This window comes from Elephas maximus, chromosome 2 (genome assembly GCF_024166365.1).
Source record: "Elephas maximus indicus isolate mEleMax1 chromosome 2, mEleMax1 primary haplotype, whole genome shotgun sequence".
Classification (NCBI taxonomy): Eukaryota; Metazoa; Chordata; class Mammalia; order Proboscidea; family Elephantidae; genus Elephas; species Elephas maximus.
The window spans coordinates 138,092,011-138,668,726 of NC_064820.1; the positions used below are offsets into that span (position 1 = coordinate 138,092,011).

General features: G+C 37.4%; 1 protein-coding gene across 2 annotated transcripts; it reads right to left on the reverse strand.

Moving 5' to 3' along the window:
• Positions 1-4,425: 4,425 nt before the first annotated feature.
• Positions 4,426-260,174, reverse strand: PRR16 (proline rich 16). 2 transcript variants are annotated; one of them, XM_049873599.1, is made up of 3 exons: positions 259,822-259,882; positions 7,734-7,860; positions 4,426-5,627 (listed from the first exon to the last, which is right to left on the reverse strand). In XM_049873599.1, exon 3 carries the CDS (start codon positions 5,574-5,576, stop codon positions 4,872-4,874), a length of 705 nt encoding a protein of 234 aa, XP_049729556.1. In that variant the 5' UTR covers positions 5,577-5,627; positions 7,734-7,860; positions 259,822-259,882; the 3' UTR covers positions 4,426-4,871. The 2 variants fall into 2 exon arrangements, with proteins under 2 accessions (XP_049729556.1, XP_049729555.1); XM_049873598.1 differs by lacking the exon at positions 7,734-7,860 and having other exon boundaries at positions 259,822-260,174.
• Between the last annotated feature and the right edge of the window lie 316,542 nt (positions 260,175-576,716).

Genomic DNA, 576,716 nt, shown 5'->3' on the forward strand with positions numbered 1-576,716 from the left:
ACTTCAAATGAAATAGCACCCCACATGATTGCTGCTCTACTAAGATGTAGCTAACTGTGGTTTTATGTTCTACACTGCTGTGTGCCATAATGGAAGCATCACGTCTGTCATTATTTCAGAATCACGCAACTTGACTGATTCTAAAACACCAAAACGTTTAGTCTAAAAACTTAGTTACAGTGTCACAGTTGCATACTGACCCAGAAAAACTCATGTAATTTCATAAAAAAAAAAAAAAACTAGTGCCATGTAATTTCATAATAATAGTGCCTAGTAATTGTCAGATACTGTGCATTTGGCCTTATTATATGATACGGCTTTTTCCAGAGCTTTATTGCATATAAAATCATTTCCTCACATAGAAATCATCAGTATTTTACCAAACTACATTACAATGCAACCTCTTGGTACAAATTTGAGTGTACATTACAGCCAAATGCACTACCAACATAAAGTCAAAAGAAACTGAATCTTCAGATAGTTACAAGACTTGTGTTACAGCATATATTCCATGGGGCTGGGGGGAGATTCAGTCAAGGCAATGATTCATGACTTGATTACACCATTCCCAGTGCAATTACATGCAGAACTACTCAGGCTTGTCTTCATGGAGTCATCCAAAGAGACCTATAATTAGAACCTGTAGACAAAAGGTCTTCCATAGTATTAGAGATTGTGTGTAGCTGCTTCTCTGGTCATGCTAAAAGCAACCAGTGACTTGCCCAAAGAAAGTTGTATAATACAGTGCCTTCTTCCTTGGTTCATCAAATAATTAGGGTACAAGCATAATTCAAACACAAGATATTTTAAGGTTAATTAAACCACTTCTGATAGTAGACCCATTTCTTCCCCCCAGAATATTATTAAACTAATGACAGGTGGTTTGAAGGTATGAATAATACCAAATTGGAAAAGTGAAAAAATTTTCTTTTTGCAAATACATGTATTTTTGTGCATGTTTCTATTTAACTTGAGCATCACCTAGAAAATATCAGTTTTATTTTCTTCTATAACTGCTATAACTATTAGAAGGTAGCAAAGAACTTTGCTCAATTTTTCTTTTCTTTTTGCCTTTTATCAGTAGAGATACAATAGCCTTTCATTACAAAAATGGTACGATCTGTGTTTGAAAAGACAAAACATTTCCTAATCCAGTTTAATGAATGACTACCATATCTCTTGAAGTATGTATTCTATCATTATGCTAAGAATGGATGTTTTCATAAACAGACTATTGCTGTTTTACATTTTTTAGGACTACCACCTTCAAAAGAGTATGGATGATAGCTCTATTATACATCAAATGTGTAAATTAAAGTGCTAAAGTACATATTGTAAAAACAAAACAATCTGCTCTTAAGGATTTGAGAAAAGTATTTCTGCCTTGGGCTCTTCAGGAGGGGGAAAGATAATATGTTTTCTGATGATTTAATGGATGATGTATAGAGCTTGCACTTCAGAATTTAAATTCTGAAAGTGATGTTGGCTAATTACAAAAACTATGCTACCATTTATGACATTTTAATTATAAGTTCCCAGGAAAATATTATGATGCTGGATGTTAACTGCTTTCCATGTTTTACAAGTTTACATATATTTAAAGACATAGTTTTCAACACTTCACGCAAATGTTGAAAAATTGTCAACTAGGCCAAAAAAAAAAAAAAATCAGTATAATATATTCCACATATTAGCGAAGAAAAATGAAATAGCATATGGAGCAAATATACTCAAGAGTGTCCCAACACTGCTGTAACCTAACATACATTTCTGATTATAAATAAATAAGCTGTAATAAAGAGAGTAAGGTCAATAACTATAACATTTTTGAGCTGAGCTTTAAGTCAGCTTTCTGGGCTCATATGTATGATTGTGTTCAGTAAAAACAGGTATTATATCTTTGACATATGCCATAATCAAACAGGAAAAAAAGGGCCTTTCAAGGGGTAGCTTTGACTGTACTTGGATTTGAACTTCAGAGGTTGTTTCTAGGCACATGGGCTCAATGTTCTTATCCAACCAGGCACTTTTTGCAAGCAAGTTATCTACTCTGTGGATGAGTTATGGTTGCTAGAAAGCTCTACCTTGAAAGCCAGCTTGGTTCCTGAGACATCGACATGGATCAAGGTCTCAAACTATAAGGTGATTATCAGGTCACACTAACTGGTTGAGAAAAGAAGATGAACTGAAGAGAGAAAGCTGCATGTTTTCTAAGACTTAATATGCTCTAAACAGTCTAACACGTGACGGACTTTTGAAAGGAAGTAATAATTTAAATCTAGACAATGATGAAACTGTGTTTATTTATACCAAATCTAAATGGATGCACTTCAAAGTTAAGTATACATCACTTTTGTATTCAACAAGTTAATTATTTAGCTGACCCATATTCATTAAACATACAGATAATACAGTTAATAAATTTTGGAGTATAGCCCTTCTTGATTACTGGTCTTAGGCTTTGTGACTTTCTGAAATGTTAGATTTATTCTGCTTAAATTATTTCCATGAGCAATGCAAACAGCACTCTAAGCAAATGTTTAACATGACAGCCTCTATTTTTCCCTCATTTGATAGCTCCTTTAAAAAAAAAAAAAAAAAGCCTATTTTTTTCTCTTGCTCTCCCTAAAATATATTATAATCTTTTAATAGAAAATTGTTTTAAACCTGTATTATAAATTATTATGATATTCTGAAAAAGACAACAAAGAAATGCTTGAAGAGTACTTCTCTTTAGCAGCAAAAAAATAATGTTTTGTGAACAAAAGACAAGTATACAAAAAGGTCACTGTGCTTTTTATCAAGTTGCACAAAAAACAAGTTTCCACTGAGATGACTCCCTCTACTCTTGAATTTGTCATTCTAATTCAGAAGGGTCCTAAACAATTTTGATTAGCTACCACCATCCCTCCTGCTTCCTACTTAGTGGATCAGTTTTGTTCAGCTGTGCTCCTCTCCTCATCAACACTCAAACCTAACTCGTTCATGTTGAGTCGATTCTGACTCACAATGACCCTAAAGGACAGGGTAGAACCGGTCCATAGGGTTTCTAAGAAGCAGCTGGAAAGTGAATTCAAACTGCTGACTTTTGGCTAGCTAGCAGACAAGCTCTTAACTGCTGTACCACCAGGGCTCCGATAAAAACTCAGGGGAGATAAACTCATTTCTAGCTTGAGGGCATAACATCCGATTAGTCCAAACCATTATAATTGGGGATTTTACTAGGCTTATCAGTGGGTAAGTAACCTAAGCAGACAAATTAGGCTGAAGAGAAGGAATTTTATTCAATGCTAGGAGGAAAGGATTCTCCCTTTCTTCTGTGGAACAACAAAGAATCATGGTAATCTTTCAATTCTGAGGGACTCAGCTTAAGGCCAACGCTGAAAGCATCCTGTTACCAGAAGCAACTTTATTTTCCTCTATGATTCTCTGAAACATGTGGGTTTCCTCAGGAAGGCAGAGTGCTTGCTGACATAGGATACAAAACATACCATGGCCTCAGTGTGCTGTTTATGATGTCTCTTTGGGGGATGCTAAGTGGGAGGAGTGTCTAAAGGGTCTGGCAATGTAGGAGGAGTTCAAACGTCCTTAAACAGTTTCGGGATCGGTGGTATACATAGCTACCACTACTTTTTGTACCTCTGGGGATCATTGGAAAGCTACTGTCCCCCTGACAGTACACTCTGCGGACAGGCAGAGCCCTATATCACTGTTTGAAATGGGCGGTGGGGGGGACAGGGTGTGCCACAAATTACTATTTTTACAAGGTATTCAATGAGGTGGTGCTGAATCATTGAATTTTTGGTAGGAAAAACATGAATTTTGAAACTTTTTATTTGGTACGCACATGCACCTCCAGACTCTGGGGTAGTTAGTATTTGTGTTCACAGGGGTACACATACCCTCTGGACTCTGAGGGTACAATTTGTGCAACGAGGCATAAGACAAAAACCATATTACCCACCAAAAATTCAGATACACTTAATGATTGGCATGCTCTCCATTACTGAAAACACATAGTGTCAATAAAAAATTAAAAGGAAAAAATAGTGGGGTCACAAAAGTTGATTAAAAGTACCAAAACAGAGGCATATAATTAGCAAATGTATAGCTTCTATTCATGGCAGGGATTATGATATTTAATTTAGAAAGTTCTGACATATACACATTGTGGTCTTCTCCAAACCCTGTCAGAGTTTTACCCATTTTGAGGACCATCAACATGGGATTAAATGAATCACTGCATTATTTTAATTCTGAGGAACATTTGGTTTTGTCATTATTTACTATTGTTTATTGACATAACAGTATTTCCACAGACCAAAATCTTGCGTTACATATATAGCTGAAGATATAATTGTGTAGTATAGAAAATAATTTTTGGTATTGTCTTCAACATTAAATAATTCAAAACTAGTGGCAAACATCTTTAGAAAAAAATAATAAAATAGTGCTTCAGTATTAAAATTTCTTATTAAAAAGCATTAGATCAAAGTTAAGAGTATGACATGGTATTAATGCATAGATGAGTTAGGCATGAATAAAATGAATCTTATCCCATCTCTTAGAGTAAATCAGTATATTTGAAATCTGTAGGTCACAGTCTGTCATAGGTCAATTGCAAAAATAATGTATTCAGATTTCTTCATTATTCTCTGATTTTTGATGATGAAACACTTAAAAGAATGCATATTTGGGATAGAAACAATGTACTGCATACTTACCAGGTGATTTTTATGCCACTTTGCTGAATGCAGGATTAATATATTTGGGTTTTTTATTGCTTGAGTAGAAAGTGCTCATTACCTATTTTATGTTTATAATATAGAAATAAAAAAAGTTTTTTTTTTTTTTTTTTTAAATGGCATACATCACACTGTTGTAGTTGTTGATTTCCTCAAGATCGTCTTCTGTGGTTTTGGTGCAGTGGGAGGAGGCACAGTTGCAGGTCTGAGAGGGGGAAAGCTGTTACTGTGGCTTATTCCCAGTTCCCCATTTTCTAGTGGAAAAGGAGGGGGATGGGGTGGAGGAAGAAGGGGAGGGCCTTGGTGAGGAAGCTTTCCTGGTGGGTGAACAGGTTCGCTGTGTAAGTGGACCTCCCTGTTTTTTATGTTATACCGGGTATCACAGTCAGGACAATAGCCATGGTACTGCACCTTTTCATTAAACCGTACTCTTTCCCGAGGCCCTGCCTGGGGACACCTGTCTTTTTCAGGTCTATGCATCAGAGGCTGCACTGGAGTCTTGGCCAAGTTACTACTGGGTATGCAGCAGATGTCTCCATTTGGAATTTTGTTTCGCCCACCTGGTAAACCTCCATTTCGTAGAAGGGTGCCATTGGTCTTTACAGGATTGACAACTGGCACCACACTTTGGGGGTCTTCACACTTCACAGGTGTCAACCGTGGAGGAGGTGGTGGAGGGTTCGGCTTTCTCAGGACCGTGAGGATAGCAGACGGGTGTGTTGGGGGCTTAATGAGAGGTGCATTGGCCTGCAATTTGATCTTCTCTATGCTGGAAGCTGTTGTGCCACTTGAGCTACTATTCAGGGTGTCCGTTTTGGAGCTGTCGGTCATCTCATCCTCCAGCTGTAGGTCAGAGGTCAGGGTATCAATCTGGTCAACCACCTGGTGGAAAGGACAAGGTAACTGTATTGAAGAATGACCCAAAATGAAAATATAATAGAAGCAACTTTTTCCTTTCTAGTTCTAACATGTTACGGGAACCTTGACTAACACTGAACTATGGGTTGCATTGCTACTTAAGGTTTTCATTCAATAAATTTACAGAACAGCCACCATAACCCAAAGTACCAATTGTTTGATAATGTAATGATTGAACATGTCTAGAATAGAAAATACTATCTATGCATATGTTCTATTCCTACTCTGCTATACTCATCAAAGGTAGAATCCTGATGCATAAACATTACTGACTTTAAAACGAAGAAGGCAGATTCTTTTCTGTTTATGAAGTAGAGAGCTATAAGACTACATTGATCCTACTCTAAAAGTAAGAAAAATCTAGATAAATTGTAAAATCATAAATTTTCTTGAGACCAGCAGAGAACTAAGCTTACAAGGCAATCAGGCAAACTGAAATGCAAAGAGTTTCAAGTGCTCTGAGGAGATATAGGAAACGTGAACTTTTTCACCATTGGCAAATCACAATAAAAAGAGGGAATAGCCATGAAAGTAAGTAAACAGCTAACACTTCAATAAATTATTAAAGGTTACATATATGCCATCATGAATTTAAAACCTCTGGGAGCCCTAGACCATTTAGAGTCTGTACTAACTCATTGCCTTTCCCATCCATGGTCCTCTCATGTGAGAGACTGAGGGCAGGGCAGGAGAGTAGAAAGAGTCTTCAGTGATGGCACACAGACACAAAACCTTGCCCATTTCCCAGATTCTTTTTTCATACAAAGCAGGAATCTTAAGTCACTGGGAAAGTGTCAGGAAACCTTCCAAACTCCAAGACACAGGCAAAAGTTTCCTGTTTCCGAGAGTGGGTAGAAGCAAAAGCTGTCTGACCCTGGGGAAGGGGGCAGAAAACTCACTTGATCCCAGGATATTACACTAATAAAAACTAGATATTAGCTACACTGGCGGAAGGGTGGAAAATCTTAACTGCTCAAGACCTATCAAGAGTTTGACTGCCCAGAGATGGAGAGATGGAAATCTAGGAAAGGCCCGGCCGCTGATGAGAAGGCGCACAGTGTCTGTCCAAGACGGGGGAAGGACTAGAAGAACTGAGAACCAGCCCCATGCCACACCACAAGACAAACACCAAATAAAAAGTAACAGCAGGGTATTCCTGGAGGAGAGATACTCAGCTGTAGCATAGGGTGGAGCAAAAGCATTGAGAAAAGACCCTCTGGAGGTCAAGGCACTATATTAAGCACAAAGCAATAGCAACCAGTTGACAAAGGAATTTAAAGCCTATGGTATAATGAATAATAATAACAAAACATATACCATCTCAAACATTGACTACATTTACTAAATCCCCACATTAAATGTGAGACAGAAGAAGAGCCCATTTCTGCACATAAATACTATTTGCAACAGTCTGTACTGTTCTTTACATCATGTCCGCTATTCAGTTAAAAATTACAAAACACACACACACAAAGCAAGAAAAACAACTCATGCTTAAGAGAGAAAGCAATAAGATCTGGAAAGAACCCAGATGTTGGAACTATCAGAAAGGATTTTAAAACAATTCTGATAATATGTTAAAGGATCTAGTGGGAGAATTGGAGAACGTCCATGTAGACACGAGGAATTTCAACTGGGAGACAGAAACTATAAAAAAATAAAATGTAAATGCTAAAAATAAAAATAAAAGAAACTTTCCCATGCCCATAAAAGCGTGTCTGCACAATAAAATTGAGATAAATAGTAGAACCAAATCTAATGTAGGAAGCACAGTGCTGTGTCCAGGTCCTCCGAGAAGCAGACACCTGGGTGAGATTAAATGTGTAAGAAATTTATTAAAAGAAACATCTTTGAGGAAAAAATGGAAAAGGAGTCAGGTGAGGCTGGCAAAGTCATCAGACCTTTGTGTTGGTCTGACCCTAAGTGAAGGAGGAAGTTGTGAAGACAGGAAAATTGGGTGGAAGCATCTTAGTGCAGTTCTAGGAAAGATCGGTATGGTTATCAGGGTGTCCTGAAGTTGAAGTCATTCAAGAGAATCTGGTAACTCTCATAACAGGCTTGCTTTAGTACCTCAGCTGTGTTCAGTCACTGGCAGAGGACAGGTTATAGGAAGCATGGCCTTGGCTCAAATGCTGGATATCAGAGCACAGTAGTACGCAGAACTCTCAATTATGTTCCCTGCAGCCAGGTCTCAGAGCTGTATTTTCATGGTCACCACACATGTACATATACAAAGATGGAAAAGATATAGGTTACTTTAAAAATGCTTTTATTGAAGGAGATCTTTTTTTTTGTAAGAATTTTTGCCTCTTCTCTTACTCAGGCCTAAGTTTTGTCCAACTGTAAAGTTGAATCTTTGACAAGTGGTAGCAGGATTGAGCTCAAAATGAAAATATCTTAAGCATCTAAAAATTAAGGATATAGTATTTGCGTCTTCCTCTTGAGGTACTTCAGCAACTGATTCACATTACTGCACCCAGGCTTAGCCTTTTACCTGCATATCTCAGAAGTCTACAAATTCATCATGGGCAAGATCAAACTCATGATCTTCTCCTGTTAATCTGGTTTGCTTCTTCTATTTTAGTGAATGGCACCACCACCACACATTTAAGCAACTCAGAAATCTCCCTTTCCATGGCTCCTGGGGAACAAGTCTTCTCTATTTTTGCTCCTAAATGTATCTTGAATCCATTCACTTATCTCCATTTTAACGTCTATAATCCTAGTCTAAGCAACCATTATTCATCATATGGAGCACTCAGAGTCATCCTGCCCCCCTCCCACCTCTGTAGTCTCAATGAAATTTTTAAAACAGAAACTTGATCTTGTCAACCTCTGCTTAACACTTTTAAGTGTTCGTTTATTTCACCTATGATAAAGCTCAATTCTTAACATGGCCTCCTATGCCCTGCATATTCTCAACTCAGTAGTGTACTGGTAGATGTATAACAAATGATTCTCAAAGAAAAAACAAAGGCCCTGATTTATAGCATTTGCCAATTTTTATTGTGTAAGTTTGCACCATGGTTGATTTTAAGTTAGCAACATGGCATCATTGAGTTTGTGGAGTTGGAAAGAAATGTGCAGAACCATCATAAAGTGTTTCCACCATATATATATAATAAAAACCAAACCAAATTCCTCACCGTCGAGTCGATTCCGACTCATAGGCAGAAATAAATTCAAGAGCACATATAATATTGAAATGTAAAATAATGGGAAATAATTAGAAAAAAAATTTTAATATAATTTATTTAATTTTAGGTTTTTAAATTTTATTTTTAATGATATTTGGCTTTGCAACCAGCTGGAAAAATTTCTGAAAATATAACAAGTGGCCCTTGCTAGCCAATATGACTTGGCTCCAGCACACTACGGACTATAGGTTCTAAATAACTGTCCATCCCTATCATTCATAAATTTCCTTTTCTTTGTGGTTCTTTTACCTATCTAGTCTTCTAGACCCTCATATTTGCCATTCTGCTTCCTGCTATGGGTTGTTTTCACAGGCTGAAGTTTGTTCCTGGAATGCTCTTCCCTCTCCTCTTAGTCTAATCAGCTTCTATAGATCTTTAAAATTTTCACTCAGGAGTCACTCATGGAGTAAGACCTTCCTGTACCACTGCAAAATTCCTTAAAAAAAAAAAAAGATTCCTTACAGGTCAAGTTAATTTGTTAAGTATTAACAGGGAACTGTGTTTCTTTCATTCTGAGTACATTTCCTAATTACATGATTAGTAGTAGTGTGAATACTAGATAATGTTTCTCCTCTAGACTCTAATATACATGAGAGCAAGACCACTGTTTGTTTTTGTTTACTATTGTATCCTAAGGCATAATGTAATGAGGGAAGCTTAGTGCGTGTTCAGCAAATAATTGTTAAATAAATGCATCAAGGGTTATTTCTTTGGTACAAGTGTGTGCTAAAGCACTTTTTTTTTCCTATTTCATTTTTGAAGGTATTGCTATTTTTTAATGCCCTATTTCCTCAGATATTCTGGAAGCAAACAGGATAAAAAAGAGTTATGTATAAATGAGCCACAAAGTTCATGGTACATGCCCTTCCTCTGGGCCAAATATCACTGTAGAAATTAAAGAGGGAGGTCACCAAAAGAAGGTGAAATCCAGTGGGAAAGTGCTGAGTCACCTGGACAGGTTATCTACCCCAAGTCCTATACCTTATTAAACATCTACAACAATCGAGACAACAGTGCCCTATTATGAGGGATGTGGACCTCATTTTCAGAGATGAATACACACTTCCTGGAATTCTGATCATTTTATAGTGTCTGGCTAGTTTCCATCCCTTTTGAAGGCCTTCCTGTAAATCCTGATTAGAGTTCCATGTACTACATTATTATCTCCTGAGTGTTTAATAAATGCCAAAAAATTAAAACAAAGACAAAAAAAAAAAAATCCTGCCCTCATGAAACAGAGAATCTAGTGGAAGGGCCTGGCGTTAATTACATACTTAAATACATAATTGTAAAAGTGCAACTAACTGTCCCAAGAGCTCTGAATGAGGAGACTAAGACCTCATCACAAAGGCTGGTGAACAAGTAATTCGTACATAGTCATGCATCGCTTAGAGTCCACCATATGCTTTGTGAAATAGGACATTACATGATTTGGACATTGTACTAACATGCATAAATCACAAACAGTAGCATTCACTGATTTTCCACCTTCTTGTTGTTTAATAACTTTTGTTTCACTACCAAACAGATATTTCTTCTCCTTTGCCTTTGCTGCTGCACATTTCTCAGTGGAAATTTCAAACCTCCACTCTCCACAAATGTTACATTTTCAGCTCTCTTCCACTTCTCAGTGTAAACAGAGGCCTTTAAACCAACAATGCATACATACATCTTCTCCAGTTACCATGAGAGAGATGCAATTCCCCCTGCCTTAGGCCAGGTTCTGCACCTACACTCCAAGTCTCAGCTCCTTTCATCTTCTCAGGGGTAATTTACAGCATAAAGGAGAAACAAGAAAATGACAGATGCCAAGATATGCATGGATACTATGTCAGTAAGTTTAACAAATTTGTTCTTATTTCTTGACCTTTCAGCAGTATTTGAAAGGGCACATCTGAAAAAAAGTCATGAATCTCCACCTATCATTCTGACTTTCTCAGCATTTGACATGTTTGCCAACCCCTATTTACCCTGGTATGGTACCTTGGATGTATATGCAGTCAGATGTTGCCTGAAAGGAGGTTATGCAGCACGAGGGTGTAATGTGATCATCAAATGTCAAAAAGTTCCAGAAAATAGGCTCTGTTTCATTAGTTATCAAGGTAATGCAAACTGAAGAAAGACTAGACAGCATTTCATACCCAATAGCCTTTGGTAAAAATAAAACAATCTGATAATTACAATTGTCCCTGATAATGTGGATAAATGAGAACTTCATACATTGCCAGGAAAAATGTAAATTTCATCAGTTTGTGAAACTTTTTGACAGTACTGTATAACTTTGGATAAGTTACATATGTACCCTATGATCCTGGTCTTTTAGGAACACAGCCTAGATCACCCTACAGAAGCTCTAACAGATGTGGACAGGATTGGAAAAGCACAAGGAAGCATCTTGTAGTTCTTTTCATAGCTAAAAATTGGAAATAACCAAATATCTACTAGTAAGTAATTGAGTAAGTATATATAGAGTGCCCCATTATCCATTGCCATCAAGTCAATTCTGACTTCTAGCAACCCTATAGAACAGAGTAGAACTGCCCTATAGGGTTTCCAAGGAAGAACAAATCTGTCTTGGAGGAAGTACAGCCAGAATGCTCCTTAGAAGCAAGGATGGAGAGATTTTGTTTTGCATACTTTGGACATGCTATCAGGAGGGACCAGTCCTTGGAGAAGGACATCATGCTTGGTAAAGCAGGGGTTCAGCAAAAAGAGGAAGACCCTCAATGAGATGGATTGACATAATGGCTGCAATAATGGGCTCAAACACAGTAATGATAGTGAGGATGGTGCAGGATTGGGCAGGATGGTTCTGTTTTAAGTAGGGTCACTATGAGTCAGAACTGACTCGATGGCATTGTCTTAGTTAGCTAGTGCTGCTATAATAGGAATACTATACCCAGACCACAAGTGGATGTCTTTAACAAACAGAAGTTTATTCTTTCACAGTCCAGTAGGCTAGAAGTATGAATTCAGGGCTGCCAGCTCCTAGGTAAAAGCTTTCTCTCTCTCTCGACTCTGGACGGAAGTCCTTGTCATCAATCTTCCTCTGGTCTAGGAGTCTCTTAGGGCAGGGTCCCCAGGTCCAAAGGATGCGCTCTCCTGGCTCTTCTTGCTTGGTGGTAATGAGGTCTTTCTGTCTCTCTGCTCCCTTCTCTCTTCTGTATCTCAAAAGAGATTGACTCAAAGTACAACCTAATCTTGTAGATTGAGTCCTGCCTTATTAACATAACTGCCTCTAATCCTGCCTCATTAACATTATAGAGAATTTACAACACATAGGCAAATCACATCAGATGACAAAATAGTGCACAATCACACAATACTGGGGATCATGGCCTATCCAAGTTGACATACATTTTTTGGGGACAGAATTCAATCCATAACAGGCATCTAACAACAACAAAGTCTTTTTTCACTTAGCAGCTCAGCGCTTAATCACTGTACCACTGGGGTATTTTAAATATGTTGTTGTTGTTAGGTGCCATTGAGTCGGTTCCGACTCATAGCGACCCTATGCACAACAGAAAGAAACACTGCCCGGTCCTGCGCCATCCTCACAATCATTGTTATGCTTGAGCTCATTGTTGCAGCCACCGTGTCAATCCACCTCGTTGAGGATCTTCCTCTTTTCCGCTAACCTGGTACTCTGCCAAGCATGATGTCCTTCTCCAGGGACTCATCCCTCCTGACAACATGTACAAAGTATGTAAGACGTAGTCTCACCATCCTTGCCTCTAAGGAGCATTCTCGCCATACTTCGTCCAAGGCAGATTTGTTCATTCTTTTGGCAGTCCATGGTATATTCAATATTCTTCGCCAACACCACAATTCAAAGGTGTCAATTCTTCTTCTTCGGTCTTCCTTATTCATTGTCCAGCTTTCGCATGCAAATGATGTGATTGAAAATACCATGGCTTGGGTCAGACGGACCTTAGTCCTCAGGGTGACATCTTTGCTCTTCAACAATTTGAAGAGGTCCTTTGCAGCAGATTTGCCCAATGCAATGCGTCTTTTGATTTCTTGACTGCTGCTTCCATGGCTGTTGATTGTGGATCCAAGTAAAATGAAATCCTTGACAACTTCAATCTTTTCTCCGTTTATCATGATGTTGCTTATTGGTTCAGTTGTGAGGATTTTTGTTTTCTTTATGTTGAGGTGTAATCCATACTGAAGGCTGTGGTCTTTGATCTTCATTAGTAAGTGCTTCAAGTCCTCTTCACTTTCAGCAAGCAACATTGTGTCATGTGCATAACGCAGGTTGTTAATGAGTCTTCCTCCAATCCTGATGCCCTGTTCTTCTTCACATAGTCCAGCTTCTCATATTTGTTCAGCATACAGATTAAAAAGCTATGGTGAAAGAATACAACCCTGACGCCCGCCTTTCCTGACTTTAAACCGATCAGTATCCCCTTGTTCTGTCCGAACAACTGCCTCTTGATCCATATAAAGGTTCCTCATGAGCACAATTAAGTGTCCTGCAATTCCCATTCTTTGCAGTGTTATCCATTGTTGTTATGATTCACACAGTCAAATGCCTTTGCATAGTCAATAAAAAAACAACAACAAAGTACAGGTAAAATTCCTTCTAGTATTCTCTGCTTTCAGCCAGGATCCATCTGACATCAGCAATGATATCCCTGGTTCCATGTCCTCCTCTGAAACCAGCATGAATTTCTGGTATTTCCCTGTTGATATACTGCTGCAGCCGTTTTTGAATGATCTTCAGCAAAATTTTGCTTGCTTGTGATATTAACGATATTGTTCTATAATTTCCACATTGGGTTGGATCACCTTTCTTGGGAATAGGCATAAATATGGATCTCTTCCAGTCAGCTGGCCAGGAAGCTGTCTTCCATATTTCTTGGCATAGACGAGTGAGCACCTCCAGCACTGCATCTGTTTGTTGAAATATCTCAATTGATATTCTATCAATTCCTGGAGCCTTGTTTTTCACCAATGCCTTCAGAGGAGCTTGGACTTCTTCCTTTAGTACCATCGGTTCCTGATCAGATGCCACCTCTTGAAATGGTTGAACATCGACTAATTCTTTTTGGTATAATGACTTTGTGTATTCCTTCCATCTTCTTTTGATGCTTCCTGCATCGTTTAATATTTTCCCCATGGAATCCTTCACTATTGCATCTCTAGACTTGAATTATTCTTCAGTTCTTTCAGCTTGAGAAATGCTGAGCGTGTTATTCCCTTTTGGTTTTCCATCTCCAGCTCTTTGCACATGTCATTATAATACTTTACTTTGTCTTCTCGAGAGGCCCTTTGAAATCTTCTGTTCAGTTCTTTTACTTCATTGATTCTTCCTTTTGCTTTAGCTGCTCGACGCTCAAGAGCAAGTTTCAGAGTCTCCTCTGACATCCATCTTGGTCTTTTCTTTCTTTCCTGTCTTTTCAGTGACCTCTTGATTTCTTCATGGATGATGTCCTTGATGTCATTCCACAACTCGTCTGGTCTTCAGTCACTAGTGTTCAATGAGTCAAATCTATTCTTGAGATGGTCTCTAAATTCAGGTGGGATATATCAAGGTCATATTTGGCTCTTGTGGACTTGCTCTGATTTTCTTCAGTTTCAGCTTGAACTTGCATATGAGCAATTGACGGTCTGTTCCACAGTTGGCCCCTGGCCTTGTTTTGACTGATGGTATTGAGCTTTTCCATCGTCTCTTTCCACAGATGTAGTCAATTTGATTTCTGTGTGTTCCATCTGGCGAGGTCCATGTGTATAAAAAAAAAAAAAAAATTTTTTTTTTTTTTGTGTATAGTCACCATTTATGTTGGTGAAGGAAGGTATTTGCAAAGAAGAAGTCGTTGGTCTTGCAAAATTCTATCATTCGAGCTCCGGCATTGTTTCTATCACCAAGGCCATATTTTTCAACTACTGATCCTCCTTCTTTGTTTCCACCTTTTGCATTTCAATTGCCAGTAATTATCAATGCATCTTGATTGCATGTTTGATCAATTCCAGACTGCAGCAGCTGATAAAAATCTTCTATTTCTTTATCTTTGGCCTTAGTGGTTGGTGGGTAAATTTGAATAATAGTCACATTAACTGTTCTTCCTTGTAGGCGTATGGATATTATCCTATCACTGACAGCACTGTACTTCAGGATAGATTTTGAAACATTCTTTTTGACGATGAATGCACCACCATTCCTCTTCAAGCTGTCATTCCCAGCATAGTAGACTATATGATTGTCTGATTCAAAATGGCCGATACCAGTCCATTTCAGCTCACTAATGCCTAGGATATAGATGTTTATGTGTTCCATTTCATTTTTGATGATTTCCAATTTTTCTACATTCATACTTCGTACACTCCAGGTTCCGATTATTAATAGATGTTTGGAGCTGTTTCTTCTCATTTTGAGTCATGCCACATCAGCAGATGAAGGTCCCGGAAGCTTTACTTCATCCACGTCATTCAGGTCGACTCTACTTTGAGGAGGCAGCTCTTCCCCAGTCATCTTTTGAGTGCCTTCCAACCTGGAGGGCTCATCTTCCAGCACTATATCAGACAATGTTCCGCTGGTATTCATAAGGTTTTCACTGGCTAATGCTTTTCAGAAGTAGACTGCAGGGTCCTTCTTCCTACTCTGTCTTAGTCTGGAAGCTCAGCTGAAACCTGTCCTCCATGGGTGACCCTGCTGGTATCTGAATACCAGTGGCATAGCTTCCAGCATCAGAGAACACGCAAGCCCCCACAATACAACAAACTGACAGACACGTGGGGGATTTTTAATATAGAATAGTTAAAACTAATTAACCAGAGCTAAAAAAATTTCTTTTTTTTTTATATATATCAGCAGAAATAGATCTCAAAATTATAAGGTTGAATGTAAAAAAAGTTATAAAAACAGATATTTAGTATCTATATACTGTTTGTGGTATGCAGTTTATACAACATGAAAATAAAATAATACACATAAAGTTAAAGATTGTTTTTACTTTAGGTAAGGAGGAAGAGGAATGGATATTGGGAGGCATCAAGTATAGCTGAACTATTTTCTTTCATTTAAAACCTGCCTAATTACACAAAATGTTAAGTCTGGGTATATTTGTTTTATTAATCTATTTTCTGTTATATGTGAAAAAAAAGTATTTTATAATTTGAAAATAAATATTTAACATCAAATAAAGTTAGATAGAAATAAAAGAAGTAATCCATACAGCTGCCATGTGCAGAACACACTGAAGGGTACTGGAGTTTATTTACTTGGCCAATTCGATGTTATTGCAGCCAAGCAAGAGATGAATCAATTAACCAGACAAAGAATTCGCTATATCCTTTAATTACACTTCTCTGTTCTGCTTAAGCTATTTCAAGGTATCCCATTGCAACTGATGGAGTCTTAACCACAGGGCTGGTGGAATTAAAGAGAAAACAAAATCAGAGAAAGTAGTTTTGGAAGGACAGATTTTTTGCAGAATATTTGGAGATGAGAAGACAGTTCAATAACAACTAATTAGCAGGTAATTGTAAGAATATCCACACTTAACCATCAGGTGCAAAGAAGAATTATATGTCTTAAAATTGATAATTGGGTCATCTGTCCAAGTAATTGTGGTTGTTCAGGTCCACAGAGGACTTTGCTAATGGAGTGAAACAAAGAGAATTTTGAAGAAAAGATAATGGCAGGTGTTGTGTTTGATGATTCCAGGTTTTTCTTAGCCTCAGACACAAGGAAGCTATGGTCAGATTGTGGAAAAATTCAAAACAATGATAAATGTAACTTAACAATCACATGAGCTCAAAGTTTTTACATTTGGGAAAATATCCCTAAATATTTTTATAAAAGAAAGCAGAATTAGAAGAAAATAAGTGATATGATCCAAGTTATTTGTATGAATCAAAATTCAGTTTATATTACTTCTGTAAATCTTAAAACACAAAGAGTAAAAATAGAGGTAACCCTAGGGGATAATTACAGTAGAATTAAAGAAAAAATAGGCCTATTTATGGTTTTAAAGGAAACTTTAGGAGCTCCTTCTCCTATGCCCTATTGTGTTTTGTCCCTTCAGTACTACATTCACCTTAAAGTGTTGGAATTATCTGTTTATGAGTGCTCCCCTCAGACAATTTCAGCATGAATTTCCATCTGGATTCCATCCAGCATGATTTCCTGGCAGAGAGAATAATTTCTTTATGTAGTAGGTATTCAATTACAGTTTACTGAGTGAAGAAGTGTAACTCTAAGGGGGAAAAAAAAATCATTTCTTGCCCTCACTTCCATCTCCTCTTAACTTTCCCAGCTTGGGTCTGATTTTCAAGGTTTTCAACTCCACCAACTCCAGATGGTCCAAAAGGGCACATATGAGTAGATTAGGTGGAGAGTAAGGAAAGAAGAAATAAGGATGAGCATGTAGTGAGAACTGCTGAACTCTCTTCCTATGTCAACTGACTTGTAAAGCCATCATCCACAGCTTGTAATAGAGAAAGTCTGAGGCAGACCCCAAAATAAATAGTTTACATGTACATTTATCTTTAAATATTTGTCTATATAGATAAATTTATAACTGTTCTAAATCCTATTTATCTTGCTTAATTAAAAACTGTATAATATGTAGTTCAATTGCCTTAAGAACAAACACCCTCTTTCAATTTGAGTGATTTTTATCTCTAGGCCTTCTCATCAGCAATTCTCAAGCACAAGAACTTCAATTGCAAACTTAATGGAAGAAAAGGAGGAATTTGACCCCAACTTAAACCTATATAAGAATTTATGAATTCTAAAATCTATATAAGAAAAATCTTTAAGATCAATTTATGAAAACAATTTTATTTTAAATATGTGTCATCATTGTCAAAGAACCGAAGAAAGAAATGAATGTGAGCCATAGAAATGTCTACTAAGAGAAAAAGGCAGGTAAGAACACTTCCTTGTCATAGCTATTTTCCAATGCTCAGTGGATGAATCCAAATGAAGGCTGACACAAGAGCTTTGTCCAATAAAGGAACAGTATACAGGATAACAACTGGCAGATCCAACCAGATCCTTTCCTCAGGGAGTTGGAATGTAAGCTTAACAGAGAAGCAGCAGAAAGTGGTAGAGTCACCAGCGTGGGGCAATTCCAGCATGGAGAAAGAAGGGCCAATTTGCCCTGGTCTTATATTCATAATTCACATTATTTTCATTTTATATTTCTATCTGTCTTTCTGTCTCCCTACTTACCTATCTACCTATTTATCTTTTTACTTGTTAATCACAGTGATTTATTGGCAGTATTGACAGTATTTAATTACAGTAATTGTTATGCACTTATGGATTAATATTTATTAGTAAGTCCAGTGATCTTGTGAATAGTAAAATCTACTAAACTGTATTAGAAACAATTTAATAAATGAAATTCTTTACATTATTACACAATTTGGTTAATGCTGCTTTGACATTTATTAAAAAAAAATCTATATAAACTTTAAGACATAAGAGTGACTCAGGCCTGTCTTGACCTCTGAAAAGACCCAGCAACCAGTATAGAAGAGTTGCTCAGTTGGTGAATACTAAATGCTTGCTCCCAAAGAACGACTAAGAACATTGCCTTTGGTTCTCAGAGCTGTCTTTCGATTTCGAGAGCAACCATTATTTCCCTAACATTATTATTGAACCTTAGAAAATTGACCAACCAGCTACTGAAAAAATTCCATTGTTTTCTTACGTTCTCCTTGGCTAGACCAACTAAGCATGTCTTTCTTTGCAGTCTGAAACAGTCTAAATACCAAAATAATAATAATAATACTCTTTTTTCCTCCCCTTTCTAGGTGTATTTGATAGAGTACATAATTTGTATAATGAAACATCAATTACAATGAAATCAAGGAAATAGTATGCTTTTCTCTTATATAACATCTTCCCATCCCCACTGTCATCGAGTCTATTCTGACTCATAGCGACCCTATAGGATAGAGTAGAACTGACCCATATGGTTTCCAAAGAGCAGATGGTAGATTTGAACTGCCGACCTTTTGATTAGCAGTCAAGCTCTTAACCACTGCACAACCAGGGCTCTGCCTAGCCTTAGGTAATTCAGGGTATGTATGGCAGTATCCTGATGTTATCAGAGACCTAGGCTCTGTCTACCTTTGTATCTGCTATCCCAAGTTGTAACCTTCATTTTGATATCTAAGTTCATGGCTAGAGATCCAGATTTTACACATGTATTTCAAAAGTAAGAATGGAAAAGTGTAGGAAAAACATACATACTCCATCTTAAAGAGAAAATCAGGAGTAATAGGTTATGTTTGCTAACATCTTACCAGCAAAATATAGTCACCTAGATACAAGAGATGCTGGGAAATGTAGGCTTTTACATGAGTTTCAATGTGCCCAGTACGTTAGTACTTAGTACTTTAGTACTTCTATAAAACGAGAATGGGAGAAATGATAATCTATCTTCTGGCAATTAGCATACTCTGGAACACAGACTTAAAAACAACAAAAAAAATCATTAACATCTGATTATCTTTGTTAGGAAGTAAATCTGGAGGATATAAACTTATTTGAACTTTTTGTTGAAACAATACATTATTGTTGTTGCATTTTTTGTTTACTTTGGTAATATGCACAGAAGTGGCAAATCTTATGCTTTAGAAGTAAGCTAGATTTAAAAATGAATAACAATCAAGTCTGATGAATAGAAGATGAAGCTATAGTGCAATTTGTCTTATTTTTCTGTGTGTTCAGTTGGGTTCAATAAGCATTTACTGTACAAGTACTATTAGCTTGATTTCGTGGGAGACCCTGAGGGTAATAAAATAGTAATAATGATAAGGCTTCTGTTTTAAGATGAAGTGCCCATATTCATTTAGTGCTTTCCTTACTAAATCTTATTTAAATGATAGCAAAGATGTAAAACCCATGTGTCTGTCAGTCTGTCTTACTGTGAGGACTTCCGTGTTGCTGTGATGCGAGAACTATGCCCCCATTTTCAAATACCGGCAGGGTCACCCATGGTAGACAAGTTTCAGCTGACCTTCCAGACTAAGACAGACTAGGAAGAAGGACCTGACATTCTACTTTTGAAAAAAATTACCCAATGAAAACCTTAGGAACAGCAGAGGAACATTGTCAGATATAGTGCTGGAAGATGAGCCCTTCAGGTTGGAAGGCACTCAAAATATGACTGGGGAAGAGCTACTTCCTCAAAGTAGAGTTGACCTCAATGACGTGGGTGGAGGAAAGCTTTTGGGACTTTTATTTACTGATATGGCACGAATCAAAATGAGAAGAAACAGATGTAAACATCCATTAATAATTGGAACCTGGGATGTACGAAGTATGAATCTAGAAACATTGGAAATGGTCAAAAAAGAAACAGAAAGCATAAACATCAACATCCTAGGCATTAGTGAGTTGAAACGGACTTGTATTGGCCATTCTGAATCAGACAATCATAAGGTCTACCATGCCAGGGATAACAAATTGAAGAGGAATGGTGTGGTGTTCATCGTAAAAGGAACATTTCAAGATCTACCCTGAAGTACAACACTGTCATTGATAGAATGATATCCATATGCCTATGAGGAAGAGCAGTTAATAATTATTCAAATTTATATAACAGCCACTAAGACTAAAGATGAAAAAACTGAAGATTTTTACCAACTTCTGCAGTCTGAAATTGCTCAAATATGCAGTCAAGATGTATTGATAATTACTGGTGACTAGAATGCGAAAGCTGGAAACAAAGAAGAAGGATTGGTAGTTGGAAAATATAACCTTGGTGGTAGATGATGCTGGAGATCACATGATAGAATTTTGCAAGACCAACGACTTCTTCATTGCAAGTACCTTTTTTCAACAACACAAATAGCAACCATACACATGGACCTTGACAGATGGAATACACAGGAATCAAATTTACCACATCTGTAGAGAGATGACGGAAAAGCTCAATTTCATCAGTGAGAACAAGGCCAGGGAAAACTGCAGAACAGACTCTCAGTTGCTCATACGCAAATTCTAGTTGAAGCTGAAGAAAATTAGAACAAGTCCATGACAGCCAATGTACAATCTTGAGTATCTCATTTGAACTTAGAGACAATCTCAAGAATACCTTTGATGCATTGAACATGGATGACAGAAAACCAGTCGCTGGAGAAGGTCATCATGCTTGGTGAAGCAGAGGGATGGCAAAAAATAGGAAGGCCCTCAAGGAGTTGGATTGACACAGAGACTGCAACAATGGAATGGTCTTCAGCAAAATTTTACTTGTGTGTAATATTAATGATAATGTTTGATAATTTCTGCATTTTGTTGGATCACCTTTCTTTGGAATGGGTACAAATATGGATCTCTTCCAGTTGGTTGGCCAGGTAGCTGCCTTCCAAATTTCTTGGCATAGACGAGTGAGCACTTCCGGTGCTGCACCTATTTGTGGAAACCTCTCAATTGGTATTCTGTCAGTTCCTGGAGGCTTGTTTTTTGCCAATGCCTTCAGTGCAGCTTGGGCCTCTTCCTTCAGTACCATCAATTCTTGATCATATACTATCTCCTGAAATGACTGAATGTCAACCACTTCTTTTTGGCACAGTGACTCTGTGTATTCCTTCCATCTTCTTTTGATGCTTCCTGTAGCCATCCTCTCTTCTAAGGAACATTCTGGCTGTACTTCTTCCAACACAGATTTGTTCATTCTTCTGGGAGTCCATGGCATATTAAATATTCAATATTCTCCATCAACACCATAATTCAAAGGTATCAATTTTTGTTCAGTCTTCCTTATTCACTGTTTAACTTTCATATGCATATGAGGCTATTGAAAATACCATGGCTTGGGTCAGGTGCACTTTTAGTCCTCAAAGTGACATCTTTGCTTTTTAACACTTTAAAGAGGTCTTTGGAGCAGATTTGCCTAATGCAATATGTCCTTTGATTTTCTGACTGCTGCTTCCAGGGGTGTTGATTGTGGATCCAAGTAGAGTGAAATCCTTGACAACTTCAATCTTTTCTCTGTTTATCGTGATGTTGCTTACTGGTCCAGTTATGAGTATTTTTGTTTTCCTTATGTTAAAGCGTAATCCATACTGAAGGTTGTATTCTTTGATCTTCGTTAGTAAGTGCTTCAAGTCCTCTTTGATTTCAGCAAGCAAGGCTATTTCATCTGCATATCGCAGATTGTGAACGAGTCTTCCTCTGCGCACTTCTTCACATATAGGCAAAAGCAAAAGAGACTAATTCATCATCTTCCATAAAGATGGGTCAAATTATATTGTTTGAGATCAACAAAAAAAAAAAAGTATTTGAGCATATTGTTTAAAGCTGACCACAAGTAAAACAAATCAAGTAGTTAAAAGGATCATCTCTTGAAAACAGGCCTAGATATGGGGTGGAGATGATAAAGAAGGTGAATTTTACTTGTGAATTCTTATGTACACCTTGATTAGGGCTGTGGTGGGGAGGTAGAGATGCATATGAATCTCTTTGTTGATGGTAAAATCATTAAAAAAAAAAATCAAAGAAAAAGACTAGCTAGATATAATTCTTCTCCATGCAAACAAATAATTACCATACAGTGTGTTGTGTGCAGGGGTAAAACTCTTTGCAAGTACAAGAGAGCAGAGGTAAGAGGTGACTCACTCTTTCTAAGCAGGTCAGTTGGTAGCACTGGTCAGAGTGATACCTGAGAAACGTCTTCAATGATAAAAGGAATTTTGGAGGAAGAGGTTTTCCTCAGTAAAGGCAACAGAAACTGCATTGGCATAAAGCTCTGATGTATAACTTTTTCGTATGTGTTGGTAATGAATAAAGTAGGGAATAGCTTGTGAAAAGGAGACAAGGCAAAACAGGTAGATAAGATCCAAGTCATGGAAGATCCTTTAGGCCATTTTATGGAGTTTGGACACTGGTTGTAATTTTAAAGATCAGTCCCCAAATATTTGGATTTGCAGCACCATCAAAAGAATGCACGTGGTTAATGCTTTCACAGAGTGCAGACAGGTGCACATGTTCTAGTAGTTCATTTATTTTTAAATTTCATTTTTCATGGCCATACCTAGGAGATTATATAGATAGCCTGGGTCTAAATATAAAATTCAGTTCTAGAAATGATCTGTTCAAAAACATTAATGGACCTCGGCAGCCTTGGAAAATTACACAAGTTTGAAGAGTTTGTTTCTTGGAGCACCAAATAGTCTAAAAATTTTAAATCTACCAAATTGAGATGTGCACAGATTTTTTTTTTTTTTTTAAGACACAAAATACAGCAATAAAGTGTCTGGTTTCATTAAATCACTATAACTGTAAGCATTCTTTGAGTTGCTCTTCAAGGACACAGAAATCCCATGTACAAATCAAACTGTCACATGCCCAAATGCCTAATGATTATAATTGATTTAGGGTACCTAAAACAATTAAGTATTGAGGGAGAAAGTGTTACTAACGCTGAACTAGGCTCACAGAGTTGAAATGTACTATACACAATGATCACTTCTAGTACGTCCCACATTTACTTGTCTATCATTTCTAAGTGAGTTATTTACTATTTTTCTTCCCCTGTAACAAACATTACACACAGAATATAATGGCTAAAATGTCATTGATAACTTTAATTTTTGTTTTCATAATGTATCAGGTTATTTTAACAGGTAGCATCCTTCTTCTACTCTTTGGCTTCCTGTAAAGCCTGGAAAAGGAAACATCCCTCATCATAATTGCTTTAGCAGCCTAAAAGTTGTAAAAGAATCATCTACCTCATCTACTTGCATTTTGGGAAGTATACACTTCAAAATGATTCCATTATGTTAATAATGTTCAGGGGGAGGCTATAACTCAAGATAATGGAAGTGTAAACATTAACAAAAGCTTATAGTTCTCAATCTCTTCATCTTCTTACAGTTGTAAAAGTGTAAATTAAATAAACGTAGGCTTCTCTATTATTTCCCCTATTGATGTTAAACTGTTGTCCCTGTAGTTAGGTGCCATTGAGTTGGTTCCGACTCATAGCGACCCTATGCACAAAAGAACAAAACACTGCCTAGTCCTGCGCCATCCTCATGCTCCTTGTTATGCTTGAGCCCATTGTTGCAGCCACTGTGTCAATCCACCTTGTTGAGGGTCTTCCTCTTTTCCACTGACCCAGTACTTTGCCAAGCATACATCCCTCTCCAGGGACTGATCCCTCCTGACAACATGTCCAAAGTATGTAAGACACAGTCTTGCCATCCTTGCTTCTAAGAAGCATTCTAGTTGCACGTCTTCCAAGATAGATTTGTTCCTTCATTTGGCAGTCCATGGTACATTCAATATTCTTCGCCAACACCACAATTCAGAGGCGTCAATTCTTCTTTGGTCTTCCTTATCCATTGTCCAGCTTTCACATGTGTATGATGCGATTGAAAATACCATGGCTTGGGTCAGGCACACATTAGTTTTCAAGGTGACATCCTTATTTTTCAACACTCTAAAGAGATCCTTTGCAGCAGATTTGCCCAATGCAATGTGTCATTTGATTTCTTGACTGCTGCTTCCATGTGTGTTGATTGTGGATCCCAGTAAAGCGAAATCCTTGACAACTTCAATCTTTTCTCTGTTTATCATGATGTTGCTCATTGGTCCATTTGTGAGGATTTTTGTTTTCTTTATGTTGAGGGGCAATCCATATTGAAAGGGGCAATCCATATTGAAGGCTGTGGTCTTTGATCGTCATTAGTAAGTACTTCAAGTCCTTTTCACTTTCAGCAATCAAGGTTGTGTCATCTGCATAATACAGTTTGTTAATGAGTCTTCCTCCAATCCTGATGCCCCATTCTTCTTCATATAGCCCAGATTCTTGGATTATTTGCTTAGCATACAGATTGAATACATGTGGTGAAAGGATACAACCCTGACACACACCTTTCCTGACTTTAAACCAATCAGTATCCCCTTGTTCTGTCTGAACAATTGCCTCTTGATCTATGTAAAGGTTCCTCATGAGCACAATTAAGTGTTCTGGAATTTCCATTCTTCGCAATGTTATCTATAATTTGTTATGAACCACACAGTTGATACCTTTGCATAGTCAATAAAACACAGGTAAACATCCTTCTGGTATCCCCTGCTTTCAGCCAGGATCCATCTGACATCACCAGTGATATACCTGGTTCCATGTCCTCTTCCGAAACCAGCCTGAATTTCTGGCAGTTTCCTGTCGATATACTTCTGCAGCCGTTTTTGAATGATCTTCAGCAAAATTTTGCTTGCATGTGATATTAATGATATTGTTCTATAATTTCCACATTTGGTTGGATCACCTTTCTTGGGAATAGGCATAAATATGGATCTTTTCCAGTCAGTTGGCCAGGAAGCTGTCTTCCATATTTCTTGGCACAGATAACTGAGCACCTCCAGTACTGCATCCATTTGTTGAAACATTTCAATTGATATTTTGTCAATACCTGAAGCCTTGTTTTTTGCCAATGCCTTCAGTGCAGCTTGGACCTCTTCCTTCAGTGCCATCCATTCCTCATCATATGGTACCTCTTGAAATGGTTGAACATCGACTAATTCTTTTTGGTATAATGACTCTGTGTATTCCTTCCATCTTCTTTTGATGCCTCCTGCGTTGTTTAATATTTTCCCCATAGAATCCTTCACTATTGCAACTCAAGGCTTGAATTTTTTCTTCAGTTCTTTCAGCTTGAGAAATGCTGAGCGTGTTCTTCCCTTTTGGTTTTCTATCTCCAGCTCTCTGCACTTATCAATATTTTACTTTGTCTTCTTGAGCTGCCCTTTGAAATCTTCAGTTCCTTTACTTCATCATTTCTTCTTTTACTTTAGCTGCTCAACGTTCGAGAGCAAGTTTCAGAGTCTCCTCTGACATCCATCTTGGTCTTTTCTTTCTTTCCTGTCTTTTCAATGGCCTCTTGCTTTCTTCATGTATGATGTCCTTGATGTCATTCCACAATTCGTCTCGTCTTTGGTCACTAGTGTTCAATGCATCAAATCTATTCTTGAGATGGTCTCTAAATTCAGGTGGGATATATCAAGGTCATATTTTGGCTCTTGTGGACTTGCTCTGATTTTCTTCAGTGTCAGCTTGAATTTGTATATGAGCAATTGATGGTCTGTTCCACAGTCAGCCCCTGGCCTTGTTTTGACTGATGATATTGAGCGTTTCCATCATCTCTTTCCACAGATGTAGTCAATTTGATTTCTGTGTGTTCCATCTGACAAGGTCCATGTGTGCAGTCACCATTTATGTTGGCGAAAGAAGGTATTTGTAATGAAGAAGTCGTTGGTCTTGCAAAATTATTTCAATCTCCAGCATAGTTTGTATCACCAAGGCCATATTTTCCAACTACGGATCCTTCTTTGTTTCCAACTTTCCCAATTCAATCACCAGTAATTATCAATGCATCCTGACTGTATGTTTGATCAATTTCAGACTGCAGGTGCTGATAAAAATCTTCAATTTCTTCATCTTTGGCCTTAGTGGTTAGTGCATAAATTTGATTAATATTCATATTAACTGGTCTTCCTTGTAGGTGTATGGGTATTATCCTATCACTGACAGCATTGTACTTCAGGATAGATCTTGAAATATTCTTTTTGACGATGAATGCAACACCATTCCTCTTCAAGATGTCATTCCTGGCATAGTAGACTATATTACTGTCTGATTCAAAATGGCCAATACCAGTCCATTTCAGCTCCATAATGTCTAGGATATCAATCTTTATGAGTCCCATTTCATTTTTGACAATTTCCAATTTTCCTAGATTCATACTTCGTACATTCCAGTTTTCAATTATTAATGGATGTTTGCAGCTGTTTCTTCTCATTTTGAGTCGTACCACATCAGCAAATGAAGGTCCCGAAAGCTTTACTCCATCCATGTCATTACATTGACTCTACTTTGAGGAGGTAGCTCTTTCCCAATTGTCTTTTGAGTGCTTTCCAACCTGGGGGGATCATCTTCCAGCACTATATCAGACAGTGTTCCACTGCTATTCAAAAGGTTTTCACTGGCTAATTCTTTTCAGAAGCCGACTGGAGGTCCTTCTTCCTAGTCAGTCTTAGTCTGGAAGCTCAGCTGAAACCTGTCCTCCATGGGTGACCCTACTGGTGTCTGAATACCAGTGGCATAGCTTCCAGCATCATAGCAACATGCAAGCCCCCCCAGTATGACAAACTGACAGGCACGTGGGAGGATTGATGCTAAATTAGCTCAATAAAATGTATGCTGTAAGCATCATGAGGAAGGTTCAATAATAAAACTCCTCTGTACCTGATCCACTCTTCCATTCAACCATTCAATTTAATCTCTGAATTGCAGTCAGAGTCAGAGAGCTTCTAGTAAACTCACAACATTACTTCATCCAACCTGTCAGAACTCTCCTCCACCTTTTTTTTTTTTTTAATTTATGGAGGCTAAAAGTCATGGTCTTGTTCTTTTTTTTTTTTCCCAAAATGACGCTTGCCCAAATCCTGAAGTCCTCTGCCTTTCTGTCTGCTTATTACCTGTGTATCATAATCCTATTCCTACGTAAGAGTTTTTAACCTTTCTTATATATGCTTAGAACTATGCAGCTGAGCTCTGCTGGGGAAAGACTCAAAAGGGCCAATGCACCCCACTATAAATCTATGGTCGCCAGCACTGCAACTGTTCCTTTGTCAACTTTTTTCACTCCTGAAGTAAGTACTTCAAACTTTATCCAGTCTCTGCAACCCCATCGCCCCCTACTCTCATGATCTAGCATCTTATTACACCAAAAAATTAAAGCAATTAGGGAATTGATACTCTCTTAACTTCCTGTACTAAATATAGGACTCTCTCCACATATGCTCCCATCCCCTTCTTTTGCCCTAGAAATGGAACTTGATTCAGTTGTGCTTTTACAGGTAAGATGAGTGAGACAGATACTTAGGAGGACAAAATGAAGTAAATGGGTGTAGAAAGAGTTGCCAGAGAAACACCTGCCTCACATAACTATACGGGCAATATTTCATCTCAATCTCAAGAAGCAGACATCAATAAATAAATTCAAAAATCCAAGTAAACACATATTCTGACCTAGGCACCAGGAAGAATATAAAAGTGAGGAAGATATGACTTCTGTGCTAAAGAAGTTCCCAGTCTAGTGTAAGTAATTTCCTGTAATAACTGTGATCAGTAGTAGAGTAAGAGTCTATAAAAAAGGCTTTGAGTGGAGGCAAGAGGAAAAAAAAATTTGCCAGGGAATAAGAAATAATGTCAGGGAAAGCCTTGGAAGTAGGATATATTAAGATGGACTTTGGACGACTGGATGGAGGAAAGTGGAAGAGCACTCCAAATATACTAAAATGCAAAGCATAGAAGTACAGCAATGAAGGTCTGAGAAATTAACTACAAGTTTTAGGAGTAGAAAGTCATCAAAAGTGACCAAGTGTAATGAGTATGGGGTGTGTGTGTGTGTGTCTGTGTGTCTGTGTGCGCACGTGTGTATTAGCTGTGTTTGGGAGAATGTTTTGTATATAAACGGACATACATGGAAAAGAAAAGGAGTAAAGACAGAAGAGGAAGGAGATGCAGGTGAAAAAAGAGGTGCAAAACTGCCCTAGGGTCTTCAACATCATGATAATGAGTTTGGCTTTTATTAAAGTTAATTGGTAGCCATAAAAGGTTTAATCAGAAAAGTGTTGTAAGCATCTAAAATATGACTTTGCAGAACCTTGAAGAAGTGCAAAAGACACTGTCATAAAGCAAGTCATTAAAAAACAACAACAACAAAAAAGATTATTCTTGCCATAATCCAACCTAGGGAAAAATATGGAAAATGATGCAAAATGGGGAGTTTAAATAACATTAATTTTTCCAGTAGTGAACACATTTGAAAATCCCCGAATCTTTAGAATATCTTGCTCAGCTTGAGAATACGCACCTAGTCTAACTCAATTACGATGGGAGTTTGCTTAGCACAAATGCACATGGGGACATTATCCCTGGTTTAATAAAGGCATGCAAGCATTATGATATTCTCTCCTGTGTTTGTGTTCTAGCATTCTTAATGGCGCAAGGGGAGTTGCATTTAAAAATATAATACCTTCATGTCTGATGAAATGAATTACAATATATGAGATGAAAGAGAAAAAAGAGAATTTAAAATTGGGAACTCTTGTAGACTAGGCTTTCCAAGCATCTGTCTTCACTGTCATGGGGATCCAGAGATATTTTATAAAAATAAATTACACATCAATTTGCAAAACAATGAAAATCTTCACTACAGAGAGCCAACAGCCATTTAAATCTGCTCGGGGATTTTGAAAATTGATCTTTGAGAGCTCTCATTCTGTTGCCTATTCCCTGAAAGACTTCAACGTGCATTTATCTCCTTAAGAGAATAGACTATCCATAATATTCAAAGCAAAAGCTATTACTGTTTTTATTTCTAACCAAACTGTATAGGGAGGTACTACAAATACAAATTTTTTGTATAAGGTATTGAGGGAAGCAAAAAGTAGAATATTTTTCTAACCCTTTAAAAGTGGTAAGGCAATGAAGATATAAAAGCTATAAGGCTTATCCCATTTATGGATTTGTATTATTGACTACCTTTTATATAGTAAAAGATAAAATATTGCCTTCACTAAATTCAATGTCATATACTGCATATCCTGCTTACAGTCAGTGAAACACTAGCGCATATTTTATATAACCATTTAAAACTTTGTATTTATACACTTGATCTTTAGTAGTTATGTAAACTTTATTGTTTATTTTCATAATTATTCTCTCATTGGTAAAAGAAATATGGATGCCCTCTAGTCATCAAAATTGTATATAGTTCTATTATACTTCACCAAATTCTCTATGAATTATTTTTTTTTCAAATCATTAGTATGGTTATTAGGTTGTTAATAAAAATCTCAGGAATACTCTTTTTCTTTCAAAATAACACCTTCTCTTTTACTGAGACTTAATTTTAAAAAAAAAAAGAACAACTGTTTCCTTTAAATTATTACATGTATATTTATTAAGAAAAAAATTAAGTAAAATGCATGTCAAAAGACTAATGTTAAACCTTTATAGAAGTGAGTAATGTTTATAAGAGGCATTGGTAGTTCAGTGGTAGAATTCTTGCCTTCCATGCAGGAGACTGGGGTTTGATTCCCAGCCAATGCACTTCATGTGCAGCCATCACCCGTCTGTCAGCAGAGGCTTGCATATTACTATGATAGTGAGCAAAGTGGAGCTGATGGACCAGGAAGAAAAGCCTGGTGATCTCCTTCCAAAAATCAGTGAAAACCCTATGGATCACAATGGTCCCATTCACAGTGCAGGACGGGGCAGCATTTTGTTCTGTTGTACATGGGCTCACAATGATTGGCCTACTCGATGGCATTAACAACAACGTCTGTAAAACAATACGTCGTTTTCAAATATAACACAAAATAGAGTAGAAAAATCTAAAGGGGGGCGGTGTACAATTTACCTTAAAGGAAGAAAATGTGGGGAATAAAGGGAATACAGAAGGAGGGTTTGAGCTTGCCCTTTTTAAAAGATTTAAAGAGACACTAGAGAGGCAGATTTTTATGTGAAATTTTCTAATTTTATTAAACCTTGGTGCAATTAAAAAAAAAGTTATCATGTAGGTCAAGCCAAATCTGTTTGCAGATGTTATCTAGCTCATAGATCACCATTTTGAAGCCTCTGGTGTAATAGAATTAATATCGTTACATTAAGTCACCACAGAGATAATCTCTGTATATTTAAAAAGAGTATTTGGACAAATCTTTCTCAAAAAAATATACCTGGATTAGTCTTTCCCAAGCAATAAGTTAACAGAGGTCATATCACTCCCCAGAGGGTCAGTTTATCTTTTAAATCACTTTTTCTCAGCCTTCTCAATGACTCATCACATGTAGGAAAGTGTACACATATGGCCATTATTCTAGGCCTGTGCCATGGGTATCTTATGATCGATAAGGATTTGTTCAGTTCTGGATACATCAGCTGCTTTAATAGATGTATCACTGAATATAGCTAATTTTAAAAAAGTAAATCAATTCCCCAACTTTAATATTTATTATTAGTGAAAAAAAATGCAGTCAACTGCAAAATAGGTTTGTGACACAGAAGGATGTCATAGAGTGTTACTTTCTATTACATGTTGCTTTAAAGAATTACTTACAAAATAATGCCAATGTGCTGATAGTTAGCATAGACCTAATTATCAAAAGCAAATGAGTAATAACGCAATTCCTAGAGATACACTAGACAAAATCTACAGTGATGTGAATGTATATATATCAGAGAGGCAAGAGTTTTTTTGATAGAAGAAAAATGAACCTGTAATAATGAGAACACATAATGTATGATTTTCTAATTAACTCTTTTCTTTCCGAGCTCATTTTCCTTAACTGAAAGTGTGTTGGAACAAGATAGGTTAAAAAAAAAAAAAAAAGAAAAGAAAAGCTAAGACAGCATGATGGGGAATGGATTCTTTAGGAAGTGATGACAAATGAAAAGTTTCTAGATAATGAGAACAAATAATCATGGCAGGAGGTATGTACTGAATGAAAATAAAAATAAAATGATTTTTCAGTTTTACCTTTTTGTACCCTGTTCAAAATTTTCAACCTAACAACAGCATGCATGGATTACTTTCATTTATGAAAAATAAGATTGCAGTGAAAAGTTTAGGAGATAGATGAAGGAGTAACGTAGAACCTCCTTCCTCAGTACCAAATAAAAAACAAATGGTTAAAACACTTAATAGGAGAAACCAAAAAAATTCAAGAGGCACAATCCACTGCCCTAAACTGAAAACATTAATACTAAGGTGTAAATCTTTAGAGAATCAGACTGCCAAATCCTTCTCACGTGGAGTGGCTGGTGGGTTCAAACCACTGACCTTCCAGTTAGTAGCTAAGAACTTAACCACTATGACACTCCTTAAAAACACATATAAGAGGAGAGGCTAAGATGGCGGAGTAGTCAGGTGCTCCCAGTGAGACCTCTTACAACAAAGACCCGAAAAAAACAAATGAAACAATTATATTTATGGCAAGCTAGGAGGTCTGAACATCAGAGGCAAAGTTAGAAGACAGACTGACCAGCAGTGGGGAGGGAGAGATGGTTTAGAAGTGGAGAGAGTTGCCAGATCTGAATTGCTGGGAAATCTCAGGCACCATTCCTGGCAGCGATGGTGGTGGACTGCTGGTAGCATTCAGCAGCAGTTTCCTCAGGGAGAAACAGCCAGCCTCACAGCCTACTCACACCGCCGGAACCAGAGAAGAATGGTGCTTTCAGCAAAAGCTAAGTACTCGCATATATTTTACCGCTCCCTCAGCCCCATGCCAGCTTCAGTGGCTGTCAATCTCCCTGGGTCTTAGATAGGCCCTGCTGAGTGCCCTGAGCTATCCTCACGGTGTTGGAGAAGGAATAAATTCACAATTGTAGAAAAGATAATCTGCCAGTTCTACTAACCTGGGGAGCTCAGGATAGAAGTGGCTCTTGTCCAGGCATAAACGGTCTGTGGAATTTGAATACCTTTCCCCCCTTCACAGACCTGTCTGGGCCTATTTCAGGAGAATAGGCCCTTGTTGGCAGACTGTAACTGTTTCAGCTGTGTGGTGGAGAGATGGGTGTTTGATATTTGACACCATTTTGCCTATTAAAAAGGGTCCACACCTACCCACATCAGGGGCTTAAGGACTGGTGGCTCCACTCAGGTCACCCAGCCACCTGTGACAGGGGTCCAAGTATAACTGGTACCTCCCAGTCCTTACAAACAAAAGCACTGGGTGCCCACGGTTCATCTTCAGAATCCACACACCTGTGTGCTGTAGGAAACAAGGATGCACTTTCCACACAAACACTCAGGGGACAGTTGTCAGCACCCTGCCTTGTTCAGAGCGTGACCCCCTGCTGCAACCAGATACCGGTACCTACACCAATCACCCCTGCCTCTCTAAGGCTGCAGAACAGAGCCTGCACCACAGACTCGATGACCAACTACCTGGACACCTGAGCTGAATCCATACAAGAAAAGTGAATAGACTCCTAGGCTCATACACCTAATACAGCTCTAGTCATCTGGTGACAGGAAGTTGGAGCTTCAAAGGCATAATCAAGCTAGCTTATTTAGGCAACCTATTCGGGCATAACAAAACAAAACAAAGCAAGAAGCTAGGATACAGGAAGCAAACATAAACTAATACATTAACTTATAGATGGCTCAGAGACGACAGTCAATATCAAATCACATAAAGAAGCAGACCATGATCACTTCAACAAGCTCTCAGAACAAAGAATCTAGGGATCTTCTAGATGAAGGTGCCTTCCTGAAATTACCAGATGCAGAATACAAAAGATTAATACACAGACCTCTTCAAGACATCAGGAACAAGATCAGGAAGGAGATCGGGCAATATGCAGAACAAGCCAAGGAACATACAGATAAAACAGTTGAAGAAATTAAAAAGATTATTCAAGAACATAATGAAAAATTTAATAAGATGCAAGAATCCATAGTGAGATAGCAATCAAAAATTCAGAAGATTAATAACAAAATTACACAATTAGACAACTTAATATAAAGTCAGAGGAGCAAAATTGAGCAAGTGGAAGACAGAATTGGTGAGATTGAAGATAAAGCACTTGGCACCAATATATATGAAGAAAAACCAGATAAGAGAATTTAAAAAATGAAGAAACCCTAAGAATAATGTGGGACTCTTATCAAGAAAAATAATCTACGAGTGATTGGAGTACCAGAACATGGAGGGACAACAGAAAATACATAAAGAATTGTGGAAGATTTGTTGGCAGAAAACTTCCCTGATATCATGAGAGATGAGAAGATATCGATCCAGGATGCTTGTCGAACTCCACGCATGATAGATCTTAAAAGAAATTCACCAAGACATATTATAATCAAACTTGCCAAAACCAAAGATAAAGAGAGAATTTTAAGAGCAGCTGTGATAAAAGAAAAGTCACCTACAGAGGAGAGTCAATAAGAATCAGCTTGGACTACTCAGCAGAAATCATGCAGGACAGAAGACAATGGGATGATTTATATAAAGCATTGAAGGAAAAAAAATTGCCAGCCAAGAATCATATACCCAGCAAAACTTTCTCTCAAATATGAAGGTGAAATTAGGACATTTCCAGATAAACAGAAGTTTAGGGAATTTATAAAAACCAAATCAAAACTATAAGAAATACTAAAGGGACTACTCTCGTTAGAAAATCAATAATATCAGATATCAATCCAAGACTAGAACACAGGACAGAACAACCAGATGTCAACCTAGACAGAGAAATCACAAATATAAATCAAGATAAAAAAATGCTCAAAACAGGGAAACAGCAATGTCATTATGCAAAAGAAGACAACATTAAAACAAGAGGGACTAAGAAATGTAGTCATAGATCTTGCATATGGAAAGGAAGACAAGGCGATATAAAGAAATAAAACTTAGCTTTAAACTTAGAAAAATAGGGGTAAATATTAAGGTAACCACAAAGGAGAATATCCTACTCATCAAAATAAAATACAAGAAAAAAAGAGAGACTCAGCAGAAACAAAATCAACAACAATGAATAAGAGGAAAAGACAAAATGTAAAGATAAACTAATTAGCACAAAAATTAAGTGGGAAAAAGAAACTGTCAACAACACACAAAAAAAAGACATCAAAATGACAGCACTAAACTCATACATATCCATAATTATGCTGAAAGTAAATGGACTAAATGCACCAATAAAGAGACAGAGAGTGGCAGAATGGATAAAAAAACACAACCTGTCTATATGCTGACTACAAGAGACACATCTTAGAGACACAAACAAACTAAAACTCAAAGGATGGAAAAAAAATATCAAGCAAACAACAATCAGAAAAGAGTAGGAGTGGCAATATGAATTTCTGACAAAATAGACTTTAAAGTTAAATCCACCACAAAGGGTAAGGAAGGACACTATATAATGACTAAAGGGACAATACAACAGGAGGGTATAACCATATTAAATGTTTATTCACCCAATCACAGGGCTGCAAGATACATACAACAAACTCTAACAGTAATGAAAAATGAGATAGACATCGCCACAATTATAATAGGCGACTTCAACAGACAGAACATCCAGAAGGAAGCTCAGTAAAGACATTGAAGATCTAAATGTCACAATCACCCAACTTGACTTCATAGACATATACAGAACACTCCATCCAATAGTAGCCAAGTACACTTTCTTTTCCAACACACATGGAACATTCTCTAGAATAGACCACATATTAGGTCATAAAGCAAGACTTTGCAGAATCCGAAACATCGAAATATTACAAAGCATCTTCTCTGACCATAAGGCCATAAAAGTAGAAATCAATAAAAGAAAAAGCAGGGAAAAGAAATCAAACACTGGGAAACTGAACAATACTCTCCTCAAGAAAGACTGGATTATAGAAGACATTAACAATGGAATAAAGAAATTCATTGAATCCAAAGAGAATGAAAACACTTCCTATCAGAACCTTTGGGACACAGTGAAAGCAGTGCTCAGAGGTGAATTTATATCAATAAATGCACACATACAAAAAGAAGACAGGGTCAAAATCAAAGAATTATTCCTACAATTTGAACAAATAGAGGGCAACAAAGGAAACCCTCAGGCACCAGAAGAAAGCAAATAATAAAAATTAGAGCAGAATTAAATGAAATAGAGAAAAGAAAAACAATTAACACAGTTAACAACACCAAAAGCTAGTTCTTTGAAAAAATTAACAAAATTGAAAAATCACGGCCCAAATGACAAAAGAAAAACAGGACAGTAAGCAAATAACCAGAGTAAGAAATCAGATGGGCTATATCACAACAGACCCAACTGAAATTAAAAGAATCATATCAGATTACTATGAAAAATTGTACTCTAAAAAATTTGAAAACCTAGAAGAAATGGATGAATGTCTAGAAACACAATACCTACCTAAACTAACACAAACAGAGGTAGAATAACTAAATAAACCCATAACAAAAGAAGAGACTGAAAAGTTATTCAAAAACTCCCAACAACAAAAAAAAGCCCTGGTCTGGATGACTTCACTGCAGAGTTCTACCAAACTTTCAGAGAAGAGTTAACACCACTACTACTAAAAGTATTTCAGAGCATAGAAAAGGACAGAATACTCCCAAACTCATTCAATGAAGCCAGCATTTCCCTGATAGCAAAGCCAGGTAAAGATACCACAATAAAAGAAAATTACAGACCTATATCCCTCATGGAAACCCTGGTGGTGTAGTGGTTAAGTACTATGGATGCTAACCAAGAGGTTGGTAGTTTGAATCCACCAGGGGCTCTTTGGAAACTCTATGGGGAAGTTCTACTCTGTCCTAAAGGGTCGCTATGAGTGGGAATCGACTGGACGGCAGTGGCTTATATCCCTCATGAACTTATACACAAAAATACTCAACAAAATTCTAGCCAATAGAATTCAACAACATATCAAAAAAATAATACACCATGACCAAGTGGGATTCATAACAAGTATGCAGGGATCGGAAACCCTAGTGGCATAGTGGTTAAGTACTCCGGCTTCTAACCAAGAGGTCGGCAATTTGAATCCACTAGGCGCTCCTTGGAAACTCTATGGGGCAGTCCTACTGTACCCTGTAGGGTCGCTATGAGTCAGAATTGACTCGAGGGCAGTGAGTTTCATTTGGGTTGGGTATGCAGGGATGGTTCAACATTAGAAAAACAATCAATGTACTCCATCATATAAATAAAACAAAAGACAAAAACGACATGATCTTATTAATTAACGCAGAAAAGGCTTTTGACAAAGTTCAGTACCCACTTACGACAAAAACTCTTAGCAAAATAGGATTAGAAGGAAAATTCCTCAACATAATAAAGGGCATTTATACAAAGCCAACAGCCAACATCATCCTAAATGGAGAGAGTCTGAAAGCATTCCCCTTGAGATCGGGACCCAAACAAGGATGACCTTTCTCACCACTCTTATTCAACATTGTGCTGGAGGTCCTAGCCAGAGCAATTAGGCTATATAAAGACATAAAGGGCATCCAGATTGCTACAGAAGAAGTCACAATATGTCTATTTGCAGATGACATCATCTTATGCACAGAAACCCCTAAAGAATTCTCAAGAAAACTACTGAAACTAATAGAATCGTTGAGCAGAGTGTCAGGATACAAGACAAATGCATGAAAATCAGTTGGATTCCTCTACACCAACAAAAAGAACATTGAAGGGGAAATCACTAAATCAGTACCATTTACAGTAGCCCCCAAGAAGATAAAATACTTAGGAACAAATGTTACCAGAGATGTAAAAGACCTATACAAAGAAAACTACAAGAGACTACTGCAAGAAACCAAAAGAGACCTACATAAGTGGAAAAACATACCTTGCTCATGGATAGGAAGACTTAATACTGTAAAAATGTCTATTCTACCAAAAGCAATCTATAGGTACAATGCAATTCTGATCCAAATTCAAATGACATTTTTTAATGAGATGGAGAAACAAACCACCAACTTCATAGGGAAGGGAAAGAGGCCTCAGGTAAGTAAAGCATTACTGAAAAAGAAGAACATAGTGGAAGGCCTCACTCTACCAGATTTTAGGACCTGTTCTACCACCAGAGTAGTCAAAACAGCCTGGTACTGGTACAACAACAGATACATAGACCAGTGGAACAGAATTGAGAATCCAGACATAAATCCATCCACATATGAGCAGTTGATATTTGACAGACCCAAAGTCACTTAAATGGGGAAAAGACAGTCTCTTTTACAAATGGTGCTGGCATAACTGGATATTCCTCTGCAAAAAAATGAAACAAGATGCATACCTCCCTGCATGCACAAAAACTAATTCAAAATGGATCAAAGACTTAAATATAAAATCTAAGATGATAAAGATCATGGATGTAAAAAATAGGAACATGCTAGGGGTCTTAATACATGGCATAAACAGTACATGAAACATTACTAACAATGCACAAACACCAGAAGAGAGACTAGATAACTGGGAGCTCCTAAAAATCAGACACCTATGCTCATCCAAAAACTTCACATAAGAGTAAAAAGATTACCTACAGACTAGGAAAATTTTAATTATGACATTTCTGATCAGTGCCTGATCTCTAAAATCCACGATACTGCAAAAACTCAACTACAAAAAGACAAATTACCCAATTAAAAAATGGGCAAAGGATATGAACAGGTACTTCATTAAAGGAGACATTCAGGTAGCTAATAGATACATAAGGAAATGCTCACGATCATTAGCCATTAGAGAAATGCAAATCAAAACTACAATGAGATTTCATCTCACTCCAACAAGGCTGCGTTAATCAAAAAAAACCCAAATAATAAATGTTGGAGGGGTTGTGGAGAGACTGGAACACTCATACACTGCTGGTGGGAATGTAAGATGGTATAATCACTTTGGAAATCAATTTGGCACTTCCTTAAAAAACTAGAAATAGAACTACCACTTGATCCAACAATACCCCTCCTTGTAATACATCCTGGAGAAATAAGAGCCTTTACATGAACAGATATATGCACATCCATGTTCACTGCAGCACTGTTTACAATAGCAAAAATATGGAAGCAACCAAGGTGCCCATCAATGGATGAATGGATAAATAAATTATGGTATATTCACACAATGGAGTACTATGCATTGATAAAAACGATGAATCCATGAAACATTTCATAATTGGAGGAATCTGGAAGGCATTATGCTGAGTGAAATTAGTCAGCTGCAAAAAGACAAATAGTGTATGAGACCACTATTATAAGAACTCGAGAAATAGTATAAACAGAGAAGAAAATATTCTTTGATGGTTATGAGAGTGGGGAGGGATGGAGAGCGGTATTCACTAATTAGATCGTAGACAAAAACTATTTTAGGTGAAGGGAAAGACAACACACAATACAGAAGAGGTCAGCACAACTAGAATAAACCAAAAGCAATGAAGTTTCCTGAATAAACACTTCGAAGGCCAGCTTAGCAGGGGCAGGGGTTTGGGGACCATGGTTTCAGGGGACATCTATGTCAATTGGCAAAAATAAAATCTATTAAGAAAACATTCTGCATCCCACTTTGGAGAGTGGCATCTGGGCTCTTAAACACTAGCAAGTGGCCATCTAGGATGCATCAATTGGTCTCAACCCACCTGGAGCAAAGGAGAATGTAGAACACCAAAGACACAAGGTAATTATGACTCCAAGAGACAAAAAGGTCCACATAAACCAGAAACTATATCAGCCTGAGACCAAAAAAACTAGATGGTGCCCAGCTACAACCAATGATTGCCCTAACAGGGAACACAACAGAGAACCCTTGCGGGAGTAGGAGAGCAGTGAGATGCAGACCTGAAATTCTCATGAAAAGACCAGAATTAAAAGTCTGACTGAGACTAGAAGGACCCTGGAGGTTATGGTCCCCAGATCTTTGTTACTCCAAGACAGGAACTGTTCCCAAAGCCAACTCTTCAGACAGGGATTGGACTGGGCTACGGGATAGAAAATGAAAATGGTGAATAGTGAGCTTCTTGGGTCAAGTAGACACATGAGACTATGTGGGCAGCTCCTGTCTGGAGGGGAGATGACAGGGCGGAGAGGGTCAGAAGCTGGCCGAATGGACATGAAAATAGAGAGTGGAGAGAAGGATTGCGCTCTCTCATCAGGGGGAAAGCAACTAGGAGTATATAGCAAGGTGTATATAAATTTTTGTATGAGAGACTGACTTGATTTTTAAACTTTCACTTAAAGTACAAAAAAAATTAAAAATAATAATATAATTTTATAAAAATACGTAATGAAAAGTAAGAAAGGAACCTCATATATTAAACATTTTATAACCATATTTAAGACTCCAGTAAAACAGGTTGGAAGATAAAGTCCCAGAAAGCAGAATTAAAAGACAGAAATAGAAAATAAGAGAAAAAAGATAAAAGAATCAGAGGATCAATCTAAAACATCCCTTACTCCTAGTATCCAACTACTGGAATTAATAAGGACAGAAAAAAGAAACAGGGACACTATTATCAAAAACATAATAGATGAATACATCTCAAAATAAGTAAATGAATCTACAGTCATTTGATGTATGAATGTATTAATTCCTTATCTCATGTATACCAAGTATAATTACCCATACGGTATCTACCATAACATATGCTTTACTGGAGATAAAAAGATGAATAAAATATGATTTCTGCTCTCCAAGATATTGTTCTGTGGAAGATGAACAAGCCAAAAAAACCAAACCTGTTGCCATAGAGTTGATTCCGACTCATAGTAACCCTATAGGACAGAACAGAATTGCCCCATATGGTTTCCAAGGAGTGGCTGGTGGATTCAAACTGCTAACCTTTTGGTTAACAGCTGAGCTCTTAACCACTGCACCACCAGAGCTCATATACAATCATAATTAAATATAATGGAATGAAGGATAACAATAAAAGTTTGTAAGAGCCCTGAATGAGTGCAGGAGAGAAACCCAATGCATCATAGTGTTGACTTGGAATTTCACAACATAACACTATGTGTTGCATTTATGGGCTGATACTATAATTTTCCTTACTTTTTTTTTCCTTTTTAATGATTTTCATTAATAGAAATTTTAGTTTTTAAAAACCCACTTGTGGCTGTTCTTGTTGTTAGGTGCCATCAAGTCGGTTCTGACCCATAACGATCCTATGCACAACAGAACGAAACTCTGCCCAGTTCTGTGCCATCCTCACAATCCTTGTTATGCTTGAGCTCATTGTTGCAGCCACTGTGTCAATCCACCTCCTTGAGGGTTTTCCTCTTTTCCACTGACCCAGTACTATGCCAAGCATGATGTTTTTCTCCAGGGACTGATCCCTCCTTACAACACGTCCAAAGTATTTAAGACACAGTCTCGCCATCCTTGCTTCTAAGGAGCTTTCTGGTTGTACTTCTTCTAAGACAGAACTGTTCGTTCTTTTGGCAGTCCATGGTATATTCAATACTCTTCAACAACACCACAATTCAAAGGCGTCAACTCTACTTCAGTTTTCCTTATTCATTGTCCACCTTTCACATGCGTATGATGCGATTGATTGAAAATACCATGGCTTGTGTCAGGCGCACCTTAGTCTTCAGTGTGACATCTTTGCTCTTCAACACTTTAAAGAGATCCTTTGCAGTAATGCGTCTTTTGATTTCTTGACTGCTGCTTCCATGGATGTTGACTGTGGATCCAAGTAAAATTAAATCCTTGACGACTTCAATCTTTTCTCAGTTTATCATGATGTCGCTCATTGGTCCAGTTGTGAGGATTTTGGTTTTCTTTATGTTGAGGTGTAATCCATACTGAAGGCTGTGATCTTTGATCTTCATTACTAAGTGCTTCAAGTCCTTTTCACTTTCAGCAAGCAAGGTTGTGTCATCTGCATAGCACAAGTTGTTAATGAATCTTCCTCCAATCCTGATGCCCTGTTCTTTATATAGTCCAGCTTCTTGGATTATTTGTTCAGCATACAGATTGAATAGGTATGGTGAAAGAACACAACCCTGACGCACACCTTTCCTGACTTTAAACCATGCAGTATCCCCTTGTTCTGTCCGAACAACTGTCTCTTGATCTATGAAAGGTTCCTCATGAGCACAATTAAGTGTTCTGAAATTCCCATTCTTCGCAGTGTTATCCATAATTTGTTATGAATCCACACAGTCGAATGCCTTTGCATAGTCAATAAAACACAGGTAAACATCCTTCTGGTATTCTCTGCTTTCAGCCAGGATCCACCTGACATCAGCAATGATATACCTGCTTCCACGTCCTCTTCTGAAACTGGCCTGAATTTCTGACAGCTCCCCGTCAATATACTGCTGCAGCCGTTTTTGAATGATCTTCATCAAAATTTTGCTTGTGTGTGATATTAATGATATTGTTCTATAATTTCCACATTCGGTTGGATCACCATTTTTGGGAATAGGCATAAATATGGATCTCTTCCAGTCTGTTGGCCAGGTAGCTGTCTTCCATATTTCTTGGCATAGATGAAAGAGAACCTCCAGCGCTGCAATTGTTTGTTGAAACATCTCAATTGATATTCTATCAATTCCTGGAGCCTTGGTTTTTGCCAATGTCTTCAGAACAGCTTGGACTTCTTCCTTCAGTACCATTGGTTCCTGATCATATGCCACCTCTTGAAATGTTTGAACATAGACTAATTCTTTTTGGTATAATGACTGTGTATTCCTTCCATCTTCTTTTGATGCTTCCTGCGTCATTTAATATTTTCCCCATAGAATCCTTCAACTTGAGGCTTGAAATTTTTCTTCAGGTCTCTCAGCTTGAGAAACGCCGAGCGTGTTCTTCCTTTTTGGTTTTCAAGCTCCAGCTCTTTGCACATGTCATTATAATACTTTACTTTGTCTTCTTGAGACACCCTTTGAAATCTTCTGTTCAGTTCTTTTACTTCATGAATTCTTCCTTTTGCTTTAGCTGCTCGACGCTCAAGAGCAAGTTTCAGAGTCTCCTCTGACATCCATCTTGGTCTTTTCTTTCTCTCCTATCTTTTCAATGACCTCTTGATTTCTTCATGGATGATGTCCTTGATGTCATTCCACAATTCATCTGGTCTTCAGTCAGTAGCATTCAATGCGTCACAACTATTCTTCAGATGGCCTCTAAATTCAAGTGGGATATACTCAAGGTCATATATTGGCTCTTATGGACTTGTTCTGATTTTCTTCTGTCAGCTTGAACTTGTGTATGAGCAATTGATGGTCTGTTCCACAGTCGGCCCCCGGCCTTGTTCTGACTGATGATATTGAGCTTTTCCATTGTCTCTTTCCACAGATGTAGTCAATTTGATTTCTGTGTGCTCCATCTGGTGAGGTCCATGTGTATAGTTGCCGTTTATGTTGGTGAAAGAAGGTATCTGCAATGAAGAAGTCCTTGGTCTTGCAAAATTCTATCATTTGATCTCTGGCATTGTTTCCATCACTAAGGTCATATTTTCCAACTACTGATCCTTCTTCTTTGTTTCCAACCTCACATTCCAATCGCCAATAATTATCAATGCATCTTAATGGCATGTTCGATCAATTTCAGACTGCAGCAGCAGATAAAAATATTCCATTTCTTCATCTTTGGCCCTCATGGTTGGTGCGTAAATTTGATTAATAGTCATATTTACTAGTCTTCCTTGTAGGCGTATGGATATTATCGTATCACTGACAGCATTGTACTTCAGGATAGATCTTGAAATGTTCTTTCTGATGATAAATGCAACACTATTCCTCTTCAAGTTGTCATTCCCAGCATATAGAAATTATATAGACATTTCCATCATATTGAGAAAACCAAATATCTATATAATACAAATTACACAGACATTGAGGAGTCCTTGTGGTGCAGTGGTTAAGCTTTCAGTTGCTAAGTGAAAGGTCAGTGGTTTAAATCCACAGGTGATCCGTGGGATTAAGTATGGTAGTCTGCCTTTGTAAAGATTCACAGCGTGGGAAACCCTATAGGACACCTCTACTGTGTCCTAAAGGGTCACTATGAGGCAGAATTGACTTGACAGTAACAGATTTTGTTTTTGTTTTTATTTTTTTTATAAAAATTTGTATTACATTTGAGAAAACCATTATCTTTTTATTTTTATTGAAGTATAACATAAATACAGAAAAGGATACAAATATTAAATACAGATCAGTGATTTTTTTCAAGGTGAACATACCCCAAAAGATCTTTCATGTCCCTTCCAGTCACTTTTTCTTCCTTTTTTTCCCAAGTGAAACCACTTTCCTGACTTCAAACATCATGGATTAGTTTAACCTATCTTTACATAAATGAAATCATAGTCTTTTATGCAGCTACTCTTGTATCTGGCTTCTCTGGATGAAAATAAGATGAATATTTCTCTATCATTGCATGTAGAGGTAGTTTTTTAATAAATAAACTTTTCATTTTGTAATACTTTCATATTTACTTATTGTGAAAATAGTATGGGCAGTTTGTGTATACCCAAACCCAGCCTCTTTTATTAGCATCTTACATGAGTATGATACACTTGTCACAATTAACACACCAATATTGACAGATCATTGTTAACTAAAATCTGTATTTTATTCAGATTTCCTCAATCTTCTCCCAACATCCTTTTTCTATTCCAGGATCATATTCAAGATTCTGCACTACATTTACTTTTCATGTCTCCTTGGTTTTTTTTAGTTGCTACAGTTTCTCAGACTTTCTTTGCTTTTCATGATCTTGACATTTCAAAGGATGTTGGTCAAGTATTTTGTAGTATGTCCCTCAACTGGGGTTTGTGTGATGTTTTTCTCCTGGTTAGACTTAGGTATTATGTTTTGGAGAGGAAGACCACAGATGTAAAATGTCATTCTCATAACATCATATCAAGGAGAACCAAAAACCAAACCCATTGCTGTTGAGTTAATTCCAACTCATAGCAACCCTCTAGGACAGAGTAGAACTGTCCTATAGAGTCTCTAAGGAGTGCCTGGTGGATTTGAACTGCCAGTCTTTTGGTTAGCAGCCATAGCACTTAACCACTATGCCACCAGGGTTTCCATATCAAGGGTAATAACTACCAATATGACTTATCGCTTGGCTTGAGGTTGTGTTTCTCATGGTTTCACACCACTGTATGTTAATTTTTTGCTCCCTTTCCATACCGTACTCTTGGGAAAAAAGCAATATATACTAAAATACGGCAAGTTTATATGACTTAAAATACAACTAGCATACTCTATAGAAACTTACATGAAAAGGACCTTTACTGCAGATCCAATTTATCATATCCATTTTTTTGTAAAACAGCAATTCAGAAAACATAAACACCATTCTAAGTGTGTTTTTTCTCTGGATCATCTAAAATGACTGTCAAGTATTCAATTAGCTTGATCTTTATATCAGTGTGCATCTATAGACACAGTCTTACACTGAGTGTACACAAAGCCCAGTGAAAGGAGAACTGGAAAGTGTCCTGATAATTCAGGTACAAATCACCTGAAAATCTGGATTAGTCAAATTTTGGATGATTAATTTCTCTTTTCGCATTTGTAGGCCTAATTTAAGTGTTTCTAAAGAAAGTTCTTAACATATTTACTTTACAATATTAAGAGTTAATATCACAGATAGAGGAGAATATTGAAGAAATATATTTATAGAAGATTAGCACAGATTATATTAGTAAATGCCTTACAAAGAATATAATCAACCAACAATTTATTACCATCTGTTTTTATCTCATAAGAAAACAAGTCTATCCAAGTCCAGTGGGAAATATGGCAGAACAAAATAATTATTTCTCTCATTTAACTTAAAAAATATTTTTATTAACCTAATAACCCAGAAAATAACATGGTTTGTTTTTCATATAAATTATATTGAAAAACATACAGCGAAACCTGTGAGAGCCAGAACTCGACCTGACTGCCCTGTTTTTCCGCCTTTGACAGGGTGCAGTCTTACCACTTGTCTATTACTCTCTATTAATGGGAAATATTTGAGTTTTCCTTCTCTGACAGGTTTCTGTCTTACACAATTTCCAGCTTTCAAAGGTTTTTCTGTATAATATATACTCAATTTTTTAATGCCATTAAACAATTTAAATTATCTTCCAAATGGCCATGGGCTAGAGTTACATCTGTTCATTTTATGATTAAACCCAAAGTTGTCATCTTTGTGAACTGAAGTAAAAATAAGAAGCAGGCTAACACAGAAATACAGTAGAGTCAGTAGCAGAAGAAATAACAATGATCCTCAAAAATAGATAGTGCTATATTCATCCACATCTGGAGCAAAATAACTCTTCATCTTCATCTTACTTTGAATCCTGGGCACTGCCCTGTCTATAACGTACCCTAAAACTGAATGCTAAATGTAAATCAGCATTTCTCTGCATTTCTTCTATGCATTGTGACACAGCGGTTAAAGAACTTGGCCGCTAACCAAAAGGTCGGCATTTTCGACAACCAGCCATTCCATGGAAGACGTGGCAGTCTATTTCTGTAAAGAGTTATAGTCTTGGAAATCTATGGGGCAGTTCTACACTGTCCTATAGGGTCACTCTAGGGTTGCTATGAGCTGGAATCAACTCAGCCACAGTGGGTTTGGCTTTTTGTTTTGGTATCCTTTCTAGAAGAACTCATGTTGTTGAAGTTCCATTATCTTAAAACTGAATCTTAAACAAACCTTTAAAAGAGTGGGAGGAAACAACATTGGGATAGAGTTAAAATTCTCCTCAAATAGTTTATTTCCTACATGATTTAAATTAGATCATTTTCTAATCTACCCAGGTGGTATTCTGGAGCCAGTTCATACGGACTCAAAAGAGCCATTTATAAAATGTTCTGCAATTTTGTGAGCAAATTGTTAAATACAGCTGCTATTAAAAATTAAATTATATACTTAAAATTAAATAAGTCATATTGAAAACTAAGGTACTAAATAGTCAAAATCCATCACTTCCTAGTATTTTCTACATTTTACTATTATCTGTGCTCTTGAGGTTATTGGCATCTATTGTGTGTGGTAGAAATTCAACATCATAGTGTAATACTGCTCATCTCTTCTCAATTCCACATTCAGTGACATCAGGCTGGTAGCTTCAATCAGCCATGATGGAAATATTTACACCATAAAAATCGACAAATGATACAATTTGGGGCTCCTCCTCCCTAACCCAGAGAGTTGGTTGTTTAACATTTACCAATATAACCCACTGCCATCAAGTCGATTCTGACTCATAGTGACCTTATAGGACAGAGTAGAACTGCCCCATAGAGTTTCCAAGGACAGCCTGGTGGATTTGAACTGCTGACCTCTTAGTTAGCAGCCGTAGCACTTAACCACTATGCCACCAGGATTTCCATTTACCAACATACCACTGCTTAATCTATCTCCTAAAGAAAACTAAGCTCTTACTGTTGGTCCCCTTTAAAGGTACTTGTTTTGGGGAAATGTCCTAGTTGCTGCCACTTTGAGCTTTGTATATAACATTCATTCCTAATAGAGATTTGTATTCTTTTGTGAGAGAAGTAGATGTAAAAGTGTCATCCAAAACAACTGTTTCTCAGGGAGAAAGATTCTATGTAAATTTAACAAATCTGGAAGGTAGTGGAGTATACTAGAGGCAGACAGAACTGGATTATTCTCGATTTTGTCACTTACTACTGGGAACATGCTTAATCTCTAGACTTTGAAATCCCATATGTTAATACAGAGTTCAAGAGTAAAGTGAGGTAATAAATGTAAAGTTACCACAGATACGCAGTAAATATTAACTGTTATTTATAGTGTACAACTAGGTTCAGCAATATATCACAGCTGTGAAAATAGAAGCTATGATTCAAAAATGTCTAATGAGTACAATCAGCCTTTTCTAAACTCTACTTATGTATTTACATGGAAAATTAGCATATTAAATCTCAGAAAATCGCAAATATAAGAAAAAAGAAATACATTTATCAGTGTTTCTCAAAGTTCTCATATTTATCTTGACCTTCCAATTTCAATACATCTTGACCTTCTACATAATACTATACAAAATAATGCTGTAAGTCTTCTCAGTTCTATTTCTGTAGTATACAGCTAGATATGATCTTACTGGCCTTTTTTATTTCTCAATACCTCTCCCCTTCAAAACAAACAAAAATATGGAAACTGATAACTTCATCATATTACCTATAAACACTAGTATTTTATTATTATTATTATTAATGGAATTTTTAGGAAATGATGTTAAGATGAAGCGTGACACACACTTTACAAAGCCCACAACATATTCTAGGCTGTACAGAATTTGAAAAGATTGTAAGTTTTTAAAGAGAATTCAGAATTCAACCAAAAGCAATTAGAGATTTAGAAAATATTACCCACAAATAATTTTTTTTAGAAACTGAAATTGGTAAATAAATAATGTGAAGGGTGATATTATAACGGACTTCAAGTAAGTTAAGGTTTAGCAGACAAAGGCATTGATCAAATACTGCCTATGGGGCTACTGATCAAAAAGAAGTGAGCTTACATTTTTGTATGGGTGGTTTACTCTACGCACAAAGAATAATTTCTTGGCAGACTACTATTTATCATCCAAATATAAGTTGATTCTGTTTACAAAATCTCTTTTGGACATCTTCAAATGTTAAGAAATTTTCATGTATCTGGAATATTTAATTTGTCATTAGCTTGAAAGCATGAGCGGAGGTTTAAAGACATCATAATGCCCCTTTCTATTTTACAAAAATATGATTAAAACCAAGACACATATTAGGTAGCAATTGTTGGGAAAAGTTTGTCAATGTGGTCCAATATTTTCTCCTTGATAAGATAAATTCTTTTTCTGTGCTATCTCTGTCATTGCCTTATTCTAATTATTTTCTTGATCTTCTTGGATCCCATTTGAAGCTCCTAAAAATAGTTAACATAATTTAATAAGTTTCAGTAAAATACAAATTTTAGTAAATTTAGAAGATAATTCAAAAACGGTTGCAGCAGTACTTCAACAGGGAATTGCCAGAAATTCAGGAGGGATTCCGAAGAGGATGTGGAACAAGGGCATGTCAGATGGATCTTGGCTGAAAGCAGAGGATACCAGGAATATGTTTACCTGGGTTTTATTTATTTATAGGTATTTGTCTTTGTGGATCATAACAAATTATGGATAATTATGAGAATTCCAGAACACTTAATTATGCTCATGTTACACGCTTGGTGCATAAACAAAGAGGCAGTCATTTGAACAGTATAAGGGGATACTGCATGGTTTAAAATCTGGAAATCTGTGTGTCAGGGTTGTATTCTTTCACCACACTTATTCAATCTATATGCTGAGCAAATAATCTGAGAAGCTGGACTATATGAAGAATAATGTGGCATCAGGATTGGAGGAAGGCTCATTAACAACCTGCGATATGCAGATGCCATAACCCCGCTTGCTGAACGCAAAGAGAACCCGAAGCACTTACTAATGAAGATCAAAGACTATAGTCTTCCGTATAGATGACACTTCAACATAAAGAAAACAAAAATTCTCACAACTGGCCCAATAAGCAACATCATGATAAACAGCGAAAACATTGAAGTTATCAAGGATTTCAGTTTACTTGGATAAGCAATCAATGCCCCAGGAAGCTGCAGTCAAGAAATCCAACAACTTATTGCATTGGGCAAATCTGTTGCAAAAGTCCTCTTTCAAGTGTTAAAAAGCAAAGATGTCACCTTGAGAACTAAGGTGCTCCTGCCCCAAGCCATGGTATTTTCAATTGCTTAATATGCATATGAAAGCTGGACAATAAATAAAGAAGACCTAAGAAGAAATGATGCATTTGAATTATGGGCTGCCAGAAGAACAATTCATAGGGACCCTAGAATTGCCCCATAGGGTTTCCAAGGAGCACCTGGTGGATTCGAACTGCCAACCTTTTAGTTAGCAGTTGTAGCTCTTAACCACTATGTGTCAGGCAGCAACAGGTTTGGTTTGGTTTTTGATAGAACAAACAAATCTGTCTTGGCAGAAGTACAGCCAAAACGCTCCTTAGAAGCAAGGATAGTGAGGCCTTGTCTCACTTACTTTGGACTTGTTATCAGAAGGGACCCGTTCCTGGAGAAGGACATCATGCCTGATAAAGTAGAGGGTCTGTGAAAAATGAAAGACCCTCAATGAGATGGACTGACACAGTGGCTGTAATGGGCTCAAACATAGCAATGATTGTGAGGATGGTGCAGGACTGGGCAGTGTTTCTTTTTGTTGTACACATGGTCTCTCTCTATGAGTCGGAACCAACTTGACAGCACCTTATGACAACAATAATTGTTGCCCGGTCCTGTGCAATCCTTACAATCATTATTATGCTTGGCCTCATTGTTGCAGTCACTGTGTCAATCCACCTCTTTGAGGGTCTTCCTCTTTTCCCCTGACCCTGTACTCTGCCAAGCATGATGTCCTTCTCCAGGGGCTCATCCCTCCTGACAACATGTCCAAAGTATGTAAGATGCAGTCTCGCCATCCTTGCCTCTAATGAGCATTCGGGCCGCACTTCTTCCAAGACGGATTTGTTGGTTCTTTTGGCAGTCCACGGTATATTCAATATTCTTCGCCAACACCACAATTCAAAGGCGTCAATTCTTCTTCGGTCTTCCTCATTCATTGTCCAGGTTTCACATGCATATGATCTGATTGAAATTACTATGGCTTGGGTAAGGCGAACCATAGTCTTCAGGGTGACATCTTTGCTTTTCAACACATAGAAGAGGTCATTTGCAGCAGATTTGCCCAATGCAATGCGTCTTTTGATTTCTTGACTGCTGCTTCCATGGATGTTGATTGTGGATCCAAGTCAAATGAAATCCTTGACAACTTCAACCTTTTCTCCGTTTATCATGATGTTGCTCATTGGTCCATTTGTGAGGATTTTTGTTTTCTTTATGTTGAGGCACAATCCTTACTGAAGGCTGTGGTCTTTGATCTTCATTAGTAAGTGCTTCAAGTCCTTTTCACTTTCAGCAAGGAAGGTTGTGTCATCTGCATAACGCAAGTTGTTAATGAGTCTTCCTCCAATCCTGATGCTCTGTTCTTCTTCATATAGTCCAGCTTCTCGGATTATTTGTTCAGCATACAGATTAAATTGGTATGGTGAAAGAATACAACCCTGACGCACACCTTTCCTGAATTTAAACCAATCAGTATCCCCTTGTTCTGTCTGAACAACTGCCTCTTGATCTATTACAGGTTCCTCATGAGCACAATTAAGTGTCCTGCAATTCCCATTCTTTGCAGTGTTATCCATAGTTTGTTATGATCCGCACAGTCGAATGCCTTTGCATAGTTAATAAAACATAGGTAAACATCTTTCTGGTATTCTCTGCTTTCAGCCGGGATCCATCTGACATCAGCAATGATATACCTGGTTCCACGTCCTCTTCTGAAACTGGCCTGAATTTCTGGCAATTCCCTGTCGACATACTGCTGGAGCCGTTTTTGAATGATCTTCAGCAAAATTTTGCTTGCATGTGATATTAACGATATTGTTCTATAATTTCTGCATTCAGTTGGATCACCTTTCTTGGGAATAGACATAAATATGGATCTCTTCCAGTCAGCTGGCCAGGAAGCTGTCTTCCATATTTCTTGGCATAGACTAGTGTGCACCTCCAGCGCTGCATCTGTTTGTTGAAATATCTCAATTGATATTCCATCAATTCCTGGAGCCTTGTTTTTCGCCAATGCCTTCAGAGGAGCTTGGACTTATACTTCAGTACCATCAGTTCCTGATCATATGCCACCTCTTGAAATGGTTGAACATCGACTAATTCTTTTTGGTATAATGACTCTGCGTATTCCTTCCATCTTCTTTTGATGCTTCCTGCATCATTTAATATTTTTCCCATGGAATCCTTCACTATTGCAACTCGAGGCTTGAATTTTTTCTTCACTTCTTACAGCTTGAGAAACGGCGAGCGTGTTCTTCCCTTTTGGTTTTCCATCTCCAGCTCTTTGCACGTGCCATTATAATACTTTACTTTGTCTTCTCGAGAGGCCCTTTGAAATCTTCTGTTCAGTTCTTTTACTTCATGAATTCTTCCTTTTGCTTTAGCTGCTCGACGCTCAAGAGCAAGTTTCAGAGTCTCCTCTGACATCCATCTTGGTCTTTTCTTTCATTCCTGTCTTTTCAGTGACCTCTTGATTTCTTCATGGATGATGTCCTTGATGTCATTCCACAACTTGTCTGGTCTTCAGTCACTAGTGTTCAGTGTGTGAAATCTATTTTTCAGATGGCCTCTAAATTCAGGTGGGATATACTCAAGGTCATATTTTGGCTCTCATGGACTTGCTCCCATTTTCTTCAGTTTCAGCTTGAACTTGCAGATGAGCAATTGATGGTCTGTCCACAGTTGGCCCCTGACCTTGTTTTGACTGATGATATTAAGCTTTTCCATCGTCTCTTTCCACAGATGTAGTCAATTTGATTTCTGTACGTTCCATGTGGCGAGGTCCATGTGTATAGCCGCCATTTATATTGGTGAAAGAAGGTATTTGTAATGAAGAATTTGTTGGTCTTGCAAAATTCTATCTTCCGATCTCCGGCATTGTTTCTATCACCGAGGCCATATTTTCCAACTACTAATCCTTCTTCTTTGTTTCCAACTTTCGCATTCCAATCGCCAGTAATTATCAATGCATCTTGATTGCATGTTTGATCAATTCCAGACTGCAGCAGCAGATAAAAAATCTTCTATTTCTTCATCTTTGGCCCTAGTGGTTGGTGGGTAAATTTGAATAATAGCTGTATTAACTGGTCTTCCTTGTGGGCATATGGATATTATCCTATCACTGACAGTGTTGTACTTCAGGATAGATCTTGAAACGTTCTTTTTGACGATGAATGCAACACCATTTCTCTTCGAGTTGTCATTCCCAGCATAGTAGACTATATGATTGTCCGATTCAAAATGGCCAATACCAGTCCATTTCAGCTCTCTAATGCCTAGGATATCGATGTTTATGTGTTCCATTTCATTTTTGACGATTTCCAATTTTCCTAGATTCATATTTCGTACATTCCAGGTTCCAATTATTAATGGATGTTTGCAGATGTTTCTTCTCATTTTGAGTCATGCCACATCAGCAAATGAAGGTCCCGAAAGCTTTAATCCATCCATGTCATTAAGGTCAACTCTGCTTTGAGGAGGCAGCTCTTCCCCAGCCATCTTTTGAGTGCCTTCCAATGTGGGGGGCTCATCTTCCAGCACTATATCAGACAATGTTCCGCTGCTATTCATAAGGTTTTCACTGGCTAATGCTTTTCAGAAGTAGGCTGCCAGGTCTTTCTTCCTAGCTTGTCTTAGTCTGGAAGTTCAGTTGAAACCTGTCCTCCATGGGTGGCCCTGCTGGTATCTGAATACCGATGGCATAGCTTCCAGCATCACAGTGACAACAACAATAGTAAATATAGTTTATTTATTTCAGAAAGTATTCCGTCCAATTAGTGTTATTGTTTTTCTAATTCTATGAAGTTTCCAACATTATGCATATCTTAAAAGGCGGGCTCAGGGACATAGGACTAAGTCATCCACTTAGAAGATCTGTTGCTTTCCCTCACTATAGCCTGTTGTCTCTGCAGCCTACAGTCCCTGAAAACAAAACAAAATGCAACTCCTGTTTCTGGTCTCTACAATTCTATTGTCTTGTTTCTCTTGGTCTTCCCACTGAGAATTCATCCTTCTCCTACTTACTATATATAATTTAATAACTCCTAATTCTCATCTGTAATACTGCTGGATATGCATTTATTGCAGTTGTACTCCTCAGCTAACTCCTAATCAGGATTTAAATAACTCTTCTCAACTATTGTTACAGCCTCTGGCTAGTAGTCTCATAGTTACTGTTATGGACTGAATTGTTTCCCCTCCAAAAGAGATATATTCAAATCCTAACCACTCTTCCTGTGGATATGGTCTTCGAAGTTGTTATCAGCTAGTATAACATAAGGTCATACTGGAGTAGGGTGGATCCTAACCCTAGATGACTGATGTCCTTATAAAAGAGAAGATACATAAAGACAATGAGACAGAGGAAGGATGCCATGTGACACTGTAGGTGCAAGCCAAGGAACACCTGGAGCTACCACAAGCTAGAAGAGAGGCACGGTACAGCATCTCTCAGAGCACTAAAGGAATCAGCACGGCCAATGCCCTGATTTGGACTGAGAGATGATGAATTTCTGTTTTTATAAGCCACTCAGCTTATAATATTTTGTTCAGAAAGCCCTAGAAAACTAACACCCACGTTCCTCCCTATGTACTTTATACAACATATCATTGACAAGTTTTTTTTTTTTTTTCTGATAGGAGAGCCCTCGCCACATCACCATCCAGCTCTGAAATGTTCAGTACTCCTTAATGACTGCTAAAAAAAAATCCACGCATTTCGTACTGTGTCCTAACATCCCAGAATAGTTTCTTAACTCTGTCTGCTATACTTATCCTATGATTCAGGCAAGTGTCTGAGCTTTCCTGACTTAAGACTTTCATAATGATATCCTCTTTACCTGGAATGGCCTCCTCTTACCTGCTAAAATTCTACTAATTCTTCAAGGCTAGTCATTCTTTGATCCTTTTAACAAGGAGGGATATTTTGGTGAATAAAACAGTCATTATTCCTTCCCTTATGAAGTTCCAATATGGAGGCAACACAGAAAATGAACAAAAAATTGTGTAAGTAACTGCCTGTAACTGTGAGAAGTGCTACGATGAAAAAGTTGGAGATGATCCAAAAGGAAAAAAAAAAAGCATATAAATAAAGTAGCTGAAACATTTTTCACACTTTCTTCTTCTGTCCCTCATGGCCACAGAGAGACTGCTGTCATCATTTTTTCTGTCTTCAAACTCCTTGTTATATTTACATGTCAAATTTCTATAACTTTTATCACTCCTTTGTATGCATTATATTTATTTGCAATCTGAATGTATCTTTCTATTTCAGGGATTTTGGTTAACTCCAAAACATCTATTTCTCCTCAGATGACCAGTATAAATCAATCATGATCTACAAACTGGGCAATGGGACATAAAGGGAGAGGTGGCTGGAGTATTTCTAGGAAAAACTTTTCTCTGTCTTAAAAAAGATAACCACAAGATTACATGGTATATATTTTTTTCTTCTGGTCATTGATATTCAGGATGTAATGACTGGAACTAGTGCAGATAATGCCAAAACCAAGAATGACACTATGGAACAATAAATGAAACTTGGCTCTCAATAACATGATTGAGCTGTTGAATTAACCAGTCCTGTGGTACCCACAGACATATCTATCCTTAATCAAGAAAAAACCCAAACCCATTGCCACTGAGTTGATTCTGACTCACAGTGATCCTGTAGAACAGAGTAGAACTGCCCCGCAGGGCTTCCAAGGAGCACCTGGTGGATTTAAAATGCCGACCTTTTGGGTAGCAGCCGAACTCTTAACCTTACACCACCAGGGTTTCCATACCTCTTTTTTTTTTTTTTTTTTAACTTTACGTTACTGGCTTAACCAAAAAGTAACATTTCAAATTTACTTAATATGGGGTCTAAGGATAGGGGAGGGGAATACCTATCCTTAGACCCCACATTAAGTGAATTTAAAATGTTACTCTTTGGTTAAGCCAGTCATGTACAGTAAATACTATACTCATATACTACATTATAAGGATCCCTGGTGGCACAACAGTTAAGTGCTTGGCTGCTAGCTCTAAGGCTGGCAGTTCAAACCCACCCAGTCGCTCCAAGAAGGAAAGACCTGGGGATCTGCTTCAGTAAAGACTACAACCAAGGAAAAAATATGGGGCAGTTCTACCCTGTCACATGGGGTTGCAATGAGTCAGAATCGACTCAAGGGCATCCAATATCAACATACTGCATTACCCAACTGTAAACACCCTGAGGATGAAGAATATGTTTTTTTCTCTCTCTTCTTCCCACAGTATCGAGCTTGGTTTTTCCCGTAAGTCCATAATAGGTGGTCAAAAATAGAAATTAAGAAAATTAAACTTGTATTGCAACTAAAATACTTTAATTTCTTTTTCTCTTTTTTCCACCTCTCTCTTTGTGTATATGTGTGTGCCCATGACTTGGCTTTTAGTCACTGCACTATGCTGAGCTTAAAGTCCCAGCTCCATTAGAATGTGTTGCCTATGAAGCTGCAACATACAAGTTGAACTCTTCTGATGACATCGAGAGACAAAGAGGGAAGAATTTACTCAATTTCTCTAACCCTTGCTGTTTCAGTAAATAAAGGATTCGTGTCTAGTCTCCACAAAAGACCATAAAGATAGCCAAAAAATCCACAATTTTAAAGAGAACAGAAAATGTACAGGTGTTAGAGAAGTTGAAAACATCCAATTGTCCTCAGAGATGGCAAGACATACAAATGTTGGCAAAGTAACTAGTCAGAAGGGAGCCACAGGAATAAATACTTGTTTCTCGTCAGCAGCTAGCTTTAGATGAATTGATTGCAAAGATGAATCTTTCTACTGTAAATGAAAGTAAGGTAAGAGAGCTTTCTATCAAAGATCTTATTTCAGGTTATTTAAATTTTCATACAGTTTTTAAGTTCACAATACAAACCAACTGAAGTTCATACTAAAACCAGCCATGCTATTTTTTTATATGAAGTAACCTCAATGACAATGTTCTGAGAAATACTGGCATCATCCATTACTCAAATAAAGGAAGTGGAATACCTTTCCAAATGCCAGGTCAAATGATGCATCATGGCTATGTATCATAAAAAATGAGGTAGACCCTATCTTCAGCTCAAAAGGTTATGAAATACTTTGACCCAAGAGGCAACATTAAATGAAAATATAAATGTGATTTGATTTTCTGTTGACTCAGGTGTAAATGCAATGGCTAGCAGTCAGATATTCTGGAAAGCCCTGTTTGTACTTGCCGCGTTTGTGAACTTGTATCATCTATCTGTCCTATATATCTTTAAATCCTATCAACTTTTGTTATTAAGAATATGAACAAAATTAAACATCATTTGTTATAATATCAGGGTCTGACATTCTGCAAGTTGCTTGTTCTTAGCATACTTGGAAATTTCCTTTTGCCTTTTTTCTTCAGCACAAGTATGGGACATTTTCACAGGATCTATATTCTATAAATTAGAGCTTAACAATAATAGTAGCCAGCATTTATTGAATGCTTACCTTGTGCCAGGAGGAATTAAGCTAGGTATATCATATATATTATCTCAGTTAATCCTCATAGAATCATTTTGAGACAGTTATTTCTATCTCCTGAAGTGGAAATTGGACATTAGAGAATTTAAGTAATCGGCCCATGTATACCCACAGTTGGGAAGAGGGTGAGTCATGTTTGGAATCCAGGTCTCTGAGCTCTATTCAGGGAGCTTCATGGCCTCAGCTAGAAAGCTTTAGCCTCAAAGCTGTCTTCAACCCTCTAGTTCATCAAGGTTTCCTGGAGGTTTACCTGGAGAATACCTCTTGGGCCTAGAGTGAAGAATAATGCTAATAATTACCACTTTTGCCCCTTTCGTCCCTTTTACAATTTCAGGGCATATTCTGTAATAAGCATCAGGTTCTCAGTATAGATATTTAAAATCAATTTGATTTTTTTTAATTGTGGTGAAATATAGGTAACAAAATATTTCCCATTTTAACTTTTCTTAATTGTACAGTTCAGTGGTATTAGTTACACTGATCATGTTGGGCAACCATCACCACTATCCATTTTTAAATAGTTATCATCCCCCTAAACATAAACTCGGTACCCCTTAAGCAATAAATCCCTATTTCCTACTCTCCCAGTCCCTGGTAACCACTAATAAACATTTATGTCTATACATTTGTCTATTCTACTTCCTATAAGCAGGATCATATAGTATTTGACCTTTTGTGTCTGACTTATTTTGCTCAACTCAAGGTTCATCCATGTTGTAGGATGTAACTTCATTTCTCTTAATGGAGGAATAATATTCCCTTGTATTTATACACAATATTTTGTTTATTCACCTATTGATGGCCGCTTGGGCTGTTTCCACCTTTTGGCTATTGTGAATGATGCTGCAGTGAAACTGGTGTGCAATTAAAATCATTAAAAAAAAAAAAAAATCCACTGCAGGTATACTTTACTGTTGACTTTTCTTAAGATTTGTAGTATTTTGACCAAAACAAAAGAATGAGTGCATCATATTCTTTTTTTTTTTTTACCATGTTTCCATTTTTTCAACACTTCCAAGTCTGAATTTAGCGCAATTGTGAGTGCTGTCCTTGATTACCAGTGCTCACAATACCAGAGAAAAGAAACTTTGAAATAGGCTGAAGAATGAGTAGCCTCTTATCAAATGCTAAGTAAGAATGAACTAAAGAAGCCAAAAGAGGAAATTCTACTGCCAACATATGGGTCTTAATAGGTTTGGAAGTGACAATATCAAGGTTATTTTTCACCTGTATATTTCTTTTTGCTTTTAATCATTTCATTATCCACCCATTTATAACCAAAGTCTTCTTTCATTAAAACAAAAAAACACTTGAGAACAGATTACTATATAAAATATTTTAAGAATACCTTTATCTTTTAAATAAATTTCACTATAATTTCAATATTAATAATAATAATTTCAATTCCTGCCAGAAACTCAAGCTGGATTTAGAGGAGGACGCGGAATGAAGGATATCACTGCTGATATCACATGGGTCTTGGCTGAAAGCAGAAAATACCAGAAAGATGTGTTGTACTGACTATGCAAAGGCATTTGACTGTGTGGATCATGACAAATTATGGATAACGATTGCAAAGAATGGGAATTCCAGACACTTAATTGTCCTCATGTGGGATCTGTACATAGACCAGGAGACAGTTGTTCTAACAAAACAAGGGGATACTACTGTTTTAAAATAAAAAAAGGTATGCATCAGGGCTGAATCCTTTCCCCATACTTATGCAATCTGTATGCTGAGCAAATAATCTAAGGAGCTGAAATATGTGAAGAAGAATGTGGCATCAGGATTGAAGGAAGACTCATTAACAACCTGGAATATGCAATTGACACAACCTTGCTTGCTGAAAGTAAAGAGGACTTGAAGTACTTACTGATGAAGATTAAAGACTACAGCCCTCAGTATGGATTACACTCCAACATAAAGAAAACAAAAATCATTGCAACTGGACCAATAAGCAACATAATGATAAATGGAGAAAATATGAAGTTGTCAGGATTTCATTTCACTTGGATCCACAATCAATGCACACAGAAACAGCAGTCAAGAAATCAAAAGATGTATTGCATTGGACAAATCTGCTGCAAAAGACCTCCAAAAGGAAGTAACTTTGAGGATTAAAGTGCACCTGACCCCAGCCACAGAATTTCCAACTGCCTCTTGTGCATGCAAAAGCTGGGCAATAACTAAGGAAGATCAAAGAAGAAATGATGCCTTTGAATTATGGTGTTGGCAAAGAATATTGTGGATTGCCAGAAGAATGAATAAATTTCTCTTGAAAGAAATACAGCCAGAATGCTCCTTAGAAGCAAGGATGGTGTGACTTCATCTCACATAGTTTGGACTTGTATCAGGAGGGATCAGTCCCTGGAGAAGAACATCATGTTTGGTAAAGTGGAGAGTCAGTGAAAAAGAGGAATACCCTCTATGAGCTAGACTGACATACTGGTTGCAACAACGGGTTGCAAGGATTATGAGGATGGCACAGGACTGGGCAGTATTTCGTTCTGTTCTACATAGGGTCACACAAATAGGAACTGACTTGGTGGCACCTAACAACAAAGACATAATTTCAATAATCTGAGAAGCAAATTATCTGTTTATTCACGTACCAAACATTTATTAATGACCCACTGAAAACTGTGGTAGGCACTGAGAAATCAAAACAACGACATGGCTACTGATCTCAAGTAGTTTAGAGAAACAGCTGTGAAGACAAGCTGTGACAAAGCAATATTATATTCAGGAGCTTGGGATGACATGTAGTGGGAGCATATAGAGAGGGAAAGTCTTTGTCTTGGAGTGAAGGGCAGTAGTGTGGCAGGGAACTAATAATGCTTACAGAGTCTCAGATGAGAATTCAGTTACTTAGAGTTGTTGTTAGAAGGTTGCGTTCTGCTCAGAGGGACCAGGTCAAATACAGAGGCATACAATAGAGCTCAGTAGGTTCTGTGAAGTTGTAGTTGCAGCATGAAGTGTAAAGATACATAATGTAGGGAAAGAGCCTGAGCAGTTGGATAATTAAGGGTTTATGTATCATGCAAACAAATGAAAAACAGTTGTCAATGAATTGATTCATGCAGATGGTGACCACCTGTGTGTCTGAGTACAAATGTGCTCCATGGAGTTTTCAATTGCTGTTTTTTTCCCCCATACCCATTTATTTATTTATATTGTACTTTAGAGGAAAGTTTACAGAACAAACTAGCTTCTCATTAAACAATTAGTATACATGTTGTTTTGTGACATTGGTTGCCAACCCCACAATACTCTCCCCTTCTCAATCTTGGGTTCCCTATTACCACCTTTCCTGTCCCCTCCTGCCTTCTCATCCTTACTTCTGGGCTGGTGTGCCCCTTCTGTCTCATTTTGTTTTATGGGCCTGTCTAATCTTTAGCTGAAAGGTGAACCTCAGAGTGACTTCATTACTGAGCTAAAAGGGTGTCCAGGGGCCATACTCTAGAGGTTTCTCTAGTCTCTGTCAGACCATTAATCAGGACTTTTTGTGTGTGTGTGTGTGTGAGTTAGAATTTTGTTCTACATTTTTCTCCAGTTCAGTCTGGGACCCTCTATTGTAATCCCTGTCAGAGCAGTCAGTGGTGGTAGCCAGGCACCATCTAGTTGTGCTGGACTCAGTCTGGTGGAGGCTGTAGTACTTGTGGTCCATTAGTCCTTTGGAGTTTCTTTCCTTTGTGTCTTTGGTTTTCTTCATTCTCCCTTGCTCCAGATGGGGTGGCACCAGTGGAGTATCTTAGATGGCCACTCACAAGCTTTTAAGACCCCAGATTCTTTTAGAAACTATTTTATGACAATTGAGCTAGATGTTGCCCAAGACCATGGTCTCCACAGCCTTAAACCCAATAATTCTGTTCCTCAGAGAGTTTGGGTGCGTCTATGGAGCTTCCATGACCTTGCCTTCGACAAGGTGTGCTGGCTTCCCCTGTATCGTGTACTCTCTTACCCTTAGCCAAAGTTACCATTTACCTATTGTCTATTTAGCGTTTTTCCCTCCCAACCCTCCCCTCCCTTGTAACCAGAAAAGATTGTTTCTTTTATTGTGTAAACACTTCCATGAATTTTTATAGTAGTGGTCTCATACAATATTTTGTCCTATTGTGATTGACTTATTTCATTCAGCTTAATGCTCTCCAGATGCATCCATGTTGTGAGATCCTTCACAGATTTATTATAGTTCTTTATCGTGTAGTACTCCACTGTGTATACGCACCATAGTTTGTTTATCCATTCATCTGTTGATGGGCATCTAGGTTGTTTCCATCTTTTTGCTATTGTGAGCAATGCTGCAATGTACATGGGTGTGCATATGTCTATTCATGTGATGGCTCTTAATTCTCTAGGATATATTCCTAGGAGCGGGATTTCTGGATCATATGGTATTTCTATTTCTAGCTTTTTAAGGAAGCACCATATTGTTTTCCAAAATGGCTAAACCATTTTGCATTCCCAACAGCAGCACATTAGAGTTCCAATCTCCCCACAGCCTCTCCAGCATTTTTTTTTTCTTTGATTCATGCCAGTAATGTCGCGGTGAGATGGTATCTCACTGTGGTTTTGATTTGCATTTCTCCAATGGCTAGTGATCACGAGTATTTCCTAATGTGTTTGTTAGCCACTTGAACATCTTCTTCGGTGAAGTGTCTGTTCATTTTTTAATTGGGTTGTCTTTTTGTTGTAGAGGTGTTGGATTTTTCTGTACATTTTAGAGATTAGACCTTTGTCAGATTTGTCATAGCCAGTTTTTTTTTCCCCCAGTGTATAGGCTCTCTTTTTACTCTTTTGGTGAAGTCTTTTGATGAGCATAGTGTTTAATTTTTAGAAGATCCCAGTTATCTAGCTTAACTTCTGGGATATGTATGTTGTTGGTTATGGTTTGTATTCTGTTAATGCCATGTATTAGGGCTTCTAGTGTTGATCCCATTTTTTCTTCTATTATCTTTATAGAATTTGGTTTTATATTTAGGTCTTTGATCCATTTTGAATTAGTTTTTGTTTATGGTGTGAGGTATGGGTCCTGTTTCATTTTGTTGCAGATAGGCATTCAGTTTTGCCAGCAGCATTTGTTAAAAAGACTGTCTTTTCCCCATTTGATGAACTTTGGTCCCTTGTCGAAGATCAGGTGACACAGGTGGATGGATTTACATCTAGGTTCTCAATTCTGTTCCATTGGTCAATGTATCTGTCATTGTACCAGTACCAGGTTGTTTTGACTATGACAGCTGTATAGTAGGTTCTGAGGTCAGGTACTGTGAGGCCTCCTACTTTCTTCTTCTTTAATAGTGCTTTACTTATTCAGGGCCTCTTCCCTTTCTATATAAAGTTAATGATTAGTTTTTCCACTTCTTTAAATAATGTTGGTATTTGGATCAGGATTGCATTGTATTGTCAAGCTTTAGGCAGAATTGTCATTTTCACAATGATGAGTCTACCTATCCACGAGTATGGTATGTTTTTCCATCTATTAGGTCTCTTTTGGTTTCTTGCAGTAGTGTTTTGTAGTCTTTTTATATCTGTAGTTAGATTTATTCCTAAGTTTATTTTAGGGGCTATTATAAATGATATTGTTTTTCTGACTTCCTTTTCATCTTTTTCTTTATCGTTGTATAGGAATCCAAGTGATTTTTGTGTGTTTATATTATAACCCGCTACTCTGCTGAATCTTTCTATTAATTCCAGTAGTTTTCTCATGGAGTCTTTTGGATTTTCTATGTACAGTATCATATCATCTATAATAAGGATAGTTTGATTTCTTCATTACCAATTTGAATGACCTTTATTTCTTTTTCTTGCCTTCTTGCTCTAGCTAGGACTTCCAGCACAATGTCAAACAGAAGTGGTGATAAAGGGCATCCTTGTCTTGTTCCTGTTCTCAAGGGGAATATTTTCAGCCTCTCTTCACTAAGAATGTTGCTGGCTGCTGGTTTTTTATAGATGTCCTGGAATCGACTCAACGGCAGTGGGTTTTTTATTATGTAGAAGAATTTCTATATCTATTTTATTGAGAGTTTTTTTTTTTTTTAATCAGGAATGGGCATTGGACTTTGTCAGATCCCTTTTCTCCATCAATTGAGATGATCATGTGATTCTTTTGTTTTGTTTATGTGGTGGATTATGTTGACTGACTTTCTAATGTTGAACCATCCCTGCATATCTGGTATGAATCCCACTTGGCCGTGGTATCTTTTTTTTTTTTATATATATGATGCTGAATTCTATTAGCTAGAATTTTTGTTGAGAATTTTTGCATCTGTATCCATGAGAGATAATTGGTCTGTAAATTTCTTTCTTTGTGGGGCCTTTGCCTAGTTTTTGTATCAGGGTTATGCTGGCTTCATAGAATGAATTTGGAAGTATCCCTTCCTTTTCTGTATTCTGAAATAGTTTGAGTAGTGCTGGTGTAATAATCTCTTCTCTGAATGTTTGGTAGAATTCTCCAGTGAAGTTCCATGGCCGATTTTTGAAAGTAGATTGTCAGGAGTTTCTTTTGAAGTGCCTCTGTTTGGACTCGAACCACCAATCTTTTGGTGAGCAACCAAGTGCATTAACTGTTTGCACTACCAAGGGCTGCCACAGGATCTTACAATTCTATAGATCAAAGATATTCAAGTGCATTCTGCTCAAATTCACTGAGGCACCTTAAGATATCCAGCAAGTTATGATGGGGAGAACCTCTATGTCCCTATCTCACCCAGTTGAACTTACTAACTAAGCAATCCTTTTGATTTGTGCCATGTAACTGACATACTACATAAAATATCACTTGAAAGAAGATTCTATACACTAAAGAAGGTTGAGAACTATTCTTATAGGAAAGAGACAGCCACTGAAGAATTTTTTAAGAGGTAAATGACAGGTTCAGGTTTGCACGTGAAAAGTTCAAAAGGTCCATTTGGGGGGACTAGGATTCTGAGACTGAAATCAATAACAATGCCATCCTAATTGCCCAGATGAGAAATGACGACAGCCTGAAGGAATTAAGGATCTATGAAAAGGATAAATAGTAGAGAAGTTTGGAAGATAAAACTGACAGGACTTGGTAATTTATTAGATATGGAGAAGAGGAAGAAAGAGGGGTAAAGACAGGCATCCTCATTTCTGGCTTGGGTAAGCTGGTGGACAATATAATGCACACCTAAAGAGTGGTAGGTTTGATGTGACTGGGGGCAGGAAGGAGGAGCCCTGGTGGTGCAGTGGTTAAACACTCAGCTGTTAAACCAAAGGTCGGCAGTTAGAACCCACCAGCTGCTCCAAGGGAGAAAGATGTGGCAGTCTGCTTCCATAAAGATTACAGCCTTGGAAACCCTCTGGGCCAGTTCTACACTGTCCTGTAGGGTTCCTATGAGTGGGAATCGACTTGTTGGCAATGGGTTTGGTTTGGTTTGGTGGCTGGAAGGATTAAGTTTTTGATATACTGAGTTTGAGATTCTTGGGAAACCGATATAAATATGATCAATATGCAAAAGGATGTCATCTTTGAGGTCAGGATTGAGAACTAACGTGCAGAATCAGGTTAATGTTCTTCTCATCTTAGTAATGCAGGGTAATGCTGCATAATGCTGATGTCTTAGGCTCTGTTCTCTAGAGAAGCAAAACCAGTAAAACATATATATATATATAGAAAGAGATTTATATCAAGGAAACAGCTCACAGGATTATAGAGGCTGGAATGTCCTAAATTCATGGATCAGGATAGAAGCTTCTCCAAGAATCCAAGATCAGCTGGTCGGTGAGCAGGGCTCTTGCTCATAGGCTGTGAAGGTCGCTGAATCTCAAGATCAGCAGGCAAGGTTGCAAGACTTCTCCTGATTCACGTAGCTGTGGGGGCTGGTGAACCCACTATCAGCAGGTTGGAGAGCAGGGCTCTTGCTCACAGGCCATGAAGATCAACAAATCCTAAGATCAGCAGGTAAGCTGCTAACTCAAGTGCCAAGAACCAGAGGTCAGGTGAACAAGAGACAGCTGCAGGATCCAGACAGGGCAAAAGCCAGAACGTTCACTTATATTCAGATGTAGGCTACACACCCAAGGAAATTCCTTTCAACTGATTGGTAACTCACAGCAGATCACATACAAACACTGAGAGTCATAGCCCAGTCAATCTGACACACAGTCTTAACCATCACAGGTGGCTTGTCCCTGGAAGGGTTTTCAGACAGATCTAATACTTGCTGTTTTCATTTGTACAAATGAAAGTCAACTAGAACAAAGGAAACCCATGGTGTTTTTATGTGACCAGGACTGATGGGCAGATGTCATTAATTTTTTTATACACATGGAGAGTTTTCATGTAGGAGTGGTGCTTAAGGATCATTCTTACTGGAGTCCCACCGAATGTAGGACAGTGTGATAGTGCTCCCTGGGACTGGGGTTCTCATTTACAGAAGAAAGGCTGAAGAACTCAGTTATTAAGTTGAAGGAAAAGAAGGAGAGGAAACATTTGCTTCCCTCTACCATGAGTCAGAATTGACTCAACAGCAATAGGTTTGGTTTGGTTTTTTGTTTACCATGCCCCTTCAGTTTCTTAGTACCTACATAATACTTATGTTTTTCTGTTGCCACTTATCAAACCACATTTCAATTATTGGTTTGACTGCCTTCTCATCTGTTAGCTCTATCAGACCAGGTATGCAACTCCTTAATTGTTGGCTCTCCAGTCCTTGCACAATGACTAGCACAGAGTCCTCAATACACATTTGTTAAATGAATGAATTCAGAAGGAGGATTTTTGTAAATACAGGAGAAGGCAGCTCTAGCTTCAGTGCAATTTTAAACTAGGTGGAAGTTTTGTTTAGCTTCTCACTAGTTCTCTTCATTTGCTTTTTTGTTGCTACCCTTTTGTTCCTCTCCTACCCCACCACTCCTGGATTCCTCCAGTTGCCGAGACCTTGACCTTACAATCGTTTGTTTTTAAAATTGTAGGCGACAAATATTTTTCTCATTCACTGCCTCTAGGCTCTGGACGAAGTCGGCCAAGTCACTGAGAGTCAATTCATAGGCTGCCAAGTCACAGAATGGCAAAGTGGAAACTGGCTAGCCAATAATCTAGTTTAACCTAAAGGGCTGAATTATAGTTTTGTGGGTGAGTTACTAAGACAGAGGGTCAGGGGAGAAAAGCTAGATTTTGTTTTGTTTTGTCTTATTTTTTTTCTTTAAGCATAGTAAGGCCATTTGACAATGCCATTCATCTGCTTTTTAATGAAGTTAAGATAGTTGGCCAAAAGTTATCCCTTGGACAAAACAGAAGTAAAAGTCATATGTTACCTTTAATTTCACACCTAGTACTCCATTTGGAGGAAACCCTGGTGGCATAGTGGTTAAGCGCTACAGCTGCTAACCAAAGGGTCGGCAGTTTGAACCCTCCAGGTGATCCTTGGAAACTCTGTGGGGCAGTTCTACCGTGTCCTATAGGGTCACTATGAGTTGATGGCACTGGGTTTTTTTTTTTTCTTTTACTCCATTTGGAAGCACATGGAACCATAATAAATGTAATTCCAATTCTCTATCCATGTGTAAATGATTAGTGTATAAATAAAATACAATCTTTTCCAAGATTAAACTGTTTTAAAAAACTATTTCACAATGCTGAATTACAAAACAATTATGCAGCATTAGAATGGCTACCTTCATTATACCTTTATGGGTTCTTGTCTTATCTTTCTCTTTCCACATCCCACCAAACATCTTAATTCCATCAATCTAAAAACACTTGTAGTATTTATACATCAGATCTGAACTCAGTAACATTAATCTAAACTGGCAGAGTATTTTATGATAAAGAAGAATAAAATAAAAAATGCTAGCATCATTTCGGAGCTTTGAATTTTAAGTGAATATTAGCTGTTCTTATAAAGTATTTCATTATGATTAGTCTAGTCAGTTGAACAACAGAAGAAAACAGAATGTAATACATATTGACACATTAAGAGAGAAAGCAAAATGTTGTTCTTATTTTTTTATTCATTAGAAATTCATTTTCATAATCTTGTAATAAAATTCACTAGGATTAAGCTTAATTTCTTTTCAAACAATTATGTGATTTAAACAAACAACAGTAACTAAAAGATTTAAAGACCACTGGGGCAGTTCTACTCTGTCCTATAGGGTTGCTATGAGTCGGAATCAACTCGATGGCACTGGGACTGGGGTACTGGGTAACACAATAATTACATAATAAAATACATCAATTAAATGTAAAAATAATAATTAAATACCTAATATTGATTAATAGGCAATCATCATATATAAGATAGCCAACCCCCGCCCCCAAAAAAACCAAACCCATTCCAACTGAGTCGATTTTGACTCACAGGGACTCTACAGGACAAAGTAGAACTTCCCCATTGAGTTTCCAAGGAGCTCCTGGTGGATTCGAACAGCCAACTCTTTTGGTTAGCAGCTGTAGCACTTAACCACTGCACCACCAGGGTTTCCATAAGATGGCTAGGCACCAACAAAATAACTAGCTTGCTAATGAGAAATTTCATTCATTGTCTTGTTCTGACTTAGTAGGAAGCACAGATGCTGAATGATGTCACTAGACCTGAAGTTTGAAATAAAATCTGTTGTTTTCTAATAATAAAAAAATAAGAGTTTTAATTATTTCAGAATTCCTTAATTACCTAGCTAATATCTTGGCTTCCATTCTATGAAATACGTCCCTCAACTCCTTTAAAAAACATCTCTCATGAGGATTGCAACTTTTTCCACTGATCAGATATTCTATTATATTATGGTCATTAATTTAAACTGAATAATGTATTTGTCCCTTTTCTTCCTAATGACATAGAGAAATAGAAAGGTATTTCTAAGACAATTATCATAAGCATAGGCTGTGTGTATGCATGTGTGTGGGTGTGTATGTGTGTGAAGTAAGGAGACAGTGCTGAATAGCAGTTAATAACCCAGGGCTGGGTATAAATCCCATCTTCTCCATTGCCTAGCTACAAGAATTTGAGATGTGGCTTAACCTCTCAGGGCATCTCATCTTTCAATGGGATTATAATGGAATCTAATGGTGTTGTTAGAATTAAATGAATAAATAAATGTAAAGTCTTGGAACAGTGCTTGTTTCATAATGTTAGTTAATATGATTTTATTTATCATAAATATTTAAATTCTTCTAGCCTCAACATATCACAAATCATCCAGAGGATTATTGAGTCAAATATATTGTGTAGACAGCTTCATCTTGCTTACTTTGGACACACCATCAGGAAAAACCAATCGCTAGCAAAGGACATCATGTTTGTCAAAGTGGAGGGAAATCCTTATTGAGGTGGATTGACAAAGTGGCTGCAACAATAGGCTCAAACGTATCAATGATTGTGAGTATGGTGCAGGAGGAAGCAATGCTTTTTCTGCTATACATACAGTAACCATGAGTCAGAGCTGGCTTGATGGCAACTAACAACAGACAGCTTTTGGGTACACTTCCATTTTAAACTACCAAATTTACAACAGCTTTTGAACGAAGTTGGTGAAATAATTTGCCATACCTCCATTAGTACATTAAAAACAAAAAAGTTACTATTCTGCTTGTCAGGAAACCCTGGTGGCATAGTGGTTAAGTGCTACAGCTGCTAACCAAAGGGTCGGCAGTTCGAATCCACCAGGCGCTTCTTGGAAACTCTGTGGGGCAGTTCTACTCTGTCCTATAGGGTTGCTATGAGTCGGAATTGACTTGACGGCACTGGGTTTGGTTTATTATGCCTGTCAGTACCAGGAGCTTTCAAGACTTAGTGGATCTGGCTAAAATTTCTAAGAAGGGTGACATAATATTATAATATTTCAATATTTCTTTGCCTTTATGTGTTACTTTGCATGCCTTTCAAAATAAACCAATAATGAAACTGCTGAATCAGGATTTCTTTGATAAGAAATCTTTTAAAAAGTGTGTGGAAGGGAATGAGTTGAAATGTAGCCAAAAATAGGAAAACGCAAAGGTAGAGGAAGTAGGTTCATAGTATGAGGAAAAAAAAAATGAAGGAAATAGTGAAACTCAAATGATAAATTATTTTCTTTTGAATCTAATTACTTCCATGTCAAAGAAAAGGACTCCTTCAGGTTTATGTAATACATACGTATACAATTAGGACTCTTAAAATGCCTCAGAATCATGACTTCAAAACCATCAATTCTTATTTTACTCTGGTGAGATATAAAGATGAGTTTGTCTCTATTTTGAATCAAGTAATTTTCCCTCTCAAATTTTATGTGTTAAAGAACAGCTTCACTATCAGCTTATTTTGAGTCCCTAGGTGGCTCAAACAGTTAAGTGCTTGATTACTAACTGGAAAGTTGGCAGTCCGAACATACCCAGAGCCACCTCGGAAGACAGGCCTGGAGATCTCCTTCGAAAGGTGACAGGCTTGAAAACCCTCTGGAGTAGTTCTACTCTGCATACCTGAGGTTGCCATGAGTTGGAACCAACTTGATGACAACTAATATCAACAACAATCAGTTTATTTTATTTTTATTTCTTTATGATAAAAAGTGAATTCCAAACATTAAAAAAGTATTTATTTGTGGGACGGTGCTTCATATTTAAACAAAACAGAAGTAAATTCCTAAGAGATATGAAAGACTTCTGTTTCTCACAATAGCCCAGAGCAGGTAACCTGAAACTTTTCTCAAAATGCTTATCTAGAATTGCTCAAAGAGAAAAGGGACTGTCCAGGTGCCAGAAACAAACGAAAACCAGTGAGCTGGTAGGAAACAAACCTTGGCTAGGGAGCAAGGTGGCTGTTTGGGGTTTGGTGTTTGACATTCTTGTGAACCACAGATAATGGGGAACTGGTAGACGCCTGCATCAAAACAGGATCACAGAGCAGCTATGCCCTCTGTGAAAGTGTAGGCAAGAAAAAATACGTACTTACTTAAAGGGGAAGACAGGAAGTCTGCCTTCGCTATGGGTCCAGGTATAAAAAATTTTTGGTTTCTTTTTTCCGTAATTTTTTAAAAACTTCACTTGGGTTTGATATTCTAATTTAGAGAACCTGCACATCTTGGAAATCTCAAAACAGAGAATTATAAAAAGTTTTTTTTTCTTTTTCCCCCAGGAGTATGACAGTGATCGCACAGGAGCGTCTGGCAGCGGTCAAGGCAAGCCAGACCTTAGTAGATTTTAAAGATACTGAGTTGACCACACAGTTAGAAAGACGAACCTTATGAGGAAAAAGTGCACCGTCCCTGAGAGTCAGCACACAGAAGAACAAACAACAGGAATAGAAATCCAAGAACTTAAGATAATTAAAAAAAAAAAAAAGATAAGCTATGAATTTTTTAAGTGTAAAACCAGAACATATATATTTATATATAAATATATTTATATAACTGTAAATAAACATAATAACTAGCTAAACATCAAATTAGACATTGCTGAAGAGAAAAAGACTGAACTTTATAACAGACAAGAAGAAATGCAGGACAGAAATATAAAAGTGTGGAAAATATGAAAAAGAGATATAGATAATAAAATAAGAAGGAACAACGTGGAATAGAAGTTCCAGGGAGAAAGAGAACAGAAAATGGGAGTAAATTAGTATTTATGAAAAAATGGCTGAGAATTTTCCGGAATTGATACAAAACACCATCATTCCTCAGACTGGAGGAGGAAAAATAAAACGTGAGCATGATCTAAAAAATAAAAAGAATTTCACAGCTAGAGTCATCATAATGAAATGGCACATGACAAAAACAAACAAAAAAATCTTAAAAGTAACCAAAGAGTAAAGACAGATTAAACTGCTATGGAATAATATGGAGAGCTGACTTCAGCCTTCTCAAAAGCAATAGTAAAAGCCAGAATATAATGAATTAATATTACTTAAATGCTGAGTGAATATAACTGTTCGCTTAGAACCATATGCTCAGTAAACTATCATCTAAAATGATCCGTGAAATAAACATTTTTCAAAACAAAAACCAATAAAGTCTTCTAGTAGTTGATTTTCACTGAGAGAAATAAAGGATGTACTTTGGGAATATGGAAACTGAGCCAGAAAGGTATGCAGAGCAATGATAAGCAAAGACATAGAGAAGCATGTCTGTAACTCTAACTAAGCACTGTCAGTATAAAACAAAAACTATAACGATGACTACTTTGGGACATATAAACCAAGATGGGCCTAAAATGTTGGACAGTAAGAGAGTGAGCAGAATTAAAACATTTTAAGATCTTTTTTTTTTTTTTGGTCAAGAAGACAATAGAAAAAAACTTTGTGAAATCAAATATGTATGCGAAAAATTGAAATGTGATCTCCATAAAAGCAGAAACAAAATGTGTGTCTTTCAAACAATTGAGGGAATTCAACAATGAAAACCAGAGATGCTTACTGTTGAATGGGAAACACACAGTTACAATTTCATACAACAACATAAAGATATAAATCTGCTTTATTTTAGAGAAATCTAAAGTGCCCTGCCTATATTTCATATCCTTTCCCTTTACAGCCTTAGGGTGGAAAAAGAGTTCCAATAAACGTACATGTTTCTTTGACTTTAAAAAGCACAGTGCTGGGCTTTGCCAAAAAGCCTTCACAGAAACAGAACCCGTTATTCCACACATGTGCAGAGAGCGCTAACAAGTGCCCACAAACTTGCCAGTACATGTGCTTTACATTAAGTCCACCCCACCCAGTCTCACTTAGATCTAAAAAAAAAAAAAAAAAAAACTGTCTTAAAAACAAAATAAATGTAACCAGAAAAATGTTTACATAGTTCCCCTGAATGCTGTTTTTCTGAAAAAGATGCCCATATTTGTTCCCTTGCTGTCAGCACATCAGTTTCTGAATACAGAAAACCTGACAGGAAAACAGAGGCCTGCAAATAAAAAACAAATCACCCAGGCTCGATGTTCAGCCTTCCAGGGAACAATCCATCCCCACATGTAAGAAACACAAATTCACAAGATAACCAAAGCAACTGAAGAAGTGGTTACAGGACCCAGGTTACTGTTAAAAGTAGAAGTACGCCCAGATGCTTGAGGTCAACAGAAAAGGAATACAATTAATAAATACAATCACACTAAGGAGAGGTCAAGAAATGTTATTACAAAAAAACAAAACAAAACAAACACTAAAATTTCTTTAAGAAAGGGACCAAAAAAGGTAACGAGAAAATGGATTTGAAAGCTTTCGAGAGCTCTTTAACAGCAAGTTATTGAGTCCACGAGGAATGGACTGAGATCTAAGGCCTTTAAGCATCAGGAGCTGTGCCACTTGAAATATTCCTGGTAAAAAATAATTTGGTGATACACAAAAGCCCAATTTCACATTTTGCAAAACATCAGCAGAGCTCTCTCTTTTGCTTTGATGTATGGCAAACCAGCACAATAGCCACGTAATCTGTAATGCTTCCCTATTTTTTTTTCCCCCTTACTAAGCTTGAGGCCCAGGAATAAAAAATGATGCACTTGGGAGCATTATTTTTAAACAGGTGTGGTGTGTATGGGGTCTCAGTTTGTCCAACTATTCACTGGAAGGTGCCTGATAATGTACATTAAAAACTACTATAATACATCAGTCTGAAGTCACGTTTAAAACCCTTATTGCTTGTAGTTTTAATTCATTACTTGATGTTAAGAAAATCTTATGAGATGATAGCAGCGAAACTGCTAAGGACTCGGCCAAGACATCTGCCACGGCTCTATAGAATCAATCCCCTAGTACCGGTTAAATTTCTATTATTTCAAAATGAATGCTGAGTACAGGACCATATATGACCCATATACGGCTTGTGTTCAGGAAAACTGAGTAGCAGGCTGATCTTGGTTATATAAAAGCTACATGACTTAGACTTAACCAGTATGTGCCTCTGTTGCCCAATTCTTTAAAATGGGGAGAATGATAAATGAATGCCCTGTGTATCCCACAAAGTAGAAGTAGTGAAAATGAAAAAAAAAAAAAAAGAACATAGTGAAATTGGGTTGTTGAATATAAAAATAATAATAATAAAAAAATAATATAAAGGGATATATTAATTATCTGCCCAGGGCACAGGCAGTGGATTTCATCTACACCTTGCATTTATGAATCTAATACCACGATGGACCTTCCATTTAAACACTTTCACTTGGAGACAAGCCTTACATGTAATACAGAAACCTACTTTTTTTCCTAAGTCAGATATTCAGTTTACTACATTAAAGAGAAATTACGTTAGAACAGAATTCTAAATAAATAAAACTTCTTACTTTATTGCCAATTTATATTTTATGCTAGATATAAAAAAAATGACTTTGCCTCTTCTATCTACAAATTATGGAGAGAGGGCAAATAGATTTTGAAATTACTATGGGTTGTAAACTTTTGAACTTGATTTTCAGTCTTCTTTATCTTGTCATTAAACTATGGCCCAGGATACTTAATCTCTGGACCATTATCTAGTATTTTTTTTTTTATAGGTTATTGAGGTAATTCACATGCAGTGTAATTGACCCACATTAAATGTACAACTCTTTTTTAGTAAGTGATTTTTTGTAAGTTTTCAAATTCGTTTAACCATCACTAAAATCCAGTTTTAGCATACTTCCATCACCTCAGAAAGATCCCTCATGTCCATTTGCCATCGATCCCCATTTAGACCCCTAGTTCCAGGCAACTAATAACCTATCTATATATTTACCTTTTCTAGATATTTCATACAAGTATAATCATGCACTATGAGATCTTCTACATTTGGGTTCCTTCATCCACCATAATGCTTTTGAGGTTCATTCATGCCCGAGCATGTAACAGTAACCTGTTACATTTAATTGCTAAATGGTATTCCACTGTATGGATGGGTCACTTTTTTGTTTTTAAATCCATTCACCAACTAATGGACACGTAAATTATCTCCAGTTTTTTACTATTATAATGATGCTGCTATGGACATCGTAACCCAGTTTTGCGTGCAGATTCATGTCTACTGAGTTTACTCAGCCTTGAAGAAACTGATACCAAGATATGCAAAGCATAAATTTAGACTCTCAGCATGTTCCATTATTATTTTAAACCTTCCATATAGAGAGAGGCAGCACTGTAGAGTGGTTCAGAGCACAGACTGTGGAGTCAGTTCTTTGGGTTTGAAAAAAGCCAGTCGAACATTGTACTAATTCTAAATTATGCCAGTCATTAACATTCTTGGTTTCTTTTGCTGTACGATATGGATAAGCATCTTTATAAGCTTGTTGTCAGAATGAGATGATGTATGAAGCATTTAGCGCTGTGCTCACTAGATGTTAACTATTATAATTATAATAATATATAATTAACTATATGTAATATATATATTCTGTGTCATATGAAAAGATGAGTTAATAATATTAGATAACAGGGATAAGTGTAAAGATAATAATATTAGCTAACATTATTAAGGGCTTGGCAAAATAATTATATATATAGTTAATTATATGTAATTAATATAATATATAATTAATTATATGTAATTACAAATATATACAAGTCATAGAATTAACTTTTTAAGAGAGTAGTAGTGCTAGTAAGACAAGATGTTTAGAATATTTCTGAGTTAATTTTCCTACCAAGCACAAAGAAACCATTGTTTTTATATGGAAGGTGGCAAAACACCTATTTTCCTATCTGGCCACCACCACACAGTCAATGGCCAGGGAATAAACTCTAATTGCCACTTCCTTCAAGACAGAACATCCGTGGCTCCAGAGACAAAGTAGCAGAATTAGATTTCTACTACCATATCCTCTAGAACGTAACACGAGGCACATTACAGAAAGCAATGATGTAGCTTCTCTAACTTTATTTATTTATTTAATGAATATATAGTACATAATATGAGCCAGGAGTAATTCTTAATTCTTTAAAAATAGTAACTCATTTAATCTTCATAATAACACTATGAAGTAGTATCTATTATTTCCACTTTCAGATGAGATAATTGAGGCACAGAAGAAAGGTTGAGCAATTTCACTAACATCAAAGAGTAAGTGCAGGCCCGGGCTTTACAGGTAACTTGGTGCTAGTGTTTATGTTCTCATCACTGTGCTCTGCTACCTTTTTTATTAGGAGACTGAAATTTGTGACCAAAGCAAAATACACCCTCGTGAAGGACAAGTGGAAGCACAATCAATGTTGTTCTGCACACACACCAATTTCCTTTAACTGTACTATTTCATTTACTTTAAGCCACAGGAAAATGCTTCTTTCAAAGAGTAAAACAAGGCAGGTCTCGATTATATCTTTCCTTCAGGGTCATCTTAAATGCCCTTATCTATTTTATATAAATGTAAAACTGAAAAGATTCAAATTCATAAGTTCACAAATGAAGTTCTTTGTACTCTGGAAAGGACCCCTCACTTGATCATAAGAATAGCCTTTTTTTTTTTTTTTTTTTTGACTGTGAACTAAAAGAATGGCAGTCCCTCTCTGGGATAGCATTCCCAACTTTGAAAAATTCTGCACATTTTATGCCCCTTTTAGAGCATCATGGTGTGTATTAACATTTTTAACTCTTTAGTTACACAAGCAATAAGCACATATTTGTAAAGGATTAAAAACTTACGGATAAATGGACTGTAGTATCTCATTAAGATTTTAAAGCTCTAAGAAGTTCTGATTATAGACCCTTGCTTAAATTTGTTCAACTCAGCATTTCTCAGATTTATTTATTAATGGAGTCTGTTTTTCCCCAATGTAATACTAACTCACCTACTTTGGAAAACATTGCTCTAGATATCAAATTAATCCATAACAAACTTTTAGATTACTTTTGATTCTTTTGCAGAAATCTTATTCTAATATAATCCTTGCAGTCTCTGTCATAGGAAAGGTGACAGCAAATAATATTTGATAACAGAGTTACATGTAAAGATGATAATAGCGTAATGCTAGCTAACATTATTAAGGGCTTACCATGTGCTAGACATTAAGTAATTTACATGAGTTATCTCATGTATTGCTCAAAACAATCCCTAGGGCAAATATTTATTAATTAATCCTCATTTTGCAAATGAAGAACTGTTTAATATATCCAAAGCACACACCTAGTTTAAGAGATGAAGCTCATATTCTAATTATTACACCAAACTGCCTCCCACTGGGTCCTGGGCACCAGAGTTCTTCATACATGTAGAATTCCTGTCAATGACCTTGCAAATACCTAATTATTACATAAAGGAAAATCTAGGAATGGTACATATCACTTATTCATCACAATTTTTTTATGTTAACTTTTGATATGTTTGCTATCATAAAACCTTTTCACCTTTATATGTCTTCTTTTCTCTTTACTAAGGAGTTCAATGATTAGAATATTTATTTTTTTCTTCTCTATTCTAGCATAACTTCAGTGACAGCACATTATCAGATGGTATATTCTGTAAATAGTTGAAAATAATAAAATGTGTTTGCAATCAAAGCACTATTTCATATTACCTTTCATTTTTCTATGGAAGGATTATTCATACATTAATCCCTAATTCCAATATAAAACATGCGTTATGTTTCTAAGAGAACGGTACACTTTTTTGTTGTTCTTTCTCCTTGCTGCAAACTTTTTAAAGTGCTAACATAATTTTCTGCAAATCAAATTCTATTTTGACATATAGCCTTTTAAAGAGCAAAGAAGAAATCATGTAAAAAGTACTAGAATTAAATAGTCTGATAAGTTGCTAAAATACAAACTGCCAACTTTATAAAATGCACACTTTTCATGCTTTACTCTCAGAAGACAGTATCAAAATAATAAGAGTAAGACATTTCTTCATCTCTCTATAGGTTCCTGATCTCTTGGTAACCTCTCCAAAGCATCTGGAGATGAAAAAAGAGGAAACTGATGTGTAGAGAGAATTTCTTTCCTATACCCCACACCTACTTATTGTGTCATTACTTTTCAAGGTGTTGAGGACTCAGTACTTAAAAGGACGGATGAGGTCATGCTCTCATGGAGCTTCCATTTGACAGGAAGGAGACAGAAAACAAACATAAAAATATATATTCCAGAGTGATAAGTGAAGAAAATTAAAGATACTGCCATTGTTGTTAGGTGCCCTTGAGTGTGTTCCAATTTCTAGCAACTCCATGTACAACAGAGTGAAACACTGCCCAGACCTGAGCCATCCTCACAATCACTGCTATGTTTGAGCCCCCTGTTGCAGCCACTGTGTCAATCCATCTCATCGAGGGTTGTCTTCTTTTTAGCTCACCCTTTACTTTACTGAGCATGATGTCCTTCTCCAGGGACTGGTCCCTCCAGATAATGTGTCCAAAGTATGTGAGATGAAGTTGCACCACCCTCACTTCTAAGGAGCATTTTGGATGTACTTCCTCCTTTTTTTTTTCCTCCAAGGCAGGCTTGTTTGTTCCTCTGGTAGTCCACAGTATATTCACCAAGACCATAATTCAAAGGCATCAATTTTTCTTCAGTCTTCCTTATTCATAGTCCAGCTTTCCCATGCATATACCCTGTTGCCATCGAGTCAATTCTGACTCATACTGACCCTATAGGATAGGGTAGAACTGCCCCATAGGGTTTCCAAGGAGCAGCTGGTGGATTCGAACTGCCAATCTGTTGGTTAGCAGCCATAGCTCTTAAACACCATGGCTTGGGTCAGGTGAACCTTACTACTTAAAGTGACATCTTTGCTTTTTAATAGTTTAAAGAGGTCTTTTGCAGCAAATACGCCCAATGCAATATGTCATCTGATTTCTTGAATGCTGCTTCCATGGGCACTGATTATGGATTCAAGTAAAATTAAATCCTTGACAACTTAAATATTTTCCCTGTTTATCACGATGTTGCTTATTGGTCCAGTTGTGAGGACTTTTGTTTTCTTTATGTTGCAGTGTAATCCATATCAAAGGCTATAGCCTTTGATTTTTATCAGCAAGAGATTCAGGTCCTCTTCATGTTCAGGAACAAAGTTGTGTCATCTGTATATCATAGGTTGTTAATAAGTCTCCCACCAAGCTTGATGCCTCTTTCTTCTTCACATAGTCCAGCTTCTCAGAATATTTGCTCAGCATACAGATTAAATAATTATGGTGAAATGACACAACACTGACACACACTTTTCCTGATTTTGAACCACACAGTGTCCCCTTGCTCTGTTAGAATGACTGCCTCTTGGTACAGGTTCTGCATGAGCACAATTAAGTGTTCTAGAATTCCCATCCTTTACAATATTATCCATAATTTGTTATGATCTACACTGTCAAATGCCTTTGCATAGTCGATAAAACACAGTAAACATCTTTCTGGTATTCTCTGCTTTCAGACAAGACTGATCTGACATCAGCAATGATATCTCTCATTACACCCATCTGTCATTTTTTCATACTGTGGGGCTTGCATGTTGCTGTGATGCTGGAAGCTATGGAACCGATATTTAACATCAGCAGGGTCACCCATGGTAGACAGGTTTCAGTGGAGCTTCTACACTAAGACAGACTAGGAAGAAAGCCCAGGCATTCTACTTCTGAAAAAAATGGACAGTGAAAATCTTATGAATAGCAGTGGAATACTGTCTGATAAAGTGCCGGAAAGTGAGCCTCTCAGGTTTGAAGCCACTAAACATAAGACTGGGGAAGAGTCACCTCCTCACAGCAGAGTCAACCTTAATGACATTGATGGATAAAAGCTTTTGGGACCTTCATTTGCTGATGTGATGCAACTCAAAATAAGAAGAAACAGCTGCAAACGTCCATTAATAATCTGAACCTGGAATGTACAAGGTATGAACCTCATCAAAAATGAGGTGGAATACATAAAGATCAATATCCTAGGTATCAGTGAGCTGAAACGGACTGGTATTGGACATTTTGAATCAGAAAATCATATGGTCTACTATGCTGGGAATGACAACTTGAAGAGGAATGGCATCGCACTCATTGTCAAAAAGAACATTTCAAGATCTGTCCTGAAGACAACACCATCAGTGATAGGATAATATCCATATTCCTACAAGGAAGACCAGTTAATATGACTATTATTCAAATTTACGCACCAACCACTAATGCCAAAGATGAAAAAATTGAAGATTATTACCAACTTCTGCAGTCTGAAATTGATCAAACATGCAATCAAGGCACATTGATAATTACTGGTGATTGGAATGTAAAAATTGGAAACAAAGAAGAAAGAACAATAGTTGGAAAATATGGCCTTGGTAATAGAAATGACACTGGAGATCACATGATAGACTTTTTCAAGACCATGGACTTATTCATTGGAAATAACTGTTTTCAGCAACATAAACAGTGAGTATACTCACCAAACAGAAAACAAAGGACTTGAATTGGCTACATCTGTGAAAAGAGACGATGGAAAAGCTCAATATCATCAGTCAGAACAAGGCCCCAGTCCGACTGCTGAAGAGACCATCAACTGCTCATCAAAAAAGATATTACCATGAAAGAAAGCATTGCACCAGGAGTGTAGTGTGTGAGTACCTGAAGAGTTAAAGCTCACTCAGGCTAGGTGTCAGAAAAGATACCTTTCAGCCATTCCAATCTTTTAATTAGATTGCTCTTACATGAATTCACTTGACAAAGCACATTTGAGATGGGACTAAAAGGACAGAATGAGCAAAACATGTGCAGATCTGGAAGAAATACACATTATGTGCAAAGGCTCAAAAGCAGGAATGAGTTTTGGAAGATGCTCAAGGATCCAAGAATGGCTTGCTTCGCAGAGCACTGGGCAGGGGCATCAGAGACCAGTAGAAGATGAGTCGTGGGGTCAGAAAAGACCACAGTGGGTAAATCACCAGGTTGGCAGCCAAGACAAGGAGACTGACTAAGATCTAGTGATAATGGGGAGAGAGCCTTGGAGGTTTTCAATGCGGGCTAACACAAATCTCTTTGGCATTTCAAAAAACCCCTTCCTGTTTCTCTGAGGAAAATGGATATTAGGAGGGCAAAAGCAGAAGCTGACACTAGTTAAGAACTAATGTAAGAACAATCTAATAACAGATGGGGATGGCTAAGGTGAGAGAAGAGAAGGTACAAAAGGAAGGATGATTCTAATATATTTTCAAGGCAGATTCAACAAAACCTTCAAAAGAACTGGATGTGAGGGGTGAACAAAAGGGAGCACACAAAACGGTGCCCAGAGTGTTGGTCTTGGCAGTTGGGTAGATGATGATATGATTTACTGACACAGGGGAACCTAAAGGAGAGAGTCATAGGCCTGGATATTGATTCTAAAGTTCTGCTTTCAACACATTTAGTTTGAGATGCCTATGAAACATCCAATGGGGATGACGAGTGGGCTCAGGGGAGAGTTCAGGGCTAGAGGTAACTTTGGGAGTCATTCACACACAGCTGGTGATTAAAGCCATGAAGCTTGATGAAATCAGCAGGGAGAGCTGCGGTGGTGGGGAGTGGGAAGAAGGAGAAAGAGTGAGAGGAGGGAGAGGAAAAAAAGGAGGGGGAATGGGAGGGAAGAAGGAGAGACAGAAGAAGCAGGCTCAGACTGAAAACTGGGTCCTTGTGATATTTAGAGGTTGACGAAGCATTAAGAAGGGTCCCTGGTGGCACAGCGGTTAAACTGCTCAGCTGCTAACTGAAAGGTCAGAGGTTCAAATCCACCAGCCACTCCTTGGAAGAAAGATGTGGCAGTCTGCTTCTGTAAAGTTTTACAACCTTATGGGGCAGTTCTACTGTGTCCTATAAGGTTGCTATGAGTTGGAATCAACTCAAAGGCAGTGGGTTTTGGAAGCAAGAAAAATTTACAAAACAGACTAAGAAGGGGCAGCCAGTGAGGTAGAAGGGGAAATGTAAATTTATCTGTTCATTCACAGAATCTTGACAGACAACATTCTAACAACAATAACTAAAAAGTGCTCCCTGGCATTTTTTTTTCCACATACAGCATTGCTATTATAGGAAGTTCACCGACCTGCATCATAGAACTAGTTTGCTGACTAAGACTGGCTATAAATAATACTTCTCTGGAATAATACCTGCAGTGTGTGATTTGACAACAAAATCAAGCAAGCCTATCTCAGCAGCACACCTCTGTGCAGGTTATCAATCACTGCAAGCAGCTGTGGAGAATTCCAACATGACCATGAAGCTGATCTGCCTGTTTGACCACTGCAACTGCTGGCCTTGCTGTCACTGTGCTCCATAAATCCTCATTATTACCTTACTCAAGGTCATTCTTTGTGATGAATGAATTTATGATAAATTTCATTCATTATTTTATTATGCAACTGCACAATCTCCCAAACGTTCAGATAGATATTTCTCATAGTCTTATTTTATTAATTAAAACAGCTGACTTTGCCAAGGCTTGCAAATTCAGTGTATGTTCCTCCTCCAGAAATTCAGACACCTATTAAATGATACTTATTCCAATCTTTGAGCCACATTAATATTAGCTTCTCCCTACTGTCACCATGCCTCATATTTCACAAAAAATGAATTTATTACTTTAATCCTCCCTCTGATTTACCTCCAACTCAAAAAAAAATATTTTTATGTAAATATATATCTACTCTTGTTTATTTTTTAACATTTCTACTAGACTGTGAACATATCAAGGGCAGAACCATGTCTAAATAATCTTCTTACCTCTTATTTCTAGCACAGTACCCAGTACAAAGTGCATGATTGATGAGTGGTGCGTCAATAAGTAAATTAAAAAACAAAACAAAACCCATTGCCGTCGAGTCGATTCCGACTCGTAGAGACCCTATAGGACAGAGTAGAACTGCCCCACAGAGTTTTCAGGGAGCACCTGGTGGATTCTAACTGCTGACCTTTTGGTTAGCAGCCATAGCACTTAACCACTACACCACCAGGGTTTCCAAATTAATTAAAGAACCTACTAAATAAGCTCTAACTGTTCCTTTTTAGTTTTTCAAAATGTTAACAATACCAAATAACTCCTTTATTCTATTTTAAATTATACACTTAGGAGGACTTTTCTCATCACTAGGATTTATCAGTGCCCCAAATTTTTCTACCTCCCTTTAATAAAAAAAAAAAAAAAGGTGTGTAATTTTCATTAGTAGGATAGTAGAATAACAAACCATCGAGTGACAACTGCTATTTGTTTTACCTGTCTGTGACTTTATTTATCCTCAAGAACTAACACAAACCAAAATCCCTTGCCTTCAAGTCATTCTGACTCATGGCGCCCCCATGTGTGCCAGAACGGAACTGCATTCCATAGGATTTTCAATGGTTGTAATCTTACAGAAGTAAATCATCAAGCCTTTCTTTCGTGGTGCTGCTGAGTGGATTCGAACTGACAACCTTTTGGTTGATTAAAATCAATAAAAACATTATATTCCGGGTTCTCTCTTTTGGTTAATCCAGCAAGTACTGCTTAATTGTAGCATAATATATGTTGCTGTTCACTGGCAAGTGGATTCCAACTCACAGCAACCCTGTAAGTTGCAGGACAGAGTAGAGCTGTTACATGGGGTTTCCTAAGTTGTAATCTTTACAGGAGCAGAGTGCCAGGTTTTTTCTCCCATGGAGCTGCTGGTGGGTTCAAACCACTGACCTTTTGGTTAGCAGCTGAACACTTAATTGTACACCACTAGAACTCCTTGCATAATGTATAGCCCCATAAGGGTTTTGGAAAAACAGTGCTAGCTCTGTACTAATATTTTTACTAGTCAACCTTATAATTACTTCAACAGTGAACTCATTGTTTTTAATTAGCTAAACTCAGCTTAGACAGTTAAATATTTAGAACTGAAACCATCTTTTTAAGAAAAATTATAAATGAGTTTGAGATGGTCTGTTACTTTCTAATAAGTGCACTGGCAATGTAAAGTGTGCAGAAAACCTCACTTGAGGATACATGTACAGAGGTCGCTTCTGAACATATTGCCAATCTGGCGTGAACTTGCCCTCCTTAAACAACATGAGCGTCAGTCTATGCCAGTCTAATGCCTCTAGATAAAATACATATACAGGTAGTCTGGTGCAGACCATCAAGAGTTTATTCCAATGGAGTGTGCTAGTCCTACAGTGCTCTGCTTGTATAGTTAAAGGTATGTCAAATATAATACCTGAAAACTAGGTCCCGAATTCTCTAGTCCCTTAAACTAGCTGAAAGTCTTAGGAACTCAGATTAAACAAGTGACTTGCAAGATATTAATCAGCTAGTTATATCAGAGATAGAATTTGAGAAATATTAAGTTCTGGCCTTACTTTCTTTTCACCACAAAATTTGATCATGGCTATGTTGTGCTGCTTCATGATGAATTCACATTATTTATAGAACAAAGAAACTGGCAGGGCAGGAGGGAAGCAATCCCAAGTATTTCTTCCACTAGTCTTGCCATCAATATAAATAAAAAGAGGTTTTTTTCTTTGTTCATTTGTTTTTTACCTTTTCATTTTATCCTGATTTATTCAGCAATTTACCCACAATTGCTTTCAGTACATATATTTTTCCATTTTCCACAAAGTGCTATAACTTCTCTTTTACCTACCCACAAAGAAAAGAATTTGGTTGAGGAGATAAATGTGGCTAGAGTCCGAAAAACACACCCTCTGTTTTATAACAATTATTGTTGTTAGGTACCTTCAAGTCAGTTCTAACTCATGTTGACCCTATGTACAACAGAATGAAACACTGCCTGGTCCTGTGCCATTCTCACAATTGTTCTATGTTTGAGCCCCTTTTTGCAACTATGTGAATTCATCTCATTGAGGGTCTTCCTCTTTTTTGCTGACCCTCTACTTTACTTTACCAACCATGATGTCCTTCTCTAGGGAGTGGTCCCTCCTGATAACATGTTCAAAGTACGTGAGACAAAGTCTCACCCCCCTTGCTCCTAAGGAGCATTCTGGCTATACTTCTTCCAAGACAGATTTGTTCATTCTTCTGGCAGTGCATAGCATATTCAATAGACTTTGCCAATGCCATAATTCAAAGACATCAACTGTTCTTCAGCCTTCCTTACTCATTGTTCAGCTTCCGCATGCATGTGAGGTAACTGAAAATACCATGGCTTGGGTCAGTCACACATTAGTCCTCAAAGTGACATCTTGGCTATTTAACACTTTAAACAGGTTTTTTTTGCAACATATTTACCCATTTTAATACATCCTTTGATTTCTTGACTGTTGCCTCCATGAGTGTTGATTGTGGATCCAAGCAAAAAGGAAATCCTTGATAACATCAGTGTTTTCTCCGTTTATCTTGATGTTGCTTATTGGTCCAGTTGTAAGATTTTTGTTTTCTTTATGTTAAAGTGTAATCCACACTGAAGGCTGTGGTCTTTGACCTTCATCAGTAAGTGCATCCATTCCTCTTCACTTTCAGCAAGCAAGGTTGTATCATCTGCATATTGAAGGTTGTTAACAAGTCTTCCTCTAATCCTAATGCCTTGTTCATCTTCATATAGTACAGCTCCTCAGATTAGTTGCTCAGCCTAAAGACTGAATAAGTATGATGAAATGATACGGCCCCGATACACAGTTTTCCTAATTTTAAACCATGTAGTGTCCCCTTGTCCTGTTGAAACAAGAGCTTCTGGGTCTATGAGCAGAGCATAATTAAGCCTTCTGGAATTTCCATTCTTCACAGTGTTAACCATAATTTGTTATGATACACGCAGATGAAAGTCTTTGCATAGTTAATAAAACACAGGTAAACATTTTTCTGGTATTCCCTGTTTTAGCCAAGATCCATCTGACATTAGCAATGATATCCCTCTCTCCACATCCTCTTTTGAATCCAACTTGAATTTCCAGCAGTTCCTTGTTGATGTACTGCTACAACCATTTTTGAATTATTTTCAGCATAATTTTACTTGCATGTGAAATTAATGATATTAGTCGATAATTTCCAAATTAAACAAATTAGAGCATATTAAAATGAAGACTTAATTCATGGCACAGCTCCTAGCAAACTGTTGAAAAACAGTATGACTGTTTCAATTCCACAACGAAAATAGTTTACTAATTACATTATTAAATTCACTATAAAACCCACGGCCGTAGAGTTGATTCTGACTCACAACAACCCTACAGGACAGAGTAGAACTGCCCCATAGGGTTTCCAAGGAGTGGCTGGTGGATTCCAACTGCCATCCTTTTGGCTAGCAGCCTAGCTCTGCACCACCAGTGCTCCAAATTCACTATGCTGGTATACCAACATAGCAAATTTATTTAACAAGCTCTCAACTACAAAATCAATACTACTCAAAGGAATTCATTGCAAATAGAGTATTCCTAAAAACATAATAAAAGGTTATAAATGATTAAAACAAAATAGTAATTGTAAACATGCCAATATGTTCTCAATATCTGACATTATCTTGGCTTCTTTTATTTTTGGGTTTAGAATAAATAAATTCTCTTTAAACCCCATAGTTGATTGATAATGGCATCTTTCAGGTGTTACCTAGATGTAGAAATTTTTAGTATACACATTTACCACAAAAGGTAGCTAGAAAGCCCTGTATATATAGGAAGGTGAAATATTAAATCAGTTTTCCAGAAGCATCAGAGCATAATAAGCAATAATCTCACATTCTTTAATACATAGAAAAATGCTGGGACGAATGAAACCCTTATTGGCAGCCTGTTACGATGAGACAATAGAAAACTGCAGCAGTAGAACTTTATTGACCTTAACTGTGCATGTTTTCACTTCATTAGGAATCCACAGCTGTTAAAGGTAATGTTCCTTCTTATGGTCACATATGGTGTAGCCAAGACTAACTCCCAATTACGAATGAGTTCTATGTACCACAAATCAACCTTTAAGAAAAAAACGAGCATTGGCTCAATTACTTGTTGGTCCTAAATGATAATATCTTTTATGTATTTGTTTTTTTTAATGGCCAAGATCATTAGTTCCATATACTCAGTATCTAGAAAGAAATCATCCAAATGTAAATTAGTTTTGTCCATAGAGCACGAATATTCTGATATAAACTTATGAATTCTGGCACTTCAGAAGTTAAATCCCATAATTTAAAAAAACACCATAAGTGTTCCCTAAAACTACTTTGGAGGCCTACAAACTAAATATTTGTGAAGTTCATGACATTGCTATACATATTTTCCTCTGTGGAATTAACACATTAAGCACAGACTGAAAATATGACAGCTTAAGTCGTAACTGACTCGATGACAATGGGTTTGGGTTTTATATGGTGATAAGTAGCGCTGTGATTGTTAATCGTGTACACTGTGGTCAGTATTTCATACCCTTAAATTCAAAGATATCTAATTGTTAATTGCAACTTTTGTGGATATTTCAAATAAAAATCATATACTGGACTCGCATGTTTCTTAGAAATGCTTATATGTGTTGTTCAAATTCCTGAAAACATCATGTCAAGGTGGCGCTGACATTCTCGGGCATTTCCTGGTGTCCTGTTGTCACTGTCTGCCTGCTGCACTGTTTCCCTGTTTCAGCATGTGAGGAGGTAGGAGTAGGTTAAGAAGCTTCTGTTAAAAAAATTAGAGAACTTTTAAAAACAGAGTATTTATTTTAGACTTTCCAAAACAAACTGAACAAAGTGCAGGAAGTTATGAATGGTGGGGCATTAGCCACAATGAAGGACTGGGGTGTGCTGATGGAAACATTTACATGGATGAGAAGAGAGGAGGTATCGAAAAAGGAGACACGGTTATGGAGGAAGCACATGTGAGGGACCACACAATGTGAAGGAGAATATAACTACGGGTGTAGATCAGTCAATCAAGCAAGTCTTCAAGAACATTCACTGAATACCTATTTTTTCTGAGAATAGAATGCTATAGCAAATCACTGGAAGCTTTCTTGAGATTAACATTGAATCATTAATATTCTTTGAGTATTGTTGCCCAATTAGTTACTAACATAAACAGTTAGGATCAGCTCACAGGACAGTAATCAGGAAGAAGAGGGGCAGGAAATTGTGCCACAGTACTGATACAAATAGCCCAAGTTCTCTGGTGTAGAGTAGTCTCTGGAAATGAAAGAGCTATCTTCAAATATTAACAGGGATACCCTGTTTCTGGAAATCTATGTTTGTTGTATGAGGCTGCAACAGGCTGAACCAACCTCAGGAAACATAGTCCTGTTTATGCAAAGTTAAGGAGGAACTGACAGGAAGTGTTAAAGCAGAGGCTAAGTGGCCTCTTGGCGCTGATGCTGTGAAGACCATTAAGTACCACAGGGCAGTCAGAGCCCCTGGCCTGTGAGGTCTCATCCAACCCTGAGATGTTAGATTGCTGCTCCCCATGTACACGGGTGCTCGTTCCTGCCTTAAGCCATTAGAAACATGTTCACCAAACACTGCAGTTACTGTACCTGAGATTTGTTCAAACTAGGTATGAATAAAAAGATGAGGTTAAGTTTTTCAGTTTGCTCAGTCATTCCCTCATTCTTACTAACTACTTATAGAGCACTATGCCAGGAATGCAGAGATGAATGAGAAAGTCTCCCAACCTCAAGGACCTCAAAAGAACAATCTTGGGCAGGGATGGGGGGCACAGTGACAAAACACATGATTTGCCTCAGCTTCTGCTGCTTCCCACGTTATTGCTGATTTTCTTCATCAACCATACCCTTAAATATTTGTAGAGAAAAACAGTTACATTTTTGAATAAACTTAAGGAATTTAATTTCATTTTCAACCATTTATGCATGAGTTCAACAAATACTTACTGAGCATCAGTTATGTTCCAGGAACCCTTCTAGGTACGAGGAACACGGGAGTGAATACAACATCCCAAATTCCAACCAACTTTTATTACATATGTGTTGAAGCCTTGTGGTTCAGTAGTTAAGAGCTATGACTGCTAACCAAAGGGTCGGCAGTTTGAATCCACCAGCCACTCCTTGAAAAGCCTATGGGGCAGTTCTATTCTGTCTTATGGGATCACTCTGAGTCAGAATAAACTCGAAGGCCACAAGTTTTTTGATTATAAGAAACATTTCTGTTAATAATAAATTATAAAGTTTGAATGCAAAATATTCATTTTAATAAAGAATCAATTGAATAGCATTAAGTGGGCACTATTTAACTGTTAAGGACCTCTGGTGGCACAGCGGTTAAGTGCTCAGCTGCTAACTGAAAGGTCAGTGGTTCAAACCCACCAGGGTTTCTGTGGATGAAAAGACTTGGTGATATTCTCCCATAAAGATTACAGCCTAGTAAACCCTATAGGACAGTCCTACTCTGTCTTATAGGGTCCCTATGAGTGGGAATGAAATCCACGGTACACAAAAACATTTAACTGTTACTCAATCTTAAGCTATTTTTTTATTAAAACATTTAACGAAGTCAGAAATAAGTACAGCAATCAAACTTTTCAATCACATTTCACATTAAATCTACATTAACTGTTCTAACAATACTGACAAACTCAAAGACTCATAAAGTTACAGTGCTGGAGCGGAAAAGCAAAGAAATGGTAAAAATTATCTTCTATTTTAAATACTTCTGATGGAATATATGTACCTTTTCCCCCACCCCTCACTCAAAAGATCTTTAAAAAAAAACAAGGAGGCAGGGCCAAGATGGCGGAATAGCCAGATGCTTCTGGCAATCTCTCTTACACCAAAGAGCCAAAAAATCAAGTGAAACAATTATATTTATGACAAGCTAGGAGCCCTGAACATCAAAGGCAAAGTTAGAAAATGAACTGACTGCCAGGGGAGGGAGAGTTGGTTCAGAAGCAGAGAGGAGTTACTGGACCTGAATCACTGGGATCCCTCAGGCACCATTCATGGGAGTGACTGCAGCGGGCTGCTAGTAGTGTTCAGCTGCAGTTTCCTCAGGGAGAAGCAGCCATTCGCACTGCCCGCTCACACCTCCGGACTCAGAGAAGAACGACGCTCTCGGCAAAAGCTAGGTACTTGTGTATATTTTACTGTGCCCCCCACCCCCCAGCCAGCTTCGGTGGCTGTTGACTTCCCTGAGCCTGAGTTAGGCCCATCTGAGCACTTTGAGCAATGCTCCCGGACTTGGAGAAGGATAAATTCACAATAAGGGGAAAAGATAATTTGCCAGCTCCACTAACCTGGGGCGCTCAGGACAGAAGCAGCTTCTGTCCAGGCATAAACAGTCTGTGGGCTTTGAATACCCTTCCTCACTGCATGGACCTGTGTGGGCCTATTTCAGAAGAATAGGCCCTTGCTGGCAGACTACAACTGTTTAAGCTGTGTGGTGGAGAGGTGGGCGTTTGATATTGGACAATGCTTTCCCTATTAAATAGGGTCCTCACCTACGCACATTAGGGGCATAAGAACTGGTGGCTCCACTCAGGTTACCCAGCCACCCATGAAAGGGGTCCAAGGATAACTGGTAACTACCAGTCCTAACGACCAAAAGTATTGGGTGCCCATGGTCTGTCTATAAAACCCACCCACCTGTATGCTCTAGGGAACAAAGATATGCTTTCCTCAGAGCCACTTGAGGGAAGATACTCAGTCCCCTACCTTATTCAGAGTGTGACCCCCTGCTGCAACCATATACCAGTACCTATGCCAAACACCCCCGCCCCTCTAAGACTGTAGGACAGAGCCTGTACCACACACTTGATGACCATTTACCTGGACACCTGAGCTGAATCCACACAAGAAAAGTGAATGGACTCATAAGCTCATATACCTGATAACAGCTCTAGACATTTGGTAACAGGACGTCAGGGCTCTGAAGGCGAAAATAATCAAGCTAGCTCACTCAAGCAACCCATGTGGGCATATCAAAACAAAACAAAGGAAGAAACTAGGATACAGTAAGCAAACATAAACTAATAAAATAACTTACAGATGGCCCAGAGACAACAGTCCATATCAAATCACATAAAGAAACAGACCATGATCGCTTCAACAAGCTCTCAAAACAGAGAATCAAAGGATCTCCTGGATGAAGGTACCTTCCTGGAATTGCTGGATGCAGATTTCAAAAGATTAATATACAGAACTCTTCAAGACATCAGGAAGGAGATCAGGCAATATGCAGAACTGGCCAAAGAACCCACAGATAAAACAGTTGAAGAATTTAAAAAGGTTATTCAAGAACATAATGAAAAATTTAATAAGCTGCAAGAATCCATAGAGAGGCAGCAATCAGAAATTCAAAAGATTAACAATAAAATTACAGAATTAGACAATTAATAGAAAGTCAAAGGAGAAGAATTGAGCAAGTGGAAGGCAGAATTGGTGACCCTGAAGATAGAGCACTTGGTACCAATATATTTGAAGAAAAATCAGATAAAATAATTTAAAAAAAATGAATAAACCCTAAAAATCATGTGGGATTATAATAAAGAGAAATAACCTAGATGCAACTGGAGTACCAGAACAGGGAGGGATAACAAAAAATACAGAGAGAATTGTTGAAGGTTTATTGGCAGAAAACTTCATTGATATCGTGAAAGATGAGAAGATATCAATCCAAGATGCTCATCAAACACCATATAAGATAGATTTTAAAAGAAAGACACCAAGACATATTATAGTCAAATTTGCCAAAACCAAAGATAAAGAAAGATAAAGAGAGAATTTTAAAAGCAGCTAGGGATAAATGGGTAACCCTGGTAGTGTAGTGGTTAAGTGCTATGGCTTCTAACCAAAGGGTCAGCAGTTCGAATCTGCCAGGCACTCCTTGGAAACTCTATGGGGCAGTCCTACTCTGTCCTATAGGGTCACTATGAGTCAGAATTGACTCCATGGCACTGGGTTTGGTTTTTGGTTTTGAGGGATAAACGAAAAGTCACCTACGAAGAAGAGTCAATAAGAATAAGCTCAGACTACTTGGCAGAAACCATGCAGGCAAGAAGGCAATAGGATTGCTTATATAAAGCACTGAAGAAAAAAACTGTCGGCCAAGAATCATATATCCAGTAAAACTATCTCTCAAATATGAAGGTGAAATGAGTACATTTCCAGATAAACAGAACCTTAGGGAATTCGTAAAAACCAAACCAAAACTACAAGAAATATTAAAGAGAGTTCTTTGGTTACAAAATCAATAATATCAGGTATTGCCCAAGACTAGAACATTGGACAGAGTAATCAGATGTCACCCCAGACAGAGAAATCACAAAAATAAATCAAGATTAAAAAAATGCTCAAAACAGGGAAACAGCGATGTCATTATGTAAAAGAAGACAACATTAAAACAATAAAGAGGGACTAAATTTTAAGACATGTAGTCATATATCTTTCACATGGAGAGGAACACAAGGCAATATAAAGAAATAAAAGTTAGGTTTAAACTCAGAAAAATAGGGGTAAATATTAAGATAACCACAAAAGAGATGATCCTACTCATCAAAATAAAATACAAGAAAAAAATAGAGACTCAGAAGAAACAAAATGAACAACAACAAAGAAGAGGAAAAGACAATATGTAAAGATAAACTACTCAGCACAAAAAATTAAGTGGGAAAAAGAAACTGTCAATAACACACAAAAAAAGACATCAAAATGACAGCACTAAACTCATACCTATCCATACTTACGCTGAATGTTAAAAGACTAAATGCACTGAAAAAGAGACAGAGAGGGGCAGAATGGATTAAAAAAAAAAAAAAAAAAAAAACCTGTTTTTATGCTGCCTACAAGAGACACACCTTAGACTTAGAGACGCAAACAAACTAAAACTCAAAGGATGGAAAAAAATATATCAAGCAAACAACAATCAAAAAAGAGCAGGAGTGGCAATATTAATTTCTGACAAAATAGACTTTAAAGTTAAATCCATCACAAAGGATAAGGAAGAATGCTATATCGTGATTAAAGGGACAATATACCAGGAGGATAGAACGATATTAAATATTTATGCACCCAATGACAGGGCTGCAAGATACATGAAAGAAATTCTAACAGTATTGAAAAGTAACATAGACAACTCCACATTTATAGTAGGAGACTTCAACATACCGCTTTCGGTGAAGGACAGGACATCCAGAAAGAAGCTCAATAAAGACACGGAAGATCTAAATGCCACAATCAACCAACCTGACCTTATAGACATATACAGAACACTCCACCCAACAGCAGCCAAGTATACATTCTTTTCTAGTGCACATGAAACATTCTCTAGAATAGACCACATATTAGGTCATAAAGCAAACCTTAGCAGAATCCAAAACATCGAAATATTACAAAGCATCTTCTCTGACCATAAGGCCATAAAAGTAGAAATCAATTGCAGAAAAAGCAGGGAAAAGAAATCAAACACTTGGAAACTGAACAATACCCTGCTCAAAAAAGACTGCGTTATAGAAGACATGAGGATGGATTAAAGAAATTCATAGAATCCAATGAGAATGTAAACATTTCCTTTCAGAAACTTGGGACCCAGAGAAAGCAGTGCTCAGAGGTCAATTTACATCAATAAATGTACACATACAAAAAGAAGAAAGGGCCCAAATCAAAGAATTATCCCTACGACTTGAACAAACAGAAAGAGAGCAACAAAGGAAACCTTCAGGCACTAGAAGAAAGGAAATAATAAAAATTAAAGAACTAAATGAAATAGAAAACAGAAAAACAATTGAAAGAATTAACAAGACCAAAAGCTGGTTCTTTAAAAAAATTAACAAAATTGACAAACCATTGGCCACACTGACAAAAGAAAAACAGGAGACGAAGCAAATGACCTGAATAAGAAATGAGATGGGCAATACTACAACAGACCCAACTGAAATGAAAAGAACCATATCAAATTACTATGAAAAATTGGACTCTAACAAATTTGAAAACATAGAAGAAATGGATGAATTCCTATAAATACACTACCTACCTAAACTAACACTAACACAGGTAGAACAACTAAATAGACCCATAACAAAAGAAGAGATTGAAAAGGTAATCAAAAAATTCCCCCAAAAAAAAGCCCTAGCCCAGATGCCTTCACTGCAGAGCTTTACCAAACTTTCAGAGAAGAATTAACACCACTACCACTAAAGGTATTTCAGAACACAGAAAAGGACAGAATACTTCCAAACTCATTCTATGAAGCCAGCATATCCCTGATACCAAAACCAGTTAAAGACACCACAAAAAAAAGAAAATTACAGACCTATATCCCTTATGAACCTAGATGTAAAAACCTTCAACAAAATTCTAGCCAATAGAAATCAACAACATATCAAAAAAATAATTCACCATGACCAAGTGGGATTCATACCAGGTATGCAGGGATGGTTCGACATTAGAAAACAATCAATGGAGTCCATCATATAAATAAAACAAAAGACAAGAACCACATGATTTTATCAATCAATGCAGAAAAGGCATTTGAAAAAGCTCAACACCTATTCATGATAAAAACTCTCAGCAAAACAGGCATAGAAGGAAAATTCCTCAACATAATAAAGGGCATTTATACAAAGCCAACAGCCAACATCATCCTAAATGGAGAGAGTCTGAAAGCATTCCCCTTGAGATCGGGAACCAAACAAAGATGCCCTTTATCACCATTCTTATTCAACATTGTGCTGGAGGTCCTAGCCAGAGCAATTAGGCTAGATAAAGAAATAAAGGGCATCCACATTGGTAAGGAAGAAGTGAAATTATCTCTATTTGCAGATAACATGCTCTTATACACAGAAAATCCTGAAGAACCATCAAGAAAACTACTGAGACTAATAGAAGAGTCGATCACAGTATCAGGATACAAGATAAACATACAAAAGTCAGTTGCATTCCTCTACACCAACAAAAAGAACATTGAAGAGGAAATCATCAAATCAATACCATTTACAGTAGCCCCCAAGAAGATAAAATACTTAGGAATAAATCTTACCAGAGATGTAATAGACCTACAGAAAGAAAACTACAAGACACTTCTGCAGAAAACCAAAAGAGACCTACGTAAGTGGAAAACATACCTTGCTCATGGATAGGAAGAATTAACATTGTAAAAATGCCTATCCCACCAAAAGCGATCTATAGATACAATGCAATTCAGATCCAAATTGCAACATTTTTCATGAGATGGAGAATCAAATCATTAACTTCATATGGAAGGGAAAGAGGCCCCAGAGAAGTAAAGCATTATTGAAAAAGAAGAACAAAGTGGGAGGCCTCACCCTACCTGGTTTTAGAACCTTTTTTTTTTTTTTATTATACTGCCACAGTAGTCCAAACAGCCTTGTACTGGTACAACAACAGATACATAGACCAATGGAACAGACATAAATCCATCCACATACGAGCAGTTGATATTTGACAAAGGCCAAAGTCAGTTAAATAGGAAAAAGATAGTCTTTTTAGCAAATGGTGCTGGCATAACTGGATATCCATCTGCAAAAAAATGAAACAAGACCCATACCCCACACCATGCACAAAAATGAACTCAAAATGGATCAAAGACCTAAATATAAAATCTAAAACGATAAAGATCATGGAAGAAAAAATAGGGACAATGCTAGGAGCTGTAATGCAAGGCATAAACAGTGTACAAAACATTACTAACAATGCAGAAGAGAAACCAGATAACTGGGAGCTCCTAAAAATCAAAGACTTATGCTCATCCAAAGACTTCACCAAAAGAGTAAAAAATTATCTATAGACTGGGAAAAAGTTTTTAGCTATGACCTTTCCGATCAGTGTCTGATCTCAAAAATCTACATGATACTGCAAAAACTCAACACAAAAAGACAAATAACCCAATTAAAAAATAGGCAAAGAATGTAAACAGACATTTCAATAAAGAACACATTCAGGTAGCTAACAGATACATGGTCATAGAGAAATGCAAATCAAAAGTAAATGAGATTCCATCTCACTCCAACAAGGCTGGCATTAATCCAAAAAACACACACTAATATACGTTGGAGAGGTTGTGGAGAGACTGGAACATTTACATACTGCTGGTGGGAATGTAAAATCGTACAACCACGTTGGAAATCGATTTGGCACTTCCTTAAAAAATTATAAATAAAATTACCATATGATCCTGCAATCCCACTCCTTGGACTATATCCTAGAGAAATAAGAGCCTTTACACAAACAGATATGTGCACACCCATGTTCACTGCAGCACTGTGTACAATAGCAAAAGGATGGAAGCTACCAAGATGCCCATCAATGGATGAATGGATAAAAAAAATAGGGTATATTCACACAATGGAATATTACGCATCAATAAAGAACAATGATGAATCTGTGAAACATTTCATAACATGGAGGAATCTGGAAGGCATGATGTTGAGTGAAATTAGCTGCAAAAGGACAAATATTGTATAAGACCACTGTTATAAGAACTCAAGAAATAGTTTAACCAGAGAAGAGAATATCCTTTAATGGTTACGAGAGGCGGGAGGGAAGGAGGGAGAGAGAAAGGCTTTCATTAATTAGTAGGTAAGAACTATTTTAGGTGAAGGGAAAGACAACACACAATACGTGAGAGGTCAACACAACTGGATTAAACTAAAAGCAAAGAAGTTTCCTGAATAAACTGAATTCTTCAAAGGCCAGCCTAGCTGGGGCAGGGGTTTGGGAACCATGGTTTCAGGGGACATCTAAGTCAATTGGCATAAGAAAATCTATTAAGAAAACACTCTGCATCCCAGTTCGGACAGTGGCATCTGGGGTCTTAAACACTAGCAAGCAGCCATCTAAGATTCATCAATTGGTCTCAACCCACCTGTAGCAAAGGAGAATGAAGAACACCAAAGGCACAAGGTAATTATGAGTCCAGGAGGCAGAAAGGGCCACAAAAACCAGAAAATACATTAGCTTGAGACCAGAAGAACTAGATGGTGCCCAGCTACAGCCAATAACTGTCCCTACAGGGGAACACAACAGAGAATCCCTTAAGGAGCGGGAGAGTAGTGGGATTAAAAAAAAAAAAAAAAATTTTTTTTTTTTTTTAGAATTTGGGGTGTGCGGTGGGATGCACACCCCAAATTCTTGTAAAAAGACCAGACTTAATCGCCTGACTGAGACTAGAATGACCCTGGAGGTCGTGGTCCCCAGATCTTCTGTTAGCCAAAGACAGGAACCATTCCGAAAGCCAACTCTTCAGACAGGGATTGGACTGGACTATGGGGTAGACAATGATGCTGGTGAAGAATGAGCTTTTTGCATCAAGTAGACACATGAGACTATGTGGGCATCTCCCCTCTGAAGGGGAGATGAGGGGGTAGAGGGGTTCAGAAGCTGGCAGAATGGACACAAAAAGAGAGAGTGGAGGGAAGGAGCGTGCTGTCTCATAAGGAGGAGAGAAATTAGGCGTATATAGCAAGGTGTTTACAAATTTTTGTATGAGACTCCGATTTGATTTGTAAACTTTTACTTAAAGCACAACAAAAATTAAAAAATAAAAGTTCACAAAAAAAGGAAAACACAATCACTATTGGGGGAAAGTGCATTAGCCTACTGTGACCTCAATTAGTGAGAGCTCTGGAGGCCTGCAGAGGTTACCCTCCTCAATGGGAGAAAACAATCCTGAAGCAAAGACATTTAACGCAGGTACAGCAATTATTCCTGGGGCCTCAGATTTGATATGCTGCATTTTTTTATGTTATGGTAAACAAGCCTTTTAACTGTAATTTGAAAAGCGATACAGTCTATGGCTATGTTGTGGAGATCGCAAAGATAAAAGGAAGAAAGAAAAGCGCTCTCTTGATGTTAGGAGAATGAGTATATGGGGCCTGGGGTAACACTTTCAATAACAGCAGCACACGTGGATTCCAAAAGGGCCACATCTTAAATATATCAGCTGTGCTGGATGGTGATGTGCTTTGGAAAAGTTCTAGTTGACTCAGAAAATGGCTCTAGGGATGACAAAGAATTAAAAAAAGAAAACGACAAAATCAACAAAAAACCCTAGTGGCCTATAAAGGAGTCCCTAGGTGGTGCTATGAGTCAGAATTGATGCATACGGCTAAGTGTTCCAAAGCTAGCCAAAATGGTGGTGGTTCAAACCCACCTAGACATACTTTAGAAGATAGGCCTGATGATCTGCTTCCGAAAGGTCACAGCCTTGCAAACCCGATGGAGCAGCTCTACTCTGCATGCACAGGGTCACCATGAGTCTGAATGGACTCGTCAGCAACTAACAACAACAAGGGCCTATGGAAGGGAATATAGATTTCCTGCTGAACACGGGTGCTTCACTCTTCATACCAAGGCACTGTAGAATGGTGGTGTGCATGTGGCTTCCAGTGACAGACTCACCACATGTGTGATCCAGGCAACGTGCTTACTTCCCCATGCCTCTAATTCCTCATCTCTAGAGAGGAGGCTAAACAAACAAACAAAAAAAAACCTAGCTTCATAGGGTTGATGTGAGAATTAAATTAACACGTGGAAAGGATTGAACACTTTTTAAAGCACGTAGTAGGAAGAAAGATCTGGCACTCTACTTTCAAAAATTAACCAATGAAAACATGGATCACAACAGAATACTGCCTAACATAGTGCTCAAAGATGAGCCCCTTAGGTTGGAAGACACTACACAATGGCCACAACAATGAACTCATACCCGACGATTATCATGAAGATGGCTCAGGAAGGACAACACCCCTTCTGTTGTACATAGGGTCTCCATGAGTCAGAGCCAACTCAGTGGCAACTAACAACAAAACAAATAAAGTACATAATAAATGCTTAACAAATATTTGCAATTCTGTTTTTGAATTGGAAGAGTGCTGCAGTAACAATGCATGTCAGAATCTTTAATGACGTATAATCTTAGAACACTTTGAATGAAGAAGTCTGAATCAAGTACTTATGCCTTGTCATTAATCTCTCAAAAAACTCATTGCTGTTTTCGGACTCACAGAGACCCTATAGGACAGAGTAGAACTGCCCCATAGGGTTTCCAAGGAATGACTGCTGGATTTGAACTGCCAACCTTTTGGTTAGCAACTGAACGCTTAACTACTGTACCACCAGCTCTCCATCATCAAGCTAGGTGCCAAATACCCTCCAGGCAATATGGCAGCAGACCAGGCTGCAATTGTTGGTACCCATACGTTCCTTGGTACAGCAACGTGCAAGTGCCAAATTCTAAGTGAACTGCTAGAATTCCCCAGCTTTGTAATTGCTACCACTTTTTTCATTTTTCAATTTTGACAGTGTAGATTCTACTCTGGTGTTTGGCTGAGATTGTCTGGCTTTGTACAGTGGAAAAACTATTACCAAACCATACCAGCCATAACTTGTGATCTTATTCAGCAATACCACTTTTCTGCCAAGAACAAGCTGAACAATTCCTTCCTTCACTCCCCTCATGTATTTTAGACACAGTCTCAGGCTAGGTTAACCAAACCAAAACAAAAAAGTTTGAAAATTATCTGATAAATCATTAAGCTGTATCATTGCCCACTCTAGAAGGAAAATGTCTAAATTTTATGATTGGTGTTGGCTATTGGGAAATAATAGAAGACTATTTGAATTTGTTATGGGTTAGGGTATCAAACCCAAATTCTCCACAAATGTGCACTTACATTTTTGGCCTTGGCAGAGTTTATCAACATCCATGATGTGTTTTGATACTCCACCCTGATCATTTGCTCATCTTTCCAAAAACAAGATGCAAAAAAGCACACAGTATCAGTGGCATCATTAAGGTTGGGTGTCACCCAGTGTGTTAACTCGTAGTGTCACCCCTATGATGACTACCACAATACCGTAGCTAAATCACCAGAATATTTGACAAAATCAGCAACTATAAAAACACCAGCAGCAACGAAATCAACAGCTCATGCCTGCAGTGTTGGCAGATGAAACCACATGGTTCGAAGCATCATTCTAACTGGGTATTAATGACACCTCTGACTGGTGTGCATTAGGTTGAAAAATAAATTAGCATAGAGTTTTAGTCTTATAGGTGTATTTATACATGTAAACTGGGCTTACAAAAAAAATTGTTATAACTAACTACAGGGATATTTTTATTAAAAAAAAAAACAATAAATTTCTGCTGAAACCCTGCATGAAAATTTTATAGACAGTAATTTTTTTTTTTTAATTTTGGTGTCACCCCCCTGATAGTGTCACCCAGTGCACTTCGCACCCTCCGCATCCCATCCCTCCAGTGAACCACTGCATAGTATACGAGCAGAATATTGAATAGATTTTTCAGAAATTGGGATAGGTTTTATGCTGAGCACACCACATTTTCTTGCTTCCCATATGATTAATGAATATATATTTGTAAAATGAGTCACATCTACAGGGTCACAGTCTGCTTATAGAAGAGAAAGATGTCTCTGTATTAAGCCATCAGATTTATCTGGGAATTAAACACATACCCACAACCACATGCTACAAATATCCATCAATTGAAACCATGTGTGTTAAAGTGCTTTGCTAAGGACCCGCTATTCAAATGCTAATCAATATCCTACTGGCTGCATTAAAGGTTCCTTTAGGGATGTGATAAACTCTTATTCATCTTTATAGCTGCTGCAGCATGGGAGAACCAAAGGAGATTTGTTTATTGGATAAATACACTTAATTAATGCCCAGCTTTTAGGCTAAGCAGCCAAGGACTATTGGAATCTCAGTCCAGATTTCTTAAATGAGCCATGTGTCTGGAAATAAAGAATGAAAATGCAGGATACAGCCTCATTTTTAGTTGCCATCATCTAAATGGAATGTGTTACTCCCTTAAAGAAAATGTGTCAGCAAAGCCTACAACAGAAATACAAAAATGAATTTAATTGTGTAGTAGATCACATATGTAAAGGAATCACATGAATTAAATAAAATTTTCCAATTTTGGATTATGCTTCAGTTATTTTGTCCCAAATGAAAGGTAAAATCTATGTCCTCAATAGCCTTGTTGTCAGGTGCTGTCAAGTCAATTTTAACACATAACTACCGCATGTGACAGAGTAGAACTGTCCCATAACGTTTTTTGGCTGTAACTTTTATCAGAGCAGATGGCCAGGTCTTTCTCCTGCGGAGCAGCTGGGTGGTTTAAAACTGCCAACCCTTCAGCTAGTAGCCTAGTGCTTAGCCATTGCGCCACCAGGGCTCCTTCCTCAATATCCTACCTGTAAATTATTAGGAAACATCTTTGTGAGGATTTAGTAATAAATTTAAGTAACATGCTCAAAGAATTATTGGAAAAAAAAAAGATAACAAACCACCACCTTCTACAAGACAAAATAATACATTTCAAGATTTAAGAAAAAGAAGAAAAAAATTAACAAGCTTTCCAAGTTTCAACTAATTTTCAACTTAAAAAAAAATCGAAGCAATTGCCATGAAGTCAGTTCCAACTCATGACAATCCCATGTGTGTCACAGTAGAACTGCACTCTCTAGAGTTTTCAATAGCTGTGATCTTTTGGAAGTAGACTGCCAGGTCTTTCTTCCAAGGTGCCTCTGGGGTGATTAGACCCACCAACTTTTTGGTTAATAGCTGACAGCTTAACCATCTGTGCTCCCCAAGGACTCCAATTTCCATTTAAGTGTCACCAAAAAAGGCAATAATAAAATATGACCCCAAAATTATATTTCCCATTTATAATATGTCAATACCAGCTTTAACTGTACATTCTATGATTATTGAGAAAATCAGCAATTAAGTAACAGAATATGATCCTTGTTTTAAACGTATGCTTAATTATTAGATTTCCATCACTTTAGATGGGCAAGATGACTTTAGCCACGCTCCATGTATAAATTCATGAGCAAATAACTTCATTATATTCCCTTCAGTCTCTGCTGAATTGCTTGCTACTGGACACTTTGCCCATGATCTGCACAACCTTTACACAACGTTCATATGTCCTTATCCAATAAGAGTTTCAGTTGCAGAAAACAGTAGAATTAGCATGGCCTCTTAATTAATCCATCACTTGAATAAAAAGTAAAATGTGAGTTTTCAAGATCAAAATATAATCATGCCATCTGAGTGCTGGGTTTCAAAGTAACACATGCATAAATACATATGTTAAAAAGGACTTCAAGGCTTTGTAGAAGTAATACTATACATATATTTCAATGAATAATGTAATAAAATAATTACAGTTAGCATTTTAGAACACAAAATGGCATATTAAAAAAGAATCAAAGCATGCATTAAAACTTTTTTTTTAGCTTTATTAATAACTGTGGTTAATATTAACTGATGTTATGGATTGAATTGTGTTCCCCCCAAATGTATGTCAACTTGGCTAGGCCATGATTCCCAGTATTGTGTGATTGTCCACCATTTTCTCATCTGATGTGATTTTCCTGTATGTTATAAATTCTACTTCTATGATGTTAATAAGGCAGGATTAGAGGCAGGACTCAGTCTACAAGATTAGGTTATATCTTGCGTCAATCTCTTTTGAGACATAAAAGAGAGAAGCACACAGAGAGATGATGGGCGGGGGGTGGGGGGCTCATACCACCAAGAAACGAGAGCCAGGAGAACAGCACATTCTTTGGACCCTGTGTCCCTGTTCTGAGAAGCTCCTAAACCAGGGGAAGATTGATGGCAAAGGCCTTCCCCAGTGCTGACAGAGAGAGAAGGCCTTCCCCAGTGCTGACAGAGAGAGAAAGCCTTCCCCTGGAGCTGGCACCGTGAATTCAGACTTCTAGCCTCCTAGACTATGAGAGAAGAAACTTCCGTTTGTTAAAGCTATCTACTTGTGGTCTTTCTGTCATAGCAGCACTAGATAACTAAGACACTAAGGCAACTGAAAACTAAAATTCCATGTTGCCACATGAGACACTCAGAGTTTAACAGAGAGTGAAGTTTGGGAACAGAACATTTCAAGGCAGTATTTAATTTTGAACAATTTACCTTTTGTAGTGCAAGGAAATTCATTTAACTGACACTAGCAAACAGATGGACACCGATGGAGAAAACCTCCCCCACCACAAATCTATGTATTAAATGGTAAGAAACCACTTTTCCCCTGTGTTTGCAGCATAGCCTTTCAATGTGCTACAATGGGCCTGTGACGCACGCCACACACATCTAGGATTAGACTGTGCCCAGACGGCTTGAAGCAAAACTTCCTTAATTATGGAATGTTGGCAGAGAAGAGGAACAAAGAAACAAACTCTTGGGTGGGTGGGGAGGGGTGTGAGAATTTGGAAGGCTAAGCGCAGTTCAAAAAAGTAACTCTGGGGCCATGGGAACAGAACTGAAATTGTGGTAGCTCTCTGTGAGTTTGAACTATTATTATTCCAGGAACAGTCCAGAGAAACAGGAAAGAAAATGGAGTGAAGATTTTCAGAAAACAACAATCACATTTTTTTTTGTTTTGTTTATTTCTCTATCTTTTAACTGCATGAGTAATATAGGATATATACAAACATCACTCATACATAAAATTTCATTCTCAATAAAACATTTAAGTTTATAAGTAATTCAGATTTCACCTACACACAAAATAGAATAATATAATAAGATACACCTTACTTTGAGTTTTACTTTCATGCCTGAATTATTATTTTAATCTTGAAACTTTTCATTGTCTAAAAGCATAGCTAAATGGCTTTTCATCCTGAGATCATCATATGCATTCCACAATAATGTGGCAAATGTTCTCCAAATGTCCTTTTCTAAAAAGAGAAGCCAAGTGATACAATTCTATGAAGAATATTCCTTCTTATGAAATAAAAGCTAGTATATCCATGGAGATATGCTCTTTCTAGGATGAACAGTCAGGTGTCTTTTGATTAAGAAGAGTTTCTAGGATTAATTTCCTTCACAGAATACCAAGACCAGCAGGAAAGGTCCTGTTTATGATACTTTTCTGGGTCTGGAAAGTGTATAATGGGAATGAAGATCCTAGTTTTACATTCTAAAAATCCACCAGAAGTAGGTTAATACCAGCTTATTCCCTAAAGGTAAAACATACAAAAGAACCATGTATCACACCATCCAGGGGCTTAAGGAGATCTAATAATTATCACAATACACTTTTTTAAATATATGCAGGTAGTAAATAACCTGAAAATCCTATTATTAATATATTAAAATCACTTTATCCAGCATATTAAATCACTAATTAGTAATCTAGCCATTTTTTCTAATTACTAAGGTGTTTGCTACCACTTGTCAGTTTGTTTTACTGTGGTGGCTTGTGTGCTACTGTGATGCAGAAAACTTTGCCACCAGTATTTCAAATACCAGCAGTGTCACCATGGTGGACAAGATTCAGTGGAGATTCCAGACTAAGACAGTATAGGAAGAAGGACCTGGGCATGTACTTCTAAAACAACTGACCAGTGAAAACCTTATGAAGAGCAGCAGAACATTGTCTGATATAGTGCTGGCAGATGAGCAGCCCAGGTTGGAAGACACTCAAAACAGAAGCAGGAAGAGCTGCCTCCTCAAAGTGGAGTAGACCTTAATGATATGGACGGAGTCAAGCTTTTGGGACCTTCGTTTACTGATATGGCACAACTAAAATGGGAAAAAAAAAAATTGTAAATATCCATTAATAATTAGAACACGGAATGTACAAAATACGAATTAAAGGAGAATTAGAAGTCATCAAAAATGAAATGGAACACATAAAGGCCGGTATCGTAGGCATTAGTGAGCCAAAATGGACTAGTATTGGCAATTCTGAATTGAACGATCATATGGTATACTATGCCGGGAATGACAAATTGAAGAGGAATGGTGTCACTTTCGTAGTCAAAAGGAACATTTCAAGATCTATCGTGAAGTTCACTGCTGTCAGTGACAAAATAATATCCATATGCCTACAAGGAAGACCAATTAATACAATTATTATTCAAGTTTACATACCAACCACTAATGCCAAAGATAAAGAAACTGAAGACTTTTATCAATTTCTGCAGTCTGAAAATGATCAAACATGCAATCAAGGTGCATTGATAATTACTGGCGATTGAAATGTAAAAGCTGGAAACAAAGAAGGAGGATTGGTAGTTGGAAAATATGACCTGGTGATAGAAATATCACTGGAGATCACATGATGGAATTTTTCAAGACCATTGCAAATACCTTTTTCAACAACATAAATAGAAACTATACATGTGGACCTCGCTGGATGGAGTACACAGGAATCAAATTGACTATATTTGTGGAAAGAGACAATGGAGAAGCTCAATATCATCAGTCTGAATGAGACCAGGGGCCAACTGTGAAACAGGCCATCCATTGCTCATGGGCATGTTCAAGTTGAATCTGAAGAAATTAAAAAAAAAAAATTCCACAGAGCCAAAGTACAACTCTGAGTATATCCCAACTGAATTTAGAGACCATCTCAAGACTATATTTGATGATCTGAACACTAATGATTAAAGAACAGATGGATTATAAGATGAAATCAAGGATATATGAAGAAAGCAAACGGTCATTAAAAAGAAAAGAAAGAAGAAAAGATCACAATGAATGTCAGAAAAGACTCTGAAACTTGCTCTTGTGAATGGAACAAATGATGACGTGAAAGAGCTGAACAGATTTCAAAAGGGCAATTCGAGAAGACAAAGTAAAGTATAATGACATGTGCAGAGACCTGCAGTTGGAAAACCAAAAGGGAAGAACATGCACAGCATTTCTCAAAGTGAAGGAACAGAAGAAAATTCAAACCTCAAGTTGTAATACTGAAGGATTCTATGGGCAAAATAATGAACTACACAGGAGGCATCAAAATAAGATGGAAAAAAAACACAGTGTCAGTAAACCAAAAAGAACTGGTCAGTGTTCCACCATTTCAGGAGGTAGCCCATGATCAAGAACCGATGGTATTGAAGGAAGAAGTCCAAGTTGCACTGAAGGCACTGGTGTAAAACAAGGCTCGAGGAATCCATGAAACACCAGTTGGGGATCATTCAACAAACAGGTGCAAAACTGGAAGTGCTTACTTGCCTGTCTATGCTGAGAAATCTGGAAGACAGCTACCTGCCCAACCGACTGGAAAAAAAAAGAGATCCATATTTATGCCTATTCCCAAGAAAGGTGATTCAACAGAATGTGGAAATTAAACAGAATGTGGAAATTATCAATGTCATTAATACCACATGCAAGTAAAATTTTGCTGAAGATCATTCAAAAGAGGTTGCAGCCGTATATCAAGAGAGAACTGCCAGAAATTCAAGCCAGATTCAGAAGAGGACACAGAATGAGGGATATCATTGCTAACGTCAGATGGTTCTTGGATGAAAGCAGAGAATACCAGAAGGATGTTTACCTGTGTTTTATTGACTATGCTAAGGCATTCGACTGTGTGAATCATAAAAATTATGGAAAACAATGAGAAGAATGGGAATTCCAGAACACTTAATTGTGCTCATGTGGAACCTGTGCATAGACCAAGAGGCAGTTGTTTGAACAGAATAAGGGGATACCACATGGTTAAAAATCAGGAAAGGTGGGTGTCAAGGTTGTATAAATTTACCATACTTATCCAATCTGTATGTTGAGCAAAAAATCTGAGAAGCTGGACTATATGAAGAACAACACGGCATTAGGATAGGAAGAAGATTCACTAACAGCCTGCAATATGCAGATGATACAACCTTGCTTACTAAAAACGAGGGGAACTTACTCGAGGAGATCAAAGGTCACAGCCTTCAGGACGGATTACACCTTAACATAAAGAAAACAAAAATCTTCCCAAGAGGACCAATATGCAACATCATGATAAGTGGAGAAAATATTGAAATAGTCGAGGATTTCATTTTACTTGGATCTACAGTCAATGCTTATGGAAGCAGTAGTCAGGAAATCAAAGGACATTTTGCATTGGACAAATCTGCTGCAAAAGACCTGTTTAAAGTGCTGAAAAGCAAAAACATCACTTTGAGAACAAAGGTGTGCCTGACCCAATCCATGGTATTTTCAATTGACTCATTTGTATGTGAAAGCTAGACGATAGATAAAGAATACCAAAGTAGAATTGATGCCTTTGAATTGTGGTGTTGGCAAAGAATATTGAATATACCACGGACTGCCAAAAGAACAGAAACCCTGGTGGCGTAGTGGTTAAGTGCCACGGCTCTTAACCAAGAGGTCGGCAGTTCGAACCCGCCAGGCACTCTTTGGAAACTCTACAGGGCAGTTCTGCTCTGTCCTATAGGGTTGCTGTGAGTCGGAATCGACTTGACGGCAGTGGGGTTTTTTTTTTTATGCCAAAAGAACAAAGAAATCTGTCTTGGAAGAAGTACAACCAGAATGCTCCTTAGAAGCAAGGATGGTGAGACTTTTTCTTATATACTTTGGATATGTTTTCAGAAGGGATCAGTACTTGAAGAAGAACATGATGCTTGGTAAAGTAGAGGGTCAGCAAAAAAGAGGAAGACCCTCAATATGATGGATTGGCACAGCAGCTGCAACAATGGGCTTAAACATAGCAATGATTGTTAGGATGGCGCAGGACCAGATAACATTTCGTTCTTTTGTACCGGCTTGTCAGTACCTACCGACAACAACACAAGGTGTTTGCAAAATTAGTACTGCTAAAAAGAGAAGCCAAGTGATACAATTCTATGAAGAATATTCCTTCTTATGAAATAAAAGCTAGTATCCACGGAGATATGATCTTTCTAGGATGAACAGTCAGGTGTCTTTTGATTAAGAAGAGTTTGATTAAGGAGTGGCTCGTGGATTTGAACTGCCAACCTTTTAGCTAAACAAAAAATTAACTTGAAAGCATACATACATTTCTGTTTTTGTCTTTGCATTGTTTGACTAGTTTTGCATTAACTGTCTTTCACTTCTGCCCTCTATTTTGAATACTAGTGGAATTATCTTAAACTCTGTATGTTGTTGTTGTTAGGTGCCGTCTGGTTGGTTCCAACCATGATGTCCTTCTCCAGGGACTGATCCCTCCTAAAGAGAATAAGGGGATACCACATGGTTAAAAATCAGTGACTCAACCATAGCATCTCTTAGATTTGCTATGCACCTGGAAGATGAATGGAAAAAATGTAAACTCTGCATTAAGTGATCAAAGGTAGTGATTCAAATACATAAAAAAGCAGACCTCGAAATGTAAGGTTTGTTACTTTTTATTTATTTAATTTACAGAGGGAGGGAGGTATGAAAGGGTGATAATGGCTCAGGATGTGTAAGATTTGAAAGGCTGATGTTTTCTCTACGATGGTTTTCTATTAACAAAAAGTCTAGGAAAGCAAAAGAAATGAAAGAAACAAAACTACCACCACATCAAAAAAACCCTACTTATGTGATTGAAAAAATTAGTAAAAATTTTCCTTAATTACGTCTTGGGAGATGGAGAATTAGTGGTCAGAAACTGTAATCCTCATGATCCACTGGAAAGAAAGGACCCAAGGTAGACCATGAACATGGTTCTCAGACTCTGATGAAGCAATGAGTAACTTCGCTAAAGAAATAATATTTAAGTAAATGTATTCAACAACTAAAGAAAACAATTTCAGGATAAAAATATAAAGAATACGGTTACTCTCTGGGGAAGGATACAAGATTTAGAAGTTTAGACTCAAATATTTTGCAAGTTTTGCAAGGGGCTCTGCTGCAGTATCCACGTTCACGGCAGAGCTTTTGTAGTCAAGCTACTTGCACCTACAAATCTTCCTCAGTTCCAAACTCAAATCCCTTTGTACAGTAAAGTATCTCAAGGAACTAAGTACTCATCTCCAGAAGAAAACAAAAAGAGGAAGAACAATTTGTTTTGGTTTCTTCCATGTAGTGCTGACAAGACACGAATAATCACATTTCACATTATGTCACTGCATGTGAGATACAGTATTAAAAAAACTAAACTAAAAGTTCTTCACTTTGTATTTACAGGTAAAAAAAAATACACTCTTGGAAGAAGGAATAAACAAAGATATTCACTTCTAGCTACATGAACAATGTTGCTTTACACTATGGGTGCATTTTGCTGCTTCCAATACCTTCGTGAAACAATTGACCCAGGCAATACTGGTCACAGCTCCTAATGAGGAAGCAACATTAGAGACCCAAAACCCTTAAAAGTATTTATTTGAAAGAGATGGACACTCACTGGTAAAAAGAAGATTCTTATAAGAAAATCACAAATTCACATTAACACTCTTTGGGAATAAAGTGATTTTTCAAGTTAGTAATTAAAAAAGGAAATCACAAACGAAGTAGATTACAGTTTAAGTACCTGTATCTGTAAAAGACTTGGTTAGATTTAATTATCTCACGTTGTTGTTGCTGTTGTGAGCCATTAAGTCAATTCCAACTCACTGGGACCCTAAAGGACAGAGTAGAACTGCCCCTTGGGTTTCCTAGGCTGAAATGTTTATGGGAACAGATCACCAGGTCTTTCCTCCTAAGGAGTGGCTGGTGGATTTGAACTGCCAACCTTTTAGCTAGCAGCCAAGCAATTTACTCTAGAAAATGGAGTACTAATATCTCTTTAGAAGTTAGCATTTATTTATCAGTGAGAGTCTGGAATATCACATAGGAGATGTGCTGATAAAATGTTAATAATACAGCAAAATCTGTAGGATGTCTTATAAAATAACCATTATTATAAGAATTCAAAGTAAATAATTAGCTAAGACACAGAGATATATTGTCTCAGTTTAAACAATAAATTATGGTGTTCCTAGGTATGAATCACAGAGAGAGAGGGCAGCAAAGAAAAGAAAAATCATTTGTAGAGCAGTTGTATTTTAAATTGCTTTTGAAATAAGCCACTGCAAAAGATTACGGTTTGATCACTTGCCAAAAGTATGTTTTTCTAAAGTCACAATACTAAAAAAAAATCTTATTTACTATGATGCATACACTTGATATAAATATAATATATCAGTTGATGCATTATTTGTCAAAACCAAACAAAACAAAAACAAATACCTGATACTGAATATAGCATTTTACAACCTGGTTCCATTAACTGTCAATTCAGTCAATAGCATTTGCTAAGCATCCACTCTCCAGAACACAGCTCCAAGAGTTATTCTCTATTTCACTGCCCAGACCTACAGGAATATCTGTCATGTTAATAAGTATTTTCTTCTAAAATTTACATTTGAAAGAAGGTGTTTTGGAAGCGGCATATAGACTTCAATGAGTTTGGTTTGTTACCAAAACTTATGGATGGATGCTATGCCATCTTCATCATTACATATGGCTAAACTAAAACATGACATAATGCTTTGGTTATGACAGTTTATCTTCTCTGACATTTTGATTATGAAAGTGATACCCAATATACCTTATAAAGATTCAAGCAGTCATAATGCATAAAAAATTAAAGCTATGAGAGCAATCCTAGACTTCTTCTTTTATTACATCACATGGAAACGAGCTACTCTTACAAAGGTTTAAGCTGTTTTAATGTCTTTTAGAAAAGACATCATTCTAAAGCTTAGATTTTTCTTTTTTAAAAATGCTAGATAAGAAGTTCCATGATCCTTTATGTAATTAATTGACAACACTATTAAGCTCTATGAGTTTACTATTTTTAAAAAGAATTTGATCATGGTATTATACAGCAATTCCTATAATCCTGATATTGAAATCAACCTACACGACTTATAAACCCAAGATACTTAGAATACACAAGCAGTTATGGGACAAAAGAAGGAGAGTGTATAGATAATTCAGAAAAAAAGAAATCAAATGAATATATAAACTCTTTGTATTTCAGTTCAACAAATCAGTTATCTACATGTATTAAGTTAACTAAAATACATTTTACACTTCACTCTGTGATATATAATTTATAATTCTAAAAACACTAAAATAGAGATGTGATGTCCTTTTGTAATAAATCAATTTGGGTTTTATCTATTTATTAAAATATTTACATGCCCTTTCAAACAATGATTATAATAAGTATATACACAGATAGATATTCTAAAATATTAGCTGTTACTGTTATCAATAATAGTGCACATATATAAATTACTCATTATCTATACACACAGTATACATACATATTCTCTTATTTGCAAATCAAGGATTTTCTATAAAAAAGGGCACATACAAAATAAATCAGATTAAATCTAAAGACTATAAATTATATAATAAATAAAGATCAGAGAAGCTTTCTTTATTGTGTACTACCACATACCAGCACCTTCATGAATAAACATGAATAATTTATATATAGCCCACTGCCCTCTAGTTGATTCCAACTCATAGTGACCCCATAGGATTTCTAAGGCTGTAAATCTCTATGGAAGTAGACTGCCACATCTTTTTCCCATGGAGCCGCTCATGGTTTTGAATTGCCAGCCTTTTGGTTAGCAGTCAATCGCTTTAATTGCTGCGCCACAAGGGCTCCTTAATTTACATATATTCATTATTATTGATAATAATAATAACAGCTAATCTTTGCTAAATGCTTACCACAAGTCAGTACTGTGCTAATCACTTTATAGTCAAGGTCTCATTCTACCTTCACAACAACTATTTTATAATTTTCCCTTCTCCATTTTAAAATTGTAGAAACTTACCTTGGGGAGGTCATACATCTAGGGGACAGCTGCATAGTGTCTGAACCCAGATCTGTCTGTCTCCCAGTAACTCTGTTCAAGCATCAATTTGGCTGTTTTGAATTTTACATACGAGCAGTCCCCAACTTAGGATGTATTCAAGTTACCATGAACCACACTTCTGACGGTCTTTTTTTTTTTTTGCACACTTTATTGTTAGTAATATATACTACATACAATGTTGTAGTGCATAATTTGCTGTTTGTTACCATTCTCAAAAGTTCATTCATAGATGTTCAAAGATTGGATTTATAAAGATACCGATAATAAAAGGCTAAAATGATGAAAACTGAAAAAAAGGAGGTATTTGACTTATGCCAGCACCAACTTACAACAGAGTCATAGGAATGAAACCCCATCCTAAATTGTGACTACCTATATATATATTTTATATATATTAGCTAAATCTCAAAAGCCTGAAGCTTTCTAAAAAATGTAAATCTCTCCAAAACTTCAACATTTATCAGTTATTATAAAATGAGTATAAGATATTATCTGTCAATATAAAATGAGTATAAAATACTTAAGGGATTACTACTGACAAAATACTTGTGGAGAGCTCAAGGAGGAGTCAAGCCTCTATCAAGTCCTTTACTATTTCTTAATGAGACAAGTCAAATGCACAAATGACTTCAGGATCAAATGGGTCCAGCAAGAGAGGTGTGAATTGCAATGGGCATTCGGAGGAAGGAGATGAGGGAGAAGGAGAGGGACCATTACCTTGCAGAATCAAGTTAGGTTGGAGATGAGGCCTTGTCAAGGCAGCATAGAATTTAATATTGTCCCTTCTGGTTAAGTGCTTTCCAAAAATCATGTCTTAGATATGCAGCAAAAACACTAGCTGAAGGCCCTAAATGTGGTCATCTAAAAAGCCAACTAAGTAATGTAGAAGTAAATTAGAGTAGAGAAGGAAAGCATAATCACTATCAAACATAGAAGGATAAACTCCTCTCAGTTATAATCTACCTTCTTGGCAGGCAAGTTCAGAACCCATTCTCTCTTCAGCATGTGGCCTTTTGGATGTAAGGATTGTTGCTCTAAATTCATAGCCTCAGACTAATCCTGTTGATGTTGTTGTTAAATGCTGTCGAGTCGGCTCTGACTCATAGCGACCCTATGCACAGCAGAACGAAACACTGCCCACTCCTGAGCCACACTCACAACTGCTGTTCTGCTTGAGTCCCACTGTTGCAGCCACTGTGCCAATCCATCTCGTTGAAGGTCTAACTCTTTTTCTCTGACCCTGTACTTTACCAAGCACGATGTCCTTCTCCAGAGACTGGTTCCTCCTGACACGTCCAAAGTATATGAAATGCAGTCTCACCATTCTTGCTCCCAAGGAGCATTCTGGTTGTACTCCTCCGAAGACAGATCTGTTTGTTCTTTTGGCAGTTCATGGTACATTCAACATTCTTCTCCAACACCACGATTCAAAGGAGTCAATTTTTCAAGGTTCCTTACTCATTGTCCAGCTTTCACATGCATATGAGGCGACTGAAAACACCATGGGTTGTGTCAGGTTCACCTTAGTCCTCAGGGTGACGTCTTTGCTTTTTAACACTTTAAAGGGATCTCTTGCAGCAGATTTGCCCAATGCAATGCATCTTTTGATTTCTTGACTGCTGCTTCCATGGGTGCTGATGTGGATTCAAATAAAATGAAATCCTTGACAACGTCAATCTTTTCTCCATTTATCAGATGTTGCTCATTGGTCCAGTTGTGAGGATTTCCATTTTCTTTATGTTGATGTGTAATCCGTACTGAAGGCTGTGGTCTTTGCTCTTCAACAGTGAAAAAAAAAAAAAAAAACCCATTGCCATCAAGTCAGTTCCGACTCACAGAGACTCTATAGGTCACGGTAGAACTGGCCCATAGATCTTCCTCCGTAGGTGCTTCAAATCCTCTTCACTTTCAGCAAGCAAGGTTGTGTCATCTGTATAACACAGATTGTTAATAAGTCTTCCTCCAATCCTAATGCCCCGTTCTTCTTCATATAGTCTGTATTAGTCTCAAAGCTCAGCTAAAACCTGTCCACCATGGGTTACCCTGCTGGTATTTGAATATCAGTGGCATAGCTTTCAGCATAACAGCAACACACAAGCCCCCACAGTACAACAAACTGACAGATGTGTGGGAGGTGGCAATAAAGATTGTGTTGGCTTGGGCATTCTTATAACTTGAGAATTTATTTATTTGGTATCCTGAACTAGGAGCCATGACGGCTCAGTGGTTAAGAGCTCAGCTGCTAAATATAGCAGTTCAAATCTACCAGCGGTTCCTTGGGAACCCTATGGGGAAGTTCTACTCTGTCCTACAGGGTTGCTATGAGTCAGAATCGACTCAATGGCAATGGGTTTGGTTTTTTTGGATCCTGAACTAAGGGACCCTGGTGATGCAGCAGTTAATTTCTCACCTGCTAACCAAAAGAAAGGTTAGTGGTTTGAACCCACCCAGCAGCTCTGAGAGAAAGGCCTGCTGATCTAGCCCTGTAAAAACTTCAAAAACCAAACCTACTGCTGTCCAGTTGATTCTGATTCATAGCGACCCTGTAAGACAGAGTAGAACTGCCCCACAGTGTTTCCAAGGTGTGGCTGGTGGATTCAAACTCCTAAATTTTTGATTAGAAGCCTGAGATCTTAAGTGCTACACCACCAGAGCCCCCTGTAAAGATTAAAAAAAAAAAAAAAAAAAGATTACAGCCTACAAAACACTATGGGGTAGTTCTATTCTGTCACATGAGGTCACTATAAGTGGAAATCGACATGAAGGCACCCAACAACAACAACTTCCTGGAACTGGGCTATGTTACACCAAATATCAATAAAATGTGACAAGTGGAATATAGGTTGAGGACATTCTAGCTAAAGTGGCATCTGCAAAATTGTGAAAGTTGGAGCCAACAAGGAATGTTCAGAAGATGAGGCATGTTCCAGGTTAATTGGAGCACACATTTTTCAGGGCAGAAGATACATTTCAGAAAGTGCCTTTAGTTTAGATAGTAAGCCTTGAAAATGAGGTTAAGGAGCTTGATTTTTATTATTTACTGAAATAAAAAGCTAACTCATTTAATCCTATGAAGTGAGTTTTATTATTATCCCTGTTTTACAGAAGAGAAAATCTGAACAACCAGGAAGCACAGAGAGGTTAAGTAATTTTCCCAAGGTCACATTGCCAGGAAGTAGTAAGGTTCCAATCTAGAAAGTTTACTGGGACTGTTCTTGCTAGAAGATAACATTATTAGAACTAGGTATGAATAACCTACGGGTCCTATGCAAATTACAGAAAGAAGGAAGATTTGATTGTCCTATTATTTAAAAAGGAAAGAAATAAGAGAAAAAGAAAGCTATCTTAATCTCACTTTGAAGATTCATTATCAGAGTTTATGGTCTACGTGTAATGATAAATTACTTAAATTTGCAATATAAAGCTAAAACTAAAGCATATAATTTACAAATATTATTTTAGAAAGGTTGTTTATTATCACATCTGAAACAAAGACAAACATGTGCTTTCCTTCCTCTAAACAGACTAATAGAGTATCTCTGTTGAAATAAGAGGCATACTCTTTTTTAAGCTGGAAATATTAGCACATCTATTATTTCATATACATGTGGATATTAAATTTTAAATTAAGATAACTGTGCATATAAATCTAAAATATATTTTTGTATTTCATTTCTTTTTATTTCTGTATATGGAGAGTAAACTCCACAATGATAAGGATTCTAGAGCTGACTTGAATGTGTTTACAGTGCCTGAAATATATGCTCAACCTGAAGTGCAAACTTGAAATGCTGAATAATACGATTTGAATGTACATATTAGGGGAGGCAGAAAAAAAAAAAAAACCTATAGTATAAAGGGGAGATGAGAAAGAGAAAAGTCTCTTTATTATTAACCAAACAGAAAAAAGTGTCCTCCCTTAGAGGCCCTTCTACATTGGAACTAAAGCTATTTCCAGAGATCACCTTCAGCTAAATAACAGGCCTATAAAATAAACAATAACACTCACGAGGGAAGGGCTCCTTAAAACAATCATCTATATGAGACTACAGGGCAACATCTGCCCAAAAGCAAATATGGGAAGCAGGAATGGACAGGAAAACCAGAGGAATGGGAATGGGGAACTCAGGGTGGAAATGGGGAGAGTGCTGACACTTTGCAGGGATAACAACCAACGTCATAGGACAACTTGTGTACAAACTATTGAATGGGAAACTAACTTGGTCTGTAAACCTTCATCTAAAGTGCAATAAAATAAATAAATAAAAACTCCTTCATTCTCCTAAATCAGCAAAATTTCTTACATTATTGTGCGGCAGTGAACGCCATCTACTTAAAATTTAAATTTCAAAAATTATGTCCACTGTAATACGAAAACACATTTTCATCAAGCACAGAAGTGGAATTGACATTTCTGTCTTGTTCTTATTTAGCATTTCAAAGTCCATTGGTTTTTAAACTGTTTAACAATAGAACCTTTCATTTCCCATCTAAATGTAATATGGAGGAAGTACAATTGCTTTGCTGTTTTATTTGCTAGAGTACATTTGAGAGTGAGGGTCCACCTGGTGAAGCAGAAGTCAGGGTCTTAGAATCTGACAGGATACATCTCAGCCCTCTCTGTCCTGACCATGAGGGAAATGACCCGTGTCTGAATCTCAGTTTCCCTATGATGTCACCTATCTCATGGGGTCATTGGTAAGGTCAGATAAGATAACATATGAAAGTAGCCTCTAGAGGGCCTATTGTAGAAGGCTCTTAGTAAGCAGAGAAGACTACTATTACAGAAGAAAGTAACTTGATCTCAAATATGAGATTTGATGTCAAAAGTCAGAAATATTACTCCTGGTTGTACAAATCACTAAATGCTTGCTCATGGGCTATTCACGACCTAACCAAAATATACTTTTCTCCATTGTAAAGTGAAGACAAACCTTCTGCGTAGTTATGTAAAAAAAAAAAATTTAAGCATCAATTTAAATACTGTATGTTCAACAGAAAAGCAATATGATGTAATAAAACTAATTCCAAATAGCATTCATAAAATACTTTTTAAAATTCAGGAGCAAGAGCAAGAAAAAACTTTAGCAATTAACTTTTCAGTCTATTAACGGACCTTGAAATCCTTTCACTTTCATAAAACAATTTATTATCCTGTATTTAACTGGAATTATACAACTACTACATGACCTCTAAGATCTGTCTCGATTCTTAAATTACATAATTTTTAACATCTTCTTATAAAAACTGCTTACACTTATTTAAGCACAATCTGGATCAAAACACAGGAAAGTAAAGGCATTAGGTCTATTCAGTTCAGGTAATTCTCTTTCATCACAAATTCTTCTTCTTTGTTGTGGATACTACTTATCTCATAAGCCTAAACTCCTATCACTTCTCACTTCATCCTATAGTTTATAATCAGTTTCTTGTGATATCTGTCTCCATTCATTTCTAGTGCTTTCGCCTCTGCCTGGACAACCTCCTTTTCTTTTTATATTTTATCATGGCACTTCTCATCCATAGTGAAATGGCCTCTTTGCATATCTTTTTCTTCTGATAGATATGTTACTGGAGAGAACGGACCTTGTCCAATTCTGTATTTTTACTACAGCACACAGTGCTTGATTCATAACAATTATTTAATGAGCTGAACTACAACAACAAAAAAAAGACAGGACACTCTGATATTTTCCACAAACTCTGGATTATCTGGGACAGCCTTGGTCATATGCCTAAATGATGGTAGCTGCTCTGCTAGTGAGGCTGAGAGCCTCTATGACATAAGCCAGCAAGTGTATATCCTGCAGTCGGGGGAGCTCAGGACAGAAGCAGCTCCTGCCCAGGCATAAACCATCCGTGGACCTTGAGCACCTTTCCCTTCTGCAGGCACCTCTGTGGGCCTATTTTGGGAGAATAGGACCTTGTTGGCAAACTCCAACCATTTCAGCTGTGCCGTGGAGAGGTGGGGGTTTGACGTTTGACATTGCGTTGCCTATTAAACAAGGTCCTCACCTACCCACATCAGGGAGCTAAGGACTGGTAGCTCCACTCAGATCATCCAGCCACCCGTGACAGGGGTCCAAAGATAACTGGTACCTCCCAGTCCTTACAACCAAAAACTTTGGGTGGTCATGGTCCATCTGCAGAACACACCCACCTGCATGCTCTAGGGAACAGGGACATGTTTTCCTCAGAGACACTCAGGGGTCATTTCTTAGCCCCCAGCCTTGTTCACAGCGTGACTCCCTGCTGCAATCAGATAATGGTATATATGCCAATCACCCCTGCCCCTCTAAGACTGTAGGACAGAGCCTGAACCACACACTTGATGATCAGCTACCTGGACACCTGAAATGAATTCATACAAGAAAACTGAATGGACTCCTAGACTGATATACCTGATGACAGCTCTAGCCAGCTGAAGACAGGATACCAGAGTTCCAAATGCAAAAATAATCAAGCTAGCTCACTCAAGCAACCCATAGGGGCATACCAAAACAAAACAAAGCAAGAAGCTACGACACAGTAAGCAAGCATAAACTAATACAATAACTTATAGATGGCTCTGAGACAACAGTCAATATCAAGTCACAAAACGAAACAGACCATGATCACCTCAACAGGCTCTCAAAACAAAGAATCTAGGGACCTTCTAGATGAAAGTGCGTTCCTGGAATTACCAGAGCCAGAATACAAAAGTTTAATATACAGAACCTTTCAAGACATCAGGAAGGAAATGAGGCAATATGCAGAACAAGCCAAGGAACACACAGATAAAGCAATTGAAGAAATCAGAAAGATTATTCAGGAACATTATGAAAAGCTTAATAAGCTGGAAAAATCCATAGACAGACAGCAATCAGAAATTCGGAAGATTAACCATAAAATCACAGAAGTGGACAACTCAATAGAAAGACAGAGGAGCAGAACTGACTAAGTAAAAAAAAAAAAAAAAAAAAAGCTAGAATTTCTGAACTCGAAGATAAATCACTCTGCACTAATATATTTGAAGAAAAATCAGACAAACGAATAAAAAAATGAAGATCACCTTAAGAATCATGTGGGACTCTATCAAGAGAAATAACCTACAAGTGATTGGAGTACCAGAACAGGGAGGGATAACAGAAAACACAGAGAGAATTGCTGAAGATTTGTTGGCAGAAAACTACCCTGATATCGTGAAAGATGAGAAGATACCCATCCAAGATGCTCATCGAACTCTACCTAAGGTGAGATCTTAAAAGAAAGTCACTAAGACATATTATAATCAAACTTGCCAACACCAAAGATAAAGAGAGAACTGTAACAGCAGCGAGGGATAAGCGAAAAGTCACCTACAAAGGAGAGCCAATAAGAATAATCTTGGACTACTTGGCAGAAACCATGCAGGCAAGAAGGCAATGGGATGACATATTTAAAAAATTGAATGAAAAAAATTGCCTGCCAAAAATCATATTTCCAGCAAAACTGTCTCTTAAATATGAAGGTGAAATTAAGAGATTTCCAGATAAACACAAGTTTAGGGAATTTGTAAAAACCAAACCAAAACTACAAGAAATACTAAAGGGAGCTATTTGGTTAGAAAATCAATAATATCAGGTATCAACCCAAGACTAGAACATGAGGCAGAGCAACCAGAAGTCAACCCAGACAGGGAAATCTAAAAACACATAGGAAGATTATAAAAACAAACAAAAAAGCTCAAAACAGGGTAACAGCAATGTTATTATATAAGAGAAGACAACATTAAAATAATAAAGAAGGACTAAGAAATATAATCATACACCTTCCATATAGAGAGGATGATACGGCGATACAAAGAAATCATCATTTTAAATTTAGAAAAATAGGGGTAAATAATAAGGTAACCACAAAGGAGACAAACTATCCTACTCATCAAAATAAAACACAAGGGAAAAATACAGACTCAGCAGAAACAAAATCAACAACAACAAATATGAGGAAAGGACAAAATATAAAGAAAATCTACTCAGCACATAAAATGAAGTGGGAAAAAGAAACTGTCAACAACACATAAAAAAAGATATCAAAATGATAGCACTAAATTCATATCTATCCATAATTACCTTGAATATAAATGGACTAAATGCACCAATAAAGAGACAGAGAGTGGCAGAATGGATAAAAAACACAACCCGTCTATGTGCTGCCTACAAGAGACACACCTTAGACTTAGAGACACAAACGAACTAAAACTCAAAGGATGGAAAAAAATATATCAAGAAAACAACAATCAAAAAAGACCAGGAGTGGTAATATTAATTTCTGACAAAACAGACTTTAAAGTTAAATCCATCAGAAAGGATAAGGAAGGACACTATGTAATGATTAAAGGGACAGTACACCAAGAAGATATAACCATATTAAATATTTATGCACCCAATGACAGGGCTACAAGATGTATAAAACAAACTCTATCAGCACTGAAAAGTGAGATAGACAGCTCCACAATAATAGTAGGAGACTTCAACACACTACTTTTGGTCAAGGACAGGACATCCAGAAAGAAGCACAATAAAGACACGGAAGATCTAAATGCCACAATCAACTAACTTGACCTCGAAGACATGTACAGAACACTCCACCCAACAGCAACTAAGTATACTTTCTTTCCTAGTTCACATGGAACATTCTCCAGAATAGACCACATATTAGGTCATAAAGCAAGCCTTAGCAGAATCCAAAACATTGAAATATTACAAAGCATCTTCTCTGACCATAAGGCCATAAAAGTGGAAATCAATAACAGGAAAAGCAGGGAAAAGAAATCAAACACTTGGAAACTGAACAATACCCTGACCAAAAAAGACTGGATTATAGAAGACGTTAAGGATGGAATAAAGAAATTCAGAGAATCCAATGAGAATGAAAACACTCCCTATCACAACCTTTGGGACACAGCAAAAGCAGTGCTCAGAGGCCAATTTACATCAACAAATGCACACATACAAAAAGAAGAAAGGGCCAAAATCAAAGAATTATCCCTACAACTTGAACAAATAGAAAGAGAGCAACGAAAGAAACCCACAGGCACCAGAAGAAAACAAATAATAAAAATTAGAGTTGAACTAAATGAAATAGAAAACAGAAAAACAATTGAAAGAATTAACAAGACCAAAAGCTGGTTTTTTGAAAAAATCAACAAATTGATAAACCACTGGCCAAACTGACAAAAGAAAAACAGGAGAGGAAACAAATAACCCAAATAAGAAATGAGAGGGGCAATATTGCAACAGACCCAACTAAAATTAAAAGAATCATATCAGATTACTATGAAAAACTGTACTCAAACAAATTTGAAAAACTAGAAGAAACGGATGAATTCCTAGAAACACACTACCTACCTAAACTAACACAAACAGAGGTAGAACAACTAAATAGACCCATAACAAAAGAAGAGACTGAAAAGGTAATCAAAAAACTCCCCCAACAAAAAAAAAGCCCTGGTCCTGAAGGCTTCACTGCAGACTTCTACCAAACTTTCAGAGAAGAGTTAACACCACTACTACTAAAGGTATTTCAGAGCATAGAAAAGGACAGAATACTGCCAAACTCATTCTATGAAGCCACCATATCCCTGATACCAAAACCAGGTAAAGACACCACAAGAAAAGAATATTATAGACCTATATCCCTCATGAATGTAGATGCAAAAATCCTCAACAAAATTCTAGCCAATAGAATTCCACAACATATCAAAAAATAATTCACCATGACCAATTGGGATTCATACCAGGTATGCAGGTTCAACGTTAGGAAAACAATTAATGCAATCCACTACATAAGTAAAATAAAAGACGAGAATCACGTGATTTTATCAATTGATGCAGAAAATGCATTTGACAAAGTTCAACACTCATTCATGATAAAAACTCTCAGCAAAATAGGAATAGAAGGAAAATTCCTCAACATAATAAAGGGCATTTATAGAAAGCCAACAGCCAACATCACCCTAAATGGAGAGAGCCTGAAAGCATTCCCCTTGAGATCGGGAACCAGAGAAGGATGCCCTTTATCACCGCTCCTATTCAACATTGTGTTGGAGGTCCTAGCCGGAGCAATTAGGCTAGATAAAGAAATACAAGGCATCCAGATCGGCAAGGAAGAAGTAAAAATATCTCTATTTGCAGATGACATGATCTTATACACAGAAAATCCTAAGGAATCCTCAAGAAACCTACTGAAACTAAGAGTTTAGCAGAGTATTGGGATACAAGATAAACATACAAAAATCATTTGGATTCCTCTACACCAACAAAAAGAACATCAAAGAGGAAATGACCAAATCAATGCCATTTACAATAGCCCCCAAGAAGATAAAATACTTAGGAATAAATCTTCCCAGACATGTAAAAGACTTATACAAAGAAAACTACAATACACTTCTGCAAGAAACCCAAAGAGACTTACATAAGTTGAAAAACATATCTTGCTCATGGATAGGAAGACTTAACATTATAAAAATGTCTATTCTACCAAAAGCGATCTATACATTTAATGCAATTCTGATCCAAATTCCAAGGATACTCTTTAATGAGATGGAGAAACAAATCACCAACTTCATATGGAAGGGAAAGAGGCCCTGGATAAATAAGGCACTACTGAAAAAGAAGAACTAAGTGGGAGGCCTTGCTCTACCTGATTTTAGAACCTATTATACTACCACAGTAGTCAAAACAGCCTGGTACTGGTACAACAACAGATACAGGCACCAATGGAACAGAATTGAGAACCCAGACATAAATCCATCCACATATGAGCAGTTGATATTTAACAAAGGCCCCAAAGCAGTTAAATGGAGAAACAACAGTCTTTTTAACAAATGGCTCTGGCATAACTGGACATCCATCTGCAAAACAATGAAACAGGACCCATACAACACTCCAGGCACAAAAACTAACTCAAAATGGATCAAAGACCTAAACATAAAATCTAAAACAATAAAGATCATGGTAGAAAAAATAGGGACAACGCTAGGAGCCCTAATACATGGCATAAACATTATACAAAACATTATTAAGAATGCAGAAGAAAAACTAGATAACTGGGAGCTCCTAAAAATCAAACACCTATGCTCATCCAAAGACTTCACCAAAAGTGTAAAAAGAATACCGACAGACTGGGAAAAAGTTTTTAGCTATGACATTTCCGATCAGTGTCTGATCTCTAAAATCTACAAGACACTACAAAAGCTCAACTACAAAAACACAAATAACCCAGTTAAAAAATGGGCAAAAGGTATGAATAGGCACTTCACTAAAAAAGACATTCAGGTAGCTAACAGGTACATGAGGAAATGTTCATGATCATTAGCCATTAGAGAAATCCAGATCAAAACTACAATGAGATTTCATCTCACTCCAACAAGGCTGGCATTAATCCAAAAAACACAAAATAATAAATGTTGGAGAGGCTGTGAAGAGATTGGAACACTTATACATTTCTGGTGGGAATGTAAATTGGTACAACCACTTTGGAAATCAATTTGGTGCTTCCTTAAAAAGCTAGAAATAGAACTACCATACAATCCGGCAATCCCACTCCTTGGAATATATCCTAGAGAAATAAGAGCCTTTACACGAACAGATATATGCACACCCATGTCTATTGCAGCACTGTTTACAATAGTGAAAAGATGGAAGCAACCAAGGTGCCCATCAATGGATGAATGGAGAAGTAAATTATGGTATATTCACACAATGGAATACTACAGATCAGTAAAGAACAGTGAGGAATCTGTGAAACATTTCATAACATGGAGGAACCTCGAAGGCATTACACTGAGTGAAATTAGTCAGTTGTAAAATGACAAATATTGTATAAGACCACTAGTATAAGAACTTGAGAAATAGTTAAAACTGAGAAAAAAAATTCTTTTGTTGTTACGAGAGGGGGCAGGGAGGGAGGGTGGGAGAGGAGGATTCACTAATTAGATAGTAGATAAGAACTACTTTAGGTGAAGTTGAAGACAACACACAGTATAGGGGTGGTCAGCACCACTGTACTAAACCAAAAGCAAAGAAGCTTCCTGCATAAACTGAATGCTTCAAAGGCCAGCATAGCAGGGGCATGGATCTGGGGATCATGGTATCAGGGGACATATAAGTCAATTGGCATAATAAAATCTATTAAGAAAACATTCTGCATCCACTTTGAAGAGTGGCATCTGGGGTCTTAAACGCTAAAAAGTGGCCATCTAAGATGCATCAATTGGTCTCAACCGACCTGGGTCAAAGGAGAATGAACATCACCAAGGACACAAGGCAATTATGACTCCAAGAGACAGCAAGGGCCACATGAACCAGAGACTACATCATCCTGAGACCAGAAGAACTAGAGGGTGCCCAGCTACAACCGATGACTGCCCTGAAAGGGAACACAACAGAGAACCCCTCAGGGAGCAGGAGAGCAGTGGGATGCAGACCCCAAATTCTCATAAGACCAGACTTAATGGTCTGACTGAGACTAGAACGACCCTGGTGGTCATGGCCCCCAGACCTCCTGTTGCACCAGGGCAGGAACCATTCCTGAAGCCAACTCTTCAGACATGGATTGGACTGGACAATGTGTTGGAGAGGGATGCTGGTGAGGAGTGAGCTTCTTGGATCAGGTGGACACTTGAGACTATGTTGGCATCTCCTGCCTGGAGGGGAGATGAGAGGGTGGGAGGGGGTTAGAAGCTGGCGAAATGGACACAAAAAGAGAGAGTGGAGGGAGAGAACGGGCTGTCTCATTAGGGGGAGAGTAATTGGAAGTGTGTAGCAAGGTGTGTATGGTTTTTTGTGTGAGAGACTGACTTGATTTGTAAACTTTCACTTGAAGCACAATAAAAATTATAAAAAAAAGAAAAAGACTGCACAGTTCTACAGTTTTGAGGTAGTATCCACTCAAACAACAAACATCTCACTTTAAAGCATCCACCAACCTCCACACTTGTTTTTGTGCCACGCAACTAAGTGTAAGCTCAGCAGTTTAACATGCCCAAATCCCATGAAAATTGTGCTTCCATTCTTGACAGAGTTGTTTTATTTTTAGGTGTGTTTCTAGTCATGTTCCACAAGGCAAATTCGTAGTTTCTTGGTACAAATACTCATCAATAAGTACAGGCTAAAGAGAGACAAAATAAAGTGCCCCCTTGTGAGCTGGCTTAACCCGTGACATGTTTCATAAAATATCTCCAGCAGACAAATGTGACTCATTGCTTCCTACCTGGCTGAGTCAGGGCCTGGTACATTTTTAGAACCCTCAGATGGAATGGTGGATTGTATTTTCCAAGCATGGAGACATACACACACACTCTTACTTTTCCACATATTTTTGTTAAAATGTGACACTGACAATCCCTACAATGAGACATGAGGTCTATATTCCCTTGTCCTTAAACCTGGGTGTCCCTTTGTAATTGTCTCAGTTAACAGAATGAGGAGAAATTGGTGCTGTGTGACTGACATCTGAGGCTAGATTATAAAAGGCAAAATGACTTCAGGTACCTTGAGATACTTGCTTTTGAAACACAACCGCCATGTTATAAGGAAGCCCACACTACACGGAGAGGCTTCATGTGGGTGTACCAGCCAACAGCCACTGCTAGGCCTCCACCAAAAGATCTGTCAGTAGATGAAACTATAGATAATTCCAAGCCCCAGCCTTTGAGTCTTTAAGCTGAGACCCATAGAAACCATGAGAGATAATCAACGATTATTGTTCTTTCAAACCAACGAATTTTAGAGTGATTTGTTATGCAGAAATCAATAAGCAATATAAACTAGAAAGGTTGTTCACAGCTAGCCTTAAGGCAGTCTGAGAACACCCATACCCTCTGGGCAATTGTTTATTGACAGTCTTTCTGCAAATAACCATTCTGAACTTTATATTTATTACCATTATGAAAGAAATAAGAAAATCACCGAGAAAGAATGGTCTTAGTCATCTAGTGCTGGTATAACAGAAATACCACAAGTGGTTGGCTTTAACAAAGAGAAATTTATTTTCTCACAGTCTAGGAGAAGGCTTTCTCCCTCTGTCGGCTCTGGGGGAAGGTCCTTGTCATCAATCTTCCCTTGATCTGGGAGCATCTCATCGTAGGAACCTCAGGTCAAAAGGACGCATTCTGCTCCCAGTGTTGCTTTCTTGCTGGTATGAGGTCCCCCGTCTCTCTGCTCACTTCTCTCTCCTTTTTATTTCTTCAGAGATAAAAGGTGGTGCAGGCCACACCCCAGGGAAATTCCCTTTGCATTGGATCAGGGTTGAGACCTAAGTAAGGATGTTACAATCCTACCCTAGTCCTCTTTAACATGAAAATACAATGACAAAATGGAGGACAACCACACAATACTGGGAATCATGGACCAGCCAAATTGATACACACATTTTTGGGGGGACATAATTCAATCCATGACAGTACTATACCAAATTCTTTAATTTTTCTGATAAAAGCTTCCAGATTATTGTCTTTTTAAACCCTTCACAGTACTTTCCTATCTATGCTTTCAATTTTATTTCTCCAAAGGTTTATTATTATCTTGTTTTTTGGTATTTAATTTTTTTGCTTTTGTTTTTAATAAAATATAAATTCTTTTAGCCAGGGAATACACTGTTCTGTAAAACCCAGGCCCCTATATTCCCTATTGTCTCACAATGGAGACTTCACTCGTTTATTTGAATTAAGTTTCTTTTTATAAATCCTTGACTCCGTTCAAATTATTTGACTCAGGAAAACACTCCTCTAAAGCACATTTTATTCACTAAGCTTTCATTTTACAATTACCTCCCCTCTATCCATTAAACGTACTATCCATCAAACCTATAGGTCATCATAAACTCTCACTACCCATTGACCCACCAATATTCTACAAAGCACTCCTGGAATATCCCAGGCAGAAGAGCTCATCTCCAAGCAGCTAAACAACATACTCCTGAGGCAACACAAGTCCATTTCATCTCTGGATTATTATTTATCTTTTCATATGTGCCTCAGTTTACCATCTATAAAATGAAGGTGATAATTGTACTGGTTCATTAGGTTAGTGTAGGAATAAATGAAAATGTCAGTACTTAAAAAGTTGAGGTATACTTAAAATTATAGTTATATTTACAATAATTGTATTTCAGCTCTTTCTGAGCAGGCTCTTTGCTTCACTCTGCCTCTATCACTTAAAATTCATTCTATATGACTGATTATTTCCAGTTAGAGGAGGTCAGGACATTAAACCTGAAAATTATTTATTTGAAAGCTGAAATAGGAAGATACGGAACTTCAAGGGATGTCTATAATTTAAAATGCAGCCATAAAAATAGAAATTAATCCTATTCCAATATTTCATGTAGAATGTATTAATTCTGACAAAACACATGCACATTCAGGAAGCCAAGTTATGATAGTATAACTAGAACAAGGTCCCAAAAGTTTTACTCCATCTACCTCATTAAGGTCAACACTACTCTGAGGAGGCAGCTCTTCCGCAGTCATCTTTGGAGTGCCTTCCAACCTGGGGGGCTCATCTTCCAGCGCTATATCAGACAATGTTTCACTGCTATTCATAAGGTTTTCACTGGCTAATTTTTTTCAGAAGTAAACTGCTGGGTCCTACTTCCTAGTCTGTTTTAGTCTGGAAGCTCAGCTGAAACCTGTCCTCCATGGGTGACCCTGCTGGTATCTGAATACTGGTGGCATAGCTTCCAGCATCACAGCAACACACAAGCCCCCAGAGTACAACAAACTGACAGACACGTCAGTCCTTCATTTGCTGATGTGGCACGACTCAAAATGAGAAGAAACAGCTGCAAACATCCATTAATAATTGGAAACTGGAATCTACGAAATATGAATCCAGGAAAATTGGAAATAGTCAAAAATGAAACGGAATGCATAAACATCGATATCCTAGACATTAGTGAACTGAAATGGACTGGTATTGGCCATTTTGAATCAGACAATCATATAGTCTACTATTCTGGGAATGACAACTTGAAGAGGAATGGTGTTGCATTCATCATCAAAAAGAACATTTCAAGATCTACCCTGAAGTACAATGTTGTCAGTGATAGGATAACATCTCTACACCTGCAAGGAAGACCTGTTAATATGACTATTATTCAAATGTATGCACCCACCACTAGGGCCACAGATGAAGAAATAGAAGATTTTTATCAGCTGCTGCAGTCTGAAATTGATCGAACATGCAATCAAGATGCATTCATAATTACTGGCAATTGGAATGTGAAAGTTGGAAGCGAAGAAGGATTGGTAGTTGGAAAATATGGCCTTGGTGATAGAAACAATGCCAGATATCGAATGATAGAATTTTGCAAGACCAACAACGTCTTCATTGCAAATACCTTTTTTCACCAACATAAACGGTGACTATACACATGGACCTCGCCAGATGGAACACACAGAAATCAAATTGACTACATCTGTGGAAAGAGATGATGGAAAAGCTCAATATCATCAGTCAGAACAAGGCCATGGGCCAACTGTGGAACAGACCATCAACTATGCATATGCAAGTTCAAGCTGAAACTGAAGAAAATCAGGACAAGTCCACGAGAACCAAAATATGACCTTGAGTATATCCCACCTGAATTTAGAGACCATCTGAAGAATAGATTTCATGCACTGAACACTGGTGACTGAAGACTGGACGAGTTGTAGAATGACATCAAGGACATCATCCATGAAGAAAGCAAGAGGTCATTGAAAAGACAGAAAAGAAAGAAAAGACCAAGATGGATGTCACAGGAGACTTTGCAACTTGCTCTTGAATGTCGGGCAGCTAAAGCAAAAGGAAGAATTCATGAAGTAAAAGAACTGAACAGAATATTTCAAAGGGCGGCTCGAGAAGACAAAGTAAAGTATTATAATGACATGTGCAAAGAGTTGGAAATGGAAAACCAAAAGGGAAGAACATGCTCGGTGTTTCTCAAGCTGAGAGAACTGAAGAAAAAATTCAAGCCTCGAGTTGCAATAGTGAAGGATTCTATGGGGAAAATATTGAATGACTCAGGAAGCATCAAAAGAAGATGGAAGGAATACACAGTCATTATACCGAAAAGAATTAGTTGATGTTCAACCATTTCAAGAGGTAGCATATGACCAGGAGCCGATGGTACTGAAGGAAGAAGTCCAAGCTGCTCTGAAGGCACTGGCAGAAAACAAGGCTCCAGGAATTGATGGAATATCAATTGAGATGTTTCAACAAACAGATGCAGCGCTGGAGGTGCTCACTCGTCTATGCCAAGAAATATGGAAGACATCTTCCTGGCCAACTAACTGGAAGAGATCCATATTTAGGCCTATTCCCAAGAAAGGTGATCCAACCAAATGTGGAAATTATAGAACAATATCATTAATATCACACACAAGCAAAATTTTGCTGAAGATCATTCAAAAACGGCTGTAGCAGTGTATTTACAGGGAACTACCAGAAATTCAGGCCCGTTTCAGAAGAGGATGTGGAACCAGGGATATCATTGCTGATGTCAGATGGATCCTGGCTGAAAGCAAAGAATACCAGAAGGATGTTTACCTATGTTTTATCGACTACCCAAAGGAATTCGACTGTGTGGATCATAAAAAATTATGGATAACATTGCAAAGAATGGGAATTCCAGAACACTTAATTGTGCTCATGAGGAACCTTTACATAGATCAAGAGGTAGTTGTTTGGACAGAACAAGGGGATACTGCATGGTTTAAAGTCAGGAAAGGTATGTGTCAGGGTTGTACTCTTTCACCATACCTATTCAATCTGTATGCTGAGCAAATAATACGAGAAGCTGGACTATATGAAGAAGAACGGGGCATCAGGATTGGAGGAAGACTCATTAACAACCTGTATTATGCAGATGACACAACCTTGCTTGCTGAAAGTGAAGAGGGCTTGAAGCACTTACTAATGAAGATCAAAGACCACAGCCTTCAGTATGGATTGTGCCTCAACATAAAGAAAACAAAAATCCTCACGACTAGACCAATGAGCAGCATCATGATAAATGGAGAAAAGATGGAAGTTGTCAAGGGTTTCATTTTACTGGGATCCACAATGAACAGACATGGAAGCAGCAATCAAGAAATCAAAAGACGCACTGCATTGGGTAAATCTGCTGCAAAGGACCTCTTCAAAGTGTTGAAGAGCAAAGATGTCACCCTGAAGACTACGGTGCGCCTGACCCAAGTCATGGTATTTTCAATTGTATCATATGCATGTGAAAGCTGGACAATGAATAAGGAAGACCGAAGGAGAATTGACGCCTTTGAATTGTGGTGTTGGCGAAGAATATTGAATACAGCATGAACTGCCAGAAGAACAAACAAAACTGTCTTGGAAAAAGTACAACCAGAATGCTCCTTAGAAGCAAGGATGGGGAGACTGCATCTTACGTACTTTGGACATGTTGTCAGGAGGGATCAGTGCCTGGAGAAGGACATCATGCTTGGCAGAATACAGGGTCAGCGGAAAAGAGGAAGACCGTCAACGAGGTGGATTGACACAGTGGTTGCAACAATGGGCTCAAGCATAACAACGATTGTAAGGATGGCACAGGACTGGGCAATGTTTTGTTCCGTTGTGCATAGGGTCGCTGTGAGTCAGAACTGACTCAACGGCACCTAACAACAACTAGAACAAGAAACACAATTTTAGAAATTAGAACTACATCTGCCAGGATGGAATCAGTGAACAAAGTCTTATCCTGGGAAGCTGCAGCACTTTCTCTCACCTCCAAGAGGTTCAATGAAAGACAAAGTAAGCTTTTGCAATGCCTCTGGAATCAATAGGACAGAGGTCAATGGATGATCTTGACAACTAGGTCAATTCTGGGATTTATATTTGAGTAATAGGATGTTTGAAGTCTCAGCTGTCTCAATCAGTAATCTGAACATGATAAAGAATGACTGAAATAAATGAAACGTTTATGAACACAGTGCTTACTTTGTAGAAAAGTAAATCTCATTTGAATACTTATAACTCCTATTGTTAAAGTTTTAGATGGTAAGGTTAAGGAAGAATTTTTAAAAAAAGAAAAACTGCGTTATGGTTGTAGAAAAGAACCTCATCAGTATTCCTGTGAAAGAGTTACAGGAAAAATAACATTGAGGTGCTTTTATCGTAAAAACCCATAATATACAATTTATCACAAAGAAAATTACAATGTGAAGAGCAAAAATGTTTAGAATATAATTTTTTTAATTACCTTTCATTTGTAGCAACACTATATAAAGGAACTATAATACATCATTTTTAAAGTAAAAATTATTTTAAGAAATAACTAAAAGTTGCATATAAAATTGGTATCTAGAGATAGATTAATCACAAATTGTGAGAAAACTCTACACAAACTAATATTCAAACTTATATATCACAATGAAAAACTAAATGCCTCGAAATAGAAATATAGTCAATCAAATCACGGATCATTTATTTAAATACAATATTGAATTGTTTACAAGGAATTTACAGTAACTCAGAAAAATGCTAAAGGCATAATATTCAGTGAGAAAACAGCATAACTAAAGTACATATAAAATAACCACAATCAAGCAAATTTATGCATAGCACAATAACAATCGGGGAAAATATAAAAGAGGTTCCTTGGACTGTGGGTTTAAAATTAAACTTTTTTTTCGAACTTTCCATTATTTTCCCCAGTCTTTCATAATGAGAAGGTGTATCTTTTATAGTAAGATACAATTTTTCTAAATTCATTTTCTCTTCCCTTTTTATAATTTCTGCCCTCTTTTTTTTCTAATGCATTTAGTTTCTTTTCTTCATTCACAAATTAGCGTATCATTTAAGGGTTTGGTCTCTGGATTCCAAAAATACTGGGCTTAAATCATACCTCAGCCACTTTCTAGCAATGTAAACTTAGATAACTTATTAACCTCATAGGTTTCAACAACTAAAAAAATCACCATAGTAATAGCAGCTCCACCTCTGATTTATGGGAAGACTAAATGAGATAACAGAAATAAGCTCTTAGAATTGTGCCTGTCACGTAGTCTTTATTCAGTAAAGAAGAGCTACTACCAGGCACTCTTATGCCTATCAATCACTCCTCTCTCCGTCTTTTACTTCCCTTCAGGGAAGTTCAGTATTGCTAACAGACACAGAAGGCACATCAAACATTACCTAACCAAGGCAAACATTTTGTGTGTTCTTGAATGTTGCATTGACTTGTGTAAAAAGACGTGCCAAAATTTCCAGGAAGCAGTGGTCATGACATGGTATTTCCCGAAAGTGTTAGGAAGATGTCAGTATTTCGTAAAAGTAGAAACCCATGCAACTAAAAGGTACCTTAAATAAAACAACTTGTATTTTTTATTTGCTGTATTTTATTTCTCGAAGCTGAACAATGTACAAATCAAGATACTGTCAGCGAGGATGATAGGTGGGCCAAGATTATCCCCCAGACCTCAATAAAACACTCTCTTTCTAGCTTTTACCTTTTTCAATGTTTACAGCCTCTGCTAACTAAGACTTCATTTGCGAGTGACTTCTTGATGTGAACTCAAGGTTTTAAACAAGATTTGAGATAAAAACACAAAAAACTGTGGGTCTGTATTTTTTTTGTACTTTAGGTGGTTTATAGGACAAACTAGTTTCTCATTAAACACTTAGTATTCACATTGTTTTATGACATTGGTTAACAACCCCATGACATGTCAACACTCTTCCTTCTCGATCTTGGGTTCCCTATTACCAGCTTTCCTTTCCCCTCCTACCCTCTAGTCCTTGCCCCTGGGCTGGTGTGCCCCTTTAGTCTCATTTTGTCCTATGGGTCTGTCTAATCTTTGGCTAAAAGGTAAACCTCTGGAGTGACTTCATTACTGAGTTAACAGTGTGCCAGGGGCCATACTCTCGGGGTTTCTCTAGTCTCTGTCAGGCCTGTAAGTCTGGCCTTTTTTTTTTTTGAGTCAGAATTTTGTTCTACGTTTTTCTCCAGCTCTTTCTGGGACCCTCCATTATGATCCTTGCCAGAGTAGTCAGTGGTGGTAGCTGGGCACCATCTAGTTGTACTGAACTCAGTCTGGTGGAGGCCCTGGTATTTGTGCTCTGTTAGTCCTTTGGACTAATCTTTCCCTTGTGTCTTTAGTTTTCTTCATTTTCTCTTGCTCCTGTAAGGGGTGACACCAGTGGTCTATCTAAGATGGCCACTCACAGGCTTCTAAGACCCCAGACACTACTCTACAAAGTAGAATGTAGAACATTTTCTTTATAAACTATGTTGTGCCAATTGAGCTAGATGTTCCCTGAGACCAGGGTTCCCAAAGCCATCAGCACGAGTCTGGATGTTTTTGTTAAACTTTCAAAGTACATCCTTGGAACACATATTGCTTTTGTCTTTAACAAACAACAAGAAAAAAATTGCTTTTGTCTTTAGAAGTGGCTATATATAACTGTATATTAATCACATTAGTGTGAACTCACAAGAATATGCAATTATTCACCCATTTGAACCATCTCCTGGAATACACTCTTCATTTAAAAAAAAAAAAAGAAAGAAATCAGTCAGCACAGATTTGATTTAAAAATCAAATCTTTTAAAATAGTTTTGCATTCAGGTTGTTACAAAATCAGTGGAAAAGGGATAATGAACTTTTTTCTGACATATAGCTATGCTCAGTGAAGAGCACATTACCATGAAATACAGCTGACACATAAAAGGTGTATAATTTGTATATTAACATTAACATGCTTAATTCTTCTTTTACACATTTGACTATTAACCATGCATTGATTAAGATGGGGCGTAATAATTCTATGAAAAGCTGTTTCTTTTTTTTTCCTTGTAAAATAAGTTAATCAAGGGAAAAAAGAAATGAAAAAAACACTTAATAGATAAAAATATCAATTGGTTCAACAACTAAACAACAAAAGCATAAATAACCCAATCAAAAAATGGGCAAAGGACTTGAATAGACATTTCACCAAAGAAGATATTCCAGTGGCCATCAAATACATGAAAAGATGCTAATATCATTCACCATCAGAGAGATGCAAATCAAACCCACAATGAGATACTATTTTATTCCCATTAGGGTCACTATGGAGACCTGGGGGCTATATGGAAGAGATCAGCTGCTAACCACAAGACTGGCAGTTTGAATCCACCAGCAGCTCCTTGGAAACGCTATGGGTTTTTTTCTACTCTGTCCTATAGGGTCCCTATGAGTCAGAATTGACCTGATGGGAAAGTGTTTTTTTTTTTTTTTTTTTTGGTAGGATGGCTAAAATAAATTTTTTTAGAATTTTAAAAAAAGAAACAGAAAATAATGTATGTTGATGAGGATGGGGAAATTGAATTCTTATTCATTATTGGTGGGAATGGAAAATGATGCAGCCAATTAACAGAGACTAAATTTTTTTTTTTTTCTTAAAGTTTATTGGTGGTTACCAGAGGTGGGAGGGAGAGGAAAAGAGGAGGGGTATTACTTATGGTGCATTGAGTTTCCATTTTTAGTGATGGAAATATTGCATTGATTAAGGGTAGGGCGCACAGTCAATTAATGTAATTGCTGTTTATAAGTTGCATACCATGTAAAAAGCTGAATGTATTCTTCTTCCTCATTAGTGCTTAACTTCTCCGGGGCCTGTTTCCTTTCCATATGAAGTTAATGATTAGTTTTTGCATCTCATTAAAAAACACTCTTGGTATTTGGATCGGGATTACATTGTATCTGTAGACTGCTTTGGGTAGAACTGACGTTTTCACAGTGTTGAGGCTACCTAACCATGAGCATGGTATGTGTTTCCATTTATGTAGGCCTCTTTTGGTTTCTTGCGATAGTGTTTTGTAGTTTTCTTTGCATAGGTCTTTTACAACCCAGGTTAGATTTATTCCTAAGCATTTTACTTGTTTAGGGGCTATTATAAATGGTATTGCTTTCTTGATTTCCTTTCCTTGTTCTTTTTATTGGTGTATAGGAATCCAACTGATTTTTGTATGTTGGTCTTGTATCCTGCCACTCTGCTGAAACTTTCTATTAGTTCCAGCAGTTTTCTTGTGGGGTCTTTTGGATTTTCTATGTATAATATCATAACCCATTGCCATTCCATATCATCTGCAAATAGGGACAGTTTTAACTTCTTCCTTACTAATTTAGATGACCTTTATTTCTTTGCTTGCCTTATTTCTCTAGCAAGGACTTTCAGTACAATGTTAAATAGGAGTGGTGATAAAGGGCATGAAAAAAGGCCTTGTTTTTGTTCTCAAGAGGAAAGTTTTCAGCCTCTAGTCATTAAGAACAATGTTGGCTGTTAGTCTTGTAGAGATGCCCTTTATTATGTTGAGGAATTTCCCTTCTATACCTATTTTATTGAGAGTTTTTTATCAGGAATGGGTGTTTGACTTTGTGGAATGCCTTTACTGCGATTGCGATGATCACATGATTTTTTTATTTTATTTATGTGGTGTATAACATTGATTACTTTCTAATGTTGAACCATGTTTGCATATCTGGTATGAATCCCCACTTGGTCGTGGTGTATTGTTATTATTATTATATGATGCTAAATTTTATTAGGAAACCCTGGCGGCATAGTGGTTAAGAGCTCTGGCTGCACTCCTTGGAAACCCTGTGGGGCAGTTCAACTCTGTCCTATAGGGCGGCTATGAGTCGGAATCAACTTGACAGCAATGCGTTTGCTTTTTTTTTTTGGTAAATCCTACTGGCTAGAATTTTGTTAAGAATTTTTGCATCATATTCATGAGAGATATTGGTCTGCAATTTTCTTTTTTTGTGGTGTCTTTGCCTGGTTTTGGTATTAGGGTTATGCTGGAGTCACAATGAATTCGGAAGTATCCCTACCTTTTCTATGTCCTAAAATAGATTTAAAATAGATTGAGCAGTACTAGTTTGCAAGCTCTTCTCTGAATGTTTGGTAGCATTCCCCAGTGAAGCCATTGGGCCAGGCCTTCTTTTCTTGGGAGTTTTTTAAATTACATTTTCAATCTCTTCTCTTGTTATGCCTCTTTTCAGATTTTTGACCTCAAGTTTGTGTTACTTTAGATAGGTAGTGTGTTTCTAGAAATTCATCCATTTCCTCTAGGTTTTCAAACTTGGAGTATACTTTTTCATAGCACCCTGTTATGACCCTTTTTATTTCAGCTGGGTCTATTGTAATGTCCCCATTTCATTTCTTATTTGTGTTATTTGCATCTTCTCCTATTTTCCTTTTGTCAATTTGGCCAGTGGTTTGTTGATTTTGTTGATTTTTCCAAAGAATCAACTTTTGGCTTTGTTGATTCCTTCTATTTTTCTTCTATTCTCTATTTCATTTATTTCTGCTCTTATTTCCTTTCTTCTGGTGGCTGTGGGCTTCTTTTACTGTTCTCTCTCTATTTGTTCAAGTTGCATAGCTAACGTTTTGATTTTGTCCCTTTCTTCTTTTTTGACGTGTGCATCTATTGCTATAAATTGACCTCTGAGCGCTGCCTTTGCTGTGTCCCAAAGGTTTTGGTATGATGTGTTTTCATTCTTGTTTGATTCTAGGAATTTTTTAAATTTCATCTTTGATTTCTTCTATTACACAGTACTTTGTAAGCAAGGTGTTATTCAGTTTCCATGTATTTTTTTTTCCCCTTTCTCTTCCTGTTATTAATTTCCACTTTGACGGTGCTGTAATCAGAGAAGATGCTTTGTATTATTTCAATGTTTTGGATTTTGTTGAGGGTTGCTTTGTGGCCTAAGATATGGTCTATTCTGGAGGACTTTCCATGTGTGTTGGAAAAGAATGTGTACTTTGCTGTGTGGACTGTTCTGTATATGTCTATGAGGTCAAGCTGGTTGATTGTGACCTTTAGATCTTCTGTATCTTTGTTGAGTTTCTTTCTAGATGCTCTGTCCTTTACTGAGAGTGGTGTGTTGAAGTCTCCCACTATTATTGTGGAACTGTTAGTTTCTACTTTTCAGTTCTGTTAGAGTTTGTTTAATGTATTTTGGAGCCCTGTCACTAGGTGCATAGATATTTATTATGGTTATGTCCTCACGGTGGATTGTTCTTTTAATCATTATATAATGTCTTTCCTTGTCTTTTATAGTAGATTTTGCTTTAAAGTCTATTTTATCTGAGACTAGTATTGCCACTTCTGCTGTTTTTTGGTTGCTGTTTGCTTGATTTTTTTTTCCATCCTTTGATTTTTTTAATCTATTTATGTTTCTGTTTCTAAGGTGTGTCTCTTGTAGACAGTATATCAATGGGTCCTGTTTTTTTATCCATTCTGTCACTCTCTTTCTCTTTATGGATACATTTTAGCCATTTATATTCAGTGCTGTTATTGATAGGTGTGAGTTTATTGCTGTCATTTTGTGTGCTTTTTTTTTGTGGTGCTGACGTTTTCTTTGTTCCTCTTGCTCACTTGTGCTGAATTCCTTTTATTTGCGTTTTTTTTTTTTTGCTTGTCTGTTTTGCTTTTTAGATTTTGTGTTTACTGAGACTTTATGTTTTTCTTCTTTATTTTGTCGAGTAGGTTTGTTAACTCTCTTTGTGGTTACCTTGAAATTTACCCCTATCTGCCTAAGTTTAAACAAGTCTTTTATTACTTGATATCACCTTGACTTCCTCTCCATTTGAAGGTTCTATACCTATACCACTTACTCCTTCTTTTATTGTTCTGATGTTGTTGTCATTTACAGGTTGGCCTCTCCTGTTCCCTGTTGTGAATCTTTTAGTTTTGTCTCATCCTTGAGAGTTCATTACCTAGATTGGTATCTTGCTGATGATCTCCTGTGTCCTAGACTCAGGTTGTTGTCTGATATTGTTGGTTCTCTAACTGAAGGACTCCTGTAATAGTTCTTGTGAGTTTAGTTTGGTCTTTACATATTCCCTTAATTTCTGTTTATCTGGAAATGTTCTAATTTTCTCTCATATTTGAGCAAGAGTTTTGCAGGATATATATCATTCTTAGTTGGCAGTTTTTCTTTCAAGAATTTATATATGTCATCCCATTGCCTTCTTGCCTGCATGGTTTCTGCTGAGTAATCTTGTTTCCCTTTTGTATGTGATTTTTCATTTTTCTTGAGCTGCTCTCAGAATTGTTTGTCTTTGATTTTGGCAAGTGTAATTATGATATGTCTTAGTAATTTTCTTTTGGGGTCTATCCTACATGGGGCCTATCGCTGACTTTCTTGGATGGTTAGCTTTTCATCTTTCATGATATTGGGGAAGTTTTCTGTCAGCAATTCTTCAATGTCTTTTCCATTTTTCTCCCCCTGTTCTGGAACTCCAATAGCACACATATTTTTGCTTTCAATTATAGCCCATGTCATTCCCAGGGTTTCTTCATTTTTCTTCATTCTTTTCTCTGATTTTTCCTCAAAGTGATATCCAAGGATTTGTCTTCAGTTTCACTGATTCTGTCTTTATTGCTTCAAATTTACTCCTAAAGCCTTCTACTGCACTGCCCATTTCTGAAATCTTGTTGATCTTTTGGTTTTCTAATTGCTGTTTTTGTATGATTTCTGGTTGTTTATTCTGACATTTTTCCCCTGTATTATTTTCCTGAATTCTTCCATTGCTTTGTCTGTGTTTTTCCCAATTTTATCTGTATTTTCCATGATTTTGTCTATTTTTTCCTTATTTCTGTTTCCTTTCATCTCTTGGAGAGCTTTGAATACTAGAGTTTTGAATTCCCTATCAGGTAGTTCCACAGTGCCTTTTCTTCTACTAGAAGGCCATCTGGTGTTTTAGTTAGGCTGCTTTCTGGAACCATCCTGTCCTGTATTTTTATATGTTTTGACATTGTCTGCTTTCTTCGGGACATTCAGGAATTATTTTCTTCCTTTTATGGACTGTAGATTTGTTTGTTTCATCCTGCTTTTTTGTTTTATTTGGTTATGCCTGGGCACACAGGCTGTTTGTGCCTTGTTTCTTGCTCGTCTGTGGTCACAATGTTTCTCACCAACTTGTCCAGATGGACAGAGCCAGTAACTCAGCTATATGCAGCAGGGCAGGTCCAGTAAGGGGGAAGGGGCAGGGATGGGTCATTTGCAGCACATACTGGGGCCCATGGGGTGGGGCCAGGGAGCAGTGCAGGGTGGGGCCCAGTGGCCCATGACTGTACCATTCGGGGGTGTAATACCCAGCATGTGGTGCAGATAGGTAGAAGGAAAGGAGAGGATGTGTTGCATGGAGCTAAGTGGGTAAGAGAAAGACAGGGGAGAAACAGAAGAAAAAAAAATGGAGAAAAGAAAAAAATGAAAGAAAAAGTAATGAAATGGTGGCATGGTAGGATTCGGCAGGTGGGGGTGGGGTAGACCCAGCAAGGCTGTGTGCCTATGGCTCTTTAGCTGAGCAGTGCAACTCAGCCTGTCAAGAAGGGGCATTGGTGGCACACAGGGCTAGGTGGGCAGGAGAAAGGAAAGGAAGGAAGGGTAAGAGAGAGAAAAAAAATAAAAACAACAACAATAACAAAAATAAATGAAGTGCTGGGGGAGCCAGCCGGGCAGGATGGAATTGGGGTGGCAGCGAGCTGATGTCTTTCTCAGCAAGCAATGCAGCACAGCCTGTTAGGAAGGGGCAGAGGCAGCACAGGGCTGGGTGATCTTTCTCCTGTTGTGAGCTCCATGAAGCTGCTTTCCTGTATTCCCTGTCTGCAGTCCTTGGTGGCTGAGGTCCAAGATGGCAAATCCAGGTATCAGTGAGCTGGTGTCTCTCCAGCCAAGTGACCGTGGCCTGTTGGAAAGTGGCAGGGGCCTCGTACAGAGAAGAACGGTAGGGGTTGGGAAAGCATGTATCCCTGGTTTCTGGGTGCTCTGTGTCCTATTGGGAGCTCCATGAAGCTGCCTTCCGGTACTCCCTGTCTGTGTTCCTCGGTGGCTATAGTCCAAGATGGAGAATCCATGTTGCATTAGCTGGTAGGGAACCTCCATTCTGTAGCTCTCCTCATTCTCTGTTCTTTGTCAGTTTCTCATTCCATTTGGTGCTTGATGGAGTTCTTTATTCCTACATTTGATGCTTAGGGTTCCAGGATTGATGTTTGTATCTGTTTTACTTAGTTTTTTAGGTCTTTGCTATAGAGTGACAGCATGGTGATTCTGTCTATAGCACCAACTTGGATTCTACTCTATTTGTATATTTTTTAAATCCTGTTTTGCTCTTTTTAGTTTAAAAACAATGGGATATAATTGAGTTTAGAATAATGAAAACTAGGCAAGTCAAAAATATTTTTCAGAACTGCTATAAAGTTTGTATTCATTAACTATTAATATATGGCTTCTTTTTTATAGAAAAAGGAACACATAAACCATGGGGCTTTAGATATGAAAGACTGAAAGGCAAGACATTTAACTCAGCACTCCATTTCATTGAAATTAGAAATCTGGGAGCCTTAAAGAGGAGATGAACATAAACATATTAGAAACCACCAACCTTATAAAAATGGGTGGACCAGAGGATCAAACTAACATATTGCAGCCTTCAATGCAAATATTGTCTCAAAATAACATTGTGCTTTATAGTCTCAAATATGTATCTATGTATATTTCTGGTTGATTCTCACAATGTGGCGTAAGTAGGCCAGTTACTATCCTTACTTCATTTAGATCAAATTAAAGCTAGAAAAGAGGAGACACTTGTCATTCTTAGTTATAGATATTATGGGCTCTGCATTCTGTCTGACGTCCCCTGTTGGCTCTGTCACAGAATAGTTGTGTTACATTGAACATGGTATTTAACATCATTAAGCCTCAATTTCCTCATCTGTAAAATGGTAACACTTTACCTCAATTTGTAGGAAAAATTCTTTGAGTTAATACGCATAGCACAATGAACACCTGTTGCCATAGAGTCAATTCTGATTCATAGCGACCCTACAAGACAGAGTAGAACTGTCCCATGGGGATTCCAAGGAGCGCCTGGTGGATTTGAACTGCTGAGCTTTTGGTTAGCAGCCATAACTCTTAATCACTACACCACCAGGATTTCCATAGCATAATTAGCACAGCACCTCTATTATTGTAGTTGTTGAGGTTGATATTATCACCATTACCATCACTGTCATCACTGTCATTCAGTGAGTAGCAGAGGCAGGCCAGGAACTCAGGGATCCTCTCTGCTAGTTCCAGGCTACCTGTGCTCCTTCTAAAAAAAAAGTTCTCCTAAATTAGTCTGCTGACTGTGGTTCTTCTATTTTAAGACCTACACTTTCCCTTGGTTCTTCTTCTTCAAGACCTACCCTACAGTACTGCCACAATGAAATCAACAGCTCTAACTAAAATGCCCTCAGAGGCCAGGCAGGAAATATTAATAAAACAATAGATAACAGTGTGAACTACGGCCAGAGGGGAACTATAAGTTCAAAGGCTTTCAGACTCAATATTTTTCTCAAAGGCTCAAAACTGGAATTTATTCCTCTTGCCATTTTGACATAGCAGTAAGGAAACATTTCCAAACATGCATTTTAATTCAAAATGATGACACCTTCTGGATATTTGGTTGAAAATAAAGCCATTCTGGTTTAATAGATTGAAGAGGGAGACAGACAAAAACATACTCAATGGCCAGACACAATTCTAGTAAGCATTAAGTTGAAGGCTTAAAGTTACAGACTTTACCTTTAGAAATTGCCTTTAAGTGGACATAATGCCTGGGGCTCTCCATTTGCCTAGATCTTCTGTTCAGAAATAGAGGCCAAGAATGAGGATAGAGGCATTTCATTTTGGGAGACAAGAGGTTTACTGGAAAGTATATTATGGATTTTGTCCATACTACTCTCCTCACATGCTTTCTTGAAGCTACTACACTCAGGCCTTTGTTCCTACCACTCAAACAAAAGAAGCTTCAAATACTTTCACTAGGCTTTCTAGACATAGCTCTCCCTTGAGTCTTCTACTTCAAGATCTACCCTTTCTTGGTTTCGTTGCTCATTCCCCCTCATTTTCATAATTCCTAACATTTAACATTCTCTTGGGCTCAGTAATTACATTTCTCCTCTTCTCCACCTACTCTCCTCCCTAAGTGAAATTTATCCAGTCCCATTAATTTAAATACCATCTATATGCTAAATAGCTCTTAGCCCAGACCATTTTCCTGAATACCTGACTGGTATATCTACCAGCCTATTCCACATGTACACTTAGATATCTAACAGGCAACATAACATGTACAAAATGAAATTTCTGATTTTCCTTCCCACAGTCTTCCTTAACTTAGAAAATGGTAATTCCATTCCTGTAGCTTTTTATATAAAAAACCATGGGGCCATCTGCATTCTTCTTTTTCTCTCAAACTCCATATCTAATCCATCAACCAAACCTACAGACCATTCATTGAAATTTTACTTAGAATTTATTCACTTCTCATGGCCCGTACCTCTTTTACTATGGCAAGTTCTGTTGTTGTTGTTAGGTGCCGTCAAGTCAGTTCCCACTCATAGCGACCCTATGCCCAACAGAACGAAACACTGTCTGGTCCTGAGCCATCCTTATGCTTGAGCTCATTGTTGCACCAATGTGTCAATCCGCCTCGTTGAGGGTCTTCCTCTTTTCCGCTGACCCTGTATTCTGCCAAACATGATGACCTTCTCCAGGGACTGATCCCTCCTGACAACATGTCCAAAGTATGTAAGACCCAGTCTCATCATCTTTGCTTCTAAGAAGCATTCTGGTTGTACTTCTTCTAAGATAGACTTGTTCATTCTTTTGGCAGTCCATGGTATATTCAATATTCTTCGCCAACACAATTCAAAGGCATCAATTCTTCTTCGGTCTTCCTTATCATTGTCCAGCTTTCACATGCATATGATGCAACTGACAATACCACGGTTTCGGTCAGGCACACCTTAGTCTTCAAGGTGATATCTTTGCTCTTCAACACTTTAAAGAGGTCCTTTGCAGCAGATTTGCCCAATGCAATGCGTCTTTTGATTTCTTGATTGCTGCTTCCATGGCCGTTCATTGTGGATCCAAGTAAAATGAAATCCTTGACAACTTCCATCTTTTCTCTGTTTATCATGATGTTGCTCATTGGTCCAGTTGTGAGGATTTTAGTTTTCTTTATGTTGAAGTGCAATCCATACTGAAGGCTGTGGTCTTTGATCTTCATTAGTAAGTGCTTCAAGCCCTCTTCACTTTCAGCAAGCAAGGTTGTGTCATCTGCATAACGCAGGTTGTTAATGAGTCTTACTCCAATCCTGATGCCCCGTTCTTCTTCATATAATACAGTTTTTCTGATTGTTTGCTCAGCATACAGACTGAATAGGTATGGTGAAAGAATACAATCCTGACACACAACTTTCCTGACTTTAAACCAATCAATATCCCCTTGTTCTGTCCCCAAAACTGACACTTGATCTATGTAAGGGATCCTCATGAGCACAATTAAGTGTTCTGGAATTCCCATTCTTTGCAATGTTATGCATAATTTTTTATGATCCATACAGTCGAATGCCTTTCGATAGTCAATAAAACACAGGTAAACATCCTTCTGGTATTCTTTGCTTTCAGCCAGGGTCCATCTGAAATCAGCAATGATAACCTTGGTTCCACGTCCTCTTCTGAAACCGGCCTGAATTTCTGGCAGTTCCCTGTCGATATACTGCTACAGCCGTTTTTGAATGATCTTCAGCAAAATATGCTTGTGTGTGATATTAATGATATTGTTCTATAATTTCCACATTTGGTTGGATCACCTTTCTTGGGGATAGGCATAAATATGGATCTCTTCCAGTCAGTTGGTCAGGAAGCTGTCTTCCATATTTCTTGGCATAGACAAATGAGAACCTCCAGCACTGCATCTGTTTGTTGAAACATCTCAATTGATATTCCATCAATTCTTGAAGCCTTGTTTTTTGCCAGTGCCTTCAGAGCAGCTTGGACTTCTTCCTTCAGTACCATCGGTTCTTGATCATATGCCACCTCTTGAAATGGTTGAACATCAACTAATTCTTTTTGGTATAATGACTCTGTGTATTCCTTCCATTTTCTTTTGATGCTTCCTGAGACATTCAATATTTTCCCCATAGAATCCTTCACTATTGCAACTCGAGGCTTGAATTTTTTCTTCAGTTCTCTCAGCTTGAGAAACACCGAACATGTTCTTCCCTTTTGGTTTTCCATTTCCAACTCTTTGCACATGTCATTATAATACTTTACTTTGTCTTCTCGAGCCGCCCTTTGAAATATTCTGTTCAGTCCTTTTACTTCATGAATTCTTCCTTTTGCTTTAGCTGCTCAACATTCGAGAGCATCTTTCAGAGTCTCCTCTGACATCTATCTTGGTCTTTTCTTTTTTTTCTGTCTTTTCAATGACCTCTTGCTTTCTTCATGGATGATGTCCTTGATGTCATTCCACAACTCGTCTGGTCTTCGGTCACTAGTGTTCAATGCATCAAATCTATTCTTCAGATGGTCTCTAAATTCAAGTGGGATATATAGAGGTCATATTTTGGCTCTCGTGGACTTGCTCTGATTTTCTTCAGCTTCAGCTTGAACTTAACATATGAGCAATTGATGGCCTATTCCACAGTCGGCCCCTGGCTTTGTTCTGACTGATGATATCAAACTTTTCCATCGTTTCCTTCCACAGATGTAGTCAATTTGATTTCTGTGTGCTCCATCTGGCGAGGTCCATGTGTATAGTTGCCATTTATGTTGGTGAAAAAAGGTAATTGCAATGAAGAAGTCTTTGGTCTTGCAAAATTCTATCATTCAATCACCGGCATTGTTTTTTATCACCAAGGCCATATTTTCCAACTACTGATCCTTCCTCTTTCTTTCCAACTTTTGCATCCTAATCACCAGTAATTATCAATGCATCTTGATTGCATGTTTGGTCAATTTCAGACTGCAGCAGCTGATAAAAATCTTCTATTTCTTCATCTTTGGCCCTAGTGGTTGGTGCATAAATTTGAATAATAGTCGTATTAACTGGTCTTCCTTGTAGGAGTATGGATATTATCCTATCACTGACAGCGTTGTACTTCAGGGTAGATCTTGAAATGTTCTTTTTGATGATGAATGCAACACTGTTCCTCTTCAAGTTGTCATTCCTAGCATAGTAGATTATACGATTGTCTGATTCACACCAGCCAATACCAGTCCATTTCTGCTCAGTAACGACAAGGATATCGATGTTTACGTGTTCCATTTCATTTTGGATGATTTCCAATTTTCCTGGATTCATACTTTGTACATTCTAGGTTCCAGTTATTAATGGATGTTTGCAGCTATTTCTTCTCATTTTTGAGTTGTGCCACAACAGCAAATGAAGGTTCCAAAAACTTTACTCCATCCATGTCATGAAGGTTGACTCTACTTTGAGGAGGCAGCTCTTTCCCTGTCATCTTTTGAGTGTCTTCCAACCTGGGGGGCTCATCTTCCAGCACTATATCAGACAATGTCCCACTGCTATTCATAAGGTTTTCAATGGCTAATGCTTTTCAGAAGTAGAGTGCCAGGTCCTTCTTCCTAGTCTGTCTTAGTCTGGTAAGTTATAGACGGTCACAGTTTTTTTGGACAACCATACAATTATGAGATAGGATTTAAAGCCCCACCCCTGGAATTGAGCTGGACTCTGTGATGGCTTTCACCAATAAAATATGATAGATTTTTCTAGATCCAGGCTTTAGTATAGTGGCAGCTTCTATTTCTTGCCTCTTAGGATACTCACTCTTGAAGTCCTAAACTTCCGGGTAAGCAGTCTGGGTACCAAGCTATAAAGACCATGTGGAGAGACCCTGAGATTACATGGAAGGAGAGAGGGACTCAACTAAACCCAGCCTGGAAGGATATCTCCAACAAGACACCAAGTATTTTGTGAAGCTGTCTTGGATATTCCAAACCAGATAGCCACTGGATAAATATTTCCAAATGACCCTAGTTGGCTCCAAATGAAACAGAAGTGTCCAGCTGAGAGACCTACCCATATCCTTGACCCACAAAATTTTGAGAGATAATAAAATGGTGGTGGTTATAAACCACTAAACTCTGGAAGATTTTTTCCAAAATCATAGATAACCAGAACAATCATCCTTTCAAACGGCACCATCATCCTTTACTTGTATAACTTTAAAGCCTCCTGACTGATATCTTCTGATCCAATCTTGACCTTCTCTTGACCTTTCGTCACAAAGTAGCCAGAGTGACTTTTAAAAAATATGTCACTCCTCTGCTCAAATGCTCCAATGGAGTCCAATCTTGCCGATTTTATTAGCCAAGTCCTCATAATGGCTTTGATAGACCTATATGATCTGAACCTCCTCTACCATTTGGATCTTATACCCTCTCATTCTTCCTTGTACCCTGTCTATTTCAGCAACACAGGCTTCACTGAAGTTCCTGGAATGCACCCAGGGTACTCCTACTACAGGGCTTTGCATTTACTACTCGCTCTGCCCTGAACAGACTTTCCACCTAGTCATCCACATGGCTTCCTCCTTCACTTCCATTCTCTGCTCAAATGTCACCTTTAAAGAGAAGACTTTGGTCACCATCACATATAAAATGGCATCACAACATCTCCACCCCAATATGCTCTATCATCTTATACTGCTTTATTTTTACCAAACCATATGACATCGCCATCTATATCACCTATTCAGTTGTTTATTTTCTGTCTTTCTTTTTTAATAATTTTATTGTATTCACATTATTCTTAAAAATGATATATTTAAAAAATTCATTGTTCTTAACTTTACAAAATGAGTTTATAATCTTTCAGAACTCATCTTTTTACTTAACAATTTACTGTTAAGATTGATCCATATTGTTTCATGTTGTTATAGCTTATTCATTTTGACTGTGGTATAAAAAAAAATTTTTTTTAATTATTTTGTGAATATACAAAAAATTGCTCATCTACTTTTGCCTGGATTGGCATTTAGATAGTTTTTGATTGGCTATTATGAATAATGCTGTTGAGTATTACTGTACATCTTCTAATGTACAAGAGCTTCCCTTGGTAAATTACCTAGTAGTAGAATTCCTTGCATATAAGGTATTTGAATGTTATGCTTTTTCATTACTTTTTTCATCAGGTTATATTTCTACTGGAAATCATCTAAACTTCCTTAGTCACTGCATCACATACCTGACTCAATATATCTACCTATGGAGGACATCAGAAACCATGGTGGCATAGTAGTTAAGAGCTACGGCTGGTAACCAAAAGGTAAGCAGTTCAAATCCACTTTGGAAACCCTATGGGGCAGTTCTCCTCTGTCCTATAGGGTTGCTATGAGTCAGAATCGACTTGATGGCAACAGATTTTTTTTTTTTTAATGGAGGGCATTAGGTGGTTGACTCTTCACTATCTATTCCTCATTGCTTCCATTAATAATACCCTGATTTCCCTTGATAAATTCATTTCATTCCCATTTTCATTTGTTCAGGTGAGTGTGGTACAATATCAATTTTAAGAATGGGATGATTGGCATAATTCATTCAGTATATCCCATTCTCTCTAACGACAAGCAATTGGCTCAGAGATAGTCAGGTAAGACATTTAGAGGTGTGTGCTGGAACTTTTAGGAGGAAGAGTTTTATTTCCCTTCTGTGGAGTTTACCTAAGAGATGCTTGTACTTCTGGATTTGGTAGTGAAAGATATATGACTATGACCTGGGAATGAAACAAACCCTGGGGATACATTCTAGAAACACTGTCAGAGAAACCAGGTCCTGGACACTTTGGACCCTAATAAGCCATGCCTAAATTGAATTCTACCCCTGGATTTGTAAGAAACCATAATCCAATGAATTCTACCCCTGGATTTGTAAGAAACCATAATCCAATCATTTCCATTTATTTTTAACCCGATTTGAAATTTTTTTGCCACTTGTGTCTCAGTTATCTAGTGCAGCTGTAATAGAAATAACACAAGTGGATGGCTTTAACAAACAGAAATGTATTTTCTCACAGTCTAGTAGGCTAGATGTCCAAATTAAGGCGTCAGCTCCAGGGGAAGGATTTCTTTCTCTGTCAGCTCTGGAGGAGGGTCCTTCTCATCAAACTTCCCCTGGACCAGGAGCTTCTCCCCGCAGGAATCTGGGGTTCAAAGGACACGCTCTACTCCTGGTGCTACTTTCTCAGTGGTATGAGGTTCCCACATTTCTCTTTTTTATATCTCAAAAGAGACTGGCTTAAGACACTATCTAATCTTGTAGATCTCATCAATATAACTGCAGCTATCCCATCTCGTTAACATCACAGCGATAGGATTTACAACACATAGGGAAGTCACGTCAGATGACAAAATGGTAGACAATCATACAATACTGGGAATCATGACCTAGCCAATTTGACAGATATTTTGGGGGGACAAAATTCAACCCATGACAACTTGTTTCATAGAAGTTATAATACTCATTGCCATTGAGTTGATTCCAACTCATAATGACCCTATAGGGCAGACTAGAACTGCCCCGTGGGGTTTCCAAGGCTGTAATATATACAAAAGCAAAATGCTACATCTTCCTCCATGGAACAGCTAGTGGGTTTGAATCCCTGACCTTTCAGTTAGCAGCTGAGCACTTAACCACTGCATCAGCATAGCTCCTTGAAGTCATAATACCTTCCCAATTTTATTTCCAATTATGCCTTTACGTTTACCACTTACCCAGTTGTCCCCAGCCAGGTCCTTTGGTTGCAACCACTCTTCTGGCATTCATTATTTTCTGTCTAGTAGATTCCCACCTATCCTTCAAATTTCACCTTTATTTCCACCTCTTTTATGAACTCTTTCATGATCACTCTAGGACACCATACGATACCGCAGTACTTATCTGCTACTCCTTTGTGGGCTAATATTCTGATTCTGTCATCTCTTTTGTAGTCTTCTGTTCCAATGGACATCTTCAATATGCTGTAGTATGCTTGCCCCTTTCTGAGTTCAAGACCATGAGTTCTATTTCATTATGTCTTCCCAGAAAATAAATCTTTATTAAATAAACACTGTAATGCTCAATGCAGGCAAGACCTCAAATAAGCTGCTAGCTCAAGTCCCAAGAACCGGAGGCTAGACATACAGGAGACTGCTGCAGGATCCAAAGTGAGCAAAAATCCCTGGAGCCTTGTCAGAACATCCACTTATATTCAATGCAGGCCACACACCCAGGGAAACTCCCTTTCAACTGATTGACTACTCACAGCAGATTCCATCATGGGGGTGATCACTGTATATCAAATCTCAACACTGAAGTGATCACAACATCATATGACTGCCAACCACTGAGAATTATGGCCTAGTGACATTGACCCACAATCTTAACCATCACACCATACGACATAGAAGATAAATCAACAAATACTGAATATTATTTGGATTGGTTTTTCATGATCACATGGTGGAGAGAATGGGGAGGTTAAGGGAGAGGAGTTGGTCCTTAATATTCTTTTTTATGTAGGACATTAAAAAGTCATTTTTTCCCAGACAATTTTATTTCAGTTTCTTTCAGGAAAGATTTTTCCCATAAATTTCCCATATTCTTGATCATAAACAATGACAGAAAGTTCATCACTTGCTCTATAGGGCAGTAATTCTTCACTAGTGTGTGCAACCTTATTAACCAGATATACTTATTAACCAGATAGTACAGACTATCTGGGCTCTACCCCAGTCCTATTGATCGAGATTCTCTCCAGGGGAGGCGGGGAGGATTTGTCAACCTGTATTTTCAGAAATCCAGCTAATTATGGTCCATGTATTGTCATTTGCCATCCATGTTAATGCTGCAAACTGCATGGTCCTACATGGACCAGTTTTTTGGTATTCTCCAGATATCCCTATTAAAATATGAATAATATGCAGAGAAGCAATTATATCATAATACAAAGCTGTATTCACCTTTCCAACAGGTGTTGATAATGTAGTAACAACCACAAAACAATGCAGTGTCCCAGTATGTTCATTTAATTAAATTAAACATTTTGTCATATCATATTAGAAATGGACCTTGCAACCATATAAAGCTTCTACAGTTGATATAAATTCTGCAGCTTCTTTCAATAATGTGTTGGACTTCAGTAGGGATAGGTAGAAAGGGGAGTTGACCTGGATAAGGCCTGTTCAAAAGTGACAGATCACTTACTGCACAGGGCTGGCACTTGTTGTTATTAGTTGCCATTGAGTAGGTTCCAACTCATGGAGACTTTATGTATAACAGAATGAAACACCGCTCAGTCCTGTGCCATCTTCATGATTGGTGGTATGTTTGAGTCCATTGTTGTGGCTAGTGTGTCAATCCATTTCATCGAGGGTCTCCCTCATTTTTGGTGATCATCTACTTTACCAAACACGATGCCCTTTTCTAGCAATTGGTCTTCTCTGATAATGTGTCAATAGTAAGAGATCCAAAGTCTTGCAATCCTCTCCTGTAAGGAGCATTATGGTTGCATTTCTTCTAATACTGGTTTGTTCATTCTTCCGGCAGTCCACAGTATACTCAATACTCTTCATCAACACTACAATCTGAATGCATCAATTGTTCTTCTGTCTTCCTTTTTTTTTTTTTTTTTTATCATCCAGCTTTCACATGCATTTGAGGTAATTGAAAACACCATGGCTTGGGTCAGACATCAACGTTGTTTTAATGATAACATTCTACCATGCTCTATGAAATCTTTATTGCAGGCAGGTATTCTCATCCAAGAGGTCAAATGTGATGGATAAAGCACAGTGGTAGGAAGATTAACTGGTAGAAAGAACCTAGGTAAGTAAGTCCATTCCCTAAGGTAAGAGGCCCTATGAAAGCTAAACAAATTGTCAGGGCCTTAGGCAAGCAAATTTTGCTTCAGAAAAAAAGAAACTAGGCCAGAAAACCAATGGCACAGACTGAGCACGCATTTTTAAGTTAAGGGCCCAAGCTGCCAATTAGCAGACACAAGAGTGTCCTTGCATGGTTAAATGGCATATACGAGATATGAGGCATAAGACAACAGATTTATCACTCTACATCAATTTATAAGATATGATAATCATGAAAATATAAAACTAACTTATCTGATAAGCATGAAAGAGCAAACAGAAGCTGCTGAAAAGCTGTTGACTTAGAAATTGTGTAAAAGTGGAATGTTTCTTAGAAACAGAAAGAAAAAATAATTGATAGAACTTCATGAGACATATAAGAAAATCACGTTTACCAATTTAAGATTAATACATCAAAGGCCATAGTAAAGCCAAAGAACAACATGCTGCTAGCTAAGTTAGGGTAAAAGTGCTTTTCTGATTGAATTCAAAGAGAATTATTTCTAGAGTATGTATGGGAAGCTATTCTAGAACATTTTAACAGTTATCACTTCCCAGGAGAAGTGAGTGGCTTGGAGACAGAGATAAAACAGAAGTTTACCGTAAACTATATGACCTTTTGAAACTTTAAATTTTTATAGCATGTGCATCTATAAACTGTCTAAAAATTAATCAATTTTAAATCAAGAGACGATTGCTTCAATTTCTCACTTTGTTTTTTATTCATGGATGTAATCATATTCTGAAATCGGTGATCAAAAACACTTCCAAGAGTCAATAGCACATCACAGCAAAACCTACTGTTCTAAATAGTAGTGGGGCCAACAAATTCTAGGCTGTTGGTAAAAACAGTGTAGAAAATTTATAAAGCTCATCAGGATATAAAAGTACCCGGTAGTCAAGTTATTCTTTTGATGTCATCCGGTGGGACGGGCAGGCAGACAGTCATACAGCCCGGTCAACTAAACCATGGTTTATACACTTAATATACACTATGCTATGATCCATGTGTGAATAGGATAAATCAGCCCTGTCAAAATGCACGGTGGAAAATGACTCAGAATAAATTGAAATGTCAAAACGCTACGAAAGAAATCCATGGGTGATACAATTGTAAAGTTAATTGTAGTTATAATAAGCCCAATACTCAAAACAATGAAATAGAATGATATTTTAGAGGTACCGGGTTTTGAGAAGATAACTACTAAGGTTTGTAACACACTTTAGAATTAACAAAGAAATTTCATAGGAAATGCCCTTCTATTTCTACATTCCACAAATCTTAAGTGGCAAGTATTATTTTATTTCTATTTCAAATGTAAGGCTAGAGATTTGCTGAAGATCTCACAGCTAGTAAGTGGTAGATATAGGAGTTGAAGCCAGGCTTTATTTCAAACACCCACGATCTTTCCAGACCACATTCAGATCAATCAGAAATTTAGTTAAACAGCTGTGTCAGCCCTTTTTGAAACTACCAGTTTTCAAATGGTTTTCCACATTTAGGCAAGGTTAAAAAAAAAAAAAAAAAAATTTTTTTTTTTTTTAATCAGATTCACTAAGCCGAATGGGCTAGTTTCCACATATAGAATATATAGCCTAAAAATGTCATTTCATCACAATGACACGTGAATTATACCAATTTACCACTTCATTTTCAAAGGTTATAATTGGCCTTAAAATTATATATATATACCAGAAAGCTAAGATTTCAGTCTCAGCTCATATACATGGATCATCAGAGTACTAGCTCCACAAGAAATGTTACAATCTTGTATGGATTACTAACACAAGATAGTAAAATATTCCACGTCAGCTTGTACTGTGTGGTGCTGTAATCCAAAAATAACCCAAACAAAAAACTACCGGAGTATCACATGAAGTCTGCATATTTTACTCTGAATCATAATTGAGTATACAAGCAGATAAAACGAGCACTAAAATTCCTTACCAAAACTGAGCATGTGAGAACAATTGGACAATATTAGCATTTAGTGTTATTTGTTAAAGGAATTTACATATGGGTTTTAAAAAATCATTATTCAATTATTTCCAAGAAAAACATGACTGATTTTATTTGAAATAACAGATATGCCAAATCATATTCAAAGTTACACATGGAACTTACATTAGGGTCTAATGACAAGTGTGTATATATATATATATATATATATATATATATATATTTTAAGTCTCGTATGTCAAAAATGGAGCCCTGGTGGCACAGTGGTTAAGAGTTTGCTATTCAAAAGGCTGGCAGTTCAAATCCACCAGGCATTCCTTGGAAACCCTATGGGGCAGTTCTACTCTGTCCTATAGGGTCACTATGAGTCGGAATCGACTTGACGGCAACAGATATATGCCAAAAAAATAGGCATGTAGAGTGCTGATCCTATTTATAATACTTCTGAATGTCTGTTATCATTTTACAACCATATGCTGTTTATAAAAAGAAAGAAAATGACTTGGCCAATATAATAATTTACTTCTTAACGATTTTTCACCCTTTAAGTGTTGAAATCTAAGTGACTTTGTTCTGTTGAAAGAATGGATTGTTTTAAACAAGAGTTGCTTAAACTTGTGGTTTCTATACTTATAAAAAAAAAAATCCAAAGTACACAGAAATGCTTATGTAATACTAAAGTTTAAAAAAACCTGAATATGGTAAAATGATTAATTTTTAATGAAAAGCTCCTGTATTTTGTAGTAAACCCCAGTGCCCTTGAGACGATTCCGAGCCATAGCGATCCTACAGGACGTAGAGCTGACCCACACAGCTCCGCAGTACTTTGTAGTAGGAATTCTAAATTTCTAACCACCGCAACACAGAATTTAAAATATTCTCTAGTGTTACTAGTTTCCAAGTAGAGTAAGTTCTAAAATGATTCTTCTATAGTATCCACGTACAAGAATTCTAAATTTGAAATACCTACCGTACGTTGTTGTTGCATGCCATCTAGTGACTTCTAACTCATAGTGACCTTAGGGCAACCCTATAGGACAGAGTAGAACCGCCCCTTAGGGTTTACTAGGCTATAATCTTTATAGGCACAGATCACCAGGTCTTTTCTCCCAGAACTGCTGGTGAGATCTAACTGCCAATCTTTTGGTTAGCAGCTGAACACGTATCCACTGCACCACCAGAGTTCCATTTACCTACAATGTAAACACTGTTAATTCAAGTGATACTAAATGATTTTAAATTTTCAATGACCTAATTCTCAGACACTGCTCTAATTTGTCCTACTAAGTATTTAATCGATTGAAATATAATGGTATACTAAAAACTCAATTTTAAGAGTGAAAAGAAACCACAGAAATTATCATAATATATAATCAAACTCTTTATTTTGCATAAGTGGTTCCCCAGAACTGCGAGTAATTTTCTCAAAGTCATAAAGCTAATAGATCACAGGTTCAATATTTGAACTTAGATCTGAAACGCAGCCCACATCTCTTTTTAACATATCAGTAAATGTTCAATTAATTGTATTATCAATGATAAGTTGAATTAAATTGAAAACAGAAGACAGATACGATAAAATCACTTATCATACAGCAGAATAAAATTTAAGAGTTTAACATAGAGATGGAGTCTCTGGGTGGCACAGTTAAGCGCTTGACTACTAGCTAAAACGTTGGTAGTTCGAACCCATCTCAGAGCACCTTGGAACACAGGCCTGGTGATCTGTTTCTGAAAGGTTGCAGCCTTCAAAACCCTATGAATCAGTTCTACCCTGCACACATATGGTCACCATGAGTTAGGCTCCACTCAACAGCAACTAACAACAACAACATATAGATACATGCATGTACATATCTAGACCTAGAACTACATAGGCTCTAGTTGTGTAAAGCTACATTAAAAGAACACAGACACTTGGAATTTCTAACCTTCTCAAGTAAAGAAACAAAATTACTTACATTTTAAATTTGAATATTACAACCGGTCCTTTCTACTAAAAGAAAGCATTTCAATGCCTGATAAGAAACAAATATTTCTTGGTTCTGAAAGGTAAAATAGTTTTTTATATGTGATACTTTTTAAAATGTAGTATATAAATAATAACTATCTTCAGCAGCTCCCTAGAAATTAAGAAACTGTGTATTGCTGTCTATTGTAGCAATCTTCAGTAAACACCCAAGGCCCAGTGCAACATCTTGGTTCTATAAAGACAATTCCATGATGTAATATTAAGGAATCTTAAAAAATCAGCATATTCTAGAACATCTTTCCTCATGTAGCAGTTGAGTCTGCTAGCTTTTTAGCTGTCAGACATTTCAGATCTTTAAAGCAAACGGCTTAATGCTGTTTGTGGAGGGGACCAAGTGTACAGGCAGGACCACGACATGTGATTTTGCAGGTTGTGTCTGAAAGAGAATTACCTGGTTGATGCTAAGTGAAAGCTAAAATCCTCAGGCTCTCAAGACATGCCATTGGCTCATCAGCTTGGAGGAAGATGGGTTTTGTGATTCTTCTACCTAGCAGTGTTTCCTTTTTCCTAAATTTCTCAAAAGCATACAAAATGTGCTAGCAGTACATTGCATTAGCATGGCAAAAAATGAAATTCTAGTGAAAATTTAAGAGCTAGCCTTGGTCTCCAACCTTAATTGATGGTAGTATGTATGAGTCTTTACAGGCTATTGCAGGGTTTTTCTCAGGAGACAATTCTAGATTTACTTAATCTCTAAAGTTAAACAAGTCAATCCCAGAGATGTATACTACGAAGTACAGAAATGGTGGCCTTGAGCTGGAGGACTGTGATTGTAGAAACTACCAATATGAACGCCTCTACGGGCTCCAGTGTGGTGTGAGCAAGACTGTGCCCCAATAATTCTACTGGATAAGTTTCAGGGACACAGACTTACAGATCATTGATAGTTTGATAGAATGTTGTTAAAATTTTCCATCTTTATCCAAAACCTAACCAAACCCGTTGCCATCAAGTCAGTTCCGACTCATAGCAACCCTATAAGGCAGGAAAGGACTTCCTCATAGGGTTTCCAAGGAGCAGCTGGTAGATTTGACTTTTTGGTTAGAAGCCGAGCTCTTAACCACTGTGCCATCAGGGCTCCTCCATCTGTATAGCATGGTGTAAAAACAAAACAATGAAATCAGTTTTGGTATAATAATACTAAAACCTCTTAGTGATAATTGGAGAGCAGATGGGCTGTTTACTAAAGTTTCCCTTCAGCCTTCAAAATGTGTGCTTTTTCATATGCCATGAGAAGAGCTAGAAAAGATGGGGGTTAAGACACAGTTCTATTTTTCATCATTGAAGCTTGAATTTTACATTTCGGAGTACTCTGAGTCTCACAACAGTATTGGTGAAAAGTTCGGTGACAGTATTCAAAGAATACAACTTGGCTGACATATAATTCCTGCTCATCGAAACAAGATCTCACGATTTTTCAAATTCAGCTTTTCTAGATGGTAAATCGAAATGTGAAAATGGTCAGGATTATATTGGTCATAAACTATAACTTTGCTATCCTATGTAGGGGGAAAAAGAAACTCTAACACAACCTTAAAAAATTATCTAGCAGATTGAATCTATAATTTGGAGAACCTAGGAAGTTAGACATTTTGTAGACAGGCCCAAAGCAGTGTTTTTCAAGACGGATTTATTTTTAAAGCAGACAACTCTTTTCAAATAAAATCTTATATGACACCTTGGAGGTGAAAGAATGTGGGAACGCCAGAGCAGAGACATTGCTTAAAGTAAGGCTTTTCCCTGAATTAGGATATCATCTTATGAACGCTGAATTTGCTACAAACAAACAAAACTGTACATTTACATGTCCAAAGTGTGACTAAATCTTGCCATCCTCACTTGTAAACAGCATTCTGGTTGTACTTCTTCCAAGACAGTAAGAAAAAGTAAGTTTCACTTTGGACATGTTACCTTGAGGATATCATGCTTGGTGAAGTAGAAGGTCAGCGAAAGAAAGGAAGACCCTCAACGAGATGGACTGACAGTGGCTGCAACAATGCGCTCAAACATTGCAAGGATTGTGAGGATGGTGCAGGACTGGGCAGTGTTTCCTTCTGTTGTACATAGGGTCACTATGGGTCAAAAGTAACTCAATGGCACCTAACAACAACATACATTTATAACCACTGGCTTAAAATAATGCACATCAATTATTAGCATAAAGTCTCCCAAATTGGCAAAATAAACCTGCATGTTATGGGTGACATCAGCCAATGCAATATGACATTCACCTTGAAGTTCAAGAAACCAAGTGATTAAAAAATAATGAAAAGGAAAACATCTCCACAACAAAACCAAAAACTCCCCAAAGTCAGGTCTGCATGGATCATTATTCAGAAGGATTGATTATGTGTTTGATAAATTGTGAGGTATAATTTGAAACAACTTTTCTTCCCTGAATTTAGGGATAGTCCTACCTGAGTAACAAAGACATCATGAAACACTCTAAAAAAATATCTTAGTAAAATCAAGATATGCTACAGAGGATGTAGTCTCTAATTTAAGACTTTGTAATCCTACCAAAAAATTAAATGAATGGTATGAAACTGGTTCTTGGGGAATTTATACTATATTCTGGTTACCACTGCTCCTTTTCAATGCTCACAAATCACTGTTTAATAATAAGTCTATCTAGAACTTTCTAAGAATACTAATATCTGTGCTTGTAGCTCACGTGATAATTTCATTTTTCAGTAAAGGAAAAAATGATATAACATTTACTAATTTGTAATCTCCTTCATGCTTCATGGTATCTGGATGTTGTAGAAACAGCACCAAAACCAGCATCAGACAACCTGGATTCTATTTTCAGGTCTATTGTCTAGACAAATTTGCCTTGGACAAGTCACATAAAATCTCTTAACTATTTATAAAATAAAAGTAGTAGTCTGAGTCTAGTTATCTGGTTCATTCTCTGAAACGTATGATCCCAGAGGACTGAAAAGATTTAGTCAAGATTATGGAACAAGTTAGTTGTAGAGGCAGGGTAAGCACTCAGGTCTATTAATTTGAATTCTAATCTTCATTTCACTATCAATATACAGTAGATGACTTTAAAAATCAATATAAGATGAATGCTAAAGAACTTCTTACGGGGTAACATGCTAAAGAAATACAAACTATAGCCAAGACGATAATTTCATGATGATTCCTCCTGAAAAAAAATTTTTATTACTTTAAAATAGAACTTGTCTAAGCTTAGAAATTTGCACGTGGCTTATTTCCTACAATCTCCTACAGGATGGCCCTGCATCAAGAAAATGGTTTGGTTTATGCAGTCATGCATCATTTAAAGTCCACAATATGTTCTGTGCAATAGGACAGACGTTATGTGATTTGGACACTGTGCAAACAAGAGGGTTCCTGCGGCTGCGGCTCCTCTCTGAAGCCCAGGATTTCTGAGCCCCCATACATATGAGTAATGGCAGCTGCCTCTCCATTCTGGGAAGCCCCCAGCTGTGCGCTCTGGGGCAGGTGGGAGGGGTGGGCAAGGGCTCCCAGGTGGTGATCCCCGGTGGTGGGGAGTGGAGGTTAGTCCTCCTGCGGCCTCATGGCCCTCCAAAACTTATGATCCAAATCCACACAAGGCAGCCAGCAGACCTGGGGCCAGTAAGTCTTCAGTCGTTCATGAGCTTTGGTTCTGCCTTTGGAGACTTAAAGGATGTTGGCCATCCTGTAGCCCAACTACATCAAGCAGACAAAAGAGACTCAGGGAGGTACTTTGTCACTCAACATACTCATGACAGAACAAAGACTAGAATCTCAGGCCTCTAATTAGTCATTGCTCTGTAGGAAATAAAGTAAAGAGTAAAACCTTATGGGACCAGGGTCATCATGTGCAGTCTGATGGTTCCTGAACATGACTATACATGAAAATATTAATTTTTGAAGGATAAGAATTTTCTAAAACTATTTCTGGCTAAAAAAAAAACTGCATCTGTTTTCCAGAACAAGCTAGGTAAAATTCATAGCCAATCAGAGAAAATATATTCCTTATTTATGTTTGTCTTAAAATTATATATGTTGCATGGATTCTAAAAGGCAAAATAATAAGTCTTCTGTCTTACTAATTGCCTTACATTTTCCATGACTTTAGCCATTAAAAATGTCAATACCTCAGCCCCAAATAATAAATACACAATATTGTTGGATCTGTTTATGATCATTCCGTATTTTATAGGTCATATTAGAATCCGGGTAGTACAAAGAGTTAACACTGTTGGCTGCTAACTGAAAGGGTAGAGGTTCAAGTCCGCCCAGAGGCACCTCAGAAGAAAGTCCTGCTGATTTACTTCCCGAAAATCAGCCAATGAACACCCTGTGGAGCACAGTCCTACTCTGACAAACATGGGGTCACTATGAGTCAGAATCAACTTGATGGCAACTGCTCTTGTAATTAATGTTAAGTCCACAGAGCATCATTAAAAAAAAAAAAAAAAAAATCAATCAAGCACCTGGTTCCCAGCACAATTACTTGAGGCAATATAATGAAACTGAAAAAGTAATTGTTTACCATTAGTCCCCACTAGCAATAATATCTCCACCCAGGTCAATGTAAGGAACCACGGAAGGCCTTTAACAGACACAAATTGAATTTCAAATCATTTTAAACTTCAGCGATTCACGTGATCTATCAAAATGGGCCACCTATTGTATAGCCTGCCACTACTGTGAAAGCCACGATGTCATTTTATTGGTCCCCAAATGGACAGGGGTTTGTGACTTGGCATCTGATAGGATGCCTGGGACTCACTTTTGTTCATGGCTCCACTAGCAAGAAAATTCTCCTCTGGTCCTAAATGAGTTAGTAAATTCACAAGACGCTCTGCACATCCTGGGTTGGGTTCTTGGTGCAAATATTCATTCATACAATCAAATAGTAAATATTTATTGAACGCCTAAGACACAGTAGGAGAATCTGTTCACCAGGACAGAGAATCCACTAGTATCCTCCCCTTGGAAAGCCCAGCACCCCTTCCAGTGCAGCTGATGTCTTTCTCCATAATCCTTCACCAACATTAATTCCACATCAACGGCAATCTCTTTTACACATTTCTCATATCCTAAACTTACTGTTAACCTAAAGGTTGGAGGTTCAAGTCCACCCAGAAGCACCTTGGAAGAAAGGCCTGGAAATCTACTTCTGAAAAATCATCCATTGAAAACCCTATGGAACACAGTTTTTTCTGACCCAAACTGAGTCGCCATGAGTCAGAATTATCTCAGTGCCTGGAACTGGTGTACTTATGTGAATTTACAGGTTTTACTCATTGGTCAGAAGATGTATCGGCAGTTGGAAGAAAGCTCTTGCATTCAGCACACAGTGACATTTGGCAAAACTTAACTTTAAGCTTAACTTATTTCCAGTATACAGAGGGAACCAACATGCATTTATTGTGTATTGATTATACGCCAGGCCCTATGCTAAAAAGAGAACAATAATTTGATGAGGGAGTTCTTAGTATACACATTTAATACATACTGAATTTGAACCTGAATCTAGAGTGAAATTAAACAACGGACCAACAGCTACATAGCTAGTTAGTGAAGAGCCAGCATTTTAACTCAAATTTGTCTGACTCTAAAAGTCAAAATCTCATGCAGCTTCACTTTAAATAGAAGAAACACAGCCTTGGGGAGCTGCTAAACAGTGATAAAAATACAGAAATAACCAGGGCATTGCTAGTTCTGCCCCTCCCTACCTTAGGTCCCACGGTGTTTTAAAAATATGCTGACAATGAGGAAGAAAGGAATAAGAGCAAAAAGAGAAAGAGGAAAAATCAGTGGAGAAAACACCTTCTATGTTAAATGATATTTACACAAGCAACAATTCAATTAATTATCTTAATATTGTTTTTATTTTCACAGATAGAGAAATCATCTCCGAGTAGCAGCACTAGGATTCAAACTCAGGCCCGCCTGGCCCAGTGATGATGCATTCAAACCCCTTTGGTTGCCATGCATGTGGAGGGTCGGCTCACCTCCTCCCCAGTGCCAGTCCTGGTCAACATAAGGGGCCCTGAAGCAGCAATTCCTCTCAGCAGAGTGCAACAGGAGTGCAGCTGCCTTCTAAAACCTTTTTATCTTAACGTCCATTACTCATCCCCAAATCTGGGACTTCCTACACCTCGTCCTGTAAAATATCCTAAACTGAAATTTATCACTTACTTCTCTGCTCTTTTTCATTCTCTTTGCAGTTGAATAATTTGTATTCTATCCAAACTTCTTAGAAAAACTGAGACATGATCTATATAGGCCCAGTGACTAGGCCTGTTACTTCTCCACAAATTTTGTAACATCTTAAACTTCACAGTTAAAGCTGTTGCTAAGCAGCAACAGAGGACTATGTGCTTGAAAGTCCTTTGCTAGCAATAATGATAAATAGGTACCAGAAAATATCCTACGCAATACCCATTTTCCTGATTCTGTTTTTATGAATGCCATCCCCTCTGTCTAAAACAGGCATACATCCTATCTTCACTTAGCTAACTTCAATACATTCTTCATTGCATTGTCCTATCCTTGGTAAGTTTGGCTCTGATTTTCCCGACTAGGCCAAATCCCCTTATGCATCTCCATTACAGCACATTTCTGTGAGGGATTATATAATTCTAGTTTCTGTGATAGAATATAAACTCCAGGTTGACAGAAACTAGTGTATTGTTCCTCAACATTGGAACCCACGGCACCTGTGTGTGGTACGTACTCCACAAACATTTGTTGAGTTATTTGCAAATTAACCACCCAAAATGAGGACTAATAAATCTGTGTGATAGAACTCAGTAAAATTTACTGGATTTGAAACTTAGTCTAATGTCCCAAGATAGCTACTTTAGCCACAGCTTGCGTTGCTCTTAATCTATTACAAATATATGCCATTTTCCTCAATACCAAGAACACAAAGGTATCTTTTTGAGAATCAACAAGTATGTACTTAGCATCTTTATGCACTTCAGATACTGCAGAACAAAAAGAAATATAAATTATGGTCCCTCCTCTGAAAATGTCTGCGATCTAGTTGATGTACAAACACTCTTGGATCAATTTGAGAAAGTGAAAATATGGCAGCACTTTGTTACACAGAGGGAGATCACTGAAGGCCAGCATAGTCAGACCAGATCTCAGGGTGGAGAAGGGGTGTGGGCCTCAGGGCTTGACAAGAAATTCATAGGATGTGGATTAAAAGAGAGAGAAGGTTCTAGGCCAAAGAAACAGGGAAAGCATATGATACTCTGGAGGAAGGAAAAGAGGTCTGCTTACTCTTGCAGACAGTGAAAAAATAGTAGGGAATGTTTCCACGGGAGATCAGAGATGAATGAGGATCTTAAAACCCAATCTGAGATTGCAGTTCATGGGGTAGACCACAGAGAGTCACTTCCCATTGTTAACAGTGGAGAGGCATGTTGGAATTTACGTTTCAAGGAGATTATCTCAACAATTCTCTCTTTCAAAGAATAAAAGAAAAGCAACCATGTTCAGACAATTTGGGGCATGAGAAAATAGGTAAATACACTCTTCTAAAAAGGTAACTTGGCTTTATTATTGAGAAATCAAATGTGTATGGGTGCACATGTGTGACTGTGTGTGTGTGTGTGTGAGTGAAGAGATACAAAGAGGAACTGGTTCGTTTTTCACAACAAATCTCAATCTTTACAACACTCCGATTTCAGATCATTTAAACTCAGTTCAGTACGTCAAAATCTAATCTGTGGAATCAAACCAAAACCAGAAAACAGAGCAATCATGCAGCAGTTTACCTCACTGCCTGTTCCCTAATTCTTTAGTCACCTCTTGGCCAATGACCAGTCAGGCGTGAGCACGATGTTAAAATAAAAGCAATCCATGAAAAGATAATGTGTGTCCACCTCTAGCTGACAGTCTGCTTATTTCCATTTCTACTGCTAAAAGACGGCTCTAGGATAATAACAACAAAAAAGAAGGGGGAGGACAGGACTGGGGGCTTAATTTTAACTTTTGACCCTTTAAAGTGAACTTATTCTGTCAACAAGAGAGCACAGACAGCCTGAAATGGCTGACCCATTATTTTCTAAAACACACCAATTTCTATTAAAACAATCCTAAAACAATCCTGACTCAACTAAAGAATTTTCCTTTGATCAGCAATGAAAAGTGGACAATATTTTACAGTTGATTATTGACTTCTTTTAAATTATTTGCTTAAAGAGCTCATAGAGTTTTAAAGAGAGAATTTAGGGCTGGAAGAGCTTTAAGGGGGGAATTATGAAAGAGTAACAATGAAAACTAGTCAGTAGGAAACATCGATGTGCCTATTTCTGTAATACAATGGCTACATGAGGTTCAGGTAAGTATTGCTGTATATCAGGAAAATGAATATATTTACAGCTGATTCTTTAGAATTATATATAGCTTAGGAAACAATATGAATTGTTACATCAATCATGCATGGTCTACCTACAATATTTAGAAACAAGGTCATATGGTTTTGGTTTTATTTTCTGAAATCAAGCCTCTCAATCTGAAAAGGGGTTTCTACCCTCCTCAGTATATCTTTAGATTTAGCATTGCCATGATCTCATTAAAAAAAAAAAAAAAAAATTACCCACCAATTTATTTATATATATATATATATATATATATATATATATATTACTGAAGTGAAGTCCTATTAACATTAAAATAAGTAAGATTTCTCACCTCATGCTAGTATGAGTATATACTCTTTTAAAAATTGGTAGGTTAACTTGTACATTTAATCAATATTTGAAGAAATAAGTATAACTTACTATATCCATATACACTTACACTTCTCTTGAATGTTTGCTAGTCTAACAGCATGAATGACAACACTTGCTGCAAAAAATTTCTAAATAATTTCAAATAAGTGAGTTATTTGCTCACTTCAATGACTGGCATTCTGCTTTTTCAACATCCTATGCCAGATAACAAAAACCAACTTTGTATTCATCAATGATGTTATTGCAGATAATGCCAAAAGATAATTAAAATTATAAGAAATAAAAATTATATCACAAGGAGCATGATTTGTCTTCCTAGATGTAGTGGACTAAATAATAGCACCCAAAGATGCCCAGAACCTAGAACCTGTGAACATTACCTTATATGGCAAAAGAGGCATTGCAGATGTAATTAAGTTAAGGAACATGAGATGGGGAGGTTATCTTGGATTATAAAAGGACATCATACTTGGTAAATTACAGGGTCAGGGAAAAAGAGGAACACCCTCAATGAGATAGACTGACACAGTGGCTACAACAACACGTTCAAACATACCTACTATTGTGAGGATGGTGAAGGACTGGGTAACATTTCATTCTGTTGTACATGGGGTCAGTATGAGTTAGAGTCGACTCAAACAGCACCTAATAACAACAACATAGAGGTGGACCTTAAATGTAACCACAGGTGTCCTTATAAGTGGGAGAAAGAGGGAGATTTTACCACAGAAGTCTATACGACAGTGACAGAAACAAAGATCTGAGTAATATGCTTGGAAGGTGAAGGGAGGGCCACAAGCCAAGGAATGCAGGCAACCACTAAAAGCTGAAAAGGCAAGGAGAAAGATTTCTCCCTCAGAGTCTCCAGAGGGAATCAGCCCTGCCAACACCTTGACTTTATTTAACCCAGTGAAACCAACATTAGACTTCTGATCTCCAGAACTGTAAGAGAATACATTTGTGTTGTTTTAAGCCGCTAAGTCATTTGTGCGATGGGTCTAAGAATACCAGCCAAAGATTTAAGGAGGAAGAGAGAAGGAGAGGAGACTTACTGGCACTTTTATTTTTCCTCTCAGGACAGACCAACTGAGCCTCTGAGTGTAGAAAGGAGGCTCAGCCACCATGATGCCAATGTAGGCCATGGGCTCACAGGATTTGGGCGAGGTATCTTTTTTCCTGCCTCACTTGGCAATCAAGGTTATATCCTGAGAGAAAGCACTCCTTTATATATTGCCTTTTGGAGGGGGCAGGGGGAGATGGGGACAGTGGGGTGGGGATACTTTCCCAAGAATGAAGAAAAATCCAAGGATCTAGGAGTATTTTGCCAGCCTTGCAAACGGGTAGTAGTTTGAACTCATTAGAATTTGCCAAGGCCCTTCAATGAGATATTTGGATTTTAATGTTTTTTTCTAATATTCCCCAAAGCAAAGAAATCTCTAGCAGGATCCTTGGTCACCACCTCCCCCCGCCATGTGTGCTTTTCAGTTCAGCAGATCAGGCAGTGTAAGTTGGCCTCTTGTATGTAGCACCTGTCTCCTCAAGTTAATCATTGATATTCAGGGTTGATTTCAGAGTATTTCACAATCAGGGGGTCACGCCAACCAATCACAAAGGATATGGACCTGAGCTCTGCAGCTGGCTTCCAGAGGCTGTACCAGGCATTAACCTTTTAGTTGCCAAATCACAAAGGACTTGTTGAGGCAATGAGGGAAAAGTTTGGATGGGTGGGTCAGATTTCATAAACAGCTATTTACCAACCTATGCAAAAATATTTCAGTATTACCACAACCCAACAGGTAGATCTTTACCATTGTGTCCTGTGTAAATATTAGCAACATTTATATGTATAATCATTCTCTCTACATTCCAGAGAGTGTTGTGATTTAATTATCAGCAGCCCTGCAAGTGAATCTTTGTTGGGCTAAATTTGGAAGTAGTGTCACACAGTGGTTAAGATCACGGGCTCTGCCACTAACTGTGCAACACCTGAAAAGCTTCCTCACTAGTAAAATGGAAATAATGCCAATACTTAACAGTGTCGTTAGATTTAAAAAAAATAATGCATGAAAGGCACTTTAGCATGGTAAGTGCTCAATAAATGTTTGTAGATGTGTATCTTAATAGTAGAGAATCATATTTGCATCTACGCACACCATCAAAGTCGATATTGTTAAATGATAGAAGACAGGTAGAATCTCCAGGTATACTTTACCTAAGAAGAAACTGGCAGAAACACATTTTATGTTTCAACTTGTTGAAGAATGATGCGTTTGTTAAAATAAGTTTGTGAACTGACTAAACGTACTTGTAAAAAGTTCTAAACTAAAAGAAAAGATCAACTCTATAGGTACCCAACATCTTTTTTATTTTGTTTTTAATAAGGCAAATAATCCACTAAGAGTAGGGTTAACATGACCTTGATATTCAATATTACTCAATATTTCATTGCCAAAATATATAGTTTTAGGATATTTCCCCACCAATAGAGAGAAAATCTATAAAATGTGTCCTGTGTTGTTGTCGTTAGGTGCAATTGAGTCAACTCCAACTCATAGCGACCCTATGTACAGCAGAATGAAACACTGCCAGGTCCTATGCCATCATCACAACTGTTGTTGTGCCTAAGCCCATTGTTGCAGCCACCATGTCAATCCATCTCATTGTCTTCCTCTTTTTCACTGACCCTTAACTTTACCAAGCATGATGTCCTCCTCCAGGGACTGATCCCTCCTGACAATATGTTCAAAGTATGTTCGTCATCCTTGATTCTAAGGAGCATTCTGGTTGTATTTCTTCTAAGACAGATTTGTTCGTCCTTTTGGAATTCCATAATATATTCAATATTCTTCGTCAACACCACAATTCAAAGGCATCAATTCTTCTCTGGTCTTCTTTATTCATCACCTAGCTTTCACATGTGTAGGAGGCGATTGAAAACACCATGGCTTGCTTGGGTCAGGTGCACCCTAGTCTTCAAGGTGACATCTTTATTTTCCAATACTTTAAAGAGGTCTTTTGCAGCAGATTTGCCCAATGCAATGCATCTTTTGATTTCTTCACTGCTGCTTCCATGGGTGTTGACTGTGGATTCAAGTAAAATGAAATCCTTGAAAACGTCAATCTTTTTCCCATTTATCATGATGTTGCTTATTGGTCCATTTGTGAGGATTTTTGTTTTCTTTATGTTGAAGAGTAATCCATACTGAAGGCTGTAGTCTTTGATCTTCATCAATAAGTGCTTCAAGTCCTCTTCGCTTTCAGCAAGCAAGGTTGTGTCACCTGCTTAACACAGGTTGTTAATGAGTCTTCCTCCAATCCTGATGCCCCATTCTTCTTCATATAGTCCGGGTTCTTGGATTATTCGCTCAGCATACAGATTGAATAAAAAAATGGTATGGTGAAAGGATACAACACTGATACGAACCTTTCCTGACTCCAAACCACGCAGTATTCCCTTGTTCTGTTCAAATGACTGCCTCTTGACTTATGTACAGGTTCTTCATGAGCACAATTAAGTGTTCTAGAGCTCCCATTCTTCGCAATGTCATCCATAATTTTTTATATTCCACACAGTCGAATGCCTTTGCATAGTCAATAACACACAGGTAAACATCTTTCTAGTATTCTTTGCTTTCAGCCAGGATCCATCCGACATCAGCAATGATATCACTGCTTCCACGTACTCTTCTGAATTCAGCTTAAATTTCTGGCAGTTCCCTATTAATATACTGCTGCAGCAGCTTTTGAATGATCTTCAGCAAAATTTCACTTGTGTGTGATATCAATGACATTATTTGATCATTTCCGCATTTGGTGGGATCACCTTTCTCGGGAATAGGTGTAAATATGGATCTCTTCCAGTCGGTTGGCCGCTGTCTTCCAAATTTCTTGGTATAGATGAGTACTTCCAGCACTGCATCTGTTTGTTGAAACATTTCAGTTGGTATTCCATCAATTCCTGGAACCTTGTTTTTCACCAATGCCTTCATTGCATCTTGGACTTCTTCCTTCAGTACCATTGGTTCCTGCTCATGTTGTACCTTGAAAATGGTTGAACATCAACAAATTCTTTTTGGTTTAGTGACTCTGTGTATTCTTTCTTAATTCCTAGTCTGTCTTAGTCTGGAAGCTCAGGTGAAACCTGTCCACCATGGGTGACCCCACTCGTATTTGAATACCGTTGGCATAGCTTCCAGTATCATAGCAACATGTAAGTCACCACAGTATGACAAACTGACAGACACAGAGGGGGTGTGGGAGGGGGAGAAATGTCTCATGTAGTATTTTTTAAAGAATTTAATCCAGGATTCACTAAATGACATCTTACTTTTACATAGACTACAAACAGAATCATTTTCTTATATGGATTATAAGTTGAATCACATTTTTCTTCTAAAAATAAGCCTCATTGAGTTCATATAAACTTGAAGGAAAAAAGGTGTAAGGTGACATTTTTTAGCCTCCCTTAACATTTTGAAAGCCACTGCTACAGTCGAGTTGTCGATTATGAAAATATAGGATGTTATAGCTGAAAGAAACCTCAGTAATAGGTCTGACATTATTTAGGGAACATGGGTTAATTTCAAATGAAGTTATCTCATAAAAATAGAAATCTCATGTACAAAATCCCGTACATGAATACATCTTTATTTATTATCTAGAAAGATCAACTTACATTTTCCAGGTAACAACTAAAACATTTGGAAGGGACGAGGTGCTTACATGTACAGATATGTGTAAGTGAAAGAGCACAGAGATTCATTTGTAGACAATTAAAAGAAAGAAAATGATCTCTTTTACCAAAAAGGGATATGATGATGCTCAATTTAAGGTTCCTAAATAGGCTATCCTTGTCCATTCTCTCTTCCTCTCTCCCTCTCCTTTCAGCCTTACTCTCTTCTTGGAGAGCTATTATTTCTCAGTGTACCGATTAGGATCATACTCGGGCCCTGTAGGAACCTCAAATCCTCTGCAGGCAACACATTCGCATTGGTTATGAAATATTTCCTAAATTATCAAGCTAAGGAAATGACCTCTGAGATAGTTCAGATCTCAGGATCTGCCTAGGTGGGCAAACCACATTTGGTGCCAAGGTAATCAAAATGACTTAATGAGTGTGGCTACCATTTTCCAAAAAAAATACTGTATAGAAATAGGGAATAGAGTAAAAACATGCTAAATAGAACAGAATAAAAATTATGGTGTATCACACAAATCATTTCATAAAATTTTTGTTTTATACATACACACACACCCCTACAGACACACTTGGGTTGTGACAGGAAAAGCATTTCTCAGTGTTGTAATGGGCAAAAATGTTTTAGAAGCCACTGAAATAGAACAGAAATCACAAAGTGGCATCTAATAGATGAGTTCCAGCCTACTGATTCTTTTATTTAGTCCACAAAGTGGGCTTCTTTAGATTGAATTAGCTTCCAACATTTAAAGATTGTGGGAGCTGATATAAAAAGCTGTTTGAATGGCTTCCCTTGAAAGGTCAGATCTGGCCTGCATTTCCCAGGGTGCAGTCCACTAAAGCTGGTAGCAGCTGCACCATCATAAAGGGCACAGACTCTCTGGGCTATCAAAGTCCCTATGCCCTCCTTTTTCTCTCAGTTCTCTACCTGCCAGATCACTTCAGGCATCTGAATTTGTTACCTCTGGTCTAGACGTTGGCACTCATGATGATTACAGAGGGTCAACGATTGTCATAGAGACTCATGATTTGGCTTGGCTTGACAGACACTGAATAGCAACTGTACATGACTGTGGAAGAAAGAATTACAAATTCATCCATCTATAAAGCCAAAAGATTCCTTAGAGGTCCTTAGTCTAAACTTTTCATTTCACAGATGAGGAGACTGAGACCCAAAGCAATCAAATAAAATGCTAAAGGTCAAAGAGTTAATGTAATAGCTCCATGACTAGAAATAAGTTATTCTCACTCTTATCCTGATGCCCTTTCCATACACATGACTGCCTTTAACTAAATAATTTTCAGAAACAAAAGGCAGTACAAATACTGCTGAAGCATATCCAAGCCAATGTGATTTGTGTTAAGTGTAAATAATTTATCAGTAATGTGGGCATTGTTGATAGAAATAAAATGCTAAGAATCACTGTTCTATTCTCACCAATATCATACTTCTTCACATCAGCTTCCTTGTTTATCTAAAACTGCCAGGTGTATATCCAATTGAAGTAAAACATATTGGTGCAAATCAACTAGTACATAATGTACACTCTAAAATAGGAACAATATGGTTATATGGCATTACATAGAGTTAAGTGACTAATCTCTAAATATGTGAAGAGTATGCATCTAATGTATTTTAACTATTACCAAGAACAAGTTAACAGCAGGCTCGTGAAATTTAGCACTCAGAGTTGGAAGAAAATAACCCTGCTACATGCTCACCACTTGTCACAAAATACTACTGCATCTGAAAATACTTCTTAAACACATTAAGGTATTTTTAAGTAAGTTTTAATAGGTTTTTGATACATTTTTACAAATTTTTTCCAAGCAAGTATTTTACAGTATAGAAAAAGGTGAACTGTTTCTCACGATTTGGGTTATTATAAGTTGAATCTCTGTGCATGAAAGGTAAGGGTATTACAGGGCTTTGAACTGGTTCTAAATGGTTTTCTCCTGGCCGGCAGAAACAAGACAGGGCTTTGAGATGGTTGGAAATGGTTCAGTCATAGCCAACAACAACCAAATCTCTTGCACCTTGGCTTTTGACCATAGAAAACAGGTAGAAGTGCCCCACTCAAAGACAGTGGTTGGCCTGCCACTTTAAATATATGTCACTCTCCACAGTCCTGCCAATAATCCAATCTCCTGCATCAGGCTCCTGAAAGTTTCCTGATGTGGGAAATTAGATTATTGGCAGCACTGCGTGAAGAGCGACACACATTCAAAGCCATGTGGTCAGCCATCATCTTTGAGCAGATGGCTACCTGTTTCCTACTCTGGTCAAAATACAATGGGCAAGAGATTTGGTTGCTATGCAACATATACGTTGCCCTTGTTTCCACTGGCCATGACTGAACCATTTAGAACCAGTTCAAAGCCCTGAGGGATTATAGTTCAGACCACTGATTTCTAATAAAAATGAGTTGTGTCATATATATTAGAAGCAAATGAATTATTACAAAAGCATAGGAAATGTAATGACCTTCATGAAATGTTTTTTAGCCTTATTCTAAAACTGACAATATTCTCAAAGGCCTCAAAGGGTCTCCTCAGAGTAAAAACACATGATAAGACACAGATTGTATAACTACTCTATTGCCTTTATTGTCTTGATTATCTTTATTCTTGATTCTTTAAAGAATGAATGCTAATAATATAAACATCAACTGAGGTTTCTTGAAACAAGTAAAATGTAGATAAACCAAGATTTATACACCTCCAACTAAGAACGTTTCTCTATATTAGGTGCATACAGGACACTAAAATGGGATGACATTGGCATCAAGGGATATATATGAGATATATAGTTAATAGTTGTGTGTTTGTTTGTCCTTTACTGACAGTCCATGACACCATAGACCAGTATTTTGGCTATTCTTTGTCTCAGTTTCTTTTGTTTGTTAGTTTTTGCTTTCATGTTGAAGATAGAAACTAAATGCAGTGTGGTATCCCAAATTGAATCCTGGAATAGAAGAGGGACATTAGTGGAAAAACTGGTGAAACCCAAATAAAATCTGGAATTTAGTTAATAGTAATGTATTCTGGTGATGTCAGAGGAAACTGGGTGGAGGGAATATGGTAACTCTATACTATTTTTGTAACTTTTCTAAAAATCTATAATTATTTCAAAATAAAAATTTTATTAAGTAATATGGAGAAGACATTAAATTAATAAAGATGTTATGAGAATACTGTATCAGCAGTAAAAAGAGAGAATGAATTTATCTTAAAGAAAATATTCCTCTATTGTTGTAAAACCCTACTCCAGCGTAACTCTCACTGCTCAAAACCCTGTAACAAGCTGGCACAAGGCTGTCACAAGGCCAAGGTTATAACAAGGTCTAATAGTGCCCCGTAAGACATATAGCACATATACACAGAAAAAGTTTTAACTAATAAAGAGGCATCCTTTCCAGAGGTTCTTAATAATACCCTAGAGTGAAGAAATGTCAGGGGTTTGGTTTCAGCAGAGTAGTGCCGAGAAAATTTATTGCTTATTTTTAATCTGTGGCTCCAATGAGTTCTCAAGAGGATAGTAAAAAAAAAAAAAAAAAAGGAAAAACAACAAAAAAACTGCCTATTGATTCAGAGAAAGATCAGAGAATGTGAAGTAGTCAAGACATTCTAGAGGGAAACGCCTTTTCAGTTGATGAACAGGTCTATGCCCAAAAGCCCTCCTGTCCCTGATACTTGGGTGAGTCCAACTATACTGGCAGAAACACATGTCTAACTTCACAACTGTTATCAAAGACCAACTTTTGTTATAAAAAAGGACATGGGCATGAAGGTATCTCAGCATTTGAATCCCAGAAAAGAGGCAATTCTTCAATATGCCCTTAACTCCCTTATCTGCTGTGGCAGAAGATCCTATTTAATTGCTTACCAGTGGCTCTAGGAGTAGAATGCACAGTCAAACATGCATTTTGGTCTACACTGCTCAACCAATCCTAACCTTGTGACTAGAAATGATAGAGAGTTGTGAAGCTGTATAAAAAGAGCCAGGCTTTCAATAAACAGTCTTTTATTACTGTAAGTCTAGTCTGTGCTACCCCCTACCTACCCAAATGCCAAAGCAATCAATTACACGGCCTTAACACAATCCTTCCATTAAAATAAAAAAACAGAAACAAAATACGGGCCTTAATGCATGTATCTGGATGGTGTTTACTGTAAATTCTCTATGTTCACGGTACTGCTCCAGGCACCTACACAGAGCTTACATTCTCTCTGAGCTGACGATAAACTTCTGATAATAAAATAAACAATTTAACTACAGTTGTAATATGATAGATGCTACAAAGGAGAATAATATGGTATTAAATTACAGCATAAAGTCCCTGGATGGTACAAACAATTAATGTTCTCAGCTGCTAACTGAAAGGAAGGTTGGCGGTTCAAGTCCACCCAGGGGTACCTCGAAAGAAGGGCCTGGTGATCTACTCCCAAGAAATCAGCCATTGAAAACCCTACAGTGCACAGTTCTACCCTGACGCTCATAAGGTTGCTGAGTCACAGTCAACTCTATGCTTACTATTTTTGCTTTTTAAATGATGGAATAAAGCGGTTCTTGATCTATTGATCTAGCCTTGAGCAGTGGAAGGCTGAGTTCTTTAAGTTAAGCTCTGAAGGTTGGGTAAGAGTTGGTTAGGGAAGAATAAGAGAGAGGGCAAGAAGGAGGCAGAGGTGTTCAGCATGTGAAAGGTCCAGAGCCAGGAACGAGCATGAGATTCTCAAGAGACAGAAAACAGACCTATGTGTCAGACCACTGACTGCACAGCAGTCCATGGTGTACAAAGTGTCTGGTGAGGGTGGCTGGGCCAGGTCATATGGGCCCTTACAGGTCACATACAAAATTTTTTATTATCCTAAGAGCCCCAAATTTTCTGGTAAAAGCAAGCCCAAGCCTGTAAATCGAGTTGATTCCAACTCATAATGACTCTATAGGACAGAGTAAAACTGCCCTATAGGGTTTCCAAGGCTGTAAATCTTTAGGGAAGCCAACTGCTGCATCTTTCTCCTGTGGAGACCCTGGTGGGTTTGAACCGTCAACCTTTTGGTTAACAGCGGAATGCTTTAACCACTGTGCCACCAGGACTCAAACGGTGTTAAGGAGAGAAGTGACAGCTTCAGATTTGTATTGAAGAAAGATCAATCCAGCTGCTGTGCCGGGCAGATAAGAGAGGCTCCTTAGGGGTCTCTGCAGTGGCCTTGTTAAGAACTCCTGTCATGGCCTGAAGAGAGCCTCTCAAAGAACACATAATAGAGTGTGTGAATGTGCTTGGCTCATTCAGGAAAACAACACTTTCATTACCATCTTCTCTGTCTAATGAACCATCACAATATGAATATCTGTTAGGTTCACCAAAATTTAAACTGGTTTCATGATAAAATAAGAACATGGCCAGCTCTACACAGGTATTAGTCTCTGTGAAGGCAGCTATATCCTCAGGCCTTAGAAGTGACACGCATGAATTTCAACTAAAAAGATATTTTGGAGCAGCAAAGAACCTAAAATACAAAAGGTGACAAATTCTAAAAATGGCAGTCACCTGTCTCACTATACATACTAACTGTGCATCAAAAAAAAAAAAAAAAAGCTTAATACAGTTTTAATTTTTCCCAAAATGATCCTTATAAGAAAATCCAAAATAAAAAAACTCCAAAGAGCTTATCTATTGCATTAAAAAAAAAAAAAGAAAACTTAGTGCTAACCCTTTAAAATACCAGGATAAAGTTTATATTACAAATCATCCTGAATACCTTATAGACATTGCTTCTTGTTTTTAGGGTTCTTTGTCATTAGTTGGAAACCCTGGTGGAGTAGTGGTTAAGTTCTACGGCTGCCATCCAAAGGGTCAGCAGTTGGAATCTGCCAGGCGCTCCTTGGAAACGCTATGGGGCAGTTAGTTCTACTCTGTCCTATAGGGTCACTATGAGTCAGAATCAAGACGGCACTGGGTTTTTTTTTGTTGTTGTTGTTATTAGTTTTGTTGTTTTAAATATCTGTTCCTTATTTAGATAGAATATTTTGAAATTGGCAAGAAAAAAAATGACACTATGTTACAACGAATATTGCTTGCTATTCAACATAATTAAAAAAAAATCTAGTTTTCTTCCTTAGAAAATATTCATGAAAATTTGCATAAATTTCTCCCCACGTGCTGTAGAAATAGCCTCAAAGCATCCGTCAGAAACTTCACAAAATACTAAAAGCCTTAAGGAGCTACCCTTTTCTGTATTTTCAGGGTCCTCAGTGTTTTTAAAAAAGAAAAAAACTGCCTTCGCTGCCCTTGGGGTTGTCTCCTCCTGATTCAGGCATTTCCCTTCCTACTGGTTTTCTTTCTCTCAGTGTCACTTCACCCCCTTTCTCACAGCCTCTTCCAGAGAACAAACTCACAATAAAATTGCTAGTCAGCAGCCAACACTGCCTCCCAGCAGCGGCCCTACCCAGGCTCCACATGCTCACCAAGTTCCAAACCTTGGCTAGGACCGCTGGGAAAAGAGAACAGCCCAGGTAATTCAGATGATTGAGAACTCCAAGGAATTGGATTATTTGGGAACATTCAGAGGAGTCTGGGAAGCAAGGAAAACTTTCTTTTTATTTGCAATTGCATACATGAATGCAAATGCTAAAAGATATTTTCAGTTCCCAAAAGCACCCCATAGATCTATACTTTGTTTCTTCTGAAGAATTTAAACCAACAAGTATTTATAAAATTTCGTTAGCAGTGGGAACCTTTGTTCAATCCGCTAAATGTCATGGGGAATTCTGATAAATAAAAATAAAAAGTAGCATTTTAATAGCATATGTTCACGTTTATAAGTTGAAAATTGTAATATTTATACTCAGTAAACTGAACTGATACGTATCTTAACAACACAAAATTTTGCAGCTGACGCTTATAGATGACTGCTGCTTCCATAGACAAATTAGTTCTGGATTTTATTTTGGTTGCTGAGTATTGACAAAATTCTGATTCACATAGAAATACAGCTGAAAATATCATGTTTTCTTAAGAGCTACTCTTCTAATCTCAAAATATTCATCAATTAAACTAAACCAGTAGTTTAAAAGAAGGGAGTAAAAAAAAATTTCAAATTAGAAATGGAAACAATCATAGTTTGCTTGCATTTCTCCAATAGTAAATATTCAACAAGGATGAAGTCAATGAAGAGATAATTCAGCCAGTGTTTAGCTCCTTTGTTTAGCAGAAAGTAGGCGTGAAAGTATCTTTCAGCGTTATAAAAGATTTAAAAATGTCATTTTTAAACATCCAAGATATGGGTGACCATCTCTGGTTAAACAAGTCATTCAAAAGTTCAAAAACAATTTATTTCACTCTGAGTCCAAATTGTGTTTCAATTCCATACTGGCTCTTCAACTGCAGTTACCTGCAAGGTAACTGTGATTTGGCCTTGCTAAATTCATTTCATTTTGCATAATAACAGCCAGGGAGGAAAGAGCTTTCTAATCTAATAATGACCACTAGTACCATGTATAAAATGGTATTTTTATAATGGGATTTGTAATAGTTGTGTAATAAGTGCTAGAGCGTACATTAAATTTTGCCTGGTACATGTGTGCTGCAGTAATCGAAAATTTTATATGACGGCAAATGAAGCAAGTGTAGCACTATACCCTGTCTAGTCAATAACACACTTTCCAGAAGTGCCAAATATAAGCTCAGAGATGGCAGGAAAAGCTTTCTTTCAAGAATTATTTGGCAGAACAAATTAAATATATTGGTGATATTCAGTGTATTTAAATAATAAAAAGTGTGTTATTTTAAGTTTTTGAATGGCTGTTTTTTATTTAAATTAAATCTGAATCAAAAAATGTTTCCCCTGAAGCACAATAGGGTGCTAAAGAACGTAGTCTGAAAACCACTAATTTAAATAAACCTTAAAGGAGAAAAAACATCTTGATTAATAAGAGGCAGACAACAGCTAACTCCAATAAAACTCCAATAACACGACTTAATTCATCAGTGACCGAAAGGGAAAGGGATCTACTAAAGGAGAAAATACATAATGCCTCTTCCCAGGCACCAAAATTGCCATCTGTTCATTCTGGGACATTACGTCCATAGAATTCTTTGAACTGGATAGTGTGAAATATCTAACTAGAACATAACTATGTAAACTACACTTTATAACATAAAATATGTAAAATATTATGGCACTAGAAAAGACATGACCACAACCAGTAATTTGAATACAAATAATCATTTTGAATTCCAATCCATTACACTCTGGCTCCTTACATTATTTAGATATTTAGTTGCATATCAGTTACTTATCACAATATATATCTTTAAAAATATGTCCCCTAAAGTTCTAATAAAATTTTTGGTTAGTTTACAAGGTTATTTCTATGAATCCCTACTTTTCATACTACTTTTGATGGTTAAGGTTCTCTGTCAACTTGGCTGAGCCATGACTCTCAGTGGTTTGGCAGTCGTATGAGGTTGTGATTTCTTCCATGGTTAGATTTGATATAATGTGATCACCTCCATGATGGGATCTGTTGTGAGCAGCTAATCAGTTGTAAGGGAGTTTCCTTGAGCTTGTGGCCTGCATTGAATATAAGTGGCCATTCTGCAGGGATCATGGGCTTTTGTTTGCTCTGAATCCTACAGCTGGCTCCTGTTCATCTGTTCTCTGGTTCTTGGTCTTGTGCCAGTGGCTTACCTGAAGTCTTGCCTGCTGATCTTGGGATTCATCAATCTTCGCAACCTGTGAGCAAGAGCCCTGCTCTCTGACTTGCTGATCTTGAGTTTGCCAGCCCCTGCTGCTACTTGAAATAGGAGAAGCCTCTATCCCGACCCATGGACTTGGGACATTCCAGTCTCTAAAACCACATGAGCCATTTCCTGAATAGAAATCTCTCTCTCTATATATATATATATATTTATATTCTGTACTGGTTTTGCTTCTCTAGAGAACCCAGCCTAAGACACTAGTCATACACATTTGACTTATTTCATGAACTATATTTTTCTTCTCTCTACTTGACCAATTTAGAGGCTCACATCTAAATACGTAAAGGAACAAATCTGTCAAGATTTCACTTTACAGTGGTCTGTTTTAAGATGCTGTTGTTGTTATGTGCTGTCAAGTCAGTTCCTACTCATAGTGACCCTATAGACCCTAATCTTTGGAAATACACTGAATCTGAAAAGAGAATGGTGGACCCACTTGTCTTGAGTGCGTAGGGATAGAAGAAAGAGGTGAGAGAGAATAGATTTTTAGTACAGTCAGATATATAATTCCATCTCTAAAACGATAAATACAAAGAAGGTAAAAATATAATATTTTTAAGTGCGATATAGTTAAGAGCAGTTGGGCTTGAGTCTATCTTAAACATTTTATCAGGTGCGGTGAATATTTACATCCCTCATAACATATATATTATCAGAATAAGGATATTGATGTTTCATGGACAAGAGAAAAAATAAGGTTTTTCAGAGATATTTGAAAAGTATACAGCCAATAACACTGTGGGGGAAGGGTGCTCATTTTCTTCACGCTGAATACCTCTGAGATCAGTCCTTGGCCCTCCTCTCTACCTCTTTTGCTTAAGGATTCGTCAGTTCCATGGCTTTACATACCACCTGTGTGTCAATGGCATCCAAATTTATATTTCTAGTTCAGATCTCTTGTTCGAACTCCCAAATGGTTTAAACAATTGCTTATTCATCATCTCTATTTGGAAGTCTAATAAACACCACAAGCTCAATGGGTTGAAAATTTCACTCCTGCTTTCTCTCCCACACCTGTCCCACATGCAGTCTTCCCCTCTCAGTCTAGGCAACTCCAAATGCTCAGGTCAAAACACTGGAATTCATCTCTGACTCCTCTCTTGCTGTTACAGCCCACACTCAATCTGTCAGGAAACTTTGTTAGTTATACTTTCAAAATATATCCCTCATCCAGTCATGTCTCATTGCCTCCATTGCTACTTTTATGGCTCAGTTGTCATCATCTGTCACCTGGATTACTATAACAGCTTCCTAACTTTCTATCTTTCTGCCTTTGACATCCCACAGGATGTTCTCAACACAGAATTTAGAATGATCCTTTACAAATGTACCTCAGATCATATCACTTCTCTGCTCAACAGTCTGCAGTGGTCCCCCACTTCACTCAGAGGAAAACTAAAGTTGTTGCAAAGGACACAATGCCTAAAAACCTAGCCCTCATTGCCTTTCTGACTTCATCTCCCAGTCCCTTTCACTTGCTCCCTCTGTTCCAGCCACACACACCCCTTTGAATGTACCAGCCATGATCCTGCTTCAGGAACTTTGCCTTGGCTGTTCCTTCTGGCTGGAATATTTTTCCCACAGATAGTCACATGGCCAACTCCCTCAATTTCTTAAAGCCTTTGTTCAATTGTCACCTTCTCAGTAGCCATCTTACTGCAAAGAGCTATATATCTCCAACTCTACCCCAACATGCCAGATGTCACTTACTCCAGTCTAAAAAGAAAAAAAAAAAAACTAAACTAATTGTTGTTGAGTCAATCCTGACTCATGGTGACCCCATGCGTGCAGAGTAGAAATGTGCTCCATACAGTTTTCAAGAATGTGACCTTTCAGAAGCAGATCAGGCCTTTCTTGCAAGGCACCTGTGGGTGGGTTCAAATCACCAATCTTTTGGTTAGCAGTGGACTGCTTAACTGACTGCACGATCAGAGACTCCTACTGCAGTCTCTTTCTTTTTCCACAGGACATATCACTTTCTAACATGCTATATAACTAATTTATTACATTTATTGTTTAATGTCTGTTTCCCCTTTTTAAAATGTAAACTCCAAAAAATCAAGGATCTTTGTTTTATTTACTCATATGTCCCCAGTACTTAGAGCAATGCCCAGCACATGACAGGCACAGAGTAAATATTTGTTGAATTAAATTGAAAAGGAAAGGCAAATTAGCAAGGATGTGGATGATTTGGTTGTTTTGGGAACTGCTAAATTATTTTAATATGCTTATATATAACTAAAAATATATTTCCAAACAATTGTGTAATATATGTACCCTAAAATGACATGGCTGAATACTTACCATTATCAGATTTACATGCAAACTTGCTTAAAGTGAGGGGATTGGGCAAGATGCTGTCTCTGGATCTCAGCCCATAGGATTTTATGATTTTGAGAATGTATTATATAATCATCACACAAATTTTATTCTCATCTTATCTGCTGATATAAAACACAAACAACGCTTACTTTTTCAGAATATGAAAGGGGAGAGCCCAAACATACTCAGAAGAGAAATTTCTAATAGTGTTTCTTTATAATTAGATCTGCAGTTAACTTACTATTAACAAGTTGAACATGGATGCCTTCAATTCATTAGACTCCAGTGAATAGTTCTTTTATCACCATCTCATCAACTTACTGTACAATGGCTCAGCAGTCATATCAATGAATTAATTATGCTTTGTGGTATATTTATACATTTAAATATGCATGCATAAATTAAATGTTTATAATTTAGCATTATGCTTAGGAGATAATATTCTTTACTTCCCCCCCTGCCCCCCTTGGGGTCTTCTCTACCAAATGAGTACCAATTTAAAGAGTTCTAAAGCATCATTTAGGCAGTGGACTAAATGTCACAAAGCAAGTAGCCTAAATAAAAGATGACTACCAGGAAAGTGAGATCAAAAACTACAACCTTCAGTATGGATTACACCTCAACATAAAGAAAACAAAAATCCTCACAACTGGGCCAATAAGCAATATCATGAAAAATGGAGAAAATACCGAACCTGTCAAGGATTTCATTTTACTTGGATCCACAATCAACTCCAACAGAAGCAGGAGTCAAGACATCAAACAATAGATTGCATTGGGCAAATCAGCTGCAAAAGATGGCTTTAAAGTGTTAAAAAGCAAAGATGTCACTTTGAGGACTAAGGTGTGCCTGACCCAAGCCATGGTATTTTCAATTTCCTCATATGCACGCAGAAGCTGGACAATGAATTAAGAAAGACTGAAGAAGAATTAATCCTTTTGAATTACAACATTGGCAAAGAACATTGAATATACCATGGACTGCCAGAAAAACAAACAAATCTGTCTTGGAAGAAGTACAACCAGAATGCTCCTTAGAAGCCAGGTACTTTGGACATGTTATCAGAAGGTACCAGTCCCTGGAGGAGGACATCACACTTGATAAAGTACAGGGACAGGATAAAAGCAGAAGACCTTCAAACAAGATAGATTGATATAGTGGCTATAACAACGGAATCAAACATAGCAAAGATTGTGAGGATGGAGCAGGACTGGGCAGTGTTTCGTTCTGTTGTACATACTGTCTCTGTGAGTCAGTACCAACTCAATGGTACTTAACAACAACAACGAGGAAAGTGGAAAACAGTGTATTAAAAAATTCACATAACTTCATACAGGAAAATACCCCAACTGAAGCTTATATGGGAATGACCTGCTAGAGAGCACGTGCATCCGTTCACTGGTTTACTGTATTTGTGAGTATTATGGATAGAAAGCTGGACACCAGGCATGCTCTTCTAGATCTCCTCTAGCCCACCCTGCAGTCTAGTCACAGTGGCTCCCAAGCAGCCTATGGCTTTGTCAATGTGGAAGAGTCCAGGGAGCCCACAACAGTGTCCTTGCTTCATTTAGGTCTGAACCCAGAGACGGATTACCAAATAAACAAGGTATGCACAGGCTTACTGCACTGCACAATTTCACCACATTATGAACCATGTGAAATTGGTCACTACAGATTAGTAAGTAAACATAACTAACCCTGTGCCCACCTTGCTTAATGTCAACCAGTGCATACCCTGTTACTGGATAACCCATTCCTGTCTGAACCCGCCCCCACCCCCACCCGGAGCAACTACTTCCATGGCTAAAACTGGGACCGAAAATGGTAATCAATCATTTGCCATCAAACCACCACCATTAAAGATGGAAACAAGATGCTTATATTCTAGGTTTTTTTTTTTTTTTGACAGTTTTCCTTTCTAAATATGGAAATAGAAAGCTTGTTACCTAGGTGTTTCACTGCTGAATTATTCTAGCTAGTACAATTAGAATGCAGAGAAAATGGAGCTGAGCTATGAGAATGTTTGATCTGGTAGAAGAAAGAGGCTGTCAGTGAATTTCTTTTATATTTCAATTATTTTTCACCAACTGTATGTCTATTTCTGCTTCTAAATTCTGTTTCACTAAGGTACATACTACATAGAATGGTGTAGGTAAAATTCTACCTAAGATTCTAATGTGCTCCACTAAAGCCTCCTGCAGTATATTTGCTAAAGCCTTCTACTATTTCGGCAGTAGGAATTTTATTAAGCTCACTGGGTTAGAATGGAGCCTTGGTAGTACAGTGGTTAAACCGATCGACTGCTGATTGAATGCTAACCAAAAGGCCAGCAGCTGGAAACCACCAGTGTCTCTTCAGGAGAAAGAGGTGGTAATCTGCTTCCATAGAGATTTACAGCCTTGAAACCCTATGGGGTTGCTGAGTCTGAATCTATTCAACGGCAGGGGTTTTTTTCAGGTTAGAAGGGAAAGCAGAAACTTCCAACTTGAGCACTGCCAGAGAGACTACCCCATTACTGAAATACCTCTCTTACTGTGGTTGTTCCCTTTCGCCTTCTATCAAATCCGCCCTTCCATCCCTTTCTCCTACCCACCTCCCCCATGTGCCCTGCACCTAACCTCATCCAGAGTCAAATGCTGCTCAGCCTGGCATAAATATGCTCTCTCATTATTGTGAGGTTATCTCAGCACCAGGTTTATGCTAGTCTAATTTTTTTTAATTATACAAGGTAAATGAAAGGAAAAGAAAAACAGGGAAGCAAGGGAGAAAGGAATTAAGAGCTCAGAGTGGAACTTACAAAACAAAATATAGTGAGACACAATGAAAGAAAGGGAAGGAAGGACGGAAGGCAGAGAAGAGAGATAAAAGGAGACAAAGAAAGCAGAGGATTGTTGTTGTTCACACGTATTATTGCAGGTTTATTCTAGAGCAGAAACTTCTATATATGCAATGTTTAAGTAAAAAAAAAAACACATACACACATCCATATAGCATATTAAAGGGACAATATGTTTTGCTTGAGAATTGCCTGTATTTAGTGCTCCTTGGAAACTCTATGGGGCAGTTCTACTCTGTCTTATAGGGTCCCTATGAGTCGGAATCGACTCGATGGCACTGGGTTGTTTTTTTTTTTTAGTTCCCAAGTCATAAGTTTTCCATAGCTTGATATATGAAAAAATATTTTCAGAAGCATAAGCTTCCTACAAAAATGAAACATATATATCATATTGGATTATTTTCTCATTTCATCGCAATTCACAAAACTCAATTTGTATTATTTTTATGTAGTAAAAAAAAAATGGTTAATATTAAAAAGAAAGAAAGCCTGTTGTACATGCTCAATGTTTCTGGTGTTAACAACTGAGTGACTTTATTTAGTTATGTGCTTTTAGAAGATGTATCACCATAGTAACCAGATCTTTGACAATTATTCTATTTTAGTGCAAACCAATACAAGGGGGTTAAAAAAAATTCTATTCTTGAATCCTGATACTCATAGTCACTGTTACAGTTTACCCTTTCCTCCATTGTCATATTTTTCAAGAGGATGTTTAAGAATTTTTCTCTGTGCTATTTTACCCCTCATCAAGCTGATTTGGACAGGAGCAATTCTCAACCATGAAATCTGATACACTTTGTGATAGGAACTCCTAGCAGGAATTCTAGCACTTAATTCAAATGGATAAATAGCACCAGAGTTTGTGATGTGATCCAGAAGATTATTTATTGTGCCTACTGTTTTAGAGAGAAAAAATAATTATATATTTTTCTTAGAGATAGATACTTTTTAAAAATAAAGCAGCATCTGATAAAAACTTGCCATGCATTATTTCAATACATATGTAGAATCAAAGATGATTTAGTTGTCAATAAGCCATTATTAAAAGTAAACACTGTCAGAAATCAAGAAAGTTAGTTACTACCTCCTCTTCATTTTTGCAGCAATTGTATGTACCTCTTCATGAGTAGATCGCTATGTTCTAATTAACATAATTGTTAAAGCTATGTTTTCCAGAAACCATATCAAAGTCATCTGTATAATCCTAGCACAGCACCTATTACTTCCAAACCCAAAACAAAAAAACACTGCCACTGAGTCGATTCTGACTCATAGTGACCCTATACGAAAGAGTAGAATTGCTTGGAAACATTGGTTTCCAAGGAGTGGCTAGGGGATTCAAACTGCTGACCTCTTGATCAGGAGCCAAACATTTAACTACTGCACCAACAGGGCTCCCAGTATGCTTTAAATGCTGTAAAAAGAAAAGCAATTATAGTTAACAGGGACTGGCTTTTCTCCACCAATGCAAATGCATTGCTGAAACATACATCAGGAACTTATGTCTATCAGATTAAATTTGCTTTTCAGGGAACAGGGAACAATTAAGCCATTTAAAAAAACTTGTTATTTGGGAAAAACATAAAAATACGATTTTCTATTCCAGCTATGGGGCCCTGGTGGTATAATGGTTAAGAGCTTAACTGCTAATCAAAAGGTCGACAGTTGAAGACAGTTCAAATCCACCAATCACTCCTTGGAAACCCTATGGGGCAGCTCTACTATGTCCTATAGGGTTGCTATTAGTCAGAATGGACTTGATGGCACCTAACAACAACAACAATTCAAGCTACGATGCAATCATCCAGGTAAGTCAGTGGCAGGGTCAACCTACTTTGCCTCTTTCCACGAGGCCTTGTGGTTTTAGCCAGCCTCTGAAGAACGCCAGAACTATTCAAGATATTTGGGCAATTCATACAATTTGGTTTCCTCTACTCTCTTCGTGAGTATGCCCACCCCCATCCAGTGCCCAGGCAGTCAGAGAGAAAACCTATCAACAATCTCCAGATAGCTGTCCTAGCCTGGCTCTAAGTATTTTCCTGCCACTCTTAAACTTCTAGGGAAAGAACTTAGACCTCCATCATGCTTAGACAGAGCTCTGCATATATCCCCTCAGGACCTGGTGCTTCTACCATATCTTCTCTGTACTTCTGAAACCACAGCACTGACCTTTCCCATTCTGATCGAACCTCAGATTGTTCCTAAGGCTCAGCTGGAAACTCAAATGCCTTCTCTGAGCCCAAATTCATACCTGGTTTAGGGACTGTTTGTACTATCTCTGGGGTACCATGGCTTGCCCCATTTTCTCCTTTTCCCTAGGCTTCCTGCTACCCCACACTCTTCCCTCTCTCATCCCCTGAACATGCCAAAGTTGTCCCAGATGGTCAGTGTCTTAATTCCTACAAAATAATGGGTCTGATAATCACCATTCAACTGCACACAAAGTCACTTTAGAGCAACATCAACTCTTCCAGATCACCGGACTCCAATAGACTCTCATCAATCATAGCTCTCTATTCTCATCTTTTTGGCTGTCCATAGTCCTGACTCTATTTGAAAAGCTTGAAGTATTTTTGTCCTTATTGGTAACACATTTGGAACCCCTTCCCTGATCTCAACTCTCCATTCTACCACAATTCCAGAACCTCCCATACTCTCTCTGCCAGACCCAGGTCCACAGAATGCCTGTCATGGCACACACAGCCAGAGGCGTTAGGCATGCCCGAATTACTAAGGCTTCTGTACACTTCTGCTATCTGAATTTCATCTAAAATAATATGCACTTGAGCAATTTAATTTGGATCTATTGTAACCATTTAAGAAAGAGTTCTGGGTAACATCTATGGATTTCCCTTCATTTCTTCACATTGGTCTCACATTGGGCACACACAAAGGGAAAAGGGAATGACCATTCCTGTTATTAGTCTTCGCTTCCAGGCTACTGTGTTCTTTTAAGGGAGGAAATGAAATGAGCATCTCTTGGCACTGCCTTTGGTGTGCTCTTTCTCCCTTCTGCTAAAAGGGCCCCTACATCTGGTTGCATGCACATAGGAAGGCACTTGTCAACCCTGTCTATCCTCTTTGCAGAAAGTCCACGCAAATATAAAAAGAATAGGAATCCTTTTTTATATTCTAGAGGCCACAGAAATATGACAATTCTTAAGATCTGTTTCCAATTGTACTCTACACACTCTAAATATGTTCAAACACCTATACTTCTCATTTCATGACTTAAACTCACCATATATATGTAATATCTCTCTATACATCTCTTTATACCTATATATCTTTACCTTTATACCTGGGAGCCCTGGTGGCACAGTGGTTAAGAGATTAGCTGCTAATCAAAAGGTTGGCAGTTGAAATCTATCAGCAGTTCTACTCTGTCCTTTAGGGTCACTCTGAGTCAGAACCGACTCAATGGCACCTAACAACTACATACCTATATCCTAGTTTTTTACAAACAGATTGCAACATCCTACTTATCCACTGTTACCATGAGGCTACTCAAATGTTATTTTGCTAACATGTTAATTTGAACAGAATCTCTCATGGCTATTTTGCTTCCCTTTTTTTTTTTTTTAATCCTTTAAGGCCAGAGTTGGCAAACTACTGCCCATGAGGTAAATTTGTCTTAGGACCTGATTTTGTATAGCCCATGAGCTAGGAACAGTTTTTTACAGATGAATGCTGTTGCTGTTGTTAGGTGCCATCCAGTTGGTTCTGACTCATAGTGACCCTATGTACAACAGAATAAAACACTCCCTGGGATGCTGTGCCATCCTGACAATAGTTGTTATGCTTGAGCCCATTGTTGAAGCCACTGTGTCAATACATCTCATTGAGGGTCTTCCTTTTTTTCGCCGACCCTCTACTTTACCAAGCATGATGCCCTTCTCCAGGGACTGGTTCCTCCTGATCACATGTCCAAAATATGTGAGATGAAGTCTTGCCATCCTTGCTTCTAAAGAGCATTATGGCTGTACTTCTTCCAATGCAGATTTGTTCCTTCTTCTGGCAGTTCAGGGTATATTCAATATTCTTCCTCAACACCATAATTCAAAGGCATCAATTCTTCTTCAGTCTTCCTTATTCATTGTCTACCTTTCACATACATATGAGGCAACTGAAAACACCATGGCTTGGGTCAGGCACATCCTAGTCCTCAGAGTGGAATCTTTGCTTTTCAGCACTTTAAAGAGGTCTTTTGCAACAGATTTGCCCAGTGCAGTGCATTGTTTGATTTCGTCACTGCTGCTTCCATGGGCGTTGATTGTGGATCCAAGTAAAATGAAATACTTGACAACTTCAATCTTTTCTCCACTTGACATGATGTTGCTTGCTGGTCCAGTTGTGAGGATTTTTGTTTTCTTTATATTGAGGTGTAATCCATACTGAAGGCTGTAGTCTTTGGTCTACATCAGTAAGTGCTTCAAGTCCTCCTTACTTTTAGCAAGTAAGGTTGTGTCACCTGCATATTGCAGGTTAATGATGAGTCTTCCTCCAGTCCTGATGCCCCATTCTTCTTCATGTTGTCCAGCTTCTCAGATTATTTGCTCAGCCTACAAACTGAATAAGTATGGTAAAGGGATACAACCCTGATTCACACCTTTCTTGACTTTAAACCACCTAGTAACCCCTTGTTCCTCATAAGCACAACTAAGGGTTTTGAAATTCCCATCTTCGCGAGGTTACTCATAATTTGTTGTGATCCATTGAGTTGAATGCCTTTGCATAGTCAATAAAACACAGGTAATCTTTCTGGTATTCTCTGTTTTCAGTCAGGAGCCATCTGACATCAGCAATGATATCCCTGGTTCCACATCCTCTTCTGAATACAGCTTGAATTTCTGGCAGTTCCCTGTTGATGTACTGTGGCAGTTGTTTTGGAATGATCTTCAGCAAAATTTTATTTGTGTATGATTGTCGTAGATTTAATTATGTCCCCCTCAAAACATGTGTATCAACTTGGTTAGGCCATGCTTCCGAGTATTCTGTGGTTGTCCTCCATTTTGTGATTGTAATTTTACGTTAAAAGGATTAGGGTGGGATCGTAACACCACCCTCACTCAGATCACCTCCCTGATCCAAGGTAAAAGGAGCTTCCCTGGAGTGTGGTCCACACCACGTTTTATCTCTCAAGAGATAAAAGGAAAGGGAAGCAAGCAGAGAGTTGGGGAACCTCATACCACCAAGAAAGCAGCACCAGGAGCAGAGCGCGTCCTCTGGACCTGGGGTTCCTGAGCCTGAGAAGCAACTCACCAAGGGGAAGGTTGAGGACAAGGACCTTTCTCCAGAGCTGACAGAGAGAGAAAGCCTTCCCCTGGAGCTGACACCTTGAACTTGGACTTGTACTACACTCTGAGAGAATAAATCTCTCTGTTAAAGCCATTCTCTTGTGGTATTTCTGTTATAGTAGCATTAGATGACTAAGACAATATTAATCATATTGTTCGATAATTTCTGCATTCTGTTGGATCACCTTTCTTTAGAATGGATACAAATATGGATCTCTTCCTTTCGGCTGGAAACCCTAGTGGTGTAATGGTTAAATCCTATGGCTGCTAACCAAAGGATTGGCAGTTTGAATCCACTAGGCGCTCCTCAGAAACTCTATGGGGCAGTTCTACTCTGTCCTATAGGGTCGCTATGAGTCGGAATCGACTCGACGGCACTGGGTTTGGTTTGGTTTTTGGTTCCTTTCAGTTAGCCATGTAGCTGCCTTTCAAATTTCCTGGCATAGACAAGTGAATGCTTTCAGTGCTATATCCTTTTGTTGATGATAGGGAATGCTATTTTCGAACCACAATTAAGTAAAATGTCATTACACCCCCCCCCAAAAAATCCATTTCTATAATTAGTAGACATGTATTATAAAAACTTGTACTAGATTATTATATTTTGAGTATCATCATTTAAAAACATGTAGAAATTTGTTGTATAAGTATCTACATTATATCCTTGATTCTGCCTCTTGGACTACAAAGTTTAAACTAATTACTATCTGGTCCTTTACAGAAAATGTTAGCCAACCCCTGCTTTATGGAATCATTCAGCTGTAGATGTTCCATGAAATGCAATCGAAAATTTCCACAGCAGTTTAATCAAGGCAAGAACTCTGGAAGCTTCATATTTTTTACTCAGAATAAACTTTATGTATTTCTTTGTTTTTCTGTTTGTTATAGTGGATCTTAAGTTTGGCAGTTCAAACCTACCTAGTGGTGCCATGGAAGAAAAGTCTGGTGATCTCCTTCCATAGAAATTACAGAAAAGAAAACATGGAGCAGAGCAGTTCTGCTCTGTCACATATGGGATCACCATGAGTTGGAATCAACTCGACACAACAGGTTTTTATAGTGCTTATTAACTTAAGCAGTCAATGGTAACTCCCCTACTCCTCCTTTTCTTACTAAAACAGGTATTATTATTCTCAGATAATACTCATTACTAGTACTGATTGGATGCTTACTAAGCACTAGGTATTATGCCCTTCACTAATCCTATAAAAAATCACTAATCCTATAAAAGAAAAAAAAATCCTATAAGGTAGGTGTTATTCCTATTTTAAGATGGTAATGAACTGGAGGCTCAGAAAGGCTAACCAGCTTACCTAAAACATGGAGGCTGTACAAGGCATGGCTTAGCTTATATCCTGAGCCCCTACTCTTAATAACAGTAATGTACTGCCTTGCCTATTGTTTGCCCTCTTCTAACAAATAACTATCCCCAGTCTCTACTTGAAAGGCAGCAATTCTTCACTGTTGTTTGCTCTGCCCTCAGAAGCCGCACAGGCAGCCACGCTGGCATGGGGATTTAGAAGTTTAGCAATGCCTATGTCCCAATGCTAATTTGAATTTCTGGTGCCCTGGTCTTGTTTAAATCACAATGTCTGGTATGGAGCTCCGGACAAACGCAAAGGCCTAAGCAAAACCTGAGAATGAGTGGCCCCTGCCAGATCCAACAGTCTGGACTCACCTCCCCGGCATTAGGAGCCTTGCCTGTATGAGGCGGGAGCTGATTTATTTCATCTTGCACCTGGGTACTAGCTTGACTAGGCCTGAACCTGAGGAGCTATTGTCTATCAAGGTGAAGATACATAAATAGTAACAAAACACAAGTTAGTTTCTCAGCAAAGGCAATGGTTTAGCAGTAGGTAAACCTATGTTATTAACCCATCTCAACCATTAACTACTAAATGACCCTGGCTTCATTTTGTATAATCAGGAGTTTTTAATTTATTTTTTTACTATGATGATTACTAAAGTTTCGTCCAGTTCCATCATTCCATGATCCCAGGGCTTCAAAGTCCATTTATACGCGACACAATCTACATAGGAATACTATCTGAGTAGTGGCCCAATGTGAGCAAATTACCCTGATTTTGGGAGTCATATCGCACACTACTGATTCACTTCACAGGTTCATATGGAATAGCTGAAATAGTTCTGCTACAATGAAGTCACCTAAAATCTAGATATAGTCTGGATATACCTGAAAACTTTTGGCAAATAATTATCATATATCCTCTCATCTGTTATTTTGCTTTGATTTTACAGAGCCCAGATTTTTCCCAAAATTTTAAGAATGTGATTCAACCAACTACTATGCTTATAGGTTATATTACTTTGTGCTTACTGAGCCCTGATGGAGAGCAGAAGCGGTACACGTGGCAGTTTCTATACTACCAAAGATGCGCCCTCTCCAGGACTGTGGACCTGACTGTCCTCTGGGCCTCTTTCCTTGACAAGGAAAAACTCAATCTGATTAGATTTACCTTCAGATTCAGCTTAATCTGTTATTACGTAGGTAACACCTGCTCAAAATGTTTCTTCTTTTTAAACACTTGAAATTCAACAAGCAAAGCTTATCATTGCCTAATCATTCATTCATTGCTTCATGAGAAAACATATATGTGCTCAGCACCTTCTATTACACCAATGTGACACTTGAGCTGCACAGTACGTCCTCATCGCCATTTATTTTTTAAAGTGCACTAAGAGTCGGAATCGACTGACAATGGGCTAATGACTTATAGGCACTGACATGGTCTGTAACTGCTTCATGTGTATCCATTTTGCCTCCAGTAGATATTTGTGGGTGAAGATTTGGCAAGAAAACGGCCCTCACAACACCTGGAAGATTTTCATACTCAATAAAAAAAAAAAAAAAAAATTTTTATTAGTTACTAAAAAAAAAAAAATGCAATATTGATGTGCCTGCTAAAGGAAAACCACAGGTTCTTAAATTAGGTCAATAGTTGCATATCATTGAGGTCCATGGAACCGAGTAGTTTGAAGTGGAACCTTTACTTAATAAATGCATTTGTTTATAACCAGCCATGTTCCAGAAAGAATTCAAGATGGCTTACAAAGATTTTTAAAATATAAAAAGGGAGTATAAATTAAGAGAGGACAAAGAAAGAAAAATAACAATGAAGCTACAATTTGCATTTAATCCATTAAGTTCAAATGTAGATTTGGGAGAAGTGGAGAAAATAAAGAACTATATAATCTGTCCATGAAGTGAAGATTTACTAATTAAGCTTGAAAAGAGAGGATAGTTTGGTAGATTTGAAGACATCCTGATTTAATATATTTAAATATATAATGGAACATTCTTTCATTTACATATCAGTTTGTAGTTCACAAAACATGTTAAATACATGCATTTTCTTATCTCAGTAAGTTTACACAAGAAATAAGCAAACTAAGGCTCAGCAGAAAGTGTGACTTGCCAGTACGAGTTGTCTTCTGTGGACTATAACAGCAAATATTTTTAGGGAGACTTGTCAACTGGCAAAGCAGAATTAAAACAAAATCCATTGTTGTTAAGTCAATTTCAAATCATAGAGACCCTATAGAACAGAGAACTGCCTCACAGGATTTCCAAGGTTGTAATCTTTACCGAAGCAAACAGCCACATCTTTCCCCTGTGGAGCAGCTGGTGGGTTCAAAGTGCCGACTTTTCAGTTAGTAGCTGAGTGTTTAACCACTGCGCCACCAGGGCTCCTTCAAAAGTAGAATCATAGGGTCTATTTTAGGAAATCTCCACAGGGTCCTACTGACAAATGACATATTTCTATATTATCCTTATTATATCACTTTTAATATTAGGTTGAACCATACAGAATCACCATTTTGTAGGTTAAAATGGTTACATATCAGTGAGTTCAAATGTTCAACCTAATAGTTTGGTTGTTGTTGTTGTGTGCTGTCAGGTCAATTCCAACTCACAGAGACTCTACAGGACAGAGTAGAACTGCTCCATAAGGTTTCCTAGGCAGTAATCTTTATGGGAACAGATTGCCAAGTCTTTTCTCCTGCAGAGCTGCTGGAGGGTATGAACCACCAACCTTTCAATTAGCAGCCAAGAGCTTAACCAACAGTTTGGAAATCAGTGAAAATAAAATGTGATCTGGATCTTATGCCATATCAAAATCTGTTACCCTCATTTAATTTTATAGCTTGTACACTAGACATGCATTATGGATTAAATTGTTCCCCCCAAAATATGTGTGTAATCCTAAACCCTATACCTATGGATGTACTCTTGTTTGAGAATAAGGTTTCTGTTGTTCTGTTAATGAGGCCATACCAGTATAAAGTGATTCTTAAATCTAATTACTTCTGAGTTATAGAAAGAGCAGATTAGACACACAAGGAAGCACAAACGGGGGTAGGGAGAGGACAGATAGATGCCACGTGAAGATCACCGAGAAACCAAGGAACATCAGGGTAACAGAAATTGAAGGAAACAAGGATGTTCCCCCAGGGCCAAAAGACAGAGAGCCTTCCCCTATAGCCCTGGGCCTGAATTCAAACTTGTAACCTTCTAAACTGTGAAAAAATGAACTTCTGTTCTTTAAAGCACTCGTTTGTGTTATAGCAGTACTAGGAAGCTAAGACAACACGTTATGTCTTCACTAAGGAAGAAGTATAAACAAAGACATATTATTATCATTAAATACACTAAGACCTTTTTTCAGAATAGTAATACATCTATAAGAAACTCTAGATTCTGGTACCACGTTTTCTGTAGGGAGTTTGAAGGAGGGGGATATTGAAAACTATTTCATAAAGAAGGATTAAGAGTTTGGACAGAAGAGTAAGCTTAACTGCATCAGAATCCTGGTTCCCACAGGCCATATGACATTGAGCAGGTTACATAATCTTCTGTGTCTTGGTTTCCTCATGTGATAATTGAAAATCACAATATTACCCTCTCTAACAATGAAACTAGGAGCCCTAGTGGCACAGTGGTTAAGTGCATTGTTGCTAACCAAAAGGCAAGAAGTTCCAACCTACCAGCCGCCCCAAGGCAGAAAGATGTAGTGTAGCAGTCTGTTTCCGTAAAGATTACCAAAAAAGCAAAACCAAACGTGTTGCCATGGAGTCAATTCTGACTCATAGCGACCCTATAGGATGGAGTAAAACTTCCCCATAGGGTTTCCAAGGAGTGGTTGGTGGATTCGAACTGTCAACCTTTTGGTTAGCAGCCAAAGGCTTCTGTAAAGTTTGCGGTTTTGGAAATCCTATGGGGCAGTTCTGCTCTGTTCTGTGGGGTCGCTATGAGCTGCAATCTAATGAAGGGCAAACAATAGCAACAATGAAACTATTTAACTGAGTTGTTATCTCTTTGTATTCTGTCTGCTGTAAAGCTCAGAGCTAAATTGGAAGCTTAGCTTCAGGAAACGTTTTGACCTGTATGGTCTGCGTACTGATATTCTTTCCTCTAGTTTTCAGTTATTACTTCTTTATATTTCCCTTGGTTTTAATTCTCTACATCTTCTTTATTCTGCTTTTATCAAATAGAATGTTTTGGATATAACCCCAAATCTTTTGTGGTACAAGTTGTGGTTAAAAAAAATCAGTGAGTGAATAAATACTACTAAGAAATATATATTTAATTTAAACATATTTAGAAATTCAAGCATGATAAATCACTGGCTGAAGGCAGTAATGACTGCATTATAGAGCCCTCAACGGGGGAAAAAAAAAGCTTTCAAATAAAAATAAAATTAAACCATAAAATATTAATTAATGAATTTTATATCCAATAATGTTACAAATTAAAGTTAAAAGAAATTAAACAATATAAACAAAATAAACATTATTACTAAATGGTGTTTAGCTACAATATTCACAAATACAAATGCATTTTTATGCTTACTTGTGCTATGGCAAAGTTCCTGTCGACAGTTCAAAACAGTACTTGCCCCACTAGTAAAAACACATTAATAATAATAATATTAAATAATACGCTAATACTCCATGCTGCCTATTGGAATGTATCAACTCCAGAGACAATTATACCTAAAAAAAATTCCACATATTTTTATGACACCAATGTAGAGCCAGTTATTAAATTAGATTAAAAGCATAAATAATGTAAGGAGAAGATGCATTATTTTCTAGAAATGCCCAGACAATGAAACCCATCTCCGCAAGATGGAAACAAACAAATGAGCCTTAAAAGCAAACCACTCCAGCCGCTCTTTCGACATTAATTTAGACTAATAATGCCTAAGACTCATGCTTGATGATTCTAAATTCACTCAAAGGGCTGACAAAAGCCTCAAGGTTTAATCACAAAAATGAATCCCATAAAGTTAAAAGAACAGTTGCTGTCGAGTCAATTACAATTTATGGCAACCCCACATGTGTAAGTGTAGAACCGTGCTCCACAGGACTTTCAATCGCTGATTTCCCAGAAGCAGATTGCCAGGCCTTTCTTCTGAGGTGCTTCTAGGTGAACTCAAAATGCCAACCTGTCAGTTAGCAGTCAAGTGTGTGAACCATTTGCACTACCCAGGGACTCCCCCATAAAGGTAGCCAGACTATACTTTCTGGTTATGGTCTGGTAGATATGTATGTCATGTAGAATCAAAGTATACATATTCCATTAGAGTTAATAAAAATGACAACAATAATAATAAATTCAGAAATCCACAGGGTAAAAAATTGTAGTACTAAAGGTTTGTTTTTTCTCATTATTCTGAGAAAAACTAATAATTCCATCTGAGACACATTTTTTTATAAGGCCTTAGATAGGGTACTTTGAAGAAAGAAAACAGGGGACTTATTTTGATAACTTATTATTTCTGTTTTACCTGTCCTTAAAATCATTTGTTATTTACTGCCTTTTTCTCCTTTGTCTCACTGAAAATTTTATAGTTTTAATCTGGGTGCCACCTACATCCTCCCTTCAGAACAGAGAATCTCCTTCCCCAGCTGCCAGGAGTGTTGCTGGCTGATAGCTCACACCTGAGTCCCTTCTCAGGAATTTCTTTCAATCAAAGAGAGATGCCTTGCTCAAGATGATAACCCTTCTGTTGGTGGAACCTCCTTCTAAGGCCTCATAGAGTTACCAAGGTGTTGCCTCAGATAAGACATCTCTGAAGGTCCCTATCAATTTCACAGCTCCCAATGGAATTGACTAAGCCCATTGCTGCAACTGCAATGCAGTTCAACTTCTTTCTCTGTTCAATTCTGCTTCCCCTCATTCCCTATAGGGCTTTCTAATGGCTATTCCCAATGTGTATTAATTGTTTAATGAGAAACTAGTTTGCTCTGTAAACTTTCACCCAAAGCACAATTAAAAAATACTGAAACAATATGAACCAAAACTTGGGTGAAAGGTTTCCTGCAGCCTGTATTCTTTTTAAGGAAAGATGTCATATACCTTCAAGAGCCTTTTTTCTTGCTTCTATTTTATTGAAATCTTACTCTAATTTCAGGAATAAGATGAAACTCTACAGGTGAAATTCTAATAAAATATTGGAAATCCTCCCATGAAAATAGAAAATTTGATTCTACTCTTTCATAAGCCTACTGTGCTTCCATACCTGAATGCCTTTTTAATAATAATATTTGCGGTTAACTGTATCTAAAGAAGATTCAGAAAAGAACAATTGAAAGGCTTAGTTTAGGGATATATCTATAGGATAAACCAAAAATCAGAACCAAACCCATTGCCGTCCAGTCAATTCTGACTAACAATGACCCTATAGGACAGAGTAGAACTGCCCCATAGTTTCCAAAGAGCAGCTGGTGGGTTTGAACTGCTGACCTTTTGGTTAGCAGCCGGGCTCTTATCCACTGTACCACCACAGCCCCATCTGTAGAATAAAAACAAACAAAAAAATGTTGCCGTCAAGTTGATTCCAACTCATAGTGACCCTGTAAGAGACAGCAGAACTGCCCGATAGGGTTTCCAAGGAGCGGCTGGTGGATTTGAACTGACAACCTTTCAGTTCACAGCCAAGCTCTTACCCGCTGCACCACTAGGGTTCCAAGAATAGCAAGCTAAAAAGACTAAGTTCCTTCAATATAGAAAGCAAAGCTGAAAAGTGACTTAATCAAGTGCTAAAACACAAGAACAATAAGTATAAAATTTATTTTTTCACCACCTCAGCACATAAAATTCCCTCATATACCTTCTCTACTATATTAATATCGATTTTTTTTCCTCGTAGAATCACGCCTTTTGACATTCAAAGGCTCTATAGTATCTTCCATTTTAAAAGATTCTCTTCAGCTTCTCAAAAAAGAGTTAAAATTACATCCTGTACTCATGCCCTCCACTACCATTCATGACAACCTACACAAATCTGGCTCCTATCCCCCAATTCTACCCAGTGTAACTGCTCTCACCGTGATTGCTAATGACCACCATGCTGCTAAAACCAATGTGCACTCTGCATCCTTACCTTCCTTCAGTTCTCAGCAGCAAAAGAACATACCCTCCCTCTTGGAAAAATGTCCTGCTTCTGTATTCTGTGACATCATCCTCTTATGGTTGTCCTCCTAACCTACTGGCAGTTCCTTTTGTCCCATTTTGACAGCCTCATTCATTCAGGTGCTTGTTTGCTCATTGTTCACTCATTCAGTAGAATGGGGTCTACAGATACAACGGTGAGCTATACCAGATGAAGTTCCCACTCTCGTAGAGCTCTTTACAATCTGTTCAGATTGCTTTTTCAATTCCTTCCCTAGCTCACTATGCTGCGGCAGGTTGCCTTATTCCAGTTCCTCAACTATGCAAAGCTCTATCTTAGAGTTTTTATACACACTTTTCTCTCTTCCTGGAAAGCTTTGCCCCAGCTAACCCATCCCTAAACAGCTTCAGTATCAGTTCCTCAGGGAAACCTGCCCTGGTATTGCTGACTCAATAAGCACATCCCCTTATTTAGTTGCATCAAACCCTTTCCTTCCATAACAATTGCAGTCTGTCGTTATATAGTTACAGTATTTATTTGTTCAGTGTGTTTGTAGGGCTCTAGGAAGCTAAGGACCCTGTTTATGTTGTTTACCCAGAATCTTGAAGACCTAACAAAATAACCTGGCACATCTTTTCTTTTTAAAATAAATGAGACCAAAAAAGCAGGTACTATTTCACTGTTGGTACAGGAGGTGTTTTAGGTGAGAAAACAAATAAGTCCCTAAGGGATTTAGGAGTATAAATGAAAGAATAACCAGCGTTTGCTAAAGTTAACACCAGGGAAAAAGCCAGGCCCGTTAACTTCATATCAAATGGAGCCATTGTTGGTAAAAGTAGTGGAATAATCTCCAGAAAGCTTCATACTTCGATTAGAATGCTCATAATAGAAAATAATTTCAAATGTTATAAAATTGCCATAAATAAAATGGTTTATATTGTCACTCAATGTAGATTCATAAAACAGATTCCAATCAGTTAAAATAATAGACATTCTTCCTTTTATTATACAATTATCACTATATAGCATATCACTTTCCATCTTTGCCATTAGCACATGCAAAGCTAACTCTTTTACTCAAAAGATAATAAAAACTGTAATGGATTATTCTCCTGAAAGGCACATACCTACTAATTCTCCTCTACTTTCTGGCCCTAGATACTCACCATGCACTGAAAACTCAATGGTCTGTTTGGAAGAGAGAGTGTATACCCCATCCTTCCAGGTTATATTCAGTTGGGGGTGACATGTTGGGTCAATATCAGGTTTAAAAACCCCAAATTATTGCATTATTTAACCCCAACCTATTATATATTAGTTAATATATAGACTTAACTAATAAAACAAAATAGCAATGGCTTAAAGAATATAGAAGTTTATTTCTCCCTTATGTAACTGTCCAGATAAAAGTCCATGGCAATTATTGCTGCTCCACAGAGTCAGGGATGCTGCCTTCTTTTACCTTGTGGTTTGAGCATCCTTAATATGTGACTTCCACCTCATAGACCAGTATGGCTCTTCTAGCTCCAGACATCACATTTATATTCCAGCCAGCAGGAAGGGTAAAAGGGAAGGTCACATGCATTTCACTTGAAAGCAAAGGAGAAGAATTGCATACATCATCTCTGTTCACTTTCATTGGCCAAGGAGGAATGAACAGTTGGCTGGGAAATCTACTCTTTATTCTGGAAGCTGCATGTCCAAGAAAAATTCTATTTCTATGAAAAGGTAGACCAATTAATAACAGCCTCTGCAAAAAGTTTAATAAGGAAGCCTTTTCAGCTCACAAACACAGTTCTCTTTCTCTGCAGGGTGAGCAAGCTCTGCAAGAGTGACTGGATCAGGATGCTTGCGGTCCAGTTCCCCTGCCACTCCTGGAGCCTGTGTGTGAGCCCATGCTTGGCTTCCTTCTTCTACAGTGAATTCCTTCTTAAGGCCCCACATTTCATCCTCATAATTTGGTTCCCATAGAGTCGCTCTATTTCTTTATAAATATCTATAGACAATGATATCAAATTATTGAAACTGGAAAAAATCATTGTCTCAAAAAGTACCTTTGACTCCATGTAAATCAAATATGTGAACAGTTGACTGCCAATCTTAATGAGAATTAACATGTATTAAGCACTAAGTCTTCTGAGTGCTCTGCATAAATTATTTCATTTAATCTTTATGCTGCCTACAAGATATGTACTGTTTCACCCTCTTTCTAGATGAGAAAAAGGAAGTAAAAAGAGGGTAAGTAACGTGTCCTGGGTCATATGCATTCAAATTCTGAAAATTTACCTCCACAGCCCACACCTCTGTAGGGCCACCAATCCCTCATTGTACTGACACACAACTTTTGCCTAGCCAAGATATCCTATTCTACATGCAAACACACTGATGTACAGTAGAGAATCTCAGAACTTTAGAGCTGAGAAAGGCTCATAGATCACACAGAGGTAAGACCTAGGTGAGATATCACACAGATAACAGTGACAGAGAACACAGTAGAACTCAGGTCTCTTTGTTCCCAGCACTGAGCCTGGCCACCACTTCACACTGAGCCCTTCCTTTGGAAATAGAGTGGAGAATGACTGAGACAGATCAAAGCCAAGTTTCACCTAGCAATACCCTTCTATTAGCTACAAAGTATTAACCATGAAAATTTTAGAGTGTCTGGTTCTGTGATAGAAGAAAAATCTCTAACAAAAATTTAGCTAATTTCTAAAAGAAAGGCAATCTACAAAAGTCTTGTTATTATATAAAGCCTGGAGATTTTCTAGGGCTTTTTTTTTTAACCATAGAAAATTTATTTTGTTTTATTTTTATTTTTTAACTATGTATTTTCTGTGAGAATCCACACGTGTATATGAAAAGTTTATTTTTTAAAAAGGTTGGGAAGAATATAAACAAAGAATTAAGAGGTGATTTCAAGGATTTGTGGGTGTAGGAGGTAGAGGAAGAGGAGGAAGGAAAAGAATCACATCATTTGTGGGGAGGCCGAAGCAGATTTCTGTTTCAATGCAATGTTCTAATTTATTTTAAAGGAGGATAAACTGAATTCATATATTGCTTGTGTAACTCTAAGAAAATACAAAATATTAAAATTAATGTGTTTAAACAGGGAAAGCAGGCTTCCCAAAAGGATTCAAATCGAGCAAATCAGCCCCCGTATGTTCTGTGTTGCAACACTTCTCTCCCAGACTTCCTCAGCACAGTGGTGTCAAAGTATCTGCTGCCAAAGATTCCTTCCCACCATTTTTTTTTACTCTGGCTCAGGGAAACCCCAGAGAAGTCTCCTCTTTGGGCTGTATTTACCTCAGGAGGTTTTCTCACAGAATGTGCTAACAATAGAAATTGCTCTTGGTTATGATACAGACCCAGCAGGACATTCAAAATGCCACGGGTGACTCTGTGGTCCTGCCTGGCAAAGCCTGCTGGTAGGTAGCATATGAGCCATATGGAAACTGCTAAAATGGGAAATAAAGCAGCAGGTTCTGAAGTCACTAGCTTCCCTTGACATGGTAGAATTAGCATCGGTCTATGGTACAAAACATCCCTGCTTTTGAATTACCCAATATCCGTGGAAATAAGTGATATATCAAATAGCATTTTCAACATATTCCGCCTTTTTGATTGCTGTTCTGAGATAACCACTTATTGGAAGAAGGCCATACATTAATATTCTGTAGATACAATTGTTGTGCTGGGATGATTTTAAAGTTCAATATGAAAGCCTTATAGCTGCCAGTGTAGGTGCATTTCCCTCGTGAGATGTAGTATCAAGAGACCTTTTGTTCTCCTAACAGAAAATTCTCAGTCTGGAACTGCAATGGGAGAACAATATAGAGGGGTGAATGCACTAACAAGAGAGATTTTCCAGAAGGTGAAAATCACCCACCAGAAACTCCTCAATAAGGAGAAAATGTACCATCAATGAAAATTTGAGAGAAGTTTTAGTATTAGGTCAGATTCTCCTGGTCAAGAGATCCTTAAAGAAGAAAATTCTATCACTATAATATGTACAAAAACTCCTTTCAACTGAATGAAGTCCAAATAATCTCAGAATTTATAAAAGCTAAAAAGGTAATGAATGGGGAATCCTTTCATAACCCTAACTCACAGAAAACACATTGTATAACTCTTTCTCGGGTGAACTTTCCATAACAAATTGCCTTAAATTGATTCTGAGAAACATGCATATGTATTGTGTGAATCAATGTGCACATACATGTGTAGACTGTATCAAAGACGTGTTATAAACCTAGTTTTTCAGGTGAGTGGAGAAAAGATAAAAAAAAAAAAATACCGCAAGAAACTAAAAAAGACCTATGTAAATGGAAGAACATTCCATGCTTATAGATTGGAAGACTTAACATTGTGAAAACATCAATACTACCCAAAGTGATCTACAGACAAATGCAATCCAAATCCAAATCCCAACAACACTCTTTACTGAAATGGAAAAACTAATCACCAACTTTATATGGAAAGAAAAGAGGTCCTGAAAAGCCAAAGCAATACTGAAGAAGAACAAAGCAGAAGGTTTCACACTTCTCAATCTCAAAATACACTATACAGCCACAGTAATCAAAACAAGCAGATACTGGTACAATGACAGACACATAGACCAATGACACAGAATTGATAACCCAGAAGTAAATTTATCCATCTACACCAGCCGATTTTCGGCAAGGGGTCAAAGCCCCTTCAATGGGGAAAAAAACAATCTCTTTAACAAATGGTGCTGGCAAAACTGAATATCCATTTGCAAACAAATAAATAAATAAACAGGATCCATACCTCACACCATACAGAAAAACTAACTCAAAATAGATCAAAAACCTAAATGTTAAAGCATAAAGTTCCTGGATGATAACTTAGGGACAAAACTATGGGACCTAATTTTTTTGTTGAAATAGACTATCAAACAACTATAACTGTATCAACAACAGAAGACAAATTAGATAACTGGGCCCTCCTAAAAATTAAATACTTATGTTAACAAAAGACTTTTTTGAAATACTAAAAAGAGCACCTATGGACTGGGAAAAAATCTTCTGGAAGAGCATAAGTATCTAATCTCCAAAATACATAGAAAACTTGAACGATAAAAAGATAAATAATCCAATCAAAAAACAGGCAAAGGACATGAACAGATACTTCACCAAAAAGGACATTCACACAGCTAACAGACAAATGAAGAGATGCTCATGATCATTAGATATTACAAAGATGCAAATCAAAACTATAATGAGATACCATCTCACCCCTCTGAAAACGGCAATTATCAAAAAACTGAAAAATGCTGGCGAGGTTGTGGGGAGACTAGAACTCTTACACACAGCTGGTGGGATTGTAAAATGGTACAACCACTATGGAAAACAGTATGGCGCTTCCTCAAAAAGCTAGAAATAGAAACTCCTTATGACTCCACAATTCCATTCCTAGGTATATACCCTAGAGATTTAATAGCAGTGATATGACTAGACATATGCATGTCTATTCTCACTGCAGCATTATGAACAATAGCAAAAAGATGGAAACAACCTAAATGTTCATCAACAGATGAATGAATAAACAAATTGTAGTGTATACCAATAATGTAATACTATGCAGCTATAAAGAATAATGAGTTCCTGAAACAAATTATAACATGGATGAATCTGGAGGACACTATGCTGCGTGAAATATGTCAATCACAAAAGGACAAATATTGTATGATGTCACTTTTATGAAAAGACAAGAATGGGTATACACACGGCAAGCAACGTTCTTCGATGGTTACCATGGATTGGAGGAGGAAGAAGAGGGAATCACTCTCTAGATAGTGGATACTTGTTATTTTTGGTGATAGAAAAGGAAATACCCAATATGGGTGAAATATGCACAATCTGACCAAGGTAGATTATGACACTAAGAAGTACACAAGAATAAGTGATAATTTTGGTAAATGCTATAACATAGATAATTTTGCAACAACAGTAATAGCAACTGAAAAATAAGTGTGTGGCTACATACGTAGATGTGTAGGCATATATGTGTATAGGAAGGCACATGTGAGTATATGGGTGTACATGTATAGGTATATCTGTAGGCATATGTATAGACATGCTTTGTGTGTTGTATATCTATTCATATATATATGTATTATATATATATATAATATGCCACATAGAGAGCACAGTTACAGATACCTCCTAGACATAACCAAACACCTCTCAAGATTGGTTTACTGGGTTTGAAGGCTTAGGACCACAGTCTCAGGGGACAACTTAGTCAAATGGCATAGCATAGTTTATAAAGCCATTGTTTTACATCCTAGTTTGGTGAGTACCATCCAGGGTTTTAAAAACTTGCAAGCAGCCACCAAACATACAACTACTGGTCTGTAATCACCTGGAGCAAAAGAGAAAGAAGGAACCAAAGACTCAAAGAAGAAACTAGTCTATAGGAAACACGGTCTCATCTGTTCTGAGACCAGAACTAGATGGCACCCAGGGCTACCACTAACTACTGTTCTCACCAGGGACACAATAGGTAGTCCCAGATAGAATGGGAGAAAAATGTAGAATAATCTTCAAATTTTTTTTGAAAAAGTCCAGACTTACTGGACCAGCAGAGACTAGAGGATCCCCCAAAACTATTGCCCTGAGGTGCCCTTTAAACTTGGAACTAATGCCACTCCTGGAGGTCATCTTTCAACTAAATAATAGATTTCCCCATAAAATAAACCGTATCATCTGTGGGTACTGTGATCCTTTAAATAATCAAATATATTAGACTAAATGGTTAATATTTACCCTGAAGCAAAAATGAGAAGGTAAGGGGTGGCAGGGAGGTTAGATTAACGGAAACAGAATAATTAGAATGGAAATCATGAGAATGCTGACACATTGTGGAAAATGTAATCAATATCACTGAACAACATGTATAGAAATTGTTAAATTGGAGCCTAATTTGCTATGTAAACTTTCACCAACAATGCAATTAAAAAAAATAAATAACAGTATCCCTGAGGCTGTTTAACTCAAGCAATTTGCAAAGGAAGTTGCCATCCTCAGTTACATTATACAAAGTTCTCTTCATTTACGCCATCATCAGTGTTACCATAGTCCATATAACTAACACATATCACTTTGTTTTTAAACAAAAGAGATTATTTTAGAAAGGGACTTTGGTTGAAAATTGGACGAGGTACTTAACATGTTATCCTTACTTTAAAAATGAGAAAGATAATACATGGACATTGAGGAGTTCCTAGAAGACATTACAAGGAGTAGTCCCTGGGTGGCTCAAACAGTTAAGTGCTCGACAACTATCTGAAAGGTTAGCAGTTCAAACCTACCCGGAGACATCTTGGAAGACAGGCCTAGCGATCTGCTTCTGAAAGACCACAGCCTAAAAACCCTATGGAGCAGTTCTACTCTGCACATGTGGGTTACCATGATTTGGAATCAACTCCACGGCAACAACAGATATACTAGGTGTGTAAACCAAACCAAAACCAAACCCACTGCCATCAAGTCAATTCTGACTCACAGCAACCCCATAGGGTTTTCAAGCCTGTAAATCTTATGGAATCAGATTGCCACATCTTTCTCCTTCAGAGAAGCTGGTGCGTTCCAACTGCCAACCTTTTAGTTATCAGCCAAGCATTTAACCACTGCGCCACCAGGGGTCCCTAGGTATGTAAATTTTGGGCAATTAATACTGAAGACAATGCATGAATATTCACTACAAATTTAAGAAGAGCATTCAACTTCGTATGACATTTAATTGAACCTTTGGATTGGCTGAATGTCCAAGCATTCCAGATTGTGCCATGGAGAATCAGTATGTCATTAAGCTGCAAATGGCATCTTAGGCTCATTCACTCAATCATTCATGCATAAAATACTTATTGAGTACCTACTATATGCCAGACCACATGTTAAATGCTGGGTATATAATGGTGAATGAAACAGCCATGACCTCTAACCCCTTAAGTCTCACTGTCAATTATAAAAGACATTAAATAAAACCACAAATAAATATGGAATTCCAAATACAGACAAGTTCTATAAAGGATGAAAACACTGTGTAGTAGTACATTGCGGTTGAGGGCAAGGGGTGGTAATCAATGCCTGAGGTTGAGAAGGAGTCAAGAGAAGTGCAAAAGGGACAGAATTCCAGACAGAAGAAACAGCCTGTGTGAGGGCCTTGAGTCCTGAGAGTATGATTTGAGAACTGGAAGGACAGTGTAGCTACAGCATAATAAGCAAAGGAGAGTGTGGTTTGAGAAAAGGTAGAAAGAGAAGGCAACAATCAGATGAATCTTTTAAGAAGCCAACATGAAGAGTCTGTACTGTAAGTTCATCTCTAGTAGTCATCGGAAAAGACTGAAGCAGAGGCATGACTTGATCTAAGTTTTAAAAGAGCAGTTTGGAAAGTACATGTAGTAAAGAGCATGAATATTGTCTTAGTTATCTATTGTTGCTATAACAGAAATACAACAAGTGGATGGCTTTAACAAAGAGAAATTTATTCTCTCACAGTCTAGGAGGCTAAAAGTCCGAATTCAGGGTGCCAGCCCTAGGGGAAGGTTTTCTCTCTCTGTTGGCTCTGAGGGAAGGTCCTTAACATCAATCTTCCCCTGATCTAGGAGCTTCTAGCAAAGATATCACCTTAAGGACTAAGGTGCACCTGAACCAAGCCATGGTATTTTCAATTGTTTCATATGCATGTGAAAGCTGGACAATGAATAAGGAAAACCAAAGAAGAACTGATACCTTTGAATTGTGGCATTGCTGAAGAGTGTTGAAAATACCATGAACTGCCAGAAGAACAAGAAATTCTGTCTTGGAGGAAGTACAACCAGAATGCTCCTTGGAAGTAAGGATGGCGCGACTACATCTCACATACTTTGGACACGTTGTCAGGAAAGATCAGTCCCTGGAGAAGGACATCATGCTTGGTAAAGTACAGGGTCAGTGAAAAAGAGGAAGACCCTCAACGAGATGGACTGACACAGTGGCTGCAACAATGGGCTCAAGCGTAGCAAAAATTGTGGAGGGCGCATGACCAGACAGTGTTTCATTCTGTTGTACACAGGGTCGCTATGAGTCTGAACAAACTCAACGGCACCTAAAAACAACAACAATAGGAGCTTCTCAGCACAGGAACCCTAGGTCAAAAGGATGAGTTCCCCTCCTGGTTCTTCATTCTTGGTGATAGGAAGTCCCCCTGTCTCTCTGCTGACTTCTCTCTTTTATATCTCAAAAGAGATTGGCTCACGATACAACCTAATCTTGCATATTGAGTCCTACCCTATTAACATAACTGCCTCTAATCCTGCCTCAATAACGTCATAGAGGTAGGATTTACAACACTTAGGAAAATCCTATCAGGTGACAAAATGGTGGACAATCACGCAATACTGGGAATCATGGCCTAGCCAAGTCGGGGGGACACAATTCAATTCATAGCAAATACCACCCCAGATAAGTTGTAAGCATCCCAAAGTGATAGATGTCTCAGATCTTTATGGACATTCTACATTCCATCTTCTCGTCACAGGTAGGCAAGGATCTAATTCTAATACCAGATTAAATTTTTCTCTGCTATCAGAAACCAACCACCTGCAAGATGTAATTCATGTACCCTTCCAAATGTCTGGGAACAATGACCAGAAGTAAGTCTCCCATAGCAAGGGATTTCAATCTACCAAATTCTATCAGAGATATCAGAGCTTTATCTGGCAGTTCTCCATCTTCCCCTCTTCCACCATTGCTGCTTCTTAGCTAGGAACAGAGCCAAGGTCAGGCAATTGTGATTTTTAATGAAACTCTTCACCTGGAGCCCTCTCGGCCCTCAGGTTTACAAAGTTGCAGAGCAATGGAAAGTTTTCCCCTCAGAAAATTTAGGGACAATGGAAGGGAGAGAGAGGAAGAGAGATGTGTATCCTGAAACTGCCCCTCTATCTGGAGGGAAGTAAGCTCAATGAAAGGGGACTCCAGGAACAATAGGGGATTCCAGGCATATCTGGGAGCCTGCAAAGCTCATCGGCAGATGCCTAGATGTGAAGCAGTGCTGACATTCAGCAGAGCTATGGTGGGGAAAGCTTTGGAAACTATTACTCCTTTGCTCAGGCTCCCTGACTACTATTAACATTGCTTAATTGCTGGGGTAAATGGTACAACTGAGTGATTTACCAGCAAGTTTCAGGTGCTTTAAACTGATTTTTCTATCGCTAAAATTTTTAAAATCAATGGTTCTTCATTTTCCAGAAGACCCCTAGAAAGGGTAAGCTTTTTCACTTTTCTAAGGTAACTCAGATTGATAAGAATGACACACCTGGAGCAGCTCCTCTATATGGAGCAGTTTCTCTAGATTTCTGTGTGTGTGTGTGTGTGTGTGTGTGTGTCTTAATACTTGACACTTACCAGGTTACCAGTCACCATTGAGTTAACTGCAACTTGGTGTCCTCATGAGTGTCAGAGTATAACTGCTCTACAGGGTTTTCAATGGCTGATTTTTCAGAAGTTTATCAGGAAGCCTTTCTTCCTGGGCTTCTATTGAACTTGAACCTTCCCATTCAGTTAGCAGCCGAATATGTTAATTGTTTGCATCACTCAGGTACTCCTACTTGATTTTAGACTGCATCAAAAAAATGTTATCTCTCTTCCATTGCCTAACTAGTGTTCCAAAGGAATTTAATATTTCTTTCTATAGAATGAATGCAAAATATCAAAATTCTAATTGCTCCTAAACACCAAGAACTCCCAAAATAAATACATTAACTACATAGAAGTTGCCCTACATCTGAATTCTGCAAATACTGAATTAACCTATCACAGGCAGTGATGGGAAACCCTGGTGGCATAGTGGTTAAGTGCTACAGCTGCTAACCAAAGGGTCAGCAGTTCAAATCCGCCAGGCGCTCCTTGGAAACTCTACGGGGCAGTTTTACCCTGTCCTGTAGGGTCACTATGAGTCGGAATCAATGTGACAACACTGGGTTTTGGTGGTTTTAGGCAGTGATGGTAGAGAAGGAGTGACAGTGAGAAATTCCACTAAGAAAGTTAGAATTAAAGGTGATAAGGTTTTTCTCTGAAAATTAAATTCTAAAATCACCACATAATAGGCCAGAGAGAGAGTGAAGGTGAGTCATTTTGAAGACGCAGAAATGGATCTCTGACATGCAAAACTGGACTATAATGTGACTGAAATCAGTAACAATGAATTAGTCAGAAGGAGAGTCAGCAATGGAAGTTTAGAAACAATGTAGGAAATGAACACTTTCAGGGGCCAGGACGAGGGAGAGAATTCTTTGGCCTAAGAATATGGTTTCTGGTTCCAGGGGCAAATAAAATCCTATTTGCATGAATTAAAGCATCTTAGATTGATGCCATTCTACCTAAACTGATTTCATGCAACTCGTACATGCTTTTAATTATATTCTGGCTTCCCAAGTAGTTTGCCTTTAGGGGGAGAATCAGCTAGCCAAAGAATGACAGTCCCTTTGGTAGTGCTATTTCTCATTACACACTAATACAATGAAATTCAGCTTTTATTCATTAGTTTCTGTATGTGGGATCCTGAGAGACAAATCCACATTCAGAATGCTAATAAATCAGGTTTCTGAGGTGATAAGGCTGAAAACCAGACCATACCACATAATACTGTCCTGCAATCTCATCCACACGAAATTACTTTTTCCATATAAGTAGGGAAGAGGCAACCAACACATTTCACAGGTGAGATAACCAAGGTCACACGGCCCATCATGTCATATGGGGCAGAACCAAGACCAGAATCTGTGCATCATGTTCCTAGTCCACTTTTCATTCCATTCCATTACGAGCATCAGAAATGCTTGTAATACACTATTTGTTCATTGACTCCGAGTCTAAATTCCAGGATTTAGGATAAACAGGCTTCCTTTAGGCATTCCAGTTGGTGGACCAGACTAAGTAGAATTCACTTATATTTAATTAAATCCTTTTCAAACATCTTATCACCCAGTGTATTCTGTTTCCTTTTTCATCTGCAATGTATGAAGCTGCTTCTGATAATTTTTAAGAATGATGGCATCACACCATGTCTAACATTCAGGTGTAGGTACAGGTGGCATTTCATGGGACATGATCCTTTTCTACAAATGATATGAAGTACAAAATCATCCCTCACAGATAGCAGGTTCTGTGGAACAATGATAAGCATGCCAGAAAGTAATTTTTCATTTTGGCAGTTTCAACTGAGGAGCAGTTTCAGCTGTCAAGACCTATCCATTTCTCATATTTCCATCACAAACGGTATTCTAACATACATTAACAAGCACCTATGGAGCACATTCAATGTTATTATTTAGCATTTAAGTAGCTTTCTGAGAACACAAAGTGTTCTGCCAATCATGAATACTTTGCTCATAATACCACCTCTCTGATGGCAGGCACAAATCATTCTCTGACTTTAACAGTTGAGAAATTAACACTAAGTCAGAGTAAGTTAATGACAAAACTCAGGGCAGTTTAAATAACAAGCCCAGCTAGAAAAAGACATGTAATTACACAGTTTTGTCCATTCTTCTATAAACGCCTTTTAACACATCATAGCCTGGCTGTATTTGAAGGTTTCTTTCTCCTGGGCTAGTAGAAAAGCCTTATTAATGCATTAGTCTAAACATGCACATGTGGAGGGCAACACAATGAGTGGAGAATCAGTTGTCTTGCCACACCAGAAGCCCAGCATGTCAAACTAGGAAAATGCTCCAGTAGAAGAACTTGAAGTACCAAAAGGCCGTCATGGGCTAAATATTACTCATTGCTGATACAAAACTCCAGTGTAGAAGGCTATGACTCTATTACCAAAATTTTCTAATTGAACAATGTTAGGGTTGAACTGGGCACCCCAAAAGATATGTTGAAGCCCTAACCCCCGGTACCTATGAATGTTACCGTATTTGGAAAGAGTCTTTGCAGACGTAATTAGTTAAATTAACATGAGGTCATATTGAAATAGTATGTATCCTAATCCATTATGACTGGTATCCTCATAAGAAGAGAAGAGACAGACACAAAGGGAAGACAAAGAAAAAATACAGCCATGTAATAATGGAGGCAGAGACTGGAGTTAATGCTGCCAGAAGCCAAGGAACCCTGGGGCTACCAGAAGCTGGAAGAGACAAGGAAAGATCTTCCCCTACAGACTTCCAGAGACAGTACGGCCCTGTCAATACCCTGAATGTGGACATCTAGCCTCCAGAATTGTGAGAATAAATTTCTATCATTGTTATCCATTTAGCTGGTGGTACTTTGTTATAGCAGCCCGAGGAACCTAATACGTACAAATAGGTAAAATCCAAATAGAACTGCCTTGATACTCAACTGACAATTCATCCCACATTCATTTCCCCTCACTCTAACTCAAAATACTATAGGGCAAACTCTGGTGCCCTTAACATTTAGAGACAACAAAAATTCAATGACCATCAACAACCAAAAATTAATAGCCTCTTCTTTACAAATTTAAATCCCCTACCACCAGCTAGTGCCTATATGCTACTACATTTAACTATGAGGAATGACCAAAGAAACTGTCAACAGAGAAGCCTCCAGTGTAAAAACTCTCAGCCATTCTTCCCTGTGCCCCACCCCGAGGACAACAGAGCCTAAGCTATCCAGCATACTCCTCAGGATGTGACTGCCCCCAAATGAAACATTTCAGTAGCCCAGAATGATCAGCTCTTCTCTTCCCCCATTTTCTGGTGGTCTCAGCCAAGCCTTTTTCCTGGCGTGATACTGAAAGCATAAGTTTGTAAGCAAATCCCCAGATGAATGCAGAAAACTCAAAAGAAACCAAGTGGAAAATCTAGCCTGCAGATGTATGATTAGCAGCCCTGTGGTGATTTTGAAGATGTGAGTTAAAGTATTTACAAGACAAATACAAGAAACACAAAACACCCACGAACATAAAAGAGAAGGATTTACTGCACTGCTGCATTGTGCCAACTAATTAGAAATTCACTATCTAATTAGAAATTCACTACCTTCATTCACAGACAACATAAAATAAGACAGGGTTATATAATCTAAATCAACAACCTATTTTGGGGAAAGCTAACACTTTTCACTTGGAAACTTGAGATATCTTAAAATAAGTGGCAGAGAATGTATTTGAACCCACGACTATCTGACTCAAAAGTTTAAGTTATATCACCAAACAGACTTAGGCTTGTAATTTTCAGTAACAAAATAAAGGTGCTATTTTTGTTGTTTGTGTGTGTGTCTGAGAAACAAAGAAAATAAAATAACGGCCAAAATATTAAATTATACTGTCAGGCTATGCCCACATCACGTCAGTCTGACAATTCACTGTTGCTGTCTCTGCGACAGGTATGGAGCCAGCATACTAATCCTAAGGGACTCACACTTTTCTGTAGGATGACCAAACTAAATCACTGACATACATCATTCAGTCTCACATTTGCCATTTTTGCTAACTACAAGTTTTTTCACACTGAGAAAAACTGCTCATAAATTAGGAATGATGATCATTAAAAAAATTTTTTGGAATTTAAGTGAGTATTTTCTGGACATGTTTCATCAAAAATAGAAATAAATTTTTAACGTTCATTTTCGCTTTGACAGCATAGCTATATATAACACAAAAATGCCTTCGGGAGTATAAACCTTTAAATTTAAGGTTGTAAATATAGCATATTATGTCTCAGAAAAAGCACAGCTATGACATACTGCGGGGGGGAGGTACTCTATTCTCTAATTTTTTTAGAATGTCTGGATATATTCTCAGAAATAAAAACAGGATTATCCTTTGAGACAAATTATTCACAAGACAGATTGAAAACGGAGTAGCTATCTGGCTAGATTAAAAACAAAAACCAAGGGGTCTCTCCTGTCGTATTTCTTCAGCCAGGTGTGACCCCTGACAGAAAGTTGAAATGAATGGTGTGGCAGCCACCAGATTTACTCCCCTGAAGTCTTCACAGTTTCCTTATTTCTTCTACTGTAGCCAGATCGTTAACATACCCCCCTTTCCAGCTTCCCTTATGGTCATGAAACCCAACTTGGGCCAATGAGATCTGAACAGATGGGAAACTTCTTTAACAGGACAGACTTAGCTAGCAAGCTCTTCTTAGCACTTTTAAGTCATTTGCTCTTCTCTTTGCCTGGAAACTCAAACTCGTGTTTCACCTGGAAAGAAAGCATCCACCTTGCCACCTTAATGGAAAAACCTCATGATGTGGATAAATAGAAGGACAAAAGATGCCTGGGCCTTGATGACATTGTGGAGCTGCTGCTGTACACCTGGACTTCCTGCCACTGAACTTCTTGCTAAATATAAAAGTTAACCACCATACATGTAAGCTACAGTAAACCAGGTTTTGTTAACTGTAGCTGAACATAGTCGTAACTGATACAAACCAACTCAGCTTACATCACAAATGCATTCATTGAACAAAACACATCTCTGACAACTTTTTTAATTTTTGAGATATTTAATCAAAATACACTCTAAAATATTTTAATTTTGGTTTGCAGGGATTTCTTCTAAAATAAAATTGTATTTATCTTTTCCTTAAAAGAAGTATAAATGGAAACAGTTGTAAAGAACACCTAAAAGTGACTTCTTGTTAAAATTTCAAATTAAATCAAGAAAGTATTCAGAGATAATACACAAAGTATTCCAATAACCTCTGGAGAAAATATATGTTTACTTGTTTCTTTGCTTATGTTAAAAGCAGCATTACTGGGAAATCGGTATTTTTAAGTTTTCAAGGGAACAAAGATTTTTTTTGTTTTTTAATTTTTTGTCACATAATATGGGTTTATAAGTGAATGGGATAAAACAGGATACACTTTATGCAGAACAAAAGGATAAACACTCATGTAAACATACTTTCAGAAAAGAAGTAATAAATTTAAAAAGTAGGTATAATATCAGTTTAAAGTTCTTATTGATAGGTGCCGTGGAGTTGGTTCCAACTCACAGTGACCCTGTGTACAACAGAATGAAACACAGCCTGGTCCCCCGCCATCTTCACAATTGTTAGGCTTGAGCCCATTGTTGAAGCCACTATGCCAATCCATCTCATTGAGGGTCTTCCTCTTTTTGCTGACCCTCCACTTTACCAAGCATAATGTCCTTCTCCAGGGATTGGTCCCTCCTGATAACATGTCTAAAATATGTGAGACGAAGTCTCGCCATTCCTGCTCTAAGGAGCATTCTGGCTGTACTTCTTCCAAGACAGATTTGTTCATTCTTCTGGAAGTCCATAAACAACCCGTTGCCATCGAGTCAATTCCGACTCACAGGAAGTCCATGGAATATACACCGACACCATAACTCAAAGGCATCAATTCTTCTTCAGTCTTCCTTATTCATTTTCCAGCTTTCGCATGCATAAGAGACAATTGAAAATGCCATGGCTTAGGCCAGGTGCCCCTTAGTCCTCAAAGCAACTTCTTTGCTTTTTAACACTTTAAAGAGGTCTTTTGCAGCAGATTTGTCCAGTTTGATTTCTTGACTGCTGCTTCCATGGGCTTTTGATTGTGAATCCAAGTAAAACGCAATCCTTGACAACTTCAGTCTTTTCTCCATTTATCATGATGTTGCTCATGGGTCAAGTTGTGAGGATTTTTTTTTTTTTTATGTTGAGGTATAATCCATACAGAAGGCTGTAGTCTTTGATTTTCATCATTAAGTGCTTCAAGTCCTCTTTGCTTTTAGCAAGCAAGATTTTGTCATCTGCATATCACAGGTTGTTAATGAGTCTCCCTACAATCCTGATGCTGCACTCTTCTTCATACAGTCCAGCTTCTCGGATTATTTGCTCAGCACACAGATTGAATAAGTATGATGAAAGGATACAACCCTGACACACACCTTTCCTGACTTTAAACTATGCAGTATCCCCTTGCTCGATTTGAATGATTGCCTCTTGGTCTATGTACAGGTTCTTCACGAGTACAATTAAATGTTCTGGAATTCCCATTCTTCACAATGTTATCTATAATTTGTTATGATCCACACAGTCAAATGCCTTTGCATAGTCAATAAAACACAGGTAAACATCTTTCCAGTATTATCTACCTTCAGCCAAGATCCATCTAACATGAGCAATGATATCCCCTGTTCCAAGTCCTCTTCTGAATTCAGCTTGAATTTCTGGCAGTTCCCTGCTGATGTACTGCTGCAATCGCTTTTGAATGATCTTCAGCAAAATTTTACTTGCTTGTGTTATTAACGACATTGTTCAATAATTTCTGCATTTTGTTGGATCACCTTTCTTTGGAATGGGCACAAATATGGATCTTTTCCAGTCTGTTGGCCAGGCAGCTGTCCTCCAAATTTGACATAGTGGAGTGAGCACCTCCAGAACAGCATCCGTTTGTTGAATCATCTCAATTGGTATTCTGTCAATTCCTGGAACCCTGTTTTTTACCAATGCCTTCAGTGCAGCTTAGACTTCTTCCTTCAGTACCATTGGCTCTTGACCATATCCTACCTCCTAAAATGACTGAACGTTGACCAATTCTTTTTGGTGCAGTAACTCTGTCTATTCCTTCCATCTTCTTTTGGTACTTCCTGTGTTGTTCAACATTTTCTCTGTAGAATCCTTCAGTCTTGCAACTCAAGGCTTGAATTTCTTCTTCAGTTCTTTCAGCTTGATAAATGCAAAACATGTTTTTCTTTTTTGGCTTTCTAACTTCAGTTCTTTGTACGTTTCATTATAACATTTTACTTTGTCTTCTCGAGCTACACTTTGAAATCTTTTGTTCAGCTATTTTACTTCGTCATTTCTTCCTTTCACTTTAGCTACTCCTCGTAGCTTTTAGCATCACAGCAACATGCAAGCCACCACAGCACAACAAACTGACAGACGAGTGGTGGAGTTTAAAGAAGACATGCCAAATAATTCATGAACAATTTTGTTCTACATCTTTTGAAAGATTATTCAAATAGAAAAGGCCACAGAATATTTCAACCTGTTTAAAACTTTACACTTTAGCAATATATTGTAAAAGAAAAGTGGAAAATCCATACTACTTTTTCCATTAAAATAATTGACACCCGTACAACTGCCAAATGTATGCAACCCTCTCCTCAGGTGATGGATATCCTGATGATTCATATGATGAACAAGCTCAAAGTACATTTTTAGAACCAAGTTTTGTAATTTCAGCTTCAGCTACTCAAGTCCTCTCCATCTGGTAAGTGGGGTATGGAGGAACCCATTTGGAAAGTCCGTTTCTAATTGGACACCTGTCCAACTAATGACAACAGCCAGACACATTTAAGGTAACCAAATCCCTGTTAGGGTTCTTATGCAGGACTTGAAATTTTTTTTAAGCATTTTTGCAGGAATACTTTAATAACCAAATGGATTGAAAATTATTAGGACCAGATCAGTATTTCTTTAGGCATTAAAATTTTCAGCTCAAATACATATGAGAAGCCTCATTAAGTGTTTATTACCCTGCAACTCATTTCTAGTACAGGTAGTCCCCAGGTATGTACTGGAATGTCCAACTTACATACAACCTGTAGTTACAAACCAACCCCCACAAAGTATTAAAAATTCAAGATATACATAATCGTTCGTAATAACTCACATTAAAACATTATCATTATCATTACTGCATTACTGTGTTAAAGAGGTTTTAGCGCATCTAGAAGTGTTGCTTTAATTTTTTTTATGCATAGAAAGGTACACTATATACTATATACTAAGATGAACATTTGACTAACTAACATTAGATACAAACCGTACCTAACTGTTCTAACTAAGGTGCAAATTCGACTTAAAGACAGAAAGAATGGAACTTGTTTGTAATCCAGGGACTGCCTGTAGTCAGAAAAGTGGTAGTAAAGAGAGAAGAAGGGGGGGGAGGGGAGGGGAGGGAAGGAGAGGGGAGAGAACAGGATGGGGTTAATTAGGTGGAATTCTTTTTTAGTATTATTTTTTTAAATTAATGAAACACAGCTTCTATTCCAAAAGCACAGGAAAAAAAAAAGAAATCTCCAAATTGACAGAATCCCTAAGAACCCGGAGAGCTGCTACGATAAAAGCTGCCAATATCGAGCACAAGTGCTCCTGTCCTCTATAATCAACCACTTTCTCCTGTTCCCTGGGTTAGTGGGATCAAATCCTTGAAGATGCAGAGAATTTTTTACATGCAGATTTGTGACAATGGCCCTTGGAGAATTTAATATGACAACACAGGTAATCCCAGAGTGTGCAACCCTCTGGCCCTCACATTTGATATGCAGAGGAAGCAGCAGAGAAATGCCACAGCCATTGTCATTCCCTTCAGAATCTTGGCTTCACAGAGGTTCCCTGTGGCTGAAGGTATGGATAGCTATGTAGCCAAGAACTGGCTACGTGTCCTTCTCTGAACTTCCATGTGAGCTCCTCCCTAATGGTAACATCTTCCTTTTCTTCCAGATACCCTGCCTTTCTAGGGACAAATGCCTATCTCTCACTTCAACCCTATAAAGGGTGACCCATCACCATTTTTTTTTTTTAATTGGAAGTACTTCTCAAAGACTGGAACAAAAGGTTTTAACATGTCATCCCAGTACATGACAGAATTCTCCAAAGCAGACAGTCTCAAGGTGAAAAAGACATTAGCTCTTGACTTTAGACATATCCCTACTATTTCTTCAGTAACTTATCAGCTCCATGTGTAAGAAACAGCTAGTAGGAATTAAAAGAAATTATGATCATCCTTTTTGGTCCATTAGGATCTGAATATAATATAAGGCACCTAATGCACTTCTACTGACTCTGGTGTGTTGCCAGTGACAGTTTTCCAGCTTCAGATGATATAACATGTTTGGTTGTTTATTTCCAGCACAATCAGAGAGCCAAGGCCAGGGCAGAGCAAAGAAGAGAACTGCTGAGGGACTGGAACCTCTACCAAATACCAGCTGCAACAGCTGCATTTTTTCACAAATAGGTCTTTCCCAAAGAAATGTGAGTCTTAAAAAAAAAAAAAAAAAGAGTCTTACTGAGGGACAATAAATGTTCTCAGCTCATGATGGTTATGTTCTCAGCTCATGATGGATATCTGAATCTCCTTGCCCTCTTCTTTCATTATCACCTTAGGAGTAGAGCAGTTGCATTCCAAATTTTCCCTGCAATGACTCCATGTCCACTGTTATTATTTCTCTTAGGGGACTGCCACTATCTCAATAAACTCATATTTCCTAGTCCTTAAATGGATCATATAAAATTATGGCACTTAAAAAAAAAAAAATTGTAACCAAATGAAATAGTATTCTTAAAAAAAAAAAACTTTAAATCTCGGAATTTGCATCCTTTTTTAAGTAAATGTTTTTCTATAATTCGTGTTTTCTCTTCTAACTCCTTTTTTCAGATGTGAAATATTTCAGGCCCTGGAGTCTGAAAACAATGCAACTCTTTTGGATTTTATATGGCATTTATAAAAACACTCAATACCCATATTTTCTAATTTATTTTTAAGCTTTCTTGAATTTATTGGTAAAATTTGGTATGTTTGAGGTTAACTGAATGTGTAAAATCTGCTTTTCTTTAACAATTAACTCTTCTTAAACCTCATGGCCCTCTACTGTTTTATTTATGTACTTCAAAGTAACATGGGATTGTGAACCAGGAAAATATTTTCTTATATGGAAGGATAACTTCTAGGTTGGCTATGCCTCCATTTCACTAGTTAATATGAGAAGGTTCTTGAATGTCCAGAGGGGCTCCTTTGTCTGCTAAAAGTAGATCACTGAAATAAGAAAGAACTATTTGTTTAGACAATACAGCATTATCTCCACAATAGACCCATAGACTGTTGGTGCTAGGAGAAAGTCTATTAATCGTTTTATAGGTGTAGAACCAGAAACTGCTGGTATTTAACTGTTTTTATCCAGCAAAAATGGCAATGTCATACACTTCAAGTAATAAAAAGAAAATGGCCTCCGAGAGGAATTAAGAGACTTGCTCAAGGTTAGTGACAGAACTGGAATCTGAACGAAGGCCTCTGGGTTCCCACACTGTCTGACTTTGCATTTTAAGCACACAGAGCCCCTTTCTGTATCAGTTGTCCTTTTATTACTGTTTTTGTTTTCTACCATTTAAAACATTCCTGTCACAGACACAAGGGAGAATTGAAGGGATCTTTCTATCTAGGAGTACAAAAGACAATGAGAAGAGCTTTTAACCACTGGTGGGCTATTGCATTTGAGTCAAATAGGTTAAATTTTCTAGTTTTAACATATATTTTTGAAAACAATATTTATTGAGTGTCTTTTTAATTAGGAAAGTAATACTTTTGGTTCCCTACTATAAAAAAAAAATAGGTAAGAGCAGAATGGTAAAGAAAATTAAAATAAGAAATAAAATGATGAAAATTCATAACAAAGAACTGTTGTAGATACTATGATGCATACTCCCTTATATAAAATGTCCTGTGTTTCTCTGATTATTTTCTTAGAACAGATTCTCTGCAGTGTAATTACAGAGACAAAGAGTTTACAAGGCTTCTAGTACATATTGATAAATTGCCCTCCAGAAATATTGTTCCAATTCACACATTCATTAGCTTGATTTGAGAGTGCTTGCCTCCTACCCCTCCACCCCACACAGTGATTTTTCAGATATATACTGGCCGATTTTTCTTCATTTATGAACCACCTGATCACATTTTCTGCCCATTTTTCAATTTTAATAGTTCCATTCATTTTTAGGAGTGAAACCTACACCAAACATGGAAATACTGTCCTAATGTAAAAGTTCTTTAAACCATAGAAAAGATATGGTTTATAAAAGATGTTTCCTTGAAAATGCAAGTGCTAGAAAAGATGATAAATAACTACTTTTTCATCAACCCATGTCAAACAAGATTTATTTTTAGAAGTTATTCTTTGCTTACCATGATTCAATTTGGTGTGTGTATGTGTGTTAATATCTACAAGTCATATTTTCTTTCTATACAAGAGAAATATCTGACACCTAGTTAAATTTTCGATGGATATACTTACTCGCCCACCCCACGCCACCCCGCATTCCTATCATAATGAATGTTTAAATTAATGCTAAGCCTATTTCCACTTAAAAGTTACTGGTAGGATTAAAAATAATGTTCAATTAATTTGATTCACGTTACTAAATTGAGTGTGTTACCCACAGAGAGTAAACCTGATTCTGAAGCATTATTTATTAAATTATTTCTAGACATTTCTACATTCCTAAGCCCTTTATAAAGAAGCCCTGGTGGTGCAGTGGTTATACACTCATCTGCTAACCAAAAGGTCAGCGGCTCGAACCCACCAGCAGCTCTGCTGGAGGAAGATATGGCAGTCTGCTTCCATAAAGATTTACAGCCTTGGAAACCCTATGGGGCAGTCTACTCTGTCCTATAGGATCACTGAGTCAGAATTGACTCGACGACAATGTTTTGTTTTTTAAGCCCTTTACACATTTCATCTACCTATTCATGCAAATTCTTTTATATTATTTCAAATTAACAAGTTTAATCCCTGTCCTTCCTAAATTATTTGAAGGAAAGTACTTCATTTTTTCATCTTGTATTTCTACTGTCTTTAGTCATGATTTTTGTTATTATATTAGAATAAGATCAGAAAAATAAACTCAAGAATTAAATTCTATTAAACCTACAAGATAAACAAAGAATATAAAATTAACAGAATTTAGCATGAACTTCAATAATTATGTTTCTCTTCTTATAGATTTATTTTAATTAGCATGCTTATGGATCACTTTTATAAATAACAAAAAATAATATGTAATGGCCAATAATAAGTTATGGTTATTAGTGTCATTTCTGTATTTGAATTTTGTTTAATGGGATGAGCAGAAAATCCAAAAGTCCATGTAGCGTTTCCATTATCTGATTAGGAATAGGCAAGAAATCAAAAATAAATGCTGTTCTTTAGTGACAGACATACTTTCAGATTCATGATTCAAATTTAAAATTTTAGCCAAAAAAAGGGTCTGATTTTACATCAGGGCTATATTATTAAATACAGAATTAGCTTAATGCTCCTGTTTAACAGCAAATGGTATCAAAGATTTACACTTCCAGGGAGATGAAGAAGACATATTTCCCCTATTCTTCCTGCTAAATACAACTAAAATTCATTGATATTATACATAAAACAAACATAAGAAGACAATGAAAAGGGTAAAGAAAAATGCATACCAGCTATGGGCCTTGAAACTTAAGGAAAAAAACAATGTTGTGTTCCCTGAATTTTATTTTCACCTCATATATCCCAGATATAAAGCTGAAGAATCTGGCAACCTGGAAATTTCAAGAGAAGTGATGAAAAAAATAAAAACACTCAATGAAAGCTTTCTCTCTCTGGCCAAAGAACCGGGAAAGGAGCAGCCTACCAAGGGAAAAAAAAGAAAATAAAAAAAACCTGTTAGACAAGAACTATTCTACTCTAAGTAAATACCACAGAAAAAATGTAGCACCATCCTCACCTAGGCCAGCAAAAGCCAAATGAGAGCCTAGACTTCAGTTCTCCTGAGACTCCCCCAACATCCTCACTGGAGTAGTGCCAGAGAAGACTGATTAGCAAAGGAGCCTGAATTTTCACCCATACTGTGTAATAAGAGCACCCCCTCCCCCATATACCCTCTCAGATGTCAACAAAGAAGAGTAGGGAAGCCAGACTTCTACCTATGCCTGGCAGTAATGATGTGTCACACTCCCTTCCTAGACTCTCATAATACCTACAATGTTCAGGTTTTGATTTAGAATCGCTCATCATACCAAGAACCAAGAAGAGCTCAAAATGATCATAAAAAAAGGGGGGGGGGAGGAATCAATAGATATCAACAATAAGATGACAGAGATGAAATATTCATTTGACAAACATTTTTAAGCCACAGCCATGAAAATGCTTCAATGAGTAATCACAAATACGCTTGAAACAAATGAAACATAGAAGGTATCGACAAAGAAACAGAAAGTCTCAGCAAAGATATAGAAGATGTATAAACCAAACCCATTGCCATCAAACTTATTACAACTCATAGCGACCCTATAGGACAGAGTAGAACTGCCCCACAGGGTTTCCAAGGAGCAGCTGGTAGATTTGAACTGTTGACTTCTTGGTTAGCAGCTGAGCTCTTAACCACTATGCCACCAAGGGATATATAGGAGAATTAAATGTAAATTTTGGGACTGAAAAATTCAATATTCAAAAGAAAAAAGTCAGTATATGAGATAAACAGCAGAATGAAGGAGGCAAAGAAAAGAGTCAGTGACCTGAAGATGAAACAGTAGAAATTATCCAACCTGGACAACATAGAGAAAACAGACTTAAGACAACAACAAACAAAATAACAACAAAAATGAACAGGCAAAAAGAAACAAAACCTCAGAGATCTGTGGGACAATAACCAAAGACCTAACATTCATGTTACTGAAGTCTTGGAAAAAGAGAGGGAAAAGGTCAGGGTTGAAAAAGTACCTGGAGAACTAGTAGCGGCAAATATGACAAATTTGGAAAAGATGTAAACCTGCAGAATCGGGTAGCTTAGAAAACTTCAAACAGAATAAACTCAAAGAAATTCAAACCAAGATATATCACATTCAACCTTCTGAAAATTAATCCAAAGAAAAATCCTTAAAAACGAGAGAGAAACAACACTCTACTTACGGAGAAATTATAATTTGAAGGACAGTAAATTTCTCATTGGGAACCATGGAGGTCAGAAGGAAGTGGCATAACATTTTTTAAGTGGTGAAAGAAAACAACTTAAACCTGGAAATCTAAACATACCAAAAAATCCTTCAGAATAAAGGAAAAAAATCAAGACAATTTTTAGGTGAAAGAAAGCTAAGAGAATTTGTCACAGGCAGACTAACCATAAGATGATAGCTAAAAGAAGTTCTCTGAAAGAAAGGAAATGATTTAAAAAAAAAGGAAATGTGGAGCATCTGGAAGGAAGAAAGAATATAATATAAATATAAACAAATACAATAGTTTCAATAGTTATTCCTTCTTCTCTTGAGATTACTTGTTTGATGTTGAAAGCAAAAATTATGACATTATCTGATGTGGTTCCAAATGTATATAGAGACAATATTTAAAACAAATATAAACAGGGGAGGGCAAAGACACATATGGAAGGTAAGGTTTCTACACTTTACTCAAACTGATAACATAATGACATTAGTAGACAATGATAATTTATGCATATACAATATAATATCTAGAGCAACCATTAAAAATATATACAAAGAGATAAATTCAAAAACACTACAGATAAATCAAAATAAAATTCTAAAAAACATTCAAGTAACCCACAGGAAGGCAGGAAAAAGGAAACAAATGAAAAGTGGAGAGAACAAACATAGCAAAACAAAATAAAAATAAACTAAATGGCATACTTAAGCCATAACATATCAATAATTATATTAATGTAAGTGGCCTAAACACACCATTTAAAAGAGAGAGATTAGTACTGTGGTTGATCCAACTATATACTATTTACAAGAAACTCACTTGCTATATAATGCTATAAAAAAAAAAAAATTTTTTTTTTTTTTTTTTTTTTTTTTTTAATGCTATATACATAAGTAAAAAGAATGGAGAAAGATATAGCATGCAAAGATTAATCCAGAAAGGCAGGAGTGGCTGTATTAATATTGATAAAGTACAATAAAGAGCAAAAAAAAGTTAGCCAGAGAGGAACATCATGTAATAATAAAAAGATCAATTGACAGAAGGCACAGCTGTCTCAAATGCATGTACAGCGAACAATAGAGCTTCAAATTAAAAAAAAAAAATTAGGTGAGACAAAAACTGATACAACTGAAAGGAAAAATAGATAAAACCAAGTTATATTTGGAGACTTCAACACCCCTCTCTCAAGTCTCTCTCAACTTGACAGAACAATTAGAAAGAAAATCAACAAGTACATAGAGGAACTAAACAATATCATCAACCGACAGGATCTAGTAGGCATTTACGGAACAATGAAGTCCAAGGGTGGAGCAAATGGTTAAGCGCTAGACTCGTAACTGAGAGGTCGATGGTTCAAGCCCATCCAGAGGTGTCTAGGAAGAAAGGTCTAGTGATCTGCTTCCAAAAGATCACACCTATGGAGTGCAGTTTTACTTTGCAACACATGCGGTTGCCATAAGTTGGAATTGACTCAATGGCAACTGGTTTGTTTTTGTTTTTTTCACCTGACAAGAGCAAAATGTACATTAATTTCAAGTGCTGATGGAAGATATACAAAGACCAAGTTCCACGCCATAAATTAAGCCCCTACATACTTAACAGAATTGAACTGATACAGAGTGTCTTCTCTGACTTCAATGGAATCAAACCAGAAATCAATTATTGAAAGAGAACAGAAAAGTTTCCAAATGCTTATAAATTAAATAACACACTTCTAAACATAATAGGTCAAAGAGGATAACATTGAGAGAAATTATCTGTAGCCCACAATTATATCTGTATCTCATAATTGTGTGTGTATATATATATAATAGGAAGGAATCGACTCGACAGCACTGGGTATAACTATAACATATATATCTGTATATGTATATACATATACAGTGAACTGAATGAAAATGAAAATGCAGGATCATTACATGTGGGAGACAGATCAAACAACGCTGGGATGAAAGATTAGAACACTACATGCTTACATTAGAAAAGAGTCACAAATCAATATGATAAGCTCCCATATCAAGAATGTAAAAAAAAAAAAAAAAAATGAGATAATCTAAAGCAAGTAGAATGAAGAAAATAAAAAGAGAAGAAATCAATGAAATTTAAAACAGAAATACAATAGAGAAAATCAAGGAAGTAAATAATGGGTTGCTTGAAAGGATCAATAAAACAGGCAAATCTCTAGCGAGCCTAACAAAGAAAAAAACAGGGAAATCACAAAAGGCCAATATCAAAAATTAAACAGGAGATATCATTACTGACTCTGAAGACAAAAAAAAAAATAATAATAATAATGAGAAGCAACTCTATGAAAATCTACTCACATAAATTTGACAACTTAGATGAAATGAACCAATCCCTTAAAAAAAAAATCAGAACTTACCCAATATGAAAACTAGTTATTCAAATAGCCGTATAACTATTAAAGAAATTTAATTCTTTAAATTTAAAAACCCTCCAAAAAGAGATCTCTAGACTCAGATGGTTTCACTGGAGAATAATATCAAACATTTAAAGGAGAATTAACATCAATTCTATACAATTTTTTTTTCCAGAAAATAGAAGAGGAGGAAACAGTTCCCAATTCATTTTATGAAGTTAGTACTATCCTAGTACCAGAACCAGTCAAAGATAGTAAAATTCTGCTAAATGCTAAATGATCAATTGGGTTTTACTTCAGGAACCTAAGGCTGGTTCAATCCACAGTATTATCAGGCTAAAGAAGTAAAGTTACATGATCTTATGAGTTGATGTAAAAGGATAGGAATAGAGGGAAACTTACTTAATTTGATAAAGAAAATCTGCAAAAAAACCTTCAGCTAACAGTATTTTTAATGGTGAATGACTTAATATTTCCCCCCTAAGGGTTTTTATGGGTTTTTTGTTTTTTTTTTTTAAGATCAGGAACAAGGCAAGGATGTCTGTTGTCATCACTCTTATTCATCATAATGTTGGAAGTTCTAGCCAATGAAATAAGGCCAAAAAAGGAAATGAAGGCATACAGATAAAAAATGAAGTAAAATTATTTGCTGATGACAACTGTCAATGTAGAAGATCTCAAAGAATCTTAAAAAAAAAAACTAGAAATAATGAGTTCAGCAAGGTTCCCCCATCCACCCATCCCAGCAAGGTTATACCGTACAAAATGATAATATAAAAATCAACTATATTGAGAAAAAGATGTTTGCACTAAAGAATATGACATATATAATATAACAACAATACCAACAATGACCAAAAAAATTAGTGTATGGTCACATGTGTAGGTGTATAGACATATATGTGTACTGGCAGGTACAGGTGAGTACGTATGTGTGCACAGACAGAAGTATTTATAATAATGTGTATGTACAGATTTGTGTGTGTGCGCATATGTATTTATAGAGGACACAGTCACAGATACTTCTCAGACATAGCCAAATACTTTGCAAGAATGACTTTCTGGGTCTGAACGCTTAAGTCCTTAGTCTCATGGGACAACTCCATCAACTGGCACCACAAAGTTCACATTCTGCATCTTAGTACCATGAATAGTCTGTGGGGTCTTAAAAGCTTGCAAGCGTCTATCTAGATACAGCCTTTGGTCTCTATTCATTAGGAGCAAAAGAAAAGTAAGGAAGCCAAAGACTCAGAGAAGAAACTAGTTCATAGAGCTAATAGCCTACAGAAGCCACATTCTCATCTGCGCTGAGACCAGAAGAACTAGATAGAATCCAGCTACCACAAACTGTTCTGATCAGGGCCACAATATATGGACCCTGATAGAACAGGAGAATGTGGAACAGAACTCAAATTCTTAGGAAGTCCAGACTTACTGGACCAGTTGACACTGGAGGACTCCCTGAGAATATTGCCCTGAGAGACTCTTTAAATCTTGAAACAAAACTATCCCCTGAGCTCATCTTTTACCAAAATAACAGACTGGCACACAAAACAAAGGATATTACCCATGAGTGCGAGGAGCCATCAAAAAAGGTCCAAAAGGTCAACAATTACTCCACAGCAAAGATGAGAAGATAAGAGGAGGAGCATGCTGGAAGTGGAACAACCAGAACACAATAAAAAAGAATGTTTACACATTGTGAAAAATGTAACTAATATCACCAAACAATTTGCATAGAAATAGAAATTTGCTGTGTAGACTTTCACCAAAAACACAATGAAATATTGTATATAAAGAAAAAAATTCGATATACACTGAGGAGCCCTCGTGGTGCTGTGGTTAAGTGTTTGGCTACTAACCAAAAGGTCAGCAGTTTGAACCCACCAGCCACTTCATGGGAGAAAGATGTAGCAGTCTGCTTCTGTAAAAATTACAACCTTGGAACCCAATTAAAAAATAGGCAAAGAATATGAACAGGCACTTCACTAAAGAAGACATTCAGGTAGCTAACAGATACATGAGGAAATGCTCACGGTCATTGGCCATTGTTGTTGTTGTTGTTAGGTGCCAACGAGTCAGTTCCGACTCATAGTGACCCTACGCACAACAGAACGAAACACTACCCGGTCCTGCACAATCCTTACAATCGCTGTTATGCTTGAGCTCATTGTTGCAGCCACTGTGTCAATCCACCTTGTTGAGGGTCTTCCTTTTTTCCGCTGACCCTGTACTCTGCCAAGCATGATGTCCTTCTCCAGGGACTGATCCCTCCTGACAACATGTCCAAAGTATGTAAGACGCAGTCTCGCCATCCTTGCTTCTAAGGAGCATTCTGGTTGTACTTCTTCCAAGACAGATTTGTTCATTCCTTTGGCACTCCTAAAAGCAGTGAAGTTTGCGGAATAAACTGAATGCTTTGAAGGCCAGGGTAGCAGGGGCAGGGGTTTGGGGACCATGGCATCAGGGGACATCTAAGTCAATTGGCATAATAAAGTCTATTAAGAAAACATTCTGCATCCCACTTTGGAGAGTGGTGTCTGGGGTCTTAAACACTAGCAAGAGGCCATCTAAGATGCATCAGTGGGTCTCAATCCACCTAGAGCAAAGGAGAATGAAGAACACCAAAGACACAAGGTAATTATGAGCCCAAGAGGCAGAAAGGGCCACATAAACCAGAGACTACATCAGCCTGAGACCAGAAGAACCAGATGGTGCCCGGCTACAACCGATGACTGCCCTGACATGGAACACAACAGAGAACCCCTGAGAGAACAAGACAGCAGTGGGATGCAGACCTCAAATTCTTGTAAAAAGACCAGACTTAATGGTCTGACTGAAACTAGAAGGCCCTGGAGGTCATGGGCCCCAGACCATCTATTAGCCCAAGACAGGAATTGGTCATTCCCAAAGCTAACTCTTCAGATAGGGATTGGACTGGACTACATGATAGAAAATGACACTGGTGAGGAATGAGCTTCTTGCATCGAGTAGACATATGAGACTATGTGGGCAGCTCCTGTCTGGAGGGAGATGAGAAGGCAGAGGGGGTCAGAAGCAGCCTGAATGGACACGAAAATAGAGGGTAGAGAGAAGGAGAATGCTGTCTCATTAGGGAGGAGCAACTAGGAGTATGTAGCAAGGTGTATATAAGTTTTAGAAACCCTGGTAGCATAGCGGTTAAGATCTAAAGCTGCTAACCAAAAGGTAATCAGTTCAAATCCACCATGCACTCTTTGTAAACCATATGGGGCAGTTCTACTCTGTCCTATAGGGTCACTATGAGTCGGAATCAACTCGACGGCAACGGGTTTGGTTTGATTTTGGTATATAAATTTTTGTATGAGAGACTGACATGATTTGTAAACTTTCACTTAAAGTACAATAAAAATTAAAAAAAAAAAAAAAGATTACAGCCTTGGAAACTCATGAGCAATTGCTATGAGTCAAAATCGACTTCATGGCAATTGGGGTTTGTTATCTCTATATCCTAACAATGATCATAAGATGAACACCAAAGTTCAAATTATGATACTATTTACAATTGCACATGTGCATGTGTATAAATCTAACAAAACATGTATTAGAATTTATATGTTGACAACTCGTTGTTGTGAAAAAAAATCAAACAAGATCTAAATAAATGAAGAGACATACCATGTTCATCGATCAGAAAACTCAACACTGCAAATACTACAATTGCCCCCAAATTTATATACAACTTTAATGCAACTCCTATCAAAATCGCAAAATATATTTTTAAGATATATACAAGGTTATTCTAAAGTATATATAGAAACAATTTTGAAAAAGAAGCAATCTGGCTACCCAATTTCAAGGCCTAATATACAGCTATGGTAATAAGGGCAGTGTGGTATTGGTAGAGGGACAGACACACAGTGGAATGGGAGAGTAGAGAAACGAGAATTACACCCAGAAATACATGCCCACACGTGATTTTTGGTAAATGCGCAAAAGCAATTCAACAGAGGAAAGATAGCATTTCCAACAAATGGTGCTTTATCAAGTGGGCATTTATAAGCAAAACAATGAACCGCAACCTAAGACTCACAACTTATATACAAATTAACTCAAAATTGATAACAGACTTAAATATAAAGTTAAAAATATAAAATTTTAGAAGAAAAGTAGGAGTAAATCTTTGGAATTTACAGCTAAGCAAAGAGTTCTTAGACCTGACATCCATAGCATGACTCATAAAATGAAAATCTGATAAATGATACTTCATCAAATATGACAAATATGAAATTCTTTGCTCTACGAAAGACCCTGTTAAGAACATGAAAAGAAAGGCTTCAGACTGGGAGTATATATTTGCAAGTCATATATCTGACAAAGGTCCAGAACCTAGACTATCAGGAACTCTCAAAACTCAACAGAAAAAAATAAATAAACAAAAATGTATATCAAACAATGAAACTTCGAAGTAGGTAAAAGATATGAACAGCCATTTCATCAAAGATGATATACAGATGGCATACAAGCACGTGAAAAGATGTTTAACATCATTAGTTATTAAGGAAATACAGATTAAAATCACAATGAAACATCATTACGTAAGCTATCAGAATGACTAAAATACAAGAAGTGACAACAACAAATGCTGGCAAGGATGCAGAGAAACCGGGTCACTCATACACTACAGCTGGGAATGTAAAATGGTATAGTCATTCTGGAAAACCGTTTGACAGTTTCTTGTAAAACTAAACATGCAACTACCAAACAGCCCAGGAATTACGCTTTTAAGTATATATCCCAGAGAAATGAAAATTTATGTTCACGCAAAAACCTGTACATGAATATTTATAGCAGCTTTATTCATAATAGCAAAAAAGTGGAAAAGAAACACATGCCCTTCAACAAAAAATTATTAAACAAAATACGGTACATCCATACCATAGAATACTACACGATATGGAAAAATCTCGAGAGAATCATGCTGAGTGAAAAAGGGCAATCCCAAAAGGTTATATACTGTATGATTCCATTTATATGACATTTTTAAAATGACAAATTATGGAAATGGAGAACAGATTGGTAGTTGCCAGGAGGGGATGGGGGCAGTAGGGAAGTGAGTGTGGCTATGAAATGATATCATGAGAGAGCCTTGATTTGATGGAAATGTTCTATATCTCTTCTCTACCAACATCAAAATCCTGTTTGTGACATTTTACTACAGTTTTTGAGATATTACCATTAGGGGGAACTGGATAAAGTTACACAAGATCTCTCTGTATTATTTCTTACAACTGCATGTGAATCTACAATTACCTAAAAATAAAAATTTTTATTAAAGTAAATGATATCGACTTTTGAAGACTAGAAAAACAAGATTTAAGACTAAAGTATAACAACTTAGGTACAAAGAAGCCTAACACAACTGCTAAAGTTTAACTACAAGTTAAACAAAACTAAACAAACAAAAAAAAATGATAATAATAACTGCAATCAAAAACTTAAATTGTTTTCCAGATGTGAATTAAAAATAAAAGTAAGCAAAGAGATTGATTACTCTGATTTATTAATTCCATTTCTATTTTTTGTAATACTACTTCCCTGGTAATTGTGTCATTCCAAACTCATTGATTAATCAAATGTTCCTAATCAATTTTGTTTCCAAGTCTTTATAATCCAGGAAGTAACATTATTCTCTTCAACTGGCAGCCAAAACAACTGAAATTAATACGAATAAAAACAGAGTCTATTTCCCCTTAAGTTTTACATCTATGTTAATAAATGCAGAAGATAAGAGAGACGATAATTAAAGTATAATACTTTAATACTTACAAGAAGAGACGATAATTAAAGTATAATACTTCTACTGTATCTTCAATATCAGTCTAACAAATTTCTAAGAAAATTAATCACTGGGCCTAGTCATTTTCCACTCTTTTCAACTGACTTCTCATGCTATACTTAATGTGACAAGAAAATGTTAAAAGCTAAATCAGACATTATATATACCAGCATCTGTAAAATGCTCACTAGTAATTCTGAGGACAACTTTCAGAGGTTTGGTCTGTACTTTGCACAATACATCTTTCCTGCCATTTAAGAGAACTTCAGCTAATGCATACACACACACAGAATGCATAGCAAGTAAAAATAAGCAGAGGTTATAAGTACATCGATAATTATGCCAATGTCTGCTTAATGTTAGCATTTGTCATCATCCTAAATGAATCTCCTACAAACATGTGCTGAAAAGTAGACTTGATTATATGTATAGTCCTTTTAGGTATGTTCACTAATAAAATGTCTCAAAAGGAAGACAATCAGTATTTATCTTTATACTTTTTCTGAAATTATGAAAACCAATTTTAAAAAATGTTTTGTAAATCATTACAAAAGATCAATTATTATACACAATATTGGGAAATGTTTTTAAATGAACTCTTTAAATGGGCTAAGAATTATAAAGTGTAATTGTTTCATAAGTTCCTTTTTTTGTAACTGTAAACTAGTAGAAGTACATAATTAATCAAAATGCTAACAAAAAATTACATATAAGAAATGATTATCCTCAAGTCAGATAATCAGCTATATTACTTAAATCAGCATCAAGATTCTTTCCTGAAAATCAGGGAAGGAAAATTTTAAATATCCCTTCTCCACCACAAGCATATATATTTCTGCCAACAAAAACATCATTTATAAAAGATAAAATTATATAATTATATTTAAATTATATAACGTGATTTAAATTGCATAATTACATAAAATATATGCAATTCAACACAATTGTTTACAAGATTAACCAACTTCTTGTTTTACAGTTTTATTGAGAGAAAATGAGAAATAAAAAATCTTTGTGGCATATTTTATTCTACAAATTCAAGACAGCATTATACCATTGCCTTCTAATTCAACACTGATGGTAAAGAGAATATTTTCTGAAAAGTCCATATTTCTACAGTTTACAGTCTTAAGAAATTAGGCTTATTTTTTACTTTCAACACTTCAATTAAAATTCATTTTTTTTTTATGTATTTGTCTCTTTTAAAAAGACAGTATGGTAATAATAATGCAACTGTGTTTAGATGACTTGGATCATCCAAGTGGAGGGACATTTGCACCTTTTAAAATGGCACCTACTAAAAAACATGGTCAGTTGTTGTACATCTGGTCGTTTTTTAACATTCATGATGGATTTTCCCTTATTGTTGGGCTGTATGCTATTGTTTCACACTAGTGTCAATGTACAAGTATTTGCGGTGGGGGAGACTTTTTTTATGTACTGAAAGGAAACACTGGTGGTGTAGAGGTTAAGAGCTAAGGCTGCTAACGGAAAGGTCAGCAGTTTGAATCTACCGGGTGCTCCTTGGAAACTCTATGGGGCAGTTCTACTGTGTCCTGTAGGGTCGTTAAGAATCAGAATTGACTCGACGGCAACATTTTTTTTTTTAACGTACTGAAAACCAATATTGTTAAGATTCTGTGCCAACTGAGACTAAGTAGGAACTGCCTGCTATAAGGTCAATTGGTTTTAGTGCATGCTTTTTGAGTAAATTAGTTAAGTCAATTAAATCAGTTGTGGGCATTTTTCCCACTCACTTAATTTTAGGTTCACGACTATACTCTGGCATTTGAGGTGGTCAGAAACCACCTCATGATAAATTAAATGGTACATCATTATTCTATTTAAGTTTTCACTGATAAGCACAATGAAAAGTGATGTATCCATAAATTTAGTGTAAGTTAAAAAGACTTATGGAAGAAATACAGCCAGAGTGATCCTTAGAAGTAAGGATGGTTAGATGTCATCTCATGTACTTTGGACATGTTATCAGGAGGGACCAGTCCCTGGAGAAGGACATCAGGCTTGGTATAAAGTAAGGGTCAGCGAAAGAGAGGACAGCCCTCAACGAGATGGACTGACACAGTGGCTGCAACAATGGGCTAAAACATGGTGCAGGACCAGGCTGTGTTTCGTTCTGTTGCACGCAGGGTCGTTGTGAGTTTTGAAATTATTAGTATTCAATGGAATTAGTATTCCATAAACCTTACTTTGGAAAGCACAAATCTAGAAAGAATAAAGTTGGGGCAAAGACAATACCAGGTTCATCATGTCCCAATTGATTTTCTTCATCATGGGCTCAGAAGGTTTCATTTACTTTGTATTTAAGTTGACACTAAGCTTCTGTATTCAAAGGCAATCTGTGTCACTTTCAGACTAAAACACAGAAGTGTAGGTATGAATTCTCCTTGCACTCTTTTTTCACTGGAAACCATACCTTGATGTAGCAGTATCACAAAAGCCTGGGTCCCTGAGTGACTTTTTAGAGTAGAGCTCCCTGCCAACTTGCACTTTACAAATAAATCTTTGTTGAGTTAAACCACTGAGATGGCAAGGTTAATTTTTTTACTGCAGCATAACCTAACCTATCATAACAAATCAACAGTCAAATTTTGAAATCATGATAGCAACACAAGGCAGGATCTAAGACTAAAATTAGCTGTTCAGATGTTAAAAACTCCTTATTCAGTCTAACCAAAAAAAAAAACAGACCCAGTGCCGTCGAGTCCATTCCGACTCATAGTGACCCTACAGGACAGAGTAGAACTGCCCCATAGAGTTTTCTAGGAGCGCCTGGCGGATCTGAACTGCTGACCCTTTCGTTAGCAGCCGTAGCACTTAACCACTATGCCACCAGGGTTTTCTTATTCAGTCTATATCAGCTAAATATACTTGTCAAGAAACAAATTCCTTAAATATACACTGTAGGGGTGCTACAAGATAGACTGTTCTAGGAGGGTAAAATAATGTAAAAGACACTCAGAGCCCTCTTCTCATGGAGCTTCAACAGATTGTAAAGGGAAAAAATACCTAGAGTGTAATACGGTCACTTTTTAAAAAAATAATGCCAATTTTCCATTTTTCTTATTAGATAATTACAACTGTAATTCTTGCTCCAAAGATAAATTTCATTTTAAAATATATTAAAATTATGGCAGTAATATCAACAAAAAATGATCCATTTGCCATTCTCTGTTAGAACAGCAGTTTGGATACTAAATCAAATTTGGATATTTCTTGATTCTCTTTAGTAAGAGAAACCTATTTGAACATAATCATTAAACAATTTAAAAATTTATTTTGGAACAGAAAAATGTTCAGCATCAGTGTCTAGGCAAACTGAAACAAATTTCACTTAATTCCAAAAAATGCTACAACTAAGATTTCCTTTTTTACCAAGCAAATTCTGTTTTTTATGGAACTGCACATGAAGCAACCCTTTTATTAGGAATCGCCTTTTAATTCACAGAAACACATTTTTTAACTATACTCTAGCCATCTTAACCATAGTGATAAAAGTGATGTGCTTTCTACAATTGATAGGAAAAATATTCATATAACGCATTTTTCTCCACTTTTCAAAAAAAAAAAAACTCTGCCAAGCAATTTCAGGAGAATTATATAATACATAGATGTATACTGAAGACCTCTCTTACACGAACAATGGAAACAATTTCTATAATGATTTTTTTTTAAATGTTGGTAAAGGAGCTGTGTTTAATTTTTAAAGTAACAGATATAAGCCCAAGTACGGCCTGCCATGTACTTTTTGTCAAAAAGTACTTCAGGTCAATGCCAAGTTGATGAGTACTATTACAGTATGGTTTAGAGGAGAACTTTTGAAGACATGATTTGAATCAGTCCTCATATGTACTTACTGTTAGTATAGAATGAAATAAAAATGTTTTATATTATAACTGCACTAAAGATGAAAATTTCTTATTAAAATATACTAAAACAACTGGTTTAGCTTTCCTCACAAATTAAGACAATCATCATATTTTATGAATTTAGTAAATAATAACCCACCCTTAGGTTCACAAATTATTATAACAATGCCAAAAACCAAACCAGTTGCTATGGAGTCAATTCTGACTCGTGATGACTTCATGTATGTCAAAGAAGAGCTCTGCTCCACAGGGTTTTCAACAGCTGATTTTTTGGAAGTAGATCACAAGGCCTTTCTTACTAAGTACCTCTGGGTAGACTCGAACCACTACCTTCTGATTAGCAGCTGAGCACTTAACCATTTGCACTACCCAGAGAATGGTTACGTGCTTGGTGCTAACGAAAAGGTTGGTGGTTCAAACCACCAGCCACTCTGTGGGAGAAAAGGCCTGACAATCTGCTCCCATAAAGATCACAGCCCAGAAAACTGTAGGGCAGAAGTTCTACTCTGTTCTTTACAGTTGCTATGAGTCAGAATCTTCTCGACGATGCACAACAACAACCACAAAGCAATACCATCATAATGGAACAGATAGGGTTAACAAAAACTTGGGCTGGCAAGCCAAAAGGGTATGGCACCTCTTGTTTTGCTGAGAATTGCACCTACATATTAGCCAACATTTTTTAACCTGCACTGCCTCTACCCAGACCCCAGCTCATGTCCTTGTTCTGTTGTAAAACTAACTGTTCAAGCAATAACATGTTTCTCTTAAGTCATTTTTCTAGAGTCCACAGGTGCCAGGCATGAGTAGTACAAGCCATTGTGACTGCTATACGACCTTCCTGAGGTGGCAGTAATGAACACCACCACCATGTAGTTATGTCAAGCGACTCCAACTTGGATTTCAGATGCTTACTTAGTTAGCCACTCCCATGGCTGGAAACTCCTCCCCTTGTTCGGGAATCCACTGAATAGTCATTGCTTCACGGTCCCCACCAAACCCATAAAAGCCCTTGTCTTGCTTCCCTTTTCAAGTCAGTCTCATGGAGCAGCCCCCACTGACTCCTTTTACTTGTCACAAGTGAAATAAACCTGTTAGAGCTGAACCCAAAATTGTCTCCTCTGTGTATTCTTAAAAGAGAAAGACAAGGACCCCTTGAGTCTGAAGGGCTTCTGTACCCTCTGCAGTAACAATAACAATAGTGTCTTATTATTATAACAATTATGTCCTAACTCTAACAGACTCTAAAACAAGCTTACTACTATATTTTCCATTCAATGCTAGCCCTCACCCTTTTTTTTTTTTTTTAATTTTTTCTCTGTAACTGTTCAGGCATCAGTTACTGTTTCATTCAATCCTTTTCTTCATCAATTTTCCTAAGAGCAAAGACACATTATCAGGAACCAAGAGGAAAATAATATGGCTAGAAACATTTCAAATCTGATATTTAATTATTACACTATAAGAGGTAACCCTAACATTATCAATACACAAGACAGAACTTTACTTTCTAACTCAAAAAGAAAGGCCAGACTTGCTGGCCTAACAGAGACTGGAGAAACCCTAAGAATATGGATCCCAGATACCCTTTCAACTCAGTAATGAGGTCGCTCCTGAGGCTCACCCTTCAGCTAAAGATTGAACAGACCCAAGGAAAAAACAAGACTAAAGGGGCACACCAGCCCTGGGACAGGGACTGGAAGGCAGGAGAGAACAGGAGAGCTGCTAATAGGGAACCCAGGGTTGAGAAGAGAGAGTGTTGACACGTTGTGGGGTTGTTAACCAATGTCATAGAACAATGTGTGTACTGTTTGATGAGAAACCAGTTTGTTCTATGAACCTGCACCTAAAGTACAACAAGAAAAATAAATAAATAAAGAAAACATAAAAAAAGAACTTTACTTTCTAATGGAGCAACAAATAGAAAAGCACTATGAGTAAGAATTCTTTGGGTAGTTTCTAGAGAACTACTCCCAAGAAGAAAATTCTAGAAATGTTATTGGGCAGCCCAGTATTCAACGCAGAATGCATCAGAACCCAGGTAACCTAAGAGGTTGTGGGTAAGGTATGGAATTCATTAAACATATTTATGACCATTAGTGACTTCATGAAGCAGATGTTAAACTTTCAAGCATTTTGGTGCATTGTGTGATTAATGAAATAACCCTGAATATGCATGCTGTGCCCTATTATTCTTTAAAAGAAAAAAATTTAGGTTTCCCCAAGGGCATACAGCAGAGCCTGTTATGAATAAGTTTTAAGTCTCCAATATAAATTTCCCTGGAAAAAGGTATAGTATGAATATTGAGTTTTGGGTTCCATTTTAAAGTGCATTAATTTTTATAACACCAAAGTACTTCCAGGGAGTGGGTACAGATTAGAAAACAATGTCTAATTGTTTGAAAGTAACATATCTATTTACTTTTGAAAGTAACTTCAATTAAAAGTAATTTATTTTGTCTATTTGATTTTTTTTTATTGATGAACAACTGAAACAATAGGCATCAAAGCTGTTTGAAAACTATGAACCATAAATCAGTTTAGAAAAATTAAATTCAAACATTAGACTGATTTTTAAAAGCCAGTAGCCAGTAATAATTAAGCTGACTTTCTAATTTAAGATAATCTCCTCTTCTACATGTGTGAGCAATTGTTCATATTCTATACGAAATGACTATAGAATTTTTTTTTTCTTTTTACTTATTCATTATTCCTAAAGATATCTTCGTTACTTCTTAAAGTAGCTTGGAACTGGTGTATTTCTATAATTGTTCCAATGTATTAAAACTAAATGATGCTAATTATTGAAATGCTTTAATTTCCACACTCAATGATACTCCTCTATCTAGTTAAGATCATTGATTGTGTTTTTCACTTTCCATATACATGGCACATAGGAATGTTTCTATTCATATTCAAACTGCAGAACTTAAACCTAGACTTCAGTTTTAAAAACATGAGAGAAAGTATGCAACATGTGATGATCTTTAGAGACAGAAGTCCAGTAGTCAGCCTGGCTCGGAAGTGGACAGAAATGAAAACATACATAAGAAAAGGCCAGACATGACCAGATCCCCATAGACATATGGAGAGAGAGTGTGTTTTTAATGCAATATGATTAAAGTTCAGTAACTGGAAAAATACAATCTCCTTAGCAGAACAAAATATTAGAGTAAAAGGCCCTAACATTAATGTCTGTTCTTTAGTACCTGAATAGGCTAATTATATCTGTATATATATTTACGCATATCTTTGAACACTAGAGGGAGTACATAAAAGAAAGAGAAGAAAGGAAGCCAAACACTGATACTACACAGTTCTTGAATGTTTTACATAATATGGAGCTTTGTACCAAACTCCTTACTATATTTCTCCTGCATGTAAGTGGATATGCTGAAACTTATTAAAACTATATCTAATAATCTTTTTCATAAGTCATTTTTCAGTTAATTTAAAATTGTAATGACTAATGCATAATAAAGGAGCCCAGTGGCACAGTGGTTAACAGCTTTGTTGCTAAACAAAAGGTCAGCAGTTTCAAACCACCAGCCACTTCCTTGCAAACCCTATGGGGCAGTTCTACTCTATCCTGTTGGGTTGCTATGAGTTGGAATCAACTGTATGGCAATGGGTTTGTTTTGGTTTGGTTTTCATACATGATACTCAAGGAACAGAAAAGTGTTGTGAATGCTGTAAAAAGCAGACATATTCTCTTCATTTTAATTTACACACTCTATTAGAAGAAAAAATAATTATCTCTGCTGTAAAAGATATAATTCTAAGTGTGTCAAAGAGTTTAAAAAGAAAATTTGGGAGCCACTGGTTAGGGTGCAAGGAGGGTGAAGGCTTGATGTTTTAATATTTTTTAAAATACTTAGAACTGCCTGACACCTAATAAGTATTCATTTTATTAGCTTTTGCCAAGAGAGATTTTGTCTATTTCAATGAATGAGAATATCATGAGATGGGTTTAATGATGATGGTAGATTATGCTATCAAATCAGGCAAGGCAAGAGTTCCCTCCAGCCAACCCACAACCTACCACTATATATAATAGGCAGGAAAATTTTAGCAGGAGAAGTTTAGAGTTGGAAGAGATCCACTTGCATATTAATTCATTTAATGGGCACCCATCACATGCCACAATTGACTTGACGGCAGTGGGTTTGGTTTTTTGGTCTATCACATGCCAGCCACTGCTGTACACACTTGGCATACATTAAAAAAAAAGAAACAAACAAAAGTCACTGACCTCCAGGAGCTCACATTTTACGGAGGGGGGGGTAGGGAGCAAATAATAAACACTAGTAATAAATAGTTTAGTATATATTAGAAGCTCAGAAATATTAAGAAGAAAAGACAAAACAGAGAACAAAGGATAGGTAGTTCTGGAGCATACAATAACAAACAGACTTGCCATAATAGTCCTTGATGGGAAGGTGACATGTGAACAAAACTTGAATGAGGTGAAAGAGCCACAAGAGTAGAGTTGGCCGTGAAAATGTACAGGACACGTTCTTTTCTAGAACAACAAGGAAATTACTGCAGTGGGAGCAGAGAAAGCCAGAGGGAATGAAAGACAAGAGGTGAGAGAGATAACAGGAAAGAAGACAGTCATGCAAAGTCTTATAGCCATTGCAAGGACTCTGACTTTTGGGAGAGGCAGGACCAAGATGGCGGAATAGCCAGATGCTTCCAGCAATCCCTCTTACAACAAAGACCTGGGAAAAAAAAGTGAAACGATTATATTAGTGACAAGCTAGGAGCCCTGAACATCTAAGACAAAGTTAGAACACAGACTGAGCGGCAGGGGGAGGGAGAGACAGTTCAGAAGCAGAGAGGAGTTACCCAACCTGAATCACCGGGATGCCTCAGGCACCATTCCCCGGAGTGGTTACGGTGGTCTGGCAGTAGAGTTTGGCCACAGTTTCCTCAGGGAGAAGCACACAGCCTTAAAGCCTCCTCACACCTCCAGAACCAGAGAAGAATGGCGCTCTCAGCAAAAGATAAGTACTTGCATATATTTTACCACACCCCCTGCCCCCAAGCTGGCTTCAGAGGTTGTTAGTTTCCCTGGGTCTGAGATAGGTCCTGATGAGTGCCTGGAGCCATTCTCATGGCCTTGGAAAAGGAATAAATTCACAGTTGGGGGTAAAGATAATTTGCCAGCTCTACTAACCTGGGGAGCTCCAGACAGAAGTGGCCCCAGTCCAGGCATAAATGGTCTGTGGACTTAGAATGCCTTTCCCCTCTGCATGGACCTGTCTGGGCCTATTTCACAAGAATAAGCCCTTGTTGGCAGACTGCAACTGTTTCAGCTGTGCAGTGGAGGGGTAGTTGTTTGATGATTGACATTCCTTTGCCTATTAAACAGGGTCTCCACCTACCCAAATCAGAGGACTAAGGACTGGTGGCTCCACTCAAGTCACTCAACCACCCGCAACAGGGGTCCAATGATAACTGGTACCTCCCAGTCCTTACCAAAAGCATTGGGTGCCCATGTTCCATCTGCAGAATCCACCCACCTATATACTATAGGGAAGACAGACGCACATTCCTCAGAGTCACTTGCGGGACAATTCTCAGCCCCCTGCCTTCTTCAGAGCATGACCCGCTGCTGCAATCAGATACCAGTGCCTACACCAATAGCCCCTGCCCCTCTAAGACTGTAGGACAAAGCCTTTACCATACACTTGATGATTAGCTACATGGATAACTGAGCTGAATCCATACAAGAAAAGTGAATGCACTCCTAGACTGATACACCTGATAACAGATCTAACCATCTGGTGACAGGACAGCAGAGCTTCAAAGGTGAAGATAATCAAGCTAGCTCACTCAAGCAACCCATCTGGGCATATCAAAACAAAACAAAGCAAGAAGCTAGAATATAGTAAACAAATAAAATAAGCTAATACAATAACGTATAGATGGCTCGGTGACAAGAGTCAATATCAAACTACATAAAAAAACAGACTATGATCGCTTCAACAAGCTCACAAAACAGAGAATCAAGGGATCTTTTAGATGAAAGTGCCTTCATGGAATTACCAGATGAAGAATACAGAAGATTAATACACAGAACCCTTCAAGACATCAGGAAGGAGATCAGGCAATATGCACAACAAGCCAAGGAATGCACAAATGAAACAGTTGAAGAAATTAAGAAGGTTATTCAAGAACATAATGAAAAATTTAATAAGCTGCAAGAATCCATGGAGAGACAGCAACCAGAAATTCAGAAGATTAACAAGAAAATTACAGAATTAGACAACTCAATAGAAAGTCGGAGGAGCAGAACTGAGCAAGCGGAAGGCAGAAATGGTAAGCTTGAAAATAAAGCACTTGGCACCAATATATTTGAAGAAAAATCAGATAAAAGAATTTAAAAAAATGAAGAAACCTTAAGAATCATGTGGGACTCTAACAAGAGAAATAACCTATGAGTGATTGGAGTACCAGAACAGGGACAGATAACAGAAAATACACAGAGAATGGCTGAAGATTTGTTGGCAGAAAACTTCCCTAATATCATGAAAGATGGGAAGATATCTAACCCAGATGCTCATCCCACTCCACATAAGGTAGATATTAAAAGAAAGTCACAAAGACATAATAAAATTTGCCAAAACCAAAGATAATTTTAAGAGTGGCTAGGGATAAACAAAAAGTCACCTACAGAGAAGAGTCAATAAGAATAAGATTGGACTACTCAGCAGAAACAATGCAGGCAAGAAGGCAATGGGATGCCTTATATAAAGCATTGAAGGAAAAATATTGCCAGCCAAGAATCATATCCGGCAAAACTGACTCTCAAATATGAAGGTGAAATTGGGACATTTCCAGATAAACAGAAGTTTAGAGAATTCATAAAAACCAAACAAAAACTACAAGAAATACTAAGGGAATTTGTTGGTTAGAGAATCAATAATATCAGCTATCAACCCAATATTAGAACACTGGACAGAGCAATCAGAGGTCAACCCAGACAGGGAAATCTTAAAAATAAATCGAGAAAAAACAAACAAACAAAATACTCAAAACAGGGAAACAGCGATGTTATTACATAAAAGAACACAACATTAAAACAATAAAGAGGGACTAATAAAAGTAGTCATAGATCTTTCAAATGGAAAGGAAGACAAGGTGATATAAGGAAATAAAGTTAGTTTTAAACTTAGAAAAATAGGGGTAAATATTAAGGTAACCATAAAGCAGACTAACTATTCTACTCATCAAAATAAAACACAAGAAAAAATAGAGACCCAGCAGAAACAAAATGAACAACAACAAATAAGAGGAAAAGGCAATATATAAACTACTCAGCACAAAAAATTAAGTGGGAAAGAGAAACTATCAACACACAAAAAAAGACATCAAAATGACAGCTCACTCACTCATAAAAGCTCACTCATACCTATCCATAATTACGCTGAATGAAAACAGACAAAATGCACCAATAAAGAGACAGAGAGTGGCAGAATGGATAAAAAAACACGATCCATCTATATACTGCCTACAAGAGACACACCTTAGACTTACAGACACAAACAAATTAAAACTCAAATGATGGAAAAAAATATACCAAGTAAAAAACAATCAAAAAAGAGCAGGATAGGCAATATTAATTTCTGACAAAAGAGACTTTAAAGTTAAATCCACCACAAAGGATAAGAAAGGACACTATATAATGATTAAAGGGACAATAATCCAGAAAAATATAACCACATTAAATATTTATACATCCAATGACAGGGCTGCAAGATACATAAAACAAACTCTACCAGCATTAAAAAGTGAGATAGACAGCTCCACAATACTAGTAGAAGACTTCAACACACCACTTTCAGTGAAGGACAGTACATTCCGAAGGAAGCTCAGTAAAGACATGGAAGATCTAAATGCCACAATCAACCAACTTGACATTATAGACATATACAGAACACTCCACCCAACAGCAACCAAGTATACTTTCTTTTCTAATGCACACAGAACATTCTCTAAAATAAACCACATACTAGGTCATAAAGCAAGCCTTATCAGAAACCAAAACTTTGAAATATTACAAAGCATCTTCTCTGACCATAAGGCCATAAAAGCAGAAACCAATAAAAGAAAAAGCAGGGAAAAGAAATCAAACACTTGGAAACTGAACAATACCCTGATCAAAAAAGACTGGATTATAGAAGACATTAAGGATGGAATAAAGAAATTCGGAGAATCCAATGAGAATGAAAACACTTCCTATCACAACCTTTGGGACACAGCGAAAGCAGTGATCAGAGGTCAATTTATACCAATAAATTCACACACACAAAAAGAAGAAAAGGCCAAAATCAAAGAATTATCCCTACAACTTGAACAAATAGAAAGAGAGCAACAACAGAAGCCCTCAGGCACAAGAAAAAAGCAAATACTAAAAATTAGAGAAGAGTTAAATGGAATAGAAAGAAAGAAAAATAATTGAAAGAATTAACAAGACCAAAAGCTGGTTCTTTGAAAAAACTAACAAAATTGATAAACCACTGGGCAAACCGACAAAAGAAAAACAGGAGAGGAAGCAAATAACCCGAGTAAGAAATGAGATGGGCGATATTACAACAGACCCAACCGATTTAAAAGAATCATATTGGATTACTATGAAAAATTGTACTCTAACAAATCTGAAAACCTAGAAGAAATGGATGAATGTCTAGAAACACATTACCTACCTAAACTAACACAAACAGGTAGAACAACTAAATAGACCCATAACAAAATAAGAGATTGAAAAGGTAATCAAAAAACTCCCAACAAAAAAAGGCCTGGCCCAGATGGCTTCACTGCAGAGTTAGTTCTACCAAACTTTCAGAGAAGAGTTAACACCACTAATACTACAGGTATTTCAGAGCATAGAAAAGGACAGAATACTCCCAAACTCATTCTATGAAGCCAGCATATCCCTGATAGCAAAACCAGATAAAGACACCACAAAAAAAGAAAAGTACAGACCTATATCCCTCATGAACTTAGATGCAAAAATCCTCCACAAAATTCTAGCCAAGAGAATTCAACAAAATATCAAAAAAAATAATTCACTATGACCAAGTGGGATTCATACCAGGTATGCAGGGATGGTTACACATTAGAAAAAAATTAATGTAATCCATTAAACAAATAAAACAAAAGACAAGAATCACATGATTTTATCAACTGATGCAGAAAAGGCATGTGACAAAGTCCAACACCCATTCATGGTAAAAAATCTCAACAAAATACGAACGGAAGGAAAATTCCTTAACATGTTAAAGGGCATTTATACAAAGCCAACAGCGAACATCACCCTAAACGGAGAAAGTCTGAAAGCATTCCCCTTGAGATCAGAACCAGACAAGGATGCCCTTTACCACCAGTCTTATTCAACATTGTGCTGGAGGTCCTCACCCAAGCAATTAGGCTAGATAAAGAAATAAAGCGCATCCAAATTGGCAAGGAAGAAGTCAAAGTATCTCTATTTGCAGATGACATGATCTTATACACAGAAAACCCTAAAGAATCCTCAAAAAAAACTACTGAAACTAATAGAAGAGTTCAGCAGAGTATCAGCATACAATATAAACATAGAAAAATCAGTTGGATTCCTCTACACCAACAAAAAGAACATAGAAAAGGAAATCACTAAATCAATACCATTTACAGTAGCCCCCAAGAAGATAAAATACTTAAGGATAAATCTTACCAGAGGTGTAAAGGACCTATACAAAGAAAACTACAAGACACTACTGCAATAAGACAAAAGAGACCTACATAAGTGGAAAAACATTCCTTGCTCATGGATAGGAAGACTTAACATTATAAAAATTTCTATTCTACCAAAAGCCATCTACACATACGATGCAATCCTGATCCAAATTCCAATGACATTTTTTAATGAGATGGAGAAACAAATCATCGACTTCATATGGAAGGGCAACAGGCCCCGGAAAAGTAAAGCATTACTGAAAAAGAAGAACAAAGTGAGAGGCCTCACTCTACCTGATTTTAGAACCTATTATACCGCCACAGTAGTCAAAACAGCCTGGTACTGGTACAACACCAGATACATAGACCTGTAGAACAGAATTGAGAATCCAGACATAAATCCATCTATATATGAGCAGCTGATACTTAACAAAGGCCCAAAGTCAGTTAAATGGGGAAAAGACAGTCTTTTTAACACATGGTGCTGGCATAACTGGATATCCATCTGGAAAAAGATGAAACAAGACCCATACCTCACACCATGCGCAAAAATGAACTCAAAATAGATCAAAGACCTAAATATAAAATCTAAAACGATAAAGATCATGGAAGAAAAAATACGTACAATGCTAGTAGCCCTAATACATGGCAGAAACAGTATACAAAACATTACTAACAATACAGAAGAGAAACTAGATAACTGGGAGCTCCTAAAAATCAAACACTTATGCTCATCCAAAGACTTCACCAAAACAGTAAAAAGATTACCTGCAGCAGCCTGGGGAAACGTTTTTAGCTATGACATTTCTGATCAGGGTCTGATCTCTAAAATCTACATGATACTGCAAAAACTCAACTACAAAAAGACAAATAACCCATTAAAAAATGGGCAAAAGATATGAACAGACACTTCATTAAAGAAGACATTCAGGGGATGAGCAGATATGTGAGGAAATGCTCACAATCATTAGCCATTAGAGAAATGCAAATCAAAACTACAAGAAGATTCCATCTCACTCCAACAAGGCTGGCATCAATCCAAAAATCACAAAATTATAAATATTGGAGAGATGGTGGAGAGACTGGAACACTTCTACACTGCTGGTGGGAATGTAATATGATACAACCACTTTGGAAATCAATTTGGCGCTTCCTTAAAAAGCTAGAAATAGAACTACCATATGATCCAGCAATCCCACTACTTGGAATATATCCTAGAGAAATAAGAGTGTTTACACAAACAGATATATGCACACCCATGTTCACTGAAGCACTGTTTAAAATAACAGAAAGATGGAAGCAACCAAGGTGCCCATCAACGGATGAATGGATAAATAAATTATGGTATATTCATACAATGGAATATTACGCATCGATGAAGAACAATGATGAATCCATGAATCATTTCATAACATGGAGGAATCTGGAAGGCATTTTGCTGAGTGAAATTAGTCAGTTGCAAAAGGATAAATATTGTATGAGAACACTATTATAAGAACTCGAGAAATAGTTTAAACCGAGAAGAAAGTATTATTTGATGGTTATGAGATGGGGGAAGGAGGGAGAGGGGTTTTCACTAATTAGATAGTAGATAAGAACTATTTTAGGTGAAGGGAAAGACAACACACAATACAGGAGAGGTCAGCACAACTGGACTAAACCAAAAGCAAAGAAGTTTCCTAAATAAACTGAACACTTTGAATGACAGCATAGCACAGGCGGGGGTTTGGGGACCATGGTTTCAGAGGGCATGTAAATCAACTGACATAATAAAATCTATTAAGATAGCATTCTGCATCCCACTTTGGAAAGTGGCATCTGAGGTCTTAAATGCTAGCAAGCAGCCATCTAAGATGCATCAGTTGGTCTCAAACCACCTGGATCAAAGGAGAATGAAGAACACCAAAGACACAAGGTAATTATGAGCCCAAGAGACAGAAATGGCCACATAAACCAGAGACTACATCAGCCTGAAACCAGAAAAACTAGATGGTACCCGGCTACAAAGATAACTACTCTGACAGGGAACACAACAAAGAACTAAAGGAACAGCAGAGCAATGGGATGCAGACCTCAAATTCTCGTAAAAAGACCAGACTTAATGGTCTGACTGAGACTTGAAGGGAACTTGTGGTCATGGTCCCCAGACCTTCTGTTAACCCAAGACAGGAACCATTCTCAAAGCCAACTCTTCAGACAGGGATTGGACTGGACAATGGGATAGAAAATGATGCTGGTGAAGAGTGAACTTCTTGGATCAAGTAGACACATGAGACTATGTTAGCATCGCCTGTCTGGAGGGGAGATGGGAGGGCAGGGGGTGTCAAAAGCTGGCCGAATGGACACAAAAATAGAGTGGAGGGAAGGAGACTGCTGTCTTATTAGGGGGAGAGCAATTAGAATTGTATAGCAAGGTCTGTATAAATTTTTGTATGAGAGACTGACTTGATTTGTAAACTTTCACAAAAATTAAAAAAAAAGGACTCCGACTTTAGGTGTCGAAATGGGGAGGTGCTAAAAGGGATTTCAGAAGATCTAACTTTAACTGCTGAGTGAGAAAAGACTTAAGGGAGCAAGGGAGAAGGTGACCACTTAGGAGTCTATTATAAAAATCCAGATCAGAGAGCATGTTGGTCTGGGCCAGTGTGGTAGCAGTGGAGAAGATGAAAACTTGTCAGTCTGGAAACACTTTGAAAGTAGAGCCAACAAGGCTTTCTGATGGATTGGATATAGTGTGGAGAGAAAGAGGAGTTGATAATAACTCCAAGGCCTGGAAGCACGGAGATGTCCTCAACTGACATAGGAAATGCTGCGGTGAATTCAGTTTTGGGGCTGGGAGGACATCAGGGTTCAGTTTTGGCCAAAGTGAGATGAAGATGACTCTTCGACATCCAAGTACAGATATGGAAATATAACTGTTTGCTATACAAGTTCAGATGAGAGGTTAGGGTTGGAGATATAAATTTGGGAGTTGTGGGCCTTCAAATTTCATTTAACCACAAAATTTAATAAAAACAACATGAGAGTGAATATAAATAAAAAAGAAGAAAAAAAGGAGACCAAGATCTCAGTTAAAGCATCCCAGAGTAGGAACCAGTGAAGGTAACAGAGAAAAATCATTTTGGTGGGGAAGTATGGTATCTTTGAAGCCAAGTGAAGAAAGATTATTAAACAGATTTTCAAATGCTGCTGATAGGTTAAGTAAGATTAGGGCTGAAAATTGACTGTTGAATTGAATAACATGGAGGTCATTAACAACCTCAACAAAGGCAGTTTTAGTGTAGTGGTGAGAGTATAGGTCTGACTGAAATGAGTTCAGGAAAGAATGGGAGGACATAGGTGATAGCAAGTATAGACAGTTTTTAAGTTTTTTGTTTGTTTGCTTATTTGTTTGTTTGTGAAGGGAAGCTAAGAAATGGGACAGTAATTTTCCAAGAAAATGGGCTTAAGAGGTTTTTATTATTGTTATCATTACTATTATTTTGGTTTAGATTGTGTGCTAATGGAAATCATCTAGGAGAGAGTGAAAAAGAAGAGAGATAGGAGAGAATTGTCAAAAGTGATTTTCTTCAGTATATGAGAAGGAATGCGCTCTCATGCACAAATAGAATCACTAATCTTTAGCCCTTAAAAGCCTTAGTATTACTTGGGATTGAATGCTCAAGTTCAAGTTTCTCATCAGATAATGAGAGTGAGACTTTAAAAATGTAGCACTGAAGATTACACAGTTAGTATCAACCAAACCATAAAAAAACAAACCTGTTGTCATTGAGTTGATTCCGGCTCAGAGCAACTGTGATGGTTAAGGTTGTGTCAACTTGGCTGGGCCGTGATTCTCAGTGGTTTGGCATCTATGATGTAATTAGGCAGCTATGTTATGATGTACTTACCTCTACAATGAGATCTGATACAATATGATCACCTCCAGGATGAGATCTGCTATGAGCAGCCAATCCGTTGAAAGGCAGTGTCCTTGGGGGTGTGGCCTGCATCCAATATATGTCACTTTCTGGCAAGGCTCATGGGCATTTGCTCAGTCTGGATCCTGCATCTGGCTTCTGTTTATCTGACCTCTAGCTCTTGGAACTTAAGCTAGCAGCTTACCTGCTGATCTTGGGATTCCTCAGCAGACTGGGAACCAGAAGCCTGCTGTCTGACCTACCAATCTTGAGTCTGCCAGCCTCTGCAGCTGTGTGAGTTAGGAGAAGCCTCCAACCTGACCCACAAACTTGAGACTTCCCACTTCTACAATTGCGTGAGCCATTTCCTTGATATAAATCTCCCTTACCCCCAAGCAGGAAGAGCCAGGAGTGGAGCGTGTCATTTGGACCCAGGGTCCCTGAGTTGAGACAGTCCTAGACCAGGTGAAGATTGATGACAAGGACCTTCCCCCAAAGCCATCAAAGAGAGAAAGCCTTCCCCTGCAGCTGACGCCCTGAATTCGGATTTCTAGCCTCTTAAACTGTGAAAGAATATATTTCTGTTTGTTAAAGCCATCTACTTTCTGTTATAGCTGTACTAAATAACTAAGACAGCGACCCTATAGGATGGAATACAACTGCCCCATAAGGTTTCTAAGGCTGTAATCTTTATGGACACAGACCGCCACATCTTTCTCCTGCGGGGCAGCTGGTGATTCCAACTGCAGACCTTCCGGTTAGTAGCCGAGTGCTTAACCATTGGCCACCAGGGCTCCTAGTAGCCAACAGAGAATGGTAATTAGATTTAAGAAAGGCAAAAATGGAACAATTGTTAAGTAGCATGTACAATTACAAGGTAGTGCTACAGTAACTATATATATATATATATATGAAGGGTACAGAATTTCAAGTTGGGTAAAAATTGTGATGGTGTCATATTAAAGAGAAGACATAAATAAGAATAGATATGAAATATGGAACCCCGGAAGGCTGGGTTTGGTCATGACATTTTAAGTAACAGAAGGATACTATGTGACCTTTTAAGCAGAGGAGTGGCCTGAAGAAAGCAGTGCATTAAGAAGATTAATCTGGCAGGGTTTACAGAACAAACTGGCAGAGGGGGGAAGAAGAAAAATAAGAGGCAGAGAGGTTAGCTCTAGGGCTATCAAAACATCATTTATGACGGTAAGAGGGACTAGAGAGTTGGAAATGGGAAGGGAGAAGGCAGCCAATCTGAAAGCCCCAGTTTATCAAAAACCAACAAGACTTATCAATGATTGTATGTCCTTTTTTACCATGTTCTTTTGTTTCATAGCCCTTAACACTCCTTAATAAATATTTTTCTGTGATTATTTGAACAGTGTCTCCCCACTAGAATGCAAGTTCCAAGAGGGCAGGGACCACATATGTTTTGCCCATTATTGTGTCTATATTGCCTAGCACAGTCCCCTAAATATAAAGGCTTTTTTTTTTAATGAGTGAATAAGAGGAGGAGACATATCAAAGAAGCTGAGGAGGAAACAAAAGAAGAAAAAGGGAAGAGAAAAAGAGGAGAAGGCAAAGAACAAGAAAAAGGAAAAAGATTAAGTATAGGAGGTAAAAGAGGAGAAAGTGGAAATAGATGTTACATTGAATGAAAAGTTTGGGAAATGGGAGCAAATTGTGTTACTGCTAGAAACGGAGAAGCTGTTAATGGGTAATGATTTAAGAAGAGAAATATCAGGAGTCTAGGTCCATCACTTGGCTGTCTATATTAGTAAATCTCTCTGCCTCAGCTTCCTCATCTATAGAAGAATTTTAATAATCTCAAAGGGTAACCGTGAGGATTAAACGCACTGACTCAGAACAGTGCCTGGCACGTAGAGAACACTCAACAGATGTTAGTCATGATGATGATTATCGTAATCACCATCACCATGTTTCTTCATCTATAACTGGTGCCATGCCACAAATCAGTGACACCATTTTAACCTGTCCTGTCTCTACATAAATGAAAGAGGCAGGAGAAGCATAATACAGATACAGGATGAGACAAAGAGTCCTTCGTTATGGTCAAAGCTGCCACTGAACTCACTCGGGAAACAATTACAGCTCAACCTTGGCCAATTCCTTCATCCCTTCCTGACTTTCTCTCCTTTTTCCCAAATCCTAAAATATATGTATGTACCCAAATTCCTTGAAAATTTTCACTTCAGTATTATTTCATTGTGATAATGGAAAACAAGATGGAGAAGTAGTGGATGGAAATAGGAAAGTATATTTTAAAAGTTGGTTTAGTCAAGGGATGGAGAATGAGTAAAGATAAGCAAAAAAAGATATATTAAAACAAGATAAGAGAGTAGACTAGAAAAGATATAAAATAAATCTAAACATAAAGAAAATCTTCACAACTAAACCAATAAGCAACATTATGATAACTGGAGAGAAAATTGAAGTTGTCAAGGATTTCATTCTACTTGAATAAACAACAGACACCCATGGAAGCAGCAGTCAAGAAACCAAATGACATGCTGCATTAGGCAAATCTGCTTCCAAAGGCTTTGTTAAAGTTCTAAAAACAAAGACTTCGCTTCGGTGACTATGGTGTGCCTGACCCAAGACATGATATTTTCAATCATCTCATCTGCATGTGAAAGCTGGACAATGAAAAAAGATGACAGAAGAAGAATTGACACTTTTAATCGTGGTATTGTCAAAGAACACTGAATATACTGTGGACTGACAGAAGAACAAACAAATCAGCCTTAGAAGGAATAAACCTGAAATGTTCCTTAGAAGTGAAGATGGCCAGACTTCATCTTGTTTAGTTTGAACATGTCATTAGGAAAGACTAATCTCTCGAGAAGGACATCATGTTTGGTAGAGTGTCAGGGAAAATGAGGAAAAATGCTCAATGAGATGGACTGACCTTAACGATGGTCTCAAACATATCAAAGATCGTAGGCTGGGCAATGTTTCTTTCTGTTATGCATAAGGCCATCATGAACCGTAGCCAACCCAATGAAACTAACAACAACAACCTGATGTTTATTGAATAAACACTGAATAAAAACATACGAAAAAGAGTAAAGAAAGCAACATTAAGTAATGCGGAACAAAAGGGAAGAGCTATAAGCAGTAGTTCTCTACCAGGGGCAACTGTGCCCCTAAGGGGACATTTGGAAATATCTGGAAACATTTTTGGTTGTCCCACTGACATTTTTCCTTGCTAACAGCATCAGTTAGATATCATCAATTATTATCTGGGTAGAATCCAGGGATGCACAACAATGTACAGGTCAGCCCCCCCAAAAATAATTACCCAGCCCAAAATGTCGATAGTCCTGATGTTGAGAAGCCTTGAGCTAGAGATTAAAGATAAAGAGAAATGGATGGAAGCAGATCAAGTTCAGCCACTCTTCTGCTCAAAACCTTCCAAAGGCTCCCCGTTTTACTTTGAGTATAAGTCAAATCCTTCTGACAAAATCTCCCCATGCCCCTCTGGCTGTATCTACTACTACTCTTCCCCCTGTTTAGACACTGCTGCTGTACTGGCCTCCTTGCTCTTCTGCAAATATACAGGATACTTACCCACCATAGGACCCTTGGACTGTCTATTCTTGCAACTGGATATGTGCTCCCCTTGATACTAATAAGGAGGTCTGATGGTACAATGGTTAAGCACTCAGTTGCTATCAAAAAGTTGATGGTTGGAACTCACCAGCACTCCCTGGGATAAAAGACTTGGCAATTTGCTCCCGCAAAGAGTACATCATTTGAAACCCTATGGGGCAGCTCTACTCTGCTGTATAGGGTCATTACAAGTCACCATCAACTCGACAGCACAAAACAACAACAGATACCTATACAGCAGCTTACTCCTTCATCTTCAACCTTTTCCTCCAATGACACTATGCCACTTCTCAGCAAGGCCTAATCTGCATCACCCTATTTAAAATCACTCCTCCTCCCATCACTGCTCATTCCTTTATAATCAGCTATTATTTCATAGCACTTGTCACATTCTAATTGATATATTTTGGTATTTATCATGCTGATCTGTCTTCCCTACACCCTGCGCACCTGGAATGTAAGGGCCATGAAGAAATTGTGTGTTTCATTCTCCCCTATAGTACCTAAAACTAAGATAATGCCTGGCATCCCCAACCAGAAAAGACAGTTACCATCAAGTCAATTCCTATTCAGGGCAACCCCACGTGTGACATGTAGAACTATGCACCACAAGGTTTTCAATAGCTGATTTTTTTTTTTTTTTTTAGAAAAAAGATTACCAGGCCTTTTCTATGAGGCGCCTTTGGGAGGACTCAAACTCTAACCTTTTGTTTAGCAGCTCAGCTCATTAACTGTTTGCATCACTCATGATTCCTGTCTGGCATACAGTAGGTGCTAATTAAGTATTTGTTGAATAAATTAATAAAGAGGCTCAGAAAAATTCAAATAACAAAAACAATAATGAAAAATATGCATACAGTGATCACTTTGTACATGGAATAATATTGTAATTTTATTATCATCATCATCATTTCAAGGAGGAAATTAAAGAAGAGAGAGATTAAGTAATATGCCCAATATAACACAGCTAGTTGGTGGCATTTTACTTGGATCCCTAATCAATACTTATAGAAACGGCAGTCAAGATATCAAAGGACTCATTGCATTAGAAAAATCTGTTGCAAAAGACCTCTTTAAAGTGTTAAAAAGCAAAGATGTCTCTTTGAAGGCTAAGGTGCACCTGACCAAAGCCATGGTGTTTTCAATCACCTAATATGCAAGTGGAAGCTAGACAATGAATAAAGAAGACCAAAGAAGAATTGACACCTTTGAATTACGGTGTTTGCAAAGAATACTGAATATACCATGAATTTCCAAAACAATGAACAAATATGTCTTGGAAGAAGTATAAACAGAATGCTCCTTAGAAGCAAGGATGGCAAGATTTCATCTCACATACTCTGGACCTGTTATCAGGAGGCACCAGTCCCTGGAGAAGGACATCATGCTTGGTAAAGTGGAGGGTCAGTGAAAAAGAAGACCCTCAATGAGATAGATTGACACAGTGGCTGCAACAATGGGCTCAAGGATAACAACAATTGTGAGGATGGTGCAAGAACGGGTAGTGATTCTTTCTGTGTACATAGGGTCATTATGAGTCAGAAATGACTCCACCACACCTAAAAACAACAAGTTAGTGGCAGAGCTGGAATTGGAATCAAAGCATTTGGATCTTAACCTTCTACACTATGCTGCCTTACTGTAAAACTCAGCCTAAAAATTCTCCTATGGTTAAAAAAAAGAGATAATTCCAAAAACATTAAACTATGCAATAAAGGAATAATCAGACTTTATTCTACATAGGATTAAATACAAATAAACTTAGCTCTTATGTTTGGACTTTATAATTATGAAGTATTTTCAATTAATTATGAATTTGCTATAGTGTTATCACTATAATCAAAAGAAAATAGTTGTCTTTTGCAAATCTGTTATATTTTTGTCAGATAGCTTATTCAAATTAAATTAAAACTACAAATCATACATCTGTAAAATACTGATCGTCTTAAAGTATGTAAAACATTAACGTCTTATTTTAACAAATTTTAAAGAGAACAGTAACTCATTTGCTGACTGTTTTCAAATGTATTCCCATTTCTTTGGCAACAAAGGTTGTCCTTGGGAGAGACTGGTTTCATAAAAGTAACTTCTGGTATTAGTAATATGTGTTGAAATTTTAGAATATATTAAAATATCCCTAAGAATAATATTCTACAGTGGAATAAGAAAACAACAGATGTTTGAATTTGAAAGGCTTGTTCTCACTTCCCCAAACTACACTGTATCATTACAGGAATTACTACACATCTTATTAAGCAGAGTTTAGAATGTATTAAGTAGAGAAAAATCAATTAATATAGATAGAAAGATTAATGTTTCTTCCATCTTTGTATTCTATATGTAACTGGTACAGCCCTTTACACATTCTACATGGCTGTAGAGTAACCTATCACACCCTACTAGAGGTGATATTGACTCTACTAGAGATGGAAGTTCCTCAAGGGTATATCCTTATTATTCATTCTTCACAGTCTTCAGTACCATGTCTTACTCATATCAATAATTAAATAAATCTTTATTAAGTAAATTTCATGAATTAATGTCACACAGAAGAACTCAGGAAAATAACTGAACAAAGCAAAGCGAATGTAGCCCTGGAATCATTTCTAAGAAGAGAAAACACAATTTACAATGACCTCTGGAAAGAGTGTGTCCTTCTTTGTTGTGATATATTCTGGCACACATCATAAGAAACAATGAATGAAACAATTAAGCTTGAGACACATGACCATTCTACAGATTTTAGGAAGAATGTCACACACACATATACTTTCTGTTTGAGATTATGTCTACCAGAGTCCCTCTAAGAGAAGGAAATTACTGATAAGCTGCCCATTTGCTCCGCCCAAAAAACTTGTTGTCGTCAAGTTGATTCTGACTCATAGTGACCCTACACAACAGAGCAGAACTGCCCCATCGGGCTTCCAAGGGGCAACTGAAGGATTTGAACTGCCGACCTTTTGGTTAGCAGCAGAGCTCTTGAACCACTGTGCCACTAGTGCTCAGTAGAATAAAAAACCATTAGATTATAGCCATCGATATTTCTTTTTTTTTTTTTTTTTCTTTCTATACAGCCAGGACGAGTGATTGGGTCTCAACCAATTAGCTGAAAATTAAGTTAAAAAAAAAAAAGGAAGCAATCATTTGTTTTGTCTCTTCACCTGGTCAATCCCACCCACCCAAGATTCCCTCAACATGTACAAAACTTTATGTTTATATGAGCTTGTGTTACAGGTGAAACGTCTACAACTTTTATCATATTCTCAAAGGGGCCTGTGACACAGGTAAAAAATAATAATAAGAGCCACAGATGCTAGAAGGCTATTGGTTTGGCCAATATTTTTTAACCAGGTATTTGTCTGTCACAGAACCATATATTTGAAACTTGGGATGAGAACTGATGTTCTGAAAGGGACAATACACATCTGTTAGCTTTTCTGGCACTAGAGAAGAGAACCTGTTAAAAGTCATCAAATTTGCTTTCCCAGTTGTGGCATATGTTATCCGTAGTTTAAAGTCTATTTATGGCATGTCAAATACCATAATAACTGACTGAATGGGCATGGGTATGTAATCTGACTCACTTTGATTATTCTACAAGTAAACATTTATCTTAAATATCAAAACATCAAAGCAGAAGGAGGGAAAATAAAGATCATAAATATAAGTTCTGTCCTACCAATGTCAATATTTCCTACCAGACCATGGGCTCTGGGAGCTAATTCCTTTGGAAGCTCCATGTCCTCCCTTCCATGCCTAGAGAAAAAATAGCTAACTCTACGTAAGGCAGCATCTGTCCAGAGCTGACAGACCACCTTGTAAGCTTACTTTGATTTGGCCTCTAATCTGATATGTCTTCTTATTTTCTCATTTAAATTAATAGTACTTTTTGGCTCTTGCTTATAGCTGAAATACTGCTGAATTGGGTCCCCAGGTCCTATAGGAAATCTTAATTCAGAGTGGTTCTTCCTAATGAACTTTCAATATTATAAAAATATTTCTGTCCATATTAAACTGGGAGAAAAACGTGAAACAAACAGAATTTTAGAATAAGGCCATTTTTTGTACTCCTTTTATATGGGGGAGGGGGTGGTTTACAACCAACAGCACTAAATTTAATATAAACAATCTAATGATAAAATATGTGTGACACCATTATCCAGTTCACTAATTTTATGCTTGGTAAAGAATTCAACAAGCTCCTCTATTCATCAGTCATAACAAAAAGTGAAACAGCTGCCAACCTCCAAACATCTCAGAAAACTTAAGGATAGTGCCTCCTGTGTAAGGTAACTGTATAACAACGAAAGATAATAAAAGTACTCCAAATTATTGTTATCCGTTTGAAATAACTGCATTCAATCCTAGATATCAGCAAGCATCCATATTAGTTGTTCCTTATGTTCTAAGTCATAATACAAACAGCTACATAACATTTTTATTAACACCTTTGTTGAAGACTAAATAGGTTAAACATACTTCATAAAACCATTGCCATTAAGGCAATTACAACTCATAGCGACACTGTAGGACAGATAGGATGGTCCCATAGGGTTTCCGAGGAATGGCTGGTTGATGGTTGGCAGCCATAACTCTTAACCACTGTGCCACCAGAGCTCCAAATGTAATTCATAACAGAATTTATTTACTCGTGAGATGCAATTTGCAAGGTTTAATTTACTTATTTAATTTTGCCTCATATCTGCTGCCTGAAGTTAAGTGCAACCCATTAAAAAAAAAGATGACTATTACCACGTAGCTATAATAAACTACACAGGAAGCTTTAAATTCACTTGAAATTAAAGAGAGTAAAATTTTGTAAAAACTATCTGGAAAACAATATGGCAAATAGATCATGAACTTTAAAACTTTCACATCCTTTGACTTATAGGAAAACGTAAAAAAAGAAAAAAAAGTTTTTGGAAAAGCAATAGAGCTCTGTGGTTAAATGCCTGGTACTAATGCCCCACGTCCCCACTTACGAATCGAGCAGGTGACATAACCTCTCCAGCCTCTGTTTCCTTATTTGTAAAATCGGATAACAATAATACTATCTTCATATGTCTGTTTTAAAGCTTAGAAAATTTAACATTCAGAAGTGCATCGGCAGAGTCAGACATGTCTGTGTAAGCTACTATTTATGATTGCCAAACTGTTCTTTTCAGTGATATTTAGTAAGCAAAAAAACATGGAAATAAATAGAATGTCCAATACTAAGGGAAGATTAAAGTAACTTATAGCAGATCCATGGGTTGGTTATAATATAATATTATTCAAGAAAGCAGAAAACAAAATTGCATATGATTTCATAATTTTATATGAATTTCATCTATGGTAAAATGTGCACAGGGAAAGACAGAAAGGAGGAAATAAAGCAAAACATTTACCTACTTGTGTGGTATTAAGAACTGTTTTCATTTTCTTCTTTATACTTATTTTAGATTTTTCCAATCTTTCTATAATATTCATACACTGTATTACTTCTGAAATCAGAAAAAGGAAACTTGTTCTTTTAAAATACAGTACCCTCTGTTGTTCATTAACCTTGCATTTGCAGCGATGTCTGTTATGCACATTTCAGTCAGAAATGAATCAGCGGTCTGTTCGATCTAATCAACTTGAATATTGCTCCCTGATTCTTAAAAACTGCCTATGAAATTTTTCATGAACTAGCTCTATAGAAGTTTCTGTAGTTTAATTTGTTTGGGAAATGTGTTATATTCAAGCTTGCATTTCTCTATCTTTCCCTATATTTTGATTTAAGTACCTATGATCCTCAGAGCAGCAAGGGTGGAAAAAACATAATCCAGGTAACAATGAAACCCTCTACATTGGTTTTATTATCTATTACTTCACTGTTGCCTGAAGCACACTGTCTATTACTTTAAGACTGCTTGAATTTCTTATCAGCTAATTCTCTGAGTCTAGAAGAGTTTACTGGGTTCAAAATAGAGGAATAGTGAAAGATAGTTATTGGCTATCTCTATTTTCTCAGAATCATTCTTCTCTTTCAATAACATATTAAGGCATCATGCTTTAAAAAAAAAAAGAAAAATTAAAAAGTATTTTAGCATTTGTTAAAAGTACCTCAATTTGTGGAAGTGAGCTTATTGTATTGAGTGGTAAAAGTATAGCTATTGCAACAAACGAATAAACCGTTAAATTCCATTCATTCACCACTTTAAAACTCTGGAAATATTCCAGAGATGATTCTCTATAATTTGTTCTAGTTAAGGAGTTTTATATGTATGGACTCATTCACCAAAAAATATTCAGCAGGATTTCCCAGAGCAATAAACTACAGAAATTCAAACGGATAAGTCATTTAAAAAGAGGAAAATACTTAAAAAAAAAAAAAAATTTGCTTTTGTATTTTCATCATCCCCAAGTAGGATCATATTCTGTTGCTTTTAAAACTCAGCATATTAAAGTTTAATTTATTTTGGAGACCTGGTGGGTGCAGCCATTAAGCACTCAGCTGCTAACCGAAAAGTCTGCTAACCTATAGGTCTGTGGTTCAAACCCACCAGCCACTCAGTGGGCGAAACATGTGGCAGTCTACTTCCGTAAAGACTGCAGCCTTGGAAACCCTATGGGGCAGTTCTACTCTCTCACACAGCATCACTATGAGTCGGAATCTACTTGACAGCAATAGATATCAAGTATATGACTCTTATGGTTGATTTCTGTCCCATAAAAGGCATGCTTAAGTCCTAACTCCCAGTAGCTGTGAATGTGACCTTATTGGAAATAGGGCCTTTGAAGGTGTAATTAGTTAACATGAAGTCATACTGGACTAGGGTAGGCCTTAATCAATATGACTGGTGTCCTTATTAAGAAGAGAAGATGAGAAAGAGAGGGAAGATGGCCATGTGAAAACAGAGGCAGAAATTGGAGTTATAGTTCCGTGAGCCAAGGAACACCGGTGGCTACCAGAAGCTAGAAAAGGAGGATCTTCTCCTAGAGACTTGGAAACAGCAAGTTCTTGCCTACATCCGGACCTCCTTCTTCCAGTCTCCAGAACTGTAAGAGAATAAATTTCTGTTGTTTTAAGATATTCACTTTGAGAAATTTTGTTACAGCAGTCCTAGAAAACTAATACAATGAGGACGTGCTTTCCCGCCATGGACACCAGCCATTCAGTGATTGAGGGCACTGACAACTCATTAACTGGTTCCTTCATGAAAGTTAACCAAAACCAAACCAAACTCATTGCTGTGGAGTCGATTCTGACTCATAGCAACCCCACAGGGCAGAGCAGAACTGCCCCACAGGGCTTCTAAGCAGAGGCTGGTGGATTCAAATTGCTGACATTTTGGTTAGCAGCTGAGCTCTGAGCCACTGTGCCACCAGGGCTACTCGTGAGAGTTATGTCTACTCAACCTCATTTAAGCAAGAAAGGTCCAGCAATCTGCTTCTGAAAGATCACAGCCTTGAAAACCCTACAAAGCAGTTCTACTCTGCCCACATGTAGTTGTCATGAGTCAGAACTGACTTGACAGCAATGCATTTGGTTTTATCAGTAAACTTGAAGTTGCACATACTCTTGACCTATGAATTTCAGCAATTCCACTCCTGGGATGGCCTTGAAGAAACTCGTAATCCCATGCTTAAGAGTTTCTGTTCACAAATGCAGGATTGTGTGTAATATCAGAAAACTGAAAACAGCCCAAATGTTAATCATCAGGAAAATGGAGAAATAAATGTGGAATACAGCAGAATATCACTCATCAGTAAAAAATAAAATAAAAATATTAAAAGCATCCATTGAAGTTGGTTAACCCATATAGTCTTCTTGTTACTTAAATTCATAAAATGAAACATTATGAAAAAAAGGTCAAGGTTCTCATCCATCTAACTGAAAGAGAATCCAGCTAAAAAAAAAAAAAAAAGCAGCAATAAATTTTGTTTCCAAATAAAAGGCTGTTTATTACAGATTTCAATCTCTCTCTAACCAACAAGAGCTGTGATCTCATATTGTCACCAACATTTGAAACAAGACAGTTTACCAGAGAATTCTTCATTTAAAAAAAAAAAAAAAGTCAGATTATTCGAGAACTATTTTTAAAAAGCAACATCTCCTTTTTCTACATTTCTTGGTAAAAATGGATCACCCCAAACCTTCTATACCAGGCATGGTTAATTTTATCCCTAAAACTCTGGAGTTTTATCACGACTTCCCCCTCCCTCCCCCTTTCTGGATGTGTAGAAAAAAGTAAGATAGGATAATCTTATGTTACGATGCTATTTCCTATTAATTCTTTCTCCCCCTCTGCCTCTTCAAATCTTATTCACATTTCAAAGGGAGATTCAAAAGTCCTCCTTGTGACTCTCCATTCCCCTAAAGGACTTAGCCTTCATGGAAATCTGCCATACTTAGTTATATGGATATAGAGGTATATAGATTTAGTTATACTGACATATGGTCTATCATATGTGACATTGATCCATTTGTGTTAATCATGACTATCTGAATAAATTTTAAGTTTCATAAAATTCATATCTTACCACCTTTTTAAACTTCTGCTCTCCTCACCAAAGGCTTACCATACCACTAAGTATAGTAAATAATGGTTTATATAAATTAATATATGCTCATTCTTATTCTCAATTCTGTTTTCTCTTACCACACGGATTTAGATCTCAGTGAGAGTGACATTAAAAGCAGTAATGCCTTTTTATTTATACCACTGGTATTGAAAGACAGGATAAATGCCTCCCAAACCAAGCTTTTGAGCTCACCGAGACCAGAAACTACAACTTACTCTTCTTGGTAACAATAAAAAGATGGTATAGTACTTGGCACAAAGTTGGTGCTGAACAAACATGCTGAATTATATGCAAGGCTTTTCTACTACAGTATAAAGAATGATGAGGCCCATATTATTCTGAAAAGTGAAGTTAGTTGAGCTTCTATTAAATTCTGAAGGCAGAATAAAACTGCCCTTCAATTTTCTAGGAATCCTGTTCCTCCTCTTCCAATATCTAGACCTTCGACCTTCTCTAATCCTTTCATTCTCAGTGGAGAGAGTGCTAAAGCAGATGCTTTCCAAATTTAAACTAATGCTTAACCCTAAATAACCAATCAGAAAAAGATACTCATAATGTCACCTTTTCTTGCTGGACAGACTAGGGTTTTGTTAGTAATTATTAAAAGGATACCAGCTGTTATGTTTGAATCTACCTGAATTTCCAGATGACTAAAATCCAGAAAGCTTCTACAAAGAAAAACAATTTCAAAATAACCCCAAATGAAAGTCCAATATTCTTGGCACATTGTTTATCCAAGATAAAGAACAGAATATTCAAAAAATAGTACTTCATTTTCTTTAGAATGAAAAAGCAGAAAAGAAAAACAAATACCATATGGTAACTGACATAGTGATCTTGCCATAATCACTTTTTTCTTTTTAATTTCTGTTTTGAGTTAGTAACAGCTCTCAGCTAATTTATATAGAAATATATTATGGCCTAAAAGCATGTCATTGCCAATAAAGAAATTAGAGTTCTAAATATAACAGTTTATATTTAATATTTAATATGTACAATTATAAACTGTCAGGATATGAATGTGACAACTAATGAATTAAATAGCAACATTTATATTCACAAGTCATAGGTGTATAGATCATCAAGCTTTGTAATTTATAAAGTATTCAGTTACTCCCTCATTCAAAGCTACATCAAAGACATGCTCAGTCACATATGTAGTATTATCTTAAAAAAGACAAATGCTGGACAACTTCAAGATGTCATAGGTTAAACATGTGCTACAAATATTTTGTTCTCAAAATAACTCTAGTTCAGATTATAGAAATGGCCAACGTTTTGAGATTCATAGTATATTCAATTCCAGGCGCAAACTCAGTATGATGATACCCACACAAAAGTTAATTAACCTTCTCATTACATCATTTATCATTCATAAATTTCAGGCTTACACTGAGATTACTACCTAAACAAGCATTGGTAGCCAATCAAAGGTTCCAAAGCATCAAGTCAAAATTTTCTCTCTAGATCCCGTTTACTAGAAGGCAGATCTTTTCATCTCCTTGGTTGCCTGTTATCTATGCTTTTCTATTCCTTTTACAAGATACTTGACTTTTTTTTCCCCCATAAAAAATCCTCTAGTAAATGAGACATGGATAGAAAGAGTGAAAGGGTGAGAGGGAGAGCCACTGACTCCCAGATTTACATCTTTGTGATTCCAACCAAGAGCAGCAGGGGGGTTAAAAGTTTCACTACAGAGGGACCTGATCTCTAGATGTCTACAGTATGATGATGCAAAGCAGAACAAATGGCATGTGCAGTTTCTCATCATTTATTCTATCCAAAATAAGGAGTCGAATTACACATCATAACATAAGGAAGTATGTGTCCAAAGAGGAAGAAGCTTATTGAGGACATTTCTCTTAATCTCAACCTCTGAAGTCGGTAAACATATGACTCTGCTGCAGGTTTTCCACATTCCCCACCACCTTAGAAACCCAACAACTATATGGCACAATCCTACCAAAAGGACATGCTCAAATATGTTTTTTTTTAATAGTCCATAATGTTTCAGATGAAAACAGCTTCTCAAAGATGTCAAGTAAAAGAATAACAAAGAGGAACTGCATCTTTAGACTTGAATTTCAAAGCCTAACCCTTCCAACTGTCAACCAGTTGTGTAGCAGTGATCCTAGAGAAACCCTGCAAATACAGACAAGTTTTTTCCCCGCATCTCTATGAACCAGCACTCTCAGGACCTCAGTAGTAATTACATTCTGTCTGCGGAGCAACCTAAAGGAATGACATTTGCCACCAGCAGACCGAACCTTGCAGACGAATAGGGCATTTTAACAGACTTGCATTTAAGTAACAAATGCTGAGTTCAGTTCACAGAGGTAATGAGGGATTGGGGTACTCTTTACTCATAGCTGCACTGGAAATTGGAAGAGAATGTTAATCTCTAGAGGCCAGACATCCAAATAACCCTCAATCTCCTCTCCATTGGCCTTAGAAACAGTATTACAATTTTGAATCTTGACTATGTTCCATCCCTTCCCTTCACCTGTGGCCACCACCACCTTTGAAATTACAATCTTAGTTCTCGTCCATCTGGGGGTACAAGACTTCTCACCGAGAACCACACCTGGCACCGGTTCGGTAGCGGAACATCGCGCGCCGGGCTCGGCCACCAGCTCCGCGGCGCCACCAGCTGCCAGCCGGTCTCGCGGGGAACCCCACCCCATCCAGCCGGGCCCCTCTGCCTTCTCCCGGAACCGCCGCCCGAGTTAAACTGCCTCAGCCCGGCCACTGGCTCTTCTTTCCATCCGAATCACCGGGAAACACGGGATTACTGGGGGCTGGGAAACTATCCCAGTTCCAAAGAGACAGGACTCAAGTGGCAAGACCCAGGGAGCGCGCACGACACACACACGCACACACCCGCGCTGGCGTGCCCCTCTTCCCAGGTTCAATGCCAAGTGGAGACAGGATGGAAGGAAGGAAGGAGGTGGGGTGGCGAGAAGACTCGGAGTTGCTTGGAGCCTCGTGGGGAGGGGGTAAGGGATGCTTCAGGAACTGCTAAAGTGAGAAAGTCCCAGACCAGCGCCACATCCCGAGGGCTGGGCTCTCCTGTCAGCAGGCTGTGTCGCCTTCCTTCCTGCGAGGCTCCGGAGTTGGGAGGGAAGCCGGAGCTGAGCTCCCCAGGCTGCCCTCCTCGGCCTGGCTCGGGGCCCGGAACCCGGCCCCCCTTCAGCCCCAGGTTGGGGAGACTGCCAGGCAAAGAGCGGACTTGCCAAAGGGCTCAGGGGGAGCAGAAGGCAGGAGAGGAGCATCGTGCAAGCTCCAGCCGGGCTGCTCATTTCTTCCTTTTCAGACACACCCCCAGTTACCCAACACACACACACACACACACACACACACACACACACACACACACACACACACTACACACAGACGTGCGCGCCTTCACCCCTCCCACTACGCCCAGGTCAATCGATTAAAACACTAGTTGATTTCTTCCAGATTAAAAAAAGAAAGTGCAACAACTCTTCTCAGGAGTCGCCAGGGCAAAGAAAGTCCGTGTGCAGTCGTCTTTCCATAGTTTCCCAGGAGTTTAGAAATCTGGAGGTCCCCAGCGAAAATGGGACCCGGGAACCGCGAGGGGACGATGGGCGCCGAACTCCCTCCCCACCCCAGCGCCTCTCACCTCCTTAAGTTCCTTGGCCACGTCCTTCAGGTCGCCCAGGACTAATTCCAGATCCTCCACGATGATCTTGATCTGTTCCTTCACCTTGGTTTTGGAGGCTGCGGGCGGCCCCTCGGCTGGAGAGGACGAGGAGGGGTTCCCCTTGGACTTGGCTGACATTCTTTGGGGGCAAGAGAGGCAGGTCAGGACAGGCAGGCGAGCGAAGGCTCCTGCACGCCCCCGTCCCTGGCGCTGCTGCTGCCGCTGCCGTCCCAGTACCCCCACATCTTGGGCGATCCCTGGGCAGCGGCGGGTGCCTGCGCTCCGCGCTCGGCCCGGCGGCCGCACTGTGGTGCTGCCATCAACTCCCCGAGACGCGGCGCTCGGCGCGGGGCTGCAGACCGGAGAGCAGCGCGCCTGCGCCTCCTCCCGCCGCCGCCGCCGCCGCCGCCGCCCGCCGCTCTCGCGCACACACGCGCTTGCTCATCCATGAGCCCGCGGAAAGGGGCGCCTGGCCGCCGCGTGAAGGGCTGTCCGCTGCAGCCGCGGCGGCGCACACCTCCTGGATCTCTCCCCAGGCCACCTTGGCGTCAAGAAGCAGGGAGATAAGTTTGTGTCCTGCCCGCCCTCTCGTCCTGGTCCTGATGTCCCCCTGTCATCACAGCTTGCTCTAAGTCTTCCTACATCTAGCCAGAATTTCTTCTGCCTCACCAGCTAGCTGAGACCTGGATACCTACCACTCTTTCTGATGGATTTAGGAAGAAACAAAAATAGGATCAGGAGTTGGATTTAGGGTCAGTAACCAAAAAGCCAAATCCATTGCCGTGATGCGGATCCCTATAGCGACCCTCTAGGACAGAGTAGTACTTCCCCCACAGGGTTCCCGAGAATGTAATCTTTATGGAAGCACACTGCCGGCATCTTTCTCCCGCTGAGCAGCCGGTGGGTTTCTAACGCAGACTTTTTGCTTGGCAGCTGCCTATCGCTTTAACCACTGCGCCACCAGGTCTCCTAGCGTCAGTAAACGCCCCTAAATGTTTAGCCAGGGCTAAATGATGTCCAGAAGACCTCCAGTCATTCCCCCAGTGACCTAGGAGAGTAGTAAGACGTGTTCTTACTTTCGCAAAAAAATAAAATATATATACATATTGCTAAATAAATAAATAAAATATATATACATATATCTGGAAACCCTGGTGGTGTAGTGGTTAAGCGCTACGGCTGCTACCCAAGAGGTCGAAAGTTTGAATCCGCCAGGTGCTCCTTGGAAACTATGGGGCAGTTCTACCCTGTCCTGTAGGGTCACTATGAGTTGGAATTGACTCAATGGCAGTGGGTTTTATATATGAAAAAGTGTGTAGAGAGAGAGAGAGAAGGGGTGAGTAATAGCATCCCCTGACCCCTGGAACCATGAAACTCAGCCAATCTTCTTGAAAGTAACAGCTTAAGCCTGCTGATTCCACAGAGCTAATAGCAGCTTTATTAATATGTAGTCTGCACACCAAAAATGCTGTGAGACTAAGTCATCTTAGCTACTTCTTATCTGGGCCAGCTCCTTCTCTCTCCCGCTTTTGCGCTCTCTCTGTCTCTGTCTCTCTCTCTCTTTCTGTGTCTCTCTCCATTGTTTATGCCCGTGTGTGTTTTGGGAAACAAGCCCTGATGGCACAGGGCTAAGCACTAGGGTGCTAACCAAAATGTTGGCAGTTCCAACCCACCAGGCACTCCACAGAAGAAAGATGTGGCAGTAGACAGTCTGCTTCCATAAATATTATACCCTTGGAAACCCTATGGGGCAGTTCCACCCTATCCTATAGGATCATCATGAGTCAAAATACACTGGATGGCAACGGGTTTGGGGGTTTTTTTTGGTGTTTTGGAAGAAGAGGGGAAAAAATACCCTGTCTGAGCCTCACTGTGACTGAGTGGAGTAAGCATTGGCTTTCACCTCTTCCATCAGTTTTCTGTCTCTCTTTTAACCCTTTTGTTACAAATCAAACAGGAAACAGTTTTCTGACTTTTGCCAAAAAGACCCAGGCAGGGGAGTTAATAGGAAGCCGTAAGTGTGGTTACCAGTCTAATTAGCTAGTTTTAATTTTATTAGTAGCAAATTCATGGGCTATTAACTACTGACCTGGTAGGCTGGATTTGCTTTATGTTTTTCAGTGTGGACTCCCCCTGATCATTCTTTTAATACGTTTCCCATTTCAATCATGCAGTAGCAGGGTCGTCTTTCTTGCTTTTCACACCACAGGTAGCTTCAGCATACTTCTATACATGAAGAAAATCTTGGCAGCTCTTATCTTCCCAGTATTGCTTGATTCCAATTCCTCAAGTCACTAATAACCATTCTATTAAATCTGAACAATTCATGTTGAAAAAAAACTTTGGAAGTCATGTTTGGAATATGGAAGAAGAAAAAGGACAAAAGAAACAAAATAGAAACGTAGACGTGTAGTCAAAACAGCAATGACATTGAAAAATCAGAGGCAAAAGAAGAAAGGTAGAAAGTAGAAGCCACTGGGAAAGAATTTAAATAAGGAAAGAATAGAAGAACCAATTTGCACAGAGCAAATTGGAGAAGAGAAAAGAGAAGAAATAATTAAAAGTGATAAATAAGTAATATACTTGAGTTCTCTAAGGTAGAGAAAATAGTTTGTTTTTTTTTTCACTCCCCTTATCTCTTCAGGTTCTTTATTTTATAAAGGTACAACAGTAAAAAAGAATTAAATCAGGTTTACAAATTCCCCAACATTTCTTACCTTTAATGATACTCTTATTTCATATCTGAAAAAAGATAAATGCTCTAAAATGGCAGTTGCTAATGTGAGAAGAAGAGAAGGCACTGTCCTTCTAGATTTGAATTTTTGACTCTCAATAGTGGGGAAATGAATAGGAAATTCCCTTAAACTCAGTATAGTGATTTTTAGGCAGGCAAATTAGAGAAGAGGAAAGAAAGTGATGTTTTCCCCCCACTGACAAAACGGCCCTTCTACAATATAGGAATATTCCCATGGTGGCGTGGTGGTTAACAGCTCGGTTGCTAACCAAAAGGTTGGCAGTTCAAATCTACCAGCCTTTCCTTGGAAACCCTATGGGGCAGTTCTGCTCTGTCCTGTAGGTTCACTATGAGTTGGAATCGACTGCTCAGCAAGGGGTTTACTCTCAGTGTCCTTTACTAAAGATTAAAAAATATATATATCTGTTTCTCCTTTTATATCCATGACTGCTATTGAACCAAACTATTCTGCCTCAAAATTCAGTCACAGCTATTATTCTGAAACATACCATCCACACCTGTATCACAATTTACTGTTAAATAATGGTATCCGTGTTCCTAAAAAAGGAAAGAGAAGAAAGTTTAAAATGTTGAGAGGAAGAGGGCAGAATGAAAAAGATACTTGAATATAAATCAAGTCTATTTATTTCCTAATTTTTTTTTTAACTTCATGTAAAAACCATTCATTCCTTTGGCTCATCATGGACTGTCTCACAGAGATCAGTATATACGATGTTTAAGAGCTAAACTATAATGACACCTAATAAAAATTCTGATGGATCTGTCTGTAAATTTGTTTTTGTATTATTGCTAGCTGAAAATGGGTATAGACTCAAACCATGTTACTTATAAACTTTGACAGGATAACATTTCTAAATAGAGATGGAGTGCCTTACTTCATAAAAGTGATTGTATACCTAGCATTTTATTTTCACTGTCTTTTTATTCACTATTTTCTGAGTTTTGCAGCAGGAAGGATTGGATGATTATAGGAGATCATCTAGTGGTTGTTTCTCTGGTTACAAGCCTTTATCAAATACTTTCTCATTTGTGTGTTTATTGTGTGTGTATGTATTTAATTCATTGCAATTGACTTCTAATAATTAACCTACATGAGAAAATCCTGTGACACTGGCATAATTTTTAATTCACAAAGGGCACAAGGATGTTCCCAAAATAATTTGTACCGTTTTGATGGCAACGACTATTACTCATGTTGGTTCTCAAAGAAAACATGACATGCAAAAAATAACATCACTTTTAATAGAGATTTTTTTTTTTGCATGAATTTATTTTTGTTTTTAAGAGGCAATGAAGTCATTAGAGATATTGGAAAACAAAAGCTTTGTTCTGGCCAAAATAGTTTTCACTGGGAGATGGAGGTGGGGAGTGGTGGAGAACGACATGGGAGTCTAGGAGCAAAAACATTTGTTAGTGAAATGTGGCTGAGAAAAATTACAAATTTCTTCATACATGTATTGACTGTTAAATATGGTTAAAGTGATTGACTGCTAACCAAAAGTTTGGCAGTTCAAAACCACCAGCAACTCTGCGGGAGAAAGATGTGGCGGTCTGCTTCTGTAGACATTTACAGCCTTGGAAACCCTATGGGGTCTCTATGAGCCAGAATCAAACCCAAACTTGATGGCAGTGGGTTTGGTGGGTTTTGATATCTATAGACAGTGGTTTTCAAATAAAAAAAATTGTGTCAGGATTTATTAAATCACAGATTTCTCAACCCCACTTTCAGAGACCTCGCCTAGAAGAAGATGATAAAGTAGGTCTAGGATGGGGCCCATAATTTTTATTTTTAACAAGTATCTAGGTGATAATGAGGTAGCTGGTCAGGGACCACACTTTGAAAACAACTAGTTTCAGAGATTGAAAAGAAAACTTTAGATTGTATCTCAATTTATGTTAGAAACTATTCCCAGAAGAATGATATGGAAATTCATACCTAAGTGTTCCTTTAAGTAGTAAGGAAAGGTGCATCTAGTTTAGTCATAGTCTAGAATCACAGAATATAGAGTTGGAATTAACCTTAAAGATTATCTAATTAAATCTCTTTATTTCGTATAAATAAATAAATAAAACACTAAGGCCTAAAAAAAAAAGGCCTAGGCAGGTTAAATGGCATATACAGTGTTTCACATCTAGCGAATTGCAGTAAATTGGAAATCAGAACTGTACATTATTCATAGATCTGTTGAGTTATCTCCATTTATCTGGAGAATTTCCTTTTTTAATGTATCAACTGCTCTTTGCTTGATGACTAAAACTATTACCACAGACACATATTGGCAAAAAATATACATCTGATCTGGAAGTTTAAATACAAAAAAAAAAAAAAAAATGCCCGTTGTAGTATCCTGAGTACTTAGAATTGTGTCTAGCACATAATAGCTGCTCAATAAATATTTAAGAACAAAATGAATGGATGAGTGTAGTGTTGTTTACCTCTGTACCTTTTGGCATTAATAAATATTTTTTGTCTATTCTGGGCAAGAACCTATGCTATAGAGTAGAGGTGTCACTAGGCTGAGCAAAACACAGTCCCAGCAGGAGAGATTAGATAATTTACACACGATTCTAACATAAAGTGCAATTACCTCAGAGGATCTCTTAGTGTCCTCTCTTCTAACGGTAATCAGTTCATTTTGTTTGACCCCCACTGTATGTTTCTGTCCACGTGACAGAAACTCAGCTTTTGCTCAACTCAGCAAGGGAAATTGTCTCCTAGCTGAACCACAGGAAAACAAGGATAGAGTTATCTTCAGTTAAGATATCAAACAAAAAGGAGCCAAGAATTCTAGAATAATCGAGACTATTTCTTTTCCTCAAAGCTTGGTCACTGGTAAATCCAGGTTTATATCTTCACAATTTGCATCTAGAAAAGAAAGTGTTCATCATAGCAAGGTCCCAGGAGAGGATGTTGACAGGTCCATCTTAATCATGTACCCACACATCAGCCAATAACTGTGACTGAAATGGGGTTACAGAGTATACAGCCACTATTACAATTGTGCCAGTCTTTAAAAAAAAAAAAAGTCACATGTTTGTATATTTATAACCCTGGTTTTCTAGCAGGTGTCAGTAAAATGAATTATTCCACCCAAATCTGTAAATTATGATAATCTTCTGACAGGTAGAAGCAGTGTCTTTAGGAAGAGACACCTTTTTCATATTCACACAAAGATATGCTCTGAATTGGTAGTGGCCTGTTTGTGCTGGTAACTGTTGGATCTAGTTGCCTACCCCTGTGGCCTATCTTCCCCTCAAAAACAGGAGATGTGCCCTGGGGAAATAAAAATAGTAGCTCTCCACCATATAGCCTTTATGTAGGATTGTATACTTTCATCTACACTTACGGATTAACATTTTTAATTGTTTTTGCTCTCCAAACCTAGCTTTCCCTCGAGCCATAGATGTGCCAAGAGCCACCAAACCCCTCATTCATTCCTATTTCAAAATCAAACAGCCATTTTCAGGAGTTTCCACCCATCCTGATGTCCTGGGTCTCAAGTTGTTGTTGTTAGGTACTATAGAGTCAGTTCCAACACATAGGGACCTCATGACCCCATATACAACAGACTAAAACACTGTCCAGTCCTGCATCATCCTCACAATTGTTGTTTTGTTTGAGCCCATTGTCCCAGTCACTGTGTCAATCCATCTCATTGAGGTTCTTCCTCTTTTTTGCAGACCCTCTACTTTACCAAGCATGATGTCCTTCTCCAGGGACTGGTCCCTCCTGATAACATGCCCAAAGTACATAACACGAACTCTTGCCATCCTCACTTCTTAGGAGCATTACGGCTGTACATTTTCCAAGACAGATTTGTTCATTCTTCTGTCATTCCATAGTACAGTCAATATTCTTCACCAGCACCATAAAATTAAAGACATCAAATCTTCGGTCTTCCTTGTTCACTGTACAGCTTTGGTGTGCATAAGAGGTGACATCTTTGCTTTCTAACACTCTAAAGAGATCTTTTTCAGCAGATTTGCCCAATGCAAAAAAAAAAAAAATTGTGTGTCCTTTAATTCATTGACTCCTGCTTCCATGGGCATTGATCGTGGATCTAAGTAAAATAAAATTTTTTACAACTTCAATATTTCTTCATTTATCGTGATGTTGCTTATTGGTTCAGTTGTGAGGATTTTTTTTATGTTGAGGTATAACCCATACTGAAGGCTATATTCTTTGATCTTCAGTAAGCGCTTCAAGGCTTCTTCACTTTTAGCAAGCAAGGTTGTGTCACCTGCAAATCACAGATTGTTAATGAGTCTTCCTCCAAGCCAGATGCCACAATCTTCTTCATAAAGTCCAGCTTCTCGGATTATTTGCTTAGAATAGAGATCAAGTGTGATGAAAGAATACAACCCTGATACACACATTTTCTGATCCGAAACTACTCAGTATCCTCTTGTTCTGTTTGAAAGACTGCCTCTTGGTGTATGTACAGGTTCCACACGAGCAACAATTAAGCGTTGTGGAATTCCCATTCTGCACAATGTTATCCATAATTTTTTTACAATCCACACAGTTGAATGCCTTTGCACAGTCAATAAAACACAAGTAAATATCTTTCTGATATTCCGGCTTTCAGACAAGATCCATCTGACATCAGCTATGATATTCCTTGTTCCATCTCCTCTTCGGAATCCAGTCTGAATTTCTGGCAGTTTCCTGTTGAGGTGCTGCTGCAACCATTTTGAATTATCTTCAGCAAAACTTTACTTGCACGTGATATTAATGACACTGTGAGAATTTCCACATTTCGTTGGATCTCATTTCCCTGGAATAAACACAAATATTCCCTGGGATACACACAAATATGATCTCTTCCACTCAGTTGGCCAGGTAGCTGTCTTCCAAATTTCTTGGCATAGATGAATGAGTGTTCCAGGTGTTGCATCTGTTTGTTGAAACATCTTAATTGATATTCCGTTCAGTTTCTGGAGGCTTGTTTTTCAACAATGTCTTCCGTGTAGCTTGGGCTTCTTTCTTCAGTACCATCAGTTTTTACTCATATGTTCCCTCCTGAAGTGGATTAACTTCAACTAGTTCCTTTTATACAGTGACTCTGTGTATCCTTCCATTTTCTGTTGATGCTTTCTGCGTCTTTCAATATTTTGCCCATAGAGTCCTTCAACATTGCAATGTGAGGCTTGAATTTTTTGTTCAGTTGTTTCAGCTTAAGAAATGCCAAGAGTGTTCTTCCCTTTTGGTTTTCTAACTCCAGGTCTTTGGACATTTCACTATAATACTTTACTTCGTTTTTTCAAGCTGCCCTTAAATCTTTTGTTCAGCTCTTTTACTTTATCATTTCTTCCATTCGCTTTAAGTACTCTACATTCAAAAGCAAGTTTCAGAGTCTCTTCTGACATCCACTTTGGTCTTTTCTTTCTTTCCTGTCTTTTTAATGATCTTTTGCTTTGTTCATGTATGACATCCTTAATGTTATCCCAGAACTTGTCTGGTTTTCCATCATTAGTGTTCAGTGAGTCAAGTCTCTAAATTCAGGTGGTTTACACTCAGGGTTGTACTTTGGCTCTTGTGGGCTTGTTTTAATTTTCTTCAGCTTCAACTTGAACCTGCCTAAGAGCACTTGATGGTCTGTTCTACATTTGGCCCTGGACTTATTCTAACTGATGATATTGAGCTTTTCCATTGTCTTTTTCCATAGATGTCAATTTGATTACCATATATTCCACCTGGCATGGTCATGCATATAGTCGCTGTTCGTGTTGTTGAAAAAGGTATTTTCAATGAATATGTCATTGATCTTACAAAATTCTATCACATGATCTCCAGAGTTGTTTTCATCACCAAGGCCATATTGTTGAATTACCAATCCTTCTTTATTCCCAACTTTCACATTCTAATCACCAGTAATTATCAATGCCTCTTGATTGCACGTTTGATCAATTTCAGCCTGCAGAAGTTGATAAAAAATCTTCAGTTTCTTCATCTTTGGCATTAGTGGCTGGTGCATAAATTTAAACAACAGTTGTATCACCTGGTCTTCCTTGTAGGCGTATAATGCCTGACGTTATAGTTCCCCATCTCATTCTACCTCTCAGCTTCAAATTAGGCTGGGCCAACTGATGAGAGAACCTGGGTTTCCAGTATTTCAGGACTCTTCTGTCTGTGACCAAGGAGGTTTTTCTAAAACTTAGCCAACTGCCATTCTGCACAGCTTATAAGCCCCTGTCTCTGGAAAGTTATTCAGCTATAACAAACAAAACCTTGACCATTGAGTGGAACCCAATAACCCTGTTGGTGCCAAGACAGTTGAAAGTCCTACTCGAACATTAATGTTCTCAGATAATTTTGGTAGATATCTGGAGATTCCTCTGTCTTTATTAAATTTGGGGGTCTTTTTTTCCCCACTAGGAGCCCTGGTAGCACAGCAGTTAAGAGCTACAGCTGCTAACCAAAAGGTTGGAAGTTCCAATCCAACAGCTGCTCCTTGGAAACTATGGGGCAGTTCTGCTCTGTCCTATAGGGCCACTATGAGTTTGAATAAACTGAGGCAAGGGGGTTCCCCAAGGAAGTGGGTAGGGGAGGGCCAGGAAGCCTTTTTTTTTTTTTTAATTTTACTTTAGATGAACGTTTATGGAACAAACTAGTTTCTTATCAAACAGTTAGTACACACATTGTTCTATGACATTGGTTAACAATCCATAACATGTCAACACTCTCCCTTCTCAACCCTGGGTTCACTATTAGCAGCTTTCCTGTTCCCTCCTGCCTTCCAATCCCTGCCCCAGGGCTGCTGTGCCCATGGGCCTGTTCAATATTTGGCTGAAGGGTGAACCTCAGGAGTGAACTTATCACTGAGCTGAAAGGGTGTCTGGGAACCATACTCTCAGGGTTTCTCCAGTCTCTGTCAGCCTAGCAAGTCTGGTCTGTTTTTTTTTTTAATTGGTTTTAGTAAAGTCAGAGAGGACAGAGAATTTGGAAGAAGCTGTACTCCTTCCTCTGCTTAAGGAATACCCTAGCCTTTAGGAATATAAAGACATGTTCTTCCAGGTGTAAGGTACCTGCCAAAGTTATCCACTTTGTGTACAAAGAATACGCAGTTTTAATTTCTCACTCAAGAACTAGAATGAAGTGATCCATCTCTGCAAAAAGCCTAGAAAGTATTCTGGGGCATTCTGTATCAGGCAAAAGCTATGTAATATTGAACACTGAAACTCCACCTGCCTTTGGTTCTTCATTGGCAAATGTGGATACAATGCCCACTTTGTAGAAGTAAATTGAGGATCAAAAGAGATGGCGTCTTAGTCATCCAGTACGGCTATAACAGAAATACCACAAGTGGATGGCTTTAACAAAGAGAAATTTATTTCCTCGCAGTAAAGTAGGCTAAATATCCAAATTCAAAGCATCAACTCCAGAGGAAGGCTTTCTCTCCCTGTCGGCTCTGGAGAAAGATCTTTGACCTCAATCTTCTCATGGTCAAGGAGCTTCTTAGGCCCAGAGACCGTGGGTCCAAAGGACACACTCTGCTCCTGGTGCTGCTTTCTTGGTGGTATGAGGTCACTGACTGTCTGCTTGCTTCCCATTCATTTTATCCCTTGAGAGATAAAAGGTAGTGCAGGCCACATCCCAGGGAAACTCCCTTTACATTGGATCAGGGAGGTAACCTGAGTAAGGGTGGTGTTACAATCTCACCCTAATCCTCTTAACATAAAATTACAATCACAAAATGGAGGACAACCACAAAGTACTGGAATTATAGCCTAATCAAGTCGACACATATTTTGGAGCGACACAATTCAATCCATGAGAGATGGTTATGTGGAAACATTTTGTAATCTGTTAATTACTGAAAAAAAATGTTAGTTTTTGTATTCTTTTTTTGTTTATTTTGACTGATGTTCTCTGTGCATCAAGGAACCTGCTAGCTCCACTGTTCCAGGCTTTGGCTGCTTTCAGAGTTGCTTGATTAAGCAAATCCCTCTCAAACAGCATTTTTAAAAGTATGTTCCAGCAATTTAAAATTGTTCAAAAATTGGGGAAACTGTATATTATATGCCCTTTTAGATAATGATAAGGTTAAATATCAGGATATTAAAATTCAAAAGATCTTACCTGTTTAATTAATTAGTTCTCAAACTTATTTTATTTGCCCATGGAATCTCCTTCTTTCCTCTTTTCTCAGTTCCTCCCTTCCTCCCTCCTTCTCTCTCCCTTCTTTCCTTCTTCTTTAATTATAAAATATCTAAAAGCAAATGGCTGAAAAATTTTTCATGGAAAACTCTTCTGCATGTATGTTCTAAAGGTTTCTAGTTATCACTCTTGATTATATTTTGCCTTTCGCCCAAAAATTGATTCTGTATTCCCGAATTATTTTGTATACCCAGCAGGGATTTTTTAGGAATCTTGTCTACGTGTGTATGTGTTTCAGTAGTATTTTCATGCTGATGTATTTTTATACATGAAAATTATGTTGTTATTTTTATTCATGTTTTACCTGTATTTTAACTGTACCATTTTCCAAACACTTTCACATGTCACATCATCATCTCCCTTGACTCTCAGGATGATCTAGTAAGCTAGAACAGTGAAGTACTATTTTCCTGAATTATAAATGCAGCTTCCTAGGTTAAAGGGCTTACTTGATATCACACAATTTCTGTTGTTATGCAACAGAAGCAGGAGCAGAACTCAGGTGTCCTCATTCCTTTCTTACTGAACTTTCTCCTGCAGTGTAAAATTTGCTGGTCTCTTTGCCTCTCATACCACACACCTGTAATTCTCTTTGCTATCTTTGCGAAGCAAAAAATAGTATACTTTTGTAGGTAGAGCCAACATGGTACCCTAGACAGAAGCACCATGCTGTCCGTCTATAGCAAAGACCCAGAAAAACTAAGTAAAACAGATAAGAACATCAATTCTGGAACCCGAAGCAAAATAAAGGGATAAAGAACTAGATCAAACACCAAACTGAAAAAGAAACTGATGGAAAACAGAGAACAAGTAGAGTGGAGGTCTCCTGCCAACTAACATGCCACAGTGTTGCCATCTTGGAACAGAGCCAGCAAGGACTACTGACATAGAGTATGGGAAGGCAACTTCACACAGAGACCCCAACAGGAGACAGAATCACCTACTAACCAGAGAAACCTTCTAGTGAGTTGAACCAAGAACCCCCTCATTTAGAAACCCCCACTATTGAGGTCCACAATACAAGCCACTCTCCCCAGCCTGCCCTGCCCTCTCCTACCACATGGCTTTTTTCTCCCCTCTTTCTTCCTTTTTTTCCCCTCCCATGCAGACCTATATACCATCTCCATCACCTTTGCACCAGCCCCCACTGCTGTACCATGGCAACAGCATCCTCAACACTGAGGCACACAACTGCTCTGGGTCTGCACTGCCTCTTGCCTCCCACCACTTGACCAGCTGCTGAATTGTGGGAAGTAAGCCCGTACCACTCCATGTTTTACACCTCTGCCCATCTGGTGAAGGGCTGTGAATGTTCTTATAGCAGTGGACAAGCATCAGGAGGCAGATAGCTCCCACCCAGTCTGTCCTCAGGCTGCCTCACCAAACCAGTATACAGGGAAGTAGGCTCACCGTGCCTGTTGCTGCCTTGCCCACCCAGACAAAGTGATGAGAGCTAATGTGCCCATAGAAGAGCAAGTAGCAAAGCATGCCTGATCCACCCACCCTGACATATCAAAACAAAACAGAGAAGCAAGATGAAGCAAATGTACAATTAATAAATGAAGCAAATGATACTTTAATGTCTTGGAGACAGCAGACAATATCAAAACATATGAAAAAGGAAGACAAGAGGCTCCAGCAAGTGGCAAAAATGAAGAATCAGACAACTTTCCAGTCGAAGAAAAGGCAGTGGAACTATCTGACATGGAATTCAAAAAACTAATATTTAGGGTTCTCCAAGAGACTAGGTGGAGCCCTAGTGGTGCAGTGGTTAAGTGGTATGGCTGGTAAGCAAAAGCTCAGCAGTTCAAATCTACCAGCCACTCCTCAGAAACCATACGGAGCAGTTCTACTCTGTCCTCTAAGGTAGCTATGGATCAGAATAGACTTGACAGCAACTTTTTTTTTTTTTTTTAAGAGACTAGGAAAGAGATCAAGGAAAACAGACAAAACCAGGAAAAAATGGACAAAATCATGGAAAACACAAACAAAACCAATGAAAACAGCCAAAATCAAGGAAAACACAGACAAAGCAATACAATTCAAGAAAATAATAGAAGAACAAAATGTTAAATAAATAATTAGAAATCATACAAAAATAGCAACTAGAAATCCAAAAGATAAATAACAAAATTTTAAAAATGGACACTGCAATAGAAGGTTTTAGGAGCAAATTTGAAACAATGGAAGACAGAATCAATGAGACTGAAGAAAGTCCACGGACACCACTTTGTTTGAGAAAAGATCAAAGAAAGAATGAAGAAAACCTAAGAATTATTTGGGATACAATCAAGAGCAAAAATGTGCATGTGACTGGAGTACCAGAACAGGGGGAAAAAATGGAAAACACAGAGAAGGTTGTTGAAGATTTGCTGGCAAAAAACTTCACAAATATCATGAAAGGTGAAAAGCTGACAAAGAAGCTCAAATAAGCCCATACAGGATAGACCCCAGAAAGAAAGTCATGAAGATATACCATAATAACACTTACCAAACACAAAGAAAGAATCCTGAGAGCAGATCCAGAAAAATGAAGTCACTTACAAAGGGGGAACAATAAGACTAAACTCTGATCACTTGGCAGAAACTATGCAGGAAAGAAGGCAATGGGATGACATATATAAAACCTTGAAAGAAAAAAAAAAATTGCCAACCAAGAATAATATATCTTGCAAAACTCCCTCTCAAATGTGAAGGTAAAATTAGGACATTTCAAGATAGACAGAAATTAAGGAAATTCGTAAAAACGAAACCAAACTGACAAGAAATATTAATGGGATTCCTTCGGTTAGAGAACCAACAACATCGGACAACAACCAGAGTCAAGGACACAGGACAGAATCATCCAGATACCATCTTACACAAAGAAACCTCAATAAAACAAAGATAAAAGACTTAAAACAGGGAAACACAGATGTCAATCTGTAAATGAAGACATGTCAAAACAATAAAAGGGAGAACAAATTGTGTAGGTGAAGAACTTTCAAATGGAGAGGAATTCAATCCAATATGAAGTAATAAAATACTGTTCAAACTTAGGAAGATAAGGGTAAATTTCAAGGTAACCACAAAGAAAGTTAACAAACCTACTTATCAAAATAAAAAAGAAGAAAAACATAAAGACTCAAATGCTAAACAAACAAACAAAAAACCCACTGGTGCCGAGTTGATTTGGACTCATAGGGACCCTATAGAACAGAGTAGAACTGCCCCATAGAGTTTCCAAGGAGTGCCTGGTGGATTCGAACTGCTGAATTCTTGGTTAGTAGCTGTAGCACATAACCACTATGCCACCACTATGCTACCAGGGTTTCCAAAACCTAAATAGCAAAAGAAAATCTGTGAACAAAAGGAACTCAGCACAAGAGAATAAAAGGAACAAAGACAGTGTCAGCAACACAAAAAGAAAAAGAAAAAAAGCACAGCAATATAACTGCCAATAATCATGGAGCCCTGGTGGTGCAGTGGTTAATAGCTCAGCTGCTAACCAAAAGGTTGGCTGTTCAAATTCACCAGCCACTCTTTGAAAACCCTATGGGGTAGTTCTACTCTGTCCTACAGGGTCACTAAGTTGGAATCAACTCAATGGCAATGAGTTTGGGTTTTTGCTTTTTAAACCAATAACCATGCTGAGTGTAAATGGCTTAAATGTACCCGTAAAGAGACAGAGATTGACAGAATGGATTAAAAAACATGACCCATCAATATGCTCTCTACAAGGCACACACCTTAGACACAGAGACATAAATATATTAAAAATCAAAAGATGGAAAAAATATATCAAGCAAAGAGTAACCAAAATAATAGCTGGAGTGGCAATACGAATCTCAGATAAAATAAATTTTAAGGCAAAATCGACCACAAAAGACAAGGAAGCACATTATATAACTATTAAAGGAACAATCCACCAAGAAGATATAACCTTACTAAACAGTTATGCACCCAATGACAAAATGACAGGGCTCCAAAATACATAGAATGGACTCTAAGAACTGAAAAGAGAAATAGTTTCACAATAATAGTAGGAAGCTTCAACATATCACTCTTGATGAAGGATGGAACATTTAGAAAGAAACAATACAGCAAATTTAAAGGCCCAAATCAGTGAACTTGACCTCATAGACATATACAGAACACTCCACCCAACAGTAGCAAAGTATATGTTCTTTTCCAAAGCACAAGGGACACTCTCCAGAACAGACCACATTTTAGGCCACGAAGCAACCCTCAATAAAATCCAAATCACCTAATAATACAAAGCAGTCTGTCAGATCACAATGCCATAAAAGTAGAAGTCAATAACTGGAAGAGCAAGGAAAAAAAAAAAAAATCAAATACATGGAAACTGAATAGCACCTTGCATAAAAACAATTGGGTAACAGAAGATATCAAAGAGGGAATAAAAAAATTCCTAGAAATAAAAGAGAAAGAAAACACATCATACCAAAACCTTTGGGACATAGCAAAGGCAGTGCTGAGGTCAGTTTATAGCAATAAGCACATACATCAAGAAAGAAAGAACAGACCAAAATCAAAATGTTAGCCCTAGAACTCGAACAAATAGAGAACAGCAAAAGAAGCCCACAGACACCAGACGAAAGGAAATAATAAAGGTTAGAACAGCTATAAATGAAAAATGAAATTCAGAACAGAAAAATAATAGAAAGAATCTACAAGATCAAAAGTTGGTTCTTTGAAAAGATCGGCAAAATTGACAAACCACTGGCCAAACTGACAAAAGGAAAACAGGAGAGAGAGCAAATAACCAAATAAGAAATGAGATGGGGGACATTACAACAGACCCAACTGAAGCAAATAGAATTTTAATACAAAATTATGGAAAAATTGTACTCCAATAAGTTTGAAAACCTAGAGGAAATGGACAAATTTGTAGAAACACACCACCTACTTTAACTAACACAAACTGAGATAGGTAATCTGATCAGACTCCTAACAAGAGAAGAGATTGAAGAGGTAATAAAAGAAAAAACTCCCTCAACAACAACAACGAAAAGCACTGCCTCGATGGCTTCACTGGAGAATTCTACCAAACATTTAGAGAACAGCTTATACCAGTACTACTCAAACTATTTCAGTGCATAGAAAAGGAAGGAATACTCCCAAATTCATTTTATGAAGCCAGCAAAACACTGATACCAGAGCTAGTCAAGGATATAACAAAGAAAATTACAGACCAATATTTATTGTGAATATAGATATAAAAATTCTAGTCAATAGAATTCAGCATCATAACAAAAAAATAATACACCATGATCAAGTGGGATTCATACCAGGTGTGCAAAGATGGTCCAGTATTAGAAAATCATCAATATGATCTACCACATAAACAGAACAAAAGAAAAGGATCTTAACTGCTTGATAAAGTCTAACACCCATTACTGATAAAAACTCTCAATAAAATAGGAAGAGAATGGAAATTTCTCAACATAGTAAAGGCATTTATACAAAACCAACAGGCAACATCATTCTCAATGGAGAGAGGCTGAAAGCATTTCCCCTGAGAATGGGAACAAGACAAGGATGCCCTTTATTACCATCCCTATTTAACAGTGTGCTGGAAGTTCTAGCTAGAGTAATAAGGCAAGAAAAAGAAATAAAGGGTATCCAAATTGGAAATGAAGAAGTAAAAACATCCCTATTTGCAGATGATATGATCTTATACATTGAGAACTCCAAAGATTTCATAAGAAAACTATAGCGCTAATAGATTCAACAGAGAAGCAGGATATAAGATTAACATACAAAAATCAATCAGATTCCTATGCACCAACAAAGAAACTTCCAAAAGGAAATCAAGAAAACAATACCATTTAAGATAGCCTTTAAAAAGATAAAATACTTAGAAATAAATCTAACCAGGGACGTAAAAGACCCATACAAAGAAAACTACTAAATACTATTGCAAGAAATCAAAAAAGGCCTACATAAATGGAAAAACACACAAAGCTCATGGATAAAAAGACAACACTGTGAACAAGTCAATCCTATCCAAAGTGATATACAGATGTAATGCAACACTGATGCAAATACCAACAGCGTTCTTTAACGATATGGAAAAACTAATCACTAACTTTACATGGAAAGGAAAGAGTCCCCAGATAAGTAAAGCATTACTGAAGGAGGACAAAGTAGGGGGCCTCACACTACCTAATCTCAGAACCTACTATGCAGCCAAGGTAGTCAAAACAGCCTCGTGCTGGTACAATGACAGACACATAGACCAATGGAACAGAATCAAGAACCCAGGCATAAATCCATCCACCTATGGTCAGCTGATCTTTGATAAAGGACCAAAGTCCATTAAATGGGGAAAAACATTCCTTTTAACAAATGATGCTGGCAGAACTGGATGTCCATTTGTCAAAAGTGGAAACACCCATACTTCACACCATGCATAGAAACTTATTCAAAATGGATCAAAGACCTAAATATAAAACCTAAAATGATGAACATAGTAGAAGAAAATATAGGGACAAAGGTAGAGGCCCTAATACATGGCATAGATATGATATAAACCATAAGTAACAATGCACAAATGCCAGAAGACAAACTAGATTACTGGGAGCTCCTAAAAATTAAACATTTATGCTCATCAAAAGACTTCACTTAAAAGAGTAAAAAGAGAACCAAATGACTGGGGAGAAAATTTTGGCTATGACATATCCACCAAGGGTCTAATCTTTGAAATCTATAGGAAAATCCAATACCTGTACAACAAAAAGGCAAATAATCCAATTAAAAAATGGCAAAGGATATGAACAGACGCTTCACCAAAGAAGACATTCAGACAGCTAACATATGAGTAAATGCTCATGATCATTAGCATTAGAGAAATCCAAATCAAAACTACTGAGGGATACCACCCCACCCCATCATTACTGGTACTTATAAAAAAAAAAACAGAAAATACCAAATATTGGAGAGGTTTTGGGGAAATTGGAACTCTTATGCACTGCTGGTGGGGGGTGTAAAATAGTACAACCCTATGGAAAACAATATGGCACTTCCTTAAAAGGCTAGAAATAGAAATACCATACAATCTAGCAGTCCCACCCCTAGAGAAACAAGAGCTATCACACGAATAAACGTATGCACACTCATGTTCATTGCAGCATTATTCACAATATCAAAAAGATGGAAACAACCTAAGTGCCCATCAGCAGATGAATGAATAAACAAATTATGGTACATAACCAAGATGGAATACTTCACAATGATAAAGAACAATGATGAATCTGTAAAACATCTCACAGCATGGATGAATCTGGAGGGCATTATGCTGAGGGAAATAAATCAATCACAAAAGGATAAACACTGCATGAGACCACTATTATAAAAACCTGAGAAAAGATTTACACACAGAAAAAAAACATATTTGAAGGTTATGAGGGAGGGGAAGGAAGGAGAAGGGAAAGTCACTAACTAGATAGTAGACAAGTGTTACCTGTGATGAAGGGAAAGACACACAATTTAGGGGAAGTCAGCACAATTTGACCAAGATAAAGTCATAGAAGCTTCCTAGACACATCCAAACACCTTGAGGGACCAAGTTACTGGAGCTGAGGGCTGGGGACCATGGTCCTGGGGGACATCTAAGTCAATTGGCATAACACAGTTTATAAATAAAATGTTCTGCATCCAGCTTTGGTGAGCAGCACCTGGGGTCATTAAAGCTTGCAAGTGGCCATATAAGATATATCTATTGGTCTAATCCCATCTGGAGCAAAGGAGAATGAAGAAAACCAAAGACACAAGGAAAGTATTAGTCCAAGGGACTAATGGACCACAGGAACCACAGTCCCCACCAGGCTGAGCCCAGAATTAGATGGTGCCCGCCCGGCTACTACCACTGCCTGGGCTGACAGGGATCACAACAGAGGATGCTGTACAGAGAGGGAGAAAAATGTAGAAAAAAATTCAAATTCACCAAAAAAAAAAAAAAAAACAGAAATTGGAAGAACCCCTGAGATTATGGCCCCTGGAGACTGTGCTAACTCAGAACTGAAGCCACTCCCAAAGTCCACATTTCAAACAAAGATTAGACACATGTATAAATCGGACGATAACAGACATGAGGAAAGTGCTTCTTAGTTCAATCAAGTATATGACGCCAAATTGGCGACACCTGCCCCAAAGGAAAGATAAGAAGGCAAGAAGGAACAGGACAACTGGACGAATAGACATGGGAAAGCTGGGTGTGTCAAGAGTGGTGACACATTGTGGGGGTTGCAACCAATGTCACAAGAAATTTGCATATACATTTTTGAATGAGAAACTAATTTGTGCTATAAACTTTCACCTAAAGCACAATAAAATTTAAAAAAAAAACATTATGCTAAGTGGAAGAAGCCAGGCATAGAAGACTACATATTGTATGATTCTGTGTATGTGAAATATATATGAAATATTCATATAGAAACCAAAAAATAAAAAATAAAATGGGGACTTTATCATCTGTAATATTTTAATTTTTAAAAGTAAAGTATATTTATGTATTGCTTGTTTAATTACAATTAATTTCATCAAGTGAATTTTAAAAAAACTCAATAAAAACTGTAAAAAAGTGTACTTTCTGCTTCAAATCAGAAACTCAAAGGGTGGAATTTACTTGTTTATTTTCACCTGCCTCGTAACTAAATCCCTAACTTTATTTGATGCAGGATATTTGGAAATGAGAAAGAGAGGTTGGGAGATTAATAATCGGTTTGAATTATTTAAGGAAAAGTCACCCATTCTCAACTCCAGACTGAGAATTATTCAATAGATTTCAAACACTGTGGCTATTTCAGACTTTTGAAGACTGACTCTTTAAAAGCTTATATTACAACAATGGACCATTCCCTGCAATAAGGGTATCTCAGTGTTTTCTGAAAGGAAAAACAGCTGTTCGAGTATGAGTGGTGCCCATCTGGGGTCATGAAAAAGCCCAGAATATACTAATGCAACCAGGAAAACAAAAGGGAAAGCTTTTCACCCATGTACTTTTCACCATGCATTTGACATATTGGCAGCTCAGTAACATCCCTGACATTTCTGAGCTGTTTGGTAGAGCAGCGTATGAACAAGAAGTGTGACTTAGACTACATTGGCACGCCACCCTGCTGCAGCACGTAGTCCAATTCAGTTAGCTTCTCTTTGATAAGCTGAATGCCAGGTAATTTATAGCCAAGTGAATTGATGGTTGGAATGGTATGAAAACAACACTGTATATCAAATTCTGAAATCATGTGACCATTGGATTCACCTTGTTCCTGATCCAGAAATTTTGTTTTAGAGCTTGCAGCATACAAATCAATAACTTATGCAACATAGATTCTAGTGGAAATATATGCTGTTTCCTTTTTACCTGACAACACACGTTTTTAGGCTTAAAAATGGTTGCAATATTTAGTGTTTCACTAAATCTAGTGATACAAAATTAATCATAAAATTAATTTTGTATTATATTTTATTTTTGATATCATACATATATATAAGGTTTTTGTCAGTTTTGTAAGGATAACTCTAGTGAAATTATGAAAATAAAATGGGGCTCCTGTATCACTTTCTACTGAAATTATCCACTCTCATAAAACATACTGGGTAAGAGGGTTGATGAAGGGAGTTTGATGGCGGAGTCAGCAGAGTAGGAGTTCGAATTAATAAAACCAGGGTACAGCGTATCTTTCTTGTGCATTCCCAGATACACTGTCCACTATGTGTTTTGCAGTGACCTTTTCACATGGAACTTATCTGTGTGAACTGCACCCCTGAGGAGCTGTGCATTTAAAATTGGTTCAGGCAATGGGGACCAAAGGAGGATTATTTATATTTCTATCATAGTCGCTGTAGGGCTGTCTGTGTCACTAAGTCACAGCTCCTGACAAGGGCATGTTTGAACTCTGTCCACAGTTTTTTCCCCTCTTTCCTTCAGACCTGGGCCTGAAGTTCTGCACCAATGCTTGGCTTCACTACACTGTAAGCAGGCTTTTGTAAACGTTCCCTTTACTAAATTCTTTTCAAGTTGCCTAGTGTGAAAGTATCATCTTGTACCTGACCCTGCCTTTGTACAAAACAAAGTCAAAACTGTCTGCATGTATATGGCCCAGCCAATCCCTTAGACCCCACTTCACAAAAATATAAACCAGCTTTTTTGTGTGTGTGTGTGGGCAGTGCTTCACTCTAGAAGAAAGACCTAGGGTCCAAGGTTGTTAGTTAATCATTATAGAGAAACAATCAAACAATCATATTCTTTTTACAATATAGTGTGTATCTGCTGGTTCGTCTTTCCACCCATACCCTCACCCTGGAATGTGAGTGAATTTATAACCAGTGTTTTAAGTATATTACTTCTGTATCAGTAATGGAGCCCTGGTGGCATAGTTGTTGAGAACTCAGCTGCTAACCAAAAGGTCAGTGGTTCGAATCCACCAGCTACTCCTTGGAAACCCTATGGGACAGTTCTATTCTGTCCTACAGAATTGCAATGAGTCAGAGTTGCCTCAATGGTTTGTTTTTTGGTATATCATTAATATATATATTACAAGTTTATATGGTTCACCCTAACACTTTTTTTCAGGTGCTAATGTTTTTTTTCTTATAATTTCCTTTCCTCAGCTCTCACATTTAAATTGTGCAAATACTTTAGCATCACACACACCTTGTGTGTTCAGATTATTTTCCTAAGGAATTAAATGTATTTGGAAATTGTTACTGTGCCTAAGTAGTGTCAGTTGTGTCTTCCATAAGCGATGCCAGATAAATAATGAGATTGGGCAACATAAACACAGATGGAAGTTAATATTTTTAAAATTTAGTTGAATTATTTTTAACTTGTATGCTTATATGTTTTTATATAAGAATGGTCAATTATACTGCTCATTAGCTTGAAAAGAACATAAAAAATTATATTACATTTACGAAATACATAATTATTTTAGAAACCCTATTGAATATTTAAGTTTCTTTGCACATTGTGCTGGCTTAATTTTCCTATTTAAATGTTTTCATTTTGGGTATTTTGTAATGACATATGTAACTGTATACTCTATGGTCTCTCACAGCATTCTAATTTTTAGAACTATGAGTAGCATGCTTTTATGCACAGTGATATACTGTTGAACCCCTCCAATCTTTGTAATAATTCTGTAAAGTAGAAGAACTGAGAGAACATGTTAGACAGATCCCCACTGGGGCTTGGGGACAGTGGACTGGTAAAGACCATGTCTTTAAGGGATGCTCACTGTTTTTTTTTTTTTTTCTCAAGGCATGTGGTAAATGTGACTGTGTCCTGTGCTTTGGCAAAATGTAGCTAAAGTTAACACTTTGTTAGTTGCCACTGACTGGTAGCGATCCTACATGTGCAGAGTAGAACTGCTCTATAGTGTTTTTAAACTGTGATCTTTCAGAAGAGATTGCCATGCCTGTCTTCCGAGGCACCTTTGATGGGTTTTAACCAGGGCTTCAAGTCGGTTCGAACTGGTTTAGTCATGGCTGATGAAGCAAAAGCAGAACAGACCCAAATTTTTAAAATTTGGATGATCCAGAACTATAACTGGAATGGGAAAAATTATGGGTCAAAGCCCTACTAAAAATTTAATCTCCTTAGAAAGCAAGGACAGCATATGCATTGCATAGCAACCAAATCCCTTGCCCATCAGATTTTGCCCCTGGAATGGGCCTTCGACTCATAAGTTTTCCCATTCTGGTTCTGGTTCACCCAAATTTTAAAAAGATGGGTCAGTTCCTGTGTTGCCACCTTGGCCATGATTGAATGAGGAAGCACTGGTTCAAAGCTGTGATTCGAACTGCGAACCTTTCAGCCAATAGTCAAGTGCTTAACCATTTCTGCCACCTAAAAATCTCAAAATGCCTTGGGTGACTGAAGTTTTGTGTGGTTTCTTACTAGCAGTATTTGATTTTACCTTCATAAAATTTCCTTTCAAATTCCTATAAAAACAAACAAACAAAAAGATATAAATTATATGTGTGCTCAGGGACAAAAATATTAGTCAAAAGCAGTGTGATCCAAATACCACTAGTGCCCCTTGCACTCAGAGGCTGTGACTGACAGGCCACAAGGGGAGGCCCAGAAGAGATACAGGTTACAACAAATTGAAACCTGGACAGGTAGAGTGTGGGTAGAGTCCTCAAAAGTAAAATGAACTAAGCAAGGAAAGGACCATAAGTAGCTTTGCATATCAGGAATTGTACATGCTTGTAGAAAGAATACTTCTTTAAGTTTGAAGTATAAGAGGACAGGCTGAAGGGAAAGTAAGGCCAACTCTTAAAGCAGAATTATACTAAATAAATGCCAACTAAATACCAAGAAGTAGAATGGAATCGTGTATCACAGCATGCCTTAGATGTGTATTTAAGTACTCAGTAGTGTCCAAGAAGAATGTGGACAGAGCAGTGTAACTGATATGCCCTGATTGCTGGCAAACACTTAGATGGAATGCATATCTCCTCAACTAAGAAGAGGGGGGCTAGGGGGAAAGAGGGAGGGAAGAAGACAGAAAAAGAAAGTTAAAAGAGAGAATGAACATGGGGACTATGATTAAATACTGCAAACAAGTAAACTCTTAAAATGAAAACAAAGGAGAATGCTTAAAGAAATAATTTAACAAAGAAGCCATAACAAATACTTTTTTAAAAAGAAACCTGTTTAGCAACATCAATGAAAAACAAGAAAATATGGTATCTGTGGAACAAGACTAGAGAAGTAAAAGGAAAGAACAGATTGAGAATAAGGAAATATACTTTTTTTTAATATTTCTGAAATATTTATAAAATTCATTAGACTCCTAATATATTTCCCCTAAGGCAGATATTATATAGAATATTCTTTAATCAGAATACAATAAATGCAGACATTAATATCAAAAACTTTTAATATAATTAGGAAATTAACGAAGGCACTCTTACAAATTACTATGAAATTCCACTAATAGAATGCTTAATAAATAATGCCAATGAGACCACTAGCTTCTGAGTCCTGTGACAGCAGGTTAAATGCCTGTCTTTTTCCTCATTGCTTACACAGCATGGGCATGTCTGGCACATGGTACTTGCTCAATAAACTGTGAATAAACATTACTGTCCTAAGTTGGGGGCTATAAAAGTAGAGACTAAAACGAGAATTCTTTATTGAGAAAGTGCCCTCAGGAGGAACCTGTAAGGAAGTGAGGAAAGAAGGAGAGAGTAGGAAGAAACCAGACAAACATGTGGTTCTAGAGGAAGTCTAACCTTATAGTGGGATCCCTGGAGGCACAATGGTTAAGAGATCAGTTGATAACTGAAAGGTCAGGGTTTCGACACCCCCAGCCGCCCCTCAGGGATAAAAGACCTGGTGATCTGCTCCCATAAAGATTATAGCCTAGGAAACCTTATGGGGCAGTTCTACTCTGAGCTGGAATGAACTCAAAGGCACACAACAACAGTCAGCTTCCACCAAACCAAATCTGTTGCCATCAAGTCAATTCCAACTCATAGCAACCCTGTAGGACAGAGTAGAGGTGCCCCATAGGGTTTTCTTGGCTGTAATCTTTACAGAAACTTTACAGAATCTTTCTTCTGCAGAGGGGCTGGTGGGTTCAAACCACTGACCTTTTGGTTAGCAGACAAGGGCTTAACCGCTGTGCCACCAGAGCTCCTTTTCTGCTCCCACCAAGAGCTCTAAAACATGAACTGTACTGCCAAGGTTATTGTGCCCAGAGGCAAGGGTGGTAGACTGCCTTAGTCATCAGCCACCAGCTGTCCCAGGAAATGAGCAGGGAGTAATCTCCAAATATCTCTGGGTGAGGTCATCAGCCAATGACACTCCTTAGGAGAAGGATGTAGGGAGAGGATGGGTGCACAACCCGGCTAATGGAACTGGGTGAGTCCCTAACAGTATCTTCTAGGGTTTACCCTTTGCAATACTCAAATCCGTTTGCTTTTCATATTCAGTTCACTCCTTCTGCCCACACCTTCTCCCAGATTCTGTTTACTTTTTTTTTTTTTAATGGAGAAATTTACAAGTGAGGCCGTATGTAATCCTTATCATCTGTCTCTTCTACTAGCTATTCTAGATTCCCTCTCCCCAGGCTAACACCACAGGAGCCCTGGTGGCATTTGGCTGCTAACGAAAATGTCAGTGGTTCAAACCCACAGTCTCTTTGAGGGAGAAAGATGTAGTAGTCTGCTTCTGTAACGAGTCAGAACCGACTCTATGGCAACAGGTTTGGTTTTTTATTTTTATTTTATTTTTATATCTCCATTGTCTAAGTTGCCAGTTGAGATGACCCATGGCCTCATTCCTGAGGAGTCTTATTAGGCACTGGTTGTTACCATTGTCCATTTGCTGTTAAAACTGGGTAGAGGAGTACCAAGGGACCACCTGTTGGATCACCACAATGCCTAACATAGTCCTTCCTCCACCGCCTCCTTACATAGCATGGTCATTACTTCTTCATGATGATCATGGTATGGTCACTCCTTTCTTGGCCTGTTAGCATAAGCCTCTCAATATAATCAGGCAGCAGTTATAGCTTCAAGTTTAGTGGGACCTTTACTGTGTTTGCTGGTAGAAATGTCCCTGTACTGGCAAACAGGACCTCTAGACCCACGAAGCCTAAATTTGCAGGGACAAAACACACAAATTCCCTACACGGCTCATTGAAAGTGATAGTAAGATGGTTGAGTGGGGCCCTTTTTACTTTCACCTCTTGGTTTCTGAGTCCAGATATTCTACTATAGGGAACTTTGTACTATATAATGCCCACTGCTTTAGGGTTTATATCACATCCTGAAGGCTAGCACCCCACTTCTGTAGAATGTTATCTGGAAGCTGGAACTTCCACTGTGTCCCAAAAGACCATTCCTGTGCTCTATCAAGTTGGCAGCTTCTGGATGGTGTGGTACATGGTAGAAGGTGAAAGGAGCAGTAACTTTTTTTTTAATTTTGAGAGGATGTTCTAAGATGCTTTAACCCACTGGATTCAAATAAGTAATGAATATGCCAGGCGTCTGAATCCTGGAGGGGTTTATCTGTTACTCTCTGAAGCTCATGTGTGATTCCAGAGCAGTCAGAGTACCTGTCACTTCCTACGCACCAGGTCCAATTAACATGATGTGGTCAAAATATTGGACCAATGTTTTGTTGAATGTCTATATCCCTTTGGATTATGACAGAGGAAAGGAAAGTTAACCGACCGTATTGTTCATCTCATGAGAATGCCAAACACCTTTCTGATCCATATGGAAAAGAACACATTTGCTGTATCAATAGCTATTTAGCATAAAGCAGAGGCTGTCTAGTGAACATGTCACATTTACTACAGCAGCTACGACTAAGATTACAACTTGGTTAAGTTTGCGGTAATTCATTATCAGCCACTATGGAACATCTGTTTTTTTTTTCAGGGTCAAACCAGTGAGCTAACTGGGGGTAAATGGAGCGCCACCACCTTTGGATCATTTAAGTCTTTGAGGGTGTTGCTAATGTCTGTCTGTGGGGTGAAAAAATTAACTTTACCTAGAAAATTTTGTTCCTGAGAAATAACCTCTAAAGCTTGAAATTCCCCCAGTAATTAAAATGGCTTTGTTATCTATAAGAGCTCCAGACCACATCTACCTTACTGTTTATGCTAATGAAGTAACTCAGGTAGGGACAGACAGGCCAGAAAGACCACCTTGTGGTATCAGCTGGCCTCAGAGGAGGTGGGCTCATTCAATCAATCATGACTACATAAAGAGATAAAGAGGCCGCAATAAATGTTCTGGACACAGAAGCTCCATGGGCTTCCTGGTTGGTGAAAGACCTCGATGCACATGGGAGGGTAGCACATCCCTTTTTTGGGACATGTAAGCTCCATGTTAGGAAACCTCCCAGGCCTCGTCCTATTTATCTTTTCATTTGTATCCTTTTTGCTATAATAAAATCATAATCATTAAGTATATCACTTTCCTGACTTCTATGAGTCCTTCTAGTGAATTAACAAACCTGAGGGAGTAGTGGGAGCCTGTAGGTCATAAGTGAGGGGCACCTCGGGACCCCCAAGTTTATGCCTGGTGTCCTGTTGCGATAGTGGGAAACTCCTGAATTTTGTAGTCAGTATATGAAAAGTGAAGGTGTCATGCTTGAGGCTGGCATCTGAGGTCTCAAGCAGGTTGGCAGTCTGGAGCACTGTGCCCTTTTAATTTGTGAAATCTGACCTAGCTCTGGTGGTTAGGATAAGAGGAAAAGTACTGATTTACTCAGCTGGTGTTAGAATGAGGCGTGGAATAGATTGCATTGATTTGAGACTGCAGTGGATTTCCTTTACACTGCCATTTTATCCAGGATATATGTTATTTTTTAGTACTATCTTGTGCTGGAAATGGGGTGAGAAAATTTACAGGGGCTTCCACTTAGCCTTCCTACTAGAATAGCTATTACTTCACAAACTAAGGAACCAGTATAAGGGCTTTTCTAGTGCTAACTATGCCCATTCTGATTACGCACTCAGAGACTGGTAAAATGACCATTGTAAGTCTGTGGACTCAGAGGATTCCCTGTGTGATGCACCTGGGCCAGGACTTCATTTATTACCTGACTCCCATATGTTCCTACTCTAATAGGAGGACCACTATAGGTGACACTTTGGGTTCCTGGATAAAAGTATCCAACAGCCCTCAAAAAATTCTGCCTCCTCCTATGAATCTCCAGAGGGATTCAGAGTATCTTTTCACCTCAAATGCTTGGATGACCAATGCTTAGTGAAAAAGTCTGGGAGTTTTACAGAATGGGAACATCTATCGTGCCTTTGGGGCCCTGGTGGCTCAGTGGTTAAGAGCTCAGGCTCTAACCAAAAGGTTGGCAGTTTATATTCACCAGCTGCTCCTTGGAAACCCTATGGGGCAGTTCTACTCTGTCCTATACAGTCACTATGAGTCTGAATCAACTAGATGGCAATGGGTTTTGCTATTGTGCCCTTACTATGTACTTTGGTTTTACATGCATTAGTTCATTTTATCCTTACAGACGCCCTATGGGCTATTTAATATGTTTAGTCTCACGTATAGATGGGAAAAGAAGTTAATTACTTGCCTATGGTCACATAACAGGAAAATAGCAAAGCCAGCATGCTTAACCACTAGCCTGAGTTAGGAGAAAGGAACTCTATTTCTTACCTGTCATGTAGCTGCAAACTTGAGTAAGTTTCTGTACCTTTCTTGGTCTCAATTTTTCATCTGTATAATTAAAACATATTACTCAATGATCCCTCAGAAAAGTTTCACCTATAATATCCCATATATTCAATCAACCCTTTACTTAATGAGTATGTATTAAGTGCCCAGAAATTGTAACGTACAGCACCAGATTATCTGGATGGTATAGGTCCAAATTGCTAACTTTTCCTGCGTCACCTTTTCATAGGGGATCCCGCCAAGAGAGGGAAATAAGACATTGTCTGTGTTTTTTGCTTCTCTGATCACTTCCCACCACCAACATTATAGACACTCACACATAATTTTTTCACCAAATGTTGGGCCACATCCTCCTTGCCTTAATAATATTTTATTTATTCTAGAGACAGATTATACTTATTGAAAACCCTCCATATTTATGTAATGGGCTATCTACCTGGTTTTCTCATTTTCCTTTTAGCTCTTTAATAATGAAAAAGGAGTCTGAAATGTTTCCTCTGTTGGTTGAAATCTATTATTTGGACCATAAAATTGATATCAGAAAAACACAAGATCTTTTATGACCACACATTTTTATATCCCAGAAGCTATAAATGTTTCCCACTTATGCAAAAGCAAACACTTCAGCTATTCTGTGCATTGTGTTTCTAGCAGTCTCTCATAGTCTACATGCCAGAAATGATTACTTTTATCATGTTTCTCTTTTGTTCATGGATATAGTCCGTTATTATCCACTAGTCAAAATACGTTTTCCCATATACCAGTAACATCTTAAGAGTGTGTATAGGTTTATGCTTGTGTAGTACACTTTCATTTTGAAATACAAATATTTTATTCATCCCTGTTCAGAAATAATAATTTCAGAAAGGACTGATTATTTATCTATATCAATTTATTTTGTGTCACACTGGTCACAGGCTCCCCTGCCTCCCTGCAAAAATTAGTCTTTCAGGTGGCTTATAAAGTCAGTTGTATCGGGTATTTGCTTGTTTATTCCTCTAATCCTTTTTCTGCCCTTCACCCACTCAGTTTTACATTATAAGAAATGCCATTTCTCCACAGCCTAGATCCTCTTGCTCACTGGCTCCTGGGTAGATTTAGCCAATACTGAAAATTGGAAAGTGGGAGTGACAAAGAAATCAGAGTAGTTCTTCCTCCTTTACTGGAGGGTTAGACTCTCAGGCATCTTTGATGGTGACTCCATGTCCTCAGTAGCTATAGACCAGCCCCTCCATCTAGATTCCAGCCACTACTGCCTAGTTCCCACCACCAAGGTTCTAGCTCCTCTTACAAGTCCCTAACTTTTAGATCTGATATCTCCATCTGTTCCCACTGTCCCTTCTGCTCCAAGTTAGTAGTGCTTCCAGCTGTTAGTCTGTGGTTTGCTCATCATTCCTGACTGACTCACCAGCTCTTCTACTACCCACATAAACAATTCCCTGAATTATATTTCCTCTGTCTAGAAGACCTAGTTTATTTCCTGTTTTTGGACTGGACTCATACATTAATCCACATTTATAGGTCCCTGGGTTAAGCAAACCATTTGTGCTCAACTATTAACCTAAAGGTTGGCAGTTCAAACCCACCTAGATGCACTATAGAAGAAAGGCCTGGTATCTGCTTCTGTGAAGATTATAGCTAAGAAAGCCCAATGGAGTACAGTTCTACTGTGTAACACATGGGGTCACCATGAGTTGGAATCGACTCAAATGTAACTTTTATTTTTGCTATTCTCTTGAAATTCACTTCACATTCATTGACCAAGCCTTCATTATGTATCAAACTTGTGCAAGAAGACACTGTGCTTGAGAATTCACTGTAATATGAATAAGATATACATTGTTCCTACCGTTTATGAAAATTATAGTCCAGTGGAAAAGGCATATATTGTATAATAAATTATGAGTGTGATGCATATCATGAAAGTGAAATTGCCTGGTGTTCTGGGTTAAATAATAGGGAAGTTAAACTACAATGAGGGGAGGAAAGTTTTCATTAAAACAAAAAAAAAAAAAAAAAACCAAACCCAGTGCCATCGAGTCAATTCCAACTCACAGCGATCCTGTAGGACAGAGTAGAACTGCCCCATAGAGTTTCCAAGGAACACCTGGCAGACTTGAACTGCCAACCCTTTAGTTAGCAGCCGTAGCACTTAACCACTACGCCACCAGGGTTTGTGCCATTTCAAATGAGATACAAAGGGTGAGATAGCCTTGGCCCAGGGTATGCAATATGAGGAATATGTAAGCAGACAGCTTATTCAAAATATTCATATAAATTAATTTTTCATTTTATGAAAAATATATAAAAGTCTTTATCAGAATTTGCCTTGACTGTATAGAGCAAGGTACATGGGGAATAGGGATGGGAAGGAGACTTTCTCTATAATGTATATTTTTATACCATTTAAATAGTAAATTATCTACCTATATTACATACTCAAAAAGCATTTTTAAAAATTATCTATAAATATATGAATGTTTCTAAAATAGAAATTGGCAGTTTTTTTTTCTAATTTAAAGTAAGTATCCAAAGAAAAATTCAAGACCATTCACCAGGGTTGGAATTTATTTTTTTGGCTAGGAAGTTTTTTTTTCTCGGTTATGACCATGCTGATACAAAATATTTCAAATATTTAAGAGAAAACTTGACTGTGTGTTAGAAAACACTGAACCTTAGCTGCTTACACTTTAATAAAGGACTGTGGGTTTATTAGCTGTTCATGTAACTGTTAATTCAAAACCACCTGCTGCCACTCAGTAAGGACCTACTAGGCTAAAAAGCTAACACCTGTTAATATAGGTGCTGAAATCCATTGCTGTTTGTCACCTTGCCTCTTTACATAATAAACTCACCATTTACTTTGCTTGAAAATACCAACTTATATTCAAGTTATTGGAACCTGTTTTAGCAATTTCTATTTCTTGCTTTTTGTGTTCGGTTTGGTTAAAATATTTACTAGTTACACAGTATTTGCCAGGCACTGTGTTTGGCTCTGAGAATGAAATATTAAATAAAATACATATCTTGCCCTTAAGAAATTTTATGTCTGCAGGATGAAGACAAGTGAACGTGTGCTTATAATACAGTGTGATATATCCCCAGATGGAGGTGGGCATAGTGTGGCATGGGAACCCAAAAAGAAAGGCAGAAAGCTAGCCTTGGGAAATGGAAGAATTCTCAATGGAAGAGATAACAGGTGATTGGAAGATGACTCAAGTCATTTTTAGTGGAAATATACAAACCCTTAGTCTTACCCTTTTGCGGATATTAAAATTGAAAATTGAACATTGGTTAATGTTCAAAACAAGCAAAACTTCATGGTACTTAATTTACGAGAACCAGTTTACAATTATTATAAGAGAGTATAATTTATCTACACTTACTGCTTTGCCTCCATTAATACCACATCAGTGATTGCTGATGAAAGGAATTCATAAGATGCCAGCCTATAGTTAAGGCATAGGGTATGTTTTACCCTAAGTCTCTTTATCCTTCTTAAAAGAAAAGTAGTTGGAGCCATAATTAGTGAAGTTGCTCATTATTCTTAATTAAATTAGACATTAGCCAGACTTCAAAGATTACAACATGTACCAATTATTGCCAGAGTAAGTTATTAATATGATTTGCTTTACACTTAATATACAATCAAATATGCCAAAGAAAGCAAACAAACAAACCCTCTCTGGACCTCTCTCGTACAGTTTCACGCTTGCCCAAGCTGTTAACTAGCTCTCTTTTTGATGAGTTTGCTTCTGGCAAGTCTGCACTTTACTTTGACTCTGAGCAGCTTTCCCTTCTCTTTTCTATTAGATAAAGCCAGGTAAGGGTCAAAGAGGTTCTAATTAACATCTGAGGTATCTAAGCATGGCCAGACCCACTTCAATGTTCAGCAAGTCTTTCAATGTATCTCCATTTGTTTTCTAGAGCTGTTTCATGGCCACGATGGCCAGGATTTCAAGTTCTCCTTCATTTCCTTTCTTAGTAGATAAGTGTCTTCTCCTTTATCAAGAAGGATAAGGTCCTTCAACATGTTCTTCTTTAACATTCTTGTTGTTAATTTCACCAATACTGAATGTTTATCAGTAATACATCCACTCCTCACTTATTGACATGGGCTAAGTTCCAAAGACCAAGTCACAAAGACTAAGTTATTAGGTGAAAATTGGCGTTATGCGAAAATGGAGGGTGACCACATCAGATCACAAAATGAAAGATGACTACATTGTTACATAACTGCCAAATTACATCATTACATAACTGCCAAACCACTGAGAATCATGGTTCAGCTAAGGTGACACAAAACCTTAACCATCACTGCCAGCATTATTCTCACCTCTCAACTTGGTGTTCATTACTGCCAAATGTACACCTTTAATGAGCAAAATAGATAGTAGATGTTTTACTATTGTTGTAAATAAGAAATGTGGAATAATGAGATAGTTGATAAATGAGAAGTAGATGTACTAACTTCTCTCAGAGTCCCTGCGTGGTATAAATGGTTAATACTCTGGGCTGCTAACTTAAAGTTTAGAGATGTGAGTCCACCCAGAAGTGCCTTGGAAGGAAGAAAATCAGCCATTGAAAACCCTATGAAGCACAGTTGTACTGTGATGCACAAGGGATCATCATGAATTGCAATCGACTTGATGGCAATTGGTACTGGTAGTGGTAATCCCTCTTAGTATACATAGACGAATGCTGTTCCTCCTTTCCAAGATTAATTCTTCCACCTTGGCTCTTCTGCACAATCAACACTTTTAAAATCTGGCAAATGCTCTTACTTCATTGTTCTACATTTAATTTTAAAAAATTTTCCAATCTACTAATTCCTTTGTTTTTTGCCAATAAATGTGCTGTTGTTTCACCTCCCTGCATCCCTACCTTCTCTGCTTGAATTCCTAACTTTTGTCTTCTACCATTGTGCTTACACCAGAATCGGGTTCACTGACCTTAACTCCTGCTAGTTTGCTATCACCCACATCTAACTGGTCATGAAGTTCTGCCCTTCCTGCATATTACATATTTTTATATCAATTCTTTTCTCCCCAAACCTCCCAAAGTAATTATATGGCTGGCATTGGGAAAAGGAATTGGTAGAGAAGAAATGGAAGTTGTCCTTGGGAAAAGTGAGGCTCAAACAGGATAATTGTAGCTTTTAATGGATAAACAGAAAAATTGTGGATTTCTCCAGAAGCACCTGGTCCTCTGAGAGTTGTTTGGGGCCAATCAGGAAAAAGACAAGGCACTAGGAAACATCCAAGAAATCACCCTTACCCGTTAAATTCTCCACCGTCTTTGTTGAGCTAGAAGGAAGAAAATGAAAGAGTTTAAGCAGAAACCAGCTGTAGTGCCAGCTTTATCTTAACACCATTCCTTTTCTGGAGGTCTGAGAACATGAACTCTACATGATTATTTCCATAGTTGTCTTATTATTTCTGCTGTAATACAAACTCCTTAAGGATGGGATATATCTTAATAATATCTGCATACCTCTCATAATATTGAGTACTTGGTAGACTCGCAGTGTTTGTGGAATTAAAGAGAATAGACAAAGAGGTATTCTATCTTTTCAGAGAATACTAATGTATACAAACCAATAGGGTAATTAGATCTGCTATGTAATTTGTATTACATTTTATATTTATCTTTTTCATTTTTAAAGTTACTATCAGAATAATAAATTCTGTTATCTACAATATATTTATTCCAATAGTATCTTAAAGGATTTATATGATCTCTAATATCTCTTCCCCACTCCCTGAACTTCCATTGATATGTATAGCATATTTTTATGTCACAGACATACAGAATTAGAAATGGCCAAAGAGTCTATTAGCCTGTCCCCACCACTTTTAGGCAGGCGTAAGCTTACAAAGAATAGAAGTAATGTCTAAAGGTTATTATATTTATTCATTGCTGTGGAAGTTTAGCCTCTCTCAGTGTTATGAACTGAATTATGTCCCCCCAAAAATGTGTGTGTCAGTTTGGCTGGGCCATGATTCCTGGTATTGTGTGGTTTTCCTATTTGCTGTAAATCCTCTATGGTGTGCTGTGATTGATCTATGATGTTAATGAGGGAGTATGGGCAGCAGTTGTGTTAGTGAGGCAGGACTCTATTTAAAGACTGGATTGTGTCTTGAGGCAATCTCTTGAGATACAAAAGAAAGAAGGGAGGAGAGAGACAGAGGGACCTCATATCACCAAGAAAGTAGTACAGGGAGCAGAGCACATCCTTTGCACCCGGGGTCCCTGAGCAGAGAAGCTCCTAGTCTGAGGGAAGACTGATGAGAAAGCCGACAGAGAGAGAAAGCCTTCTCCTGGAGTTGACACCCTGAATTTGGACTTTTAGCCTACTTTAGATGAAGAATTAAATTTCTATTTGTTAAAGCCATCCACTTGTAGCATTTCTGTTATAGCAGCACTAGATAAATAAGACAGTCATAGATAAGGTATGTATATATACACACATATATTTTTCAAGATCCTAAAATGAGATTCAAGGGTTGTCAAAGGATTGTTGGTCTGCCTTTGAAGGAAAAAATATTCAGATTTCAAAATTTGGCAAGTTTACACTAGTTTGACTTTAATGAACAAATGAAATATTTAGAATCTGCATATCTCTGGCAGCTTCTAATCACTGTTACATAAAAATATGCTATATGTATCAATGTTTTCTACCCCAGAGGATTTGTTACTTTTGTCCAGGTTGATTGACATTTCCTGGATAAGCTGTAAACAACTTGATGGTTTGATACTTTTTGCCTAGTGGTGTGCTGTGATTGATCTATTTCATGCACCTTACAGGAACTTGTTGGTTCACTATGTAAACTGAGTGACTTATGGTCCACCAATGGATTAATCAATTTCTGGTCCTGCTGGGCCATAATTGAAAAGAAGTCTGCTTATACAAGCAGCCAACCCCACAGATGTTGTTTGAGAGGCAAGAAGAGAAAAGAAATAAAGAGAAAGGAGGCAAGGAACTTCCTAAAAAAGCTGTAACATGGGTCAAGGGCTGTGACATTGAATACAGCAAGGAGTCTGGAAGGGGTCCTGCAGCAGAGTTAGCAGTGACAGCAGAAAGCTGCTGCTAGGAAAGCAGCTAAGAGGGCTGAGTGAACTGCTACACTGCCTGTGAACTGGGCCTGTTAGCAGCGGAGAGGCTGCTGGTGGGGAGGCTGAAGGCAGAGAGGCCTGCATGGCCAAGAGGGGGCATGCACAGCTCAGAGGAGACTTGCACAGCCAAGAGAGGGCATGCATGACTGAGAGAAGGCCTGCATGGCCAAGACGAGGCCTATCCTGAGGGGACTCAGAGGCCTGTCCTGAGGAGGCATGCATGGTTGAGAGGGGACTTGCAGGGCCTAGAGGAGGGCCTGCCTGGTAGCACGGCCAAGAGGCACTTGAGAGAGCTGTCCTGGCTGGACGATTTCCTGCACCGAAGAAGGGAGGCATGTGCTCTCCAAGTCATGCGAGCCTTCCAAACCTTGCCTTCTGATCCTGATCCTGAGTTGTTCCTGTTACTTTTAAGTTGATGCTGATCACAAGTTGGAGCCTGTTACTTCTTTCTAACATACCACTTAACTGTAAGTATGGTCTGTGAGTTCTGTGTAGCCATGACTTCCACCTCATAGGAACCAGCTGGTCCTGAGTCTTATTGTCCTGCAAGAACTTAGATGAGGTCTGATGCTAGGTTATAGGAGATCATTCTAGCTTTTGAATTTCCAGGGCCAAGGCTAGTAAAGAATCCTAAAGGTCTCCAAAACCTGTTTTTGACCAATACCTTCTTTTAGTTCCACATAGTCCCTGCCTTTTGCTGATTTGTTATCTCTAGGTTATGAGCTTTTCATGAGTTCTTCAGGGAAAATTGCCTTGCTTGTCTTTGGCCTGTCTCTCTAAAAGCTCTTAGATTTTATCTTCCTCTATTTAAGTCAATTATGATTCTCCTATTTTGTTATCTTCCAATTAAAAAAAAAATCAAATATTTTCTCTGATTCAGTTCTTTTTCTTCTCATCTGATAACATACTTGGAAAAAAAATGACTGTCATTTAGTTGAGTATTTGAAGAGAGAGTACATAATGACCAGTGGCCCGTCAGGGAGCTAGTTTTGAAGCAGTGAAGAAGTGGGTACTGCAAGAGAAAGGTTCTGAATAAGAGAGAAGGCTGCCTGAGGGCTCCAGACAGCATGATTGGCTGGGATATGAGAAAAGGGAAAGGACACTGAAAAAGAGATCACTAAATCACCTGCTTTGCTGTTTTGGCTTGGTGTGGTCCTAATGCTTGATGTCAGTCCTAGTCTCATACAAAATGCTTGTTATCTCAACAGAGAGGAGAATTTGGGTTAATGCAGGTCACTTTGCCCCATTGCCTTCAACTACTCAAGGCAAGAAACCTTTTCAGTGTCACCATGTGTCCTGAATTGCTCCTTGACCCATGTATATTCTGAGGAGGTGGCTGGAATCTTCTTTAATCACTGAGATTTCTTAATTATTACACTTATAGGTACCCCAGGGGAGCTGATAGTGCCAGAAGGTTCCAAACACAGAAAATATTATAGTATCTTTAGACGAGCAGAATGACAAGTGTGGTAAGTGGGATTTAGAACAGCAATTTGCTGAGTGTGCTCCACGCAACATTGCCCCAGTAGTTGCTCCTTGAAGAAAGAGTTCTGGAACAGTAACTTCCAAGTCCTTAAGTGCTGAAAGAAATCATGTTTACACCCACTATGCATAATAAAATAAATACATTAGACTGTGGAATAAATGTACTAAGTCCAACAAAATTCGGATTTTTCCTAATGGTAATGTCCTTGATCCTTTAAACAAATATTAAATACCAACTTTTTCTTCTTCCCAGCTTTGTTGCTGTCCCAAACATGTATTTTATATGCCCATTAGTTAATGGATAATCTGGCACAGGTCCACTAGATAAATAATTTGGGGAAGTGATAGATTCCCTCTGGAAGATCCATAATGATTGTGAGTATATTAAAGAGCCTGGCAGTTCTGTAGTAGAGAAAAATGTACAACTTTGATTAACTTAGTGTTTCCAAATGCTATCTGACTAAAGAACTCATTTTTGATGCAACAGCTATTAGTCTTCTATTGAAACAGTGCTCTGCAAATGATACTTGGAGATTACTTCTTAGAGGACTAAAGTTGGATGGAGCCACACAAGCTCCACTGTGTCCAATAATATTTACGAATAGACATGATGGCACCAAAGATTAATCTCCCAGAGCATCTGTTCTTCTAATATGGAACATAAATCCTAACCAGCTAAATATAGTTCTTGCTTTAACCAGATAAAATATTTTCTGTACCTAACTGTAGCTCAGCATTACTGGCACTATTTTAATTACCACTTGATATCATCTCAGAAGCAGCTGGCTATGTTTTGACTGTGAGAGAATTGACAGAAGTTGTGTATATGTATGTGTAATGTAATTTGTAATTCTCTGAAGTTTCAATTCATGTTAAAAAAAAAATGCCACGTGCCTCAATAAATGATAAATCACTCTAGAGATTTGGGATTCTAGCAATGTGGAATTGATTGAGCAAACAGAAAGTACATCTGTAAATTGAACTTAAATAACAACAACAAAAACATCAGAGATTTTTCTTTGTTAATATTCCATGTAGTACTATAAGGCCTTCCCAAAATGTAATTTTAGATGAAGCTCATCAGGGCTTAGTGTACCTGCTGGATACACTGAAATACGTGTCTCTGCTACACATAATAACTGTAATAGTCAAATCGAAGAATGCCAGCTTGATGGGTGAACTCTACTGCATTATGTGAGAATCATATGGTAATAACAGGGAATTCAGAGGTGACAGACTGAATAATTCTGCTCGGCATATTTGGGCTATTTTTCTAGTATGATTTATGGATTTGTGTTGACTCATCACTCTTCTTGCTACCAGTAGCATGAATTTAAAAAAGGCTGACTAACATTCAAGGTCCAATATATGATCACAGAGAAAACAGAGCAAACTTTCCCAAGTGAGAATTATAATACCATTGGTTAGCATGCTTTACCCAGATAAGCAGAGGTACAATATTGGTTCATAGCACATATGGTATAAATTTTTTCAAAAATTCTTACTCTGTCTTCAACATTAGAGCTAAATGGACTCTAAGAAATCTAAATTCACTGTGTATCCTATAGTCAAAGGAAGACTGCATTAGTGACTATAAAAGCAATATTAATGATGATCCCACGTGCTTCAGAGTGGAACTGTGCTCCATAGGGTTTTCAATGTCTGTGATCTTTCAGAAGTAAATTGCCAGGCCTTTCTTCCAAAAGGCCTCTGGGTAGATTTGAACCACCAACTTCTCAGTTAGTAGCCAAATGCTTAGCTGTTTGCACCACCTGCTATGAGTCAGAATCAACTTGACAGCAACTGGTTTTGTTTTTTATTAATAATAATAATAGCTTACTGTTATCAATGGCTTGTAACGCACAATGATCTGCAGTAAACACTTTGTATGTCTGAGGTCTTATGAATGAAACCTACTCAAATGATGTCGCTTTGTATGACTCATCTTTTATCTAGTGGACCTAAGAGAGGTCACTCATTTTTTCTTAATTTTGTGAAAAGTCCTATCCTAAAACATTGCTTAGAAAACTTCTTTCTCTTAAGTATGCACCACTCAGCACTTAGCCTTAGAGGCTACTGGGACTATGACTCTAAAAATGGAAGTGCATTCTGTTTCAATAATATCTCTTTAATGAATTTCTAGCATGAATATAAATAGAAAGAGTGTTAAAAGAAACCTTTTAAATGGATACTCCATATCTGGATAGGCAGAAGGTAAAGCTGGATTTCTCTATAAAGAATATGTAAAGATATTAAACAACATGGTTTCCAAGAAGCGGCTGGTAGATTCAAACTGCCGACCCTTTTGGTTAGCAGCAGATCCCTTTACCACTGAGCCTACAGGGCTCCTCACCAAACCTGTAGTGTATTAAATAAACCACTAACGGTTTTAGAATAAAAGGTACAAAGTCTTATTTTTAAAAGTAATTTTCTCCCTTAGTATAAAGACAAAACATTAATGGAATTTAAGATACAGGAAAAACTCAGGTTTTATACTATGCAATCTATCCCACTAAAAGTATATTTTTTCTGAAAAAAAATGCTTTTCATGCTAAAGTAATATTACAGTTTTGAAAATATCAGTCTTTATACACAAAAGTGCTTCTAACACAATGCATGATACAAGATAGATACTCAATAAATGTTTGCTGACAAATTTTCTTTAGAAAAACATGATTTTCCCTTCAAAAGATTAAAAAATATACCTCCTTACTAAAGGTGATTATTATTATATTCTCGATCCACACATCCACTGAAATGTTAAACTTAGTTTTATAAAGTAAGTCAGTGGAAAAAATGTGTATTATGTTTCTACCTGCTTCAGACATTTCTCTGAGTGAGAAAAAGAAACTTTCCCCTGTTATCTTCACACCTCCTGTTCTTATCATTCTAAGTATCATCAGTTAAGTGGGCCTTGTCTAAACCATCCTTGAATTCTCTTGTTCACAAAGACTCCCTCAGTGAGCATAGCCCCCAGCTCCTGGACACTCCCAGGGCCATGGCAAAGCATCTCTCTGAAACAGTACTCAAACTTTGCCAAAGGTCTTCTTAGCCCACAGAGCAAATGTTCTCTCACCCATAGAGCTGTACAAGCATCTCGCTAACTAACTCGAAGTCCTGTTTCACTCATCCCATCTTCTCCTCACTTGACTACATCTTACGTATCTCCCAGGAAAACTGCTTCTTTTCTTGCACGTTTATTCTTGTAATTTTTGATGTTTGACCTGACATCTATCTTCTTTGCCTGCCCCACATCTGGGCAACCAAGATAAGAGGGTCTCTGTGTACCGCTCCTCCTTTGGGCCAGGTAGGAAGTGCAAGCCTGGCAAACCCCACCTCACTTGTGGATTCTTCCCCAGCCCCACCACTTAGCCACTACAAGGACCCAACCCACTGCTCTCCGTTTTGCTCTTGCTCCACTTCAGACAGAATCTGAGCCCTTCTCCTTGGGGAATTCTTTTGCAGTTTACTATGTGAGTAATAAACTTTATTTCATGTTCACTGGTGCCTAGGTGTCATTTGTCCTGACATCCATGATAAATTCCTGGGTGAGAGGCTGCCCAGCATTCAGCAGTGGAAGATGTCCTATGTCCTCCTACACACAGCGACCCTATTGACAGAGTAGAACTGTCCCTTCTTATACGTTTATTTATGTCAATAAATCTCATCTTTATCATTCATACTTTTTTCTTATTTCCTTTGCCCACAATGCAGATATATATGTATCTAATATATGGAAGGTATAATATATATAATTATTGTCTTCACCTACACAAACATCCTCTATCTTGGTGTAAAAAACGTTAGTAGCAAAGGCAGTCTTTTTGTTCTATGATTAGTATATTCAAATAGATTTTTAATAAATTATATATAATGTGGAAGTAAATGGATTTATTAAAATGGCAGTAGTGGGTGTAGAAACAATGTATTTCTCAACAGTCTAAAGACTAATATTATATTTCATCGTCTAATGTGGTATTTTGGTAACATAATATTTTTGTGTCATGTGTCATGTCTTAGTAAATACATATATTTCAAGGTCTGTTTCCTCACTTAGGTCCTTCTTTTCAAGCATCTTTTCCTAGTTTTGGTGTCCTAATGCACTAATTAGAGCCCTGGTGGCACATTGGTCAAGTGCTCAGCTGCTAAGAGAACCACCAGCTACTCTGTGGGAGAAAGATGCGGGAGTGTGCGTGCATAAAGGTTTTCAGGCTTGGAAACCCAAAGGGGCAGTTACACTCTGTCCCATAGTGTATCTATGAGTCAGAATCAATTGGACGGCAATGCGTAATGGGCTGATCTAGTGTTGCATTTGATGCGCATAGCTCTTGTGTGGATTAACAACCAGTTCTTTATAAGAAAGTTTTTTAACCTCCTTTTTTTGTACTATGAGTTACAGAAACTTACAAATTATTTCTTGGGAAAAAGTATTTTTTTAATATTTGAATTCATGCCAGCCACACATTATTGAAAACATCTGGAATAGAGGAGAAACCCTTGAAATTTTTTTCCAAAAACATCTCAAAGACCAAGCAGCAGGACTATATAGCCAAAATGAACAATGCAAAAGTACAATAGAGAACAGGTGTAAAAATACTGAGTTTATTAAAAGAGGTGGGAGTATGATAAAATATTTTACTTCAAGGAAGTAATGTAATAATGATCTAGACTATCTGCAGTTAGGCATCACAACTTAATTTTTTCTTTTGAGGACAGGGTCTCCAGTATTTTTTCACTGACACAATCCAACAAGGGTTTTTTTTTATACATACAGTATCAAACTCAAATGTTGTTCAAATGAACTAGACAGGAAGATAGTGCTCTAGAGCCAGAAGAGTTCAAAGTGATATTGGGTGCCATAATTTAGCAATTCTTACTTTTCTGGAATCTTGTATAATAACATGAAGATTTTTTTGTCAAGTAATTTCCTTTTTATTTGAATTTAGTGGACCTCTTCCAAAATAAATTCCGTAACTGACTAAAGAGCCCTGGTGGTACAGAGGTTAAAAGCACTTGGCTGCTAAGCGAAAAGGACAGCGGTTCAAACCCACCAGCCACTCCACAGGAGAAAGTTGTGGTAGTCTTCTTCTGTAAAGATTTATAGCCTTGCAAACCCTATGGAGCAGTTATAATCTGTCCTAAAGGGTCATTGTGATTTGGAATCGACATAACAACAGTGAGTTTGTTTGTTTTTTTTATATGACTCCTGAGTAACACTTCCCATCCTCAGGTGCACTTGTGATAAATTTTAAATAGTTATCTTTAGGCAAGTGAAATAATGTCATTAATCTAACAATGTGTACATCTCATGGACTTTATGTGTGTAGAAGTATGTAACAGTTACTAAATTAGCTGAAATAACTGGCCCACCCTGCAGTATGGATTCCACCTCAACATAAAGAAAACAAAAATCCTCACATCTAGACCAATAAGTAGCATCATGATAAGCAGAGAAAATATTGAAATTGTCAAGGATATCATTTTACTTGGATCCACAATCAACACCCATGGAAGCAGGAGTCAAGAACTCAAAAGATGCATTACATTGGGCAAATCTGCTGCAATAAACCTCTCTGCAGTGTTAAAAAGCAAAGATGACACTTTTAAGGACTAAGGTTGGTCTGACCCAAGCCAGGATGTTTTCAATCACCTTATATGCATATGAAAGCTGGACAATGAATAAGAAAGATCAAAGAAGAACTGATAACTTTGCATTATGGTGTTGGCGAAGAATATTGAATATACTATGGACTGCAGAAGAACAAACAAATCTGTCTTGGAAGAAGTACTGCCATAATGCTCCTTTGAAGCAAGGATGGCGAGACTTCATCTCACAGACATTGGACATGTTATCTGGAGAGACCAGCCCCTGGAAAAGGACATCATGCTTGGTAAAGTAGAGGGTCTGCGAAAAAAAGGAAGTCTTCAATGAGATGGATTGACACAATGGCTACAACAATGGGCTCAAGCATAACAATGATTTTAAGTATGGTACAGGAGCGAGTGGTATTTCATTCTGTTGTATGTAGCGTCTCTACGAGTCCAAACCGACTCAGCAGCACCTAACAACAACAACAACCCTGCAATGGAAGAACTTTGACAATGACTTACCAAATCATGATTTTAGCAACTGTGTTAGTAATAAAGAATATAAAGAATACAATTGGTAAACTCTTTTGGAGAGACTAGTATGTGAACTGAACTTAGTGGACGTAAATAAGAATTTTATATAACCATTAACTTTCAGGAAAAAGTAGAGGGGAAGGGTATTCTGGTTAGATCAGTATGAGTCTTAGAAACATGTCAAGAATGACTTATGCCCTTTAGCTATGTTCTACCCTACCATATTGATCTATGAAAAGAGCACAGTATACTCTGATGGCTTCCTCACCTCAGTGATTTCCTCTTCTCTCAAAAACATCTTGTACACAGGAGACCCATTGACTATTAATTGCCATGTGACTTGGTCGATGCTCTCTCAAACCCACTCCCTTAAATTTTTTTTTCACAAACAGAGTCAATCAGAAAAGTTTTCCAAGAAATTTGACAATGTAACATAAATGTGTTGGACCAGAATTAACTTGGTGGGTACTTCCTAGAAAAAAAGTCCATGCATCCTCTTCAATGGACCCAGAAATTCCATCTTTCTCTTGACTTCACTTTTTAAAGGAAGTCAGGAGGACATGATTGTGCTGAGACCCAAAGGTTGGTAGGGATTAGTCAAGTACTGAGTAGAGAAGAGAGTATCACACTGTGGGAACAAGTCGGGTGACGGGGGCAGGGGGTCGATTCTGAAATAAGCGAGAGCTTTGTGCATTTGAGAAACCACAGGACCTCTGGTCTAATGGAGAATATTGAGAAGGAGGAGGCAGGAGCCAGATCACAATATGAAGTTTGGAGTTTATCTCAAGAGTAACAGTAGGCTTTTGAAGGGTTTTAAGAGAAAAGAGCGCTACTGAATCTATTTTACCTTTCAAAAATATCCCTGTGCCTGCTCTGAATAGAAGATTGAACAAAGAATAATCCACATAGTTTAGGTACCAGACGCACAGGAAACACAGTTGTCATCTGTAGTTAAATGCTTTGGGCAGATGGGTGTCCTAAAATGACCATCCCACTTCTCAAACAGACTCGTAGGGCATACGGACATCAGCATACAGTTCTAGGCATGAGTTTTAAAAGTTCCTTTGAAGCTAACTTAAGCATTGAGAAAATTGATCTATTGTGTCTCTAGGTTCTATAGCTTACAATAAAAAATAGGGAAGAATTATTTTGATTTGAAACATTGTGAACACAGATGCACATCACCTTAACTACAGAATAATTTGAGCATTAACTCTTGCTGAGCATTTGGCTTAGATTAGAACAGCACCCTCAAGTGCCTGTCAAGGGCACATTTGCTGCAAATCCACACTTTTAAGAGACTAAAATGAAGTATTGGAGGGGGTTATGTAAAACTGTCTATTTCTGTCTCGAAGCTGTCTCCCGAGACAACAATGTTAGTATTTATAGAATTGATGCCTAGTTACTATTTTTGAGAGTAATTAGAAGGTGGGTCAGACAAGAAGCTTATTTAATATTGTTTAAAGCTGGGATTTAATGTTTCCTATTTTATTATTACCTTTTTTTTTTTTTTTACCATTCCTAATCATTTGAGTTGTAAGTAGTTCCTAATACAGACTTTGAAGGAGTTTCAAAGGGCTAAAAATGTATTCTAAGCAAATGCAATTTAATTTTAGAAAGAAACTTTCTATAGGTGAAAATATTTTGTAAACACTGGGGAAAAAAAGCATGAATTGCTTGAAGTTTTCATCCTTTAATGATAGAACAGTGTAAGATAGTAACCTTTATTATATAATTTTCCTAAAGTTTTAATTCAATTCATCCCACACCTTAGATTGCAAGACTCAATCCTACAACAGACATTAAAAGAACTTTAAAAGGCTAACAGCTTAATAGATTTACCTTGGGGTTTCTGATTCAAAAGCCTGTGCTCTTAATTTTATATTATTTATTATATTATTTCACCTCCAATTTCATGTATAATGTGTGAGTGTACAATTTACCTTCTTCAGTTTTCTATTCTTCCTTGTCATTGATACAGTAATATTTTAAAAGTGTAAGACATATTCTCACTTCCTCATATAAACATACATTATTATTATATGTTATTATATAATAATAACAATAATAACAACACTTCTGCCTCATACTTCTTTCTTTCTTCACATGTATACTGAGTTCCAGATTTCAAATGGCTGGACTGAATACACCATGATATAACGTGGCCGTGCCAAATGGCAATGCTGGGCCCTGTTTGAAGAAAGATTTTATTTTATCCTCCTCCCCACCACCACAACTTCCTTCTAACCCAATCTAACATAAAATTTATCACACTCTATTTTAATTGATTCATTATCAGTCTTTCTTTTTAGGCTGTAAGCTGCATAAATCCCACTTCCATATAGAATTCCTAACAATTACTCTCAGTTCATATTTGTTGAATGGGTAAATTAAAGGATAAATGAATACTGAAATATATATGACTAAGATTTGGTGTTTTAGACTAATGAAAATGTAAAAAGTGGTGAAGTAACTCTCTAAACAGGCAATGATATATAACCTAAGGCTGTGTCAGTAGAAGATCATATGCACCCAATTTAGAAAAAAATAATAGTCATATCAAATCTTGCACTATTGACTCAAGATCTGAGTAGCATAATCTAACACAAAAATGAGAAGAAACTGTCAGCACAACACTAAATCAGACACAATATGTAATGAACAGTGTATAAAGATGTAAACAAAAGAAAACACAAAAAATCTTTTTGTGATTAAAATATGAAACACATAATACATACATAAAAATGCCTATAGAGCTCCATGTAAGGGTTAAAGAATGTTGTTGGGTGCCATTGAGTCAATTCCAGCTTGTAATGACCCTATGTGACCCATGGGGCTTTCTTGGCTGTAATCTCTATGGAGGCAGATTGCCAGGTCTTTTCTGCCACAGAGCCAATGGGTGGGTTCAAATCACCAATCTTTCGGTTAGCAGCCAGGTGCGTAACCATTGTGCCACCAGGTCTCCTGGATTAAAAAATAATACAGTGTATTTCCATGTACATACGACTTAGCTTAAGAAATAAAATATTACCAATATTGATGAAACTGTATACAGGGGGAAGAGAGGGTTTATGGAAACTCTTTCCTTTCTGTGCAGTGTTTCTGTACATCTAAAACAGCTTTAGAAATAAGGTACATTTAAAAAGAAAGATTAAAGGAACTGCAAAATAAAGATAAAACTTTAGCCCTGGCTTTGTTTCCATTACTATGAATTATTAAATTGTAATTCGAATTCTTCAAATGTTATTCTTTGTGCTCTTCCAAAAGACTTAATTTTTTTTTGTACAACTCATAATTTTCAAAAAATAAAGTCAACTCATCCCCAAATTATTCAGATCTTAGAAAGCCCTGTGTCATATGGCGATCACTATAAATGATAAGTGGAAAATATGGAAAATATTTTTTTAATTCATAGAATTGTATAGTACCAAAGCAACTAAACCGAGCTTGCATAACAATGTTTAATATTTGTGAAAAGGTGAAAGGAGAATGAAAAACACCTTTCAACTCCATTTGAAGAAAAAATATTATGAAATTAACTTACTAGTTTCTACAGAAAATATGTGCTATTAAGAAAGTAGAATTTTTATATTTCTGTCCTTATACTACTGTGCTTTTTTTAATGTTTATAAATTGATTAAGATTTTTATTGTTTTGGACATTAAGCCCTGTTTTGCTTTGCATTATTTTGTTTTGTTTTTTACATAACGTGTTGCTGGTGCAAATTTCAAAAAGCAGGGAATCCATTTTCTTGTCACAAATTCTGGTTTCTAGTATTTCCATTTTACAAATTCACATTCACAATGATGAAATAGCTCTAATTTTCACAAAAGAGCAAAGGAAAATTAATTTTAAAAACACATTTGGTTACACATATGTTTGGAATAAAATTGTTTTAAGTGACTTAATTAGAACAGTTTGTCATACTTACTGGAAACTGGTATAATGGCATTATTTTAATCACTGAATTCTGGCAAAAATCAAACAAGAGAGTGTGAGAAACACTCTTTTGAAACTTTGTTCTTCTGTGCCTTTTTGAACATTTTTATCTGGCTCATTATCTCCAAGGTATTTGTCACTATAAAGCTGAGATGTTCAGAAAGTTGTAAAACTTAGAGCATAAAGAGACATCAGTTTCTCAGTTCAGTAAAATAATGTCTATTCAACGTTTGGTACATGCACACACATTTTTATCTCTGAATGTGAAATTGGTCTGAAGGGAATTTAAGTTCTAATAGGGAATTTCTTATTCAAAGGTAATGAGCTAAATGCTTGTAGATGACAAAAAAGTGAGCAATCTGTCCAACATGAGACGAAATACACAGCTTAGACTAGGCCAACATCACGTTTCTCTCTGGGGATCGTGTGGGGTTCCTAGAGTGCTTTTGTCCAGGGAACTAGATTCTGCAAAGGTAACCATTCACATGCTACTTTTCTACCTCTATCTCCTCCCCCCATTATTTTATAAACGCTAAATATTCTGAGCATATTAAACTTTTTATCTAATACAACCCATGTTTTTTTTTTAATTTGGTTCCTATTGAAGATATGCCTCCCACACCCCAACTCTACTTGCCCAAATTCCCTCCACACTTCAAGCAGTAGCTTTTCAAATGTTGTTACCTCCCCGTCACCCAGGCCCTAATTGAGATGATTTTGCTCCTCGCCACATTCCCATAATTCTTGTTCCTTTATTATTCCCTTGTATTACAGTCATTTATATACTTGTCTATAGGGTTATGGGTATACACTGAATGAGATTATACACTCCTTTGAGGCCAAGTTCTTCTTGTCTTCATATTTTATCTCTTCCTTGCCTCACATAGTTGTTGGTGAATACTGTAGTGTTGTCAAAATGCATTGCCTTCACAGAGTTATGGACAGGCTTGGGCTCATGACGCACATAATGAGTGACTCATAGATCAAACAGAGAAAGAAGAGCCTGCTGCTGTCAGCTTTTAAAGGTGCCCTTGGGATATATCTGGAGAAAGACTGTCTTATAGCAAAGCTTCTTACATGTCAAAATTTTAAAAAGGAAAAAAAGGAAAAAGCCAGGGGAGTTAAGAATTTTGACCCCCCAAAATCAACAATGATGCTGTAAGAAAAACAAGTAGAGGTAAGACCGATAATGAAGGAATCACTGTACCTCTCAGGTGAGACCTTCTAGCAAATATCCCTTTCACCCTTTCTGATGGAAATCTTTAATGCACAGCTAATTTTTGAAAACTAGTACAACAAAGAAACTTAAAATTCTGAATTAAAAAAATTCTTAACTATATATCATGGATATTTGTTATCCTTTTCTGGAGAAACAGTCTCTTAGCTCCTTTCCTATGTTTGAGAAATTACCTCCCATCCCTTGTGCAGAGACTACTTCCCATTATAGAAACTAAACCCTCAGAAACTCATTTTTCCTGACTCCCTTGCAGCTAAGGCACAGGCAAATGATCTAGGCTTTGACAATCAGATGAAATTGCCCCAGACTTGGAAGTCTCTGGAGACGATGAACTAAAGAAACTCCCTGGGAGAGGGCAAAGTTACAGTGAGATCAAATGCCAGAAGCAGCCAGAGTAGGAGTGCTAATGTTGATGTCAAATATTCAGGACTAATTGTGCTGAGGGAACCCTGGTGGTGTAGTGGTTAAGTGCTACAGCTACTAACCAAAGGGTCAGCAGTTTGAATCTGCAAGGTGCTCCTTGGAAACTCTATGGGGCAGTTCTACACTGTCCTATAGGGTTGCTATGAGTCGGAATCGACTCGACGGCACTGGGTTTGGTTTTTTTGGTTTGGAAGGTGCAAGGTGCAAGGTGCAGTTTCTAGTGCTTTGTGGGAGTTGGTTTTCATGTAATCACAGAATGCATTCTATGGACGAGTTTTGGGATTTTTCTAGACTACTCACCTCTAAATCTGGTTCTTTTGGCATTCTGATCATGTTCACAACCTAATAGCCCTGTAGTGTATAATTTTCCTTAATGTAGCACATAACTTCTCTCTTCTATGTCCCTTCTCCCCTTACCTTTTCAGTACCTGCCAGCCAACTTCTAACAGAGAATACCTGCTTTTTGCCTGCAGGCTTTCTCTGGATGCCTAAACCCATTCTATCTGCTCACAAAGCAGGCTGGAGATGCTGGGGAATTAATTCTCCACAGGAGCAGCTCTCAGTCAATGATTGCTGGGAGTTGGTTCAAAATACCCAGCTTCTTTCCCTTAGGAGCCAAAACTGGTGTGGTTATACCTTGTTTGATAATTCACCTTTATTATCTTCCTTCATGGATATTTGTTATTCTTTTCTGGAAAAACAGTCTCTTAACTCCTTTCCTATGTTTAAGAAATCACCTCCCACCTCTTGTGCAGAGCATACTTCCCAGTATAGAAGCTAAAGACCCAGAGTGTACTTCCCAGTATAGAAGCTAAAGACCCAGACACTCACTTTCCCTGCCTCCTTTTTATCACTTCCCCAACCTTCCATTCATATTCACTGGGATTCCAAATAAATTATTTGCATATGGATTCTTGTCTCAGAGTCTCCTTCTGGAATCCAAACTAAGACACTTAAGTCATCCAGAGTTAGTTTCCACTGCTTACAACACAGAATCTTGACTACCTTCCTGTATTCTGTGTCACCTAACTCTCTTCACACTTGGGGAATTTTACACTACCTTGTATCTTTTTTTTGAAGGGTGGTAATCTAAACTCTCATGATGTCCCCCTCTTCACCCTTTTACTCCTTTCTCATTTTAACTGGAATTTTGTAAAAAAGCATGGGCATTAGAAGTATAAAATCTTAGGTCAAATAACAATTTATCAGTTATTAAGCAAACTGTCAGTCTGTCATACTGTGAGGGCTTGCATGTTGCATGTTGCCATGATGCTGGAAGCTATGCCACCAGTATTCAAATATCAGCAGGGTCACCTATGACAGACAGATTTCAGCTGAGTTTGCAGACTAATACAGACCAGGATGAAGGATCTGGTAATCTACTTCTAAAAAGAATTAGCCAGTGAAAGCCTTATGAACAGCAGCAGAATACTGTCTGATATAGTGCTGGAAGATGAGCCTCTCGAAGTGGAAGGCACTCAAAAGACCACTGGGGAAGAGCTGCCTCCTCAAAGTAGAGACAAACTTAATGTTAGGGATGGAGTCAAGCTTTCACGACCCTCATTTGCCAATGTAGCATGACTCAAAATGAGAAGAAACAGCTGCAAACATCCATTAGTAATTGGGACATGGAATGTACATGTACGAATCTAGGAAAATTGAAAATCAACAAAAATGAAATGTAATGCATAAACATCAATATCCTAGACGTCAGTGAACTGAAATGGACTGCTACTGGCAATTTTGAATCAGACCATCCTATGGTCTACTATGGCAGGAATGACAACTACAAGTGAAATGGCATTGCATTCATCATCAAAAAGAACATTTCAAGATCTGTTCTGAAGTACAATGCTGTCAGTGATAATATCCATACACCTGCAAGGAAGACCAGTTCATATGACTGTTATTCAAATTTACACACAAACCACTAAGGCCAAAATGAAGAAATTGAAGATTTTTATCAACTTCTGCAGTCTGAAATTGACTGAATGGATGCATTGATAATTACTGGTGATTGGAATGCAAAAGTTGGAAACAAAGAAGAAGGTTTGGTAGTTAGAAATACGGTTTTGGTGATAGAAATGATGCTGGAGATCACATGATAGAATTTTGCAAGACTAAAATTGTAAAATTTTGCTGAAGATCATTCAAAAGCAACTGCAGCAGTACATAGGGAACTGCCAGAATTTAAGGTGGATTTAGAAGAGAACCTGGAATGAGGATATCATTGCTGATGTCAGATGGATCCTGGTTAGAAGCAGATAATACCAGAAAGATGTTTACCTGTGTTTTATTGACTAGGCACAGGCATTCAACTGTGTGAATCATAACAAATTATGGACAACATGCAAAGAATGGGAACTCCAGAACACTTAATTAGGTTCATGAGGAACCTGTACATAGATCAAGAGGAAGTCATTCCAACAGACCAAGGGGATACTGTGTGGCTGAAAGTCAGGAAAGGTGTGCATCAGGGTTGTATCCTTTCACCATACTTATTCAATCTGTATACTGAAAAAATAAGCCAAGAATCTGGACTATAAGAAGAGGAACGGAGTGTCAGGATTTGTGGAAGACTCACTAACAACCTGTTATAAGGATGACACAACCTTGCTTGCTGAAAGTGAAGACAACTTGAAGCAAATACTAATGAAGACCAAAGACCACAGCCTTCAGTATGGATTACACCTCAACATAAAGAAAACAAAAATCCCCATAACTGGACCAATAAGCAATATCATGATAAACAGAGAAAAGACTGACGTTCTCAAAGATTTCATTTTACTTGGATCCACAATCAACACCCATGGAAGCAGCAGTCAAGAAATCAAATGATGCATTGCGTTGGCCAAATTTGCTGCAAAAGACCTCTTTAAAGTGCTGTAAAGCAAAGATGTCACCTTGAAGACTAAGGTGTGCCTGACCCAAGCCATGGTATTTTCAGTAGGGCTGCTATGAGTCAGAATCAACGCAACAGCAGTGGGTTTATTTGTTTTCATAGCACAGGGAAGCTGAACAATGAATAAATAAGACTGAACAATTGATGCCTTTAAATTATGCTCTTGGCCAAGAATATTGAATATACCATGGACTGCCAGAAGAACTTCCAGAAACCTGTCTTGGAAGAAGTACAGTCAGAATGTTCCTAAGAAGCAAGGAAGGTGAGACTAAGTCTCAAATACTTTGGACACGTTATGAGGAGAGATCAGTCCCTGGAGAAGGACATCATGCTTGGTAAAGTAGAGGGTCAACGAAAAAGAGCAAGACCCTCAATGAGGTGGGTTGACACCATGGCTGCAACAATGGGCTCAAGCATAATAATGATTGTGAGGATGGGGCAGGACCGGGCAGTGTTTCATTCTGTTGTATATACAGTCGGTTCTGACTCAAAGGCACCTAATAACAACAAGCAAATGCCACTGGTCTGTTAACATAATTTTTATGAATCTCAGTTTCTTCTTGGAGAAATTATGATACTGGAAATTCTCTTATTGAGAAAATATGTAAATTAAATATTACAAGCACTTACACTGAACCTGGCACACTGAATGCTCACTATATGTACATTCTTTTTGTCCTCACTTTGTGTCATCTTTTTCTCCTATCCCAGATTAATCTAGTTTTTTCTTAATTTAAGAATAACTGAACAAAAGCCAAATATCCAAGCAAATGTAGCTTTGGTAAGGTAACTGTACAAGGGACTTATAAACCTTTATAGAACATTTCTCTTGAGCTGGGAATTTTGATTCTACCCTTGAAGACATTTTTAATGAATGTAAATCCCTACCCAATATTCACGCAAAAATAGCTTCCTTGTGCAAAGCAATTCCTCTAGTATATATAGCTCATTCAAGAGCTGCTTTCTGTACAGACTTTTTTATTTTTTAGCATCCTACCCTTCACTCCTCAAATACTCAGCACATTTATGATATACCCTTATGCTTCAATTACTTCCTTGACATTGCCTTCCACAGAACAGCATACCTTGGGCCTTTCCCTCCACTTCTTTTCCCAGTTTCTGTCCATTCCAACATCCTCTTTGAAGTCTGGACAACTATTCTGACTAATCTGATAAACCAGTTTAAGCCAAAATACTCTTCGAAATAGCATTAGCATTTTTATTTGGGCTTTATAAACTCTAAGGAATAATATGAGAATTATAAGCATAGAAGCAGTTTTACGGAATATACATTGGGACAAAAAGATGTTTTCATACTTTTCAAATTCCACTCCATAGGTGACTGTTTATCCTAGCAACATATAACACTGACTCTGGGACTCATGATTTACAATAAATCTCTTATTTCTTTGACATTTTAGTTGTTATCGATTGTCAGTCCGACAATCCTTAATATACCCTGACTTTGAAAATGAGTGACTTCTCTTAAACTGTTTAACATGTATTTAACAAATACTTGTTAAACACTATTATGTTCACAACATTGTTATAGGCATTAAAATCCAGCAAATACACATTCCCATACTCTAAGAATTCAGACATTAGCTGTGAAATCAAACAATATATACATGAAGTTGTTAGGTATAATTTGAAGGTTGCTTATAATTTAATGCCCAAATGAATTTTTATGCACAATACTTTTTATTGGACTTCTAGAAATTTAACATAAATAGGTGTTATAATAGTTGGGGAAGCATACCTAAGTGTGTGGAAACTAGGTCAATCCTTAAAAGAAGGGGAGCATTTGGATATAGGAATAGAAAAGAGCTGAATGTCCCAGATGGGAAGAATCACTGTAGCAAAGGCTTAGAATAGAAACAGAGTAGTTATACTGGAAAGAGGAGTGGCTTGCTTAGCTGAAGCAAAGTTTTAATGTTGAGAAGTGAATAACTTGACTGTGGCCAGATTTTGCATGTTTATTTGAAGACAGGTATGAGTGCCCCCAGTTGATGAGATTTTGTGTTAGAATGTGTGAAGAGTCACTGGATGTACAACATATACCTTTCTGGAGCAACAATTTTGTGTGTATTTAAGGAAAACATAATTGATATTAAAACAAAGAGCCATATTGGGTGTAGGTTGTAAGATTCAAATGAAGCTCAGCAGAAGGACCTAAGCTCAAAATACAGATTGAGCTGTGGTAATATGTTATTGGCAGCTAAAGACCAGACATGGGATGAGATCATCAAAGACAACATTCAGAGTAAGAAAAACCATTTGGGGGCAAGGAGAAAAAGAGCAGCACATGAAGGAGCTATATAGTAGTGGAAGCAGGAAAAATAGATGTGATCTGATAAAGAGGTGTCATAAAAGCAGTGATTTTCCAAGAGGAATTGTCACTTCTGTCAAATACTGTAGATATTTCAAATAAGGTATGAATTTAAAAGTATCTTTTAGATTTAATTCTTATTAATTGCCAACATTTGACAAAGTGTTTTCGGAAAAATGGAGAGCTGGGGAACTCAAATGAAGTTTGATTTGTAGAGCTATAATAAAGTTTTTTTTTTCCCCCTCACCTCCTTAAAGTGACTCACCTGTAGATTCTCTTTGATGAAATCCTCTGGCTCCATATAAGTGCCACTAGGAGTTCCTTCTCAACCAGCAAGGATATCTATATACCTCCTACGTGCTGCTCAAGTTAACTGTGTGACTTCATATAAAGGAGGAATGATCTGATGTGAGAGATGATCTGATGTGAGAAAACCAGTGCATGGAGCAAGAGTTAGACAGGCCCAAGGGGAAGGATCTGGGCACAAAATTTGCTGTACAGTGACAGATCTGTCTCCAGCAAAATATGTTCTCCTAAAAATGGCAATAAGGGGCTTGGGTGGAGGAAAATGAAGTGATAGACAAACCTTTCTAGAAAAATTATTGTGGAAACCCTGGTGGCATAGTGGTTCAGAGCTATGGCTGCTAACCAAAAGGTCAGCAGTTCAAATCCACCATGTGCTCCTTGGAAACTCTATGGGGCAGTTCTACTCTGCCCAATAGGGTCACCATGAGTCAGAATACACTTGACGGCAATGGGTTTATGGTTTTGGTCATGCTTATAAGTGTTGAGGTGTGAGCTTGAGGCCCATGAATCTTATTTTTTTTTGTTGTTGTTGTTATTGTTGTTTCTTTACTCCCTACAAAAGTCCCTAGGTGGTGTAAATGGTTTGCTCTTGGCTACTAATCAAAGGCTCAGTGGTTCAAACTCACCCAGAGGCACCATAGAATAAAGGCCTGGTGATCTGCTTACATAAAGGTAACAGTCAAGAAAACCCAAAGGAGCAGTTCTACTCTGTAACACAGGGGGTGGGGTCATCATAAGTCAGAATCCACCTGACGGTGATGGGTATTTGCTCTGTTGTTTTACTCCCTAAAATAATTTTTAGAAGCGATTCTTTCGTACATGAAAAAAATTAGAATTTAAGTTTTAATCACATATTTCAGTAGTTGCAAAGTATATAATTGCCATTTTAAATACAACTATTGAGTAATTAAAAAAAAACACCCAAATGGAGTATAAATACCATAATAATGATGAGATTGCCCTCATCGTGCCATTAAAATTATATGAACAAATCATCTTAATAGTCAAAATGTTTTATTGCTTTTTTCTCAATGAAATCATATTTCCATCCCATTTGCCTTACAGATCTTTATCCTAATATATTTTATGCTTGAATGTTTTTACCAAACGACACACTGTCATTCTTTTCTCCAACAAAAATATATAATTAAATATAAATTTATTTTAAAATTTCCTATGAATATAATGCTCCAAGTGTTTAAAATTTTCTTCTGGATTGCATTATTGTAACTATTATTATTAATAACCAGTTGCTCAAAACAACGTTAAAAATATTTACAATTAATTACAGAACATTAAAATGTAAAATTTTATTGGAAATGAATGTTTTTATGTGATGAGTGGAAATTTTTACAACTCTGTGCAATGCACCATGTAAGATTTGGGATGGGGAGAGGTAGGCAAAAAAGGTGATTGTCCAAGAGGAGACAGAACGGACAACAGGCATGGTCCTTCAGAGCAGGAATTTTGTCAGGAAAGGAGATGTGTACAAGTTACCTGAAAATCAATACACCTTAATCTATCCTCACATACTCTTATGGACCCTCTTTGTGCTCACTAAGGGCACTCTACTTTAAAGAGCATTTCAAGTTAAAGAGTGAAGCTCTCCTGACAGTCCATCCTCAGACTAAAAGCCTACAGCCTTTCCCAACTCCCCCTGTTCCATTTACAGTCTCAATCTTTTTTTGCAATAGACATTCTAGCATAGGAGCTATACATATAGAACTGTTGTCTTAAAAGAACCATTTTAGGATTTTTTAACTTAAGATAAATAATTGGACATGATATCCCCCTCCTCCTTGTTATAACTTTTGAATTATTTTCCTTTTGTGGATGTCAACATGATTCTATTAAAAGGATCCTCTTGAAAAATCCAATCAAGTATTATGCAAAAGATTGTTACATTGTGAACGAACTAGTGCCAATGTTATTCATGAGAACACTGTCATAGTGATACAGTTGTTGTTGTTTGGTGATGTCCAGTTGAGTCCTACTCATAGCAACCCCATGTGACAGAGTAGAACTGTCCCATAGGGCATCAATTCTTCTTCAGTCTCCCTTATTCATTGTCCAGCTTTTGCATGCATATGAGATGACTGAAAATACTGTGGTTTGGATCAGGCATACCTTAGTCTTCATCTTTGCTTTTTAACACTTTAAAGAGATCTTTTAGAACAGAGGTCTAGAACTCTTAAAGAGCAGGGATAGGAAGGGGTGTGGTTGAGATGGGGGTGGAGATAAGAATCAGAGTGATTCTAATGTCATATAAACTAGCTCTCAAGAAGTGACCATGGTATTATATTTATGTTTCAAGTCTCTGGCTGTAAAAATGGCTAAAGAGAAACATTTTTGTTCCTTTAAAGCAAAAAGTGTGTAAAACAGTGGGGAATTTTAGACATAATGTAGCCATTGAGGCCTAGGGATCTTATTAAGTCAAGCACTACTAGCAAATGATGACAGGTTGTGGTAACAGCCTTCTGAGTGAGGCTACATAGTCAAAACGTACACCAAAATGATCTTACAAAAATGATTTTACTTTTTATCTATGTTGGACCCTGTTTCAGTGACGTGGTAAATAAAATTTATTATCTGGTGTTCTTCCAGATGGAGGATTAGCATAATAAACGTAAGATGTTGCTACTGATATTAGAATGAGAGCATCCCACACTACTAAAGAAAAAAAAAAAAAAAGAAAAGGCAAAAAACCAGAAGCTAAGACATTGAGCAAGGCATGAATCATATGCTGTTCTTGTAGATTTTTGTGGTTATATTTGATTTACATGATTTGGTTATGAGAATCAGCCACAAGAAATCCGTATAAATGTTTTTTGACTGAAATGTGCAGAACCAAAAAGGACAAACAGTTTCAAATAGAGGAAATTGCTACCTCTTCAGAGTAAAACTCTGGCAGTTACTCAAATGTGTGTTCCCAGTGTCAAATACCACACAGTATAAAGTTTAGCCGTATGTGGGTCTAGTGCTCAGAAAACACACTCAGCAAAGGGCCTGCCCACTCACAGAGCACTCAAAACACATCTGTTCAATTAATAAATGAGCCAATTAATAAACATATAGTTAGTGCCCTCAGAAAAAAAAAAATCCAAAAATTGTATACAAGTGTGAATACATGAGATTTTGAGATCTGTGAATACCTCTTGTTGTATTAATCTTATGAAACAGATCTATTAAAACCCTAAAAGCAATGGTTTTTAAATTTTTATTTTCATTGTATTTACCCACCTCTTACACTTTCTTCATCATCATAGAAAATTTTAGTCTAAATACATTATTTTCCAAAGAAAACCATAAATTCTCATTTAAAACATCAAGTTTTTATTTTGAAAGGAAGAGGTAAACAAAAACCGAGTTTTAAACTGATTTGAAGGAACATTCAATTAAGACAAAAAAAAAAATCAATGAATAGTAGAGATTAAAAGGCATAGGAGTTAAATAGAACAGCCATGTTCTCCATATTTATTTCAGATTATGCACACTCAGCATTTCTCAAGCTGAAAGAACTAAAGAAAAAAATTCAAACCTTGCATTGAAATATTGAAGGATTCTACGGGCAAAATGTTGAACTATGCAGGAAGCATCAAAAGAAGATAGAAGGAATACATAGAATCACTCTACCAAAAAGAATTGATCTATGTTCAGCCGTTTCAGATTTTTTTTTATGTTCAGCTGTTTCAGGAAGTAGCATCTGATCAAGCTGCACTAAAAGCATTGGCAAGAAAAAAAAAGGCTCCAAGAATTGATGGAAAACCAATTGAGTTATTTCAACAAGTGGATACAGGGCCACAGTGCTCACGTGTCTATGCCTAGAAATTTGGAAGACAGCTACCTGGCCAACAGACTGGAATAATCCTTATTTATTCCTATTTCAAAGAAAGGTGATGCAACAAAATGAGGAAATTATCGAACAATATAATTAATATCACATGCAAGTAAAATTTTGCCGAAGATCATTCAAAAGCTGTTGCAGGAGTACATCAACAGGGAACTGCCAGAAGTTCATGCCTGATTCAGAAGAGGATGTGGAACAAGGGATATCATTGCTGATGTTGGCTTGGATCTTGGATGAAAGCAGAGAATGCCACAAAGATGTTTACTTGTGTTTTATTGACTATGCAAAGCCATTCGACTGTGTGAATCATAACAAATTACAGATAACATTGTGAACAATGGAAATTCCGGAATGCTTAGTTGTGCTCATGAGAAACCTATAAATAGACCAAGAGGCAGTCCTTGAAACACAGCAAGGGGCTACGTACTGTGTAGTTTAAAGTCAGGAAAGTTACATATCAGGGTTGTATCCTTTCACCATACTTAATCTGTATGCTGAGTAAATAATCTGAGAAACTGGACTATATGAAGAAGAGTAGGGCATCAGGATTGGAGGGGGGCTCATTAGCAACCTGTGTTATGCAGATGACACAACCTTGCTTGCTGAAAATGAAGAGGACTTGAAGCACTTACTGAGGAAGATCAATGACTTCAGCCTTCAGTAAGGATTACACCTCAACATAAAGAAAACAAAAATTCTCACAACTGGACCAATAAGCAACTTCATTATAAATGCAGAAAAGATTGAAATTGTCAAGGATTTCATTTTACTTGGATCCATAATCAATGCCCTCTGGAAGCACCAGTCAGTAAATCAAAGGACATTGCATTGGGCAAATCTGCCACGAAAGACCTCTTTCAAGTGCTTTTTAGCAAAGATATCACTTTAAGGACTAAGGTGCGCCTCACCCAAGCCATGGTGTTTTCAATAGCTTCAAATGTATTTGAAAGTTGGACAATGAATAAGGAAGACCTAAGAAGAATTGATGCATTGATGTCTTTGAATAATGGTATTGGTGAAGAACATTGAATATAGCACAGACTGCCCGGAGAAGGAACAAATCTGTCTCGGAAGAAGTATAGCCAGAATGCTCCTTAGAAGCGAGGATGGCTAGACTTTGTCTCACATACTTTGGACATGTTATCAGGAGGGACCAGTCCCTGGAGAAGGATATCATGCTTAGTAAAGTGGAGGGTGAGCAAAAAGAGGAAGACCTCCAACAAGATGGATTGACAGAGTAGCTGCAAGAATGGGCTCAAACATAGTAAAGATTGTGAGGATTGTACAGGACCAGGGAGTGTTTCATTCTGTGTACATAGGGTCACTATGAGTCGAAGCTGACTCTATAGCACCTAACAATGACAGCAGCAATGTCTCTTATTTCAATTTCTAGTGGTTGAGAGAATTGCTACATCTCTATGCAGTATACCAACTCTCACCAATAAGCCATCCTTTTGGGTAGAAAATAGGTCTAAAGTTTCAAGAAGTCCATTCAACAAATTGTAGTTTTAAACTAAGCAAAAAAAAATTTTTTTTAATTCACATAGGAAGGAAATAACATACATGTTACTGTTTGAGTAACATTGCTTGTGCATGAATATATTTTTAAAGCACACCATGGGTTCAGCACCATGCCTTGTTTGCTTGCTTGTGTTTGTCTCTTCTTTTGATTGTTTGTTTACTGTCTCCTAGTCATCAGAAAGTTCTGAGTTATGTTTAATGTTTTATGGCCTGCGCCTAGTGTGGTGTCTAGCACATAGTGGGTTCTCTATAATATTTTCTAAAAAAAAAAGACAAAGTTAAATATCATATATTCTCAGTAGTTTTCAAAAAAATCCAAGAGGAATTGATCATTTGCTTATTCAGAATATGCATAGAGGATGGAAAGCAATTTTAGAAATTAGTCCAAACAAAACTAGCATTTTTCTCAAACCAAGTAAAAAAAATCTGACACATACCATAATAAATTCTTCAGTTCACCTTAAATAGCTTCAGGATTGTCCAATATTTTGGAATATATGAACCCAGCCTACAGTCTATCACAGCAGAATATTGAGAATAAAACATCAATAGTAATTATGGAGAAAATGCATATAATAATTTATAATTAACGTTTATTAGGTATTTTATAAAAACATATGAACAAAGATATATGTGTAGCATACAGGTGAAAAGCTTAGCACTTTGGAGCCCTACATTTTAAAATCTTAGTTATACACCATGGTTCAAAATTTTGAAATAATGGAGAGACAAAAAAAAAAATCATGGTCAGTGCAGAAGAAACTGCTGAGTAGCTTGTAATAAACAAACACAACTGAAAAAGGCTGGAAACAGTTTGTGTGCAGAAAGAATGGCACACTTTAATCCTGGATGGGCAGTGATTCAGAAACGAAAAAAAAAAAAAAAAACCAAACCCAGTGCTGTCGAGTCGATTCCGATGCATAGCGACTCCATAGGACAGAGTAGAACTGTCCAGTAGAGTTTCCAAGGAGCAGCTGGTGGATTCGAACTCCCAACCCTTCGGTTAGCAGCCATAGCACTTAACCACTAGGCCACCAAGGTTTCCACACAGACGGTTTTATTCAGATATATGTTTTGGAAATATTTCCTCCCAGTCTTCAACTTGAGTTATAGGTAAAGCATAAAAATATAATCCTTATTTTTGGTTTACTAGTTATTTATTTATTTATGGCAGACATATTCCAATTTGAATTAAGCAAAATATTAATTTTCTCTGAGCAAATATCAAAGAAAATGACATGCTCTTGGTAAAATAATGTTTGTTTATATTGTACAAAATTTTTTTTTCTCACTCTAGTATGATTATAGCTAGATCTACTATTTTGAGAGAATAAATAATATGAAGAGTAATATGCCAATATCATCAGTCTTGTATTTGCTATGTTTTTGTTCCTTCATTAATTTGTCTGTTTGGCTTCTTTTGCTCATCTTTCTTGCTTAATTTGTTCCATGAACAGATAGTTACTGAGAGACAACTAAGGCGGGATACAGTGACTCTTTAGGTCCTGAGGCTTGCAAAATATTTTCAGAGTAATTTTATTACTGTCATAGAAAAAAAAAAATGCTCTAAAGAGTGAGTCTAATGAATTATTCTTTAGTTTATGAAGAGTTGTGCTTCTGAATTAAGATTCAGGCAACTATCCATCCAGGAGAAATGGAAACCATAACTTACATTTACATAGTGGCTATTTCTTATATATCTAAAATATATTTCTCACTGGACCTATTTTAAACTTGATATAAAAGAAAGGCACAACTACTTTTTTAAAAGAAAAAACTATTAGTAATTTGTTAGGGTAAGCAAAACAAACAAACGAAAAAAGTGACTGAAAGGGGGTTACTTAATTTTTAAATAACGATCTACTTCAAGCAAATCCACTCAAGTAATTCCAGTAATCCTAGTTTAATTATTTTAATATGGTGTTTACTTCCTTTGCTTCTTAAAGTGGAGGGAACAGTCAAAGAAATGTAATACTCTATGTTGTAGATTCTGCAATGTTATAGACAGGCAAACACATGGACTCTCAAACATGAATTTTGTTTTTCCCAAGTTGTAAAGTAATGAGAATTGAAACTAAGTCAATCTGGCAGTTTACATACATTCCTTAGTGTTTTTATTATACATCTATGAAGAAGACAGAAAAAAGAATTTTTCCTATTATTCTCATCTCAGTCATGTTTTTCTTTGTAGAAAGGTGATGGAAAAAACAAGTGAAAAACAAACTTTTTCTCTCTTAATAAGCTGTTAATTAATGGAAATTATGAGTACAATTTTATATGAAGGACTATAAAAGGAATGATTTCAGTGGAAAAGTATGACATCTGAGTACTAGTCATTATTTCTATTGAATTGAGCAAGGAGCTGAACATGATATGCCCATCATCAGTCCACTACATTTAACATGTGGTCCTTAGAGAATGGTGTTTATAGTGTTGCTGCAACCTAAGGCAGGTGTGGGTGGGGGAATTCCCATTATCGTTTCACAGACAATGACATAGATTTAGAAAAGACAAGAATCTAGTGCTCAGAAAATAAAGTACTCTTTGCAATTTATAGTTTTAGAATTAGTACATAATTTTGTTCCAAAACAATATCCTACCCCTACCAAGTTCAGGTCTTTGTTGCTGTTAGTGGCCATCATATGGATTCTGACTCAGGGAGACCTCATATGTGCAAAGCAGAACTGTTCCATAGGGTTTTCAAGGCTGTGACCTTTCAGGAACAGATTGCCAGGCCTCTGAGTAGGTTCGAACCACCAATCTTTCAGCTAGTAGTTAAGCACTTAACCATTCGTGCCATCCAGGGACTCCTAAGTTCATGTTTAAAAAAAAAAAAAAAAAAACCCAAACCTGTTGCCATGGAGTTGACTCAGATTCGTAGCGACCCTATAGGAAAGGGCAGAACTGCCCTATACAGCTTCCAAAGAGCAGCTGGTGGACTCCAACTGCCAACCTTTTGGTTAGTAGCCACAGCTCTTAACTACTGCAGCACCAGGGCTCCAAGTTAACGCTAGTGTTATCTGTATATTGACCTTCCAATTTTCAATTTTTACTAACGTATTGTTTTAATGAATTATTCTGTATTCTCTTCCTGCACCTGAAAAGCTCCTACTGTGAACAAAGCCATTTCATATTTGAAAAGAGTATCAAACAAATCATTTTTGTAGATTCTGAAGGTATTAAAAGCTCTATGTGGGCTACTTCTTTTTTTTAATAAAAAGGTTACAAAAGCCTACAAACAATAAATAGAGGACTGGATAAATAAATTTTTGAACGTTTATACGATAGAACCAGATAAAACGGTATATAAAATATGTCAGTGCATTATATACTTACGTGAAATGATCTCTCAAGTTATATTTCAATGTTTTGCATAAAACACTACTTTCTTCTCGTGGCCAAATTTTAACAAGTTTATTTTTGCATAGGATTTTTTTTTCTCAGTTTATGTGTTTCCACTGGTCATAATTTATTTCATCTATATATCTCTATGAGTTGGAATTGACTCAATGGCAATGGGTTTTTAATGCATCTCTTATTCATTTCTTCATTCATTCAAAGAATTTCTAAGTCTCTAGGATCTGTCAGCCACTATGTGAGGTATTTAGGTAGAAAAAAATAAAAACCAAACCCTTTGACATCTAGTCGATTTCAACTCATAGCGACCCTATAGAACAGATTAGAACAGCCCCGTAGAGTTTCTAAAGAGCCCCTGGTGGATTTGAACTGCGACGTTTTGGTTAGTAGTGGTAGCACTTAACCACTGCACCACCAGGGTTTCCTATTGACATAGAGTGGTAAATAATAAAGAAGACGCCTAATCTCTAGGAATTTACTTTCTAGTGCCTTGCATTCTAAGGCACTGATCTCAAGGCTCATTTCCACCCTACACTAACTGACTGAGGCAGGTACTTAACGTGCTCTGGCACTCATCCTCCTCACCCACTCAATGTTTTGGTCCTGAACATATGCTCTTAAATTTACCAAAGACGCACTCTAACGTGCAACTTTGACCAGGTAAATTGTTGCTTGGTGCGGACATTGGTCCCGATGTGGACTCCCAATGTACTCCCACTCTCATATGAAGTGTTAAGTTTAGGTCTCCTAAATGCTCCATGCCCCTGGAATGCACTAGTGATAGAACTGAATGTCTTCTTTGATACCCATGTCATTGTTCTTGTTATAGAAGTTTCTCTGGTTCCTTTCTTACTACTAAAAGTGGCATTCCTGGGGACTGGAGCCAACCCTTAATTCCTGCCTTGATGCTTAGCATCCATCTTCTTCGGGAACACATCACAGATCCAGGGCCATTATAGATTTCTAATAATAATCTATCTGCATTTTTCTTTGGTCATCTCCACTCACCAGTAGGAACATATCATTTTTTTCCCTCCCCAATCCCAGCTTCAATCGTTCACCCAGATAATGACTAGATGTTGCCAGCTTAATTGGAAATAATGCCCTGTGGTTCTGGCTGATTCTTTAGTCCATGCCCAGTATTGGGAAGGCCCCCACTGCCCCTTCCTCCCTAGGCTGCATCACCCCAAACCTGTTACGAACCAACCATGCTACCCAGCTGACAGATCTCATGTGTTTCTAAACCTGTGCATTATCATCTATCTGCTTCTTGTTGCCTATAATTTCTTATTACATAAATTAATTCATATAAATGTATACATTTCCTTTACGAGAAGCCCTTTCTTATGCCCTTCCACATTCAAACAAAATATATTGCTACCAGTATATTGTTATATTTCTTTTTAATTTCTTGTTAGAGAAATTAAAATATTTCACACTCTCAAAACAATCCCCACCTTAAAAACAACTAGAAACTGCCAAAATATTTCTCCAAATATGATATTTTTGGCAAATGGTATATCACAATTTATTTCAAATAAGTTTTCAGATACTGGTTTTCAATGGCATACAGCTGTTGGATCTAATTAGTCAAAGATAAAATCCGAAAATGAAAATTTGCTCAAGTAAAATTCTAGATGGCTAAATTTTTGCATGATTTTCTGTGATTGAAAATTGAATTTTACTCTGAGACAGTTTTGTTTCTCTCTTTCTCTACATATTTTGTCTGTACGTATATTCTTGTGTTATTCAACTTGTTAAGTATCTTATTGGCCTAATAAGTAAAATATTTTATGATCAACAAACAAAACTGTTGGATCATAGTTAAGAGTATATAATTTAGTAGCTACACTGGAAATTCTAATTCAGAATTCAAATTTCAGTCTTCTTCCAAAATTGTCTGTAATTACCGGGTTTTATAGGCATTCTGAAATGTAAATTTCAAAACAATAACCATTTAGATGTGAGCAAAACATCTGCCTATTGTTAGTGTAAAATGTCCCCTATGTCATCTGAATGATGGAGGACTCTTGGTATGCTTAGGCTTATAAGGGACGGCTTTAAGGAAATCCCTCAGGGGTTGTCTTGACTTTTCTAAATGAAATACTCCTAGGAAAAACATTTTTCTATATTCAAAGCATGTTTGGAAAGTGAAATATTTCTGGTGCACAATAGAGATTTGAGTGCAATGTGAATTTTTGTAGATGTAGGTTCTTATATGCAGATTTCAAGTATAAAACACCAGTATTAATACTTAATGTATTGCATTTGGCAAGTGTGTGGCAAAAGACCTCTTTAAAGTGATAAAAAGCAAAGATGTTATTTTGAGGACTAGGTGCACTTGACCCAAGAATGATATTTTCAATGGCCTTATACATGTGAAAGATGGACAATGAATAAGGAAGGTCAAAGAAGAATTGATGCCTTTAAATTACGATGTTGGCAAAGAATACTGACTATACCATGGATTGCCAGAAGAACAAATAAATGTCTTTGAAAAAGTACAACCAGAATGCTCCTCAGAGCTGAGAATGGCAAGACTTCTCACTTACTTTGGACTTGTTATCAGGAGGGACCAGTCCCTGGGGAAGGACATCATGCTGGCTAAGGTAGAGGGTCAGCAAAAAGGAGGAAGACCTTCGATGAGATGGACTGATAGAGTGGCTGCAACATGGGCTCAAACATAGCAATGATTGTGAGGATGGCGCGGGACTAAGCTGTGTTCTGTTCTTTTGTTCATAGGGTCGCTATGAGTTGGAACTGACTTGACGGCACCTAACAACAACAACATTAATACTTGGGATGGATTAAGTAACATAGAGAACTTGAGGTGGGAAGAAAAAAGAACAGGATTTCTAAATGGAAGATAGAATCAAATTCAATGGGCCCCCACTTTATTTCCTAAGAACACAAAAATAAGTACTGGACAAAAATTTTGGCTGAATTTCAATCAAGAATTCCAAAATGAAAAAAAAAAAAATCCAGTTTAAGTTGCCTGTAAAATTTAAGATTTATTTAAGAACAAATTAAATAGAAGTGCTATTTAAACACATTAAATGATCTATGAATTGATTGATCTGTGAATTATACCTTTATATAAAATATGTACATGCCCTTTTTCCTCTTATTTTAAAATAAAATCAGAATACTCTTATTAGCATGTGTCAAATAAAACCCCTGCTGATGGTAGAGTATGAATGAATCAGACCTGCCTTCTCTAAATGATTGGAGCTGCTTGCTGATTGGATAAATAACCAGACTATTCCAGGTATCACATCCAGCTGAGTTGTAACATCTTTGAAACTTTCTTTTCATCTCTAAAACAGACCAACCATGGAAACTTGCAACACACCTAATTCACCTTTTTTGGAAGCAACTCCTCAGTCTACTGGGTAGAATTCTTTAAAAAGCGTTTCTGATCTCCAAATCACCATTGTGATTAAAATGCCAAGATAGGGAATTAAAACCTTTGCTTTTTATAAAAAGTTCCCTCATTGCCACATTTATTTGACTCATTAGTCAATTAGACCAAAACTAACTCAGCAAACTAAACAGCTAAAGCCAAAGCTTATTGTACTTATTCTGAGAATACATATTTTTCTCTATTTCTTTTGGTAACTGGTTAAGATATATGTTTAAAAAATCATCTATATATGTGGTCTGTGATGGCAGCTTTTCTAAAACTTAATCTGCCCTTTTTCTTCTCTAATAGTATTCTTCCTTTTTTGTTTTTTTTCTTTAAAAAAAAAAATACATGATTTGAGCCTAAGTATCCATTGGATTCACTAAAGACAAAAAATTTATTATTAACTCAATGTAATGTGTAAAAAAATAATTTAACATTTCCATTAATTTCTGATCTTTTATAAACCCTACAATGAGAAATTTTTCTGTCTGTGCAACAAGAATTTGTCATTATATTTCTAAAGAATTTTAAAAAGAAATGTAAAAATTCAGAAAAATTTTCTTATATTTTTGTAATGACAATCAATGAGAATACTTCTTTAATAAAATTAATAAGAAGTTTCTGATTAAAAGTAGTTGTCTAAAGCCATCACTACCTCTACTTCCCTCTTTGAAACCAATACAATAAAAAAATTATAAAAAAATAAAATATTTTGTTAAATATAAAAAATCTTTATATTTAATAAATATAGAGAAGAACCACTGCCAAATGTAATATGGGTCAAATTAAGGAATGATGCAAAGGATTTAAACCATTTCGATCTCAAACAGGCCAGAAAAACCTCCCAAATTAGGTGTTGTTTCCTACGGAGGCAAACCAGCGATCCCTTCTTTGAAAATAAGGCCAGTTGGCACACAGAAGCTGCCAGAAAGCCCTTGTGCTTATGTGTTACCAACAAGTGATGAAGAAAGTGGGGTAGGATGAAGAACTGTATGGATACCTTATCCTTGTCTGAAGGGTGCTGTCACTGTGACAGGATGAAGGGGAAATGGTGAGGGAACATAACTTCTATAGCTTCTAATCTCTGGCAGACTAATGCTTCATTCAGTCTTTCAGCATCTTTCTCCAAGGCTTTCTGTTAACCACCAAAATAGTCATCCAATTCCACAGTTCTTATAAGTATTACTTTCCAGAACTTCGTAAATAGCCTCAGATTGGTCCCAGCAGTGCATTCCCTTACCCCTATATTCCATCACCAGCTTATTACTGGTGAAAATTTTAACAATTACAGTCTCCTACATGCCAGGGACTGCAGTAATCCACCCACGACCAGGGATGCATCCTCATGCCAAACAAACAGCAGGGAATCCGGTTCTAGAATCTCATTTTAAAGACTGCTTTGTCTACCCACTTCTAGCACAAACTGGGTTTTCCAGGAAACAGACTCTGAGTTGGAGATTGTTTTGTAGGTAATATATTGATAATTGCCCTCAGGATCACCACCTGCAAGGGAGTGAGGGAAGCAAGATTGTGTAGAAGGAGGTTCGAATTGTGACGCAGCTGCAACAGAGACCTCGACCAATCTCATGGGTACTCAAACTGGCAAAGATGTCCCAAATGAGGATAAGAACTGGACCTTTGTAAGCCCTCCCATTGAGTTACCACGAGAGAAGGGGCCTAAATTTGCACCAAGCAGCTCCCTTTGGCCTAGGGAATTTACTGGGGAAAAGTTCATCTGTGAGTTAGTAGCACCAAACATACCCAGCCACTGGGAGGAGTGAGTACCTAGCTTCTATAAGGGGAATAGGAACAGTGGACCATATCTACTACATAGACTAACAATCAAATGCTGCTCTCTTCATGAAGTATTCCTCACCCTATATAGATAACTTGATGATCAGAGTTGTGTGTGTGTCACTATTTCTCATTCATTTGATTTATTTGCATTATAAATTATTGTTCATGTATCTGCATCAACTCATAAATTTTAAGCTTGTTGAGAATAGGGATCATGATTCAAGCTAATGCTTGCACGTACCAGTGCGGTGCAATGGATCACTTTTGTGCGGCCTTTCTAGCCCTGGTCTTTTAACTCCCACTCAAGTGATTGGGCAGGACTGTGTGATAGGGTAATTATGGCCCACCAAAGGGATCGGTCAGTTTTGCCATCCCACTGGGTTTGTAATGAGCCACCCAGAGGTGGGAGAGAGAAGATCCTACCACTATCAAGGAAGAAGAGCCAGGAGCCAGCATATCCTTTGGACCGGGATCTCTGCAGTGATAAGTTCCTGGAACTGAGAGAGAGAGATGAAACACTGAAGGCAGCTTTGAGAAGTGACAGCAGAGACCTGGCAGCAGGAGACAACCTGGTGGGCTTCCTGGTCCATGGAGAGAGAGAGAGCTGAGTGCCTTTGGACAGAGGCCAAAGGCCAGGGAGAGGCAGGTCTGTGAGTACACCTGGGAGCAGTCTGTCCTGATGGAAGAACTGTATCCTGAGTGTTCCTAAGCCTGAATTGTGACTGTTGCTTCCCTAATAAACCCCATAATCGTGAGTATTGTCTGTGAGTTCTATGTGATTATTCAGTGAAGTATTGAACTCAGCAGAGAAGCATAGAGTGCTGCAGGAGGGATGGCTGGGGTCAGAGTTTGTAAAAATGGCAAAAAGAGGAGGCATGCCTGACCTCCGCCTCATAGGAATAAGTCTTGGGATGTTGATGGTGATTCTCCTTTCCCCTTGTGAAGTTAGAGGAGGTCAGACCGGCCCTAATGGTGTTTTTACAACTGGGTACTGACTAACACTTTGTTATATACCATCACAGTTAGCACCTGCATCAGAATTCCAAATGAGAGAGACAGTTTTGCAATTCAAGCACTTATTAATGCATAAAGTATTTATAATACAATTATATGGATAAGGAAGGCTACCATACTAGAATGGTAAAACAGATCTCCTTAATTTCAACATGTATATATATATATATATATATATATATACATTGCTTAAATTGTAGGAAGAAAAAGACCTAGGAGAGAAACGAGGAAGAATTTCCTATTAACAAAAAACTTAAAATTTTTTAGATCATTTGGTCCAGCACCTAATTTAATAAATGTAGACACAGGTTCAAAAAAGTCAGGTGACTTATCCAAGACAGTGCATACTCTCAGTAGAAGCAGAATTAGGATCCAAGTTTGTTTATTCTCTGGTCAAATATATTTCCTGTACTTCAGTGACCCAGTATTTTAACAAGATATAGTGTTGAAAATGAAAATTCAGGTATATAGAGTATATTTCTTTGTTTATTCAAGCGCTGTCTACGACAATGTTGCTAAGTGGGTTTAATGTTGTTGTCATTGTTAGGTGCCATCAAGTGAGTTCTGACTCAGAGCGACCCTACATACAACAGAACCAAATGCTCCACCATCCTCACAGTCATTGCTATGTTTAAGTCCATCGTTGCAGCCACCGTGTCAATCATCTCGTTGAGGATCGTCCTCTTTTTTGCTGACCCTCTACTTTACCAAGCATGGTGTCCTCCTCCACGGGCTAGAACCTCCTGATAACATGTCCAAAGTATGAGAAATGTCTAGCCATCCTTGCTTTTAAGGAGCATTCTGGCTGTAGTTCTTGCAAGACAGGTTTGTTTGTTCTTCTGACAGTCCATGGTATATTCAATATTCTTCGCCAATGCCCTAATTCAAAGGCATCAATTCTTCTTCAGTCTTCCTAATTCATTGTCCAGATCTCCCATGAAAATACCATGGCTTGGGTCAGGTCCACCTTACTCCTCAAAGTGACATCTTTGCTTTTGAAAGCTTTAAAGAGGTCTTTTGCAGCAGATTTGCCCAGTGCGATATGTTCTTTGATTTCTTGACTGCTGCTTCCATGGGCATCAATTGTGAATCCAAGTAAAATGAAATCCTTGAAACTTCAATATTTTCTCCATTTATCATGATGTTGCTTATTGGTCCAGTTGTGAGGAGTTTTGTTCTCTTTATGTTGAGGTGCGATCCCACTGAAGACTGTAGTCTTTTATCTTCATCAGTAAGTGCTTCAAGTCCTCTTCACTTTCAGCAAGCAAAGTTGTGTCATCTGCATATCGCAGGTTGTTAATAAGTCTCCCTCCAATCCTGATGCCATGGTCCTCTTCATATAGTCCAGCTTCTCAGATTATTTACTCAGCATATAGATTGAATAAGTATGGTGAAAGGATACAACCCCGACACACACCTTTCTTGATTTTAAACCACACAGTATCCCTTTGTTCTGTTTGAACAACTGCCTCTTGGTCTGTGTATAGGTTCCTCACAGGCACAATTAAGTGTTCTAATTCTCATTCTTTGCAATGTTATCCATCATTTGTTATGATCCACCCTGTGGAATGTTATTGCATAGTCAGTAAAACACAGGTAAACATCTTTCTGGTATTTCTGCTTTCAGTCAAGATCTATCTGACATCAGCAATGATGTCCCTCATTCCAAGACCTCTTCTGAATCCAGGTTATACTTCTGGCAGCTCCCTGTCAACATACTGCTGCAACTACTTTTGAATGATTTTCAGCAAAATTTTACTTATGTGTGATATTAATGACATTGTTGGATAACTTCCACATTTTGCTGTATAATCTTTCTTTGCAATGGGCATAAATATGGATCTTGTCCAGTCAGATGGCCAGGAATCTGTCTTCGAAATTTCTTGACATAGATGAGCGAGCACTTCTAGCACTGCATTCATTTGGTGAAATGCCTCAATTGGTAGGTACCCTGTCAGTTCCTGAAGCCTTGTTTTTCACCACTCCCTTCTGTGCAGCTTGGACTTCTTCCTTCAGTACTACTAGTTCTTGATCATATGCTACTTCCCTGATCGTATGCTACCTCCTGAAATGGATGAATATCGACCTGTTCTTTTTGGTACAGTGACTCTGTTTATTCCTATCATGTTCTTTTGATGCTTTCTGCCTCGTTTAATATTTTCCCCATACCCAACTTATTTTCCCCATAGAATCCTTCAATATTGCAACTCGAGGCTTGAATTTTTTCTTCAGTTCTTTCAGCTTGAGCATTGCAAGCATGCCCTTCCCTTTTGGTTTTCTAATTCCAGGTCTTTGTACATTTCATTATAGTATTTTACTTTGTCTTTTTGAGCCACCATTTCAAATCTTCTATTCAGCTCTTTTACTTCCTCATTTTTTCTGTTCACTTTAGCTACTCAACATTCAAGAGAAAATTTCAGAGTCTCTTTTGACATTCATTTTGGTCTTTTCTTTCTTTCCTGTCTTTTTAATGAACTTTTGCTTTCTTCATGTATGATGTCATTGATGTCATTCCACGACTAGTCTGGTCTTTGGTCATTAGTGTTTAATGTGTCAAATCTGTTCTTGAGATGGTCTCTAAATTTAGGTGGCATATACTCAAGGTCACATTTTGGCTCTTGTGGACTTGCTCCATGAGAGTCAAAGAAGATTTAATGGTAGATACAAAATATAGAGCTCCACATTGTTAGTTTTGATGCCATTAAATTCATGGGCTACATCAAGTTATACGTAGGATATCTGGATCAGAATAGGATGATGAAATGGAAAATATTATAAAATTATAATACATGAAGCCCAAATTGGCCTCAGATGCTAGAATTTGGTCAATGTGTAGAGATGACATGGTGCAAATGGAGCCTAGATTTCTTTGGATTATAAATTTATGAAATACTTTTGTGTTCACTATACACTAGGTTGTTTATCCTCTGACAGAAACCATAACCCAACCCACCAACCCACAAACCTCCAGTTAATCAAAGTCTATCTATGGGAATAAAAGCCTATTTCTTTGGCAGGGGAAATAAAAGAGTAGATTCTCCCAAATCAGTAAAACCCATGTGTGTATCTAGAAAACCATAGAAGAAATGAATGAAAGTCAGCTCAATAGATTGTATAATTTGTGTACCTGAAGCCGATTGTCACCTTTGACCAGAGTTCAGTAAAAATGGGCAAGACTATCACAATATTAAAAATAATTGATTAATAACATTTCATTCAAAACAAATAGAAGGAAAGAATATGGAAAAATTGAGAGAAGATAATACCAAGCCTATTTAGTACCATAGCTCCCTATACCAAAAAAAACCAAACCATCTAGTCCGTTGCTGCCTAGCCAATTCTGACTCATAGTGACCCTATAGGACAGAGTAGGACTGCATAAGGAGCCAGATATTCAGACTATCACTTCACTTAGTATAAGAACAATAACAGCATATTCCAAATATATTAATGTTATACATATTTCCAAGATTTTTAAAAAAATGTCCAACAATTTAATGTGTTCCTGTTTTTGATGCTTAACATTTATTGAGCATTTCCAATGGCTATATTCCCTCAGAAACATATATGTTTATGTATTTTGGCCCACATACATAGGAGTGACTACATAATTGTTGCCTTTAATGTTTAATTCACTGAACTATTGTGCTGTTTTACCTGTGAGATAGTCTAGATTGTTATTGCTACAACTAGAATCCAGTCTTATTCTTTTGGAACAATTCACATTTCACTAAAGTTTGCTGAAGCAATTAAATTTTTAAAATATAAATTCACTTACAAAAACACTCATTACTATTTGAACCCTCAAACTAATTTTTTTGGGTGTATCAGGTTATGCTAATGTGTTGCTATGTTTGAAACAACTGAATATCTGACTGTGATACTTTAAATCAAATAATTTCAATATTGTTTGTACTCATTTTTAAATTCCGTCTAAGTGTGTCATGGAAACCCTGGTGGCATACTAGTTAAGCGCTACGGCTGCTAACCAAGAGGCCGGTGCTCACATTTTAACCATTGTATTTATAATTTATTCTCGCTTGGTAGACCTGTTTAATAAATAAATGATGATTGCTTTGAAATAAGAGGAACACTTAATTTCATCTTCCTCCGTAATCTATTATTAGTAAACATGACACATTTGAACTGCACCATGGAGTTTCCAAGGAGCACCTGGTTAGTGATGTTATACAATTTTACATATAAGAGTTTACATATAAATTTATATGTACATTCATGTAGAATTTATTTTGGTATAAGATGTAATCTGGAAATCTCACTTTATTTTCTTTTCCAGATGGTTAGCAGATAGCACTAATACGCTTATAGTAATTACTATTTATAGTAACTATTACTAAATAATTATTAAATAATCATTTATTTCTTTACCAAGGTACAATAAATCTATTCGTATATGAACTGTTTATCTTGTTTGATTAATAGTGTTATGCTGATGCTAGAATTTCTGTTTTAATTATTAGAAAGATATAATAGATTTTTCACATTTTATTATTTTTTTCCTTGATAGTTTTTTTCTTTTTTTTCCTTTCAATGCTTTAAACATTTTTAGTTACTAGGTACTGGATATTAGGCAGTGAATCAGACAGATAGACATATTGAAGTTACGTTTTAGAATGGAAAATAAGCACTAAACACTAACCAGGTGCTCCTTGGAAACTCCATGGTGCAGTTCAAATGTGTCATGTTTACTAATAATAGATTACGGAGGAAGATGAAATTAAGTGTTCCTCTTATTTCAAAGCAATCATCATTTATTTATTAAACAGGTCTACCAAGCAAGAATAAATTATAAATACAATGGTTAAAATGTGATATGATAATCACAGATAAAATCACATTCACTTTAATAGTATTTTTAAAGAAACGATGCCTCTAAGACACATTATTCTGGTTGGAATTCTTCCCTTATGGCAACATTGATTCAAATGACTCATCTTCATTAGTCTCAATTATATGGAAGAAAATACCAGAATTTAGATTAACAATCTTTTATGGAATTCGCTTCTCAGCTATTAGTACTGTTTTGCACTGACTCAGTTTGTTTTTCCTTTGGCTAATTAAAACATCTCAACTGGCTCTAATAAAATTCATTCAGGATGGTTTTTAAGAAAATAGTATGAAGTAATTTGATCATTATGGAAGTCCATATCCCGTTTTGTTACTTTTTCCCCCTCTCTTCCTTTGTAGCAATTATTAAGAATCTAGCTATGGTCATTCATTCAGCATTCAATATTTGCTAATGAAGATTCTAATTCCAGGCCAAAATCCTGTGTATAATCTTTCAGAGTGGATCTTAGGCAATTGTATGGCTTTGCTTGGCAGGTCTCAGGGGGAAGCTGCCCTCCCCACACCAGTTGAAGCTTTCTGAAGGGAATTACAGCCAAGAACTCAGTTAGCTGGGCCAACAATGCTTATATGCATATTTGCATTCCTAACCCAAACACTTCCATTCAGAAGCTTCCTTATCAGGAATCTTGGCTAAGGCCTTTTTTCTCTACTTTGACTCAGTCACTCCTAGCCCTTTTACCTTTCCCTCTCTCTGACCCACAGATCCCTAAAGAGGGAAGAAAAGCCTTTTGTTCTGGGAACTTCTATTGTGAGATGATTTCCTCCTTCTAACTTGCATCTAAAGCCCTGGTGGTGCAGTGGATTAGCACTCAGCTGCTAACTGAAAGTTGAGTGGTTCAAACCCACCAGCCTCTTGCAGTCTGCTTCCATAAAGATTTACAGCCTTGGAAACCCTTTGGGGAAGTTCTGTTCTGTTTAATAGGGTCACTATGAGTCAGAATCAACTCAACAGCAATGCGTACATTGCATCTACCTGATCCTCACCTGGTGCAATTCCATGGGATTAAATGGAATACAGAGATTTTTTTTTTTTTAGAGATTCTAACTTCACTTTTTGCCTCTGGCTTGTACTGTTTTAGTAAGCGAATAAGGGCTTGATTGTTACTCTCTGTTTGGCTCATTGTCATAATTGACAACCGTCACACCTGGTTGCTTCACAGTTAACTGCTTACCAAATTTCAGGCATTACTTCAGCCATCATGGAGCTTGCTTTCCCATTGCCCAAAATCCTTATCTGTTCATGAATGTACTATTCTTCTGAGCCATATCTACGTATCAGGATAGTACTTTTTAAGGCAGAAATATTTTTTGAGGCTGAATGGATAATCAAAAGGGGTGGAATTTCTAACATTGTGGCAACTGGTATAAGGTTGGACAGCATATACGTTGAAAAGATGGAGCTTAATCCACATACCTGCACTTGGGTGGGTGCCTATTCTGCCTACAAATATGGCCACCCCCAATTCTCTTTAACAGTAACTCTCAATAGTGGGGTCAGGTATCTGCACAGCCTTAACATACATGTACTCCTTTCTTTCTATCTTGCAGAAATAATCTGAGTTTGTAAATAATAACCTGAAGTAAAAGCCAAAGTCTACCCATTATGACCCTGTCCCTGCGTGTTTCTCTGATCTCCTCTCCTGTAACCTATAGCTCAGTCACATGAAGGCATCAAACATACTTCTATCTCTGGGCTTTTGCACTTGCTTTTTCCCTCTGCCTGGAATATTGTTTCCTCAAATATCTACTAGTCCACTCCCTCACCTTTACTCAAATATTATATCCTGACCACCCTATTCAAAATGTACCCCTCACTTAAAACTCCCCATTATTGTTCCCTACTGAATTCCTAATACCTAAAATGATATCTGGTACGTGGAAGGGGCTCAATAATTATTTGTTAAATGAGTAAATAAACCTATAAATCAGGATCTCCAGAATAGTTTTGAGATCACAGAAGTTATATCTTTTTATTGCTTCAATGTAGATATGTACATAGATACTATGTGTGTTATAGATTGAATTGTGTCTCCCAAAAATATGTACTGTAAATCTTAACTTCTTTGCCTCTGGTTAGGAGGCCTAGTGGCACAGTGGTTAAAGTGCTTGGCTGCTAACTGAAAGGTCAGCGGTTCGAATCCACCAGCTACTCATCAGGAAAAAGACGTGGCAGTCTGTTTCCAAAAGATTTATAGCCTTGGAAACCCTAGGGTTAGTTCTACTCAGTCCTATAGGGTCCCTATGAGTTGGAATCAATTTAACAGCAATGGGTTTTTATGCCTCTGGTTATAATCCCATTTGGAAATGGGTTGTCTTTGTTATGTTAATGAGGCAGGAGTAGTGTAGGATGTGTCTTGAGTCAATCTCTTTTGAGATATAGAAGAGATTAAAACAAACAAGCAAGGAAGTAGAGATGGGAGAAGAGAGATACCATGCCACATGAAGACTGCTCAGAAACAGAAGCTCAGAAGAGGCAAGGACCTTCCTCTGCCACTGACACGGACAGAAAGGCTTTCCCTAGAGCTCGCACCCCAAATTCAGACTTCTGGCCTCCTAAACTGTGAGAAAAAGAAGTTTTGTTTGTTGAAGCCACCCACTTGTGGTATTTCTGTTGTAGCAGCACTAGATAACTAAGACAAGGTTAAAGTCCTTAAATTGTGGCATTGAAATAAACAGCAAATCTCAAAGTGGCTGCATCTAGGAGGGTTGTTACAAACTGCAGGTGTAGGGAGTAACTTGAAGTCCAGAATTTCTTTGAATAGCCAAGGATTCATTTTTGGATCACACCTGACCTGGAAGCAACAGTTTTTCTACCTGGAGCTGAAAAAAAAAAAAATTCTTCTCCCACTCTGTTTGAACAGAGACATGGTGCACAGATTAGAGAGCACAGAGGACAGAGAGAATGACCAAGAGCATGCAGAGTACAGAAAACGTTTCCTCCTAGTAAGTAGCCTCCGGCAGCATTTGGAAAATGAGTAAACCTCCTAAAATTCTAGCACAGCACAGATTTATGGCAACAGTTAATGAAAACTATTACTTCAAGTTTGAACTTAAGCAATTGCAGAGACGAGGATTGGTCTGCGGTTAGTAGTAAATCCATACTGGAGGAAATGACTATTGAAGCTCAAGCAGTTTCCTAACTTTTACTTGTTCTTTACATTATGGTAGGTATTATCTTATTCATTCCTCCCAACAACTCCATGAAGCTGTGCACTATTATTATAACTACTTTCTAATAAAGAGTTATATGAGGTATAGAAAAGTAGATGTCTTGCTCAAAATTACAATCTAGGAAGTTGTAAATTCAGAACTTGAGCAAAGATCCCCACAGTGCTGCATATGGAAAGGAGCTGCCAAACAGGATGGACAGAGGAAGACTGGATCTGAGCAAGACCCTCAGTCAAGCCAGGTTATAGGAGTAGGAGTTATTAGAAAATATCACAACTACAATGTTTGTTAACTGTAGTTGTTGTGTATATATATTTATTTAGTATATCCAAAATATATATATATATATCCAAAGGTGGGGATTAATTATTTACTTTAATAATTCTATTACACTCATGTTGTTGTTACCTGCCACTGAGTCGATTCTGATTCGTAGTGACCCTATAGGACAGGGTAGAACTGCCCCATAGGGTTTCCTAGGCTGTAATCTTTATGGGAGCAGATTGCCAAGTCTTTTCTCCCGTGGAACCACTGATGGGTTCACGCCGTCAACCTACTGGTTAGCAGCTTAGTGCTTAATGATTTGGCTACCAGGGCTCCTCATTACACTCACTCATAAAGGCCTGATTAAAGGTAGTGACTACTAACCTTTACAGTCAAAATTGGGTAAGCAGTATTTCTAGAGAATTTTCCAGATTTTGTAAGGATTTTTTTAAAACATCTGTGATTTTTCTTGGTTGCTGTGTTTAGCATGAGCACAAGGCTGAAAATAATAACTATCATTTATGAAAATTTACTATGTGCCATGTACTGTGATAAGTGCTTTATATGCACTGTTTCAATAAATCTAACTATATTAGAAAACAAAACAAAACAAAAAGGCAAACCTTTTGCCATCAAGTCAATTCCAACTCATTACAAACCTATAGGACAGAGTAGAACTTCCCCATAGAGTTTCCAAGGAACAGCTGAGGGATTCAAAGTGTTGACCTTTTAGTTATCAGCCATAGCTCTTCACCACTGTATTATCAGGGCTCTAATTTTAATTTTAATAGTACATAGTTATAGTTATTATCATCTTCACATTACACATGAAAGTGCAGATACTTAGAGAAATAATATAACCTACTGTGATGGTTAATTTTTTGTGTCAAGTTTACTAGGCCATGGTGCCCAGTTCTTTGGCAAAACATCAGTAGTTACATGTGATGAAATCAGTTGGCCTCAAGTAAAGAAGTTTACCTTCTATAATGTGGGCTAGCCTTAGTTAATCAGTTGAAGACCTTAACAGCAAAAAAAGGGTTTTCATAGGATGCGTTCTGGCTCAACATTAGAAATAGATATTTTGCCAGAATTCTTTTTATTCTTTACTCTTCTTATAGCCCCATCTATGTATTTTGGGACATGAGCCTGCAGGAGCCTCCAGCCTATCACTTGCTAGCCTCCTACAATCATGTGAGCCAATTCCTTGAAGTAAGCTATGGAGGTTCAAAGCCAAGTCTGACTAATGTTAGAGGCCCAACCTCTCAAGAAAATGCCATGTGATATGAAAGAATATGACCTAACTAAAGAATAACAAATTGGTAAGTACACTTTACAGCAAGTTGAATGAAGATGGTTTCAGGCAATCTTACTAATTAGTGGTTACTAAGCACTGATCTGTCTACATAGCTTTTCATTCTGTGGTCCCTCACGTGATGTTCAATAGTGTTCCTGCTGATGAGCATCCCCATAATTTTTCTTGCATGATCCACTGCTTATTTACTCAATTTTCCCTTGTCTGAGAGTGCCCAGGATCACTGGACCATAGGTTAGGATCATCCACTGTCTAAGGAGTGTATTGGAATGTGATCATGAATGTGGATGAGAGAGGCATAGTACAACCATTACTGTGGGCAACTAGAAAATGAATCCTGGACCTGAGAGTACACAGCTATAGTTACTAAAAGTTCAACTAGGTGAAGATAGTATAAGAGGAAGATCCTGAGAGACTGATCACTGAGACACAGTGGCTAGATGGCTTTTAAAGAACCTAGCAAGCTTTCCAGCCGTTGACACAAGACCACCCGCAAGATTATGATATATCCCCATTTTGCTTTGGTAAATAAGAACTCTTTGGTCTCTAAAAGGCCTAACCATATTTCTTATGAGGAAGCTAATTCTGAGTCTGCCCTTGAGATAGATTTTATCCCTGGTCAGGGCTATAAGTTCCATATGTCTATTTTATTATGATAAAACATCCAGAACTATTCCGAGCAAGCTCTCTATTTCATAATATAACCCACATAAAACCAAGGATTCAGCTCATAAAATAGATCCTATAATGGATTCAAGTTGTAAAAAGAATTTCAATACTGCCATCTTTTGTATGCACTCATTTCCTTGATTTTGTCTCCAGCTTGTGCTGGTTTGTATTGTTAAAAAAAAAAAAAAATTATTTTTTTATTTTTTTATTTTTACAGAGCATTAAATACGTGCAGAAGCTTCTCTTAAAAGAGCATTTAAATGATGAGGGTCATTAAATGATGAGGGACATACATCAGAAAATTTAAGAAAGAATGAAAGTCAAATGACCAAATGAAAAAATTTAATAATACAACTGAGAGAAAGGGCCTGTATCAATAAATAAATTCATGTTTGGAAACAGCGTAAGAGCAAGGCAACCCTGGATCCATCCGGAAACACTAAAAACTGTTGCTTAAGATCTTAAAGCTTTAAAAGGGACAAATATGAAAGCTCAAGTTTATTTTATGGGATCAACTTTGAAATCAAACATTATGATATCAACAGGAAAATATTTTAACCCCAAAATAATGTTAATTTATAACAGGATATTACATCAAATATGAGCTGAGTCAGAAAACCCTCAAGCAGAAAATTTCTCTAGGCTGTTAGCATCTCAAAGACAACGTCAATTTCTCACCTAATCTAAGCAGACTACTAGGAGCTAAAATGGTGTTACAGTGTTGATACAGTATACCATTATAGGCAAAAAGGGGCACATTGCTAGGACAACAATTGTAAATCATCAGGCCTACCCCAGGCAACCTGGACTGTATGGTCACCCTATTACGAGTTAATACAGGTCTCTTGAAATGCTCAAGCGTTTTTGCTTATTTATATCTAAATTTACTGAATTTTTTAAGTAAGAAGTATTGACCTATGGCATGTGAATTGAAGAATCCTTGAAAAGGTAATACATAGAGAATTAACATATTGGTATGGGGATTTTTAATTTACTCTTTTCCAAAGACAGACGAGACTAGGGCTGCCTGTATATAAACATTAAGGGCTTTGACTAAAACCCAAAACTAAACCCTTTGACTTTCAAGTTGATTCTGACTCATAACAACCCAATAGGAGAGAGTACAACTGCCCCCAGGGTTTCCAAGGTTTAATCCTTACAGAAGCAGATTGCCACATCTTTTTTTCCACAGAACAGCTGGTGGTTTCAACAGCCAAGCTTTCAGCTAGCAGACAAGCACTTAACCACTGCACCACCAGGGCTCCTTGAGCTGAATAGAGGAGAAGGATAAAGGATGCAAATAATTGTATCATATAAAACCAGTATTTGAGCACTGCTATACTTTTTTTTTTTATATACTTGGCACTTTCAGGACATAGCATATTAAGATCAAGAAGCGACAGTACTGAAGAAAGAAGTCCAAGCTGCACTGAAGGAAGGCATTGATGAAAAACAAGTCTCCAGGAACTGACAGAATACCAATTGAGATGTTTCAGCAATCTGGTGCAATGATGGAAGGGCTTACTCATCCCTGCCAAGAAATTTGGAAAACAGCTACATGGCCAACCGACTGGAAGAGATAAATATTTGTGCCCATTCCAAAGAAAAGTGATCCAACAGAATGCAGAAATTATTGAACAATATCCTTAATATTACATGCAAGTAAAATTTTGCTGAAGATCATTCAGAAGTGGCTGCAGCAGTATATCAACAGGGAACTTCCAGAAGTTCAAGCCAGATTCAGAAGATGACGTGAAACCAGGGATATCGTTGCTGATGCCAGATGGATCCTAGCTAAAAGCAGAGAATACTGCAAAGAAATTTACCTGTGTTTTATTGACTATGCAAAGGGAGTCAACTGTGTGGATCATAACAAATTATGGGTAGCATTGAGAAGAATGGGAATTCCAGAATGGTTAATTGTACTCATGAGGAACCTATACATAGGCCAAAAGACAACCTTTCCAATAGAAAAAGGGGATACTGCATGGTTTAAAATTAGAAAAGGTTTGCATCAGGATTGTATCCTTTCACCATACATATTAAATCTGTATGCTGATAAATAATCTGAGAAGCTAGACTCTTTGAAGAAGACCGTGCCATCAGGATTGGAGGAGGACTCATTAACAACCTGCAGTATGCAGATGACACAACTTTGCTTGCTGAAAGTGAAGAGGACTTGAAGCACTTACTGATGAAGATCAAAGACTATGGCCTTCAGTAGGATTGCACCTCAACATAAAGAAAACAAAAATCCTCACAACTGGACCTGTAGACAACATCATGATAAATGGAGAAAATATTGAAGCTGTCAAGAATTCATTTTACCTGGATTCACAATTAACACCCACGGAAGCAGCAGTCAAGAACTCAAATGACGTATTGCTTTGGACAAATATGCTGCAAAAGACCTCTTTAAAGTGTTAAAAAGCAAAGATTTTACCTTGAAGACTAAGGTGTGCCTGACCCAAGCCACGGTGTTTTCATTCACTTCATATGCCTGTAAAAGCTGGACAATGAATGAGGAACACTCAAGAAGAATTGATGCATTTGAATTATGATGTTGGCAAAGAATATTGAATATACCATGTGCTAACAGAAGAATGAACTAGTCTGTCTTGGAAGAAGTACAGCCAGATTGTACCTTAGAAGCTAGGATGGCAAGACTTCCATCTCATTTACTTTGGACATGTTATCAGAAGGGTCCTGTCCCTGGAGAGAGACATCATGCTTGGTAGAGGGTCAGAGAAAAAAAGGAAGGCCCTCAAAAAGATGAGTTGACGCAGTGACATCAATTATGGGCTTAAACACTGCAATGATTGTGAGAATGGCGCAGGACTGGTCAGTGTTTTGTTCTGTTGTTCATAAGGTTGCCATGAGTCAGAACCAACTTGAAGTCACCTAACAACAACAACACGACACTTGGTACTCAAAATATGCCATTTTAAAATGGTGAGACAGCCACAACTGTACAAGTAAATGTATTGAAAATGCTATGATTACTTACAGTATTTTTTTCCTAAAAATGATTTAATAGATTTTTTTTTTTAAAAAAGCAAGCTTCTCCCACTAGAATGGCAAAAATGAAAAAGAAAGGCAATACCAAATGTCAGTGAGCATGTGGAGTGACCAAACTGACATATACTCTTAGTTACTTTGGAAAAACCCTCTGGAAAACTATTTGGCATTATCTACAAAGCTGAATATATGCATAACTTTTGACCCAGCAATCTCAATCCTAACACAAATGTGTACATATGTTCATCAACAGACATACAAAAATAGTAGCATTATTAAAAATCATCCCAAATTAGAAACTACTCAAATGCCCATTAATAGAAGAGAGAATAGAGAAATAAATTTTGATGTATTCACATAATAAAATGCTATTAAGCAAAGAGAATGAAAAAACAGCAATTACTCTCAACAATATGGATGAATCTCAAGAACATAATCTTTAGCAAAAGAATCCAGACATAAAAGTTCAAAATAGGTCAACCCAATCTGGTTTTAGGAATCAGAATGACTACTAGCTTTGGGGGTATTGACTGGAAGGAGTCACAAGGGCAGGCTTCCAGGGGCTAATGATATTTTGTTTCTTGATCTGGGTGTTCATTACATGGGTGTATTCAGTTTGTGAAAAACTCATCTAACTGTAACATATTATTTGTGTATTTTCTTACATCAATTATATTTCAATAAATAATTTTTAAAAGAGATGAACTTCCAGTCCAGCATTGGGTTGAAATTATAATAAATTTTAAATTAATGAGGGCTGGAGTAATGATGTTTTAGAACATATAGACGCTCTAATTTTCATTTTAAACTTTGGGAAAAGTAGTACTAGGCAAAAATATATTCTAAGGTTTTATATAACAGCTTGATAAGATCATTTCCAATTCTAAACCTACTTTAAAAAGAGACTCTACCCATATTTTAGGAAAAAAATAGGATTATAAAAAGATGTGAACAATATGACCCAAATTGTATGTGATACATATATATAGTGATTTTATTCCTGTATCTTTGGTTTTTTTAAAACATGCATTTTTTTTTTACAAAAAAGTTATTTTTATTTTTAAAAGATAATCTCTATAGCTTTAAGAACTGTGTTCTAGACGGAAGAAATAAGAATGTGTTAAAAAGACCTCCTGATTGGTTTTTAAGGGAAAGAGAAATTGCAAGAGGCATCACCTTGGAATGATGACTTATTAAAAGAAAAGAATGGAAAATAAAATTTGTATTTCTGGACTGAAGTCATTAGCCAGGTTGTACTCTGACATTCACAATAAGAAATACTTGCAGAAGAATTAAGTTTAAAAAAAAATACAAGAACTGAAATCGCTCTTCTCTTGTTTTAAAATCTGTAAAACCCTATCTTTTGCACTCTGAGCACTTATTATTCAGATGATCCCATAATTGAAAATTTTTATAACCCAAAATAAAAAAAGAAACATTGTAATAAATCATATTTTAAGTAATAAGTCTGTTTTACATTGACTTTAGCTGGACGATAAATAAGAAAGATCAAAGAAAAATTGATGCCTTTGAACTATGGTGTTGGCAAAGAATATCAAAGGAACCAATCTGTCTTGGAAGAAGTACAGCCAGACATCTCCTTAGAAGCAATGATGGTGAGATTCTATCTGGCATACTTTGAACCTGTTATCAGGAGGGTCCAGACCCTGGAGAAGCACATCATGCTTGGTAAAGTAGAGTGTCAGCGAAAAAGAGGAAGACCCTTATTAGATGGATTGACACAGTTGCTGCAACAATGGGCTCAAGCATAACAATTGTGAGGATGGCTCAGGACCGGACAGTGTTTCGTTCTGTTGTACAGAGGGTCTCCATGACTCGGAATTGACTTGAGGGCACCTAACACCATATTGACTTTCTCTTTACATTTTATTCTGTTAGTAGTTATTTGCCTTCCTTATATATGTTAAACATAAGTTTTCCTTTTACTTGTATTGAAATATACGGTTATTGCAATGTAAAGGTAAGACGTAATTTATATCTAATTCTTTATGTTATCACTGCATTCAGAACACACTCCACTAACAAGTTGTTCTTAGTTGCTCTTAGGTGTCCTCAAGTCAGTTCCGACACACAGTGACCCTATGAACAACAACAAAACACTGCCTAGTCCTGAGCCATCCTCGCAATCAGTTTGTTTGATCCCACGGTTGAAGCCGCTGTGACAATCCATCTCCTTGAGGTCCTTCTTTTTTCATGGACCCTCTACTTCACTAAGTATGATATCCTTTTCCAGGGACTCATTCCTAATGATAACATTTCCAAAGTACATGAGATGAAGTCTTACCATCCTCGCTTCCAAGGAGCACTCTGGCTGTATTTCTTCCAGGTCAGACTTGTTCCTTCTGGCAGTCCATGGTATATTCAATATTCTTTGCCAACACCATAATTCAAAGCCATCAATTCTTCTTCTGTCTTCCTTATTCATTATCCAGCTTTCACATGCATATGAGGAGATTGAAAATATCATGGCTTGACCCAGCCACACCTTAGTCCTCAAAGTACCATCTTTGCTTTTTAACACTTGAAAGAGGACTTTTGCAGTAGATTTGCCCAATGCAAATGTCTTTTGATTTCCTGATTGCTGCTTCCAAGTGCATTGGTTGTGGATCCAAGTAAGATGAAATCCTTGACAACTTCAATCTTTTCTCCGTTTATCATGGTATTGTGTACTGGTCCAGTTGTAAGGATTTTTGTTTTCTTTCTTTTGAGGTGTAGTCCATACTGAAGGCTGTAGCTTTGATTTTCATCAGTAAGTGCTTTAAGTCCTCTTCACTTTCAGCAAGTAATGTTGTTAACGAGTCTTCCACCACTCCTAATGCCACATTCTTCTTCATATTGTCCAGCTGTTTGGCTTATTTGCTGAGCATACAGATTGAGTAAGTGTGGTAAAAGATACAACCCTGATGTACAACTTCTTTATTTTAAACCATGCAATATTCCCTTGCTCTGTTCGAACAAATTCCTCTTAGTCTTTATACAGGTTCCTGATGAGCACCATTAACTGTTCTGGAATTCCCATTCTTCACAATGTTATCCACAATTTGTTATAATTCATACAGTCCAATGCCTTTGCTTAGTCAATAAAACACAGGTAGACATCTTTCTGGTATTCCCTGCTTTCAGACAAGATCCTTCTGATATTAGCAATGATATCCCTTGTTCCAAGTCCTCTTCTGAATCCAGCTTGAATTTCTAGCAGTTCCCTGTTGCTGTATTGCTGCAGCCACTTTTGAATGATCTTCATCAATTTTCTTGGCATAGAAGAGTGAGTACCTCCAGAGCTGTAGCTGTTTGTTGAAACATCTCAATTGGTATTCTGTCAATTCCTGGAGCCTTGTTTTTCGCCAATTCCTTCAGTGCAGCTTGGTCTTCTTCCCTCAATACTATCAGTTCTTGATCATATTCTGGTTGAACTTGGACTAATTCTTTTTGATACAGTAACTCTGTGTACTCCTTCCATTTGCTTTTGATGCTTCCTCCGCTGTTCAGTGTTTTGCCCATAAACCAAAAAACCAAACCCGTTGTGTCAAGTTGATTCCAACTCAGAGTGAACCTATAGGACAGAGGAGACCTGCCCTGTAGGGTTTCCAAGGAGCAGCTGATAGATTTGAACTGCTGACCTTTTGGTTAGCAGCCAAGCTCTTAACCACCATGACACCAGGGCTCTATTTTGCCCATAGAATCCTTCAAAATTGCAACTGGAGGCTTGGATTTTTAATGCAGTTCTTTCAGCTTGAGAAATGCTGAGCTTGTTCTTCCCTTTTGGTTTTCTAACTTCAGGTCTTTGCATATTTCCTTATAATATTTTACTTTGTCTTCTTGAGCTGCCCTTTGAAATCTTTTCAGATCTTTTACTTCATCATTTTTTCCATTCACTTTAGCTACTTGATGTTCAAGAGAAAGTTTCAGAGTCACTTTGGATACCCGTTTTGATCTTTTCTTTCTTTCTTGTCTTTTTAACGCCCTTTGCTTTCTTCATGTATGATGTCCTTGATGTCATCCCATAACTCATCTGGTCTTTGGTCATTAGTGTTTAATGCTTCAAATGTATTCTTGAGATGGTTTCTAAATTCAGGTGGCATACACTCAAGGTCGTATGTTGGCTCTCGTGGACTTCTTTTAATTTTCTTCAGTTTCAACTTGAACTTGGATATGAGCAATTGATGGTCTGTTCCACAGTTGGCCCCTGGCCTTGTTCTAATAATGATATCGAGCTTTTCCATCATCTCTTTCCACAAATGTAGTCGATTTGATTCCTGTGTGTTCAATCTAGTGATGTCCAGTTGTATAGTTGCCATTTATGTTGTTGAAAAAATGTGTTTGCAATGAAGAAGTCATTGGTCTTGCAAAATTCATTCATACGATCTCTGGCGTATTTTCCAACTAACAATACTTCTTCTTTGTTTCCAGTAATTATCAATGCATCTTGACTGCATGTTTGATTAATTCAGACTGCAGTAGTAAAAATTTTCAATATCCTCATCTTTGTCATTAGCGGCTGATGCATAAATTTGAAAAATAGTCATATTAGCCAGTCTTCCTTGTAGGTGTATGGATATTATCCTATCACTGAAAACGTATTTCAGGATAGATCTTGAAATGTTCTTTATGATGATGAATGCTATGCCATTTCTCTTCAATTTGTCACTCCCAGCATAGCAGACCAGATAATTGTCTGATTCAAAATGGTCAATATCAGTTCCATTTCAGCTCACTAATGCCTAGGATATCAATCTTTAACAAGTTACCCATGCAGTGCCGTCGAGTTAGCTAGACATAAAATATTTTCTTAATCGATGCTACAAATATTTGATATTCTGTATTATATATGTATTGGTAGTATTTGGGAATATTGAGATTTGGGGATGAACAAAGAATGAATTGTGACTTTTCCCAATTGAAATAATGGAATGTAGACCCACACTATCTGAAATTTCATTATCCAATGTTTTCAAAAATGAACAAGACTTAGAGAAAGCAATGTCATAAAAAGGACACTAAAGCTAAAAAATCTTATTTGCTATTTTCTTAGCTATAAAAGTGATGATGAGTCCTAGATCTGGTTAAAAAATGCCAAAAAATAGGTACCAGAGAGATGGTTTGTGGAGTACATTAGTTTCCTGCGGCTGCTGTAAAAATTATCACAAACGTGGTTGCTTAAAACAACAGAAATCTATGCTTTCACAGTTCTGGAAGCCAGAATCCGAAATCTAGGTATTGACAGGTCCCCTTTCCCTCCAGAGAGAATCGATTCCTTTCCTCTTCCTGGTTCTGGTGGTTTTTGGCATTTCTTGATCTGTGACTACATCACTCTCTGCCTCTTTGGTCACATTGCCTCCTCTTCTCTCTGCTCCCTATGTCTTTTATAAGGATACTTGTCATTGGATTCAGGGTCTAATGATATAATGCAGAGTGATCTCTTCATCGCAAGATCTTAGTTTAATTATATCTGCCAAGAATCTTTTTCTAAATAAGGTAACATTCACGGGATCAAATATTTGACATGGATATCCTTGGGGGACCATTTTTCAGCTTACCACAGGAAATAATCCTCAACCACAGCAGTTAATCATCTAAAACATTAGCACTTGACTCTAACTGAAAGGTTGGTGGTTCAAACCTACTCACCGGCTCAGTGGGAGAAAGAGCTAGGGATCTGCTCCCATAAAGATTACAGCTTTAAAAACCCTATAGGGCACCTATGTTACAGTTCTACTGTGTAACACATGACGTCACCATGAGTTGGAATTGGCTTGACAGTATACAACAGCAGCAAGAACATTTTGTAATGACTCATCTCTACTATCTTCAAAAATATAAAGTGAAAATATTTGTACAAGTCAGATATACGTGTATTGAAACATATCATACAAATACACATATTAACTGCCTAAGATGATAAGAATGAAGGATGTTAGAAATGTTTAGCATAATTTAGTGCAAGACAGTGTTACAGATCAGAATACAGAGAATAAAGGATAAACAGAAGGATAGGAGAAAATGAAACCTGAGACAGGTAGTCCAAGCTCTGCATATCAGACCTTATGACCTCATAGCAATTCATGCATAAGACTAGACAAGCCTGAGAAGGTAAAAACCTTGAGCAACCACCCCCATCCCCCTGCCCCAAGAAGAAAAACCAGAGGACTACTTCCTTCTGGGATTCCTTGAGGAGCAGAACCACTTGCCCCTTTCTCTGTCCACAAGACCCAGAGAACCTTTTGGCCTTGCTTGCTCTTTCGGGCTTGGAGTCTCTGTCTGGCAAGATGCAGCAGAGTGCTGAAGCCACGCCTTCCTGCTTTTGTACTCTTTTATTTTGTTTTCTGTATAAACATGTAAACAATTTATTAAACAAGCCATTTGCTTTTGTCTTTATTCCTTTTCCTCAACATTTTTGAGACAAAACTGTTACCATGTGAAAGATCAGGGGATTTGATTAAGCATTTTGAAATTCATTTGTAACAGAGAAGGTATAATTGCTTTCAAAAAAAAGTACTGTTTTATTTTTTAAAAAATATGCCCCATCTTCACCACTTTGGTCAAGCTGTTTTATCTAAAGTGTCATTTCCTTTGAGCAATCACTTCTTCAAGATCCACTGCAGATCAGTTCTCCCTATGCAGACATTCTATAAAATTGCAATGTCATACACTTTGACATATGAACTTATTTTTCTTAACTAGCTATAAATTCTATGTGTAGCCCTCATTATAGAAAGGTCAGCTAAAGTCACCTTCCATAACCCCAAACATAACTTCATAAAATTCCAAGTGAAACATATGTATTTTATATGTATACAAATTAACTTGTTAACCTCTACCTAATATAGCCAATATTCTGGAGATCAGTTTGGAAAATACTAGGGCCACCTTTACAGAAATCAACATTAACAGAGTTAACAAAGTCTAGACTCAGAAGCGACTTGAGGACACTGGGTAGGTGTTTCACATGTTACATGTCTATACGTGCAGGTAGCGTTCAAGTTGACAATATTGAATCCCTTCCCTAGCTATCTCTATTTTTAATTGTCTCATGAAAAGATGCTTTGCTTTGTCTCATGAAAAGAGTGAGTTGCTAAACATTTATTCCTCTAAACTCTCTAAGTTTTATACATGAACAATTACTATAAAGTTGTATTCCAAGCCTTTGTAGACTTAGCTTTAGTGGACTCTAACTTAACTTTTGGCCCTAGGTCCTTACTGAGGTCTGGTGCTGCAGTGGTTAAGAACTACAGCTGCTAACCAAAAGGTTGGCAGTTCAAATCCACCAGCTGCTCCTTGAAAACCCTACAGGGCAGTTCTACCCTGTCCTATAGAGTTGCTATGAGTCGAAATTAACTCAACAGCAATGGGTTTAGTTTTTTGGTTACAGTAAAGTACAACGGTTAAGATTGTTAATAAGGCACAAAGGTTAAATGCTTGGCTGCTAACCTAAAGGTTGACACTTCAAACCCACCCAGCAGCTCCATAGGAGAAAAGACCTGGAAATCTGCTCCCATAAAAATTACAGCCTAGGAAATCCTATAAGGCAGCTCTACTCTGTCGTACAGGATACCTGTGTGTTGGAATCAACTTGACAACACACGACAAGAACAAAATAATAAAGGAAGTCCCTGTGGATCATGTCTGCAGAGGCAGCTTTAGCAGGAAGATGATGAAATTTTAACTTTCAAAGCCCCTTCCACAGGCACCTTCCAAGGCCCCAGATGGGTCCCCAGCACTGAGTTCACATAATCAAACATTTTTGTAAAACTGGAAAAAGCAAAATATTATAGCCACAAACTGTTGAAACCAGCACCTGAGTCTATTCCACCTTCTCCTCTGATATACTTCCTCTTCTTATCTGTTAATATCATTGTGATCCCAGGAAGTTTAGGTGTCTAAGGTATCTAATATATGGATTGGCCATATATTTATTTCAGATTTAGTGGGTTATGCTGTATGGTTTGCAGTCACTTCAATGTAAAACTGTATTATTCCTAGCCATCCTGGCACATACTGTGCCAACTCACCTGGTGCCTTGACACAAAGACGGAGGGCCTGGGGAGTGGAAAAGAAACAAGGTTTGACAAGAATATAGAGCCATAAGCTAGTCTTTCAAAAATTACTACCAACTATGAGATAGGTAAAATTGTTAGCAGAGAATTCTGTTCTCATCGATGACAAGTGAAAAAAGAAGTTTCCACCTGCCAGGAACAGACTCAACAGCACAGCATGGACAATTTATACAGCCACCAGCCTTTTCTTCTTTTTTCATGGGAACCAAGGGAAACAGAATTGTCTTTGTAGGACAAACCTGGAGTAGTACTATAAACAGCGTTTAAGTCTCTGTGTGATGGTGTATGTTTTATGTATCCCCATGTTTTAGATCATACCTTTGTGTATTTGACACTTCTTGCCTGGCTAAAACCTGGAAGTTCCAGATAAACTAGCAAGCAGATCCTATCCAAAGCAGTAAATTCTGAAGAGGAAAAAGATAAACTTCTCATAGTAACAAATTGGTTTTTGGATTGTTCAATAATCCAATTAATTAAGAATACTATATCATAAGAATACACTGATTAAAATACTTAAATTTATTGCTGATTTGATTTGACATGAAATACTGACATTAACAAAGGTAACAAAGCTCATACACAACTGTAAGCAATTCATTAATGAAACTCTGATTAATGTATGTTAGCAGTTTAAGAAATATTTAAGATTAGTTACTGCCCATGAAAAGTTAAAATATAAATTCCCTGAATCCTTACAGCTCATTAATAGGTGGAAGAGACTGATATTTTCCAAAAATTGACAATAATTCAAAAAATTTACATGACGATTACAAATAGCATGTTGCAAAACTCAAAGGAGCTTTTTAGAACAATTATTGATAATAATAAAACATTTTCACTATAGACAGTCATACAATAAAATTGTTATTTTAGGAAGAGATGTTCCTAGAATATGCACCCAACAAATGTAGAAAAAATACTAGAGTTATACCAGGTCATTAATAAACATATTGTATTATTTTTCTGATTTCGTAATGTATTATTTGTCAATTTTTAAAATCTATAACACTTTGTGATTTATTTTTTATTCTAAATAAATGTTGTCTTTCCTTCTTAATTTTGTATTTGCAATTTTATATTTTGTTTTTTAAAGAAAGCCCCCAAGATAATATAAGTGTCAAGTCTCATAAAACCCACAGCAACTCCTGTGTTTCAGTATTTTTGTCTGCAATTGTAAAGGATGAATGCATAATTTATTTTCTAAACAAGGACACTTTTGAGAGTTGTATGCTTTTCTATCTATCTGGATTGCACATGTAGACAGGCTGTGCCTCAAATAGCCAGGCAGCCATAAGACTGCTTGCAATGAGACACGTTCGCCCTCTGGCATCAACTCACTGTCACATACTTTTACATATGGAATTATTTTTCTTAACTAGTTATAAACTCTACCATGTATAGTCCGCATTACAGAAAGGTCAGTTCAGTCATCTTCCATAACTCCAAACATAGCTTCATAAAATCCCAAATAGAGCATATATACATTTTATATGTAAATAAATTAACTTGTTAACCTCTACCTAGTAAAGTCAGTATTCTGAAGATCAGATTAGAATTTTTTTTTCTTTTACAGAAGAGTGGGCATTTTCTGTATCCACACATATAATAGGCCTATATACATATATTCTATTTTATATGTGTATTCTTTTATATATATGTATTCTGTCATCCATATATGTGTGTGCGTTGGGGGGGCATGTATATGTGTAGCCTTGTCAAAAGGTGCTGTTTCCTCTGTGAGGGTGCACCTTGCAGCCCTAAAATTGTGATATTGGTGGAGTAATTTAATTCAATTAGCTGCTGAGCATTTTGACTTTGATAAAGTCAGTGTAACGTTTACTGCTGAACAAAAAGATATTTCTTCCTAGCCATTGTAGGAAGTTCCTATTAACTTGACGGAACCCTGCAGACATGAGGAATACTGGGGCTTCTTGGCAACATTGCCAGCCCAGGAGTCTTGGCTGATTTCCTGAAGAAGGCCTTTTCTGTGCAGGTAGCCATCTGCTTTCCAATTCTTCTCCTAAGTAACAACAGGTGCTGTCTTCAGCAAAACCTATCAACTTTGTCCATAATGCTCATCATCTTTCCCAGAGGAAGATCTTAATGTGGACTCTCATGTGACCACAGTGGAGGAAGCCAAGCCAAAAAGAAAACCTCTGTCATCATACTTACAGTTTCACAGCTGAGGGAATAATGTAGTGATGACCGCGTGCATGGGTGTTGGGGTGGGGGATGGAGGAGGCAGCAAGTCACCTGTCAGAATGCCTACCACACTTTCCAGCCTTTTTGTCTCCATCAGTAACCAGAACGCTGAGATTCAAATGTGTTCAAAGGATCTAGATAGAGTAGCTGTGACTATTCGGGGGACACAAGGACAAAGAAAGACTCACTTCATGGGGCTTCAACAGTTACACAGCTCGAGATTCCAGCTTATGCTTAGTGCCTGCTTTTTTTTTTCCCTCACATGTTCACAGCATTAATACATATCAATGAGCATTTCTCAAGACAAGTTAACTTGTTCTCTCTCACTATTCTATTCCAGGTAAGAAATATAAATCACAGTGGGACAAAAAATGCAATAAAAAGAAAATACTGACAAAGCATTAATATTTCCTTCACTTGTTTAGTATATTTTGCTATTACATTGATTATAACTGTGAATATTTTCATATTTTAGTTAGTCATTTAAAAAGCTATACTTTCCAGACCTTTAAGGTAGATAACCAAAAATTTTCTACCAGAAAACAAACAATGGGAAAAACGGTTAATTTAATAAACAACAAAAAAGTACTAGCATAAAGAAAATGATTAGAGAGCAGCAAAAGAATCTAGCAGAAGCTTCAAGTCCAAATAGTTCTAAATTTTGCCCCATGTGTGTTGGGGGCACAAGAGGAGAATTAGATAAGAAAACAATATTCTAAAAATAATTACTAGTAACTTCGCTCAGGAACACAAGTGCAGGGCATTTAACAAAACTGGGAGGCAAAAGCAGGGGCTACATAACCCTGCTGGACCCGCACCATTCTGCTGCCTCTTTCAACCCCAAATCCACATGCTGTGGAAATCCAGTCATCGACAACAAATTTAGAGGGAAGACAAATAGATCTCAGATGAGGAAAGAGTCAAAGAGAACATATCCACACTGTGTCAGTGCAAATAAAGGGACTAGACAAAAAACCAAAAACCAAACCCAGTACCATCGAGTCGATTCCGACTCATAGCGACCCTATACGACAGGATAGAACTGCCCCATAGAGTTTCCGAGGAGTGCCTGGCGGATTCGAACTCCGACCCTTTGGTTAGCAGCCTTAGCGGTTAATCACTACACCACCAAGTTTTCCATGTAGACAGACCTGTCAAACTATACAAGAGCAAAGTGAGGGGAAAAAAAAAAAAAAATCAATACCTAGGCAAAGTTATTGCAGCAAAAAAGAGAAAGTGAATAAAAGGACATCGCCTGTAATGAACAGAGAATGACTTTATGCTGAAAGAAAGCATAACCCAAGAATTTATAAAAACTCGCAAAAAGCTTGTTAGTTCACGAGCTTTCCCTAATAAGTAGCCAGTTCTGAAAATACCGGGCTGAAGTGTTCTTCGAATCTTTGTTTGGGGAAAAAATTAAAGTCTATATTAAAGAATAAAAAACTACTGTTAAAAATTTGTTTTTTTCTAATGACAGATGTAGAGCAAAACCTAATTAGCGAGTTTGCTAGATAATTAGGTAATTTATACCAAATAATCTGTTATTCATATTTAGACTAGAAATAACAGCTTGTTTTTCACTATATCTTTGATACAAGAAGGGCATGACTAAGAGACACCATAGCTATCTACATATTACTTTCAAGTTTTAAAAAAAATCACTTTTCAAAGATGTACAAAAATATTTTTCTCACAGATTCTTTCTCTTTTTACAATATGAGGTTTATGACTAGAAAATGAGTTTATGAATTTTGATTTTCTGGAGGGGAAGAAAGGAGGATTCACTCTCTGGATGGTAGACGTTTGTTATTTTTGGTGATGGGAACGGTAACACCAAGTGAGGGTGAAGTGTACACAGCTTGATGAAGGTAAATAATATCACTAAAAAAAGCAAAAAAAAAAGGACCTGTTGGTAATTGCTATGGCATATGTGATTTTGAAACAATGGCAAAACAACCAAAACATGAAAAAATGTATGTGCAGGTATATATGTATTTATGTAGGTATATATGTGTACCGGTATATATCTGTGTGTTTTTTTATACATACATAGGTGTGTACATATGTATATGAATTTATGTGACCGCACATAATTTCATATATAAAATAAATTACATGGGAAGGATAGTTAACGGAGACCTTAGAAATAACCAAACTCCTAACAGAATTGGATTTCTGGGTTTGAAGGATTAGAATCATAGTCGCATGGAACATCTTGGTCAATTGGCATAGTATATAGTTCATAAAGTTGTGTTCTGCATCCTAGTTTGGTGAGTAGTGTCTGGGATCTCAAAAGCTTGAAAGTGGCCATCTAAGATACAACTATTGGTCTCTACTTGTCCAAAGCAAAAGAGAAAGAAGGAAAACAAACATTCAGAGAAGAAAGTAATTTCAGGACTAATGGTCTGCACAAATCATAGCCTCATCTACACTGAGACCAGAAGAACTAGTTGGTGCCTGGCTACAACTACTGATCATTCTGATCAGGGCCACATTAGATGGACCTTGAAAGAATGGGAGAAAAATGTGGAACAGAACCTCAAATTCCTACAAAAACAAACAAACAAAATACAGACCTACTGGACTAGTTAAGACTGAAGGACTCCCTCAGACTAATGCCCTGAGACACTCTTCAAATCTTGAACTGAAACTAACTCCTGAGATCACCTTTTAGCTAAATAATAAATGGGCTCAGAAAAGAATATCCCCTGTAAGTATTGTGCTCCCTTAAAAAATCACCTATATGAGCCCAAAGGGTCAACAGCTACTTTTAAACAAAGATGAGAATGTAAGGGGATAGGGAAACCAGATCAATGGACATGGAAGAACCAGAGCAGAAATAATGAGAATGTTCGTGCATTATGAAGAATGTAACCAACGTCACTGAACAACTTGTGTAGTAATAGTTGAATGGGAACCTAAACTGCTGTGTAAACCTTCACCGAAAACACAATAAAATATTATTAAAAATATTTTGATTTTGTGGATATGCTAAAAAAAAAAAAAAATTTTTTTTTTTTTTTTTTTACTGACATATGTGCTTTCTGTTAATATCTGTCCACTCTTCACTTCTACAGGGACAAAATAATACACAATAGCAGAAGTGGAAGAAAAGCGAAAGTTACAGACTCCAAATCCCTGTTGTTATTAACTGGTTGTGAACTTGCAAAAGGCAAAAGCTCTTGAGTTTTCATTTTTCTCTTTTATAAAAATATGGTCAATTGACCTGCAAGTTCTCGTAAAAGCAAAGAATAAAAATACATTTAATTTTAGCACTTTACATTTTTTATTTATTTTTCTAATTCTTCACTCTTTTGAAAAATAGTTAATAGTCCAAAGTTCCCCAGGAAAGGTTCCCACTAATGGAAACTGCAATGAACCTGGAGTCTTGAGAGCAACAACTTGGTCCTAGTTCTGCCACTAACTCATAAAGTTGGAATATTACTTGTCACTCTTTTTCCCTTGGAGGTAAAATAAGGTAGCTCATTTTCTTCCTGTATAAAATAAGGCAGCTCAGTGAGGTTTTTTCTTCTTTTTTCCTTTTAAGTTTTAAGGACTCCTTTGAGAATTACATAAACCTATGAAACTTCTCCCTGGAAAAATGGACATACACACAATGCTTTGCATGTAATTTCAGTTTAAGGAGGGGACCACTGACACCATGTTAAGAATTTCATGAACTGGGTAATCTGTAAGGTCATTGCCAGTGCTAACATAGGTTGAAATAGCCCATATTATTCTAAAGCAGCTGCTGGGATTTTTTTTTGTACTATCAGAAGATCTTTCAGCATTATTAATAATTTATCTTTTTGTATGTTTATTTTCTTACATATAAGGTTTTCATAAAGTTGGATATATATATATTTTAATAGGGTTCTGTGTTAAGTTCATTTATTTAAAGATTTCAGGATATGAAATGAAAGGATATAACACAGTGAATAAAATTCCTGGTTTATGAATCAGTATACATGGTTTTAGTGTTTGGTCTCATATCCTCTGTAACTTTGAGTAAGTTACTTCATAGTTCTGTTCCTAATAGTACTGAAGAAATTTGCCTCTGTGATTAGAAAGGTCACTTCCTACTCTGAATGTGTATTATGTTAATGTTAGAGGACATGTAAAGTTTGTTGTTTTTATTTAGGGGGATATCATTTGGATACCTTTTGGAATTTTATCAAGTGGTTTACAGACTCCCCTCCCCCCCCCAAAAAAATCAAACTCATTGCCATCGATTCTGACTTATAGCAACCCTATAGGATGGAGTAGTACTACCCTATAGGGTGGAGTAGAACTACCCTATAGTGTTTCCAAAGAGCAGCTGGTGGATTAGAACTGACAACTTTTTGGTTGACAACTGAGTTCTTAACCACTGCATCACCAGGGCTCCGAATAGTGTACAGTGAACACAATATATACAACTTCCCAGATTTGCTTGGCTGAACACACCCAGGCCTGTTTGTGCAGCCATAGTAGGGCTCACTAGAGCTGCTTCAGTCTCTTCTGTGCCTCAGTCAGCACCTGTAGCCCCTTAGCCAGCTCAGGCCACAACAGCATGGCTTGCCCGTGCATGCAGCCCCGTGCTATGCTGTTGATCTTCTCTCCCAAAAACTATGGTTGTTTTAGCCTCCCCAGAAATGAGGGCACAGCTGTGACTGAAGCTATGGAGACTCTTACTCCTATCACGGTTTTCAGACTCAGATAAGGCTCTGTGCTGTGGGAAGAGGGATCTGCTTTTTCAGTGACTGCTAGGTGGGGCTGTATAAAGTGTTCTAGAATTGAGGAAGGACTTAATACCCTTTGGAGAAACTAGCCAGAAGATAAATTCCTTGTTCCTCCTCCCCTCTGATAGCCTTTCTAGGGACATACAGAGTGCAGTACAGTGAATTACTTAATATGGCCCTAGTCTTTGCAACTCCCACACAATGATTGGGTGGGACTATGCAAATAAGGTGCTTGTGGCCCACAAGGGAATTAGACACCTTGCTAATAATGCAAATAAGGTAGATGAAACCCTGTGAGGGTGGGACCATGCAAATAAGGTGTATGGAAACATAACTAGGGAATTGCTCAGTTTTGCCACCCTGCTAGGCTTAAAAGAGACAATCCCAGGGTGGAGAGAGGGGTCCTCACTACTACCAAGAAAAGATAGAAATGGAGCATGTCCTTTGGACACAGGGTCCCTGTATTGAGAACCTCCTAGACCTAGAAGGCAGAGAGGGAGAACCCAGGAGGTAGAGAGAGATAACCAGAGATAGTACAAGATGTTGAGAAGCGACAGCAGAGAAACAGTGGCAGCAGAACCAGGAAACTGATGTGAGACAGTGCAGTGGGCTTCCCAGCTCACAGAGCAATGTAGTTACAGTGCTAACCCAGGGAGCGAGAGAGCTGAGTGCCTTTGAAACGAGGCTTACTGGAGGAGTGGAGTGCCTCCAGGCACTTATTGGCAGAGCTAAAGAGCTTTGTAACACTTGCCCGAGCAGGGCAGAGGCCAGGCCAATGGTCTGAGGGCCAGAGAGAGGCCTGCCTGCAGACACGGGTGAGAAGAGACTGTCCTGAGCAAAGAACTGTATCCTGAGTTGTTCCTGATCCTGAATTATAACTTGTTGCTTCCCTAATAAACCTCATAACTGTGAGTATGATCTGTGAGCTCTGTGTGGCAATTGCAGTGAATTATCAAACCCATCAAAGAAGCAGAGAGTGCTGTGGGAGGGATAGCTGGTGTCAAAATTGGTAAAAAGTTAGAGGGTCAAGGTATGTCTGACCTCTACTTTGTGGGGATCAGCTTTGGGCTGATGTTGTTCGTGATTCTCTCGCTCCCTCATGAAGTTAAAGCGGGACCTCTAATGCCCCACCACACTTTTCTTACCTGGAGTGACCAAGCAGTCTGTTTTCTTGAGAAGCTGTCTTTAGTAGTCACCTTCTATTTCCTCTTCCTCTTTCATTATCATAGCCCTTTTCTCCCCGTTCTTGCCACCCTGGTACTAACCCTCCAGTAAAGTGTAGTATGTAATCTTTACCTCAGGCTCTGTTTCTAATTTATGCAGCTTAACAGACTCTAATGTCTTCCAAATTTGCTTCTGGTCTACAGGAAAGTAGAGGAAAATAACAGCAGGGGAAGTAGAGGAAACTTAGCAGTATGGCTTATTTCCAAATTTAAAGTTTTTACAAATTTATGAGTGAGCCCATCAATAGTCAAGAAATCTGCAAATGGTTTCCAAACACTGTAATGTTATTATTCTAGTATATTCTACATTACTTTGATTCTAATATTATTCTTTTCCCAGGGTCTATTTATTATTTATTTATTTATTCTGAGGGAGGAAATTTTATAAAGAAAGCAGAGAAAATGGAGAAAAAATAGAGGGTTAAAAATGAGGTGATATGAGGGATAAGCGACCCTATAGGACAGAGTAGAACTGCCCCATAGAGTTTCCAAGGAGCACCTGGCGGATTCAAACTGCCGACCCTTTGGTTAGCAGCTGTAGCACTTAACCACTATGCCACCAGGGTTTCCAATATGAAGAATTAATATGGGGAATGTTGATGCTAAATTAAAATTATTAGATTTAGAAATATATTTAATCCCAGGTATGTAAAAAAAAAAAAAAATTTTTTTTTTTTGTGTATATGCCTGATGTCTATGGATATTCAAATTAAATATACTGTGCAAATACTAAACAAAAACCAAAACAAAACAAGATTTCAGTTTTAAAAACTTGATTCAAGGACATCATTTAAAAACCAAAACCATCCTAAGAACTCATTAATCTTTATTCAGTGATATAATAAGCCATAGTATTGATTTTGGTCAACATGGAGACGTACCAACTAGATCTTCCTTCAAAGAAGGCCTTGTCTTGCTGATGGGAATCTTGCCAACAGAGACCCTTCAGCTGCCAGCCACTTTGGGGACTGGCTCAGCTGGAGAAAGCAACTTCACCCAAGATCATGCCCTTCTGAGGCAGCTCACTCCAGTGGCTGGTGGAGGGAGGCTATAAAGTCCTGGCCATTTTGCCCCAGTGAGGCACACCTATGAAGGCTCATTTGAGATCCAGAGCTCCGCTTGAGGCCAAACAAATCTGTTGTTGGCTTACATTGCACCTTGAGTTACTCTGCCCAATCTAGCTCCCGCCCCCTTCCATCCACAGGTGTTGATTTCAACAACACCCCCTAATAAACGTTGTGCATGGTAAATTTTACACACCAATCTGCTTCACATTAATCTCTTTTTGAATTTGTATGTGTATGTGTGTTGGAGCATAAAAGTGGTTCCCTCTAGCTCTTAACTTATACATCTGACCCTCGAGAAGAAGTGGTAATAAAATATTTTATAATTTGAAAGGGTCAGTGCCAATCAGAAGAGGTAAATCTTGAAGATCCCTGCTGAAGGATCTTTTATTTGCTAGTCTGTAGTCTGTGCAAAGGTCAGAGGTAGAAGAAACAAGATACCAACCAAAAACCAAACCCACTGCCGTCAAGTTGATTCTGACTCATAGCAACCCCATAGGACACAGTAGAACTGCCCCATAGAGTTTCCAAGGAGCGCCTGGTGGATTTGAACTGCCGACCTCTTGGTTAGCAGCTGTAACTTAACCACCATGCCACCAGGGTTTCCAAAGAACAAGATAGAAGTATTTAAATATTTTAGCAACTAATGTGCACACTGGGTCATCCTGCCTGAATATCAGTCTTCCCCTAAGTAAAGTGAGACCATTTTTGCAGCAGGCTCCTGATATATGGAGCTGGATTTAGGACAGAAACACTGTGCACTAATTAATAGCAGGTTCTCAACCCCCAAAAAAGGCAGGAAAAGAAGTAAAATTTTGCATGGTGGCAAAACTTCCTGCCATATTAGGTAGCCTTCTAACTGATCTAAAACCCCAAATCGTGTTTCTCTTACTGTCAAAAAATTCTTATAGCTCTGCCCTGAAGAAGGCATTCCTAAGGTCTCAGAGAGGGTAATAGGCTAGTGGGCTATGAGAGAAAGTCTAGTCTTCCAGATGCTTCAGCACAGTGCAAGCAGGAAAGTGCCCTCATACTTAGAGGCTAAAAGGAAACTCAAGCATTCCTGCTGAGAGATTGCCTTTCAAGTGGCTTGCTGTCTACTTCTTGTGGCCATCTGGGCCCCAACCAAAACAAAACCACATATCTACACACACAGAAAGAAAGCTCCAAAAAATAAAATCTCTTTCCCATTTATTTATTTTTTGTGACTAAAAGCTTTGAGCAGGGACTCAACACTGTGACAAAAGGAATCTCACTTCTCAATGTTAGGTAACACAGACCTCCTTTCCTGAACTGTGAACGAGTACAATAAGATCACTAGGATCTGGGCAGCATTCTGTAGTTGGAAAGCAAGACCATTCTATGGAATCTGAGTAAATGTGCCTCTGTGGACAAGATTAACTTCAAAAAATAGCAGTAAACATTTTTTTTTTTTTATTTATTGTGCTGTAGGTGAGAGTTTACAACTCAACTTAGTTTCTCATACAAAAATTTATACACACATTACTATGTGACCCTAGTTGCTGTCCTTATAATGTGACAGCACATTCCCGCTTTTCACCCCGGATTTCCTGTGTCCATTCAACCAGCTCCTATCCATTTTTGCCTCTTCATCTCGCCTGCAGACAGGAGCTACCCATTTAGTCTCGGGTATCTACTTGAACTAACAAGCACACTCTTCGTGAGTATCATTTTGTGTCCTATAGTCCAGTCGAATCTTTGAAGAGTTGGCTTCAGGAATGGTTTTAGTTCTGGGTTAACAGAGAGTCCAGGAGCCGTGTCTTCTGGGGTTTCTCTAGAAAACATTTATTTAATATATCCTTAATTTATATCCTTAGTATTTGGGGACACATTACATTGATAATAGCTTTAGTTGAAAAAGGAAAAAAAAAAAAAAAAAGCTCTAAGCTGAAAATCCCAGTTACTGACTGAGAAGTTTTTTTAAGTGTGAATATTATTGTAATTCTTTTTTTGTTGTTTTGAGTAAGATAATGTACCTATTCTTAGGAGTTGAGAATTGACATTTGGGGGTTGAAGTGTCACCTTTAAAGAGTTAAACAAAATGTAAACTGTGGACGAAGAGAAAGAGCAAGAGAGTAAGAGACAAACAGAGTAATTTGGTTATAATATTATCAAACATGAATCTATTCTCAACTTTTCTTTATGTTTAAGAATATTCAAATTAAAATTGAGACAATAGGAAAATCATAAACAATTATTAAGGCAGGAGTAAAAACTAAGGATGCACTCATAATAAATAACTGATGAACTGTGCATTTTCACTGCAGAATAAACTTCAGATAATGCTTACTGCTTCTGAAGTTGGCGTTATGGTCCTAACTAGCTCCAGAAAGTGATCAAGAAAAGAAGAAACTAAATGATCTTGTGGCAGAACAGCTGTTTCCACAGTTAAAGAAATGAGGTTAAACCTATAGGTCCTATTCTCAGCTGACCCCTTCTAATGCTGCCAACTCTGTGCCTATATTTTATTTAATGTAAAGTTGATTTATCTTTAAATCACAAAAATCAAATATCAATATTATTTCTTGAAATGTGAGCATGATGGAACTCTTAACTAAAAAACAGTGATGTATGCATTTTGGCTACATTTCTAAAGTATTTGAGATACTGCTTTTTTCTCCATGTGGAATGCTGAGTAATTCCTAGCTTCAGTGGAATACTTCAAATGAAAAACAATTTGTTTAGCAACATTAATAACACTACAGAAAAATTCTACCCCTGTCTACTAATGCTTGCCATTCCTTTGATATTATTCAAAGTCGTGCTTTCTCTTGTGAGATCTAAATGATACTGGGAGATATAACAAATTCTATCTAATTAGATTTTTGTACTGCAATGTGAATTAACTGATCAGATCCTCCCTAAAAGCAGGTTTTTGATAAGGACAAGAGAAGAAACATAAGTCAAGCGTAACAATCAAAATTTGGAAAGAAAAAAGTTTTTTCTGTTATTAAACAAAAAAAACTCAGATTGTATTGAGTACCTTCATGCAAAGCATTATCTAGAGAATAATTACATTATAATTTGTTATAATTTACTGAACATTTGTAGTTTTGAGAATTAAAACATCTTTTACATAATCAAATGCTTTCTAATTATGAAATGTTTTAACTACTTTTGAAAATCAAAGACTAATATGACAAATACCAGATTTAATAAATGTCAATATTTTGCCATATTCGTTGCTGATATTTTAATTAAAATGCACATTACACAGTTGAAGCTGCATTTGTATCCTTATTGGTATGGTCCCTCCACTTTCATTCTCGGAGGTGTCACCACACTGAGGTTGATGATTCCCCTTTCCATCCATTTTTTATACATTTACTACATGCAGTGGCTGCAACAATGGGCTCAAGTATAGCAACGATTGTGAGGATGGCACAGGACCGGCAGTGTTCTGTTCCGTTGTACATAGATAGGGTCGCTATGAGTCGGAAACGACTTTACGGCATGGTATCAATGTGTTTTTAGTATTTGCCATAATAGGTGTCTTGCCAATGTATCTTCCTTTTTCCCCAGTCGACATTGTTTTCAAGATTTATCTATGTGTATTCATTAATTTTACATGAATTGGAATCGACTCCACGGCAATAGGTTTTTGTTTGGTTGGTTTTAAATCATATTCTATTACGTGAATATACCTTAAATAAATTCCAGTATTTTGGTGTCATAAAGAATGCTTTGGTAAACTTCCTGTACACGTCCTCTTATGCATATGTGCTAGATTTCCTCCAGGTTATAGCGAAGGGACCCCTTGGGTGCTGCAAACAGTTAACACACTTAGCTGCTAACTAAAAGGTCAGAGGTGCCTCAGAAGAAAAGTCTGGCAAACCACATCTGAAAAATCCACCACTGAAAACCCTATGGAGCACAGTTCTACTCTGACATACATGGCATTGCAATGAGTTCAAATCTACTGGACAGCAGCTGGTTTTTAGTTTTGGATAGAGAAGAATCTGTACAGAGATGGAAAATACAGGTTGTAGAATGCATGTGTGTATGTATCTTTGATTTTACTAGATAGTATGCATAACTAAAAGTTATGCAAATTAGTACAAATTTACACTACCACCAGAGATGTATAAGAGGTCCCATATCCTCTATAACACTTAAAAATATCCTACCTGTTTTTTAGGTAGGATCCTCTATAACACTTAGCATTATGATATTTTTAAATGTTTGCCAATAGAATGAGAATAATATGACGATATAATGAGAATGATATGTTATAATTTTTTTAACTTGCAGCTTCTTTTCTGCAAATGAAGATATTTCCTTATGTCTATTAGCGTTTAACTGGTCCCATCCTTTGATAATTTTACTTATAGGGTTGCAAATAATTTCTAGTTTTCATTTGCCATTAAGGTGTCTTTTGTGAGCAGAAGTTTATTAATTTTGATGTTGTCCAATCTATCTTTTTTTTTTCCTTTCTATTGTGTGTCTTTTGCAGGAAAGATTATAAACATATGCTCCTTTTTTGTCTCCTAAGGGCCTTATAATTTTGCTTTTCACATTTAGGTCTTTAATCCATTAGGGATTTCACTATGAGTCGGAATCAGTTTGATGGCAATGAGTTTGGTGGTTTAATAGGAATCCAGTGTTTTCTTTTTTTCATGTGAATAGCCACTTGTCCCAGTAGCATTCATTGACCAGATCATATCGTTCTCCAGATGCTGTCTCTGTCATATATAATTTCCCATGGATGATTGGGACTCTGTGCTGACTTCTGCCCTATATGTCTAACTGTTGTCTCTCCCAGCACTAGTAACAAACTTTTAATTACAATTTCACAGTAAATTCCTGATCCTTACTTGTCTATAAAATTATCTTAGATGTTCTTAGTCATATAAGCTTACATGTAAATTTCAGAATCAGCTTGTCAAATGTTAGATTCATATTAGAAATTGGCAAATTCTGACCAAGTAATTCACAAAATAATGCACACACATGACCAATAACCATTTTAAAAGTTACATTTAAAGGAAAAGTACGTAAGCTAAGGTGAAGGAAATCTCAATTTTTGCAGGCACTGTGAGAGCACCCTCTAACCCGAAATCTTTACTGCATGTTGGTGATTTAGCCTCAGGACATCAGGATATTTCTTGTTCTGTTCATAGTGTAACCACAGCAAATGCTTTGCAGAAGGCTTGGTTTCTGGTGAACGAACTGCTTCAGGCCTATGCAAAAATTAATCTTGATTTCAATCATCAGTTACGTGTATTGAAATAGTTGCCTTTACACTTAATAGATAAGTATTAAATCCTTTTTTTTTTCAAAGACTAGTAATCATATTTATTTAAAAACTAACCTAGGACAAAATCAAACATTACTTTCCTTACTTATTATTACATTTTTGTATAACATTACCTTTATATTACATTTTGTTTGTATTTCTTTTCATCCCAGGAATTGTAATCTCTGCAAATCAAGTGAAATATGTTCTTAGGATACAATTTTCATATTGGTATGTTGCAGTCACTTCAAGTTTCTACCATGAACACTGTGTGAAAAACATTGTTGCCCGCAGTCCATTAGACTAACGCCTGATAGCAGTGATGAGAAGTCTAGGTCTAGCCTTGTTTTTACCTGAAAATTGAAGCATTGTATATAGTGATGAGATAAATAAGATGAAGATTTTGCTAACTGGCATGTTAATACACATTTGCCTATGCAAATGAAAGGCACATGTATTCTGATGACTTGCAGGTGAGTTAGAGTGGACTTACTAAGGGGACTATGTAAATAGCAACTTCTGTCAGCTCTGTCTCAAAACCTCCTCCAGAGATGGTGCTTTGGCAAAGTGAAGCAGATCCTGTGTAGAAAATGTGAGAGCGTATCAAAATCAATTAACTAAGTATACCATGGACATGGCCTCTAGAGACGAGACTTGGGGAAGCTTGAAAGATTTGTTTTATTTCACAAGAAGACAAACATCTCTGACAAGTGGTTCATGCAGGCTCTGCTCATATAATTCCTATGATGAAATACTGACTTCAGTTTTATTTAATTAGAAATTGTTGGATGGTTTCTATACATTAGGCACTCTGTTAAAAGCTGCAACTATAAATATCAGTTGTATGTGTGCGTGTTAGTATTTCATCTTGCTCCAGAAAGCAGTTGCTATTGCATCTAAGGATTTATAAAATAGGGTAGAGAAACATCACAATTAATAAAGAACAGAAAAATTAAGACAGGAGAAGAAAGTTAAATATAATTATGAGTATGGTTACTATAAATTTGTTGTTAGCTGCTAGGCCAACTTAGACCTGTGCCATCTCTATGAAGTGTTGCAGATTGGACCGTTGTGGTCCACAGGATTTTCATTAGCTGATTTTCAGACATTGATCGCCAGGCCTTTCTTCCTAGTCTGCCTTAGTCTGGAAGCTCCACTAAAAGCTGTTCAGCATTATAGCAGTTGCAAGCCTCCATTGAAGGACTAGGTGGCCATAAATCCTTATGCCATGAGGTCTACTTCCTTTTCACAGATGGGCCCACTAAGTGGCTCCAAACCAAACATATATGCTTGCATTGAAGTGAATATTTCCTTATGTTAATTTCCTAGAAGAGAAATGACTGATAAATTAGTATGATCATTCTGAAGGCTTTTGACTCAATACCAAATCACCCTCTCCAAAGGTTATACCAATTTAAATCTTGCCATCATTGTATATGAATGCCCATTTTCCATATGTTAACTAATTCTGGATATTATTCTTCTTTGAATCATTGCATTCTAATTAAATAATACCCCATTTTAATTTTTATTCTTATAGGTATTAAAGTGGTCAAAATGTCATATAATATTATATTTAATATTTTTGAATAGTTTTTCCAAAACCATTGCTTTTTTTAATTAACTAAGACATTTTTAATTTTTTTAGTGATATATACAGTTTTTAAATAGCAGTAAGGTCATAATATAATATAGAAGAATATTAACGGATTTTTACCATATTAACTAGCCATCCTAGCCATGTGTTATATTACTTTCTCCCTCTAACTGTAGATACTTGAAAAAAATTCCACTGTACTACTAGGGTTTTTTTACTAATGTTTTATTTTTTATTTAACTTAATTCACTATTCCCTATATCAACGCTGCCTTTGTCGTCAAGTTTTATCCACTCTTTCAGATCAAGAGTAGATAAACATTTATACACATTTTCTTCTAGTGATTTTGTGATGTTATACAATTTTACATATAAGAGTTTACATATAAATTTATATGTACATTCATGTAGAATTTATTTTGGTATAAGATGTAATCTGGAAATCTCACTTTATTTTCTTTTCCAGATGGTTAGCAGATAGCACTAATACGCTTATAGTAATTACTATTTATAGTAACTATTACTAAATAATTATTAAATAATCATTTATTTCTTTACCAAGGTACAATAAATCTATTTGTATATGAACTGTTTATCTTGTTTGATTAATAGTGTTATGCTGATGCTAGAATTTCTGTTTTAATTATTAGAAAGATATAATAGATTTTTCACATTTTATTATTTTTTTCCTTGATAGTTTTTTTCTTTTTTTTCCTTTCAATGCTTTAAACATTTTTAGTGGACAGATGCATTACTAGGTACTGGATATTAGGCAGTGAATCAGACAGATAGACATATTGAAGTTACGTTTTAGGATGGAAAATAAGCACTAAACAACTAATCACCAAATTAATTACCTAATTGAAAATTCAACTAGTAAAGGGGCAAAAAGAACTACCAAAGGGACCTAGAATAGGTAAATATGGGATGACTTATCTGAGAAACAAATCTAGAATACAAACTCTGAATAATGAGAAGGAATTAGTAATGAAGGCAAGAGGGGTACACCTCCAAGCAAGTCCATAGAAAGCATGTGTGAACATCATAAGACAGAAGAAGGAGAACGATGCATTTAAGGAACGGAAAAGAAGAAAAAAAAAGTGGTTTGTTTGCAGTAGAGAAACCAAAGGGGAAAGTGACTCAAGTTGAGACTGGTAATCAGGGACCTTGAAGGGCATGTGACAAATTTGTAATTTTTTCTTTTTGAAAAACAAGGAGAAGGTATTGAGTATATTTAATCAAGAAAGAGATGTTATGGATTTGGTTTGATTTCAATATGAAGAATGAATTAGAGGAAGAACATGAGTGGTTAGGAGGCCATTGCTACAATTTACCAGTACAAGTTGCTGTCACATTGATCCTGACACGTAAATTCATGACACTGAGGAGAGAAGCAAATATGTTAAAGAGACACTTAAATGGGAGAATCAAATGATTTATTGATCTAGTGGATGTAGAGGGAGTAAGAGAGCAAAGTGTCAGGGATGCTTATTAGTCAGGGTTCTCTAGAGGAACAGAACCAGTGAGACTGGAGAGAGAGACTCATTTTAAGGAACTGGCTTAGGTGAATGTGAGGCTTGCAAATCCTCAAAATCTGTAGTTAACCCCAAAATAGAAAAAGGGAAAATTTATAGAGTCATAAAATTTTGCTTACCTCTGTGTAAAAAATTTTTTTTCAATGGTTGAACAATTTTCTAGAAAAACACAACTGACCAAAACTAACTTAAAAAAACAATTTTAAAAAGACCTATTTCCATGTAAGAAATAGATTTTGTCAATTATTTGTCACCAAAAACTACCAGTCTAAATTTTCTTCAACAGAGAAAACTACTATCAAGGTTAATAATATTAAAATATCTAGGAAGAGCAATCATATGATTATCGCCATAGGTACTGAAGAGGCATTTGACAAAACTAAATATTTTCTTTGATAAAAAATAACTAATAAATAGTAATAGATGAATAGTTTTTTAAAACTAGAAAATATTTCTATTTCCATCCAAAAGCCAGTATAATGCTTCTTGAGAATATATTAGATTCTTTAAAAAGTCAAGAACAATAAAAGAATGTCCACTGTCTTCATTATTATTTAACAATTTAGCAAACAGAAAAGAAGGAAAAAGCTATAAACTCTGAAAAGCAGATTTAAAATCATCCATCCCTATTTAAAAATTATGTCGTCAGGAGTGATATATTGAGAGAAATGTACTTTTAAAATGTAATATTTATATATTTAAAATAAAGAGCTAAATCACTACAATTGATAAATGATTCAGCAAGCTAGCAAGATAAAACCATTAGTGTAAGTAAAGCATATGCTTTCAAAAATACAAACGATTAGGAGATATAATGGAAGAAAAGATAAAATTTCTAGTGGCAAAAAAGTGTGTTAAACATTTAGTAATAATAAGAACTAGTAAGAAACATTTGATATACTTCTGAGGAAACCAAAGAAGACTTGAATAGTTTACTGTGGCAGTTGATAGAAATATTTAGCATCATAAAGACATCGGTTTTCCCTAAATTAATTTATAAATTTAATATGATCCTAACCAAATAAATAAATAAATAAACTATTTCTTAACATACATTTCTGTTTCTAAATCACATATGGAAATTTCAAAAAACAAGAATAGCTTTGAAATTTATGAAAAAGAAGAGCAATGGTGGATGGTTAGCACTTGCAAATAGTAAAATATATGAAAGCTCAGTAATTAGGACAGCGTGGTAATGTCCATGAATGCACAGACGGCCTAACAGAATGGAAAGTTCAAAATTAGATCTCAAACATAAATGGAATTACTATTAGATAAAATCATCTCATACCTGTAGGGATAAATGGCATATTGGGACAAAAATAGTGTTACGTTGCGAGGGTTAAGATTGTGTGTCAGCTTGCCTGGCCATGATTCTCAGTGTTTATATGTGTTCACTCCCCTGATAGAATCTGCTGTGAGCTGGCAATCAGTTGAAAGGGAGTTTCCTTGGAGGTGTGGCCTGCAGCCAAATAGGAGCAGCCAAACCAAACCAAACCCATTGCCATCAAGTCAATTCTGACTCATAGTGACCCTTTAGGACAGAGTAGAACTGCCCCATAAAGTCCTGGTGGATTCAAACCGCTGACCTTTTGGTAAGCAGCCATAGCTCTTAACCACTACGCCACCAGGGTTTCCAATATAAGCAGATGTTCTGGCTTTTTTGCTCACTCTGGATCCTGTGGTTGCCTCCTGATCTTGAGACTTGAGCTACCAGCTTATTTGCAGACCTTGGGATTCGTCAATCTTCACAGCCTGAGAGCAGAGGCCCTGCTCTCTGACTGGTGGATCTTGGGTTATCCAGCCCCTGTAGCTACATTAATCAAGAGAAGCCTTTATCCTGATCCACAGACTTGGGACATTCCAGCCTCTACAATTATGTGAGCTGTTTCCTTGATATAATTCTGTACATATATTTATATGCTTTACTGGTTTTACTTCTCTAGAGAACCCAGCCTAAGACAGATCCATACCAAGATAAGTTTTAAATTGTTCAAAGATTTAAATGTGAAGAAATAAATACCAGAAAAAAATGGGAGAATTATTTTATGCCTTTAAATGAAAAAGGCAACTCAAAATTCAGAGTTTATTAAAGGACAAAGTATAAAACAAAATGAAACAATACAAAAGACACTTCTACACGGCAAAAAATCACCATACTGAATGTCAAATGATAAACCAGGAAAAATACATGTGAGTTACATCGTGGTTTATCTCCATAATATATAAAGAGCTCCAATAAACTGATAAAGGAAAAAAATAGAAAAATGGGCAAAGGATATGAATAGAATTTTTAAGGAAAAATGAAAAGCTACAAATGGCTTTTAAATATGAAAAACCATTGACTTCACTTGCAATAATAGAAAGGCAAATTGAAAATAAACTCAGATACCACATTTAGCTTCAAATTGGCAAAAATCCAAGAGTTTTATGATACACTTGTTGGCAGGCTGTGGGGAAGCAGAAATTCTCATTCATTGTGGGTGAAAGTTTAAATTGGTACAAGCTCTACAGAGGGCAATTTTGAGTACCTACCAAAAATTATAAATCATATGTTCTTTGAGCAAACAACTCCACTTCTAGAAAGGGAACTTACAAATATATCCCATACGTGAGAAATGATAAATGTACAAGTTATTCATTGTAGCATAGATGGTAATAGCAAATATAGAAACAAACTATTTATCTATCAATTACGGACTCCTTAAATGTATTATGGTCTATCCATGTAGTGGAATATAATATACTGTATGTGTTGATTTGGCAAGGTTTTCAAGCTAGATTTCTAAGTAAAAAATACAAATGCAGAAATATATAGCATGGTATAACTGGTATAAACAAGGGAAAATCATTCATTCATATTTGCTTTTATACACAATAAAACATATTGAGAAAAATACAAAAGAATCTAACACAGTAATATCATTTAAGGGTATATTAGAAACTGGGCAGATGAGAAATAGGGTAGAAGGAAATCTCTTTATACACTTTGATATTTGAAAATTGTGAATTTTGTTTTAAAAAACTAAGGAAGACTGCTGAGGAATATATTTCCTTGTCCTGGGCAAGGGGAATATTTTTTAACTCGAAGGGTAATTGTAGCTTTTGTACCAAAAAAAGGTTAGAATTCTGCCGAAGTTCAGATTTTGCTAACACAGATGGATTTGCCACTGAGTATTTAACAAGAAAAATTTCAAAGGCTTACTAGATCATAATATCACCCGTTACGGCTATAATTAATCACAAGTTCATTATTTAAAGTGTCTTCTTAAAAATGAAAGAGTGGCATTGCTGTGTATATACATCCACTTATCCAGCTGAGGACTATGTTTAAAGCACATTATTGGAATAAAAAGCTAACTCAATGGTGAGCTCTAGAAGGCCAAATAAGCCATGTATATAAATACATATAACTATAAAATTTGATTAAAAAGTTATGAAAGAGATAAGAAGGCTAAGAGGATATGTGAGCCAAACAGCATTTCAGGTGGAGAGAATAGCCTGAAGACAGGAAGAGAAAAAGAGGGCAAAGAGAGGAAAAAACAAATAGTTCAGTCTGGCTTAAGCATGTGATATTTAAGAATTGGAATTGTTGGGCCCAGACTATATAGGCCCTACATTGAAGGCTAAAGAGTTTGGGTTTCATTCCATGAAACTGGGAATACCCTGGAAGCATGAGAATGGGAATAACATCATCCACACAGCCCCTTAGCAAATTTGACCTGGCAATAAGTATGTTGGGTGGATTGGAGGAAAAGGGTGAGCACAGGGAAAAGAAAACAAGTAAAAAGCTACTGGAGAAATCCAAGTGAAACGTTATTAGGATCACAACAAAAAGAATGCAATAAACAGGTGAAGTGGCATCATGTGGAGGTTTGACGGAAAATTGGGACTCAAAAAATATTTGTTGTATAAATGGATCAATGAATGAATGAGGCCAGGCAGATGGAAGCATGAAATGAGGAACTAAAATGTTATTTATATTCGTGACTCTTAAATTGCATCCAGGTCTCTCTTCACAGCATTTCCTACCTGCTTGACACACTTAAAGGAAAGTCAGAACCAACAGCCTGTCCATCAGAGGAGAAGGGAAAATCTTGGTTTTCCTGTTAAACATCCTGCCTGGATGATTCAGAGAGCTACTGCTCTTCCTTGGAGTTTCTCTGATTAATGAGTCAAGGCTGGGATGGACTGCAGAAAGGCTGTGGCTTCATATGTCTGTGTACAGTAGCTGCACCATTATCTTAGAAGGAATTTGGCTTAGTTATTTATTTTTGTAGCCATAGACTACTAACACCTAGATAGATATAAGTTAGACCAAATCAGGAGATGGAGGGAAGATAAAGGACATTCTTAGTTCCTCTGGGACCGTAGGATTTATTCCAGGTTGCTCCTCAGATACAGAAGGGAAAACTGAAATATCTGAAGAAGAAAGAGAGGAAAGATGGATATAAATAAGGAAGAGTAAGGAATGGAAAAAGGGCCGGTGAGGAGGAAGTAAGAAAAGAATAAAAGAAAGTTGGAGGAAAGAAGGAATTCAGGGTAGAAAATTGGAGGAAGAAATGTTTAAAAAGAAGAAAACCAAACCTGTTGCCCTCTAGTCAATTCTGACTCATAGCGACACTACAGGACAGAGAACTGCCCCATAAGCTTTCCAAGGAGTTGCTAAGGGATTCAAATTGCAGACCTTTTGGTTACTAACCGTGCTTTTAACCACTGCACCACCAGGACTCCAAAAAGAAGGAAAGAAAAACTGTTTTTGGAACTTCTCTCTTGGATGTTTTGTTGTTGTTGTTGTTGTTGTTGGGTGTCATCGAGTTGGTTCCGACTCATAGCAACCCTATGCACCACAGAATGCAACACTGCCCAGTCCTACAGCATCTGTTGCTATGCTTGAGCCCGTTGTTGCAGCCACTGTGTCAACCCATTTCGCTGAGGGTCGTTCTCATTTTCACTGACCTCTATTTTACCAAGCATGATATACTTCTCCAGGGACTGGTCCCTCCTGATAAAGAAAGTGAGATGAAGTTTCACCATCCACACTTCTAAGGAGCATTCTGTCTGTACTTCTTCCAGGACAGACTTGTTTGTTTCTCTGGGAGTCCGTGGTATAAGTATATTCAATACTCTTTGCCAACACTACATTTCAAAGGCATCAATTCTTCTTCAGTCTTCCTTATTCATTCATATAGAGCTTTTCAATGTATATGATGTTTTATGTACATTTAACCCTAAAAATCAATTTAAGTCAGCACTATTATCTTTAATTTTATAGATGAATCACCTGATGATATTGCTGTTACATATAATTTTTATTATTAATGCTGTTTTTATTTTGCAGTTATTTTGTTATATTACTATATCTCTCACATCTTCTTATAAAGCTACTCCCTGGGGCTGCAGGTCAGTGGGTGATAAAATTGCTTTTGATAAGGAAACGCAGTGATTGTGAGTACATGGACTGTGCTGGAAAAGATTCTGATAAGACAATTTACACTTCCTTTTTAATTTGACTTGTAACTGCTGTGGGGGAATGCGTGTCAGCAGATACCGTGTCAGATCCAGTTTCTATGGAAATTTTAAGCTGCTGCCATTGGGTAAAGTAGATGATGCCATGGGAATAGCAACCTTGATAATGGCAACTTTCTGTTCTGGGGAAGTGATTTACTTTTTTTTTTTTTTCTGAAATGTAACACGGCTCACTGACAGCTTAAAGATTCCTCTATAAATGCACACGATAGGAACTGTCCATGCTACAGCTCTCAAAAACTCTAGAGAGGTCAATTAAATACCTAGTCATTTTTCAATTAACAGGATAAAGAAAAAGGAAATAACCTAAAAAACAACATGAGGCCAAGACTGTCTTAACCTAAACTTATTCATTAAAATAATGTCTAATGTATGATGTGCTTCTTATGTAGACTTTCCTTTCTTTAAATACATACATACATACATATATATATATATACATATATATAAAATCTTGCCATTTCAGCCCACAGTCCAGATTCCACAGTACCAGGATCCCAGCCACTTGCAGACATCTTAGCCTTTAGTTTGCAACTAGCCACTACTGGGAGGGGTTGCCAGCAGATGGAAATTCTTTATGATGGGAATTAAGTGGCAAAATGTATTCTCTTATGATAATATGTGTTATTAACTTTAAACAATGCATGTTGTCTGCTAAGTGGATGTCGTAGTTACCTGGTGCTGCTATAACAGAAATACCACAAATGGATAGCTTTAACAAAGAGAAATTTATTCTCTCACAATCTAAGTGGCTAAAAGTCTGAATTCAGAGTACCAGCTCCAGGGGAAGGCTTTCTTCCTTGGTTGGCTCTGGGGGAAGATCCTTGTGATCAATCTTCCTCCATCAAGGAACTTCTTAGCACAGAGATCCAGGATCCAGAGGACGGACACATTATTCTCCTAGCTCTTGTTTCTTGGTGGTATGAGGTCCCTCTCTCTGCTAGCTTCTCTCTTTCTTATCTCAAAAGAGATTGATTTAAGAGAGAACCTAATCTTGTAGATTGAGTCCTGCCTCATTAACATAACTGCCTCTAATCCTGTCTTATTAACATCATAAAGGTAGGATTTACAACACATAGGAAAATCGCATCAGATGACAAAATGATGGATAATCACACGATACTAGGAATTATGGCCCAGCCAAGTTGACAGATATTTTTGGGGGCACACAATTCAATCCATGACATTCTGTTACCACAAATCACGGATTTGAGCCGCAAAGCCAATACTGAGACAGGAGGAGGTAAGCAGCAAGAGGGATTTATTGAACACCATGTTTAAGAGACAGAGGATTCCCCAAACTCTGTCTGCCCCAGAAGGGCTAACTGGAGGGCTATATAGGGAGAGGGTCAGAGTTTAGAGATTTCCAGGAATGTTGCTTCTTCTTTGAGGTGGACATAATGACGAAATGACCTTTTGTTGATGTCTAGCAGGTCTCTTATCGCCATCCTGGTTTCAGTCACAAGATGGATCTGGTCTTTGCTCAATATCTCGGGTCCTGATGGTGTTGCTCATTGTCTTGTCCCCTGGTTTAATTAACAACAAAAATCTCGATTACCTTGTTTTTCTACAAAGGAACTTGTTTTTTTACAAAGGAATAATCGTGACAGATTCCAGAGCAAGTAATTGAAATTTTCTAAGGCTAAGGATTTAATCACAGCTTATACAGCTAAACAAGAAAATATATTCTCTTATTTTGATACTGAAACACTAAAGAAAATGTATTTTCTCTACTTCAATTCCATTCTTTTGCCCCCAAAAATCCATGTCCTTGACACATGTAAAACACATTCACTCCATCATATCATAGAAAAAGTCTTAAATCAATTCCAAGTCTAAAATCCAAAAATTTCCTCTTCATCCTTGAAATCTAGACTACTTCCAAAGTACAACAGTGAAACAGGCACAAGGTAGACAGTTCCATTACAAATGGGAGAAATTGGAGGGACAGAAGAGATAACAGGCACCAAACAAGTCAACAGAACACATTACATTAGCCCTCAAGGCTTGAAAATAATCCTTTGTTCTCTGTGAGACCGTTTACACAATGGTCTTGCCCTCCAGGCTGTAGGTATTGGCCACACTTTTCTGGATCTTGAGTGAAGGCCCCTTGGTCTTGAACTTCAACTCCACCTTCCAGACCCACTGGGATAGCAACTGTGGATGACATTATTCATTCTGAGCAAATATTTTTAATTGTTTCACAATATATTTTCTATTTGTTTAACTATGGTTGATATGTAAAATGGATTGCCCCATAGATACCTGAAAGCTGATTCCCTGTTATGGTACCAAGAATCCTGACGTGTTCATAGGAAATGTTTAGTCTACCAGTGCCTAAAACAAAAAGGAGGAGGAAGAAGTTGGGGGACTGGATCCAGTGGCCACCAAGGCAAGTGATTCCTATATCTTCCTCCAGGTCTTCTGTCCACTGCTGTCTCCATTTTTCTTGGTTGGGGTGGCATTTTGTGATTATACAGTAGTATAAGGAGAGGGTCACTATGAGTCGGAATCGACTTGATGGCACTGGGTTTGGTTTGTTTGGTGTTTATAAGGAGAGGCTAAGAAACATGCTGTAGAACTTTGCACGACAAAACACTGCTGTAATCTAGATGGTATGTTTATTTGGAGTGGTTTTTGTGGAATAAATGTAGATTATGGGGACATTAAAGCCCTTCAAGCCGTTCTTTACTACAACTTCTGCTTCTTTCAACACCACTCTCCCATTTCGTAAGGTGAATCTCAGCTGCATTTTGATCACATTTTTAAAATTAAAAATAAGGTGTGAACTACTTAACTTTCCTCAGATACGTTGCAAATGAAGAAAGAGATTAAACAAATAAATCTCTCATGGGCATAATGAGACTTCTCATGTTTCACTATTGGGTCCAATGGTCCTCTTAGCCTGCTTCAGATTGACATGTGTTGATGCCTGCCTACCGAAAGAATGCTCTAATCCTGTTAAATGAATTGCATCTATTCCATTTTCCAGTGTGAAGAAGCTCAAGGGGTAGAACACACTCTTTGGAAATCTGTTGAAGGGTGATGATCTCTTCTGTTAATCTTAAGGGTTTGTGTAAAAAAACTGGGTCTCCAAGATGAATGTACCATCCTGCCATGAGCCAGGATAAGCTGTAGTACCTAAATAGGGGTTGATAGTACAGGCCAGGTCATCATGGTCAAGGCAGGTTATAGGATTCAGATGAACTACGGAAAATTATAAATTAATAAAGATTTGTGGTTGCGGACACTGACTATTCCACCAAGATCTGAGAGGTTAGAGTTGTTAGTAGTTCCTTGACTTCTCCATTAAGAACTCTAGTTGTTCAGAGGAAAACTGGTCTCAAATGGCATTTATTCTACTTATTCACAGACCTATTTGCTGGCCCTGCCCTTTGGGGTTTTGCATATCTTGAAGTTTTGTTCTAAAAACCTCTTTCAACTTTAATCAAAAGACAAGGCTATGTGTTTGACTTGGCAGAGCAACCTATGTGCCCTGAAGCTTCAGTGATGCCAGAATAGAAATGATTCCTTGTGTCTCTCTCAGCTCCTTACATTGTCCCTGCCCCACTACTCGCAAATGTATCTTCGTTGGATTTCTTCTATCTTCAAAAAGCATAAACAGTAAGCAGGGCTTAGTTAAAAAATCATTCCCAATCCCTATCTGAGAGAGGGACAACTCAGAGTTAGCAACAAAACTAGTAAAGAATCCACCCTCAAGTGCTGCCCAGAATTTAAACCATAATATCTCGAGATGCTGCTTCATCAAAGCTGCGTTGGCCTTGACATGTAAGCCTCCCTGGGCGATAGTCCTGGGTGGATAAAAAGGCTAATCACACTGCACTTTTGGAAAGAAAAATGGGAGCTCTGTATAGTGCTGGTCCATGTATCATCACTATTTTTCAGGACAAGTGAAATGTCAAAGTTAAAATACCCTCCAGCTATCTATAAAATAATGTAAGCCAGATACGCAGTCATGGCAGAGTTTTGAAATATTATTCAATTGGTTTTCCCCATCAGGACAAACCGAAAAATATATTTTTCTGCCCCACATTTATCAAAGAGGGTACTAAATTAAAAGTAGAAGTATGGCAATACTCTGGCATCTTGTCAAATTTAATCTATGTGCAATAGTCCAATCTATCCCCCAAAATGTACTGAAATTGCAAGGCTGTTTTAGTAAGATGCTTGACTTTTCCTCCTCTAACACTACTATTAGGTTTTGTATTCTTGCATTATTGAAACAACAAAAGGTGGTATTTGATGTGTTTGGCTATTGTTAATCCTGTAAATTAACTCTTTTGTTGTGCCAAAAAATGGAGAGCTACTGCAAATTAAAGATATTTTACTTTTTTCTATTTCAATGAATTTTTAAAAGATTTGCATTCGTGTGTGTGTATATAATTATGGAAATAAAGAGACATTAGTATATATGGGGTGAACTACTTTTAAAAAATAACTGAACCACAAATGTTAATAGTTATCATTTTATGAATATGAGTAATATTTCATCTTATTTATCTATAAGCCATGTTTAAAATCATCACATTTATTTTAATTTTTATGTTATTTTAATCATAGAAAAATACACAGGTTTATTGTTGCCAACACACATTTTGAACAGTAGTAGTACTCTGTAAATTCAATGTTCTTTTCCAATCAATATTTAATTTATCTGCCTACTGAATGCCATCACTTGTGTAGGTTTTAAAAGCACACTGAGAAATAAGACACACTTTTTACCTTCAGTAAGCTACTAATCAGGTAGGATTAGCATTAGTTTTTTCTTTATAAAGGCTTTTTATAAAGTTTGTCATTAAAATCATTACAAAGTTGCACCAAACTAAAGTCTTGGCACATCTCTGAAGATTTCTACTCATTCCAAAAGTGATGGCTTCTTCAATTAAGAAATAGAAACTGTGCAATTGGAAGGAACCTTAGTGAAGAGTACCTTAGTGAAGAATCACTAATTGATTCTATCCAATGTGTACTCATCTGTACTGTAATATGCGAATTGATATTCAGAGAGATAAATCTCAGAGCTGCCAAAGTTCCCCTAGCCTCCATTGTGATCACGTGATCTTTATATCTAATTGTAAAATACAAAAGCTGATTTACCATGAAGCTAATGAAACCTAAGTTTAAGGCCCCTAACTGTAATAGACCCCATCCAAGAACTTGAGGGAGCCCTGGTGGCACAGTGGTTAAGAACTTAGCTGCTAACCAAAAAAGTCGGCAGTTCGAATCCACCAGCCACTCCTTAGAAATCCTATGAGGCGGTTCTTTTCTGTCCTACAGGGTCCCCATGCATCTGTCAGTTAGTTGTGCTGTGGTGGCTTTCTGTGATGCTGGAAGCTATGCTGCCGGTATTTAAATACAAGCAGGGTCACCCATGGTGGACAGGTTTCAGCCAAGCTTCCAGACTAAGACAGACTAGGAAGAAGGACCCGGCAGTCTACCTCTGAAAAAAATCAGCCAGTGAAAACCTTATGAATAGTAGCGGAACAGTCTGATATAGTGCCTGAAGATGAGCCCCCCAGGTTGGAAGGCACTCAAAATATGACTGGGGAAGAGCTACCTCCTCAAAGTAGAGTCAACTTTAATGATGTGAGTGGAGTTAAGCTTTCAGGACCTTCATTTGCTGATGTGGCATAACTCAAAATGAGAAGAAACAGCTGCAAACATCCATTGTTAAGCAGAACGTGAAAGGTATGAAGTATGAATCTAGGAAAATTGGAAGTTGTCAAAAATGAAATGGAACACATAAACGTTAATATCCTAGGCATTAGTGGGCTGAAATGGGCTGATATTGGCCATTTTGAATCGGACAATCACATGGTTTACTATGCTGAAAATGATAAAGTAAAGAAGAATGGCGTTGCATTCATCATCAAAAAGAACATTTCAAGATCTATTCTGAAGTACAATGCTGTCAGTGATAGGACAATATCTCAAGGAAGATCAGTTAATACAACAATCTCCATGGAAGCAGCAGTCAAGAAATCAAATGACGCATTGCTTTGGACAAATCAGCTGCAAAAGATCTCTTTAAAGTGTTAAAGAGGAAGATGTCACTTTAAGGACTAAGGTGCCCCTGACCCAAGCCATAGTGTTTTTAGTCATCTCATATGCATGTGAAAGCTGGACAATGAATAAGGAAGACTGACAAAGAATTGATGCCTTTGAATTACGGTGTTGGCAAAGAATATTGACTATAACATTGGATGCCAAAAAAAGAAACAAATCTGTCTTGGAAAAAGTACACCCAGAAGGCTCCTTAGACACAAAGATAGCAAGATGTTGTCTCACATACTTGGGACACGTTATCAGGATGGACCAGTCCCTGGAGAAAGACATAACGCTTGGTAAAGTAGAAGGTCAGTGAAAAAGAGGAAGACCCTCAATGAAATGGACTGACATAGTGGTTCCAACAATGGACTGTAACATAATGATTGCGGGGATGGCCCGGGACGGAGCAGTGTTTCATTCTGTTGTGCATGGGGTCATGATGAGTTGGAACTACTTGAGGGCACCTAACAACAACAATAACATAGGGTTGCTATGAGTTGGAATCAACTTGAGGGCAACAAGTTTGTTTTTTTTACAGGAAGGACTTGAGAGGAGCTGAGCAATTTTGAATTAGCAAATGTATAAAATTTCATTATTGAGGAGTGTTCCTCCAAACTTCATCCTCAACAAAACCTAGATCTTCCCCTGTTAATATGGATATTGCATAGAATATCGTATATTGTAACTTATCAAATGTTTAAGGGAGTTGACTAAAGTGGGCTGTATTTTTTGTCAATAGTACATTTTTGGCAAAGGTCCACCCAATTAAAGGAGTCTAGGTTGGATCAGAAGGAGCCCTGGTGGTGCAGTGGTTAAAGCACTCAGCTGCAAACCAAAAAGTTGGTGGTTCCAACCCACCAGCTGCTCCACGAGACAAAGAAGTAGCAGTCAGCTTCCGTAAAGACAGCCTTGGAAACCCTATGGGGCAGTTCCACTCTGTCCTATAGAGTCACTGTGAGCCGGAATCGACTCAACGGTAGTGGATTATGTTTGGGTTTTAGGTTAGATCGGCAACGACATATCTGTTTTAAAGTGTCAATTTCATATCATAACTCCAAAGGCATTCTCATTATTAATGAATCAAAAATCTCTTTTTGTACAATAGGAACTCATTTCTTCCCAACAGTTATTAAAACCTGCCTAATATTAAAACACCTTCGGAATTCACATATTTTCAAGTTGTTTTAAATAAAAACAGTAGTTTTAATATGTGGGGTAAAAATGTAGAAGATGCACTTATATTTCAAGACTAAGAGTCTGCCCCAGAAATTCAGTGAATTTTTTGTCGTATTGAAACAAAACTCTGACTTATGTACAAAGGAGAGAGATTCCAAAGAAAGTGGTTTTTTCTCTTTATTTCATTTCCAGGAGTTTCTCATTATTCGTTGTTCACACAGGAGAGAAGCAAGAAGTCTTTGGTAATAAAGTAATACTGAAATGCTGTTCTATACCCAAGACGAAGCTATTTCTCCCTCTCAATTGCACATTCCTAAGATTAGTTTTAGTTCTATGATTAATAGTATGAATTGATAATGAATACTTTACCATTTAGCATATTAGCATATGATCGCAGTATAATATCAACAAAAACAACAAGGGAAAAAAAAAGAAGGGTCAATATACCTTGTTGTATAAACTGAAACCATGAATATAAATTGGCAAATACAGATTTTCTGATTATTTGAAGCCAAAAAAAAAAAAAATCACACACAGACACATTCTAGTTATTCTTAATACCTTATAAAGTATTTTATTTGAGGAGAACATAAAGCTTTTATTTCACAGTTTCTCTAGCTCTATGAGCAGCCCTGGTGGCACAGGTTAAGAGCTCAGATGCTGCTGAAAGGTCAGTGGTTCAAACCCACCAGTGCTCCAAGGAAGAAAAGACCTGGCAACCTGCCATTGCTAGTGAGTTAATTCCGACATAGCAACCCTATAGGACAGAGTAGAACTGCCCCATAGGTTTTCCAAGGAGTGGCTGGTTGACATGAACTGCTGGTATTTTTATCAGCAGCTGATGTCTTAACTGCTGTGCCACCAGGACTCCCCCGCAAAGGTTATAGCATAGGAAACCCTATGCGGCAATTCTACTCTATCCCGTAAGGTCGCTATGAGTTGAAATCAACTTGAGGGCAACAAGTATGGTTTTTTGATTTTCTAGCCCTGAGTATTAGGGAAAAAGAAATACCATATTTTAAGCAACATAGAACAATGAAATCTGATTAGTATTAAGCCATCCATCTAAATAGCCCCTAGATGCCAGGAACCTGGAAGAACACTAGACTTGTGTAGAAGAATTACATTTTAGAAAAAAATACTTGATTAAAGTGAAGAATTCTACTTTAGGCCAAACTAAATCCAATATTGTCTTTAGGAAAAACTCAGATCTACTGGTCTGCAGTCCACCATTTCATAAAAACAGCAGATTAGAAGAGATGACATTCAGGGTCAGCTTTCCATTGCACTATAATGTTCTTTAATATGTTAATAATCATTGCAAGGGTAGGATCAAGGGGTGGTATTTCCATGGCCAATTATATTTGGAAAACTTCCTGTCACTTGAATCCGCTTCTTAGAGAGTTACATAAAAGAACCAGAAAAGTTTGCAGTAAAGGTAATCTCTGCTTCCTTCAATCTAGGATTCTCCAAACATTTTTGCCTCTTGACCTTTGGTTTTCTCTGAACACCTACTAACTTAACAGTAGAAATATCCTACCCAACAAACTAAAAAAAAAAAAAACAGAACTGGATGATCTTAAAGGTTCTAGTTTGCACAAAGTAAGTTCTCAATAAATATTTGCTTATTGAAGAAATCAAAGCTAAATATGCTACAAACTAGTTTGTCCATTACAGACTCTTATTTGATTTATATTTTAGTTTCTGTATTTAGCTAGGAAAGTTGATTCATGACATGATAAATTACATTTTTCTATTATTTGACTATAGAGAGCAATTGAACTCTTATCCTGTTTGTAATAAATATGCACAATGTTAATTATGTATTCTGAAGATAATATTAGCTAAGAGAATACAAAATCTATCTAAAACTATGAATATTTTAGGTATAATGCTCACAAACACTTCTCCCAATTCTAAATGATGTATTGTCTAACCCTACCCTCAAATACTGAAATCTCTACAAATAGTCAATTCAGAATTCTAGGGGGCGTATGTTCTCATTTTGGAGACAAATTCAAAACTGTTATGAACTTTTATCTCAGGTTCTGGAAGTGTCATTTCAAAAATTATATATATATATATATATTGCAAGAATTAAACCCTACTTGAATTGCTGTCTTTTAAATATAAACAACCATTTCTCTCAGACTCATGCTCCCGATTTTGATCTATTTAAAATAAAAGAGAGGGGGGAGACAGCGAGATAAATTGCCATTGTTGTGAATTCTCCCTTAGACGTTAAACAGCATACTTAAATGTTGCAGAGTCGATAGCTCTGTATTGGATTAACAATGTGATAATGATAACGTAGTGTTATAACATTTATTTCCAAGCAGCTCAGGTCTCAGCCTTTTTATATGTTTTTTAAATAGACTATTTTAACAGTCTGTAAGACAAGCAAAAAAAAAAAATTTTTTTTTTTTTTTTAAGACAAGCAGGTCTTTTTGTTACATATTAGGAAACTGAAGCTTAGAAAGGTTATCTTAGACCCATCACTGGGTAAAGAAAACAACCATCTCTGTAATAACTGAAGGAATGGCAATAAAAAAAACTAACTCTAACTATGAATTAAAATAGGAGTTTTAGAATGGCCCATTTAACTTACAATATGGTATACATTTTATGCTTGGTTAATATCTGGGCTTTGAAATAATAAGAATTTCAAAATTAAGTCACCCTTCAGGAGGTAAATTACCTAAATTCTTTCCGTATGAAATATTGAAGTATATTTTCCCAAAATTGAGCTGGGCATGAATTTTATTTTTCTCCCAGATTCAACACTTTTTTTTTTTTTTTAACATGGATACCCCTGCAATGAGTATACATGCATCTTATGAAAACTAGTCCCTTTGAACTTCAGAAAATACTGAAGTATTTCCTATATCCCATAGAAGACAAGAGCTGCCGTTTGATGAAAACTAACTATACACTAGATAATGTGATAAAGCTCATTTAATGCTTGTAAAAAACTTCTAAGTAAGTACTATTTTATCATCATGACTATTTTACCATCAAGGAGGTAGATACTCAGTTACTTCAAATTTTAGCAGCCAGCAAATGCCAAAGAACCAAGTTTTCTGACCTGGAGCCCAGGTCACCTGAGCCAGGTACTCATTGTACAAAGGTACAGGGGGGCAGAAATGGAGGACTGATTAGGCTACCACAGACTATGTTAACAGTTTGTAAGTCTCTCCCCGGCCCCCCCCCCCATTATTATCCACAATTTCTTTCTCATTCCTTAAAAATATCTGAGGCAGATTCTAGGGGATCTGGTCATGGTCAATTATCAAAAAGTCCTTTCTAGTCAAATGTAAAACTCCAAATTTATCCCCTCACTTCCACCACCTCAGCTTACGCCATGGCCTGAGGGACACACAGTGCAGGAGTTCTGCTCCTGTCCTCTCTCCTTCCTCCTCTGCTGTGTTCAGGCAGGTTGGAGGGAGAAGGACTGAGCAGGTCTCTAATTTATCTGGCAGCTCTTGTAGTCCTCTGCTGGTTTACTCCTTATTTGGTTTTATGTAGTGACTTCTCCTGCCTTTTGTGGGACCAATATCTAAAGGCTCACTATCTATTTGGACACATATGGAATTCATTTAGGGGTCCTGGTTGGGGGATCCCAATCCTACAGGCCTGTTATATGAGAGATCTGCAATGCTGCAACCTTTTCAACATCCCACTCTGACTTTTGCACCTGGGGGTAAGCCTCCCAGCTCTCGTTACGTGGAGTCCCTTGTAGATGGTGGACTCCTGTTCAACACTTCTGACACTTCCCAACTAACTAGCTGATAAAGCCACAGACTTTTACTGCTGTGTGTCTTTCCCTAACAGCCCAGCCACTTAGGTATAGCACTGTCTAGAGAGCTCATGCCCCTGTCACCTTTGGTAGTGAACGCTTGAACCAGAGGAAACCCATGCAGTATGCCACATCAAGTGTGGGAATATAGGCTGCTCCACCAACATCCCTCAACCCTTCCATCTCTGACTCTCTTTTCCTGTATTCTGAAATAGGCACGGAGAGCTGCTAACAACCCCATGCATAATGTACAAATGCAGAATGAGAAGATAGTCTCATGTCTAAACCCTATGTGCAATTCTCTCGGTGCCCTGACCCTCTACTTCCCTGGAATGGGGGAGCACTCAATCTCCCACTGAGAAGAAAAGGAGTTGCCACAACATTCCCACCTCCAAGCCCAATCAGTCATAACTCTGGTGACTGATTACCTATCTCTCCCATTCCCTATTCTCTACTCCCTATGTAGACTGGGGTAGCAGGAGGCAGAGTGATGTTGGGGGACATTACAGCCAATCTGGCCTCTGCTTGTTTTCACCTCTCTAGAATGTGATGTGCTTGGTGGCTTTTTGTCCTCACCTTTGCCTACTAATCACCAATTCTGGCAAAAAAAAATATAAGTCCTCTTCAACATCCTGTTTACATTGTGATATCCAATTCTCAAATGACAGTCATTTTGGTTTTGCTATCATACTAAAAATACCATAATTAATGCAATTTTTCTTACTTTCAGACTTCTTTCACAGTGACTGATTTCCAGGTGTTTATATCTAGTGTTGTGATTTATTTATTTATTTAAAATCTGTACGCTGCTTTCAAGTCTTTTATATACTTCTGCTTAAATGGTATTGCACTTGCCAAAATATTAGTTTTATGTGTGATTGCATAAAAAGAAGTGAAACTAAATATCATTCATTCTTATCATGTTACCCAGTAGTATCTAATTGGTTTGAAACAGATCTGTAATAGCATGCATGATGATCGATTTTCTAATGAAACTGGTTGTTTATGTGTACCACAAATCAGCAACACAGTGACAGCAAAATCCATCCCTGAACTGTTTGAACTGTAATTGATCAGTTGTGGTTTTAAAAATGGTAGAATACGTAGAAGAGAAACTAAATGTTGTTCATTATTATCCTATCAGTCTGTAGTATCTAGTTGTTTTAAATAAAAATGCCCTGTTGCTCCAGACAGAACAATGTTAAACCACTGAACATTTGATTAACTTATTTGGCAGCTAAAATATTTTGGCTTATTCAGTGTTCCCACCTCTAAAACAATTGATTCTTAAACATGAATATTTAATGGAACACTTCTAGGAAACCAGGAACCATATCCAAAATGTTTGCTATTTTATCGCTATTTATCAGACTCACTGTTGAATGAATGAATGAATAAATCAATCAATCAATCAACTGATATTGGAAAAATTATCTTTCAGTTATGTCTAATGACTAGGTTTTGCTTAGTAAGCAAAGAAACTAGAAATGAAGAACTTACATGAATCAATCCTATTTGTACCTTACTGTGGCTGAGGTATCCGCAATCCCTCGTTTATTCAACCTTTGACAACATTTTTCTGTCATCATGTTTTGACCGGATACAGGAGAGAACAGAAAGACAAAGTCCCTTGACTTCATAATGCTTACATTCTGATTGAAGAAACAGACTCTAAACAGATCGATATGTAATGAATGACAACTACTAAAAGAAAAATAAGGCACAGTGACAAAGATGCAGCATTCTGAGGTTTGGCAGGAATAATGATCCACAATATTGAGCCCTTTGTTTCATTAATTCACCAAATACTTATTGAGAGCCTGGCCCATGTCAAGCACTAGAGAGGCAATGGAGAACAAAACCAGGTATGTTCCCTGCTTTCAGGAAGCTTATGGACAAGCGTGGGAGAGAGAAAATCCAACGATAACTCAAATACACACAAAAACGTGTAAGTGCTACAAAATGTTCTTCATCCCTTGTACTTATCAATCCATTGTAATGGTGACTCACACCCACACGCTATGTCCTTGAGATAGATAATAATAGCTCTGTTGTGCTTAGGGCTGTAACTCTTTGATCAATCACCTAGAATATACGGGGCAGTCTGAGGACCTCGAAAGTACACCTACATAATTCCAGTGGCAAAACCTCCACTTGGGTTAGTCATGAAACTAAATCTACTGTTACCTCAATTACATGGATCATTGCTTTGACTCTCTGCTTTGCTTTAGCGCTAGAGGCCTTACTTCTTAGAAGAGAGATACAATCTGATGTAGGTATTTATGAAGACCCATGAAAAAAAGATATTTCTAATATACCATAAAATCGGGTCTAATTAAAAAGAAAAGCAAAGAAAAAAAATGTTTTTTAAAAATTCAAGACAATAACAATCCACAGTATATGTTTGTGTGTCACACTTAAAATACACATTATGTTTCAAAAAAAATGGTAATGTTAGAGAATGACAAAATTTTACAAATAAAACTCATTTAGCCATTAAATTTCTCATTGTTTTCATTTCCTAAAATATTTATTAGTGTCTACAACTGAGATCTCAGTTAATCTCCACATTTTAGCAGGTATTTATGAATTTAAACGAGGTAAACCATGTAAACCATGGTAAAGGATCAAGAGGATGGGCTTAATTATTTGGCAATAAAAATGCTTTTTGTTATTTTTACTGTGTAAACACAAACACGTGCATTCTCTCTGGCCACTTACCTGTGACTAGGTGTCATTCTAAAGAGGTTACCATGCTAAGTTTCCCAAAACCAATAAAACAGCAGACTTAATTCCATTTCTAACACTTCTAGAAAAAAAAAAAATATATATATATATATATTCGGCGTCAGGGACACTACGCCTCAGTCTTTCTCATTAATTCCCCTGGCTCATTTACATTTATAATGTTCTAGGAATATGCAAGCTACTCAATTACAAGTGATTTTGAGCATATCAAAATTATGTCATACTTTTTTAAATTTTATTTTTATTTACACTAGTAAAATACGTATATATATCATTGTAAAAATTTTAACAATAAAAAAAAACTATTTCCATCTATCTACTACCTCCAATTTTAAGTTCCAGTTTAAGTTCACTTATGGGAGGTAACTATGGTCAATAGTTTAGTGATTAATATGTTTCTAGGCCTTATTCCGAAATTAATACATACACACAAACACATATACATGATTTTGCATTTTTTTTTTCACGTATTTGAGATGTCCTGTTACTAGTCTGTGAATCCTACAGGCCTCTGATGATTGCGGGGGAACAAATGGAAATGATTCCAGGAAAAGGGCTCATCTTCTAAGCATAAAAATAAAGAAGAAAAAAGCATAGGGGCTCCTAATTTTACTTCAGTTTTGCCATTTACCCAAGGAATCACTTTTTGGTTTCTGATATACTCATGTTGTTGTTGTTAGGTGCCATCAAGCTGATTTCAACCAATAGTGACCTCATGCGACAGAGTGTAACTGCCTTATAGAGTTTTCTAGGCTATAATCTTTATGGAAGTAGATTGCCAGGTCTTTCTCCCAGAACCACTGGCTGGGTTCAAACCTCCATCTTTAGGTTAACAGCTAAGCGCTTAACTGTTATACTACCAGTGCTCCTCAATACAGTCATAGAGGTATAAAAACAAAAAATAAATTATTTTTCTGTAGTATCTGAAGTTTTGCCACGAGCTAGCATCAAGTCGCAGCTTGTGCTCAGTTTAACATTTTTACCCATCTCCGCTAATGAGTTTTATAAATTTTTATAATTGATAATAGGACAGTAAAGGTCATGGATTTTCTTTAATTACTATATTAAGTATTACATGAAAAACAATTTCTGAAATTTTATATAAAATTAGTGGTGTTTAAAATAGTTTTCTTCCATTTTTATATGTGGAGTAAGGAATATCTACCTCCCAATTTTAAATAAAAATATCTTTATTGTGCTTTTACGTACTTTTTTAAACCTAAATTAAGGTAACAAAAGGAAGATATTTCAAATTAGACAAATAGAAATTTTGTTCATTTTCTATTTCAATGATTACTGTATTTTTACACAAATAACACATGCCTTTTACATTTTTTTGCCAACAGTGCCCTTTTTTACATGTTGCTGTAAAAAAATTAGCATAGCACACTTACAAAAATACCTCATGGGGGAAGGCAGGGCCGGCAAACAAACGTAGAAGGTGTGTATTATTTGCATAAAATGCAGTAAATAAATGACTACACTTTCATTTTACCAAAGTTAAATTATTGTTCCAAAGATTATATTTATAATCCTATGTAATTTTAAGTCTATTTTGACTATATTTTTTTAAATCTATAAATTGAAAATATTATCAGCCATCATCTCTGTATGGCAAGATTATGGATAATATTTCTTCTTTTTTTTTAATTTTCTACAATAACAATGTATTACTTTTAATATCAGAAAAAGTATTATTTATTTACTCATAAAACATACCTTTTTAGAACTCCATAATAATTGCTATGCTCTCCCATAAAACATACCAAAAAAAAAAAAAAACCCATTGCTGTCAAGTTGATTCCGAATCATAGTGACCCAATAGGACAGAGTAGAACTGTCCCATAAGGTTTCCAAGGAGAGGCTGGTGAATCTGAACCGCTGACCTTTTTGGTTAGCAGTAGAATTCTTAACTACTGTGCCACGAGGGCTCTCAGAAAACATAATCAGATGTAAAATAATCACTTTCCTCCCTGGGCCAAGTTTGATGTGTTAGCTGCTTTTTCAAAATTAACACGTTAAATTGATATTATAGTGAATGCAGCTGAATGTGCACAGATTTTATCTTCCTTCCTCTTAGTTTTTATCTGTCTTGTTCTTTGGCCTTAGTTACTAGCTGATGAATCCTCAGTGCTAGCTGACTTTGTATCAAGGCTGAGTCATCAAGCAGTGGGAGCAGTGATGAATAACTTTCATCAGAGTCTGCTCACAAAGTACTTTAAAAGTCCCCACTGTACCAACAGCACTTTTTTTCTGGGGCTAATGCACTCTGTATGATCCGGTACAAAGACTCTGGTTTTTATTCAGATATATATCTTTTCAACAAAAAGAAGCCTCCCCCTTCTAGTCTAATGCTATATAATGAACCCAGTATTCCTCAGTACTAATCATCTACTTCCATGAATGCTGGAGATTGCAGATTTGATCAGGATTTTCTTTCATATGAGAATTTCTAAAAAATACAAAAATAAAAGAGCACATTAAATAGTTTAGTTCTACTCTTTTCCTTCCATATCCTTTCTCACCAGTTCCAATACTTACTCAAGTCCAATTGCCTGTTGCCAGGAAATATCATGCAAATTCATTTCATTACTTTTCTTTTCTATTCCTAACAACACTGCTTCTACTTAGGACCATATCAAATTTCACTTACCTCAACTGTTTTGACAGCCCCTTAATATCACTCTTTTTACTGTGTACTTGGTAAAAACCATACCTTTCCCAACCTCAAATGTCTCCATTCTTTCATTCTTACCTAAACTGGTATAGTCTATAAGACAATGACAAGCCATAATGAGCATACCTACTGGTCCTTAAACATCTATGATTTTCATGGTTTTCCTATTAAAAGTATTTTTTTAACAAACTTAAAAGACAATTTTATTGTTCAACTATAATGCAAATATGGTTAAATTAATTTTAAAAAACCTCCATCAAGATGTCTTAGGGTAGGTTCTCTAGAGGAGCAAAACCAGTGAAACATATAGAGAGAGAGAGAGAGTGATTTATTTCAAAGAAATGGCACAGGCTGTTGTGGAGGCTTCCCCTGACTTATGTGGTTGCAGGGGCTGACAAACCCAAAATTAGGAGGTCAGATGGCAGGCTGCTGGCTCACAGGGCTGAGATAGCTGGTGCATCCCAAAATCTGCAGGTCAGACAACAGGCTGCTAGCTCAAGTCTCAAGAATCGGAGGTAAGAGAACGCAGGTTATCTGATGCAACCAGATGCAGGATTGAGAGAGGGCAAACTTTGCCAGAATATCCATATAATTGGATGCAGGTCACACCCCCAAGGAAACTACCCTTTAAACAGATTGGCTGCTCACATCAGATTACAAAATGGTGGATGATTACACAATTTATCTGCCAAATCACTGAGAATCATGGCCTAGCCAAGTTGACACATAACCTTAGCTGTCACACAAGATTATATGCAAAGACAAGTGTTCCCCCCACCACCCATTTGTTAAAGTATCTAGCATAATTGGAGGTTTAATCCTTATTCAAAACAAGACATCCTAGATTTTGCTTCTGGATATGATTGAACAGCCAATAAAAGATGTACATTTCATCTGAAAATAACTATAAAAACTAGCTAAAATTTAAAACATCTCTTCTTTGTAGGTATCAGGAAACAACTAATCCAAAATGCATGAGGGTGGAGATCTTGGAAAGAAAGGAAGGGCACTGAGGTAAAACCAATATTTTGCATTGATTTTTCCCTCTAGGTAATTTCTGGTCCCTGGGCTAAGCTGGTTAAGAGATCAAGAATCCATGCTAAAAAAAAAATAATAATCAGAGCTTGTGGCAGTCTTACAGTGTTATGGAACTAAAAATTAGAGAACAGGGCCCAAAAATGTGTGGCCCCACAAACACCTTAGGCTTTCAGTTGAATCTCTTAAAGGCTCTAGAAGTAAGTATAAATACACTGAAATTCAGCCTCAGCCACAAATCAAGTCAATCTCTGATTTGATCAAGGTAACCTGTCCTACTATAACTTCCTCCTGGAAGAAAATTTAATCCTCTCTATAGGAAGATAACATCATACACAACTTCTTCATTTTATCATACATAATGAAGTACAGCCAGAGCGCTTCTTAGAGGCAGGAATGGCCAGATTACGTCTCACATACTTCGGACATGTTATCAGGAGGGATCAGTCCCTGGAGAAGGACATCATTCTTGGTAAAGTAAAAGGTCAGCAAAAGAGAGGAAGACCTTCAACGAGATGGATTGACACAATGGCTGCAACAATGGGCTCAAGCACAACAAAGATTGTGAGGATGGTGTAGGATCAGGCAGTGTTTCGTTCTGTTGTACATAGGGTCACTAGAGTCAGAACTGACTTGATGACACCTAACAACAACAATATCCACGATACAATCCAAAATTACCAGGTATGCCAGGTGCAGTGCAATGGGTTTTTCTTATATAAGGCCTTTCTGGCCTTGAGTTTGTAATTCTGCCAAAAATGATTGGTTAGGGCACAGTCTGCTCTGTGATTCGTCTATTTTACACACTTTGCAATGATTGGTCAATTTGCTTCACAAATAGTAGCTTGAAAATCCACACAATAGGATTGAGTGACTTGTAGGGATTCGTCAGTTTGTGGTCCTGCTGGGAAGGCCATGCCTCGAAATTGACAAGGAGTTTCCTTACATAATTGACCAGCTCCACAGAGGGGAATGGGGAACCTCACCATCATCAAGATGAGCCTGGAGTGGAGCATGCCCTTTGGATCCAGAGTCCCTGTACTGAGAACCTCCTAAACTCAGAAAGGAAAGCTATAGCACTGTAGATGGTGAGAAGTGGCAGAGAAATGGCAGCAAACACAGCAGAGCCAAGCAGCAGAGAAACAGTGGCAGAATGGTCCAGGAAGGGGCCTGGTAGCAGAACAGCCTGGGAAGGAGCCTGGTGGCAGAACTGTTGGTGAGAGGCCAAGAAGGGCCTGGTGGCAGATATGATGGTGACAGCTGAAAGTTGGAGCTAGGAGGGCAGCAGCTGAGTGGGCAGCTACACTAGCCATGAGCAGGCAATGACCCTGCTCTCCAGATGCTGGCTGTTGGTTAGCAGTGAAGAGGCCAATGACAGAGAGGCTGAAGGCAGAGAAGTGTGGCTTGTCTGCAAGTACAGCTGAAAGCAACTGAGTGAGCTGTCCTGGTTTGAAGCTGTCCTGATAAGGAAGTTGATCCTGACCTGAGTTGTATCCTGTTACTTACAAGTTGATCCTGATTTCAAGTTGTGGCCTGTTACTCCCCTAATAAACCACATAACTGTGAATATGGTCTGTGAGTTCTGTGTGGCCATTACAAAAATTATCAAACCAGGCAGAGTAGTAGAGAGTGCCTTAGGGTGGGTGGCAGGGCGAGAACAGCTGTTGTCAGAAATAGTAAAGACATTGGAGAGCAGAGATATGTCTGACATCTGCCTCATGGGAACCAGCTTTGTGCTGATTCTGATTCTTATTTCTCATGGATGTGAAACCCCCAATCAACACCTCTTCCGCTCTTTTCCTTGTCTTGCTAACCATGAGCTTATTTTGAGCAACATTTTTCAGGAAGTTGCAGCAGGTAGTGGCTCTGTCCACTAAACTGGCCCAAGCTACACCTTGAAGCATGTGCGGACTGAGTAGATCACGTCCTTCACCAGACCCCAGACCCCAGACCCCAGACCCGGTTGTCACCAGAAAGAACAATATTTCCGAGCCCATGGCCTCACCCTACTCCATTTGAGAAGTGAGGGGTCCCACCACACAGACATCTAGTGCAAGATGATTGAACATCCGGACCTTCAAATGCGGCTATGGGAGGGCTAAGGGTGGAGAGTTCCAGGTACCAAACCCAACCCCCAGACACCATTGGAAAAAAAAGCTCCCCAGCCCCCTCAGAGGGGGAAAACGTGGTCTCGTGGTTGCTAGACCCATCGTTGCTCCTTGTCTGTGCAGACAATAAACTTGCCACTTTCTGGTTCCCTTGCAATTAGTGTCCATCTTATTTCAATCAGCTAATAGGACAGGACAAAAACCCAAGTGGCATTTGGTTACAGATGTAGGTGAGTTCTGATGCCAGATTACACCAGGAGACAGGACAAAATGACCAAAAATCAAGAGTAAAAATGAATAGATAAATAGTTCTATACAAGACTGAGATAATGCTTTAAAATAATTGTGATTAGTATGGCCAAGGAATTATATAAGTTGCATAATTTCACCAAAAAGAATCAAATAGAAACTACTGACCTCTGAGTTAACACACAGAATCAGATTAGCAATTCAGACTTACATGATTCAGCAATGTTAACGATTATCAAGTTTTACTAAATAATGTCAAGCATAGAAGCAAACAACAAGTGTACGGGAAAGAGAAGGAGTTTCAGAACATTAATGATGACTCTCCCATGTCCTTCATTCCTGCATCAGACATGAACACATAATCCAGAATAGATAAGTTCTCTAAGTGACATTCATGGGATTCCTCACACAGTGCGGAGCGTTTAAAATCTAAAACGTTCCTACTTTGTAACTTAAGTTGTTGTATAACCTATGTGATTTTCTCCAGGGAGCATTTTAGAAATTGTCTCTTTCTACTATGTTATGGATTGAATTGTGTCCGCCAATAATATGTGTTGAATTCCTGGCCTTTGTACCTGTGGATGTGATCCTATTAGGAAACAGGTTTCTTGTTATGCTAATGAGTCAAATCATTGTGAGGTGATGTCTTAATTTTGCTGCTATAACAGAAATACTGAGTGGCTATAACAAGCAGAAATTTATTTTGTTGCAGTTTAAGAGGCTAGAAGTCTCAGTTTAGCCTGCTGGCTCTAGGGGAAAGACTTTTTCTGTTTGCTATGGAGGAAGATACTTGTCTCTTCTGGACTTCTGCTCCTGGTCAATCTACATGTAGTTTGGAATATCTCATCCCCATCTCTGCTTCTCTCCCTTGCTTGTTTAATCTCTTTTATACCTCAAAAGAGGTTGATGTAAGACACACATTACACTAATCTTGTCTCATTTACATAACAAAAAACCCATTCCCAAGTGGGATTATAACCAGAAATACAGGGGTTAGGGTTTATAACATGTATTTTGGGGGGACACAATTCAATCCATAACATTCTACTCTTCAACCCCCCAAAATTCATGTCCACTTGCAAAACACATTCACCCCAATCACGTCATCCCAAAAGTCTTAAATCAGCTCCAAGTCCAAAATTTCAACTTCTGACTCATCTAAATCAAATATGAGTGAGATTTAGGCATATTCTATCCTGGGGCAAAATTCCTCTTCTTCTGCAAACCTGTGAAATCTGGAATACAAGTTAAATGCTTCCTAAATACAATGGTGGAACAGACACAGGTATGTATTTCATTATACATGGAAAAAATTGCAGGGAAAGAAGGGATAACGGGCACCACACAAGTCCAAAACCCAACAGAACAATTTATTTTAGCTCTCAATGCTTGAAAATAATCCTCTGTTCTCTGAGACCACCTGGGCAATGGCCCTGCCCTCTGGATGCTGGTGTTGGTCATGCCCTCTGGATTCTGAGTGGAGGCCCTTTGGCCCTGGGCTTCAGCTCTGCCTTCCAGGCCCACTGAGTCTAGAATGGCCGCATTCTCCAAGTCCATCTGAGTGATGACTCCATGCCCCTAGCCACATTATTCTGCGCCTTGGGCATGGCAGCCCCACCTTCTCAGCTTTGGGCAGTCACCCTATTTCCTGGCACCCTTGAATGGCAGCCCCACACTCCGGAACCAAGTTGGTGAAGATCTGGCTCTTTGAAACCTAGGGGGCCGTGACTCCACCCTTTGAAGGCGATGCATCCCTGCTTCCTGTGCTCCTTCCAACAGGTTTGCTGATCTCTGAGCTGTTCCAGGGATAGTCCTTTTCTTTCTAATTTTTTTTTTTTTTTTTTTGAGGACTACAGATGTAGCTCCTTTGGCCTGTTTCCTGCCTATAGAATTCCAAGAGGCAGACAGTTTCCTTTTGTTCTTTCTCTGTCCTCTTCAGTCTAAGCTTAATGGTTTTCTGCTGTGATGGTTGGTTAGATCCGTCAATCACAGGCTTAATCTCTGTAACAAGGATGTGTGGCCACATCTTTGGTGAAAATTCTAGGACATGTCTCCTTAGTTCGTACAACAGAATGTTCCAAATCTTTAAGTTTTGTTTTCATTTTTCACAGCTCATTTTTAAGTCCATCTATTTCCTCTTGTATTTCACTATAAGTGGCAAGGAGAAATCACGCAGCCCCTTTAAGAGACTGCTTAGAAATCTTCTCAGCCAAATATCTAAGTTCATCACTTCCAAGTTCTACCCTCCACCAAACATTTGGACATAATTCAGACAAGTTCTTTCCCACTGCATAAAGAGCATTGCCCTTCCTCCATTTTACAATCACATATTCATCATTTCGTTTTAAAGCCTCATCAGAAGCAGCCTCTAGGCAATCTAGGCTTTTACTATTAAAAAAAAAAAGGCACCTTAAAAGTCTTCTAGCCTCCACCCAATAACCAATTCCCAAACCATGTTCACATTGTAGGTATCTGTTAGAGCAGCATCCCCACTTTTCTGTACCAAATTCTGTCTTAGGTATCTAGTGCTGCTGTAACAGAAATACCACAAGTGTGTGGCTTTAACAAACAGAAATTTATCTTCTCACAGTTTAGGAAGCTAGAAGTGTGAATTCAGGGTGTCAGCTCTAGGGGAAGTCTTTCTATCTTTGTTGGCTCTGGAGAAAAGTCATTTTCTCTTCTGAGCTTCTGCTCCTGGTCATCTTCATGTGGCTTGGCATCTCTTCCCCATCTCTGCTGCTCTTGACTGCTTGTTTAATCTCTCTTGTATCTCAAAGGAGATGAATTTAAGACACACCCTACACTAGTCCTGTCTCATTAACATAACAAAGACAACACATTCCAAATGGGATTGTAACCACAGGCATTAAGGTTAGGACTAACAATACATGTTTTGGGGGGACATAATTCAATCCATAACAGGTGGGTCCTAAAGCAAATTACATCTGCATTATAAAGTGACAAGAATAGACACAAACACACATGCACGTGGGGGAAGACAGATGTCATGAGAGGATTGCCTGCAAACTAAGGAATGGCAACCAAAAAACCAAACCACACCCAGCGCTATTGAGTCGATTCCAACTCATAGTGACCCTATAGGACAGAGTAGAACTGCCCCATAGAGTTTCCAAGGAGCGCCTGGTGGATTCAAACTGCCGACCCTTTGGTTAGCAGCTGTAGCACTTAACTGCTACACCACCAGGGTTTCCAAGGAATGGGAAGGAACCAATAAATGACCAAGACTACTGACAATTCCCTGATTTAAACATTTGACCTCCAGAACTGTGAGAAAAAAAAAAAAAACTTTCTGTCCTTTAAAACCACCCACTTGTGATATTTCTGTTACAGCAGCACTACGTAATTAAGGCATCTTAATAAATATTGTCTATTTACCTGGATTTTCAGTCAACAAGGAGATTATACCAGTTTACCTGCTTTTTTTCCCATCTCCATTGGCATTTTCTTAATAAAAGGAGTGAACAAATCACAAACTGAAAAAATAGAAAAACTGACATTAAAAAAAAAACCCTTAATAAATGCATTTGACACTAGATTAGACATATGAGACTATCGGATTTGTGACCTGGAAAGTAGGTCAGTATATCATACATCCAGACTAATGATAAGAGAGAAAAAACAAAACAAAACTAATTACAGAGAAGAGCATAAAATACAAATGGACATATTGAAAAATTCAGAAACATAATTACTGGAGTTCAGAAGTAGAGGTAAGAAAATGGACAGGATCAATCTTTTAAGAGATACTGACAGCTTCTGCCTTCAGGTGAAATGTAATTGCTGCAACAGGATGAAATTCCTATAGACAACAACATAAAGGCATTACAGAGATATGGAATCAATGAAGACTAAATTATCTAAAATTTCAGAGAGTGGAGAAAAACTTAGATGTAGGCTGAGAATCAACAGGTCTCCTTTTACATGGAAACACATACTAATTATGGGCCTCAGGCTAGAGACTGAGGATTGAGACTTAACAAAAGGCAAAAAGCAAATGAAAGGGGCTTTTGCTGATTGGATAGGGCTGAAGTAACAAGATTAGAGATGTGAGGGCCTTCAAACACATGGCATGTTCCCCTCTGTACAGTGTCAAATTCTGGATTTTCAAAGGGCAGGAAGCTAAACAGTTAAGTTAAAATCTTCTGAAGGGTAGAAGTAAATATTCCAAAGCCCTCTAGAACAGAGTAGAATATAACCTTGGAACAGATGTGAGACAAAAATAAACCAAGTCTTACTAAAATTTCAAACCAGCCTTGACCTGGTTCAGTCTCTCTTGGATTGAGGTGATCTCTTCCTGCTCTCACACAGTAACGCAACTCTTTATGCTTAATGGAGAATATAGTATACGCTCTTGAATAGGAAGTTGCATCATATGATGCCTCTATAGCTTATTTATACACAATATCCAGAATACAAGGAAAAGAAATAAAAACAGTTAAGCCAATATATGGCCAATAACTAAAGAGAAAAATTAAATAATAGAAATAGACTTACAAGTGGTCCATATATTAAAGTCACAAGACAGGAATTTGAGTCACGATTGACTCCACAGCAGTGGGTTTATTTTTTGGTATGCTTAATAAGCCCTTAAGAATAGAGTTTTCTATTTTTAGGACCAAATAGATGAAAGAATAGAAATTCTAACAGAGAACTACAATTTATAAAGAGGATAAAATGGGCATTTTAGTGTTTAAAAAATACAATATCTGAAATTAAGAACTCCATGGATGGGTTTAACAGCAGATTAGGCAAACTAAAAGACAAGATTGATAAACTCAAATACAAATCAAAAGAAAAGATCCATCTGATACACAGAGAGAAAGAATTGGAGAAAAAAGGCATAAGAGAATTAGGAGAAATGTGGAATTCAGTCAAAAATTTTAACCCTTTGGTGACTCACGGGACATATGGTATCTTAACCACTTTTTATGCCTCTGGAGTTCTTTGCAAAGATGGTAGTCTGAATTTAACACATTTATCCTCAAGGTGGGAGCCTTTTGAAATATGTGAAAGTCAAGAACCCTGAGTTGGAGCCTCATTATCGTGTAGAATGAGCATTGCATTAGGTGATGTCTTCTGGGTGTGTGAATTTTGTACACTTTTGACAGGTTTGCCTTTATTTCTGTCAGATAAGCCTCCTCACTATGTTTCCCAGTAACTGTGTTCTCATGAGAATGTATTTATCCCAAGAAAAAGCTATTCCTAATCATCCAGTCATAGTGGCCATTTTCTCCCTGACACCATTCACTGTTCCAGGTGTTACTGGCTCCCTACTCTGCTTTGAGTCTTTGGAATCTTTCAAAACTGCTTTTCTAGCTTCTGAGCAGTAAGTAAAGCCTTTGAAATAAGAAATAATGCATTGCAGTGGTACTTTTGAAGAGGCTTAATCTCCTGTAAGTTATTCTTATCCTGCATTCGGTTTTAGGGCCCAATCATTGCTTCCACATGCAGCAGGTACAATGATCCCTGTGAGCACATCTGCAATATTCCAGGTCAACTATTTCTGCTTCTTAGTTGTTAGCATTGTTGTTGTTGCTAGGTGCCGTCGAGTCGGTTCCAACTCATAGCGACCCTATGCACAACAGAAGGAAAAACTGACCGGTCCTGCACCATCCTCACACTCCTTGTTATGCTTGAGCTCATTGTTGCAGCCACTGTGTAAATCCACCTCCTTGAGGGTCTTCCTCTTTTCCTCTGACCCTGTACTCTGCCAAGCATGATGTCCTTCTCCAGGGACTGATCCCTCCTGACAACATTTTCAAAGTATGTAAGATGCAGTCTCACCATCCTTGCCTCTAAGGAGCATTCTGGCCGCACTTCTTCCAAGACAGATTTGTTCATTCTTTTGGCAGTCCATGGTATATTCAATATTCTTCACCAACACCACAATTCAAAGGCGTCAGTTCTTCTCGGTCTTCCTTATTCATTGTCCAGCTTTCACATGTATATGATCTGATTGAAAATACCATGGCTTGGGTTAGGTGCACCTTAGTCTTCAGGGTGACATCTTTGCTCTTCAACACTTTGAAGATGTACTTTGCAGCAGATTTGCCCAAGGCAAATTGATTTCTTGACTGCTGCTTCCACGGATGTTGATTATGGATCCAAATAAAATGAAATTTTTGAGAACGTCAGTCTTTTCTCTGTTTATCATGATGTTGCTCATTGTCCAGTTGTGAGGATTTTTGTTTTCATTATGTTGAGGTGTAATCCATACTGAAGGCTGTGGTTTTTGATCTTCATTAGTAAGTGCTTCAAGTCCTCTTCACTTTCAGCAAGCAAGGTTGTGTCATCTGCATAACGCAGGTTGTTAATGAGTCTTCCTCCAATCCTGATGCCCCGTTCTTCTTCATATAGTCCAGCTTCTCGAATTATTTGTTCAGCATACAGATTAAATAGGTATGGTGAAAGAATACAACCTTGACGCACACCTTTCCTGACTTTAAACCAATCAGTATCCCCTTGTTCTGTCCAAACAACTGCCTCTTGATCTATGTAAAGGTTCCTCATGAGCACAATTAAGTGTTCTGAAATTCCCATGCTTCACAGTGTTATCCATAGTTTGTTATGATCCACACAGTCGAATGCCTTTGCATAGTCAATAAAACACAGGTAAACATCCTTCTGGTATTCCTTGCTTTCAGCCAGGATCCATCTGACATCAGCAGTGATATCCCTGGTTCCACATCCTCTTCTGAAACCAGACTGAATTTCTGGCAGTTCCCTGTCAATATACTGCTGCAGCCGTTTTTGAATGATCTTCAGCAAAATTTTGCTTGAGTGTGATATTAATGATATTGTTCTATAATTTCCACATTCGGTTGGATCACCTTTCTTGGGAATAGGCATAAATACAGATCTCTTCCAGTCAGTTGGCCAGGAAGCTGTCTTCCATATTTCTTGGCATAGACGAGTGAGCACCTCCAGCACTGCATCTGTTTGTTGAAACATCTCAATTGATATTCCATCGATTCCTGGAGCCTTGTTTTTCACCAATGCCTTCAGAGCAGCTTGGGCTTCTTCCTTCAGTACCGTTGGTTCTTGATCATATGCCACCTCTTGAAATGGTTGAATATCGACTAATTCTTTTTGGTATAATGACTGTGTATTCCTTCCATCTTCTTTTGAACCTTTCTGCATCCTTTAATATTTTCCCCATGGAATCCTTCACTATTGCAACTTGAGGCTTGAACTTTTCCTTCAGTTCTTTCAACTTGCGAAATGCCGAGCATGTTCTTCCCTTTTGGTTTTCCATCTCCCGCTCTTTGCACATGTCATTATAATACTTTACTTTGTCTTCTCAAGAGGCCCTTTGAAATTTTCCGTTCCGTTCTCTTACTTCATCAATTCTTCCTTTTGCTTTAGCTGCTCGATGTTCAAGAGCAAGTTTCAGAGTCTCCTCTGACATCCATCTTGGTCTTTTCTTTCTTTCCTGTCTTTTCAGTGACCTCTTGCTTTCTTCATGGATGATGTCCTTGACGTCATTCCACAACTCGTCTGGTCTTCGGTCACTAGTGTTCAATGCATCAAATCTATTCTTGAGATGGTCTCTAAATTCAGGTGGGATATACTTAAGGTCATATTTTGCCTCTCGTGGACTTGCTCTGATTTTCTTTAGTTTCAGCTTGAACTTGCATATGAGCAATTGATGGTCTGTTCCACAGTCGGCCCCTGGCCTTCTTCTGACTGATGATATTGAGCTTTTCCATCATGTCTTTCCACAGATGTAGTCAATTTGATTTCTGTGTGTTCCATCTGGCGAGGTCCATTTGTATAGTCGCCATTTATGTTGGTGAAAGAAGGTATTTGCAATGAAGAAGTCATTGGTCTTGCAAAATTCTGTCATTCGATCTCCAGCATTGTTTCTATCACCAAGGCCATATTTTCCAACTACTGATCCTTCTTTGTTTCCTACTTTCGCATTCCAATCACCAGTAATTATCAATACATCTCGATTGCATGTTCGATCAATTTCAGACTGCAGCAGCTGATAAAAATCTTCTATTTCTTCATCTTTGGCCCTAGTGGTTGGTGCATAAATTTGAATAATAGTCGTATTAACTGGTCTTCCTTGTAGGCGTATGGATATTATCCTATCACTGATAGTGTTGTACTTCAGGATAGATCTTGAAATGTTCTTTTTGATATGAATGCAACACCATTCCTCTTAGAGTTGTCATTCCCAGCATAGTAGACTATATTTGATTGTCAAATTCAAAATGGCCAATACCAGTCCACTTCAGCTCACTAATGCCTAGGATATCGATGTTTATGTGTCCCATTTCATTTTTGATGATTTCCAATTTTCCTAGATTCATACTTCGTACATCCCAGGTTCCGATTATTAATGGATGTTTGCAGCTGTTTCTTCTCATTTTGAGTTATGCCACATCGGCAAATGAAGGTCCCAAAGGCTTTACTCCATCCATGTCATTAAGGTCGACTCTACTTTGAGGAGGCAGCTCTTCCCCAGTCATCTTTTGAGTTCCTTTCAACCTGGGGGTCATCTTCCAGCACTATATCAGACAATGTTCCACTGCTAGTCATAAGGTTTTCACTGGCTAATGCCTTTCAGAAGTATACTGCCGGGTCCTTCTTCCTAGCCTGTCTTAGTGTGGAAGCTCAGCTGAAACCTGTCCTCCATGGGTGACCCTACTGGTATCTGAATACTGGTGGCATAGCTTCCAGCATCACAGCAACATGCAAGCCCCCACAGTATGACAAACTGACAGACACGTGTTATAATGAAGAATACATAGTAATAATAATTTTTCTGCAATTCAAATTCCTTTAGTTTTATTTATTTGGGCTGTAAGTAATGCTTTTGCATAAGGAAGAATTCCTTGTGCCAAGTTTTAAAAGGTTTCATGAAAAATAATAAAAAGGTTAAGAGGAAGGAGATTAGAATAAAATACATGTGCAGTTATTGTCAGATGCCTTCATATTTTACCTCATGTTTTGCAAATTTTCAAGAAAAAAAAAAGATTTTATCATTGAGTCATATCAGTAGGGTTTACTCCATCCAGGATCTAGTGGGACATACGTGATCCCAGATAGTGGGCATCAAAATCCACAAATTATAACAAAAATTCTGAATTGGTCCATTATCAGCATGACTTCCATTAGGGAAAACATGTGGTATCAACAAAAAATTCAAAGGAGAAAATAATTGGGTCACCAAAGGTAATATACATGTAATTGGAAGCCCTAGAAGGAGAGGAAGGAGAGAATGGGGCTGAAGTAATATTGTAGCTGAAAATTTTCCAAAACATATGACAGGCATCTCCCAGTAGGCTCAGGAAGTCTTGTATAATCCAATTAGGATAAGTGCAAAGCAAACCAAAGATGCCTTTCTAACTGTAGAACCGTTAAAAACAGGCATAAAGATGAAGTTTTACAACCTGCTAGAGTGAAAAAGGTATATTACCTTCAGAAGAACAGCAATAATACTGAATTAACCAAGCAACAGAAACGATGGAAGCCAAAAGATAATTCCTTGTCTATTAACATTGAATCTTTAATATGTTGAAAAGAGTAAATAACAAGATTTCTATACTCAATGAAAAATAGTCAAATATGAAGACAAAATTAAGATATTTTCAGACAAACAAAATAGCATATTTGTTACCTGGAGGCCTTCACTGGAAGAAACGCTCAAAAGAGTTTTTCAGGCAGAAGAAAAATGATTCAATATAGAAACAAATTGCAGGATTGAATATAGAACACACACACACAAAAGTAAACATCTAGTTAAGTGTAATAAGTGATGATTATACAAGATAACGATTACAATACCATATTTTTACACAAATAATGTGTAACTTCTACCTTTGTTTGCCAACCACGCCATCCCTTGAGAGGTAGTTTGGTAAGGACGCTGTGCTAATTTTTTTTTTTTTACGACAACATGTTATTTCCGTGAAAATATGATAATATCTTATGGTGGTTTCAACATATGTAGAACAAAAATGGGCAAAACAGGATGCAGGAGAAAGAAAACAGTGTTAATATTTTCTTCATGGTTTTAGAATTATTTTAGAAAGGGTACATGTAGTAATTTTTAATAGACTGAAATACTTAAGGACACAACCTCTACAGTAACTACTCATAGCAGAAGAATTTTTGAATAACAAAGAAAGATGGAGTATAATTTAAAAATTGAGTAATTCAAAAGAAGAAAATAAGGGAACATAAAATAACATTATATGGGTATATTAGATTGAAAATAAATAGTAAAGAAAGTTGGTATAATCCTAAATTATATCAATAATTATATTACAAGGAGATGGACTAAATACTACAAATAAAAGCCTAAGATCTTAATAACCCATGCAGGATGGAAAACACCATTTAAACATAAAGACAGATATTTGAAAGTAAAAGAATGAAAAAATATACCGGGTACATTAGTTATCTGTTACTTTGTAATAAATAACTCTAAAATTTGGCAGCTTAAAACAACAAACATTCATTATTTCATAGTCTCTGTGTAACTCCTAGAGGCCTTAGTGATGACTTAGCTAGGAATTCTCATTGTATATGAAGAAACTGAGGCCCAGGAAGTTTAAGCAAAATACTCAAGACTACACATCTAGTCAGCTACTTCCTTTCTTCATTTTCCCCATGAAGCTGCCACGAATTGCCTTGACCCAGTTTCGTCTCTTCTGAAATGCTTTAGTTCATATTTCCTCTACCACTGAAATTGTATCAATTATGTATTGGCTTTATATTATTGGTTGCTTTCTAGTGGATATTTCCTCAGCTTTAACTACTCTGTGTGTTCTTTTAAGTCAGGGGCTGTGTTTTACTTTTTTAAAAATCACCATAGGAATTGATGACTATTCTTTGACTCTAGTAATTACTACACGTATACACTCATACATACATTTATTTATTCAACAAATACTTGTTGAGTACGTGCTATGTGCCAAGAAGGAAAAAAAACTCCTCCCCTCATAAAACTTAGATTTCAATATAGGTAAATAAATAAATGAATTAATAAGTGAGAAAGTAAAATATATGTTAAAAAAAATATATGTTAGATGGCAATAAATAATTTGGAGAAAAAAGAAATTAACTTTCAAATACAGTGGTTTCCATGTTGCTTTGCAGCTCTTGGGGTGTGCCGTGGAGGCCTCCTTGGAACTGCTTCAGTGAAATGCAATTCAACAAGGCTACCTTCCCAACTAGCTTCATTCACAACTCAAGCTTTTTTCTCTTTTACATGATATGCTGTCAAATAAAATTCTATCCACTCCATCAATGCAAAATAATTCAACTCATCTCTCAGGTTCTAAAAAAATTTCAGTTTTTCAAATAGACCGATGGCATTTCTGGTTACAGACCACTGTGTATTTATTTATCAGTTAACCACATTTTATATTTCATAGTTCTGCTCCTTAATTATAGAATGTATATAAGCAGGTAAAGTTATGGTACAGAGAAGGACAGTATAACCCTCATTTACTCAACTCTAATGACTGTTAAATGACCTCTCTAAAGACAGTGGTATGTCCTGAGTGTATCTGCCTGTATATAATAGAACCATTAGGTGATTAAGAGAATGACTGCATTTCAATGATGATTTACTTTTGTGCGATACTGGTTAGCCATGTGGAAAGAGGTTAGCATCCTCATGCTGAACCCAACACTTACTTTCATCCGTAAAAGCTAGCTCATTCCAATTAAATTTTTTGTCACTAATCTGGAGGTACCACCATTACAGCTATGAAAGGCATACAAAAATTCCTTGAAAGAGAACAGATGTATTTTCAAAAGGGAAACTCTCAGAGCTGAACAGCAACAAGACATAAGAGAAGAGTCTTTTTTATCTGTCTAATTGAATAAAAGCTGAGACTAGATTCTATGATTGATGACAATGATATCAGTGATGGTGATGTAAGGGTTATTAAGTGCCCAAAGTGTCCTAGGAGTCATGTGGTTGGTACATATTGCATTGAAAGACAGTATTTTTCTTCAGAGATTTTTATCTTCAAAATATAGGTGGGAAAGATAGATATATGTGTATACACACATGCATATACACACATATATACACATTTATATACAAAAACGAAAACGTTGCTGTCAAGTAGATTCCAACTCATAGCGATCCTACAGGACAGAGTACAACTGTCCCATAGGGTTTCCAAGGAGCGGCTGGTGGATTCAAACTGCTGACGTTTTGTTCAGCAGCTTATCTCTTTGCTACTGCACCACCAGGACTCTGATACAGAGTCATAAAAAAATAGACCCAAATATCTTCCTTTTTGCAAAGGTTGAATGGTTAAAAATAGGGCAATAAAATGGGTAATGGTCGTGGTTATGGATGCACTGCACAACATGACAAAGGTAATTAAAACCCAACCCACTGCCGTCTAGTTGATCCTGACTCATAGCGACCCTATAGGACAAAGTAGAACCGCAGGGTAGAGTTTCCAAGGAGCGCCTGGCGGATTCGAAGTGCCGACCTCTTGGTTAACAGTCGTAGCACTTAACTACTATGCCACCAGGGTTTCCAAACTAAACCCGTTGCAGTCCAATCGATTTCAACTCATAGCAACCCTGTAGGACAGAGTAGAACTGCCCCATAGAGTTTACAAGGAGCACCTGGTGGATTCGAACTGCCGACCTCTTGGTTAGCAGCCACAGCACTTAACAACTGCACCGCTAGGGTTTCAAAAGGCAATTAATGCTGCCGAATTTCACATGTAAAAACTGTTGACGTGGCAAATGTTTTGTTATATCTACATGTACCACATTAAAAAAAAAAAAAAGAGAGAGAAGAAAAGGTAAAGCAAAAAAAATGTGTACTTGGTGAACAAATTTAGGAGTTAGAGGAGGATAATAATTCAAGTAGGTATAGCAAAAACATATTTAAAGACAAGTTTTAAATTATGCATTCAGCACCTCTGTATACCTTAAATTAAATTACCTGACAAGCCCAGGCATCACTGTCTTTCATTTGAAGAAAGTGTACATTGATACAGGGTTTTGAATAAGTACTAGATTAGAGGAATCCTCAGTGTTTTTTGCTGTATTTCATCAAGTTTTCAGAGGAGGTAAATTGCCGCTCTTCCTTTTTTTAGATTGTTGCAGAATGCAGCCTAATGTTAAAGTTTCGAGAGAAACTGTTAATATAATGTTGTGTGCCATAGAGTTGATTCTGATTCATAGTGACCTTATATGACAGAATAGAACTGCCCCATAGGGTTTCCTAGGCTGTAATCTCTACAGAAGGAACTCTGGTGGCACAATGGTTAAGAGTTCAGCTGTTAACCAAAAGGTTGGCAGTTCAAACCCACCAAAGGCTCTTCAGAGAGAGATCTGGCAGTCTGCTCCCATAAAGATTGGAAAAAAAAAAAAAAACCCATTGTTGTAGAGTCAATTCCTACTCATAGCTACCCTATAGGCCTACAGGACAGAGTAGAACTGCCCCATAGGGTTTCCAAGGAGCGGCTGGTAGATTCAAACAGTCTAAATTCTGGTTAGCAGCTGAACTCTTAATCACTGGGCCACCAGGGTTTCATGAATATTACACAGGCTTGGAAATGGAGATGAGATTTTCAATTGGAATGCATTTCATACGTATGTATCAAATATTATTAATTGCGATATGAAAATAGTAATTATCTAAAATTTAAATTGAAAAATAGTACCCATTTTCTTTTCAAAAACTGTAATTTCTAACAGTATCCCATTTCTATTGCTGCCAAGAGTTCACATTGTGATTAAAAACTGAATCACTGAACATTTCAGAACAATTTCAAAGACTTAACAATTCAGGGAAAGCAATAAAATTTAGCAAATATGTTATTTGGATTTGTATTCCAAAGGGATACAGACAGAACCCAGATACTTGTTTTAAAATTCAAGAAATTCTCAGTATTATCAATATATTGATAAAAAGGGATTCAGCAGGTATGATTCTGTTGACTTCCAGGTTATTTGGTCTATGTGGCTATGCAGTGGACTGGACTTGCTGTAGATCATTAGGGGCCCTCAAAGTGTGGTCTCAGACCAGCAGCATCAGCATTACCTGGAACTGGATAGAAATGCAAATAAATTCTAAGGCCCATCCTAACACAATGAATTAGAAACTGAGTTTAAGCCCAGCAATCTGTGCTTCTATAAACCCTCCAGGTGATTCTGATGCAAGCTAAAGTTTGAGAACTACTTACAATAGACTGTGGGTTGCAGTTCATTCTGTTAACACCAGAAACATCCCTCCAGAAGCCTCCAAATTGATTCAAATCATTCAAATCACTGGGTGGCCCTAACCAAAAGGTAAGCAGTTCAAATCTACCAGCTGCTCCTTGGAAATCCTATGGGACAGTTCTACTCTGTCCTATAGGGTCACTATGAGTCAGAATTGACGCAACAGCAATGGGTTTGGGGGTTTTTTTGGTTATAATATTCACAAAGAGCCCTGGTGGTGCAATTGTTCAACCTCAGGGATACCCCAAAACAGCCCTGAACCCCACCATGGTTCATCTCATGACTCATCTTACTATTCTACTGTAGACATTTTCTAGAAAATTGGTCCTTTCATTCTGTTTTCTCTACCTTCCAGGATATAATCAAGGCCTCAAAGGTAGGCTCACTATTTTTAAGGTGCTCACTATGAGTCAGAATCAACTTGATGGCAACAGGTTTTGTTTTTGGTTACTAAACAAAATCTCCAAGTTGCTAGGAGGTACAAGAATGTTAATTCTATACTAAGTGATATATTTGTGGGGAATGACATAACCTCTTTCTCTGAGTTATGCAAACTAAAATAACATTTTAGAACCTCATTTTTCAACTTCTATCAGCTACCAGCACAATGAAACTCAACACTATATGAAATGTAGTGTTCAAATCAAGTAGTAATATGTTATTGTAATTTTTCTCCCTTTATTTAATAAAATAATTTGTATTTTTGTTGCCAGGTGGAAACCCCAGGTTCTGCTCAGCATGACTCGTTACAGCCAATAAACAAGAGGCCAAGGAAGGAGAGTAGAAATTCACCTTTATTTCATTGCGCAAGGAAAGAACCAATCAGGGCTGCTGCCTCCAAAGCTGCTTGCAGGCAGCTTGGGGAAGTGAGCTTTTACAGCGAGCAGACAAGAAAATGTAAATTTATCATGAATATTCAGGACTGACCTTCATGCAGGTGCTCAGAGCTTGGGATGACTAGGCATTTTCTTTAGACAAGGGTTTGATTCTCTGGGATGGAGGACGAGGTCAATTTTCCTTCATTAGCGTGTTAAATCTCTACCCAGAGCCTGGGTGCTTATATGTATTTTTCACTTGATGAGCTAATAGGTCATTTGAAGTCCCAAGATGGTGTTGAAAACCTGCTAAAACTGGTTGAGGCCATCTATGGCCCATTCTGTGGTTATCTTGTCAAGGACGATTTCAGAAGAAAGTGTAGCTTACTCTGCTGAGTGTAGGAGGATAAATCAGAGCAGGTCTCTTAGAATGGTTGGGCTCTGAGGCTGCCTACCTCATTTTTACAAGAAAAATTTTCTAAATTAGCATGAAACTCCCTTCCAAATGTCCTAGGGTAAATGTGAAGCCAATTCCTTAAGGTAGTATAAAATAATGGGAAATTAAGACTCTAGCTTTCTTTAGTTTATAATGTTATGGAGAAAACTTGTTACTCTGCAGTGTATTACTGCTGTGGGCCTGAGGGACTAGCCCAAAATTGTCTCAACACTTTGATTCATGCACATTATTTGAAGTTCTTTTCTTTTTTATCTTGCATAATATAGTCTGAGTCATAGATATGATGAAAGCACTGATGACAGTGAGAGAATCAAGAAGGCAGATATCCATGAGAACATGGTCATGGGCTTAGTGAAGGTATAAAAATGTAAACTAATTTCTTAACATTTGTAACTTGCATAAAACAAATATACTTAAAATATGTGAAGTGTAATAATTTTTAAATGATACATTTTCTTTGGGTTTTAGAATTAAATAGTAAATTAAAGTGAAGGAATTAAATGCCCTAGTAATAAGGTAGTATGTGGGAGATGGTGAGTAGTGCATTCTAAAAAATGTTAAACAGAAAAGCATTTAATATATTGAAAAGCAAATATCACCCGGCAATTGATTTAGAGCAATCTTTAAAAAGTTCAGAAGTTCAAGGCATTAATACTGAATTTTACATAGTTGAAGTTCCCATTTCAGATTTTAAGCTAAACAAGGAAATTTCACAGAAATGAAAAATAAAAATGGCATTCTTAAAAGTCTGCGTGAACAAAGGAAAGTCTCTTTTCCCAAAAGTTTTGTTTCTTCGTGATTTAACTGTGAACAGGCTAATTAGCAATCAGATACCCACAGAAGCTTTGTTCTCTCACTGATTACATTTCCCTGGATGTGGTAATGTGCAGCTGTCATAGGTCCCTTGCCTCATCACGTAGGCACCCTTATTTCTTTATCTCTTGGAGTAGCGTTTGCAGTGAATTGCTATTAATGTTCAGTAAATGTTCAAATAATGTCACAAAGATCTGTGGAAATTAAATTGTACTAAATAAAGGACCACCTGAGCAAATTTAATTTATACAAGAAAATCCTGGACATATGCCTACTAAATAACACTTTTTTAAGTAACGTGCACTTCTGAAGAATCATTCTCATTCTCACTTTTCTCTTGGAGAAAGAAAAGGTTTTAATTATCATGGGGCTGAAAAGTGAAGGGCAGAATTTAGTTACAGAAAATTTTAGTTAATAAATTTGAGTTCTGTTAAAAATAATCGAAGCTCAACAAAATTTGAACGTAAGGTTTATTCTGAGAAGTGGCTGTATATGCATAGACAGAAAACATTTTGGTTCCAGAAAAAGCAAATGGCTCCAAGAAACTAGGTACAATGAGGCTTATAAAGAGAAGAACCAAAACTGTTGTGTTGAGGTGATTCCAATTCAGAGAAACTCTATAAGACAGAGTGGAACTGCCCCACAGGGTTTCCAAGGAGTGGCTGGTGAATTGGAACTGTCTGCCTTTTGGTTAGCAGCTGAGCTCTTAACCATTGTGCCACCAGAAGAGGAGCAAGAAATATAGAAGATCCTTGGCTAATCTTAACATGATTGATTGAACCTGCCTGCTCCTTTTTACTGAGATCAACTGATACTAGGTCACAAGATGGTTTCTGGCCCTCCACCCAGCCATGTCTTTTGAAATTCAAGTTTAATAAGCCTTGCTTTCAACTGGAAAGAAAGAGCTTGCAACTCTGGGTTAAAGAAAAGTTTCTGGAAGATTAATTTTGGTCAAGGATTTCTTTAAAGTGAATATTTTGTTTCATGGGTAAGAAAACCCCCATTAATTTCTCTCTGACAGTTCTCATCATATCTTATCAATTGCACCTCATTGATTCATCTAATACTTAATCAACATTTAATTAATAATAACTATATAATAGTTATTATATAATAAGTATATAATTGCTTCATTTTAAATGCTAAACCTACAATAGTCTTCCCTCTAGAAGTTTATAATCCTAATAAAAATATACCATATGCATAGATTGATTAGCATTATAACTGAAGGAGGATAAGAAGTGTTGAAATAATTTTACTTAAGGGCAGTAAATATATTTTGGTAACTACAAGTCTTTAATTTAATATTAGTAAGAACTAATCTACCCATGGTAGTAATTCTGTGAAAGGAAAGAAAATTTAATATTTATAGACACCCTATAGTATGCCAGAAACTGGGCTAAATGAATTCCCATAGATATTACTTAATTCTGTTGCCAGATTAGGGTCCATGCCCCGGAGCAGTCGAGTCAATGAAACATACTCCAAGTCAGAAAGAGTAAGAAAGTTTATTTAGAAGGTGACCACCAGTGGGAAATCCAGCAGCAATGCAGGCTATCTTTATGGAGTCCCAAAACGCAATTTTACATTAGAGCTTATATACGATTTTTACAAGGGTTAGAAGTGTCTTTGTAGCCCACAGATGGCATGGCTAAAGGAGTTATTCGTTACAAGATAATGACAAAAGACTGTGAGACTAAAGAGGTGCTTGCCAGACATCTCTTCATCAGGCTAAAAATATACATGTCAGACATCTGGGCTCTAATGTCCCTGTGGGGGGTGGGGTCATAAGTCTCAGGTGGTCAGACAGAACAAAAAAAAAAATTATTAGCTTCAGATCAAAACAAAGAACAAGGTTATTTTCATCAGATCAAAACTAAGTCATTAACAGAGATATGTAGAAAGGAGAAAGAGAAAAACTTATAGGTTTTATCATGGTGTTAGTTTTGTCAAGCTTTCAGTCACCCATTTTGAAAAGGAGAAAACATGCTGAGGAGCATTAGGGTCACAATTCCTAAAACATTACTATGTAGTAAAGAATTAACTTACCCAAAGAGAGGTCAGGCCTTTGCCCTGGCACCCAGGGAAGTGACCTCTAAGCCATTGGAATGCCCTGCCTGACATTCCATTCTTTACCTGGAAGCCTTAGGCCACACCAGATAGTCTAACAATGGTGGGGGCTTTGGCCAGGAGATATCGATATCATCAGCTTCACCTTTGATGGGGCTAAAGACGAAAAGTCAAATGTGTGCACAATCAGCTACGTCTACATGACAGAGCCACAAAAAAACTCTGGATACCAAGGCTCAAATGAGCTTCTCTAGTTGGCAATACTTTGTGCATATTGTTGCACATTGTTGTCGACAGAAGTTAATGGAGTCCAGGACTTCAATAGGAGAGCAACTAGAGGCTCTGGAGGTGAAATTCTCCTGGACTGTGTTCATCTTCACCTTTTCCCTTAGCTGATTTTAATCTGTATCTTTTGGCTGTAATAAACCATGTTGTTGTTGTTCTGTGCTATTCAGTAGATTCTGATTTGCAGCAACCCTACAGGACAGGATAGAACTTCACCATAGGATTTTCTAGGTTGTAATCTATAAAGAAGCAGATCAACAGGTCTTTTCTCCCATGGAATTGCTAAGGCAGGTTCATACCACCAACCTTTTGGCTAGCAGCCGAACCTTTAGCCATTATGCCACCAGGGCTTCTTGTAATAAACCTTAACTGTAAGTATAACAGCTTTCAGTATGTTCAGTGAGTCTTTCTAGAAAATGGTAGAACATAACAGTGGTAATCAGAACCCTTAAACTTGCAACTGGTGTCACACGTATGGGTGTTCTTGGGAACCACCGGACTTTGCAGATGGTGTCAGTCATGAGTTGAAATCCATTCATCAGCAACTAGTACTGATACTGGTTAGAAGTAAGGGTAGCCTTGTGGGCTTCCTTAACTCTACCACTATTTTGTTCATATAACTGCTGTGCCAACAGGATTAGGTATAAACACTTGACCTGACATCAGAAGCCCCTCATAATCTCAGCCTACCTTTTTATCACTATCATATTTTACTGCCTCCAGCCTCATTGTCTCACAACACGATAACAACCCACATCTTAAGTCAACCCAAGATGAGCTTCCTTCTAGAATCACTGACCTCTCTTGCTCTGCACTACTTAAGATACAAGGGCCACTGCAGTCAATCCTCCTCCCAATTAATTGTTCTATGTAAATCCACAGGACATCACAGTATTTCTAGAGTGCCTGGTGATTATTATTATTAACCCTGGTTTTCATTATTTAGTACCAGAGGGTAAAAGATGGAACAGAATTATTTTTTTTAAGTTTCTATTATTAATTTTCTATTAATTCTTTTTCCACAAAATTAATGAGTAGAAACCAAATGCTAAGTTTTAGGCTGACTGAAATTCAGACAAATTAAAATTACTTTTTCTTCTACCATATTGCATATACTAAACAGGGGAAAAATAGAAAGGATTATTGTAATTAAAAAAACAAAAACAATGAACAGAGTACTAGTCAAAACCATATTGCATATACTAAACAGGGGAAAAATAGAAAGGATTATTGTAATTAAAAAAACAAAACCAATGAACAGAGTACTAGTCACAAAGAATAAGATGTGATAAATGGAAGAACATTAAAGTAGAAAAACATTTTGCTTACAAGATATAGTGATACAGTGCCAGAAGATGAGCCCCTCAGGTTGGAAGGCACTCAAAATACAACTGGGGAAGAGCTACCTCCTCAAAGTAGTCAACCTTAATGACATAAATGGAGTAAAGCTTTCGGGACCTTCATTTGCCGACGTGCCATGACTCAAAATGAGAAGAAACAGCTGCAAACATCCATTAATAACCAGAATTTGGAATGTACAAATTGTCAATCTAGGAAAATTGGAGGTTGTCAGAAATTAAATGAAATGCTCAAAAATGGATATCCTAAGCATTAGTAAGCTGAAATGGGGTAGTATTGGCCATTTTAAATCTGACAATCATATGGTCTACTGTGCCAGGAATGACAAATTGAAGAGAAACAGCAACTCACTCATTGTCAAAAAGAAGATTTCAAGATTTATCCTGAAGTATAACTCTGTCAGTGATAGGATAATATTCATTCACCCAAAAGGAAGGCCCATTAATACGACTATTATTCAAATTTACTCACCAACCACTAAGGCTGAAGATGAAGAAATTGAAGATTTTTACCGTTTTCTGTAGTCTGAAATTTATCAAACATGCAATCAGGATGCACTCATACTTACTGGTGATTGGAATGTGAAAGTTGGAAAAAAGAAGTGTTGGTAGTTGGAAAATATGGCCTTGGTCATAGAAATGATGCTTGAGATAACATGATAGAATTTTGAAAGACCAATGACCTATTTATTGGAAATACCTTTTTCAACAACATAAGCAGCGACTGTACACATGGACCTCACCAGGTGGAATACATAGGAATCAAATCAACTACATCTGTGGAAGGAAATGATGGAGAAGCTCAATACCATCAGTCAGAACAAGTCCAGGGGCTGACTGCAGAACAGACCATCAATTGCTCATATGCAAGTTCAAATTGAAGCTGAAGAAAATTAGAGCGAGTCCACGAGAGCCAAAGTACAACTTTGAGTATATCCCACCTGAATTTAGAGATCATCTAAAGAATAGATTTGACATGTTGAACATTAATGACCAAAGACCAGATGAGTTGTAGGAGGAAAACAAAGAGATCATACATGAAGAAAGCAAAAGGTCATTAAAAAGACAGGAAAGAAAGAAAAGACCAAAATGGATGTCGGAACAGTCACTGAAACTTGCTCTTGAACTTACAGTAGCTAAAGCGAATGGAAGAAATGACAAAGTAAAAGAGCTGAACAGGAGATTTCAAAAGGCGGTTTGAAAAGGCAAGGAAATACAATAAAATGTGCAAAGACCTGGAGTTCGAAAACAAAAAGAAAAGAACACACTTAGCATTTTTCAAGCTGAAAGAACAGAAGAAAAAATTCCAGCCTTGAGTTGCAATATTGAAAGATTCTATGGGCAAAATAGTGAACTACACAAGAAGCATCAAAAGAAAATTGAAGGAATACACAGTATCACAACTGTACCAAAAAGAATTGGTCAATGTTCAACCATTTCAGGAGGCAGTGTATATGATCAAGAACAAATGGTACTGAAGGAGGACATCCAAGCTGCACTGAAGGCCTTAGCAAAAAACAAGATGGGGAGATGTCATCTCATGTACTTTGGACCTGTTATCAGGAGATCATACTTGGTAAAGTAGAGGATCAGCAAAAAAGAGGAAGATCCTCAAGGAGATGGGTTGACACATAGGCTGTAACAATAGCAATGATTATGAGGATGGCGCAGGACCGGGCAGTGTTTCGTTCTGTTGTACATAGGGTTGCTGAATTGGAATCGACTCGATGGCACCTAATAACAACAATAAACACAAGGAAAATGCAGCAAAATAACAGAAAACACACAAGTCTGCTTTTGAACTTAAACATTTCCTTTATGCTCAACTTTGACCTACTAGGACAACATGTCATTCTTTGAAATCTCAGACCGTCGAGATATCTCTATGAAACTCTAATCTTTTGTAAGGGCTTTGGTTTCTCTGTTAAACTACCTATTTTAGTGAATTTTTCAATGAAACCCTTTCTGACTAGTAATAGAAGGAATGACAGAAGTGTTGATCGAGATCATTCTTTAGCACTGCTTATACCTCTTGCTCTATATCTAATATATCATCATGTCCTTTCAATTTTACCTCCTAAATATTTCTCAAGGGGATCTATTTTTCTACCTTTCTCAATCCATCATATCTCATCTTCTGTACAACTGAATTATTTATATCTCCTCTGACATTTCTCTGCCCACTCACCATACTCCAGTCTTGTCATGTCACCTCAGCCACTTTAAAGCCCATCAGAGACTTCATGTTCATTTTTAAGTAAAAATAAGAGTCCATTATAGCATTCCAAGCTCTGCATTCTCTGGCTCTTACTCCTCTCTTCAGCCTTGAATCCCTTATACTATCCTTGCACTCTCTCCATTTCAATCACATTGACCTTCACTTTTAGCTTGTCAGAGATGACAACCAAGGCTAGATAACTGCTCAGCACTTCTCCGAGATTTAGATCTGTGTATCCAATTATGAGGAAACCCTGGTGCGTAGTGATTAAGTGCTGCAGCTCCTAACCAAAGGGTTGGCAGTTCGAATCCGCCAGGCGCTCCTTGAAAACTCTATGGGGCAGTTCTACTCTGTCCTATAGGGCCGCTATGAGCTGGAATCTACTCAACAGCACTGGGTTATCCAGTTATAAATGCATCTCCAGATAGAAATTCTGCCAACAACTCAAACTTAACCTGCAACAAACTACACAAAATTTCTTCTGTCAAGACTGTCTTCTCTCGGTGTGTCTAACTTCTAGTTAATAAGTTACCATCTTCTTAGTCTCAGAGTTTGAAAGAGAGTTCTCTTCAACTCTCTCATCTCCTTCCTGCCAAAACTTAAATGCTTCATGAATCAAGTTGACAAAGTCACTCATGCTTTTCATACTTAACGTTTCTGACTTCCACCTCCAAATTGTCACTGCTTCCATCCCCTCTTCCCATTCTGATTTATGTTGTGATGTTCTGTCCTCTCCTGACTTCTGCATCAGCCCCATAGTAAATTTTCTTCTAGTTTCTCATGTCTTTCAACCATCCTATAAGATTGTGCTCAGAACAGCCTTAAAGAACACTCCTCTTTCAAAAACTTCCATAGCAACAAGGAATAAAAATTAGACTCCTAAGCCTGATATTCATGGCCTTTTTCAACCTAGACATGACTTATTCTTTCATACTTACCTTCATCTTTTTTAAGCTCAAACCCAGTGATTCAGCTAGGTAGTTCTCTATACAGATGTCCTATTGTCCTGCTTCCTATGTCCCTGTTGTTGTTGATTCCTCTGTCCAGAGGGCCATTTCCACCCATTCTTTCAAGGTCCAGGGTAATTATTACTGCCTTGGGTAGAAACTTTTCTGACAATGAATGAATAAGTGAGTGAATGCATAACAATAGTGAAAAGTCATATCTCTTTGCTCAGAAGATTTTATCTCTCATCTTTATAAGGTACCAGTAAGCCCGTTGCCTTTGAGTTGACTTTGACTCATGATGACCCCATGTGTGTCAAAGTAGAACTGCACTGCATAGAGCAGTTGATTTTTCAGAAGCAGGTTGTAGAACTTTCTTTCGAGGCACCTTTGGGTGTAACCAAACCTCTAACCTGCAACCTTTTGGTTAACAGCCAAGAACCTTAACCATATGTACCACCTGGGGAGAGGCCCTCAGCTTCTAACTAGAAATTTAAAGGTTCAGGTCCACCCAGAGGCACCTCAGAAGAAAAACCTGGTGATCTACATCCAAAATATCGGCTGTTGAAAACTCTATGGAGCAGCTTTACTCTGACACACAGGGGGTCGCCATGTATTGGAGTAGATTCAATGGCACCTGATTTATGGCACATCTCCCCTTTTATCTTGAATTATGGCTAATATATATATATATATATATATATATATATACATTAACTATTTCCCATAGTAGACCGTGAGAGTATTTGGGCAAGTTTATTTCAGTTGTCATTAGTTACCACACATAATTGGAGTAGCAACGGTAATTGTGAGAAGCATGGTAAATATGAATATCTCTTGTGCTCTCTAGCATTTCCAAGACTATTTCAGCATAGGACCCAGTTCAAACTTCTTTCACAAGATTGTTTTATCTTGCCTGACCAACACATTTAAAGAAGTAACAGTCTTGCCACTTCAACCCTGGTTACTTTCTATTGCATTGTCCTGCTTTAGTTCCTTCATAGGTTTATCTTTACATAAATTAATCTTATTTGTTTTCTTGCTTAATTTCTTTTTCTCACTCTACACTGAAAGCCCCTGACATCAGGAATGTTATTGTGTTTATCATTGTCTTTCATAGTGTTTGACACATAGTTGGGAGTCAATAACTATTGAGTGATTGAATAACTAAATGGGGTCGCCATGAGTTGCAACTGACTGGACAGCAGCTAATAGCAACAACAATGTATTCTAATCTATTCTAGTTAGGAAATGGAACATAATAAAAATACAAAAGAGAGAAAGCAAACTTTTAGTTGAGATAAGTTAAACACGGTCCTGCAGTGAGGTATAAGTAGGCTGAAGAGCATTCTTTTCTGTGTGGAGAAAGGTAAGTAGTCCTATAGGCATGGCACACTGCATAGCCAATCCCTACCAATCCGTACCAAAGAGTCTTCATTTTCCCTGCTAGTGTCATTACTTCCTAGCTTAAGACATAATGGGAGGAGCCACTGTTAGAAAATAAAATCTGGCAGAGGCAAAGTGATGGAAGTTGAGTTGACAGAGATGAAAGCAGTCAATAGGAACAAGAAACCCCCGGTACATGACAGACGGAGTTTGGAGCCTGCTTATCTCCCAGAAAATGATTCATTACTAAAATAACAGATTGATTCTATAGCCAGAATTGCTGTTTCACCAGGAAAGCAGATACAAGGCTAGGTAAATTTTGTCAGTCAATTGAATCTAAGGTGTGAAGTTTTATTTCTATAAATTTTGTATCTAAATAGGCAGGTAGCTTTCAAACTTTGACAGCAAACGTTGGTAGCATACCTTGGGAGGTTGTTTTTTAAAAAAAAATGCAACATGTGTGTTATATATGTGTGTGTATATATGTGAATAGGTATATATATGAATATATATAACTCAATATATTTTATATATATACATACAAATATATGTAAGATTTATAAAGTAATGTGTGTATATGACTATGTATAAACGTGTGTGTGTGTATATGCTGAGAGAAAGAAAGGGTACATTTAAAAGTTGGCATATGAGTAAAGCAGGCCACAGAAAAGTACTTTTTTCTTTTTTATGATTAAAATGTTGTTACTGACTAATCAAATAACTGTTTTTTTAAATTTAGATTATGTATATATATAAATGATTTATGAGAAATCAACAAGATGCAAGTGCTAAGTATATAATTATAATTACCTCCAAAATTCTTCTCCATTTCCAGAAATGGGACTAGATGAAAATAAAAATAATAAAAAAATTCCTATATCTAGTATTGCCAAGAACCAGTCCAACTGTTGTCAGTCTTCATCAACTTTCATTTTCTTTAAGTTCTCTTGTCACTGAATTTCTGCCTTTTTTTTTTTTAATATATGTACTTTGGAAGACTGTGATGACATATATTTCTAACTCTAGCTGACAATTTTAGAAGCTGGACCTCAGAATTGTGACTCTAAGAAAATCACTAGGAAAGAACTAAAAGGAAAAGCAAGAAAGCAGATCATAATGTAGGAGATGATTTTAAAATGGATAATGCTTTGTTTATGGAATACAAATCACTGGCCTAATCATTGGTTTGGGTGGGTGGTGAGATGGAAGGATATTAAGCAAATCCTTTTAACATCATGGAGCTTTGGTGGTGCAGCAGTTAAGAACCTGCCTGCTAACCAAAAGGTTGGCAGTTCGAATGCACCTGCCACTCCTTGGGGCAGTTCTGCTACGGGGCAGTTCTACTCTTCCTGTAGGGTCTCTATGAGTCTTCCTATAGGGTTGCTATAAGCAGGAATCAACTCGATGGCAATGTTTTTTTTAGGATAATAGTGAGAAAGCAAATGTGGAAGAAGGAAAGAAGGAAGGCATCACTTCCTTCTCAGCTGCAAAAGGTCTTCAGAATTAGAAAAATAAAATGATATTCTACATCACATTTGGAAAAAATAAAAGGATGATAAAAATAGAGTGTTTTCAAAAGAAGATACAATAGCACTGGGAACTTAAATTATTTTGTCAGGAATTTGATGAGATCAGGGTTTTCTAGTAATCTTACATAGACTCTCTAAAGAGAAATTAATTTGATAACCTTAAGGGATTTAATTAGCACGTGTGTTAGGGTTTTCCAGAGAAACAGAACAAATAGGAGAGAGAGAGAAATTTTAAGAAATTGGTTCATGAGATTGTGGGTGCTGGCAAGTATGAAATTCATAGGGCAGGCCGGCAGCTGGAAACTCAGAATTTCTATATTACAGTCTTGAAGTACAATTTCTTCTTCTCTGGGAAACCTCAGTATTTGCTCTTAAGGCCTTCAACTGATTGGATGCTGGCCCCATCCACATTATTGAGGGTAATCTACTTAAGAGTCAACTGATTATAAGTGTTGATCATATCCACAAAATACCTTGGCAGAAACATCTAGGCTAGTGTTTGACCAAACAACTGGGCATCATAACCTAGCCAAGATAACACATAAAATTAACCATCATAATGCAACAAGTGGACAAATTCATTCAAGCAATCCTCTTATATATTTAAAGGATTTCTGACAACGCTTTTATTGCTGTTACCAATCCCACATACAGGCTCAATCTCTGTCGACACCCAGCATTGACCTGAACTTCACTAGGATCAGTAAACATCAGAAATAGAATAGTCCACCCAAACCTGACTAGTAATTAATAATTGAACTAATGGTTCTAAATTGAAAGCTTGTGTACAAACTGTACAACACAGGAGCTGGCAGAAAAACTAAACATTGCAAAACAAAGATTTTATCTTACAGGCCTTTGTTTCCTGTTTTATGAACTATGTACAGAATAATGATATGATATCCAGAAAAAGGCAGAGAGTTCAAGGGAAAGAAAATGTACAGTAAGTGTCAAGTGTAAAAGATAAAATAAAATGACTCCTGATATGTATTGATACGTGATATGTATTCAGACAGGAAACCCTAGTGGCATAGTGGTTAAGTACTATGGCTGCTACCCAAGAGGTTGGTGGTTTGAATCCCCCAGGCTCTCCATGGAAACTCTATGGGGCAGTTCTACTCTGTCCTGTAGGGTTGCTATGAGTCGGAATCAACTCAATGGCAACGGGTTTGGTTTTGGTTTCTTTGTGTTCAGTTTGAGGCTCTTTAAAAACCAAAGCCCAAACCAAACCAACCCCCACTCAATTTTTTTTTTTTAACAACGGGTGGGAATTTAAATATTTAAATTAATTCTACAGAAGGAGCAATACACAAAGGAGTGTGATACAAACTACTGCAATTCTGATTTAGCATAGTTCCAATTAAGAAAACTTGAAAAAAAAAAAAAAACTAACATCCCTTTGTCAACTCCCCAAATCTTTGGAAGGCCATGGGAGATGAGCTGTGTTTGAAAAATAAAATCTGAAAATAAAAGCATGGTAAGCCATTTATCAAAGTAAAAAAATAACAAAACTGAAAATTAAAGCTAAATTTGAAGACAATACAGTAATAGTGATAATTAACATTTGTTGATTGCTTACTGTGTATCAGACATTGTTCCAGGCTCTTTATGAACAATTAACTTATTTACTTCTTAAAATAACACCATGATGTAGATATTGTTATCTCAACTTTATAAATGAGGAAACTGAGTTTTATAGAGGTAAGTAACTTGCCTATGGTCACATGACTGGTCAGTGTTGGAGTCAGGAGTTAAGCTATAGCGCTCATTCTTAACCATCATCAGGACTGCAAAAATTATCTCTGCTTTACTATAAAGCAAAATAGTTTTCTTCTACGACACTTAGCCCTGACATTCCACCCAAAGTCTGTGATTATCAGCCCCTTTCATTTTCTTTGCATTCTTTCCTGCTTCCTTCACTCACCATTGTCTTCTAATGCCCCCCTTGTTTTTTCTCTTACCTCTTTCATCTTGATTACTTTCCGACTGTCTTCTTCTGTTATCTTTAATAGGCTATTATTTTGTTGTTGTTAGATGCAGTAAAGTCATATCCACTCATAGCGACCTCATGTGACAGAGTAGACCTGCCCCTTAGGGCTTTCTAGGCTGTAATCTTTATAGGAGTAGATTGCCAGTTCTTTCTAGGGAACTAAAATATATTTTATGACATAAATTAAATGACTTTGTGGTCCACATTATATTATTCATGCTCCAAAAAGCTATAGGAAATTATATTAAGTTTCTTAATCTTCTTAATATCACAAGAGAGATGCTGAGTTAGTGGTTGGTAGGAAAAGGTTTCAGGCCCCTGTTGTACATAAATTGTTGCCACACATTAGACTGAGCTGAGTACTGCAACTCCACAGATAGACCATTAGCATGAATAATCTCAGGGCCCACACCTGAATATACTGGACTATCAGAAAAAAAACTGAAAACCAGTGGCCTATGGGCCAAATTTGGGTTAAAGATGTGCTTTGTTTGGGCCACCCTATGTTTTAAACTTTTAAAACTAAGTGACGATTACAAACCAGAAATACTACATTAAAAAAACCTCAATTTCTAGTTTCTTTTGAAAAATTAAATCTGACAATGCTGGTCTGAATTTTTCAAGACAATAATTGTCTTGGCTAACAACTGCTGCCTCCTTTAGACCTGCTTGTTGTTGTTGTGCACAATGGAAACAAAACACTGCCTGCTCCTGTGCCATCCTCATGATAGGTAATCATATATGGTTGTGATCCATGGGGTTTTCATTGGCTGATTTTCAGAAGTAGGTCACCAAGTCTTTTTTTTTAGTCCATATTAGTCTGGGGACACCTGTTCAGCATCATAGCAACACGCAAGCTTCCAGTGACAGAGGCGGTGGCTGCATACGAGGTGCATTGCCCTGGACCAGGGTCTCCTGCAAGGAAGGCAAGGCCTCTATCATTGAACCACCACTGGCCTCATTGGCTTAGGACGTTCTAATTTTTTGTTCTTACAAACAGCTCAGGTCACTAATTTTACCTGCTGGCCTTTTTAAGCATTTGATTTTTTTTTTTTTAACCCCTAACTTTAAAATATTTGTAAACCTCCTCAGAACCTACTCAGTACCTCCTCCTAGGGATGAGCAGAGAAAAATAAGAACTTTCTTCTGATCTGGTTGATAACTTTACATTTTCTACAAGTTATTTTGAACTGATTCTAAAATTGACCTAGTTTAGAAATTCACTGGTCCTTTTTTAAAGACAAAGAATTTAAATGCAGGTCACCGAAGAACATCGGAATTGACATTCCTCCATAAAATAAGAAAAAGCCAAAGGTCACCCCAGAAGATATCATGACTGTATTAAATCCAGAGCAGACATAATTCTTAAGAATAAAATATGATTCCCAAATTAATGAAAAATGAGTCAGTGAAGAACAATAATTATAAATTTAAATCCTCTTCAATATGAACAGAAGTGTATTTGGCTTACCCTAAATGTGCCTGGCTAAAACGCAAGGTTGAATGGTGGCTTCTATGTTTTTGAATGGATAGGGTTAGACATGATTATCCAAGTGATTAGAAGGGAGACTAGTAGAATTGTCTTGAAGATGTATTTTCATGGCAAGCTACTGGTTTTGTTTGACTGTATACTACAGACTCAAAAAATAGAAAGCTTTTTGACATTGCTTTTATTTATATTTCATATAAATATAATTGAGAAAACCTCAATTCACTTGACTTTATAGAGGGGAGACTGATATTATGTGTTGTTGAAAGAATCCCCATATTATCCCCTTGATGTCACTTTGAGATTTCAGACCAGATAGACTTATATTGGAAATGTAGTCATTTATTAATTTTACAATACTGGGCAAATTACTCAACACGTTCTGCATCACAGTTTCTTCATCTGTAACACCGGAGAAAAATCTAAACTAATGCATAAGTTTTTTGTGAGCATTTGGTAAGATAATGAACAAAAATCTTTAGCACAGGTTATATAAGAAACTTTGATATGGCAACTGTGCCTTCTGTGTCTCTCACAAAGCTGAGACAGGCTCTCCTCAAAATGCAGGGTTGAGTATAGAGACAAAGTAGTTGAGTGTAGAGGCAATGACTTTGGTTCCAAGTTTCTTTTGTTAAAATTGCAGTAAAACCTGTGAAAGCTGGAACCTGTGTAAGGTGGAAAGCTATCAGAGAAGGAAAACTCGAATATTTTATACTAAGTAGAAAGCGACAGAAAAGTGATGACTGCACCCTGTCAAAGGCAGAAAACTTGCATGATCTGGAAAAAGAAGGCAGTCCTGTTGAGTTCCGCCTTTCACAGGTTTCACGGTGTATGTATGTGTGTATATATATATATATATATATTTATATATATATATACACACACACACGGAAACCCTGGTGGTGCAGTGTTTAAGTATTACAGCTGCTAACCAGAAGGTCGGTAGTTTGAATCCACGAGGCACTCCTTGGAAACTCTATGGGGCAGTTCTACTCTGTCCTACAGGGTCGCTATGAGTCATAATCGACTTGATGGGAAATGGGTTATATATACATACATATATATGTATGTATATATAGTCTAATCTATATATGGAGTCCCTGAGTGGTGCTATTCAATTCATTTTACTTGGATCCACAAATAACATCCACAGGAGTAGCAGTTAAGAAATCAAATGATGTATTGCATTGGGCAAAACTGCTGCAAAAGAACTCTTTCAAGTGTTAAAAAGCAAAGATGTCACCTTGAGGACTAAGGTGTACCTGACCAAAGCCATGGTATTTTCAACTGCCTCATATGCATGAGAAAGCTGGACCGCGAACAAGGAAGACCAAAGAAGAATAGATGTCTTTGAATTATGGTGTTGGCGAAGAGTATTGAATATACCATGAACTGCCTGAAGAACAAACAAATCTGTCTTGGAAGAAGTACATCCAGAAATCTCCTCAGAAGCCAGGATGGTGAGACTTCATCTCATGTACTTGGGATGTGTTATCAGGAGAGACCAGTCCCTGGAGAAGGACATCATGCTCGGTAAAGTAGTGAGTTAACAGAAAAGAGGAAGACCCCCAATGAGATAGATTGATACAGTGGCTACAACAATGGGCTAAAACATAGCAATGACTGTGAGGATGGTGCGGGATCAGACCGTGTTTCACTATGTTGTACATAGGGTCACTATGAGTCAGAACTGACTCGATGGCACCTAACAACAACAACATAACAACTGTGTGTTGCAAACAATTACACACTAGACTGCTAACCAAAATATTGGTGGTTCGAGTCCACCAGAGACACCTCAGAGAAAATGTCTCGTGACCTACTTCTGAAAAATCAGCCATTGAAAATCCGATGGAGCACAGCTCTACTCTGTCACACACGAGGTCGCCATGAGTCGGAATCTACCGGATGGCAACTAACAATAACAACAACATATGTAAAATAATATATAAGTATATATGATTATTAATTAGGAATTTAGGAACATATTAAAAGATATAATCTTGGTCAATAGAAGAGATTAAGGTAAAACACTTTAAATTAAATTAAGTAATTTAAAAACTGATATTTCTGTTTAACCTGTATTCTACTCTTGTGATTCTTCAAATAAATTTACTCATGACAAGTTCAAATATAGCTGCTGGCTGGCTCCAACATGCTCCTTTCCCTAGGTTTGACATCACATGGCACTGCCAGTCAAGAGCTTTGCCAGTCTTTCATTTTTGACAGCATTGTTCTGATATCTTCCAGAAAGGCCTGTGCCTCTATTTGCTATTTGTGCTGTTTGAATTATTCCTTTAGGTTCTTTGGTTCCAAACTAAACTCTTTTTCGTTTTTGTCCTCCTTGACTGCTGATAAAATCTTCCCCCAGGCAATTACTTTTTTTAGCTCATAATCAGAGGTCTGAGTTTCTCTTTTGAAAGGAGCCCAGGGCCCTGCTTCAGAGAGCAATAGAGACCAGCAGAGAGAAAAAGCCTTTTTTCTGGTATTTGCCCCTAATGTTCCTCTATTTGCCCGCTTGACCCAATGTTAATCCCATTTCCATTGCTTTGTGCATTGTATCTATTGCCTTTATATCGAAGCCCAGTTTACCCAACCCAGTAACACCTTCTTTTCCACTGTCCTTCCTCTTAGCACCCAACATTGTCTCTATTAGAAATGTATCTGAAATAAGAGACAGTCCTATGTCAACTCCTATGGCAGGCTTTCTGATCTCCTGGGATAGTAGATGTACCCGGGAGGCGGGGGGGGAACTTTGAAAAGATAGTGAACAAAAAAAAAAGGATAAACATCAATGCAAACTGGAATGGAGCAGAGAGCAGGGCATAAGAAATAGAACAAGTTAGACAAAAAAAGTCTCATGTTGCCAAATCAATTTGTATATATATATTTATATATATATAAATATATGTATATATAAAACCCATTGCCATAAGAGTTGCTTCCAACTCATAGTGACCCATAGAACAGAGAACTATCCCATAGAGTTTCCAAGGAGCACTTCATGGATTCAGTCCTCACAGCAGCCCTCTGAGGTAGATATTACTTTAACTCCTTTGTGATAAATAAACTGAGACTAAAAGAGATTTAAATATCTACCCAAGACTATATAGCCACTGAGTTGCTGAACTAGAGTTTAAAGCCAGATCTGGATTCTGGAATCACACAGCTCACGCAGTATCATTTTTTCATAAATCTTATTGGGGTATATCTTAAATTGGTTCCTTTAGAAGCAGAGTCTGAGGCAGAGATCTGAGTAAAAGAATTTTTGAGGGAGTTCTCCCAGCAGAAAGGAATTGAAGGAAGCATGTGGGACAAGTGCAGAAGCTAAGTAAAAACGTTCCCAGATGGGGTCTTGCTGCAGCCTTATTCACATGGAGAGTTCTTGAGCATGAATTAAGTCAGAAGTGGTCCCATCTTGAGGCAAGGGGGCTGACCTCTTGTATCCTCGTGTACTGAATCATTGACTGTGGCCTGTGTGGGAGAGGAAGGTCTGTACCCCATAGCACAGTACTCACAGCAGCTGGGGGATGGGTGAACTGTGTATGGGGATTTCGTCAGGGCACAGGCTTGGACCTTCAAGAAGACATAGTTGAAAATAGTTTATTTTAAAATGAGAGTTTATTTTATATGTTCTTACAGTGGATACGACATCTCAATGTAAATTTATCCTACAGAATACAGAAAATTATACTTCTAAATTAGAGTTGAGAAATCAGAAAATAGAAAAAATCCTAAATAACAGTTATAAGACCCCAAATGGGAAGTTATGGACTTTCCTCCAAAGAAGAGACCCAAATGAAGTAGGAACCATTATCTTCTTTTGATAACAGAAGAAACCAAGACTCGAATGGTTTAAATATCTTGACTAAGATTATAGAGATAATAAGTGGTGAAGTCGGGGTCTGACCCCAAGTTTATCTGACTCTAAAGTGAATTTTCATTATCAGTAGGCTCTAAATTTCCATCACAATAACATACTAAAATATTGGGTTTTGAACTGGCTAAAAAGGAATACTGATTTTTCTAGCTAGGATCATTATTTCAGACCATGGGGCCAAATCATAACTAATTCATGTTAGTTAACATGTTTTTCAAAATTTGAGGACATTTATTAACTAAATGTTTTAAAGGATACTGAAATCCCACATTTAAAATAAGAGTTTAAATTTCGTTTCCTTTCTACATCAGCTAAGTAACAAAATTATTAATACTACAGCTTCAGTACCTATTTAGGTATTCAGCTTAGTCTTGCTAATTATAAACAAATGTATTATTATAAAAGTTGGAGTGTGATATAACATATATATTTTCTTTAACAAAAAGAACCATCTCCTGGATAGTTAGATTCCAAATGACTTGGTAAGACAGAAAGTCAATGAAGTACAATAAATAGACCCAGCGGAAACATTTTCCTTAAACAGCCCCATCTAAAACATTCATTCTTCAGACAATGTCAAGATTGAATTAGCCTGGTTAGGAATCCTATTTTCTAAATGAAATTTTACAGCTGAAATGCCAAAGTTTTTATCATGTTATTATCCTCTTGAGAAAAATAACAAGCAACAGGTTCACTCTTTTCTGGATATTTGATAAGAAATACAAGCCATTTCCATAAGGGAACTAGACTTTTCCCTGACTCTCCAGCACTACATGCTGGGGCCAGTCAAGTATTATAAAGCTATTAAAGTATGTATATAAAAAAGTGTTGTCTTCATCCAAGCTCCCTGAGGGGCCAAGTTACTTGGCTGAGGCTGGGGGCCGTGATCTTGGGGGACATCTAGGTCAACAGGCATAACATAGTTTATAAAGAAAATGTTCTACATTCTACTTTAGTAAGTAGCATCTGGGGTCTTAAAAGCCTGTAAGCAGCCATATAAGATAGGTCTACTGGTCCCACCCTATCTGGAGCCAAAGGATAATGAAGAAAATGATAGACACAACGGAAAGATTTGTCCAAAGGACTAATGGACCATGACAACCACAGCCTCCATCAGACTCGGGCCGGCACAACTCGATGGTGCACGGCTACCACCACCGAGTGCTCTGACAGGGATCACAATAGAGGATCCTGGACAGAGCTGGAGAAAAATGTAGAACAAAATCCTAACTCACAAAAAAAGACCACACTTACTGGCCTGACAGAAACTGGAGAAAACCCAAGAGTACAGCCCCCGGACACCTTTTAACTCAGTACTGAAGTCACTCCTGAGGCTTACCTTTCAGCCAAAGATTAGACAGGCCCATGAAACAAACAATAACACCATGTAGTTCAACCATGTATACAACAGTAAGTTGGCACACCATCCCAGGGGTAAGGACAAGAACGCAGGAGGGGACAGGAAAGTTGGACAAATGGAAATGGGGAAACCAAGGTTGAAAAGGTGCAAGTGTTGACAAGTCGAGGGGTTGGCAACTAATGGTACAAAACAATATGTGTATTATTTGTTTAATGAGAAACTAATTTGCTTTGTAAACTTTCACTTGAAGTACAATAAAAATAAACAAAGAAGTAAAAAATGTTGTCTTAACCACAAGTTTGCATAGCCTTCAACATTGAGTATATTTCCTAATCAAACTTCAGAACACTTACATGGAAAGGCTGATGGAGAAATAACCCAATCAAACCAAACCAAATAGATGAACATACTTATTCCTCACCACCATACACATGAACACTGAAGCCTTAGTCAATTGAGCCTAAACACAGTGCATAGTTATTTATTATAATGTTCAGGTCTAGAATTTTATTCTTGTTGATAAATTCCCTGAGCAGTTTAAAAGGAAATAATCAGTTGTTGCAAATAAAGGGCAGGTAAAGCTATGAAAAGGGGTTTCCATAGGAATCTAGTGCATTCAAGGTGACCAGTATGTGAAATGCCAAAATAAAATACATAAGGACAAGGGGCAGAAACAGCAGTGCCATATTTTTAAGCAAATACCATGTGACTTCCACATTTTTTTTTTTTTTTGCCAACTGCTCCTTCCCCACTGGGAGTTATTTTTATAAGCACACTATGCTTTTTTTTTTTTTACAGTAATATGTAAAAAACTTGGCATGGAGGCACTTAAGAAAATACCTTGTGGGGTTGGGTGGGTGGGGGGAATTTGTTGGCAAACAAATGTAGAAGGCAAGTGTTATTTGTGTAAAATACAGCAATCTATGGGCTCCTCCTTCAACCCCAACATTGCAGTTCAGGGGAAAAAAGAACACAGAATGGTATAACCACTGTTTTGTACTGACTTATCAAGCCTTATGAAGTAAATTATTAGTCTGATTGCTATTGTTGAGAGTTTTCTGTTTTAAAGAAACCATGATCAACATTCTGAAATCATCTCTTTGAGGACGAAACAGCAACTTTTCTACACAGCGAAATGAAAACTTGAGTCCTTTGATCATAACTGGATAGAACATGTATTTATTGAACTGCCATGGGCAAAGCAGCAGCAGAGGACGAGTTAGTGACAAGGGAATTCCTCATTCTCGTTCCTCCTGTCCTCATCCACGTCTGTGCCACCGCTAGACTTTCAGATTCCAGTTCCCAAACTGCCTTTTCCAAGAAGTTTTCCCTGATTCTTTAGTCTGAAATAATGTCTCATTACCATCTGGCTCCTTATTTTGTACTGTCTCCCCTGCTAAATAACCAACTTCTCAAAATTTGAAACGGTATCTTAATTCATCTTTATAACCCAGCAACTAGTCAAATATTAGTTGCCCATTAATAATTTTGGGGAAGCAAACTAAATTAGAGAAAAATAACTAAAGTTCCAACTTGATAAACTAATATATACTCTATATTTCAAAGTGTGGTGCAGATCAGTAAAATAATGGCCAAGAGGAACTTGGTAATGTATAAACCTCTAGGGAATATAATATGATGTTGCCATTATGATCATCATTGTCTTCATTATGCTCACCACTGGGTCAGAAACACTATCCCAGAAAACACCATAGAAAGAATCAAGCTGCTTTAAAAGGGAAGTTTAAAGCACTAGTTATTTTGAAAGAGCATTTAATCAGCAAAAAACATTGCTATTTAATCATTTCTAAAGTGCATCTTCTATCGTGAGCTATAGCAAAGAGATTTGCTTGAAGTAGCTTCAGGGGAAATACTAACAGTCTCAAACTAATACTATTTTAAAGTTCTAGGCTATTTCAGAAAGTACAGCAGCTATTTCTCAAGCTAATCAATAGAGGAGACGGTGTGCTGTAAGAGAATTGGAATTGAACTGTGAGAAAGAATCCTAAATTCTAGTTCCACCTTTTCACTATTACACTATAAAGGCATTTGATTTTACCCTTCTGGCCTTCAGTTAATTCATCTATAAAATGAGACCCTTACATCATTTTCAATGTTTAATATATCTAGGACTCTCAGTTATGGCTAATCGAAGTAGCCTGTGTATATGTGTATGAAGCCTGATGCAGAAACACTGGATATTTAGAAAGGGGAACACATAATTTCTACTTTCAAGGAATTTACAAACAGTAGAGGACACAGGTCCATCAGATACATGCAAGCAGGCAGCTACACACACGCAAATAAATGCACACACACACAAAACACCAAACCTATAAGCAGGAATAAGAAGCTTTAATAACATAGCTGATCAATGATAATTTAGTGAAGGTATATTACAAATGCCAGAAAACCAGGAATGCAGAGATTAAAATTTTACTCATTTGATTAAAAACAGGTAGAATGGGTCTGTATAAGCTAATCTGAGGAAAGAAGACTTGAGAGATTGTAGGAAACATGAATTTTAAAGGCAATTAATTTTGACAATTCAATTATATCCAATATGCAAAGGTAGTATGATTATTTGTGTAGCAATAAGATTCTCTTAGTTACCAACTTGTTCTTGTCTGTTTAAACATAACTTGTTTTACTGAATAATGTTTTTCAAAATTTCAAAGTCATCCCCTACATAGAGTGCAGTAGATAAAGACCTTTAGGATAAGGTCTATTTGTTTGAAAGATAAACATTTCACTCTATCCCCTGATTTATTAAACTGATTTTTAAAATAATTATCTGTATAAACATTTATTCCTATTAACATACATCTTGAAATTTTGCCATCACTGGAAACGATGCTTTTTTTAGAAATCTTTCTTGAGAAGTCAATATGTTAGAGCAGGAAAAGTACTACTCAAGGAGTAAACTACCTTTATGCCTAGCACTTATTTGCTAAGTGACAATGACAAAATTAACTAAATTTTCTGAGTCTTAGTTTTCTCTTCCAAAAATTAATTAATTCACTCTTTCATGTATTTAGTCACTTATTCCACAATTATATTTATGAAGTTTTAGGTGTCAAAATAGTCACTGGAAATACAGAGCTAAAAGACACAGTTAAGGCCCTAAGAAAATTATATGCCATTTAGAAGACAAATGAGTAAACAAATCAATAAAATATAGTAAGTATCACCTCATCTAAATCTGGAGAACCCAAACCAAACCAAACTCGATGCCATCTAGTGGATTCCGACTCGTACCGACCCTATAAGACAGAGCAGAACTGCCCCATAGTGTTTCCAAGGAGCGCCTGGCGGATTCGAACTGCCGACACTTTGGTTAGCAGCCGTTGCACTTAACCACTACACCACCAGGGTTTCCAAATTTGGAGAACAAATAGGAATTAACCAGTCTTCTTCTACGCTCCAATAGAGGCAGTCACTGATTGCTGTGGATGCAGGCACAATACAAGGGCTACTAAGTAAGACTGGATGAGGTGAGGAGGGTAGAGGAAGATCCACCTAGGTTTCCTGGAGAACGTCTGAAGCCAGCGGGGTGCCAAATAATGTACTGTTTAGTAGGACAGAGAGTATTTTCCAGACAAGACAACCAGAAGGCGCTACGGAGAACACAGCCCTCAGAAGACAGAAACTCGAACAACAATTATGTGCAGAAAGTGCAAAGTGCCTTTATGTGTCACCCCATGTTTTCTACGTTTCACTCAAAATCGAACCGATAACAATTATGTGCAGCATGTGCAATGTTTATTTAGTATTTCGTGTGCATTTTTGGAAAGCGGAGTAAGATATTTTGTGGATCAGGTGTTAACACGCAGTGTGATGCACTTCCCGGGCCATGGGACCCATACGTACGGCGTTTGTGATGTACTTCATGGAACACGGGACGATATGGCCTGCTTGCAATTTGTACCTCATTTTTTCAAATAATAAAAAACTACCAACAAACAATTATTAGGAATCCATTTTTTATACCATTAGTGAAAAGACATGGCATCACCAAAAAATAAAAAATAATGCATCCTTTAAAGGGATAACCTATTTTTCCCATTTTATATTTCATGAATATTTTTCTCTTTCACTAGGGATTCTCCTACAGTATCACTGGTTACATAAGTGCTCTTCATAAAGTTATACAATTGATCCTCATTATTTGCAGGTTTTGCATTTTGAGTTCGCCTACTCATTAAAATTTATTTGTAACTCTGAAGCCAATACTCAGTGTTTTTGTGGCCATTCACAAATGTGCCCTTTTTGCTGTTTATTTGGTGCCGCTTTTTTACATTTTTGTGCTTTATGTTGGATACTGTTCAAAATAGCCCTATTGTAGTCCTGAAGTGCTGTCTAGCATTCTTAAGAGCAAGAAAGCTGTGATGTGGCTTTTAGAGAAAATAAGTGTGTTAAATAAGCTGATAAGCATGAGTTATAGTGCTGTTGGCCATAAATTCAGTGTTAATAAATCAACAATATATTAAATAAGGTGTCTTTAAACAGAAACAGGAAACGCTGGTGGCGTAGTGGTTAAGTGCTACGGCTGCTCATCAACAGGTCAGCAGTTCAAATCCACCAGGTGCTTCTTGGAAACTCTATAGGGCAGTTCTACTCTGCCCTATAGGGTTGTTATGAGTTGGAATCAACTCCACGGCAGCGGTTTTAAACAGAAACATACATAAAACAAGGTTGTGTGGTGACCGGTTGAGGAAAATATAATCAGAGGCTCACAGGAATCTAACTCTGTATTTCCCCTAGGAGCAATGGTTCCATGTTCACTATTTCAGTGCTCATGGTGACTGTCTATGACATGAATCCTGTGAAAAATGCAATTTACTATATCATGCTTATTTAACTAGTTTTCTTTTTTATTATTTTACAATAGAATATTTTAATTGTTCACTATTATAAGTAGGATTGTAATAAACTGTATGTATTTGTGTAGTTCATTGAATATTTCTACGGAAAAAATTCCTAGAATCAAAGCAATTGCAGGCTTTTAAGGTTTATAAAATACATTGCAAAATTGGCCTCCAAAAATGGTTGTAACTCCGAACTCCATTTCCTTCTACTCTTATCGTCTGTTCAAAACTTTGCCAATTTGATATAGTATTAAAAATTGCAGTTCCTTTAGTGAGCCTTTCTTTGATTTCTAGTAAAGCTGAAACATGTAGGTATGTTGTCCCTTTTGATTTCTTTTAAGTTGTTTGTTCATTTTAGTTGTTTCTCTTTTTACTGGGATACTTGCCTTTTATTCATGATGTCTCATAGCTCTAAGTGTTTACAAGATATTTTAATGCAGTATAAAATAAATTATTATATTTCATAAGTCTAACATACTATGGTGTCATGGATTGAATTGTGTCCCCCCAATAATATGTGTATCAACTTGATTAGGCCATGATTCCCAGTATTGTGCAATTGTTCTCCATTTTGTGATTGTAATTTTATGCTAAAGAAGATTAGAGTGGGATTGTAACACTACCCTTACTCAGGTCACCTCCCCAATCTGATGTAAAGGGAGTTTCCCTGCGGTGGGGCCTGCACCACCTTTTGTCTCTCAAGATATAAAGAGAAAAGGGAAGCAAGCAGAGAGTTGGGGACCTCATATCACCAAGAAAGCAACACTAGGAGCAGAGCGTGTCCTTTGGACACAGAGTCCCTGCACCTGAGAAGCTCCTCGACCAGGGGAAGGTTGAGGACAAGGACCCTCTTCCAGAGCTGACAGAGAGAGAAAGCCTTTCCCTGGAGCCTACTTTCTAAATTTGGACTTGTAATCTACTAGACTGTGAGAGAATAAATTTCTCTTTGTTAAAGCCATCCACTTGTGGTATTTCTGTTACCGTAGCACTAGATGACTAAAACATATGGTAAGATGTACTATCATATTATGTAAAACAAGAAAAAAATTGCTGCCAAATAGACTCTGATACATCATTCATCATCAGATTCATCATATTTTAAAGAAATGCTAAGTCTTGAACAAAAAAATAATGAATTATTGTGGTAGACAGATAATGAACTCACAAAAATGGCCATGCTCTAGTCTCCAGAAAATATGAATATGTTAGGTTACATGGCAAAAGGGACTTTGCACAGGTAATTAAGGTTATTGAATTTAAAGAAGGAGCCCTGGTGGTGTAGTGGTTAAGAGCTTGGCTGCTAACCAAAAGGTCAGCAGTTCGAATCTACCAGCTGCTCCTTGGAAACCCTATAGGGCAGTTCTACTCTGTCATATAGGGTCTCTATGAGTCAGAATCAACTCAACAGCAATGGTCGGGGTTTGATTTCTTGGAATTTAAACAAAGGAGTCAAAGGAGACTGTTCTGGTTATCCAAGTGGCCCAAGCTAATCATAAAAGCTACTAAAAATGGAGAAAATTTTCCATGTGTGGAAGCAAAGAGTGTGTAACAGAAGGGGATGCCATAAAGATTTCAGTGGTGGGAAGGATTCAGTGTGCCATTGCTGGCTCTAAGATAAAGAAGCTCACATGCAACAACCAGAGAGAGGAGCTCTAGGAGTTGAGCATCTTCCAGCTGACAACCAGCAAGGAAATGGCTACTAACCATGGAACTGAATTCTGCCAACAACCTAAATAAACCTGGAAATTAATTTTTCCCTGCAGCCTCCAAATAAGAGGCCAGGCTGGCTGGTGCCTTGATTTTGGCCTTATGAGACTCAGAGCAGAGAGGACAGCTGAGGCCATCCAGACTTCTACCTACAGAATTGTGATACAATAAATGTCCAACGGATTTAGAAATGATTTTATGAAACCAGAGATGAGTTAGAACAAGTCTTATACTAAAATAGATGAAGGGAAGCTAGTTTTTAAATCAAAACACATATTGTCAATTGTAAAGCTTTTACTTAGGGGAGGCTAGAACTACCTTGGAAACTTGAAGCTTGTAAGTTCTTCATATTTCTAAATTTTTCTTATGTTTTTCACCAATTTTGAAAATTATCCCATTGTTTCTGTAAAATATGCCTGGCTACTGATGACATGTAATCTAACAACCTAAACTAGCAAGAGAGAGGGACTGTATATTTTTGCTTCACTGAATGAAATACTGATTAAAACTAGAGATGTAAGTTTATTTCTGATACAAAATTCTAAGGAGATAATTAAAACAACCAGTAACTAGTACAAATGTTCTTTCTAGGTTTTAGCTTTTAAGATATAGGAGAATTGTTCTGAGATTATAAGCCAAATTTTAAAAAATGCTTATGCAAATATGAATATGAGAGCAGCTAACTTGATTAACAAAACTACAGAGTGATAAAATTCTCCAAACATTATTGCATCCACCATTTAATTACTGCATCATTCAGCTGAAAGAAATTGAAAAACATTTTTTCCTGACCATACTTCTTTCTATAGTCTTAGGTAAATACTGTGATTTTAAATATGCACCATTCATCCTATGTTATTTCATATTTGATGGTAACTTAAAGACATCTTATTTGTGTTCTTATCAGAAGCATATTCAATACGCCTGAACCAATCATTAAAATGTATGTGAAAGGCCCAATTTGGTGCCAGACAAGAACATAGCCCATTTATGTGAGATTACTTTGAAAAAGAGGGTCCATACAGATTAGGACAGTTATTCTAAACTACAAAGTGATGGTATTCTTTGACAAGCTTTATTTTGATCATTACTTCTAAAGACCTACCAGTATAATGACTCTCTCCATATTGGTTGTATGAAGTCTATGTTTTATTTTTGTTTCTACTCTTGCCTTATACTTTATTCTCAGTGCATCAAAAGTGCACTCAGCCAAAAGGGATGACAAGAATGCGTGTCAGCCTAGGGAATGATGGAGTGCTTTTTTTCCCTCTCTTAAAACCAAGGATCTGAGAGGACAATTTTGACAAACTCAGTTCAGAATTATTTCCAACAAGTTTAGTCTTAAGAGAAATAGTAATGGATTGGGGAGTTCAGTGGGTCTTTCAAATAATTTATTTAACACAATGATGATGTCGACTAGAGGTGATCTAACATCTTTTACATAGAATGTAAGATTATTAGAATGCAAACACATTGAGTTAGATTTCCTTCAGGCAAAATATTTGCCACAATATTTGAATATAAATATTTCTTTGGTATGGATACTTTGAATGAAACATACAGGAAAAAATTTTAATAGCATAAAATATATAGTATTAAAAATGTAATTGCATATTTCATTCTTAGACGATGTCTTATTCATCATTTTTAATGAAATACCTAGCACATATTAGCTGATCGAATGAATGAATTAAATGAATGGTTATAGTCTTCCCCGAATCCAAGAAAATAAATTCTATAAGCAATAGCAATAGTAGAAAATACCATGTTGAATATGTCTTCCTCAGTGTTGACTTGTTGGAACTAAAACTGGAAGAATGAGCCAGGGCTGAGAAGAAAATGAAAAGGCAAGAAGACCCACTGGAGCAGCCCGGTCATGAGAGTATGTGTTGGGAGACAAAGAGGCTGATTTTCATTTACTTCTCTCCCACTTTTTGTTGAGTGGTCTTGAGCATATACTTTTGCTCCTCAAGCTTTATTTTCGTCATCTGTAAATGAGGGCAATGATACCCACTTCATAAGATTGTGGTGAGAATTAAATGTAATAACATCATTAAGTGCCCTCCGCTATATCTAGCTAATAAGGAGTCCAGAATAAATTTACTATTATTATTATTATTATTATGAATATTTGGACCTAAAACAAAAAAACAGACTTACTGCCATTGAGTCAATTCAGACTCCTAGCAACCCTGTAGGACAGAGTAGAATTGCTTCATAGGGTTTCCAAGGCTGTAAGTCTTTACAGAAGCAGACTGCCACATCTTTCTCCCACAGAGATGCTGGTGCTTTCAAACCACCAATCTTTCGGTTAGCAGCCAAGCACTTTAAGCACTGTACCACCTGTGCTCCAATATTTTGAACTAAAGTAGCAAAAATAATTTTTAATTTAGTTACTTTAGAATGAATATTTAAGAAGCCATCTTTCATTTCTTTTTCCTGTAAGTGGAAATCAACCATCGCTGATTTGCATAATGATTAACTTTCCCAGTATGTCATTTTCAACAGTGAAGGATGACATGGCAGCGAAATTCCTTAATTAGTGTCTTAGTAATCTAGTGCTTTTATAACAGAAATACCAAAAGTGCGTGTCTTTAACAAACAGGAATTCATTTTCTCACAGTTTAGGGGGCTAGAAGACTGAATCCAGGGTGCCAGCTCTAGGGGAAGGCTTTCTCTCTCTGTTGGCTCAGAAGGAATGTCCTTGTCTCTTTCAAGCTTCTGCTCCCCGGCGATCTACATGTGGCTTGGCATATGTCTCCCCCAATCTCTCCTACTTGCTTGCTTGTTTAATCTCTTTTATATCTCAAAAGGGTTTGACTCAAGATATTCCCTATGCTAATCCTGCCTTATTAACATATCAAAGACAGCCCATTCCCAAATGAGATTCTAAACACAGGCATGTTGTTGTTGTTAGTTGCCATGGAGTCGATTCCAACTCATAGCAACCCTATACAACAGAAGGAAACACTGCCCAGTCCGGCACTGTCCTAACATTTTTTGCTATGCTTGAGCCCATTGTTGCAGCCACTGGGTCAATCCATCTCATTGAGGGTCTTCCTCTTTTTCTGTTGACCCTCTACCAAGCATGATGGCATTCTCCAGGAATTCACCCCTCTTGATAACATGTCCAAAGTATGGAAGACGAAGTCTTGCCAGTCTTGCTTCTAAGGAGTATTCTGGTTGTACTCCTTCTAAGACAGTCCATGGTATATTCAATATTCTTCACCAACACCACAATTCAAAGGTGTCAATTCTTCTTGATCTTCCTTACTCATTGTCCAGCTTCTGCATGCATATGAGGTGATTGAAAACACCATGGCTTGGATCAGGCACACCATAGTCTTCAAAGTGACGTCTTTGCTTTTCAACACTTTAAAGATATCTCTTAAAGACAATTTGCCCAATGCAATGCATCTTTTGATTTCTTGACTGCTGCTTTCATGGGTGTTGTTTACGGATCCAAGTAAAATGAAATCCTTGAAACTTCAATCTTTTCCCCGTTTATCATGATGTTGCTTATTGGTCCAGCTGTGAGGATTTTTGTTTTCTTTATGTTGAGATGTAATCCATACTGAAGGTTGTCTTTGATCTTCATCAGTAAGTGATTCAAGTCCTCCTTACTTTCAGCAAGTGAATTCGTGTCATCTGCATAACGCAGGTTGTTATTGAGTCTTTCTCCAATCCTGACACCACATTCTTCTTCAGGGTCCAGCTTCTCAGATTATTTGCCTAGCATACAGATTGAATAGGTATGGTGAAAGTACACAACCCTGAGGCACACCTTTACTGACTTTAAACCATGCAGTATCCAGTATCTCCTTGTTCTGTTCAAACAACTGCCTCTTGGTCCATGTACAGATTCCTAATGAGCACAATTAAGTGTTTTGGAATTCCCACTCTCCGCAGCAATGTTATCCGTAATTTTTTATGATCCACACAGTTGAGTGCCTTTGCATAGTCAATAAAACACAGGTAAACATCCTCCTGGTATTCTCTGCTTTCAGTCAGGATCCATCTGACATCAGTGATGATATCCCTGGTTCCACATCCTCTTCTAAATTCAGCTTGAATTTCTGAGTTCCCCTGTCAATATACTGCTGCAGCTGATTTGGAATGATCTTAAGCAAAATTTTGCTGGCATGTGATGTTAATGATATTTTTTGATAATTTCCGCATTCAGTTGGATCACCTTTCTTGGAAACAGGCATAAATATGTATCTCTTCCAGTCGGTTGGTCAAGTAACTGTTTTCCAAATTTCTTGGCACTTCCAGGGCTGTACCCGTTTTTTGAAACATTTCATTTGGTATTCCACCAATTCTCAGAGCCTTGTTTTTCGACAATGCCTCAGTGCAGCTTGGGCTTCTTTCTTCAGTACCATCAGTTCCTGATCATGTGTTACCTCCTGAAATGGTTGAATGTTGACCAATTCTTTTTCTTATAGTGACTCTGTATTCCTTCCATCTTCCTTTGATGATTCCTGCATCATTTAATATTTTCTGTGTAGAATTCTTCAGTATTGCAACTCGCGGCTTAAATTTTTTCTTCATTTCTTTCAGCTTAAGAAATGCTGAGTGTGTTCTTTCCTGTTAGTTTTCTATCTCCAGGTGTTTACACATATCATCATAATACTTTTACTTCGACTTCAAGCTGCCCTTTGAAAACTTCTGTTCAGCTCTTTTACTTCATCATTTTTTTCCTTTTGCTTTAGCTACTTGATGTTCAAGAGGAAGTTTCAGAGTCTCTTCTGACATCCTGTCTGTTTAATAAACTCTTGCTTTCTTCATGTATGATGTCCTTGATATCACCCCAAAACTCATCTGGTCTTTTGTCATTAGTGTTCAGTGCATCAAATCTATTCTAGAGATGGTCTCTAAATTCAGGTGGGATTTACTCAAGGTCATACTTTGGTTCTCATGGACTTGTTCTAATTTTCTTCAGTTTCAACTTGAACTTGCATATGAGTAATTGATAGTCTGATCTTGTCAGTCCCTGGCCCAGTTCTGACTGATGATATTGAGCTTTTCCATCTTCTCTCCACAGATGTAGTCAATTTGATTTCTGTGTGTTCCATCTGGTGAGGTCCATGTGTATAGTCGCCATTTATGTTGGTGAAAAAAGGTATTTGCAATGAAAAAGTCGTTGGTCTTGCAAAATTCAGTTATGCGATCTCCTGCATCGTTTCTATCACCATATTTTCCAGCTACGGATCCTTCTTTTTTGTTTCCAACTTTTGCATTCTAATTACCAATAATTATCAGTGCATCCTGATTGCATGTTCGATCACTTTCAGACTGCAGAAGTTGGTAAAAATTTTCAATTTCTTCATCTTTGGGCTTAGTAGTTGGTGAGTAAATTTGAATAATAGTCATATTACCTGGTTTTCCCTGTAAGGGTATGGATGTTATCCTATCACTGACAGCATTGTACTTCAGGATAAATCTTGAAATGTTCCTTTTGATGATAAATGCAAGGCCATTCCTCTTCAAATTGTCGTTCCTGGTGTAACAGACCATAAGACTGTACAATTCAAAATGGCCACACTAGTCCATTTCAGCTCACTAATGCCTATGTATTCCATTTCATTTTTGACAATTTCTGATTTTTCCAGATTCATACTTAGTGCATTCCAGGTTCTGATTATTAATGGATATTTACAGCTGTTTCTTCTCATCTTGAGTCATGTCACATCAGTAAATGAAGATCCCGAAAGCTTGACTCTAACCAAGTCATTAAGGTGGACTCTGCATTGAGGAGGCAGCTCTTCCTTGGTAATCTTTTGTGTGCTTTCCAACCTGAGGGGCTCATCTTCTGCCACTTTAACAGATAATGTTCCACTGCTATTCATAAGGTTTTACTGGCTAATTCTTTTCAGAAGTAGATTGCTGGGTCCTTCTTCTTAGTCTCTCTTAGTCTGGAAGCTCAGCTGAAACCTGTCCACCATGGGTGACCCTCCTGGTATTTGAATACTGGTGGCATAGCTTCCAGCAGCACAGCAACACACAAGCCCCCACAGTATGACAAACTGACAGATGCATGGGGGAAACACAGGCATAGAGGTTAGGATTTGCAACACACATTTTTGGAGAACATAATTCAATTCACAAAAATTAGTTAAACATTTCTCATTTATAAATTCGAAGAGCTATTATGTCTCAATAAATTTAAATGTTATTTGACTCAGAGATTCTAGTTCTCCCATTCATGGAGGTAGATGTCTGAACTTGCATTTATTAGGGGTTATCAGGACCAGGAGAATTAACAGTTCCCTCAAAGGCAGATCAAATAGTGCTATAAAGATGCTCTGTCTGTATACATAATCTGAATTACTTAGCCAATGACAAAATAAAAGAGAGTATAACATAGCGAAAATTGGGGAAATTGCACCAACGTGAAAATAGATAAATTATGCACTAAGCCTTCGTTTCCATTTCTCTCCACCCTTCTATTCCTAGAAGCATATAATAAAATACTTTAAATAGAATTTTACCACTCTACTATTAGAAAGTCCAGCCTTGTATTAGCTCAGAATCCGCTTTCATAGAACATATGCCTTAGACACAGTTTTGCCTCTGGAATTACATGATTCCAGAAGCCTACAAATATTGAAGAAAATATTCTAATTCCTGATTCTTCCTTTTCTCAAATTTTAAAAAAGAGAGGCACTTCATTCCTTTTTTCATAAACCTTGTTTTATCATCTATAAATATGTTGCTTTTGTTGTTGGGTACCATTGAGTGTGTTCCGACTCACAGTGACCCTGTGTATACCAGAACACTGCCCGATCCTCTGCCATCCTCATAGTTGTTGTTATGCTTGAGCATATTGTTGCAGCCACTGTGTCAATCCGTCTGGATGATGGTCTTCCTCTTTTTCACTGACCCTCTACTTTACCAAGCATGATGCCTGTCTCCAGCAAGTGGTCCCTCCTGATAACATGTCTGAAGTATGTGAGACAGTCTCACCATCCTTGCTTCTAATGAGCATTCCGGCTGTACTTTCTCCAAGTCAGAGTTGTTCATTCTTCTGGCACTCCATGGTATATTCAATATTCTTTGCGCACACCATAATTCAAAGGCCTCAATTCTGCCATCTTCCTTATTCATTTTCCAGCTTTCACATGCATATAAGGCAATAGCAAACATCATGGCTTGGGTCAGGCGCACCTTAACCTATAAAATGACATCTTTTTTTTTTTTTTTTTTAACACTTTAAAGAGGTCTTTTGCAGCAGATTTACCCAATGCAATGCGTCATTTGATTTCTTGACTGCTGCTTCCATAGGTGTTGATTGTGGATCCAAGTAAAATGAAATCCTTAACAACGTCAACCTTTTCTCCGTTTATCATGATGCTGCTTATTGGTCTAGTGGTGAGTATTTTTGTTTCTTTACATCGAGGTGCAATCTGTACTGAAGTCTATAGTCTTTGATCTTCGTCAGTAAGTGCGTTAAATTCTCTTCACCTTCAGCAAGCAAAGCTGTGTCGTCTGCATAAGGCAGGTTGTTAGTGAGTCTTCCTCTAATCCTGATGCTGTGTTCTTCATACAGTCCATATTCTCAGATTATTTGCTCAGCATACAGATTGAATAAGTATGGTGAAAGGATATAACCCTGATGCACATCTTTTCTGATTTTAAACCATGTAGTATTCCCTTGTTCTATTCTAATGACTACTCCTTTGACTATTTACAGGTTCCACTGAAAGAACTGAGAAGAAATTCAAGCCTTGAGTTGCAATATTTAAGGATTCTTCATATGATAGATATTTATTATGGAGGAAGACGTCAAAAGAGTTTCAGTAGTCAAGAGGATATCTTTCAGTTAGCTCTAAGCTGGGGCCAAATTTTTACCGCTCTATGAAAAAAAAAAATTTTTTTTTTTTTTATGAGTTTAGCAATAAGTATTTTTCTTGGCAGCTGTATCTTACAATGGAAAGTATTTAGATAAAACAAACAAACTGGGTTTAAATTCCCACCCTGCTCCTTACTACCTTAGGGAATTTTTCTCCCTCTTAAAGTCTTAGTTTCTTCATATGTACGGCAGAGACAGTGTCCTTACTTCATAGGGTTGCTGTGAGAACCCATCATGTAGACATTTGTGATTCCTTTCTCACCTGCACTCCTCACATCTGGTTCATATGGAGTCTCTAAATCCAAAATACACCCAGAGTGTATTCTATTCCCCCATCTTGCCTGCTACCACTCAGCCCAAGTCATTGCTGTGTCTCACCTCAAGTCCCATCATGATTTCTATCTGCACTCTCAGCTTCCTATCTTACCCTTTATCATAGCTTGACTTGTGTCCCCCCAAAATATGTGTCAACTTGGGTAGGCCGTGATTCCCAGTATTGTGTGAATGTCCACCATTTTGTCTTCTAATGTGATTTTTCCTGTGTGCGTAAATCCTACCTCTGTGGTGTTGATGGAGCAGAATTGGGGACAGTTGTATTGATGAGGCAGGATCCAATCTACAGGATTGGGTTGCGTCTTGAGCCAATCACTTTTGAGATACAGGAGAGAGAGGTGAGCAGACAGACAGGGGGACTTCATACCACCATGAAACCAGAGCCAGGAGGATGGCGTGTCCTTTGGACCCAGAGTCCCTGCACTGAGAAGTTCTTTGACCAGGGAAGATTGATGTCAAGGACCCTCCTCCAGAGCCTACAGAGAAAAAAGCCTTCCCCTAGAGCTGGTACCCTGAATTCAGACTTTTAGCCTCCTAGACTGTGAGAGAATAAATTTTTCTTTGTTAAAGCCACCCACTTGTGGTATTTCTGTTATAGCAGCACTAGATAACTAAGACACCCTTCTGTAACCCCTCCTGCAAACACATATCCAAAAGATTATTCTTTCCTAAAAACAGAAATTATATCCTACCACTCCATTGTTGAACATCCACCAATAGGTGGCCATTGCACTTAGTAAAAACATAAACCCCTTTAAAAAAACCAAAAAACCAAGCCCATTGCTGTTGATTCCGACTCATAGAGACCCTAGAGGACAGAGTAGAACTACAACATAGAGTTTCCAAAGAGTGGCTGGTGGATTTGAACTGCCGACCTCTTGGTTAGCAAGCAGCCTGAGCTCTTAGCCACTGTACCACTAGGGCTCCACCATTTACTTCTAACTATGGTCTTAAAGGGTCATGATCTTACCCTTGCCACACTGGCTCTTGTATCATTATTCTGTGGTAATATTGGCCTTTTTTCTTTGCTCTTCAAACACGGAAAGCTTATTCCAGCTCCAGGACCTTTGCACTTGAAATCTTTACTGCCCCAAATGTAGACTCTTGTCATTCATATTTTAGCTCAAATATCAATTCCTCAGAAAGTCCATCACTGCCCACCTACAACTTGACTTCCCTGTTACCCTCCATCACAATACCCTGGTTTATTTTCTTTATAGCACTTCTTAGTATCTGAAAATATCTTGTTGATTAGTTTTATTTATATGTTTATGGCTGTATCTCCACTCCCAAATGTAAGCTCATCATCTCAGAGACCTTGTTTGACTTATCTAATTTCTGTATCTCCAGAACCTATAAGCACCTCTGACAAATAGTGTTTAATAAATATCTGTTTCATGAAGCATGAAGTGGAGTATCTGGCACATAGAAAATGCTTAATAAAGAGAAGCAATCATAACAATTATTTGATCATAGTATAAAAATAAAATTAAAAAAAGCAGTCTGACAGATGGAAATCTATTTTTCTATTCTTATATAAAATTCACTGCTTTAGGTCAAAGCTTAAGAATTGAGGACACCCAGACTACAAATATTAGGAACCTAAATTATAGATATGATTATCTTATAATAACAAGATAGAATTTTGAAAACCAAAAGCTTAACATTGATCAGGATGGAATCCCAAAGGAAACAAGTAACCCCAGAGCATCATAATGTAGGTATCAATAATAAAACCAGGATTTTTCAGAGCATTACAGCATGCTATTGAGGGAGAAAGTCAAGTGGAAATGAGATACTATACTATGAAAGAGGCATTCCATTTTAGAATGCGAATTCATGTTGCCTGGGCTGGAGCAGGGTCTGGATATGTAGAGGAAACTTCACTGCAAATCTTGAAAAATGACCTCACCTTCACCAATTTAATCATATCTAAACAGCTGATATGACTAAATAAGCATTAAAGGACTTTTTATTTTCTTTCTTTATCAATATAAAACATTTCACTCAATTCTAGTTCCCATATGGATCCTGTGTAGTAGGCAGAAGGTAGGTACTGCTTGTGGGGCCAAAGGTTTATACGATGTCTGGCAATGGGTTTTATGGGATAGGGAAGTACCTCTTTAGAATAAGAAATTCAAAATACCAAATTAGCAATAAAGGTGGCTATTTTGTTTGAATGAGAGAACAAATTTAAAAAGCTAAAAAATACATCCAGAAAAATAACATACTTAGTCTATTTTATTTATTCACTCTTTGGAATGCCTTCATAATACCTTTTTCCTACTTTTTGGGGGGCTGCAAAATATATCATTTCTTCATATGAAAATGATTTTATAATATCTTTTTAATAGAAGGATCTGAAGGATAATCTTGTCTTCTAGAATGATTGATCAAATATTTTTTTTATTTGATATAACTTAATTGATAAATTAACAAGTTTCTCTCAGCCACAGACCTTGTTATTGTTAATGTCACAAAAATTTTTAGAGTTGTTGTCAAATTTGGAAAATTTGAGTCCACTTTATTTCCTACATGAGTTGTAAAATTTGGAAAAATATTTCCAGAGGCTACCTTCTGGCACTGAATATCTTGAACCTTGTTTCTCCTCCAGGATGCTGTCTGCTGGGGAGCATGTTTACAAAATAATGTAACCCCTAGTTCTGCAACATTGTATCCACAGTTCCCTGGCAAGTGAGCATACTGGGTGGTGGGAGTGTTTGTGGAAACCACTCTATACCCAACAGCTGCCAGTACACATGGAAGTGATAGAAAAAACAAAAAGATATCCCAAAAAACAAACCTCTTGCCATCAAGTTGATTCTAACTCATGGGAGTAGAATTGAGTTCCATAGGTTTTGTTTTTTGTTTTTTTTTTTTTTGGCTGTAATGTTTATGAAGGGAGATCATCAGGCCTTTCTTTTGAAGCATTGCAGGTTGGGTTAGACCCGCCAGACTTTTGGTTAGCAGCTCACACAAATTATTTGTACCACCCAGGGACCTAAAGATATTCCCGTATAACCAAATCAAATATGTACCAAAATTTACTTCCCCTTAGCAGGATTCCAAAAACATCATTGGCCATTCCAGTACCAGATGGAGATGAAGTCAGGGGAAAAGAGAGGATATCTTAACTGATTGCATTGAAAAGAGCTTCTTTTGCATAAACACCTTACTGGGGATTCCCATGGCCTGGGAAGAGGCTCCTGCCAATGAGGGCCCCTGAAGTTTAAGCTTAAATTTAATTGTTTCACAGTGAATCTAAATCTGATAATAAGCAAAAGAAAAGTTGTCAATTGTGAACTGCATCTTTGGGTAGTGAAAAATAGTGACCTTCTCTGAGGAGTTGGAAACCCTGCTGGCGTAGTGGTACAGCTGCTAACCAAGAGGTTGGCAGTTCAAATCTGCCAGGCGCTCCTTGGAAACTCTATGGGGCAGCTCTACTCTGTCCTAAGGGGGCGCTATGAGTCAGAATTGACTGGACGGCAGTGGTTTGGTCTGAGGAGTTACTCAATATTTAGTGGTACCACATTCAGGTTTTAACTTTTAGACTGTAATCAGAGTAGCCGGTTCTTTGTATGTAATATAACATGATACAATTTTTTTGTTTGTTTTTTTGTTTTTTTGAGAATTTCTTATAACTAAAGAAATTATCAAGGGAATTTGTAGGGTCAAACATATGAACAAGCTTGTATAAGATTGGGTTAAAGTAAAAAAAAATCACGGTAAGACAGGATGGCTTCTTCATGCACAAATGGTTTCTCTGATACTCTTTCAGGCATTGTTACTATTGTTGTTTGTAGTGTTTTGTTCTTATTCTCCATTGTTTTTGAAACTGAGGAGAAAGGAGACATGACAGAAGGGTGCGACAGCATAGAGTTTATAAAAACTAAATATAAATGAGGAGTGTTTGTTTTCCAACTGTAACACCTCCAGCAGAAATTCTTTCTCCTTAAACCTGATTTTTAAATTTTTATTTCACAATTATTAACCTTATTGTATTGTTCTGCAGAACACTGCCTTAAAAATGCTTTGCAGACATGCAAATGCTAAATAACCATAAATTAAAAAATACATTACCCTGCAGATTGTACTAGTTCAGAAAGATCAGTCTTTGTAGCAGTAGCATAATGGGGAAGGAGTCTCCATAGACTTGTCCCAAGCCTGACCTCGTGCCTTTGCTTCTCCAAAAGAAGGAAAACCAGTCTGACTGGCCACGTGATGGGACTTTGACAGATGATGAAGATTTGTGACGTGACTAATATTATGCCCACTGCTAGAAGCCTATGCACTGTATACAACCCTCACATCTATTCCTGCTATTAACTAAGGTCATCAGCTTTCTCAAATTCACTCTCAAGACCCAAGGATTCTGTTGTCTTTCTACATTGTCTCATGTGTGTGAAGCAGTGTATCCACATTTAAGGCAACTATATTTACTGGTTTTAAGAGCTAGAAAAAGAGCATTATTTGGACTTCACCTAGGTCAAATGACCTAATTGAATTTTATCTAAAAATCTTGCATTAGGTTTTAGGGATTATAAAAGCTTGTTTCCATTTGTTTTGCTTCTTATGAGTATACCTGCTTTAGTTATCTCAAGAGGAGAAGTGATTGGGGGCCCAAGTAAAATGAAATCCTTGGCAACTTAAATATATTCTCAGTTTATCATGATGTTGCTTATTCGTCCAGTTGTGATGATTTTTATTGTCTTTGTGTCGAGGTTTAATTCATAACTGAAGGCTGTAGTCTCTGATCTTCATCAGTAAGTGCTTCAAGTTCTCTTCACCTTCAGCAAGCAAAGTTATGTCATCTGTACATCTCAGGTTGTTTATAAGTTTTTCTCCAATCTCGATGCCACGTCCTTCTTCATATAGTCCAGTTTCTTAGATTGTTGCTCAGCATACAGATTAAATAAGTACGGCAAAAAGAGACAACACTGACGCACACCTCCGTGACTTTAAACCACGCAGTATCCCCATGTTCTATCAAACAATTGCCTCTTGGTCTATGTACAGGTTTCACAAGAGCACAATTCAGTGTTCCAGAATTCCCATTCTTTGCAATGTTGTCCATAATTACTTATGATCCACACAGTCAAATGCCTCTGCATAGTCAATAAAACACAGGTAAACATCCTTATGGTATTCTCTGCTTTCAGCCAAGATGCATCTGACATTGGCAATGATATCCCTTATTCCATATCCTCTTCTGAATATCACTTGATCTTCTGGCAGTTCACTGTATGTGTACATTTCCCAGCACTATCTCACTATATTCCATGTGTTCAATTTCCAGCACTATATCAGACAGCGTTTTACTGCTAGCCATAAAGTTTTCACTGGCAAATTTTTTTTCAGAAGTAGATCACCAGGTCTTTCTTCCCAGTCTGTCTTAGTCATTTGGGAAATTGAGTCAAATTTATTTCCTACATGAGCTATAAAATTTGGTTTTCTAGGGGCTAGAGGGATGAACAAGTCAGGAGATAAATGTGATACAGTGGCCAACTCCTCTGATAGAGCTCTGTATGGCCCATTGAGAAGCCAGAGAAGGAACCCCTCCCTAGACAGTGGGCCTGGAGGGGGCTTCTGAGAAGGCTGCTTAGAGGAGGTGGCTACCATGCTACATCATAAAAGACGAGTAGGATGATTTTATGCACGAAATACTGAACATCACAGGAAGTATCAAAAGAAGATGGAAGGAATACAAAATCACTGTACTAAAAAGAATTGGTCGACATTCAACCATTTCAGGAGGTACCACATGATCAAGAACTGATGGTAGTGAAGGAAGAAGTCCAAGCTGCACTGAAGGTGTTGGTAAAAACGAGTCTCCAGGAACTGACAGAATATCAATTGAGATGTTTTAACAAATGGATGCAGGGCTGGAAGTGTTCACCTGTCTATGCCAAGAAATTTGGAAGACATCTGCCTGGCCAACCAACTGAAAGAGATCCATATTCATGCCCATTCCAAAGAAAGGCAATCCAAGAGAATGCGAAAATTATTGAACAATATCATTAATACCACATCCAAGCAAAATTATGCTGAAGATAATTCAAAAACGGTTGCTGCAGTACATTGACGGCCTTTCTAACAGAACAAGGTGATACTACGTAGTTTAAAATCAGGGAAGGTGTTCTTTGGGGTTGTATCCTTTCACCATATTAATTCAGTCTGTATGCTAAGCAAATAATCTGAGAAGTTGGACTGTGTGAAGAAGAACACAGAATCAGGATTGGAGGAAGACTCATTAACAACCTGTAATTTACAGATGACATAACTTTGCTTGCTGAAAAAGTACTTACTGATGAAGAGCAAAGATTATAGCTTTTGGTGCAGATTATATCTCAGCATTAAAAAAAAAATTCTAACAACTGGACCGATAAGCAATATCATGATAAACTGGAAAAGGTTGAAGCTGTCAAGGATTTCATTTTACAAGGACCCACAAGCAATGCCCATGGAACAGCAGTCAAGAATTCAAATGACATACTGTATTGGACAAATCTGCTGCAAAAGACCTCTTTAAACTATTAAAAAGCAAAGATGTCACCTTGAGGACTAAGATGCATCTGACCCAAGCCATGGTATTTTCAATCACTTCATAGGCATTCAAAATCTGGACAATGATTAAGGAAGACAGAGGAAGAACTATGTGTTTGAACTATGGTACAGGCGAAGAATATTAAATATACATGTACTACCAGAAGAAGAATAGACCAATCTGTCTTGGAAGAAGTACAGCCACAATGTTCCTTAGACATGAGGATAGTGAGACTTCATCTCATGTACTTTGGACACTTATCAGGAGGGACCAGTCTCTGCAGAAGGCTATCATGCTTGGTAAAGTAGAGAGTCAGCAAAAAACAGGAATATCCTCAATGAGATGGACTGACACAGCGGCTGCAACAATGGGCTCAAACATAGTGTCACAGATTGAATTGTTTCCCCCCCAGAATATGTGTCAACTTGGTTAGGCCGTGATTCCCAGTATATTGTGATTATCCACCATTTTGTCATCTGATGTGATTTTCGTATGTGTTTTAAATCCTACCTCTATGATGTTAATGAGGCAGGATTAGAGGCCGTTTTGTTAATGAGGCAGGATTCAATCTACAAGATTAAACCCCCAAACCAAACCCAGTGCCATAGAGTCGATTCTGACTCATAGCGACCCTATAGGACAGAGTAGAATTGCCCCCTAGAGTTTCCAAGGAGCACCTGGTGGATTTGAACTGCCGACCCTTTGGTTAGCAGCCATAGCACTTAATCACCACACCACCAGGGTTTCCATCTACAAGGTTAGGTTGTGTTTTGAGTCAATCTGTTTTGAGATATAAAAGATAGAAGCAAGCAGAGAGACATGGGGACCTCATACCACCAAGAAACAAGAGCCAGGAGAATAGCATGTCCTTTGGACTGACCTATAGGGTTGCTGTTAGTTGGAACCGACTTGACGGCACTGGGCTTGGTTTTTTTGTTTTTTGTTTTTTTTTTTTGCTTTTTGGACCAGAGGTCCCTGCACTGAGAAACTCCTCCATGAGGGAAGATTGATGACAGAGACCTTCTTCCAGAGCGGAGCTTCCCCTGGAGCTGGCACCCTGAATTCGGACTTCTGGGCTCCTAGACTGTGAGAAAATTAATTTCTCATTGTTAAAGCCTTCCACTTCTGGTATTTCTGTTATAGCAGCACTAGATAACTAAGACACATAGCAATGATTGTGAGGATGTTGTAGGACTGGGCAGTGTTTCGTTCTGTTGTGCATATGGTCTCTATGAGTCAGAATCAAATCAATGGCACTAAACAACAAAGGTCCTCACTCGATTACCATCTACAAGAGACGCAAAGCCCATTGCTTTAGTTTATATCTTTCTGAGGTAGCACAAATAATTATTTTCTTTTGTCTGCAGTCAAGAAACAGTCTCCAATCAAAATGGGCAGCTTCAGAGGTTTTAGATTAACTTATTCAGCAAACTTACTGAACACCAATTACATAAGGTAAAATGGCAGGGCTGAGTAGAACGGTAAATCTCTTTATATCTTTAAGGGGATCACATTTTAGCAGAGGAGAAAGCAAGCAGCCCAAACCTCATGAGATACATTTAAATATTCAGGTTGTATTGGACATCAGCATGTTTTCCTTTTAGGGAAACATGTCTGACCATTCTCTGTTATCCTTTAGTATTATCAGTTGTCAATCATGTGGCCCCATCTTCCCAAAGTATTCTATCTGTTCAGCCCAGAGGATTGGCATGGAACTCATTCAGGACCAGTCAGATCCCTTTGAAAGGACTCAGATAGATTCTAATAGAGGAACTTTAACCACTATATAAATTTGATTGTTTTTGCTACCGTGCGGAAAGAGCCTTCATGTGGTAGATAAAAAACCAACAAAAAGAAAGCAGAATTCTGAGACTGAAAGGCATAGTGCACACACCACTATTTGAAACATTGGATTCAGTCACTTCCGAAGGCAGTTCTACCCCCTGGATTTCCATGTAGTGTGAACCAATAAACTTCCTTTGTAACTTCAGTTAGTTGAGATTGAGTTTCTGTCATTAGTAACAAAACGGAGACTTATTACTTCCACAAAATGTCTTCTAGAGACTAGCTAATGGAGTGATTGGTTTTGACTGGTAAGACTGGAGTAGTCCAGCTGTAGACATAGGCAAAATATTACTTACTCAAGTATATGCTCCATTTTTTTTAATTGTATCCCTCTCAGAGCAGCCTACTTCTCCCTCAAAATTCTAGTTCTTATATGTAGTAGATATAGTTGTTTATAGATTAAGATTTTAAATGCTAGATCTTAATTTACCTTATACAAGAAAACATGACATTTGTTACTTAAAATAATTACAGGAAAATATTCTGTATTAATTAAAATGTAAATGTATATGGTATTTTCAGAAGATCTTAATTTTTCTTCTCTTTTATAATTATGTGCAGACCAGTAAGTAATATTTTGTGAGACTATGTTAAACATCATATTTCTGTTTCATTAGACTACCCCTAAGAATTTTTTAAATGTGAATGAAGCAAGTGCAAAGAGGGTGGTATTTTAATGAAATGTATTACCCAAGAAATGTATTACTTCTACTAAAGTTAGGTCATTGAGCAAATGGAAATAGTATAGGTCTTGTCCGTATTTTAAAATTAGAAAGGAATTCAATCAAGATATGTCTATAAACAAATAGTTAAAAACATTTGTTTCACTATCTGTATTGCTGTTTAGGATTAATAAGACCCTTACATATTGATATTAACAATATTGTTTGATTTATGAATAAGATATTGAGGGAAAATTTCTTTAATACAGATGATGTGTTGTAAAATATACTTTTTCTTTAAAACTTCATATTCAGAAATCCCAAGGACTGAAGAAATATGAGAGCCAAATAAAGGGGGGTAGACACTACTGTTTATACAGTACTGACCTCCCACAATAACCTAGAGGGATTATGCAATGACCCCTGTAAGAGAAGCAAGAAGACTGCCGGACCCATATATGAAAAGGAAATATATTTTTAAATAAAATTATGTCAAATGTACTGGCTCTTAGCTGGCTTCCTCCGGAAGCAGTGTGAGTAGTTTATTGGGGAGGTGATTGTCCAGGAAATACCAGTAGGAGTGCTACACTTCGTCCTCCTCCCAGAGCCCCAGAGGAAAAAATGAGATGGAAGGGATGGAGGAGAAAGCAATCAATGAAGTGTTTGATATTGAATGAGTTATCTCTGTGGGAGGCTGGAGTTTAATTTCCCTGGGGAAATCTGGAAGCCACTGTAGAACACTTTAGAGTTATACAACTCAAGAGGCAAGGGAATTAGGGTTTTTATATAGCAACTGATCAGTCATTGGTTGAGGGACACTGGAGGCAGTAGTTCCCTGGCACCTCTGGCTGCCCTGCACATAAGGTCCTAGTTTGGAGAATCCTTCAAGCAACAAAATGGAGGTGCTGGTAGCTGGGAGACAGGTTAGAGTGCTCTGAGACATAAAAGATGAGGGAATTGACATCATCTGCTCTATTTCCCCACACATACCTGGGGTGGGGGTGGAGGATACAAAATGCTGGGACTGTCTTTGGGTTCTCCTGTAAAAGAATCAGTGCTGACTCCCCTCCACCCTATTGCTACTCTCCACATATATATATATAATTTTAAGGCTTCAGAATATTTAAAATACAAACATAATTGCCACCTAAGATTACTTCTAGCTCTTATTTCTGATACAAACAATCTTGATTTAAAGCACCTCCAAATAAATAGAATTTAAAAATGGGAAAATGCCTGTAGGGAAAATCCCTTTACCCTCTCATCAGAGTTTAGAGCCTCCACTGGCACTCCTATCACTCTTCTTTTCACCACCCCACAATACAATTGTCACTACCTTGTCCTATTCTTTCTATAATTTGGCATACTACCTGTAAGTTTTATTAAACATATCATTTTCATTGTTAAGAAATAATGTTTTTCTCCTTCTTTCGTCAATATATTATGTCCAAAACTATGAGCACATAGTCCATTAGCTGCACCGTGGTTTATCCTCTGGCTTCTTTCTCTCTTCTGAAAACTTTTAATGCCCATCAACTATAGTAAATTTCAGAAGCGTTAGGTACAAAAGGTTGAAAGCTCAGATCTTATAAACTGTTGCTTTAGACAGCCTGAATGTACCTAAGAGAGGTTTTTTTTCCCACGGCAACTGAGCCCAAGTAGCCAGGAAGGAACAGACGCTATTGTGTCTTTAGTGACTCCACGAGGACATAGGGGAAATGTTGAGAAGAAAATTACATGAATTAGAGGAGAGAAATGTTAATGAAATATAGGAAGTCTTAAAACTTCTTAATTAAAAAATTCCTAATACATTTAACATTTGCTGGATTCTGTAATGATTTTTCTCACCCAGAGAATTGTTTTCTCCAACTTTAAAAAGAGATCTCATGGAATAGAAGAACACAGATGCGTATTGAATGATTATAAAATATCTTTCTTCTGACCTTGAAAATACGTCCTTGGAACACATAATTATGGAACTTTTCCCACATTTTACATAGGAGGTTAAGCTTTGATTCTAAGCACATTCTTAATTTATGGATCTATGAAATGTATCATGGACTGTCAGAAGAACGAACAAGTCTGTCTTGGAAGAAATACAGCCAGAGTGCTCCTTGGAAGTGAGAATGGTGAGACTTCATCTCCTGTACTTTGGGTATGTTGTCAGGAGGAACATCATGCTTGGTAAGGTAGAGGGTCAAAGAAAAAGAGGAAGACTCTCGAGGAGATAGATTGACACAGTGAATGTAACAATGGGCTCAAATATAGCAAGGATTGTAAGGATGGACTAGGACCAGGCAGTGTTTCCTTCTGTTACACATGGGGCCACTATGAGGTGGAACCAAATCAATGGCACCTGACAACAACAACAAAATAAGATGCTCCAGGCTTCTTGTATATGTCCTACCTCAATCTTAAAATTATCAATTTCTTCCAAGAGCTTTGGTAACTTTTATTGGGGAAAGGTACTCAAAACCAAGATCTGGGCTCTAATTGTGCTAATTGCTAAAACTATTAGAACTAGTAAACAATTTTAGCAAGGTTGTATAAGATCAATAAATGAAAATCTACTGTATTTCTGTACACTAACAATGAACAATCTGAAAATGAAATTAAGAAAATAGTTTCACTTACAATAGCATCACAAAATAAATTACTTAGGAATAAACATTTAAAAAACATAAAATATATATTCTGAAAAGTATAAAACATGGTTTAAAGATAATAAAGAAGACCAAAAAGAAAAAAAAAATCCCCTGTGATACATTGGAAAACAATATTATTTAGATAGGTGACATTATTTCCCTTCACTATCTATAGATTTAATGTGATGCCCATCAAAATTCCAAAATTTGAATCAAAATTCATATGGAAATGTAAGGAACACAGAATAGCCAAAATAATCTTCCAAGAGAAGTGTATAGTTGGAGAACTCATAATTCTGAATTTCAAAATTTTCAAAATTTACTACAAAGCTACAATAAACCAAAATAATTTTGATACTGGCATAAGGTTAGACATACAGATCAATGGAATAGAATGACAGTACAGAAATAAACCCTACATTTATGGCCTATAGAGTTTTGATAAGTGGTTAAGTGCTACAGCTGCTAACCAAAGGGTCGGCAGTTTGAATCCGCCAGGCGCTCCGTGGAAACTCTATAGGGCAGTTCTACTCTGTGCTATAGGGTCGCTATGAGTCTGAATCGACTTGATTGCGCTGGGTTTTTTTTTTTTTTTTTTTTTTGGTTTTGCCAAGATAACTCAATGGGGAAGAAATAGTCTTTACAACAAATGGTGCTGGGACAACTGGCTATCCATATACAAAAGAATGACTCTACATACCAAAAAAAAAAAAAAAAAAAAAATTCAAAGTGGATCAAGATGTAAGACTGTAACTATAAAATTCTTAGAACATAGGATTAAATCTCTTTGACTTTGGGCTAAGAAAGCCTTCTTAGATATGATATCAAAAGCATAAGCTACAAGAGAAAAATTGAGAAATAAGTTTATAAATTTTTAATGTGTTTTAAAGGATATCACTAAGAAATTGAAAAGGTGCCTCACAAAGTGGGTGAAAATATTTGCATATCATAAAGGACTTGGATCTAGAACATACAAAGAACTTTCACAACTCCATAGTAAAAAGACAAATATCCAAATTAAAAGCTAGGCAAAAGATTTAAGTAGACATATCTTTAAAGATAATATACAGTCAATAAGCACTTAAAAAGATGATCAACATCATCAACCCTATCAAAAATGCAAATCAAAACTACAGTGACATACCTCTTCACACCCACAGGAATAGCAATAACCAAAAGAGACCATAACATATGTTGACAAGGATGTGGAGAAACTGACACCCTCATTCACTGCTAGCAGGAGTGTAAAATGATGCATCCACTTTGAAAAATTGTCTGATTGTTACTCAAAAGGTTAAATATAGAGATACCATATGACCCAACATTTCTACTCCTACATAGATATAAAAGAGTTGCTTTTATATATATGAGTTGTCTTGGTACTCTTATCAAAAATCTATTGGCCATAAATGTAAGGGTTTATTTCCGTACTGTCATTTTATTCCATTGATCTATATGTCTATACTTATATAAAAAGTAGCTGATGGAGACAAAAAAAAAAAGTATAATGAAATGCGCAAAGACCTAGGGTTAGAAAACCAAAACGGAATCACTCTTGGCATTTCTCAAGCTGAAAGAACTGAAGAAAAAATTCAAGCCTTGGATTGTAATAATGAAGGATACTACGAGGAAAATATTGAATGACACAGGAAGTCTCAAAAGAAGATGGAAGGAATACACAGAGTCATTGTACCAAAAAGAATTGGTCAACATTCAATCATTTCAGAAGGTAGCATATGATCAAGAAATGATGATATTGAAGGAAGAGGTCCAAGCTGCACTGAAAGCATTGGGGAAAAACAAGGCTCCAGAAATTGATGGAATACCAATTGAGACATTTCAATAGACAGATGCAACACTGGAAGTGCTCAATCATCTGTGCCAAGAAATTTGGAAGACAGCTACTAGCCAGCTGACTGCTCATTCCAAAAAAACAAATGCAGAATGGAATGCAGAAATTACCAAACAATGAAACCCTGGTGGTGTAGTGGTGGGTTAGTTTCTATAGCTGCTAACCAAAAGGTTGGCATTTTGAATCTACCAGGTGCTCTTTGGAAACTCTATGGGGCAGTTCTGTTCTGTCCTATAGGGTTACTGTAAGTCGGAATCTACTCAACAGTAAATTTTTTTTTTGTATCCTTAATATCACATGCAAGTAAAATTTGTTTGAAGCTAATTTAAAAAATGTTTGCAGTAGTACATTAACAAAGAATTGCCAGAAATTGAAGCCTGTTTCAGAAGAGGACATGAATGAGGGATATCACTGCTGATGTCTCAGATGGATTTTGGCCGAAACCAGAGAATACCAGAAAGATGTTTACCTGTGTTTTACTGACTATAGATCATAACAAGTTATGGATAACATTACAAAGAATGGAAATTCCAATCTAAGATGCATCAATTGGTCTCAACCCACCTGGAGCAAAGGAGGATGAAGAACACCAAGGACAAAGATGAGCCCAAGAGACAGAAAGGGCCACATAAACCAGAGACTGGAAGAACTAGATGGTACCTGGCTACCACTGATCACTGCCCTGACAGGGAACACAACAGAGAATCCCTGAGGGAGAGGAGAACAGTGGGATGCAGATCTCAAATTCTCATAAAAAGACCAGACTTAATGGTCAGACTGAGTGTAGAGGGACCCTGGAGGTCATGGTCCTTGGACACTTTGGACCATTCCTGATGCCAACTCTCCAGACAGGGATTAGACTCGATTATAATTTTTTTATAAGATAGATAATGATACTGGTGAGGAGTGAGCTTCTTGGCTCAAAGAGATACATGAGACTATGAGGGCAACTCCTGTCTGGAGGAGAGATGAGAAGGAAGAGGGGGACAGGAGCTGGTTGAATGGACATGAGGAATATAGGGAGGAATATGCTGTCTCATTAGGGAGAGAGCAGCTAGGAGTACATAGCAAGGTGTGTATAACTTTATCTATGAGAGACTGGCTTGATTTGTAAATTTTCACTTCAAGCACAATTAAAAAAAAAAAAAAGAATTGGAATTCCAGAACACTCAATTGTGCTCATGTGGAACTGTACAAAGGCCAAAATAATAGAACAAGGGGATAATACATGATTTAAAATCAGGACAGGTGTGCATCAGGGTTGCATCCTTTCACATATTTATTCAATATGTATGCTCAGCAAATAATGCAAGAAACTGGACTACATGAAGAAGAAGGCAGCATCAAGATTAGAGAAAGACTCATTAACAACCTGTGATATGCAGATGGCACAAGCTTGCTTGCTGATAGTGAACAGGACTTGAAGCACTTACTAACAAAACTCATAAACTACAGTCTTCAGTATGGATTACACCTCAACAACAACAAAAAAATCCTCATGACCGGACCAATAAGCAATATCATGATAAATGGAGAAAATATTAAAGTTGTCAAGGATTTTATTTTACTTGGATCCACAATCAATTCCCATGGAAGCAGCAGTCAAGAAAGTAAATGACATATTGGATTGGGAAAATCTGCTACAAAGAACTGCTTTAAAATTTTGAGGACTAAGGTGCAACTGACCCAAACCATGGTATTTTCAGTCACCTCATATGCACATAAAAGCTGGACAATGAATGAGGAACACCTAAGAAGAATGGATGTTTTGAATTATGGTGTTGGCGAAGAATTTTAAATATACTGTGGACTGCCAGAAGAATGAACAAACCTGTCTTGGAAGAAGTACAGCCAGAATGCTCCTTAGAAGTGCGGATGACATGATTTTCTCATATACTTTGGACATATTATCAGGAGGGACCAGTTTCTGGAGAAGGACATCATGCTTTATAAAGTAGAGGTTCAGAGAAAATGAAGAAGACTCTCAATGAGATTGATTGACAATGTGGTTGCAACGATGGGATCAAACATAGCAACAATTGTGAGCATGATGGAGGACCAGGCAGTGTTTTTTTTTCTGTCGTACATAAGGTAGCTATGAGTCAGTGCCAACTTGACAGCACCTAACAATGACAATAACAAGAAGATATATACTCAACAGAAATGAAAACATATGTCCAAACATAAACTTGTATAATGAACATTCACAGGAGCATTATAACTAATAGCCAAAAAGATGAAATAATACATATGTCCACTAACGGATATAGATGAAAAATGTGGTATACCTATACAATGGTATATTATTTGTCAGTAAAAAGGAATTAAGTACAAATAAATGCTACAACATGGAAGAACTTCAAAAACATTACACTAAGTGAAAAAAATCCAGTAGCAAAAGATCACATATTGAAAGAGCCCACTTGTGTAAAATGTCCAGAATGGGCAAATCTGTAGAGACAGAATATAGATCAGTGGTTGTCATTTTTTTTTTGTTAGGGCTAGAGGGGCTGGAAGAAATGGAAAATGACTGCTAATGGATATATGGTTTCTTTTTCAGGCGATGAAAATGTCCTAAAATTGAGTGTGGTGATGGTTGTATAGCTCTGTGGATATACTAAAAACTGTTGAATTGTATACCTTAAATTGGAAAATCTTATGGTTTATGAATTGTATCTCAATTAAACTGTACATAAAAAAGAACTAGAATAAAAGTTTTAGCTATAAAGGATAAGCTAAAGAAAGCCATCATTTTTAAAACTGAAAAAGAAAACAAAAATAATAGAAAAGAATATTTAAAGATGGAATTTTAGAAAATTTCTTCAAAATATAAATTAACTATACATGCTAAATTCTTATTAAATAGAAAGTAAAATTGATCAAAAAAGGAACTATTTTGGCCAAAAAAGAACTATAAATCTAGAGATACATTTCACTTCAAAAATTAAGAAAACACTTTAATAGCAGACAATATTTCTTAGTTGCTCTGAGGGTGCTAAATCAACCTATTCTCTCATTTCTTACCATTGTCATTTAGTGTTAGTAGACACTGAAATAAAGTACAGTTATTGGGAGAAAAACTCACAAATTAAGGGGACAGAACAGTCCACAGAGTGAAAACATTTTTAAAGCCCATAAAATTAGAATGCCTAACATGAAATTATATTTCATAATTAAAATCAAATTATATTGGCCTAATAAGTCTAACAATATTTAACATAAAATTATGTCATAAATAAGACCAAATCTATTTATTATGCCAATGAAAGTAAATGAGATATTCGCACTTGTTTATGTAAATGAATCTCAAATGAGAAGACAGAGCAAACCCAACTTGACACCCAGTAAAAAAAAAAAACAAAAACACCAAAACCAAAATGATGAAAACACAACTATAGGCAAAGTATCTATCCTCCAAATATCCATATAGTCCTACATACTTTCTAGTTCTTTGAAGTTAGTTGGGGCTGTGTGACTAGTCCTGACAAATGGACTATTAACATACGTGATATGTACTACTCCTGAACCAAAGCATTTAAATAAGTGGCGCCATCATTCTCTAGAGTCCTCTTCCCTCCCAGGACAAACTACATGTAAGATACAAGGATCATGGTCACCAGTGGAAGGAGAAAACCCTGGAAAGCCACTAGATCCACAGCAGGCTTTATGTGAATGAGGAATGAAATAGTGTTAAATCACAGAGACATCAGACTTTAATTATTGCTGCAGCTTCCTTTACTGTAACTTAAAATGAACTTTTTATAATTATTATCTTTGTAGCAAATAACAGATCTAATTTCTTAAGATAAAAACTACAGAAGATACAAAGAAAATTATATTATCATTTTAAAATATTAATTCACTTCCAAGTCCAAGACAGAACAAATGGGCAAAAATTAAGTAAAAAATATGAATGGCCTAAATAGTAATATAACGTATAAGAAGGCATATAACACATAACAAGTAATATAACAAGACATATTCAATGGATATGTAGACAATTTCTATCTATTCAAATCTTTTTGTTCCTGAGTTCAGTTACCAAAGAATTCTGTACCTCAAAACACCTCTATGTCAAAAATATATGCCAATTTATTTGCTTCACAAGTTAGGTTAACGAGAGTTTGGATCACACGAAATATCTACATGTAAAACTCTGTACTCTGAAAAGAAAAACCAAAAAAAAAAAAAAAACACAGAATTTAAATATTTTTTTCAAACTCCCATTGATATTATATTACACCAGAACAAAAATCTCAATAAATTTCAAAACTAAAAGAACTCTTCTGTTCAAAACGCAGTAACAATGGTCTTAATTTAAAATCAGAAAATAAAAAGCTGCTAACTCCTGGAAATGATTGTAACTATTGGGTCAAGAAGAAAATCAAAACAAAAATTGTAAAATAATAACAGAGATAATACTATCCCGCAGAAACCTTGGGATGCAGCCAAGGTAGCGTCCTCAAAAATGTCATACGTAAGGCAGTTCCCAGATTACAAACTAGTTCCGTTCCTAAATCTGTCTTTAAGTCGAATTTGTACCAAAGTCATAGCAGTTAGATAAGATTCGTAGCTGACACCAGTTTGTAAAATGTTTGTCTTAGCATATAGTATACAGTATACATTTCTATATAGGAGCCCTGGTGATGCAGTAGTTAAGTGCTCAGCTGCTTAGAACCCACCTACCACTCTAAGAGAAAAAGATGTGGTAGTCTGTTTCCATAAGGATTACAGCCTTGGAAATGCTGTAGGGAAATTCTACTCTGTATTATGAGTAGAGAGTGAGAATTGATTCTACTCTATAGCAACAGGTTTACTGGTACCTTTCTATACATAAAAAACATTAAAGAAACACTTCCAGATACACTAAAATATCTTTAACATAATAATAATAACAATGTCTTATTGTGCATTACAAACTAGTGCTCGTTTGTTATTATGAACCATTGTATGTACCTCGAATTTTTAATATAATAGGTTTTATGGGGGTTGGTTTGTAACTATGGGTTGTACGAAGGTCAGGTGTTCTTCACCCGGGGACTTCTTGTATAATAAATAAGAAAGAATGAAATAAATGAGTTAAGCATCCAAACTAGTTGGTTGTAGAAACAACAAAATGAAAGAAAGGGAAAAATGGTAAAAGCAGAAAATTAATAAGAACCAGGCAACAAAGCAGACTTAAAATATGATTCAAAAAATCAGATCTTAAAAGAAAAAAAAAAAAATTTTAGAAAACTTATTCAAGACAAACAGGATGAAGCTCAAATATACAAAGGAAGACTAATGTAGAAATAAATAAAAATCACAACTTCAAATCCTTTTATAGTGCTTCCTATACAAGTGAAATTCTAAGCACTTTACAAATGATAATGAATATACCCACTGCCATCTAGTTAATTCCAACTCATAGTGACATAGTTTCCAAGGCTGTAAATCTTTATGAAAGCAGACCACCACATCTGTCTCCCACGGAGCCCTGGTGGTTTCAAACTGCTGACTTTTCGGTTAGTAGTCAGTCACTTTAACCATTGGGCCACCAAGGCTCATTAGCTAATGAATATACTCCTTAATAAATCTTTAAGATCTACTATTATCAGCTTCATTTGTAGGTGACAAACTGAGAAGTTACATAATTTGCCCAAATTCACAGAGCTAGTAAGGCAAGTCTACTTTCTTAACCACAGTCGGCATTTCTCAAGCTGAAAGAACTGAAGAAAACATTCAGGACTCCAGTTGCGATACTGAAGGATTCTACGGGAAAAATACTAAATGATGCAAGAAGCATCAAAAGACAACGGAAGGAATACACAGAGTCACAGTACCAAAAAGAACTGGTCAACATTCAACCACTTCAGGAGGTAGCATAAGATCCAGAACCGTTGGTACTGAAGGAAGAGGTCTAAGCTGCACTGAAGGCATTAGCAAAAAACAGGGCTCCAGGAATTGACGGAATACCAATTGAGATGTTTCAGCAAATGGATGCAGCTCATGAATGAATGCACTGGAAGCATTCACTCATCTACGCCAAGAAATTTGGAAGACAGATACCTGGTCAACCGACTGGAAGAGATCTACATTTGTATCAAAGAAAGGTGATTCAACCGAATGTGGAAATTACTGAACAGTATCATTAATATAACACAGAAGTAAAATTTTGCTAAAGATCACTCAAAAGCAGTTGCAGCAGTACATCAATAGGGAACTGCCACAAATTCAAGCCATATTCAGAAGAGGGCACGGAAGAAGGGCTATATCATTGCAGATGTCAGGTGGATCTTGGCTAAAAGCAGAGAATACCAGAAAGACGTTTACCTGTGTTTTATTGACTAAGCAAAGGCGTTTGACTTTGTGGATCATAACAAATTATGGATAATCTTGTGAAGAATGGGAATTCCAGAACACTTAATTATGCTTATGAAGAACCTGTACTTAGACTAAGAGGCAGTTGTTCAAACAGAGCAAGGGGATACTGCATGGTTCAAAAAAAAAAAAAAAGAAAGATGTGTGTCAGGGTTGTATTATTTCACCATAATTATTCAATCTTTATGTCAAACAAATAATCTGAGAAGCTGGATTATATGGAGAAGAATGCGACATCAGGACTGCAGGAAGGCTTATTAACAACCTGTGCCATGCAGATGAAACAACTGTGCTTCCTGAAAGTGAAGAGGACTACAATCAAAGGCTACAGCTTTCAGTATGGATTACGCCTCAATATAAAGAAAACAAAAACCTCACAACTGGACCAATAAGCAACATCAGGATAAATGGAGAAAAGATTGAAATTGTCAAGCATTTCATTTTATTTGTATCCACAATCAACTCCCATGGAAACAGTCAAGAAATCAAACGACACATTGCATTGGGCAAATCTGCTGCAAAAGACCTCTTCAAATTGTTAAAAAGCAAAGATGTTACATTAAGGCTAAAGCCATGGTACTTTCCATCACCTTATATGCATGTGAAGGCTTACAATGAATAAGGTAGACAAAAGAAAAATTGATGCCTTTGTATTATGGTGTTGGCAAAGAATATTGAAAATACCATGGACTGCCACAAGAATGAACAATTCTGTCTTGGAAGAAGTACAGCTAGAATGCTGCTTAGAAGCAAGGATGGTCAGACTTTGTTCCACATACTTTGGACCTGTAATCAGGAGGGACCAGTCCCTGGAGAAAGACATCATGTTTGGTAAAATAGAGGATCAACGAAAAAGAGGAAGACCCTCAATGAAATGGATTGATACAACGGCTGCAACAATGTCCTCAAGCATAATAAGAATTGTGAGGATGGTGCAGGACCGGACAGTGTTTCCTTCTGTTGTACATAGCATTGCTATGAGTTGGAACCAATTTGATGGCACCTAACAAAAAGCACTGTTTTTTTAACAAAAACAACAATTAGAAGAAGTTTTATTTGTTACCCAAATAAAGAAGACATTAAAAGGATATGAGATTGTTTTGTTCAACATTATGAAAATAATTCTGAAAACCCAGATGGAATGTTTACCTTTCTCAGGTTATGTATTTGACCAAAGTAATTTTATAAGGTATAAAATACTGAAATTGAATCAATTTCAATAAAAAATAGAAAAAGTTGTCCAAATACTACCTGTACCTCCTGAAAAAAAAAGTCCTTGCCCAGTTTGTTTCACATGATAATTCTACAAACTTTTAAAGACAAATAGCTACAATGCTATTCTAGAACATTTGAAACTAGAACATTTTGCTGTTTTGTTTTAAAATTTAACTTAAAACATATATAAAAATATTATAGTATGCATTTGAAGAATTCAAAAAATAAGTAATCAGAAAGTGATCTACTGGGATATATTACACAATAGTTTGAGGAGCAAAATCTGTAGTTAACTAGACCTGAGTTAAATTGTAGATCCTCACTTATTTGTCCATAGAATCCTTCAGTACTGCAAAAAAAAAAACACTTGAATTTTTTCCACAGCGCTTTCAGCTTGAGAAATGCCCAGGGTGTTCTTCCCTTTTGGTTTTCTACCTCCAGGTCTTTGCACATTTCATGATAATACTTTACTTTGTCTTCTTGAGCCATCCTTTGAAATTTTCTGTTCAGATCTTTTACTTCATTATTTCTTCCATTTGCTTTAGCTGCTCTACTTTCAACGGCAAGTTTCAAAGTCTCTTTTGACATTCATTTTGGTCTTCTCTTTCTTTCTGTCTTTTTAATGACCTTTTGCTTTCTTCATATGTGATGCCCTTGAGGTCATCCCACAACTTGCCTGGTCTTTGGTCATTAGTGTTCAATAGGTCAAATCTATTCTTGAGATGGTCTGTAAATTCAGGTAGAATATACTCAAGGTTGTATTAAGGCTATCATAGACTTGTAATTTTCTTCCATTTCAACTTGAACTTGCATAGGAGCAATTTATTGTCTGTTCCACAATCAGTCCCTGGTCTTGTCCTGACTGATGATATTGAGCTTCTCCATCATCTCTTTCACAGATTTGGTTGATTTGATTCCTGTGTATTCCACCTGGTGAGGGTCACATGTATAGTCACTGCTTATGTTATTGATAAAAGGTATTTTTAATGAATAAATCCTTGGATTTGTAAAATTCTATCATTCAATCTCCAGCATTGTTTCTATCACCAAGGCCATATTTTTCAACTACAGATCCTTCCTCTTTGTTTCCAATTTTCTCGTTCCAATTACCAGTGGTTATCAATGCATCTTGGCTGTATGTTTGATGAATTTCAGACTGCAAAAGTTGGTACAAATCTTCAATTTCTTCATCTTTGACTTAGTGGTTGGTGTGTAAATTTGATCATATTAACTGGTCTTTCTCGTAGGTGTATGGATATTATCATATCACTGACAGCACCGTACTTCAGGATAGACCTTGAATGTTCTTTTTGATGATAAATGAGACACCATTCCTCTTCAATTTATCTTTTCCGGCATGAAAAGATATGATTGTCTGATTCAAAATGCCTAATATCAGTCCATTTCAGCTCACTAATGTCTAGAGTATGGATATTTATGCATTCCATTTCATTTTTGACTACTTCCAATTTTTCTAGATTCATACTTGGTACATTTCATATTCTGATTATGAATGGGTATTTGCAGCTGTTTCTTCTTATTTTGCGTATTGTCACATCAGCAAATGAAGGTTCCAAAGGGTTGACTCCATCCATGTCATTAAGGACAACTCTACCTTGGGGAGGCCACTCTTCCCCTGTCGTATTTTCAGTGCCTTCCAACCTAAGGGGCTCATCTTTTGGCAGTATTATCAGACAATGTTCTGCTGCTATTCATAAGGTTTTCACTGGACAATTTTTTCAGAAGTTCACTGCCAGGCCCTTCTTCCTTGTCATTAATCTGAAAGCTCTACTGAAATCTTTCCACGATGGGTGACCCTATTGGTATTTGAAATACCATTGGCATAGCTTCCAGCATCACAGTAACACACAAAACACTCCAGTACAACAAACTGACAAATGAGTGGTCACTCCCTAAAATATGCTTTGTAAATCCTAGCCTCAATGCCTATAGTTTTAATCCCTTTGGGAATGGGTTGTCTTTGTTATGTTAAGAGACAGGATTATGTAGGGTGTATCTTTAGTAAAGGAATAAGGAAGACCAGAGAAGAATTGATGGCTTTAAGTTGTGATTTTGGTGAAGAATATTGAATATACCATGGACTGCCAGAAGAATGAACAAATTGGTCTTAGAAGAAATATAACCAGAACACTCCTTAGAAACAAGGATGGTAATAATTAGGTTGCTTACTTTGGACACATCATCAGGAAAGACCAATCGCTGGAAAAAAAAAATCATGTTTGGTAAACAGAGGGTCAGCGACAATGAGGAAAACCCTCAATGAGATAAACTGACACCATAGCTGCAACAAAGACCTCAAACATACCATCAATCATGAAGATGGCACAGAACCAGGCAACATTTCATTCTGTTATACATAAGGTTGCCATGAGTGGGAGCCGACTCCACAACAACTAACAACAACATATATCCCACAGATTTCTTTTCTATTGAGAACCCCTACCAGGACATGATAGCCATGGCAATGGAGGAAGGGTGGCTCATTTAAATTGCAAATCACTATTCCAATATTATAATTCATTCAAGGAACAAGCAGTTATGGAATACAGGTAGCTCCCAACTTATGACAGGGTTCTGTTCAAATAGCCTGGTTGTAAGTTGGTTATGACATAAGTTGAATAACTTTTTATTTTTTTAGTTTTCATTATTATTGCCTTTCATTATCAGCATCTTCATAAATCATAACATTGAACATCTATGAGTGAACATCTGAGAATAACACCAACAAATTACACGCTGCATCATGCAATATGTAGTATATATTACTAAAGATAAGATGTCCAAAACAATAAAAAATAAAAGTCGTTAGTGTGGTTCTTCATAACTTGAATACATCGTAGGTCACGGACTACCGGTATTCACTATATGCTAGGCATTGTATTACACATTAGTAAGATAAATTTGAAAAAGTTATGATCAAACTTTTCAGGGACTCAGTTTCTTGAAGGAGATTGCCAAGTAAGAAATTAAGAGTGATGTCTGAGGCTGGGATCTCTAGAGAAGCAAAACAAGTAGAACGAATAAATATATATAAAGAGAGATTTATATTAAGGAAATGGCTTACAAGGTGGTAGAGTCTGGAAAGCCCCAAGACCCTGGGTCAGACTGGAGGCTTCTCCCAACTCACATAACTGCAGGGGCTGGTGAACCCAAGATTGGTAGACAAGATGGTAGGTAAGTTGCTAGCTCAAGTCCCAAGAACCGGAGGTCAGATGAACAGGTGGCTGCAGGATTCAGAACAGACAAAAGTGCATGAGCCTTGCCCAAAAGTTCACCTATATTAGATATAGGCCATACCCCAAGGAAATGTCCTTTCAACTGATTGGCTACTTACAGCAAATCCTATCACGGAGGTGATCATATTGTATCGGATCTTATCATGGGGGTGATTATATCATTATACGACTGCCAAACTACATCATAACTGCCAAACAACCAAGAATCATGGCCCAGCCAAGGGGACACACAAACTTAATGATCACAAATGGTAAGTTATGTAGGTTTCTCAAAGTACTGGCGACATTCAAACGGGAAGCAATACATTCTACTTAGAAGTGAAATACTTGGGAAAACTTAAAGAGAAAGGGTAATATTTGATTTGGGTGGGTCTGGAAGGGTGATGGGAAGTGATGCTATCTCACATGATCCTCACAGTCATCCTATATAGTAGATGCAATGGAAAAACAATGTGAGCTTAAACAACTTTCACAAGGTCTCACACTTGGAACTGCCAGATAATGATATGGATAGGAGCTTCAACTGATAGAAAATATGACAGGGGACTTAAACAAGGTGTTGTCACCTATGATAATAATGTTCTGTAGCAATAAAGAAGAGAACAGCTGGCTGGAAAATAGCCTGCTGCTACATCAGTGACCTGAGGAGAGGATAAAATACAGAAAAAACTGGAATGTGATGAACCCAGCAACCTCTAATGTCTACATGAGACAATTATGATTTGAGGGCTCTCTATCCCTTAGGTGCATGGTGCACTCCAGAGAGTTGTGGATGGCAACACAACGTGGCAAGGACAGTGAAGTCATTCAGTAGTAACCCTTTGTAACTGGGTTTCAGCATGCACCTTCACTCTTCAAAGGGTCATTCCTTGCAGTTTGGAGTGCCTTTTACCCCAGATTGTATGGTATTACCTGCTACAAGGTCACTCTCTCAGCTACTTCTGATCCTCTGTTCTGTTGCATAGCTGCCCTTTGTGGCAATACCAATACCTATACTCTTATCTGAGGCAAGGAGCATGGCTCTTCCCTGGAATACCTTTTCCAAATATTACTAGGGGCAACGACTTAAAGAGTCTGTTGTTGTCGTTGTTAGGTGCCTTCCACTCAGTTCTGACTCATAGCAACCCTACATCCGACAGAATAAAACACTGCCTGGTCCTTCCCCATCCTCACAATCCTTCTTATGCTTAAGCTCATTGTTGCAGCCGCTGTATCAATCCATTTCGTTGAGGATCTTTCTCTTTTTTGCTGACCTTCTACTTTACCAAGCATAATGTCCTTCTCCAGGGACGGATCCCTCCTGATAACATGTCCAAAGTTTGTGAGACATAGTTTCACCATCCTTGCTCCTAAGGAGCATTCTGGTTGTACTTCTTTCAAGACAGATTTGTTCCTTCATTTGACAGTCCATGGTATATTCAATATTCTTCATCAACACCATAATTCAAACACGTCAATTCTTCTTTGGTCTTCCTTATTTACCATCCAGCTTTCCTATGTATATGAGATGATTGAAAAAACCATAGCTTCAGTCAAGTGTACCTTAATCTTCAAGGTGACATATTTAAAGTGGTCTTTTGCAGCATATTTTTCCAATGCAATATGTCATTTGATTTCTTGACTGCTGCTTCCAGAGGTATTGTCTATGAATCTAAGTAAAAAGAAATCCTTGACGATGTCAATCTTAAAATGTTAATCCTTTTTCCATTCATCATAATGTTGCTTATCAGTTCAGTTATGAGGATTTTTGTTTTCTTTACGTCGAGGTGTAATCCATACTGAAGGCTGTGGTCTTTGATCTTCATCAGTAAGTGCTTCAAGTCCTATTCACTTTCTGCAAGCAAGGCTGTGTCGTCTGCATAAGGCAGATTATTAACAAGTCTTCCTCCAATCCTGATACCCTTTCTTCTTCATACAGTGCAGCTTCTCAGGTACAACCCTGAGGCAAACCTTTCCTGATTTTAAATCACGAAATATCCCCTTTTTCTGTTCAAACAACTGCTTCTTGATGTATGTGTAGGTTCATCATGAGCACAATCAAGTGTTCTGGAATTCTCATTCTTCGCAATGTTATCCGTACTTTATTATGATCCACACAGTCAAGTGTCTTTGCATAGTCAATAAAACACAGGTAAACACCTTTATAGTATTCCCTGCTTTCAGCCAGGATCCTTCTGAGATCAGCAATGATATCCCCAGTTCCACTAGATTCATAGTTCGTACATTTCACTTTCTGATTATTAATGGCTGTTTGCAGCTGTTTCTTCTCACTTTGAGGCACACCATGTCAGCAAATGAAGGTCCCGAAAGCTTGACTCCATCCACATCATCAAGGTGAACTCTACTTTGAGGAGGCAGCTCTTCCCCAGTTGTCCTTTGAGTGCCTTCCAACCTGGGGGGCTCATCTTCCAGCACTATATCTGACAGTGTTCCACTACTATACATAAGGTTTTCACTGGTTAATTCTTTTCAGAAGTAGACCGCCGGGTCCTTCTTCCTGGTCTGTCTTAGTCTAGAAGCTCAGCTTAAATCTGCTCACCATGGATGACCCTGCTGGTATTTGAATACCAGTAGCATAGCTTCTAGCATCACAGTAATATGCAAAAAAAAAAAAAAAAAATTTTTTTTTTAAAGCCCCCACAAAATGACAAACTGACGGATGAGTAAGCATCAAAGAGTCTAGAAGACCCGAATCAACTTCAGACTTACTAAGTGGCTGATTTCCGACACAAATCTCAGCTGCCTTCCAGATATATTACCTTTCATCTTTCCCCCACCTCATGCCTTTTACCACTCAGAGTGCCACTGTGCCTCTGTCCATGTGATTTCTGATTCCACTGAAAATTTTCTTTAGTAACCCTCCCTCATCCCATTAAGATCAATAGGCAGATACTTGATTCATATCTAAAGAAGTAAAATTTCCATCACTACGGAACTAAAATTTCCATATAGCACCACCACCCAAGAAAGAGAGAGTGTAGCCCTAAAAGAATTTAACAACTTAATTATCCTAAAGGCAAGAAGTTTGGAAGACAGCTACTTAGCCAACCAATTGGAAGAGATACACATTTGTAGCCATTCCAAAGAAAGGTGATCCAACAGAATGCAGAAATTATTGAACAATATCATTAATATCACATGCAAGTAAAATTTTGCTGAAAATCACTCAAAAGCAGTTGCAGCAGTGTATCAACAGGGAACTGCCAGAAATTCAAGCCGGATTCAGAAGAGGATGTGCAATGAGGGATGTCATTACTGATAATAGATGGATCTTGGTTGAAACCAGAGAATACCAGAAAGATGTCTGCTTGTGTTTTATTGGCTATACAAAGGCATTCAACTGTATGTATTACAACAAATCATGGATAACATTGTGAAGAATGGGAATTGTAGAACACTTAATTGTATTCATGACGAACCTGTACATAGACTAAGAGGCAGTCATTTGAACAGAACAAGGAGATACTGCATGGTTTAAAATCAGAAAAGGTGTGAGTCAAGGTTATATCCTTTCACCCTACTTATTCAATCTGTATGCTGAACAAATAATTTGAGAAGCTGGACTATAAGAAGAACACGGCATCAGGATTGGAGGAAAACTCATTAACAACTTGGAATATGCAGATGACACACCCTTACTGGCTGAAAGGAAGATGACTTGAAGCACTCCTTGATGAAAATCAAAGGCTACTGTCTTTAGCATGGGTTACACCTCAACACAAAGAAAACAAAATTCCTTACAACTGGATCAGTGAGCAACATCATGATAAATGACAAAAATACTAAAGTTATCAAAGATTTCATTTTACTTTGATATACAGTCAACATCCATGGAAGCAGTAATCAAGAAAGCAAATGACATACTGCATTGGACAAATCTGCTACAAAAGACCTCTTTAAACTGTTAAAAAGCAAAGATGTGACTTTGAGGACTAAGGTGTGCATGACCCACGCCATGGTATTTTCAATAGCCTCATATGCATGCAAAAGCTGGACAATGAATAAGGAAGACCAAAGAAGAATTGATGTCTTTGAATTATGGTGTTAGCCAAGAATGTTGAATATAGCATGGACTGCCAGAAGAATGAACAGATCTGTCTTGGAAGAAGTATAGCCAGAAGGCTCATTAGAAACAAAGATAACGAGACTTTGTTTCACATATTTTGGACATGTCATCAGGCAGGACCAGTCCCTGGAGAAGGACATCATGCTTGGTAAAGTAGAGGGTCAGCAAAAAAGAGGAAGAACCCCACAAGATGGATTGACGCAGTGGCTGCAACAATGTGCTCAAACATAGCAATGATTGTGAGGATGGCTCAGAACTGGGCACTATTTCCATCTATTGTACACAGGGTCTCTGTGAGTCAGAACTGACTCAATGGTGCCTAACAACAACAAAGGCAAAAACTGAAAGCTGAAGTTTTTCAAACATGTAATAAAAATATTAAGGTTCAGTCACGTTGGGCACCCTATTACAACACCAGATTTTGAAAAAATGAGATAGATGATTAGGTCTCTAAGAAGTCATATATTAAAACATTCTTTCTTCTTCAGGCCCATTGAGACACCTTGTATTCTTCTTACAATGTTTGTCTTGTTCTTTAGATTGGAAAAAAAAAATTCAGAATGTAATAATTGAATGAAGTGGTGTCTAAAAGTTATCTAAATATTTGTATCTATAAAGAATGAATCAGTGTTTACAAAGTTATTCAACTTTTTTTTTTTTGTTTGTTTGCACACCTAGAAATCAGTACATTTGACTGAAAGGCCCATTACACAATTAAAAACAATTTTCCATAGCAAAGATGAATCATGATTTTTTTTCAAGTGACTGTTAATCTGATGGGTGATTATGAATACTCTAGGGACAATTGTATTATTAAAACATTTTCCAATTCCTATTTAATATTACTGTGAAAATCTATGGGTATTTTAGTAACCTGATGAAATCTCAAGGTGTTTTTAAAGTATATCTCTCCATACACTTCTGGTTTAAAATATTTCATAGGACAGATTTATACTTTTGGTGATTTATTCTATGATGCCACATGCAAGCAAAAACTTTTTGATCATTCTATTTTTTTTTTTTGTAAGTCAAAAATAGGCCAGACATTCATGTGGATCAGTCTACATGTGCTGGTGTGTTCAAAGACATTCAGATCAGCAGCCATGGCAGTATGTCATAAAAATCCTCTTACCACTCATCACTAGTTCTTTCGTAGTTAGAAACTGCTTGAGTCTTTTTATGATCTTTATCCCCATAACTCTTCCAGATAACCCACTCACATGGGCTCTTCTTTTCCCCATGCCACCAGTGCCACCTTCCTGTCATGTTTCACTGAAATTCCTGAATACTCCCATAAATTGTCTCAGATCAGAAGCCTGGATGGCTCTAGGACCCCAAATATTTCATTTCTCCCACTAGAGATATGCACTGAGACTTCTGGAAAGAAGGCCTCTCGCTCTAACTGCTTTCCATTGTGAAATTCCAGAAACAAACCAAACCCATTGCCATCAAGTTAATTTTGACTCATAGCAACCTTATAGGACAAAGTAGAACTATCCCATAGATTCAAACTACCAACCTTTTGGTTAGCATCCAAGTGCTTGACCACTCAGTCAGATTATGCAAATCTATAACACTATTCTATATACCTAAATTTTGGAGCTTGGTGGTTGGAAATGACAGAGTGTGTGCAGACACATGGATTGATGAACATCCTCAATGTGCCCAGAATCCTGATATATTCTATGAACTAAAAAAAAAAAAAAAAAAAGGGTGGTAAAATTCATTCCTGCTACTATTGCCTTAGCTCAAGTCTTGGACTCCTTTTGTTTGAATTATTGCAATAGCCTCCTAACTTATTTCCCTCCTACTATTTCATGTCCTCCTTCCAATCTTTCTTCCACATTGCTACCAGGGTCTTGCTAAAACAGAAATCTAAACTTGTTTCTCTTCATGGAAACCCTTCAACGGACTCCCATATCTACCATAGTGGTCTCAATGTGTTGTACATGGCATTAGGGCATAAGCAAAACGACCCATTAAGATGGACAAAGTAGATATGAAAAAGTTTACTTTCTTCTTGGCATAAAAAAGGGAAATATGAAGATTTACTATTATTTAACATTTGGTTTGGCATGACAGGCATGGCTCTACCTATCTTACCTTTATTATTTCCTGCCTCACTTCAACAGTTTGTTTCCCACCCACCTCCATTCTCCTGAACTACTGATGTGAATTCACCACACCATTATATGCCCGTTGGCCTTTGCACGTGCTGTGCTTTTCCATTCAAAAGAGATTCTTACTAATGCTCAAGAAACTTCCTCCCTGATTAGCCTTCATAATCAGGCAAATAAAGGTGATCACCGTCTCCTTTGAGATACTGATATGCCTTGTACTGACACAGTATTGATTAATTATTTTAATGATCATAGGGTAATTGCAAATTTCTCTTTCTTCCTGAGTCACTGGTTTGGTAATTTATAGTTTTCTAGGAATTGCCTATTTGACCTAAATTTCATATTCAACCATATGAAGGTGCTCGTAATATTATCTTACCATGTCTTTTTAAGTTCTGCAGCAAATGTAGTTTTGTCTTTTTTCCATTCCTAAAATTATTTGTTATTTTTCTCTTTCCTCTTCAATCAGTTTCACCAGAGAGCATTTTTACACTGAGGTTGTTATCTATTTTATTAGTTTCTGCTCTTATCTCTACTATTTCCTCCTCTTGATATAATTTGAATTTGTTCTGTTGTTCTGCTCCTCACTTATCATTCTGGATGCTTAGCTCATTAATTTTCAATATTTCTTCCTTTCTAAGGCCATACTGTTTGAGTACCCAATTAGATATAAGTCATCTTGGCCTTAAAAGTCAATAGTGATGTTGTTGTAAATCCAAACTTTAAATTATTCAAAAAGTCTGTAAGCTGTCAACTTACCCGTGTGTCTAGGAGATGCCCCAGGGCAGAGTTCATGATTTCATCAGCTGGAGAGTGAGATGGTGAAAACAACCATGAAACTACAGCTGGTACTAAGCTCATGGTCTGGGGTTTCCTAGGGAAGGTGGCAAAGCAAATGGTGAACAAGGAAGGACGATTATGTGTGTCCTCTTCCCACTGCACATTTCTCATTCATGTTACAAGCCTACATTAGCCAGACTTCCCCCAAACACACAAAAAAATACACATAGCTATGGACTATTTGAAACAGCCCTGGTGGTACAAGGGTTTGGAGCTTGGCTGTTAACAGAAAGGTAGGCAGTTTGAACCTACCAGCTGCTCCTTGGAAGAAAAGACCTGGCAAAGAGCTTCTGTAAAGATTACAGCCTTGGAAACCCTACGAGGCAGTTCTACTCTGTCCTAGGCTTGCTATGAGTTGGAACTGACTCCACTGCAATGAGATGGGTTTTGGTTTATTTATTTGCTTTTGGAACCTATTCAGTCACAGGTCCTGGAAAATCTCCTTTGCCCTAGTGAAAGAGTAAAAGAACCAATTGCCCTATTTTCCAGTTCCCTAGCCATGACTACCAATAGACACACTCTCACAGTCATTGACAGCTACAAAAGCCTCTTGACATGCATAATTAGGTTTGCAGGAAAGTAAAATCAGTTCCTAGAATCCAAACACAAAGGAGCTGAAGATGACACTAGTACATTCTGACCCTATATCAGACACATTGGGTACCTTTGTTAGACTCATTAAAAAATTCAGTTATAATGAGCCCACAGATTCAGGAGATGAGGCTTTGGGTTCACACAAAGCGCGAGTTAGAACCCTCAACAATCTACATCCTCATGGAGATAGTAGACTAAACTGAAAGAAAAATAATTCACCATCAGTGATTTAAGATTACAAGAAATTGTATGTTGTGGCTCTGTTAGAGGTAAGAAGTCTCTCCTGAGAATCCATACCAGGTCTGCCTTCATATGGTTTGCAGACATGAATTTATAGAATCTCTGCTTGTGGAACATCACCCAAAATGAAAAGTTAACAGAAAATAGTCTGAAGTTTATAGCAATAAAATCTCTCATTTGAAAGGATGCAAACTCAAGATAGGCTTCATAGATTTGAACAGACAAAGACCTACATGTATTGATAAACATCAATAAGTAAAAAACACAAAAGGAAGGTCAGCAAACAAAATAAACAACAAAATTGGTCTACAGATAATCAAATTATCACACACAGAATAAAAACCAAAGAAACAAACCAATTGCTGTGTAGTCGATTGTGACTCATAGAGGCCCTATAGACACGAGAGGAAGAATTATACAGCGTTTAAGAACATAGATTTGAGTGTCACATGGCCTGAGTTTGAATCTTTTAGGATTAACTTTATGGCATTGGACAAATTGCTTATATTCTCTATGCCTTAGTTTCCTCATCAATAAAGGTTGCTATTGAGAATTAAATGAGTTAATACGTATTAAGCACTTAAACCACATCTTAAAAAAAAAAAAGTTGCTGTGGAGTTGATTCTGATTCATGGTGACCTTGTGTGTCTCAGAGTAGAACTGTGCTCCACAGAATTTTCAATGGATGATTTTGTGAAAGTGGATCACAAGACCTTTCTTCCCAGGTGCCTCAGGATGGACTCCATTTCCATACTTGGTACACATTAATCTCACTAAGTGTTAATTGCTACTACTACTAGTAATAATTATAATAAAAGCTGAATTGAAAACATTATAAAATATATACTAAACATATTTTAAACATTAGAACTTCTATAAATTGATTCCCTAAATATTTTGAAAATAGGATTTTAGAATCTATCTCCATGATGGATATTGGTCTATAATTTTCATTTCTTGTAATGTGTTCTCAGGTTTTAATATCAGGGCTATGCTGGCCTCATAAAACAAATAGGGGAATGTTTTTCTTTGTTTCTGATTGTGTAAGATTAATACAGTATTAGATTAGCACAACCATTATATGGTTGAAAGAATTAACTAGTGAAACCATCTGGGTTCTGAGTTAATTTTGGAGGGAGGTTTTAGATACCAAATTCAATTAATTATCTGAATATATAATGAAAACACTTAATTTTCTTATTTTGAATTTTATCTTCTATCAGTTTTTATCAGTTTTAGAGCACAGCATGTTTCAAGTAATTTGTTTTATTGTCTGAATTGTCAAATTAATTATCTTATTATCTTCTTGCTATCTGTAAGATCTGTAACAATATCCTGTATTTTATTACTGATATTGGTAATTTGTGTTTCTTTCTTCCTTGATAGGTCTTCTAGGGGCTTATCAGTTTATTAATATTTCCAAAGAACTGGCTTTTAGCTTTTTCACTTCTCTCCATTATTTCACTGTTTTCTAATTTATTGATCCCTCACACATATGTCAGTTTGTCGTACTGTGGGGGCTTGTGTGCTGCTATGATGCTGGAAGCTATGCCACCAGTATTCAAATACCAGCAGGGACACCTGTGGTGGACAGGTTTCAGCTGAGCTTCCAGATTAAGAAAGCCTAGGAAGAAGGACCTGGTGGTCCACTTCTGAAAAGAATTAGCCAGTGAAAACCTTACGAATAGCAGCAGACCATTGTCTGATATAGTGACGGAAGATGAGCCCCTCAGGTTGGAAGGCACTCAAAAGATGACTAGGGAAGAGCTTCCTCCTCAAAGCAGAGTTGACCCAAATGACATGGATGGAATCAAGCTTTCGGGACCTTCATTTGCTGATGTGGCATGACTCAAAAAGAGAAGAAACAGCTGAAAACATCCATTGGTAATAGGAACATGGAACGTATGAAGTATGAATTTAGGAAAATTGGAAATCGTTAAAAATGAAATGGAACACATAAACATCAATATCCTAGGCACTAGTGAGTTGAAATGGACTGGTATTAGCCATTCTAAATCTAAAATCATATGGTTTACTATGCTGGGAATGACAACTTGAAGAGGAATAGCATTGTATTTATCGTCAAAAAGAACATTTCGACATCTATCCTGAAGTACAAAGCTGTCAGTGAAGGATAATATCCATACAACTACAAGGAAGACCAGTCCATACGACTATTATCCAAATAAACACACCAATGACTAAGGCAAAAGATGAAGAAATTGAAGGTTTTACCAATTTCTGCAGTCTGAAATTGATCAAACATGCACTCAAGATGCACTGATAGTTATGGGTGATTGGAATGCTGAAGTTGGAAATGAAGAAGGATTGGTAGCTGGAAAACATGGCCTTGGTGATAGAAATGATGCTGGAGATAGCATGGTAGAATTTTGCAAGACCAACAACGTCGTCATTGCAAATACCTTTTTTCAACAACATAAATGGCAACTATACACATGGTCCTTGCCAGACTAACTACCTCTGTGGAAAGAGACGATGGAAAAGCTCAATATTATAAGTCAGAACAAGGCCAGGGGCTGACTGCAGAGCATACCATCAATTGCCCATATGCAAGTTCAAGCTGAAACTGAAAAAAATTAGAATAAGTCCACGAGAGCCAAAGTGTGACCTTGGGAATATCCCAACTGAATTTAGAAATCATCTCAAGAATAGATTTCGCATATTGAACATTAATGAACTAAGAACAGACGTGTTGTGGAATGACATCAAGGACATCATACGTGAAGAAAGCAAGAGGTCATTAAAAAGACAAAAATGGATGTCAGAAGAGACCCTGAAACTTGCTGTTAAATGTCAAGTAGCTAAAGCAAAAGGAAGAAATGATGAAGTAAAAGAGCTGAACAGAAGCTTTCAAAGGACAACTCGAGAAGACAAAGTAAAGTATTATAATGACATGTGAAAGACCTCAAGGTAGAAAACCAAAAGGGAAGAACACACTCAGCAATTCTCAAGCTTAAAAAAACCGAAGAAAATATTCAAGCCCCAAGTTGCAATACTGAAGGATTTTATGGGGAAAATATTAAATGATGCATGAAGCATCAAAAGAAGATGGAAGGAATACACACAGTCACTATACCAAAAAGAACTGGTCAACCTTCAACCATTTAAGGAGATAGCATATGATCAGGAACTGATGGTACTGAAGGAAAAAGTCCAAGCTGTACTGAAGGCATTGGTGCAAAACAAGTCTCCAAGAATTGAGGGAATACTAGTTGAGATGTTTCAACAAATGGATACAGTGCTGGAAGTGCTCACTTTTCTATGCCAAGAAATTTGGGAGGCAGCTACTTGGCCAACCGACTGGAAGAGATCCATAGTCATGCCTATTCCAAAGAAAGGTGATCAAACAGAATGCAGAAATTATTGAACAATATCATTGATATCACACACAAGTAAAATTTTGCTGAAGATCATTCAAAAGTGGATGCAGCATCTTATCGACAGGGAACTGCCAGAAATCCAAGCTGAATTCAGAAGAGGACATGGAATGAGGGATATTATTGCTGGTATCAGATGGATCCTGGCTGAAAGCAGAGAATACCAGAAAGATGTTTACCTGTGTTTTACTAACTATGCAAAGGCTTTCAATTGTGTGGATCATAACAAATTATGGATACCATTATAAAGAATGGGAATTCCAGAACACTTAATTGTGCTCATGAGGAGTCTGTACTTGGATGAAGAGGCAGTTGTTTGGACACAATAAGGGGATACCTCGTGGTTTAAAATCAGGAAAGGTGTGCGTCAGGATTGTATTCTTTTACCATACTTATTCAGTCTGTATGCTGAGCAAATAATCCATGAACCTGGGCTATATGAAGAAGAAAGGGACATCAGGGTTGGAGGAAGACTCATTAACAACCTGCGTTACCCAGATGACACAACCTTGCTTGCTGAAAGTGAAAAGGTCTTGAAGCACTTACTGGTGAAGATCAGAGACCACAGCCTTCAGTGTGGATTACATCTCAACATAAAGAAAACAAAAATAGTCACAACTGGACAGATAAGCAACATCATGATAATGGAGAAAATATTGAAAATGTCAAGGATTTTATTTTACTTCAATCCACAATCAACAGCCATGGAAGCAGCAGTCAAGAAATCAAAAGACTCATTTTATTGGGCAAATCTGCTGCAAAAGTCCTCTTTAAAGCGTTGAAAAGCAAAGATGCCACTTTGAGGACTAAGGTGCACCTGACTCAACCCATGGCATTTTCAATAGGCTCATATGCATGGGAAAGGTGGACAATGAATAGGGAAGACTGAAGAAGAATTGATGCCTTTGAATCATGGTTTTGGTGAAGAATATTGAACATGCCATGGACTGCCAAAAGAATGAACAAATCTGTCTTGGAAGAAGTACAACCAGAATGATCCTTAGAAGCAAGGACGGCAAGACTACGTCCCACATACTTTGGACATGTTATCAGGAGGGATCAGTTCCTGGAGGAGGACATCATGCTTGGTAAAGTAGAGGGTCAGCAAAAAAGAGGAAGACCCTCAATGAGATGGATTGACACAGTGGCTGCAAAATGGGCTCAAGTATAACAGTGATTATGAGGATGGTGTAGGACTGGGCAATGTTTCATTCTCTTGTACAGAGGGTAACTATGAGTCCAATAGACTGGAAGGCAGCCAACAACAACACCAACAACTATATATTGCTGCTTGCTCTCATATTTATTATTTCATTCGTTCTAATTAATTTGAGTTTAGTTTTCTCTTTCATTTCCTGCTTCTTAAGGTGGAAACTTTTATCATGGGTTTCAATTTTTTCTTGTTTTTATATTAGCATTTACATATTTTATTCTAAGCACTGCTTTAGCTGAAACTCTCCCCCTTCAAAAAAAATCATCACCCAGTTAATATATGTTCTAATTTTTATATAGATTTCTTCTTGGATGTAAATAATTGGAGCTTTTCTAATTATTATTTATTTCTAATTCGAGTTTTTTACGGTGAGAGAACACACTATGTAAAGATTTCAATATTTTTTGAAATATGTTAAGGCTTGTTTTATGGCCTACTGTATACCCTCTATTTTGGTGTATTCAGGATTTTGGGGAGCACAGTACTCTATAAAAGTCACTTAAGTCAGGGTGAATGACAGCATTATTTAGGTCTATATCTGAACTAATTCTTCATCTAATTTCTGTGTCATATAAAATATCCAAGTACAATTATGAGTTTTTATAATTCTTCCTCAGTTTTGTCAGTTTTTGTTTCATGGATTTTGAAGCTCTAGTATCTGGATAATACACATTTATAATTGCTATGCCTTCCTGATATATTGACCCTTTATTATTATGAAATTATCTCTCATAACACTCCTTGTCTTGAAGTCTATTTTATACAATATTACTATACCACTTTAACTTTCTTATGAATAGTTTTTGCATGGTATGTATTTTTCTCCATTCTTTTACTTTCAACCTATTTGTGGTTTTGTATTGAAATTATTTGAAAGAGATTTGAAAAGGACTATGATTGATATACTTTAAGAAATAAAAGTTTAAAAACAAGAGCATGAACAAGAAATTTTAAAGAAAGTCCAAAAAGTCTTGAAGAAAAAGCCAAAAAAAAAAAAAAACTTCCAGAAATTCAAAAAACAAAACAAAAAACTATGGTAATTGAAATTAGAAAGTCATTGGATAGGTTTAATAAAAAATCACAAAGAGAGAATTAGTGAACAGAAAATGGACATGAAGAAATTATCCAGGATGCAGTACAGAGAGATAAAATTATCCAGAATTCAATGCAGAGAGTTTAAGTGGTATAGAGGATAGAGTTGAACTTTTTAATATATGTTGTTAGTTGCAGTTAAATTCCAACTTATGGAAATGTCATGTATTGCAGAGTGGAATTGCACCATAGGGTCTTCAGGGCTGTGACCTTTTGGAGCAGATCGGCAGGACTTTCTTCCAAGGTGCCTCTGGTTGGATTTGAACTGCCAACCTTTTGGTTAGTAATTCAGCACTTAATGATTTGTGTTACCCAGGGACTCCGTTTATATAAACTAAAAACAAAACTTGCCGTCCAGTCAATTCTGATTCATAGAGACCCCATAGAACAGAACAGAACAGCCCCACAGGGTTTCCAAGGAGCTGCTAGTGGATTCAAACTGCTGACCTTTTGGTTAGCAGCCGAGCACTTAACCACTGTGCCACTAGGGCTCCATTTATATATATGTAACCACAATTCAGGAAGGAAAAGAGAAATAGAATGTAGCAAAGTATTATACAAAGAAATAATGGCCAAAACAATTGAATAACCAGTGACAGATCTGAACTCAGAAATACAAGAAGCCCCAAAAATCAGAATAAATAAAAGGAAATCTGCACCTAGACATATCAGAGTAAAATTTTAGGACAACATAGACAGACAGCAGTTCTTAAAAGCAATCAGAGAGAAAAGACAACCTGGAAAGGAGCAAAAATTAGATCACAAGCTGACTTCTCACAGCAAAATATGGAAGCCAAAGACACTGAAAATTTTTTCTTCAAGTACTGAGAGAAAATAACCGTCAACTTAGAATTTTACACCCAGTAAAAATATCTTTGAAAAATGAGGATAAAAATAAAGATATCTTCACACAAACCCAGACTGAAAGAGTTCATCTTCAGCAGATTGTTTCTAAAAGAAATTCTAAAAATTGTGCCTCAGACAGGAAGAAAAATATTTCTACAGTAAAGTTTTGTTATGCAATAAAAATCAAAGAGTGAATTAAGTTGTAAATATACATGAATCTGAATAAATATTGACTATGTAGAAAAACAGATATGATTTCTTATAGCATTTAAGAAAGAAGGTATCACAATGGTATGTTAGGCTACAAGGAGTGTTAGGAAATGTCTACTATATAGATTGATTCAGTAATTATTTCAAGATTTGCATTAAGTCTTTTAAGTACAGCAGAGTATTGAGGGAGGTTCTGGCATTTCTTTTCCATAGCCACCAAAAAAATCTAAAGCTATTCATGAATTAAAGACAGGCTTTTGTATTCTAATACCATTCTCTAATAAAAAGAACCTGGGCTCTTTGAAGAATTGACTATTCTAGAACTGGGGCCAGAAATACTCGAGATGATATTAGAGCATCTTGTAGTGCCAGGCATCAAGAATGTGCTCAAAACACACAAGTACACACACATACACATACACACACACACATACGTACATATACACATGGACATTGCTGGGAATACAACAAAGAGGCACTGAAGCCAACTTACAGAGCTTCTCAAGACCAAAGCTAGAAAAATTGGAGCAATAAAATAAGTAAAATAGTGTTGCATTATGACCCAAAAGATTAAAAAAATACATATTTATGAGTCTGTCATTGTTGTTAGGTGCCAACGAAAGAGCTCCAACTTATAATAACAACCCTGTGTACAACAGAAAGAATGTTGCCCTGTTCTGTGCCATCCTCACAACTATTTCTATGTTTGAGCCTGTTGTTGCAGCATCTGTGTCAATCCATCTCATTGAAGGTCTTATTCTTTTTTGCTGACCATCTACTTTGCCCAGCATGATGTCCTTCTCCAGGGATTGATCCCTCCTGATAACATGTCCAAAGTAAGCAAGATGACGTCTTGCCATCCTTGCTAATAAATGTTTGAATAATTAATAAACTGGAAGAAGAAACAAATGTCTCATGCAAAAGAATTCCAAATAAATTATGGAGATACTCCACCCTAAAGGAAGGGGAACACTGTCTCGCTCTTAAAGTGTGAGCTGCAAATAGTGCCTTCCTTTCAAAGAGCACAGTATGGAAATGGGGAAACAGAATCACTTTACAGCAGAGCCCTAGTGGCATAGTGGTTAAGAGCTAGGGCTGCTAACCAAAAGATTGGCAGTTTGAATCCACCAGCCACTCCTTGGAAACCCTATGGGGCAGTTCTACTCTATCCTGTAGGGTTCCTATGAGCCTGAGTCAACTCGACCAGAATGGGTTTGGTTTTATAACTTCACAGTGGAGAAACCTGACAAACACTACTTTACTTCAGCCAGATGACCAAGGTCAACATCAACAGTCATAAATGATGTTGATAGTATGTATCCTTGATATGATGCGATGAAAATCACACTTTACCTCTATGATCGTCCTCCAAAAAACCATAACCTCAGTGTAACCATGAAAAAAACATCGAATTCCAGTAGAACATTCTGCAATATACCTCACCAGTACTCCTCAAAACTGTCAAAACCACCCAGTGCCATCGAGTCAATTCCGACTCATAGCGACCTTATAGGACAGAGTAGAACTGCCCCATAGAGTTTCCCAGGAGCGCCTGGCAGATTCAAACTGCGGACCCTTATGATTGGCAGCCCTGTGCCACCAGTGTTTCCCAAAACTGTCAAGGTCATTAAGATCCAAGAAAATCTGAGAAACTGTAACAGCCAAGAAAAGCCTAAGGAAACATGCTGACTAAATATAATATGGTACACTAAAGAGGATCCTGGAACACAAAAAGGACATTATGTAAAAACTAAGGCAATCTGGAAAAGCTATATACTTTAGTTAATGACAACGTGTCAATATTGGTTCATTAATGGTAGCAAATGTGCCATGCAAATGTAAGATGTGCGAAGAGGGTATATGGGAACTCTCTGTACTATCTGTTCAGTTTTTCTGTAAATTTAGAACTAGTCTAAAAAAAGTATATTAATCAAAATAATAAAAACAAAACAAATGTGAAAGTACTGAAGGCAATGTAAAGATGGACATTTTCCTCACCTTTTAATTGCGTCCCTTAAAATAACTACTGAGGCCTAAAAATTTAACATATAATTAAATCCATAATGTTAAGCCAAACAACCATGAACAAAATTCAGGGTTCTGGATGTGCACAACAAGGAGAACTGAAATAACTGGAATTAAACTTTTTGGTTAAGAATATATCTTATTTATGACCCATTAAAAAAATCAGTAGCTGGAAAATGACCTAGACCAACTTAAAAATAATCCACATGTACTATGTTATGGAATATAATCAAGTTCCAAGAGGCAATTTTAAGATTCAATGAGGGCATCCAAATGTGGGTATGTAAATTTTAAAGTACAGTACTCAAAATAACCTCTTTCGTATATTTTAGCTAAGAATAAGAGATTTACCAAAAGTACAATATTAACTACTTAAGGGATTTGGGCATGGCTGATTAGTGAATTCAAGAATTTAAATCAGTCTTCAGCTGCTCTAGGGAGTAAATCTGATGAATTGATGTGTAAGCACTCTGAGTTCCACTGTTTATTCAACTGTTAGAAAAATAATTGCTGTGGAATGAACAAAGAACATGTTTGCTTTATTAAAATAACATTTTCTAAGGATTTGGAATATAATAATTACTTTCATAGCCAATGAGGTTTTGAATTCTCAAAAAAGAAAGCATTTCAGATGGAAGGGGAATTATTTCCATGCTATAGATGGAGTAACTGAGATTTCAAAATTACTTGTTTAAAGTTGAACCAAAATTTGAATTCAAATCCCTAGGACCCTGACACCTAGTATGTGTTCATTAATACAAATGAAGACTGCAGTCTCTCTGTGGAGCCAAGTGTTTCAAATCATCTCACCTCAGTGTAAAGAACATTATTGTGTGCTTACTACGTGTCTGTACTAGAAAAAGTACAGCCAGAATGCTCCTTAGAAGACAGGATGGTGAGACTGTGCGTCACATACTTTGGACGTGTTATCAGGAGGGACTAGTCCCTGCAGAAAGACATCATGTTTGGTAAATTGGAGGGTCAGTGAAAAAGATGAAGACACTTGACGAGATTGACAGACATAGTGGCTACAACAACAGGCTCAAACATAGTAATGATTGTGAGGATGGCGCAGGGCTGGGCAGTGTTTTGTTCTGCTGTACATAAGGTCACTATGAGTTGGAACCAACTTGATGGCACCTAACAACCATGAGTCAGGCATTGTGCCCTTTTCTGGAAAGGCTGAGATTACTACTACGCAGAATCAATTCATCTCTCTCTATGGTCCTACCATCCACACAGATGTTTACCGAATGCTGAAAGAAGAAGAGTGAGCTTCAGATAATCTGGATTGCCTGAGTATGGAGTTCTTGCTTCAGATATGGGCAGTGTGATCCTTCTAGTATGACATCAATTTTGTGATAGCCTATATTGCCAAGGCATTATTCTGGATATGTAATATATAGATATAAATTAGAAATAGACATCAAATTTTTTTTTTTTGGTCAAAAGCTAAGCTTGACAGTACATAATCAACAATTTCCATGCACCATTATCCAATTAAAAATCTGAGGTCAAGACCCAAATGTTAGAAAATTAAAATATTATTTGCCAGAAAAGAGAACATATCTCTTGACTGAGTAAAGAATAAAAGCTGATCAGTTTTCTGATAATTCATTTATAAAGTTTGGCAATTATTTATATTTTCAGAATTTGGCTTACAGACTTTATTTCCATAATTACATTTGTACCTTAATATGAAGATATAGTGAAAAATGTTTAGTTTTATTAAATTCCACTCAACACATGGGACTTTTATTGTCTTTTATGATGTTATAAGATTTCCATCCAGGCACACATATATCTGCACAAAAACTCATCATCTTGGTATAGGCAATAGCTCTTTGGCAAAAATCTGTCTTGAGCTAAAACACTCAGTCTTCCTATAGTCTAGAGAAGTAACGATCTAGTGCCTCCGTTTTGTTATCCTGTCCTATAGAATTGCTTTTATTTGGAGAGCTAAACTCCTCACTCTGGGTATGCTTAATAAGGGAAAATGTTACTGACTGGACTAGACTTTCCCTTCTGTGGGCTCTATTACTACATATACTGAAGCAGAAATTTTGTACGAGAGCACACACACCACCATGCATAATTCTGTTCAAGTCCCCTCAGGATTAGTTGGCACTCTTTCATTCCACATGCTAAGGGCTGATATGACATTTGCAACAACTTAGCTGATTTGGAAGGCTTTTCTCACTCATTTTGGCTGATGTGTCCTGAAGGACTTAGCCCATTGTGGCGAATCCTCTTCTGCTGGCCAGATGATATCTAGATTTGTATGGGTGTGAATTTTTACTTTCTATTCCCAGCTGTTCTCTCATTGTCTTACCATGTAGAGCTGGCAGATGCTCTGGGACTGCCTTCTCACTCCTGCTTGTATTTTCTTCCTGAAACTGAGTTTAATCTTTTTTTTTTTCTCTTGGCTACAACTGCTTCCTGGAACACTCACAAAGGCTTTATCTTACCAATAATTCAGATGTCCTTCCAAACTACTTTACAATTAGTTTATTAGTTGCAATTGACTTCCTCGTTTCCAGAGTAATGTTAAAAAAAAAAAAAAAAACCTGTGATAAATTTCATTGGTTTGTGTTTCAATAAAACATTTCAAAGCTTCAATCATACTTTTGCAATGCTCTTACTTGGGTCTAAATCAGGTACAATTTAATATATTTTTATGTTGGGATAATTTGTCAAACTTTTCACTATCCACATATAGTACTGGCTACTTATTTTGCAGAGCCCACTGCAAAATGAAAACGTAGGGCCCTTTGCTCAAAAATAATTAAGAATAATGCCCTGGTGACATTAGATCACTTTAAAAAAACCACATGGCCAAACTAAGCATGAAGCCTTGGTTTGATTGCATAGGTCATATAGCCATGAAATTGGCTTTGACTACATATATTTTTTTCTCCTGAAAATTCTTACAATAGAAATAATAATTATGTTTTCAATATTTATTGTTTATGATGATAACCCAGATATGACCTCAGAGATGTATTAAATTTTTTTTTCTATAACTTATTTACTCCATTCTCTAAAATTCCTGAGTAGTAAAATTCTCTATGTTAGGACAATGTTCTCTGATTTATTGTACCATTCTTGAATTCTTTAATTTGGATTTCCAGGGGCTAAGACAAAGGGCTCTGGAGACAGACCGAGTGGGTGTGCATCTGGCCCTAACACTCACTGGCTACATGATCCTAGCAGGGCACTTACCTCTCCAAGCCTTAGTTTCCTAATCTGTAAAATGCCGATGAGTATCGTATCCATTCATAGTCCATTTGTTTCATTTTTGTTTGTTTTTTCACGGGTATTAAACAATTCTAATTGTCAATGACCCACTATAGTGTCTGGCACCTAATGAGAGCGCAACCAATGTTAAGTAAAAAACAAACAAACCCCTTGCCACCAAGTCAATTCAGACCCAGAATTGCCCCACAGGGTTTCTAAGAAGTGGCTGGTAGGTTTGAACTGCCAACCTTTTGGTTAGCAGCCAAGCTCTTAACCACTGTACCACAGGATTACGATGCTGAGTGGTAGCTATTTATCTAATCTAAGTTCTCACTTTTCTAGCAATCACTTGTCTATAACCTCTTGTGTTAGTTTTGCAGGGCTACCATAACAAAGTACCACAAACTGGTGGCTTTTTGTTGTCTCAGGGTTCTGGAGACTTAGATGTTCAAATCAGGGTATGGGGTGTGCTGATTCCTTCTGGTACTCTGAGGGAGAATCTGTTCCATCCCTCTCTCCTAGCTTCTGAAGACTGCCAGCAATCCATGGCATTCCCTGACTTGTACATCACTCCAATTTCTGCCTCCATCTTCACATGGCCGTCTTCCCTCTGTGAGTGTATCTGTCTCTCTTCTTCTCTTTTATACAGACACCATTCATGTTGAATTAGAACCCATTCTACTGCAGTATGACCTCATGTTAACTCACTAATACCTTCAAAGACCTTATTTCCAAATGAGGTCACATTCATAGGTACCAGGAGCTAAGACTTCAACATACCGTTTTGGGAGGCACAATCCAATCTGTAATACTCACCCTTCTTTTGTTCTTTTGTCTACTGCCCTCCAGACAACTGCCCCTAATTTACTGAAGATTATAGTTGTTGTCTTTCTTTTTACCTCTAAACTTATTCTAATTTTCTGTAACTTCAACAAGAACATGGGTGACACATCTAATAGCTTGCATTCTCATTTTCTTTATCTCTTTATATCGAATTATCTTTTCTTCCAACCGCCTTACCCATCCCATGTCTCTGACAAATCAGATAGGAGATTCCCATCTCAGTGTATTCTTTCAGTTCAATTACTGTAGTACCGTAATAATTATTTGACTTAATCAAAGCCTCTAATCCATTAACTCTGGTTCTTAGTAATTATTTATCACCCATAACCCATTTCGCTTCCCTATCTACACAGGTTAGATTGGTTGAGTTTTCATAATATTTACTCTCTTGTAAGTACCCTCGGCCCCCTTACTCCACCTTCTGTAGTACTCACTTGGAAACATTCCAATCCTGGTTGAACCCAATCTTTCCACATACTTTTTTTGTTTTAGTAGCAAATTTCACAATTGGACCAACAGGTTAATCTTTGTATTCGTATTTTCATGCCTCAAGTGGACACACAGTGCTGCTTAGAAATCCTGTTACATGCCCCTAGAAAGTATGCTTTCCTATGCTCCCAGCTCAACATTTTGTAGCTTTCCATCACTTCACAAATCATCAGTATACCCACTTCCAGTTCTCTGGTGAGTTTGCCTTCTACTGCATAGAAAAAAAAAAAAAAAAATGCAATTAAGCAAGAATTCCTAATCTTCCCATAACTACATCTACACATTCACCAGAACTTATAGTGATATTCTCTGCCTTTCTGCTACTTAGTGGAAGAAAAGTCCCTTCATTTAAAAATATTAATCCTGAAACTTGTGCTCTGGACTTATCCTCTCTCACCTTTCAAGGGCTTTACCTACCCAGAGGTGCCTCAGAAGACAGGCCTTCTGAAAAGTCACAGCCTTGAAAACCCTATGGAGCAGTTCTGCTCTGCACACATGGGGTCGCCATGAGACAGAATGGACTAGACAGCAACTAACAACATTTCTCAGTTACTTCCTCTCCCTCCAGGTCACTCACTCACTTATCTTACCTGGGTCATTTCAAACCACAGATAAACTTATTCTAATATTTTCTATCTTAATAGAAAGATGTCTCTATTGATCCTTCATCCCCCTCCAGCTACTGTCCATTTCTCTCTTGCTCTCAGCAAAAATTCTCATCCACCCTTGCTGAATCATTCTCCAGCCCACTCCAATCTGACTTCCAACCCTATCATACATTGAAACTGTCATAACAAGGTTCTTGCCAGTGATAAGTGTTACCAAACCCGGTAAACATTTTAATTTGTTTTAATTAATATTTAGAAATAGACTTGACTTTATTCATTAAAACTTGTTGTTCTCATGGCTCTTGTGTTCCTTCTTCTTCTTGCTGATTTTCTTCAGTCATGTTGGTAACCTTTGTCTTCTCCAAATAGCCTCTACATTTGAATGGTTGAAGATTTGGCCTTTAGTCATCTATAATTGCCCTCTAAGTGATCTTATCTAAACTCTTACTTTAAAATCCACCTTTATGATTCTCCAAATGTGTATCTCCAGCCTTGAGTCATCAATTAAGCTTCAAATATATTTATCTAAGAATCTCTCTGACATGTCCACTCAAAGACCTAATTATCCTCCCATATTTTTTTTTATTCAGTAATCCAAAATATAACTTTTTCATGTTTCCCCCTTCATGTTATTAACTTCAGTAGATAACTCCAGTCAGAAACTTAAAAGTCTTCCTTGATTGTTCTATCTCCCTCTTCCCCATATTCAGCCTATCAGTAAGTCATGTAAGCTCTACATATGAAACATGTTTAAATCCACCTACTTCCCTCCATCTCTTCTGCCACCATGCTATTCCAAGCAAACCTTGTAAATTATGTTCTGTCCATCATCCTGCCTCTCACTGGTAGACTCTAAGTTCTTCAAGGCAAAGACGTGCATGCCTTCACTTCTCTGTCTTCAGCACTAGAAAAGCACTGGGTTTATTCTAGACCCCCAATAAATCAGGAAGCAACAGACACTCTTATTTCCCCTATTTTTCCTTAAAGTCTCCATTTTATGCTTCATTATCAGCTCTACTTGCTTTTCTCCTAAATCCCCATTTCTTTTTGTTTTAATTGTTCATTTTTCTTCTTCAGCATGTACTAGTGTGACTGAGGATTCTTATTTTTCTAAATAAAAATTTATGTTTCAAAATATATTTATATTCTTTTTTTTATCATCAACTATACACAAAATTTTTTTTTTTTTCTTTTATACACAAGGGAAAAAAATGCAACACACAGAGATCAGTGTTGTTGACCTTTTGGCACCTGTACTTCTAGACTCTCTTCTTTGAATATATACATAACGTATTTTAAAGGGTTATTCTTCTACATATTATTTTGTAATCTATGTATAGAAAACAAATGTATTTCCAAATCAATAAGTTCAGTTAATTATAGTTAAATTTAGTTGTTTATATTTATTTTTAATGAATGGATATTATTCTATTGCATGAATTTAATCAGTGACTTTAATACTGTTGGATATCCAGGTTGTTTTTAGGTTTTTTTTTTTTTTTTAAAGAACATGCTTGTATACATGCATGTATATAGCAGGTGGTGTGTATTCTTAGGTAATCCCTCTGTATTAATTTCCTAGGATTGCCATAACAAACTGTCACAAATTATGTGATATAAAAAAATAATAAATTTATTGTCTCAGAGTTCTAGAGGCTAGTGAACCAAATTCAGGGTACCAGCAGGACCATATTCTCTCCAAAGGTTATTCTCTCTAAAAGCTCTAGGAGAAAATCCTTTCTTATCTCTCTTGGCTACTGGTAGCCCCAGAATTTTCTTGGGGTGCCTTGACTTGTCGATTCATCTTCACATGGTGTCTTTCCCTATTTCTGTTGTTCTGTGTCTCTTTTCCTCTTTTGTAAGGACACCACTATGATTAGATTAGGACCTACCCTGCCTTATGTTATCATAACTGATAATATCTTCAAGGCCTGATTTCCACAAAGGTCATATTCACAGGTACCGGGAATTAGGAATTCAACATATATTCTGGGGTGGCACAATTCAAGCCATAACACCCTCAGATTAAAATCACGGGAGCAGAGTATGTAAATCTTCAGGATCTGTTTTATTTCCAAATTGCTCTGCAAATAAATTTCAGCAATTTACGTTTCTTCCAGTAGAGCATATTGATTCCTATTCTCTCAAACCTGATTTTTTTTCTCCTTTGGAACTTTTCTAATTAGTTAAACACAGATGCATTTAGTATTGTTTTAATTGCAATTTTTATTACTACTGGGATTTAATGTTTTCATATTTATATTCTTATTTATATTTTCTCTTTTGTCACTTTCCTATTTACATTTTTAATCTGATTTTTCTACTGGTATTTGAATCATTTATCTTATTGAATCATACCACATTGTTCTGAGATATATGTTGTGAATTTTTCCACTCTTGAAAATTATCTATAAGTTTATTTTGTTAATAACCATATAAGAGTTTGCAGTTTTTTGTTTTTTCCCCTTCAATTTGCCAATATTTTGTTCAAGATTTTTTTTTAATTGTACTTCAGATAAACGTTTACAGAGCAAATTAGTTTCCCATTAAAAATTAATACTCATATTGTTTTGTGACATTGGTTGCCAACCCCACAACATGTCAATATTCTGCCCTTCTCGATCTTAGGTTCCCCATTACCAGCTTTCCTGTCCCCTCCTTCCCTCTCATCCTTGCCCCTGGGCTGGTGTGCCCATTTAGGCTCATTTTGTTTCATGGGCCTGTCTAACCGTTGGCTGAAATGTGAACTGCAGAAGTGACTTCAAGACTGAATTAAAACAGTGTCCAGGGGTCACACTCTCAGGGTTTCTCCAGTCTCTGTCAGACCATAGGTCTGGTCTTTTTTGTGAGTTAGAACTCCATTCTACATTTTTCTCCAGCTCTGTCTACGACCCTCTGTTGTGATCCCTGTCAGAGCAGCCAGTGGTGGTAGCCAGGCACCATTTAGTTGTGCTGGATTCAGTCTGGTGGAGGCTGTGGTAGTTGTAGTCCATTAGTCCTTTGGACTAATTTTTAAAGTTTAGAATTTTTATGTAATCAAATTAGTACTTTTGTGGTTTTTAACTTCGGTGTTACATATACAAACGTCTACTTTACTCCTAGATGAAAATTTATTTCCTTTTCATTATTTTATGAATTGCTTTTATTCTTCCTCAAAAGTCTTCACTCAATCTAGAATTTTACTTTGCTTTTTGAGTTGGATCTAATAGCTTTGTTTTCCTAATGACTAACCTAGTCGTTGCAGTGCCATTATAACTTTTTGTTTGCATATTTGATATTATATAAAATTCAGTCATTTTCTCCTTCATGGATGTATGGTATCACTTTTATTATAAACTAATTTTATATTTATGTGGAACTAGTTCTAGACCTTCTATTCCATTGGTTTAAGTGTCCGTACCTTTCAGAGAACTACCTTGTTTCAATTGTTGCAGCTTATAAAACATTTAATATCTGAAATTCCAAGATTATTCGCGTCTTTCCCTAAATATTCTGAGCTGTTCTTGCTAATTATTTTATAACTCTGTCTCATCTCCTAAAGATTGCCTGATAACTTTCTCAGAATTATAGTATTTGTATTGATTATTTGCGAACAATTGGCAATAATGCTGTATTCAGCTTTTTTATCAAAGAATATAGACCATCTCATTCATTTATTTAGATGTTGTTTTCTAACTATAGGAAAGTTTTATAATTTTCTTTATTATATGCTGACCACTACTATTTCATTTATTTCTTGTAAAATCATGTATTTTATTTTATTATTGTGAGTGTTATTATTCTTCCACAGTATTTTCTAACAATGAATTGGTGGTACTTAGGAAAGCTTATCAATTTTTTTTTTCTTTCAATTTTTACTTTGCAACTGGATGCAACATTGTCTTCTCATTAATTCTAGTGGATTCAGGTCATAACTTTGAGTATTTTGGTCATACCACCTGCTAATAATGGTCATTTTACTTTTTCCAGGACTGCATACAATTTAGCTCTTCTTATGATTTCCAGTTTCCTCGGCTAACCTCTTCCATTCACATACCTTAAAATTTAACTCTAGAGGGCGGAGCCAAGATGGCGGACTAGGCAGACGCTACCTCGGATACCTCTTAAAACAAAGACACGGAAAAACAAGTGAATCGATCACATACATAACAATCTACGAACCCTGAAAAACAAACACAGATTTATAGACGGAGAACGAACTAATACGGGGAAGCAGCGATTGTTTCCAGAGCCTGGAGCCAGCGTACCAGTCAGGTACGGCACAAGCACAGAGACCTGCTCCACCCTCCTGAACTAACCCCGGGAGGGGGACCAGCCGGTTCCACGGGCGGCGTGGGATGCAGCCGGTAGGAGAAGTCCCCAGGAGGCAGCGACTGGTATTGGAGCGGGAAGAACAGCGTCCCAGCCGGGACACTCGGTCACGGCACAAGCACAGGGACCTGCTCCACCCATCTGAACTAATCCCGGGAGGAGGCCCAACTGGTTCTCGGAGGCGGCACGGCCACGCGGCTGGAGGGACGAGAAGTCCCCGGGAGGCAGCGACTGATTTGGGAGTTGAGAGTGCACCGTCCCAGTAGGGGAGCCTTGACGCTGGGTGTGGGGCTGGAAGCAGAGGATCTGACCGTAACTCCAGCGGGCCAGACCCCCCGGGGGCAATCTCCACACAGCCAGCACACATAGGCGACGCGCCCGTGCGAATCTCAGATATAATAGTCATTCCAAGCAAGACAAGCAACTCTGGCTATATTCTGAGGTGCTACTCTCCTATCTCTCTGTTCCCTCCCCCACCCTCCCCAGGCGGCTGCATTAACATCTGAATAGCCTGAGCCAGAGGGAGAACTCTGATAGGGATCTGACTGCATTTTTTTTTTAGCGGATTTTCTGGAAAAACTAGTTTCCCAGTGATGGCTCGGAGACAACAATCCATATCAAACCACTTAAAGAAGCAGACCATGACAGCTTCTCCAACCCCCCAAACAAAAGAATCAAAGTCTTTCCCAAATGAAGATACAATCCTGGAATTATCAGATACAGAATATAAAAAACTAATTTACAGAATGCTTAAAGATATCACAAATGAAATTAGGATAACTGCAGAAAAAGCCAAGGAACGCACTGATAAAACTGTTGAAGAACTCAAAAAAATTATTCAAGAACATACTGGAAAAATTAATAAGTTGCAAGAATCCATAGAGAGACAACATGTAGAAATCCAAAAGATTAACAATAAAATAACAGAATTAGACAACGCACTAGGAAGTCAGAGGAGCAGACTCAAGCAATTAGAATGCAGACTGGGACATCTGGAGGACCAGGGAATCAACACCAACATAGCTGAAAAAAAATCAGATAAAAGAATTTAAAAAAATGAAGAAACCCTAAGAATTATGTGGGACTCTATCAAGAAGGATAACCTGTGGGTGATTGGAGTCCCAGAACAAGGAGGGGGGACAGAAAACACAGAGAAAATAGTTGAAGAACTTCTGACAGAAAACTTCCCTGACATCATGAAAGACGAAAGGATAGCTATCCAAGATGCTCATCGAACCCCATTTAAGATTGATCCAAAAAGAAAAACACCAAGACATATTATCATCAAACTCACCAAAACCAAAGATAAACAGAAAATTTTAAAAGCAGCCAGGGAGAAAAGAAAGGTTTCCTTCAAGGGAGAATCAATAAGAATATGTTCTGACGACTCAGCAGAAACCATGCAGGCAAGAAGGGAATGGGACGACATATACAGAACACTGAAGGAGAAAAACTGCCAGCCAAGGATCATATATCCAGCAAAACTCTCTCTGAAATATGAAGGCGAAATTAAGATATTTACAGACAAACACCAGTTTAGAGAATTTGCAAAAACCAAACCAAAGCTACAAGAAATACTAAAGGATATTGTTTGGTCAGAGAACCAATAATATCAGATATCAGCACAACACAAGGTCACAAAACAGAACGTCCTGATATCAACTCAAATAGGGAAATCACAAAAACAAACAAATTAAGATTAATTAAAAAAAAATAATAAAAATACACATAACAGGGAATCATGGAAGTCAATACGGAAAAGATCACAATAATCAAAAAGAGGGACTAAATACAGGAGGCATTGAACTGCCATATGGAGAGTGATACAAGGCGATATAGAACAATACAAGTTAGGTTTTTACTTAGAAAAATACGGGTAAATAATAAGGTAACCACAAAAAGGTATAACAACTCTATAACTCAAGATAAAAATCAAGAAAAACGTAACGACTCAACTAACATAATGTCAAGCACTATGAAAATGAGGATCTCACAATTTACTAAGAAAAACGCCTCAGCACAAAAAAGTATGTGGAAAAATGAAATTGTCAACAACACACATAAAAAGGCATCAAAATGACAGCACTAAAAACTTATTTATCTATAATTACCCTGAATGTAAATGGACTAAAGGCACCAATAAAAAGACAGAGAGTCACAGACTGGATAAAGAAACACGATCCATCTATATGCTGCCTACAAGAGACACACCTTAGACTTAGAGACACAAACAAACTAAAACTCAAAAAAATAAAATTATTTATAAACTCAAAGGATGGAAAAAAGTATATCAAGCAAACAATAAGCAAAAAAGAAGAGGAGTAGCAATATTAATTTCGGACAAAATAGACTTTAGACTTAAATCCACCACAAAGGATAAAGAAGGACACTATATAATGATAAAAGGGACAATTGATCAGGAAGACATAACCATATTAAATATTTACGCACCCAATGACAGGGCTGCAAGGTACATAAATCAAATTTTAACAGAATTGAAAAGCGAGATAGATACCTCCACAATTATAGTAGGAGACTTCAACACACCACTTTCGGAGAAGGACAGGACATCCAGTAAGAAGCTCAACAGAGACACGGAAGATCTAATTACAACAATCAACCAACTTGACCTCATTGACTTATACAGAACTTTCCACCCAACTGCTGCAAAATATACTTTTTTTTCTAGCGCACATGGAACATTCTCTAGAATAGACCACATATTAGGTCATAAAACAAACCTTTGCAGAGTCCAAAACATCGAAATATTACAAAGCATCTTCTCAGACCACAAGGCAATAAAACTAGAGATCAATAACAGAAAAACTAGGGAAAAGAAATCAAATACTTGGAAAATGAACAATACCCTCCTGAAAAAAGACTGGGTTATAGAAGACATCAAGGAGGGAATAAGGAAATTCATAGAAAGCAACGAGAATGAAAATATTTCCTATCAAAACCTCTGGGACACAGCAAAAGCAGTGCTCAGAGGCCAATTTATATCAATAAATGCACACATACAAAAAGAAGAAAGAGCCAAAATCAGAGAACTGTCCCTACAACTTGAACAAATAGAAAGTGAGCAACAAAAGAATCCATCAGGCACCAGAAGAAAACAAATAATAAAAATTAGAGCTGAACTAAATGAATTAGAGAACAGAAAAACAATCGAAAGAATTAACAAAGCCAAAAGCTGGTTCTTTGAAAAAATTAACAAAATTGATAAACCATTGGCTAGACTGACTAAAGAAATACAGGAAAGGAAACAAATAACCCGAATAAGAAATGAGAAGGACCACATCACAACAGAACCAAATGAAATTAAAAGAATCACTTCAGATTATTATGAAAAACTGTACTGTAACAAATTTGAAAACCTAGAAGAAATGGATGAATTCCTAGAAAAACACTACCTACCTAAATTAACACATTCAGAAGCAGAACAACTAAATAGACCCATAACAAAAAAAGAGATTGAAACGGTAATCAAAAAACTCCCAACAAAAAAAAGCCCTGGCCCAGATGGCTTTACTGCAGAGTTCTACCAAACTTTCAGAGAAGAGTTAACACCACTACTACTAAAGGTATTCCAAAGCATAGAAAATGACGGAATACTACCCAACTCATTCTATGAAGCCACCATCTCCCTGATACCAAAACCAGGTAAAGACATTACAAAAAAAGAAAATTATAGACCTATATCCCTCATGAACATCGATGCAAAAATCCTCAACAAAATTCTAGCCAATAGAATCCAACAACACATCAAAAAAATAATTCACCCTGATCAAGTGGGATTTATACCAGGTATGCAAGGCTGGTTTAATATCAGAAAAACCATTAATGTAATCCATCACATAAATAAAACAAAAGACAAAAACCACATGATCTTATCAATTGATGCAGAAAAGGCATTTGACAAAGTCCAACACCCATTCATGATAAAAACTCTTACCAAAATAGGAATTGAAGGAAAATTCCTCAACATAATAAAGGGCATCTATGCAAAGCCAACAGCCAATATCACTCTAAATGGAGAGAACCTGAAAGCATTTCCCTTGAGAACGGGAACCAGACAAGGATGCCCTTTATCCCCGCTCTTATTCAACATCGTGTTGGAAGTCTTAGCCAGGGCAATTAGGCTAGACAAAGAAATAAAAGGTATCCGGACTGGCAAGGAAGAAGTAAAGTTATCACTATTTGCAGATGACATGATTATATACACAGAAAACCCTAAGGAATCCTCCAGAAAACTACTGAAACTAATAGAAGAGTTTGGCAGAGTCTCAGGTTATAAAATAAACATACAAAAATCACTTGGATTCCTCTACATCAACAAAAAGAACACCAAAGAGGAAATCACCAAATCAATACCATTCACAGTAGCCCCCAAGAAGATAAGATACTTAGGAATAAATCTTACCAAAGATGTAAAAGACCTATACAAAGAAAACTACAAAGCTCTACTACAAGAAATTCAAAAGGACGTACTTAAGTGGAAAAACATACCTTGCTCATGGATAGGAAGACTTAACATAGTAAAAATGTCTATTCTACCAAAAGCCATCTATACATATAACGCACTTCCGATCCAAATTCTAATGTGATATTTTAAGGGGATAGAGAAACAAATCACCAATTTCATATGGAAGGGAAAGAAACCCCGGATAAGCAAAGCACTACTGAAAAAGAAGAAGAAAGTGGGAGGCCTCACCTTACCTGACTTCAGAACCTATTATACAGCCACAGTAGTCAAAACAGCCTGGTATTGGTACAACAACAGACACATAGACCAATGGAACAGAATTGAGAACCCAGACATAGATCCATCCACGTATGAGCAGCTGATATTTGACAAAGGACCAGTGTCAATTAACTGGGGAAAAGATAGCCTTTTTAACAAATGGTGCTGGCATAACTGGATATCCATTTGCAAAAAAATGAAACAGGACCCATACCTCACACCATGCACAAAAACTAACTCCAAGTGGATCAAAGACCTAAACATAAAGACTAAAACGATAAAGATCATGGAAGAAAAAATTGGGACAACCCTAGGAGCCCTAATACAAGGTATAAACAGAATACAAAACATTACCAAAAATGATGAAGAGAAACCCGATAACTGGGAGCTCCTAAAAATCAAACACCTATGCTCATCTAGAGACTTCACCAAAAGAGTAAAAAGACCACCTACAGACTGGGAAAGAATTTTCAGCTATGACATCTCCGACCAGTGCCTGATCTCTAAAATCTACATGATTCTGTCAAAACTCAACCACAAAAAGACAAACAACCCAATCAAGAAGTGGGCAAAGGATATGAACACACATTTCACTAAAGAAGCTATTCAGGCAGCCAACAGATACATGAGAAAATGCTCTCCATCATTAGCCATTAGAGAAATGCACATTAAAACTACGATGAGATTCCATCTCACACCAGCAAGGCTGGCATTAATCCAAAAAACACAAAATAATAAATGTTGGAGAGGCTGCGGAGAGATTGGAACTCTCATACACTGCTGGTGGGAATGTAAAATGGTACAACCACTTTGGAAATCTATCTGGCGTTATCTTAAACAGTTAGAAATAGAACTACCATACAACCCAGAAATCCCACTCCTGGGAATATACCCTAGAGATACAAGAGCCTTCATACAAACAGATATATGCACACCCATGTTTATTGCAGCTCTGTTTACAGTAGCAAAAAGTTGGAAGCAACCAAGGTGTCCATCAACGGATGAATGGGTAAATAAATTGTGGTACATTCACACAATGGAATACTACGCATCAATAAAGAACAGTGACGAATCTCTGAAACATTTCATAACATGGAGGAACCTGGAAGGCATTATGCTGAGAGAAATTAGTCAGAGGCAAAAGGACAAATATTGTATAAGACCACTATTATAAGATCTTGAGAAATAGTAAACCTGAGAAGAACATATACTTTTGTGGTTACGAGGGGGGGAGGGAGGGAGGGTGGGAGAGGGTTTTTTATGGATTAATTAGTAGATAAGAACTGCTTTAGGTGAAGGGAAAGACAACACTCAATACATGGAAGGTCAGCTCAATTGGACTGGACCAAAAGCAAAGAAGTTTCCGGGATAAAATGAATGCTTCAAAGGTCAGCGGAGCAAGCGAGGGGGTCTGGGGAACATGGTTTGCGGGGACTTCTAAGTCAATTGGCAAAGTAATTCTATTATGAAATCATTCTGCATCCCACTTTGAAATGTGGTGTCTGGGGTCTTAAATGCTAACAAGCGGCCATCTAAGATGCAGCAATTGGTCTCAACCCACCTGGAGCAAAGGAAAATGAAGAACACCAAGGCCACACGACAACTAAGAGCCCAAGAGACAGAAAGGGCCACATGAACCAGAGACCTACATCATCCTGAGACCAGAAGAACTAGTTGGTGCCCGGCCACAATCGATGACTGCCCTGACAGGGAGCACAGCAGAGGACCCCTGAGGGAGCAGGAGATCAGTGGGATGCAGACCCCAAATTCTCATAAAAAGACCAAACTTAATGGTCTGACTGAGACTGGAGGAATCCCGACGGCCATGCTCCCCAGACCTTCTGTTGACACAGGACAGGAACCATCCCCGAAGACAACTCATCAGACATGAAAGGGACTGGTCAGCGGGTGGAAGAGAGAAGCTGATGAAGAGTGAGCTAATTATATCAGGTGGACACTTGAGATTGTGTTGGCAACTCTTGTCTGGAGGGGGGATGGGAGGATAGAGAGAGAGGGAAGCAGGCAAAATTGTCAAGAAAGGAGAGACTGAAAGGGCTGACTCAAGAGGGGGAGAGTAAGTGGGAGTAGGGAGTGAGATGTATGTAAACTTATATGTGACAGACTGATTGGATTTGTAAACGTTCACTTGAAGTTTAATAAAAGTTATTAAAAAAAAAAAAATTAACTCTAAGACTTAAAGAATGCCCTCTACATCAGAAGCTTCCTGCTTTTCACAGATATACTCCCTCCTTTCTTCTGGATCCAGATCGCAATTTCCAGCTCCCAATTAGATAATGAATTTGAATTCATTTTCTCCACCCATCAACCCAGATATGCTAGAGCCACAGTTTTCTCTTGTCTCTCTCATGACCAAAAATATTGTGTCATTAATTTCTATTGAATCTCTTTTAAATCCACTCCTCTGACATGATTCACTGCTACTGACTTCATTTGAGTGCTTATTATCCTTTCCTTAGATAAGTGAAGAATTCTTCTTAATATTTCAACTTCCTCCCGAGTCCTTTTCCTTAAGGGGCTGGATTAGTTGTCATTAAGTTTTTAAATGTCACTCTCTAAAGGGCTCAGCCTGTGGAATGAATGCTATGGTATGCATCTGAGAAATGTTAATTCCAGTGGTAAACCAAAACCAAACCTGTTGCTGTCAAGTCAATTCTGACTCATAGGACCCCTATAGGACAGAGTAGAACCACCCCGTAGAGTTTCCAAGGAGTGCCTGGTGGATTTGAACTGCTGAGCTTTTGATTGGCAGCCACAGCTCTTACCACTGTACTACCAGGGTTTTCAATTCCAGTGGTAGCCAGGCAATAATTACCAGACTCTTTTTTATCTCTTTAAGAAATTTTAAACCATCTTTTAATATCTGTTTGGGGTATATAACACATGTGATTCAAATTGGGTGATAGCCAAATTTGGGAATGGTTAATGGTGATAGTTAAACAACATGATGAAATAATGTCACTGAGCTGTACATGTGAAGATTGCAGAAATGGCAAATGTTTTGTTACCTATGTATTTTACCTATATATACCACAATTTAAAAAAAGAAGAAAAAAAAACTCATGTACACAAAAATAACAACAAAAGTGAAACACACACACACACATATCTAAGAATTAGGATTCTGGGTTTTTATTTTTTGACATCGAATTAGGCTTTCCTTGCCCCTCCCCTCCCATAAATTTAGAGAGGAGACTAGGTAATCTATTTCTTGTGCTACTGAAGATGAGTTTCTGAGACTCTGTGTTTATTAATAATACATTAGCCAAAACCAAAAAAAAAAACCCAGTGCCGTCAGGTCGATTCCAACCCATAGTGACCATATAGGACAGAGTAGAACTGCCCCATAGAGTTTCCAAGGAGTGCCTAGTGGATCTGAAGTGTTGACCCTATGGTTAGCAGCCATAGCACTTAACCACTACGCCACCAGGGTTTCCGAATAATACATTATGAGCCAAAAATGTAATGTTCTCAGATATGCCTATAAAATCTAATTTATATGACTTTTTTAAAAAATAAAACTGCGGCTGCCAATAGATGAAACTTCTGCAAGCTCAGGTTTTTGGGACCTCCTGGCTAGTGCTTTTAGCTTTAAAGAAACAACAACAATAACAACAAAAAACCAAGTAAACAATCAAACCAAGCAGAAAGAATAAACCAAAAATATTAAATACTTTTTTTTTCCAGCAGTGAAATGGCATCCGTTATAGCACTCAGCACAGGGATCAGGCCAAGAAACTATCAAACACCTAACTTTATTCAAAAAAACCCAGTGCCATCAAATAATAACTTTATTCAACATACTATAATTCACCATTTGATTACCAGGGAAAAACAAAACCAAAAAACAAAGCTATGTTAAAACAAAGCTATATGAAGAAAGGAAGCTAAAATCTCAAAAACACATGTTAATAGAAGCAAATAGGACACAGTTTTTCTGCTTTCATGATTTTTTTTTTTTTTTGTATTCTGCTTTATTTCCAATGATTGCCTCCTTTCTTTCTCCTCCATTTCTGTCTTTTAAAATATTATTCAGAGATTTTTGATTACACCAAGGTGGAGTAGGCCCATTCCTCTGGTGTCCTTCCCCTTATAAGAAAAATACCCTGGACATAACACAATAGAACAGCACAGGAAGTCTCTGAAATGTAGAAAGAAGGAGCCTTGGGGCCTGGGGACGTGAGTAACAACACACTTACAGTTTACCAGATTTCCTTATTGCCTCCCATAAATCCCGGACAGGAAGATGCAGAAGCTCAATCAGGAACCTTCAACAGGAGCAGACTAAACAAGCCCCAAGAAAGGCCCGTTCCTCCTAGGCAAAGGCCAGGAAAAGTGTAGCCTAGCAAGAGAAAAACTCTTTGGCAATACCTGTCCTATTCTAGTCAAATACCAAGAGAAAAAAAAATGAGCTTCTCCTCCCCAACTTCAAACAGTATGTAGCTCGTGTGTTCTCCACTTCCTCAAGCACTGTATGCAAGTAGGCAGTGCTCTGATTGCCGGACAGGATAGTGTACACAGAGCTGAGCAAGGAACTGATCTTCCATTCCCCACCCAGTAGAAGGAGGGGGTGCACCGATTCCCTGGCAGGATAGTGTCATCAGGGCCCAGCAGCACACTGAGCCTCCACGCCCACTTAGCAGCTAGGAGATTTAACGAGGGACTAGGAGATGGGCTAGTAAGCATTCCACTCTTCTCCCTTCCCTGGTGTCAGTGGAATCTAATGGGGAGATGAGTTGCTATTCCTCAGCAACAAAGTTTGAGTCAGACTTCCACTTTCTCCTTCTCTGGTGGCAGTAGGGCCCAGCAGGGAGCTGATCTTACACCCCCACTCAGAGGCAACAAGGCAATGCGAGTCGTTTACCCACTTTCACACAAAAAGTGTCAGTGGGGCTGAACGGACAGTAAAACTTCCATCCCAACATCTGAAACAAGGCAGTTTAAGACAGAGTAAGGCAGTGTCCTAATTTTTCTGGGTGGTGTTGGTGCAGCAAGCAATAAGCTGAACATACATATACACCAAACCCTGACACTACACCTCAACAAAGGGACTAACTATTAAAAAAAAAAGAAAGAAAAGAAAAGTAAGATTAAGGAGGATCCAGAGTCTCATAATATAATACCCAAAATGTCCAGGACAAAATAGAAAATATCTCATCATACCAACAACTGGGAAAATCACAACATAAATAAGAAAAGATAACCCGTCGATGCCAACACTGAGGTGAAACAAATGTTACAATTATCAGACAAGAATTTTAAAGCAGCCATTATAAAAACCCTTCAACAAGCATTTAAAAATTCTCTTGAAATGAATGGAGAAAAAATTTCAGCAAAGAAGTTATTTAAAAAGAACCAAATGGAAATTATCAAATTTTAAAAAATAATAACCAAAATAAAAATGTTGCTGAATGTGCTCAATTGTAGAGTTGATGTGACAGATAAAATTAATGAACTTGAGAACAGATCAATAGAATTTATCCAATCTGAAAAGCAGAGAGGAGATAGACTGAGGGGGGAAAAAATAGTCTCAGAGACCTGTGAGACAACAAAAGAGCTAATATTTTTATCATCAGAGCACCAGAAGGAGAAGGGAGAGTGGAACGGAAAAAATATTCAAAGAAAAAGTGACTGAAATATTTTCAAATTTGGTAAAAGTCATAACCTAAGAGTCAAGAAACTGAGCAAACCCCAAGTAAGACAAATCCAAGGAAACCCATGCCAAGATACACCAGAATTAAACTTCTGAAAACTAAAGAAAATGAAAAAATCCTGAAAGTAGCCAAGACACATGACTTATAGAGGAATGCTAATTAGAATGACAGTGGATTGTTCATCTGAAACAATAGAAGCTAGAAGGATATGACAAAATATTTTTCAGGTACTAAAAGAAAAGAATTGTTAACTGCCAATTCTATATCTAGAAAAAATATCCTTCAGGAAAGAAAGAAAAATAAAGACATTCTCAGATGAAGAAAAACTAAGTGAATTTGTTGCTAGAAAGTTTTACCCTTAAAAATGGTTAAAGGAGGATGCCCTTTACCACCGCTCTTATTCACCATTGTGCTAAAGGTCCTAGCCAGAGCAATTAGGCTAGACAAAGAAATAAAGGGCATCCAGATTGGCAAGGAAGAAGTAAAATTATCTCTACTTGCAGATGACATGATCTTATACACAGAAAACCCTATGGAATCCTCCAGAAAACTACTGAAACTAATAGAAGAGTTCGGCAGAGTCTCAGGTTATATGACAAACATACAAAAATTACTTGGATTCCTCTACATCAACAAAAAGAACATCGAAGAGGAAATCACCAAATCAATACCATTCACAGTAGCCCCCAAGAAGATAAAATACTTAGGAATAAATCCTACCAAAGATGTAAAAGACCTATACAAAGAAAACAACAAAGTACTAGTGCAAGAAACTAAAAGGGACCTACATAAGTGGAAAAACATACCTTGCTCATGGATAGGAAGACTTAACATAGTAAAAATGTCTATTCTACCAAAAGCCATCTATACTTACAATGCACTTCTGATCCAAATTCCAATGACATTTTTTAATGCGATGGACAAACAAATCACCAACTTCATATGGAAGGGAAAGAAGCCTCCGATAAGCAAAGCATTACTGAAAGAGAAGAAGAAAGTGGGAGGCCTCACTCTACCTGATTTTAGAACCTATTATACAGCCACAGTACTCAAAACAGCCTGGTATTGGTACAACAACAGGCACATAGACCAATGGAACAGAATTGAGAACCCAGATACAAATCCATCCACATATGAGCAGCTGATATTTGACAAAGGCCCAGTGTCAGTTAATTGGGGAAAAGATAGTCTTTTTAACAAATGGTGCTGGCATAACTGGATATCCATTTGCAAAAGAATGAAACAGGACCCATACCTCACACCAAGCACAAAAACTAACTCCAACTGGCTCAAAGACCTAAACATAAAGACTAAAATGATAAAGATCATGGAAGAAAAAATAGGGACAACTCTAGGATCCCTAATACAAGGCATAAACAGAATACAAAACATTACTAAAAATGACGAAGAGAAACCAGATAACTGGGAGCTCCTAAAAATCAAACACCTATGCTCATCTAAAGACTTCACCAAAAGAGTAAAAAGACCACCTACAGATTGGGAAAGAATTTTCAGCTATGACATCTCCGACCAGCGCCTGATCTCTAAAATCTATATGATTCTGTTAAAACTCAACCACAAAAAGAAAAACAATCCAATCAAAAAGTGGGCAAAGGATATGAACACCACTTCACTAGAGAAGATATTCAGGCAGCTAACAGATACATGAGAAAATGCTCTCGATCATTAGCCATTAGAGAAATGCAAATTAAAACCACGATGAGATTCCATCTCACTCCAACAAGGCTGGCATTAATCCAAACAGCACAAAATAATAAATGTTGGAGGGGCTGCGGAGAGATTGGAACTCTTATACACTGCTGGTGGGAATGTAAAATGGTACAACCACTTTGGAAATCTCTCTGGCGTTATCTTAAAAAGTTGGAAATAGAACTACCATACAACCCAGAAATCCCACTCCTCAGAATATACCCTAGAGAAATGAGAGCCTTTACACGAACAGATATATGCACACCCATGTTTATTGCAGCACTGTTTACAATAGCAAAAAGCTGGAAGCAACCAAGGTGTCCATCAATAGATGAATGGTTAAATAAATTATGGTACATTCATACAATGGAATACTACTTATCGATAAAGAACAGTGACAAATCTGTGAAACATTTCATAACATGGAGGAATCTGGAAGGCATTATGCTGAGTGAAATTAGTCAGATGCAAAAGGACAAATACTGTATAAGACCACTATTATAAGATCTTGAGAAATAGTATAAACTGAGAAGAACACATACTTTTGTGGTTACGAGAGGGGGGAGGGAGGGAGGGTGAGAGAGCGTTATTTACTGATTAGATAGTAGATAAGAACTACTTTAGGTGAAGGGAAAGACAATACTCAATACAGGGAAGGTCAGCTCAACTGGATGGGGGTTGGAAACATGGGCCAGTCTGTGGACATTAGCGGGCTTCAGCTAGCCTTAGCCAAGCACCAGTCAGAATTGCCAACCCAGAGTAAAGCTAGCTTCCCTAGTATTCTCAGTGACCCAGACCCGGATTCTTCCAGTTCTGGATTTGACAGCTGGGTCGCCTCTCAGGTCACAGAAGCTTTAGTCAGTGGACCAAAACCTCCTATTGAAAGCCATTTTCGGCCAGAGTTCATTCATCCTCCGCCTCCACTCCACGTTTGTGAGGATGAGTTGGCGTGGCTGAAGCCCACAGAGCCCGAGCACGCCATTCAGTGGGATAAGTCAATGTGTGTTAAGAACAGCACTGGTGTGGAGATCAAGTGAATAATGGCCAAAGCCTTCAGAAGCCCCTTATCTTCTCCCCAGCAAACACAGCTCCTTGGTGAGTTGGAAAAAGATCCCAAGCTTGTTTATCATATTGGCCTGACTCCCGCCAAACTTCCTGATCTCGTGGAAAACAACCCTCTAGTCGCCATAGAAATGTTGCTGAAATTAATGCAGTCAAGCCAGATAACTGAGTATTTCTCAGTCCTGGTCAATATGGGCATGTCCTTACATTCAATGAAAGTTGTAAATCTACCAACTACAGCTGTTGATCTACCTCTTGAATTTATCCACCTTTATATATCAAATTGCAAATTGCGAGCAAATTAAAGATAAATATATGCCAAAAAAAAAAAAAATGGTTAAAGGAAGTTCCCTAACAGAAGGAAATGGTAACAGAAGGCTTAGAACTTCAGAAAGGAAAAAAGAACATCAAAATGAGTAAAAATTTGGATAAATATAATAGACTATTCTACTTCTCAGGAGTCTCTTAACTCATAACTGATACCTGAAGAAAAATTGTAACACCATCTTTAGTTCTCAATGTGTTAAAGGAAATACTTAAGACATTTATATTTAAAGAGTGGAGAAAGTAAAGAGATATGATTTCTACACTTCACTTGAAGTGGTAAAATGTGAACACCAGTAGACCATGATAAGTTACATATATATATTATATATATATGTATATAACTTATATAGGTATTACTCTCTATATACACATATAGAGAGTAATACCTATAGTAAACAGAAAACTACACAAAGCAATATACTCAGAAACTATAAATAAATCAAGATGCAATCCTAAAAATACATTCGAGTAGCCCACGGAAGGTGGAAAAAGATAAAAAGAGGAATGGGAAGCATAGGAATAAAGAAAGAAAACAAATAATAAAAGAACACATTGAAGTCCTAACATATCAATACCAAAAACCCACTATAGTTCCATTAAATTAAATGACCTAAATATATCAATGAAAAAAGAGAGGGATATTACACGACGATAAAAGGACCAATCCACCAGGAAACCATACAATCCTAAAGGTACATGCACCAAACAACATTCTCTGAAAAGAGCAAGAGACAAATCCTCAATTGATAGAATTACAAGACAGAAAATCAGCAAGGAACTAGAACTCCACAACATCCAGCAGCAGAAGAATATATTTTTTTTTTGAAGTGTTCACAGAATAGTCACTGGAATAGGCCATATTGGTCTACAAACAAACTTTAACAAATTTAAAAGAATTTAATTTATCCTGAGTATGCTCTCTGACCACAAAGGAATCAAAACAGACATCAATAACAGAAAAATAACATGAATATCTCCAAATATTAGGGAATTAAACAATATATCTCTAATACATGGGTCAAGGAAAAAGCCTCGAAGGAATTTATATATATATATATATATCCATATATATATATATAAAACACTGAGTGAAATGAAAATAAAATGTGTCAATATATGTGGGATGCAGCTAAAGAAGTTTAGCTGTATTTAGCCAATAAAGCTGAGGAAATTTTTGTAGCACTAAATGCTTACGTAAGAAAAGAGGAAAAGTCTCCCAACACCCCTACAACAAAAAGAGAAATAATCCAATTAAAAACGGACAAAGGAAATGAACAGACACTTCACCAAAGAAGTCATTCAAGCAGCTAACAGACATGAGGAAATGCTTGGGATCACTAGCCATTAGAGAAAAGCAAATCAAAACTACAGTGAGATATCATCTCACTCCAGCATTACTGGCATGAATCAAAAAAAAAAAAAAAACAGAAAATAGCAAGTGTTGGAGAGGTTGCAGGGAGATTGGAACTCTTATGCACTGCTGGTAGGAATGCAAAATGGTACAACCATTTTGGAAAACAATGTGGTGCTTCCTTAGAAAGCTAGAAATAGAAATACCAATCCAACTCTTAGGTATATATCCCAGAGAAATAAGAGCCGCCACACGAATAGACATATGCATACCCATGTTCATTGCAGCATTGTTCACAATAGCAAAAAAGATGGAAACAACCCAGGTGCCCATCAACAGATGAATGGATAAACAAACTATGGTACATACACACAACAGAGTACTATGCAACGATAAAGAACAATGATGAATCTGCGAAACTTCTCACAACATGTATGAATCTGGAGGGCATTATGCTGAGTGAAATAAGTCAATCACAAAAGGACAAGTATTGTATGAGACCACTACTATTAAAACTCATGAAAAGGTTTACACACAAAAAGAAGCAATCATCTTTGATGGTTACCAGGGAGGGGAGGGGTGGGGTGGAAAAACACTTAATAGACAATAGATAAGTGGTAACTTTGGTGAAGGGTAAGAGAGTACACAATACTGGGGAAGCCATTACAACTTGTACAAGGCAAGGTCATGGAAGCTCCCTAGACACATCCAAACTCCCTGAGGGACCAAATTACTGGGCTGAGGGCTGCGGGGACCATGGTCTTGAGGAACATCTAGCTCAAATGGCATAACATACTTTATAAAGAAAATATTCTACATTCTACTTTGGTGAGTAGTGTCTGGGTTCTTAGAAGCTTCTGAATGGCCATCTAAAACACTGGTGTCACCCCTTCAGAAGCAAGGGAGAATAAAGAAAACTAAAGACACAAGGGAAAGATTAGTCCAAAGGACTAATGGACCACAACTGGCACAGCCTCCACTAGACTCAGTCCAGTACAACTAGATGGTGCCCGGTTACTACCACTGACTGCTCTGACAGGGATCACAATAGAGGGTCTAGAACAGGAGTAAAATGTACAACAAAAATTCTAACTCACAAAAAAAGACCAGACTTACTGGCGTGACAGAGACTGAAGAAACCCTGAGAGTATGGCCCCGGGACACCGTTTTAGCTCAGTAATGAAGTCACTCCTGAGGTTCACCCAAAGATTAGACAGGCCCATAAAAGAAAACCAAACTAAAGGGGCACATCAGTCCAGGGGCAAGGACTAGAAGACAGGAGGGGACAGGAAAGCTGTTAATAGGGAACCCAAAGTCAAGAAGGGAGAGTGTTAACATGTCATGGGGTTGTTCACCAATGTCATAAAACAATTGGTTTTATTGTGTACTAAATGTTTAATGAGAAACTAGTTTGTTCTGTAAACTTTATCTAAAGTACAATTTTAAAAAAAAAGGAAAATCTCAAGTTAATAATGTAAGTATCTGACTCAAGAATCTACAAAAAGAGCAAAATAAACCTAAGGCAAGCAGAAGGAAGGAAATAACAAAGATAACAGCAGAAATTAATCACATTGAAAAAAAAAACAACAGAGAATAATCAATAAAACAAAATACTGATTGAAAGAAACAGTAAACTGGATAAACTTCTAGCAAGACTGGCAAAGATAAAAAGAGAGAAAACACATTACCAATGTCAGAAATGAAAACAGAGGCTATTACTATAGATCCTGTAGCCGTTAAAAAGATAATAAGGGAATACTATAACTTTATACTCATAAGTTTGACAATTTCGAAGGAATGGACCAATTTTTAGAAACCTACAAATAAACAACCTGAATAGTCCTATAACCATTAAATAAATTGAATTTGTAATTAAATATCACGTTCTCTTCCAGAAAATAGGAAAGGAGTGTAAACTTTCCAACTTATTTCCTGAGGCTGATATTGTCCTGACTATAAAGGCAAAAAAGAAAGTTACAGACCAATATCACTCATGAACTTAGATGCAAAAGTCTTCAATAAAGTATTATTCAACCAAATCCAGCTGTGTATAAAAAGAATGATAAAAACATGACTAAGTAGAATTTGTTCCAGGTACAAAAGACTGGCTAAACCCATTGCCGTCAACTTGGTTCCTACTCACAGCAACCCTATAGGACACAGTAGAACTGCCACACTGAGTTTACAAGGAGCACCTGGTAGATTCGAACTGCCAACCTTTTGGTTAGCAGCCATAGCTCTTAACCACTATGCCACCGGGGTTTCCAAAGACTGGCTAGACATCAAAAAATCAATCAGTGTATTCCACCATATCAGAAAGCTAAACAAGAAAAATGATATGATCATATCAATTGATGCCAAAAAGTATTTGATAAAATCCAACAGATATAATCCAACACAGATCCGTGATAAAAAAAACTCAGCAAAGTAATAAGGGGAAATTTCCTTAACTTGTTAAAGAGTATATACAAGAAACCTACAACTAACATAATGATGAAAGACCGAATGCTTTCCCTCTAAGATCAGGAACAAGGCAAAATTGTCTCTTCAAGTCACTTTTATAAATAATAGTACTGGAAATTTCTATACTTGAAAACCATGTACTTGACAAAGAACTAGTATCTAGAATATATCATGTGCTCTGAGAATTCAATGGCAAAAACAAAAACAAACAATCCAGACTTGGATTCAATGAAGAAGATAAACAGATAGGGAAATAAGGTTATTAAAAGATTAACCCTAAGATAAATACAAATTAAATGAAATATTGCCACATACCTATTATTGCTGTCAGTTGCCATTGAGTCGGCTCCAACTCACGGTGACCCTACCCATAACATTACGAAACACTGCCTAGTCCTGTGCCATCTTCATAATCCCTGGTGCGTTTGAGTCCACTGGTGTGCCTATTGTGCTAATCCAACTCATGGAGGGTTTCCCTTGTTCTCACTGACCCTATACTTTACCAAACATGATGCCCTTTTCTAGTGGTTGGTCTTTCCTGATCACGTGTCCAAAGTAAGCAAGACAAAGTCTCGCCATACTCACTACTAAGTAGTATTGTAGTTGTGTTTCCTCTAAGGCTGATTTATTCATTCTTTTGGCAGGCCAACACCGCAATTTGAATGTATCAATACTTCTGTTTTCCTTGTCCAGCTTTTCCATGCATATGAGTCTATTGAAAAAAACCACAGCTTAAGTCAGTCACAGTTTGGTCATTAAAATGATATCTTTGCTTTTCAAAACTTTAAAAAGTCTTTCGCAGCAGATTTGTACAACACAGTACGTCATCTGATTTCTTGACTGCTGCTTTCATGGACATTGATTGGTGATCCAAGTAGAATAAAATCATTGACAACTTCATATTCTTCCCCATTTATCACGATAGGAATGCCTAAAATAGATACCAGTGAAATACTAAATGCTGGCAAGGATCCAGAAAAACTGGGTATGTAAAATGGTACAGCCACTTTATAAAATAGTCTGGCAGTTTCTTATAAACATGCAACTACCATACATCCCAGCAATTGTACTCCGGAGTATTTATGCCAGACAAATGAAAACTTATGTTCATACAAAAAATACGTACACAGATGTTCATTGCAGCTTTCTTTGTAATAGCTAAAAACTGGAAGCAACCTAGATGTCTGTCCTTCAGCAGATAAAGTGTTTGACAACTGTGGTACAGACACACCATGGAATACTACTCAGCAATAAAAAGAAATGAAATATTGATACACACAACTTGGATGAATCTCCAGTGAATTATACTGAGTGAAAAAGCCAATCCTGCAAGGTCACACACTGCATGATTCCATTTATATAACATTCTTGAAATGACAAAATTACAGAAATGGAGAACAGATTAGCGATCTTTAGGGATCGGGGCAGCAAGGGTGGAGGAGCAGATATGTACAAAACACTGGTGGCGCAGTGGTTAAGTGCTACGGCTGCTAAGCAAAAAGTCAGCAGTTTGAATTCACCAGGCACTCCTCGGAAGCCCTATGGGGCAGTTCTACTCTGTCTTGTAGGGTTGCTGTGAGTCAGAATCGACTTGAAGGCAATGGGTTTGTTTTTGTTTTATTTTAAAAAGGACAATGTGCAGGACCCTCACGGTGATGGAACTGTTCTGTGTCTTGACTCTACCCATATCAATACTCTAGTTATGTTATTGTACTGTACTTTTGCAAGATGTTACCATTGTGACAACTGAGTAAAGTGTACACGTGATTTCTCCATATCATTCCTTACAACTGCTTGTGACTCTATAACCGTCTTAAAAGAAAATGTTTAATATGAAAATAAAAATACATGAACCTATCTAAATAAAAATTTAACCCTACTCCAAGACCAGGATTGGTTACATAATTTTCAGTGCCCACCGCAAAAAATTAAATTGTGGAGGCCCTAGTTTAAAAACTAAAAATTTCAAGACAGCAGCACAAGTGCATGATAAGAAACATGGTCCTTTGGAATGTGAGACCCTGTATGACTCCACAAGATGCAGGCCTATGAAGCCAGCCAAGCTCATGGCAAACACTTATGTAGCCTTTCATGACCTTTCTTCCACCCCTAACTTCAATGCACCACCAGACTGTTAATCCTGGTGATCCACTTTCCACTCCTTCCCTGCTCTGTGCCCAGAAAGCATGCTTTGATGAGCCTTACTGGTGCCTGAAGCACAAGGAAAAATCAATAATACTGATCTGGTTCTTATTTAAGTTTTTTAATATTTATTTAATTGTGGATTGTCATTAATTTTGATTTTTTTAAATATTGCAACAAGTATTTATCTAAGGAGAACTGGTGGCTCGGTGGTTTAAGCACTTGGCTGCTAACTGAAACGTTGGTGGTTTGAACCCACCAGCCACTCCATGGGAGAAAGATGTGGCAGTCTGCTTCTGTAAAGATTACAGCCTTGGAAACCCTATGGAGCAGTTCTACTCTGTCCTATAGGGTTGCTATATGAGTCAGAATCGACTTGACAGGAAAAGATTTGGTTTTCTGGTTTATTATTTACCTTGGTTAGTGATATCTTGGTGCTTCTTAAATTTTATACCTGAGGGCAAGTACTCACCCATCTCACCCTAGTTCCAGCCCTTCCAGAGAGGCTCAGCAGCATGGGCTGCATGATTCAGGCTCCCTTAGCATCTGACTCCAGGTTACGTCAGTAAGCTAAAAGAAGCCACAGGGATGAGAATCAGGGTAGGAGAATGACTTAAGAAATTTGATTTCCCATTTCTTGCCTCCAGCCTGCAGGTTGGCAGTGGCTTATACTGCATGTCTCTCTGGGTCCCAGTAAGCACACATCCCCTTGTGTCTTTAGGCCCTGAGTGGGTAACAGATCCTTGCTGGTGTTTTCTGAGAGCACTTCATTATCCTTTTCTCCTGTTCTTGTAAATAGTCTCTTCAGTAAACTCCTCTTACTTAACCTACTTGAGCATTGCATCTGTTTTTTGTTAGAATCCTGACTGATACAGCACTTTTAAACATTTTGCTTAAATGCATATAAGATTGTTCCTTGTTTTTATCATGTATCATGGTGAATACAGAACTTTCAGTTCCATCAACAAAAGATGATAAGTTACTTTGTGGGCATGGTGACTTTCTTACTCATCAGCATATCACACACAAGCCCTTGCACAATGTTTTAAATCTAATTTACAATAAAATCATGTTTTTCAATTTTAACTGCACATGTAAAAACAGTAAAAGACCTATTGTATTATCAAGAATGAAATCTTAGTGTTTTAAATGATATAGGGAAGTCAAAGAACACTGATGGCAAGGAAAAAAAGAAGGTAATTTTTTTGGAAGTTAGTCGTTGGATTCAATAATTTGGCAGAAATAATAATTTTGCTTCTCTTTTTTGAAAAGCCTGTGAATAACCAAAAAAGAAACCTGAGAGCAGTTTTTAATTAAAAAAAATATATATTCAGAGAAATTGCTGGTATCAGGAGCCATTCAGTTTATGTCTAAATATACAACATACCTGTTGCTGTCAAGTCGATTCTGACTCATAGTGACCCTATAGGACAGAGTAGAACTGCCCCATACGGTTTCCAAGGAGCGCCTGGTGGATTCGAACCACTGGCCTTTTGGTTAGCAGCCATAGCTCTTAGCCACTATGCTTCTCGGATTTTCAAATATACAACACATATAGATAGATAGATAGATAGACAGACAGACAGACAGACAGACAGACAGACAGACAGATAGATAGATATAGACATAGGTATAGATATAGAGATCTATATATAAAGATATAGATATACACACACACAAACCAAATGTACTTTACTCAATCACTTTATGCAACTACAGAGTTTATTTAGATAATAAATCACACATATTGGTATTCCGTTAACATCGAATATGCACGGATCTCTATCAATAGCTGAGCCCCTGGTAGCACAGTGGTTAAAGCATTTGGCTGCAAAACCAAAAGGTTGTTGTTCGAACCCGCCAGCCATTCCATAGAAGAAAGATGTGGCAGTCTGCTTCCACAAAGATTTGTAGCCTTGGAAACCCTATGGAACAGTTCTACTCTGTCTTGCAGGGTGGCTAGAAGTCGGAATCAGCTTGATGGCAGAGGGTTTTTGGTACCAGTAGCTATATTATTAACACATCGTGGTGAGTAATGCTCATAATTGGACCCTAAATTTCAAGAAAATATTAAATAATTTGCAGGTAGAGGAGTTTATATTGGAAAGTAAAAATTTATAAGAAAAAAGAAAACATACATATGCCAGCTTTTTTTTTTTTTTTAGCATTTAAATTACTAGGTTTCAGGGAGCTGAGAATTTTGGATCATCTTAACGGGTAATTCCCAGAGGGATCAAGTAGGCAAAATTCGAGTAAAGTTAAACATATTCTAGTAAGCATATCCATGTGCACATACACGCACACACACACACACACACACACCCCCCAAAGCACTGAACTAGCATCAAGCTTAGATTGTAATGAAGGATGCAGACAATACACAAGAAAACAAATGAACTAAATGATTTCAGAGCGTACCAACTGCTACTACAAAAATAAAATTTTATGTGATAGATGGTGAATGTTGGGGATGAGTGTGGTTATTTACACTGGTTGATCAGGAAAAGCCTTTGTGAAGTTGTAATAACTGAGTTGAGACCTGGAAATAAAGAAGGAACCATCATTGTGAAGATGTGAGAAATGTCTGTGCCAATGTCCTGGGACAAACATGAGCCTTGTGTTTTTGTGAAAAGAAAAGAAAATCTCTGTGTGGCTTAAGTATGGGAACAGAAAAGTGGTAGGGGACAAAAGGAAATGACAGGAGGTAGGCAGGGTCATATCAGCATGGCTTTATAAGACATGATTAAGAGCCTAGTTCTTCCTTTAAGTTCAAAAAGTAGAACTAGGGCTCCTATTTCATATGCTATGTTATGTCTCTTGTAGGACTAAAGTCATAGGTGGATATTTTCAGCATCACAACTAATACACTACTGGTACAAACTTGAACATAAAAGGTAAATTTACTAATATGTATTTAAACCATTATATAATAGTGGCTAAGATGACATGCTTTGGAGACAAATGGACCAGAGATATAATTTTTAAAGGCTCTATAACTAAATTGTTAAATTCAATCTTGAACAATTTCTTCAAAATCTCTCAATTTAACCTCTTCCTTTACAAAATGGTGATAAAAATACTTGTATCGTAGGGGTGTGAATTAAACGAAAGAGTAGGTGTGATGTGTCTAGCAGAGTATATGGCACTTTATAAGTGTTAAATAAAGGATAGTTATTATTATTACCCCCAATTGGTCTGTCAGTTTGTCATACTGTGGGGGATTGCATGCTGCTGTGATACTGGAAGCTATGCAACCAATATTCAAATGCCAGCAGGGTCACCCATGGCAGACAGGTACCAGCTGAGCTTAGAGACTAAGACAGACTAGAAAGAAGGACCTAGAGGTCTACTTCTGAGAAGAATTAGCTAGTGAAAACCTTATGAATAGCAGTGGAATATTGTCTGATGTAGTGAGAGAAGATGAGCCCCTCAGGTTGAAAGGTGCCCAAAAGACTACCGGGGAAGAGCTGCCTCCTCAAAGTAGAGTCGACTTTAATGACGTGGATGGAGTCAAGTTTTTGGGACTTTCATTTGCTGATTGGCATGACTTAAAATGAGAAGAAATAGCTGCAAACATCCACTAATAATCAGAAAGTGTAATGTACAAAGTGTGAATCTAGGAGAATTGGAAATCATTGAAAATGATATGGAATGCATAAACATAGATATCCTAGGCATTAGTGAGCTGAAATGGATTAGTATTGGACATTCTGAATTGGACAATCACATGGTCTACTATGCCAGGAATGACAATTGAAGAGGAATAGCATTGCATTGTTCATCAAAAAGAATATTTCAAGATCTATCCTGAAGTACAATGCAGTCAGTGATAAGATAATATCTACACGCCTACGAGGAAGACCAGTTAATATGACTATTATTTAAATTTATGGACCAACCGCTCGGGCAAAAGATGAAGAAACTGAAGATTTTTACCAACTTCTGCAGTCTGAAATTGACCAAAAATGCATCAGGATGCATTGATGATTACGGAAGATTAGAATTTGAAAGTTGGAAACAAAGAAAAAGGATCCGTAGTTGGAAAATATGGCCTTGGCAATAGAAGCAACAACTGAGATGGCATGATAGAATTTTGCAAGACTAAGGACTTCATTGCAAATACCTTTCTACACCAACATAATGGGCAACAATACATGTGGGCCTTGCCAGATGGAATACACAGGAATCAAATTTACTACATCTGTGGAAAGAGATAATGGAAAAACTCAATATCAGCCAGAACAAGGACAGATGCCAACTGTGGAACAGACCACCAATTGCTCATATGCATGTTCAAGTTGAAGCTGAAGAAAATTAGAACTAATCCACGAGACCCAAAGTACGACCTTGAGCACCTGAGCATATCCCACCTGAATTTATAAATCAGCTCAAGAAGAGATTTAATGTGTCAAATTCTAATGAGCAAAGACCACATGAGTTGTGGAATGACACCAAGGGCATCATACTTGAAGACAGCAAGAGGTCTTTAAAAAGACAGGAAAGAAAGAAAAGACCAAAACGGATGTCAGAAGAGACTCTGAAGCTTGCTCTTGAACAGTGAGTAGCTAAAGCAAATGGAAGGAACGATGAAGTAAAAGAGCTGAAAGGAAGATTTCAAAGGGCATCTCAAGAAGACAAAGTAAAGTATTATAATGACGTGTGCAAAGACCTGGAGTTAGAAAACCAAAAGGGAAGAACACTCTCGGCATTTGTCAAGCTGAAACAAACAAAGATAATACTCAACCTCAAGTTGCAATATTGAAGAATTCTACAGAGAAAATAGTAAATGATGCAGGAAGCATCAAAAGAAGATGGAAGGAATACACAGAGTCACAATACCAAAAAGAATGGGTCAACGTTCTACTATTTCAGAAGGTGGCATATGATCAGGAACCGATGGTACTTAAGCAAAAAGTCCAAGCTGCACTAAAGCAACTGGTGAAAAACAAGGCCCCAGGAATAGACAGAATACCAACTGAGATATTTCAACAAACAGATGCAGCACCGGAAGTACTCACTCGTCTATGCCAAAAAATTTGGAAGACAGCTCCCTGGCCAACCGACTGGAAGAGGTGCATATTTATGCCTATTCCAAAGAAATGTGATCCAACCAAATGTGGAAATTATTGAACAATACCATTAATATCACATGCAAGCAAAATTTTGCTGAAGATCATTCAAAAGTAGTTACAGCAGTACTTGGACAGGGAACTGACAGAAATTCAAACCAGTTTCAGAAGAGGATGTAGAACATGGACTATCACTGCTGATATTGTACAAATCCTGGCTGAAAGCAGAGGATACCAGAAAGATGGTTACCTGTGTTTTATTGACTATGCAAAGGCATTAGACTGTGTGGATCATAACAAATTATGGATAACATTACAAAGAATGGGAATTCCAGAGCACTTAATTGTGCTCATGAGAAACCTTTACATAGATCAAGAGGCAATCATTGGAACAGAATAAGGGGACGCTGCTTGGTTTCAAGTCAGAAAAGGTGTGCGTCGGGGTCGTATCTCTTTACTGTACTTACTCAGTCTGTATGCTGAGCAAATGATCTGTGAAGTTTGACTATATCAAGAAGACTGGGCATCAGGATTGAAGGAAGACTCATTAACAACCTGTGTCATGCAGATGGCACAACCTTGCTTGCTGAAAGTGAAGAAGACTTGAAGCACTTATGGATGAAGATCAGTATGGATTGCACCTCAACATAAAAAAGCAAAAATCCTCACAACTGAACCAATAAGCAACATTGGGATAAACAGAGAAAAGATTGAAGTTGTCAAGGATTTCATTTTACTTGGATCCGTAATCAACACCCATGGAATCAGCAGTCAAGAAATCAGAAGACATTGCACTGGGCAAATCTGCTGCAAAAGGTCTCTCTAAAGTGTTGAAAAGCGAAGGTGTCACCCTGAAGACTAAGGTGTGCCTGATCCAACCTGTGATGTTTTCAGTTGCCACATATGCATGTGAAATTTGGACGATGAATAGGAAAGACCGAAGAACTGATGCCTTTGAATTATATGGTGTTGGAGAAGAATATTGAATATATCATGAACTGCCAGAAGAATGAATAAATCTGTCTTGGAAGAAGTACAGCCAAAATGCTCCTTAGAAGAAAGGATGGTGAGACTCCGTCTCACATACTTTGGACATGTTATCAGGAGGGGTCAGTCCCTGGAGAAGGACATCATGCTTGGTAAAGTAGTAGATCAGTGAAAAAGAGGAAGGCCCTCAATGAGATGGACTGACACAGTTGCTGCAACAATGGGCTCAAGTATAACAATGACTGTGAGAATAGCACAGAGCCAGGCAGTGTTTCTTTCTGTTATACATAGGGTCACTATGAGTCAGAACTGATTCCATGACACCTAACAACAACAATTGTTATTATCATTATCAACACCATATCATAGTCTGCATTAGAGTTCCTGTGCTTACCTGTAACTCTTAATTTGCATTACTCCTCTTGGGTCAAGTTTCCCAGAATCTGATCCCGATATGAGAATTCATGTGCAATTGATTTTTTAAGGAAGTACTATCAGCAGGAACTGATAAGATATTGGTGAAAGCAGAAGAGAGAAGGGCAGAGAGGCAAGTAAGCATGCAGTCCCAGGTTAAGTCCTACAGAGGGAAACTCCACCCTGCAGGAGAGTTCTGGATTTCAAGTTTTACCTCAGAATTATCCTGACCCAAACAAAGGAGCTTCTTTTCTCTATCCTCACACCTGCCAGTCACTGGTCAGTCACTAGTCAGTTAACACCACCGATCCCCACCAAGAGAAGTAAGTTCCCTGAAACCCCTTTTCTCTGGGTGTGAGCAAAGTGGCTCCAATAGCCCAAAGGCAGTCCTCCAAAGGCCATCCTCCAAAGGCAGGTGCAGGGTATTAGATGTGAAGAGCAGAATGCTGGCATCATCCGCTGCAATCCCAGTATGCTTACGTGTGAGGACTCTGCCCTTATATACAGTGACGGCATGCACATACACTCATGTTCTCTCCCCAGATGCCCCTGCAAATGAAGCATATTGTCACTGGGACAATTAAGTGCAGTTAATTACATAGTATAGAAAAAGAGGTAAAGTTTATATTCATAGCAGATACGAATAATAAGAAACAAGTTCCGAATATGGCCTCTGTAATTTTCCATTTTAAAGGATTGTTACTTCCATCAAAGCTACTCAAGGCCTTTATCTTAGTCTAGTATTGCATAGTGAAAAATCTTTCCACTTTTTAAATTTCCTTATTATATTTTTCACTTTAACTATGCGCCATTGCACAGTTTACATATTTTTCAATATTCTTATATTTCGTATTTTCTATTTATTAAAACTGCCATTTTGTACTGCCAAAACAATTACAATTTACTTATTCTATTTTTACTATTCCTACATTTTTGGCAGACTTGGAAGGTGACACTTTATTCCTAAATCTGTAGAATAATTCTCTAGAACTCTTGGAGACAAACTCATCCTAAGAGTTCGCTGTAAACTGAGGCAGTTGCCAAAGATGCATTTTAGAGAAAAACAGTGAACAAATGAAGACCCTTTTATACAGCATAAGAGTAGTCAAACGAAGGGAAATTCTTCACCCTTTAGTTTGCTGTGCTGGCGTGTGGCAAAATTGCTTTCAATTTTATCAACAGAAAGGGCAACAATAAATTGTTGGCATTGTAACAGAGGAAAGAAACTTGGTCTTTTTCTCCAGAATGTTCTGATTGTTTATGATAGAATAAAGACAACATAATTGCTAACCCTGTCCTTATTTATTTGCATGTTTCTTCCCAAAGTAAACCATCCTTTTTGTACCGCACTGTGACATTTTCAGGATGGTAGTAGCCCACAGCACACACTGGAGCTGACTCTACAATATCCAGCTCACTAATCCCCATCCCCCCACCACTATGAAGCAGAAATATGGTTTGGGGTTTGGCCTTCCCTCCAAAGGTGGACTCCAGTTAGTCTAGGCAAGTTGGCTGCACATCGTAATCACCTGTGGAGTTTTAAAAACGATGATCCTTGGATTCCCATCCAAAGATTTGTATTTAATTTGTCTGAGGTAGAGCCCAGGATTTTAAAAGCTCCCCAGACGACCGTAAATTGCAGCCAAGGTGGAGAGCTCCTGATTTAAACCAGTCATGCTAATCCCAGTTCCCTTGACAATTGATTCAGAACAAGGGCCAAGTTTACCAAAGCATGGTATTTGTATCAGTTGTGATTAGAGTCAGAAGTCAACTTAAAAGGAGTCTGGAGGTAGATCAACCAGGGGTAGTATGGCAGCTCTACAAAGTCATCAGAAACCTGGGATCTTTCTATATTCCCATCCATTAAAATCATATTCTAGGCAGAATGAAGGAGAAAGAGAGTTAGAGAAGAAGACTCAGTACCTTTGCTTTTAGAGATTATTCATTGAAGTCCATGCAACACTTTCATTTATGCATCATTGACAGGATTTAAAAATATAGAATGCCTAATCCTTTTTTTTTTTTAATCCTTTAGAAGGAGCCTGGGGGGGAAAAGTGGTTTTCCATCAGCTAGAAACCCAAAGAATGGCAATTAGAACACACCCAAGTGATCCCTTGAAGAAAGTCCTGGAGAACTGGCCCTGCAAAAATTGTTGTTGTTGTTGTTAGTGCAATAGAGTCAGTTCTGACTCATAGCGACCCTGTGTACAACAGAGGGGAACACTGCCTGATCTTGCACCATGCTCACATGTTATGGTTGAGTCCATTGTTTCAGGCACTGTGTCAATCAATCTCATTGAGGGTCTTCCTCTTTTCTGCTGACCCTATACTTTACCAAGCATGATATCCTTCTCCAGGAACTGACCCTTCCTGACAACGTGTCCAAAGTATGTAAGACGCAGTCTTGCCATCTTTGCTTCTGAGGAGCATTCTGGTTGTACTTCTTCCAAGACAGATTTGTTCATTCTTTTGGCAGTCCATGGTATATTCAATATTCTTCGTCAACACCGCAATTCAAAGGCGTCGATTTTTCTTTGGTCATCCTTATTCGTTGTCCAGCTTTCACATGCATATTATAAGATTGAAAATACCGTGGCTTGGGTCAAGGGCACCTTAGTCTTCAAGGTGGCATCTTTGCTTTTCAATACTTTAAAGAGGTCCCTTGCAGCAGATTTGCCCAATGCAATGCATCTTTGATTTCTTGACTGCTGCTTCCATGGGTGTTGATTGTGGGCACAAGTAAAATGAAATCCTCGACAATTTCAGTCTTTTTCATTTATCATGATGTGGCTTATAGGTCCAGTTGTGAGGATTTTTGTTTTCTTTATGTTGAGGTATAACCCATACTGAAGGCTGTGATCTTTCATCATTAGTGTTCAATGCATCATCTATTCTTGAGATGATCTCTAAATTCAGGTGGAATATACTCAGTTTTGTACTTTGGCTCTCGTGGAGTTGTTCTAATTTTCTTCAGTTTCAACTTGAACTTGCATATTAGCAATTGATGGTCTGTTCCACAGTCACCCCCTGGCCTTGTTCTGATTGATGATATTGAGTTTTCCTGTCATCTCTTTCCACAGATGTAGTTCATTTGATTCCTGTGTATCCTATCTGGTGAGGTCCATGTGTATACTCGCCATTTACATTGGTGAAAAAAAGGTATTTGCAACAAAGAAGTCCTTGGTCTTGCAAAATTCTATCATGCAATCTCCGGTATCATTTCTATCGCCAAGGCTGTATTTTCCAAATACTGATCCTTCTTCTTTGTTTCCAACTTTCACTTTCCAATCGCCAGTAATTATCAGTGCACCCTGATTGCATGTTTGATCAATTTCAGACTGCAGAAGCTGGTAAACATCTTCTATTTCTTCATCTGTAGCCTCAGTGTTTGGCGCATACATTTGAATAATAATCGTATTAACTGGTCTTCCTTGTAGGTGTATGGATATTATCCTATCACTGACAGCGTTGTACTTCAGCATAGATCTTGAAATGTTCTTTTTGACCATGAACGCAACACCTTTCGCTCCAAGTTGTTGTTCCCAGCATAGACTATATGACTGTCTGATTCAAAATGGCCGATACCAGTCCATTTCAGCTCAGTAATGTCTAGGATATTGATCTTTATGCATTCCATTTCATTTCTGACAATTTCCAATTCTTCTAGATTCATACTTCATACATTCCATGTTCCAATTATTAATGGATGGTTGCAGCTGTTTCTTCTCATCCTGAGTTGAGTCTGCCACGGGTAACCCTGCCAGCATCTAAGTAGTGGTGGCATAGCTTCCAGCAACACAGCAACATGCAAGCCCCCACAGTACAACAAACTGACAGACACATTCTGTAAAAATTACAGCCAAGAAAACCCCATGGAGCAATTCTACTCTGTAACACATGGGGTCACCTTGAGTCGTAGGCCGACTCGACAACGGCTAACAACAATCCCTTTAAAAAGTTTTTTGGAAACTCCACACATCTCGTGCTTGGCAAGAACTTAATCACATGGCTATGTCTTGCTTAAAGGAAGGCTGAAAATCCAATTTTCAAGCAAAGTGAATTGCAACCTTAAGTAAAATCAAAATTTTGTTATTAAGAGGGAAGGAGAGAATACACTAAGAATAGGGTAATAGAAGTATTGGTCATAGTATTTCTCTTTGCTAGGGTTGGTGCAGAAATGACTTAGGCTAGATAAAAGCTGATGGTGAAAAAAAAGTAGAAAAGTAGAAAGACTCTCAGTCCTTGATTACATCATTAAGTCACTGAATTCACCAAACCGAAGTCCTCTTAACTTACATTTATGAAGTCAATGAATTTTCTTATTGTTTGAAATTTAGTTGTCTGCTACTTACAATTCAAACTATCCTCATTATTACAAGGCCTAAAGATAGTTCTACTATTCATTTTAGTTTACCAAAGGGCTGAATATAAGGATTTTGTTGGTAGTATGAAAGAGCCATTTACCATTCTTAAAAAACATGTCAAATCTATTTGAAGCTCATAATTTTGGTCTAAAAAAGTTGAATCCCTTTATTCTCCTAAAATAAGTAAGTTTCTACAAGTTGAGAAATATGCATGAAATCCATTATAGTAAGCTAAACTGGTAATTCAAAATATTTTGATATAATATTGTTTTACTGAAATGGATTCATTGCTTGAAATCAAAATTTGTTCCTATAGTATTCAGAGAAAGGATAGCCCTGATTATTCCAAGATCTCTATTATTTTTTTTTTTTAAGAGAGAAAATATCATGTGGAAATGAATCCCCAAACACTTTGTCCTTTCTTCTCTTTCCTTAATTTTTTGTATCACTTTGTGTAAGTGAGAGAACTGGGGATACATGTGGTTTGATTTGGGAGAGTGCAAGCTGAGACTAAAGAGCTGTGGTGGCACAGTGGTTAAAGCACTCAGCTGTGAACTGAAAGTTTGGAGGTTCGAACCCACCAGCCACTCCGTGGGACAAAGATGTGGGAGTCTGTTTCTGTAAAGATTACAGCCTTGCAAACCTGTAGTGCAGCTCTATTCTGTCGTATAGGATCACTATGAGCCAGAATCCACTCACAGGCACACCAGAACAACATCTTTCAGGAATTAAAGACAAAAGCTAAATTGAATTCTTTGTCTCACTGGGCTTAAAAAATAATTTAATTTTTCTGGATCTCAGCATCATCATGTAGAAAACCATTTGACTCTAATAGCTGATTTTATAAGTCTGTTCCATTTCTAAAGATATTTATTCTCAACTTTTAACTTCCTTAACTAGAAAATAAGGTGTTGGGCTACTTAATGTCCAGTCCCTCCCCAATTTTTTTTTTTTTTAATCTTCTAAGATTCCAACTGGAAACCTTGGTAGCATAGTGGTTAAGTGCTATGGCTACTAACGAAAAGGTCAGCAGTTCAAATTCACCAGGCACTCCTTGGAAACACTATGGGTTAGTTCTACTCTCTCCTATAGGGTCACTGTGAGTTGGAATTGACTGGATGGCCACGGGTTTAAGACTCCAATTTATTTTAATAAAAAGAATGGTTTTAATGTGGACAGGGGTGTAAGATAGCATTTGATGGAGATAATCTATGGAAGATATAATTGGTGTGTTAAATGGACCAAGCTTGATAGGATATAAACAGAAGACAGCGTATTTTTCCTTGGTCTTCTCTGCCCTGTTCCTTGGTGCCATTTCAATTCCACAGCTTTCTGGTTACTTAAGGTAAATAAAGCTCACTTTCAGGTATTAAAAAATCTAATCCAATGTAATTCATTACTGCCACCTCCTTCCAATTTAAAATTTATCCTCTCATTACCCTCAGACTGGATACAAGTGTGAGAATGGGATCTGTATTAGAAATGCAGAACATAGCCTGTTCTACCATTTTCTTGTTCAAACCCACCCTGACCAACTGTTGTTTCTGGCTTCTCCTGAATGAGGGGAAGAGGAAGATAGATTAGAGAAAAGGGGAAAAAAAACTGACTTGTGCTTTTGCAACCTGATTACCAGCTGTCTGTGAGGCAAGAGCACAACCCCGCTGACTCTATCTCATAGGACACACAAGTGGGTGTGTCAGAGATCCCGAATGAGAACACTTTTATTTTACCTTTGCCTGATGCAGGTGATATAATTACCACCTGATTACTTACAATTTGCCCTTAACTCCTAACTTGTAGCAGGGAGCCTATCACTACCTCTTTCTTCTGGAGTCCTATCACACCAGGAGGCCTCCTCCGTGGCCAAGATCTTTTTTAAGAGGGCTCTAATGTGGCTATCTTTGCAGTATTCTCTTGGACAGTGGGAAGTCTTGTACATTTTCCCAGCTAAACAGCAGGAATGAAGCTTCTTCCAAAGGTGAAGCTTTCTTCTGTCCCTCTAATCAGAAGTGGCTCCAGACAGTCTCCTTCATACTTCTCCAGCTGAAAGTCAGACGCCAATTTCTCTGTCCCAGAAACTTCAGGGGACACAGGTCTAATTCTTGCAACAGTTCCTCCTGCTTTCCTTTAGTAGCAGGTTAGAATAGGCATGCATGCTTATGTATTTCAGTAACATCCAGCCAGAAAATAAGGAATCTCATCTTGAAAGCTACCTCCAGTCTCTCTGATGAGCTCTTTTGCTGTTTACCTTTTCTACTTGGAGAGAGGAAGCTGTCCTCCACATCTGCTCCCAAAAGAAATATTACAATGCTTTTATTGCACAAATTACCATGAAAGGATCTTCCTCTACAAGAAGATTTATCTATGTAGGATGGATATAGGTGATGTGATCAAGACCACAGAGCTGGTTATGGTAACTTTTAATAAGATCTGTATGTATTGTTAGGCGGCCTGATGGCACACCGGTTAAGACATATGGCTGCTAAAGTGAGGTCAACAGTTCAAATCCAACAGCCACTCCTTGGAAACCCTATAGGGCAGTTCTACTCTGTCCTATAGGGTCACTATGAGTTGGAACTGACAGGACATTATCAGGTTTTTGGTTTTACATATATTGTTAAAGATCCCTGGTGGCACAGAAGTTAAAGCACTTGGCTGCTAAATGAAAGGTTGGTGGTCTGAACCCACCAGTCGTTCCATGGGAGAAATAGCAGTCTGCTTCCATAAGATTACAGCCTTAGAAACCCTATGGGGCAGTTCTACTCTGTCCTACAGTGTCACTATCAGTTGGAATTGACTCAAAGGCAATGGGTTTGTTGGGCTTTTTTGTTTTGTTTGTGTATTGTTTCATTTTTCTTTTTATATTTTGGAGGGAATTATCACCCATTATATTCAGCTGTAAGAAAGGGTTTGAACAAACTTTTGAAACAACTGGGAAAATTATACCCAGAATTCATAGTGAACAGAACTATGAAGACTTGTAGTTTATAAGCAAGCCTTGGAAATAAGAATCATCTCTGAAGCAATATTTATTATGAGGAAATATTTCTTAAATTACTCATAAGTTTTGCCTATGCTGAAAGAAAATTTGTGTCTGAGATATACAAAGTGCTACTGACTTTCCCTAGATGACTGTTTTATATGCATCTCTAGTTAATACAACATAGAAACTATTTTATGTTTTCATCACTCCCTTTTTCAGAAACAGAAACTTTGTTAAAATCCTCCTAGTTACCTCTTAAGGGTACATGAGAATTATATTGCAGTCAAACAAATAAAAGTACTGTTGAATCATCAATGTGACATTCATTTTATGTAGGATACGGTCTTTGTGGGAATTCCCCTTTATCTTACTTCCTGTTACAATGATATATTTTTGCATTTGAGCCCATGATAATCACTGGTTATTAGAATAAATCATATCCTCCTCACCACGATTAATATTAAATTCCTTTTTATTAACTCCCTACACACACGAGAGCTATGCAGGTTATTCTCTAAGAAAATAAAAATCACACGTTCTGTCCTCCAGGGTTTTCCATTTGAGGCCAATCTATTCAATAGCAGACTCATTGGATAGGAGACCATTTTATAGTCACAATTATCATCTCCATAATCACCATCAACATCCTGAGGACCCCCAATGTGCTGAGCTTATGCCAGACACTTTAAATACATTGTCTATCATCTTCAGGTAGCATGGTTGTTGTCGCATTTCTCCATTTTCTCTTCTTCCAAGGAGTGAGGGGTTTCCTTAGCTGATAAGGTAATTGGAAAGCTCAGCTTAACTGCATCTTGAACCTAAGTCCTCTCTGGTGCTTCCTGAGTAGTGGTTTGCTGATGCTATTAGCCTCACATTGTCTGACAAATGCTTGGAACAAATGGCAGGAATTTCTGATTCCTCAGAACTTGTAAATGACCACTAGACCAATATAGTTAACTATGCTATAGATAAGATATGGAGTCCCTGGGTGGTGGGAACAGTGAAATTGAGGAACATAAGAGTATTATTCCTGCCTCTACTACCTAATGGCTGTAAGACTTTAGGCAAGTGACATGAAACAATAATAGTGCTAAAATCTACAGCTTATTGAGCATCTGTTGTGTTCCAGATGTACGTCTATATGCCTGTTATTTATTGCTCTAACCCTTGGAATTATCTTATTCTACAGATGAGGAAACCGTGCTATAAGGAGTTTAAGTGAGTTGCCCAAGCTAAGTGACTAGCTCAGGGCTGTAAATAGTGATGTTGGAATTAAAATTTATATATGTCTTAATTTGCTTATCTGTTAATTCCTGGTTTGTTGTGATGTTGAGATCATCTTCTCTCCCTACTCCTCCTTGTAGAGATAGCTGGCTTGTAAAAATTTAATGGTTGGTGTAGTTTTTCTGGGCTATAAAGAATAAAGAGAGACATTATAAATATCTAGTGTGTTTATGAGTTATTTTGTGAGTCTTTCAGATTTTGAGATAGTCAAGTGAGAGTAAGATGATTGTAAGTACAACAGTGGGAGAGGAGAAGAGTGGAAGGGAAGGGTTCTTATTCCAGTCTCCTTTAAATTTTCCAAGTACTCCTGAATAATGTCTGACCATTTCTTTGTAGGAGTATTGGATAAAGGAAAAGGAGACCAGAAAATTTTACCTTGAGACATGGTCTGTGGAGCAAGAAATGGAAGCTAGGGTATCCACTTCATGTGGCTTCATGCTACAAGGATCTTCTTTATGGGTACAAAACTAGCAAATCCTTTTCAGTGTGAATAGTATTCAATTTCAATACTTTTATTTACACATCTGGTTAAAGGCTACTATTAGGAACCCTCTAAGTAAATTATTAAAACATAAGAACTATTAGTTAGAAAATTTTAGAAAAAAAATATTCTTGATACCAATATGCATGTTATAGGGAATTCATAGAAAAATATAATAAAATAGCTTTAATAATGAGGCTACTGTAATAGAAATTCAGAATAGTAAAAAGCAAAAAATGGTATCAATAGCAGACCATGGTTAACTCAAGATAACACTCTTAATTGATTAGAAACATTGACTTTGCCCCAAGCTGTAGAAATTTTAACTAAAAGCCTGTGGGGTGTGCACTAAAAGACAAGTCTTCTTTGAATACTCATTTGGAGGGCTCATTGAACTCTATTAATATGTCGATACTGGAATTCTTTTAGAAGATTTTCTCAATGCCTCTGGTTGCTTTAGCTGCATTGACAGAGGAGACTGTGCAAAGTCAATGCCATGGCAATATATTATTTCCTCTATATGGGATTAGACCCCGTGGTCTCTGAAAAATTTGTCAGCCTTTGAAAATACATTAACTTCATTGATGACTATGCCAGGCAGTATGAGCTGGGACTCAAGGACTCACAGTCTTCCTCAATTGAAAAGGTGCTCACCCCACTAAGCCTGTGAATACGGTCAGTAGCATTTTGTATATCTCAGACACAAATTTTCTTTCAGCATAGGCAAAACTTATGAGTAGCCTCATTATTAAAGCTATTTTATTATATTTTTCTATGAATCCCTTATAACATGCATATTGGTATCAAGAATATTTTTTTCTATAATTTTCTAACAACTAGAGTTGAAAACACACATGCACTTAGGTTGCAGAAGAAGTTATTCTTAGCCCCGTAACTAATGCAAAGGTATACTTAATCCTTCCAACCCTCCCAATTTTATTATGTGGTGATATTTCATTACGGATGTGCTGCCTATGGATTCAGGCTATTTAAATATGCTACAATTTACTTTCAAATTAAGTATAACATTATTTTCTTTTAGGTTTTATAATATAAAATTATGAGTAGAAGTTCATATTTTTATGTTCTAAAATAAACAATGGGACATTCAAATTGACTGAGAGCAAAATATTTGCTGAAATATGCTGGTGTGGGTTATAACGATGCTGTGTGATCGCAAAGTTCTTTTATCCTCTGGGAAGTGGGAAGGAGTACAAGGTAGGCTATGAGGATTTTGTGGACAGAACTAAAAAATATTTGAAAGCCATTTAGTTAGAAGTCTAGAATTTAAATGCAAATTTCTAGAGTGACTATGTTACATACTCCTAGTGGGTGTGTGGTTAACTTAGTTTTCTCTTTGGGGTCTAAGGTGGGATAAACAGAGAAGAGCTATAAGGAAGGATAGCATAAATCGCAAAGAAGGGATTAATCAATTGCCTGAGGCAATCCTGAAGGAAACCATAATTATCTGAATGGCCGTATGTCAGTGCACTTAGCTTAGGCCCACATTAACTAATGATATAAATAGAGTCTAAATCTTTCCAAAGATAGAGGGGTAAGAGGGAAGGCCTTCAATCCTCCTCTTGTAGGCTAACCAGCACCTGAGTTTAAGTAGTGGTCCAAGGATAAAGCGCTGCACAATTTGGAAACACCACTGCTTCACATTAGATCCAAGAAGGGAGATTAAAGTGGAGCTGTGGAGAGAAGAAACCAGAGCCAGAGAGTGAACAGTCAATAGGGAATGAATTGGTAAGAAGGCAGAATCCAGGTAAGAGACAGGCATGTGTGAACCAAGAAAATCAGACCACAGGGACAAGGTTTGAAATGACAGGTAGAAGATAGAGATCCTAGTAGGAGGAAAAGCCTCATGTGCAGTTTTTACATTATTTCCAGAGGCCTCTAAAATGAGTGTATGGGAGCCTTTAAAAGATATAGACATTTATAGAGGCAATATATAAATGTAATGCTAATAGCAATAATGATAAAAAAAAATAGTTAACATTTATTGAGGTCTTAGGGTGTTCTATATGAATTAACTCCCTTTTTTCCTCTCACACGAAACCTATGATGTGATTACTATTATCAGTTCCATTGTATAGATGTGGAAACTGAGGCACAGACAGGTTAAGGAACTTTTCCAAGATCTCAAAGCTAGTACAGGGGCAGAGCCAGGATTAGAATCTTGGCAGTTTATCTCCAAGACCTGCGCCCCTAACCATTAGACCATTAGCTACGCATATACCTATTAATTGATAAATCAACACCTCCTTCTCCCTTTCTTTTGGCTTCCCAAGTAGCTGTTACCTGATTTTCTACTTCCTTAGTCTGGTTGATCAATTATCAGCCAGAGAAAGAAGCTAATAAATTATTCTAAATTTCCCACTCAAACTATTTACAGATACTGGAAAGTCAACATAATCAAAAAAGCACTGGTTAATTTGTAGAAGATTAGGCAGCAATGAGGGTCTTGGCAAAAAAGATATGACAAAAAGACCATAGAAGTATTCATGCTTTGAACATTTGCACATATACAACTCAACAGGTGTGAAGGGTATGCAGTCTAGGTTAATAAAGAAATTATATCATCATATCACAAATCACTGCAGTCATTCAGTAATGTTTGCCAAACCACGGAATGATGAAAAACTAAGAATGAAGTTGAAAGGGGAAAGTTATGTTCGGGTTGAAACACTAAGAAAAGCTAGCACAAAAACAGATCTTTAAGTCAGTTTTCTGTGCACAGACAGAACAATATGGGAAGGGATTTAAGAGGGTCTAGACAAAATGGATACCCTGGCTGTGCAAACAGTTAATGCACTCTGCTGCTAACTGAAAGGTTGGAGGTTCAAGTGCACCCACAGGTGCCTTCAAATAAAGACCTGGCAATTCACTTCCAAAAAATCAGCCATTGAAAACCCTGTGGAGCATACATGGGGACACCAGGAGTCAGAATCAACTCAATGGCAACTGAGTTTTTTAGACATAATAGGAAGAGTTAATATTTGTGTGGTCAAAGTAAATGGTACCAAACAAATATGTAAGCTTTCTGGGAGAAAAGGGTGAACTTCAGGAAACAGGTGCTTTCTCAGAGTTTATTTGCATTTTTGACAAAGTAAAATTATTAGAATAAGAAAAAAATGTATCCTGATAGAAACTGGAGGTCTACACTTAACTGAGCTAATTTTATATCCAGTCTAATGCAACTTATGACCTCATTTATTCAGTTATTTAAAATATATTTATTGGACATCCACTTGCTGCTAGCTAATGTTCTATATACAGTGAAAATTCAAAGAAAAATCTCTACCTTCATGAATCTTATATTGTAGACACAATATTTAAAATATATAATGTGGCTTGTTAGATGGTGGTACGTACTATGAGAATAATAGATAAGGAAAAGGAATAAGAAACATGGTAGGTAGAGTGAAAGGGATCTAACTGGCATTCCAGAAGGAGAGAAAAAAAAAATTAAAAAGGGTCAAAAGAAGAGATAATGGCTATCAAACTTCCAGGATTGATAAAAGACATCAATCTTTATGTAGAAGAAACTCAACACTTCTCAACAACAAATAGCAGCTAAGTCAGGAGGAGTTGACGATCAGAAGAAAGTGTTCTAAGGTCATTGCATTATTCAGTACTAAAGGAGCAGGTACTGAAAGCTTTGCAATTGATAGGTTAAGTTTTTTAAGATCACCACAAAAGAGCTCACAGATACTACAGAACCCAAACTTTGACTACAATATAATCTGGAGACGATGGATGTGGGGGTGTTAAAGCCAGCTCCCATTTGCTTAAGGACGCTAATTATTAAATTTGCAGAAATTTTGCCACCATTTGTTAAACCATCAGCAGCTTAAAATCAGCCATGAGAGGACTATTACAACATGCAAATCAGCAAAGACTAGTACTGAGAGTCAACCGTTAGGCACTTAACTCACATCCCACCTGAGTTAAATACTCTTGTCTCTATAACATGCTTCTTTATAATAGCATGTCTTCGCAACATCAGCTCATTGAAAACAAAGGCAAGTTCCTTAAATGCCTTTGTGTTCCCTGCAGAACTTGGCACATGTTCCTCAAATATTTGGTTGGTTAATACTCTAAGTAAGGCCAAGAACAGTCCTTGATTTCTAAGAAAGAAATAGCACCCTGCAATGACCTTAATTAGTTGCCATTGGAAAGCTGTATGCCTGCCAGCTTTTAGTAAATAGCATGAATTATTAACCCCTCAAAATATCCTTTAGCCACATATCCTTTATAAAAATACATGAGTAGAGTTTGGTCACCTTGAGGAGTAAGTTACGCCTGACCCAAGCCATGGTGTTTTCAGTCACCTCATATGCATGCGGAAACTGAACAATAGAGAAGACCAAAGAAGAACTCCTTTGAATTGTGGTGTTGGTGAAAATACTGAATATGCCATGGACTGCCAAAAGAACAAACAAATCTGTCTTGGAAGAAGTACAGCTAGAATGCTCCTTAGAAGCAAGGATGACAAGACTACGTCTCACATGCTTTGGGCGTCTTATCTGAAGGGACCAGTCCCTGGAGAAGGACATCATGGTTGCTAAAGTAGAGGGTCAGCAAAAAAGAGGAAGACTCTCAACGAGATGGATTGACACAGTGGCTACAACAATGGGCTTAAGCATAAAAACAATTGTGAGGATGGTGCAGGACCAGGCAGTGTTTCGTTGTGCATAGGTCGCTATGAGTTGGAACCTACTTGAGGGCACCTAACAACTAACAACAGAATTTAGTCAGTTGATTTTTATATACTACTTTTTGGATACATTGGAAGTAATGATAATTGCAAAAGAAATGCATAAAAATGAGAGTATATGGATTTTTTGAATGATAAATAAATATCTTTGTAGAACATAGGAAAGTGTGATGAAATCTGAGCCCAATATGAGCTCCCTCCAAGCCACAGAGGTAGAAGTATCTGTTTAGAGAAGAAAATGAAAACATAATAGTGTAAAGGAGATGAAGGAGTTGAGGTTCAATTGATTTGCTGTAAGAAAACCCTGGAAATAACGTTTTTCAGTGTTTACATGATAAACATGCTGGAGTGGATAACAAAAGGCAATGTGTACTCAAATATAATCTTTAATATATATCAGTGGCTTTTAATGCTAGTTCTATTCGAGTTATGCCCAAGACTACAACACTTCAGGGAACAATGTCATGAGATCATTTTTGAACTATCTCGTGTAATTTTGAAAAAAGTTACAAATTGAGGAAAAACTGACGTACACTGATCCAAGAACCATTCAGAGAAAGGGTACAGAGAACCACTTAAAGTTCAGTTTGATGGAAACTAGTTAAGCAATGGAAAATATGGTTAAGATTCTTCAGTATTTTTAATCTGATTCAGAAGAGAAAATTCAAAATTGCTTAGTAGGAAAAGTTTCTCTGCTATGTCTCTTCAAGAGAGTGATAAGACAGTCTATCTCAGGATTTAAAAGTCACCTCAAACAAGATGAAAAATTCTGGTGAACAATTCTATCTGGCAAAAGGTTCAATTAGAAAACTTTTGGGATGACTCCCATCTCCCTTCATTCTATTTCTAAAATTAATCAATACACCTAAGCTACAATTAAGAATATAATCACTGTAGGCTGGCACCGAGTTACCTTATCTTCCCATTTTCCACCTCCACACACTGACACCTGTAATTTTCAAAAATGGATTCTGGAATTTAGGCCAAGCTGAACAACTGACATAATAAAATTTAAGGGTTTATATAAAGCATTGTCTATTCTTTACAGAAAAATATTCTTTAGTTATGTTTTTTATTAAATGAGATAAAAGAGGTAATGCAAAAATTGAAGGTCGAGGAGTCACTCTACATAAATAGTTCTTTTTACATGCTTTGAAGATGTTAGTGTAATGTTTGTAGGAGCTAAAACTTCTTTTTCATCTTAACATAAAAGAATTTTTCGTTTTAATCCTGCAAGAGAATCTATCTACTGCTTTTGAATTAAGAAACCATGAAAAAGAGGTTTCATTTTGAGCTCATAAAAAATTATTTCAACCTTTACTTAGACAGCTCAGAACCAACATTTTTAGAGTTAAAGCACATACAGTGATAAATGTAATCATTTCCAAACCAGAAACAATTTATTTTTGAAATAAAATTTTCTTTATGAAAGTCAACTACTTACTCTGGAATTCAGTTTTCTTTTCCTCAGTGCCTTGGGCCCATCCCAAAGTGTGACTCTGAAAAATCATATTAAAACTATGTGGTCATTTCTATTTCTAGATGCAGGCAAAATGGATTCCAGTAGGACATCAAGTTAAGGATGTAGATGATAAGGGCAAGATCATGGAGACAGTTACACTGTTCTGTAGTGAATTAAGGAAAGTAGAGCCATGTGGTGAGTGTGTGTGTATGTGTGCATGCATTTATCTAATGGTATTAACATTTACATTTTAACAAAATAATGGTGAGAGCTGGTAATTTTTTTAGAATCCTTTTCTTCTTGACAAAATAAAATTTGACAACTCTGAAAAATCCAAGGTCTTAGGAGTCTCTTTTCTAATTAATTCACATTTCTCTTCGGATACTTTTCTTTTTCTCCTATGTGATCCAATAAAAAGATCTTTTTGTTATTTACACTGGTACAAGATTTCTAATAATGTGTCTTTAGCTACTTGCTAGAAACAAATATCAAATTTCTCCTCATCGATGAGAAAATTACTGTACAGAAAACTGATGTTAACTGATGTATGGATTTATTTGAGGTATGACCAAGCAGGAAAGTGCCTTAGCTGAGTCAGAGCCCAAGGTCCAATCTGTTTTTCCTTTGTTAAAGAGGACACATTTCTGTTTTATGATATCATGAGTGTAGCCAGCTCTGTTGTTGCAGTACAAAGATGTGATATGGAGAGAGGTTGTTAAACACAGACATATAGAAAGTAAAGAACTTTGAGAGAGTAGATCTTTTATAAATGCAAAAGTAAATCGAAAGATGTGGAAACAAAGGCTTAACAATGAAACAGTGCTTAAGCAGAGGGTGGTCATCCAAAGAATAACCCACATGTTTACCACAATAGAAAGCTGACCAATATTCTGTGAAGCAGAATTGCTAGAGTATCCACTTGTGCCGTGGCAGAGACAGGAGTCTTAGCCTGATCATTTTTTCAAATGTTTTTTTTTCATGATCAGAAGGCACAATGGAACATTCCAGACCAGAAAGTCCACTAACTAAGAAGAATTCTAACTGGGGAAAAATTGCCAATTACCCTTATTGTGGGTACCCCCAATCTTTCCAAATGATTCTCTTAGGGCATACTCCCTTGAACTCAAGTAGAAGAAAGAATAGCTTTCTCTCAGAATGCTACACTCATCAGAAGAACCAAGAATGCCCAGTTCTCACTATAATCCCTTTTTATATTGACTGCCCTAGTTGGTCTTCTACTGGCACTTACCAGAAAGCTTTTCAGAAAGGTAAATGTTGGGTCTGTAGGGTACTTTCTTCTGATTTGTATGTTGGCCACAATTACAGGACAAGAGAAAAAGTATGTCCTGATATATTGTTATAATATATGGAAACTAAGTTGGCGATTGATAATAAGAACATGGAATATACAAAGTATGAATATAGGTAAATTGGAATTCATCAAATATGAAATGGAATGCATAAAATTGATATCCTAGGCATTAGTGAGCTGAAATGGACTGGTATGGCCATTCAAATCAGACAAGGCTCCAGGAATTGATGTAATACCAATTGAGATGTTTCCACAAACAGATGCAGCATTGGAGGTATTCACTCATCTATGCTAAGAAATTTGGAAAACAGCTACCTGGCCAACTGACTGGAAGAGAGCCATATTTGTCCCTGTTCCAAAAAAGGGGTGATTCAACAGAATGAAGAAACTATCAAACAATATCATTAATATCAAACACAAGGAAAATTTTTGCTGAAGACCACTCAAAAACCGTTATAGCAGTACATCTACAGGGAAGCGCCAGATATTCAAGTCAGATTGAGACGGACGTGGAATGAGGAATATCATTGCTGATGTCAGATGGACCTAGGCTGAAGACAGAGAATACCAGAAAGATGGTTGCCTGTGTTTTATTGACTATGTAAAGGCATTTGACTGTGTGGATCATAATAAGTTATGGATAACAATGGAAATTCCGGAACACCTAATTTTGCTCATAAGGAATGTGTACATAGACCAGGAGGCAGTTGTTCGAACAGAACAAAGGAATGTTGCATAGTTTAATGTCAGGAAATGTGTGTGTCAGGGTTGTATCCTTTCACTATACTTATTCAATCTGTATGCTGAGCAGATAATTAGAGAAGCTGAACTATATGAAGAAGAACTTGGCATTAGGAATGGAGGAAGACTCATTAACAACCTGCAATACGTACATGACACAACCTTGCTTGCTGAGAGCAAAGAGAAGTTGAAGCACTTACTGACGAAGATCAAAGCCTTCAACTATGTATTGCACCTCAACAGAAAACTGAACCAACAAGCAACATTATGAGGAACAGAGAAAATATTGACGTTTTCAAAGATTTCATTTTATTTGGACGCACAATCAATGCCCACAGAAGCAGCAGTCAAGAAATCAAAAGACGCATTGCATTGGGGAAATCTGCTGCAAAAGACCTCTTTAAAGTGTTAAAAAGCAAAGAAAGATGTCACTTAGAGAACTAAGGTGTACTTGGCCCAAGCCATGGTATTTTCAATTGCCTCATATGCATGTGAAAGCTGGGTAATGAATAAGGAAGATGGAAGAAGAATTGACACCTTTGAATTATGGTGTTGGTTAAGAATATTGAATATACCGTGGACTGCCAGAAAAACGAACAGATCTGTCTTGGAAGAAGTACAGCCAGAATGCTGTTTAGAATCAAGGATGAAGAGGCTTTGTCTCACATACTTTGGACATGTTATCAGGAGAGGCCAGGCCCTGGGGAAAGACATCATGCTTGGCAAAGTAGAGGGGCAATGAAAAGGAGGAAGGCCCTCAACAAGATGGATTGACACAGTAGCTGCAACAATGGGCTCAAGTATAACAAGGGTTGTGAAGATGGCACAGGACTGGGCACTGTTTCATTTGTTGTACACAAGGTCACCATGAGTCGGAACCAACTAACAACACAACGACTAACAACACAACTACATGCCTGTGTAATAGCAGATATACTCAATATAACAGATAGATGTCTGGTAAATAGCAGAATGAGGTGTCTATCAAATCTTTTGTCTATATTTAAATAGTCTTTTTTGTTGTTTGTGTTATTGCTGAGTTTTCAGAGTTCTTTGTACATTTTGGATATAGGTCCTTTATCAGACATGTATTTTGCAAATACTTTCTCCTAGTCTGTGGCTTGTCTTTTCATTTTATTAGCAATGTCTTTCACAGAGTAGAATTTTATAAATTTAATAAAATTCATCTATTTTCTTTTATGGATTTTACTTTTGGTTATCTAAAACCTCACCATCATATCCAAGTTCATGTAGATTTTCTTTTATGTTTTGTTCTAGAGGCTTTACGGTTTTGCATTTTACATTTAGGTCTATGATACATTTGAGATCATTTTTTTTGTAAGGTGTAAATTCTGTGCCTAGTTTATTTCTTTTTTCTAAGTCCAATTGTTCCAGAGCTAGTTGTTGAAAGCACTATCTTATATCCATTGAATTACCTTTGTGCCTTTGTCGAAAAACAGTTGATTACATTTACCTGGCATTTCTATTCTCTCTCATTGATCCATGTGTCTCTTCTTTCAACAATACCACAAGAAAAGTCTGCAAAACTGTTAAAGCCAAGAGGAGCCTAAAGAGACATGACAACTAAATGTAATGCAGTATCCTAGGTGGGATCCTGTAACAGAAACAGAATTTTAGGTAAAAACTAAGGAAATCTGAATAATGTATGGACTTTAGTTAATATTAATGTATCATTATTTTCCATTAATTATAACAAATACATTATACTAATGTGAGACTTTAACCATACGGAAATGATTACGGTATACATGGAAACTCTGTACCATCTCTACAAATTTTCTATAAATCTTAAACTGTTCAAAAATAGAAACTTTATTTAAAAATTCAAAGAAAAAATATTAGAAATGGGATTAGAAGTCACTCATGTTTATTTCTTTGTTTTGTTTCTTTCTCTTCAAAATCCAAGGAGATGGGAAAAAAATAAAATGGCCACTTTGAAAATGGCTGAGTAAAATCCATAACCATACTGTCACTTTAAATTTAAACAATGACCAAAGGAAAATCTTAAGAAAAGCTTGAACATAGCTGGATTCTGGTCATTATTTCTTATATGAAGTAATAAGAGGAAAGTTCATTCTCTTGACAGCTTTTCCAGAGTTCTAACACTTTATCAATAATTATATTTATTAATAATACTAAAACTAAGACTTTCACTAAAAAGATTTTGAAAAAAACTATGGGCCAAAAGCAACTTAAAATTTAAATTTAATATATTCATTGATTTGTTCATTTAGCATATATTTATTGAGCAATTACTACTTTATTAAGAAATTACTACAGTCTTGTGGGAGAGACATTAAAAAAAAAAAAAACTAAACAAGGAAATAGCAGGCAGTACTATCCCTGAGTGGCACAAATGGTTAAGCACTGGGCTACTAACCAAAAGGTTGAAGTTTCTAATGCATCCAGAGGGACCTCAGAAGAAAGGTGTGGCAATCTACTTCAGAAGGATTATAGCCATTGAAAACTCTATGGAGTGTGGTTTTACTCTGAAACATATGAGGTTGCCATGAGTCAGTATTAAGTAGACCATAACAGGTTTGGTCTTTTTAATATCTGCCATATAAAAATTAATCAAGGTGATATAATAAGACTGGAGACATACTTTAAAGTAGATGGTCTTTCTAATGAGTGGTATTGAACCTAAGACCTGAATAATCAGGAGAAGGCGAATAATCAGGAGGAGGCTGCCATAGTAAAATCTCGGGGAAATGTGTCTTTGGCAGAAGGAACTAGTACTTGGCTCTAAGGTAGGAAAAAGCTTAGTGTGTTCTTGGAACCTCATAACAAGCTAGAGTGCCTAAAGCTAGGGAATAAGGATAAGAATGATATGAGGGGAAAAAAAAAAATCGCAACTTTAAAAAAAAAAATTAAGGTGAGTCTTTCAAGGTCTTGGCAAGATTTTATGTAGTATGAGATGACAAACTATTCAATTAATTTAAAAAGACCAGTAGCAAGATCAATTTACATTTTTAAAACATCACTTGGCTGTCAATAGCAAGCCTTCAAGGTCTAAGACATCAAATGTTGGCTTTTGTTCTCCCTGTGACTATGTTTAAATTTCCCAAGAGCAACACTAATCCATGATTTCATGGCTTCATCATTTGCTTGTGACCCATAATTTAAGGGATTGTCTGGGAATGTTTCATGCTATCCTGGAAGGTAGGGAAATGGATGTCACTTTCTTTATCCAGCTGTGACCCATGAACTGTGAACGTCCAGTACTGTGAAAGGAGCAAGTTTTATTACACCATAAACCAAGTGATGTGCTTCTTCCTCCCTAAACACAGGTTATTATACAGTTCTGATAGATCAGTCAGTGGATATAAGTTCTCAGTACAGGGAGCTCATTCCAAGTATTAATTTAACCAAAACTAGAAGTGCTTGGGAATTAGGGTACTACAATGTAATTTCAGCACAATCAGAAAACCTCCAAAAAGTCTAGACTGTCTTTTACCATATTGTAGTTATAAGCATCACTCATCTGTTATACTTATATAGGCTTCCTGCATAATCCAGAAGCCAAGGGGTAAGGAAAATGTCTGTGTCAATGACAACTCCTCACATTTGAAGTCATTAGGATAGTCAGGTTGGAATAGTTCTGTGAAGGCTGGGCTGCATGTTCAATCCCACTCTGATGCTTTCAGAGGGATATGGTTTCCATATTATCTCCTGTAAATCGTACACATTGTGAATGGAAGAAGCCCCTTGCATTACTGAATCTCTTCCCTGCCGAGGCAAAATCATGTCCTCACACAGATAATGTATTCTATTATAAGCTGACTCTCCATTTGGTCTTAAGTCAAAGGTCAAGATGACACAATAAAGTGAAGTACAGCAAGCTCAATAAATACAATATGTGGGAAAATTTATTTTATTTTTTAAGAATTTCACAAGCAGTTACTTTCCAATTCACCGTGTTCAAACAGCAACATAATTTAGCCGCTTTTTTATGAGTTAGATTCTAAACTGGGGTAGGAAGGGTTGATTTGTAGAGTCATACAAGCCTTAGAAATCATCTGACTCAGCTATTATCTCGCAGAAGAGGAAACTAAAGTACAAGAGTTTAAGTATTTGTTAAAAGATAGAGACAGGAAAGTCCAGGGCTAATGGCCCTGGGGTCATTCTACTGCACACACACACACACAAAAACAGAAAAATGCAGAGAGCTGGCTTCTTTTTGCACGCTGGAAGAGGGGGAAATAAAACACTTTTTAGGTTCCCTTAGTGTCAGGATTTGCATAGCCAAACTGGAAACTAAGCACCTTTCCATGAAAAGCTTCATGTGGTTCTGCCCTAATACTAGTTACATCTTGGCTTACGAGGCATTATGTTGCCACCAAGGCAGCCAGCCTAGGGCAGAAATGTCCAATTCTATAAAATTTTCGCTGTTGCATTATGGGCAGCCCACCATTGTGAGGGTCTGTTGGCGTGTGCTGATTTTAAATCATAAAACAGACCCCTAGGAACATGGTCATTCTCCAGCCTTCCACAGTGGAGACAGACTATATATCAGCCAAGGAAATCAAAGCTTGCCAAAAGCAGCACATGGACTGAGATTAAATAAAACGACCAAATTGGAATCAACTAGAAGAGGTGTGCAGAATTCTGGTATTTCTTGCCCAACCTCCTAAGGCAAAGGGAACTTTGGTTCTGATTGCAACTATTTTGAGTCAGGGTACTTTATGAGTCATTTTTTGGCCCTGAATAAAGAAAGTCATAATTAATTTGAGGTCAAAAATGGCATAAACATTACCATGTTGAAGACTGTTTCACAATTTAAATTTCATACACAATTAACAGTAATCTCTTCATTAAAAATTTACTTTACAGAGCAACAAAATTTTAATCGTTAGTCCCATAATCTGAATTTAATTCCATTTTTTTCTTGGATGTGCCTATTAATTTTGCATAAAAATAGAAGTATCTTGATCATCTCTATCAATCCTGTTAGTCCCACCATCATCGGAAGAGCTATGTATGTAGTTTATCAGAGCTATTTTAAAATTTTTACAAGTACTAACTCATAGGATACAAATCTTTAAACTTTATTATTTTATTTTTCATTTTTTATTGTAGCTTTTATTATGAGCCAAAGATTGAGACTAATACTTTATTACTTTTCTAACATAATCATTACAATAAATTTATAAGCAGATATTATTATTCTCTCCATTTTCTAGATGAAGAAAGGCAATTTAGAAAGATTAATTAAATTTCGTAAAATTAACAAATTTTCATTTCAGGCCCTGGTGGCAGAATTCTTAAGTGTTTGGCTGCTAACTGACAGGCCATCAGTTTAAATTCACCAGTCACTCCACAGGAGAAGGATGTGGCAGTCTGCTTCCATAAAGTTTAAAAACCAAAAAGAAAAAAAACAAACCTGTTACTGTAGAGTCAATTCCAACTCATGGCGACCTTACAGAACAGCATAGAACTGCCCCATTGGGTTTCCAAGGAGCACTTCATGGATTCGAACTGCTGACATTTTGGTTAGCAGCTGAACTCTTAACCACTACACCATCAGGGTTTCCTCAGTAAAGATTAAAACAGCCTTAGAAATCCTATAGGGTAGTTCCACTCTGTCTGACAGGGTCACTATGAATCAGAATAGACTTGATGGCAACGGGTTTGGTTTTGGCTTTTGGAACTCCAGTTCTATTTCCTTTAGCAATTCTGTGAGCATGCAGTTATGTGTGTTTGGGAGGGAAAGAGACTTAAAGGCTCTCAGCGGACCTTCAAAAACGTTTGTGATGCAACAATTTCTCTACAGACTGGTGATTACTTGTGAAATTCCTTATCTGCAATTCAGGTAGACCTAGGTAGTAGAATAAAAAAAAAAAAGGCAGTGAAGTCTTAGAAAATTTAAACCTGAAGGTCTTCTTTTATTCTTTCCTAAAAAATATCTTGTTTTTCCAATTTAGACAGAAATGCAAAGTTCGGTAGATACTCTCTTAACCAATCACCATCAAGAGAACTTACTAGAATACTGAACCTCCCTACATCCACTGTTATGACTTATATCCATTCTATCAGTTTGGTCAGAGGTTACTCCTTAGTACATCTGTGCCTTTTTGCTCCACCATTTGAGCTCTATGTTCAGCTGGAACTATCCCAAAAATGTTTATGGCAGTAGTACACACTTGTTTCTGCAACTGCTCAATTTAATTAAACTATGAGCGTAAAAAAAAAAAAAAAGTAAACTAAGATACTTGCGTCAGTAAATTAGGCAAGGGTAATAAAACTATTAAAGCTTGGAGGAAACTTACAAAACTGTAGAAGGATTCTGTACTCTGTTGATGTCATAAATTTTTTTTTATTCCACATTGTTGTTGTTAGGTGCTATTAAGTAGATTTTGACTCACAGTGTCCACATGTGACAGAGTAGAATTGCCCCATAGAGTTTTTCAGGCTATAATCTGTATGGAAGGAGATCACTAAGTCTTTCCTTCACAGAGTCACTTGGTGGGTTCAAATTGCTGCCCCTTTGGATAGCAGCTGAGCTCTTAATCATTGCACCACCGGGGCTCCTTCATTCTACATTAGAGAAACCCAAATAAAATCGTCAATATCATGGTTTATACAAAGATGTGAACTCTCTTCTCGCACTTCAATAATTTAGAAAAGGACTTGGGTTAACATCAAAAGACTGGAGAATGAATGTATATTTATGTTTTAAGTTAAAATATTTAATGTATGTGTCATTTTTAAATAATACTTTTAAACCAAACTACATTTTTTTAATTAACTTTTATTGAGCTTCAAGTGAACGTTTACAAATCAAGTCAGACTGTCACATAAAAGTTTATATATACCTTACTCCGTACTCCCACTTGCTCTCCCCCTAATGAGTCAGCCCTTCCAGTCTCTCCTTTCGTGACAATTTTGCCAGCTTCCAACTCTCTCTATCCTCCCATCCCCCCTCCAGACAGGAGATGCCAACACAGTCTCAAGTGTCCACCTGATATAATTAGCTCACTCTTCATTATCAACTCTCTCCTACCCACTGTCCAGTCCCTTCCATGTCTGATGACTTGTCTTCAGGAATGGTTCCTGTCCTGGGCCGACAGAAGGTTTGGGGACCATGACCACCGGGATTCCTCTAGTCTCAGTCAGACCATTAAGTATGGTCTTTTTGTGAGAATTTGGGGCCTGCATCCCACTGATCTCCTGCTCCCTCAGGGGTTCTCTGTTGTGCTCCCTGTCAAGGCAGTCATCGATTGTGGCCGGGCACCAACTAGTTCTTCTGGTCTCAGGATGATGTAGGTCTCTGGTTCATGTGGCCCTTTCTGTCTCTTGGGCTCTTAGTTATCGTGTGACCTCGGTGTTCTTCATTCTCCTTTGCTCCAGGTGGGTTGAGACCAATTGATGCATCTTAGATGGCCGCTTGTTAGCATTTAAGACCCCAGACGCCACATTTCAAAGTGGGATGCAGAATGTTTTCATAATAGTATTATTCTGCCAATTGACTTAGAAGTCCCCTTAAACCATGGTCCCCAAACCCCCGCCCTTGCTCCGCTGACCTTTGAAGCATTCAGTTTATCCCGGAAACTTCTTTGCTTTTGGTCCAGTCCAATTGAGCTGACCTTCCATGTATTGAGTACTGTCCTTCCCTTCACCTAAAGCAGTTCTTATCTACTAATTAATCAGTGAAAAGCCCTCTCCCACCCTCCCTCCCTCTCCCCCTCGTAATCACAAAAGTATGTGTTCTTCTCAGTTTATACTATTTCTCAAGATCTTATAATAGTGGTCTTATACAATATTGGTCCTTCTGCCTCTGACTAATTTTGCTCAGCATAATGCCTTCCAGGTTCCTCCATGTTATGAAATGTTTCACACATTCCTCACTGTTCTATAACGATGTGTAGTATTCCATTGTATGGATATACCACAATCTATTTAACCATTCATCCGTTGATGGACACCTTGGTTGCTTCCAGCTTTTTGCTATTGTAAATAGAGCTGCAATAAACATGGGTGTGCATATATCTGTTTGTGTGAAGGCTCTTATTTCTCTAGGGTATACTCTGAGGAGTGGGATTTCTGGGTTGTATGGTAGTTCTATTTCTAGCTGTTTAAGATAACGCCAGATAGATTTCCAAAGTGCTTGTACCATTTTACATTCCCACCAGCAGTGTATGAGAGTTCCAATCTCTCTGCAGCCTCTCCAACATTTATTATTTTGTGTTTTTTGGATTAATGCCGGCCTTGTTGGAGTGAGATGGAATCTCATCGGAGTTTTAATTTGCATTTCTCTAACGGCTAATGATGAAGAGCATTTTCTCACGTATCTGTTAGCTGCCTGAATATCTTCTTTAGTGAAGTGTGTGTTCATATCCTTTGCCCACATCTTGATTGGGTCGTTTGTCTTTTTGTGGTTGAGTTTTGACAGAATCATATAGATTTTAGAGATCAGGCGCTGGTCGGAGATGTCACAGCTGAAAATTCTTTCCCAGTCTGTAGGTGGTCTTTTTACTCTTTTGGTGAAGTCTTTAGATGAGCATAGGTGTTTGATTCTTAGGAGCTCCCAGTTATCTGGTTTCTCTTTGTCATTTTTGGTAATGTTTTATATTCTGTTTATGCCTTGTATTAGGGCTCCTAAGGTTGTCCCTATTTTTTCTTCCATGATCTTTATCGTTTTAGTCTTTATGTTTAGGTCTTTGATCCACTTGGAGTTAGTTTTTGTGCTTGGTGTGAGGTATGGGTCCTGTTTCATTTTTTTGCAAATGGATATCCAGTTATGCCAGCACCATTTGTTAAAAAGACTATCTTTTTCCCAATTAACTGACACTGGGCCTTTGTCAAATATCACCTGTTCATATGTGGATGGATTTATATCTGGGTTCTCAATTCTGTTCCACTGGTCTATGTGTCTGTTGTTGTACCCGTACCAGGCTGTTTTGACTACTGTGGCTGTATAATAGGTTCTAAAATCAGGTAAAGTGAGGCCTCCCACTTTCTTCTTCTCTTTCAGTAATGCTTTGCTTATCCGAGGCTTCTTTCCCTTCCATATGAAGTTGGTGATTTGTTTCTCTATCACATTAAAAAATGACATTGGAATTTGGATCGGAAGTGCATTGTATGTATAGATGGCTTTTGGTAGAATAGACATTTTACTATGTTAAGTCTTCCTATCCATGAGCAAGGTATGTTTTTCCACTTAAGTATGTCCTTTTCAATTTCTTCCAGTAGAGCTTTGTAGTTTTCTTTGTATAGGTCTTTTACATCCTTGGTAAGATTTATTCCTAAGTATTTTATCTTCTTGGGGGCTACTGTGAATGGTATTGATTCGGTGATTTCCTCTTCGATGTTCTTTTTGTTGATGTAGAGGAATCCAAGTGATTTTCGTATGTTTATCTTATAACCTGAGACTCTGCCAAACTCTTCTATTAGTTTCAGTAGTTTTCTGGAGGATTCCTTAGGGTTTTCTGTGTATAAGATCATGTCATCTGCAAATAGAGATAATTTTGCTTCCTCTTTGCCAATCCAGATGCCCTTTATTTCTTTGTCTAGCCTAATTGCTCTGGCTTGGACTTCCAGCACAATGTTGAATAAGAGTGGTGATAAAGGGCATCCTTGTCTGGTTCCCATTCTGAAGGGAAATGCTTTCAGGCTCTCTCCATTTAGAGGGATGTTGGCTGTTGGCTTTGCATAGATGCCCTTTATTATGTTGAGGAATTTCCTTCAATTCCTATTTTGCTGAGAGTTTTTATCATAAATGGGTGTTGGACTTTGTCAAATGCTTTTTCTGCAGCAATTGATAAGATCATGTGGTTTTTGTCTTTTGTTTTATTTATATGGTGGATTACATTAATGGTTTTTCTAATATTAAACCAGCCTTGCATACCTGGCATAAATCCCACTTGGTCGTGGTGAATTATTTTTTGGATATGTTGTTGAATTCTATTAGCTAGAATTTTGTTGAGGATTTTTGCATCTATGTTCATGAGGGATATAGGTCTGTAATTTTCTTTTTTTGTGATGTCTTTACCTGGTTTTGGTATCAGGGAGATGGTGGCTTCATAGAATGAGTTAGGTAGTATTCCATCCTTTTCTATGCTTTGAAATACCTTTAGTAGTAGTGGTGTTAACTCTTCTCTGAAAGTTTGGTAGAACTCTGCAGTAAAGCCATCTGGGCCAGGGCTTTTTTTTGTTGGAACTTTTTGATTACCGTTTCAATCTCTTTTTTTGTTATGGGTCTATTTAGTTGTTCTACTTCTGATTGTATTAGTTTAGGTAGGTAGTGTTTTTCCAGGAATTCATCCATTTCTTCCAGGTTTGCAAATTTGTTAAGAGTACAATTTTTCATAATAATCTGATATGATTCTTTTAATTTCAGTTGGTTCTGTTGTGATGTGGCCCTTCTAGTTTCTTATTCGGGTTATTTGTTTCCTTTTCTGTTTTTCTTTAGTCAGTCTAGCGAAAGCTTTATCAATTTTGTTAATTTTTTCAAAGAACCAGCTTTTGGCTTTGTTAATTCTTTCAATTGTTTTTCTGTTCTCTAATTCATTTAGTTCAGCTCTAAGTTTTATTATTTGTTTTCTTCTGGTGCCTGATGGATTCTTTGTTGCTCACTTTGTATTTGTTCAAGTTGTACGGACAGTTCTCTGCTTTTGGCTCTTTCTTCTTTTTGTATGTGTGCATTTATTGATATAAATTGGCCTCTGAGCACTGCTTTTGCTGTGTCCCAGAGGTTTTGATAGGAAGTATTTTCATTCTCGTTGCATTCTCTGAATTTCCTTATTCCCTCCTTGATGTCTTCTATAACCCAGTCTTTTTTCAGGAGGGTATTGTTCAGTTTCCAAGTATTTGATTTCTTTTCCCTAGTTTTTCTGTTATTGATCTCTACTTTTACGGCCTTGTGGTCTGAGAAGATGCTTTGTAATATTTCGATGTTTTGGATTCTGCAAAGGTTTGTTTTATGACCTAATATGTGGTCTATTCTAGAGAATGTTCCATGTGCACTAGAAAAAAAAGTATATTTTGCAGCAGTTGGGTGGAGAGTTCTGTATTAAGTCAATGAGGTCAAGTTGGTTGATTGTTTAATTAGGTCTTCCGTGTCTCTATTGAGCTTCTTACTGGATGTGCTGTCCTTCTCCAAAAGTGGTGTGTTGAAGTCTCCTACTATATATGTGGAGGTATCTATCTCACTTTTCAGTTCTGTTAAAATTTTATTTATGTATCTTGCAGCCCTGTCATTGGGTGCATAAATATTTAATATGGTTATGTCTTCCTGATCAATTGTCCCTTTTATCATTATATAGTGTCCTTCTTTATCCTTTGTGGTGGATTTAAGTTTAAAGTCTATTTTGTCAGAAATTAATATTGCTACTCCTCTTCTTTTTTGCTTATTGTTTGGTTGATATATTTTCTTCCATCCTTTGAGTTTTAGTTTGTTTGTGTCTCTAAGTCTAAGGTGTGTCTCTTGTAGGCAGCATATAGACGGATCGTGTTTCTTTATCCAGTCCGAGACTCTCTGTCTCTCTATTGGTGCATTTAGTCCATTTACATTCAGCATAATTATAGATAAATAAGTGTTTAGTGTTGTCATTTTGATGCCTTTTTATGTGTGTTGTTGACAATTTCATTTTTCCACTTACTTTTTGGTGCTGAGACGTTTTTCTTTGTAAATTGTGAGATCCTCATTTTCATAGTATTTGACTTTATGTTTGTTGAGTCATTACGTTTTTCTTGGCTTTTATTTTGAGTTATGGAGTTGTTATACCTCTTTGTGGTTACCTTAATATTTACCCCTATTTTTCCAAGTAAAAACCTAACTTGTATTGTCCTATATCGCCTTGTATCCCTCTCCAAATGGCAGTTCAATGCCTCCTGTATTTAGTCCCTCTTTTTGATTATTGTGATCTTTTACATATTGACTTCAATGATTCCCTGTTTTGAGCATTTTTTTTTAATTAATCTTAATTTGTTTTTGTGATTTCCCTATTTGAGTTGATATCAGGATGTTCTGTTCTGTGACCTTGTGTTGTGCTGGTATCTGACATTATTGGTTTTGTGACCAAACAATTTCCTTTAGTATTTCTTGTAGCTTTGGTTTGGTTTTTGCAAATTCTCTAAGCTTATGTTTATCTGTAAATATCTTAATTTCGCCTTCATATTTCAGAGAGAGTTTTGCTGGATATATGATCCTTGGTTGGCAGTTTTTCTCCTTCAGTGCTCTGTATATATCATCCCATTGCCTTCTTGGCTGCATGGTTTCTGCTGAGTAGTCTGAACTTATTGATTCTCCCTTAAAGGAGACCTTTCTTTTCTCCCTGGCTGCTTTTAAAATTTTCTCTTTATCTTTGGTTTTGGCAAGTTTGATGATAATATGTCTTGGTGTTTTTCTTTTTGGATCAATCTTAAATGGGGTTCGATGAGCATCTTGGATAGATATCCTTTCGTCTTTCATGATGTCAGGGAAGTTTTCTATCGGCAGATCTTCAACAATTTTCTCTGTGTTTTCTGTCCTCCCTCCCTGTTCTGGGACTCCAATCACACGCAAGTTATCCTTCTTGATAGAGTCCCACATGATTCTTAGGGTTTCTTCATTTTTTTTTAATTCTTTTATCTGATTTTTTTTTCAGCTATGTTGGTGTTAATTCCCTGGTCCTCCAGATGTCCCAGTCTGCATTCTAATTGCTCGAGTCTGCTCCTCTGACTTCCTATTGCATTGTCTAATTCTGTAATTTTATTGTTAATCTTTTGGATTTCTGCATGCTGTCTCTCTATGGGTTCTTGGAACTTATTAATTTTTCCACTATGTTCTTGAATAATCTTTTTGAGTTCTTCAACTGTTTTATCAGTGTGTTCCTTGGCTTTTTCTGCAGTTTGCCTTATTTCATTTCTGAGGTCATCCCTGATGTCTTGAAGCATTCTGTAAATTAGTTTTTATATTCTGTATCTGATAATTTCAGGATTGTATCTTCATTTGGGAAAGATTTTGATTCTTTTGTTTGGGGGGTTCTAGAAGCTGTCATGGTCTGCTTCTTTATGTGGTTTGATATTGACTGCTGTCTCCGAGCAATCACTAAGATATAGTAGTGATTTATTCTATATTTGCTCACTGAGTCTTGTTTTGTTTTCTATCAATATACGTGGATGGGCTACTAGATTGTGCTGTCTTGTTTGTTGTAGTCCTTGACTTACTTATGACTTATTACCAGCTGGTTTGGGCTGTTGCCAGATATATATGCCTGAGTCTATTCACTATTCTTGAGTAGAATCTGATTTTGAGTCATCAAGTGTGTGCTGCACCCTAACACCTATCCACCTCGAGAAGTAGTGGTGATAGTTGTGTGCACCAGATTCTATTAGCAGCTGGGCTTCACACTCTAGAGGGGGGCAGGATGCTGACAGGCTTCCCCCAAGTGTCAGTGAGGTAGGTGTGTCTCTATTCCTAAAGCACCTTGGTGGGAGGGCTCTGCAGCTGTACCTTAGGCCCCCAATGCAAGTACCTGTACTGATTGGTAGGTGTCATCCGCCTTAGACCCCTAAGGCAAGAGGCTAGGTGGTCTGGGGGGAGCTTCAGCCCTCAGTTCCCTGTTGTGGGTCAGTTAGGGCTCTGTTGAATAAGCAGAGATACCAGACCTGGGAAACTTGTTTTTCCAGTAAATCCGCTAAAAAAAAATGCAGTCAGATCCCTATCAGAACTGCCTTTGCATTATAACAGCCACCTTGTTCCCTGTAAGGATGAAAGCCGGAGATTTGGATCATATATGCTTGGCTGGAGCTGGTTCTGTGTTTTTAGTCCAATTAGGGAAGGATTTTGGTCCCCGGGTTTTTTGTGGTTGCTTCTCTCAGGCCGGAAGAATGGGTTAGGAAAAGCCAAAAAAAAAAAAGGGAAAAGCAAAGCCGCGGAGCCGTTCTCCCTCTGGCTCAGGAAATTCCAATGTTAATGAATTCGCCTGGGAAGGGGAGGGGAGGGTTCAGAAAAACAGCAGAGAGTAGCACCCCAGAATATAGCCAAAGTTGCTTATCTTGCTTGGGATGACTATTTTATCTGAGATTCCCGAGGGGCGTGCCACCTATGTGTGCTGGCTGCGTGGAGATTGTCCCTGAGGGTCTGGCCTGCTGAAGCCGCGGTCAGATCCTCCGCTGCCAGTCCAAAGGCCAGCGTCAAGATTCCCCTGCTGGGATGCTGCACTCCTGGCTCCAAAATCAGTCACTGCCTCCCGGGGACTTCTTGTCCCGCCAGCCGCGTCGCCGCACCGCCCCAGCAGACAGACTGGGCCCACTCCCAGGGTTAGTTCAGGGGAGTAGGGCTGCTCCCCGTGTTTGCGCCATGACCAGATGCCGTGCTCAGCTCCCCTGTGCCCAGTCCAAAGCCCGGCACCAAGGTTCCCTGGCTGGGACGCTGCACTCCCGGCTCCAAAACCAGTCACTGCCTCCCAGGGACTTCTCCCACCAGCCGTGTCGCCATGCCACCCGCGCGGACCGGCTGGGCCCCCTCCCGGGGTCAGTTCAGGGGGTTAGGGCTGTGCCCCATGTTTGCACCATCACAAGATGTTGTGTTCAGCTCCCCTGTGCCCAGTCCTAAGCCAGACGCCAAGGTTACCTGACTGGGACGCTGGCTCCAGGCTCTGAAAACAGTTGCTGCTTCCCCGCAGTTGTTCGTTCTCCATCTCTGTCACTCAGGTCAACTCTTTAAATCTGTGTTTGTTGTTCAGGGTTTGTAGATTGTCATGTATGTGATCGATTCACTTGTTTTTGCAAGTCTTTATTGCAAGAGGGATCCGAGGTATCATCTACCTAGTCAGCCATCTTGACCCCCCTCCCCAAACTACATTTTTGAATAATACTTTTTAAATTGAACTACCAAATACTACCCTATTGAGAAAGATCGAAACATTTCTACTGTATTAATTTTTACTACTTTTTCAGTCCCTTTAGTACCACCAGAAAGAATTGGTCTAAAAAGGGATTATCAACTCATTCAAAATAAAAAACATGTGTAAAGTTTGCTTGCAGTGAGAAGTCAACAAATGCTTCTTTGGTGACATGAAATTTACAAGTCCCACTGAAGACCAGGGGTGGGAATAGTCAGGAGGATACAAAATGAGCCCAAACTAGGTCAGAGAGGGAAAAGAACCTCCACGGGAGTAAGCAAAACTAAACCGTTACCCCATATTCTCACTCTAGACATTCCAAATAACTTTCACAATATATTTATGCCTTAATTACTTCATCTGTAAATTATGGAAATTACAAAGTTAGCCTTTTACCCTAATCTAACTTAAAAATTCTGTAGCAATTTTTGCATAGTGTAGAAATTTCTTATTGCATATAAAACCACTAGATCAATCCAGAGGGTATTCCCACTTAATTTAGTTTTGTTGTTCTTTTCTATAATATGCAGAACCATGGCTTTCTTGTGGACAGAGAGTTGTCCACTCAAACTTTGCAGAAAGTGACCAGCAGTTCAAGTACTAATATTAAGGCAGGTAATTTTTAAAATTTCAAATATAAAATCCAAGTCATTACATCATATTGACAAAAATTGTATTCTGAAATTCCCTGACATTAAAATCACTCCTAGAAAAATCGGAAAAAAAAGAGATGGCAAGCCTCAAATATCTTAAAATGCAGAGAAAACATCTGATTTCTCCTTAAAAACAGTGGCTCATATGTAAGCATGCTAAATATAAGCAATAATTACATTAACAAAGAAACCATTTATACCTAATAAAGAAATGTATACGTGCAGTAAAGGTTTATGTAACATATTACCTTATATATCAAAATTTTACATCATTGATATTGATAAAAAGAAACGGTTTAACTTTTCTATTTGTTCTTACTTTTGAATACACAAAACGTCCATTCTTTGCGGGAATACGAACTTCTCTTTCTTCTTAGTAGACTCAGTAGAAAACTTCAGAGCAAGAATTGTGAAGGCATGTCTTAGAAGAAACAAAATAGGACCCTCTGCTTCATGTCGTTTTGTGCCTTCGAATCAATTCCGACTCATAGCAACCCTATGTGCCTTAACCATTGCACCACCAGGGCTCTTTTTGCCTCATACAGTCTCCTTACTACGTTCCCACTCTTAGCTGTCAAGGTTTAGTTCACAGATTTCTGTCCCAGACAGTTTGTTGACGTAATAGTACATCTTTAAATTATCCAGAAACGAGAGCTTATGGTAGGAATGCTCCTATCTACCAGGTTCGTGGAAGGGTTCAATATTAATGGCACATTTCTAACAATCTTAGGCCTACAACAGGCTGAGAAAGGACACTGGTTTCATAGAAAAAACAAGGATCACCAATTAAATCTGATCGATCATGACTCAATCTGGAGTCTCAAAGAAGGCATGCTCTTGCATAACCTATTGTTGTTGTTAGGTGCTGTCAAGTCGGTTCTGACTCATGTGACCCTATGAGCAACAGAACGAAATATTTCCCTGTGCTGTGCCATCCTCACAATCATTGTTTTGTTTGAGTCCATAGTTGTAGCCACTGTGTCAATTCATCTCACTGAGTGTCTTCCTCTTTTTTGCTGACCCTTTCCTTTACTAAGCATGATGTCCTTCTCCAGGGACTGATCCCTCCTGATAACATGTACAAAAAGTATGTGAGATGAACTCTTTCCATCCTTGCTTCTGAGGAGCATTCTGGCGGTACTTCCCAAACAGATTTGTTTGTTCTTTCTGCAGTCCATAGTACATTCAATATTTTTCTCCAACAGCACAATTCAAAGGTGTCAATTCTTCTTCAGTTTTCCTTATTCATTGCCCAGCTTTCACATGCATATGAGGCAATTGAAAACGCCCTGGCTTGGGTCAGGTGCACCTTAGTCTCCAAAGTGACATCTTTGCTTTTTAACACTTTAAAGAGGGCTTTTGCAGCAGATTTGCCCAATGCAGTCCATCTTTTGATTTCTTGACTGCTGCTTCCATGGGCATTGACTGTGGATCCAGCTAAAATGAAATCCTTGACAATTTCAGTCTTTTCTCCATTTATCATGGTGTTGCTTATTCGTCCAGTTGTGAAGATTTTTGTTTTCTTTATGTTGAGGTATAAGCCATACTGAAGGCTATGTTTTTTTAATCTTCATAAGTGGGTGCTTCAAGTCCTCTTCATTTTCAGCAAGGAAGGTTGTGTCACCTGCATAACACAGGTTGTTAATGAGTCTTTCTCCAATCCTGATGTCCTGTTCTTCTTCATACAGTAAAGCTTTTCAGGTTATCTGCTCAGTATACAGATTGAATAAGTGTCGTGAAAGGATACAACCCTGACGCACAGCTTTCCTGACTTTAAATCACAAAGTGTCCCCTTGTTCTGTTCGAACGACTAGCTCTTGATTTATGTACAGGTTCTAGATAAGCACAATTAAGTGTTCTGGAATTCCCATTCTTCTCAATGTTATCCACAATTTGTTATGATCCACACAATTGAACACCTCTGCATAGTCAATAAAACACAGGTAAACCTCTTTCTGATATTCTCTGCTTTTTCAGCTAGGATCCATCTGGCATTGCAATGATATCCCTGGTTCCACATCCTCTTCTGAATCTGGCTTGAATTTCTGCCGGTTCCCTGTTGATATACTGCTGCAACCACTTTTGAATGCTTTTCAACAAAATTTTCCTTGCATCTGATATTAAGGATATTGTTTGATAATTTCCACATTTGGTTGAATCATCTTTCTTTGGAATAGGCATAAATATGGATCTCTTCCAGTGGATTGGCCAGGCAGCTGTCTTCTAAATTTCTTGGCATAGATGAGTGAGCACTTCCAACACTGCATCCATTTGTTGAAACATCTCAGTTGGTATTCTCTCCATTTTTTAAAAAAGAAATTTGTATAACCTAGACTCTTAAAAAATATGGTAGTTCAGTAACTACAGAATACAGATATCTTGTACACATAGTAAGCTAACTCATCAATAACAAACATGAATTTGTTTCCCTACTTTCATCTCTGAATTCTTTTTAGTGTAAAGCAATCTCAAAAGTTTGACTGTACAAAGCAATTAAGTTTCCTGTGTGTGATGCCCATTAGGGACATAATTCTTTAAGTTGGATAACTTTGAGACTCTGCAGGCCAAGATAGGTAAAAACCATAGTGTAAAATGTAGATCTTTGCTGATTCCATTTATTCTAGAAAGGAGAATGGCATCTCTTATCTTCCTTAGCATATTTCTAATAATAGCAGTTCAGTAGATATGTGAAAAAAGCAGGAAAATTTGGCAGAGAATCACTTTGAAAATACATGGTTCATACTTTTATACTAAATTATCTTTAAACTATATATTGTCAGTATTGAACCGTTGTAAATACGTTGCATTTTTATTTAATTATTATGCTATTTTTCTAACCAGATTTTAAGCTTTCTGGGCAAAGTCATTGTGTCTTATATTTCTTTTTATCCCTCATAATGCCCATCCCATAAAAAAAAAAGCTCAATAAGTATGTGTTGATTGATTGATTGATTGATTGTCAGTGCTGAAAAGAGTCTCTCTAATCTCCAGGTAATGCCAGTGGTGGGAAAGGTAGGAGGATGGAAATGCTCCTGTGAGATATAAATGGCTGGCGCCTACCCTGCAATGTGTAACAGTGACAGGCTTATTTATTTAAAGCTCTCAGTAGTAAAAAAATTCTGCTTCTGTTTAGGCAAAGTTAGTGGAATTTCCTCTGCTTCCAAATGAACACTAGTTTAGAGTATTTTCTACCTTAAATTTCATCAATGTATAACTCAGCAAAAACCAGAACATATAAAACATTTTTTCTTCCAAAATGAAAGTGAAAGTTATCAAAAAGTTTTCTAAATATAACATGAACTCTTCAGTTCACACTTTTCTGGCACTGTTGTTGTTATTGCTGTTAGGTGCTGTCAAGTTGGTTCCCACTCATAGCCACCCTATGTACAACAGAATGAAACACTGCCAGGTCCTGAATCATCCTCACAATTGTTGTTATCTTTGAGCCCATTGTTGCAGCTGCCCTGTCAATCCATCTTGTTGAGGGTCTTCCCCTTTTCCACTGACTCTCTCCTTTACCAAGCATGATGCCTTTCTCCAGGGATTGGTCCCTCCTGACAACACGTCCAAAGTATGTGAGACAAAGTCTTGCCATCCTCGCTTCTAAGGAGCATTGTGGCTGTACTTCTTCCAAGACAGATTTGTTTGTTCTTTTGGCAGTCCATGGTATATTCAACGTTTTTCACCAACACTATCTCTGGCATAATCTTCTAAGGACACACAAATATATAAATGGCTAAAGAGGACCTACCATGTCTAATAGCCATAGAAGAAAACAAGGAGTGTTAATTGTCATTTCTTTGTGTACTCTTTGTTCTCTATTTAAGGCTTCCTTTTGAGACTGGCAGCCTTTTATAAAATAGAGGATCCGTATGTAGTATTCAGAAGCTCTAATTCTCTCTGAAATAGTATGAATAAAACTGAGCCTCCTACAAAATTAAAACTTGGCGTTAGGAAGATAATTGTAAATGGACACACAAAGCTTGAATTTACTAATGTTTACACTCTGTTATGAACATTAACCAGCATTCAAATATTGTATACAAAATTAGGAGGTTTTAGGCCTTAAAAAAAAAAAAAAGAGGTATTTTATATGCTTAGCTATACAGCTCATGCTATAAAATCAAAGTACTGATATATATATAGTGTTAAATTAATTCTATACATGTATAGTTTTGCAAGTGTTTTTAGTTACTGAGTCATTCTGGAGCTGAGAGTCCCAAGTGAGTAATTTTATTCCAGGGAGAGCAAGTACCCTCATTTCTAATGTTTGCTTAATGATCCAATAGAACTTGGATAATGAGACAACTGAGTGTTGAGAAAGGTACACCATCCATCACTGTGAGTCTATGCTAGTGACATACTGTTTATTTACAGTACAATATAGGAAGGCCTGTGATTCACACTGCTGACAAAAACAGAACAATAAAAAGTACTTAAAGCCATTTATATTCATTTTAAAATTAAACCTGTGGAGCAATGTCAAGATGTCCACTCTTTCTGACAGAGATATAGCATTTATCAGCAACTGTATACCTTATTCTTTAAACAGTGCACAGTGGGGGCTTGGTTTTCTATAATTCCTATTTCATTCTAATGGGGAAACAATAAAATTGGAGAAAGAAGTTATTAGATCATGCACTTTATCTCCATAGTTATTTTGGAGAAATGTTGTTTCATTTTTCCCAGGCTTGTTTTTGATGGTTTCCAACAAAAATTATCTCACTACTTATTTACAGCTATCATTTGATTCCTTTTCCTCTTTTCTAAGGCCATCCTATTATTCTTTGTAATTTCTGTAGAGTAAAATATTCCTGATCCTTTTCCATGGCAATGAAATAGTTTTGCTATTTGTAGAAAGTGATGTCCGTATTTAACCTTAACTTGCTAAGCTATTCACTTGTAGTTCCATCATATATCACCTCCTCACTTTTGGTATTGATTCACACTTTTAAAAAGCCATAGTCAATTTTGCCACATGGGTAAAGTCAGAATAATAATTCTACTTTATTTTACATGATTTGGAAGTTAGGGAACATATATGTAGATATATTAGGAACAAGCATCCAGACACACAAAGTTACATCTAAAGATAAGATAACTCAGAGTGGAGAGAATCAGTTTCTGATTGCTGTCCTTCAACATGAGCATATTCTAGAGGAAAATTCATAATAATTTTAGTACCCAAGAGATTAACTCTTTGTCTGTCTTGCTCACTGATTTAGCCCCAGCTTTACACTTTTTTTTTTTTAAAACATAGTGCCTGGCACATGGCTGACAATCCTTTTCTAGAAATACTTTTTTGTTTGTTAGAAATACTTGCTAATATTAAGCCTACAAGGGAGAGTGATAACAGAAATACGTATGATAATTTTACTCCATAAATACTAAGGGTTAGCCTGATGTAACTCTTGTATCTTTTCAGGAGTGTTTTCAATAACACCTACCTTCAAAATAATGGAAAAGTCTCAGAAAAAATATTTACAATATTTTCTTTCACTTATCTGCAAAACACTTACTTTACAAGTCATTCTCTCTCTATACAACTTACCTAATAGTTCTACTTTTCATCTAATAATATTCATATCCAGACCAATTTTAAACAAACTGATAAGTGAGGCTGCATTATGTCAACTATCAAACTGTTCTCTGGAGCACCGATATATTCACTCTCTTTTGCACACATTAATCAAAAGAGCCATCAAACAGTGCTTTGGATATATTTATTCTAATAAATTCTTGCTAGTAGAAAATATACCCTGATTGTTACAATTCATATTTCTAACAAATTTTACTGATATATAGGCTTTTCACCTCGTAAAAAATTTTAGAAGTCTATGTTAATATCATAAATTCAAATTTGGTCATACTTCCCATTTTGCTTTAAAAATGATTACCACAATCATATTATCTAAGTCTTCAGTGACCTTCCGAATATTTCCTATATTGATTCCATAATCAGCAAAATGCAAATATAAAAATCAAAATAATAATGTGATTAGGTCTTATTGGTAGGTAACCTTTCAGTATTTAAAATTCATTTATATTTAGCCCTCATGACATAATCACAGCAATGACCCTTATTATTTTGTTAAAATTTCCACAAATTTTAAAGACTTGCATAGTTTAATAATTTCGTCAGAAATACTTGAGATTTCACAGCCTTCCCTGGTGGCTGTCATTCTGACTCATTCATCCATTCTTTCATTCATTGATTCATCAAATATGTATTGAGCACTTACTACTTGCCTGGCACTCTTTTAGCCTTGGAGATTCAGAGGTAAAGAGAGACACAGTCCCTGAATTCTTGTAGAGTCTACTCTAAGTTTGCATCCCTTGTTCTTTTCTCTGTATACCACTTTCAAAACCGAGCTATTATCTCCTTTGAATTTTTTGTTGATATTATGTGTCTTTACTAATGAAGGCATGTGGATTAAAGGACCAACTCAAAATTTTTGTTGAGTTATGAATTTTGATATCCATTATCTGGGAAAACATGTGTCCCGGCAAACACCGGACAATAGAAATCCTGACCATATGAGTCAATGATAAAAGCAGTTTTTATTTTATCCCTTGAAAAATTTCAAAACATGAAGGCACCTGGCAATGACTGCACATGCATTTTATTCCAGCCTCTTTCTTCTTATCCTTTTTATTATTTTTCATGAAACTTTTCAAAACGCACTACAATGTATTCTTCCTTATTGCAAAAGCAGTACTTACAGCCCAAATAAATAAACCCAAGGGATTTTTTTTATCTCAGGAACATTACCACTACAATGCATTCGTCATTACTGCAAAAGCAGTATTTACAGGCCAAATAAATAAAACTAAAGGAATTCAAATCTCAGGAAAATTACCACTACTATGTATTCTTTGGAGCCCTGGTGGTGCAGTGGTTATGAATTCAGCTACTAACCAAAAGGTCAGCAGTTGGAATCCACCAGCCACTCCCTGGAAACCTTACGGGCAGTTCTACTGTGCCCTGTAGGGTCACTATGAGTCAGAATGGACTCAATGACAAGTTATATATTCTTCATTATAACAAAAGCAGCACTAACAGCTAAGAAGCAGAAACAGCTTCCCTGGAATACTGCAGAACTGCTCGCAGTAGTGAATTGCATCTGCTACATGTGGAAACAATGATTGGCCTCTAATCATTGAATGCAGGGTAAGAATAACTTATAGGAGCACAAGTCTCTTGAAAAGTACCACTGCAATGCATAATTCCTTATTGGAAAGACATTATTTACTGTTCAGAAGCTAGAAGAAAGCCAATGAATGGCATAAAGGAGAAAATGGTCACTATCACAGAATGAAGATTGGCAATAGCTTATTCTTGCAATGAGTACATTCTCACAAGAACATAGTAACTGGGAAACATAGTGAAGGGGGCTTATCTCACAGAAATAAAGGAAAACCTGGCAAAAGTTTAGAAAATTCACACATTCGAAAGGCATCACCTAAGACAATGCTCAGCCTACACAAAAATGAGGCTCCCAGTCAGGATTCTTGTGAGTTTCACACATTTCAAAAGGCTCCCACCTTGCGGCTAAATGTGTTAAGAACAAGCTAACCCCTTTCCAAAGAACTCCAGAGGCATAAAAATTTGGTGGGATACCATGTGTCCCACGGGTCTTGAAAGGGATATCTTAACTGTTGTGTAATGCTTTTAGAAGTGTCTGCTCCTATTAAGAAATGTTCAAGTCTATTAATATAAACTGCATATTTCTTGGGACATTTAATCCTAATGGTATACATAAGAAAGTTCAGAATGATGTAAATATTCATGTTCAACTGTCATACTCTGATTCAATGATTTTTTAGAAAAGACTGATATGATAAACTGTTAAGAAGCACGAAGTTTGCATTTCTCCCAAAAGAACAGTGTGATCGAATTTCATTCCATGTGTTTTCTTCACACTTCTACCTCAGTGCATTTAAAACAAAAAATGTGCTTTTGTTTTCCCATATAGAAATTATATCTATAAATGGTGAGAAATGCTTACTTATACAATTCAAAATAAGCAATTACCTGAAAAACTCTAAAACAGAACTCAGTAAAATTCCATGTCTAGAGTAATAGTATGAGTGGGAAAAAAATAAATGCAGAAATTAAATGGATGAGAAGCAATGAGCAGACTGCTGTGTACCCACCAATATTCATTTCTTCTTCCTTCTTGGCACATAGCTAGATTACATTCCCTAGCCTTCATAACAGTTAGGTGTGGGCTTGTGCCTGAGTACTAGATAAAGCAATGTAAATGGAAGTGAAAATGTGCTGCTATTAGACCTGGCTTGGATAAAAAACAAACTCTCTATATTATTTCCATGTTCTTTCTTCCTTATAACTGACTGATACGGGGAGGATAATTGTGTTCTTCAAGACCACTATTTGAAAATGGCAGCAGTAGGTGGCTAGGACACAAATACCAGATGCTAAAATTCTGAGAAGCTCTGTTATTATGTGGCCAAATACTTGTTAAAACTGCTGCTTATAAAAATTTGGAAAAAAGACCAGCCTGTAGTTCAGGGGGGAAGAAATTGAAAATCCCAAGATATTAATTTGTATGGACTACTATTTGATGTATTTTTCAAAGAATCATGAGAAATAAATGAGCTCAGAAAAAAAAAACAAGCCTGTTTACACACAGACATTAATAATTTTCCAAGGTTGGAGAAGCCAACTTCTTCAAAACCCCTAACAGAACTGAAAAGGCCTTAACCACAAAGTCCCCATAATATTTCTCAGTTAAACAAGGAACTCAGCCCTACAGCAAAATATAAGGACGTTGCCATCCTACCAAAACATATTATTTCAGACGGCCCACTCATAGCAACCCTATAGGCCAGAGTAGAACTGCCCCCATAGGGTTTCCAAGGAGCAGCTGGTAGGTTTGAACTGCCAATCTTTTGGTTAACAGCCAGCTGTAGCTCTTAACCACTGTGCCACCAGGGCTTCAGATGGCAGCCATTTCTACATATTAAAAAGTAGACATGGAGGCAAAGAAGTAGAGACATAGAGCAAACTTGAAAAGTAAGTCTAAAAAAAAGACCTACCACATGAAATAAGTTGGAAACAAATAGATTAGAACCTTAAAAAAGTTTTCTGAGGAAATTATATTGTTAAAGAACTATGAGCTAATGACTGAATACAAAACAACCCTTAGGTTCGTATGACCAAGAATTGGGCTTTGAAAGCTATGCAGCTCCCAGGGGGGAACAATATTCCCCAAGGCCACTTTAGTGGTGTCTGTGGAAGAATATATACAAAGGAGACTCTCCAAGGGGGTGGCACCAGAGTTCATGGAGATTAATGGACAAGAGATTCCTTCCAGACAGAATACAGACCTAAGATCTAATCATGAAACTCCCTGAATTACCAGTGTAGAGAGGTCTTAAAATGCCTGTCCAGAAGTATCTCATCATTGCTCTATGCTAACAAATGCCATGAATTTTCCATTTATCCATTTTCAAAATGGGTTTCATTACGGTTATCCGGTACTTGCTTCACCAACGTATGTTGTCTTTTAGTTTATAGGAATTAGAATACAAAACACATAACTAGTCCTGGTGAAGAGGACTAAGCATCTTCTAGAAATTCTAGACTTCAAAGCAGGTCCAGCAATTGAATGGGGATTGTAGGTTGTCTCTATTGGAAAGAGAAACAGTCTTTTTTAAATATAGGAAGAAGGCTACAAATGAATATTTCATGACCAGAAGGTAAAATGTGGTAGAAACTGTTTTCTATTCACCAAAAACTCTATGCTCCTGTTCAAGGACACAGGGAAAATATTTATCAGTCCCCTGTTATGGACTGAATTGTGCCCCCAAAAAATATGTTTTGGAGTTCTAACTCTTATACCTGTGGATAGGAGCCATGGGGGCACAGTGGTTAAGCGTTCCACTGCTGACCAAAAGGTTAGTGGTTCAAACCTACCAACTGCTCTACAGGAGGAAGTAGTCGCAGTCTGCATCCATAAAGATTTACAGCCTTGGAAACCCTATGCGGCAGTTCTACTCTGTCCTATAGGGTCAATATGAGTCATAATTGACTCAAAGGCAATGGGTATACTTGTGAATATAGTCCTATCTGGAGATAAGGTTTTCTTTATTATGTTAATGAGGTGATATCAGTATAGGGTGTATCTTAAACCTAATCACATCTGAGTTCTAAAGAGTAGCATAGACACAGAAACTAGTAGCCACAAAGGGGGGAAAATAGACACTATCGGATGACAACATAGGCAGATGAATCTACAAGTCCAGGAACACTAAGAATTGCAGACTACTAAAAGCTGAAATAGACAAGAAAGGGATTCACCCTAGAGCCATACTCTGAATTCAGACTTCTAACCTCCTGAACTGTAGGAAAATAAATTTCTGTTCTTAAATGCTACTCATTTTTTGTATTTCTGTTACAGATGGTTGTTGTTGTTAGGTGCCATCGAGTTGGTTCCAACTCATAGTGACCCTATCTACAACAGAACGAAACACTGCCCAGTCCTGCACCAGCCTCACAATTGTTGCTATGCTTGAGCCCACTGTTGCAGCCATTGTGTCAAGCCACCTCATTGAGGGTCTTCCACTTTTTCATTGACCCTCTACTTTACCAAGCAAGATATCCTTCTCCAGAGGCTGGTCCCTCCTGATAACATGTCTAAAGCACATGAGACAAAGACTCATCATCCTCGCTTCTAAGGAGCATTCTGGCTGTACTTCTTCCAAGACAGATTTGCTCTGTTACAGCCGCACCAGGAAAAGAAGACATGTCTCTTGCATTTTGGTGTATCCATGTGATGGAGTGGAAGTGATACGTGCTATTTTCAGGTCTAGTCATCAATTCCTAAAATCTTACTCATTATAGCTCATTGGATGGAGACAACCATGATGTCATTGGATACCTCATCATAGCTTCCATCAACATGAGTCCCAGTATGACAGCATGGAAGAGAGCTGTTCCTGCCAACAGTAACTCCTGCTTTACTATTGTGTGAGAAAGAAAGAAACTTAACTTGTTTAGGATTTTTTGTTTGTTGGTTTGTTTTGTTTTGTTAGACTAGCAAGCATTATCCTAAATCAAAGTTAAATTTTGAAGTGCATCTTTCAAGTCATTGACCAATAGATTTACTAATGTTCAATACAATTCCTTCTGTAAAGTGTGATATTGGGCAACACAACAGAAAATGCTTATACTTTGTCAGGTTTCTTCAAAACTTGCAGTTAGCTGTTTTATTTTTAGAACCCTGGTATTGGTTTGTGCCAGACCCACATAATAGCACATCTGAGCTATTAAGTAGTCAACTAGCTGGCAGGTACAGTAATTTTCCCTATTACAGAGATTTGGAAACCTAGATCACATTTTGGAAGTGTTAAACTCAAGATTTAGACCAAGGAAATCTGACTGCAGAAACTAAGCTCTTAAACTCTGCATAAGGCCCTGGTTACAAGGAAATGCAAAACTGCTGTGTCAACTGCAGTGATCAACATAGCTGCCAAATAACCTGTGTTAACACAGAATTGTGATAGGTTAAGAAATATGAAGAAGGTTTACGGAAATTTACATTACATAAGTATTTCTTACTTTAGAAAAGAATTCAATGGACAATTCCTAAAAACAAAGAGCTCTCTATCTGATTTTTAAGCAGAGCTTACTTCAAAAAATGTGAAGATTCACCGCAACATAGGTATACATTTCTTGGGTAGAAGTGAGGGGTACTGTTTAATCTTCCCTACTGTAGATATACAGTTTGTGGAGGAACACTTGCAATTTTTTCAAACATTTTGGTGGATTAAAAACACTATTTCCTTCTAGTAAAAGGAAACTGTTTCCAGAGCTCATAAAATAAAGCACTATTTCTGGCCCTCAGTTTTCTCATAAAATATCTCGCATTGGTGCCATGTGTTTGTGTAAGTTTCTTCTATGAGAATTCCATAATAAAACAGGATCTGAGCTTTCAACTTGTTTTGGATTCATAAATAATTTTCTAGTCTCATATCACCAAACCAAGCCAGTTGCCATGGAGTTGACTCTGACTGATGACAGCCCACAGAGTGAGTTCCATTTCTATGTGTATGACCTTTCTCATTTCTGTACTTATTAATGAAAGCATTTATTTATTCAAGAAGTATTTATTGACTGTCTGTGAATCAATCACTGTGGTAGACATAGATGACTAAGGTTTACCTCCAGCATTCAGAACAATGCCTGGAACACAGTGGGTACTAAACAAATATTTAGAGAATGAATGACTTAATGAATGAATTAATGGTGTTAGTTCACCATCTACAACAAACTTAAGCCTAATAAAGGAGACACAGCAAACACTTGAACCATCCTATGTCAATAAATGAGTGTAGGGTGTTGTGTTTGGGAGAAAATTATATGGGAGTGAGACAGGGACAGAAGGTTGGACAGCCTTAAGCCCGGAATAACGAGGCTATTGATCTGGGACTTTATCCCAGGGGTGGTGTTACAAGATAGCCCACACATGCAGCCTGGGAGGCACTAAGTTTTGCATATCTCTCTTGTAAGTTGTTTTTCAGGACTCCACCATAGGGGGTGGTGTCACAAGATAACCCACATCCTAGACCCTGACACATGGAGTTCTAGTAACTTCCCTACAAGATGTTTCCCAAAGATGAACAGAATTAGTTGATCCTCAGGGCATGCACAGTGAAAATGGGTGTGACCGTACAGTCTTGTCAAGTGGCCACAGAGACATTGTCCAAACTGACTCCACCTTGGATTCTAGATGCACAGGCACCTAATTTCTTAATCTCGCTATTTCCCAGAAATCCCCACCTTTTTCCCTCAAAAGTAATAAATAAAACATGAGATCCTTCCCACCTAAAACCCCTTATAAACTCCAGGAAAACCTCCATTCAGAGAGAGACTGGAGGCTAGTGTAGTTGAAAGGCCTTCTCATATCTCTCCCTCATGAGCCTCTGCTTTCTTTCTGTCACTAATAAACCTTTGTTCATGTGGAACTTCTGAGCCTCTCCTGGCCATTCTTGGTCAGTAGAAGGCAAGAACCTAGGCAGAACTTGGTCCCAAGCTGGGAAGCCTTGCCCGGTAACAGGAGGTAGATCTTACTTTGGGAGCTCTGGTGGTACAGTTGTTAAGAGCTCGGCTGTTGACCTGTTGCTAACCAAAAGATTGACAGTTTGAATCCACCAGCGGCTCCTTGGAAACCCAAGAGAGTAATTCTACTCTGTCCTATACAGTAGCTATGAATTGGAATCGACTCGATGGCAATGGATTTTAGACCTTAAGTTGAGGCTCAAAGGGTGGGAAAGGTGAGTTTAGAAAGATCCAAAGCAGGCAATGAACAATATGGAAACTAAAAAGGTATGGATATACACCGTGTGCTCAGGGTTGATAAGGGAACCAATGTTGATTAAACAGACTCTTCTTACCCAGTCACAAGGCCTCAGTCTCTAAAATGCTCCAGTAAATAGGCCTCCCAATTCCTAGACCAATCTGGTGCTCTTTTACTACCCAGGGTGTTAAAGGGCATGTTTCTAGCCCTAAGGCCTGAATGTGTCTCCTAAATCATTTTCTTAGCAGTGTTGGGGTAATTGGCTTACTTGAGAGCTGAGGGAAATCACTACTAGTTAAATAAGACCACATGAAAATGAGGGAGGAAACTGTAGCTGTTAAATTTAACACGGTTTGAGAGAACTTACAGTCTGTGTATTCTGTAGGTATTACTGGCTTCAGAAAGTAGTTGATTCCAATCTTAGGTCATAAGTAAGAAGTATATGTTGGCTCTCCTGATAAGCTGCTGAGCAAAGATATCAATTTACATAAATTATTTGGATGTTAAAGGGGCAAAATACTTAAAAAGTATATTTCTACAAAAAAATTTTTTGGCATAATTGAGACTTAAAATCTTTGTTTAAAAAATTCCGTCCATAGAAATCCTTCTTAGCCCCTGTATTTTTAGTGGCACTATCTATAAGCAAGATTTCATTCCCTTTCTGTCTTTTACATACCTCTATTTACAGCTCGTTGTCATATTTCAAGGCTGTTTTAACAGTTTAATGTAGAAAAGTCATGGTTCTGTGAGTGAAAGAAACTGGGTTCTAGTCCCCACTCCATGGCTCAGATCTGCACAATGAGCTGATTAGATGACTTTTAAGATTCCTACGTTTTTAAGATTCTATTATTGTCAAGTTCCTTAATAGATTTTCAGGCAAATCAAGCAGAAATTCATTAGAAATGAGATACCTTCTTCTAGAGTATTGCCCCTTTTCCCCCCTTAGCCAAATGATGGAAAAGAGAGCAGCTATGTCCATATGTGAAATCAACTCTCTGCACACAGTGACTGGTACTGGGTGGAGACATGGTCCAATAGGTACCAATCATAACACCCTACTCCTGGCCACTCACTGTCATTTCAAGGATGAGCATATGACCCTAGATAGCCAATTAGAGTTCTTCCCAGATATTTTACAAATTTGAGTTGGGGTCCTAGGTATGAAAAGATGTGAATTCCTTGATTCTTTCAGATGTGTCCACGACCTCACGGAAAAGCTAATCTGAAAGCATAAAGCTAACTCCTAATGAGCAAGGGTGATGAGAAATTAGAATCTCTGGTTTTATGGCCAGGAAGATCTCTAGTTTGTAAACTAAATTCCCATTTTATCTAAGTTGAGTTATATTTCTATCACAGCCAAGTATGTTCTAATAAAATTGCAATAGAGTTGCATAGTTAGTAGCTTTGTATTTATTTTATTTGTTGAAGTCTTATTTTTTTTTTTTCTTTCCTAAATGATGTAGTTTAAGTTCCTTTTTTTTTTTTTATGGAGCTAGTTCTCATATATATGTATTCTTTTCTAAGGAACTTAACATTTTGTCTACCTTATGCTTCCTTTACCTTTTTTGTGTCAAGACATTAGTATCTTACAGAACATGCTAAGTGCTGTATATCTTATTTTTCCTATATTTTTAGCCAAAATTTAATTTAAAATATAAAAAAATGTTATCAATGTTTTATGCACAAAAAAGTTACTTTATAATTTTATTTTCTTTTCTCAATTATTTAGCTAACATTTTATTTACAAGTGTTGTAATCGTGGTTGAGCATTTAAAAGTTCAAAAGATCAAATATATTTCCTAGCATATATTCTACAGCAGCAAAACTTGAAACTGCTACTGGGTTTTGTGTTTTCTCTCAATTCCAGATAATTTTGTGACTTAACATAATTAAATTAAAACTCTTTTCAGTTGTCCATTAAAATGTGTCTTCTTTCTACACATTTATAAAATTGTCATTTGAGTAAAAAAAGTTACACACTATTGAATGTTATTGCTGAAGAAGCTGTAGGCATTCAGTATTGATAAAGAATATAACAAAAGTTCAAAGTATCTTAAGAAAGCCACAAAAAATAGAACTATAATTGCGTCTGGTGTGGTTGAAATGAGGATGGGACTGCCCTATTGGGACTCCTCCATCCATTTAATAGAATGTAATTGTCACGTCTGAATGCCAAGTAGAATTTGACAGGCCATAAAAAACAGAGGCACTTGCTCTGCACAGATGTTTTATATTTAATTTCAGATTTATTATACGTCAGTTATTTTAACGTTTGAACTCACCAACACTGAGACCTGGGTGATACTAACAGTTAATGCTCTCAGCTGCTAAATACAAGGTTGGAGGTTAAAGTGCACCCAGAGGCAGAACCTTGCAAGAAAAGGCCTGGTGATCTACTTCCAAAAAATCACCATTGAAAACCCTACGGAGCACAGTTCTACTCACATACATGGGGTCACCATGAGTCAGAATTAACTCGAAAGTAACTGGTTTAACTGATATACTGAAACCACAGGAGGAAAGCTGTGATTTTTCTCTTCCACTTTTTACTAAAGAAAAAATCAAAGCAGTTTTGTACACAATCTTAGTCTTGGTCATCCATTCACACCATCTTCTCTTTGAAGCTAAACTTGTATCTATATCCGACGGATTGAGTCTAACCCCACATGATCATATTAGAACTAGTTGCAGAAGGTGGACTAGTATAAATCCAGATATTATATCTATTTGTATTGTAATCTACAAAAATATATTTTGGCTACAATTTGGGGGACCCTCTTTAACATTATATATAAATATGAAATTATAAATAAAATTAAGGTAAAGGAACTTGAAGGGGCCTTGCAAGTAAGGGTTCCTGAAGCTTAAACTTTACTAGCATAATGTTAACCCCTCCTCTGGGTGGACACCATTGTTGTGTTCCACATTAACTGTGAACATCCACAGAATGTTACAAATACCTTGGGTTTCCTAGAATAGCACATAGCCCTCTCAGATTAGTCAAAAGGGGGAATAGGCAAAATAGAACATCCTTAGGTTCTTCGAAACTCCTGAATATAATGTTTAGAAATCTAACTTGATGATGTCTTAAGGAATTCCTGTAACAATTCTGCGTTATTATCCCTATCAATTTCAATGCAAACTTTTAAATAACCAGAATACAATGGGGAGAGGAGAAATTTTGGAAAAATAGTGGTATGCTTAGCAGTGTTAATTTGATGTGGAAAAATTGTTATGGAAAGTGCTATAACCAATCCTTAGTATAGATTTCCACAATATAAATGGTCTTAATCATTCTCATGGATGCTCTAGAATGGCAGTTCTGGAAAGAATTCTCGAGTTCTTTTTTTTTTTTTTTCCAAAAGAAGACTCAATTCATAATACTTCACCTCAACACAACTTAACATTTAATTATTTCTGCTTGTTTATCTTTTTACCAACTCATGGGTCACGGAGATTCAACAGCACATCAGACTTGCATTTATGCCTTTGTATTAAGAGTGTCTCTTGTTAAATGTTTAGAAATGTGGTAGGTAAATTTACTACTATGTTTTTTATAAAACTGATCAAAGCTTTCGCAGGGGATGTGAGCACTGCCAGGGTACCATTTGGCTTTTGGAGTCCAAAAGACTTGAGTTGGAACTCAAGTTCTGCTAATGACTTGCTGTGTGATCTCTTTGAGCCACATTTTCTACATCTATAAAATGAAGATAAATCAACAGCATTAAGATAATTGCCTATAGGGAGCAGGAAAATAAGAGAGGGGAATAGGATTAAAAGGGAATAAGTAAGTACATAAAAAAAAAAAGAAGGGCCTTGCGCAGACCAATGACTCAGACCTCTGTACCTGGAGACTAAATAAGAAGAAAATATACAAATATAAAATAAAGATTTATAGAATATCAGGTATTTTGTGAAGAAGCTGGTTTGGTTTTGGTGTCACTTATTTTTAAGAGTGTATGTTCTGGTCCTACTTTCTTAACAGGCCATCCTGGGGTCATTCCAGCCTTTATCAGCCAGGCACTGGAGCACAATGATGAGGAAAGAAAACTCCAATTAGGCAAATATTAACATAAAGGAGCAGGCAGAAGAAACAGAAAGGGGCAAAGAAAAACAGTACTTGTCACAAGTTCAAAGCAACATGGTCTTTGATACATGTGGTAAGAGAAGATCATGGTGGCTAGTATCTTAGGTTCCATATTCTGTGGCTCAGATATCATAGCAACTTATACCCCATGGTTTACTCCACAAAACCACACAATGCACTCTGCTGACCTGAAGTTCTTCAGAACACATGGACAAAGAGACAGAGACACACACCCCATGTAACTAAATGAATCACTGTCCACCTTTATTATGAAACCAATGTCACAGGCATTAGTTACACTATATTGATTAAAGATTTCAGTTCTTGTTCACTTGTAATACCCTTTCCTGTATACTCTTTTGTTTAAACCCTTTCCTTTATTCTTTTTATTTCTAATCTTCTAAGAATTCTAATTCTCAGAAAGGAGTATCATTCAGCACCCCATCAGGATACAAGTGGTACACTTAAATTAGTATAATTTAAGGAAGATGTAATAAAGTGACTAAATACAAAGGTACAGGACCTACACAAGATAGTGGGGCTAATGACAGAGTTGAGTAGAGCAAGCCACTTTAGGAGGAACAATTACATTTAGTACAGGAACATAACTATCCCAATGCACTTCACTGGAGGGAGATAGTGGAATAAATATCAGAACTCACATGCTTCCCTCCCTTCAATCTCTTCATTGGCCTGAGGGTAAGGGAGCTTGTTGACACAGTCACATGTATCACTCATAAGCAGAGAGCCAGGAGGAAACTGGTCAAAAATATACACGAAGATACCCATTAGAAGATATCCAACACAGGTGATCAAACTCAGCCAATGATATGCTATGATTTTTTTTTAATAAAAAAAATTGTCAGGGGGCGGAGCCAAGATGGCGGACTAGGCAGACGCTACCACGGATCCCTCTTACAACAAAGACACGGAAAAACAAGTGAATCGATCACATACATAACAATCTACGAACCCTGAATAACAAACACAGATTTAGAGACGGAGAATGAACTAATACGGGGAAGCAGCGATTGTTTCCAGAGCCTGGAGCCAGCGTACCAGTCAGGTACGGCACTAGCACAGAGAGCTGCTCCACCCCCCTGAACTAACCCCGGGAGGGAGACCAGCTGGTTCCGCGGGCGGCGTGGGATGCAGCCGGTAGAAGAAGTCCCCGGGAGGCAGTGACTGGTCTTGGAGCAGGAAGAGCAGCGTCCCAGCCGGGGAAACGTCTCGCCGGGATTTGGACTGGATGCAGGTATGGCATAAACACGGAGAGCTGCTCCACCCCCCTGAACTAACCCCGGGAAGGGGACCAGCCGGGTCGTGTGGGCGGTGTGGGACGCAGCCGATAGGAGAAGTCCCCGGGAGGCAGCGACTGGTATTGGAGTGGGGAGAACAGCGTCCCAGCCGGGACACTCGGTCACGGCACAAGCACGGGGAGCTGCTCCACCCATCTGAACTAACCCCGGGAGGGGGCCCACCTGGTTTGCGAGGGCGGCACGGCCACGCGGCTAGAGGGACAAGAAGTCCCCAGGAGGCAGAGACTCATTTTGGAGTCGAGAGTGCACCGTCCCAGTAGGGGAGCCTTGACGCTGGGCGTGGGGCTGGAAGCGGAGGATCTGACCGTGACTCCAGCGGGCCAGACCCCCCGGGGGCAATCTCCACACAGCCAGCACACATAGGTGACGCGCCCGCGGGAATCTCAGATATAATAGTCATTCCAAGCAAGACAAGCAACTCTGGCTATATTCTGAGGTGCTACTCTCCTATCTCTCTGTTCCCTCCCCCACCCTCCCCAGGCGGCTTCATTAACATCCGAATAGCCTGAGCCAGAGGGAGAACTCTGATAGGGATCTGACTGCATCTTTTTTTTAGCGGATTTTCTGGAAAAACTAGTTTCCCAGTGATGGCTCGGAGACAACAATCCATATCAAACCACTTAAAGAAGCAGACCATGACAGCTTCTCCAACCCCCCAAACAAAAGAATCAAAGTCTTTCCCAAATGAAGATACAATCCTGGAATTATCAGATACAGAATATAAAAAACTAATTTACAGAATGCTTAAAGATATCACAAATGAAATTAGGATAACTGCAGAAAAAGCCAAGGAACACACTGATAAAACTGTTGAAGAACTCAAAAAGATTATTCAAGAACATAGTGGAAAAATTAATAAGTTGCAAGAATCCATAGAGAGACAGCATGTAGAAATCCAAAAGATTAACAATAAAATTACAGAATTAGACAACGCACTAGGAAGTCAGAGGAGCAGACTCGAGCAATTAGAATGCAGACTGGGACATCTGGAGGACCAGGGAATCAACACCAACATAGCTGGAAAAAAATCAGATAAAAGAATTAAAAAAAATGAAGAAACCCTAAGAATTATGTGGGACTCTATCAAGAAGGATAACCTGCAGGTGATTGGAGTCCCAGAACAGGGAGGGGGACAGAGAAAATAGTTGGAGAACTCCTGACAGAAAACTTCCCTGACATCATGAAAGACGAAAGGATATCTATCCAAGATGCTCATCGAACCCCATTTAAGATTGATCCAAAAAGAAAACACCAAGACATATTATCATCAAACTCACCAAAACCAAAGATAAACAGAAAATTTTAAAAGCAGCCAGGGAGAAAAGAAAGGTTTCCTTCAAGGGAGAATCAATAAGAATAAGTTCAGACTACTCAGCAGAAACCATGCAGGCAAGAAGGGAATGGGACGACATATACAGAACACTGAAGGAGAAAAACTGCCAGCCAAGCATCATATATCCAGCAAAACTCTCTCTGAAATATAAAAGCGAAATTAAGATATTTACAGATAAACACAAGTTTAGAGAATTTGCAAAAACCAAACCAAAGCTACAAGAAATACTAAAGGATATTGTTTGGTCAGAGAACCAATAATATCAGATATCAGCACAACACAAGGTCACAAAACAGAACGTCCTAATATCAACTCAAATAGGGAAATCACAAAAACAAATTAAGATTAATTAAAAAAAAAAAATACACATAACAGGGAATCATGGAAGTCAATAGGTAAAAGATCACAATAATCAAAAAGAGGGACTAAATACAGGAGGCATTGAACTGCCATATGGAGAGTGATACAAGGCGATATAGAACAATACAAGTTAGGTTTTTACTTAAAAAAATAGGGGTAAATAATAAGGTAACCACAAAAAGGTATAACAACTCTATAACTCAAGATAAAAGCCAAGAAAAACGTAACGACTCAACTAACATAAGGTCAAACACTATGAAAATGAGGATCTCACAATTTACTAAGAAAAACGCCTCAACACAAAAAAGTATGTGGAAAAATGAAATTGTCAACAACACGCATAAAAAGGCATCAAAATGACAGCACTAAAAACTTATTTATCTATAATTACCCTGAATGTAAATGGACTAAATGCACCAATAGAGAGACACAGAATCACAGACTGGATAAAGAAACACGATCCATCTATATGCTGCCTACAAGAGACACACCTTAGACTTAGAGACACAAACAAACTAAAACTCAAAGGATGGAAAAAGTATATCAAGCAAACAATAAGCAAAAAAGAAGAGGAGTAGCAATATTAATTTCTGACAAAATAGACTTTAGACTTAAATCCACCACAAAGGATAAAGAAGGACACTGTATAATGATAAAAGGGACAATTGATCAGGAAGACATAACCATATTAAATATTTATGCACCCAATGACAGGGCTGCAAGATACATAAATCAAATTTTAACAGAATTGAAAAGTGAGATAGATACCTCCACAATTATAGTAGGAGACCTCAACACACCACTTTCGGAGGCGGACAGGACATCCAGTAAGAAGCTCAATAGAGACACGGAAGATCTAATTACAACAATGAACCAACTTGACCTCATTGACTTATACAGAACTCTCCACCCAAATGCTGCAAAATATACTTTTTTTTCTAGGGCACATGGAACATTCTCTAGAATAGACCACATATTAGGTCATAAAACAAACCTTTGCAGAGTCCAAAACATAGAAATATTACAAAGCATCTTCACAGAATACAAGGCAATAAAACTAGAGATCAATAACAGAAAAACTAGGGAAAAGAAATCAAATACTTGGAAAATGAACAATACCCTCCTGAAAAAAGACTGGGTTATAGAAGACATCAAGGAGGGAATAAGGAAATTCATAGAAAGCAACGAGAATGAAAATACTTCCTATCAAAACCTCTGGGACACAGCAAAAGCAGTGCTCAGAGGCCAATTTATATCGATAAATCCACACATACAAAAAGAAGAAAGAGCCAAAATCAGAGAACTGTCCCTACAACTTGAACAAATAGAAACTGAGCAACAAAAGAATCCATCAGGCACCAGAAGAAAACAAATAATAAAAATTAGAGCTGAACTAAATGAATTAGAGAACAGAAAAACAATTGAAAGAATTAACAAAGCCAAAAGCTGGTTCTTTGAAAAAATTAACAAAATTGATAAACCATTGGCTAGACTGACTAAAGAAATACAGGAAAGGAAACAAATAACCCGAATAAGAAATGAGAAGGACCACATCACAACAGAACCAAATGAAATTAAAAGAATCATTTCAGATTATTATGAAAAATTGTACTCTAACAAATTTGAAAACCTAGAAGAAACGGATGAATTCCTAGAAAAACACTACCTACCTAAACTAACACATTCAGAAGTAGAACAACTAAATAGACCCATAACAAAAAAAGAGATTGTAACGGTAATCAAAAAACTCCCAACAAAAAAAAGCCCTGGCCCGGACGGCTTCACTGCAGAGTTCTACCAAACTTTCAGAGAAGAGTTAACACCACTACTTCTGAAGGTATTCCAAAGCATAGAAAATGACGGAATACTACCCAACTCATTCTATGCAGCCACCATCTCCCTGATACCAAAACAGGTAAAGATATTACAAAAAAAGAAAATTATAGACCTATATCCCTCATGAACATTGATACAAAAATCCTCAACAAAATTCTAGCCAATAGAATCCAACAACACATCAAAAAAATAATTCACCCTGATCAAGTGGGATTTATACCAGGTATGCAAGGCTGGTTTAATATCAGAAAAACCATTAATGTAATCCATCACATAAATAAAACAAAAGAGAAAAACCACATGATCTTATCAATTGATGCAGAAAAGGCATTTGACAAAGTCCAACACCCATTCATGATAAAAACTCTTACCAAAATAGGAACTGAAGGAAAATTCCTCAACATAATAAAGGGCATCTATGCAAAGCCAACAGCCAATATCACTGTAAATGGAGAGAACCTGAAAGCATTTCCCTTGAGAACGGGAACCAGACAAGGATGCCCTTTATCACCACTCTTATTCAACATCGTGCTAGAAGTCCTAGCCAGGGCAATTAGGCTAGACAAAGAAATAAAAGGTATCCGGATTGGCAAGGAAGAAGTAATCACTATTTGCAGATGACATGATTATATACACAGAAAACCCTAAGGAATCCTCCAGAAAACTACTGAAACTAATAGAAGAGTTTGGCAGAGTCTCAGGTTATAAGATAAACATACAAAAATCACTTGGATTCCTCTACATCAACAAAAAGAACACTGAAGAGGAAATCACCAAATCAATACCATTCACAGTAGCCCCCAAGAAGATAAGATACTTAGGAATAAATCTTACCAAGGATGTAAAAGACCTATACAAAGAAATCTACAAAGCTCTACTACAAGAAATTCAAAAGGACATACTTAAGTGGAAAAACATACCTTGCTCATGGATAGGAAGACTTAACATAGTAAAAATGTCTATTCTACCAAAAGCCATCTATACATTTAACGCACTTCCGATCCAAATTCCAATGTCATATTTTAAGGGGATAGAGAAACAAATCACCAATTTCATATGGAAGGGAAAGAAGCCCCGGATAAGCAAAGCACTACTGAAAAAGAAGAAAGTGGGAGGCCTCACTTTACCTGACTTCAGAACCTATTATACAGCCACAGTAGTCAAAACAGCCTGGTACTGGTACAACAACAGGCACATAGACCAATGGAACAGAATTGAGAACCCAGACATAGATCCATCCACGTATGAGCAGCTGATATTTGACAAAGGACCAGTGTCAATTAATTGGGGAAAAGATAGCCTTTTTAACAAATGGTGCTGGCATAACTGGATATCCATTTGCAAAAGAATGAAACAGGACCATACCTCACACCATGCACAAAAACTAACTCCAAGTGGATCAAAGACCTAAACATAAAGACTAAAACGATAAAGATCATGGAAGAAAAATTTGGGACAACCCTAGGAGCCCTAATACAAGGTATAAACAGAATATAAAACATTACCAAAAATGATGAAGAGAAACCCGATAACTGGGAGCTCCTAAAAATCAAACACCTATGCTCATCTAAAGACTTCTCCAAAAGAGTAAAAAGACCACCTACAGATTGGGAAAGAATTTTCAGCTATGACATCTCCAACCAGCGCCTGATCTCTAAAATCTACATGATTCTGTCAAAACTCAACCACAAAAAGACAAACAACCCAATCAAGAAGTGGGCAAAGGATATGAACACACATTTCTCTAAAGAAGATATTCAGGCAGCCAACAGATACATGAGAAAATGCTCTCAATCATTAGCCATTAGAGAATGCAAATTAAAACTACGATGAGATTCCATCTCACACCGGCAAGGCTGGCATTAATCCAAAAAACACAAAATAATAAATGTTGGAGAGGCTGCGGAGAGATTGGAACTCTCATACACTGCTGGTGGGAATGTCAAATGGTACAACCACTTTGGAAATCTATCTGGCGTTATCTTAAACAGTTAGGAATAGAACTACCATACAACCCAGAAATCCCACTCCTGGGAATATACCCTAGAGATACAAGAGCCTTCATACAAACAGATATATGCACACCCATGTTTATTGCAGCTCTGTTTACAATAGCAAAAAGCTGGAAGCAACCAAGGTGTCCATCAATGGATGAATGGGTAAATAAATTGTGGTATATTCACACAATGGAATACTACGCATCGGTAAAGAACAGTGACGAATCTCTGAAACATTTCATAACATGGAGGAACCTGGAAGGCATTATGCTGAGCGAAATTAGTCAGAGGCAAAAGGACAAATATTGTATAAGACCACTATTATAAGATCTTGAGAAATAGTAAACCTGAGAAGAACACATACTTTTGTGGTTACGAGGGGAGGAGGGAGGGAGGGAGGGAGGGAGAGGGTTTTTTATGGATTAATCAGTAGATAAGAACTGCTTTAGGTGAAGGGAAAGACAACACTCAATACA

Bases quoted from the DNA above. Each gene is read 5' to 3' on its own strand.
- PRR16 (XM_049873598.1), bottom strand. From the start codon at position 259,980: ATGTCAGCCAAGTCCAAGGGGAACCCCTCCTCGTCCTCTCCAGCCGAG. The intron at 5,628-259,821 runs GTGAGAGGCGCT...CCTTTCCACCAG, and splicing joins TGGCCAAGGAACTTAAGGAG to GTGGTTGACCAGATTGATAC.